At 46.6% G+C, this 576,716-nt stretch overlaps 1 long non-coding RNA gene across 1 annotated transcript; it reads right to left on the reverse strand.

The window, feature by feature from the left end:
- Positions 1 to 51,962: 51,962 nt before the first annotated feature.
- Positions 51,963 to 307,875, reverse strand: LOC138528436 (uncharacterized). Its single transcript, XR_011284141.1, has 3 exons — positions 307,437 to 307,875; positions 287,914 to 288,106; positions 51,963 to 53,381 (listed from the first exon to the last, which is right to left on the reverse strand). It is a non-coding gene; the product is annotated as an uncharacterized lncRNA (long non-coding RNA).
- Between the last annotated feature and the right edge of the window lie 268,841 nt (positions 307,876 to 576,716).

Raw genomic sequence — 576,716 nt, forward strand, 5'->3', positions numbered from 1 at the left:
GCAGAGCCGGTTTAGGCTTGGGTGATCTGGTCAGTCGGCCGAGGGCGCCACAGGAGCCCCATTACACGCCACTCTGAGGTGTCTTATTAGGGCTCCTTGAGCTGGCGTGATAAAGGCTTCCTATTGAAATGGAAAGTGCCCTGCTCCCGTGCTGGAACAGCGAGCCAAACAATGTCAACTGAGCAACGCTGCATTACCAGCATGGGGCATCATTTGGAAGGCTACCCCATGCTGGTACAGCAGCATCGCTCAGTTGAAATATTTAACTCCGCACTCCAGCAAGAGAGTATGGCACTTTCCGTTTCAATAGGGCGCCGCTGCTACACAGGCATTCAAAGAGAATTAAGGGCCCGATTCACGGAGCGTTTTCCTATGGGATAGCGCCATTATAAAATGCTTCCATGAATCAGGCCCTAAATGATATAAAATTGTGGCAAAAATGTCCCATGTAAAGAAAATCGCAGCAAAATGCTGTGGTTTGACCTGGTAAAGGTGTACCCCATTATACCATTTAAGGGGAGCTGGCGTTGCGGGGGGTGTCCCCTGCTCCCCTTAAATGGTATAATGGGTCCGGGGGTTGCATGGGTGTCCCCTGCATCCTTTACATGATTGTGGCGGCAAAAACACAGCATTTTTTGCCACAATATTTTGTATACACAGGCATTTTTGCCGCAATTTTAAGACGTGGAACCACTTAAATACCATACACACATAGAAATCTAAAATCTTGTGTATTTATTTGGATAATGACATTGTCATGTATTTGGTATAGGTTGCTGGTGTAAATCCCTTCGGGAAAAGCTTAGAACTAAGATTATTAATTGTATTTTCAACAAATGAAATTAATAAATCGTTAGCCCTGACAGTCCTTGTACAGTGAGAATGTAATCTTCCACCACCTTGAAGTTACTGCCCTTATTACTTAATGTACAATACATCTTAAATCATCTGCATGAGAATAAAGGTAGAGGCCATGTTCACACACGGAATTCAACAAAGGCATACTATAAGTGTTGAAACAGATAGTGGTGAGTACTGTGGCAACTTGCAAGGGGGAAACAGGAATTGCCATTGGGATTGCTCACCTTTGTCTCTTTCTGGTTAGTTCCCTTGCAAGGCTTTGAAGCACACAAGTCAATAGTGACAGTGGCTTCTTTGGTGTTAGCATAATTGACCTAAAAACATTTGACCTAAAACATTTGATTATATTTTTTGGACCTTTTTTTCATTCAAATGTAATTAAATATATATGTGCGGGTGTGTAAGGGTATACATCAGGTTGAGGGGAAGTCGGGGGGAAGCTGGGTTTCTTCCCCCACATTTTAGACTGAAAAAAGATCAAATACATTTGATTCAATGTGATTAGGTCAAATGTTTTAGGTCAAATAGAGCTTCTTTTTTGTCTATACTGTCCAGTAGGATGGACTGGTCTATTGTTTGGAAGGCATTCAAATGGTTAAGTAAGAGGACCATAGTGAATTGGATTAATCAGCAAAGGCTTAGTTGTAGGCATTTAATAAAGGAATATTGCAGGTGGCCAAATAGTGTAGCGCTCGACCAAGGAGGTTATTGAGCCAGAAGGTGCAATGGGCGATTAATTGAGAAAGGTTCTTAGAACAGAGAACGCTAGGCTCAGATGTCATTAAATTTGATAGTGTCTGATGTCTGGAGATTCACTGGTATGTCAGAGGCGCAGAGCCTAACTCGGAGAGAAGAATGCATCAATGTTGTTGTTCCTCTTTCCTTGTAGTGGTAGACACCCTATGGTAGGGCATTGTGTTGAGCCTAATGCAGCTAGACCCTTAGGCTTGAAAATATGTTAAGCATCATTCATGGAGGTTGTATGAAATACAATGTATTAGTCTATGCAGGGAGGGATGTCTTTTGGCTTCCATATAATCTTGGCCTTAGTCATGTATCATGTGAACAAAAGAGGCATGGCCACAGAAAGGGAGAATCCCCCTTTAAGAGATGTACTAAGGACTTAGCCAGGGAGGCTCTTGAGCAGGATGATACTCTTGGAGCCCTAGGGAGACCTTCAAGTAGGGAAGTTATAAGGTTTGATGGATAGGTTCCTAGTATTTATCCCTAAAATAATGTCAATTATAGGATTGGCTATTTTACCTTTCTCTGTGATCCAAACACCACATCTACATAAGATCATTTTAGGCAAGTCTCTTTCAAGACGGTTTGATTTTTTTCTGAATGAATATATGTTTCGAAGGCAGTCTCGGATCGTTGTGCTTGAAACCATGTTAAATGGTTACTTGATACCTGTTATTACTAAGAGTTACTTGTATCATCTGACTTTATTTCATTTTTTGAGAATGTACTGTAGAGGAGCAGCTGAATGCCTCTGCAGGAAGTCCCGCTCCCCTACCTGTATGTTGGAATCCTGAAACTGCACCATGTTTGACACCAGTAGTTATGACCATACCGCAACAAGTGTTTGCGAAAAAGTATCCATTAAGAAAGCCGTGCTCGATGTATGCTCGAAGAAATTACAATCTCATGGGAGAGGTCCCTGAAGGCATATGAAAATGAGAGAAAGAGAAGCTGGTGATGTCACAAGAAGTAAGAGTGATGTACTAAGAAGATAAGAAGAAGAAGATGTATGGACCGTATAGAACCTGATGATGAGATAAGGAGTCGAGCAAACTTTCATATGCAAGATGAATATTGCATGTGTGTGTGATGCACTGCAGTAAAAATGCAAGCCGTTCAATAAATGTACAGGTGCTGTAACGCAAGTAGACTAAGAGATCAGAGACGCTAGCTATACATAGTGAATAGATTGCAGGCAAAGCCACCATTGTATCGTGTCTGGACATCAGTGCCATAAACTTTAGTAAGTTCAAACCCATGGAGAAAGGAGGATTGAGAGCTGTGCGTGTCGCAGCAAAGAAGTAGCTGGAGATCGCAGACTTGAAGAGTGAAGCTGTTTGGCCTGGTATCAAAGTTAAAGCAAGCCAAGGGCGGTTATCTATTCTCAAAGGCAGCAGACGTGAGAAGTTGAATCGCTCCTTGTTATGGCGCAAAGAAAGAACACCATGAGTGCCAAGTTTTATTCATTTAAGACAATTAAGAGCTGCAAATCAGGCTAAGGATGAAAATAGGAGTTGGGCATGCAGACCTGAACTGTGTTAAAAGTGTGCCTGTACTCCCTTATATTCCCAGAGATGACAATACATTGCAAGGCCAAGTTCAAAGGCAATCTTCATGGCAGTAGGCATGGACGATGAGAGATGTTGGGCTAATTGGGTGGGAAAGCAAAGTCATGTCCACCTCCCAGCACCTGGGTATGAGCTTACGTGCTGCTAAGGAGCCGATTGTTCTAGACATGGCACGAGTGTGCCAACCAATTGTAGAGGGCCATATAACTAAGGGCCTTATAGTTTGAGAGTCAATGGTGTACCATGTACTTAATAAGTGTTGAGGATGATTTGCACTAGAGGCAGGCTGACAGTAGAGGTCCTATCAGAACCACCCCCGTATAGAAAGTATACTTAGATGTTCCCCTTGAATCAACCATTATCCCCCGTAGGTTTTTCTTATTCGACACGTAGTATGACGTCACGTATGATGAATATCTAGTATATAAATGTGTTTTTTATTGAGACCTCGAGCGAACATCCCTTGATGTCCGTTGTTACTCCCTGTTTCAGACAATTAATATTAAAACAATCAAATTAGACTTTGCCAACTTCCTGAGTCGGTCAGGTTATTTGGTGTAAAAGTTACTCTGCATACCATCCTTTGCATGACGTTTTACTGATTAAGGACCTTATGTTCAGTACTTAACCGATCACATAGCCATCAGCACAGTCTGCATGTCAACCACCCAGAGTTAAATCCACAAATTGAGCACCACTACAAGCCTTTTAATATTCTTTTAGATTTTGGTGAAATGAAAGAGGGCATCCTTGTTGGAGAAGAAACCAGGAAAAACAAGAATAGTAAACTGGTCCAAAGAGGGAAAAAGATCTTAATTAAAAATTACAATTGACATTACTAGAAAAAATTCAAGTGCAGACAACTCAAGTACAGCTGCCACCTGTAATATGTTGGGGCTATTCAGTGGCGCTTTAGCACCACCCATAAGCTAAACCTATTGTATTAGAGTACAGATAGGGAGAAATGGCATATGAGGAGAGACATAGAACTTGTAAATGGTGTTTGCTTATTTGCCCACCCACTGATTGCCCATGGCCATACTAACCCCTTTGGGCATTCCCACCCAGTCCCTTCCCCTCTTTGCCCAAAACATCTCCTCATGGGAACTCCTTGAGCTCCCTTTAATCAAGCCTTACCATCTAACTTTGCACTTGAAGTGCCTGTCAGTTTTATTTTCAAAGCAGTCCTCTGAGAGTTAACTTAATTTGAGCTGGAAACCCACTCTGGTGTAATAAAAATGTCTTAACCAGGCCTGCCTTCAGCCTCTCGATGTATAAGGAGTATGTGTGTCCTTCAATGAAGTCCTGTTTAAAACAAGCATTGGCAAAGCCAACAGTTTTGGTTTGTGTACAAGTATTAGGCATTTGCCAGACACTGCTATTAGAGGCCAAGCTGCTTGTACCATTTTGCACCTGCTAGAATTAATGTCCAGTTAATACCACTATGGCAGTGCCTGGCAATTGCCTTTCCTACGCCTACACAACAGCCCCAACTGTTGGCATTGCCAAGTCTCCCTACCTGCCAACAAACATTATGATTTCACAGAGCCAATGGAGTCAGTGATACAACCTACCAGATACATAAATATAGCCGAAGTGCAAAAATCCAGTGTCAGAGAACAGTTCATCTAAGAGAGTATTTTAAACACTGACGTCATCAAGGGGTCCAAAGAAGAACAGAAAAATATATAAGTAGGGATAAACAATGTAAATAGAAGACAGAAGAGTCATTCATTTTAAACATAAAAGCAAATAGTCTCCACAATGCCCCAGTGTGCAAACACTGGCAGATTTCACACCACCAGAATATGTGGATAATGCCAGTTCCACAATGTCCCAGTATGCATGTAGAGCCCAGTAAGCCAGATATTGTGAATGGCCAGTTTCTCCAGTAGTCACGTATTGGGAGTTTCTTTAGTTTTTGTTTCCATAAAATATATGTATCGCAACAGTTTTCACAGTGCCTGAGCATCTGGTTATTTTCAATTTTCACAGTCCTCAGTTTGTACATATTTCCACTGTAAAATCATCAAAGGTCATACCTGCACAAAAGCAAAGTCTCATAGATGCAAACGTGCATGGCAGCACAGAGATGGACACACAAAAATGGACACACACAATATACATATATTCCTAAATTAGACAATTATCAATAAGTATATTCATCATCCCAATTTGCTTGTTGTAGTTCGATTCCAAAAACACTTAACATGGAGGTATTTCCAATTTCCACAATGTTCAAATATGCATCTATCTCTAGTTTCCCAGTGTACAGTAATTGTCTGTCTTCACACTTCCAAGGTTTGTTGGGATATTTTTATTTTTCTATTTTTTATTAAATGTTTATGGTTTGTTTCTTAAATCTTACATTTAAATCTTCACATGAAATGGACATTTTTAACATTTACATTCATTATTACATTCAGTTCTATCGTCTGTCTGTCTTATCTTATACATCGCCAAGTTCGGTCGGTTGACCATTGTTTCTTAGTGGAAGGGAGACGCTTGCAACAGTCTTAGGGTTATTCATACTTCCGCCAAATATCCATCAGCGGATATAGTTGTCCAGAAGTGTACAATGGTGGTGACCATGCGTCTGTTGTTTCCAATCAATATCTCTGGCCAGCGTTCAGATTTTTCTAATTCTGTCGGGGCACTGAAGTATTTCCGGCTAAATGCAAGCTGTTCATTGTTTAGTGCTTCGAATTCCAACACAATGTTTTTGATGGTTTCTGTTAGCTCTTCTTTTTGCAGAATTTGCATGATTTGGTGGTTTCCTTATTGGGATATCTTTTCTCCATGATCTCCTGAGTATGTAGTAGATTCAGTCTGAACCTTAAGAACGTGTCTCGGATGTGTCGGTCAGGAAATAGGCTGAGATAGTGCGGAAGTTCGTTTAGCGCTCGTGCTTCGCCATCACATTTTAAAGTTAATTTGTAAAGATTCTTCCTGTTTTCTGTTTCAATCCAGTCGTTTCTTGCAAGATTATGTTTGCTATCTGTGGCCTATTTATCAGCATGTCCGTGGTAATCTCTTTTTGGGTGCATATCTTCATGGCGGCCTCTTTACACCTAGTCAAAAGCGTATCGTTGGCCTGTAAATCCGTTGTTCTCAGGATATCAAGTGCAGGGATGGAATCTTCGTTATTTAGCTTTCTGAAGAGATCCAAGGTTTTCCACATCACTATTGAGTGCAGGGACTGCAGGCCTAGTTCATATCGTATCCTGGGCATAGGGGTTGCTTGGGGTAGGGCAATACTTTCCTCCAGTAGATTGCCTCTGTTTGCTCCCATATGGCTTGGTCTATATTGATTACGGTTTCCCCGCCATAGGTCAGTATTGCCGTTACCTTTTGTCTATAGAAGGAAACAGCAGGTTTTACAGAACATTTTGCGTATTTTTGGTGCATGATCGCACCTTGCCTTGCCTAAGATTTGGCTTTAGATTTTAGCTGTGTCGACCAATTTTGTTCAGTTTCCGACTGATTAATCCAGATACCCAGGTATTTATACATGCGGACTTGCTCAAGTTTTTCATTCTTAAAATAGAAAGCATATTGTTTCCTCTTTCTTTGTAGTTGTGATGTGAGGGTCATGATGTTGGTTTTGGTGACATTAACAGCCAATTCATTTCTGTCCATATATTCTTGTGTTCTGTTCAATGCGATTTGTAGGCCCAGTGGTGTCTTTGACATTATAATGATGTCATCGGAATACATTAATGTTGAAATAGTGATGGCATTGAGTTTTGGAGGGTTTGTTAGCGGGGTGTAGATGCTTGCTTCGTAATCTGAGGTTTAGTGATCATACAGGGCAGCGGCTAGTGGGCATCCTTGTTTAGGTCTGTTCCAGGTTAGTATGGGTTGGGTAACCAATCCACCAGCTGTCATTTTGACTTGCACCTTGGTATTCGAGTATAGTAATTTTATTGGTTCCGTGGGGGCAGCCCCATTGCTCTAACTTCTCCCATAATCTGCTCCGGTTTATTTTGTCAAATGCAAGGTGCAAGTCTATGAAAGCAGCATATATTTGTGTTTTTGACTTTGCCCCTTCATGTTTAAGTTTATTCTTTATTATTAGATTTACATTGGTCCCAACATGTTTTGTAAACCCAGTTTCCCTCACTGCTTGTTGTTTTGCTTGCTTGGACCAATCATTGAGTTTTTTTAGCAGCACGTTTCCAAATATTTTCCCTAAGGGGTCGAGTATGGCCAGATGGTGGTAGTTTGAGGGTTCTTTGGTTGATCCTTGTTTGAATATTGGTACCAATGTTGCCAATTGCAGTGATGTAGGGATGATGTTGGTCCAATTTATTATTATGAAGATCTCAGTGCAAAACTCAGCCCAAGCTTCAGGGTTGTTTTTTAAGGTAGCATTTGACAAGCCGTCCGGTCCAGGAGCTCTCGATACATTTAGTTTCCGAATTATGTCTAAGATCTCTGTTGGTTCCCATGTTATGATCCATCTCTTTCGGTTTGATTGCATGACCATTTCTTTGTCATGTTTCTTTCCTTATATAATTCTTCAAAGTACATAACCCAGGCATGTTCTTGTATGTCGACTATCATTTGGTCTTTTCGTTCGGGGTCTGATTTTAATCATTCTCACAGATTCCTAGTGTTATGTGATTTTAATGCATTCTGCTGGTCTTAAATCATTTTCGCTGTTGTTAGCCAGTTTTTATATCTTTGCTTAGCAGCTCTTATTTAGGTCTTCTTTGTTTCGGGGGAATGGAATTTGGCTTGCTTCATAATTTTTTTTATCTCTCGCTTTTTTTCAGCTATGGCTTTGTTGTAGACTCGGAGGGGTCGATTTTCTGCCATGCAATTAGGGGCATTAGATAGCTTGAATTTGTCTAGTATCCATTCATAATTCATTTTGCAGTTGTCTTCCATTTTAGTGTTTTTGAATATAGCGGTTATGTTGTTTTGCAATATTCCAAGTCGATTCATGCTGGCAGTCAAACTCAAAGGTGGTATTTTTATTCTCTCAGGGTTGACTCCCTTTAGTTGGCATGATCACGTCAGAATGAAGTGGTCGCTGTGCTGTGAGTAGATGTTAATGGAATCATTGTTGTTTCCGTTTATACCTTTCGAGCAGTATATGTAATCGATAATGGATTTGCTTTTCCCCCTCGACCAGGTGGGAAGAGGGATATTTGTATCATAGGCAGAAGCATCCATTTGTTCGTATTTCCTATCAAGCATTTCTGCTGACCATCTTCGGGCACGATGTTCCATCATATATTCTTCAATTGAATTCCCTGCTTGGGTGAAAAGGTGGAAATTAAAATCGCCACATATGATAAATTCCACATTTGCATATTTCATTGCATTATTGTCAATAACCGTAAGTAAAGAGTATATGACTTTTTCATCCTCGGTCTTTCTTGGGTTCCAACAAATATTCAGAATGCTTATGTAATGCTTATTGGCTTGATGGGAGTGTTTATTTTGGAATTTCCTTGTTGTCTGATGCTGTACAAGGATAGTATTCAGTGCCCAATGTTCTATAATGTTTGACTCAATTGCTTCAAATGGGGAGTCATGTTTAATCGGCGTCAGCAAACCTGCTGATGGTCGGCCTTTTCCATTTGCGATTGCAGGGTTCATGTGAATCGCGTATCCTTCACAGATTGGGGAAACTAATATCCAAGTCTCTTGGAAGCATAAGATCTGCGCCTTATTCAGGTCTATTCTTTCTTGCTGGAATAGGTGTTTATGCCCCTCGGTGTTCCAGGAGCATATCCACATCGTTTGGGTGATGTCATTATTTCGTAGTTATTGGTTTCCGGGAGCCCTACCTTCGCTTGTGTTGGAGTTTTTTCTAGTGTCTCGCCAGAATGGAGATCTCATGGCTTCAGAATGGTAGTCAGTTTGCCGGTAGTATCTTCTATAATTATTCGCATTCAGACGTTTCTGGGCTTTTTGGGATTTGCAGGAACGGACGCTTACGCAGCTGCTGATCTCCAAATATGAGATGTAATTACTTTGCATTGACTGGTTATGGCTTTCTATCTGGCTTTGATCTTCAATGTCTTCAATGGTTAATTCAAAGCCCAATAGACGTAACTCTTGGGAACAAGATTCGATCAGTGTGTCGCATGCATAACAGTCAATCCAGACTTTATCCAAACACTCGTTGTCTATAAATTTAATTAGTTCCAAATCTTAGCCGCAATGTGTTAGTTCTATTTAAAATCAATTTTTGCCGATCTTTATTAATTGTTCTTTCAAGTTTCAATCTGTTTTTCTTGTTCTTTTGGTGCAGATCAAGGATTGTTGGTAACTTCAGAGATGTGTCTTGATTTTGAGTTTTACCTGTTGTGGCACTGCTCTTGTCTTGATTCGCCTCAGGGTCGAATTCATCTTGTCTGTCCGGCGGCAAGTCATTATTGTAATAACTTATCTCCATGTCAGAGATCTCGTCATATTGTTGGTCGTCTAGTTCTTCATATCGATCCAATATTATCATTGAGGAGACATTTATTGGCTCCTCTTCTTGTTCTTGTATTTGTGATTTTTCTTTTCCCATGACTTCCTGTCCTTCTATCGAGTACGTTGATAGGTTCATAAGAGATTCAGTGTTGCCTTGGTCGTCCTCCTGTAGTCTCTTTGGTGCCTGTAGAGCTCGAGTTCTGATGTTCTCTGTTTCATCTTGTACCACTTTGTGTTGGTCTACTTTTTCCTGTTGTACAGCCACTTTTTGTTGTTTCCTCGGTAGTGTTTGTTTCTCTTTTTTGGTTGTATTTAGGGCTTGCGTCAGGTTTCTGAGGAAGGCTCTAGATAAGAGGTCTTCAAACTGTGGGGGGCGCGCCCCCAGGGGGTTGTGGCCGCATCCCAGGGGGGGTGCCAGAGCCCAGCATGAAATGCACAAAAAAAAAATCTTTTATTTTTTTAGATTGGAGGAAATGGGAAGGGGCAGCTCACATGGTCAGTCTGGACCATAAAACGGTCTTAGGCACCAATGAAAAAATGGCCAGCAGTTGCAAATGGATAGTCAGTCCTTTAGTCACAGACTGTTTGAATAGTACCCAAGGAGTTGTTTTTTGTTCAAATGTAAACAAATTGTGATATTTAAAGTATATTTATTCAGCAACATGGTCAAAACTACTAGCTGCATAGTGAAGTAACTCCTCAAACTGGCCCACATTGGCCAAAAAAAGTGGCCCATTCTGACTGGCCTACACTAGCATTTTGCATTTTTGGTTTGGTCATCGCCCTATTGCCCTATAGGCCAGTCCAAGCCTGCCGGCTCATCCATAATGGGTGAGGGGGCGTCCACCCACTGGCCACCTCACTCATTATAGAGGAGCCGAAGGAGCCAGCCCAGTAAAACACTCCCTCAGCTTCCTTTTCCAGCTGAGTGAGTGCTCCTGGGCTGGCTGAACTGTCAAAGGGAAACACTGTTTGCCTTTGACAGTTAATTTCCCCAGCCGCACATGATCACTGAGCAATGCAACGCTGGGGGTGTTTTGCTTCGCCAGCCTTGCATAGCTCATTGGAAATGCTGGCTGGGGCACTGCATGTATGTATGTGCGAGGGGGTGCTCCTGCGCCTCCTTGCACATACGGGCAGAGCAACCTGGAGCGGGGCATTTTAGAAACCACGCGCAGGCCCCTGCACAAGGTAGGTTTATGGCGATTTTTTTTTAATTTAAATGTGTATGGATGTGTGTATGCTTGTGTTATGGGACTGTGGTGGGAGCAGGATGGGCGTCAGCACTCGGATAGTGGTGAGAGTAGGGTGGGGAGAGCCCTGGGTCTGTGTTGGGTGTAGGGTGCGGTGATGGCACACAAAAGTTCATAGCGATTTCTACATACTGTCCATCTGGCACTTTTGGGGGGGCCCGGCCAGCCCAAAACTTGCTCAGGGGGGGCCCAGGCCAAACAAGTTTGAAGACCACTGCTCTAGATCCTTTTTGTTGTTTTTTTTGTTGATTTTTAGTACTCTCATTTTGTGCTTTTGCAATTGGAATTTGTTGGTTCTGTTCAAAAATTCTGTACGGTTGTCTTTGTTTTTCTCCCTCTCTTTTATCATGATTGTCTGGAGTGGAGTTGTACTCTGGAACATATTTATTGGGGATAGATTTTTTTCCCGGAGTGTTGGTTGTGAGGTCTATCAGTAATCCCTCATGCATATCGATTTCACTATTCAGTCGCAGACTTACTCCACTCGTGATGTTATTATTCGTGAGTATGTTGGCTAATTGTGCCTCCTTGTCATTGTCAGTTTGTGAGGTTATACACTGTTTTTCTTGTTTCATTGATGTTTTTTGTTGGTACATCTTCATCATGTTCATTAAAGCTTCAGTTAATTGAGTTTTGTCCTACATTGCCATATCCGCAAGTCGCTGTTGCCAGTTGTAGCTGGTTTCTGCCTCTCTGTCAAGGTGTGTGTGTATCTTATCCATTATCAAGTCGTGTGTTTTTTGCTCAGCATATATAGATGCAAGCAATGTGGCGTTGTCTCTTGCCGTTTCTGTATTTGTCTCTTGAAGTTTCATGTAGGAGATCATTGTTTGTGTAGTGATTGTTATCAACATGTTCGGCAGGTCTACCATTGTCGTTGGAATGGTTTCTTGATGTACATGCTCACTTGATTGAATGGAGCAGCAGCTCGGATTCTGGTTTGGTGGTCCTAGCAGTTTGTAGTTTGTTTCAGTCGCAATCTCCTTATTCAGCCTCTTTGCATTTGATTATCGTAATTCCGGTATTGGTTTGGCAGGTTCCTGTACTGATTTAACAGGATTCTTCCTACCAGCAATTTCTTTTGCCTGCTTTTTATTCATTCTAGAGGTTTCTTGCAGCTCCATTAGAGCCTCAAGCTCAGTGAGGTCCAGGGATAGCCGTGCAAGGCGTCTATTAGTTGGTAGTTTGGCTTTCGTCTCATGACGTTTTGATCTTACGTGTCTTTCGTAGAGTTGTTTCCATTGTTCTTTTGCTTGGTGTGCTTTTTCTTTTTGGGTCATTGACACTTGAGCGAAGGTAGTTAGATCTCTTTGTCCTTTTTTATGTTGGTAACTCGTTATTTGTTCCATGTATGGTTCAGAAAATATCATGCTGTTTCCTTCACTGAACTTTGGGTTTCTGTTTTTTGGTCAGACATCAGGTGTTTCTAGTATTAGAGATTTCAAGGAGTTTTCCATCTTGGTTGGTTTATTATCCGGAGAACATGGTGAGTGAGAGTTGGCGATCTTATTCTGATCGTCATTTGTCGCTTTCTGTGGTGCCATGTTCAATTTCTTTATTTTCATATTATCTCTGAACGGAGATTCTGTTTGATCATCTTTGTTTCTGTCTGACAAGTTAATTTCTTTTTGGGTGAAGACCGTGTCTTGATGTTTGGATTCTTTATTTTTTCTCGCAATTTCATCCTGGTTTCTATCCTCACTGGAAAGCAATTGATTCATTTTTCTGCTCACATACTGTGGGAGAGAGGTGCTTGCCACGTTTATCTCTGAGGATATTATTGTCTGTGTGTTTTGTAAGGTTATTGCTTCCTGTTCTGTTGTGGGGAATTATCTCATTGTTTTGGTTCTTTGTCGTGTGTGAGGGTGGGGCAGTAGAGCTTGAGTTGGGATACTGTCAGCACTACTTTGCATGTTTTCCTGCCGGCTTCAAAGTTTTCTTTCTTCAGTTGGATATCGTTCGTGGGAGAACTGCATCAGGAATATTTCCCGGCGTTTGCTTGCTTGCTTAATGAGGAACGCTCTAGTCTCTTGGGGGCTTGTGTCCCTCCTCCTGACAGCCGCTTCCCGTTATGAGCATGCTCATGCGCGTGGCTCGGGCAGGCAAACCGAAAGCTCAGTGTTCTGGGGATCAGCGCGGCAAAGGCGCGTTGGGGGTCTCGTCAGGTAAGTTTGTGGAATTCTTTAGAATCTTTCATGTATTGTGCAGGATCGGGACAGACCGTGATCGGGCCAATCCGTCTACTGGCAGCTTCTCGTGTCGTAGTGGGCCGATGCCCCTTTAAAAAGATTACAATGAATCAGCAGTGAATCAACTCGCGCGGATCAAAGGACGAGTCCTACAGTCCCCGCACGGTTGATATCGGTATCATAGAGCTACCACTGATCTCAGTGAGTTGGTTCTGTGTACATGTGCTCAGTTAAAAAAAACGAAGCAACGCAATTGTCAAAATGTTATTGTTGTGGGTGTGGAGCATGCTTTTTACCTTTATGGTGTATTTCAGAGGCAAGCAAGCGGGAGTAAATTCTGTAAGGCGCTTCCCGCGCAGACTCTCACAGACTCTCCACTCTGCTTCCACACTCCAGTTCAGTGCTGTTCTTTTGTTAGCATTCTGGGGGACTAGTCCTTGGCCGCACGAGCCATTTTCACTGATGGTATTTCCGAACTCTGCCGCTTGCAGTGACTGAACTTGGTACACTCCTCAAACATCACCAGTCAGATCTCCTGTTATTAGTTTGAATTTACAAGAACCCAGCAGGTTTAGTACTGCCCCTCCTCTTTAGCTGGCCTCCACAAGGCAGAGGATCCCGTTTTCCGACTCGGTACTATGAACTCTACAGTCAGCAGCCTCAAACACTGATACCAGTGCCTTCCTGAATCCTGAAAAAGCCAACCGGTAACACACCACATCCCTCCGTCTCTCAGAAACAGCAAACCACGCCCTCCACCCAAGATAGGTAGGGATTTTCATTTCCCAGAGCACTCACAAAATGTATGTATGCAAGGTTTACAGTACTCCATGGTAAGGGCCCGATTCATGGAATAATGCGTAGAGATTCTGAAAATCTCACATGCCTAGAATGACTTTGCACACGCTTACTTGCAGAGGTTTTTCTGCGCGCTCTGCATGTTCATCCAATTGTGCACACAAAATGACTGTATGCTCAAGTCACGGACAGAATGCCACCGACATGCCCCCACACACAGCAAAAACAGCAGGAAACAGCTACCTTTGCGTGTTCCCTGAAAGCAAATAAATGCATCCTGAAAACAGTGCATGGGGTCCTCCCTGCAAGCAGCCCACATCTCGGGGTCCCTGCGCAGGGTCTTCCGTAACTGTTACCTGCATCCCGACAACATGCATACGATTTATCGTAACTCTATTAAAACTCTGAAAATCTGCGTGCTAAGCCCCGTAAACCATTCCTGCACCCCGCCACGCTGTGTATGCACACCCCTAAGTCAAATCGGAACCCCTGGCTGTGTGCATGCACTCCTAAATTCGACACCAGATCTCACCTCTGCGTGGTGAATCCTATGCGCAAGTGTCTGTACACTTCGGGTGGCGGTTTGTATGAGGGTTTTGCGTGACCATTTCTCTCCCGGGAGATTGCGAGTTCGGATCCATGAATAAGTATCGATCCGCGTAATCGTGGGCGTGCGATGGGCTGCCTGCAGGCCATCCCTCGTAATGCCCACATTTTCCTTTGTTCTATCTTATTTTTGCATTCCGCCCCCTACCCTGCCCTGTGCAAGCTATGTCCACACTTTGCATGGTGCCTCGCACAAGGCACTCGGCCTCTTTCAGTGACCTGCAGAGCCTGCATGAAGTCCACACAAAGTACGAAAAATGAAACGACAAACAGGTTTTATTCTGCGCGGTTTGGCATGCAAAGTGCTAATTTTCCATGCAGATAATTCCATGAATCAGGCCCTTATTGCATGTTTGCATACTGATATGACAATTTTTTAGAATACCTTTGTAATCCATAGTAACATTTGTACAATAACCCAGCATACATGCATGACAAGGTCACAGGGGCCAGTATGCAGGTATTGGCCTACTTAGACTCTCTATTTTCTCTGACAGCGTACATACACACACACACAAGCTTATGCATATGTATGCACACTGATGGAGGCTCATTAAATTTCAAAGGCTGCATTGTATTCAATTAAACTGTGCAAACTTCACAGTGTTTTTGTTGTCTAAGTGCGCAGTGTGAAAGCAACAAATCCTTTTTGTGTATAGAACTTTAAAGTAATTGATATACACACCCATTCAGCGAATACACATGTTAAAACATTTACAGACACAAACAGAGGCACGTGAAGTCAAATGTGTGGAAGCGCACATATTCAAACACATAAAAGTGCACACACACACATGCACAGGGGCACACATGCACATACACAGACTCACAGGCATAGATGGCTAAATACAGAGGCATATGCCATCTATCTCAAGTGTACGCATGCACAGGGGCACACATGCACATACTCACAGACATGCAGACATAGATGTCTAAATACAGAGGCATATGCCATCTATCTCAAGTGCACAAACACTCATATTCACAGGGCCATACATGAACATACTAACAGAGACGCAGGCATACATGTCTAAATACAGAGGCATAAGCCATCTACTGCAAGTGCACACACACATGCGCAGGGGCACACATGCACATACTCACAGACACACAGGCACAGGTGTCTAAATACAGAGGCATATGCCATATATCTCAAGTGCACACACAAAAACATGCACAAAGGCACTCATGGACATACTCTCAGACACACAGGCACAGATGTCTAAATATCCAGAGGCATATGTCATATATCTCAAGTGCGCACAAACACATGCACAGGGGCACACATGCAAATACTCACAGATGCGCAGGCATAGATGTCTAAATACAGAGGCAAATGCCATCTCTCTCAAGTGCACACACACACAAGCACTAGGGCACACATGCACACACTCACCGACATGCAGGCACAGATGTCTAAATACAGAGGCATATGTCATCCATCTTAAGTGCACACACACACATGCACAGGGGCACACATGCACATACTCACAGACACACAGGCACAGATGTCTAAATGCACAGGCATATGCTATCTAGCTCTAGTGCTCACACACACACACATGCACAGAGGCACACATGCACATACTCACAGACACATAGGTACAGATGTCTAAATACAGATGCATATGCCATCTATCTCAAGTACACACACACATGCACAGGGGCATCCAAGCACATACTCACATGCATAGATGTCTAAATACAGAGGCGTATGCCATCTATATGAAGTGCAGATAAACATGCACAGGGGCACACATACACATACTCACAAACACACAGGCACAGATGTCTAAATACAGATGCATGTGCCATACATCTCAAGTGCACACACACACAGACACATACACACATATGCACAGAGGCACACATGCACATACTCACATACAGGCAGGCATATGTGTCTAAATACAGAGGCATATGCCATCCATCTCAAGTGCACACACACACACACACACACACACACACACATGCCCAGGGGCACATATGCACATACTCATAGACACACAGGCACAGATGTCTAAATACAGAGGCATATGCCATCTATCTCAAGTGCGCGCACACATACACAGAGACATCCATGTACATACTCACAGGCATAGATGTCTAAATACAGAGGCATATGCCATCTATCTGAAGTGCACACACACAAACACACACACACATATATTCCCAGGGGCACACATGCACATACTCACAGACACACAGACACACATGTCTAAATACAGAGGCATGTGCCATCTATCTCAAGTACACACACACACACACACACACACACACACAGATGCACAGGGGCACACATGCACATACTCACAGGCATAGATGTCTAAAAACAGAGGCATGTGCCATCCATCACAAGTGCACACACCCACAGATGCACAGGGGCACACATGCGCATATTCACAGGCATAGATGTCTAACTACAGAGGCATGTGCCATCTATCTCAAGTGCAGACACACACACAGATGCACAGGGGCACACATACACATACTCACAGGCATAGATGTCTAAATACAGAGGAATGTGCCATCTATCTCAAGTGCGTGCGCACACACACACACACACACACAGATGCACAGGGGCACACATGCACATACTCACAGGCATAGATGTCTAAATACAGAGGCATATGCCATCCATCTCATCTGAAGCTTTTCTTTTGTTGTGACAGTATCTTGCCATTGATTTGCAGGCTCACTGGCATGCCTTGCTAAAAGTGCTGGCCCAGCTCAGAGGCAAGCCTCAGAGGACATGCTGCAGGAATTGGAGGGGTGGAAACCCAGGCAACAAGGCAGATTATGTTCACATTACCACCCCTTAAACAGATTGAAAAAACGAATGAAAGGACAAGTCAATCATGGATGATTTTGTTTTTTTGAATAACACGAAACGTCATTTTGCTCATAAATGTCATGCATAGGTGACACATATAATGAAGGCAGTCCCTAGCTATATACAAAAGGTAGGTGAATGTGTGAATGTGTAAGTGAATGAGGACGAGTAGGTGAGTATGTGAATGAGGGCGAGTAGGTGAGTAGGTGAATGAGGGCGAGTAGGTGAGTATGTGAATGAGGGCGAGTAGGTTACTATGGGAATAAGGGTGAGTAGGTGACTATGTGAATGAGGGTGACTAGATGGCTATGTAAATGAGGGCGAGTAGGTGAATATGTGAATGTGTATGTGACTGAGGGCGAGTAGGTGACTGTGTGAATGAGGTAGAGTAGGTGACTATGTGAATGAGGGCGAGTAGGAGAGTGTGTGAATGTGTATTTGAATGAGGGCAAGTAGGTGAGTATGTGAATGTGTATGTGAATGAGGGTGATTTGAATGAGGGCGAGTAGGTGAGTATGTAAATGTGTATGTAAATGAGGGTGATGTGAATGAGGGCGAGTAGGTGAGTATGTGAATGTGTATGTGAATGAGGGTGAGTCGGTGAGTGTGTGAATGTGTATGGGAATGCGGGTGATGTGAATGAGGGTGAGTATGTGAATGCGTATGTGAATGAGGGTGATGTGAATGAAGGTGAGTATGTGAATGTGTATGTGAATGAGGGCGAGTAGGTGAGTATGTGAATGTGTATGTGAATGAGGGCAAGTAGGTGTCAATGTGCATGAGATTGAGTAGGTGAGTGTGTGAATGTGAATGAGGGCGAGTAGGTGAGTATGTGAATGTGTATGTGAATGAGGGTGATGTGAATGAGAGCAAGTAGGTGAGTATGTGAATGTGTATGTGAATGAGGGCGAGTAGGTGACTATGTGAATGAGGGCGAGTAGGTGACTATGTGAATGAGGGCAAGTAGGTGAGTGTGTGTATGTGAATGAGGGCGATGTTTGGGAGATTTCTCAGAAATGTGCCAATTCCTCCCACCATAGAGACCTCCAGCTCTTTTGCTGAACTTTGGGACTTTGTACTTTTAATTCAATGTGTTTTCTGTGTTCGTTTCGTTCTGGTTATGGAGTCTAACCAACTCCATAGGCATCATCTTTTACAATTGTGTCACAAAGCACCTTCAGTGCAGTGCCACAGGGAAGTCTTCCAGGTTTCCCAAGGTTTAAATACCTTCTCTGGAATCAACTACTGTTTCCCAGAGCAGTAAAGTGAAATTGGCTTTACTTAGCATTGTACTTGCTAGACCCAGCACACCCTATCTTAAAATAGAGTGCTGGAGGGGTTACTTAGTATCCCCTGCGTCTAAATGCTCATGTAACATTTTTTATGTTACCCTTTCCTCAATTGACTGGCTGGTGGCAGTGGTTTCGTTTAGAACTACCTAGGTTTGCATTTACTGCAACCGTTCGTTATGTTAAACGCATCCAGCCATCTTTGCTAAAATGGTGCTCGGTCTTCTTTTTTTCCCCAGGTCTTTGTGGAAAGGTCCTTCTAGAGAGTTTCTCTGTGCGCCAAAACAGGTTTACTCTCTTTTTTCATTTCGCTTTTGGCGGGGTTTCTCCGAGAAACCCGCCTCTGGCGCCCGAGTGTCTGGGGTAGGCAGGAAGTGAGAGAGGTGCCCGGAACTAACTGTGCTTAGTCTCCTCTGAGACCCAAATGCACTCTGTGGTGATTGGAGGCTGACTGTCCGGCAAGGACAGCCACCCTGCTGGGTGAGTGACAGCTAGGCTTTAATGAATGGGAGAGAACTGAATGAAAGGCCAGTCTTTTGGCTTGAAGGCAGAGTCGACCACGGGACAAAGGAACCGAAGAAGAGATTGAAGAGGATGCCTGCTGCTACTCCTGGAGCGTCGGTTTGCCCAGTGAAGCCTTGCTGCAGTGACTACTTGCCAAGCTTGCATTGACAGAGAAGCCCTGCAAGGACGACTTCTCCCTTTGAGTTGGTTGGACCAATCAACTCTCAAGTAAGCCATCTGGACATCCATCTTGGAGCTGGTTACATTTTGTGAGAGTTGCTGTAGGAAACTGTAGAGCCAGGGAGCAGGACTGACCAAGCCTGACCCCAATCAGTCCAGTGTAGGACTTCAGATGTGAGGAAAGTCCACCTTGACAGCCAGGAACCCCACTTATTGCTATTTGCTGTAGCGCAAGGAGCTGAAACGCGAAACAGCCACTGAAAGTAAAGTTTGCCGGTTGCCAGTTTTGACAGTACTGGTGTAGTGCAGGAGTTCTCTGACGTCCTCCCTATTGTCCCCACGACCGAGGCACAGGAACAGTGAGATCTGCAGAACTGCACAGGAACAGAAGTCATCATCTGCATCTTTTCTTCTTCACCAAGGTACTGTAAAACAAGTCTAAGAGAACTTACCTCTTACTGTAGAAGTGCTTGTAACTTCCACAACTCATAAGTGTAATCAGCTTAGGGCCCTAATTGAGTCTTCTTTTCTTCAAAGACTCCTAAAAACTTGTGCAAAGACTTTTCCATGACTTACCAGAAGTGCTTTGTCCTATCCAAGAGTTTTGCTCATTGACTTTGTCTTACCCTATTAAATTGAATGAACCTTCTAGTGAACTCAAAAAGTATCTGCACTACTTAAGAGTATTTGTGGTCTCTTGTGTTCTAATAACCTTTGGCTTTTACCAACTTTTTAAGAGTGTTCTGAATGCCAACAGTAAGATGTTAATGTCCCCAGCACCCTTGTTACTGAAGTCACCTGTGGGTGTAGGTTGTGTCTGTGGACCATCCCAAAAGAGCCTTGTCTGGTTCAGAAACTCAAAGTGTAGAATATTGAAGTATATTTGTGTGTTACTATTCTATTGCTCCCTTCTAAAGAAGGCTTTATAACTGACTGATAAATACATTATTAATTGTTTATGCAAGAAACCTTGAGTGTAAAAGTTTATTTGAATACCTGTAACTGTGAATCTTTGTGTAACTCCACTACTGCTCACATTTCCCCTCTTGAGATAAGCCTGGCTGCTAAACACGCTACCAAAACTGTGTAGTACAAGTTTATACCAAAGGTTGGGTTGCCCATACCATTAGCCATAGTTGTTTGTAGTGTTCCCAGAGTGTACTGTATTCAAACTTTGCCTAACAGGCAAGTAGGTTAGTATGTGTATGTGAATGAGGGTGATGTTAATGGGGGCGAGTAGGTGACTATGTGAATGAGGGCGAGTAGGTGAGTATGTGAATGTGTATATGAATGACGGCGAGTAGGTGAGTATGTGAATGTGTATGTGAATGATGGCGAGTAGGTGAGTATGTGAATGTGTATGTGAATGACGGCGAGTAGGTGACTATGTGAATGAGGGTGAGTAGGTGAGTAGGTGAGTATGTGAATGTGTATGTGAATGACGGCGAGTAGGTCACTATGTGAATGAGGGTGAGTAGGTGAGTAGGTGAGTATGTGAATGTGTACGTGAATGAGGGCGAGTAGGTGAGCATGTGAATGTGTATGTGAATGACGGCGAGTAGGTGACTATGTGAATGAGGGTGAGTAGGTGAGTATGTGAATGTGTATGTGAATGACGGCGAGTAGGTGACTATGTGAATGAGGGTGAGTAGGTGAGTAGGTGAGTATGTGAATTTGTATGTGAATGACGGCAAGTAGGTGACTATGTGAATGAGGGTGAGTAGGTGAGTATGTGAATGTGTATGTGAATGATGGCGAGTAGGTGACTATGTGAATGAGGATGAGTAGGTGAGTAGGTGAGTATGTGAATGTGTATGTGAATGACGGCGAGTAGGTGACTATGTGAAAGAGGGTGAGTAGGTGAGTATGTGAATGTGTATGTGAATGATGGCGAGTAGGTGACTATGTGAATGAGGATGAGTAGGTGAGTAGGTGAGTATGTGAATGTGTATGTGAATGACGGCGAGTAGGTGACTATGTGAATGAGGGTGAGTAGGTGAGTAGATGAGAATGTGAATGTGTATGTGAATGAGGGTGAGTAGGTCACTATGTGAATGCGGGCGAGTAGGTGACTATGTGAATGTGTATGTGAATGACGATTAGGGTGCGTATGTAAATGAGGGCAAGGAAGGAAGTGAAGGAAGTATTAGAGTTTCATGTGAGGGAGAAGGAGTGGGCAGAGGGGAAATAAGCCACCTAGTAGTTAGGTTCTGTGACCCTGGAGCCCTGGGAGGGGATGCTCTGGTATTATCTGCATGAGCATCTGCATGGCTCCATTCAGGATCACCAAGCACTCCTCAAGGCTCTCCCAACTCATCCCCTGAAGTAGCCCAACTCTGAAGCACCTCCATCAGTAGGCTCAGCTGACAGGGAAGGTGCTTTTCGGTGCTAAAGTATTTGCCCTGCAATCATTGTAGCTGCTGATTTAGGACATGTAATGCTATGGCCTAGTGGGAGCCGGGGCACTGCGCTTAGTTACGCTTTTACCTTTTTCTAATTGATTGTATTCTTCTCCTTCTTGTTTCTGTTTCTGGCTATGAGTCTGCTATCCAGGCAGGGCCTGGGCAAGGATGATCCTTAGGTGCAGTCAAATGATGACCCCCGCAAAATCACAGTGTTAAAACGCAAGACCTCACTGTCCCCCTTATTCAGCAAAGCCCTTTCATGACCTTCATGACACTCCCCTTGCCAGAACCTAACTTCCACCTGGGTCTGTGGCAGGTTTTGCGGCAGATAATAGTGCTATACCCTGTGGAAAGCTCCGGAGAGAGAGGAATCTCTGCACTAGCACAAGAGAACCCTCTGCTCCAGCCCACACGACAGATTTAATAATGTACCGCAAAGCTGCTGTGGGCTTCCCGCCAGATAATCTCGGACCAATAGTATTGCCCTTGTGTATATTACATTGTACTTGTATTGTGCTTGTCATTTGTATAGTGCCATTATATGTCACAAATAACTTCCCTACACAGCTGTACAACTAAAACAAGCAGTTGCACTTGCAATATAGTGCCCCTTTGTACTCATGAATATAGACTCGTAAAGAAGGCTCTTGCACTTGTATTTAGCATTTATCTCTATCAAGTCTCTTGTAGCAGTAATATGAGCACTATAATAGCAGCCAATCAATAAGCAGTCCCCAGTACTAGCAATAATTTAGCTGTATATAGTCCTTGCCGACTACTCTTCTTTTCATTTTTAGGAATAAAGCCTACAACCAATCAACGATGTGTACAGATATCTATAATAGAGCAAGTGCAACTAAAGATATACTCACAGAAGTGCTGCCAGTAGTCATGTGATGTAATGACATCAGGAAATCAATGTGAAAGGGGCTAATATACTCTATCAACTACCAATGGCTCCTAAGGGCAATTACCTAAACACATCTAAAGCCATCAATGCATGTATAAGTAAAAGAGCAGCAATCTGCCAGCTGTGATTTTATCCTCCAGCCACTAATGAATGTGTTGGTCTACTTGTCCTGGCCAGAATAAATAGAACGCGGAACAGAGGTTTTGAAATGTGCTTTGCCCAGACTTGTACCACGTTACAGGTCAGTGCTTCTACAAACCTTAGATGGCAGTGTAACAAAGTACCCTGACTGCTCTTGAGGACCTTTAATGGGGTGGCCATGGAGGTCGGGTACCTCTCCATTCTAGAGGAGAATGGGCAGGGGTGGAATAGGGAGGACACCGTGGTCACCCTCACTCTGTCCTCATCTGAAGGTAGGTGACAGTCAAATGGTGCAGAACTAGGGACAGGGTCTCATTAAGGGGCACAGTTTGTACACATTTGAGGCATAGACCATAGGCATAAAGGAAAGCAGGATCTACCCAACCCAAAGGTACAGTGCTTTAGCTTCCATGGAAGATGGGTTAGATGTGATTTCATCAAATGAAAAAACAACTAATGAAATAATAACGAATAAAAACAACTAAAACCAAAATAACGTATTTCTTTTTCATAGTTTTTGGGGGTTCCCCCCTCAAAGCCCCCCTTTTGTTTTCAGTAATACTTTTTCCCCGCCCCAAAAACACTATTCCCACTCCCAAACCCATTTTTAGTTTTTTCCAAAATAAGTTATTTTGGTTGTAGTTGTTTTTTAATTTGTTATTATTTCATTAGATGTTTTATATTCGATATAATCACTGCATACCGGAAGATGCAGACTCTGTAGCTATTGCCCCTTTAATGGGATTGTAGAACAGTGGACTTGTAGAACTGGCAGTGCCTGAATGCAGAGATCCCCTTGCACTTGGGCATGAACCCCTTCTTGATCTAAAGCATAAAAGGTAGGGACCTGAATTGGGATATGGAAACTTGACCGTCAGCCAGCCACACACCACACAAGGCCCCTGTTCTCTTACAGAAAAGCACAGATGGGCGAAGAAAGTCAACTCCATTGTCAGGGTTATGGCATGAAAACCCGAGAGGCCTCCTAAACAGGGGGGGGGGTAGTAAGTCCCATATCCCACATCAAAACTGGAAGCTGTCCCCAGCGTTTGGGGCCATAATCCAATCCCTACACCAAGTGCCTTAAGACACGACCTGAGTTCCCTTACCTCTGAGAGAAGATTTTGCAGAACCATGATCAAGCTGGGTTAGAGTGAACCCCAGGTGGAATGGGGCTGGTCAGAGTTCCTTGAAACCAGAACTCATGGGAGGCCCAACACCTCCCCCTTTTGCCAAAAAAGGAACAGATCCAAACAAACAGCAACTTCAACTGTGGTTTATTTTGGGCAAAAAAAGTCACAAGGATGTGCGCAGCGAAATAAATCCAAGCACGCTCTCAGAGGGACTGGCTTGCAAGCCAGTTTTGTATCACACAGTACAATGCTGAACTCACAACTTGGGCCAGTTCCCAGAAACCTATCTCACTCTGTGATTGGGTGCTGAGTTATAGGCCCCATATAGCTCCCTTATAGAGATTATTTTCATTGGTCCCACTGTGTTAGTGGGTGGGCTTGGCTGTTCCCCAATTACCTTTATCATCGGTTTAGAGCTGATGCCCAAGGTTTGAGACAGAATTTGCCCTCAGCTTGAATGTATCTTCCCAAAGTAAACGTGTCTCTCCTGCCTCATAATTATATGTGAACCAGCACTGCGTTTGAGTGCGCTTGCTTCTAATGCAACATGCAGGTCTTCTTGGTCCACTGTGTTTCAAATCATGTCTGGGTTTTGCGAAATTGCCTTTCGTTCCCAGGGACCAGTTTTGGCTTGCTGTCAGTTCTACTGAACCACGTGTTCTGTCTTCATGCTCTGGGGTTTTCCATCTCTGAATTAGCTGTATTTTATAAGAATTAACAATGCTGTCTATGCCAAATTTTGCTGTCGGTCAGAGAAAGGAATTTTATCTGTCGCACACAACCTTGGCTGAGAGCTTGGATTTGCGAGGTGTATCCCTTGTTCGCACGGATCCAAGCACAACTGGTCTTCACTGAGACAAGTGTATTTGGCTGTAATTTTCCTGAAGCCAGGCATGGCTTCAACTGTGCCATTTTATAATACATGAATTCATTAGTTGTAGCACTGTTAGGTGATCCAAATACTTTTGCTTTTCCTGCTAATGAACAAACATAATAAACAGTGACAAAGTGTAAATGTATCTGTCCTCTAACTACAGAAATGCACATCAGTGTTCTTCATGTAATCACGTGTGTGAGTGTTTCAGTGTGCGGATGGCACATGGTTTTCATATCTAATGTGGCTATGTCATGAGGGCCCTAATGGCACTGAGCACGTCTTCTTGGCGCTTTAGTCAAGACTGTTAATTGAAGTGTTTCTGCTAGCACCCAGAGCTCTTCATCGACCATGGGCAAGGTTTGTGTTGCTTTTAGGTTGAGGGTTGGTGAAGTGGGTACCTTTCAGCATATTTGTCACCCATGGGCGCACTGGGGACTGGTGCAAAATGGGGTGTGCACTCATTATTCTTTCTGCTCGTCTTCCTGTTCATGTGTCTGGGGAAAGGGGAGGCAGTGGTAGATTTCGGCCTCCCCTCGGCATCCCATTACATACCTCCCCCCTGTGTTCACAGTATCTATGTCTTGCTTTCCCATCCTCTTATGTGCCCCTCGCTCGTTCTCACTCCTCCGCAGACCAAGTTCTGGAAACACCTGGCAAGGGCACTGTACACCACTCCACGTACAAGGCTAGGTGCTCTGCGCCTACTACATCAGTAATGTGGTGCAGTGTAAAAACAGGGTAACATAACATGTGGTGCATAACTGCCTTACAGAGTAAAATTACAGATGTGTGTTTGAGATTGAGTCATGCATGGCATATGTTACAACTCACAGCAGCACTAACAACTCAAAGGACATCATTTTCAAAATGTCCACTGAAGCAAATCAGGACATGCCTGTGGGCATCTCTAATTTGCACTTCCTGCACTGGCATAAAAGGGGCCTCTTTACCCCCCATGGTGTGGCGGGCCCCACCAGGCCATGTCCTGGGGGAGGGTCTAGAAGCTTCTGTAATAAATCATTTCTTTCAGAAGTCACAGGGCAACTTTGGAAAGAAATGATTTCTTTCAGAAAGAAAGAAATGTTCTGGTTGTGCCGTGGACTGTAGGATACATTCCCACTGCACAACCATACCATTTCTATGTGAATGAGGTGCTCTGGCTCTGGCTCCTATGTGTATGTCGGGAACAAGAAAGCAGGGAGAGCCTCTGCTTCCTGGTTCCTGTTGGTGTGGAGGAGCTCAGGGAGGCAGATGCCTGTTTGGAGAGGAGACCCTCACCGCCGGTAGCAGGTAAGAAGAAATATATACCTAAACCAGGTGAAAATATTTAAGCCCCCAAAGATAGACTCCTATCCAGGGTCGACCTATCTCTATGGCCCGGGGTTGGGCAACATGTACATATAAGGAAAGAGATAGATACTCTATGTTTCCAGCAGAACTATCTCATAGAAAGTGATGCATCCCTCTCAACACTCATTGTCCTGATAAAATGGACATAGTGCTCCTTGAATGTATACATTTCCAAATTGATTCAATTTTTTTATTTCAAATATAGTAAGAAAAATTCATTAAAAGACACCCATAGAATCACAAAGTGGATGATAGCTCCATACAGAAATCACATTCACAGGATTAAAAAAAAAACAACATACAGCAATTATGTGACACAAATGACGAGAATGTAAACTAGGCACTCATAAAGTGTCTCTACACTAAAACTCCCAACATGTTTCTGTTCCTATCACCAAAATGGTAAAACATTCATCAGGGGATTCTCTTTAAGATATAGATTTCTTCAACACTTTGTGTTATGGGTGGTGAGCATCACACATGCAATGTCGGTAAAACCTATACATGGCACTTCTTCCATGGCATGCGACACATCGATATCTTTGCCTAGTTCCCAAACAATAGGGACTGATCACTCTGAAAGATGCTCTTGCATAGCATGTAAACTCTTTAGGTTCGTCTCATCACTATATCTGGAGAACTTGCAAATGGTATACTTCAATCCGATGGTACGGGTAGCAAGATGGATCTTTCTGTCTTATGGGCTCCAACCAGTCCTCATCGAGTTAATACGGTCTCCAAATCAGATAAATATATTTGTCATTTTTCTTCAATGTAAGTATTCTCTCAGCATGAGCCTCTGCGGTCTTCCTGCTAGATAGACCACACGAAGGCCAAATCTTGAAAACACAACCTTTCGTCGCCCGCGTCAGATGAAGTTCAAGCACTAAACATCATCAGTTTTCCTTTGTGTGTGGTGTGTGCAGTGCTGAAAATTGATCAGAATTACTGGAAGAAGTATACAGTTACCGCTTTTGCATGGCAGGTGTCATGTGAGTGAGACGGATTGTGAGTGGTGTGGGTGGGTGTGAGGAATTCAACCAACCGCACGGTTGGTGTGCACCCGAATGCTCTTTTTTTAAAAATGTTTAATTAAATGGAATGATTTTAGACCACCCTCTGGAAAATGTATGCGACTAATGCACACACATGTTCCTATCCTCACAGCATGACAAACACATAGACCTGTATATTCTGAGTGGACATACCTACAGGCACAGTCCCCCTTGTCATATTTAGTTGGGATGTGACAGCCAGGGGTACACAATGCATCTCCAGATGAGGGAGGACCAAATTGTCCTCCTGCCATGGCCAGCCTGATTAACTAATAAAGGCTCCTTGGATCCACCCTGCTCTTTGGTTGGGCCCTGCTGCTGGTGGCAGCGATTTGAATACCAATTAAAGGGTAATTCAAACAGGCCCACATCAGGCCTCTCTGCAGAGGCTAACAAAGGAGGCAGGAAACCATAACAACCTTTCACATGTAACTGTGTCAACCTGAAGCCAGCTCCCGCCCTTAGTATCTATGACAGTAAGCTGTCCTGTCTAGGACTGCGTGTTTACAGTAGTGTTTACAGTAGTCCACCCTGCAGGGGGACCTCATTCATAAGGTATGAGATTGTGGTTTGCAGGAGCCAGAGAGTCTGGTCTCGCTGCAGCTTCAACGGAGACCTGCTATTTTAATCAGGAACCACAGAGAGATCCATTAAAAAGAGAGACGCTTAGATCCACAATAGACAGGAAGATGGGTGGGTCTTAGTATCGCATGTTTCCAAGCCTTTACCTTTCCTGTTGCAAAGCACTCTGGTTATGACCTCGCACATATACAAGATTGTTGGTGGGTACCCCAGGATTGGTTCATTAAGGTTGGCTTAGCAAACACCAATGACTGTGGCCCATTTGGCTTTGAAAGAGGGCCGAGCCCCTCTTTTGGGAGATCATCTGACGATTCCCAAGGCGTAGCAAGAAGAACTCATCATTGGACCCTGGCTGAAGATACAGTCTGCCTTATATCTTCTGCCACTGAAGGAAGGCCAGGATTTCCAAAGAGGGAAGCTAGATCCCTCCCCTAAACATCTCCCAGGTAACAGAGGGAGATCCAGAGCTTAGTGGACCCTTCAGCCGCTCCAGAACAGGTACCCAGCCAGCCCACAGCATGCCTTGCTAGGCTCTGCAGCAAGCTTCATAAGTAGGAAGTGCCAGTAGGTCTCTGAATCTACAACCAAGGATAAGGCAGCTGACTGCAACACACTCTTCAGCTTTGGGCCATTTGCCTTAAAGGATGACATGAGCCCATTGAAGAAGCTGGGGGAAGTGCCTCGATGAACATCTACCAACATCCACTTTAAAGGACATTGTCAAGCCATTTGAGTTCCTCGAGCTGCAACCGACTGCAATGCTGACCATTATCAAGCCGCAGTCACTTATAGACATCTGAGATGTCTCAGCCAGTGCTTCAAAACCACCGAAAAACACCGAGACAACGATTCCTGACCCAGAGCTGCCGTGTAGGCCATCCTGCAGCTATTTGTCCAGCCTCACTTGCCGAACCGTCTTGCCACCTGATACCCTCAGCTGACTCCTGTCTTCAACTCTGTCACAGAAGCCTGCAAAGTACCATGAAGCCGACTCGACCCTGTCGAGCACCAAGTACACCTACAGCACATGGTACATTGTTGTTTTGTCCCCCTGGTCCTTCCCAGAAGACCACTAGAGACATATTCAGACCCATTGTTCCCTTTGTGCTGAAGCCAAGTAACATTACACTGTTGTGGTTATGAACCATACCGACTACCCTCCTGTCAGTATCCATTGTGCATTGCTTTTTCTTCTTTGAAACTGTCTGTCCTCTGCATTCCTATACAGGGTGGGTTGTATTTCGTAGTGTTGGTAGAACTGTTTGTTGTTATATAAATAAAGTAGATATTTTTGATACAACCTTGACTGGACAGTCCCTTTTACGATTGGGTAATAATAATTTTGTCCCTGTGTTGCAACTAACCAATGATCCACGACCTTCCGGAGATACGCCTGCCATTCCGCCCATGTTATCAAAATTGGACAAGGAGGTTTACAATTTGCTTGTTATTCCAATCTGTTCAGATCCCTTCTGGTGTATTAGAGGTGTGGGGCTGATTGATGGTTTAGAAACCGATATTCACCCCTGGACCAATGGTACCTCAGAAGTTGATTTATCACGGTGGGACAGAGGGCGGAGCTGGGTGTCAAATAATGTGGTGACCTTAATATTGGATGCTATCTGCTTTGCATAAAAACAAAGTGTATTCTGGGAACATAAGAATGACCACCAATTTATAGAACATGTCTGTGAATGTAATTAAAATGTGCATTCCTTCTGAGCATGCAATGCACACTTGGTATGATGCTAATTTCATATGTCAGAATAGTCACCATAACTGTAAAATGTGTACAAAGCAAGAGCCATATATATTGGTTTGGACTGTTTCAAAGGGTTTATAGTCATAATGTCGAAAAAAAAATGTCGACAGACAAAAATGTCGAAAAAAAAATGTCGAAAATAATAATGTCGACATCCTATACTTATAATGTAAAAAGTCATTTTTTCGAAAATAAAATGTCGACTTTTTTTTTGACATTATGACTATAAACCCTTAAAACTATCAACACCTCACCCAACACCCCCCTGCCACCCCCCCCACACCCCCCAACCACCCTTTCACCCCTCATACTCAACACATACCAATTATTTATTTATTTATTTATTTATTTATTCAATAATTAAATAAATAAAAATTGTATTTACTATGGGGGGGTCCCCCCCCAACCCCCCTCACCCAACACCCCCCTGCCGCCCCCCCACACCCCCCCAACCACCCTTTCACCCCTCATACTCAACACATACCAATTATTTATTTATTTATTTATTTATTCAATAATTAAATAAATAAAAATTGTATTTACTATGGGGGGGTCCCCCCCCAACCCCCCCTCACCCAACACCCCCCTGCCACCCCCCCACACCCCCCCAACCACCCCTCATACTCAACACATCATATATATATTTATTTATTTATTTATGCATACACTAAATTAATGTCGAAAAAATATCGAATAATGTCGACATTTTTGTTTGTCGACATTATTGTTTTTCGACATTAATTTGTCGACATTTTGACTGTCGACATTATTGATGTCGACATTATGACTGCACACCGTTTCAAAGATGCCTTTGGGCTGTCCTGGTGAGCAAAGGACAGCTTTCAGATGCAGTCTGTAAAAGCGATATCATGTGGCAGTTAGGGGCAGAGAGCTTTCTCAACATGGGGGTTTTGGCCTTGGCCTCAGGTTTACAAAGAACAGTACTCCAGCAAGGATATTATTGCTGCCTTGTTCTGGCCCAATTCATTCCCTCAGTGTTTGTGTTTTTGCTGGGACAGCCATTGAGGAGCTGATTGTGTGGGGTGGGGGTGAGAGGTGGAATTTGGTGGCAGGAAGGCGATGGAGGGTTGTTTTGGGTTTGTGCATTCTCGGGCATCCATCCATGATAAAGCAATCTGCAAGCATGATAAGTTATTACTTGGCTGGAATGGCATTTGGGTGCAGCCAGTCTAATCATTTCTTACTGTGGCATGACCTTTTTCACTGGTCATGTATGATAAAGCAAGCATGATAAGTTTTATTACTAGGCTAGACTGGTATGTGGGTGCAGTGAGTGTAGCCATTTCTTACTGTAGCTATCACGCCCCAGCAGGGGGGTGTACATGGCTGGTAATGACACACCAGACAGAATTTAGGGAGGCCTGAGGACCGTTACCAGCCTGTATGCCCGCCTGCTCGGGCGCGATTGCTATACCCGCCCCCCGCAGAGTTTGCCCGGGGTGAAAATAGTTTATTTTTTTTCTCAAGAGATTGACAGTGTTTATTGTGTGACGCCATTCTACCAAGACAAAACGATTTCCCTTTTCCATTTCTATGGTTGCCGGAAGCAGGAGCAGCGTGGGGACCGCAGTGTAAAGCTTCGCTCCAGCAGGTAAGTTGGAGAGGGGTGAGGCAGTTGCGGAAGGGGTTTGGTTGGTTTTGAGGGTGGGGATGCAACAGAGAGAGGCTCCCTGTTGCCTCCCCACATAAAAAAAATTGCACCACCCGGGAAGGGCCTCGGGTGCTGGCTGACACAGCAGGCAACAAATGTATATTCTAGCCCACTGTTCCAGCCATCTTATTGGCTAATGGCGCTTCCCCAGGTGCGAAATGGTGCTACTTGCAGAGCCACACGTTTTCTTATGTTATCATTACTGTGCATAATATCACTAGCCACAGACAGCTGGTTAATACATTTGTGTGTTATGACTCAGGGGCCAGGCACAACTCTCTGCTTTCTACTAGGTCAAGGATTTAAGGTTTGATTAAAACACATATTTCCATCTTTGGCCTAGTGCAGTGCGCAGCGTTTCCCTGCAGCAGCATGAACATCTTGTACATGCATGGGGGTGCAGGCATGCACAGAATGTGGCGCGCCGCAGCCCGGGCTTTATTCCCGAACGTGAGGGTTGAGGGGGCTCAGCATGGCTGGGAGGCTCAGCATGGCTCGCATGTGGCCCCAACATTTTATTTTAAGACATGGTGAGATAGCCTGGGCCCTTTTGCTCACATGCTCCTCAGTTTGGCTCCAATTTGAGGCTTTGTGAATCAGGTGTAAGGTAGCAGGTACACCTTGTTGTGTACGTGGTACACATAATGCGCATGCGCGGCCCACGAGCCGGCGCATGCGCACCGGTTTAATAAAGGCGGCGCCCGTCGGCAGTTGGAGCCGGAGCGCCGGAGCAAGCGGACGTCTCCGTTGTCTGTTCTTGCGCAGCGCCGCTACGCGCAGGGCCCAGATATAGGAGGGGCCCGCACTCCACCACCGTGGGCCCCCCGATCACCACACTGGCGACGAGGTGGAGCCACGGCCCACTTCCGTGCCCGGCAGCAACGGAGTGACTGAGTCCGCCGTGTCACGGACCGACGGAGCACCGGCGGCCATTTTCTTTACCCGCTCCCCGTCACACGTGGCGACCGTGGTTGCGGCCCAACAGGGTGCTCGTGCGCCACTCGCCAACGGTGTCGGAAGACCTGAAAAAAAAAGAAAGCAATTTTTGGAACGCCCACAGTCTTGTTGGCGCAGGACTGTGGCAACAAAGAAGAAAGAAGGGGATTTCGCTCCCAACACTACCGCAGGGTCGAGACAGCCACCCGTGAGTACCCAGCACTAAAATGGGTGACGGTGCTGACGATGAGGGTGCTGCAGCCCCGATCCCCCGCATAGCCCGCAGCTCCCTTGCCCCCATGCCGGAATTCGATGCCACTGGGCCCCCTTCCAAGCTAGGCCCGAAGTGGCTATTGTGGGTCAAAAGACTAGACATGTTCTTCAGGGCGGCTGGGGTTAACGATGATGACGAGAAGATTGCAACCATGATCTATTCGGCAGGCGCAGAAGTCCACAAGATCTACGACTCCCTTGTCATCCCCGTGGTCACATACGACGCGGTCAAGCAGGCACTCAAAGACCACTTCTTACCCATGGCCAATGTGGATTTTGACAGGTTTGTCATGGGCGCTGAGAAACAATTGGACGATGAACCCCTAGACAAATTCTGCGCCCGCCTGAGACACCTGGCGACCTCTTGCAGATGGGCCGACGAAGAGGAAATGGTCCGCAACCAACTACTGCAGGGGTGCAGCTCCGGAAAACTTCGGAGGCAAGTGTTGAGGGAGCCTGGCCTGACCCTCCAGCAGATTCTAGACCTAAGCAGAGCACATGAGCTAGCAGAGGCCAGAGGCGCGAAAATGGACGCTGCCTTGCGACCAGGACACAACGAAGACGCGTTTGCAGTAGGACGGTCAGCTGCGAGTAGGTCGAGATGGGCGCCGAGAAGGCCTGACACCGCGCCCACTCCAAGCAACGCCCCATCGTGCTCGAACTGTGGGTATGACCTCCCACACAGCGGTGACTGCCCGGCGAAGTCAAGGACATGCGCTCGGTGCGGTACACCAGGTCATTTTGCCAGAATGTGCCGTGCAGCTGTCCCTGTTACAACAGCGAGAGGACCAGAGAGAGTGGGGTGAGGCGGTACTCGCAGAGTGAGAGGCATCTCCTCGATTGATCAAGGCCTGCTAGACCTAGACCTCGCGGAAGAAGAAGAAGAGGAGGAGGAAGAAGTCTTCTTCATCTCCAGCATCGCAAAAAGTTCCAGCACGAAGCGCCAACCCAAGTGCACCGTCAACATCAAAGGCACCCCCACCCCCATCCTTATTGACACCGGAGCCTCAGTCTGCGTGCTAGCCACCAAGCACTACGTAGCCCTGCCAGGCCCACCAGAACTGTCAACATCAACGGCTAGGATATACGCATTCGGTGGAGACTCCCCCTTACCCATCCAGGGTGCGTTTGTCGCCCCAGTATCTCATGGACAGAACTCCATCAAGGCAAGATTCTTTGTCACCGACGTCAGCCCCCATTCTCTGCTGAGCTGTGCTGCGTCAGAAGCGCTTGACATTGTCCATTTCACATTTGGGGTGTACCACGCAGATCTGAAATGCATGCTACACAAGTTCGAGAGTCTCTTCAAGGGTATCGGCAAACTGAACGCAGACCCTATTCGCTTGCACATCGACAAGTCCGTAAGGCCGACAGCCCTCAAACACCGCCGAATTCCATTTCACCTGAGGGCACAAGTGGAGGACGAGTTGCAACAGCTAATGGACCGAGACATCATCGAACGGGTAGAAGGGCCCACTCCTTGGGTTTCTCCCATCGTAGTAGCCCCGAAGCCGAAACAACCAGGGGCTGTGCGCATCTGCGTGGACATGAGACTCCCTAATGCCGCCATCAAAAGAGAGCGCCACCTCACGCCCACCCTGGATGATATTGTCGGTGAACTCCAAGGCGCCAAGGTCTTCTCCAAACTGGACCTCAGATCCGGCTACCATCAACTGGATCTGCACCCCGAGTCGAGGTACATTACTACGTTCACGACGCACGAAGGATTGTACCAATACAAGAGACTTAACTTCGGGATCTCATCCGCGGCTGAAGTCTTCCAGAACGCCATAAGAGGAGCGTTATCCGGCCTGAGGGGTGTCATTAACATGTCCGACGACATTTTGGTCTTCGCCAAGTCAGAGAGCGAACACCTTAAAAGGCTGGAACGCACGTTTGAGAGGCTCCAGGCGGTAGGTCTAACACTGCACCAAGAAAAGTGCGAATTCCTCAAAGATCGGCTGGAATTCTTCGGGTTCACCTTTCACACGAACGGCATTTCACCTGATCCTGGCAAAGTGAAAGATATAAGAGATGCACCTCCACCCACATCTCCAGCAGAAGTTCGGAGCTTCTTGGGGATGGTCAATTACTGCGGCCGATTCATCAAAGACCTGGCCTCCCTATCAGAACCACTGAGAGCACTTACCAGGAATGACATACCATGGCAATGGACGGCGACGGAACAAAGATCGTTCAATGCCATCAAAGAGGCCCTGTCAGAGCAGGAGACAATGGCCTACTTCCACCCCAGCCGGGAATCAGAGATCGTTGTTGACGCCAGCCCTGTAGGACTAGGGGCAGTCCTCATGCAGGCCGATGAACTGGGTGCCATGAGACCCATAGCATACGCTAGCAAGGCCCTCACCGACACAGAAAGGCGCTACTCACAAATCGAGAGAGAGGCCCTTGCCATCCTATGGGGATGCAAACACTTCAGGATATATATCCTCGGCAAGCCTGTCGTCGTGGTCACAGACCATAAACCCCTGATTCCCATCCTGTCCGGCACTTCTTCCAAGCCGCCTCCCCGTATCGAAAGATGGATGCTATCGCTCATCGAATACAGCGTCAGGTTGGTGTACCGCCCAGGCACCCACAACCCCGCAGACTACCTGTCCCGCCACCCAGGCACGAGGGACGCCCAGAACCCGGTGGAGCTGTCTGACGCTGGGGACGCTGTGCATCTCGTCGTTGAATCAGCCCTACCAGTGGCCCTGTCGAGGAAGGACATTGCAGATGACTCGAACTCTGACGAGGCATTCTTGCGAGTGAAAAGAGCGGTAGCCACGGGGGAATGGCGAGACGTCCTCCTGAACAACGCCAGAAGAAACCCGGAGGTGCAGAGAGACCTACAATCATTGTGGAAGGCTCGACACGAGCTCTCGGTGTCCACGGACGGCCTGCTACTGCGGGGAGAACAGATCGTGATCCCCAGGTCCCTGGTCACGAGGGTTCTCCAGCTAGCCCACACAGGACATCAAGGCATGGCTAAGATGAAGGCGCGCCTAAGGCTCAAAGTCTGGTTCCCCGACCTGGAACACCGAGTGACCGAATTCGTAAAGGCCTGCATCCCCTGCCAAGCCGCGAGTCCGGCAGATAAGAGCCCGCCCATTCAAGCCATGACACGGAGCGACGTGCCGTGGGGTACCATCCACGCAGACTTCGGCTCGACCGGCAGAGGCCTATACTTCTTAGTAGTGACAGACCAGTGGTCGAGGTACCCAGAGGTGGAACTCGTGGAATCCACCGCCAGCGATCACACCATCCTGGCCATGGACAAAATTTTCGCCACCCACGGCTTCCCGCTCGAGATCTGCTCAGACAATGGCGCCCCGTTCCAAGGGCAGCGTTTTGCCAGGTACTGCGCAGAACGAGGAATCAAGCACCGCAAAGTGACTCCACTATGGCCGAGGGCCAATGGAGAAGTCGAGCGTTTCATGCGGACACTTAACAAAATTTTTCGCATCTCTGTCAATGGAGGGGAAGACCTGCGCCATAACCTGATCGAATTCCTCCGTGAGTACCGATCCACCCCACATCAGTCCACCGGAATCGCGCCCGCCGAGGCACTGTTCAAGCGAATACCCAGAGGATTGATACCGGAAACTGGAGAACGACGCCCAGGGGTGATTGATGACGCACAGGTGGCAGCGGACAGGGCCGCGAGAAACGAGAAGGAGACAATGAGGCGGAGGCTACCGGAAAAGGAGATAGCAGTAGGAGACACCGTCCTGGTCCGAAACAGGAAGCCGGAGGGGAAACTCTCAATGACATATGAAACACACCCGATGGGAGTTACCCACGTCAAGGGATCCATGATCACGGCGGCGAACGCGCGTGGGACAGTGACCAGAAATGTGTCTTTCTTCAAACGCATAGGACCAGCAACATCTGAAGGAGAACCGGATCCTGGCCAAAGGCAGGCGGCAGAAGCGCCACCGGAGAACGTTGTACCACCCGGAGACCCTGAGGAGCCAGAGAACCTCGAAAGGGGCCCGCCAAGGTATCCCCGCAGGGAAGGGCGCCGCCCCCCACAAAGATTCCAAGACTTCATTATGGACTCAGCGACCTGAGCAACAAAGTCTGTTAAGTATAAAATGTTTTGAGCCACGTTGGCCCCCATGTTTAATGTTTTGTTGTTTGAGGGGAAAAAGGAGGGATGTTGTGTACGTGGTACACATAATGCGCATGCGCGGCCCACGAGCCGGCGCATGCGCACCGGTTTAATAAAGGCGGCGCCCGGCGGCAGTTGGAGCCAGAGCGCCGGAGCAAGCGGACGTCTCCGTTGTCTGTTCTTGCGCAGCGCCGCTACGCGCAGGGCCCAGATATAGGAGGGGCCCGCATCACCACACACCTGAGATGCTCACTTGCATCTTCTGATTTACTCCAGTGCATATCTTTGTGCATGTTGCTAAACCGGTCCAACTGCAGTCACGTTTCAAATCAGAAATATACACATGTTGAGTGAGAAGCGATGGATGGCGCTACGGTAATCTCCAGCCCTATCACAAGTGAGGAGTCTCTGCGAGGACCTGGTTGATTTCAGGTTCAAATCATCTGCACTTGACACATTTCCGCAACAAGAAGTTCAATTATCCTGATGCCTCCAAGAGGAACCTGCTTCACCTCCCAGGACACGTCTGCCGTTGACGTTCTCTGAGTGCGCCTCACTGAGCAGCCCGTTCCCCTCCAGTGCCCGCGAGCGAGGACGCAAGACGCGACCCCGGCCCACATCGTGCAAACAGGCGCCCTGCTCCATGGGCTCTGAGGCTAAAAGGAGCGGAAGTGAACCCGCCCTCTCCTTGCGTGCCAGAAATCCCGTTAGTAAAGCGGGAGGCTCTTTGCATACATTATTAACCTGCTCTTGGAAGACGGAGCAGCCTCGGGTCCCCTTGGGGAATGCTGAGCAAGCAGGGCTGTTAGCGTGATGAATGGGGCCACGTGGAGCACGCACGCATAACTAGACACGCATTCCATCTCAGTGCCCAAGGAGGGGGAACCGATGATGGACAGTATGCGCTCCATGCACTGAGGCTCTTATACAAAAATATATTGCCCATTCTATAATTTCATCGTCACCAAAAATATCTGCCTCTTCCTTAACTAATGAACCTGAGTGGTATTATGCTATGTGATTTTAAGTTACAATGTGGCATTCTATGATAATAGGGCCTGATTCACACCAGCGTTTTATTATAATGGTAAAATCCCATAGGAAAAAGCTCTGTGAATCAGGCCATGTTTTCTCGTAACATGTTATTCTATCCCCACGTCCCTCTTCTTCGCCCCAGTACTTACTCTTAAGGTATCACCCCCCATGGCAGGAACCCATTTTAAACAAATATATTTAAGCAACCCCCCGCCGCCCCCCCCCCATCCAATTGGTGTGGTTTGCGGACTGTAATGGCTTAGATAGAGCCTTCCCATTCCAACATGGTGGACCAAAAGCATATTCTAACGGCCCCTAAATCTTCCTTGGCAAAACATCCAATTTATCACAACGTTTTAAGATATTGCTGCCTTCTCCCTTTTGCAGAACTATGGTCCACCTTGCATGACTGACACCCACCTACCCCGACTATCACAAAACATTCGCCCCGAGTGCATCCCTCCCTTCTTGTGCTTTAAGCATCTATTGCCTGCTTTCCTATCCCCTTAACTTTCCCTTGCTCATTTTCTTCCCTCCAGTGGACTAAGAGCTAGGTACCCCTGGAGAGGGACACGCTCCACGGACAAGCGCCGGTGCTCTGATATTACTACAGCAGGGATTTGGTGCAGTGTAAAAGCATATTAACGTAGCATAGCATGAAAGAAGCTTACCTGCAGTGCTCTGATGCTGTGTTCAGCCGGGATCACCAGGCACTGCTGTGGATTTCTGTCAATGCCAAAGGCTTTGTTACTACTTTAATGAGATGTCCTGAAAAGTGAGCTCCTCATGAATACCAGAACTAATCCATTGGACCACAAATAGATACAATAAAGGGTGGTCAGAGCTGCCTAACCATTCCCATTTCGGAACCACCCTTTCTTACCACATCTTGTGGTGACCAGGAGGTACCCAGTAAGGCAATCCTATCTTCTATTGTACAACCCTCACCCAGCAGGAACAGAGGGCTTGATATAATCCTTATTTATTTATTTGTTTTTTTATAACGCACCTAATACCGTACTTGAGTTTGGTTTCCAAGCGGAGATGGGGGGATTTAAACCTCTGTTGCTCTGTGTGGTCTTGCTTCCAAGACCAGCACGTTGCCCCTGTGCTATCCTCCGTTCACAAAAAGTCTGCTCCCCTAAAGCCTAGCAATGGGAAGTTTTCACGTTTTTAGGAGCAGGCAGCCCAGCTCTGTGCTTGGGGTCTTGTCCAGACGACAGCACAAACATAGCTGAGGGATTATTTGATAGTAGCAGTTTCATATCTCCTCGGGGCAGAGGGCGGGACATAAATACATTAAATAAATGGATTTCTGTTAAGGAGGTTGGCACTTCAAAAGTACGCAATGTCATGCAGGAAAGTGTGACAGGGAATAACAATGGTATCTAGTCAATCCATCGTACACCAAAGCATCTAATACCAAACCATCAAATTATATGCAACGAAATTCCATTCCATCGAATAGCCATTTCGTTGTATATAATTCGATGGATCCATCAAAATTAGTGGGGTTAGGGTTGGGGCTAGGGTTAAATTAGGGGTTAGATTAGTTTAGGGGTTAGGGTTGGGTTAGGGTTGGGGCTAGGGTGGGTTAGATTAAGGGTTACATTAGGGTTAGGGTTGGGGTTGGGGCTAGGGTTAGGGTTGGGGCTAGGGTCAGAATAAGGGTTACATTAGGGTTAGGGTGGGGACTAGGGTTAGGGTTGGGGCTAGGGTTAGGGCGAGGGTTAGATTAAGGGTTACATTAGGGTTAGGGTTGGGGTTAGGGCTAGGGTTGGGGCTAGGGTTAGATTAAGGGTTACATTGGGGTTAGGGTTGGGGCTACGGTTAGATTAAGGGTTACGTTAGGGTAGGGGGGTGGGCGTGCGGGTTGTGGGGCTGGGGACAAAAAAAATGAAAACGTTACAAGGAGCTGGCCAGTGCCCAAATTTCAGCACTGGACAGCTCCATGTAACGTTTTAAAGTTACAAATAAAAGCATTGAAATGCTAACTTTTACATGTAAAAGTGCATTTCCATTGAAACCAGTCCATTTATATTTTCGATGGACTGATTTAGATGGAAACGCACTTTTACATGTAAAAGATAGCCTATCGATGCTTTGGCATTGAATTCTTTTTATTAGATGCGTTGGTTTGTCGTTGCTTTTTTTTCGATGGAATCACTATAAACCAATAATGATGATTACTGGGAAGTAATCTGAGTGGGATAAGGAGTTTTTGCCGCAGCAGAATCCATTGAAATAGATTTTGGTGAATTATTTTCATTGGATTTTGCCACAGATATATGTGGGGGTGCGTTTAGGAGAATCATTAATGTAGGGGGATTGCGGGAGACTGTGGGGGTATTCCCCACATATATTTGCATCAAAATTATCCTGTAAAACAAAATCAAAGAAATTGAAGGCAAGTCCCTGTTTACGCTCACACCAAAATGAATACAACCCTCTAGGGAAAGACGGCCAGTGATAGTTTACAGGGATAACAAGGTTAAATTGCACAGAATACAAAGGACTGCACGAGAACATTCTGTTCTCACTCAGTACAATCAGTGGTTTAAAAAGGAGAAACACGTCATTTGGATATAGTAAAAACCGGCATAAATGATTGGCCAGTCCATATACATGGGCCTGCTCTATAGGGGATGCCAGGCTACAATTGGTTTGCTTCTATGCCACCTGTCAGTCCCCACATGGGCCAGCTGGGCTCATCTCTCCGCTGAGTGAAGGTCAGGCCTCTCATAAGTTACATAATCATAACTGCTATGATACATTAAGCCTACTACACATCACTGTGGCATGCACCTGGGAGGCTCAGGAACAGGTGCCCGGGGAAAAGGAGGAAAAAATACAGTCATACTGACCCACACATTCTATGCTTTCTTGATACTGCACTTCTCGCACCCAAGGCCTCCCCTCTAGTTTTGATCTATAATTTATCCCTCCCTGTACCTCGTGTTACAAAGGATGTATTTATGTGAGGAGGTGAAGCAGTCACACAGGCTTAGATCTTTTATGGGCAGTTGGTTTATGGTTTGGGCTGGGGACATTCACTATCATGGAATGTAGGGGTCTGGACAGAGGTCTGGGCCATGGCTCTTGGTATGCTGCGGGGGGGTTAGAGATCTCCTGGCAGTTTGGCTGTGATGAATGGGTAATGCGAGGAGCCTGGTGTTGTCTCACAGCCTTGCAGGGCGGATTCCTCCCAGTGATACTGAGTAATTGTAACAATCGAGAGACAAGCGGGAAACTTCCATGAGAAATTGCTGTGCGGGCTCCTCTCGTTACAATGATCTGGGCCTAGTTGAGTTCTTCCATGGAGCTAAAGTTATGACGCGCGGCCATGCAAGACTGTGCATCTACCATAACTACAGAATGGCTTTCCTTTCTTTGTGGACACTGGGCCTATGTGTCTATCATTCCCGCTATACTATATCCGTGTCGAGTTTGATGGCACAGTCCCTTTCCCCCTTGCACATTATACAATTTTATATAGAATTTGCCTCATGTTAAAGCACCTAGATGGGAGGGATAGACTCATTTCCATCTCAACATTCCCCCTTTCGTTACTTGTACAGTAACAAATTCTTCCCCATATTTGTGCTCATTTTCTCGTCCCACTGCGGCCTCATAGGGGGGTGTTCCCTTTATTAGCATCCAAGCTCCACACACATGTCGTAGGCTCTCTCCTGCTCGGGAATACTCCTTGGGTGTACATGTCATATAAATGCAGCCCCCATCCCCTACCAGGTCAACCCACACTTCCTTGTAATTTTCAGGGTCAGGGGGAGTGACAATGGTTGTGTGCTACAGTTTGTCAACTACATCTCTGCCGGGAATAGGGACCATGTGAGGAATGGGATGATTAGTCTCTAATTCTACATCTTTTTGTATCTTGTATCACAAGGTACTTTTGGAGCACCAATAGAGACCATCATCATTGCGCTACTATGCACTGCTTTGGCACAACACCAGAGACCCAATTGGCACGTGCAGAAGATCACCAGAACAAACACAATGATGCACACTATCATTTTCACCAATTTTCTGAGCCAGAATTGGCCCCAACTGATCGCAAGTGAGAACCAATCTTCTTCCTGGATGCTAGCTTTCTTTTTCATCTTCACCCCTAAATCATGTACTGCAGCAATAACGTATGACAATGTCCCATTTTCAGCATCTTCGGAAGGTACGAATGTGCAACATGAGCTCCCGATCTTTTTGCAAACACCACCTTCCATTGCCGTCAGCAGATCTACCACATAACAGTTCTGCATGGTCATCAGCCTGAGGGTTTGCAGCTCCACTCTTATGACGTTATAGCCTTGCTCAGTGTCATTAGCCAATTGGATCAGCTTCCAACGAACGATCTGGAGACATTTGGCATTAGCTTAAATCTGTATACTGGATATCAAGGAGCCAAAACATTTCTCTGCGGATGTGTATAGCTTGTATTAGTCAAGAATTTGAGCAAGCAGTTTGGATGAGTCTGATAATAAGTAATTTGATGCTCTTTTTCTTCTTCTCAGTTGTTTATACAGTATTTTCTCAGGAAGACTGCAGAAGTCTGGAGGTGGCAATGTGTGCTGTGCTTCGATTGTTGGGGGCACTGTGGGTGCTTTGTCAGGCAGTGGCCCCTTTCAGGTGCTCTTCTGGGACTACTAATAGGGCTAAGTGTAGGGTAGTTACTGAACAATAGCCCATCCAGGAGGGTGGGAAGTTTAAATAGGCCTGTTGGCCACACACCCAGTAGTAGTCCACCAGTGCTGTGGTTCCCTTCTTGAGGTCTGGAATCAGCAGAGTTTGGTTACATCATTCGTCTGAGCCAACCAAAATAGTTCCTTCGCTGAAAAAGCACAGTCGATAAGTCTTTTCCTGCTGCACTTTTACTGGTTTCTCCATAGCTGCAATCCCAGTCAGTTTTGAGACATGCTCTGTCCATGTTTGTGTGCAAGTCTGCTCCACAAGTGCCACAGTTTTTCCTGGAAACCCTAAAAGTCCTTCATCTTTACACGTGAGTGTTGTTTCTTGCCATTTGCTGTTAATGTATTTCACTCCTTCGATCACCAGGTAGGGTTGTTTTAAACAGTTGGTGTTGTTTTCATTCGTTTTACATTTCTGGGCATTCAAATGGACCATTTCCAAATGGATATAACATGCCTGTAAATTGCCTCTGATCCTACATAGCGCAAGATGAATTAGGCATTGTTCCTCTATAATTGGTAATTCTTGTGGTACTAAGTCTTGGGTGCCCCAGATGCATGCGGTATTAAGAAGCACACGTAGCAACTGCTATTAGTTGTTCACCTTCCCACTGCACTCATGTTAGAATACCAACTGTTGGAGTGCTGGGGATGATGGATGTCTTCAACCACATCCAGGCCTAGACCATGGTATGTGTCGTATTTGGGTTTACATACTCTTTTCACTCTGCTATGGCGAGATATGTCTTTTTGCTATCTTGCGTCTTGCGTCTACCGTTCGTCGAATTTACTACATTGTTTACATTACATAAGAGGTTTTTGACAGTTGGGAGTAATATTTCAAACATTTTGCTTGTGCACACAGTTGTGGGAATTTTACTGTTATTTGTTGGGGGCCTATCATACATAGCTCTGGTCATGTTTTCTTGTTGAGTTAAATTAAACAGTGTGATTTCATGCATTCTTTCATTCAAATTGATGCTTGGGGACAATTCAGTTTCATTAAAGGATGTATTTTCATTTGACTTCCAGTTCTCCATGATCCTCTCCCCATCTTTTAGATGGCCTGTCCAGATAAAAGATGCCCCAAATATATACCCAATAGGAAAATTAGAATGGTAAACAAAATGGCAGTAAAATGCAGGCCACACTCATAGGAATACATTCTGGTGCTACTAACTACAGTTCTATTTCTAGACAATGAACAATTTGATGTTGATATTTTCATCTTTGCAACACATGTAGTGGAAAAAATGGGTAAGATGAAGGGATGGGCAGGTATGGGAATTTAGGGTAAGAGTGGGTAAAAACTGGGAGGGGGTAAGGAGGAAGAAGAGAGAGAGAGAGAGATTGAATTATTTGGTAGCTGATGCATTTAGCAGCAATGCATGTTTGCTTATCTCTTGTACATGCACTTATAGTCAGCATTGAGCTAAACTGAATGAGATAGGTGTGTTGCTTTCGTTTTGGGCTGCTGATGCAGAATTCTGTGGGGCCCTGTGAATGTCTGAGAGGTGTATCCAGTAACGGAGCCCTTTCACATTCACTGCAAGAGGGGTGGGAAACACGACCTCGTAGGGCCCATGGAACCTGGGATTGTTCCATTTTCTTACAAAACATCTGACATATACCAGCTCCCCCAGCAACAATGGTTGAGTGGGTGCTGGGTCAGTCGGTATATCTGCACGTTTTATGCATCCTCTGTGTGCGGTGGTGCCCTTTGTTGTGATACGCACTTGACCACACATGTTAGGTGTGTTAAGTATTGCTTGAATTTTTCTCCCAGATTTGCTGCTGCCATATGGGAGATGGGGAGATGGGCATTTGCTTGGCCCTGCCAGTCACTATTTCGTGGGGGGAGAGGTGGTAGTCTTTGCTGGGCTGAGTGTGCAAATGAAACAGGGCCAGGGGTAGGCAGTATATTCAATTATTTTTCAGGGTGTTGGAGAGCCTGCTGTTGAGGAGGAGGCCGTTGATACGTTCCACAACTCCATTTGCTTTTGGGTGGTAAATTGAACTCATGCAGTGCTTTATGCCTAATAGTGCTGTGATCCCTTTGAAGAGTACATTGAAAAAATGGATGACATTGTCGGACCTCAAAACGTCACACACCTCTCATCGGGGGAAAAACTCATGTATGAGGAATTTTGCAGCAAACTTGGCACCTGGCTGGGTGCATGGACCAGCTTCAACCCACCTCGAGAATGGACACACCACCACAATCAGGTATCGAGCTCCATTGCATATTTCCCCCATGTCTGCATAGTCAATATGCAGCTAACAAAATGGTCACAATGTTCTAAGTGTCATCCGTGTACTAAACACTTGGCAGGTGGTGCATTGGACTACCATTGTTGAGAGGCGTTCTTGGACGTTAGGTATAAACCAGTCCTCTTGGATGTCTGCTGTGATATGTTGCTTGGAGCTGTGAGAAGGGTAGTGCAACTGCTAAAATGCTGTGCAGGCATCACTACTTTCCCAGTGCACTTCTGCCTCCATAAGAGGTCAGTTGGAAACGTTGTGCATCCAAGTTTAAGCCATATTTCTTGCTCTTCCTGTGGTGCCTTACGTTGAAGCACTATCACTTGGGTTATTGGCATGGCTGTTTATGGATCTGTCTCCTGTCTTGCAGCCACTGCCGCAATTACATATTCAGCAAGCATGGGCAGTGGGAGGTGTAATGCAGCTTTGGCTGCCGCATTGACGGCTGCATTCCCCACCAGGTTTTTGTCAGTGTTGTTGGTGTGTGCTGTGCATTTAACGACCACCTCTACAGAGGGTTCTGCAAGGGCGAAAAGCAGTGTTTTGAGCAGGGCAGCATGCTGCACTGGTGAGCCTTCCGCCAGCCTGAAGCCCCTCCTTCTCCAGCGTGAAAGACCTGTGTGCACCGTGGTGGTGATGTATGCAGAGTCTGAGTAGATGGTGGCATAACACCCCTTGGATGCCCGAAGGTTCTCAATAAGTGCTACAAATTCCACTGCCTGGGCTGAGTAGTGCATGCGCAGCCTTTTCGTGTTTCATAGTGATCACCCTCTAATCGGACCAGTGCTGCCCCAACATATCTCTGCCCTGTGTCCTGGTCAATTGTTGCTGACATGTCAACAAAAAGGACTTCCCCTTTGCCACTGAGGCCCAGAGAATTGTGGGTTGCCTCCCCACTGTCCTTGTCCCCCTTCAGCCCACACTGCCTCTTTTCTTGCATTTGCTGCATTAGGGGTGTACCCTCCCTCTTCCACCGCTGGGGCCGCCGCTGGCCCTGTTACCACTGTTACTTTCACTACTTATTTTGGATCAGTTTTGCTTTCTCAACCTGTCGCCTCTGAATCATTTCCTTCTCACGCTCTTTTATTCTTCTACAATGGTGCACCACAATACTTTGAATTTCGGCCCTTCCTTTGGCTTCTTCCCCTGCTATTTTGTCAAGCTCTTTCTGTACTTCTTTAGGTAGGCCCTTTTTTACTATAAAATAGAAAAGTGAGGTTGATTGGTCCCAGGCGCTGCCCGTTTCTGTTCTCTACATCTCTTGGACCCAGAGAATGTACTGAGCTGCCTCTTCATCATCCCTCATTGTGCACTGCATGATCGATTGTAAGTCTGGAGTATCGGGGAATGTTTGCGACAACGCATCCGATACCCTTACTTCAATCTTGTTAAATTACGCGCCATCATGGGCATCATTGCTCAACTTTACTCCTGGGTACCCTGCTTTGACCACACATTTTAGGCTTGGTCCACAACCGCGGCTACCAAAAGGCTTTCAATATCCCTGATTGCTAAGGGTACCCCCACTGTGTTCTTTTCAAATGCATAAATCCATTTCCCAGCCCCTGACATGAGTTGTGGGTGGGCCTTGAGGAGGTTATTTGTGTCCATTTGCACCCAGGGTACATAGTAAGGCCTCTGCGCACCCTTGTGTTTCAGTGGCATTTGCATTTTCATCTTACCTTTGCCGCTTTTAGTCAAAAATCCCTTTTTCCTTGCTAATGCTAGCCTGCCAAATCTCTCCCTCAGTCTTCCGTCTCACATACTTTCTAACCTTGGGGAGGGCTGGGGTGCTTGCTCTGCGTTCCCTTCTCCATCGTTCTTGGTCTAATCAAAATCACTCCAAAAACCCTCATCTCCTCTTCGGGGCCTTACATTCTCATAGCCTAAGCGGTCTGTTTCTCTGTCACGCTCTACGTGAACCATTCTTATAGATGCACTGTCTATTCTACATAAGAAATCGCCCGATTTCCACTCGTCTCCTGCTGGTTGTACCGGTGTACCTATAGCCGGCACAGGTGTATCTATCTTGGTCGCATTGCATGCGGCCCTCAGCCGGGCTAGTTCTGTATGTGTTGATGCTAGTGCTACTTCTAGGTCTCTAACGCCACCCCAGTATGGGTAGTAACTTCTGGGGATGAGATATATGGCGGGGTTGGGGCTGTGCCTGGTGTTGCTACCATTGTGCCCACGGATACATATGTTGGGTTGGTATACCCTTCTGCTGGGAAAGTTTCTAGGGGATATATTCCTTTTTTCCCTTCTACGTTCTTCCCGTTTTCCCCTTTGTGTGTCTCTTACTACTGTTGTATGTCACCTTTTCCCCCATAGGGTCCTCTGCGTCCTCAAACATTTTCCAGAGGTTCAATACCTCCCTTCTATTCTGCAACTGTCTCCCCTTGTATTTTGCTGTTAGGTATGTGGACATATGTTCCAACATGCTTCTCTCAAAAGAGCCCTGATCTGGCCAGGAGTGGGGCATCCCCGCCCCCTCTAGACTCAGTCACCCATTGGTTGTGATATTTCTCAATCTTTTCACAATACAGGGGCAGGGCCTTGCATATGTGGTCTAGAGGCATTTCTACCCCCCATAGTCGTGCCTCTCAGGTGTCTTGTCTTTGGTGCTGCACCTATGCACCTGCGCCACAGTTAAACAGTAATTCGTTCAGTTCAATAGATGTACAGTTCAGTTTTGTCTCTAATACATCTTAATACCGTCAAGTTCACAGAGCAAAAATTAGCAATTCACTTTCCCCATCCCACTATCCCGCAATAGAGCTTCTTACACATGCACCACATGCTTTCCTGATACGTCCACACACACACTACATACACGCCTCTCCTGGGCCTCCCCCTTTCACTTTAAAATACACCAACAAAACAAACTAAAATAACAAGCTAAAACAACAACCACTACTATTTCCAAGGTCTATAATTATGCAGATCTCCTATATGTATCCTTATATTTTTCTCGTACTGGTTGAGACAGTGCACGTGGTGCCACCTTCCACCCTCACTCAGGTGGGGGGGCTCCCTCTATTCCGTGTTCCTCTTCCTTAATGTCCTTAAAAAAAACAGAAGACCAAAAAATCAACACACTCCACAAATATGCCACACTCTCAATTTCAGTCACTGCGTGTTCACACTATTCACAATGCTATATACATTCACCCGTACTTTGTTATCCTTTGCAGGCCATACTCACATTTGTGCGGTCTCCTGAAGACCTCCGTTCATGGGGTTCCACAACAGGCATGCAAATCTCCTTGGGGACGCTCCAAAGAGCAGGCAGGATTCTGCAAAGACGACACCCACAAGGCCACTCGGAGTACGTGTTTTGGGACTGGTCACTGTAGGTGGGCGCAGCCTTTCTGGAGAGGCTGCCTGAATACCTCCACAAGTACAGGGTTGTTGGAATCACGTTGTAAGCTTATGCAAGTAGAAAATATAAACACACTCGAACTAGTGGACAAATCAGGATGACGGAATGCCTAGATAATTTTTATATTTAACTTGGTTTCAATTTCCAAGTCTTTATTAGTTTATTTATACACAGTCTTAAAGTAAAATTAAACAGTTCCTATGACGTTGTGACCCATTCACTTTTCATTAATTCACATACATACTCATCTCATCAATCTCTTATTCAGCAATTCATTTTTTCGAAAAATGGTCTACATATAAAAAACAACAGTTCAACATCTGTTATATCTCCATCTCATTATAGTTCATTAGGAAAAAGGAAAAAACTCCCCACACTCTTGGGGTATAACAAAGATCTGTGTTCTGTTGTTCCCACAGATTCACGTTGACACGTGTTTCAGTTCAGTAGTATTATAATTACAGGCATTATCCCCGCCATTCTACAGTCAGGATTATAATGTCTTTGATTCATGGAGACAGAAATGGGACTATTTAGCTAGATGTTCCCGGATATTTTCAATCAACTATTGCATGGCGTCCTCTCACCACGGACACATGCCATCCCCCAGTGGATAATCCTGACTGTAGAATGGCGGGGATAATGCCTGTAATTATAATAATATCTGTGACACCGTAGTGATATGGTGTTTAAACTAAACAATAGAAGAAAGAAAACAGAAAAAACGAGGAACAATAAACCGCGATGAGGAACACTTCCCTCGCGTGCACGAAGGATTGCTCTAGTCCTCTTTCTATGTGTATGAACTGAAGGAGGTGTATCAAAGGGACTCGCGATCTTGTCGGCTGTACCGCGAACACTGCAACGAATGCGAAAAGTAGAAAATAATACAGACGCCCTGAATGATGTAAGCGAGCCACTTGTGGTTTTGCAGTTTGTGTTCGTTCTTCCGTTCGTTTTTGTGAACAGTGTAGAATATGTAAACCATGCGCCTTGGAGACGAGAATGTGCCGGTCCAACTAAAAATAAGAGACAGCATCTATCCGAGCATTGATCATGGTCCCTATTGTTTACAATTTAAGAACTAAGCGGCTTGAGATACAACGCGGACGGTCTCCATTCATACATCTAAGATTAATTCACCCTAAACATAATAAGGATGTGATGTATAGTTTTAACAAAACACGAGAGGCGTGTTTTTCCAACGCGAGACTTCGGACCAGTGATGTCACTCGAATTAATAGAAGAAGTAATGCATAAATACTAAGCAAATTCGATACACTAATCAGACTGAGCCTTTAGAACTGATTAAGCTCTCTGTACATATTTTTTATATTCCTAGAGACGCATGTACGTGAGGGAATCGAACCAGTAGATGAACCTTACACACAGTGTGGAAAGAAGGAAAGCCGTGGACTTAGAAGTTATTTCTCCCGGCCAATCAATCGTTCAAAAATGAACAAACATCACAGTACGTGGCTGTTCCCACTTTTGAGTAAGTGATATGATATGAAATCTATGATTCGTGACATGTGACAGCACACTAAGGGTGGTGGTTGTGTATGATGAATTGGGTAGGACGAGACAGTAATAGATACACGTCTTAAACCCACAGATCAGAGGACAATTCTCCTTAAGACTGCAATTGAGACGCTCTGAAAGCCAATATCACATTCTGCCCCTCCTGATTCTACTGGATAGGAGGTGTGTCAGAAGATGCTTTACATAAACCTTTGGTTAAAGCATAGCATATTAATATGCAATCAAATAATAGAAAAAGATGGATGGGAATGCCTAAGACTTACCTAGTTTTGTATATATATTTTTATAGATGCTGTGGCTCATGCCAATAGAAGTGTTTAAAAAATGGGATGTTCTGTCCTGAAGAAGGTTGCCGTACAGAGAGAGCACCAATGGGGATGCTCGCAGAGAGCAACTGAAACACGTGTCGCCGTGAATCTGTGGGAACAAGAGAACACAGATCTTTGTTATACCCCAAGAGTGTGGGGAGTTTTTTCCTAATGAACTATAATGAGATGGAGATATAACAGATGTTGAACTGTTGTTTTTTATATGTAGACCATTTTTCGAAAAAATGAATTGCTGAATAAGAGATTGATGAGATGAGTATGTATGTGAATGAATGAAAAGTGAATGGGTCACAACGTCATAGGAACTGTTTAATTTTACTTTTAGATTGTGTATAAATAAACTAATAAAGACTTGGAAATTGAAACCAAGTTAAATATAAAAATTATCTAGGCATTCCGTCATCCTGATTTGTCCACTAGTTCGAGTGTGTTTATATTTTCTGATTGATCTACCTGAAGAACTAGGGACGTTAAAACAGGTACCCCTTATATATTTTAGCTTATGCAAGTAGACAAATGTTGGAATTGCAAGATAGAAAATTGGTAACTACTTGCACATGTTTTGGTCTTGTGTAAAAGTTGTGAGTCTTGCGGTGAATAGCGCTGGTGTTAGATCTATGGCTCCCTCGCTCCCCTTGTCTGTGTGCGTTAGGGTTGTTTCCAGCTGGTATTCAGTTATCTGTTCACCATCTTTTCTGGTTTTATAGAGCATTTCTGATAGCAAAAAAAAAAAGATTCTGAAGTGTTGGAAGAGTGAGGCCAGGCCAGCAATTGATGGCTGGCTATAAGACCTGGCTATTCTTTCCAGTAGAGAGAAGGTGAGCTATCAGAGATCGAAACAAATGGACAAATATCTTGCAATTTGGAATGTCTTCAATGAATTATATGCATGAAATCCCTCAGATCCCCCTTTTTTTCTCTTCATTGCACATTCTTTCTTTTCTCTCTTTCTCTTCTCCTGTCACTTTCCTTCTTTTCTTTGCCTCTCTTTCGCCCCCAGTCTCTGTCCGCGCTTTCCTTTTCTCCACTTTCCAAGCTAAGCGCCCTTTGTAAATATTGTACATAAATTGTATTGATTTAATTACATGATTCTTGTTTTACTTATTGACTGTTATACCGTATCGTTTTTTGGCTTGTAAAATTCTAATAAAGAATGTTTAAAAAAAAAAGATTGGACTAGATCACATCGAACCGCCTGAGCAAATATAGCATGGCTGTCTAAGTGAAGCTAAAAGCAAAAATTCTGCCAAATTTACTGAGTGTCAATCACCATGTTCTGACCTCATTTTAAGACTATATGCAGAACACTGATCAATAGACATGGGAAAACATTCTCGAAAGTGATCTGCAGATCCCTGAAAATCACCAAGTGAGATTCAAATAGGTTCGCTCCAATCTCCTTTAAGGGCCATATATCATCATGGAAGTTCGGCAGAAGTGTGTTTGGCTCTATTTTTGAAAATAAAACTGACACACATTAACTAGAAAGGCTGAAGGAAGGGAGAGAAAGGTTAGGGGAAGGAAGGAAAAGGTTAGGGGAAGGGAGTGCTGGGGGTGAGGCTGGATGGGAGTTACCAAGAGGCAATGGAGTGCATTTTGGGAATGTTATCCAGATAGGACAGGACATTAGGCTCTGCAGTAGATATCTCAGCAGGCCAATGACCCTGTGCAATCTGCAAGTCCCAGGGTTGAATCTGGGTAAATACAACTCAGCCTTTCAAGAAGATAAAAGTAGCAAAGTTGAAGTAGGCAATTGGAGGTTTTCATGTCATTAGAGTCACAGTTCATGACTGGGTCTATGTTTTATTGTTATTTAGTTGAAACATTGATACGCTGATTATTACTAAGTTTTACAATATTCCAATATTGGGAGCTAATGACTGACTTGGAACTCTGAAAAGCTGATAGGGCCGGGACGGAGCCAGCCATGCATTAGGTGTGAATGAAGTTTCCTTCAGCTGAGTTTGCTTCCAAGAGAACCACTAAGATGGATTTGTTTCTAAGAGGGAGAGTCCATGGTGCAAGCTGATATCCTCAGGAGAGCAAGTACGGCTGAGGTAGTGTCAGGCATGTGCCAAGCATGTGCTGGTTGCAGGCTTTCATTCCTCTTACATTGCTTACATGGGAACCATGTAGTTGGTTATGAAAGTGGTCACTCACCACAATTACAGTTAAACCACAGAATAAATGGACACCAATGGACACACCCCATAGGGAATGAGACAGGACAGATTGCGAGTGAGTAAAAGGTATTCTTTATATAAAGATAAAATGGGGCACGCAGAGGACTCTGCTACTCCAAGAGCGCTCTGCCAACAATACAAAAATAAGTCCAAAATGCATCATCCATGAACTTGTATAGTCGAGCTGGTGCTGGGTTGGCTGAGGTTGAACTTGTGCTTCTTGAGGCATGTGGGGCAGCTGGGCTCATCAAGGAGGGGTGAAGGGTCAGGTCATGTCCACACAGCTATAATTCTAATGAAGCTAAGCTTCACAGTAATCATGGGCATGCAAGATTTAATATGACACACAAGATTCATCATAACACATTGGCATCTGTAAATTGTAACACGAGGTGTGCATTCTTGACCTGGACCAGAGTGTGGCAGATGTGTGGTGGTCCAGGTGCCTTATCTTGACGTGTAATTCTAGGACACATTTATCAGGTGCCTTGAGGATCAAACAGGGTGTCGGTCTTGTTAGTACATGGAAAATATATGTTTGCTCAGGATTAGTTATATGGGGGCAATTGAGGGTGGCCCATGGGGAGGGGTCCCACCACTGCTACATCAAAGAGGTGAGAGGTTTGAGGTTTGTACGGACAGTAACTCTTAACGGTGGGGGCTGGTTGAACATGGGCAGTGATCTCAGAGGAAGAGGAGAGATACAGTGTCAGCTTGCAACAATTCACTCCCAAGCTTCTGTTCGAACAAGAGAGGGGGTGCAGGCAGAGGGGAGGGGGTGGCGGTTGTCGGGCTGGCTGTCCACGGCGCTGAACAGGGGAGAAATGCAGGCTTGCTTCTACGAGTTTCATATGCCTCCTAGTCAAAGATGGAGCTGTGGTTAATACAAAATGGAGTCCCTGGGGTCATGCGAGAAGCACTGGATATGTGTCATTCAGTGGCTACCTTGCACCAGTCATCGGGGCTCGGCCAAGGGTATGTTGCCAACCATTGCATGAGCATAGCATACACTTCACCCAGAATGTAGGGGGGCCCAAAGGGCACCTTCCTCCTTTACAGTTACTATTATAATTTTAAGATCTCTGTCCCTGGAGAAAACACCTGTTTTTCATAAAGAGTACGTTTTTTCAGCTGAAAGCAAAGAGTTAATTGTGGTTACTATGTTAAAGAAACAGCCAGGTGCAAGCCATTTTGCTTTCATTGGACATCCCAGGCAGGAATGGTTCTGACATTTTCCACTGAGTTTATACTGTGTTTCCTTTGAACATGTGCTGACCTCTTCAACCCATCATGTGAAGCTGGTGAAGTATAGGAGAGATGTGCATATTCCCAGGTGTGAAAGAGGCAGTTCTAGCCGCCGTGTTCTGAAGAGCCTGCAGATGGCAAATCAAATAAGCTGGTTGAGTGAGAACCAATGAGCTGCAATCGTCCCCCGTGGACAACACTAAGGCGGACACCACTCATGCCTGGAGCTGTGGAGAGATAAAAGGGAGAATTTTACGCAATGCTTCCAGTTTGAAAAAGGCGTTTTGCCACTATGGAATGGTTTTAAGTACATACATGCGCATGACATGCTATGGTAAAAAATAGTATTTGTTTTGTGGTATATTATGCTAGGTAATGGTCAGGGTTGATATTAAATGGCTTGAAGTATTTGGCAATATTTGGTTATATTGAAAGCTCTGATAAATGAGATGGATAATTAAATGCACGGATCTAGGTGTATTTTCTTCCCATCACACTTGTTTGAGATTTTTTATTCCCTTTTTTGTTCAAATTGCCCCTCCCCTCCCCCTTCTACCAAGCTCTCCTCATTCTCTTTCTACAGCTTCTCCTACAGTGTACCTGCTTTTTTCTCACCTGTGTTTTTACACACCAAAATCCAATTTTCAGTTCAGCTCTTTTACTGACAATTTTATTTGGTTAAACTAGGTTAATCCACATTCCCAATTGTATGCTATGTACTTATATATTGAGTCTAGATGTGCTGGAATACATCAGCCAACATTTTCTATTTTTTTTCTCATTTCTTTTAGACTTGCGTGATGTACTTCTAAGGATAGGTTTCTCAGTGCTCGACCCAGCATCGCAAAGAAATCTTAAAGCCAGACCATCAATCCCTAGGACAATACTGTTTTCCGTTTTTCACGAAATAGGGTAAGGCTGTCAATTTTGCAGAGATCTGTTGGAAGGCGATTCCATAACTTGGCCGTCAACACATCATTAGCCTGAAGTATGAACTTACATGAGTGATGGGCTTCAACATGCTAATTTCCTTACTATTGCCACATAAAGCAGTAATATCAGCATTGGCATTATACATAATTTTCAAAGAAATTATTCACCAATAGCTAGATTCTAAGAATCAGCACAAAACATTGTAAAAAAAGTATAGATCTGACGGAATTTAAGTGCAAAGTTTGGAGCGGTTTCATCAAGGGGTGGGCAATGTTGTAAGGGAGTCCCAAACATTTCAATATCTGGATAGACTTGAAGGGAAAAAATGTTTGCTTGCGGCTACAGCACAAACCCCTGGATGGATTTGTACCAAACTTGCACAAGCAGAAACGACCTGGTCCAGAAAGCATGCTTTTGCAAATCTGATCTTAATCCATCCAGCAGATCTTTAAAAAATGCCCAAAAAGTAGGTACCATTTTTGTTTGTTGATATCTCAGCTCTGTCCATGGACTTCCTGATTTGGTTTCTGGGGACGCCTCTGGACCAATCAGTGCGCCATGTAATGTTCACGGTCATTGTAAGAGCAAGCTGATTGGTGAAATGAGAAACGTGAGATGCTTCAGAACGATTGAAATGAACCCCTTGTTCATTTCAAAGCCCGCAAACAATACAGAGAGAAAATATTAAATAACACAACATTACTGTTGTCTTACAAATTAAACAACCTCTGTGGACATGCAGGGTGGTGAGGATTGGGTAGAATATATCCAGAAAAGGGCAAAACTCGTTTTCGTTTTATTTTTTTTCTGATGCCCGAGAATATCTTAGATGTTCAGGGACATTGCTTTGAATTTGACAATGTTCGAGGACATTCATGCATATGTATACAGATATACATTAGAGGATCAGTGAAGAGATGTGTTTGGGAGACATAACTTTGTTGCCGTCAGACAAATCCTCAAAAACGTTATATAGGTTTGACGCTAAATTGTTTTCTAAAGTTCAGTGTGGTTTTGTTAAGGACGGGCAACATTGTAGGGTGGTCTCAATAAATCTGGGTAGACTTAAATGGGACAACATTTTTGCATGCAGCTGAAGCCCGAACAACTGGACGGATTCGCACCAAACTTGAGCCAGGAGCTTCAGCTATGTCCCAAAAACATGCTTTTGCAAATGCAATGCCCAATGTCTACTCTGAGATGACTTTCAAGGCCTGCAACACCCGAAAGCATGCTTTTGCAAATTTGATGTTAATCCTTCATGTTTTTTTTTTTTTTTTAAGTGGCGAAGTGTATGTACAAAAAAATTGTCATATAAGTTTGTGGCCTGGGGCATGGCAAGTGGCCATGGCCAGTGGTCACCTGATCCCGGTCACTGTGGGCACTGGCCATGGCCATGGCCACAGAGGAATGGTTATGGGGTTACAGCACTGGACCTGGCCTCCGCCAATCCCCAATGTCTACTCTGAGATGACTAGCGGGGCCTGCAATGTGGCTGAAGTTCATGCCCCAGGGATTGTTGCCACTGGCAATGGCCGCAAGCCAGGAACGGTGCCCCACGGTCTCAATATTGAGGAATAGTGGCCACTTGGCCAAGCTACAGGCCAAGGCCAATGTTTACTATCGGTTTATTCCTAGGGCAGGCAACATGGTAGAATCTCACAGCACAGGGAGTATGTCCAGTGGGCATGGCCATAAGTCATAGACAGAGGGCCCAGTCCCACAATTGGGCTATAGTGGCCACTGGGCTAGGCAGCAGGACAGGTCCAATCTCTACTGTGGGTTTCTTTGCAGGCCGGCATTATCTCTGAAGCCCATGCCCCAGGGTTTGTGGCCTTGGGCCATGGCCAAAAGCGGTGGACAGTGCCCCACAGTCCCACTATGGTATAGTGGGATCTGCATCAGGCTGCAGGCTATGTCCGTTGGCTATTGTGGGTGGCTTGGTGGGCCTGGGGTCATGGTTGAGCCTCATGTCGTAGGCAAATCACCCATGACTTGTATCCCTGACATGTGCTGCTGAACTTAACACATGTCAGTATGCGCTGCAAAAAATATGTTTGTTAAAGGAGATCTATTGTTCTTTATATATGTAAAAAGTGGTATTATTAATAACTTACATACAATTCAGGAACATCATGAAACGTCTTTAGTGAAAACACTTCGTAAAGCAATTTTATGTTTAAATTACTCTAATTAAATCTTCAGAGAACAAACTTTGATAACGGGACATTATGGTTGCAGCGCAAAATTTAAAAACCAAAGAAATTCGCCAGTTATGGCTTCCACCTTCCACCTCTCAGCATTGCCCTTCAACCTCTCAGTATGAACGGAAGTCGATTCCTCATGATACGAAAGGTTGTTATTCTTTTGTTTGATTGGTAGGAGGTCTTGCCTCCAATGTCTCAGCCTGCTCATGGGTCTACTGGCTTTAAGTCCAACCTTCCATTCCATCATGTGCTTGCTTCTTTACATGGGAAGAGATCATCATGGCCATCCTGGAGATCTGCTCAGGCCCCCTCACTTCAGGTCTGCCTCCCTCCTTCTCACAGGAGATTCACCTGCATCCTGCAGGGCTTGCAGAGCCAGCATCTTGCCTGAGTCTAGATGTCTTCTGTTTCCATAGTGCAGATATGGGGGCAGAACACTAACGGGATGCATTGGGGTTTCTGGTTTTTGGAGTTTGTCAATGCAGGGAGGAACGAGTCATCAGTCACAAGTTCAACATACCCTGCTTATTTTCTTTTTAAATTTAATTTTAATTTTAGTACCAACAATAATCGAAAGTAAAGCAAAAGTAATATTAGGTAAGAGTAAGGGTATAACTGTGGTGTTGGTGTGCTCAAGCCTTTAAATCTGTTACTTAGGCTGGCTGCACCCATCACAGGGTGGTAAAACGCCAGCCACCCCAAATCACAGAGTTTTTTAACTCTAAAACAAATGTAATACAATAAAAACATAACCAGCATAAACAGTGTAAAAAACAATAGAGCAATCAGGTCACATTAAGTAGCATATTCATGACGCAAGATGAGAGAAAAGAGAAATAAAAGAAACACGCCATATATCATGAAAACACTCATAATCTATACAACAGGACACTATTATAATACCAGCAGTGCGACCAAAATCACATTGATAGAAACAGTTCAAAGAACACATCCCGTAAGCACATTGGCCATATAGATCAAGGAACAGTTCCCATATCTCATTGAATTTATCAGTTTCCCCTCTGTGCTTGAAAATGTCCCTCTCGTATGTGGACAAGGTCAACAATTCTTCCACCCTGTCATCAATACAGAAGGAATCGGAGGATTTCCATGAACATAAGATCCTCCTTTTCGGAAGCATGCCGATACGTAGTAGCCAAACCTTCTTTGAAAATGACAGATCCGCTAATAGGTTGACATCCCCAAGAATCAAAAGGGAAGGCCTTCCAGGAATGGTACACTCTAACACCTGGCCCATCCTCTCACAGACCCCTTCCCAAAAGTCTCTGGTCTTGCTGGAAAACAAAAGTAAGTGGCCCAACGTACCCCTTGCCTACTTCCATTTCCAGCACTGGTCACTCTCTGAAGGGTGTCTCTTAAGCCTTTGTTCCAGGGTCCAATACCCATATTTCTGAAGGAGTAGTGAAGCTGTTCAGTAGCACCTGGAGCGTAACAAGTGCTGAACGGGATTACCAAAATAACTTATTTCAGTTGAAAAAAATGGACAGACTGAAAGAATATGGCAAAATACAGCTTTATTATCAATTCAATAAAGTAGGGAAATCTGGCAAGCATAAGAGATCGTAGCTCACACGCTCTTGAATACATTTCAGTTACACAAAGGCTTTTGCCCTCAATATACATCAGCTGTGACATCCTCCTACGTGGCAAATAGAAAAAACGTATCAGGCAGATGGATTGGTTAAGGGAACATATATACCAATAGCTTATTTAGGTATAAGTAACATGATTGGCTGCACCTTATCTGGTAGGCATGCCCAGAACTACCTCTAACTACGTATAATACAGATAATAGTATAATAACAGCAACGGATTGGCTCCTGCAACAGTGTATTGCCTACCATCACATAGGCCATCTTGGTTCCCGTTTTGTTAAGGGGTGAAAGGTTGTGTGTAAAAGGTGCATATTCCAACAAATTTACAAAGCTATAGGCTAAAAATTATTTTTATATGTGATTATAAAGAGAGCTCGTCAACCAATCCCAGACTTCACGTTGTGCCGCAGAACCAAGCAGAAGTACCCCTATGCAGAGAAAATGTGAATGCACATACAAAACATTTAATGCTCAGTTTAAGAAACAGGTTTAGCATGTGCTTTACCAAAAACTAATATCGCTCATCATGACTGATGTGGCTGGCAAAATATTCAGACATGATACTTTATTTGCCACATGGAATAGGGCAACTAAATGGAATGTGGCAGGACACATGCCAGTAAGAGTTCATGTGCCAATCTAAAGAAGAAATTCAGGGGCCAGGAGAACATGCATCTCTTAATTTGGGTCAAGATAATTGTATTAGAATAACAGAACCACAGAGTGTGATTAGAATTCCTGTGGCTCTGTTCATCAACACACGTTGTTCTGTGAACAGAGCAATGACAACACTTACTTAACAACAGCCTTACAGCAAGGAGGCACACATACTAGCCATTTGTACTCCCTAAAACAGAAATATATGCCCACCAGAAAATAGGGAGTAAAAAAAGGCGAACAAAAAGGAGAAATAATGAACACACAGGAGGCTACCCAGCCCACGAGGTTCCACTGATATTTTCGAATCTAAAAGTGGTAAAAGAAATTAGCTCTAATATTACTACGTGATTGCAAGAGAAATTAAAGAAGAACACACATTGGCCCTCATTACAAGTCAGGCGGTGGACCATGGTGCTATTAGCACCATGGTCCATGCCGGATTCCGCCATGGTGGATGGCGGAATTACCGCCCCATTCCAAGGTGAGCGGGGCGGTAATTCCCCATTCACCATTTGCCCTTCCCCATTCCCATTTTTGCCCCATAGGGCATAATGGGGATGAGGAAGGCGCTAATTACGGCACCGTAAATTACGGTGCCGTAATTAGCACCAAGGTCGCTTAGCGCCTTGGACTTTAACGCCTGCAAAAAGCAGGCGTTAAAGTGTGAATCAGGCGTTAAGGGTTTAACGGCGCTGACGCTCTTTACGGCGCCGTTAACCCCTTAATGCCTGACTTGTAATGAGGGCCATTGTATTTATTTATTTACATACAGGGAGGAACAATGTGCTTTTGATCACAAAAGAATGTACAATAGATAAGAAATCAGATTTGATTGGAAGCAATGAGCTTTTTACAATGGGGCGAGTTCAAGTAACATTCTGACCAGGTTGTGGAGGGAGTAAATGGAACCGTCACTGAGGACAATACATGGGTGGACATACACAGATTAAGAACAACCAACATTAGACATTTTCAAGTGCAGGTAGGCAGTACTGCTTACTGTATTAGGGATGTGACCATGATGGATGAAGTGCTAGAGTGGAGCCAAAGAAATGGAGGGACGGAGGCAGGTTAGAGGCAAAGGAAACATTGTAGCTAGAAGGCAGATGAGAGGTAGGTTAAGAGGGTAAATCGGAAGCAAGAAGGTAGGCTTTTAGTTTGGTTTTGAACAAATCAGTGTGGGCTGTTTCTCGGATGTCCATGGGAAGAGAATTCCATGCAAGTGGAGCAATAAGAGAGAAAGCGGAGAAGCGAGAGGAAGCACAGGGAGGGCGAGGTGCCACAAGTGCAGTCGAGGAGGATGAGCAGAGATTATGAGAAGGCTTTTGAGTTGGATAGAGGAGGATAGGTATGGTGGTGCCTTACCGTGGATAGATTTGTGAACCGGGATTTTTTTTTAAATCTGGCCCTGTTTCGAATTGTCAGCCATCCAGACTTTTGACAGAATGAGGAGGTAGGTGTGAAGTGAGGGAGTTCAAAAGAGTCCTGGTAGTGAAGTTAATGTCATGATCTCTGCTTCCAAAAGGTCAGGGTTTTCCCAACTCCCTTGGAAGCAGATCCATAACCCAGGTTCCGAGTGCCAACCAGTCCCAATTGGGACCTTTTGGACCCAGTCCTGGCGCCAGTGGCACCAGGCTCATAAATATGCCCAGTCCCAGCGCTGGAAGCGCCGGGCTCATAATGCTTGGGTGGACTTACCTGCAGCAGACCATGCTGCTTACTTGCCTGCCAGTTGAGTCTCTGATCCTCTTCTGTTTGGAACTACTTTTCCTGTTGGGTGGGGCAGGAGCCACTCCCTAGATTCAGAACACTGGAACTCTTCTGGAAAGCAGGAACTCTTTTCTTAGGCGTGGCTGTGGAAGGAGACACCTAAGCACTACAGGAGGCTATTTAAACCACACCCGATGGATGAATCTTGCTTTGCGTTATTCTGCATCCTCAGCAGCAGAACGCTCATTGTGTCTTCTGCATCTGATCCTGGGCCTAAGGAAAAAGGCTTACCATTCTGAATCCAGTCTTCAGCAACACCTATAAAGACAAGAAAGAACAGGTTAGCATTACGGTCTTCAGTGACAGCTCTTCACTTACCTGGTCCATCGGCTGTCACCAACGCCTCGCGCTGCATTCCGGCATCTGAAAGACAAAGGCTTACCTACTCTTCGTGCGCTCCGGAGGTCTTCACACTGCATTCCAGCATCTGAAAGACAAAAGCTTACCAACTCTTCGCATGCTCCGGAGGCCTTCGGCGCTGCATCCCGCATCTGAAAGACAAAACAAGGTGCGTTTAAAGACATTGGGGAACTTTAATACTCTCGTGCCATTACTCCTTTCCACATCTAACCCAGTGGGTATTCCGGCACCCTGCAGCCGCCCCGAACTTGTACCTGCAAAATAAAAAGACAGTTAGAGCGCATCGTGAAGCAGGCAACAAGCGCTTACTTACGTGCTTCCAGGCGCTTCTATTCATCACACGGGCTCCATCTTCAACTCACTTCAGCCCGCCATCCGCCATCGCCGGAACCCTGCAAAACAAGAGACATCATTACTAAAGACTTTAAAGACATTAGAATTACTCGAAACTTACCGTTCGTGCAGTAAACGACGGACAGCAGTCCTCTGAAGTCAAGAGGCCTGCTCCCCTTATCCAGTGAAGAAACTGGTTACAGCACCCTGCTCCGAGGCAGATGGAGAGCACGGCGTTCACTTACCTAAGGTGAGAGCGTTAACCTTTGGGGTTCTACAGGAGAAGAGAAAGGGAAGAAGAGAGAGACATTCAATAACCCAGTTCATTAATCCCATATTTTCTATCTGCAGACATCTTACCCTTCAAGCCAGACATACAGTGCACAGAGGTCCAGCCCAAAGAGCCAGCCGTGTGTTACACATCACCTTTGAAGATACGGTATACGCCCAGTCAAGACCGGCGCCTCTACGGGAATCAGGTGAGCGTTACAGTTAATGACCTTGTCAAGAAGAAAAAACTCATAGATGCGGAGACCAAAGTGGATGCTGGCACAGTAGTCCAGTTTAGAGAAGACAAGAGTGGTTGAGAGATGCTATGTGATGTTGAAAGGAAGGAGGTACCTGATTTTCCTAATATTTTGGCATTTGAGATGAGCCTCTGCTGCAGTGTTGGAGATAAAAGTAGAGAAGTAATGAGAAGAGTCGTAAATGATTCAGAGGTTTCTAGTTGAAGAAGAGTTGGGGAGAGTGTCATGTGGGAACTGGATAGAAAGGGGAAGAGATGAGAGAGAGTATTTGGAAGGAAAGAGGTGTAACTCTGTTTTGGTAGAGTTTAACATCAGAGAGTCTGAAGCCATCCAAAATGTAATTGTAGAGAGACAGTTTGAAATTTTGATAGAGAGATCAGAGAAGAGTTCAGGAAAAGAGAAGAAGATTTGGGTGTTGTGCTCAAAGAGTTGGTACGAGAACCCAAAGCATGAGATTAGTGCCTCAAAAGCAGAGGTGTAGAGCGTAAAGAGGAGAGGACCCAAGACAGAGCCTTGTGGAACACCAACAATTAGAGGAAGGAGTTAAGAGATGTTGTTCCTCCTGGAGACGGAGAGTTGGCGGGTTCGAGGTAGGATTCAATCCAGGCAACGGCTTGATTGTGACTCCCAAGAAGAAAGAATGTATTAAGGAGATCAGGGTGATCAACATTGTCAAAGGCAGCGGACAGGTAAAGAAGAATTGGGATAGATTATAGGTTGGAGTGCTCAGCAGAGGCGATTAAATTGGAGACATTCATGAGAGCAGTTCGCGCGAAGTAACAAGAGCAATAAACTGCTTGTAGGGCGTCTAAAATGTTGTGGATGTCTAAGAAATGTGTAAGACGGTTGAACACAACCCTTTCAAGCACTTTAGAGTAGTTCGGAAGGAACGGCCAAGGGTGAAAGTTAACAAGTAGGTTTGGGTCAGCCATTTGCTTTTTAGAAGAGGGATGACCATGGCCATTTTGAAAATAGGGGGAAAGCAAGCTGATTGGAAGGACAGATTGAAGAGTTCAGTGAGGTCAGAGGCCACTAAGGGGGCAATAGCCTTGACTAGCTGATGAGCACAAGAGAGGTTAGCCTTCATCAGTGGAGAATGGTCTTCTTCAGTATTAGTGTGATTAAACTGGGAGATAGAGGCACATGATGATGGCAGAGTAGGCAGAATGTACAATGTAGGAGGAGGGAGTGTGAGGAAGGTCAGGAGAGAGTCTCTAATTTTGGAATATTTTGCAGCAAAGTATTCAGCTAAGTCATTAGCTGTGAGAATGGAGCTGATAGTCACATGTTTAGGAGGAGTGAGGATTGAGTTTAGGGTGCTCTGTAGTCAGCGAGCATGGTTGGAGTTAGAGTCAATAAGGGCGAGGTAGAAATCCATTTTTGCTCTGTCAAGCGTGGACTTTAGAGAGTTCAGGGAGGAGAGGTAGAGTTTGAGGTCCTCGTCCGAGTGGGTACGCCTTCATTGGCGCAGCAGTTGATGCATGTCAGTGCAGAGAGAGCTTATGAATGGGTTGAAGATGCTGAGACTTAGCAGTGAACGTTAACAGTGTGAAATGAGAGGAGAATGAGTCATATAGTACGGATTGGAAGATGAACAAGGCAGTGTTAGTGGAAGAGGCATCAGGTGTGATGGAAGAGAGTGGGAACTGTAGGTCTGAGAGAAAGGGAGAAATAGCAGAAGGTTTAAATTTCCTTTTAGTAATAGGTGAAGCAAGTGGTGAGGAAAGGGGATGATGATGGTGGAAACAATGGAGTGAACAGATAGGGATGGTGTGACAGTAGTATTGATGGCAGAGAAAGAGGTAGAGATGAATAAGAGATCCCAAGAGTTACTCCTAGTTTGGGAAGGTAGGTTATGGATAGAGTGGAGCGAATGGTCACTAAGAAAAGACAGAAGTTCAGATGTCTGAGAAGTAGTTCCAGATGGAAAGTGAAAGTGACCTAAGAGAATAAGGTGATGCTTAGTGGAAAGAGAATTATGGAGTTGCTAAAGTTCATCACCGAATGGTCCTGTGAGACCAGGAGGGAGATAAATGGAGATTATGTGAACGAAGTGAGTCAGAGCTATAAAAGATATGGTGAATTCAAAAGAGTTAGAAGAGGTCTTGGCATTGGAGATTTGTGGGGTGCTGTGGGGAGAAGAGAGTGGGTGCCTGATACCTCCCCCTCTGCCAGCCAGACGAGGAGAGTGAATGCAAGATAGTTTGGAGTCATGTAGGGCCACCAGAGTGTCAGTGTCAGATGGAGAAGTCCAGGTTTCAGTGATAGCCCGGAGGTCTGGCGGAGGGGAGCGGGCGTGCAAGTAGTCAGTGATAAAGGATGTTTTGTTGCATACAGACTGAGCATTCCAGAGTGCAATGTTCAGTAGATGCGGTAAGGAAGACTGGTGAAGTTGAGTATCAGAGGAAGAGAGGCAAGGTGGATATGTGTTAGGGGAGGTATGGTTATCTCATCAGCTTTGATTGTTGGAAGTAGGTGAGTGAGAAATGGAGTAGTGGGAGTTTTAAGATGTACGTTTTATGATAGGGATAGGAAAAGAGGACGTTGTTGCATGATTTCAGAAAGCTTAGGGAAAGGTGAGTAGGGAGAGAAGCAGGAGGAGCAGGAGTGAATGCATTGTAGCTGAGTAGTACAGTGTGGAGAGACAGCACAGTAATTAACAAGCTTGGGGTAGCAAGGTGCAGCAGGGGGGAAGGCAAAAGCAAAGGCTCATAGTCGAAGAATCAAAGAGGCTAATCAATGGCTGGCCTTCTCCTTTCACTGTTCCTTCCTTAACCTGGATGCCACTGGATGCACGCCCCTAAGCAGTAAGCAGTTCAGTGACACACACTCTCATCACCTGAACACATAGATTATCATTGGTTAGTCACTCTGATTGCGTCCCTGGTGTTACTGGGATGAGGTGATTACTTCCTGATTGGTGTTCCCAGAGGAGTCCTGCATGTACTCCAGACATAGGATGTGAAATGACAGGACTCAGAATATATCTTACAGTTTTGGGCACCGTTTCTTGCCACAGCATAGACAAAATTCAGAGAGAGCCTCAGGGAGGTTTCTTATGGAGCCCTTCTAAGAAAATCAAATAGATTTGCTTTTTGAGTTAAAAGCAGCAGTGCTCAGAGGTTCAATCCATGGAGTGCCTTCTCCTTTAAGTAGGGGCCCTGCATAGCAAAGTATGAGCCACTTCTTGAATGTGAAGGTGTGTCTTTTATCAAGCAAGCAGGTAGACAGCTGCAGTACAACCTCTGTCCTTGAGCTCAGCTTCCAACTGAACTCTGCTCACTGTTCCAGTCCCTCACCCTGCATTCCCAGTCTTCATGCCACAACATTCTGACATTCTTCACTGGAATTGCCTGAGTGTGGCATTCTCTTACAGATAACAACTATGCACAATGTCATCAAGACAACTATAATACACCCCTCTGCAATTGCCTTTTATCAGTTAAACAACGAGTATGGGGATGCTAAAGGCACTAAACACAAAAAACATGGTTATATTGAAAAGTCCTCAGCAGTTGAGCATACAAGAAACAAAGGGTGCAGTTTCCTAGACTTTTACTAGAGTGTCCTAGTGTAACGCTCACCTGATTCCCGTAGAGGCGCCGGTCTTGACTGGGCGTATACCGTATCTACCTTAGGTAAGTGAACACCGTGCTCTCCATCTGCCTCGGGGCAGGGTGCTGTAACCAGTTTCTTCACTGGATAAGGGGAGCAGGCCTCTTGACTTCAGAGGACTGCTGTCCGTCGTTTACTGCACGAACGGTAAGTTTCGAGTAATTCTAATGTCTTTAAAGTCTTTAGTAATGATGTTTCTTGTTTTGCAGTATTCCGGCGATGGCGGATGACGGGCTGAAGTGAGTTGAAGATGGAGCCCGTGTGATGAATAGAAGCGCCTGGAAGCACGTAAGTAAGCGCTTGTTGCCTGCTTCACGATGCGCTCTAACTGTCTTTTTATTTTGCAGGTACAAGTTCGGAGCGGCTGCAGGGTGCCGAAATACCCACTGGGTTAGATGTGGAAAGGAGTAATGGCACGTGAGTATTAAAGTTCCCCAATGTCTTTAAACGCACCTTGTTTTGCCTTTCAGATGCGGGATGCAGCGCCGAAGGCCTCCGGAGCGTGCGAAGAGTTGGTAAGCTTTTGTCTTTCAGATGCCGGAATGCAGTGTGAAGACCTCCGGAGCGCACGAAGAGTAGGTAAGCCTTTGTCTTTCAGATGCCGGAATGCAGCGCGAGGCGTTGGTGACAGCCGATGGACCAGGTAAGTGAAGAGCTGTCACTGAAGACCGTAATGCTAACCTGTTCTTTCTTGTCTTTATAGGTGTTGCTGAAGACTGGATTCAGGATGGTAAGCCTTTTTCCTTAGGCCCAGGATCAGATGCAGAAGACACGATGAACGTTCTGCTGCAGAGGATGCAGAATAACGCAAAGCAAGATTCATCCATCGGGTGTGGTTTAAATAGCCTCCTGTAGTGCTTAGGTGTCTCCTTCCACAGCCACGCCTAGGTAAGAAAAGAGTTCCTGCTTTCCAGAAGAGTTCCAGTGTTCTGAATCTAGGGAGTGGCTCCTGCCCCACCCAACAGGAAAAGTAGTTCCAAACAGAAGAGGATCAGAGGCTCAACTGGCAGGCAAGTAAGCAGCATGGTCTGCTGCAGGTAAGTCCACCCAAGCATTATGAGCCCGGCGCTTCCAGCGCTGGGACTGGGCATATTTATGAGCCTGGTGCCACTGGCGCCAGGACTGGGTCCAAAAGGTCCCAATTGGGACTGGTTGGCACTCGGAACCTGGGTTATGGATCTGCTTCCAAGGGAGTTGGGAAAACCCTGACCTTTTGGAAGCAAAGATCATGACAGTACCCCCCTCAAGGCCCCTCCCAAACCGGGCTTCTCTGGGGGTTTTGGCTTGTCAGGAAATGTTCGGTGAAATCTTTTGATTAGGCGAGGAGCGTGGACATATTCAGCAGGTTCCCAGGATCTCTCTTGGGGGCCGTAGCCTTTCCAGTCAATTAGGTAAAATAGTTTAGATTTGGAGATCTTGGAGTCCAGAATGCTTTTGACTTCAAACTCGAGTTCTCCATCAACTAGGATAGGTTTTGGAGATTTAGTTAGTCAGGTTTGAGGTTGCACGGGTTTTAATAGAGAGACGTGGAAGACCGGATGTATCTTCATGTGCGGGGGCAAGTCCAACTTGACCGCTACTGGGTTTACTATGGTAGTGATGGAATAGGGACCAAGGTATCTTGGGTTGAATGTGCGTGGCCCTTTTAGAGGTAGATATTTGGTGGATAACCAGACTTGATCCCCTACTTGATATTGAGGGGCTTCCTTCCGATGTTGATCTGCTCCTTTCTTGTATTGTTCTTTAGCCCTTTGAAGGTGAGAAACAGCTTCCTTAAAGGCTTGGGTGATTGTAGAATGCAGGTAGTCTACTGCTGGTGTTTCAAGATCTTGGAGGGGATCCAACTCCGAGGTTCGAGGGTGACTGCCGTACAAAAGAAAAAACAGGGTTTTCCCAGTTCCCGAATGGACAGAGTTATTGTAGGCATATTCAGCTATCCAAAGGATGTCTTTCCAAGTTTTTTCAGTTTGTTGCAGCATGCAGCGTAAATACTGTTCCAGAGTTTGATTGGTCCTCTCGGTTTGTCCGTCGGTCTGAGGGTGGTGACTGGTCGATAGTCTCACATCAATTTGAGCCGACCGACAGCAACTTCGCCAAAAATGAGAAATAAATTGACTACCTCGATCCGAAATTAGAACCGAAGGAAAACCGTGCAGTCGGACGATGTTTTCGAGAAATTCTCGGGCCAGAGTTGCTGCTGTTGGCAAGCCTTTGAGCGGAATGAAATGCGCCATCTTGGAGAATAAGTCCACGATTACTAGAATCGTATTGTATCCGGAGCATGGAGGTAGATTGGTGATGAAGTCCATAGAAAGCGTATGCCAAGGGCGAGGTGGGATGTCAATAGGGCGTAAGAGGCCTGCTGGTCTTTCCTTTTGACTCTTGTTTTGGGCGCATACTCCACAGGACATTATAAAGTCTCTGATATCTTTTTTCCAAGACGGCCACCAGAAGTAGCGCTTGATCTTTTCTGAGGTCTTGGCCATACCGGGATGTCCTTCCATTAAAGAATCGTGATAACAAGAGATTACTTTTTTCTGTAAATCTGTGCTGGGTAGGTATAATCGTTCTTGGAAATACAATAAGTTGTCCTTTACTGCAAAGTCCTTTCCCTGCAGATGCCAATTGTGTATGTCTGCTGGAGTTACAAGTTGCCTGGCCTTATCCTTAACTTCCTCTATGGATTCTGTGGCGATTACACCCAGAATTCTTTGTTCGGGAATGATTGGTACAGGTTTAGGGTTGATCAAGTGTTCTTCCACTCCCATCCGAGAAAGGGCATCAGCTTTACCGTTCTTTGTACCAGGTCGATAGGTAATTATGAAGTCAAACTCGGCAAAGAATAATGCCCAACGGAGTTGTCTAGAGGATTGGGCTTTTGCGGTTTTCAAATATTGCAGGTTTCGGTGATCCGTAATCACAGTAACGGTGTGTCGGGCCCCCAGCAGATAATGCCGCCAAGCCTTAAAGGCAGACTTGATAGCCAGAAGTTCCTTGTCAGTAATCGTGTAATTGATTTCAGGAGGCGAGAATTTGCGGGACCAAAATGCCACGGGATGCAACTGATTGGTTACCGGGTCCTTTTGTGATAGAACTGCCCCCATGGCAAGGCTTGAAGCATCAGTTTCCACGATGTAGGGGAGTTCGGGGCGAGGGTGTTTTAAGATTGGTGCAGAGATAAATTTAGTCTTCAAATCCTGGAAAGCTTGTTCCGCCTCGGTAGACCATTCAAAACGTTTGTTTTTCTTTAACAAGGCAGTGATGGGCTGGACTATTCGAGAGAATTCGGGGATAAACCTGGGGTAAAAGTTAGCGAAGCCTAACATGCTTTGCACACCTTTTACGGAGGATGGTGATGGCTATTTGAGAACTGCATCGACCTTCTTTGAATCCATACGCACTCCGCCAGGTGATAATATGAATCCCAAGAATTCAACTTCAGTTACGTTGAAAACACATTTTTCCAATTTAGCGAAAAGTTTGTGTTGACGCAATCTTTCGAGGACCATTTTCACGTGTTTCCGATGTTCATATTCCGATGAAGAATAAACGAGGATGTCGTCAATGTAAACAACAACACACACATCTATGAGCTCTCTGAGGACATCGTTCATAAAATATTGAAAGGCGGCCGGGGCATTGCAAAGTCCGAAGGGCATGACCTGATATTCAAATAGTCCATACTTGGTGCGGAAGGCCGTCTTCCATTCATCGCCCTCTTTTACTCGTACCAAGTGGTAAGCTCCTCTAAGATCCAGCTTTGTATATATGCATGCTTTTCTGACTTGGTCCAGGAGTTCAGGGATCAAAGGTAACGGATATCTATTCTTAACGGTGATCTGGTTCAGGGAGCGATAATCTATACAAGTTCTAAGGTCTCCTTCCTTTTTTGGAACGAAGAACAAAGCTGAAGAAGCAGGGGACTTGGAAGGACGAATAAACCCATTTGCCAGGTATTGATCCAGGTATTGTCGAAGGTGAAGGTTCTCAGGCTCGGTGAGGGCATAACTTCTACTACAAGGAGGAGTAGATCCAGGTATCAGGTCTATCTGGCAGTCATAAGACCTATGAGGAGGTAGAGAGTTAGCCTGATCCTTCCGGAAAACATCTTGGTATTCTAGGTATTCGGGAGGTAACTGGGGAGTCTCTGAAGAAATTGCTGCCAGTGCAACACCAGGTGGAGGGTGACAAATAGAGACACATTCTGGAAACTGGACCGTTCTTGCTCGCCAATCGATCAGAGGATTTTGTTTCTCTAACCAAGGTATTCCTAGAATAATCTGAAACTGAGGGGCCTTGATCACATCGAACACGATCTTCTCATGGTGTCCATCTTGACTTACTAGCGTCACCTCTTGAGTGGTATGCGTTACTGGCCCGGAGGCTATCTCCGTACCATCCACCGTAGTAATGACGTCCTTTACAGCCTTGGGACAAAGAGTTAGATTCATCCTCAAAACCATTTCATGATCCACATAATTGCCGATGGCACCGCTGTCGACGTAAGCTTCAATTGCATGTAATCGATCCGGATTATCAGGGCTAATGAGGACCATAGGTATCACGAAATGCGAGGTCACGGAACTGGTTTTCACGCTCGGCAAGAGGACCTCTATTCTTGTCGGGCGAGGTCGTTTCCCTGCTCAGAGTTTGTAACTTTGGTAACTGCAGCTCCTACTGCCTTCTTGGCAGGTTTCACCGGACAGTCTCGAAGAAAGTGCCCTGAGTTTCCGCAATAGAGGCATAATTGCAACTGTTTTCTCCCTTCCCGCTCCTTTTGTGTTAGAGGACCTTTCAGACCTCCTATTTGCATGGGTTCCCCGGGGTCTACTCCTTTGGAAGGAGTTGGCGGTTTGGAAAATACTCGAGCATCAAACTTGGAACGATCGGCTTTCCTGTTCTGCAGTCTGTGATCTATTTGAACGACTAAGTCTATATAGTCCGAACAATCTTGTGGGGGATTCACTACTTGGGCTAACACATCTTTGAGCTCTCCACGTAGACCTCTATAAAACAGCGTAATCCTTTTGTCCTCAGGCCATTGAGTTTCCACTATCAGTCTGTTGAAAGACGCAATATAAGCCAAAAGGTCTTGATTACCTTGTCGCAACGAAAGAAGCTCATTGTCCAAGGCCTGCCCCTGTGAATGTCTTGCGAACAGTTTTTCCATACTGAGCTGAAAAGCTTGAAAATCATGGAGGACCGGATCATCTTGATTTACTAGAGGGATCGACCAGTCTGCCGCATTGCCACTAAGGTACGAAAGCACGAAAGCTACTTTAGCTTGATCAGTTGGAAAGGCTGCTGGCCGGCATAAGAAATGCAACCGGCACTGATTGATAAATACTGCAAACCTCTTTGGGTCACCAGAAAATCGTTCTGGCGGAGCCAGAGGTACATTCCCAGGTAGGTTGATCTGCACTGGATTCATAGAGGATGTAGAAGGAAGATTTCCCCCAGATGCGGGTAACGGGGTCTGTCCGGCTTGTGACTGTAGCAATTGTCTAGCGAGATCATCTGTTCGCTCCTTGGAAATAATCAGTTCCCTTCTTAGAGCGTTCGTTTCCTGACGGGCTGCATGCACTTCTGCCCTTAGTTCCCCAAGTAACTGGGCTAGCTGGTCGGTATCCGAGGTTTCCATAGCGCCTGGACGTGAGTTTTGTGGTAGGCTTTGCGTTCTGTAACGCTCACCTGATTCCCGTAGAGGCGCCGGTCTTGACTGGGCGTATACCGTATCTGCAAAGGTGATGTGTAACACACGGCTGGCTCTTTGGGCTGGACCTCTGTGCACTGTATGTCTGACTTGAAGGGTAAGATGTCTGCAGATAGAAAATATGGGATTAAGGAACTGCGTTATTGAATGTCTCTCTCTTCTTCCCTTTCTCTTCTCCTGTAGAACCCCAAAGGTTAACGCTCTCACCTTAGGTAAGTGAACGCCGTGCTCTCCATCTGCCTCGGGGCAGGGTGCTGTAACCAGTTTCTTCACTGGATAAGGGGAGCAGGCCTCTTGACTTCAGAGGACTGCTGTCCGTCGTTTACTGCACGAACGGTAAGTTTCGAGTAATTCTAATGTCTTTAAAGTCTTTAGTAATGATGTTTCTTGTTTTGCAGGGTTCCGGCGATGGCGGATGACGGGCTGAAGTGAGTTGAAGATGGAGCCAGTGTGATGAATAGAAGCGCCTGGAAGCACGTAAGTAAGCGCTTGTTGCCTGCTTCACGATGCGCTCTAACTGTCTTTTTATTTTGCAGGTACAAGTTCGGAGCGGCTGCAGGGTGCCGGAATACCCACTGGGTTAGATGTGGAAAGGAGTAATGGCACGTGAGTATTAAAGTTCCCCAATGTCTTTAAACGCACCTTGTTTTGTCTTTCAGGTGCGGGATGCAGCGCCGAAGGCCTCCGGAGCGTGCGAAGAGTTGGTAAGCTTTTGTCTTTCAGATGCCGGAATGCAGTGTGAAGACCTCCGGAGCGCACGAAGAGTAGGTAAGCCTTTGTCTTTCAGATGCCGGAATGCAGCGCGAGGCGTTTGTGACAGCCGATGGACCAGGTAAGTGAAGAGCTGTCACTGAAGACCGTAATGCTAACCTGTTCTTTCTTGTCTTTATAGGTGTTGCTGAAGACTGGATTCAGGATGGTAAGCCTTTTTCCTTAGGCCCAGGATCAGATGCAGAAGACACGATGAGCGTTCTGCTGCAGAGGATGCAGAATAACGCAAAGCAAGATTCATCCATCGGGTGTGGTTTAAATAGCCTCCTGTAGTGCTTAGGTGTCTCCTTCCACAGCCACGCCTAGGTAAGAAAAGAGTCCCTGCTTTCCAGAAGAGTTCCAGTGTTCTGAATCTAGGGAGTGGCTCCTGCCCCACCCAACAGGAAAAGTAGTTCCAAACAGAAGAGGATCAGAGGCTCAACTGGCAGGCAAGTAAGCAGCATGGTCTGCTGCAGGTAAGTCCACCCAAGCATTATGAGCCCGGCGCTTCCAGCGCTGGGACTGGGCATATTTATGAGCCTGGTGCCACTGGCGCCAGGACTGGGTCCAAAAGGTCCCAATTGGGACTGGTTGGCACTCGGAACCTGGGTTATGGATCTGCTTCCAAGGGAGTTGGGAAAACCCTGACCTTTTGGAAGCAGAGATCATGACACCTAGCCTTTAATGCAATCAAATAAATGTACTTCATTGTACAGTAATGCAGAAATATTTGACTTGGTTTTTGTAAGTTTCTGATTTGCTTTTCAGCCTCAAGGAGTGTCCTCCTTTGCCCATACCTCCTCCCCACCATCTCCCGGGCTCCTCTGCTAGCCTCCAATACTAGCTGACACAGCGTTGGAAAGAGTATGGGATTGTAGCAGTAAAATACTCACTGGGATATTTGCAAACCAGCAATACTTTACAAGCAAAACATATTGAAAGCATCACCATGATATGTGCAGTTTAAGAAAATGTCATGCATCTGCATACACTCAATTATTTAGCAGTACATACAAGATGGTTTGCAACATCCCCCATCCTATTTTCGTTTGGTAGGATTATGCACATTGTGAGAAACCTGAGAGGGGTCCACATACCCCTACCTTTATAGGCTGTTGTCAATCACTTCCCCTAATTTCCTCACATGCATACCACTATAGTACTGGGACAAGGCAGAGGCGTTGTACATACTAACATGTCATTTCACCACTCTGGTACGGAGACGAGGAAGAGTCCTGCTTACTGTTCTGAGGGTCAGGCATGTCCAGAGAGCTCTACTAATTAAGGTACTGCAATTGGGCATGAGGATGCACACCTGCAACCTGTTAAATGGTTGCAGGTGTATAAAAAGGGGAGAATCCAGAAGGAGAGCGAACAGCAGGAGGGGAGCCAGCCAAACATGGTGGACCGGAAGGGAAAGAAACCCTGTGGAGATAGATGCTGCTGAGGAGGGTCCTGTCAGGAAACCAGGACGCTGGCAAGTTCCCTGGAGAGACTGTTGCTCTGAGGCCCAGGCGGGCCCTGAGAAGGGCACAGTAGTTGAAGCCTCCCTGGTCGGGTGCTCATAGCAGGAACTGCGAGGCATGGAATACATTCAATTGCTGTAAATTACCGGCAGCATCTGTGGGGTGCGAGGGGAGATGCCGGCAACCCATAGAAAGAAGACCAGAATGTGAGCAGGGCTCGCTACATGACAGAAAGGTGTATGTGAAGCAGAAGATGAGGAACCAGCCGCCTGGAGGAGCCGACAGGGACTGGTGAGTGAATGCAAGGAAACACTCGAACCGGGGCGCTCCTGTGGGCTGTTAGCGGACAAAAGTAACTGCTGAATGAACAAATTGATATGTGCAAGATACTGTGAACCCAAAGTGAAGGGTTATTACTGTTGGGGTACCCTAAAATTTGAGAAGTTAAATGCCAGAGCATCAGTCCCATCAGTGGTCACAAACAGCTCTATTGGACTGGATATTTGCAGCAGTAAGGAGGTGAAAGAAGATTGATACCCACTGATTTGATTCTAATTCCATCCCCTGATACTTATATATGACTAGCACCCAAGTCTGGGTTAGTATGGAGGTTTGGAACTGTTGTATTAGCTGGAGTTATAGACCCAGACTTTAGAGGTGATGTTCAGGTGTTGTTACAAAATCACAGGAAGGATCCCTTCCAGATCCATCAGGGGGATGCAATTGCTCAAGGGGTGCTTGGCAAAGCAGTACTCCATAGGGTTAAAGAGCAGTCTGGGAAGGAGGGAACAGATGGAATTACTAGAGGATTCAGAGAGGCAGACGAAACACCTGATGCCCATCCCAACCCTGAAACCAGAAATGTCAAAGAGGGAGAACCCAAGACACTTCCAGATCTAGCCTTTGCCCAAAGGAACAACCCTTTGTTAGCTGAAGCATTTTTACAAAACCTAGCTGAGACAGAGGATTGTGAGAAAGGGGGACCGTTTTTCTTTTTGAAACATGGACTTTTATATTGAGGAGACACCACTTCAGAGGACTTGGTAAAAACGCAGTTGGTTGTCCGTAAATGTCATAAGCAGGTGGTCCTAGAGATAGTCCATTCACATTGACGGGATTCCATGTAGGGCAGTACAAGACTCAGGTCCAAATAACTCATACTTTTTACTGGTCTGGAATACATGCTGATATTAAAAAACTATATTCAGGCTTGTGAAATCTGCCAGAAGACTAGCACTCATATAACACTGCAAGTTCCCCTAAATCCATTACCTATAATTGAAATGTAATTCTCAAGGACTGGTATGGACTTTGGTGGACACCTAGAAACTTCCAAACTGGGGAATCAATACATCTTAGTAATTGTGGACTATGCAGCACGATACGGAGAGTCTTTTCCCCTGACTGCAAATATAACCCAGAAAATGTTGAAGCACCTACTCCCTTTCTTTTCCCGAGTAGGGTTTCAGAGGGAAATATTAACCGACCAGGCCTCCAATTTCATGAGCAAACTCATGAGGGAGGTTAAACAACTGTTACATGTCACCACCCAACAAACATCGGTATATCATGCCCAAACAGAAGGTCTTGTGGAAATATTTAATAAAACTCTCAAAACCATACTGTGGAAGTTGGTGGAACAGGATGGTAGAAACAGAGATCAAATGATTCCATGGGCTTTGTTTGCAGTTAGAAAGAGCCCTCAGGCTTCCACAGGATTTTCCCCATTTTAATTACTGTATGGACGGACTCCGGGATGTCCTGGATATGTTGAGAGAAACTTGGGAATAGAGAGAAGAAGCCACAATCCCACTCTCCCAAACTGCAACTAGGCTTAACGAGCATATGACAGCTGTTAGATCTTTGGTTCAGACTCACATGGTCAAAGCACAGGAACAACAGAAAACCTCTTAAAAATGTCTCATTAAGGTCCTTTTACAAAGGCCAAAAAGTATTGGTGCTTTTGCCCACTTCTGAAAATAAACTTATATCAAAGTGACATGGACCATATGAGGTGCAGGAACAAATGAGTCTGTGTAATTATAAAATTTCACAACCGGACTGCCATCTAAAAACCCAAGCCTGCCTTGTAAATCTGTTAAAGGAATGGAAAGAAAATCCTTTGGAATCACAGACCACCATATTATTCTGTCTGTTACCAGAGGATACGAATAATAGTGCATTAATTTGCCCTAATCTTGGTAATAACCAAAAGCAAAAACTGTATGATCTTATAAGACAGTTTACTGACATGTATAGAGAGGAGCATGGAAGAGTGAACAATGTTTATCATCACATCCGCACTCCAGAAGGGGTACATCTAAAACCTTACTGATTACCAGAGTTTCAAAAAGATACCATCATCCAGGAGAATAAGACAATGCTTGAGGCTAACATCATCAAACCTTCTAATAGCCCAGGGTCCTCCCCTATTGTGTTGGTGGCAAAACCTGATGGAAGTTGGAGATTTTGTATAGACTCGAGAAAGGTGAATGCCATCTCTGCCTTTGATGCTTACCCAATGCCACATATTGACCATCTTATTATTATTTATTTTTAATACTTATTGTGTTTGGTTTATAACAAACCTTTCATAAAATCAATTCCACAATTCATTCTTAAAACATATGTTACATCAAATCCATGAATCAGTTATTTCGTTATTCCAAAAAGGAACTTTTAGAAAGAAAAAGAGTCTGCATTGTATTATCATCAATCAGTACATTTGTGTCACTCTTCACTATTTCACAATCATTTCGCTTTTAGTTAATTACGCACCATTACAAATTAAACATATCAATTAAATATGTTGTTACTGCTAGAATCATGTTACATTTTTCACCCACTGATAGTAAATACCACCATTCATCCACACTTAATGAGCCACAGTCAGCAACCATCTTTTTTTTTTTTTTAATGTATTTTATTTTATAACGACCACACAGTGCAACAGAACATAAATAGAACACATCAAGCCACAACAAAGGCCAAACAACAGATATGAAAAAGAAAAGAAAGAAAAAACAGAACAGAATTAACTTAACAATCCCCTTCCCTCCCCCCTATGAGCCTGTAGGGTCTCCACCATCATTGTCCATTCCGTGTGGTGGGGTTCCGTCGCTCTCAGATCCAGCCGAGGTCGACCCCGTACTAAACAGTTCAGCCAATAGCACCTTCCATGCCGTGAGGGAGCTCACCTCTTCCTCCCCTCCCGCCCTGCTGGCCTCCCACCATGCTGTCGTCTCGGCGGCAGCCCATTTCTGGAGGTCACGCCACCATACCTCCACCCGTGGCCTCTGACAATTCTTCCATCCCATGGCTATTCTGCGTTTGGCAAGTGTATAAGCCAAATCTTTAAGCTTCTCCACGTGCCGAAGCTTGCGCGCCCTGGGGTACCCTCCAAGCAAACAGGCCCAGGCCGAATCTATCTTAAGTACAATGCCCCTCCCTGCCAGCTTCTGCGCCACTTCACTCCAGTAGGTTGCAATCACAGGGCAGGCCCAGAACATGTGAATCATATCAGCGTTCTCTGTGTTACACTTGGGACACGCCTGGCGCCCAGCGTCTCGAAATCTGGAAATTCTCAGGGGGGTCATGTATGCCCTATGCGTGATATATAGTTGTATCTGTTTAAACCTGGCATTCCTCGATACTTTTTTGTGGTACCCCAGGGCGCGCTCCCACTGCCCATCCGCCATCGGGGCCCCCATCTCTGTTTCCCATTCCAACCTCAGGTACCCCAAATCCTTCCCAACCTTTGCCATCAGCATCTCGTACAGCCTGGAGACCTCATGCCCGCCCTCGGATGCGTCATACATAATCTCCAGCGTCGCATCCGGCTCGTCAGCCAATACGGTCTCGGGCCAAGTGCTCCGGACCTCCCTGACCACTCTGTGGAACGTCATGTATTGCCCCGCATGCAGCCCCGCCCCCGCCTCCAGATCTGCGAACTCCGCCAAGGCCCCATCCTGCCAAATGTCCCCCAAAGTGACCAGCCCCACTGACTCCCAGTATGTTCGCAGGATGGCCCTAAGCTGTCCGTCTTCCCCTGCCAAGGCCACCAGCGGCAGCTGCGGCATGCACGGCAGGGGATCCCCCATCATCCGGCAGGCTCTTCGCCACATGTTCCTGCCCAACGCTAGCATCTTAGGACGCCCCCTCATCCATGTGCTGGATACCCAAATAATCTCTCGCAGGTAGAAGGGGGAGCAGTCCTTTCCCAACAGTCTATGTTCCGGGGTTTCGTCGTCCGAAAGCCACTTGGCCACGTACTGCAGCTGCGCTGCCACGTAGTAGGCCTCAATGTTCGGCAGCCTCACGCCGCCTTTCTCATAAGCCTTCTGCAATTTCCACAATGCGACCCTGTTACGCGTGCCCTGCCATAAGAAATCTCTACATACCCCATGTAGTCTAGCAAAAAAACCCTTGGGTATCATGTATGGAATGTTATTGAAATAATGCAGCAGCCTAGGTAGCACGACCATCTTAAGCATAGCACCCCGGCCCATCATCGCTAAGGGTAGTTTCTCCCAAAACCTCATGCACTTCTCGATCCTCCCCACTGCCAATTCAGTATTGTGCCTGTGTTCCTCCCCGGTCGTGTGATATACGTCTATGCCAAGGTACCGAAAGGTGCTTGTCGCCCATGGGATTCGCAATACTGGCAACCTCTCAGCCGGTATCCCCACATAGCCGCCCAGCGGGAACAGGGTGGATTTCCGAGGGTTGACCGCTATACCAGAAAGCCAAGCAAACCTCTCCATCACCTCCAAGACATATTGCAAGTTCTCTTCAGGGTATTGGAGGTACAACAGCATATCGTCGGCATACAGGGATATCAGATGGCTCTCCCCCCCACCTCTATGCCCACCGGGTCATACTGTTGCCGGAGGTAAATTGCCAAGGGCTCAAGGGCCAGGATGTACAACATTGGGGACCAAGGACATCCCTGCCTGGTGCCTCTACCTAACTGCCACCTATCCGACACTACTGCCCCCGTACGAACTCTGGCTAGAGGCGCGCTATATAATAATTCGGCCCACCTCCTGTACCCTGGCCCCATTCCGAAGTGATCCAGTGCCGCCAACAGCCACGGCCAACGAACAGAGTCGAACGCCTTGACCGCATCCAGCGCCACTATCGCCATTTCGCCGTCTTTGCTACATCCCCATTCGACCACTCTGTGTAGGCGTCTATGGTTGTGGGTAATGTTCCTGTCCGGGACATAGCCCGTCTGGTCAGGGTGAATCAGCTTGCCTATCACTCTCCTCATTCTAGCCGCCAAGACAGCTGTTAGGATCTTGCTGTCCTGGTTCAGCATTGACAAGGGTCGATAGGAGCCGCAACCGTGTCCCGGTGTATTGTGCTTGGGGAGTGGCACTATGACCGCTTCCCTGAGTGATTCTGGTAGCTGTCCCAGCTCAAACGCCTCATTAAACATGTCCAGCATGGGTGGGAGTACCTCCTCCCCATACGCCTTATAAAACTCGCTGGGGAACCCGTCCGCCCCCGGGGCCTTGCAAGTGGGCAGCTGTCGCACTATTTCTCTGAGCTCTTCCAGAGTGATCGGAGCATCCATCTCCTCTCGCTCTTCATCGCTGATTCTGGGCAGGCCTATATCCCCGAGTACTTCATCTATCTCCTCTCGGCTCCCCCCTTCCCGATCTTCATACAATGTTTGGTAGTATTCTGCGAATGCCCCATTTACCCCTTCTTGCGTATCGATCTCCGCACCCCCTTCAGTGATGACCGATCGGATCGGAGCCCTAGGGGTTTCGCTCTTATATAGCCAAGCGAGGAGCCTGCCTGTCTTGTCCCCACCCGCATGCAACCTCTCAATGTACTTCGTATAATTCAGGTTACAAAGTCTGTCCCAATGCCCAGAGCACCGCTGCTGCAGCTCAGTAACTACTTCCACATCGGTCCCACCCTTCTCCAATTCTTTTTCCAGCTCGATCTCGGCCTCTCGCAGGTCGGTCAGGATTCCGCCCATTAATCCCTTGGACTTCGCGATAGCAACTCCCCTCATCACCACTTTAAAAGCCTCCCACAAAGTACCAGCCGATTTGACACTCCCTGTGTTCGACTCAAAGTACGCGACTATCTCCTCCCTCATGTCCTCCTTGAATACCGGATCCCGTAGCGCTTCCGCCCGAAGGCGCCATGTTGGAATCCGTGCACGTGGGGGGCGCAGCCGCCAATGCATGATTAGGGGCGAGTGGTCCGAGAGGACCCTCGCCCTGTAGTCAATCTGTTCACACTCCGTAAGAATGTCTGGAGTGGCAAAAAAGTAGTCGAGCCTCGTGTGCAGTTGGTGCGGAGCCGAATAGTGCGAATACTGCCTCCCACCCGGGTGTCTCGCTCTCCACACGTCTACCAGGCCTAGATCCGCTAGCAGCGACTGCAACACCTTGGCCGCTGGGCTGGGCCTAACCATTTTGTCATCCGACCTGTCCTCCCTGGGGTTAAGCACACAATTAAAGTCTCCACCCCAGATTACTGTGCTCCCCATCCCTTCACCGAGTCTCGCGCACAGTGTCTTGAAGTAAGTCGCTGTGTGCTGGTTGGGCGCATAAGTGTTTATGATACAGACAACTCTACCTTCCACAATCCCCCGAACCATGGCCAGCCGCCCGTCCGACTCCACAACCTCCCCCAAGAGCTTGAACGGGACATGTGGTGCAACCCAAACCAGCACACCCCTGGCATACGCAGAGAATGTGGATCCAACCACTGTCCCCCTCCATTTTCTCCGCACCATTTCAAGTTTATCCCGTGTCAAATGCGTCTCCTGTAACAAGGCCACGTCTATCCTCTGCCTCTTCAAATACAACATGACCTTATTACGCTTCAGGTAGCTATTCAACCCTCTAACATTCCATGTCAATACCTTAAGGTCTCCCATGATTTATCCGTAGCTCCCACTTCCCCCTCTGGTCTGATCGCCTCCCCCCAGTCCCGACTACATCCCTTCTCAGTTTCTTCCCCAGGCTCACATAACAACTAACACCCCCCACCCCCCTAACCCAACCAACCGCCCAGCTCCATCCCTGGATCTCAGGCATCCCCGTGTTCGGTTCTCTACGGAAGCCCCCGTAGAGAACCCGACAGGGTGTCACACCCCACACAGTGACTAACCTAACCACACACTGGGGTACGAATAAAACGGCCCTCGGATGCCCCCTACACATTTATATCCGCGCTCGCGGACTATGTTCGAAACAGTTAAAAAGTGCATCCCCATCACAAAGTGGCAAAGACTATATTCCAGTCCAAATGTTCAAAGTCCGCCAGGCCCACTGTTTCACTTAACTCTCCCTGCTCCGTCCGCCATCTGCTCATCAGGCTCCTGAGGGCAGTTCTGCGCATCGAGCCATTCCATGGCCTCCTCAGGGGTGTCGAAAAACAGCGTCTTAGCCTTGAAGAAGACCTTAAGTTTGGCTGGGTAGAGTAACATATACTTGAAACCGGCCGTCCGCAGGCGCCTTTTGACCGCCCCAAAGTTCATCCGACTGCGCTGCACTTGTAGAGTGTAGTCGGGGTAAGCAGTGATGGTTGCCTCCCCTCGCCGTATGGTGCCCCCTTTACGAAAATGTTCCAGAATCTTCTCCCGGTCTTTGTAGTTGAGGATCTTGGCGATCACGGGCCTGGGCGGATTACCCGGCGGTGGCCTTCTGATCAGGGCCCTGTGTGCCCTCTCCACTGCAAATCCCTGCGTTAGGGCACCTCCGGTGATCTCCTGCAGCAGCAAAGTCTCAATAAAATCTGTGGGATTCTGGCCCTCAGCTCCCTCCGGTAGGCCCACAATCCGGATGTTGTTTCTGCGGGCCCGAACTTCTGCCTCTTCTGCCCTGCTTTCCAGGTTGCCTACCCTCTGCACCAGGGCATGGATCTCTCGTTTGTGCGCGGTGCATTCCGCCACAGTCGGGCCCATCTCCTTCTCCAGGGTCTCTGTGCGCTCGGCCAGGGTTCGCACATCTTGCCTCAGGAGGTTCACGTCCTCCTGTACCGCCCCGACCTGAAGTTCCATCGCAGTTTTCAGTTCGGCCACCGCAAGTTGGAGTTTGGTCTCCCATGTCGCCTTCAGATCTGCGATCGCTGCCAGGACCTCCTGGTTCGTTCCTCCTGCGGCCATCTCCTTGGGCTGGTCCTTCTCTTTGCTCCTGGTCCCCTCGGTGCCAGGCGATGTCTTGGCAAATTCGTCGAGCGTGGGCTGTTTATTCTTCGCCCTCAGGAGCTTGCTCGTCATATCTTCGATCAGGAGCGTCCCTTCGATCTCGCTTAGGCCCCAGGCCTGGGGGCACTATGTCCCCCCGTCGCCACACAGTTTCGGCTACCTCCAGTCAAGCTTGCTTTCGCTGGATCGCGCTGAACGTGAACTGAGGGAATCGCCTCCAGAATCCGGTCCCCGATCCTTTGTCCCAACATCAAGCGACGGCAGCCATTTTGTCTGCCGGCGAAGCTCCGGCCCAAAAACTTCACGCGGCTCCTGAGTACACAAGCGCTGCACAATCCCGTATGAGAATGCATCCACATGTGCAGCCGAGCTTCGCATTTACAGTCATCACCGTCTATGCCACATCGTAGCGGCCGTTGCGCGGATTCAGCCGGATAATGTTCGGATCAGCGGGAGCTCCCGTTCAGGCACGTCCTTTCACATGGCGTCCAAGCCACGCCCCCGTCAGCAACCATCTTACTCAAATATCTCTGCCTTACTGATGCTAGACTCTCACACTCAGTTACCAGATGTTTTATGGTTTCCACTTTCTCATTGTTTTCGCAAAATCTACATGTAGACCTTTGAACAAGGGTTAACTTTCTCATTCCTAGAACCTCTCTTGTGGGCAGTATGTTTAATCTTAGATGCATGAACGTCTCTCGATGTCTACAACTAGGAAACCTTTCCAAATATCTTGGCAGTTGATTTAATGCTCTAGCTTCATGACCCAAATCCAAGGATGCTTTGTAGGTGGCTCTCTTGGCCTGTGTATCTATCCAGTCTTGTTTATTTACACATTGTTTAATTTTGTCTGGATTTGTTATTAAGGTTTCTTTAGATTGGCCAAGTGAGTCACTACAATCTTGGCACTCTCTTTTCCAATCATCCAGCCCCCACTCTTTTTTGGAATCATCTCTCTTCTTCAGTATCTCAAAAGGAAGCAATAACTCCTTTTTCAATACATTTCCGGTATATATCTATTTTTCACCATTTGATCATGGACTTTAAAGATTGTAAACCCGATTCAAACCGTATTAGTGTTAATGGGAAAACTCTCAGGTAGACAGAGGACCTTTTTCCAAAATTGTCCTTCAATGATATCCCAACATTCAGATGGGATCGTCATCGCTGTTGTTGGCCATATATTAAGATTGGAGGGACATTTTGTTTGTAAAATACCACTACCGGAATTAATGTAAATTTCCCAATTTTGTACAATATTGCAGCTTCATTGGCTAGATGAAAACATTTACATACGCCTGGCTCTTGCCTCAAGGATGAAAACTGGTGCACAGGTATACAAAACGCTCTAGCTAATAAAATTACCTCCCTGTAATCTAAGATTAGTATAAAAAAAGACTTCCTTCTTTCCACCTCCAAACCTAACAACATTAGCTCTATCCTGACACCTCCTCCAGCTCAGACCCCCCGCTTTAACTTCCATAAAGTCTGCACTAAAGAGGTTGAAAAGGTCATTCTCACTCTCAAACCTTCCAATTGCCATGGGGACCTATGCCCAGCACAACTGATAAAAGATGCAGCTCACGATCTGGCACCTTTTATCACCAAACTAATAAACTCATCCTTTACATCAGGTACCATACCAAATAACCTGAAAAAATCTTGGGTTCTCCCTCTCCTCAAAAAACCCAATCAATATCCCTCCACCCCCACTAACTACCGCCCAATCATCACAGTGCCGTTCCTACTCAAAATCCTTGACAAAATAGCGTACCAACAAATACAACACTACCTTGAACATGACCACCTTCTGGGAGTTCCGACAGTCAGGTTTCAGACACCAGCACGGAACCGAGACTGCACTCATAGATCTTAAGGCACAGATAGATGAGCTGAGAGATGAGGGTAAGACTGCATTACTGTTACTTCTTGATCTCTCAGCTGCATTCGATCTGGTCGACCATGAAATCCTCTGCAATCACCTACAATCGGCAGCCCACTTTTCCCAAGAGGCAACTACCTGGATCCAATCCTTTCTTAACAATCGTACTATGCGAGTCTTTTCCCCACTGGCAGCTGCTGATCCAATGCCCATCACCTGCGGTGTGCCTCAGGTCTCCTGTGTCTCCCCCACACTATACAACATCTTTACAAAGCCCATTTTCGATTATCTAGATGGTCTGGGTATCACCTACACAAACTATGCTGATGATACCCAGATCCTCATCCCGTTGACGGGGGATTATGACAAGGATTTGGCCTTTGTAAACAGAGTGTACCTCATCATCCAGGCATGGATGGCCTCACATGGTCTATGCCTGAATGATGACAAAACTGAACTCCTCATCCTAGGCACCACACCCAACATTAATAAACTAGGCCAAATCTCCTCCTCCTTTGTAATAGACAATAACAACATCACAGTTGCCAAGGAGGTCAAAACCCATGGCTTCTATCTAGATTCCACACTTACTCTGAGAAAACAAGTTAATGCCATGGCATCTGCCACCTCCTATACATGCAAACATATCAGAGCAGCCAAACCATTTCTCTAATCCATTAGCTGCATCCCCTTAGCCAGAGCTCTGATCTTGTCCAAGTTGGACTATTGCAACGCCTTCTATGTAGGCAGCAATAAATACATTCTGAACAAAATTCAATGCTTACAGAATAATGCTTTAAGAGCTGCTCTATGCCTCCCGAAGAAAGCCCACATCTCAGAGACTAGAAGATCTGCCAGTTGGCTTTCAACGAAAGACAAAATCTTCCTTAAATCTGTCTCTCTGACCCACAAATGCCCCCACCAAGCTGCCCCTCAATATCTGATAACGAGATTCTCCAGACCGGTATCTTACCGGCCTTCCAGAAGGGCCAACTCTAACCTCCTTCTAGTGCCAAGATTCAAACACACCATGTCTGGAGGGAACAGCTTTCCTGTCAAAGCAGCACAATTTTGGAACTCCCTACCACCATCCCTCAGGGAAGACCTTCCATACTCACAATTCAGATCTAACACTATCTCTTGGCTCAAGGAACATGACATTTAACGTTCCTCATATTGTGCTTTACTATAAATACTGTATATATCTACTGATTCCCCATGTCAAGACACACTATATATCCTGTAAATATTGTATATCTTTTGTAACTATAACCCGTTGTATTATTGTTTTTGGATGTGTCAAGCAATGTAACCCAAGCTGGATTCCATCTATCTTGTCCCTGTAACCTAAGCTTTACAATCCTCTTATTGCCTCTGCGCCCAGCTACCCTTGGGTTAGGTGCGCACTACAAATAATAAACAAAACAAAACAAACATCTAATAACTTCAGTCCAAATTTTCTCTTTAGAGGTACAATTCAATTGAACACACAAATAAATTATTGAATCACCTTTCTCTAAGATTTCTTTATCGATAGTCCACGTAAATTCGCATTTCGTTCTACCGCGTTTCTTTTCCAAGATCATTATTTTTTCTTTTCTTTATGTTTATTCTCATATTGTTTTCCTTAATGTAAAAATTCAACTGATGTAATCGTCTTTGCAATCCAATGGGGGTTAGATCCATTATGACCAGGTCATCTGTGTATAGTACCCACAGGATATCCTGGTCATATATTTGGGGAGGGCAGGCTCTTAACTATCTTATTGACCGGCTGGGTAATGCTGTTTACCTTTCAACACTAGGGACCTCATTTTAACTATTGAGGAATGGCTTTAACGGTGCCGCTAATGGTGCCGGTGCCGTTAAACCCATTCCGCAATATTACGAGGTTCCCTCGCGGGACCCGCTCTGGACGTCTGGTTTTACCAGATGTCCTTTGCGGATCCTGCGAGGGAACCAGGGAGCTAATAACGGGCCCGCTTGTAAATGGCCCGTTGTTAGCTCCCTCCCCATTCCCATTGAGCCCTATAGGGGCTCGAATGGGAATGGGGAAGGACGGGGCCCGGGTTCCCTGAAGCGGGAAATACCGGGCCCTCCATACTCGGAATGGCCCGGTATTTCCCCATTCAGGGAACCCCATTATTAAGGGCATGGCTACCTCCAAAGTCGTAATGAGGCCTAGATCTCATGAAAAGGTATTGGCAGGTTCCGCTGTATGGACCTGACCAAGAGAAAACTGCATTTGCTACTCCCATAGGACTGTTTCAATTTAAGGTTCTACAATTTGGTCTACATGCCGCTCCCACAACATTTCAGAGATTGATGGAAAACATCCTACAACCATATTTTGCAGAGCCTATTTAGACCACATTGCAATACATAGCAAGGCATGGGAAGGTCATTTTTATCACCTTTACACAGTCATGAGAGTCTGAAGAAAGGCTGGGCTGAACGCTAACCCCAGATAATGCAAATTAGCCTAACCTGCATTGGTGAACAGAGGATAGCACAGGAGCAATGCACTGGTCTTGGAAGCAAGAACAAGCAGAGCAACAGAGGTTTGAATCCCAGATCCTCACTTAGAAATCGAAGTCAGGTATGGTATAAGGTGCGTTATAAAAAAATATTAAATATTTTAAAAAAGTATTTATTTTTTTGTGGATAATGGTACTGTCCGAACACAACAGAAGAAATTTAGAGCAGTTCTCGATACCCCCGCACCAAAGACCAAGAAAGATCTGAGAGACATTTTGGGGTTGATCGGTTATTACCACCGGTTCATTCCAAACTTCTACAGTAAAACCTCACGATTAACTGAGAAACTGAAAAATGCTGAGCTCCCAAAGATCAGATGGGATGAGGAAGACAAGATCTGTTACACAACCTTAAAACAAACCTTATGCCTGAGTGCATATGCCTTTTGCAAGTAGCAGACTTCTTTAAGGAGTTTATTCTCCAGACTGATGCACCCTTAATGGGGGTAGGAGCCGTTTTATCCCAAAATCACAACGGATTGGACCACACAATATTATACATCAGTCGGAAGTTGTTTCCCAGGGAGAAAAACTACTCATTCACTGAGTTAGAAGCACTGGCAATCAAATGGGCAGTGATACAACTTAAATACTAGCTCTTGGGTCAGAGGTTTCAACTGATTGCTTTCCGCTCCCCTTTGGTGTGGATTAGTCCAATCCTAGGGTCATGCAGTAGTTATTGGACCTTCAACCTTACTGCTTCACAGTGGAAAACCAGAAGTGCCGAGAGCAAGGTAAAGTGGACTCTCTCTCGCGGTTTCCATGCAATGCACCCCGGTCCAACCCACATAGGGGAAGGGTATTTGAAAAACCTGAGGGGATCTTCTTCTCAGCTGGCCAGGGAAAGGCCATCACTTTTGGATCCTGACCCTGTGGGTGGAGATGCGAGGCAGGATCACCTGGGTGGAGGGTCCTTGTGGATTGGTGAGAGGATGTCCACAGCGTTGTCAATCACTTCCCCTCATTTCCCTGCATTCATACCACTATAGTACTGGGACGAGGAAGAGGTGACTAGGAGTGGTACACACTAACATATCATTTCACAACTCTGGTACTGAGACGAGGAAGAGACCTGCAGACTATTGTGAGGGTCAGGCATGTCCAGAGAGCTCTACTAATTACGGTCAGGCAATTGGGCTTGAGGATGCACACCTGAAAATTGTTAAATGGTTGCATGTGTATACAAAGGGGAGAGTCTAGAAGGAGAGAGATCAGCAGGAGAAGAACTGGGCTGAACAATGTGGGCTGGAAGGGAAAGAAACCCTTTGGAGAAAGAGGCTGCAGAGGAGGGTCCTGTGGGGAAACCAGGACGCCGGCAAGTTCCCTGGAGAGAATGTGGTGCTGAGGCCCAGGCGGGCCATGAGAGGGGCAGAGTGGTGGCAGGAGCTGCGAGTCACGTAAAAAATCTGATTGCTGTAAGCTACCGACAGCGTCTGCGGGAAGCGAGCGAAGCAGCCGGCAACCCACAGAAAGAGGACCGTAGTGCGAGCGGGGCTCGTGACATGATGGAAAGCTGTATGTGGAGCAGAAGATGAGGATCGCAGCCACCCGCAGGAGCCGCCAGGGACCGATAAGTGAATGCAAGGAAACACTCCAACTGGGGCACTCCTGGGGACTGTTAGCGGGCAAAAGTAATTGCAGATTGAAAAAATCGAGAGGTGCAAGAAACTGTGAACTCAAAGTGAAGGATTATGGTGAACAATACAAATAAGATGAACTGTGAGCAAAAGAATAGGAATTAAGAATAATTGAATACCGAAATAAAGGAAAGCTTTTGACAAGCCTATGAAAGCTTTTGAAAACATGTGAACTGAATACAAGTTTGTTTGAAGTACACAGACATTATATTAAAAACAAAGAACAAATCTTATGAAATGCAGTGAAAAGAAAGTATTAAATATTGCTGAAGAGTGTGAAAGAAATGTGGTGAAGGCAAGAGAGTACCACAGAGAGAACTGTATGAAAACGCTTTTCTGGCAAAGTTAAGAGACTGGCAAAGAGGCAAAGCCAAAAGGCTGGCAAGGAAAAATCCAAGTGAATGTGAACCAGACCACAGGTGTAGTTACAAACAAACCTGTTTGGGCAAGAAAGCCGAGGGTTGCCGGTTGCATGACGTGTAATAGATGGACCATGTGGTCTGACAACTATGGGCCTCATCACGACCTCGGCGGTAACGCCGGCGGTATTAGCGCAGGGGCTATTAGCGCGACCGCCATAGCCCCCGGCGCTAATAGCACGGGATCACGAGTTGGGTGGACTTGGAAGTCCCCATTCCCCATTGAGCCCTTTCGGGAATGCCCCATTCCCCATTGGGCTCAATGGGGAAATTTCGCGCTCATACCGCCGGAGGATTTCCCGCCGGCGGTATGAGCGCGAATTCTCGGCGGATTTCACACCAGCTCAGAGCTGGGTTGAAATCCGCCGAGGCCCTGATTCGGCGGACCCTTAAATCCGGTGCTAATAGCGCTACTGCCGGATTTAAGGGTTACCGCCGAGGTCGTGATGAGGCCCTATGTCTAGACAAGGGATGCCCTATCACTGAACACCAAGAAAACATACAGAGAGCAAAGCTAAGTGTTTGAAAGAGATTGCTGAAGTGAAACAGAAGAAAGCAATTGGTATAAGCTGTCAAGAAGCCAGAAGGAGTGTAAAGTTGACATGGAACTGGTTTTTGAATAGTAAGAGACTGAAACTAACTATAAATTGAAAAGCTGGAAACCTGACGTCTTGGGGAAGGGAAACCTAAGACCTTAAGAATGTTGTTGCTATCTTGAGGAAGGGAACCTCGAGGCATCTTTTTGGAACTTTGTTGAATTCTTGGGGAAGGGAACCCTGAGACCTTATGCGACTGTTTTGAACTCGGGGAAGGGGATCTGGAAAGTAAACCCAGAGCTGGAAGAAGCTCAGAACTTTATTTTGAACACTATTTCTTTTGATGCTGACATCCGTGCATATTGTTAGGGCAATCATAGGTTTTGGACAAAGACAGATTTTTAAGTTGAGCTCACTGACTCAGACTTTCCTTAGTTTCTTTAGGTAAGGAAATCCCACTTGAAGAGATGGGCCCTGGACTGGGGAGCAAAGACTGGACACCAAGCAGGGAGGCAGACAGCAGACACTCAGGCTGGATTTCAAAGACATCTTTTATTGCTTCACCGATACCAGGAATCAAACAGCAGACAGCATAACACCAGACAGCATAACACCAGCAGCACTGAGCACTCTTCTTAACATCAGCTCATTTGATACAGTTTCAAGGCTGGTGTAATTTAATAATTTAATACACAATGGGGGTCATTACGACCCTGGCGTTAAGGGTTTAACGGTGCTGTAAAAGGTGTCTGCGCCGTTAAACGCTTAACACCTGATTACAAGGTCCCTTTGCGGCTCCCGACCTTAACGGCTGGTCTGGACCAGCCGTTAAAGTAGGGACCCGAAAAGGGACTTCCGAGGTAATTACGGTATTGCAATTTGCGGTACTGTAATTACCTCCTTCCCCAGTCCCATTGAGCCCTATGGGGCAAAAATGGGAATGGGGAAGGGCCAATGGTAAATGGGGAATCACCGCCCCGCCAACCTTGGAATGGGGCGGTATTTCCCCATTTACCATTGGCGGACTCGTTACAATACTGGCAGCAACCATGGTCTAATAGCGCCATTGGTTACCGTCGGTGTTGTAATGAGGGCCAATACATTCTAATTGGGTCTGATAACTAAAGACAACCCCCCTCTCTAGTCCAGGGTTGGTTGGCAAGACAGCCACTCACCAAGTCCCTATGTCATAACTACGCTTTCAAACTAATTGCATTTGTGTGAGATGCTCTTGACCTTTAATATGAATCATTTGATGCCTTGAGAAAGAACATCCTTGACATCATCCTTGAGGTAATTTTGGCAGGCAATAGCATGCTTTCTTGCCAAAAAGTCTACAGCAGCAGTGGACTCCCCGTGAACCCAACAATTGTTGCTAGCTTTAACAGCTGTCTGCTGTAATTGCTACCTTCCTTGATTACTACCTGGCTGCCCCAGGCTCATCAATGACAAAATTGCTGCCAGGGAATTTGAACCAAATGTTCCAGATATGTCCTCCTACAATGAACCTTTAATGAACTTCTATGAGAGAATTATTAAATGATATCAGCATGACTTTGTAAAATTCAATCATTTTGTATTTCTAGAAATAATATTAGAATCTGCCTGACCTTGTCTCAACCAGAATGGCTGACCAATCTGGTTTTAATCTGAACTCATTTTAATCACTCATTTTAATTAGACACTATAGATCACCCTCTACTCCTTGACTCTCTCTCGTCCTTTGGCCTCAAAGACTCTGTCCATAACTGGTTCACCTTCAATTTTTCCAATTCACCTTTGCAGTCTCCTGGGGTGATAGCATCTTCCCCACCTACTCATTAAACTACGGTGTCCCCCAAGGATCTGTGCTCGGCCCCTTTCTCTTTTCACTCTACACCTCTCTCCTAGCTCCAATCATCTCTTACTTTGGTGTCTCTCACCACTTCTATGCTGTTGACACCCAGCTTTTCCTCTCCTTCTTCCTTTACCCCTGACATCCATCTCAAGCTCTCTTCCTGCCTCTCTTCTATTAAATCATGGATGTCCTCCCACTTTCTGACCCTAAATACTGACAAAGCTGAAGTCCTATTCTTTCCCGCTAACATCCTCCCACCCCACTCCTGACCTCTCTCCATCCTCTTTCCTCATTCCAAGCTCCCCATCTCCCCCCATGCCCGCAATCTTGACCTACACATCCACTCTAACCTCTCCTTTACTCACCACATCTCTCTTACCTCCCGTTCCTCTTGCTTCCGTCTCTATAACATTTGCAAAATATGACCCTTCCTTACCTTTCACGCCACTAAACTCCTAATGTCCTCCCTAATCTCCTCTAGACTTTTCTACTGTTCTGCTCTCCTTTTCGGTCTCCCCTCTTCACATCTAACCCTCCTTAAAGTGATCTACCACTCTGCCATCCGTTCTCTCTGCCTTCTCTCTCTTCATGATTCCATCTCTTCTTCTCTCACTTCTCCTTTCATTCCCAACTCAAATTCAACTTCCTCTGTCTTGTCTTTAAATCGCTCTATGGTCATGCTCCACCCTACTTTTCCGCTCCACCTTACTTTTCCTCGCTCCTCGATTTCTACTCTCCTTCTCGCCCACTTCGCTCTGCCGATCATTTCCTACTCACTCTTCCTCCTGCACCCTACGCTCCATCCTGTTTCCGTTCCTTCCAACTTCTTGCTCCTTATTACTGGAACCGTCTCCCTCTCCCTATCCGCTCCACCACCTCTTACTGCTCCTTCCGCACTTCTTTAAAATCATACCTTCTTCGATCACTATCCTAACACCTCTCTACTGTTTTCTCTCGCAACTGTCCTGTACTGAACATGTTAACTCATATTTGTTATGCAAACTGTTCTGTATATTGTTCTCAGTTACTTGATTCATGGCTCGTTATGTAATGCTTGTAATGTATTCACTGTTGTTTCATGTAAAGCGCTTTGGCTTAAAGCGCTATTATAAATTTAAGAAATACAAATACAAATTTTCTGTTCAGTTTTAAGTCTAGATTTTCGATATCTATGATAAATGTGTGCTATCCGAGATGCCCTTCGCTATGTAAGGCATTCTGACCCTAAAAAAGCATGTCACACTTAAATGTGCTTTTTGGCCTATAAGGCACTACATTTCTGATTTTAGCAACACTAAACCTCTTGATCAGCCTGGCAAGCTAGCTGCATTCAGTTTGAGGGGGGGTTGTCACGACCCTCACCCAATACCCCCTCTGGCAAACCCATTGGCCAGGTGGAGTCAGGACTCAGGCCTCTAGAGTCTGGCATCCTCTTCAAAAGCCCTCATGGGGCCAGTCCTGGCGCTTTTGGCGCCAGGCTCATACGCCATGAACAACAATGTGCTTGGGAACTACTTTATTGTATTGTCAGCCCACATGGAGGCATCCACATAGCTTGGTTCCTAAGAACCAAGCTATGCGTTCTAGTGTTTTGGGTGTGGCAGGCCTAGAACTACTTTCCCTGGTACTACTTTACCTGGGCTATATAAACCACAACCTGACTGCAGAACATGCTTCGTGTTACTTTGCAGCTTGCAACGTGACGCTCACCGTGTCCAGCTATTCCCTCGAACCTCAGAGAAGCAGAACCTGCAAGGAGACAAAAGGAACATCATTAGCAGCAGCATCTTACCTGCAGTCTTCATCTTTAAACACTCGCAGCTACTGAGAACAGCTCCCTTGAATCTGCACGCCTCCCCGGACAGAACGACTTGAAAGAGGAAGATAGAGGCAACATTAAAAAAAGCTGTAGAGACATTTACAAATTACGAACTGCTCAAAAGGCTTAGCTGGCTGGTCCCCTCTCGGCTGGCACCACTCCGGACATTCCACTCACGCTGAAGAACACCGCAACCTACAAGGAAGGAAAACACAGGTTAGCAAAGGCAAGACTTTGCAGCGCTGCGCCTAGCGATTACTTACCGCATCATAGCGCTCTTAATGCGGCATAATTTACCAGCGGGGCTCAACCAAGCCAGTTCGCTGTGCTGAAGCTCTGCATACCTAGGGGAGAAAAAAAGAGACATTTTAAACAAAAAAAGGCATGCAGGATAGCAACAAAACTAAAGAACAGCAATAAGACCAACCTGAACAATATCAAACGGGCCGACGTCAGTGAAGTAACTGGACCGCACTCGCCCATGAAAGACAACTCGCCCCTGCAAAGACGGCAGGATGGAGAGCACGCCTAATTCTACCACAAGGTGAGGAGAGGACGCCAGAGGGACTAAAAGCATATGGGGGTGGAGGGAGGATACTTACCCCAGTCGGTCAGTCTTGAACACAGTCCTCCTGTATTTGCAGGCAGAACCTTCTCCGCAGACCACATCAGGGCAAAGCTGAGAAGCATACCAGCGAGTAACCCAGCTGGGTGGCGTCCCTGTGGATACCAGGTGAGCGTAACAGAACACAAAGCCTACCATAACAAATCCACCTGGGCGCCATGGAGACATCAGAAATGGACCAATTGGCCCAATTACTAGGAGAACTTTGTGCTGAGGTTCATTCTGCCCGACAAGAGACTAATCCCGTCCAGAGAGACCTAATAGTGACCAAAGAACGAACTGAAGAGATTAGCAGGCAATACTTGAAATCACAGGCAGGACAGACGCCTCTACCTGGAAGCAATCCAACGATGCAAAACCCCGCCATACCACCCACTCCGGTACAGATCACCTTACCTGGAACAGTGCCCCTGGCACCACCAGAAAGGTTCTCAGGCAACCCACGGAAGTATGCGGCATTCATCAATCAGTGCCGCCTTCATTTTCTTTGTAGGCCTGGAGCATTTCCAAACGACCAAGCTCCGGTAGCTTTTGTCTTATCATGCCTGAGTGGTAGTGCAGCAGATTGGTCGGTGCCATTGGTAACCCATGACGATCCTCGATTACATGACTTTGGGGGGTTCCAGAGAGAAATGGAAAAACCTTTTGCTCACCATACCCAGGAACAAGCAGTAGACAATGAACTCTTGTCCCTCCGACAGGGGAATCAGGACTTGTTAACGTACATTGCTACCTTCAACAGACTGGTTGCCGAAGCTAGGTGGCCAGAAAACAAAAGAACCACGTTATTCCATCGAGGCTTACGAGGCGAATTAAAGGACGTCTTAGCCCAGGTGGTTGATCCACCCAGAGATTGTGCAGAATTCATAAATCTGGTTGTGCAGCTAGACCACCGGTTGCAGGACCGAAAGGCAGACTGGTCTAAGATGGACCATCGGACCGTTTATGTTCGACCAAGGGAAAACACACCCCGTGTACCTGAAAATCCTGTAGAACAGATGCAGATTGGAGGGATACGGCCTCCATTAACCAAACAAGAGTTGGAGAAAAGAAGACAACAACAGCTTTGTTTCTATTGTGGAAACCAGGACATTTCCTGAAGGACTGTCCAGTAAAACCCCCAAGAAGAACAGTCGGGACCACAGAGAAGGATGATGCTAAGGAATCAGGAAACTACCAAGCTCGACAAACGTAGAGGTCAGTTTGTCGAGTGAGAAGAAAGAGTTGCTGACCTCGCACTTCGCAATACCAGTGATCTTAATTAACCACCAACAGTCGTCAAGAATGCATGCCGTTGAAGCATACATCGATAGCGGAGCAGTTGGAAATTATATTGATCAAGAACTGGCAGCATGGATGCGGCTTCCTTTGTGTTCTAAGCCAGCTATGGACAAGGTAACCACCGTGGATGGGACAGAAATTTCTTCCGGACCAGTAACCCAGTGCACAGCCAGGGTAACCTTGCTGTGTGAAGACAGACATTGGGAGTCTATTTCATTCGATCTCATCAAGGCACCTCAGTTCAGGCTAATACTATGGATGCCATGGTTGGCTGCTCACAGCCCTTTGATAGACTGGCGGGCACGAAAATTAACCTTCCTCGGTGACTGCTCCCCTGCCTGCTATTACCATGAGGAGAAACCCAACGTCTGTATCCCCATGACTCCTGGAGCGACAGTATGAACCCTGGGAGCAACTAATACCTTGCCAAGTGAATACCATGATTTCCAGGATGTTTTCCGAAAGGATCAAGCCAATACATTGCCGCCGCACAGGCCCTATGACTGTCAGATCGACCTTGTTCGTGGTGCACAAATCCGTTGCGGCAGGATCTACGCTCTCACAGAACCAGAAAACCTTCATTTGAAATCCTATTTAGACCAGTACTTTGCAAATGGATTTATCCGTCCTTCGAAGTCTCCCGCAGCCAGTCCTTTGTTCTTCGTACCGAAAAAGGAAGGAGACTTGAGAACAAGTATTGACTACCGCGCATTGAACCAGATCACTGTGAAGAACTGCTACCCCTTGCCACTTATCCCTGAGATGCTAGACCAAGTTAAAGATGCCCAGATTTATACCAAATTGGACCTTCGAGGAGCGTACCACCTGGTCCAAGTCAGAAAAGGAGATTAATGGAAAACCGCCTTCCGTACTAAGTACGGCTTGTTTGAATATCAAGTCATGCCCTTCGGGTTATGCAACGCTCCTGCGGCATACCAGTATTTCATGAACGACGTCTTAAGGGAGTTAATTGATGTGTGCGCCTTAGTGTACATAGACGACATCTTAGTATACTCATCCTCGGAACAAGATCATGTCAGGCACGTTCGTTCAGCCCTCACCAAGCTCCGTCAACATCGCTTGTTTGCAAAGCTTGAAAAATGCTTTTTTCACGTCACCGAAGTAGAATTTCTTGGTTTTATCCTTACTTCAGGAGGCATCAGAATGGACGTGCTCAAGGTAGATGCCATTCTGAAATGGCCTTCAACGACGTCTCTGAAAGGGGTACAAAGCATACTGGGCTTTGTAAACTTCTACTGCTGGTTCATCCCAGACTTCTCTCAGGTTGTGCACCCAATCACAGTACTATTACGAAAAAACAATAAAAAGTTTGCCTGGACCTAAAAAGCAGAAGAAGCCTTTCAGGAACTTAAACAAAGGTTTACCTCTGCTCCAATCCTATGACATCCTCGTCCAGACCTCCCTTATGTCGTTGAAACTGATGCGTCGAGTCTCGCAATGGAGGCTGTCCTTTCACAGAGAGACCCGTAAACCGGCCAGCAACATCCTGTGGCCTTCTGGTCGAAAAAGTTCTCACCTCCAGAGATTAATTATGCCATCACGGACAAGGAACTCGTGGCTATCAAATCCGCCTTTGAAGCCTGGTGGCACTACCTTCTGGGGGCCAGACACACCATTACGGTCATCACAGACCACCGAAACCTGCAATATCTCAAAACAGCCAAGGCCCAGTCCTCACGCCAATTACGGTGGCCTTTTTCTTCGCTGAATATGATTATGTAATCACATTTCGACCAGGAGTCAGAAACGGAAAGGCAGATGCCTTATCTTGCATGGGCATAGATGAAATAGTATATACAACTCCAGACCCGGTACCTATTATACCTGAAGACAAACTCTTGGGTAACACGACAGCCTTAACACAAGCAGAACTACGAAAAGAAATCCAACGGACAATGAATCCTGATGCCTACCTCGCATGGCAAACTCAAGGAGAACAATATACCATCAAGGACCACCTACCCTTTTTGGGGATTGCCTATATGTACCCAAGAAGGAATTACAACAGCATATTATTTCAAACTATCACGATTCACTGATCGAAGGGCATCCTGGGATCGCCAAAACCCTAGCTAAGGTGAAAGAGAACTTTTGGTGGCCTACCTGGCGTAAGGACATCATTCAGTATAAACAGTCCTGCGGTGTCTGCGCACAAAATAAATCACAGAAACAAAAACCATCTGGTCTCCTACAACCATTGGACATTCCTCCAGTTCCATGGCACACTCTTTCCCTTGACTTCATCACTGATCTAACTCCAAGCCAAGGGTTCAACACCTTCCTCGTAGTTGTGGACTTATTCTCAAAGATGGCCCATTTTATTCCTCTAAAAGGCCTCACAGACTCAGCCACTTTAGCAAAAGTGTTCCTGGAGGGTGTGGTTAAGCTACATGGCTTCCGTTCAGTTCTGGTCTCTGATCGAGGCAGCCAGTTTGTTTCAACCTTCTGGAAAAAATGCTGTGCAATGACGCAGATCGACGTTCGGCTATCTACCAGTCACCATCCCCAAACGGACGGCCAAACCGAGAGAACCAAATAGACACTCGAGCAATATTTACGGTGCATGCTGCACCACGAACAAAGGAATTGGAAAGACCTACTATGGATTGCTGAATATGCATATAACAATTCTTTTCATTCAAGCACGGAACAAACGCCCTTCTATACCCTTCATGGCAGACATCCAGGTACCTCTGAACTAGACCTTCCAGCCAGCTTGGAAATACCAGCGGTAAAGACTCTACACACAACCATTACTCAGGCTTTCAAAAGGGCAAAGGAACACCTTATTCATGCCAAAGAAAAACAAAAGAGATTCGCCGACCAACTCAGGAAAAAGGCCCCTGATTATCAGGTAGGAGACAAAGTTTGGTTAGCCGCTAAATTCGTATCCATCAAGGGAACCCGGACCTTTCATCCCAGATTCTTAGGACCCTATACCATTAAGGCAATTATCAACCCAGCAGCCGTGAAACTGGAGTTACCACCTAATCTACTGTAACGCTCACCTTACTCCCACGGAGGAGCTGGCCTGGCTCGCGCTGCTGTGACCTCTTCTAAGGTGATGCGCAGGGTTCGGAAGACGGACTGGACCGGGCCCCCAAATCTGGCTCGCAGAAGTATCCTTCTGTAGGCGAAAATAGGGGATTAACTGTCTGCGGGGTAATGCAATCAGCCTCCCGCTTTCCCCTCTCACCCTCCTCGAAACCCTTCTGTGGTTCCTCGTAGTGTCTCACCTTAGGGTCTGGAAGGACGAGCTCTCCATCCTGCTTCTGATGCAGGGGCGCGTTGGTATCCAGTTACTTCACTGGATTTTCGGATTGGTGAGAACCAAACTTGCTTGGCTTCCAGGTAAGTTTTTTTGATAAGAGGTTCCCCTTGAGTCCATGCATTAATGTACTAATGCTAGTGTCTTTTTCCCCATAGGGGCCGGGGTACGGAATGCCGGGGAACAGGCACCGACCCGAGATGAGAGGTGAAATCCTTGTAGAAATCAGGCAAGTCTTTAATGAGCGTTTTTTTGGTAATGTCTTTTCATTCGCTCATTAATGCTGATGTCTCTTTTTCCCCTTAGGGGCCGGGGTCCGGAAATGCCAGGATGCGGCGCGGACCCGAAATGAAGAGGGAATGAATCAACAGGTAAGTCTTAACATGGAGATTTAGCTTTCCTTATTCCCTTCTCTCTCTCACCTTTTGTTCTGGTCTTTTTCTCCCTAAGCGCTGGGGCGTGACTGCGAATCCGGATGATCGCTGCTGAACATGGAGGCGCCCTGTTAAGGTGAGTGGAATGCGGCGCTGCAGCGATCGACGCGATGAGCTTTTGAATAAAAGTCTTCCTTTTCAGGATTGTCGGCGAGATGTCTCCGGGATGCGGATTTAGCATGGAAAGAACTTTTCCTTCTTCTGTTCTCTTCTTCTCTTCCTTTGCAGGTGATCCAGGATGCTGGCAGGCGTGGCAGAAGTCAGGATGCAGGAGCAGACACAGTGAGCGTCCAGCTGCTAGATGCAGAACAACGCGAAGCACGTGTGGCTGTTCGGGTGGGGTTTAAATAGCCTTGGAAGAAGTTCCAGGTATGTATCCTTCCTCCAATCAGGTATGTATCCTTCCCCGACCACGCCCGGATGGTAAATTAGTCCCACAGGTAAAGTAGTTCCTTTCAGGCCTCAAGGAGGCCGGGATCCTGCAGCATGGTCTGCATCAGGTAAGTGCACCCAAGCACTTCCATAATGAGCCTGGCGGCAATTGGCGCCTGGACTGATGTCTTTTATGAGCCTGGCGCCATAGGCGCCAGGACACTGTCCAAAGGGCCCCTATATGGGGTTGCTGGGTCCTTCCTTGGGGACTGGATGTCCGCTTTCGGGGACGCAGGGCTTGAACCGGCTCCCCGGGAGCGGGCATGATGACAGCACTCCCCCCCAAGGCCCCTCCCAAGGTTGTTCCCTCCGGGGGTTTTGGTTTGTCTGGGAAGAGTTGGTGGAATTTCCTGACTAATCGAGGTGCATGCACATGGTCGCTGGGTTCCCACGACCTCTCCTGAGGTCCATACCCCTTCCAATCAATTAGGTAGAACAGTTTTGACCTAAACATTTTTGAGTCTAAAATGTTCTTCACTTCGAAATCGGGCTCCCCATCTATTAGAATAGGTTCTGGAGGTTTGAGTAGTCGGGTTCCGGGTACCACTGGTTTCAGAAGTGACACATGAAAAACAGGGTGAATTCGCATACTAGCTGGTAAATCAAGTTTAACAGCCACTGGGTTAATTATTGCCGTAATAGAATAAGGTCCCAGATATTTTGGGTTAAAAGTTCGAGGCCCTTTGAGTCGTAAATGTCTGGTAGCTAACCACACTTGATCCCCAATCTGATACGGAGGTGCTTCACTCCGATGTAGATCAGCATTCTCCTTGTATTTTCTCTTGGCTTGTTGTAAATGCGTAGTTGCTTCTTTGAAGGCTTGGGTAATTGCAGAATGCAGATGTTCTACTGCAGGCATTCCAAGGTTCTGAGGTGAGTCAAGGTTTGAGGTTCGAGGGTTATGCCCAAACAAAGTATAAAAAGGACTGTGGCCAGTTCCAGAGTGTACCGAATTATTATATGCGTATTCGGCTATCCAAAGAATGTCTTTCCAGTTGCTTTCAGATTGCTGTAACATACACCGTAAGTATTGCTCAAGGGTCTGATTTGTCCTCTCGGTCTGACCATCGGTCTGAGGGTGGTGACTGGTCGATAATCTTACGTCGATCTGCGCCATTTGACAACATTTGCGCCAGAAGTGGGAAATGAATTGGTTTCCCCGGTCAGAGATTAGTATAGATGGGAATCCATGTAGCCGAACAATATTTTCGAGGAATTCTTTGGCTAGGACAGAAACTGAAGGTAAACCTTTCAAAGGAATAAAGTGGGCCATTTTGGAAAACAAATCCACAATTACCAGAATAGTATTGTACCCCGAACAAGGAGGCAGGTCTGTAATAAAATCCATTGATAGGGTGTGCCAGGGTGCTGGCGGTATGTCTAGAGTTTGAAGGAGACCGGCTGGTCTTTTCTTTTGACTTTTATTTTGGGCGCAAACACCACAGGACATCACAAAAGATTTAACATCTTTTCGCCAAGAGGGCCACCAAAATTGTTGTTTCACCTTTTCCTCTGTCTTGGCAATACCGGGGTGTCCCTCTATTAATGCATCATGATAACCGGAAATAACTAGTTTGTGTAATTCCTTATGTGGCAGGAATAAGCGTCCTTGGAAATAAGGTAAACCATTATCTATGGTAAAGTCTGATCCCTTTTGTATCCAATCCTGTAAGGTTGTAGGGTGCAGGAGTTGTTTCACTCTGGCTTGAATGTCTTGAAGCGTCTGTAACGAAGTCATGCCTAGAATCCTCTGTTCGGGAATTATTGGTACTGGTTCTGAGTTTGTATCAGATTCTCCCATTCCAATTCGGGATAAGGCGTCTGCTTTGCCATTCTTGCAGCCAGGTCGATAGGTAATCACAAAATCAAATTCAGCGAAAAACAAAGCCCATCGGAGCTGCCGTGATGACTGAGCCTTGGCGGTTTTCAAATACTGTAAATTCCGGTGATCAGTGATCACTGTGATGGTATGTCGAGCGCCAAGCAGATAATGCCGCCAGGCTTTAAAAGCGGACTTAATGGCTAACAGTTCTTTGTCCGTGATTGCATAATTAACCTCGGGTGCCGAGAATTTTCTGGACCAAAATGCTAAGGGATGCAGTTGGTTGGTTTCGGGATCTCTTTGGGACAGGACAGCTCCCATGGCTAGACTGGATGCATCAGTCTCGACGACATAAGGGAGATCTGGACGCGGGTATTTCAATATAGGTGCAGAGGTGAACTTAGCTTTTAAATCCTGAAAGGCCTGCTCGGCTTCTTCAGACCATTCAAAATGTTTATTTTTCCTCAAGAGTGCAGTAATGGGTTGTACCACGCGTGAAAATTCCGGGATAAACCTGCAATAGAAATTGGCAAAGCCGAGTATGCTTTGAACCCCTTTTACAGAGCTAGGTGATGGCCATTTGAGGATGGCATCCACTTTTTTTGAGTCCATTCGGACTCCTTTGGGTGTCAGGATGAAACCTAGAAACTCGACTTCTGTGGTATGGAAAACACATTTCTCCAATTTAGCAAATAGTTTCTGTTGGTGCAGTTTTTCAAGTACTGCCCTGACGTGTTTTCTGTGATCAGATTCCGAAGAGGAGTACACCAGAATGTCATCGATATATACGACAACACAAACATCGATGAGTTCCCGAAGGACATCATTCATGAAGTATTGGAAGGCAGCCGGCGCCTTACACAATCCGAAAGGCATCACCTGGTACTTGAATAATCCGTATTTAGTACGGAAGGCAGTTTTCCATTTGTCGCCTTCTTTAACTTGTACCAGATGATAAGCCCCCCGGAGATCTAACTTGGTGTATATGCAAGCGTCCTTCACCTGGTCAAGGAGTTCAGGGATCAGAGGCAGAGGATAACGGTTTTTAACCGTTATCTGGTTCAATGCGCAGTAATCGATACAAGTTCTAAGGTCGCCTTCTTTTTTGGCCACGAAGAACAAAGCCGAGGATGCCGGGGACTTTGACGGGCAAATAAAACCATTAGCTAGGTATTGATCCAAATATTGTCTCAAATGCAGATTCTCAGGTTCGGTAAGGGCATAAATCCGGCTACAAGGGGGTTGTGCACCGGGCACCAGATCGATTTGGCAATCGTACGATCTGTGAGGAGGTAACGTGTTGGCCTGTTCCTTTTGGAAGACGTCCTGAAAGTCTTGGTATTCCCGAGGTAGTTGCATGGAGTCAGAGGTTACAGATGCTAGATTAATCTTCAGGTTTTCTGGGTAGCAGGTTTGTGTACAATCCGGGAAGGTTATTCTCTTAGCTCGCCAATCAATTCGAGGATTATGTGTCTCTAACCAAGGGATTCCAAGAATAACCTAAAACTGTGGAGCCTTGATTACATCAAACACAACACCCTCCCGATGGCCGTCGGGACCAATAAGAGTCACCTCAGTAGTGGAAAGTGTTACCGGTCCAGAGGCAATTTCAGTTCCATCGACTGTGGTGATGACATCTTTGCTGGTTTTAGGACGGAGAGGGAGGTTAATCCTAGAGACCAATTCACGATCAACATAGTTTCCAATAGCCCCACTATCGATGTATGCCTTTATTGCATGCAACCGCTTAGGCTGTTCTGGATCTACGAGAACCATTGGCACAATGAAATGCGAGGTCTGAGAGTTAGTTTTCAAGCTCGGCAAGCGGACCCCTACACTTGTCGGGCGGAGTCGTTTCCCGAAACAGAGTCTTCATGGTTTTTATCAGCGGCTCCTACCGCCTTTCGGGGCGGTTTTGCCGGGCAATCTCGTAGAAAGTGTCCAGAATTCCCACAATAAAGACATAATTTTAACTGCTGCCTCCTTTCACGTTCCTTTTGAGTTAAGGGTCCTTTAACCCCTCCAATTTGCATAGGTTCAGAGACATCAACTCCCTTGGGATTAGCATGGGTCTTGACCAACACCCGGGTCTCAAACCTGGACCGATCTGCTTTTCTGTTTTGAAGTCTGTGATCCAATTGGACCACTACGTCTATATACTCTGTGCAATCTTGGGGCGGATTTACAACTTGGGCCAAGACATCTTTAAGTTCTCCGCGTAGGCCTCGATAAAACAACGTGACTCTTTTATCCTCTGGCCATCCCGTTTCCACAATTAGTCTATTAAAGGTTGCAATATAGGATAGGAGGTCCTGATTGCCCTGTCGCAGGGATAGAAGTTCGTCATCCAGAGCCTGCCCCTGAGAGTGTCGAGCAAATAACCTTTCCATGCTTGCTTGAAACCTTTGAAAATCACGGAGAATCGGGTCATCTTGAGTAACCAGTGGAACTGACCAATCGGCAGCGCAGCCGCTGAGATATGACAATACAAAGGCTACCTTGGCCTGATCATTAGGGAAGGCCCCAGGTCTGCATGGGAAGTGCAAACGACACTGATTCATGAATACGGGGAATCGTTTGGGGTCCCCAGCAAAGCGTTCGGGTGGGGCCAGCGGCATGTTTCCAGGTAGATTAATCTGCACAGGGTTACTGGAAACCACAGGAGCGGGGTTCCCTAGGGAACCGGGTAGAGGAGTTTGCCCAGCTTGACCTTGCAAAAGCTGTCTGGCCAGGTCATCAGTTCTTTCCTTTGATATTATTAATTCCCTCCTCAGGGCATTAGTCTCTTGACGAGCGGCATGTACTTCGGCCCGTAATTCCCCCAGTAATTGGGCCAACTGATCAGTCTCAGAACTTTCCAAAGCGCCTGGGTGGGAATTTGTAGGAAGGCTTTGCGTTCTGTAACGCTCACCTGACTCCCACGGAGGCGCTGGCCTGGCTCGCGCTGCTGTGACCTCTTCTACAGTGATGCGCAGGGTTCGGAAGATGGACTGGACCGGGCCCCCAAATCTGGCTTGTCTGGCTCGCAGAAGTATCCTTCTGTAGGCGAAAATAGGGGATTAACTGTCTGCGGGGTAATGCAATCAGCCTCCCGCTTTCCCCTCTCACCCTCCTCGAAACCCTTTTGTAGTTCCTCGTAGCGTCTCACCTTAGGGTCTGGAAGGACGAGCTCTCCATCCTGCTTCTGATGCAGGGGCGCGTTGGTATCCAGTTACTTCACTGGATTTTCGGATTGGTGAGAACCAAACTTGCTTGGCTTCCAGGTAAGTTTTTTTGATAAGAGGTTCCCCTTGTGTCCATGCATTAATGTACTAATGCTAGTGTCTTTTTCCCCATAGGGGCCGGGGTACGGAATGCCGGGGAACAGGCACCGAGATGAGAGGTGAAATCCTTGTAGAAATCAGGTAAGTCTTTAATGAGCGTTTTTTTGGTAATGTCTTTTCATTCGCTCATTAATGCTGATGTCTCTTTTTCCCCTTAGGGGCCGGGGTCCGGAAATGCCAGGATGCGGCGTGGACCCGAAATGAAGAGGGAATGAATCAACAGGTAAGTCTTAACATGGAGATTTAGCTTTCCTTATTCCCTTCTCTCTCTCACCTTTTGTTCGTGTCTTTTTCTCCCTAGGCGCTGGGGCGTGACTGCGAATCCGGATGATCGCTGCTGAACATGGAGGCGCCCTGTTAAGGTGAGTGGAATGCGGCGCTGCAGCGATCGACGCGATGAGCTTTTGAATAAAAGTCTTCCTTTTCAGGATTGTCGGCGAGATGTCTCCGGGATGCGGATTTAGCAGGTAAGGACTTTTCTTTCTTCTGTTCTCTTCTTCTCTTCCTTTGCAGGTGATCCAGGATGCTGGCAGGTGTGGCAGAAGTCAGGATGCAGGAGCAGACACGGTGAGCGTCCAGCTGCTAGATGCAGAACAACGCGAAGCACGTGTGGCTGTTCGGGTGGGGTTTAAATAGCCTTGGAAGAAGTTCCAGGTATGTATCCTTCCTCCAATCAGGTATGTATCCTTCCCCGACAACGCCCGGATGGTAAATTAGTCCCACAGGTAAAGTAATTCCTTTCAGGCCTCAAGGAGGCCGGGATCCTGCAGCATGGTCTGCATCAGGTAAGTGCACCCAAGCACTTCCATAATGAGCCTGGCGGCAATTGGCACCTGGACTGATGTCTTTTATGAGCCTGGCGCCATAGGCGCCAGGACACTGTCCAAAGGGCCCCTATATGGGGTTGCTGGGTCCTTCCTTGGGGACTGGATGTCCGCTTTCGGGGACGCAGGGCTTGAACCGGCTCCCCGGGAGCGGGCATCATGACATCTACACACCCACCCGGTATTCAATGTGTCCCTCCTGAAACCAATGCAACCCGGCACACGGATTGGTACACCACCTAAGCCCATACTTGTTGACGGAGAACCAGAATTCGAAGTCACAGATATCTTGGACTCTAAATACTCTAGGACCTAGCTATATTATCTCATCAATTGGTAAGTATTCGGACCACAAGATAGATCCTAGGAGCCCTGTTAGAATTTCCACGCACCACGTCAAATCAGGAAATTCCATCGGAACTTCCCAACCAAACCTGGGCCAGACAGAAGGAACATCATGGGAGGGGCCTTAGGGGGGAGTGCTGTCACGACCCTCGGCCAAAACCCCCTCTGGCAAACCCATTGGCCAGGTGGAGTCAGGACGCGGGACTCTAGAGCCTGGCATCCTCTTCAAAAGCCCTCATGGGGCCAGTCCTGGCGCCTAAGGCGCCAGGCTCATACACCATGAACAACAATGTGCTTGGGAACTACTGTATTGTATTGTCAGCCCACATGGAGGCATCCACATAGCTTGGTTCCTAAGAACCAAGCTATGAGTTCTAGTGTTTTGGGTGTGGCAGGCCTAGAACTACTTTCCCTGGTACTACTTTACCTGGGCTATATAAACCACACCCTGAATGCAGAACATGCTTCGTGTTACTTTGCAGCTTGCAACGTGACGCTCACCGTGTCCAGCTATTCCCTCGAACCTCAGAGAAGCAGAACCTGCAAGGAGACAAAAGGAACATCATTAGCAGCAGCATCTTACCTGCAGTCTTCATCTTTAAATACTCGCAGCTACTGAGAACAGCTTCCTCGAATCTGCACGCCTCCCCGGACAGAACGACTTGAAAGAGGAAGATAGAGGCAACATTAAAAAAGCTGTAGAGACATTTACAAATTACAAACTGCTCAAAAGGCTTAGCTGGCTGGTCCCCTCTCGGCTGGCACCACTCTGGACATTCCACTCACGCTGAAGAACACCACGACCTACAAGGAAGGAAAACACAGGTTAGCAAAGGCAAGACTGCAGCGCTGCGCATAGCGCTTACTTACCGCATCATAGCGCTCTTAATGCGGCATAATTTACCAGCGGGGCTCAACCAAGCCAGTTCGCTGTGCTGAAGCTCCGCATACCTAGGGGAGAAAAAAGAGACATTTTAAACAAAGAAAGGCATGCAGGATAGCAACAAAACTAAAGAACAGCAATAAGACCTACCTGAACAATATCAAACGGGCCGACGTCAGTGAAGTAACTGGACCGCACTCGCCCATGAAAGACAATTCGCCCCTGCAAAGAAGGCAGGATGGAGAGCACGCCTAATTCTACCACAAGGTGAGGAGAGGACGCCAGAGGGACTAAAAGCATATGGGGTGGAGGGAGGATACTTACCCCAGTCGGTCAGTCTTGAACACAGTCCTCCTGTATTTGCAGGCAGAACCTTCTCCGCAGACCACATCAGGGCAAAGCTGCGAAGCATACCAGCGAGTAACCCAGCTGGGTGGCGTCCTGTGGATACCAGGTGAGCGTAACAGAACACAAAGCCTACCATAACAAATCCACCTGGGCGCCATGGAGACATCAGAAATGGACCAATTGGCCCAATTACTAGGAGAACTTCGTGCTGAGGTTCATTCTGCCTGACAAGAGACTAATCCTGTCATGAGAGACCTAATAGTGACCAAAGAACGAACTGAAGAGATTAGCAGGCAATACTTGAAATCACAGGCAGGACAGACACCTCTACCTTGAAGCAATCCAACGATGCAAAACCCCGCCATACCACCCACTCTGGTACAGATCACGTTACCTGGAACAGTGCCCCTGGCACCACCAGAAGGGTTCTCAGGCAACCCACGGAAGTATGCAGCATTCATCAATCAGTGCCGCCTTCATTTTCTTTATAGGCCTGGAGCATTTCCAAACGACCAAGCTCCAGTAGCTTTTGTCTTATCATGCCTGAGTGGTAGTGCAGCAGATTGGTCGGTGCCATTGGTAACCCATGACGATCCTCTACTACATGACTTTGGGGGGTTCCAGAGAGAAATGGAAAAACCTTTTGCTCACCATACCCAGGAACAAGCAGTAGACAACGAACTCTTGTCCCTCCAACAGGGGAATCAGGAGTTGTTAACGAACATTGCTACCTTCAACAGACTGGTTGCCGAAGCTAGGTGGCCAGAAAACAAAAGAACCACGTTATTCCATCGAGGCTTACGAGGCGAATTAAAGGACGTCTTAGCCCAGGTGGTTGATCCACCCAGAGATTGCGCAGAATTCATAAATCTGGTTGTGCAGCTAGACCACCGGTTGCAGGACCGAAAGGCAGACCGGTCTAAGATGGACCCTCGGACCGTTTATGTTCGACCAAGGGAAAACACACCCCGTGTACCTGAAAATCCTGTAGAACCGATGCAGATTGGAGGGATACGGCCTCCATTAACCAAACAAGAGTGGGAGAAAAGAAGACAACAACAGCTTTGTTTCTATTGTGGAAACCAGGACATTTCCTGAAGGATTGTCCAGTAAAACCCCCAAGAAGAACAGTCGGGACCACAGAGAAGGATGATGCTAAGGAATCAGGAAACTACCAAGCTCGACAAACGTAGAGGTCAGTTTGTCGAGTGAGAAGAAAGAGTTGCTGACCTCGCACTTCGCAATACCAGTGATCTTAATTAACCACCAACAGTCGTCAAGAATGCATGCCGTTGAAGCATACATCGATAGCGGAGCAGTTGGAAATTATATTGATCAAGAACTGGCAGCATGGATGGGGCTTCCTTTGTGTTCTAAGCCAGCTATGGACAAGGTAACCACCGTGGATGGGACAGAAATTTCTTCCGGACCAGTAACCCAGTGCACAGCCAGGGTAACCTTGCTGTGTCAGGACAGACATTGGGAGTCTATTTCATTCGATCTCATCAAGGCACCTCAGTTCAGGCTAATACTATGGATGCCATGGTTGGTTGCTCACAGCCCTTTGATAGACTGGCGGGCACGAAAATTAACCTTCCCCGGTGACTGCTCCCCTGCCTGCTATTACCATGAGGAGAAACCCACGTCTGTATCCCCATGACTCCTGGAGCGACAGTATGAACCCTGGGAGCAACTAATACCTTGCCAAGTGAATACCATGATTTCCAGGATGTTTTCTGAAAGGATCAAGCCAATACATTGCCGCCGCACAGGCCCTATGACTGTCTGATCGACCTTGTTCGTGGTGCACAAATCCGCTGCGGCAGGATCTACGCTCTCACAGAACCAGAAAACCTTCATTTGAAATCCTATTTAGACCAGTACCTTGCAAATGGATTTATCCGTCCTTCGAAGTCCCCCGCAGCCAGTCCTTTGTTCTTCGTACCGAAAAAGGAAGGAGACTTGAGAACCTGTATTGACTACCGCGCATTGAACCAGATCACTGTGAAGAACCGCTACCCCTTGCCACTTATCCCTGAGATGCTAGAACAAGTTAAAGATGCCCAGATTTATACCAAATTGGTCCTTCGAGGAGCGTACCACCTGGTCCAAGTCAGAAAAGGAGATTAATGGAAAACCGCCTTCCGTACTAAGTACGGCTTGTTTGAATATCAAGTCATGCCCTTCGGGTTATGCAACGCTCCTGCGGTATTCCAGTATTTCATGAATGACGTCTTAAGGGAGTTAATTGATGTGTGCGCCTTAGTGTACATAGACGACATCTTAGTATACTCAGCCTCGGAACAAGATCATGTCAGGCACGTTCGTTCAGTCCTCACCAAGCTCCGTCAACATCGCTTGTTTGCAAAGCTTGAAAAATGCTTTTTTCATGTCACCGAAGTAGAATTTCTTGGTTTTATCCTTACTTCAGGAGGCATCAGAATGGACGTTCTCAAGGTAGATGCCATTCTGAAATGGCCTTCACTGACGTCTCCGAAAGGGGTACAAAGCATGGTGGGCTTTGCAAACGTCTACTGCCGGTTCATCCCAGACTTCTCTCAGGTTGTGCACCCAATCACAGTACTATTACGAAAAACAAAATAAAAAGTTTGCTTGGACCTAAAAAGCAGAAGAAGCCTTTCAACAACTTAAACAAAGGTTTACCTCTGCTCCAATCCTATGACATCCTCGTCCATACCTCCCTTATGGTGTTGAAACTGATGTGTCCAGTCTCGCAATGGGGGCTGTCCTTTCACAGAGAGACCCGTAAACCGGCCAGGAACATCCTGTGGCCTTCTGGTCGAAATAGTTCTCACCTCCAGAGATTAATTATGCCATCACGGACAAGGCACTCGTGGCTATCAAATCCGCCTTTGAAGCCTGAAGGCACTACCTTCTGGGGGCCAGACACACCATTACGGTCATCACAGACCACCGAAACCTGCAATATCTCAAAACAGCCAAGGCCCAGTCCTCGCGCCAATTACGGTGGCCTTTTTCTTCGCCGAATATGATTATGTAATCACATTTTGACCAGGAGTCAGAAACGGAAAGGCAGATGACTTATCTCGCATGGGCATAGATGAAATAGTATATACAACTCCAGACCCAGTACCTATTATACCTGAAGACAAACTCTTGGGTAACACGACAGCCTTAACACAAGCAGAACTACGAAAAGAAATCCAATGGACAATGAATCCTGATGCCTACCTCGCATGGCAAACTCAAGGAGAACAATATACCATCAAGGACCACCTACCCTTTTTGGGGATTGCCTATATGTACCCAAGAAGGAATTACAACAGCATATTATTTCAAACTATCACGATTCACTGATCGAAGGGCATCCTGGGATCGCCAAAACCCTAGCTAAGGTGAAAGAGAACTTTTGGTGGCCTACCTGGCGTAAGGACATCATTCAGTATAATCAGTCCTGCGGTGTCTGCGCACAAAATAAATCACAGAAACAAAAACCATCTGGTCTCCTACAACCATTGGACATTCCTCCAGTTCCATGGCACACTCTTTCCCTTGACTTCATCACTGATCTAACTCCAAGCCAAGGGTTCAACACCTTCCTCGTAGTTGTGGACTTATTCTCAAAGATGGCCCATTTTATTCCTCTAAAAGGCCTCCCAGACGCAGCCACTTTAGCAAAAGTGTTCCTGGAGGGTGTGGTTAAGCTACATGGCTTCCCTTCAGTTCTGGTCTCTGATCGAGGCAGCCAGTTTGTTTCAAACTTCTGGAACAAATGCTGTGCAATGACGCAGATCAACGTTCGGCTGTCTACCAGTCACCATCCCCAAACGGACGGCCAAACCGAGAGAACCAATCAGACACGCGAGCAATATTTACGGTGCATGCTGCACCACGAACAAAGGAATTGGAAAGACCCACTATGGATTGCTGAATATGCATATAACAATTCTTTTCATTCAAGCACGGGACAAGCGCCCTTCTATACCCTTCATGGCAGACATCCACGTACCTCTGAACTAGACCTTCCAGCCAGCTTGGAAATACCAGCGGTAAAGACTCTACACACAACCATTACTCAGGCTTTCAAAAGGGCAAAGGAACACCTTATTCATGCCAAAGAAAAACAAAAGAGATTCGCCGACCAACTCAGGAAAAAGGCCCCTGATTATCAGGCAGGAGACAAAGTTTGGTTAGCCGCTAAATTCGTATCCATCAAGGGAACCCGGACCTTTCATCCCAGATTCTTAGAACCCTGTGCCATTAAGGCAATTATCAACCCAGCAGCCGTGAAACTGGAGTTACCACCTAATCTACACACCCCCCCGGTATTCCATATGTCCCTCCTGAAACTAATGCAACCCGGCACACGGATTGGTACACCCCCTAAGCCCATACTTGTTGACGGAGAACCAGAATTCGAAGTCACAGATATCTTGGACTCTAAATACTCTAGGACCTAGCTATATTATCTCATCAATTGGAAAGTATTCGGACCACAAGATAGATCCTGGGAGCCCAGTTAGAATTTCCACGCACCACGTCAAATCAGGAAATTCCATCGGAACTTCCCAACCAAACCTGGGCCAGACAGAAGGAACATCATGGGAGGGGCCTTAGGGGGGAGTGCTGTCATGACCCTTGGCCAAAACCCCCTCTGGCAAACCCATTGGCCAGGTGGAGTCAGGACTCGGGACTCTAGAGCCTGGCATCCTCTTCAAAAGCCCTCATGGGGCCAGTCCTAGCCTAAGGCGCCAGGCTCATACACCATGAACAACAATGTGCTTGGGAACTACTGTATTGTATTGTCAGCCCACATGGAGGCATCCACATAGCTTGGTTCCTAAGAACCAAGCTATGCGTTCTAGTGTTTTGGGTTTGGAAGGCCTAGAACTACTTTCCCAGGTACTACTTTACCTGGGCTATATAAACCACACCCTGACTGCAGAACATGCTTCGTGTTACTTTGCAGCTTGCAACGTGACGCTCACCGTGCCCAGCTATTCCCTCGAACCTCAGAGAAGCAGAACCTGCAAGGAGACAAAAGGAACATCATTAGCAGCAGCATCTTACCTGCAGTCTTCATCTTTAAACACTTGCAGCTACTGAGAACAGCTTCCTCGAATCTGCACGCCTCCCCGGACAGAACGACTTGAAAGAGGAAGATAGAGGCAACATTAAAAAAGCTGTAGAGACATTTACAAATTACAAACTGCTCAAAAGGCTTAGCTGGCTGGTCCCCTCTCGGCTGGCACCACTCCGGACATTCCACTCAGCCTGAAGAACACCACGACCTACAAGGAAGGAAAACACAGGTTAGCAAAGGCAAGACTTTGCAGCGCTGCGCATAGCGCTTACTTACTCATAGCGCTCTTAATGCGGCATAATTTACCAGCGGGGCTCAACCAAGCCAGTTTGCTGTGCTGAAGCTCCGCATACCTAGGGGAGAAAAAAGAGACATTTTAAACAAAGAAAGGCATGCAGGATAGCAACAACACTAAAGACCAGCAATAAGACCTACCTGAACAATATCAAACGGGCCGACGTCCGTGAAGTAACGGGACCGCACTCGCCCATGAAAGACAACTCGCCCCTGCAAAGAAGGCAGGATGGAGAGCACACTTAATTCTACCACAAGGTGAGGAGAGGACGCCAGAGGGACTAAAAGCATATGGGGGTGGAGGGAGGATACTTACCCCAGTCGGTCAGTCTTGAACACAGTCCTCCTGTATTTGCAGGCAGAACCTTCCCCGCAGACCACATCAGGGCAAAGCTGAGAAACATACCAGCGAGTAACCCAGCTGGGTGGCGTCCCTGTGGATACCAGGTGAGCGTAACAGAACACAAAGCCTACCATAACAAATCCACCTGGGCGCCATGGAGACATCAGAAATGGACCAATTGGCCCAATTACTAGGAGAGCTTCGTGCTGAGGTTCATTCTGCCCGACAAGAGACTAATCCCATCCAGAGAGACCTAATAGTGACCAAAGAACGAACTGAAGAGATTAGCAGGCAATACTTGAAATCGCAGGCAGGACAGACGCCTCTACCTGGAAGCAATCCAACGATGCAAAACCCCGCCATACCACCCACTCCGGTACAGATCACGTTACCTGGAACAGTGCCCCTGGCACCACCAGAAAGGTTCTCAGGCAACCCACGGAAGTATGCGGCATTCATCAATCAGTGCCGCCTTCATTTTATTTGTAGGCCTGGAGCATTTCCAAACGACCAAGCTCCGGTAGCTTTTGTCTTATCATACCTGAGTGGTAGAGCAGCAGATTGGTCGGTGCCATTGGTAACCCATGACGATCCTCTATTACATGACTTTGGGGGGTTCCAGAGAGAAATGGAAAAACCTTTTGCTCACCATACCCAGGAACAAGCAGTAGACAACGAACTCTTGTCCCTCCAACAGGGGAATCAGGAGTTGTTAACGAACATTGCTACCTTCAACAGACTGGTTGCCGAAGCTAGGTGGCCAGAAAACAAAAGAACCACGTTATTCCATCGAGGCTTACGAGGCGAATTAAAGGACGTCTTAGCCCAGGTGGTTGATCCACCCAGAGATTGCGCAGAATTCATAAATCTGGTTGTGCAGCTAGACCACCGGTTGCAGGACCGAAAGGCAGACCGGTCTAAGATGGACCCTCGGACCGTTTATGTTCGACCAAGGGAAAACACACCCCGTGTACCTGAAAATCCTGTAGAACCGATGCAGATTAGAGGGATACGGCCTCCATTAACCAAACAAGAGTGGGAGAAAAGAAGACAACAACAGCTTTGTTTCTATTCTGGAAACCAGGACATTTCCTGAAGGACTGTCCAGTAAAACCCCCAAGAAGAACAGTCGGGACCACAGAGAAGGATGATGCTAAGGAATCAGGAAACTACCAAGCTCGACAAACGTAGAGGTCAGTTTGTCGAGTGAGAAGAAAGAGTTGCTGACCTCGCACTTCGCAATACCAGTGATCTTAATTAACCACCAACAGTCATCAAGAATGCATGCCATTGAAGCATACATCGATAGCGGAGCAGTTGGAAATTATATTGATCAAGAACTGGCAGCATGGATGGGGCTTCCTTTGTGTTCTAAGCCAGCTATGGACAAGGTAACCACCGTGGATGGGACAGAAATTTCTTCCGGACCAGTAACCCAGTGCACAGCCAGGGTAACCTTGCTGTGTCAGGACAGACATTGGGAGTCTATTTCATTCGATCTCATCAAGGCACCTCAGTTCAGGCTAATACTATGGATGCCATGGTTGGTTGCTCACAGCCCTTTGATAGACTGGCGGGCACGAAAATTAACCTTCCCCGGTGACTGCTCCCCTGCCTGCTATTACCATGAGGAGAAACCCAACGTCTGTATCCCCATGACTCCTGGAGCGACAGTATGAACCCTGGCCTCAACTAATACCTTGCCAAGTGAATACCATGATTTCCAGGATGTTTTCCGAAAGGATCAAGCCAATACATTGCTGCCGCACAGGCCCTATGACTGTCTGATCGACTTTGTTCGTGGTGCACAAATCCGCTGCGGCAGGATCTACGCTCTCACAGAACCAGAAAACCTTCATTTGAAATTCCATTTAGACCAGTACCTTGCAAATGGATTTATCCGTCCTTCGAAGTCCCCCGCAGCCAGTCCTTTGTTCTTCGTACCGAAAAAGGAAGGAGACTTGAGAACCTGTATTGACTACTGCGCATTGAACCAGATCACTGTGAAGAACCGCTACCCCTGGCCACTTATCCCTGAGATGCTAGACCAAGTTAAAGATGCCCAGATTTATACCAAATTGGACCTTCGAGGAGCGTACCACCTGGTCCAAGTCAGAAAAGGAGATTAATGGAAAACCGCCTTCCGTACTAAGTACGGCTTGTTTGAATATCAAGTCATGCCCTTCGGGTTATGCAACGCTCCTGCGGCATTCCAGTATTTCATGAATGACATCTTAAGGGAGTTAATTGATGTGTGCGCCTTAGTGTACATAGACGACATCTTAGTATACTCAGCCTCGGAACAAGATCATGTCAGGCACGTTCGTTCAGTCCTCACCAAGCTCCGTCAACATCGCTTGTTTGCAAAGCTTGAAAAATGCTTTTTTCATGTCACCGAAGTAGAATTTCTTGGTTTTATCCTTACTTCAGGAGGCATCAGAATGGACGTGCTCAAGGTAGATGCCATTCTGAAATGGCCTTCACTGACGTCTCTGAAAGGGGTACAAAGCATGGTGGGCTTTGCAAACTTCTACTGCCGGTTCATCCCAGACTTCTCTCAGGTTGTGCACCCAATCACAGTACTATTACGAAAAAACAATAAAAGGTTTGCTTGGACCTAAAAAGCAGGAACTTAAACAAAGGTTTACCTCTGCTCCAATCCTATGACATCCTCGTCCAGACCTCCCTTATGTCGTTGAAACTGATGCGTCCAGTCTCGCAATGGGGGCTGTCCTTTCACAGAGAGACCCGTAAACCGGCCAGCAACATCCTGTGGCCTTCTGGTCGAAAAAGTTCTCACCTCCAGAGATTAATTATGCCATCACGGACAAGGAACTCGTGGCTATCAAATCCGCCTTTGAAGCCTGAAGGCACTACCTTCTGGGGGCCAGACACACCATTACGGTCATCACAGACCACCGAAACCTGCAATATCTCAAAACAGCCAAGGCCCAGTCCTCGCGCCAATTACAGTGGCCTTTTTCTTCGCCGAATATGATTATGTAATCACATTTTGACCAGGAGTCAGAAACGGAAAGGCAGATGCCTTATCTCGCATTTGCATAGATGAAATAGTATATACAGCTCCAGACCGAGTACCTATTATATCTGAAGACAAACTCTTGGGTAACACGACAGCCTTAACACAAGCAGAACTACGTAAAGAAATCCAACGGACAATGAATCCTGATGCCTACCTCGCATGGCAAACTCAAGGAGAACAATATACCATCAAGGACCACCTACCCTTTTTAGGGATTACCTATATGTACCCAAGAAGGAATTACAACAGCATATTATTTCAAACTATCACGATTCACTGATCGAAGGGCATCCTGGGATCGCCAAAACCCTAGCTAAGGTGAAAGAGAACTTTTGGTGGCCTACCTGGAGTAAGGACATCATTCAGTATAATCAGTCCTGCGGTGTCTGCGCACAAAATAAATCACAGAAACAAAAACCATCTGGTCTCCTACAACCATTGGACATTCCTCCAGTTCCATGGCACACTCTTTCCCTTGACTTCATCACTGATCTAACTCCAAGCCAAGGGTTCAACACCTTCCTCGTAGTTGTGGACTTATTCTCAAAGATGGCCCATTTTATTCCTCTAAAAGGCCTCCCAGACGCAGCCACTTTAGCAAAAGTGTTCCTGGAGGGTGTGGTTAAGCTACATGGCTTCCCTTCAGTTCTGGTCTCTGATCGAGGCAGCCAGTTTGTTTCAAACTTCTGGAAAAAATGCTGTGCAATGACGCAGATCGACGTTCGGATATCTACCAGTCACCATCCCCAAACGGACGGCCAAACCGAGAGAACCAATCAGACACTTGAGCAATATTTACGGTGCATGCTGCACCACGAACAAAGGAATTGGAAAGACCTACTATGGATTGCTGAATATGCATATAACAATTCTTTTCATTCAAGCACGGGACAAACGCCCTTCTATACCCTTCATGGCAGACATCCACGTACCTCTGAACTAGACCTTCCAGCCAGCTTGGAAATACCAGCGGTAAAGACTCTACACACAACCATTACTCAGGCTTTCAAAAGGGCAAAGGAACACCTTATTCATGCCAAAGAAAAACAAAAGAGATTCACCGACCAACTCAGGAAAAAGGCCCCTGATTATCAGGTAGGAGACAAAGTTTGGTTAGCCGCTAACTTCGTATCCATCAAGGGAACCCGGACCTTTCATCCCAGATTCTTAGGACCCTATACCATTAAGGCAATTATCAACCCAGCAGCCGTGAAACTGGAGTTACTACCTAATCTACACACCCACCCGGTATTCCATGTGTCCCTCCTGGAACCAATGCAACCCGGCACACGGATTGGGACACCACCTAAGCCCATACTTGTTGACGGAGAACCAGAATTCGAAGTCACAGATATCTTGGACTCTAAATACTCTAGGACCTAGCTATATTATCTCATCAATTGGAAAGTATTCGGACCACAAGATAGATCCTGGGAGCCCAGTTAGAATTTCCACGCACCTCGTCAAATCAGGAAATTCCATCGGAACTTCCCAACCAAACCTGGGCCAGACAGAAGGAACACCATGGGAGGGGCCTTAGGGGGGAGTGCTGTCACGACCCTCGGCCAAAACCCCCTCTGGCAAACCCATTGGCCAGGTGGAGTCAGGACTCGGGACTCTAGAGCCTGGCATCCTCCTCAAAAGCCCTCATGGGGCCAGTCCTGGAGCCTAAGGCGCCAGTCTCATACACCATGAACAACAATGTGCTTGGGAACTACTGTATTGTATTGTCAGTCAACATGGAGGCATCCACATAACTTGGTTCCTAAGAACCAAGCCATGCGTTCTAGTGTTTTGGGTGTGGCAGGCCTGGAACTACTTTCCCAGGTACTACTTTACCTGGGCTATATAAACCACACCCTGACTGCAGAACATGCTTCGTGTTACTTTGCAGCTTGCAACGTGACGCTCACCGTGTCCAGCTATTCCCTCGAACCTCGGAGAATCTGAACCTGCAAGGAGACAAAAGGAACATCATTAGCAGCAGCACCTTACCTGCAGTCTTAATCTTTAAACACTCGCATCTACTGAGAACAGCTTCCTCGAATCTGCACACCTCCCGGACAGAACGACCTGAAAGAGGAAGAAAGAAGCAACATTAAAGAACGCTGTAGAGACATTTACAAATTACGAACTGCTCAAATGGCTTAGCTGGCTGGTCGCCTCTCGGCTGGCACCACTCCGGACATCCCACTCACGCTGAAGAACACCGCGACCTACAAGGAAGTAAAACACAGGTTAGCAAAGGCAAGACTTTGCAGCGCTGCGCATAGTGCTTACTTACCGCATCATAGCGCTCTTAATGCATCATCATTTACCAAGCCAGTTTGCCGCGCTGAAGCTCCGCATTCCTAAGGGAGAAAAAAAAAGACATTTTAAACAAAGAAAGGCATGCAGGATAGCAACAAAACTAAATAACAGCAATAAGACCTACCTGAACAATATCAAACGGGCCGGCGTCAGTGAAGTAACTGGACCGCATTCGCTCATGAAAGACAACGCACCCCTGCAAAGAATGCAGGACGGAGAGCATGCCTAATTCTACCACAAGGTGAGGAGAGGGCGCCAGAGGGACTGAAAGCATACAGGGTAGAGGGAGGATACTTACCCCAGTCGGTCAGTCTTGAACACAGTCCTCCTGTATTTTCAGGCAGAACCTTCCCCGCAGACCACATCAGGGCAAAGCTGACAAGCATACCAGCGAGTAACCCAGCTGGGTGGCGTCCCTGTGGATACCAGGTGAGTGTAACAGGGTGTGGTCTAGCACTTTTAGCACCTTCTCCACACACCTTAGCATAGGGCAAGTTAGGCCTTCAACCATCCTGACATTTAAGTTAATAAAACGACTTTTGTTTGAACTTTGAATCTGTTGTATGTGCCTTGCTTCATGATGCCTCCACAATGTGCTCAGTGAAACAATGTTAGAGCTACCATATCATTTGCCAAGGTCTGTGCACAATGGAACTCTGAAAAGTTTAAAAAGCTGCAGATTGTGTGAAAACAATTGCACCTGTCTGAATATTGGTTGCCCTAATGCTATGTATGAGGAGTGCCAGGCATATCCCATACCCATAATCCCTTGCACACCACATAAATGCTAGTCCAATGTTGTGCTCTGCTTATTGAGTACTGCTAGCAATACTAAAGTAGGAGAGAGAGGGTAAGCATGGGATTTGCCTACTCATGATTCTTGAATGGCAAATCAATATTTGAGTTTTACAATGCCTTAACCTGAAAGAGGACTGCTCCAAAGCACCTGTATGGCATATGTACAAAGAATAGTAAGGCTGGATTGAAGTTACACTTCCAAGCAGCTTGCTTACTTACTGTCATTATCCGATATTCGAGGGGTCTGTTGGGTAGGTAGGAAGATTCAAGGTTGCCTGGTAACAGCAAGATGTGTGAATCTGAAGAGGTCCACCCCCATGCAGGTGCTCCAAATTGAAGTATTTAAGAAAAAAATGTGTGTTTTGTCCAGTTTATTGGTATCATAAATTAAACAACTAAGTTGCAGTTCATACAAACACTCATATTTGTTCTGGGAGAAAGTGTTAGTAGGTGAGTTAGGTGACTTGTTACATTTTTAAGAAATATTCATTATGTCTAATGACATGTGTAGCAATTGATTCCTATTACTTGGAAGGAAAAAAAAAGAAGTGCCAACTGCGTCGCCAACAGCTTTGCCCGTCCAGGCTTTTTCAAGGCGGATATATTGTTTGTTTATGTAAACATTTTGCGGAGTCATGAGTCAAAAGTAAGAGCTTAAATGATCATACTTGGATGGTGGTTGTTGTTATGTTCTCATTTAACAAGGGAGTTTAGAGAGGAGAGAGAAGAAGCCAGAGTAAGAGAGGGAGGGAGAAAAAGAGATAAATAATACCAAAATTAGCATGTCATAGTTAGGTGAACTTCATTGATCCAACTGTGTAGAACAAAAGAAAAGCATGAGCAAAAATAAGCACACAAATACAAAAAGGGGAATGCAATTGAGTCTTGTTATTATCCAAATGGAGTGCCCGTGCATGTGTTGTTTATTGGGCTTAGAAAGCTGGTGTTGTGGAGACGTCCTTTTGGCTTTCTAACACATTTGTCTAATCAGGTGTTGGGTTGAGAGCGTGGGGCTTATGTGTCAATGAGGGGCTGGTCACCAAGTGAGGGTGCATCGGTTCAATCTGGTATCTTGATTCAAGGTTACTAGGTGATTGTGCATGGTGTTGATCAATTCTCTTGTAGATGGTGTGACTGTATTTAGCAAGTTTCCGTCCATATGGTTACATACATTAGATTAGGCACTCAAGTAGTCATTGATAGATCCGAGGTCATAGTGGTTGTCTCACTGAATGTATAGGGTACAGGGATCTGTATTGGTGATGTCTATACCAGGGGAAGAAAGGGTCAGTCATGGTGTGACAAGGCCCATTGGGTGTGTTTTAAAAATACATTTTTTACTCACTTTGCGAGCCGTAAATATCGATGCACAAGTTGGTTGCTTAAGAGTTCTGACCGTTCTATGAGTTTGTCACATTTAAGGGCTGGTTCCTATGTTAACTTTGGTCGTTTATATCATGGTTTGCTCATAATCTGACATTTGGAAAAGAAAAAGGAATGGATACCTAGTTGCGATTACTTGTAGCATCTATTCTAAGAGTTAGCGTTCCATGGCGTGGCACACGGGCCCCCTATGTGAGTCATAAATAAGGCTTCTGGAAGTTAATTTGGTAGTTGTGGCTATATTTTTGTGGTCCGGGCATCATGCTCATGCAAGGGTTATTTACCTTAAGGAGGTATTGAAAAGAATTGATATCATGATGTTGCTAGTTAGGGAGTACACTCAAGTGTTGTTGTAGCCAAGCATGGGAGTGATAAAGAAAAATAATGATTCCTCAGTTGTGTTTGCTTGTAGCATCTATTTTAACAGTTAGTGTTCCATTGCAAGGAGGAAGGTCTTATTGTGTGCCGAGGAAGAGATCCCTGCTGGAACGTCTCTTCGGAAAGAGAGGATGCATAACGTCTATTGCGAAGAGCAGAGGTTGGTTATATCCTAAGAAGGACTCCCTCCAATGTTCGGTAGTGGACTAAGGAAGTGCAAAATGAAAAGGCTTCATTGTCAAGTTAGCCTGGTCATGATTCCCGGATGCTTCTTCCCAGTGGTAACGAGAGGCACCATCTTGTTCACGTTGTTTATACATATGGCACTTGTGATGTCATCACATGCGCCATGTGACACCTTTGTTAGCGTGGCGGCGTGCCATCATCATTGTGGGTGTTGCCACGGTAACATGGTGAGCGTCCTGCTACCCTTTCGGTAAGAACTCTGGGTTGTAATTATATTGGAGGCAATTGTTGGTATCTTGTTTCAAATTCAAATAGGGTTCTTTTTGGCCATTTATCCAATGTACATATGGGAATAGTGTTATTCACACTGCTGGGTGCCGAAGACGGTCTGGTTGCAGCTGCCAATTCAGTCGCTGTCACAAACTCTGTTTTATGTTATGACATGTGGTTGCTTTAGCTGAGTTTAAGGCTCATTGGTGTATTGTGGTGATATTGGCGGTATTGATGGGGGTCAGGGATGAGTGAGCAATCATAGCTAGGGCGAGTGTAGGCATGGGCTCATAATTGTTTGGTGGGCCTGGTATCGTTGGCAGTTGTTGGTGTTATGGTAAGGTTGTAATTGGACTATTGTTTGGCTTCTTTATTGCATGTGGGTACGTGGTCCTAAGAGAAAATATATATTTTTTTAAACAATTAAAAAAAGATCGATTTAGAAAGGCCGCTCTCTAACAGCACGGAGCAGTCTTTCTAAATCAATCTGTCATGCCCCTGCCACACTCAAGTGCGCACAGGGGCTGACATGCATGTCGGGACTGGAAGAGCCATCACAGGAGAACTGGTAAGTGTTGAGGTGTGTGTGTGTGTGTGTTGTGTCTTTATGTGTGTGTTTTTGGGATAGGCGATTTCCTGTTAGTGTGGGTGTGTATCTGTTAGTCCTTTATATAAATGGACAGGTTCAAGAAAGCGATTTCAGCATTGCTCATGTGTCCCGTTAATTTCAACCCAGAGGAAATACTTCTTTTGTTCCATCCCATATTAGAAAAATGTCTTCCATATATCGATGCCAATGAAGTACATGTTTGGATAACGTATAATGTTGTGAGGCATGTGTCTGCTCATATTGGGCCATAAAGAGGTTTGCTGCTGATGGTGCATAGGCTGCCCCCATTTCTGCACCTCTTGTCTCTTGATAGTATTCCCTGTCAAAGACAGATAAGTTGTTTTTCATGGAAAACAGCAGTAGTTCTTTGATGGCTGTCAAATGTAGGTAGTAGGTGTCAGATAGTGTTGCAAAGTGATAGTCAAGTGATCTTAATGCCAGGTCATGGTGTATTGATGTGAAAGAGAATTAACATCAAATGTGGCCAAGTAAAAGCTTTCCTGACATTTTATCGGTTTCAGTAGCTCGTTGATGTGTGTGGAGTCACCAGTGTAGGATTCTATTTGGAGCACCATGGGTTGAGGATATTGGTCTATATATTTTGCCGATCCTTCCAGTAGGTGATCAAAGGCCTTATGGATCTTGGGTAAGAAGTAGATGGTGGGTAGGGTGGGTGCTTCTTGGTACAGGAATGCCCAGTCATTATCTAAGAAGATGCCCTTACTTGATTACTGTCTGGTTAAATTCCTTCAAAATGGAATTTGTAGGGTTTTGTTTTAGTTTGGTGTAGCATATGGTGTTTTGAGATGTTTATGTCCCATACTAATGTAGTCCTGTCTGTCCAGAATGACAATGTTTCCACCCATGTCCACATCTTTAATGATGATTGAGTCGTCCCTTGCAAGATTGTCGAGGACTCTGTATTCCTGCCGACTGAGGTTTAGATACGTCAGTTAATGGCCCTTGGTTGCCATTCTGTCTGTGTATTTATGTAGGTCTGAGAGTATTGCCTTGTGAAATGTCTCAATGTTGCTTTCTAGCACTAAATATGGTGTGAATGTGCATGTAACTCTAAATGTTGAGTCCCCTAGGTTGTCTGAGTTCATTCCTAGGCCTTCACAAATTTGTGGGCCTAATGCTGTGGTGTCTTCATCAAGCAATAATAGCAGCATGGTATCTTCTAAGTCTTGTACTGTGAAAGTACTGGCTATGATTCTTTCAATTTGCGCTTCCCTTGTATTATGATTATAGTGTGAAAACCTTTTGCGCTTCTATTTTTGTACACATTTAAAAATGTCAATTTCGGTATCCACATATCCATGGTCTTAGAGGGTGCAAATGACAGACACTTGTTCAAAACCTTTGTCTCTAGCGGCTACAAAGTCCTGTGTGATAAGTAAATAACAAGGTTTGCTGCAGGTGTGGCTATATCGGGCGTGTTTGTTGCTTTCTGTAGTCTGAACACGTTCTTGACTGTGTTTGTCATCTCCCTTCTCCATCCTCCTCATCTGCCTCTCCCTCTCCTTTCCCTGTATTTGTGTCAGGTGTTCTGATATCTGTGGGTAGTGGTTCCATGAATCGTACGTGTTTTGTCATATCCTGGTGATTGCCTCATTGAAAACGTTTTATTTGATCTAAAAAAGCATTTTTGTCTTGTAATATTCCTTCACTGAGACCAGTTCAAGACCTGTTTGGCCTTCATTAGTTATCTCGATCTCACTGTCTGTGTCGGAGCTTGAGGTGTGTTGGGTGTACTGTCCTGTGAGCGTGTTTTTCTGGAGACTCTGTCATAGTTATAGTTTCTTTCGTCCTTAAAGACTTTTTTTTTTATTTCCTTAATTTCACCTCATCCTGATGTTTTCGAACAATCTCGTTAAGAGTTTTGTTATTCTTGGCTTTGGTGGAGTCTGGTGCGGGCATCGCAATTTCACTTTTTACTGTGTGTATTTGTGATTTTATCCTCTTGTGTTCACGATCAGCGTGTTCTATCAATAGCTCTACCATATTTTTGGAGATGTTGGCACATTTTCTTCTCATTTTTCATCTAAGTCTAGGTCTTCACTATTGCTAAAATCTAGAAGGATACAAATTCGGAGTCCTCTAGGGATCTGATTTTTTGAGGTATTTTTTCATTGTGCCCTGTTGCCAGTATTTGTTTATTTCTCTTTTGGAGAGTCTCTCAAATCTAACAAATGTGTCACTTAGGTTTGCTTGACTTGTTATAGGGTTCCGTAAGGTATGCTCTGTGCTAACTCTTGGTAAAAAAAACAGCTTCAAAATCTTCATCTCTATTTTCTCTATAGTCAGTCACGATTAGTGTTAGTTGGTGGCAGGCTGCAGTGCTGGTCTGTAAATTGGTTTAAGGAGAGAGGTTTGGTTGTCAGACTATATGGCCACGCTTGTCTAGGGATATAGGTTGGTAATGGTGCAGCTGGCTGCGGGGATGAGTAACACTCAACCAGGTGTTACTAAAGTCTTACAGGGTAATTCATGGAATAAATGTGCACCGAAAAGGGGAGCGCAAGCGTGAAAATTGCAGCGCACGCGTGCTAAAGCCGCGCACGCAGCCGTTCATCGATTGATGGAATGCGCTGCACTTGTAAAACCTGGGATGTCCGCCAAATCCGTGGGTGGCGCACGCAGGCGCACACATCACTAAACAGCGTTGGTGATGCACACAGGGAAAGCGCACATCGTGTAGCGCACACAAGAAAAGTGGGTGGAACACTGGCCGCAACACACGGAATGAGGAACAACACGTGAAAATGTGGCCGTTACGGGGAAGTACCGGAGGTAAATGCTCGCAACGCCCACACGCACGCTAACAACACATATTCATGGAATCGAACAGGGGAAAGCCGTGCGCCAAAAAAGACACGCTAATCCGGAAACCCGTATGCCAGCAGGAAGCAGGCGTAAGCGGCCCCATGCAGCATAAAAGTGTGCACAAACAACAAACAAGCTCATACGCTACGATGAATATACCGTTCCTTGCAGCAGTGGTCGTGAAACACCGCAGGAGGAGGAGGATAGCCAGGCCCTGCATTTTGTTTTACCCAGGACCAGCCTTTTTGTGATGCCTGATGACCAGGTGTATGGGAGGTACAGGTTTCCACCACTAATAATCCTAGAACTGGTCAGGGAGTGGGAGGAGGACCTCACATCACCCACCCTGTGCTTCCAAGCACTGAGCCCCTTGGAAAAGGTGCTCAATGTACTGCTCTTCTTGGCTACTCGGTCATTTCAGCGGACAAGTGCCATAGTTGGGGGTGTCTCACAGGCCATGCAGTCACGCTGCCTAAACCAGGTGTTGGCCATCATGACTGCACGCCCCTCAGTCCTCAGGCACATATACATGCCCAGAACACCTGCAGAAAGACAGGCTGCCGTCCAGGACTTTTACGAGGTGGCACACTTCCCCAAAGTGCTAGGTGCCATTGATTGCACCCATGTGGCTCTATGTCCTCCCAGGGACACTGAGCACATCTATCGAAACCGCAAGCACTGACATTCCATTAACGTGCAGGTTGTATGTGATGCCAAGGGAATCATCACCTCAGTATATGCCAACTATCCAGGGTCCAGCCATGATAGTTCCATATTCAGAATGTCACCCCTAAACCGGGACCTGGAAGCTGGGCGGCATGGCGACACATGGCTAACTGGTGAGTATAAATGCCTCTGCACATGCATGCATGTCAGACACTGAGAAATGTGAAAAACCCACTAATGGCAACCATCATCACCTCCCCAGGGCACAGTGCCTACCCTCTGAGCACCTACATGATGACGCCCGGAACACCACCACACCACCCGAGGTAAGATACAACACAGCCCATATTGCAACCCGGGGCATAGTGGAGTGCACATTCAGTGTGCTCAAGTCACACTTTTGCTCCCTTGACCGCTCTGGTGGGCAGCTGCCATATGCACCCCCAGTAGTGTCCATAATCATAGTGGCAGCATGTGTCCTGCATAACGTTGCAACCCAGCGGGGCATGCCGGTGAACATGGTGGTGCCCCCACATCCCCAACCACATGCACGGCCGCTGCACATGGGAGGTGAAAGGGCACATGGTGAGGCAGCTCGTACCCAGCTTGTGGCAAATTACTTCACCTAAATTCCCACCCCTGCGGAGTGCACACAGGCCTGGCACATACCAGCTGACAATCAATGATGATGACAAATGAGACAGTCAACTATCACAACCATACCAGCCTGAGATCGTTCACCTGGAAGTGCTACATTGTGTGCATCCCTAGCTACTTAAAGACACCCAATGCTGTGTTAGTAAAAGGCACACATTCATGCAGCATGAAGGACTACCCCCTTGCAAAATACCACACCAAAATAGTGGCATGTCACCCAACCCCTCCCCATCTCAGCTACCCAACACACCATGGCATGGCATGCAATGTGAAAGCAACCAAATGAATGCACAACACATGACACAAGTGTCACAAAGTGTACTGTCCCAAATGGAAACAGGCCACAGACAATTTCCTCTCAGTAATGAATAAAAAACAACACACATGAACAAATGCTTACCAGCAAGACAAAACATCAGTACAGGATCAAACAGTGGCAACATATGACAGTAAAAAATTAAAGTAGTGCAAGTGTCACAAGCTGACTAAGGCAGCACATCGACCCCTTCCAACTGCAGAGTGTTGCTGGTAGGCAAATGTGTCAGTGTACTGCATACACCATCAACTGCATCTGCAAAGGAGACGGGCTTGTTAAGACATGAAGAAGGTACATGTATATAAGGAAAAAGTCATGGATGTAGAACCATATATAAATCCACCATGCAGTGGAGATTTGAACAACAATCCCCAGTAGGGATGTATACACAGTTTGGACTATAGACTGCCCACACAATTTATGGGAGCCCAATGTCACTGTGTATGTTACTGTCACTTGGTCACACCCTTTGCGAGCCCATGGAAAGGGGAAGCAGGAGGGGTGTGTGTGTCAGGAACCCAAGTTTCTAACCTAAAGACAGGACAAGCCTGCATGTGCCCAGCTGGAATACACAGTGGATGCCTACGGGAGCCACACAAAGCAACACACTGTAACATTAAAAAAAAATGGCCATGTGTGGATCAGGGGCGTGGGGGGCAGCCACCCAGGAGGGACGAGGTACAGGGTGCACCCCAACTCCCACATGGGCTCATGGCCTGCACTGCTACGCTACAGTGGGAGAACTGCCGTCGCTGTCATCACCCTCTGGTGCTACATCAGAAGGTGGGCGTGATATGGGAGGCAGAGCACGCAAAGCCCTGGCATGCTCCTCCATGGCAGCAAGCATGCGGGTGTGAAAGGTTTGGTTTTGTAGGATGATGGTACGGAGATCCCAATGCAGCACCTCACGGGTAGCACGCATTTCTGCCTGAATGGCCTCGCGTGATGCCCGGATTTCCTGACGGGTTGCCTGGAGCTCAACTGAGAGTGTGTGTGTCAGCTGCTCCAGCTACTGTTCTGACCTTGTACTCCGGGACACCTCACAGAGTATCTCTGAGGGACCTGTGTTCTAACCTCAGGGCTTCCCTGTGGGCCTGTGACTCTGCAGATATGGCTGTGCGCAGAGTCTCCAGTCCAGCCCGTCGGTCCCTGTCGGATGCCAACATGTCCTCCCTGTGTGAGTGGCAAATGGACTCTGTTGCCTGCTACTGGAGCTCCACCTGCCTTTCAGGGGGGAGAATGGAAGTGGCCACCCTATCGATGGCCTGAGCCATCATCTCACACAATGCCCCCTGTTGTGCTGCTATAGTGTAGATGGAGTTCTCCCACACAGTATTGCCTGGTGGCGCACGGCCACTGCGTTGGCGGGCACCACACCTGTTTGGGGCAAGGTGATGTGCTCCTTGCTGTGCTGGCACTGCCTGAGGCTGCAGGACTGCATTCCTCCTTTGATCTGCTGGCCCAGGAACAGGAGCAAATATTGTGGAGTGTGACCCTGCATCCGTAACCGCCACAGGCGGACTTTCCAACTCTGAATGCCCCATAGAGGGGTCTACCCCCAGTGCAGGTGGGTTGGACAGAACAGCATCCCTGCCAGAAACACTAACCTGCGACAGGACATATGTCTCAATGTCCGATTCAGCCTCTGATTCATAGAGTTCTCTGGAGGTGTACCGAGAGACACCCGTGGACAGTATGGTCTGTAGGAGTAATGGGTTTTCACCCACCACCACCCCACGTCCTCCACTGGTGCCCGGTTGTGGCTGTGAGTACTCCTGGCTCTACGCCATCTCCTTCTCCTCAACAGCATCAAGTGCCTCATCACCTGCAAAAACATAAAAGAAAAGTAATGAAAACAAGCATGAGTACCATAGCCCACACCCATAGGCATGATGAGGCAGACATCCAGTACATAAATGACACATGTCACACATTAAAATAACTCTGGCATGCATGCACTGTCAATGAGTTGGAAGGAGAGGCAAAAAGCAGACACTGAGGACTCCAAGATGGAAAACCAACACATGTGCTGCATGCTGGATAGCACTGGCATCCCACATTAGCCTGTGAGTGGCATGGACAATTCACATATATAACACATGCCAGCACACAGATGCCACGTAGCATAGCCATGGCAGATTTGACAAGGACACCCAGATTGTAACAAATCAGTACTGTAACCCATCCATGTTAGATGGACAGTCTGAAATAAAACATGCAAAATAGTGTGACAAAACACGCACGTGCCACACGCTGCAACAAAGCCAGTGTTCACTGTTGCAGTGATGGCAGGCACATGGATACATCAATGGTTGGTCACTTCGACATGACAGAAGACAATTGTCATGTTCAACATTCAAACAGGGCCCCAAAATGATTGTGTGCAGGCCATGTGTAGGTGCACATTACTCAATCAGCCTGATTGGTGAAATCATTCCCATAATAAGGTAAGAAATGTAGGCCATTGTGGGGTGTAATCTATGACTGAAGTATCTTACATTTGGGGCAGTACGCACAAAAATGTGTTGTAAAAATGCTAAGGATTTCATCAATCAGGCAGAATGCACAGGAAAACAGTATGAACAATGTTGTGGCAAGATGACAGTTGAAGGGCAAGTGCAGTAATCAGGTGCAAATTGTCAACTGCGCTCAGAAGGGCTACTGTGAAACCCAAACCCAAGGCCAGGGAATGGTTTGGAGGGACCACATGGGTGACCCATAGCAGTCATGACTACACAGCCAAACCTGGCACTCAATCAGAAAACATCACCCAAACAACATACACATGGATTGCACACACATGCATGGGCACTCACCGGACATTGCTTCAAGATCTGGTAGGTCTCCGACGCCTTGGATCTGATCCTCTGTGATGAAGGCTCCATCGATAGACTCATGTTCAGTGAGTTGTTCCTCCTCTGGTGGAGTCCCACCGCCAGTCACCACAGTAGAGGCATGATTGGAAGCCAGCTTGTTCTTTGCTCTGCGTTTCAGGTCATTCCACCGCTTAGAGCAATCATCAGTTGTGCGCCTCACAAATCCAAGGGAAGTAATGTGGCCCGCGATGGTCTGCCAGTGGGCCCTACGATGAGCAGTCGTAGTCTTGCACCCTGCAGTCACCAGCATTTCGCGGCCATGGGCCGACACGTAGCCCACAAGTGCTTCTAGTTCCACATCATGGAAACAACACTTCCTAGACGTGACGGAGGGGGGAGCCATGTCTGGGGTCCCAGCCTGTATCGCAAGAGCACCCTTCTTCCTCTTGAGAGGTTGTGCGGACCCTGAGTGGCTCACGCCGCTCTGGTTGGTAGGGGCAGAAGCGCAGGTGGACTGGGCACTGGAAGTAACCAAAGGCACAATGACCAAAGGTCTCACTGCAGGCATTGGCTGCTGGGTGATGTTGGCAGGACCAACCTCTGTGTGATGGACTTGGACCAACACTGTCCTGGCTAGGTGACTCAGAGCTAGGGTGGATTGAGGTGCAGCTGCCCCTGCAGCCTCCTCACCCTGGCTACTTGGGCCAGCAGATGACATTGCTGCCCCAGATCCACGGGGCCTGGTGACAGCAATTTTCACCCCCACATGTGGCTTTGACTTGGTGACACGGAAGTCAGCCTGGGAGTCATCCTGTGCCGGTTCAGTTGACAATATTGGTGGGGTTAACAAGGCCTGAAATGGGTTGGTGTCAGCTGCATCTCCCCGACCCATTGAGAGGGAGCACAGGTGTCCCTGATTGGTCCTCCACACACTGGCCTCTTGGGCCACCCTGCACATCCTGGCCACGTCCCCTACTGCGCCCACCTCTTGGAGGTCGGCCACCTTTGCCTCCCTTACTGCTTTGTCGCCTCCCAACCATGGCACTGATGTTCTTGTGCAAATGGGAGGTGCAGTAAACAATTGTCCTGGGAAATTGGGGTGAAAGGGGTAGGGTACTAGATGGAATACGTACCCTACTGCCAGGGGTGGACTGGAAACCAAAAGAGGCCCTGGAAATAATTTTCAAAGTGGCCCCATATTACACATTTTCGGCGGCCAGTCCACCCCTGGTGATGTGCGTGCCATTCTGCCCGCAAATCCCCATTCATCAAACAGGGATTGGTGGGCAGAGTGGCTCGCAAATCCCCGTTTTACACGCAAATAATTCCATGAATCAGGGTGATACTCTGTAGGTGTTGTTTGGTTATGTGCCCACCCATTGCCTGCCCATGGCCATGCTAATCCCTATGGACATTCGCACCCATTCCTGCCTCTGCTCACCCAAAACACCTCCTTGTGGTAACTCTTTGAGCTTGCTTTCATCAAGCCCTTCCATCAGGCTTTACATTCAATTTCATCAGGCTTTACATTCAAAGTGCCTGCCAGTGTTTGTTCAAAGCAGTCTTCTGAGAGTTAATGACTTAATTGGAGCTGTAAACACGCCACTGGTGTAGTCAAAATGACTTACCAGGCCTGCCTTCGGGACTCGATTTATAAGCACTCTGCATGTCCTTCACTGAAGTCCTGTTAAAAACAAGCATTGGAAAAGCCACTGAAGTCCTGTTCAAAACAAGCATTGGAAAAACCAACATCTTTGGTTAGTGCATACGTTTTACGCTTTTATCAGGCACTGCCATTAGATGCCCAGGTACTTGCACCTTTTGCATCTGCTACCAACTATGGGTAGATAATATACCACTACGGCTGTGTCTGTTGAGTGTCTTCCCATACCTACACAAAAGCCAAAACTGTTGGCATTGGCAATGCTGTTTAAATGACTTTGGTGTGCACCAGTTCCAGGAAACAGATAGCTGTATGTTAGAATTCTAGAAAATTAAAATGGACACATTCATTTTTCACATGAAAATGTCCATGAACCATCATGGCATGAGTGTTCGTTTTCTTATTTTCCTATGTAAAGTGTCATGCAACCATAACACGGTAATATTACAGAGATGGTGAAAGAACGTGTGCAGTTATGATTAACCAGATTGAGACACATAACTTTAGTGCCTGCGGAGAAAAGTACATGCACTCTCCACACAAAATCATGCACACTGATAATCACGTTTGTGTTTTGCGTGTGGGCTCATGTGTATGTGTGTTTTGCCTTTGTGTTTAGAGATTCGTGCACACATGAATAGGGATTCCAGTCTTCAAAATCCGTAAATTAAGGGCATGAACACATTACCTTCGAAGTATGTCAGTGTTTGTTAAAAAATAACTATAAAGCATTATGCCACTTCATTGTTAGCCCTTTGCTGCTGCACTGGGACCATTTCTGCTCACATCGCTTCCACTTCTGACTGCAGGATTACCCAGTGATTCCCACTTCTACAGATAGACTCCCTTAAAAGGGCGTGACTCTGCTCTTCACCAGATCATCCCACCACAAGCCTTTCCCTGGCTGAAACCCTTCACAGTTCGCAATCTCTATATTATTTCTGTTCTGCATGTAAAATAATGTCTTCCTGGTTGGGTATCTCCCGCCACCCCGCCCCCTGCCTGCCCAAAATCTGTGTGCCTGCTTAAGGTGCTGTCTCGGGCACTGGCTTTCCGGGCAGACTGCAGTGCTGCAGTGTGCAGTGCAACACGCTGTGGACCTCACGCATATTTTTAAAATGAACAGTACCACCGAAAATAAAAATGCACGCCGAGAGGCATTTCGCCTTCATGGAAAATGGCAATCAGATGTTTTGTGTGTATTTCGTGGCACACTGCACTGCTTTCATTAAAAGCGTGCGTCTGCTTACCTTCGAGTCTCCAGCCGAAGGCCTCACTCCCGTAGGGACGGCTGTGTCTGCTACCTGACCTGCGCAATATGTGTGCAGGTCACATGCGGTTCCCCAGTGCCCAGGCCCTCCAGCGCACGCGCGAGCCTTGAGCCCTGCAATAAAGACAAAAACAAAAAGTGCAGCGCCTGCAGCAGCCAATTCAAAAGAAACCACCCAGGCGGATTCACGCCGCCACGTGTATCCTTCTCTTCCGCACCAAAGAGGCCCTGTGAGGCCAGAGGCCTACCGGGGGATGTCCCGGTGTCCCGGTGGGGCAGTCCAGCCCTGCCTACTGCTCTAGCAAGGCTGTCTGTGACCCCTGGCGGAAGATGACGGGTCATGCAACGCTCAGGCAACCCAAAAACAAAATTTAACGTGCATGCGACCCCTGGTAGCCCACGTGCATGGAATATAGAACCCGCACTACGCTGTGGCACCCAGAAACACAAAAAGGAGTGTACGTGTGGTACACGCTGGCTACAATGACCTCTGAATGGGTACGCGACACACGGGAGCAACCACAGTTGACAAATACAAGCACGACTCACCGTCTGCCTGGAAAAAGAACGTGAAAAAGACGCGCGAATGCGCGTTGGCAACACCCCCGCCAAAAGAAGAATATAACTCTGTCTGAGTATACAAGGAGTACGAACTGGAACCGTTGTGAAGTAATCGCTTGTGAACCAACAAGAAGTACAAGAATCACCCGCTCGCTCTCCACAAACAGCACAAACAAGAAAATGGCATCCTACGCGTACCTTTTAAACCAGCCCATACGTGCAACGTCACTTACGTGTGTACGCGCTAAGGGCCTTTCCTCCAATTACACGCATTAACACACGCACGTACTGTTTCTTCACGTGCTGATTCACTATGCACCCGTCATGAGGGAAACGCCCGCGCGTGCAAAGTCACAGATGCGCTTATGTGCTAAGGGCCTTTCCTCGAATAACACTCTTTTCACGTGCCAAGTCACTCCGTATGAAGCTGGCCACGCGACAACACACGGAAGACCACGCTCCTGCCCTGAAGGCCATTTCCCTGCCCCCCAGAGGCACGAGCATGCTCCCACCTCACATCTGCTGCTGCCTGCCTGCCTGCTGGACACGTGCCCTGCTATTTGGTGCCTGCACGTCAGCCATCTGCAGGGGTCCAGTTGCTGTGACCACCCCTGCTGGAACAGAAGACTCCTGACTGGTATTCCATCGCTCCACAGCCCAGCCCCAGGACCCAGTTGCCCACCCACACCTGCCTCTGGGGTTGCTATGTCCGACACAACACCATCTGGCACCAGTGGCAACCCCCCAGCAGAGAGGCAGACGGCTGCCAGCTTCAGTGCCAAAGAAGTTGGCATCCTGGTGGAGCAAGTCCTGGGGCATTATGATGCCCTCTATGGAAGTTCACGCGCCGACAATGAAGGACGGAAGGGGATCTGGAAGGACATCGTGGCTGCCATCCACGTGGAGGGGGTGGCAGCCCGCTACATGCAACACGTCCGGAAGCGCAGGGAGGACTTCAGGTCCAGGACCCTCAGCAAGGCCCGGCGCCTCTTGAAGACAACGGATGCAGAGGGGTGCCAGGTCCACCTTACCAACATCCAGATGAGGGTCCTGGAATGCACAATCCCAGTGCTCCATCTCCAGGTCCTTCGGATGCAGACCCGTCCGGGGTCGAGCGGTACGTGTCCATGCGTACTGAATGGACGAAGTGCATGTTGAGGTGTGCCAGGAGTGTGCAGCTGGGACATATGTGTGGAAAGCCCCATGTATGGATGTGTATGTGCAGGGACATGAGTCTGCCGCATGGGAGTCCAGTCATGTGTGAGTCACATCAGTGGTGTATGTGTTCAAATGCATGATGCCCAAATGCATATGGGGGTGCACACATGTTTACATTTCTGTGTATGTACTATGGCATGGTTGGGGTGTGACACATGGATGCTGGTTCCATCTTCATGTAAGTCCACAGTGTACATGCGCGTGTGTGTGTATTTGGCATGTGACACCAACATGTAGGAGGCTGATTGGCAGATGTGACATAGTTGGCGATGATTTCACTGTGACAGGTGTTGGAGATTTACAGATGCATGTATGTCTGGTGGCGTGTGTGTATGTTCTGTTGTTGGAGCCTGACCGCTCTTCCATTTCTGGAGGATGCATTTCTTCGCTACTGCGCAGGCGACATTGAATAGTCTCCTCATTTTTTCCAGGGCCTTGCCAATGTCTCCAAACAGGTATTTAGGTGGATTGAGGTGTGCAGGGATTTGTGTTATTTCTTCAAGGATGTTGGCCACTGCGAGCCAGAAACCTGCTATCTGGGGGCAGGCCCAGTACATATGAAACGAATCCGCACCAGGGGCGTGGCATTTCGGGCAATTGTCGGGAGTGGTCTTGTAGAACTTTGCCATTTTGGCTGGCCTGTAATGTAGTTTGTTCAGAACCTTGAACTGTATCAATCTCAGGCCGGCATTGAGTGAGATTTTCTTAGATAGGAGGCAATATCTGGCCCACTTCCCCTCCTCGATTATAATATCCATGTCTTTTTCCCACAATGCTTTGATGGTGTTCGATGAGCCTGCACAATATTGTATAATTTGGACACCCCAGTACCTGCCTGAGAATACAATGACTGGTAGCATGCATGCTCGGGGGTTTCGTCTGGGAATGATGGCCACCTTTCTTTGAACGCGGCTTTCATACGGTGGAACTGTAGGGTGGCTAGTTGACTGCTCCCCACTGAGTTTGTGAAGTCTTCAGGAGTTACAAATTTACCATTGGGGAACATGGTTTTCATTGTGAATTCATATTCAGGTAGCCAGGTTTTCTGGATGGCAATGTCATACGTCGGCTTAATGCCCGGGAAGTTCCAGAGCGGGGCTTGGGAATCATAAGGGCAGTCTATGTGCAGACGCTTGCTTATTGCAGCCCATGCCGCAACTGTGCAAGAGGCGGGGTCAAACTTGCAATCGTCTTTATGTGACTTTGTAAATATGATGGATCTCAAATCGGTTGGGCGGACCGAATGACGCTCGATGGGTATATGTGGTGTGTTATCCGAGGGGTCCTGCCAGAACTTTGCATAGTGTGCCTGTGCCACATAGTAGTACAATTCGAAATCAGGGGCGGCGAAGCCTCCCATATCATAGGGGTCAACCAATTTGTTCCATTTCATTCTATTCGCACCACCGTTCCATACGAAGATGGTGGCCATGGAACGCAGGTTGTCGAAGAAGAGTTTTCCCGGCCATATAGGTACATTACAGAAGATGTATAGGAGTTTAGGAAGTACCGTCATCTTGAGGACCGCTATCCGGCCAGCAAGAGATATGGGGAGTCTGGACCAAATTTGAAGCTTAGAGTGTATGGTTTTTAGCGTGGATTCATAGTTATCTATATAAAGAGAGTTCTTGTCGTGGGAAACCAGGATCCCCAGGTATCGAATGTGATCGGGAGCCCACGACAGGCCATGAGTGTTTGTGGGCAAGTAGTGGCACGTGTCAACGGAAAGATCTCGGATTTGGATGTATTGATCTTGTAGCCTGAGTGTGTAGTGAATTCGGTAATCACCGCTAAAATGGGGGACAGGTTCTTTTCTGGTTCCCGAACATATAGTAGTGTATCGTCTGCATACAATGAGATTGCTTGGTATACCCCGCCCATTTTTATACCCCTAAGGTCTTGTTCAGCTCTGACTGCAGCCGCCACTGGTTCAATGGTGAGGGCAAAAAGGATGGGTGAGAAGGGGCATCCCTGTCTCGTCCCCCAGCATAGAGTAAATTGATTGGATAGGGTACAGTTGGTTAGAACTCTGGCCTTGGGAGAGGAGTAGAGAAGTTTGACACAACCTATCAGGTAAAGAACCTCAAACATGTAAAGCCACGATACCGAATCAAACACTTTTTCGGCGTCAAGTGAAATGGCTGCTGCTTGTGCTTCTGGTTTGATCTGTACTAGAACACTGAACAGTCTGCGCAGGTTCAGGGTCGTGGATGTCGTAGGGAGAAATCTGCATTGGTCGGGGTGGATCAAGGTGGTCATTTTGGGGAGCAGTCTAGTGGCCAGTACCTTTGCGTAAATCTTGGTGTCCGTGTTAATCAGGGACAAGGGACGGTAGGAGGAGCGTTCATATGCCGGGCGTCTAGGTTTCAAGAGCACCGTAATGACTGCGTCTGACATGGACTCAAGGAGTGAACCAGCGTTCATAGCCTCTTCCAAAACAAGGGACAATATTGGGGCGAGTATCGGAGAGCATGCCTTATACAGGTCGGCGTTTAGGCCGTACGGCCCTGGAGTTTTACCCGCTGCTAGTGCCTTGATCGCTTCAGCTATTTCCTCGGCAGTCATGGGTTGTTCAAGGGACCAGTTATCTTCTCAAATTAAGCTAGGGAGGGAAATCTTACTTAAGTACGACTTCACGTCATCCTGTGTGGATCTATCGTGGTTGGCGTAAAGATTAATGTAATAGTCCGTGAACTCAGAGTTTATTTCATCCTCCCTATGCACAGCCATCCCCCCATCTGCTAGAATACTTGCAATAGGGGTGTGGGTGTGGTCATTGCGAAGTATACGGGCCAGACGGTGGCCCGCCCTGTTGCCCTCCCCGTATTTGCGTCCCCTGGATGGGATGGCCATGCATTGTTGTTCTTTGGTAGCCAGTTCGTTAAAGGTTTGGAGGTTTAGACTAATGTCCGCCAAAATACGTTTGTCATGGGTCCTACTATAGGCAGATTTGAGCGATTGCAGGATTGATTCTATGGTGCCCAAGTTGGTTCTAACGGTTCTGAGGAGACCAGACGTCTTGGACATAAGGTTGCCTCGTACCCACACCTTAGATGTTTCCCAGATGGAAGCCCAGCTGCCCACAGAGCCCTTATTCAGTTGGAAGAACTCCTCCGTCTCAGTGTATAGAGCCTCCACCACATTCGGGTCCTTCAGTATATTGGGGGGCATCCTCCATCGCTGTGCAGAGTGACGGATGTCAGGGAGCAGTATATTTAGAATGACGGGGGAATGGTGCGAGAGTGTGCGCGGAAGAATATCGCAGCATTCGATGGAGTTGATGAGGGGGGAGGAGATGAGCCAGTAATCTATTCTGGATTCAGAATCATGGGCTGAGGAATAGAAGGTGTATTTTCTATCTGTGGGGTGGGTCCCTCTCCACGCATCGGACAAAGCTAGTTCCTCCTGGGCTTGGTGTATAATGTTGGCTGTTTTAGTAAGAGCTCTAGGCTTATTTGAGGACCTATCTAACATAGTGTCAAGGATAGTGTTAAGATCTCCTCCCCACAATACCCAGGCTTCCGTTGTAGGGCCAATCTTTGCAAGGAGGTGTGTGTAGAATTCTGGCTCATCCAAGTTTGGTCCATATATATTGACCAATATAAATTTTCTGCCAGCCACGGTGCCCCAGACCACAACATATCTGCCCTGTGGATCAATTATACTTTTCTCGGTGGAAAACCCTAGTGAGGGGTGTATTAGCGTGTAATACCTATTGTTTCCCCATTGTCGCAGGATACTTTCGTTGGTGGATTTTAATGCATGAGTCTCTTGGAGCATAGCGATATGTGGGTGGTGTCTGTTAATGTAGGCGTCTACTTTGCTGGCTTTCGCCCTGTTGTTTAACCCCCGGATATTCCAGGTGAGCAGTTTTAGTTTAAGCCCCCCGAGTGCATTAGTTTTCTGCGCCATTTCCGTGTGTCATATAAGAGCGTGGATTTTCTCGTAGTGGAGGACAGCAAGTGAAACCGTGAGTGCAATTTTACCAATGGTTAAGCCAACCGAACATTGTGCCTGGTGCCCAACAGGGGCTGCCTGCAGCATTAACGTAGTGTTCGAACAGTGAAAGAGTCCCCTGTTGCCCGTACCCACCCCCTCCCACACCATCATGCCCAACTTGATGATGAACCCTTTAACTAACTTGTGGATGTTCCCAAAGAAGGGGACGAGTGCAGCAACTCCGCTTCGAGGTCGAGCGCATCTCATCCGGCATTGCTAAAGGATGGAGGGCAGGGGAGTTCTCCCTGCTGCATCCTGTTTCCAGCATTCACAGTGGCCAGCATAGACCAGTCCTGACTGCGGCTGGGATCAATGAGTAGGAAAGCAGGTTATACAGGTTGTTGCAAGCCGTTCTTGTCAAGTTCCTGTCTCCCAGGCGGGAGGGGTATAGAGGCTTCCATGTAGGCCAAAGCTGAGGCAGGAGATTTGAAAAAGTGTGCTCTTCCAGCATGTTGTATACAAAGTTTAGCTGGAAAGAGAAGGGCGTAGGGGACCTGTCTCAAACGTATCTGGCTCTTGACAGTTTCGTAGGATCGTCTTTGAGTCTGGACCCCTGCGGAGAAGTCCAGATATACATGGATATTGTCGTTACCAAACCTAAGGGGTCCTTTCTCTCTTGCCAGTCTGAGGATGGCGTCCCTGTCCCTGTAGTTCAACAGTTTGGCAATCACTGTGCGGGGAGGAGCCCCTGGTCTGGGTGGTGGAGCGAGGGTACGATGTGCCCGATCGACGAGGAACTGGGGTGAGAGTGCCTCCTCCCCGAGGAGAGATTTCAAAAGGTCTTCGATTCGGGACTCCATTGGGCCTTTGCAGAAAGTCTCTGCGAGGCCGACTATGCGGATGTTGTTCCGTCTGGATCGGGATTCCAAATCGTCGCATTTATCGCAGAGCTTATTCATTTCCCCTCTAAGGAGTGCGATGTCCTGGGTGTTTTGCCGATTAGAGTCCTCATTCGTGCCAATTCTGTTTTCAGCCTCTGTGATTCTGGCACTTTCCTTGTCTAGGCGTGTTTTTAGGGAGCCTATCGTGGAAACAATGTCGTCAAGTTTGACGTTAATGGCCAGGAATCCATTTTGAACTGTTGTCAGCAGGTGATCAAATTTCGTGTCTTCTGCATTTAGGGGTGAGACCAGAGATTGAGGGTCCGGACGTTCAGGAGATGATTGTGAGCTAGTGAAGGAGTCCATCAGTCCCATCTTCCTGGATTTGCCTGCGTTTTTTCCAGGCATTGTGGAGGTGGAGAAACTGCCTGGGCCTGGTTGGATGAGAGGGCCGCGTGTTAAAGTGTGGTGGAGGAGGGCTCAGGAGGGCGCAATGCCCGCAGGGATCCCGGTACGCCCGAAACGGCGATTGTTCCAAGATGGCGTGTTCCGTGGCGTAAGCGGGGCAATGACCGCAAGCGCTGACTGGCGTGAATTTTCACGGTGCAATTTGATGGTAGAAGCACAAAGCCAGATGTAGGGGGGGCACAGAATATGTTTGATTCGGGTTAGAGAGCCCCATACATGCCCCGCGCCCAGCCGCCGCGCCAGCCCAGTCCCACGCAGCTCTCACCCCGGGAACAAGGAACGGGGTCGGGAACGTCCAATCCAGGCCCCGTGGTTGCCGCAAAGATCCGCCGAAGGGCCCTGGGGCCGGCACGGGGCGCAGCAACGATGGTCCGGGAGGCTCCGCCACGAGCACCTTCCACCGAGGGAGGGACGTTGCAGGGCGCCCTATGCTGGGCAGGGCACAGTATGCCCAGAGAATGTGTGGCACGAAGTGTCATGGCCGCAGTCTGCTGGTCCCGCTACGCCCACTGCGAGGCCCAGCGTAAGAGGGAGCCGCGGCGCCCGCGTAGATTCTCGTGGAGCTGCGAAGCGGCATGGGCCTGTGTCCTCAAGGTCCACCAGGGTTCCCAGGCTAGGGAAGTCCGATTTCATTCGGGATTTCGCCTGCAGGGTCAGATGTTCTCCGGGAACAGCACGGGTAGCTTACGAGGTTCGATGCGATCTGGAAACAGGGGATAATTCAATCAGGATTCATGCCGTAGAGGAGCTCCTCACTCAAGCGGCCATCTTGTTGCGCAGCAGCGCCCCCTTCACTCTCTCATTTGTTTTTTGCATGTCATGATGTGGGTTTTGTCATTCACTTGCCCCCATTGTGTGTGTCTGACGGACATGTATTGATGTGCACACTTCTTATTTGAGATCTATCATGACATGGTGATTTCAATGTGGAGTGGATGGAATACTTGTTTGGGTGTTTGGACTGGGGTGGCGTGGGGTGGGATTTGGGTCGCCATGAGGGACATGAGTGTGGATCGTGATGACGTGTTGGGGGTGACATGAGTCGGGGCCTGCAGGCAGGTGCCCATCACTGCTGGGTGGCTGGGGGTGCAGGGGGACATGAGTCGGGGCCTGCAGGCAGGTGCCCCTCACTGCTGGGTGGCTGGGGGTATAGGGGGACATGAGTCGGGGCCTGCAGGCAGGTGCCCCTCACTGCTGGGTGGCTGGGGGTGCAGGAGGACATGAGTCGGGGTCTGCAGGCAGGTGCCGTCACTGGTGGGTGGCAGGGGGGCCAGGGGACATGAGTCGGGGCCTGCAGGCAGGTGCCCCTCACTGCTGGGTGGCTGGGGGTGCAGGGGGACATGAGTCGGGGCCTGCAGGCAGGTGCCCGTCACTGCAGGGTGGCTGGGGGTGCATGGGGACATGAGTTGGGGCCTGCAGGCAGGTGCCCGTCACTGCGGGGTGGCTGGGAGTGCAGGGGAACATGAATCGGGGCCTGCAGGCCGGTGCCCGTCACTGCTGGGTGGCTGGGGGTGCAGGGGGACATGAGTCGGGGCCTGCAGGCAGGTGCCCCTCACTGCTGGGTGGCTGGGGGTGCAGAGGGACATGAGTCAGGGCTCACAAGTGCGCTCAGGAGTGCATGGTGCCATGTGGGCTGCCTGCAGGGCATGGGGGGGTAGTAGGCTAGTCCCCTGTGGTGTGGGCTGCCTGCAGGGCATGGGGTAGTCCCCTGTGGTGGGGTCTGCATGCAGGGCATGGGGAGGGGGGAAAGGCAACACCTGGGAGGGCCCACAATGCAAAATTACGTGTGAAACTCCCCACATACCCCAGTAATACACGTACCACGCTGGCACAAGGTCTGTCGCGTGTGAAACTCCCCACGCACCCCCGAATTACACGTACCCTGCTCGGGCAAGGCCCATCGCGTGTGAAACTCCCCGCACACCCCTAAAATACACGTACCACGCTTGCACAAGGCCTATCGCGTGTGAGACTCCCCGCGCACCCCCAAAATACACGTACCCTGCTCGGGCAAGGCCTATCATGTGTGAAACTCCCCGCACACCCCCAAAATACACGTACCACGCTCGCACAAGGCCTGTCGTGTGTGAAACTCCCTGCGTACCCCAGTAATACACGTGCCATGCTCGCACAAGGCCTGTCGCGTGTGAAACTCCCCGCGCACCCCCAAAATACACGTACATTGCTCACCCAAGGCCTATCGCGTGTGTAACTCCCTGCGCACCCACAAAATACATGCAGCCACCACATCCACCCTGGGTATGCCCCACAGGCAGCCCACTCACCCTCCCCATGCCCCGCAGGCAGCCCTTCCACCCTGGCCATGCCCCACAGGCAGCCCACACCACAGGGACTACTTTTTCTATGCAATTTACTTGGCGCGAGCGGGGTACGTGTATTCCGAGGGGTGTGCGAGTACATTTTCACACATTTTGGCTGCCCCGATCGGGGTACGCGTAGTATTTTCACGCAATTACAGTGTAGCAGCCCTGTAAACTGGTCCAGGGTTAGCACAGCCCTTTGCGCTGCATTGGCCATTTCAATGGCTTTTCCTTGCGCAAGAGGCGTTCTTGGGGGCGTAACTAGCGCTGCGGGATGTTCACGGCGCCAGCGCTCAAAATGGCTTAGTAATTCCATGAATACGTGGTGCGCCAGAATGCTGTTTAGCGCACACGGCTGGCGCACGCTCCCTCTCTGCGCTGTTCGCGTTCGCTGCCTCTGCGCTGAAATCTATGAATGAGCCCCCTTATGTGACCTAGGGCAGAAGTCAGTCGTAAAGTATAAATGTGATGGAGTCATGGGGGGGGGGGAGGTTGTTTGGTTAATTTATGCAGGCATATTTTCGCTAGATATTATGTTGATGGAGCCAGATTTTCAAATTCGTGTTTAGTCTCTTAAGGGTGTATAGTATTTTAGGGTTTTTTAATTTTTAAGGTGATGTTTGCATGTTATACTAATATATTAATTTATATATTTGTTTTATATACAATAAGGAACAAAGCTCTTTTGATCACAAAGAACCTACAATAGATACGTGTGTAAGTATGACAGTATGCTAGACAAGAATATCAGGACGAATTAGAATAATTTAGCTGTATTAAGAGAGAGACAAATTGGCAGGCAACAGCTGTGGCTTGTGCATTAATAATGCTTGAGAAGTTGGGAAGTATCTGTGTACACTGCTGCAACTCTTCTGAGCGGCACCCAGAGGACAGCTGGGTAAGCTCACATGATTACATCTTATAGGGAACATTGCCTGCTATCATTACACTGTCCATAGGCAGACGTGTCCTGAGTCCCCTGTTGTGGCACTAGTGACTTGTGTGCCACGTGAGAGGGATAGACAGTACATTCAAGGATGCCGCATAGACAAGTTACTAGCCATGACATCATTCTGAACCCTCCAAACAAATGATAGCTGGCTGGCCCCAGCGTCACTGCTCAGGGTTGAATGTGGATGGCATATTTGCTGGTACATACATCTGGCATCGCCCCAGCTTCTGCTTCTGCTTTAATTCTGGATTGAAATCCCTTGCAAACGGTTAAAGGCCTGCTATGTAGTTGCATATAGTGCAAATTGACATGATGAATGTGCCGTATGCACTGTAAATGTATGCACTGGTGCACCAAGTTGTAATATTGACCGCACAAGAACTGCAGGGACATTAAGGCGGCTCTTCCAGCCTATGACACCAGGATTAGTTTGAAATTTATGGTGATTACTTTTATGAGCCATCATGTCCTAGATCATTTCCCTTTTCCGGCTGAGCATGATTCAATGAAGACATGCTAAACCCAGCCTCGTGCTCTGCTTGCTACATCAATTACAGCTGAGCCGTGCAGTCCAGGCTCCCTCTTCAAGGAGGCATCTGCTTTGAAATGCTGTACTGTCATATCTCTGAATGTAGGGAAAGGCAGCTTTAAATTACATGGATAGTGAGTGCCTTTCAGTGTAATGAAGTTCGTTAACCTATGGTCTCTTAGGCCAGCATGCCACGTATATGGAGATGGAATGCTTTCAGTTTTTATTTTGACTTCGGACATTTTTGGATCATTTACATATGTTAAAAGTTGTAACGTTTTTTTTTTAAATGGATTACAGCTAAAGATACAAATATAGAAAACAGGTCACAGGCTGCATATACACTTAAGGAATACATATGTTAAACAGTCCTTACACAGGACTGCCAAATGGTGGCCAAGCATATAAACAGAAGCCACTAACCAACCCTACTAAAAAACTCACCCTTCTGCATACAACTCTCCAACTCTGAATTAAACACAAACCTACCTCTACAGCACAACAAATGGCATACACTTCACCACAACGAAACAAACCACATAGCCTCGCCCAACAACACATGGCAGCTATAAACCGAAAAAGTGAACGTGTTAACCGAACTAAAGCTGCCAACAGCACATCACAGCTCGCTTGCTCTTTCTCCCGCTCAGTCCTGCTAACTTACCCACGTACCCTTTTGCCTTACAGATCCGCCACTCAGTCCTACTAACTTACCCACGTACCCTTTTGCCTTACAGATCCGCCAGAGCGCCAAGAAACCACACAGGTGGCAACAGTGTGCAGCATAAGAACCATTAACATAACATAACAAGTCCCTGGAGGATCTCTGCCTGTAGCTCCCATCAACATGGCGCCTTAGTAGGCAGAAGATGGCTTACTGTAGCCTCAAGGGTGCAATAAGTTGCAAACTACTCTTTATATTGGTAGACAAGGGAAACCCCCACACCTAATAGGAAGTATGGAACCAAACATTCACTTTCATGCTGTACTTGCCATGGACATTTGTAATGTTGGTCGAATCACGCTGTTGGCATGTGAATCCTTTTGTCCTTTGAGGGATTTATTTCATTTTTCCCCATCCCCAATGAGTCTGCAAACAAACGGCACCTCTTCATGATGCGGTGCTAGACACAAGCTGCACCGTCCATGCTCACGGTTTTCATGGCGTGCCTGGTGCGTTGCCCAAATCGCAACTCCTCCAATGCATTTGTAGAATTGTTGTATTTTACATTTTATTTTGTTTGATTTGTTTTCCCCTCCTTAAAACCAGAAAATGGTGATAGTCAATATAGGGTAGAAGCTTATATAAATATCTAGGTTTGGGAGGGCAGGATGGTGCTGAAAGAAAGGTGTATTGTGTTATCAACAAAAATGAGGAGCGACTTGGGGAGGAATCGTAGCGACGGCCTTGGTCCTAAAGAAATCACAAGAGCAGCTGAGCTCCACAACAGAGTACCAGGTGATGAGTTTGGCATCCTGGAACACTAGGGCCTTTAAACATCTTTTTGCAAAAGGAGATTTATCCTTTGGGTCATATCCCTTCCTGTGTCTCCAGGAGACCTGGCTATGTGCGCTCCTGTCTTGGATGGATACTCAGTCTTCCTGAACTCTGCTATAAAACGTTTAAAGGGCAGACTGAGAGTAAGTCTGCTGATGGCATTGAAGGCTGTGGCAGGAATGGAGGCAGTGCTTTAAGTGGGCTGGGGCTAGCCGGGGCTGAGCCCTGGTAGTCTCCTGAAAAGGCTTCCGAGCGGGGGCCCTGCCAGGGCCCACCCCCGACTAGTACCAGCCATGCTGACACCTGAGGCAGCCTGTGTAGTGGCTGCATGGTTACACGAGCTGCCTGCAGGTGTCAGCACTTCTGAATAGAAGAAAAGAAAAGGCGAACCGAAGTGCTGTCACCTGCAAGCAGCAGGTGCAACCGTGCAGTGCGGGTTGTCTGATGGCCCTGTACTCTGAAACATGAGGACGGCTGGGCTGCTCAGCCCTACTTTTGTTTCTAAGTAAATAGCCATCACCCAGCATGAAGCCCCTGGGCCACTCAAGCTGGCTGATGGCTATTTACTCGGAAACAAAAGGAGAGCTGGGCAGTCCAGCGCTCCTGCTGTTTGAATACAGAGCCATCAGCAGCAGGCAGCACTTTCATGCAAGGAGCCCGTGGTAAAGCATTGCACCACGTTGCTCCTTGAATGAAAAGGCAGCCTGCTGGGTGTGAGCTGGGGCACACTGGTGTCAAACCTTTGGTGCGCCTAGCACTTTCTTTTGTTTAAAAGGAGGGTCTGGATGCATCAAAGGAAATAATGCCAGTGCGCACCAGCTCTGCTTCTTTTAGCAGCTGCCATCTCTTAGGCGAGGTTTGGTGGGCCTCGATAGGGGCGTGGCCTAAGCACACCCGTACTTAGTCCACACCCCTTAATGAGACCCCCCCCCCTCAATTTCTAATCCCACTTAAAGCACTGCATGGAGGTAATTAAGTTTCACAATCCAAACACGTTCATTCAGATCCTGGTAATAAGGGGAAAGGAGGAGACTTCGATGGAGGCCATCCGGTATGTTGTTTGTAATATCAATTGGAACCCTCTTCCACCCAAGAATTCATTGATGTATTTACTGACACTCTGGATGATTGCTGTGAGGTCCTTGTAGATCCAAGGATTCTAATTTTTGGTGACTTTAACATGCAATGCCTGATAAGTGGGTATGAATTAAGGAAGAACAGCGATTGCATAACAAAGTCAGTTGGTGAGAGGAAATCATTATGGATGCAAGAGGTGGGCAGTCGAAATCTCCCTATGCTAAATGGTCTAACTGAGGGGGGCATACCAGGCAAGTCGACATGGAAGCGTGGGGGTCAAACAGCTATAATAGACCATGTGTTTGTGAATCATAAGTTTTTGCCATGAGTCACTACATTTAAAGTAAGGCATTCTGATAGTAGTGCAACATCTTAGAAGTGACCTGGGGTATTATGAAACAAAACCCCAGCCAGGTATCTGACATGAAAGTGGAGTGCACTCAAGAGCGTAATCGATCAAGGATGGATGCACCCAGGATAAGAAATTTGCACAGAGCATTAAGACTACTAAATAGGAAAATGCTCCGAGTACTGCTGAGTACACCCATTTTTTGGTAGACTTCGAATTATCTGGGGGTTCGGGCTATGGGAAAAACAAAGCACTTGCCCATAAACATGTTTTTGACACTGACCTGGCAGAGGCCAAGAGAAAACTCAGGGCCGATTTAATCTCTATGAAGATAATCTCAGGCCCAGAAAGAGAGACCCAGATGAAAATGAGACATCAGGTCTACAAATATTGGGTGAGGCCCCGGAAGAGTTTGATGATGCAGGTGGATGCAGAAAAAATGCTCTGAAATGTTGCTAATGAAAACTCTCTGGAAATTTGGCAACTTATCAACTCTCTGGGTACCCCACAACAGGCTCTCCAATTAAATGCGGTCTTTGAAGAAGTGTGGGTGAAATATTTCTCAGATTTGTTCAGAGTACCAACGCACAATATATATGTCACGATTGAAGAGGGGGGTTGAGCCCTGGACCCTTGACTTTGATAAGGATCAGTTGATGACATTGATAAAAAGGACAAGTAACTCAAGGGCCCCAAGCCCAGACGGAATTACCAATATTATCTCAAAGGCCAACCCTGATCAATGGGCAGAATGTTTACTTGCTCTGTTTGAGCGGTATTACCCAAATTGTTCGTTTACAATTGTTCGAATGAACAATTGACCGAATTTAAAGGGTCACAATTGACCTTTTCACAATTGACCGAATATATATATTTCGTATACAACCGGTTTGCGCAGAACGGCAATTTAAAATATGTCCCATAATAATCCCGATTTTTAAGAAAGGAGCCAGAGAGGACTGGACAAACTATCGCCCCATCGCATTAACTAATGTGATGGGGAAAGTGTTTGCTTCTGTTCTACTGGAGAAACTGTTGGATTGGGCAACAAGCACGGGGGTCTTTGATATATTTCAGTCTGGTTTTGTATACAAGGTGGATACGAGCCTGAATGTGATACTATTGAACATCTTGAAGACACGCTCTCTTATGAACCAACGTTCATTGACCTCGAGCAAGCCTTTGAATCGGTTGACAGAGACCTTTTGTGGATCAAACTGAAGAGGTGGCGATGCCCGTTAGCCCTGGTGCAGGCCATAAGGGCCCTCTATACAGATACATCGATTAGGGTTAGATTGGATGGTGCTGGGTGTCTGTCATTATCAAACGTGAAGGGGAGAGGGCTGAAACAAAGGCTGCCCTAGCCCTTTTCAATCTATTAACTGATGACTTGGTAGACACCTTGTGTGGTTGTAGAACATTCCCTCCAAGACTGAATGGCAGAGCTGTTGGGCATCTTTTATGCACTGATGATCTGGTCTTGTTGGACCAGATCCCCTAGGCTTACAGTGTAAATTGAGGGCCCTGGAAACTTATGTTGGGAACAACAAACTAAAGATTAACGTTGCACAATCTAGGATTTTGGTGGCCCACTCATCGGTGAAGCGATAGTCTAAATCACTAGTCTGGTTCCTTAACCATGAGACATTAATCAAAGTAGAGTCTTTCATTTATTTGGGAATGCTCCTCAATAATAGCCAGAATGATGCCCCAAGGGTTGCCGAATTGTGATCAAAAGTGAACATCCTGGAGACCACCAGGGGGCGCAGGATGCCTGAATGCTCGCCTCCCTGATGACCCACGAGTAATGGCAGAGAACTAGCAGCTAGCCCAGCCCGCAAGCAGCTTTGAAACAGTGTTTTGCTGTGGGAAGGAGTTGGCAGTCCGTGGGCTTTGTTCCAAGGAAAATCGGTGTTGGAGAAACGAAGAACGAACAAGAGCTGATGGGCCCCATGGGCCCAGCCAGTGAGCGTGCATCGAGGGAAAGCCACGTGGGCACGGCGCTGGTGCAATGGAGGGGGGCAGCAGAGCCGCGGACCAAGCAACGTGCAACTTGGGCTGAGCGAGGAGAGTCGCAGTCCGCCAGGGAAAGGTGGAACGAGAAGCACGGAGAGGCACACAGGGCCAGAGCTCCACTCCTAGTGAGCAGGAGGAGGAGGAGCGGCTCCCGACTCTGTGGAAGCGGACTCGCGAGGCTGCTCACCCTGAGAATCCAACACGCAGCTCTAAAAGCGCCCGCACAGACAGCATCCACCGGAGGCAGCCCACATTCGCAGAGCCCGTTAAGGAGAGGGGGAGGAGGAAGGGAAAGGGCACTGTGGAGAGCCAGCCAAAACACTTAAACAAGAAGCCCCCCCCCCATGCCTAGGCGGGGTGAAAGGACATAATAGGGACATTGGGTGGGCAGCTGGTAGCCTTAAGTGGCCCCGCAATGAGCTAGCAGAATAGCAGAGGCAACGGCCCAGGAGGGAGAGAAAGTAAATTAAGCTGTGCTACGCACCCGCTCTTGTGAGCAGTGGGAGCCTTAGCAAACAGGTGCAGGACCTCTGCAGCGCCATAACTCTCAGGGAGAAGTGAATCAAAACATATATTACACCTGCCCTTGTTGAGCATAAACATTTTAACATCTCTGAACACAAGGTGAATCACTGAGGCCGGCAGGCCTCCCTTAAATGCACTTCTCAAAACAGCGCTTATCACTTCAGCAGGGGGGAAGAGGGGAGTGCACCAGGCGGTTCTGAAGACTGCAGTAACCACAGACACCACTAGAAAGAGGAGAGACACGTGCAAAGAGGCACAAGACGTTTGAAAGGTGGGCCAAGCCACAGACAGACACCCCTCTAAATGGCACAGTGGTGGACACTCCCCCCATCCTCCCAACATACTGCCCCGGTACCCAAGTACTCACTCAAGCAGAACGTTGGCAGTGCACAGATGAGATAGGTGACGCGCCCCACAGAGGAATCGCTTGGCTCAAAGCAACCCTCCCTTGGGGAGAAAGGGCCAGTAAAGCGCTTAAACAGAGCTGGATAGACCCAACCACAGTCCAGAAGTTGCAAGAGTACCACCTGGAGGACACAACTATGGTGGCTCACCCACCGCAGCAGGCCACACTCATTCCAGGGGGAGACCAGGAGACCTCAAAGAAGGCATAGGTGTGTCTGTTATTGGACGAAATTCGCTCCCTCAGGAACAGCATGACAATGACAGTCAACGCCCTACAGGAAAGGGTTAACAAAAAAATTGAGGACGGTATGGAGGCCCTGGAAAGCTCTCAGAAATCTACAGATCTCATAAAAATTAGGGCAGAGAGTCCTTTTCAAGACCTGCAACAAAAAAACTCGACCTGGCGGCAAAAGTTGATGACTTGGAGAACAGAAATAGGAGAGCAAATATACGGATTCAAGGCCTCAAGGAAACCCCCAACGAGACGCCAGCGAGGTTGGAAAGAAAGGTGAAAGCACTGGTCGTATAGCTCTTCCCGGCGCCCCTGTCTCGTAAGTTAGAATTTGAGAGAGTCCATCGAGCGGGCGGCTCCTCAGGCAGCCCAAGATCAGTTTTAGCCAAATGCCACCATTATAGGCACAATGTCGAAATAGTGCAGCAAGCCAGAATGCAAGTGTACATAGACTTCGAGGACTTGAGACTCAAAATACATTAAGACCTGTCTGCCACTACACTTGCTCAGAGAAGAGATTGTCATCCCTTAACTTCCTGGTTGCCTAAGCATAGCATAAGATATAGATGGGGCTTTCCCTTTGTGCTCCTGTTTGAGCACGCCAATGAAGAATACAGGGTGGCCTCGGGGGAGGAGGTGACCAGCGTGCTGCGAGCCTTGTAAAAAAACGGCCGACACTGAGGAACTGCTGTCATCTTCAGAGCCAGCCAGGAAACTGACCGGACCCTGCCCAAAGAGAGGCCGATCAAAAGGCACAAGAAAGTACAAGAGGCTCAAAAATCCCTTCAACACGGAGGGCTCATTACAAAAACAATTCAACCACTGTGTGCCATGGAAAAGAAAAGGGCGTACCCCACCGAAGCTGGGAGGACAATGATCCGACCAGTTTACCAAAGAAAGCGACTCACTACAAGAACGACATGGCTCACCACACACTGTTCGCCGGGCTGGGCGAATCACCGAGTAGTCATAATGCTAACATGCTAGTTATCTGTTGATAAGTTAATGCTTTATGTTCATTGGGTCCTCAGAGAGAGACCCGTTGTGTGGCCCTATTTATTTTCCTAGGGTGTCTCCAACGTTAAGAGGAGTTCATTTTCTTCCTACTCTTTACTTTTTTTCTTTTTTCTTTCAAGGGGGTATGAGAGAAACGGGGGTTTTGGGAGCGTGTTGACGCGAACGATAGAGAGAGTGAGTGGTCCAAAAACAGGAAGGGCCGTAAGAACAGACTATATAACAGTTGGGCCGTCAAATTGCATACCTGGCCATCAAATCTTCACAGTCCAGTGATATGGCCACATCAAAGATTTAGGAGCATACTGGAGCTGGAGAGGGGGCAATGCATTCAGCCTAACACAATGCACCATCTTCATATAATCCATGGCAGCTGATTCAGTACAGATGGGGTCATTGAATGTCAAGGGTCTTAATTCGCCACTGAAAAGGTCAATGCCGGTGAAAGTTTTCCAACAAGCTAAACTGGACATTTTATTTGTGCAGGAAACCAAATAGAAAAAAGCAATGAGGAATTCACCCCGAAGGGCAGGCAACTGTGGCGAGCCATGGGCATCATATGGGCATCTGGGCCAGAAAAGAAGGGAGTGGTGGGGATCCTGTACCGCGCTTCCCAGGCGCTGCAGATATCACAAACGCACAGAGATCCAAATGGAAGATATATTATTGTACATGCGACCATCAGATCGAGGGAAGTCTCCTTGTGCTCGGCATATGCTCCCAACACACAGCAATTAGCATACTGTAAGGATCTCTTTACACTACTGGACAGTGGGAGGACGGGAGCCCTGATTTGTGGGGGTGATTTCAATTAGGTAATGAACCCAGCATTGGACTGGAAATCTTATATGGATGGTACTGCCGAGGGAACCTTCCAGAGTCTGATAAGGGAATATTTTCTGGTTGATTCCTGGAGCGCCCAGCACCCCAAAACAAAAAGCATAACCGACCCCTCCACACAACACATTTTCCCGGATAGATTACATATTCCTAGAAGGGGAACTTGAAAACCACATAAAAAGCTCATCCATCAAGGTAGTAGGGTGGTCGGATCATGACATGGTGGTTAGTTAGATCTGGGCCCAAGCAGGGTAGTAGACAGACGATGGTTACGCAACGGCACACTTTTTAAAGACAGTTTTTTTAGGGAATTATTAGATACAGAGATTCAGGAGTTTTTCAAAAATGACACAGGCGATCTCCAATGCACGACAGTATGGGAAGCGGTGAAAGCCACAATAAGGGGACATTTAATCGTGCAAGGGGCATTGGTGAAAAGAACTAAACTGCTCAAAGAGACCCAGTTGAAGAGGGAAATAAGTGGGAAGGAATCTGCCATAGAGAAAGGTGAGGGGGAGACAGCCAGATCCCTAGCTGAGATCAAAGATCTTAGGCAAGAACTGAAGGAAGTCTGGCAGGGAAGGGCCCTTGCCCGTCTTAGATATGTAAACCAAAGATACTATGAAAAAGGAGACAAGGCCCACACCCTTGCAGCCAAATTGCAAAAAGCAAAGAGCAGTCAACAAGATTAACGGGGTAATTCATGGAATAAATGTGCGCCGAAAAGGGGAGCGCAAGTGTGAAAATCGCAGCGCACGTGTGCCAAAGCCGCGCACGCAGCCGTTGATCGATTCATGGAATGCGCTGTGCTAGTAAAAGCTGGGATGTGCGCCAAATCCGTGGGTGGCGCACGTGGGCACACACATCACTAAATGGCGTGCGCTATGCGCACAGGGAAGGCGCACATAGTATAGCGCACACAAGAAAAGTGGGCATAACACTGGGCGTAACATGCGGAATGGGGAACAACGCGTGAAAATGTGGGCATTACGGGGGAAGTACAGGAGGTAAATGCTCGCAACGCCCACACGCGCGCTAACAACACGTATTAATGGAATCGAACCGGGGAAAGGCATGCGCCAAAAAAGACGTGCTAATCTGGAAACACGTACGCCAGCAGGAAGCAGGCGTAAGCGGCCCCACGCAGCATAAAAGTGCACGCAAACAACAAACAAGCTCAGACGCTACGATGAATATACCGCTCCTCGCAGCAGTGGTCGTGGGACACCGCAGGAGGAGGAGGATAGCCAGGCCACGCATTTATTTACCCAGGACCAGCCTTTTTGGGATGCCTGATGACCAGGTGTATGGGAGTTACAGGTTTCCACCACATAATCCTAGAACTGGTCAGGGAGTGGGAGGATGACCTCACATCACCCACCCTGTGCTCGCAAGCACTGAGCCCCTTGGAAAAGGTGGTCAATGTACTGCACTTCTTGGCTACTGGTTCATTTCAGCGGACAAGTGCCATAGTGGGGTGTGTGTCATGGCCACGCAGTCACGCTGCCTACACCAGGTGTTGACCATCATGACTGCACGCCCTTCAGTCCGCAGGCACATATACATGCCCAGAACACCTGCAGAAAGGCAGGCTGTTGTGCAGCAATTTTACGGGGTGGCACACTTCCCCAAAGTCTTAGGTGCCATTGATTGCACCCATGTGGCTCTACGTCCACCCAGGGCCACTGAGCATATCCATCGTAACCGCAAGCACTGGCATTCCATCAACGTGCAGGTTGTATGTGATGCCAAGGGAATCATCACCTCAGTATATGCCAACTATCCAGGGTCCAGCCATGATAGTTTCATATTCAGAATGTCACCCCTAAACCGGGACCTGGAAGCTGGCCAGCATGGTGACACAGAGATAATTGGTGAGTATAAATGCCTCTGCACATGCATGCATGTCAGAAACTGAGAAATGGGAAAACTCCACTATTGACAACCATTATCATCTCCCCAGGTGACAGTGCCTACCCTCTGAGCAACCACACGATGACGACAATTCGGAACCCCACAACACCACCCGAGGTAAGATACAACACAGACCATATTGCAACCAGGGGCATAGTGGAGCGCACATTCAGAGTGCTCAAGTCACGCTTTCGCTCCCTTGACCGCTCTGGTGGGCAGCTGCTATATGCGCCCCCAGTAGTGTGCAGGATCATAGTGGCAGCAGGTGTCCTGCATAATGTTGAAACCCGGCGGGGCGTGCCAGTGGACATGGTGGTGCCCCCACATCCCCTACCACATGCACGTCAGCTGCGCATGGGAGGTGAAAGGGCACGTGCTGAGGCAGCCCGTACCCAGCTTGTGGCAAATTACTTCACCTAAAATCCCACCCCTGCGGAGTGCACACAGGCCTGGCACATACCAGCTCGCAATCAATGATGATGACAAAAGGGACAGTCAACTGTCACAAACATACCAGCCTGAGATTGTTCACTTGGAAGTGCTACATTGTGTGCATCCCTAGCTACTCAAAGACACCCAATGCTGTGTCACAAAAAGGCACACATTCATGCAGCATGAAGAAATACCCCCTTGCAAAATACCACATCAAAATAGTGGCATGTCACCCAACACCTCCCCAACACACCATGGCATGGCATGCAATGTGAAAGCAACCAAATGAATGCACAACGCATGACACAAGTGTCACAAAGTGCACTGACCTAAATGGAAACAGGCCACAGACAATTTGCTCTCAATAATGAATAAAAAAACAACACACATGAACAAATACTTACCAGCAAGCGAAAACATCAGTACATGTTCAAAGAGTAGCAATATATGAGAATTAAAAATCAAAGTAGTGCAAGTGTCACAACCTCACTAAGGCAGCACATCGACCCCTTCCAAATGCAGAGTGTTGGTGGTAGGCAAATGTTTCAGTGTACTGCATACAACATGAACTGCATCTGCAAAGTAGACGGGCTTGTTAAGACACGAAGAAGGTACATGGATATAAGGAAAAAGTTATGGATGTAGAACCATACATAAATCCACCACGCAGTGGAGATTTCTACAACAATACCCACTAGGGATGTAGTTTGACTTTCCACACAACTTATGGGAGCCCAATGTCACTGTGTAAGTTACTGTCACTTGGTCACACCCTTTGCAAGCTCATGGAAAGGGGAAGCAGGAGGGGTGTGTGTGTGTCAGGAACCCAAGCATCTAACCCAAAGAAAGGACAAGCCTGCATGTGCCCAGCTGGAATACACAGTGGATGCCTATGGGAGCCACACAAAGCACCACACTGTTTACAAAAAAAGAAAAATCAAAAATGGCCATGTGTGGACCGGGGGGGGGAGGCCACCCAGGAGGGACGAGGTACAGGGTGCACCCCAACACGCTCTCATCACCCTCTGGTGGTACATTAGAAGGTGGCAGTGATATGGGAGGCAGACCACGCAAAGCCCTGGCATGCTCCTCCTTGGCAGCAAGCATGCAGGTCTGAAAGGTCTGGTTCTGCAGGATGATGGTACGGAGATCCCCATGCAGCACCTCATGGGAAGCACGCATTTCTGCCTGCATGGCCTTGCGTGATGCCCGGATCTCCTGACGGGTTGCCTGGAGCTCAGCTGAGAGTGTGCATGTCAGCTGCTCCAACTGCTGTTCTGACCTTGTACTCTGGGACACCTCAAGTTCAACCAGAGTATTTCTGAGGGAGCTGTGTTCTAACCTCAGGGCTTCCCTGTGGGCCTGTGACTCTACAGATATGGCTGTGCGCAGAGTCTCCAGTCCAGCCCGTCGCTCCCTGTCGGACGCCAACATGTCCTCCCTGTGTGAGTGGCAAATGGACTCTGTTGCCTGCTGCTGGAGCTCCATCTGCCTTTCAGGGGGGAGAATGGAAGTGGCCATCCTATCCATTGCCTGAGCCATAATTTCACAAAATGCCCCCTGTTGTGCTGCTATAGTGTACATGGAGTTCTCACACACAGTATTGCCTGGTGGCGCACGGCCACTGCGTTGGTGGGCACCACACCTGTTTGGGGCAAGGTGATGTGCACCTTGCTGTGCTGGCACTGCCTGAAGCTGCAGGACTGCATTCCTCCTTTGATCTGCTGCCCCAGGAACAGGAGCAAATATTGTGGAGTGTGACCCTACATCCGTAACCACCACAGACGGACTTTCCAACACTGAATGCCCCATAGAGGGGTCTACCCCCGGTGCAGGTGGGTTGGACAGAACAGCATCCCTGCCAGAAACACTCACCTGCGACGGCACATATGTCTCAATGTCCGAATCAGCACCTGATTCATAGAGGTCTCCGGAGGTGTACCCAGAGACACCCATAGACAGTATGGTCTGTAGGAGTAATGGGTTTTCACTCACCACCACCCCACGTCCTCCACTGGTGCCCAGTTGTGGCTGTGAGTCCTCCTGGGTCTACCCCATCTCCTCCTCCTCAACAGCATCAAGTGCCTCATCATCTGAAAAAACATGAAAGATAACAAATGGAAACAGGCATGAGCACCATAGCGCACACACACATAGGCATGACGAGGCAGAGATCCAGTACATAAATGACACATGTCCCACATGACAATAACTCTGGCATGCATGCACTGTCAATGTGTTGGAAGGGGAGGCAAAAAGACAAAAAGCACACACTGATGACTGCAAGATGGAAAACCAACACGTGCTGCATGCTGGATAGCACTGGCATCAAACATTAGCCTGTGAGTGGCATGGACAATCCACATACATGACACATGCCAGCACACAGACAGCATGTACCATAGCCATGGCAGATTTGACAAGGACACCAAGATTGTAGCAAATCAGTACTGTCACCCATCCATGTAAGATGGACATCATGAAATTAATCATGTAAACAAGAGTGATAAAACACGCATGTGCCACACGCTGAAACAAAGCTAGTGTTCACTGATGCAGTGATGGCAGGCACATGGATACATCAATGGTTGGTCACTTCGACATGAGAGGATACAATTGTCATCTTCAACATTCAAACAGGGCCCCGAAATTATAGTGTGCAGACCATGTGTAGGTGCACATTACTCAATCAGCCTGATTGTAGAAATCTTTCCCCTAATAAGTCAAGAAATGTGGGCCATTGTGTGGTGTAATCTATGACAGAAGTATGTCACAATTGGGACAGTAGGCCACAAAAATGTCTGGTATATATGCTAATCATTTCATCAATCAGGCTGAATGAAGAGGAAAACAGTATGAACAATGTTGTGGCAAGAGGACAGCTGAAGGCCAAGTGGATTAATCATGTGCAAAAAGTGAACTGTGGTCAGAAGGGATACTGTGAAACGGAAACACAAGGCCGGGGAATGGTTTTGAGGGACCACATGGGTGACCCATAGCAGTCATGACTAGACAGCCTCACCTGGCACTCAATCAGAACACATCACCCAAGCAACATACACATGGATTGCACACACATGCATGGTCACTCACCGGACATTGCTTCAAGATCTGGTAGGTCTCCCACGCCTTGGATCTGATCCTCTGTGATGAATGCTCTCGCGACAGACTCATGTTCAGTGAGTTGTTCCTCCTCTGGTGGAGACCCACCGCCAGTCACCAGAGTAGAGGCCTGATTTGAAGCCAGCTTGTTCTTTACTCTGCGTTTCAGGTCATTCCAGTGCTTAGAGCAATCATCAGCTGTGCGCTTCACAAATCCAAGGGAACTAATGTGGTCCGCGATGGTCTGCCAGTGGGCCCTACGTTGAGCAGTCGTAGTCTTGCACCCTGCAGTCACCACCATTTTGCGGCCATGGGCCGACACATAGCCCACAAGTGCATCTAGTTCAGCATCATTGAAACTAGGCTTCCTTGACATGCCGGAGTGTGTAGCCGTGTCTGGGGTCCCAGCCTGTACTGCAAGAGCACTCTTCTTCCTCTTGGAAGGTGGTGTGGACTGTGAGTGGCTTACGCCGCTCTGGTTGGTAGGGGCAGAAGAGCGTGTGGACTGGGCACTGGAAGTTGCCAAAGGCACGATGACCAAAGGTCTCACTGCAGGCATTGGCTGCTGGGTGATGTTGGCAGGACCAACCTCGGTGTGATGGACTTGGACCGACACTGTCCCTGCTGGGACACTCGGAGCTGGGGTGGATTGAGCTGCAGGTGCCCCTGCAGCCTCATCACCCTGGCTACTTGGGGCAGAAGATGACATTGCTGCCCCAGATCCACGTGGCCTGGTGACAGCAACTTTCACCGCCACACATGGCTTAGACTTGGTGACACGGAAGTCAGCCAACGTGGATGAGGTGTCAGTCCGCGACATTCAACACGTCCGGAAGCGCTGGGAGCTCTCCACCTCCAGGTCCTTGAGAGGCAGACCTGTCTGGAGTCGAGCGGTAAGTGTACATGCGTACTGATTGGACGCTTTGCATGTTGAGGTGTGGCAGGAGGGTGCAGGTTGTACATATGTCTGTGTAGGGCCATGTATGCATGTGTATGTACAGGGAAACGAGCCTGCCGCATGTGAGTCCTCTCATGTGTGAGACACATCGATGGTGTATGTGTTGGTAAGCATGCTGGCCAAATGCAGGTGTGGGTGCACACATTTTTACATTTCTGTGTATGTACAGTGGCATGGTTGTGGTGTCACACATGGATGGTGGTTCCACCTGCATGTACCTGCACTATGTACATGTGCATGTTTGTTTATTTGACACATGTGCAACTGTGATACACCAAGGATGCATGTGACACTGACATGTAGGAGGCTGATTGCAGATGTGACATGGATGGCGAGCTTATTACTGCGACAGGTGGTGGAGATGTACAGATGCATGTATGTCTGGTGGCATGTGTGCATGTGTTCTGCACTCCCTGTGTTGCATGTGAGGTGAGACTCACCTTCAGCTGCTCATACTGTTGCTTGTGTATGGATGGTGCTGCCTGGTGCAACATTCCTGTTGATGTGCTCATGTGTGTGAGTTCAAATGACATGTGTGTTGGGGAGTGTGATGCCATGTCTGAAGTTTGACACTGCCACTCATGTACAACTTTCATGTGTTTATCACATCATTATACAGTGCCCTGATGCCTGTGTTCTATCTCTCCCTGTCTCCAGCGTCAACTGATGAAGAGGGCGGAGACGGTGCTGTGGAGCAAAGCGGCAGGGATCGCACCTCCAGTCGCAGATGCAAGGCCCAGCCCCCCCTCCCATGTTGTCATCTCGCCGGCTAGTGAGGAGTCTGGTGCCGCGTCCGTGGCCGCACCTGCCGAGGGTAGGTCCAAGAGGCAGAGGTTGGAGGTGGACTCCTCGGCAGCAGAAGGGGCAGCTGAGACCCCACAGGGTCTGTTGGAGGAAGATGGCACGGAGGCATCCAGGTTGGTGGGGGGTTTGGTTGAGGAAGAGGCCATGGAAGGGACACACACGGGGTCTGGAGGGGGGGATTCTGGTGGTGCAGTCCAGGGGCAGGGACAGGAGTAAGCACAGGCCGCCGCGGAGGTGCCTGTGTGTAATCCTGTCCCCGATCCTTTGACTGCATCATCCCGCACCAGCAGGGATGCCTACGTCCAGACCCGTTCTCAGGGAGGGGATGAGCGCACAACAACTGGCCTTCCTCTCCTTGCGGACGTGGCAATCCAGGACCGGGTTGAGCCTGTCCTGGCTGGGGTGGCGTTGCGTCAACGGGGAATACGGGATGACCTGCAGTGTTTTCGTGAAGACACTGCACGTTATCTCGGATGCCTCTTTGACCACGTCGACCTACTAGGACGGGTCACCAGTGCTGGATTCCTCTGTGTGCTGGACCTTGTACCGACCCCCTCCTCACCTGACCCCCCTATGTGCCAGTCGTCCTCCGTGCCATCTTCTGGCCCATGTATCACCTGGGCACCCTGTGGAGCTGCCTCTGACCCAGCGGATAGCCTGGTGGAGGACACATTCCTGCCACAGTCGGGAGTCGGAGGTCCAGCAGGGGTGGCCACACCAACAACTGCACCCCAGCAGGAGGAAGACATGCAGGCATCAAGAGGCAGGGCACAGGCACAGCAGCAACAGGCTCAAGGTGGGAGCGATGATGGCTTGGGCCATCAAATTCAGAAGGGCAGGCATCGGCCAGAGGGCAGGAGGACCCTGGATTGGGAGTGTCTTCCGTGTGGCAGCGGTTGGGGCAGCACATAGATGCGGAGCGGCGGCGGGCGGAAGAGGCATGGCTCACTATGGTCAGGGCGGAGAACTCCATGCGCAGGGCGCTAAGGCGGGCCGAGTGCCTCGAGGCAATTCGCAGGGAGTTGGAGTTGGACATGGCATTATACCTGCGAAACCTCGGGGCCATGGAACAGGCCCGCCTCCAGGACATAGAACAGGAGTTCGATGATGCCCTGGCTCGGGAAATCGGCAAGTGAGCCATAGGACTTGCCCGCCGCCATTGTAAATAGTTAGTTAGTGTTAAGTTTCATTTATGTTTTTCTTTCATTTGGGGCGCTTGGACTATGCCCCACCTTTTTGTAGATAGTTCTTTATTGGGTAGTTTTTTTGTAGATTTGATTTCAATGGTTGGGCGCATGGACCCTGGATTTGTTATTTGTATATAGCTGAACAGTGGATTTATAATCATTTTATTTTTTTCACCATGGAGCAATGGATTTTACTTATTTCTTTCCCCTTGGATTTGCTTTGTTGGACGGAGACTTTGGACACATTTTCATTTGGATTTATTTGGATTCTGATTTCATTTTTTTTTTCATTATGGGACATGCTGCATTTTATTTCTTATTTCCATTATTGTGTGTTTTCATTTGATTCCCTTCATTTTGTGTTGAATACATTTTTGTTTCATACTTCAATGTGTGGTATTCTCTCATTGGTTTCATGCATGTCACGATGTGGGTTTTCACATTCACTGGCACCCATTGTGTGTGTGTGATGGACATGTGTTGATGTGCATACACGCCATTTGGGTTGTATCATGTAATGGGCATTTCAATGTGGGGTGGATGAAATACTTGGTTTGTTAAGTGACTTCAAGTCAGCAATCTAAGTCAGTGCCTCGTCTGGGACGTCCAAGGGAAGCCCTTATTTATATATTTTTATGACAACTTATACTCTGGATGATAAACCCTTATATAACGCCCCTCTCTTTGAATCCCCCTGACCTCACTGAGCCAAGAAGTAGGTTTGTTTTGCAATTTAAAAGATTTATTGAATAATTAAACAATATATATATCACACTTTTATAATAAATTAATATTTGATATCACACTTATTAGTATAATGTCGATCAACAATGGATAATGTTATACTAGCACACTTATTTTACTACTTAGGAGTTGGTATGGAAAGAACAAGGTAGCTGAGAATACTTTTATGATTTCAAGGAATGCAGTGATGGAAAAATGCAGCACAGGAATAAACTGATATGGGTTCAACAAGAGCTAATATGTTCACTTTTCCCCTTGTGGCAATTCACTCCCCCCCTTTATGCAATATAAGGAGATGGAAGTAAAGCACACAGTTTTCAGAGAAACAATCAACATGCAATTCAGTTCCCATTCCCCCCAGGAAGCTTAGAGAAACAGGGATGATTTTAAACACAGGCAAAGTACTTTAGATGTGGTATGCAAAGAAGGGAAAAATATGCTAAAAATGATTTAAATTCCCTATAAGAGATTCAGGGTGGGTGATAGCTACTTTAAATTACTTCAGGATCACTTTAGCAATGCTCTATGAATGATTGTCAGGTTGCAAATGAATTTCAGCAAAGGAAAGCAAGAAGCTGCTATTTTGACAAGTGAAGAAATTTGAGCCAAATCGCAAATCGCGGCACTTTTTCCGAGTGCGTCGAGCGCGATTACGGAAAAAGTATAATGAATAGAAAGTCGGTTCTGGGTTCGTTGGAAAGCTTAGAATCTTAGCTTTAAAATGAAAACTCGCTCCTAGCACAAACGGTTCAAGAGATACAGACGATTTTGTGAAGGTAGTTTTTCTGAAATGAAATAATGATTCAAAATGGCAAAATGACACTTTACAGGTTTAAAATCGGAGAAGGGACACACGATTCTATGATGCAGTTTTGGACAGGTTAAATGTTTTGAATCAGATTATTTTAAGCTAAAAGATGGGCTCTGCACAGTTCTAGCTGGGTACTCACACTATAAATTTGAAAGGAATGGCTTTGTCACGGATCTGGTCAACAAGTTTAGCTGCGGTTCTCTCGGCTCGGCGGGTAAATCAGGCACCGGTTCTGTTCACAGCAGTCTGGTCTGATCTGCGGTTCTGGATACACAGGACTCTTAGCAAGCAGCAAACCGCACAGCCCGGCGGTTGAATAGTTTGCAAAAGATTTTGAGGCCTGCTGAAGAGTTCAGCTCTTTGGAGTTTTTGTTCTGGAGTTAGCCTGGATCTCTGGAGTTCTGGCTTCTGGAGTTCTCCGTCAGCGTGCTGCGCAGGAATTCAGTTGAAGGTTGGAAAATGAATGTCCCTGTCCGGCTTCCAGTGGCTCTTTTTATGTCTTTTGAAAATGGGTGTGAAGGCTATCTTTCTATGCCCAACCCACTCACGATTTGATAGGTCAAGGATTTCTCTTTGACCTGATTTGAGAAGGGAGCAGTGAGTCATCAGGTGTCATCTTTATGGCATACAGAAAGAACACTCCCCTTTGCTTTTACCTTAGAAAAAAATCATTTTCATAACTAAACACATTTCCCAGATACACAAGTGGTTGACATTATATATACACATCATATATCACATAAGGTAGTTTCTGTTCCAACTCTGATGTTTCTAAGAGCTTGAATTAAGAAATGACAACATTTTGCGCTTTTTGGTTGGTTTACCAATATTGGATTTTTACCAAAAATGACACAGATGTACACCGCCTTTCTACACATATTCCAGTAAATTTTCATTTTTCTAGCGTGAACCCCGTGTCTGCAATCTCCATAATTCATGGGGTTTTGCCTCAGAACATGGTACAGAGTCATAACACCTCCTAAAATGTGAACAGAAAAATCACAAGAATAATGATATTAATTATATAATTTTGACAAGTCCGTACTATGAATTATCCATCTTTTTAAAATTATGCTCTGGCCCAGAGGGGTGGGGGTTCCCAAAGAGGTAGCCATTTACGACCCCCCCTAATATAACATTTGCCTGAGCCAAGGAAAGTGCATTGTTCTGTTTCCTTCCAGTCACAGGTGCCACTCCCCTAATTCAATCAGAGAGGTGTCATCTCCTTTTGGCAGGGGCAGCAGAATGCAGCCAGGCCTTGGAATGCAGCTGCTGATCAAGTTTCAACTCCTATCGGGGGTAGTTGTCAGGCAGAATTCAATCTCTTTAAGCCAGGCTTCAGCTAAATGTCACTTTGGTTCCCAGTTTTTCTTCATCCAAATCAAACTTACAATTTTTACACATGCAGCTAGAACGCTGATTCTAAGTTCAAAACTATGACATTTAACAGTTGCAAACTATGTGACACTCACCAGTAGGTCACTCATTTATTTTAAACATTTAGATTTTAGTGTCTTTCAGTCCAATTTAACTTAGGCTGCTGACATCCACAGCTCAGCCAGTTTCATTATGAACATTATTTTAGGCTCTTTCTCTTTCCAGATTTTGTATGCACACAAGACTACATTCTGCCAAATGTCTGCTGGTGTTCATTGAGATTTTTGAATATCTTGCAATGTTTAAAATAGGCATTTTGAGCTTGCATTCAAAGAAACCAAGGTGATTTCAAAGCGCTTTTTGAGCTAACAGGCCCTGCTGTTTTTCCTTTGGCACTACCTTTCACCCCTGGCGCTTCCGGTCCATCACGCTCGCACTGGTGGGTGGCAGGTTAGGCGACCATTTTGGTGTGCGCAAAACTGCATGGTTTTCCTGGATTCTGGCGCAACGTGGGCTTTTCGCCCATCTTGGATTTTCTAAGCCCACAGCACCAACTGTTGCAACTTAATGACTCAAACGTGGGTCAATACCCCTGACAGGTTGGTTCTTTGGGCAGGGGTGGCGTGCGGTGGGATTTGGGTGGCCATGAGGGCCATGATTGTGGATCATGATGACGTGTTGGGGGGACATGAGTCAGGGCCTGCTGGAGGGTGCCCCTCACTTCCGGGTGGATGGGGGTGGAGAGGGACATGAGTCGGGGCCTGATGGAAGGTGCTCCTCACTGCCGGGTGGGTGAGGGTGCAGGGGGACATGAGTGGGTGCTCATTGGTGCATGGTAACATGTGGGCTGGCTGGGAGGCATGCCCAGGGTGGATGGGAAACCTGCGGGGCATGGTGTAGGTGGATGGGCTGCCTGCGGGGCCTGGGGAGGGGGAGAGGGAACACCTGGGAGGACCCACACTGCCAATTTGCATGTGAAACTCCCTGAAAACCCCCAAAAATACACGTACCCCACTCGCTTAGCGAAATCGCCTGTGCAACTCCACGCGCACCCCTTAGAAATACACATACCCCACTCGAACAAGGCCTATCGTGCGTGAAACTTCCCGCGCACCCCTCAGTATACATGTACCCCCTCGCACAAGGCCTATTGCGTGTGAAACTTTCCGCGTACCCCTCAGAATACACGTACCCCGCTTGCACAAGACGTATTGTGTGTTAAACTTCCCGCGCACCCCCGTTATACACGTACCCCACTCGCACAAGGCCTATCGCGTTTATTACTTCTCACGCTCCCCCAAAATACACGTACCCCGCTCGTCCAAGCCCTATCGCATGTGAAACTTCCAGCGCACCTCTGAGAATACGGGTACCCCGCTCACACATGACCTATCGCGTGTTAAACTTCCCGCGCACCCTTGTTATACACACACCCTGCTCGTCCAAGGCCTATCGCATGTATTACTTCCCACGCACCCCCCAAATGCACTGTACCGGCCCTGTGAACTGGTGCAGGGTTAGCGCGGCCCTTTGCGCTGCATTGGGGATTTCAATGCCTTATACTTGCACAAGGGACATTTTTTGGGGCATAACTGGCACTGCGGGATGTTCTCTGTGCCAGCGCTCAAAATGGCTTTTATATTCCATGAATACGCCTTGCGCCAGAATGCTGTTTAGTGCACACAGCTGGCGCATGCTGGTGCACGCTACCTCTCTGCGCTGCTCGCGTGCTCTGCCTCTGTGCTGAAGTCTATGAATTACCCTGTAAGTCTCAGTCGGGAGCCACCGTAGACGACCCAAATGAAATAACATCGGACTTTGCACAGTTTTATGAGCAGCTATATACTTCAGACTGTGTGTCCTCCTATGAGAGTATAGCGGAATTCATGTCCAATGTCACATTACCCCCAATGCAGACCTCAGATTGCGACAGGTCAAATGCCCCTAAAACAGCAGAGGAGGTGGATTTTGCCATCTCCAACTTAAGGTGGGATCAGCAGTGGATCAGATGGCTTCACCCCGGTCTACTATAAAAGGCTAATAGGCGCCCTAACACCCTCTTGTCTCTCTTGTTCAGCCTCATGATGACCACCGGACAGGCCCCACCCTCTTTCGCAGAGACTGCAATAATAGTGATACCTAAGGAGGGGAGGGACAGACTTGAATGTGGCTCATATAGGCCAATCTCATTATTGAACATGGATGCAAAGATATACGCTAGTATCCTAGCCAACAGATTAAGCAGGGTCCTCCCGCTTTTTGTGCATAGTGATCAGGTGGGATATGTGAAGGAGAGGCAAGGTACTGACACCGTCTGCAAAACCCTATATCTAATGGCATCGATCGATGCCGGATACGCAGATTCCACCCTGATCTCGGTTGATGCGGAAAAAGCTTTCGACCGAATGGAGTGGCAGTTTATGTTCTAGGTCCTGAAAAAAGCCAACCTAGGGCCTGGTTGGATACAGGGGGTGCAAGCACTCTACAACAACACAAAGGCAAGAGTTGTGGTCAACGGAGTGGCATCTCACCCCTTCGCCCTTACGAGAGGGGCCAGGCAGGTTGAACTATTCTTTCCCCTGCTTTATTTTGATAGAGTGTCTTTGTGTTATTTTATTAACACTTTGATATACCCCCTATAATGAGGGCCAATCACTCCAGCCAATATGTCTAAGCCATAGCGCCAGGCCAGGCCTATATATATATATATATATATGACATATTACATGGCCACAGTAGTGGCCATGTAGTTATGGTTAAGTTGGTGTTTCCATAGGAAGAGCACTTTTTGGGAGGCTTATAACTTCGCTCCCCCTGGACGAATCCTCACCAAACTTTTCAAAAAAAGTATATGGCCCACTCTGCAAAGTTTGGTGAGGATTCGTCCAGGGGGGGCAAAGTTATAGGGGGGGACCCAAAACTTTTTTTTTCCCCATAGACTGAATGGGAAACATTTTTTGCTCGCGCCTACAGGCCAAACCGCTCGACGGATTTTCACCAAATTTGGACCAAGAGCAGCGGCTTGGTCCCGAAAGCGTGCTTTTGCAAATTTGGCGAAAATTCATCCAGTAGTGTTTTTTTAAATTACCAAAAAGTAGGTCAGAAAAAATTAGTGATATCTGTGTTCGCTTCGCGGACACGCTTCCCTGTTTGCTCCGCGGGCAGGGCGGTGTTTGGGCAAGCAGCTTGCGTGATGTCCGTGGACATCTGACGTGCTTTTCTATTGGCTGCCGTAAAGCGTGCAGTGCGTCTATTCTCAGAGACGCCCGCCATCTTTGTTTATCGGAGTAGATCTGCTGCCTGCACAGTGTAGATGTGGGCTGCGTTGGCCACGAAAAGGCGATGAGGCACAGGCCCTCGTGTCTCTCTCTTGTTCCCCTCCACCCCGGCTCCTGGCTCGTGTGTCCCATGTCCCCCCCTCGCTGATTCTCCGTGTCTACCTCCTTCCCCCCACCCCCCGCTCATGCCCCGAGTGTCTCTCCCCTTCCCCCTCACCTCCTGCTCATGCCCCGTGTCTCTCCCTCCTTTCCCCCACCCCCTGCTCATGCCCCGTGTGTCTCCTTCCTTTCCCCCCACCCCCGGCTCATGCCCCGTGTCTCTCCCCTTCCCCCACTCCCCGCTCATGCCCTGTGTCTCCCTTGTGTTACCCCCCCACCCATGCCCTGTCTCCCTGTTACCCCCACCCCCGCTCATGCCCCGTGTCTCCCTTGTGTTACCCCCACCCCCCGCTCATGCCCTGTGTCTCTCCCCTTCCCCCCACCCCGCTCATGCCCCGTGTCTCCCTCCTTTCCCCCGCTTATGCCCCGTGTGTCTCTCCCCTCCCCCCAACCCCCTGCTCATGCCCCGTGTGTCTCTCCCCTTCCCCCCACCCCCCGCTCATGCCCCCTGTGTCTCTCTCCTTCCCCCACCCCTGCTCATGCCCCGTGTCTCTCTCCCCTTCCCTCCTACCCCCCGCTCTAGCCCCGTGTCTCTCTCCCCTTCCCCCCAACCCCCGCTCATGCCCCGTGTCTCTTCGCCCTTCCCCCCCACCCCCCGCTCATGCCCCGTGTATCTCTCCCCTTCCCCCCACCCCCTGCTCATGCCCTGTGTGTCTCTCCCCTTCCCCCCACCCTCCGCTCATGCCCTGTGTGTGTCTCCCCCTCCCCCCACCCCCGCTCATGCCCCGTGTCTCCCTACTGTTCCCCCCACCCCCCACTCATGCCCCGTGTCTCTCTCCCCTCCCCCCACCCCCCGCTCATGCCCCATGTGTCTCTCCCCTTCCTCCCACCCCCGCTCATGCCCCGGGTCCCTCTCCCCTCCTCCCCACCCCCTGCCGCGTGTCTCCCTCCTTTCCTCCCACCCCCCGCTCATGCGCCGTGTGTCTCTCCCCTCCCCCCAAAACCCTGCTAATGCCCCGTGTGTCTCTCCCCTCCCCCCACCCCTACTAATGCCCCGTGAGTCTCTCCCCTTCCCCCCCACCCCCCGCTCATGCCCGGTGTGTCTCCCCCCTTCCCCTCCACCCCCCGCTCATGCCCAGTGTGTCTCTCCCCTTCCCCCCACCCCCGGCTCATGCCCCATGTGTCTCACCCCTTCCCCCCGACCCCCCGCTCATGCCTCGTGTGTCTCTCCCCTTCCCCCCACCCCCCGCTCATGCCCCGTGTCTCCCTACTGTTCCCCCCACCCCCCGTTCATGCCCCGTGTGTCTCTCCCCTTCCCCCACCCCCCGCTCATGCCCTGTGTGTCTCACCCCTTCCCCCCACGCCCCGTTCATGCCTCGTGTGTCTCTCCCCTTCTCCCCCACCCCCGCTCGTGCCCCATGTCTCCCTACTGTTCCCCCCACCCCCGCTCATGCCCCATGTGTCTCTCCCCTTCCCCCCACCCCCCGCTCATGCCCCGTGTGTCTCTCCCCTTCCCCGCACCCCCCGCTCATGCCCCGTGTGTCTCTCCCCTTCCCCCCACCCCCCGCTCATGCCTTGTGTGTCTCTCGCCATCCCCCCACGCCCCGCTCATGCCCCGTGTCTCTCTCCCCTTCCCCCCACCCCACACTCATGCCCCGTGTCTCTCTCCCCTTCCCCCCCACCCCTGCTCATGCCCTGTGTCTCTCCCCTCCCCCCAACCCCCTGCTCATGCCCCGTGTGTCTCTCCCCTTCCCCCCACCCCCCCGCTCATGCGCCCTGTGTCTCTCTCCTTCCCCCACCCCTGCTCATGCCCCGTGTCTCTCTCCCCTTCCCTACTACCCCCTGCTCATGCCCCGTGTCTCTCTCCCCTTCCCCCCAACCCCCGCTCATGCCCCGTGTCTCTCCCCCCTTCCCCCTCACCCCCCGCTCATGCCCCGTGTGTCTCTCCCCTTCCCCCCACCCCCTGCTCATGCCCCGTGTGTCTCTCCCCTTCCCCCCACCCTCCGCTCATGCCCTGTGTGTGTCTCCCCCCACCCCCGCTCATGCCCCGTGTCTCCCTACTGTTCCCCCCACCCCCCACTCATGCCCCGTGTCTCTCTCCCCTCCCCTCACCCCCCGCTCATGCCCCATGTGTCTCTCCCCTTCCTCCCACCCCCGCTCATGCCCCGGGTCTCTCTCCCCTCCTCCCCACCCCCTGCCCCGTGTCTCCCTCCTTTCCCCCCACCCCCCCGCTCATGCGCCGTGTGTCTCTCCCCTCCCCCCAAAACCCTGCTAATGCCCCGTGTGTCTCTCCCCTCCCCCCACCCCCGCTAATCCCCCGTGAGTCTCTCCCCTTACCCCCACCCCCCCGCTCATGCCCGGTGTGTCTCTCCCCTTCCCCTCCACCCCCCGCTCATGCCCAGTGTGTCTCTCCCCTTCCCCCCACCCCCGGCTCATGCCCCGTCTGTCTCACCCCTTCCCCCCGACGCCCCGCTCATGCCTCGTGTGTCTCTCCCCTTCCCCCCACCCCCAGCTCATGCCCCGTGTCTCCCTACTGTTCCCCCCACCCCCCGTTCATGCCCCGTGTGTCTCTCCCCTTCCCCCATCCCCCGCTCATGCCCTGTGTGTCTCACCCCTTCCCCCCACGCCCCGCTCATGCCTCGTGTGTCTCTCCCCTTCCTCCCCACCCCCGCTCGTGCCCTATGTCTCCCTACTGTTCCCCCCACCCCCCGCTCATGCCCCGTGTGTCTCTCCCCTTCCCCCCACCCCCCGCTCATGCCCCGTGTGTCTCTCCCCTTCCCGCACCCCCCGCTCATGCCTTGTGTGTCTCTCGCCATCCCCCCCACGCCCCGCTCATGCCCCGTGTCTCTCTCCCCTTCCCCCCACCCCACACTCATGCCCCGTGTCTCTCTCACCTTCCCCCCCACCGCCCGCTCATGCCATGTGTCTCCCTCCTTTCCCCCCACCCCCTGCTCATGCCCCATGTCTCCCTCCTTTCCCCCCACCCCCCGCTCATGCCCCGTGTGTCCCTCCCCTCCCCCCACCCGCTCATGCCCCGTGTGTCTCTCCACTTCCCCCCACCCCCCGTTCATGCCCTGTGTCTCCCTACTGTTCCCCCAACCCCCTGCTCATGCAGCGTGTCTCTCTCCACTTCCCCCCCACCCCCGCTCATGCCCCGTGTCTCCCTCCTGTTCCCCCCACCCCCGCTCATGCCCCGTGTCTCCCTCCTGTACCCCCCACCCCCCACTCATGCCCGTGTCCCCTGTTCCCCCCACCCCCTGCTCATGCCCCATGTGTGCCCTGTTCCCCCCACCCCCCGCTCATGCCCACGTGTCTCCCCTGTTCTCCCCCACCCCCCGCTCATGCCCACGTGTCTCCCCTGTTCCCCCCAACCCCCGCTCATGGCCCGTGTCTCCCTACTGTTCCCCCACCCCCGATCATGGCCTGTGTGTCCCTACTGTTCCCCCCACCCCCTGCTCATGGCCCGTGTCTCCCTACTGTTCCCCCCACCCCCCGCTCATGGCCCATGTCTCCCCTGTTCCTCCCACCCCCCGCTCATGCCCCGTGTCTCACCTGTTCCCCCCACCCCCGCTCATGCCCCATGTCTCCCCCACCCCCCGCTCATGCCCCGTGTCTCCTGTTGCCCCCCACCCCCATTCATGCCCCGTGTCTTCCTCGTGTTTCTCCTACCCCCCGCTCATGCCCCGTGTTTCCCTTGTGTTACCCCCCACCCCCCGCTCATGCCCTGTGTTTCCCTTGTGTTACCCCCCACCCCCGCTCAAGCCCTGTGTCTCCACTGTTCCCCCCACCCCCCCGCTCATGCCCTGTGTCCCTGTGTCACCACTGTTCCCCCCACCCCCCGCTCATGCCCGTGTCTCCCTACTGTTCCCTCCACCCCCCGCTCATGCCATGTATCTCCCTCGTGTTACCCCCCACCCCCCTCTCATGCCCCATGTCTCCATTGTGTTACCCCCCCACCCATGCCCTGTCTCCCCTGTTACCCCCCACCACCCGCTCATGCCCCGTGTCTCCCTTGTGTTACCCCCCACCCCCCACTCATGGCCCGTGTCTCTCCCCTTCCCCCCACCCCCGCTCATGTCCCGTGTCTCCCCTGTTCCCCCCAACCCCCGCTCATGCCCCGTGTGTGCCCTGTTCCCCCCAACCCCCGCTCATGCCCCGTGTCTCCCCTGTCCCCCCCACCCCCGCTCATGCCCAGTGTTTCCCTCGTGTTACCCCCCACGCCCCGCTCATGCCCCGTGTGTTTCCTGTTGCCCCCCCACCCCCATTCATGCCCCGTGTCTCCCTAATGTTTCCCCTACCCCCGCTCATGCCCCGTGTTTCCCTTGTGTTACCCCCCACCCCCTGCTCAAGCCCCATTTCTCCACTGTTCCCCCCGCTCATGCCCCGTGTCACCACTGTTCCCCCCACCCCCCGCTCATGCCCCGTGTCTCCCTCGTGTTCCCCCACCCCGCGCTCATGTCCCGTGTCACCTGCTGCCCTCCACCCCCCCGCTCATGCCCCATGTCTTCCTCGTGTACCCCCCACCCCCTGCTCATGCCCCGTGTGTCTCCTGTTGCCCCCCACCCCCATTCATGCCCTGTGTCTCCCTCATGTTTCCCCTACCCCCCACACCCCGCTCTTGCCCTGTGTTTCCCTTGTGTTACCCCCCACCCCCTGCTCAAGCCCCATGTCTCCACTGTTCCCCCCACCCCCGCTCATTCCCTGTGTCTCCCTACTGTTCCCCCCACCTCCCGCTCATGCCCCATGTCTCCCTTGTGTTACCCCCACCCCCCGCTCATGCCCCGTGTCTCCCTCGTGTTACCCCCCACCCCCCGCTCATGCCCCGTGTCTCCCTCATGTCACCCCCCCACCCCCCGCTCATGCCCCGTGTCTCCCTTCTGTTACCCCCCACCCATGCCCTGTCTCCCCTGTTACCCCCACCACCCACTCATGCCCTGTGTCTCCCTTGTGTTACCCCCTCACCCCCCGCTCATGCCCTGTGTGTCTCTCCCCTTCCCCCCACCCCCCGCTCATGCCCCGTGTGTCTCTCCCCTTCCCCCCACCCCCGCTCATGCCCCCTGTGTCTCTCCCCTTCCCCCCACATCCGCTCATGCCCCATGTCTCTCTCCCCTACCCCACCACACCCCGCTCATGCCCCGTGTCTCCCTTGTGTTACCCCCCACCCATGCCCTGTCTCCCCTGTTACCCCCACCACCTGCTCATGCCCCGTGTCTCCCTTGTGTTATCCCCCCACCCCCCACTCATGCCCTGTGTGTCTCTCCCCTTCCCCCCCACCCCTGCTCATGCCCTGTGTGTCTCTCCCCTTCCCCCACCCCCTGCTCTTGCCCCGTGTGTCTCTCCCCTTCCCCCCACCCCCCGCTCATGCCCCGTGTGTCTCTCCCCTTCCCCCCACCCCCCGCTCATGCCCCGTGTGTCTCTCCCTTTTCGCCCCATCCCCCGCTCATGCCCCGTGTGTTTTCCCCCTTCCCCCCACTCCCCGCTCACGCCCCGTGTGTCTCCCTCCTTTCCCCCCAGCCCCCGCTCATGCCCCGTGTGTCTCTTCCCTCCCCCATCATACCCCGTGTGTCTCTCCCCTTCCCCCCAACCCCCGCTCATGCCCCGTGTGTCTCTCCCTTTTTGCCCCATCCCCCGCTCATGCCCCGTGTGTTTTCCCCCTTCCCCCCACTCCCCGCTCATGCCCCGTGTCTCTCTCCCCTTCCCCCCACCCCCCGCTCATGCCCCGTGTGTCTCTCCCCTTCCCCCCACCCCTGCTCATGCCCTGTGTGTCTCTCCCCTTCCCCCCCCACCCCCTGCTCTTGCCCCGTGTGTCTCTCCCCTTCCCCCATCCCCCGCTCATGCCCCGTGTGTTTTCCCCCTTCCCCCCACTCCCCGCTCACGCCCCGTGTGTCTCCCTCCTTTCCCCCCAGCCCCCGCTCATGCCCCGTGTGTTTCCCCCTTGCCCCCCACCCCCCGCTCATGCCCCGTGTGTCTCTCCCCTCCCCCCGCTCATGCCCCGTGTCTCTCTCCCCTTCCCCCCACCCCCCGCTCATGCCCTGTGTGTCTCTCCCCTTCCCCCCCCACCCCCTGCTCTTGCCCCGTGTGTCTCTCCCCTTCCCCCCACCCCCCGCTCATGCCCCGTGTGTCTCTCCCCTTCCCCCCACCCCCCGCTCATGCCCCGTGTGTCTCTCCCTTTTCGCCCCATCCCCCGCTCATGCCCCGTGTGTTTTCCCCGTTCCCCCCACTCCCCGCTCACGCCCCGTGTGTCTCCCTCCTTTCCCCCCAGCCCCCGCTCATGCCCCGTGTGTCTCTTCCCTCCCCCATCATACCCCGTGTGTTTCTCCCCTTGCCCCCCACCCCCCGCTCATGCCCCGTGTGTCTCTCCCCTCCCCCCGCTCATGCCCCGTGTCTCTCTCCCCTTCCCCCCACCCCCCGCTCATGCCCCGTGTGTCTGTCCCCTTCCCCTCACCCCCCGCTCATGCCCCGTGTGTCTCTCCCTTTTCGCCCCATCCCCCGCTCATGCCCCGTGTGTTTTCCCCCTTCCCCCCACTCCCCGCTCACGCCCCGTGTGTCTCCCTCCTTTCCCCCCAGCCCCCGCTCATGCCCCGTGTTTCTCTTCCCTCCCCCATCATACCCCGTGTGTTTCTCCCCTTGCCCCCCACCCCCCGCTCATACCCCGTGTGTCTCTCCCCTCCCCCCGCTCATGCCCCGTGTCTCTCTCCCCTTCCCCCCACCCCCCGCTCATGCCCCGTGTGTCTCTCCCCTTCCCCCACCCCACGCTCATGCCCGTGTGTCTCTCCCTTCCCCCCACCCCCCGCTCATGTCCCGTGTCTCCCTCCTTTCCCCCCACCCCCGCTCATGCCCCGTGTATCTCTCCCCTTCCCCCCCACCCCCGCTCATGTCCCGTGTCTCCCCTGTTCCCCCCAACCCCCGCTCATGCCCCGTGTGTGCCCTGTTCCCCCCAACCCCCGCTCATGCCCCGTGTCTCCCCTGTCCCCCCACCCCCGCTCATGCCCAGTGTTTCCCTCGTGTTACCCCCCACGCCCCGCTCATGCCCCGTGTGTTTCCTGTTGCCCCCCCACCCCCATTCATGCCCCGTGTCTCCCTAATGTTTCCCCTACCCCCGCTCATGCCCCGTGTTTCCCTTGTGTTACCCCCCACCCCCTGCTCAAGCCCCATTTCTCCACTGTTCCCCCCGCTCATGCCCTGTGTCACCACTGTTCCCCCCACCCCCCGCTCATGCCCCGTGTCTCCCTCGTGTTCCCCCACCCCGCGCTCATGTCCCGTGTCACCTGCTGCCCTCCACCCCCCCGCTCATGCCCCATGTCTTCCTCGTGTACCCCCCACCCCCTGCTCATGCCCCGTGTGTCTCCTGTTGCCCCCCACCCCCATTCATGCCCTGTGTCTCCCTCATGTTTCCCCTACCCCCCACACCCCGCTCTTGCCCTGTGTTTCCCTTGTGTTACCCCCCACCCCCTGCTCAAGCCCCATGTCTCCACTGTTCCCCCCACCCCCGCTCATTCCCTGTGTCTCCCTACTGTTCCCCCCACCTCCCGCTCATGCCCCATGTCTCCCTTGTGTTACCCCCACCCCCCGATCATGCCCCGTGTCTCCCTCGTGTTACCCCCCACCCCCCGCTCATGCCCCGTGTCTCCCTCATGTTACCCCCCCACCCCCCGCTCATGCCCCGTGTCTCCCTTCTGTTACCCCCCACCCATGCCCTGTCTCCCCTGTTACCCCCACCACCCACTCATGCCCTGTGTCTCCCTTGTGTTACCCCCTCACCCCCCGCTCATGCCCTGTGTGTCTCTCCCCTTCCCCCGACCCCCCGCTCATGCCCCGTGTGTCTCTCCCCTTCCCCCCACCCCCGCTCATGCCCCCTGTGTCTCTCCCCTTCCCCCTACATCCGCTCATGCCCCATGTCTCTCTCCCCTACCCCACCACACCCCGCTCATGCCCGTGTCTCCCTTGTGTTACCCCCCACCCATGCCCTGTCTCCCTACTGTTCCCCCCACCTCCCGCTCATGCCCCATGTCTCCCTTGTGTTACCCCCACCCCCCGCTCATGCCCCGTGTCTCCCTCGTGTTACCCCCCACCCCCCGCTCATGCCCCGTGTCTCCCTCATGTTACCCCCCCACCCCCCGCTCATGCCCCGTGTCTCCCTTGTGTTACCCCCCACCCATGCCCTGTCTCCCCTGTTACCCCCACCACCTGCTCATGCCCCGTGTCTCACTTGTGTTATCCCCCCACCCCCCACTCATGCCCTGTGTGTCTCTCCCCTTCCCCCCCACCCCTGCTCATGCCCTGTGTGTCTCTCCCCTTCCCCCCCCACCCCCTGCTCTTGCCCCGTGTGTCTATCCCCTTCCCCCCACCCCCCGCTCATGCCCCGTGTGTCTCTCCCCTTCCCCCCACCCCCCGCTCATGCCCCGTGTGTCTCTCCCTTTTCGCCCCATCCCCCGCTCATGCCCCATGTGTTTTCCCCCTTCCCCCCACTCCCCGCTCACGCCCCGTGTGTCTCCCTCCTTTCCCCCCAGCCCCCGCTCATGCCCCGTGTGTCTCTTCCCTCCCCCATCATACCCCGTGTGTTTCTCCCCTTGCCCCCCACCCCCTGCTCATGCCCCGTGTGTCTCTCCCCTCCCCCCGCTCATGCCCCGTGTCTCTCTCCCCTTCCCCCCACCCCCCGCTCATGCCCCGTGTGTCTCTCCCCTTCCCCCACCCCACGCTCATGCCCCGTGTGTCTCTCCCTTCCCCCCACCCCCCGCTCATGTCCCGTGTCTCCCTCCTTTCCCCCCACCCCCGCTCATGCCCCGTGTATCTCTCCCCTTCCCCCCACCCTCTGCTCATGCCCCGTGTGTCTCTCCTGTTCCCCCCCACCCCCCGCTCATGCCCCGTGTCTCCCTCGTGTCCCCCCCAACCCCCGCTCATGCCCCGTGTCTCCCTCGTGTTCCCCCCACCCCCCGCTCATGCCCCTTGTCTCTCTCCTTTCCCCCCCACCCCCGCTCATGCCCCGTGTTTGCCCTATTCCCCCACCCCCCGCTCATGTCCCGTGTGTGCCCTGTTCCCCCCATCCACTGCTCATGCCCCATGTGTGCCCTGTTCCCCCCACCCCCGCTCATGCCCCGTGTGTGCCCTGTTTCCCCCACCCCCCGCTCATGTCCCGTGTGTGCCCTGTTTCCCCCACCCCCCGCTCATGCCCCGTGTCTCCCTCGTGTTCCTCCCCACCCCCGCTCATACCCCGTGTCTCCCTCATGTTCCTCCCCATCCCCCTCTCATGCCCCGTGTCTCCCCTGTTCCCCCACCCGCTGCTCATGCCCCATGTCTCTCTCGTGTTCCACCCTCCCCCCGCTCACGCCCTGTGTGTCTCTTCCCTCCCCCCGCTCATGCCCCGTGTGTCTCTCCCCTTCCCCCCCACCCCCCGCTCATGCTCCGTGTGTCTCTCCCCCCCACCCCCCGCTCATGCCCCGTGTCTCTCTCCCCTTCCCCCCCGCCCCCGCTCATGCCCCGTGTCTCTCTCCCCTTCCCCCACCACCCGCTCATGGCCCGTGTCTCTCTCCCCTTCCCCCCCACCCCACGCTCATGCCCTGTGTGTCTCTCCCCTTCCCCCCACCCCCTGCTCATGCCCCGTGTCTCCCTCCTTTCCCCCCACCCCCGCTCATGCCCCGTGTGTCTCTCCCCTTCCCCCCACCCTCCGCTCATGCCCCGTGTGTCTCCCCTGTTCCCCCCACCCCCCGCTACTGCCCCGTGTCTCCCTCGTGTTCCCCCCACCCCCGCTCATGCCACGTGTTTGCCCTATTCCCCCCACCCCTGCTCATGCCCCGTGTGTGCCCTGTTCCCCCCACCTCCGCTCATGCCCCGTGTGTGACCTGTTCCCTCCACCCCGCTCATGCCCCGTGTGTGCCCTGTTTCCCCAACCCCCCGCTCATGTCCCGTGTGTGCCCTGTTTCCCCCACCCCCCGCTCATGCCCCGTGTCTCCCTCATGTTCCTCCCCACCCCCCCGCTCATACCCCGTGTCTCCCTCATGTTCCTCCCCACCCCCGACTCATGCCCCGTGTCTCCCCTGTTCCCCCCACCCGCTGCTCATGCCCCGTGTCTCCCTCGTGTCCCCCCCAACCCCCGCTCATGCCCCATGTCTCCCTCGTGTTCCCCCCACCCCCCGCTCATGCCCCTTGTCTCTCTCCTTCCCCCCCACCCCCGCTCATGCCCCGGGTTTGCCCTATTCCCCCACCCCCCGCTCATGTCCCGTGTGTGCCCTGTTCCCCCATCCACTGCTCATGCCCCATGTGTGCCCTGTTCCCCCCACCCCCGCTCATGCCCCGTGTGTGCCCTGTTTCCCCCACCCCCCGCTCATGTCCAGTGTGTGCCCTCTTTCCCCCACCCCCGCTCATGCCCCGTGTCTCCCTCGTGTTCCTCCCCACCCCCCGCTCATACCCCGTGTCTCCCTCATGTTCCTCCCCATCCCCCGCTCATGCCCCGTGTCTCCCCTGTTCCCCCCACCCGCTGCTCATGCCCCATGTCTCTCTCGTGTTCCACCCTCCCCCCGCTCACGCCCCGTGTGTCTCTTCCCTCCCCCCGCTCATGCCCCGTGTGTCTCTCCCCTTCCCCCCCACCCCCCGCTCATGCTCCGTGTGTCTCTCCCCTCCCCCCACCCCCTGCTCATGCCCCGTGTCTCTCTCCCCTTCCCCCCCACCCCACGCTCATGCCCTGTGTGTATCTCCCCTTCCCCCCACCCCCTGCTCATGCCCCGTGTCTCCCTCCTTTCCCCCCACCCCCGCTCATGCCCCGTGTGTCTCTCCCCTTCCCTCCACCCTCTGCTCATGCCCCGTGTGTCTCCCCTGTTCCCCCCACCCCCCGCTACTGCCCCGTGTCTCCCTCGTGTTCCCCCCACCCCCCGCTCATGCCCCTTGTTTCTCTCCTTTCCCCCCCTCCCCCGCTCATGCCCCGTGTTTGCCCTATTCCCCCCACCCCTGCTCATGCCCCATGTGTGCCCTGTTCCCCCCACCCCCGCTCATGCCCCGTGTGTGACCTGTTCCCTCCACCCCCGCTCATGCCACGTGTGTGCCCTGTTTTCCCAACCCCCCGCTCATGTCCCGTGTGTGCCCTGTTTCCCCCACCCGCCGCTCATGCCCCGTGTCTCCCTCATGTTCCTCCCCACCCCCGGCTCATGCCCCGTGTCTCCCCTGTTCCCCCCACCCGCTGCTCATGCCCCGTGTCTCTCTCGTGTTCCACCCACCCCCGCTCATGCCCCGTGTTTCCTTCCTTTCCCCCACCGCCCTACTCATGCCCCGTTTGTACCCTGTTCCCTCTCACCCCCGCTCATGCCCATGTGTCTCCCCTGTTCCCCCCCACCCCCCCGCTCATGCCCTGTTGTGTTCTCTTCACCCTGCCTTCCCTTTCCATGGTGGCCATCTTGGTAAAAGATTTTCCTTCCTGTAGGAAGGAAAATCTTTTTTTTTTTTACCACCCGGGGTTCCCACTTTGAAGACCTAAGATGCTAGTGGTCTTCATCTATTGAAAAGGATGTTATGGTGACGTTGCACTAATAAAAACCTATAAAATTCAGTAAAAAAAAAATATGTTACAGGGACGTTATGGTTGAGTTGCACTAATAAAACCTATGAAATTCAATGAAAAAACTTTCTTAAGGGGACGTTATGGTTAAGTTGCGCTACTAAAAACCTATGAAATTCAGTGAAAAAACGTTGTTAAAGGGACGTTATGGTTAAGTTGTGCTACTAAAAACCTATGAAATTCAGTGAAAAAACGTTGTCAAAGGGACGTTATGGTTCCAAGTAAAACCGAAAAACCCTTGAAATTTGCCAGTTATGGTAAGCTAAGCAACCATAACTCGCGCCACCACCGTGCACTGCTAAGACTAACCCCCAGGACATCAAAGATGACATCACAAATGTCATTGATGACATCACTGATGACATCACATGTCTGGCTCATTCTTCTTTCTTTTGCTGACATATCTAGGCCACATGGTTTTCTTCAGTAACAGTCAGTACCTAAAAAATGTATTTTATTTATAGACGTATCTTTCAGGTAGGTTCTTACAATAATTCCCTTAGAGTCCAGTCACATCATATGAAACATATACATACGGGAAGACACAAGCTTGAAAGACAGCAATCCTTTTTGTGCATAAAGATAATCAATAGACTTATGAGCACTTTCTGATAGTTCTGTTTTTTTATGGCTGTACTTTCCCTGTATATGGTCATATTTGTATACATTGTACTCACACTACTTTCCTTAGGGTCCAATCACATCAAGTGATACATATACATAGGGTAAATAGCAGCTTTGAAACAGAGCAATCATTTATTTGCATGAAAATAATCAGTTGAGTTATGCATTGTATCTGCTACTACTTGTGCTTTTTTGCTAATTTCAATTTCCCTGTATATATCCATATTGGTATGTGTTCTTGAGTCTTTGTGTTTTGTCTATAGTAATGCAATTATGTAATACGTGTGTTTTATTAGTTACTTATCACAGCACACAAAAATCTATTAATAAAACAATTATCATTTCATTATTCAACATATTAACATTGCAAATATTATACCTTCATCTTGTACGCTGCACATGTTATGTTTTTGTATGAGTAGCTTAGTATACTAGATAGAACCCCATAATAGAATGCTATTTATATCAATGCATCGTTCAAAGCACTAATTAGGGTATGATATTTATTGCAATGATCCTTGACACTTGTTTCGCAACATTATAATAAGAATCCCTTGTACACATATTTCATGAAAGTACATACACATGTGATGTCATCAGTGATGTCATCAATGACATTTGTGATGTCATCTTTGATGTCCCGGGTGTTAGTCTTATCAGTGCACGGTGGTGGCGCGAGTTATGGTTGCTTAGCTTACCATAACTGGCGAATTTCAAGGGTTTTTCGGTTTTACTTGGAACCATAATGTCCCTTTGACAACGTTTTTTCACTGAATATATATTTATAATCTCAAATCAATAGATTGTTCAGTAGCAATGGTGGGATCGGAGGCTCTTTTACTAAGGTTCTCAAATGTAAGGGTTCCTCAATTTGTATCAATGGAGTGCTATCCCACTCTGACACTATATGTGAGGGTTCAGAAATGTGAGACGGACACACAGGTATAGTTTTCTCAATGTTTGCCATTTATTAAATGAAAAAGGGTGAGATAAAAGCCTACCTTTCCCTATCCTAAACAAGGATGTCACTACCTAGCAAACTAAAACTAAAGAAGGATGACCTAGTGTCCAAAAGCTCTCTGACCCTCACACTAATACAAAGAACAAACGTATACAAGGAATATTTGGCTGTCTTCGGTTCAACAAAACTGTGTAAAATGTAAAACTAATAAAGTGCTCCTTGTGACAAGGGCTGGATTCCCTTCCCCTGGCTCAATGCAGGAATTCCCTTGGAAAAGTTCAGATTCAATGAAGTTCTGCTCAGTTTAACAAAATAATGTCTTTTCCCTCCTCTGCCTCCTTCCACTTGGTAAGGCTATTAGCGCCATGACTACCTCCCATACTGGTACCAACTCCGCCCTGGTTCAATGGGGATTTACCAGTCTAGTCTGACCTTTGCAGGACCGGTAAATCCCAATTGAAAATTCCATTCCCCATTTGAGCCCCCATAGGGCTCAATGGGAATGGGGAAGTAGCTAATAACTGTGCCGCAAATTGCGGTACCGTTATTAGCTCTGAAGTCCCTTAACGGGTCCCGTCCACAACGCCTGGTAAAACCAGGCATTAAAGGAGGGACCCGCTAAGGGACCTCGGAATAGGGCGCAAAGGGATTACCGGCACCGGTGTCCTTACCGGTGCGGGTAATCCCTTTGCGACCATCTCGTAATGAGGCCCAATGTCTCTTTCACAAACACTTAAAAATCAATTATTATCTTCCACAATATGCTCCTTGGTGAGGCACATTTCTTTCTCACAAAAGAAAAGTTCATAAATCAAGGCAATTGTTTTCCTCTGCATGGAAAGCAACTACCAGCATATCACACTTCTTCGTCCATATAAAATATTTTTGTCAGGATAGCAGAACAACTACAGTTGGTGAGGCAACAGTCTGTCAGAATGATAATAGAGTTAACACGTTCTTTCCACCACACTTCTTTGCCACAATCACACTGTTTCAAAACACCTTCTTCTTTCCTGGTCCACTCGCCTGCCAGGACTAACTACTAGGATCCCTTTCCTGCAGTAAACGCCTGCCTGGAAGAAAACCTGACAGGGAGACAACCTACAAAAAAGAAGTCGAGCAGCCTATGTGCCTCTGTTAGTACTAAACCGCACTGCACCATGCTTAGAGGGCTTGAGGAATAGCCAGTATTCATGCGGCAAGAGCAATAAAATAAACACCCCTTGCTTTCCACTGCATACTATGTACTATAAAACGAATCTGACTCTCTTTGAAGTTGAGTGGCAGTGATGGGTAGGGTGGTCAAACAGTGCTTTAAGTGGGTTGCAAAATAGATGGGTACTCCAACAAGGAGGCATGGCCTGAATGTTGTTGCACATGGCCCAAATAGTGATGGGTGTGGCCTACAATTGTAGTCATATGACCAAAACAATATACCCTGAGACCCTGCAAAAGTGTACTCTAGGTAACTCTGCATGGTCTCAAATGTTGTTAATCTTTCACCCAGACTTCATATTGTACATTAATTTCTTGGGAGTTTGTAAATTAATCAATCTCTCGCATAACATGGAAACAATTCAATCTGTGAGCAAAGCACTCACCTCCCGTTCTGTAAATTAATCATCTATGAGAAGGGGGAAGGAGACAAATATCACCAATGTGGTTTCATGGTGATTTGTATAAAATCAAAAAGAATTTTGGGAACAGAAGAAGGACCACAGAATGTTATATTTGAAGAACGTTTGTGATATTGATTCAAGCATGAAACCCATCTGAGCATCTAATGTACACTGGACTCTCTGCTCATTTCATTTGTCACAACCCAACCCGCACAGTGCCAGCTGTTGGATGTGAGGCTTGAGTTTGTCCACTTAAAACAGCAGATGACATCTCATGCCCCTATACGTTTCACAGAGATAGCACATCAATTAGGTAGTCTCTCTTGCTGGCGTGTGCTCCTTATGGGTGACAGATGTACCCTTGGCCCATGAAATAGCATTGGTTATTGGCCAGGGAGGGACATAGCTACAGAGAGGGAGAGCTTGGGGTACACAGTCAGGCACCTATGGAGTACAATGATTGATATGGCGAATTCTGTGCAATGGCAATATGGGGATGGAATTATCACTGATAGTCAGAGGGTGCATCCAGAATGAGCAGTTACCCAGCACACCCTGAATCAGTGGGTGACCTGCTCCTGTTTGTAGGTAAATCAGCATGAGAGTAGGAGGTAGACAGAGCACTTTGTCATTGATACCAGTTGCAGAAAACAAATCCATGCACGGCTGCTTATTAGGCCATTTCATGCCAGAAGCGTTGCCAGTTGCAACACCAACCAGAGTCTCCTTTCTAACACCCATTTGCCCCTCTCTTTTAACTGTAGCAATGTTTTGACAATATAAGTGGCATAGCGCCATAAAATGTGCCACAAACCACAAAAGGGGTTGCAGTCACATTACATGATTAATGGAGATTACATGATTTATGGAGATTAAGGACTAAGATACAGACTGTGGGCCTCATTACGAGGTTGGATGCAGCCATGGAGCTATTAGCTCCATGGCTGCCTCCAAACTCGTTCTGACTCCGCCCTGGTGAATGGAGCAATTACCGGTCCATTCCAAGGTTGGCGGGACCAGTAATTCCCCATTTAACAGGGCCATTCCCCATTCACATTGAGCCCCTATAGGGCTCAATGGGAATGGGGAAGGCTCTAATAACGGTACCGCAGACTGCGGTACCGTTATTAGCTCTAGAGTCCCTTTGCGGGTCCCGTCCTTAACGCCTGAAAAAAACAGGTGTTAAGGAAGGACCCGCAAAGGGAACTCGTAGTAGGGCGGTAAGGGATTACTGGCACCGGTGCCCTTACCGGTGCCGATAATCCCTTACCGCCCACCTCGTAATGAAGCCCTGTGTGTTTTAGTATAATCAATGGGAGTGACATTGGCGGTCATTACGACCCAGGCGGTAACCATGGCGCTAGTTGCGCCATGGTTGCCGCCGGTATTTTACCGATTCCGCCAATGGTAAATGGGGAATTACCGCCCCATTCCAAGTTTGGTGGGGCGGTAATTCCCCATTTACCATTGGCCCTTCCCCATTCCCATTTTTGCCCTATAGAGCTCAATGGGAATGGGGAAGGCGGTAATTACGGTACCGCAAATTGCGGTACCGTAATTATCTTCATGGTCCCTTTGCGGGTCCCTACCTTAACGGCTGGTACAGACCAGCCGTTAAGGTCGGGACCGCAAAGGGATCTCGTAGTAAGACGTTAAGGAGTTAACGGCGCCGCAACCTTTTGCGGCGCCGTTAACCCGTTAACGCCTGGGTCGTAATGAGGCCCATTGAAGGGATCCTGTCCCCCTGACGATGGAGAAAAGAGAGCAGCTAGTTAAACAATAGGGAATAAAAAGCTGTCAGTTGCAAATCTTGTCAGGTACCGTCCTCTGCAGGCGCCCACTTGCATGCCATAGCTGTCCCTATTAAGGACTTGTTTTCAGACACAACGCTTGTAGTTCTTCGCAGTGTTCTGTTACCAATCCATTTGGTAGCCCTGTAACACATAAATACATTAAGAAGGTTCAACTAGGAGACTTTTTGGTCCGATACTTACTCACTGTAGATTTTGTGAAAATCTGATATGATTTTACTATTTCATTGCCTGACTTGACGTGGCCTACTGACTAATGCTCGCATGACATTTCTTAGATGGAATGTTCATGTATTCATGTGCCCTAGCCTCATAATAAGATCCAACAGGCCCAGATTTTCTAATCAATTCCCTACGTGATGTTGCAGCTGGACTTGGTCTCTGGCTTTACTCTGATTTGCCATCTGTTTTATCTGTTCTACTGGACTCATACCAATAAACTTCTGCGTCTTGCGCCCAATCACTTTTAAGCGTTCTACATTTTATATTTGCCATTTTTAGGTTCTTGTCTTTTGCTCCTTGTCAGCAAGCCCCACATTCTGAGCAAGTAAAATTACCAGAAGCATCTTCTGTCTGCTGATATTCATCAACATGCAGACCAGTAACTTTGTCCACCCTGGTCCAGCTGCAAACCACTCAAGGAAATCATGCCCTTTGACCATTACATCTCAGGTGATGATATAATTAACTTTGAACCCGATGAAATTAAGTGAAGAAAGGACTCATATAGTAATATTCAAATAAGTAAATACCTGCAAATGCTCACAAAAGCTGATACAAGCCACTCCTGGTGGACTCCTGATCACCAGTCCCTTACTCGTTTCTGTGGGCCTGGGTGGTGTTCAAAAAGCAGGAGTTTCTTATTTGGTGGATTTTAGAGATTTAATGTTAGGGACTGAAACTATGAAATCTGGGTGTCTCGGGAGCAATGGACTATAATGGGAACCCAGAGTGAGCTACATTTGAGACCCCAAATGATCCCTTCTGCTCCCAGAGAAAAATAACCATGGACTTTCTAATGTTGAGCCATTAACCTTCTCCAGTGAGTCCTTTTACATCCGGCCATTCTGCTTCTAAAAAGCCCTGAAAGCTGTCTTGGGGTATTTTATGGCATAATAGCAAGTCCTCCCGTTGACCTTACCCTTCCTTTCTCCTCAGTTCCTTTTACCCTGTCATATTGTTGTTAAGCCTGCCAATAAAACGAATTTCAGTGGTTGCAAAAGCTATTTCCTTTTTTCATTGCACCTTCCTGCATGCATACCTGTCATTAAGCAGCAGCTGCGATGTAGACTATGCACCTGCCTATACGATGCCTGTCTTTAAGAAGCAGCTGGCATGTAGAGTGAGTGTGCACCTGCCTGCATGATGCTTGTCATTAAGGCACAGCTGGCATGTAGAGTGTGAATCTGCCTGTTTGTTGCCTGTCATTAAGGAGCAGCTGGCATGTAGGGTGTGAATCTGCTTGTTTGATGCCTGTCATTAAGGAACAGCTGGCATGTAGAGTGTGAATATGCTTGTTTGATGCCTGTCATTAAGGAACAGCTGGCATGTAGAGTGTGAATATGCTTGTTTGATGCCAGTCATTAAGGAGAAGCTGGCATGTAGAGTGTGAATCTGCTTGTTTGATGCCTGTCATTAAGGAACAGCTGGCATGTAGAGTGTGAATCTGCTTGTTTGATGCCTGTCATTAAGGAGCAGCTGGCATGTAGAGTGTACACCTGCCTGAATGCATATCTCGCATGAAAGAGAAGCAGGAATGTAGAGTGTGCATCTGCCTATACGATGCATGTCATTAAGGAGCAGCTGTCATGTTATGTTATGTTAAAGGATATTTATACCATGCACTATAACTACAGGAGTGGTCCGCTGCCGCTCTGGCGGATTTGAAAAACAAGAGGGTAGGGTAACTTAGTAGGAATGAGTGGGCAAATTGCAAGAGAGCTGTGATGTGCTGTTGACAGCTTCAGTTCGGTTTACACTGTTCTCTGAATGTAGGTGTGATTTATTCCGTTCTGTAGTTGTCATATACTGTTGTGCGAGACTATGTGTGTTTTTTTCATTGTAGTGGTGTAGTGAAGTGTGTGCTGTTTGTTGTGCAATATAGGTATGATTGTGTGTTGTTTATAATTTGAGAGGGATGAGATTTTTAGTGGGTTGGTTGGTGGTGCCGCTCCATCACACCTCCTCCGCTTTGGCCACTTGTGATACATGTCCCTGCTAGTGTTGCGTATTCCGGTGTGCTAGGGGCTGGGGGGTGTCTCTCCTATCTTCTGTGTAGGAGTATGGGTTATCTGCAGGGCTATCTAATGGCGATGCCTCCACAACCCACCCCTCATTCCCATGTCCTGGATAATGGATTTCTACACTGCTTGATCCCCTGGCTTATCCTGGTGTGTAGGTGCCATTTCCTGACTGGACCCCTTGAGGGGTTAGGGGTGGGCTGTTGAGACCTCTTCCCTGTGCCCTAGAGCTACCTGGTCCCTGTGGCTTTTCTTTTCGGTCACCACTCTTTCCCCTTCAACTCTTATCCCCTCTGTCTGTGCTTCAACCTAGAGTTCTCTCATTTCTCTCGTTAGCCTCCGTTAAGGCCCTCCATGGGGACCCCAGTGTCCCTCCCACTCGGAAGTCTCTCCACCTCCCTGCAATTGTGGTATGCTTTAGTCCTTTGTCTTGCGACATGTGTGTTAATTTCAAGGGTGTGAGTGTTGCTCATTCAGTTGAACAGCCATGTTTTTAGGAGTTTTCTGAATTGATGTGGTCCTTTATGTTTCTTATTTCTCTCTGGAGTGAATTCAACATTTCTGCGGCTAGGCAAGAAAATGCTGATCCACCAGGTTTTTTCCTTATGTATGGTTTAGGTTCCAGGTGGAAGTCGTTTCTGGATCTGAGTGTTCTGGTTTGCTGATAAAGGGTGATTTCTTTTGTACGAATACTGCTCCTTGGCCATGGATTGTTCTGTGAGTTATGCAAATTGTTTTGAAAGTGATTCGTTTTATTAATTGGTAGCCAGTGTAGCATCTTTATCGCAGGAGTGATGTGGTCTCTTCGTGAGAGTTTGAGGAGGAGTATGGCCACTGAATTCTGTATGCATTGTAGTTTCTTCAGTAGATAATCCGGCATAGGCTGTTGGCTTAGCCTATCCTGGACATGATGAGGGAAATTATGGCTAGTGTTGTGTGCATAAAGGAGAGGAATGGTAGTTTCTTTTCGATCGTGTGTAGGTGGAAGAAGCATTTCTTCCATATTGCGTTTACTTGTGGCTCTAGTGTTAGTTTGTTGTCCATTAGGACTCCAAGGTTTTTGACTATTTTTGATGGCGTGGCCGCTGTTCCTATTTCTGTTGGCCATGGGAAATATTGGTTGCTCACCTGGTTTTCGGATATGATCATGATTTCCGTCTTGCACTAGTTGAGTTTGAGGCTGTGTTCATCTAAACGTAGAGTTATTTCCGGCAGTCTACTAGCGTTGTGTTCTCCTCTTGTACATCTTCGATTTTGTAGAGGATTTCAGTGTCATCTGCGTAGTTGTAGCAGGTGAGGCCTTGCCTTTTGATGAGGTTGATTAGTGGGGTTAAGTAGATGTTGAAGAGGAGTGGAGATAGTGAGGATCCTTGCGGTACTCCACAGGTGGTGTCCAGCGGTGCTGATTTGAATGATTTCCTTTTTTCCTGGTTGTAGTTTTCCCTCCATTCTAGTTCGTTTCTGGTTTGTTTTCTTCATTGTACTGTGGTGGGGTGTGAACTATCTTGCCACTGCTTTCTTTTGTGAAGGAATTCATGTTTTTTTCCGGGGAGATGCTGTCTATTGTTTCAGTTATCCATTTCTGGATTAGGTCAGCTCCTTCGTCTAGGTCAGTTCCGTCCAGCCTTGTTATTGATGGTTTTGAGGATACCAGTTGTTCTTTTAAGTTGCTACATTTTGGACGGGTGTCAAACAGGGCTGGAATCTTGCAGCCATCCTCTTCAATCTTTACTTGGCCGACAAAAGAAGAGATAGGAACACCGATAAATCTTTTGCAGTTCGCATAGGGTGCTTCTCCCTGTCCTGGTTAGCTTATGCAGATGATATCCTGATGTTCGATTGTACGCAATCAGGACTTCAAACGAAGTTAGAATGTTTTTTACAATACTGTAACATTAATAACTGTAAATCCTCAAAAATCTAACATCATCATATTTTGTAACAAGAAAAATGTACGACATTTTACATGGACAATCGGTGCTTCTACTATAGCAATCTCTATTATCTTACCTTATTTAGGACTTATCCTGACGAACAATACTTCATATAAAAGAATGAAAGAACTTCTCATAGTAAAACTGCTTCCTCTAAAGTGTCAAATGAAAATTTTGCTTTATAAAATCTGTAAATTTTCGCTAATCCCACTACTAGAATTTTATCTGAAAAAAGTTGAGGCAATCATGTTGTATGGAGCGGAATTATTCCTAGATGATTTGGGGCCCCTATTAGATCAACTGCAAGGTCTCATTTGGAAATATACCTTGGGACTACCAGCATCCATGCCAAATGCTATTCTTAGGCATGAATTAGGCCTTAATTCTCTATCGGCTAGATATAATTGGCGCTTACTCTCGAATTTTGCCAAAATGATGAACCCGCCCAAAAATTCTTTGTACGTTGGGTTAAATCACATGTTAGACAGTAATAACCCTCCATCCATGGTTCAATATAAAGGGCGTATGTTGTTGCTGTTGAAAAAAATTAACATGTCTGTTGAAGATCTAGATTTGTTTCAAGCAAAGGTAAAAAAAAAAATGTTTGAATGGGATTGGGCAGAAAGTTGCTTGCAAATTCAAAGTTATTCTTCATTTTCGGAATACTCCAAATTTTGTCATAAGCAATCACCACGTCTGACCTATCTAACACTAATAATAATAATAATAATAATAACGTAAAACATTTATGTTGTTTCGATTAGATTTGTTTCACACAAGGGTTAGAATGAAATATTGGCATAAAGACAAAACAGATAGAAGCAATGAAAGATGTAGTTTCTGTAATTTAACTCAGGAATCCTTAAAACATCTCTTTATCTTTTGTATATATTCAGAAAATGACCGCTGTAAAATAATGAATTAATTTTTTCAAGCAAAGACGGTCCTAGCCAGAAATTAGATCTGGTTAAAATTTATGTGGGGAACTACTCATGCCTCTATACTTAACACAACAAGGTTGGCAAATGTTATTTTGAAGGAACTGGATAGAGTCAACCAGCTATCAAAATGATGGTTTTCAGTAGTTGAGCGTTTTTGTCATTCTCACTGTAATGTATGGAAAAGCCACAATTTTGATATAGGCTATTTGTTGATGTCTTCAGTGGTTGTTTCTTTTAGCTGTGCTTCTTTTTCTCGTTTTTATTTTTATTTTTTATGAACTATTTGTAAAGGTCTGTTGTATTAAAAAGAAATAAAGTTTTTATTTTAAAAAAGTTGCTACATTTGATGGTTTCTTTTCCAGATCGCTGGGAGCTTTTGATGCTTCAGCTGGTAGTTGGATAACGAATCGTATGATGAGGTGATCGATCCATAGTATTTGTATTGGTGACGCAGTAGAGATCAGATTTCTGTTGGCAAAGATTGCGTCGAGAGTGTGTCCGGCTGTGTGTGTCGCTCGTATTATAATATGGTATATTTTCATTGTCTCGAGTTGCTTGATTAGTGATTTTTGAGAGTTTGCGTTCTCTACTTCAAACCATATGTTGAAGTTCCTGAGGATTATCAGGTGGTTGTGTTTGATGGCTACGATTTTGATGGCTTCTATGAAGGTGTCTACAAAGATTGCATCATAGGTTGGTGGTCTATAGATGAGTATGAATCTGAGGTTTGTTTTGAGCTAGCAGTCAAGTAAAGGATGAGGGATTCATAATTTCTGATGTTCAGTGGGTCATCTGTTTTTATTTTAAGGGGTTCTTTGTAGGCTATATTGCAAGTCCTCCTCCTCTTTTTTCATTTTCTGTTTACCTGTGCATTTGAAGTTGTTGGGTAGGCAGCTGTTTAGCGTGACCTTGTAGTTGTTGTCTAACCAGGTTTCTGTGATGAATAAGATGTCTATTCCACCATCATAGAGTAGATCGTAGATCTCTGTAGCATGTTTGGACATTGATCTTGCGTTGATTAGATTGCAGTGTATTTTTATAACAGTGTTTTGTTTTGTTCCAGGTTTCTTTATATGGTGGTCTTGTTGGCGGGTTTCCTGGTTGCTCTCAGGACATAGGGTGTGCTCAGTAGGGTCTGTTTTGTCATTGAACAGATCTGCTAGGTTTTGTATTGAGTTCCTGACTTCTTCCGGTTCCTCTTCTGTATCTCGTTACAATTGCTGTAGATGCCCTAGAGTTCTGGTGATATATGGTGTGAGGGCGTTGTTTTCCCTTTTGTTCCTTCTGGGTGTTTCGGTCTTTTGCAATGTGGTCTGTGAGAAGCCTAAAGGTGTCTGCCTGGCTAAACCCTGGCGATCTGTCATCCAGGAAGCAAGGACATGGCCATGGCTATTGGATCCAGTTGCTGGCGGTGGACTAGTGAGGGAGGATCACCTGGATGGGGGGTGTTTGGGGAGTGGGAGTGGGACACCGACGAGTGAGACATGGTATCCTCCTTCCTTCAGTACCTTTTCCCTAGCCTCTTCCATAGGACATTCAAAAACACTACCCCCACCCCCTTTTCCAACACAAGCACTTTCATACAACGCGAAAGACAACAGTCTAATACCAGAGCCGTTTACCTGACATGTTCCAATACAAGGGTCAGGCAAAGTCAGGCAGTTGATCAGAATCACACACACCAGAAGACCCTTTCCCTTTCCCACAGGGATAAAAGGTGGAGAAAGAGAGCACAGTGCGAGCGAGGCAGACAGAACGATGAGACCACTATCCAGACCTGGCCGTTCAAAAGGAGGAGAAAGGCGTCAAATATCGAGAGGCTGACAAGGAGGGGCGTGACCTTGTCCTTTTCGACTCAGACCTGCGAAATCTCCTCAGAGGGAATCATAAGGCCGTGGACAATAGCCCAAGTATCTTGCAGCAGATGTCAACGGTACACGGATTGTGCCTACGCTGATAAACTGGAGTGAGGGAAACTTCTGCTACTGTGGTACTGGCCTTGACTCCAGATCCAAGTCAAGTGGTTCATCCCAGCCAGTGAGTCGAAGGGAGAACCGTTAAGAACCGTGTTGAATGAAAGTCACAAATTGGCATATGGAGAAAAGTCCAAGAACTGTAAAAGTGTTAAGTGAAGACGAGCTACAGAGGGAACCGGCACCAAGTGGGAGCTAACTCGAGAAATTCTGGTTGCTCCCATGTTGAAAAACTACTAATATCAGAGGGCCATACGAGAGCCGCCAAGATAGGTCAAAGTGGTCATAGAGGAGGTCTAGCAAAATCCCTCTACAATCAAAAGTCTGTGACTGGCAAACTGTTAAGCAAGCAAGGGAAGTGAATCCCGCAATTATTGAAAGCCAAGGGAAGTGAAAAGTAGCAAGAATGAACCCAGAGGAGGGATGCCGATAAAAAAGGGCAAAACCTAAAGTCCCAAGAAACAGTGTGTTAACAAAGGTGAACCCGGCAGAGAGATGTCCATGACAACTGTTTTAAATAGACGTTAAGATTTTGTGAACAAGAAAACAAGCCATAGGGAACAAGAGGGGAAGGACCATCACCTCAAGTGCAGTCTGAAAGGAACCTTTTCTTCTGTAAAGCTACCAGGCCCTCGGAAGCAGGAGATGGAAATGGCAAACGTCCTGATATCATGAGAAACTGTTAGTGGATCTGCACCCGGAAGAGGGGGATCCAGGGGTGATCCCATCACCCAAAGTGTTCGTAGAACAAAACCTTTTGTGTGTTTTTGTTGAAAACATCAGGCCGCGAAGGCGAGAGACTTTTTATTGAAACCGACTTTACCGTTGAAGAACATGATAGCCGGAATTGAATTGTCATCTCGTGCTGGGGAAGCTCGAGAGTGTAGTGTGCTCCAAGATCCCACCTTACCCCGTGCTCAAAACGTGGGGAAGGATGACCCGGGTTACTGCATCCTGACATATTATTTTGTGAACACTTCTTCCTTTCTTCTGAATATTATCCCACACTCTTTTGTATTAGTGGTAAGGATTAGAAATAGGTTTGTCTTAGTAAAGGCCCTTTTTATTTGACACAACACCACTAGGACTGCCTTATTTTTCATTTGATGGTTGATGCTTGCTCCCATCTTAGATTTCGGTTTAGACTAGGTGTTTTTTCAACCTGCACAGTTTAATAAACACCCTTGAAATGTGATCACTTGTGTATGTCTTTTCTGTTGCCACCATGACTTCCTTGCAGGTCTTGGTCAGTTGCTGGAGTGTCTAGCATTGTTGGTGGTTGTGAATTGTTCTGGTTGGAGCTCTGACTCGAGGTACAGTTTTAGGTATAAAGATTTTTCCCTTCTCTTGGAGTTTGTTCTATTTTATGTCATGCATATGGGTGTGTGTTCTGTTGTCGTGTGTGTGTTTATTGGCAGGGTGCCATGGTGTAGTTCCATTTGATGTATTCTTCTAGTTTTCTCTTGCATCGTCCCATTCGGTGTCGTGGCAAATTCCGGTCCTTCAGACTCTATTAGTTTAGTGAGTTTGTGTAATGTTGGTTGTTGAACCAAGGGTTGTCGGTCCTTGCGATTTGGTTGTTTACTGATATTTCCTTTCTGTTTCCGTTTTGGTTTTTGGTGTTTATCTTGGGGTACTTTTGCTTGTGGCTGTTGAACCTGGGGTAGTAACCCCTTGCGGTTCTGGTCACTTGCAGGTATTTCCTTTTTGTCTCTGATGTAGTTTTTTTCCTTTGTGCTTTTCTTCGGGTCCTTTGTTTGATGTTGTAGGAGGGGGTTGTGCGGCTAGCTAGCTGTTGAGTTTATAAAGAACTGGTGATTCACGTGTAACGGGGAGGGCGTTTTTGGATGGGGCACTTCCAACGGTGCAGTGACAACCTAGATTATGAGGCGTTGTGCTAGATAGGAGGGCTGGGTTATACGTAGCCCATGGTTGGTGCAGGTGTCTGGGTTGTAGACATAGTGATTAGTCAAGAGGTGCCTGTACCTTAGCTACCAGGGTTTTTTTGGTTTCCCAAGCTGGGGCATGGCAGCAGTACTTATCTTGGGGATGCCTGGTAAGTGGATGGGGCCTGGGATTGTGGTCAAGGAATCGTAAAGATGTTGACGCTTAGCTTTGGGATAATTACCAGGTAGGATGGAGTCCCTGACTTAGGATGCAGCAGAGAATGTGGTAGCACCTAGATTATGGGTGCCTGGCAAGTGGGAGAGAAGCTTAGATTGAGGACACAGCAGCAATGCCAGGTAGCACCTGATTTGAGAAGCCTGGCAAGGGGGATAGAAGCTCACATTGAGGAAACAGCAGCAATGCCAGGTATAGCTTAGCTTACAAATACAGTTGGCCTGGATGCCAGATATGGCTGATGGTAGTGTGGTTATTTTGAATCTAGTAAGACCAGGATTTGGAAACCCCGATAGAAGTGGGAAAGGGCCTAAAGTAGGTATGCAACGGAAATGCAGTGACCCTCAGATCTGGGATATCTGGACCTAAAATGGGGAAGAGCAGCAGATGTGGTAACACCCATATTTTGGGTACCTGTATAGTGGGAGAAAGGCCTAAAAAGGGGCACAACAGTAAATGTAAAAGAGAAACTGCAGTAACACCTAGACCTGGGACAACGGCAGATACAGTGATCCCCATACCTGGGACACCTGGATAGAGGGAGAAAGGCCTAAAATGGGGGCACAAGAGTAAACGCAAAACAGTAAATGCAGCAACACCTAGACCTGGGACAAAGCCAGATTAAGTGATGCCCACACCCAGAACGCCTGTCAATAAGGAGCAAATGGCCTGTAGAGTGTGCACCTGCCCGTATGCATTTCTCTCATTAAGAAGCAGCTGGCATGTAGAGTGTGCACCTGCCTGTAGGAAGTCTGTTATTAAGGAACATCTTGCATGTAGAGTGTGCCTCTATGCATACCTGCCATTAAGAGGCAGCTGGCATGTAAACTGTGAACCTGCCTGTACACATACCTGTCATTAAGGAGCAGTTGGCATGTAGATTGTGCACCTGCCAGTACGATGCCTGTCATTAAGAAGCAGCTGGCATTTAGAGTGTGCACCTGTCTGTGTGATGCCTGTCATTAAGATGAAGCTGGTATGGAGTGTGTGCACATGCCTGCATGCATATCTCCCATTAAGAAGCAACTGGCATGTACAGTGTGCACCTGCCTGTAAGACACTTGTCATTAAGGAGCACCTGGCATGTACAGTGTGCACCTGCCTGTATGCATATCTCTCATTAAGAAGCAGCTGGCATGTACAGTGTGCACCTGCCTGTATGATATCTGCCATTTTGGAGCCGCTGGAATGTAGAGTATGCACCTGCCTGTATGCATACCTGTCATTAAGAAGCAGCTGGCATGTAGAGTGTGCACGTGCCTGTATGATGCCTGTCATTACGGAGCAGCTGGCCTGTAGAGTGTGCACCTGCCTGTATGCATACCTGTCATTAAGGAGCAGCTGGCAGAAAGAGTGTGCATCTGCCTGTATGATGCCTGTTATTAAGGAACAGCTGACATGTAGAGTACGCACATGCCTGTATGCATACCTGTCATTAAGAAGGAGCTGGCAGGTAGAGTCTGCACCTGCCTGTATGATGCATGTCATTAAGGAGCACTTTGCATGTAGAGTGTGCGCCTGTATGCATACCTGTCATTAAGGGGCAGTTGGCATGTAGAGTGTGCACCTGCCTGTATGATGCTTGTCATCAAGGAGCAGCTGGCATGTAGAGTGTGCACCTGCCTGTATGATGTCTGTCATTAAGGAGCACTTTGCATGTAGAGTATGCGCCTGTATGGATATCTCACATTAAGAAGCAGCTTGCATGTACAGTGTGCAACTGCCTGTATGATGCCTGCAATTTTGGAGCAGCTGGCATGTAGCGTGTGCACCACCCTGTGTGCATACCTGTCATTAAGGAGCAGCGGGCATGTACAGTATGCACCTGCCTGTGTGCGTACCTGTCATTAAGAAACAGCTGGCCTGTGGAGTGTGCCCCTGCCCGTATGCATTTCTCTCATTAAGAAGCAGCTGGTATGTAGAGTGGGCACCTGTCTGTATGCATACCTGCCATTAAGAAGCAGCTGGCATGTAGACTGTGAACCTGCCTGTACACATACCTGTCATTAAGGAGGAGCAGGCATGTAGATTATGCAACTCGCCAGTATGATGCCTGTCATTAAGAAGCAGCTGGTATGTAGAATGTGCACCTGCCTGTATGATGGCTGTCATTAAGAAGCAGCTGGCATGCAGCGTGTTCGCCTGCCAGTATGATGTCTGTCATTAAGAAGCAGTTGGCATGTACAGTGTGCACCTGCCTGTATGATGTCGGCCATTTTGGAGCAGCTGGCATGTAGAGTATGCACCTGCCTGTATGAAACCTGTCATTAATGAGCAGCAGGCATGTAGAGTAAGCACCTGCATGTATGCATACCCGTCATTAAGAAGCAGCTGGCATGCAGAGTGTGCACTTGCTCGTAGGCATATCTCTAATTAAGGAGTAGCCTGCATGTAGAGTGCGCACCTGCCTGTACACATACCTGTCATTAAGGAGCAGCTGGCATGTAGAGTGCGCACCTGCCTGTACACATACCTGTCATTAAGGAGCAGCTGGCATGTAGAATGTGAACTGCCTGTACACATACCTGTCATTAAGGAGCAGCTGGCATGTAGAGTGTGTACCTGCCAGTATGATACCTGGCTTTAAGAAGCAGCTGCCATGTAGAGTGTGAACCTGCCTGTATGATGCCTGTTATTAAGAAGCAGCTGACATGCAGAGTGTGCACATGCCTGTATACATAGCTCCCATTAGGAAGCAGCTGGCATGCAGAGTGTGCACCTGCCAGTATGATGCCTGTCATTAAGAAGCAACTGGCATTTAGAGTGTGCGCCTGCCTGTATGATGCCTGTCATTAAGGAGCACCTGGTATGTAGAGTGTGAGCCTGCCTCTATGCATATCTCTCGTTAAGAAGCAGTTGGCATGCACAGTGTGCACCTGCCTGTATGATGTCACCCATTTTGGAGCAGCTGGCATGCAGAGTGTGCACCTGCCTGTATGCATACCTTTCATTAAGGAGCATCTGGCATGTAGAGTGTGAACCTGCCTGTATGATGCCTGTCATTAAGAATCAGCTGACATGCAGCGTGTGCACATGCCTGTATACATAGCTCCCATTAAGAAGCAGCTGGCATTTAGAGTGTGCGCCTGCCTGTATGATGCCTGTCATTAAGGAGCACCTGGTATGTAGAGTGTGAGCCTGCCTCTATGCATATCTCTCGTTAAGAAGCAGTTGGCATGCACAGTGTGCACCTGCCTGTATGATGTCACCCATTTTGGAGCAGCTGGCATGCAGAGTGTGCACCTGCCTGTATGCATACCTGTCATTAAGGAGCATCTGGCATGTAGAGTGTGCACCTGCCTGTATGATGCCTATCATTAAGGAGCAGCGGGCATGTAGAGTACGCACCTTCATGTGTGCATACCTGTCATTAAGAAGCAGCTGGCATGGAGAGTGTGCACTTGCCCGTAGGCATATCTCTAATTGAGGAGCAGCGGGCATGTAGAGTGTGCACCTGCCTGTATGCATACCTGTCATTAAGAAGCAGCTGGCATGTAGAGTGTGAACCTGCCTGCACACATACCTGGCATTAAGAAGCAGCTGGCATGTAGAGTGTGAACTGCCTGTACACATACCTGTCATTAAGGAGCAGCTGGCATGGAGAGTGTGTACCTGCCAGTATGATAGCTGGCTTTAAGAAGCAGCTGACATGTAGAGTGTGAACCTGCCTGTATGATGCCTGTCATTGAGAAGCAGCTGACATGCACCGTGTGCACATGCCTGTATACATAGCTTCCATTAAGAAGCAGCTGGCATGCAGAGTGTGCACCTATATGTAGGCATATCTATCATTAATAAGTAGTTGGAATGTAGAGTGTTAACCTGCCAGTATGATGCCTGTCATTAAGAAGCAACTGGCATGTAGAGTGTGCAATTGCCTGTATGCATATCTCTCATTAAGAAGCAACTTTCATGTAGAGTGTGCACCTACCTATATGCATATCTCTCATTAAGAAGCAGCTGGCATGTACAGTGTGCACCTGCCTGTATGATGCTTGCCATTTTGGAGCAACTGGCATGTAGAGTGTGCATCTGCCTGTATGCATACATGTCATTAAGGAGTATCTGGCATGTAGAGTGTGCACCTGCCTGTATGCATACCTGTCATTAAGAAGCAGCTACCATTTAGAGTGTGCACCTGCCTCTATGCATACCTGCCATTAAGAAGCAGCTGGCATGTAAACTGTGAACCTGCCTGTACACATACCTGTCATTAAGGAGCAGGTGGCATGTAGATTGTGCACCTGCCAGTACGATGCCTGTCATTAAGAAGCAGCTGGCATTCAGAGTGTGCACCTGTCTGTGTGATGCCTGTCATTAAGATGAAGCTGGTATGGAGTGTGTGCACATGCCTGCATGCATATCTCCCATTAAGAAGCAACTGGCATGTACAGTGTGCACCTGCCTGTATGACACATGTCATTAAGGAGCACCTGGCATGTACAGTGTGCACCTGCCTGTATGCATATCTCTCATTAAGAAGCAGCTGGCATGTACAGCGTGCACCTGCCTGTATGATATCTGCCATTTTGGAGCCGCTGGCATGTAGAGTATGCACCTGCCTGTATGCATACCTGTCATTAAGAAGCAGCTGGCATGTAGAGTGTGCACGTGCCTGTATGATGCCTGTCATTACGGAGCAGCTGGCCTGTAGAGTGTGCACCTGCCTGTATGCATACCTGTCATTAAGGAGCAGCTGGCAGAAAGAGTGTGCATCTGCCTGTATGATGCCTGTTATTAAGGAACAGCTGACATGTAGAGTACGCACATGCCTGTATGCATACCTGTCATTAAGAAGGAGCTGGCAGGTAGAGTGTGCACCTGCCTGTATGATGCATGTCATTAAGGTGCACTTTGCATGTAGAGTGTGCGCCTGTATGCATACCTGTCATTAAGGGGCAGCTGGCATGTAGAGTGTGTACCTGCCTGTATGATGCTTGTCATCAAGGAGCAGCTGGCATGTAGAGTGTGCACCTGCCTGTATGATGTCTGTCATTAAGGAGCACTTTGCATGTAGAGTATGCGCCTGTATGGATATCTCTCATTAAGAAGCAGCTTGCATGAACAGTGTACAACTGCCTGTATGACGCCTGCAATTTTGGAGCAGCTGGCATGTAGCGTGTGCACCACCCTGTGTGCATACCTGTCATTAAGGAGCAGCGGGCATGTACAGTATGCACCTGCCTGTGTGCATACCTGTCATTAAGAAACAGCTGGCCTGTGGAGTGTGCACCTGCCCGTATGCATTTCTCTCATTAAGAAGCAGCTGGTATGTAGAGTGGGCACCTGCCTGTATGAAACCTGTCATTAATGAGCAGCAGGCATGTAGAGTAAGCACCTGCATGTATGCATACCTGTCATTAAGAAGCAGCTGGCATGCAGAGTGTGCACTTGCCCGTAGGCATATCTCTAATTAAGGAGTAGCCTGCATGTAGAGTGCACACCTGCATGTACGCATACCTGTCATTAAGGAGCAGCTGGCATGTAGAATGTGAACTGCCTGTACACATACCTGTCATTAAGGAGCAGCAGGCATGTAGATTATGCAACTCGCCAGTATGATGCCTGTCATTAAGAAGCAGCTGGTATGTAGAATGTGAACCTGCCTGTATGATGGCTGTCATTAAGAAGCAGCTGGCATGCAGCGTGTTCGCCTGACAGTATGATGCCTGTCATTAAGAAGCAGTTGGCATGTACAGTGTGAACCTGCCTGTATGATGTCGGCCATTTTGGAGCAGATGGCATGTAGAGTATGCACCTGCCTGTATGAAACCTGTCATTAATAAGCAGCAGGCATGTAGAGTAAGCACCTGCATGTATGCATACCTGTCATTAAGAAGCAGCTGGCATGCAGAGTGTGCACTTGCCCGTAGGCATATCTCTAATTAAGGAGTAGCCTGCATGTAGAGTGCGCACCTGCCTGTACGCATACCTGTCATTAAGGAGCAGCTGGCATGTAGAATGTGAACTGCCTGTACACATACCTGTCATTAAGGAGCAGCTGGCATGGAGAGTGTGTACCTGCCAGTATGATAGCTGGCTTTAAGAAGCAGCTGACATGTAGAGTGTGAACCTGCCTGTATGATGCCTGTCATTAAGGAGCATCTGGCATGTAGAGTGTGCACCTGCCTGTATGATGCCTATCATTAAGGAGCAGCGGGCATGTAGAGTACGCACCTTCATGTGTGCATACCTGTCATTAAGAAGCAGCTGGCATGGAGAGTGTGCACTTGCCCGTAGGCATGTCTCTAATTAAGGAGTAGCCTGCATGTAGAGTGCGCACCTGCCTGTACGCATACCTGTCATTAAGGAGCAGCTGGCATGTAGAATGTGAACTGCCTGTACACATACCTGTCATTAAGGAGCAGCTGGCATGGAGAGTGTGTACCTGCCAGTATGATAGCTGGCTTTAAGAAGCAGCTGACATGTAGAGTGTGAACCTGCCTGTATGATGCCTGTCATTAAGAAGCAGCTGACATGCAGCGTGTGCACATGCCTGTATACATAGCTCCCATTAAGAAGCAGCTGGCATGCAGAGTGTGCACCTGCCAGTATGATGCCTGTCATTAAGAAGCAACTGGCATTTAGAGTGTGCGCCTGCCTGTATGATGCCTGTCATTAAGGAGCACCTGGTATGTAGAGTGTGAGCCTGCCTCTATGCATATCTCTCGTTAAGAAGCAGTTGGCAGGCACAGTGTGCACCTGCCTGTATGATGTCACCCATTTTGGAGCAGCTGGCATGCAGAGTGTGCACCTGCCTGTATGCATACCTGTCATTAAGGAGCATCTGGCATGTAGAGTGTGCACCTGCCTGTATGATGCCTATCATTAAGGAGCAGCGGGCATGTAGAGTACGCACCTTCATGTGTGCATACCTGTCATTAAGAAGCAGCTGGCATGGAGAGTGTGCACTTGCCCGTAGGCATATCTCTAATTGAGGAGCAGCGGGCATGTAGAGTGTGCACCTGCCTGTATGCATACCTGTCATTAAGAAGCAGCTGGCATGTAGAGTGTGAACCTGCCTGCACACATACCTGGCATTAAGAAGCAGCTGGCATGTAGAGTGTGCATCTGCCTGTATGATGCCTGTCATTAAGAAGCAGCTGACATGCACCGTGTGCACATGCCTGTATACATAGCTCCCATTAAGAAGCAGCTGGCATGCAGAGTGTGCACATATATGTAGGCATATCTCTCATTAATAAGTAGTTGGAATGTAGAGTGTTAACCTGCCAGTATGATGCCTGTCATTAAGAAGCAACTGGCATGTAGGGTGTGCACCTGCCTGTATGCATATCTCTCATTAAGAAGCAACTTTCATGTAGAGTGTGCACCTACCTATATGCATATCTCTCATTAAGAAGCAGCTGGCATGTACAGTGTGCACCTGCCTGTATGATGCTTGCCATTTTGGAGCAACTGGCATGTAGAGTGTGCATCTGCCTGTATGCATACCTGTCATTAAGGAGTATCTGGCATGTAGAGTGTGCACCTGCCTGTATGCATACCTGTCATTAAGAAGCAGCTACCATTTAGAGTGTGCACCTGCCTGTATGGTGCCTGTCACTAAGGAGCAGCTGGCCTGTAGAGTGTGCACCTGCCTGTATGTATATCTCTCATTAAGGAGCAGTTGGCATGTATAGTGTGAACCTGCCTGTATGATGCCTGTTATTAAGGAACAGCTGGCATGTAGAGTGTGCACCTGCCTGTATGCATACCTGTCATTAAGGAGCAGCGGGCATGTAGATTGTGCAACTCACCAGTATGATGCCTGTCATTAAGAAGCAGCTGGCATGTAGACTGTGAACCTGCCTGTACACATACCTTTCATTAAGGAGCAGCGGGCATGTAGATTGTGCAACTCGCCAGTATGATGCCTGTCATTAAGAAGCAGGTGATATGGAGTGTGCATCTGCATGTATGCATATCTCCCATTAGGAAGCAGCTGGCATGCAGCCTGTTCGCCTGCCAGTATGATGCCTGTCATTAAGAAGCAGTTGGCATGTACAGTGTGCACCTACCTGTATGATGTCGGCCATTTTGGAGCAGCTGGCATGTAGAGTATGCACCTGCCTGTATGATGCCTGTCATTAATGAGCAGTGGGCATGTAGAGTACGCACTTGCATGTATGCATACCTGTCATTAAGAAGCAGCTGGCATGTAGAGTGTGCACTTGCCCGTAGGCATATCTCTAATTAACGAGTAGCCTGCATGTAGAGTGTGCACCTGCCTGTACACATACCTGTCATTAAGGAGCAGCTGGCAGGTAGAATGTGTACCTGCCAGTATGATACCTGGCTTTAAGAAGCAGCTGGCATATAGAGTGTGAACCTGCCTGTATGATGCCTGTCATTAAGAAGCAGCTGACATGCAGCGTGTGCACATGCCTGTATACATAGCTCCCATTAAGAAGCAGCTGGCATGCAGAGTGTGCGCCTGCCAGTATGATGCCTGTCATTAAGAAGCAATTGGCATTTAGAGTGTGTGCCTGCCTGTATGATGCCTGTCATTAAGGAGCACCTGGCATGTAGAGTGTGCGCCTGCCTCTATGCATATCTCTCATTAAGAAGCAGCTGGCATATAGACTGTGAACCTGCCTGTACACATACCTTTCATTAAGGAGCAGCGGGCATGTAGATTGTGCACCTGCCTGTATGATGCCTGTCATTAAGAAGCAGCTGATATGGAGTGTGTGCATCTGCCTGTATGATGGCTGTCATTAAGAAGCAGCTGATATGGAGTGTGTGCATCTGGCTGTATGCATATCTCCCATAAAGAAGCAGCTGGCATGCGGCGTGTTCGCCTGCCAATATGATGCCTGTCATTAAGAAGCAGTTGGCATGTACAGTGTGCACCTGCCTGTATGATGTCAGCCATTTTGGAGCAGCTGCCATGTAGAGTGTGCACCTGCCTGTATGCATACCTGTTATTAAGGAGCATCTGGCATCCAGAGTGTGCACCTGCCTGTATGATTCCTGTAATTAAGGAGCAGCGGGCATATAGAGTACGCACCTTCATGTGTGCATACCTGTCATTAAGAAGCAGCTGGCATGTAGAGTGTGCACCTGCCTGTACACATACCTGTCATTAAGGAGCAGCTGGCATGTAGAGTGTGCACCTGCCTGTATGGTGCCTGTCACTAAGGAGCAGCTGGCCTGTAGAGTGTGCACCTGCCTGTATGTATATCTCTCATTAAGGAGCAGTTGGCATGTATAGTGTGCACCTGCCTGTATGATGCCTGTTATTAAGGAACAGCTGGCATGTAGAGTGTGCACGTGCCTGTATGCATACCTGTCATTAAGGAGCAGCGGGCATGTAGATTGTGCAACTCGCCAGTATGATGCCTGTCATTAAGAAGCAGCTGGCATGTAGACTGTGAACCTGCCTGTACACATACCTTTCATTAAGGAGCAGCGGGCATGTAGATTGTGCAACTCGCCAGTATGATGCCTGTCATTAAGAAGCAGGTGATATGGAGTGTGTGCATCTGCATGTATGCATATCTCCCATTAAGAAGCAGCTGGCATGCAGCGTGTTCGCCTGCCAGCATGATGCCTGTCATTAAGAAGCAGTTGGCATGTACAGTGTGCACCTACCTGTATGATGTCAGCCATTTTGGAGCAGCTGGCATGTAGAGTATGCACCTGCCTGTATGATGCCTGTCATTAATGAGCAGCGGGCATGTAAGAGTACGCACCTGCATGTATGCATACCTGTCATTAAGAAGCAGCTGGCATGTAGAGTGTGCACTTGCCCGTAGGCATATCTCTAATTAACGAGTAGCCTGCATGTAGAGTGTGCACCTGCCTGTACACATACCTGTCATTAAGGAGCAGCTGGCATGTAGAGTGTGTACCTGCCAGTATGATACCTGGCTTTAAGAAGCAGCTGCCATGTAGAGTGTGAACCTGCCTGTATGATGCCTGTCATTAAGAAGCAGCTGACATGCAGCGTGTGCACATGCCTGTATACATAGCTCCCATTAAGAAGCAGCTGGCATGCAGAGTGTGCGCCTGCCAGTATGATGCCTGTCATTAAGAAGCAACTGGCATTTAGAGTGTGTGCCTGCCTGTATGATGCCTGTCATTAAGGAGCACCTGGCATGTAGAGTGTGCGCCTGCCTCTATGCATATCTCTCATTAAGAAGCAGCTGGCATGTAGAGTGTGAACCTGCCTGTACACATACCTTTCATTAAGGAGCAGCGGGCATGTAGATTGTGCACCTGCCTGTATGATGCCTGTCATTAAGAAGCAGCTGATATGGAGTGTGTGCATCTGCCTGTATGATGGCTGTCATTAAGAAGCAGCTGATATGGAGTGTGTGCATCTGGCTGTATGCATATCTCCCATAAAGAAGCAGCTGGCATGCAGCGTGTTCGCATGCCACTATGATGCCTGCCATTAAGAAGCAGTTGGCATGTACAGTGTGCACCTGCCTGTATGATGTCACCCATTTTGGAGCAGCTGCCATGTAGAGTGTGCACCTGCCTGTATGATGCCTGTCATTAAGGAGCAGCGGGCATATAGAGTACGCACCTTCATGTGTGCATACCTGTCATTAAGAAGCAGCTGGCATGTAGAGTGTGCATCTGCCTGTACACATACCTGTCATTAAGGAGCAGCTGGCATGTAGAGTGTGTACCTGCCAGTATGATACCTGGCATTAGGAAGCAGCTGGCATGCAGAGTGTGCACCTGCCTGTATGATGCCTGTCATTAAGAAGCAGCTGACATGCACCGTGTGCACATGCCTGTATACATAGCTCCCATTAAGAAGTAGCTGGCATGCAGAGTGTGCACCTATATGTAGGCATATCTCTCATTAATAAGCAGTTGGAATGCTGAGTGTTCACCTGCCAGTATGATGCCTGTCATTAAGAAGCAACTGGCATGTAGAGTGTGCACCTACCTGTATGCATACCTGTCATAAAGAAGCAGCTGGCATGTAGAGTGTGCACCTGCCTGTATGCATACCTGTCATTAAGAAGCAGCTGCTATTTAGAGTGTGCACCTGCCTGTATGGTGCCTGTTATTAAGGAACAGCTGGCATGTAGAGTGTGCACCTGCCTGTGTGCATACCTGTCATTAAGAAGCAGCTGGCATGTAGAGTGTGAACCTGCCTGTACACAAACCTGTAATTTAGGAGCAGCTGGCATGTAGAGTGTGCACCTGCCTGTATGATGCCTGTCATTAATGAGCAGCTGGCATGTAGAGTGTGCACCTGCCAGTATGATGCCTATCATTAAGGAGCAGCTGGTATGTATAATGCAGTTTTTATACTTCCAGGATAGTCCGAATTGTGGGTCTTATAGATCAAGTATGTTCCTACTAAAACCTAAGAATGATAAATACCATTATAAGTAAACCAGTGTAACATTTGCCACAAAATAGTTATTACAACAATTATGCAGAAAGTGACAGAGTCACAGGTCTTTTATCTGCCATAGAATTGAGTGTTGCCAATATGCACCTGCACACATGTCTCTAAGAAACCCACTATCATAGAAAAAAAAGCATCCACTCATAAGGATTCATGCCAGTAATGGCAAGATCCCCAATCATTTACAAGCCCTATAAAATACATGTTACGGTAAGGCTCAGCAAGGAACCTCAGGACGTGCCTCTTTAAGAGGCAGCCCTAACTGCTGGCAGCGTTTTTTGTTGTGAGTCGCTCATTTCCCAATGCAACCCTCACAGCTGCTTCATTCCTTATGACAGGAATTAGTTACCTCAGGCTCCTTTTGCATAAATTCCGAGTAAATCATCCCAGTACCTCATTTCGTATTCCGTGTGAATGTCAGCAGTAACAGCGGCTCTTAAGTGAACACCACAATTGGTATATGTGGATGACAAATACGAAACAAGGTGGTATAATGCCTTTTATATTCTATTTTCACTGCATTTCTAAAGTGAAGCTTTCACCTTAAATGATTCTCTGTGCTAAGAGAAGCAGAAACCGGACAACTTGATTCAAATGTAATGTCCGGGTATTGCCAAATCTTGCAGAAGAAACATATTCACTCTCATGGAGCCAGGCAAGTAGGTTTCGTTGCTGTATTCACATTAGGTACAGGAAATACAGTCACAGCTAGGCGGTGGCATTGTTGAGTCACCTAAGGAGATTCCAAGAAAGTGCCGAGCATTCACAGAATCCCTCCCAAAGGCACGGCCACCCACCTGCACACATCTGCAATCAGCCACTGCTCCATATCATATCGCACATCACCTTTGCCACTAGAATGCAGCTAAGATCCACAATAAAACATCTGTCTAGCTGGAGACATAATCAGTCTCCTTGGCTCACATACTCTCCCTACAGCCTTGACAGTACCCAACCACAATCCAATTCTACTTGGGTCTCTAGCAGGGACTTAGTCACCCATACCTACCCTTTTACTGGCTAAAAGCACACACGCATTCTGAATTCCGCTGACTAATCTCTCGTACCTCGGCCCTCCAAGGGTGTTCACCTGTAGCGTTTTGAGGCCAAACGAGCGGCAATAGGCGCTATACAAATGCCTTATTACAGTACTCTTCAGTTTAGTTGTATCATAGCTCTAAATGACACTCATTGAATCATACATGCCTCACATTCACCCTTTTTCTGAGCTGTCACTCGTTCACATTTACCAACTTTCTATTACCATCCGTAGGCGGCAATCATAGTAAACATTGGTGTGTGGGGTAAAATATGCAGACAGAGCCCCTTTCAGATCTTGTATGGAGTCAATAGTTGTTGCAGGCATCTCATTGATGATGTCGCGTGTGGCTGGCCCTACTGCCAGCTTGATAAGAAATGTCTTTCTATCCCCCTCAATGGGCCCCATTGTCCCCTATGTACAGTTCAAAATTCCTTATCCACTGAGCCCACCGCTGCCCCAGGTTGCTTGTGTCTGTGACGTCAAAAGTGCCTGGGATTCGGGCTGCCAGGAAGTCTGGCAGTCTGTATGGAGCTTGCACTTGAGAAACCGGCGGCCCCTGGGCCTGTGCGCCCTTACCTGCGTCCTGAGCGGACATTCTCCCCCACTACTGCACTGCCTTGCCCACCTGACATCAGTCTTTGTACTGTCTGCAGCCCACGGCCGCCTATCAGGCACGAGCGCCATGTAAAATCTTGTGAATGTCTCTGTGGGCTTAGAAGGAGGAGTGATGTGTTGATGGCTGCATGTCAGGGACGATCACCATCCTCTGCACCTCCTCCTCTTTTCTCCACCTCAGTGTATTGCGTGTCAAATCACTGCCGCGGCCTGGGAGTCTCAGCTTCTTTTCTCCAAGTGTTCCAAGTGGGCGGGGCACAGCATTCACCGCGTGCGGCCCGGGTAGACACGGCCTCCCCGTGCAAATCTACCCTGTCGTCTCAGCTGGTCAGCGGTGTTCGCGCCTCTTGGCGCCCGCTCCACCTAGTACCCCGAAGTGGGTTCTCCATAGCTCCCAACTCACACGCTTTTGGCGGGTGTCACCCGCCTTGTAAAGGGCTGACTCACCCCCAAGCCTCCTGCACGCCCATGCATTCCAATGGGCTCCTCACCCGCCAAAAACAAAATCGGGTGGTTTCACCCGCCTTTGCAACACAAATAGTTGAGAGCTATGGGTTCTCACACCGTTGGTGCGCCGACTTCGTCGCCAATGTGATGGCCAGGGATGCGGACCTGCACGCCAGCACCTTGCTGCGCAGTACAAAAGACAAACAAAGAGATTATCTCAACATATCTTCCTTTATTGAAAATCCGGCTCCAACAGCCGGTACCCCGCTCTCCCACGTCACTTCCCATCCTGTCTCCCGCTTCCCTCTGCCCCGGAACAAGTGTGTCAACGTGACACCATGGAGGACCATTCATGCAACACTACACATTACGACACAATCCAACCCCTCAGTCCAGACACCACAGGTATCCATACATCAGGATTAGCAAGGTCTTAACTTCTTTCCTAAAAAGATAATCATTTAACAGAGCACGCATTGTTGGTAGGTGGCTGTTACTTTCTTTCATCTTCCAATGACCAACACTACGGAAGTAAGAGGGGGACTAAAATAAGTGAAGAGAAACCTAAAGATTTCAGTAGAAAAGAATAGCTACAGATGATCAGGCCTGTGCACGCAGAGTCAGAACAATTCTATACTATAACAGTCCAAAATGACTGGAACTTTTTTCCTCAAGTGCCCACCTCCCAGGGCTTTAAGTGGGTCAGGTCTAGCCAGGGTAGAACCGAACAGTTTCCAAAAATTGTGTTCGAGATCGAGCCCTCCCGGTGTCCCCTAAAGCCCCGTGGAATCACCAGCCCTCTAGAAGCTAAGGCATTTTTTCTAAAGCCTGAAGCTCCGGTGTATATAAGCAAGAGATGTAGGCTTTGGAAAAAATACCTAGCCTTTTCTTCCTTTGTGTCACAGACCCTTCGCCAGATAACCCTTTAACTAGAGATGCAGGGATCACCCATGCATCACGGGTGCCAGGGTGATGATCAATGCAAGGGGGTGCCTGGCAGAGGGGCGGCGCTGCAATTAAGTGGCAAAACTTACCTGATCTGAATGCCGCCTCTTAGGCCACCACCCTTTTTAAAAAAAACAAGCTGTGGCTTTTAGGGGGCTCTGGCCTAACAAGCAGCATTCAGCTCAGGGAAGTGTTGCCTCTTAATTACGGTATTGATCCCCTGCCAGGACATGCCCTTTTTCGGCCACATCCTTCCACACCCTTGTAAGAGCCCCATTTCAATTTTGCATACCACTTAAAGCACTGCCATCTCCCCTGGCAGTAGCTCTTTTTTGGTGTCGATCCACGATTTCTGTTCTTCTGAGAAAATGTGGCCCCGTTTAGATCGGGTAAAACAAATGCATTTATAAGGTTTAACTTAAGGCCTTCTAGATAAAAGCAACGTATTATTATTAAATAATTAATAATTATCTGCACATTGTTGTAAAAGTCTGATTTCCTTTATGCTGGCATTTATTTTTTCATTGAAGCCAATACACAAAAAACTCCTCAAACTGATTACATTTGTGTTATGAACACATTTAACAACCATTAAGAATTTCCCACACACATCTGATCTGCATAACCCCATTAAGGTTGTGCTGCAACAATCCATATATAAATAGAGTTACAGGTAAGATCAAAGGAATAAGTGCTGTGAAGGACACAAGGAACTGTCACACACTGTGCTGCTGCACCTCAGGGCACAAGATCCACAAGGAACTGTCACCCACTAGCTTAGAGGAACTACTGCACCCCAAGGCACAACACCTACAAGGAACCACCATGCACTAGTTAGAGGAACTACTGCACCTCGGGGCACAAGACCCACAAGGAACTATGACACACTATACGGCACCTCAGGGCACAAGACCCACAGGGAACTGTGACACACTATTCTGCAGCACCTCAGGGCACAAGATCCACAAGGAACTGTCACCCACTAGTTTAGAGGAACATATGCACCTTAGGGCACAAGACCAACAAGGAACCACTATGCACTAGTTTAGAGAAGCTACTGCACCTCAGGGCAAAAGACCCACGAGGAACTGTCACACACTATTCTGCAGCACCTCAGGGAACAAGATCCACAAGGAACTGTCACCCACTTGTTTAGAGGAACTTATGCACCTTAGGGCACAAGACCAACAAGGAACCACTATGCACTAGTTTAGAGGAACAACTGAACCTCAGGGCACAAGACCAAGAAGGAACCGTCACAGATTATACTGCATCATAGGACACAAGACCCACAAGGAACTGTCACCCACTAGCTTAGAGGAACTACTGCACCCCAAGGCACAACACCTACAATGAACCACCATGCACTAGTTAGAGAAACTACTGCACCTCGAGACACAAGACCCACAAGGAACCATGACACACCATGCGGCACCTCAGGGCACAAGACCCACAGGGAACTGTCACACACTATTCTGCAGCACCTCAGGGCACAAGATCCACAAGGAACTGTCACCCACTAGTTTAGAGGAACTTATGCACCTTAGGGCACAAGACCAACAAGGAACCACTATGCACTAGTTTAGAGGAACAACTGAACCTCAGGGCACAAGACCAAGAAGGAACCGTCACAGATTATACTGCATCACAGGACACAAGACCCACAAGGAACTGTCACATGCTAGTTCAGAGGAACTACTGCACCTCAGGGCACACGACCCACAAGGAACCGTCACACACTAGTTTAGAGGAACTAGTCAAAGCATGAGAGGAGTGGGGTGCAGGGGTGGGTTGGGCCCCTTCTTGGGCTGAAATAAATGCTCGAAACAAGAGTCAGAACTAAGCTTCTCCAAAAGACAGCCTGTGCAAATAATAAAAGGAGAAGTGGCATCAAAGTGGGACCCCGAAACCGCATGTAATTTCAAATGCCCCCAAAAGGGAAAGGGTTCCTTGTGCTGGGGTACCTTGTGGAAGCGTCATAGTTTGAGGTTGTGTAGAATTTGGGTATGGGATCCCTATATGGCACAGATGGAGACACTGTGAAACAGATGCTGGTGTGTTTTCCCTATGTGAGCGATCCAGTGAGGTTATCTAATAAGCCTAAGCCACTATCGGAGCGGTCTCTTGTTGCAGGTGATTCAACTACTGGAAAGGCATGTCAGGTAAGTGATGAGATTTGAGATTCTTATGGAAACATGCATTTGAGGTTCTTTTTCTCTAACAGCCAAGCAGGGCATTGCAGAGATAGGCACCTCACATGCAGAATAAGCTCCCACCTATGTTTTTAAATCTGTAGGCAAGAGTGGTAAGAGGTTTACCAAGGAGGATATAAGAGTAGCATGTGGGACTTTAGGTTTCACAGTCACTGAAATATAGATTTAGAGCCAGGTGAAGGGTCTCTGTGTAGGAGGAACATTGAACTTGACTCTGTTACACATTGGCAGCCAATGAGTAGACTCTCTGGAGGCAGAAACATGGTCTCTCTTTTTAAAGGTCCAGATAAGAAAAATGGCTGCATTCTAAAAATGTTGGACAAACCAGTGTACACAGCATTTGTCTATTCCAGTTAGGTATTGGTTAATGCTCTGATCAATAGAGGCACTAAAGATTACCTGGGAGATCTTTTGAAAGTCATCATACCAGGAGGAGTTGACAAAAGGCATATTTGGAAATTGCTTTGATCTGTGGTATCATGTTGATTGGGGAGTCAATGGTGACATGGAGGTTCCTAATTGAATTCGTAATTGTTTCGTCTAGGGGATCATAAGGTAGGTTTAGGGGTGAAAGAGAAAGGTTTTGGTGGTCTGCTCATCAACAGAATCTCAATTTTTGTGTGAAGGGGTGTAGCTGTTACGCTCACCTGGCTCCCACAGGGGCGTCGATCTGAACTGGACAGCTGCGGTCTCCACCAATGTGACGCGTAGTGCCGAGATGACGGACTGGACTGGCCCACCTAGCTTTGTTTGCTTGGCCCGTAGGAATATTCTTCTGCAAATGGAGAAAGGGAATTAACCACCCGTGGAGTTGAGCGTTAACCCTTCCCCACTCCCGCTGTTCTCCCCACTGATCACCTTTGATGTCCCCTCTTATAGTCTTACCTGATGGTTTGGAAAGATGAGCTCGCCATCCTGCATTGAGCGCAGGGGCGCGTTGATGACCAGTTGCTTCACTGACTCGAAGGAATTGGTGAGTTCCAGAACAATATTGACTCTGAGATTCCCGGCAAGACGCCGTAAGTATGTAGTTGGTAAGAGTTCAAATGTCTGACTTTCACTCTTGTCCGATTCCTTGCAGGTTGCAGCTTGACCCTAGCGAAGAGTTCCTCGTGGCAACCGGTAATATTCAGGTAAGGATTTGTATTATCCAACACAGTTCGATAAAATAATGTCAATATATAACCTGTTGCTTTTTCCCTTATTCAGGCGCTGAGAGAAAATATGAAGTCTCGGGGAATAATGCCTCCGGCGGTAAAATCAGGTAAGTCTATTGTGGTGAAGAGGTTTCCCCTTGTTTGTCCCTTTGTTTCACCTTGCTGTCCTTTTGTTTCCCCTTAGGGACTGGGGTTCGGCGAGGATGCAGTGGAAGCTGCGCCGACCCGTGAAGAGGAATAGTACCCCCGGTGGTAAAATCAGGTAAGTCTATGGGGGGTAACTAATATTGCCTCTGTGTATTCCCTTGGCTCACCTTGCTGTTCTTGTCTCCCCCTTAGGTGCCGGAGTGCGTCGGGAGCATGCAGAAGGATGCGGTGGAATGTGAAGATGCTGCGAAGGCCGGTGAGTTCAGCGCAGCGCTGCTGCAGGCGAGGCGACGCGCATATAATTACTTCTTTCCAGCTCGAAGGCACGATGAATCGGGAATTCAGGTAAGGATCAAAGGTATTGCTCTTGTTCTAACCTTTTCTCCTTCTCTCCCCTTTTTCTAGGAGCTCCGGACTCGAGGCGGGCGTGGCAGAAGACTGGATGCAGACTTGCAGGCACAGTGAGCGTTACGCTGCTGGATGCAGAATAACGCAAAGCGTGTGCTGCTCTTCGGGCGTGGTTTAAATAGCCTCCAAAGTAGTCCCAGGTAAGTATTCCTCCCCAGCCCCACCTGAGTAAAAAATAGTCCCTTAGGTAAAGTAGTCCCTTCCAAGCCTCCTTTGGCTTGGAGCTCTTGCAGCATGGTCTGCATCAGGTGAGTTTGCAGCATGGTCTGCATCAGGTAAGCTTAAATCTATGAGCCTGGCGCCTACGGTGCCAGGACTGACTCTCCATATGAGCCTGGCACCATAGGCGCCAGGACTGCACCCAAATAGCCCCTAGCAGGGGTTGTTGGGTTTGCTTAGTATAACTTGATGCCTGCTTCCGGGGTTGCTGGACTTGGTCTGGGTCCCCGGGGGTAGGCATCACGATAGCACTCCCTCCAAAGGCCCCTCCTAAAGTCGTTCTTCCCTGTGGTTTCGGTTTGTCTGGGAAATTTCGGTGGAATTTTTTCACCAATCGGGGTGCATGAATGTGGTCACTAGGTTCCCATGATCTTTCCTGTGGTCCGTAACCTTTCCAGTCGATTAAATAAAAAAGTTTTGACTTTATCAGCTTGGAGTCCAGGATGTTCTTAACTTCAAATTCGTGTTCCCCGTCTACAACGATGGGGTCTGGTGGCTTGGTTAGTCTTGTCCCTGGTTGCACTGGCTTCAAAAGTGACACATGAAAGACGGGGTGAATTCACATATTAGCAGGTAAGTCCAATGTGACAGCCAATGGGTTGATAATGGCCTTAATAGAGTAAGGTCAAAAATATCTGGGGTTAAAGGTCCGTGTTCCCTTTAGAGGTATATGTTTTGTGTCTAACCATACTTGGTCCGCTATCTGGTATTGTGGAGTATCACTTCTATGCCGATCAGCATCTTTCTTGTATTTTTCTTTCGCCTTTTTTAAATGTTCAGTTGCTTCCTTAAAGGCTTGTGTAATCGTAGCGTGAAGATGGTCCACTGCGGGCATTTCTAAGTGTTGGGGTGAGTCAAGGTCTGAGGTTCGAGGATGGTGCCCATATAAGGTATAAAAGGGGCTTTGTCCAGTTCCAGAGTGTACTGAATTATTGTATGCATATTCGGCGATCCAAAGAATGTCTTTCCAATTACTCTCAGTCTGATGTAACATACAATGCAGGTATTGTTAGAGAGTCTGGTTGGTCCTCTCCGTTTGACCATCGGTTTGGGGGTGGTGACTGGTCGATAACCTCACATTGATTTGCGCCAATTGACAAACATTTTTCCAAAAATGTGAAATGAATTGACTGCCCCGGTCAGAGACCAATACGGACGGAAATCCGTGTACGCGAACAATGTTTTCGAGGAACTCTTTGGCCAGGATTGAAGCTGAAGGTAATCCCTTTAAAGGAATAAAGTGGGCCATCTTGGAAAAAAGATCCACAATGACTAGAATGGTGTTAAATCCATTGCATGGGGGTTGATCAGTAATAAAGTCTAACGATAAGGTGTGCCATGGTGTAGGCGGAATGTCTAAAGGTTGTAAGAGTCCAGCAGGTTTTTTCTTTTGACTTTTGTTTTGGACGCAAATGCCGCAAGACATCATAAATGATTTAATATCCTTTCGCTAGGTGGGCCACCAGAATTGTCTCTTAATCTTAGCTTCAGTTTTTGCAATACCTGGGTGCCCCTCCATAAGGTATCATGATAACCGGAAATGACTAGCTCTTGTAATTCCTTATGTGGCAGAAATAGCCGCCCTTGGTAATAAGGCAGGTCATTGGTGACAGAGTATTCCGGGCCTTTCTTTACACAGTCCTGCAGGGCTGTAGGATCAAAGAGTTGTTGGATCTTTACCTGAATGTCCTCTAGTGTCTGTAGAGTTGTCATGGCAAGAATCCTTTGTTCCGAAATTATAGGTACTGGTTCTGGGTTCACTTCTTCCTCTCCCATCCCTATTCGGGATAAGGTGTCTGCTTTACCATTCTTTCAACCTGGTCGATACGTTATCACAAAGTCAAACTTGGCAAAGAACAATGCCCATCGGAGTTGGCGTGACGATTGGGCCTTGGCTGTCTTTAAATACTGTAAGTTCCGGTGATCGGTGATCACAGTTATGGTATGCGTGGCACTGAGAAGATAGTGCCGCCAAGCCTTGAAGGTGGATTTAATGGCTAATAACTCCTTGTCGGTAACTGCATAGTTTAACTCGGGTGCCGAGAACTTTCTGGACCAAAATGCTACTGGGTCAAGCTGGCCAGTTTCAGGGTCCTTTTGAGACATGGTGTATCTGTTGAGCTACGGGGGACCACTTATTTTGATAGGGACTTGTGGGATGTGGTCAGAACATGATAAGAAGAACAATTTCCCAAAAACAAGCTACCTGTTGGTGTCACACACTTGGACTCAAGAAGGTCTAGACGAGGATTTGGCACATTTCGAACACGGTCTTGTGTTGGAACAAATATCACAAGATATACACAGAAGCTAGTATTTAGGCCAATAATATATATGGTTTTATTTAACTACATAAAACATTGAGCCCAATGGATCCAATTATTAAAAGAACACAAGGAACGGCAGAGATAAATCACAATCCTGTTGGACAGAAAGAAAAATTCATGTGAAGATGATTGTGTGAGTCAACTTACTTCATTCTAATCATATATCGAACCTCTTTTATTTTTAAAGGTGATGTTAGTAATTGTATAAGTGACTTTACAACAAAGACATTTACATAATGAAACTATTGCAAAGGCCCCAGTTGGTACAGTGTGTGGGCATGAGCCCATATATAAACAGTGTCGACAGGATGGCTCTGTTTCCAGCCTTATAAGCAAAAAAACAGTCTTTTCAACTTTCACAAATGACTGTTGTCCATTCGATGAATGTAGGACCAAATAAGACTTTCATCAGGACACGTTAGGGCGGTGTTTGTAACCCAAACATCAAAATCTTCACAATGGGTTTAGGATGTCAGCTGATGTATCTCTAAAGACAGACAAACAAATGGATTAAAAACTAGCTGTGTTCAAAATGGCATTTGTGAACATGCCTCATCAACATTTCTATGACCTGCCCTGTCTTGTATTGATCAGTGTGCACCAAAAAAGATCTGCGTGGGTTCTCACGTATGTCTATGTCAGAAATAATTAAATGACATATTTTTTGTTGTCTTATTACTGATTTCAGAGCAACTAAATGTACAAGTACATTTCCTATTTTTGCATTATTCAGCTTGTGTTAGTCATTTCATTTATGCAAAACGGTATTATTTTTTTCTTGGTACCTTATGATGAGGCTGAGGTTAGACATTTTTCAATGAATATTTCGAGGTATTAGAGTGCCTCGTACGTTTCTACAGAAGCGGGATATGTCAGTAAATGACCTTCAATGGCTGAAATGAGGAAAATAGAAAGAAGTGCATATAATGCACATCAAATGTGTTGTCAATACCTCATAGGAAGTCACATGCAGTATGGGGGAGGTGTATGTAAATACTCCTACCTTCCGTGAGTAGTGGAACTGCTGCCGTCAGCAAAATATTAGTCTGAAGACAACGGGCATGCTGCGGTGGTGTTGTAATCCGTTTCAGCGCCGTTGAAAAAATGTCGACGTTCTGCAAAACAACGAGGCACAAGGAAAGCTGTAGAGTGAGGGATTTCTGGTGCGCTTTTCGGGTGTGTCGAAACGCTACATTGAAGAAACCTACTTTTGCATGTTGGGCGAGACTGCCTGTTCTCTGCCCGGACGATCGCGTTCTGTGTAGGATGCGTCTAGATGGTCATGTGATCGCCTTGACGCCTTTTCAAAAATTCACGCACTCGCGACGGCGTGATGACATACTATTATGGTAGTAGCCAAGTAGAGTTGGAATACACATCGGCCATCTTGGAGTGGCTACCTGGGAGTTATCTAGATGATATACATTGGGTGGCATATGTGTAGAATGTACGCAGCTATTTGGAAGGCAGCAGGGACTAAATGACAAGTTACTGTGTATGTCTAAAGCAATTAGTTTATATCTCTATAGAATGAGCTATTATAGAAGATGTTATCAAGGACCATGTATTCGCACTGATTCTGATGGTGTAAAATACACTGTTCGCTGAGGTGTATCTTATATGCAAACTCAAAGCATTAAGTAATTGAGGCTGTTGACTGTTGCATATGGTCAAAAAAGATGGAAAAACCATTGCTCTAAGGTTTAGCATGGATCCTGAAAAAAGGATGGAGAAGTGAATGGAAAATTCTTTTTATTAACACTGTGTTATTTGTGTATAAACAGGTTCCATTCAATATACAGATTTAGTCCACTTTTGACCGAATCTTGTTTGTGGATCCATTTTTGTTCTAGTTTGCGTAGATTAAGGTCCCTATCTCCCCCTCGGAGGTGTGGATCGAGAGTTTGCAAGACAAACCAAGTCAAATCGTTGAAAGAGTGTTTCATTTTGCTGTAATGATCTACTAATGGTTTGTCTTTGATGTTGTTTTTAATACATGAGCGATGTTCCCCCATTCTCGTTCTGATAGTGCGTTTGGATTTTCCAATATACATAAGGTTGCATGGACAAATAATGCAGTAAATTACCCATTTGGTTGCACAGTTGGAAAAAGATTTTAAAGTCCACGTACCAGTTTTTACCTCAATGCTTTTGACATTCTTAGTGAAATTGCACATTAGGCATTTTCCACATTTAAAATGGCCTACAACTGGAGGAAGGCTCCATAGTGTTGGTTGTGTAGATGATGTGGTAGGCTGTCTAGGGTACGTGTGAACCAATCTGTCCCCGATATTTTGTAACCGTTTGAAAGCAAAACGGGGGGGAGGAATAGAAAAGGCCTCTGTGTTTATCATTTTCCAATGTTTGAGAATAGTTCTCCTCAGAGCATTACTGATAGGAGTAAAAGTTGTGACACAGGTAATTTTTTCCAGCTGCGTGCAATCTTGTTTCACAAGACAGTCAGCTCTGGGAGTATTTTTAGCCTTTTTGTACGATCTTCTAATAGTATGGGATGGATAACCCCTTCCTTTTAGGTTATTTTTTAGTTTTTCGCTATGGACTAGGAAATCTTGTTTCTCGGAACAATTCTGCCTAATCCTCAGAAACTGTCCGAATGGAAGGTTTTCTTTCAATGAATGAGGGTGGAAACTCTCGAAATGCAGGAGTGTGTTTTTTTGGGTTGGTTTCTTATAAAGACTTGTTCCAATTTTATTGTCAGATGTGCGATATATGAGAAGGTCCAGGAAAGGTATTTCTTTATTGTTGGCTTCCCACATGAACTGGAGCGATAGTTCGCATTGGTTCAGCCAGATGTTGAAACTGGTAAGTTCTTCCATAGTACCGCGCCAGATCATAAAAATGTCATTGATATAACAATGCCATGCGTGGATGTTTTTTCCAAAGGGGTTCGTATCATTGTATATATGGATGTTCTCAAAGTGGTCCATGTATAAATTAGCCAAATCAGGGGCAAAGGTAGCCCCCATACTTGTGCCATTCAGTTGTTGGTAGAAAGAGTTCTTATGAATGAAGAAATTTTTTGTGAGGGCAATATATATGCACTCTGCAATAAACGCTGAAGGAGGTTGTTTATCAGACCGTGTTTCCAAGAGTTTGAGCATCACGTCAATACATTTCATCTGGGGTATATTGGTATAGAGTGACGTGATGTCAAGGGTGACAGAGTGCAAGATATTTATCATTGAGTGGAGTCTTGGATGTAAGATTTCATTTTGTTAACAAAGGGTCTAAGGAACACATTTGCATAAACTGACAGAGGTTCTAAAAGTGAACCGATAGCGGAAACTATGGGTCGTCCAGGAGGGCATGTCAAATGCTTATGTATTTTCGGTAAGCAGTAGAAAGCCGGGGTGACAGGATGTTTGTTCACCAAAAAAAGTTTTTCATCGTCATTTATCCACCCTTGGTTAGCCGCATGTGTCATAAGATTGACAATTTCTTCCATAATTTTGGTGGTAGGGTCTGATGGAATAGATTTATAAACCATTGGGTCGGATAGTTGTCTGTTAACCTCTGAGTCATAAAGATCAGATCCCCATAATACAATACCTCCGCCTTTGTCAGCCGGTTTTATTATGAATGAAGGATTAGATTCCAAATTCCTCAATGCCAGTTGTTCTGCTTTTGAGAGATTGTGTATGTGTCTATTTTTGTTAGTACACAAGAATTTCATGTCTCTTAATATTCTGTTTTCAAAGGCCAAAATTTCAGGTGATACCATGGATTGTAAGGGGGTAAAATTAGAAGGTGGTTTTTTTCCGGATTTGTTGTCACTATCTGGAACTGGATCGTTTTTGTCATGAAAGAAAAAGCGCAGTATGACAGCACGAAAGAAATTTCTCATTTCAATTTCTGTTTGAAAGAGGTCTGCTCGTGATGCCGGGACAAAAGATAGGCCTTTAGACAAAAGTTTTATTTCATCGTTCATTTATTTCATATGTTTACTTAAATTGAAAATCGGGGTTACCAAGTTGGTGGGGGGATCCATTGGCGGGTCCGCATCCCATGGTTGCCCCATTGTCTGTTTCTTCCCCGATTTCCCCGCCGTTGAAAAAACTGCTGTTGTCCTCTTTGAGGTTGAGTGATGCCACTTGGATTCGGGGCATTTGTGGAACTGTCTGAGTCACTACTGTTCGAGGAGTTAGAGAAGGTTACCCACTTTCTATTTCTTTGGGATCTTGTTTGTGGCTCTCCGTTCCAATTGGTCTGATTTGGGTTGTATTGTTGGAAAAAACCGGGAACTAGGTATGGATATGTAATTTCCTCTTTGTAATTAGCAATATCCTTTTTCAGTTTCCAGATTTTTTTATCTAGTGTCAATGTTTGGAATTTAGACATTTCTATATTCATTTTTTCTAGAGCAGATTTTGCCTCAGGGATGCTTAGATCAGCTATGATCTTTTTTTCTAAGGTATCAATCTCGACTTGTTGTTTTTTGCTCTCTTCTTCTGCTGTTTCTATAATCAGAATTACCCAGTCACGGGAACATTTGTTCTTTCATGACAAAAACGATCCAGTTCCAGATAGTGACAACAAATCCGGAAAAAAACCACCTTCTAATTTTACCCCCTTACAATCCATGGTATCACCTGAAATTTTGGCCTTTGGAAACAGAATATTAAGAGACATGACATTTTTGTGTACTAACAAAAATAGACACATACACAATCTCTCAAAAGCAGAACAACTGGAATCGAGGAATTTGGAATCTAATCCTTCATTCATAATAAAACCGGCTGACAAAGGCGGAGGTATTGTATTATGGGGATCTGATCTTTATGACTCAGAGGTTAACAGACAACTATCCGACCCAATGGTTTATAAATCTATTCCATCAGACCCTACCACCAAAATTATGGAAGAAATTGTCAATCTTATGACACATGCGGCTAACCAAGGGTGGATAAATGACAATGAAAAACTTTTTTTGGAGAACAAACATCCTGTCACCCCGGCTTTCTACTGCTTACCGAAAATACATAAGCATTTGACATGCCCTCCTGGACGACCCATAGTTTCCGCTATCGGTTCACTTTTAGAACCTCTGTCAGTTTATGCAGATGTGTTCCTTAGACCCTTTGTTAACAAAATGAAATCTTACATCCAAGACTCCACTGCAATGATAAATATCATGCACTCTATCATTATACAACCAGATGATGTCTTTGTCACCCTTGACATCACGTCACTCTATACCAATATACCCCAGATGAAATGTATTGACGTGATGCTCAAACTCTTGGAAACACGGTCTGATAAACAACCTCCTTCAGCGTTTATTGCAGAGTGCATATATATTGCCTCACAAAAAATGTCTTCATTCATAAGAACTCTTTCTACCAACAACTGAATGGCACAAGTATGGGGGCTACCTTTGCCCCTGATTTGGCTTATTTATACATGGACCACTTTGAGAACATCCATATATACAATGATACGAACCCCTTTGGAAAAAACATCCACGCATGGCATCGTTATATCGATGACATTTTTATGATCTGGCGCGGTACTATGGAAGAACTTACCAGTTTCAACATCTGGCTGAACCAATGCGAACTATCGCTCCAGTTCACGTGGGAAGCCAACAATAAAGAAATACCTTTCCTGGACCTTCTCATATATCGCACATCTGACAATAAAATTGGAACTAATCTTTATAAGAAACCAACCCAAAAAAACACACTCCTGAATTTCGAGAGTTTCCACCCTCATTCATTGAAAGAAAACCTTCCATTCGGACAGTTTCAGAGGATTAGGCGGAATTGTTCCGAGAAACAAGATTTCCTAGTCCATAGCGAAAAACTAAAAAATAACCTAAAAGGAAGTGGTTATCCATACCATACTATTAGAAGATCGTACAAAAGGGCTAAAAATACTCCCAGATCTGACTGTCTTGTGAAACAAGATCGCACGCAGCTGGAAAAAATTACCTGTGTCACAACTTTTACTCCTATCAGTAATGCTCTGAGGAGAACTATTCTCAAACATTGGAAAATGATTATCACTGAGACCTTTTCTATTCCTCCCCCCCGTTTTGCTTTCAAACGGCTACAAAATATCGGGGACAGATTGGTTCACACGTACCCTAGACAGCCTACCACGCCATCTACACAACCAACACTATGGAGCCTTCCTCCAGTTGTAGGCCATTTTAAATGTGGAAAATGCCTAATGTGCAATTTCACTAAGCATGTCAAAAGCATTGAGGTAAAAACTGGTACGTGGACTTTAAAATCTTTTTCCAACTGTGCAACCAAATGGGTAATTTACTGCATTATTTGTCCATGCAACCTTATGTATATTGGAAAATCCAAACGCACTATCAGAACGAGATTAGGGGAACATCGCTCATGTATTAAAAACAACATCAAAGACAAACCATTAGTAGATCCTTATAGCAAAATGAAACACTCTTTCAACGATTTGACTTGGTTTGTCTTGCAAACTCTTGATCCACACCCCCGAGGGGGAGATAGGGACCTTAATCTACGCAAACTAGAACAAAAATGGATCCACAAACAAGATTCGGTCAAAAGTGGACTAAATCTGTATATTGAATGGAACCTGTTTATACACAAATAACACTGTGTTAATAAAAAGAATTTTCCATTCACTTCTCCATCCTTTTTTCAGGATCCATGCTAAACCTTAGAGCAATGGTTTTTCCATCTTTTTTGACCATATGCAACAGTCAACAGCCTCAATTACTTAATGCTTTGAGTTTGCATATAAGATACACCTCAGCGATATGGCCACAACAGTGTATTTTACACCATCAGAATCAGTGCGAATACATGGTCCTTGATAACATCTTCTATAATAGCTCATTCTATAGAGATATAAATTAATTGCTTTAGACATACACAGTAACTTGTCATTTAGTCCGTGCTGCCTTCCAAATAGCTGCGTACATTCTACACATATGCCACCCAATGTATATCATCTAGATAACTCCCAGGTAGCCACTCCAAGATGGCCGATGTGTATTCCAACTCTACTTGGCCACTACCATAATAGTATGTCATCACGCCGTCGCGAGTGCGTGAATTTTTGAAAAGGCGTCAAGGCGATCACATGACCATCTAGACGCATCCTACACAGAACGTGATCGTCCGGGCAGAGAACAGGCAGTCTCGCCCAACATGCAAAAGTAGGTTTCTTCGATGTAGCGTTTCGACACACCCGAAAAGCGCACCAGAAATCCCTCACTCTACAGCTTTCCTTGTGCCTTATTGTTTTGCAGAACGTCAACATTTTTTCAACGGTGCTGAAACGGATTACAACACCACCGCAGCATGCCCGTTGTCTTCAGACTAATATTTTGCTGACGGCAGCAGTTCCACTACTCACGGAAGGTAGGAGTATTTACATACACCTCCCCCATACTGCATGTGACTTCCTGTGAGGTATTGACAACACATTTGATGTGCATTATATGCACTTCCTTCTATTTTCCTCATTTCAGCCATTGAAGGTCATTTACTGACATATTCCGCTTCTGTCGAAACGTACGAGGCACTTTAATACCTCGAAATATTCATTGAAAAACGTCTAACCTCAGCCTCATCATAAGGTACCAAGAAAAAAATAATACCGTTTTGCTTAAATGAAATGACTAACACGAGCTGAATAATGCAAAAATAGGAAATGTACTTGTACATTTAGTTGCTCTGAAATCAGTAATAAGACAACAAAAAATATGTAATTTAATTATTTCTGACATAGACATACGTGAGAACCCACGCAGATCTTTTTTGGTGCACACTGATCAATACAAGACAGGGCAGGTCATAGAAATGTTGATGAGGCATGTTCACGAATGCCATTTTGAACACAGCTAGTTTTAATCTATTTGTTTGTCTGTCTTTAGAGATACATCAGCTGACATCCTAAACCCATTGTGAAGATTTTGATGTTTGGGTTACAAACACCGCCCTAACGTGTCCTGATGAAAGTCTTATTTGGTCCTACATTCATCGAATGGACAACAGTCATTTGTGAAAGTTGAAAAGACTGTTTTTTTGCTTATAAGGCTGGAAACAGAGCCATCCTGTCGACACTGTTATAGATGGGCTCATGCCCACACACTGTACCAACTAGGGCCTTTGCAATAGTTTCATTATGTAAATGTCTTTGTTGTAAAGTCACTTATACAATTAATAACATCACCTTTAAAAATAAAAGAGGTTCGATATATGATTAGAATGAAGTAAGTTGACTCACACAATCATCTTTACATGAATTTTTCTTTCTGTCCAACAGGATTGTGATTTATCTCTGCCGTTCCTTGTGTTCTTTTAATAATTGGACCCATTGGGCTCAATGTTTTATATAGTTAAATAAAACCATATATATTATTGGCCTAAATACTAGCTTCTGTGTACATCTTGTGATATTTGTTCCAACACAAGACCGTGTTCGAAATGTGCCAAATCCTCGTCTAGACCTTGAGTCCAAGTGTGTGACACCAACAGGTATCTTGTTTTTGGGAAATTGTTCTTCTTATCCTTTTGAGACAGGACAGCTCCCATGGCTAGACTGGATGCATCAGTTTCCACTATGTATGGAAGTTCAGGGCGCGGGTGTTTTAATACAGGTGCAGACTTGAATTTCGCATTCAGCGCTTGGAAGGCATTTTCAGCTTCTTCAGTCCCCATAAAGCGTTTATTTTTTCGCAAGAGTGCTGTGATGGGATGTACAACATGTGAAAAATCTGGGATAAATCTGCGGTAGAAATTGGCAAAGCCAAGCATGCTTTGTACTCCTTTAACTGAACTTGGTGATGGCCACTTAAGAATTGCGTCCACCTTTCGTGAGTCCATTCAGACTCCTCTTGGGGTCAGGATAAACCCCAGGAATTCAACTTCTGTGGCATGAAAACGCATTTTTCCAGTTTTGCATATAGTTTGTGCTGGCGCAATTTCTCAAGGACTGCTCGGACATGCTTCACATGGTCAGATTCTGAAGAGGAGTATACTAGAATATCATCAATATATACGACAACACAAATGTCAATGAGTTCACCAAGGACATCGTTCATGAAGTATTGGAAGGCTGCTGGTGCATTGCACAACCCGAAAGGCATCACCTGGTATTCGAATAACCGATACTTAGTGCGAAAAGCAGTCTTCCATTCATCGCCCTCTTTTACACGTACCAGGTGGTATGCCCCCCGGAGATCTAGCTTAGTGTATATACTAGCGTCCTTCACTTGGTCTAGTAGTTCAGGGATCAGAGGCAATGGGTATCAGTTCTTAACAGTTATCTGGTTCAATGCGCTGTAGTCTATGCACGTCCTGAGGTCACCTTCCTTTTTGGGCACGAAGAACAAAGCTGAAGATGCAGGGGACTTCGATGGGCGAATGAAGCCATTAGCAAGGTACTGGTCTAAGTATTGTCGTAGGTGAAGGTTCTCAGGTTCCGTAAGGGCGTAGATCCTGCTACAAGAGGGTTGTGCACCGGGTATGAGATCGATTTGACAATCGTATGATCTGTGGGGTGGTAAGGTGTTTGCCTGTTCTTTTTGGAAGACATCCTGGAATTCTTGGTATTCTGGGGGTAGTTGCACGACTGCTGAGGTTACTGGAGCCAGGTCTGCGTTCAGATTTTTCTTTGAGTAACAGCGTTGTCCACAATCCGGGAAGGTTATTCTCTTCTCTCGCCAATCAATACAAGGATTATGGGTTTCCAACCAAGGTATCCCCAGTATTATTTGGAACTGTGAGGCTTTGATTAGATCAAACACAATAGTCTCTTGATGACCATCCTGACCCAATAGTGTCATCTCTGCGGTGGAATGAGTTACAGGCCCAGAGGCAATTTCAGTTCCATCGACTGTGGTGATGACATCTGAGGTGGTTTTTCGGCAGAGAGGTAGATTCATCCTGGAAGCCAATTCGTAGTCCACATAGTTTCCTATGGGCCCGCTATCAATGTATGCCCTTACTGCGTGCATACACGATGGCTGCCTTGGATCTACGAGGACCATTGGTATGATGAAATGCGAGGTCTGAGTATCCTTCTTCAAGTTCGGCAAGCGGACCTCTACGCTTGTCAGGGGTGGTCGTTTCCCAAGTCTGACTCCATATGGCTTTTATCAGCAGCTCCTACCACCTTCTTGGGTGGTTTTACAGGGCAATCCCGTAGAAAATGCCCAGAAGTTCCACAATATAGACACAATTGCATTTGCCATCTCCTTTCTCTTTCCTTCTGGGTTAAGGGTCCTTTAACCCCTCTGATTTGCATGGGTTCTGAAGAATCTGCTCCTTTGGGGTTAGCGTGGGTCTTGACCAACACCCGATTCTCAAACTTGGCTCGATCAGCCTTTCTGTTCTGAAGTCTGTGATCTAACTGGACCACTAAGTCTATATATTCAGCGCAGTCTTGAGGTGGGTTCACGACTTGAGCCAAGACATCCTTGAGTTCTCCTCGAAGCCCTCAATGAAATAACATGATTCATTTTACCTCAGGTCAACCAGTATCCACTATCAATCTATTAAATGTCGCGATGTAAGATAGAAGGTCCTGGTTACCTTGTCGTAGGGACAAAAGTTCGTTATCCAGGGCCTGTCCTTGGGAGTGCCGGGCAAATAGTCTTTCCATGTTCATTTGAAAGCCCTGAAAATCCCGAAGAATTGGGTCATCCTGAGTAACTAGTGGAATTGACCAATCAGCTGCACTGCCGCTGAGATATGACAGTATGAAGGCTACCTTGGCTTGATCGTTTGGGAAGGCTCCAGGTCTGCATAAAAAGTGCAAGCGGCATTGGTTCATAAACACGGCAAACCTTTTTTGGATCTCCGGCAAAGCGTTCGGGCGGAGCTAATGGAATACTTCCCGATAGGTTTATTTGCACAGGGTTACTCGATGACACAGGAGCTGGATTCCCCCCGGGACCTGGTAGGGGTGCTTGTCCAGCCTGGCTTTGCAGTAGTTGCCTAGCAAGGTCACCAGTTCGCTCCTTTGACAAAATCAGTTCTCTCCTAAGAGCATTGGTTTCTTGACGGGCCGAATGCACTTCAGCCCTCAATTCCCCTAGTAATTGGGCCAATTGGTCAGTTTCTGAGTTATCCATAATGCCCGGGTGGGAATTGTGGGTAGGCTTCGCATTCTGTTACGCTCACCTGGCTCCCACAGGGGCGTCGATCTAAACTGGACAGCTGCGGCCTCCACCAATGTGACGCGAAGTGCCGAGATGACGGACTGGACTGGCCCACCTAGCTTTGTTTGTTTGGCCCGTAGGAAAATTCTTCTGCAAATAGAGAAAGGGAATTAACCACCCGTGGAGTTGAGCGTTAACCCTCCCCCACTCCCGCTGTTCTCCCCACTGATCACCTTTGATGTCCTCTCTTATAGTCTCACCTGATGGTTTGGAAAGATGAGCTCTCCATCCTGCATTGAGCGCAGGGGCGCGTTGATGACCAGTTGCTTCACTGGCTTGAAGGAATTGGTGAGTTCCAGAACAATATTGACTCTGAGATTCCCGGCAAGACGCCGTAAGTATGTAGTTCGTAAGAGTTCAAATGTCTGGCTTTCACTCTTGTCCGATTCCTTGCAGATTGCAGCTTGACCCTAGCGAAGAGTTCCTCGTGGCAACCGGTAATATTCAGGTAAGGATTTGTATTATCCAACACAGTTCGATAAAATAATGTCAATATGTAACCTGTTGCTTTCTCCCTTATTCAGGCGCTGAGAGAAAATATGAAGTCTCGGGGAATAATGCCCCCGGCGGTAAAATCAGGTAAGTCTATTGTGGTGAGGATGTTTCCCCTTGTTTGTCCCTTTGTTTCACCGTGCTGTGCTTTTGTTTCCCCTTAGGGGCCAGGGTTCGGCGAGGATGCAGTGGAAGCTGCGCCGACCCGTGAAGAGGAATAGCACCCACGGTGGTAAAATCAGGTAAGTCTATGGGGGGTAACTAATATTGCCTCGGTGTATTCCCTTGGCTCACCTTGCTGTTCTTGTCTCCCCCTTAGGTGCCGGAGTGCGGCGGGAGCATGCAGAAGGATGCAGTGGAATGTGAAGATGCTGCGAAGGCCGGTGAGTTCAGCGCGGCACTGCTGCAGGCGAGGCGACGCGCATAAAATAACTTCTTTCCAGCTCGAAGGCACAATGGATCAGGAATTCAGGTAAGGATAAAGGTATTGCTCTTGTTCTAACCTTTTCTCCTTCTCTCCCCTTTTTCTAGGAGCTCCGGACTCGAGGCGGGCGTGGCAGAAGACTGGATGCAGACTTGCAGGCACGGTGAGCGTTACGCTGCTGGATGCAGAATAACGCGAAGCGTGTGCTGCTCTTCGGGCGTGGTTTAAATAGCCTCCAAAGTAGTCCCAGGTAAGTATTCCTCCCCAGCCCCACCCGAGTAAAAAAAATAGTCCCTTAGGTAAAGTAGTTCCTTCCAAGCCTCCTTTGGCTTGGAGCTCTTGCAGCATGGTCTGCATCAGGTGAGTTTGCAGCATGGTCTGCATCAGGTAAGTTTAAATCTATGAGCCTGGCACCTATGGCGCCAGGACTGACTCTCCATATGAGCCTGGCGCCATAGGCGCCAGGACTGCACCCAAATAGCCCCTAGCAGGGGTTGTTGGGTTTGCTTAGTATAAATTGATGCCTGCTTCCGGGGTTGCTGGACTTGGTCTGGGTCCCCGGGGGTAGGCATCATGACAGCAGCTGCCATCCAGACTTTGTCATCCTTGAGGCACGAGATAAGGTTGTAAAAGTCCTCAGCACACCCACACATATGGACACATGTCTGGTGACTAGTGGTGTAATAATGGTAATGTGCTCAGTGTTTGTGGATGTCAAGAAGACAGAGGTAAACAATGACAAGCAAGGAGAGAGGGAATAGCCCTGAGGGACACCACAGGTGACATGAATTCTCACACCAAAAGATAACAAAATGTATGTGATGAGATTTGCCACCAAGGACGTTTACAAACCATCTGTTTCTTCCTTTGTCTCCTCCTAAATATGTGGCCACGAGCTCAAGAAGGCATAGAAGAGAGGGCAGCCCTACCTGTAAAAATGGGCAAGAAACTAATGAGTGCAGTTTCTATCCTTGTGTACGAGCGCGATATAAATAAAATATCATTTCATTTTATTTCATCCCATGATCACATTGAAATACAGCTTGAGTTTTCAAGCAGCATCCAACTTGCTATGTTTCTCAAAATCCTCTCATAACGAGCAAGTGAAAGATTTGCCATTGAGTTTGGCTATAAGAGGCACATTGGCTGTGGCCTAGGAAAGACCAAAGTATTAGTTACTACTGTGATAAGAGCAGCAATTAAGGTGGTACTCCCTTTCGTTGCCAATGAAGAAATATGGTTTGCCAGGGGTGAGCATATTTTACACCTGGCTTATAGAGTGAGTACCCAGGACAACTGTGCACAAGTAACTGGAAACAGGGATGATGATGGAAGAATTATTGTTGCAACACCCTCTTATTTAGGAGTCACAGTGAGCTTAAAAAAAAAAAAAGTTCCTTGAAGTAAAGGTAGATAATGTCGCATAGGGTTTCGTGGGCACATTTTCACAAACAAAATATCCAGGTTTCATAAGGGTTTGTGCACATTTAACTAGAGATTTAGTGGAATTTCAATTCCAGGAGTTTGCTCTTGTGTAGAGATTACATCGACTGGATGAATGTTCTTTTACAGGACCGTGCCCTGGGGGCTTCGAAAGCAGGCATCGCTCTTGATAATCCTCCATTTGGATCCAAAGGCTGTTGTCCTGATTTTCAAGTTCTTGACTTTGGTGAAACACCAAGCGGAGTCTCCCTTTTTGCATTTTCCAAATGTTCGCTATGATATTACATGATCGTTTTTTTATGTAGCGACTATACACAATGTGGCTCATTACGAGTTTGGAGGCAGCCATGCCATTTTTAGCAGCATGGCTACCTCCAAACTCGGGTACGGGTCCCGCAAAAGGGGACTTACTGGGCCAGTCCGACCTTGGAGGGCCCGGTAATTCCCTTTCGCGGGACCCGGACCCAATACGTCCCCATTCCCATTTGAGCCCCTATATTGAAGATGAGGTGAGGATCAACATGAGTATGGAGGCAGGTCCATGGTGTCTGGGTGGTGGGCGACCCATCTGGCATGTAAGGGGAGCTACTGGTGTATCAATTGATTTAATTGCAGCTTAAACATAGACAGCTACTGGGGTGGTAGTGAGTAAAAAAATCAGCTGATGCATTTGAGAGGACTTAAGTGGCCAATGATTATAGTTAGGGGGGTCTAGTAGGAAGCATAGCGAGTCAGTCATATTCTAAAGTGGGGGAGGTTTTAAACAGCTTCCACTGGATCACTTACCTGGCCTGTTGGCCTGGTAGTGGTGTCCTCAGGGTTCGACTGGCTTTTTGGCTAGGTTAGTAGCTACTGGGACTGGCTCTATCTGAGCCTGTTTGTTGGCTTAGAGTTTGTATGAGAGCAGACACTAACCCATCGCGCATGCGCATCATGCTAAGATTGCAAGTCATGGTGACTGTTTAGAATGACAGATGCTGATCGGTTTGGGTGAAGCCGTTGAGCCCCCAGATCAAAAAAGGCACCAGAACCGAATCGAATCTCCCGGGCTTGTGTAATGCTAGGCACATTTCTGCCATATTGCTCTAACTGTGGTAAAGTCACCCCTGAGAAAGTTGTCTCTGGCACAGTATTGGTGCTAACACAAATAGTGACTCAGAGCCTAAAGTCTTGAACTTGCCAAAAAATGAACACAAGAATGTTCTATAGGCTCTTCTGTAGACGCTATGTGGCACTCGTATAGTCTCTAAATAACCCCCCATTCAGTAAATATTAAGAGGATAATAGTTAACGTTAAGAACAAATGTTAATAGCAAACGCATTTCTATTCATTCAATCATAATTCTCAAAATGATTATTACAAACTGTTGTTCAGATGAAATTATAATGGCTTACTACACTTAGATTACAGTAGTGCAATCGAATGAGGACAATTTCACAATCAATAAAATACTTTTTTATGCAAAGCTGTATGTAAATAATGTACATTCGTAGACAATATTTCACAATTATGCAAATGTACAATCTCAGATTCATAGTGGAAGACAAATTAAATTAAAAAGAATGACATTCACGTTTAAAAGGCCCTTCACGAGGAAGCTAGACTCCGCCCCCCCCCTCACTTCTTTCTTGGTCTATAATAATTAATATGATAACAGTTTACTAAACTGATGTCTGGTCACCTCGGTGTGTAGAAAGAAAAATATTTAAATAAATGTAAATCTGTTTCTGGAGATGCCTTGCCAGTCTATCGAGATTGCTGTGTAGTTTAATTTGAAGTAAAGTTATTCGATCGGAAAGGGTCGTCCAATTGCACTGATAGGCCGAGACGTGGAGAGATGATTCTCTAAACTATCAAAAAACGATTAGTATCCCCACAAGTTAAACGCATCATAATGAGTCATCTAGGTTTACAATATAGAACAATTAATCCAACCTCTCTTTCAAGGGGAAACTGTGTGTATATCCATTCAAAGATTGGGCTAGATAATAAAACGCCTACAAAATAATTATTACCTTTTAATCAGTTACTTCTCAACAACCAAAGATATTGCAAAACTTGAACTAACCCGTCCTTGAAACATGATGGTATTTACCTTCATAGGTGTTAAGGATTTCAATCAGGCGATACACCCTGGTCTCAGCCTAGTATGCAGCGCACAACTGAAATGCTTATTTTGTTATATATAGGTTGTTATATATAGGTTCAATATTTGAGAGATACACCACTCATATCACACCCCCTTTTCAAATACCTCGGCTCACAATGGACCAGGAACCAGGCTGGTAGGTAAAGGTAATATTTATTTATTTATTTATTTAGATATTCAAGGAAATCACTCACTTTTAATATATGGGACAGCAATCACCAATGTGGTGACAATAACAAATAGGAATGTGAACAATGCATTTAAATTAACCCTTTAGCAAGACAGATAGATAACACCAGAGAATAGGGATACTTTTGAATTTTTGGAAAGATAGCACTGGAGTTAGAATCTCCCCCTGCAACGTTCCCTCATCCCACAAATAATCAATTATAAGTGGATAAATAGAATCAGCAGGTAATCAGGAATGACAAATAAGAAACAGAATAGAAATCCGGCTTTCCCTCCCCAAACAAGAGTGAAAAACGGATTGAAACCCTGGCAATGTTAAAATGACATTCGGAAATGGATGGATAAACAATGAATGTGTCTAGAATTCTTGAAACTAAAACAATTCTTTACTGGAGCAACACTGGAAAGATACTAGCAATCACAACCAATGGATTGAGCAAAAGCATACAATTCGAAATTGAATGGAAGATTGAAAACCGTTTATAACCAAAATGACACGTTGTAAAATTATACACTTTTGCAAATCCCGCCTGAATTTACCAAAACGTTTTTTTAATAAAAACGGGTGAAATAATGTAAATCGGTTTTTGGTTTGGGAGTAGCTATGGATCCTAGGTACAATATGAAAGTAGAATGAGGTCTCTAGCTGTTAAATTGAGTGAGTTATGCAAGATCTAGTGAGGTGCGTTTTTGGAAAATAAAGGCGCGAAAAAGCAACAGAAATCAATTTTGACATGGACAGTTTTACTCTACACTAGGGCATTCAGGCTAGGCTACCAGCTGGAGATACAGTAAGCTCTGAGGGTTGATCCGTGGAATCAACCCTAGCACCTCCGCGCCCGCCCTGGCGGACACAGTCCGATCACTCGAGGGAGGATTAAGGGTTTAGGATGTCACAAGACAAAATTATTTAAGATATTGGCGCTAGCACAAGGAATCAAAGCAGGGTAGCAGGAATGATTATGACAATATTACAATTATCAGAATAAAGATAGGATGATTTAGAGATTGGGATGGAACAAAGCAAGGCAAGGTTTACTATGTTTCTATGGTTCCTATTGATACTCACAGTCCACTTTTAGTTTGGGTTTTGGACAGTCAGCAGTTCTGGTTGCTACACGGGTCTGGTCTAACACAGGGAGCCAGACAAACTCAGCGGGACAGAGTCAGTTGGGCAGGGACTGGATACCAAAGGATAGGTCTTCTGGACTGGCAGTTCTCGTTACTGGATCCTACAAGGCATTAGGATAGCAGGATAGGAGTGAGTGGCAGAAAGCCATGTAAATTCAGGATGCTTCCCCCAAACAGCACAGCGCTTTCCTTGGTTATGGGGATTATTTTATAATTGAGGCCTATCTGAAGCAGGATCAGCAATTGCTTGGCCTTGTGGTTGGGATGTGGAGTTTAGATGTGTGTCCTGAGTGCTAGTCAGGGGCCCTTATTTAGAACGCCAGATGACATCATCACAGTATATGACAGGGGCAGGATTCACTACCCGCGCCCCTAACAATAGGATTGGGCAAGGGCATAGTCTCCGCCTTGCTCACAATTGGTTGGATAGCAGAAAAGTGATGTCAGGTTTATGAGGTGATTTTTACTGTATTTAGAAACTCCCACATTTCCTTTACTGAAAATCTGATTTTGCCAAAAACCGATATTTTTGCAGTTGCCACTTCTTAGTAAATCAGATACACAGGTTACATATTTTGTGCAACACAGATTAGTCCAAGCCTCCAGTCTGTGCGACCTTGTTTTGCCTTTCTGACACATTTTGGTAATTTGACACATTTAAGATTTGGCCCACAATTCTCCACTTTTATACACAGATGTGAATTGTCCCCAGAGATTATTGTAAAAAATGTGACATTTGCAACATGGATGCTTTTCTAGTAATACAACATATATCACCGTTTCTGTCCAGGGTGTGCAACGACATTCTACCAAGTTTTCAAACACAGCCCACAATTCCACTTTTACGCTGTGGAACTTCCACATTTTTACTAACTGTGACAGCTGAGATATAAGTCTTTTTAAAGTTATTCATAAAATAGTCTTAAGACATATGTGAGTCATTGGCCCTCATTACGACCCTGGCGGAAATCGTGGTGCAAAATGCACCATGGAGCACGGCGGAAAGCTGCCGATAGCGCCATGGGGGTTGGCGGATTTTCCGCCCCATTCCGACCTTGGCGGGGCGGTAAAGCCCCATCCCCCATTTTACCCTTCCCCATTCCCATTTTTGCCCCATAGGGTATAATGGGAGTGGGGAAGGCGTTAATTACGCCACCGTAAAATACGGTGGCGTAATTAACTACAAAGTCCCGTAGCGCCATGGATTTCTCCGCCCGGAAAAACCAGGCGGAAAACGCTCCATGGCGCTACGGGAACTCGTAGTAGGGCGGACGGGTCCGCCGCGAATACCGCTGGCGTAAACCCACTCCGCCAGGGTCGTAATGAGGCCCATTGTCTGTAATTTTGTTCTTCCCAGCTAACACCAACTGGCAGTTTCTTCCAAGCAGGATGGGGGCCTCTCTCTTAATTGAAGGTTTTATTGGCCTTCACATTTGACAGGTGATCGTTTTAGGACTGCTATTGGCCCAGCCTTGAGCAAAGACAAATGCTTGATGAGCATGTGAACTGTCATTGTCCTATCCCATTCAAAGTTTTCCAAACGGGTACTTCGCACCTACGTGTCCTGGATTTAGGGTGTATCTCCATTCCTAGGAGGAGTTTCATAGCTGGCAACTGGAATTACAGGTTTCTGACAGCTTGCAACTCCAGCCTATGTTTTTAAACTGTTTAATTTCTTACTTTAATTCGGTTTGCAGCTCCTCAGATTGCCACTGTCTTGGCAGCTGTAGTCATTTTCCTTGCAGCAGGACTCTTATCTAAAGTATAGATACAGTTCTCCTTGACCTGGCTCAGAGGGTAAAAAGTCTCTTTGAACTGCTGCGCCTGGATACATTTTGTCAAGAAATAAATGCGTGTTTCCCGAGCAAGCGAAAATGAAGTTGCTTTTGATTTCTCTGAGAGTTGGTTTTAACTGGGCCTTTTTACTCACAGTGGTTTTAGAATGACCTATGAAATTGGCATCAAAGCAGCATTTTGAAAGGGTGAAAACAGTTTCATTTTTAAGGGGATTTTGGCTTTTGCAGCAATGGCAGGCTTTCCTTTTCACTGGATTCCATATATGTTTCAGAACACACTGCCCTATTTTTCAATAAGTCCCCTTGTTCCATTTTGCCCGAAGTGTGTGAGGCAAAATGGTGCAGCCGTTTTTCTGTTGTTGCTGCCAAAAGCAGTTTTGAGGTCCTGGTGCGCACAGGAGCCAGCGCAGCCAGGTTACTGTTTCTTGCGCACAGGCAGCTCAGTTATGTAAGGCAATGCCGTTGAGTGGGTCAATATATCCCACACATCCCCCCGACTTCTCCTGCTCCTCTTGTTGTTTCTGGTCGGAACGTGGAACAACACCTCCTCGCTTTCCCTGTGATCTTCCTTTTATAGTGTGGAGCGACACTTCCGCATCTCCTTTGGTTTCTCCCTTCCAAGTTGCCGGGGTGGTCCTCCTTGGTTGTTAGGTAGGCGCTGTCATGATGCCTACCCCCTGAGCACCAGGCCAGGCCCAGCACCCCCGGGAGCAGGCATCATGCCCCCGGGTAAAAGCCCAGTGGCCCCTTATAGGGGCTCTTTGGACTCTGTCCTGGCGCCTTTGGTGCACTTACCTGATGCAGACCATGCTGCATACTCACCTGATGCAGACCATGCTGCATGAAGACCCAAGCCAAATGAGGCTTAGGAGGGACTATTTTACTGAAGGGACTATTTTGTTACTTGGGTGGGGCTGTGGAAGAATACTTACCTAGGACTTCTTCCAAGGCTATTTAAGCCACGCCCGGACAGCGCCACGTGCTTCGCGTTGTTCTGCATCCCAGCAGCTGAACGCTCACCGTGTCTGCTCCTGTACCTGGACTCCAGCCACGCCCGCCTCGAACCTGGAACACCTGTAAGGAAAGAAGAGAAGAGAAAGGTGAAAACCAAGAACTTATTCAAACTTCTTACCTACATCCGGAATCTTCACGCCAGCATTCTTGAAGAAAGACTTCCATTTAAAAGCATTGTGTTGCTCGCTGCAGTGCCGCGCTTCACTCACCTGTCCTCGAGACATCTCCCGGCTCCATCGCGGCTGTCAGCACCGGTCGCCACATCTCTGCACCTAGGGGAGAGAAGAAGAGACAAAAGGTGAGCAGAGGGAACACAGGAGGAAAGCCGAATTTTCAGCCATAATACTTACGGGCCTTTCTTGGTGAACCATTCCACATTTCGGGTCGGCGCCGCTTCGTTGGCAGGCACCGCACCCTGGCCCCTATGGGGAAAGGACAAAAGACATTACTGGGGAATCATAAAGACATTTAGAGGGGTCACCCTCATCACTAACTCACCTGATTTTACCATCGGCAATATAACCCCTCAACGCATCGCCTTCGTTATGCACCTGAAATAAAGGACAGATCACAGGTTAGGAAGACAACATAAAAAGAGGCTCACACTTGAACTTTTGAATCTTCATACTTACGGCGTATCGCTCAGAAAAGTCAAGTGGATTTTGCCAGTGCCATTCTGAAAACCAGTGAAGTAACTGGACGAACGCGCGCCCCTGCACCAGAAGCAGGATGGAGAGTTCATCCTTCCAAACCATAAGGTGAGCTTAAACCGGGGGTTTTGGAGGAAGTCAGAGAAGAACGAAGGGGGGAAAGGGGGAGCAAGCACACTATTCTGCAGACAGTTAATCCCCTTTCTCATCTGTAGAAGGATATTCCTACGGGCCAGACAAACAAGATTTGGGGGTCCTGTTCAATCGGTGGTCCGAGTTCTGCGCATCACGCTTGAAGAGGCCACAGAAACCCAGACTAGACCAGCGCCTCCGTGGGAGCCAGGTGAGTGTTACAGAACGCGAAGCCTTCCTACAAATTCCCACCCAGGCGCTATGGAAACTTCTGAGACTGACCAGTTGGCCCAACTACTGGGGGAATTACGGGCCGAAGTACACACCGCTCGCCAAGAGACTAATGCTCTCAGGAGGGAAGTGATGGTAACAAAGGAAAGAGCTGATGACCTGGCTAGACAGCTTTTACAAGGTCAAGCTGGACAAACTCCTTTACCCGCTTCCGGGGGGAACCCCGCTCCTGTGCTTTCCAGTAACCCGGTGCAGATGAATCTACCTGGAAACATGCCGCTGGCCCCACCTGAACGCTTTGCTGGGGACCCCAAACGATTCGCCGTATTCATGAATCAGTGTCATTTGCATTTCCTATGCAGACCTGGGGCCTTCCCTAATGACCAGACCAAGGTAGCCTTTGTATTGTCATATCTCAGCGGCAGTGCTGCCGATTGGTCAGTTCCACTGGTAACTCAAGATGACCCGATTCTTCGTGATTTTCAAGGATTTCAAGCAAGCATGGAAAGGTTATTTGCTCGTCACTCCCAGGGGCAGGCTCTGGATGACGAACTTCTATCTCTGCGACAGGGCAATCAAGACCTCCTATCCTACATTGCAACCTTTAATAGACTAATTGTGGAAACTGGGTGGCCAGAGGATAAAAGAATCACATTATTTTATCGAGGTCTACGCAGAGAACTTAAAGATGTCCTGGCCCAAGTTGTAAATCCGCCCCAAGAATGCTCAGAATATATAGACTTAGTGGTCCAATTGGATCACAGACTGCAAAACAGAAAAGCAGATCGGTCCAAGTTTGAGACCCGGGTGTTGGTCAAGACCCACGCTAACCTCAAGGGGGCTGAAGCCTCTGAGCCAATGCAAATCGGAGGGGTTAAAGGACCTCTAACTCAAAAGGAACGTGACAGAAGATGGCAGATGCAATTATGTCTTTATTGTGGGTCCTCTGAACACTTTCTACGAGATTGCCCGGCAAAGCCGTCCAAGAAGGTGGTAGGAGCCGCTGATAAAATCCATGAAAACTCTGTATCGGGAAATGACCATGCCCGACAAGCGTAGGGGTCCGCTTGCCGAGCTTGAAAACTAACTCTCAGACCTCGCATTTCATTGTGCCAATGGTCCTCGTAGATCCGGAACAGCCTAAGCGGTTGCATGCAATAAAGGCATACATCGATAGTGGGGCTATAGGAAACTATGTGGATCGTGAATTGGTCTCCAGGATTAACCTCCCTCTGCGTCCTAAAACCAGCAAAGATGTCATCACCACAGTTGATGGAACCGAAATTGCCTCTGGACCGGTAACACATTACACAGCTGAGATGACACTCGTAGGTCCGGACGGCCATCGGGAGGCAGTTGTGTTTGATGTAATCAAGGCTCCACAGTTTCAGGTTATTCTCGGAATCCCTTGGTTAGAGACACATAATCCTCAAATTGATTGGCGAGCGAAGATAATAACCTTCCCGGATTGTGCACAAACCTGCTACCCAGAAAATCTGAAGATCAGTCTAGCATCAGCAACCTCTGTCTCCATGCAACTACCTCCGGAATACCAAGACTTTCAGGACGTCTTCCAAAAGGAACAGGCCAACACGTTACCTCCTCACAGATCGTACGATTGCCAAATCGATCTGGTGCCCGGTGCACAACCCCCTTGTAGCAGGATTTATGCCCTTACTGAACCGGAGAATCTGCATTTGAGACAATATTTAGATCAATACCTAGCCAATGGTTTCATTCGCCCGTCAAAGTCTCCGGCATCCTCGGCTTTGTTCTTTGTGCCAAAAAAAGAAGGCGACCTTAGAACTTGTATCGATTACCGCGCATTGAACCAGATAACTGTTAAAAATCGTTACCCTCTGCCTTTGATCCCTGAACTCCTTGACCAGGTGAAGGACGCTTGCGTATACACCAAGTTAGATCTCCGGGGGGCTTATCATCTGGTACGAGTAAAAGAAGGCGACGAATGGAAAACGGCCTTCTGTACAAATATGGACTATTCGAATACCAGGTGATGCCTTTCGGGTTGTGCAACGCGCCTGCTGCCTTCTAATTCTTCATGAACAATGTCCTTCGGGAACTCATCGATGTCTGTGTTGTCGTGTATATCGATGACATTCTGGTGTACTCCTCTTCGGAATCAGATCACAGAAAACATGTCAGGGCCGTTCTAGAGAAATTGCGCCAGCACAAACTGTTTGCAAAGCTGGAAAAATGTGTTTTCCATACCACCGAGGTTGAGTTTCTTGGATTCATCCTGACACCTAAAGGGGTCCGAATGGACTCACGGAAAGTGGATGCCATCCTCAAATGGCCATCACCTAGTTTGGTGAAAGGTGTCCAAAGCATGCTTGGTTTTGCCAATTTTTATCGCAGGTTTATCCTGGAATTTTCACGTGTGGTGCAACCCATCACTGCACTCTTGCGGAAAAATAAACGTTTTGAATGGACCGAGGAAGCTGAACAGGCCTTTCAGGAATTGAAAGCTAAATTTACGTCCGCACCTATTTTGAAACACCCGCGTCCCGATCTCCCATATATAGTCGAAACCGACGCGTCCAGCTTAGCCATGGGAGCTGTCCTGTCTCAGAGAGACCCCGAAACCAACCAACTGCACCCCGTAGCATTTTGGTCCAGAAAGTTCTCGCCGCCGGAGATAAATTATGCAATCACCGATAAGGAATTATTAGCCATTAAGTCCGCCTTTAAGGCTTGGCGGCATTATCTTCTTGGCGCCAGGCATACCATCACCGTGATCACTGATCACCGAAATTTACAACATTTAAAAACTGCCAATGCTCAGTCTTCACGACAGCTCCGATGGGCTTTGTTCTTTGCTGAGTTTGATTTTGTAATCACTTACCGTCCCGGCTGTAAGAATGGCAAAGCGGACGCGCTATCTCGAATTGGAATGGGAGAAATGGACACAAACTCAGAACCTGTGCCGATAATTCCCGAACAAAGAATTTTGGGGATAACCACTTTACAAACCCTTGAAGACATTCAAGCACGGGTAAAACAATTCCTGGACTCTTCAGCCTTGCAGGATTGGATCAAAAGGGGGTCTTACTTTTCAGTCAACGATGGCTTACCTTACTTCCAAGGACGCTTATTTTTGCCAGAAAAGGAATTGCAAGAACTGGTTATTTCCCGTCATCATGATACTCTGATGGAAGGACATCCTGGTATTGCCAAAACAGAGGAAAAAATTAAACGACAATTCTGGTGGCCTTCCTGGTGAAAGGATATTAAATCTTTCGTGATGTCCTGTGGAGTTTTCGCCCAAAACAAAGGTCAAAAAACAAAACCCGCTGGTCTTCTTCAACCCTTAGACATTCCACCAGCACCTTGGCACACCTTGTCACTAGATTTTATCACAGACCTGCCCTCTTGTAATGGATACAATACTATTCTGGTTGTGGTGGATTTATTTTCCAAGATGGCCCATTTTATTCCGTTGAAAGGATTACCTTCAGCTTTTGTTCTTGCCAAGGAATTCCTCGAAAATATCATCTGTTTGCATGGATTCCCGTCCATACTAGTCTCCGATCGGGGAAGCCAGTTTATTTCTCATTTTTGGAAAAAGTGTTGTCAACTGGCACAAATCGACGTAAGACTCTCAACCAGCCACCACCCACAGACCGATGGTCAGATGGAGAGAACGAACCAGACCCTTGAACAATATCTACGATGTATGTTGCACCAATCGGAGGGTAATCGGAAGGATATTTTATGGGTGGCTGAATATGCATACAATAACTCGATACACTCTGGAACTGGTCAGAGCCCTTTTATACCCTATATGGACATCACCCTCGTACTTCAGACTTGGACTCACCTTTGAGCCTTGAAATGCCCGCAGTGGACCATTTGCATTCTACGATTACTCAAGCCTTCAAGGATGCAACTGCACACTTACAACATGCGAAAGGGAAATACAAAAAGAATGCGGATATGCATCGAAGAGAGGCGCCTCCATACCAAATAGGGGATCAAGTATGGTTGGCTACCAAACACTTATCGCTCAAGGGACCTCTGACTTTTAATCCAAGGTATTTAGGCCCTTACTCGATCAAAGCTATAATTAACCCAGTGGCAGTCAAGCTAGATCTACCAGCTAACATGCGGATTCACCCCGTTTTTCATGTGTCACTTTTGAAACCATTGCAACCAGGAACCAGATTAATAAAGCCACCAGAACCAATCCAGATAGATGGGGAGCCTGAATTCGAGGTGAAGAACATTTTGGATTCTAAGATCTCAAAATCAAAACTTTTCTATCTAATTGGTTGGAAGGGGTACAGGCCTCAGCAAAGGTCTTGGGAACCCAGCGACCACGTACATGCACCTCGGCTAGTAAAAAGGTTCCATTGGAATTTCCCAAACAAACCGAAACCTCCAGAGGGAACGACCTTGGCAGGGGCCTTGGGGGGGAGTGCTGTATAAAAGCCTACCCCCGTAGCACCAGGCCAGGCCCAGCACCCCCGGGAGCAGGCATCATGCCCCCGGGTAAAAGCCCAGCGGCCCCTTATAGGGGCTCTTTGGACTCTGTCCTGGCGCCTTTGGGCCAGGCTCATGTTGGACATCAGTCCTGGCGCCATAGGCGCCAGGCTCATAAAGGAAAGTGTTTGGTGCACTTACCTGATGCAGACCATGCTCCATACTCACCTGATGCAGACCATGCTGCACGAAGACCCAAGCCAAATGAGGCTTAGGAGGGATTATTTTACTGAAGGGACTATTTTGTTACTTGGGTGGGGCTGTGGAAGAATACTTTCCTAGGACTTCTTCCAAGGCTATTTAAGCCACGCCCGGACAGCGCCACGTGCTTCGCGTTGTTCTGCATCCCAGCAGCTGAACGCTCACCTTGTCTGCTCCTGCACCTGGACTCCAGCCACGCCCGCCTCGAACCTGGAACACCTGTAAGGAAAGAAGAGAAGAGAAAGGTGAAAACCAAGAACTTATTCAAACTTCTTACCTGCATCCGGAATCTTCACGCCAGCATTCTTGAAGAAAGACTTCCATTTAAAAGCATCGTGTTGCTCGCTGCAGCGCCGCGCTTCACTCACCTGTCCTCGAGACATCTCCCGGCTCCATCGAGGCTGTCAGCACCGGTCGCCACATCTCTGCACCTAGGGGAGAGAAGAAGAGACAAAAGGTGAGCAGAGGGAACACAGGAGGAAAGCCGAATTTTCAGCCATAATACTTACCGGCTTTTCTTGGTGAACCATTCCACATTTCGGGACGGCGCCGCTTCGTTGGCAGGTACCGCACCCCGGCCCCTATGGGGAAAGGACAAAAGACATTACTGGGGAATCATAAAGACATTTAGAGGGGTCGCCCTCATCACTAACTCACCTGATTTTACCATCGGCAATTTAACCCCTCAATGCATCGCCTTCGTTCTGCACCTGAAATAAAGGACAGATCACAGGTTAGGAAGACAACATAAAGAGAGGCTCACACTTGAACTTTTGAATCTTCATACTTACGGCGTATCGCTCAGAAAAGTCAAGTGGATTTTGCCAACGCCATTCTGAAAACCAGTGAAGTAACTGGACGAACGCGCGCCCCTGCACCAGAAGCAGGTTGGAGAGTTCATCCTTCCAAACCATAAGGTGAGCTTAAACCGGGGGTTTTGGAGGAAGTCAGAGAAGAACGAAGGGGGGAAGGGGGGAGCAAGCACACTATTCTGGACAGTTAATCCCCTTTCTCATCTGCAGAAGGATATTCCTACGGGCCAGACAAGCAAGATTTGGGGGTCCTGTTCAATCGGTGGTCCGAGTTCTGCGCATCACGCTTGAAGAGGCCACAGCAACCCAGACTAGACCAGCGCCTCCATGGGAGCCAGGTGAGCGTTACAGGCGCAACCAGTACGAATCTATAAAAGAGAAAACAACTGACAATTTCCTACTAACTGTCCTCCAATCTGGATGAAAGCAGTGGGATACGCATGCATTCAGTGACAATTGAAATATTCCTATGCTTCAGATGTATCCCCCACTGGGTTTACTATGGACTCCTCTATCTGTTGCAAAGTGTGCCTGGGGTGGCAACTCTTTAGCTGACTGATGTGGACTCATTTCTCTTCTGTCAAGTCACCTTTTGGGATGCAGATTCTGTAGGCTAAGCCTGGGATGGTGACCTCTCCTTCATTTCTGAACTTCAATTTCCTACCGTAGCACTGGGGCTGACCCTAAGGCTTTCTTTAGGATTGCCATGGGCCTGAGATTTACTCTCCAGTTGGGAAAGTGCTTGGCAATAACTGGGATCCAAATTAATCTCGAGCCGGTTGAGGACATGACTGCCCATATAAAAGGCGGAAGGAACACCTCGCATGACCCAACAATTGTGTTCTATGCTTTTGCCAGCTCTAGAAATTTTGATCATACAACTGCTAAGCAGAAGATGTTTGGAACAGGGAATTTCCAGGCCCCATACCCATTGATAAACTGACTCTACAGCAGTTAGGGTCTGGTATTTTGGGAATTTCTTGAATAATACTTTGCTGATTCAGCTTTCTTCACTATTCAAGTCAACTCGGGCGAGGACAGACTCCTTCCTGTCATTTAACTGAATCGGAAAGAAGAGCTGTTCGCCCTTCTTCTGAATGCCAGCTACACTTTGTGCTGGTTGGTTATCAATTTTGGCTGTAGAATTGGGATTTTCAGATGGTGGATTGGTATAAAAGTTCAAAGTATTTCCTTGCAGTGTGGAATGCCACTTGAGACTGGGAGGAAGGTGGATTTTCAGAAATGGGGAGGAGTTCCCATCACCAGTTTGTTGTCCCACAGCAATTATTGTGACTTTGGGTATTTCATTATTCTGAAGATGAAAATTAATTTGATCTGGTTTTTGTTCATCCATGTGGCATGTGCCATTTATACTAACATGGTTGACACTCAATTTGATTGGCCTGTGAGTCTGGGTCCAGAGTACCTTATTCACACAGTCTATTAGGGGAGACAACCTACGGAGGATGTAATTCCCTAACAGACAGGGGGTTCCCTCTGGAGACACGACTATGACTCGGTGCTTCATCTTGTGTCAACCTATTTTAATTTCCAGCCCTGCAGACCCCTCGACAGGAATTTCCTTCCCGTCGAAGTTCTGGGGTTGTCCAGGAAGAGGGGTGAGAGGGATCTAGTATCTCTCCACCATTCCTTAATTTAGGTGCTCAAAGGCCCTCTTTGACAGAAGAGTGGCTTGGGATCCAGTGTCCACCAGTGCTGGAATTGCACATTGCCCTTGCACTTGGACGGAAGCGTAGAATCTACCTTCTTTCTCCTCCAATGGGCAAAGGTCATGGGCATTCTGGGCAAGTTGTGTAGTCAATTTCCTTATATTTGACTCCGATGCAAGGATAGTGTAATCATGATTCAGTGAAAATCTTGACACACTGCTATTTGGGGAGTTTCGGGATCCCTTTTTCTGATTCTGGTCTGTCCCCCCTTTTTGGAGGCAGTCAACAGAGGTGGCTGGTGAGGTTTGGGGTTTCCCTTGTGCTGTTTCTGGGCTGCCCCTCCACCCCTTCTAGAGGCGGTCCCCAGAATGGACTGGGGTAGTTTGGGAATTCTCTTGTGCTGGTTCTGGGCTGCCCCCCTCTTCTTGGCGGCGGTCCCCAGAATGAAGTTGGATAGTTTGGTCTCAGGCTCCTCCTTTTCTGATTTTGGGCTTCCCCCTTTTTGGAGGCAGTCCCCAGACTTGGTTTGGACAATTTGGTTTCCTTGATTATCATTCTGCGGTAAATGATGAGCGGTTCTAACTCAGTCCCCACTTTCACCCAGTCTTCATTCGGATCTCTTGGGACCCATTTTCCTTTGGCAGGAGTTCCCCCATCCCTAAAGGAGAAGATCCTTTTCCCAGAATCCTCTAAGGATTGTTCCCCTTCAAATTGGCGGACACTGATTTCCTCCACAAAATGGGCCTTTTTGGATTCTTTATTTCTCCTACCCACCCTCTGATCCCTGGGTTACAGACTTGCGTGGGCAGGAGATTTTTGTTCCGGTTCCTGGGCGTCCAGGGGTCGTTCATGAGTGGGGAAGGAAGCTTCCTCTAAGGCTTTACACCTCCCTCCCCCTGTGCCTCCTCCTCTGGAACCGGTGATTTGTCTTACCGTCATTGTTCTGGAGTACCAGACCCTTGGTTTGTTTGGTTCTGAGCCGCCATGTTTATCTGAGGGTTCTGTTGAGCCCTCAACATGCGACCCAGATCCTGGGATAGGTTCTGGACTTGGCGCTCTAGTTGTGACACACGTTCCGGCTGGTACGGGGGTCTCTTGTCAACTCTGGTTGAGTCACGGGAAGGGTAACTGGGGGATTACTGCCCTCCTGGGGAAAGTTAGGAGGGAAGTTTCCTGGGGCGGTACCTAGCTGGTGGGATTCCCCCCTTGGGCTGGGGGAGTGCATACATACCCCAGGATGGCTCTGTTTCTCCTGTATCGGAGTCTAATGTAATCAGGGGAGTTAGGGGTCCCATTTGTGGGATTACCTCCCTGACTACCACCTGTCTGGGATTGGCCAGTGGGCCTTCGGGGTCTTTGATTGGATGGATTTGGATGGATTTGGTACAGGTATATTTTTAGGCCCCCCATCTCCAGCTCTAGAATGGGGGTAACCTTCACCTCCGCCACTTTAGCAGCAGCAGGGGTGTTGGCTGGTTTGGGGTTTTTGTTTGTATTATCTGCCGGTTTTTGTACCTCATAAATGCGGGTCGCCTGTTCTACGACCCAGTCCAGTGATCTTTTCTCATGAAAGTCCCTCACCAGCTGGGTCATTATGTATTTTGGGAGTGCATGAAAGAAGTTGGTGATGAACTCCCGGCTATCTCTCTGGATCCTCCTTGCGGTCTGTGCAAAGTAGCGTTTGAGCTCCTGCACAAATTCTTGTGGGGCCTGATCTTCCCTGCACTGCAGATTGTAGGCCGCCTTGCGGGCCTCTTGGGGGTTTCTGTGTGCAGAGAAATGTTTCAAGATGACTGCACTGTAGGTGGACCATCTTGAGTGGTTTTGGTCATCCAGCCCTGCAAAGAAACTGGAATTTTCAGGGGAGAATGTCCATTTCACATACTCTATGTGATTCTGGCTGTCTTTCATATGAAAAGTATCCATTATTTGCTCATATAATTCTAGGTGTTCCCAGACAGAATACTTTGCATTTTTATGATATGGAGTTATCACACTATTAATGGCCTTGATCTGCCTAATGGGATCTTTGTTCATGGCTCTCTTAAGTTTGTTTGCCTTCTTTGTTTTATTCACCCGAGTCCACTCGTCCTCAGACTCAGAGGTGCTGCTACTGGAGGTGGCTTCTTGATCCTCTAGGCACTCCCTGATTCTGAAGTTTGAGAAGTGCTTGCAGAATGTTTTGGCCTAGTTTATCTTTTCCTGTGGTGCTCAGAAGACTCTTGTGACTCTTCCCTGCTCCCAGGATTAGCTGAGTATCTCCTCACTGCCCTAACTGGGTAGAGGTCTTCAGGATACTCTTTTTGGGCTTTATTTCCTTGAGTTCCCCACCAAATTTCACAAACTGGTCCCTTGGAAGTCGGTATTTTAGGAGATCTAATTCCCTGACCCTCCCCTTATAGGAGACTTCCTTGCCAGAGATATCAGCCCTAACATTTGGGTATCTGTATAGGGACGCCCGTCCATCAATTTCTCGGGGGCGCTGATCTGTCAGTCCCATTTTACCAACACTATTGAATTCTGCCATCCCCATGGCCCCCGGTTCATATGAGCCAGTAGACATGAAGCTGGCAGTGTTCATGGTATTGACGGGGTTTGAGTCCCTGAGTACAGAGGTCCTTATGTTATAATCAGGGGTTGCCCTGTCCCTCTCTACCTGTTCAGGGTCCCTCCAGTTAGAATTTAGTCTAGCACCCTATTTCTCCAATCTTGCTGCCTTTTCTTTGTCAGCCCCTATTTCCTCGTGATAAACAAAAATCTTAGCATTTTGTTCATCTATCAAGGCCTTACTGGTCTCAATGATTCGCTCTTGCACTGCTACTTGTTGGTGGAGTCCATCAATCTTTTCACAGAGGGCCTCATTGTTCCTCTGCGCTTCCTGCATGTTTTGGGAGTTATGGGACATTCTCTGTTGCAAGTGATTTATCTCCTGGTTTTGTGTGTCTTTGGCTTGGGTGTTCTCTTTCAGAGCACCTTCTACCCGTCTGGTGTTCTCTAGTAGCTTCCCATAGGATGTTCTTAGTTCCTTTAGCTTCTGGAGGGCCAACTTACTTTCCTGTAACTCGGTTTATAACTCGCTTATTTTCTGGCCTAGAGCGTTTGTCTCTTGATTTGGGGTGCCCCTCTGCTCCGCCAGGTCCTCTCTGTGTTTTTTGTTAGTGTTGGATTTCTGGCGCTCCTGATCAAATACCTCTTGATAGTGGAGGTCTTTTACAATTAATTTATTATTTTCCTCTTTAAAGGTTTCTATCTGATTTTGTAGGGTAACTATCTGTTCTGTGCCGCCTCTATTATAATTTAATTGTTTTGCCAGCTTCTGTTGACTCTGTTGCAGAGAGTCTACCCTTTCCTTACACTCATCTTTCAGTGCCTGTACTTGGGTGTCATGCTCTGCATTATCCTGCTGTTGGCGAGCCAAATCCTCTTTTAATTTGGTGACATAATCTCTAGATTCTGCCTCCCATTCTTGGCTCTTCTGTAGCCTTTGTTCTGCTGAGTCTAGATCAGTCTGGATTTTATCTAATAATTCACTTTGATTATGTTCCAGAACTGTGCTTTCAATATTCTTTTCCTGTATCACTCCCATGTGGAGATATAGGTAGATCGTAATTCTGACAATTTTGCTTTGCTCCTCATTAACCTTTGGGCCATGTATAATTCACTAAGAGCTTGGTGTAATAGCCCATTGTCCTGCCATGTATCCATGTTCATGGCAGTGACCTGTTGTGTGATTTCCTGTTGCCAGACATGATCATTCTGTTCTGGCCGCTCACGTCTGACAAAAAAAGCTTGTGCAGGAGGTGCTCCCTAGCCATACTGATTTCTACTGGAACAGCCATTTTGGAGATGTTCTTTCTTTATTAATTATTTTGTGGTTGATTTAATTTAACTTTTACAGACAGGCCTGGTTGTGGGGTATTTGTTTTAGGAGGTGCTTGTACAGTGTAGCACAGTATTCCAACCACACAAAGTATTACTACCTTGCAGGTTAGTCTGTCACGGGTGGTAACCAAACTCAGATCCCGGAGGAGCCCCCAAATTTGTTAAGGATTTCAATCAGGCGATACACTCTGGTCTCAGCCTAGTATGCAGCGCACAACTTAAATGCTTATTTTGTTACATATAGCTTCAATATTTGATAGATACACCACTCATATCACACCCCCTTTTCAAATACCTCGGGTCACAATGAACCAGGAACCAGGCTGGTAGGTAAAGGTAATATTTATTTATTTATTTATTTAGAAATTCAAGAAAATCACTAACTTTTAATATATGCGGCAGCAATCACCAATGTGGTGACAATAACAAATAGGAATGTGAACAATGCATTTAAATTAACCAATTAGCAACACAGATAGAAAACACCAGAGAACAGAGATACTTTTGAATTTTTGGAAAGATAGCACTGGAGTTAAAATGTCCCCCTGCAAACTTCCCTCAACCCACAAATAATCAATTGTAAGTGGATAAACAGCATCAGCAGGTAATCAGGAATGACAAAAAAGAAACAGAAAAGAAATCCGGCTTTCCCTCCCCAAACAAGAGTGAAAAACAGATTTAAACCCTGGCAATGTTAAAATGACACTCGTAAATGGATGGATAAACAATGAATGTGTGTAAAACCCTTGAAACAAAAACAATTCTTTGCTGGAGCAACACTGGAAATATACTAGCAATCACAACCAATGGATTGAGCAAAAGCATACAATTTGAAATTGAATGGAAAATTGAAAACCGTTTATACCCAAAATGACACGTTGTAAAATTACACACTTTTGCAAATGCCGCCTGAATTTACCAAAATGGTTTTTAATAAAAACTGGTGAAATATTGTAAATTGGTTATTGGGTTGGGAGTAGCTATGGATCCTAGGTACAATATGAAAGTCGAATGAGGTATTTAGCTGTTAAATTGAGTGAGTTATGCAAGATCTAGTGAGGTGCGTTTTTGGAAAATAAAGGCGCGAAAAAGGAATAGAAATCAATTTTGACATGGACAGTTTTACTCTACACTAGGGCATTCAGACTACGCTACCAGCTGGAGATACAGTAAGCTCTGGGGTTGATCTGTGGAATCAACCCTAGCACCTCCGCGCCCGCCCTGGCGGACACAGTCCGATCACTCGAGGGAGGATTAAGGGTTTAGGATGTCACAAGACAAAATTATTAAAGATATTGGCGCTATGATTATGACAATATTACAATTATCAGAATAAAGATAGGATGACTTAGAGATTGGGATGCTACAAAGCAAGGCAAGGTTTACTATGTTTCGATGGTTCCTATTGATACTCACAGTCCCCTTTTAATTTGGGTCTTGGACAGTCAGCGGTTCTGGTCGCCACACGGGTCTGGTCTAACACAGGGCAGCCGGACAAACTCAGCAGGACAGAGTCAGTTGGGCAGGGACTCGATACCAAAGGATAGGTCTTCTGGATTGGCAGTTCTCGTTACTGGATCCTACAAGGCATTAGGATAGCAGGATAGGAGTGAGTGGCAGAAAGCCATGTAAATTCAGGATGCTTCCCCCAAACACCACAGCGCTTCCCTTGGTTATGAGGATTATTTTAGAATTGAGGCCTAGCTGAAGCAGGGTCAGCAATACCTTGGCCTTGTGGTTGGGATCTGGAGTTTAGATGGATAGATGCAAGATGAAGACAGGAACAGACTTCAACAGGACGCTGGAAATCAGGAATCAGTCAGGAATCAGAGTGCCTCCTGAGTGCTAATCAGGGGCTCTTATTTTTAATACCAGATGACATCATTACAGTATAGGACAGGGCTAGGATTCACTACCCATGCCCCTAACAATAGGATTGGGCAAGGGCATAGTCTTCGCCTTGCTCACAATTGGTTGGATATTAGAAAAGTGATGTCATGTTTATGAGGTGATTTTTATTGTATCTAGAAACTCACACATTTCCTTTACTGAAAATCCGATTTTGCCAATTTATGCAGTTTCCATGTCTTAGTAAATTAGATACAGAGATTACATATTTTGTGTAGCACAGATTAGTCCAAACCTCCAGTCTGTGCGCCCTTGTTTCTCATTTCTGACACATTTTGGTAATTTTACACATTAAAGATTTGGCCCACAGTTCCCCAATTTTATACACAGATGTGAATTGTCCCCAGGGATGTATGTACAAAATTTGACATTTGCAACATGGATGCTTTTCTGGTAATACAACATATATCACTGTTTCCGTCCAGAGTGTGCCATGACATACAACCAAGTTTTCAAACACATCCCACAATTCCACTTTTACGCTGTGAAAATTCCACATTTTACCCATTTTGACAGCTGAGATATAAGTCTTTTTAAAGTTCTTTATAAAATAGTCTTAAGACATATGGGAGTCATTGTCTGTAATTTTGTTCTTCCCAGTAACACCAACTGGCAGTTTCTTCCAAGCATTATGGTGGGCCTCTCTGTTAATTGAAGGTTTTATTGGCCTTCACACTTGACAGGTGAGTGTTTTAGGACTGCTATTGGCCCAGCCCTGAGCAAAGACAAATGTTTGATGAGCTTGTGAACTGTCATTGTCCTATCCCATTCAAAGTTTTCCAAACGGGTACTTCGAACCTAAGTGTCCTGGATTTAGGGTCTATCTCCCTTCCTAGTAGGAGTTTCATAGCTGGCAACTGGAATTACAGGTTTCTGAGAGCTTGCAACTCCAGCCTATGTGTTTTAAACTGTTTAATCACTTACTTTAATTTGGTTTGCAGTTACGGAAAATGCAAGGTTATATTATGCAAAAGTGCAAGACCTCACATAAAGGTTACAACATGCAGGGGACCTTGATGCATAATCTGGCAGAGCATGCCTCATTTTGCAGGGGGCTACATCAGGCATAGAGATATGCAAGAGACACAATTAGGGTCAGTGCACAGTCTTAAAAAGCCTCAGTTTATGTTGCGGGGGGCTACATCAGGTATGAAGATATGCAAGAGACAAAATTAGAGTAGGTAGACAGTCTGCAAAAGTCACTCCTCACATAACGCGGGTAACTTCAGGTGTTCAGATACACATAGAGGACAAAATAAGGGTAGTTGCGTAGTGTGATAAGGCCAAGTCTCATGGCATGGGGGCTATATCAGTTATGCTGATACGCAAAGGACTTCATAAGAGTAGGTGCGCGGTCTGATAAAGCCCCACCACATGTTACAGAGGGCTACTACCGGTGTGCAAGTACACAAAGAGTTAGACATGCCCTATCTACAGGTCAGGGAATGGTGGGATAGTAAAGGGCCCAGTAGGCAAAGGGAAAAAGTAATATTAAGACAAGTATAGTTACAGGTCCATCGTAGGGCAGTCATGCCAAGATATGTGGATTGCAGACGGGTTAGCTTGCAAGTACAGAACAGGACAGAAAAGTTAGATCCAGTAGAAACAGCTCGTTTCAAATGCAGACACATTACACGGCTGACGTAGTAGGTGTGTGTACACAGACTGGCAAGGCCTCATCCCTTGGATCAGGGGGCGGGGGAGCCTACTTCAGGCATATAGAGAGGCACAAATTGGCAATAAAGTTAGGTGGATGCACATCCAGATGGAGCCTCTCCTCATGGTGCATGGGCTTCTTTTGGTGAGCAACCAGGCTTAAGGATAGGGGGCAGGTGAAAACAAGAGCAAGTAAGGCAACTACTCGAGGTGCGGGTGGCCGCAGAAGCAGTGCAATATGAATGGTAGGAACAGTAAGGGAAGAAAAAACTGTGGCGCAACAAAACAGCAAAGACAAGACAAAACCCTGCTTAATACAGTTGCGTGAGTCAATGTACAGGGATGGCACTGGCAGGCAGTAAGGGAGCAAAATAAGCAAAGGTTAGGACTGTGGCACAAGGAGTAGAAGAAAAAAGAAACCTGTAGAGAACTCATGCTAGTACACATTGGTGTACATCTCCTGGAATAGCTAGGCTACTGCATTGGATCACAGGCTTTGCTGGATGGATTGCCCAGTAGTGGAATTTGGGCACTTGGTGACAGACTTCCTTGGCAGCTTGCCTGCATCTCCTTAACATCTTTTCCCTTGGGCCGGGCATATCTTGATACCAAGTAGGCAGTGTGTAATGCACTAAACAGTGAACGTCAGCCCCTGATCCGGTGCATGACATTGCTCTACTACAGTAGTGCTTTGTACACATTAGGATTGGCTGGATTCATGCCCCAATTGCCATGAAGATGCTCCTACAATCTAGCACCTTTTGCATTCTCATCTATTGAAGCTGGGAAGCCTGGGCACTGGTAGGCACACAATAGACAATAGCAGAAATCTGTGCACACTTCAAGTAGATAGGTAAATGTGTTTATTAAAGGTTATATCAACTTGGGTGCAGGGGATCTAATGCAACCTTGACACAAGGTTGTAAAAAAGAAAATTAAAGAATGGTATCCAGAGTTTCGATACCCCTGTCCCCTACAAACCTTAATGTTGTAGAAAACAGCCAAAATAAATCTTAACTTATTTTAGGGCTCACAGATCAATTCAAACAATTGAATTTTTCAGTTTCGTCAATGACATCCACCCACACATAAAATTCACCCTTGAAATGGGTGATCCTACATTACATTTTCTCTATGTCCAATTACGTATCACTGGAGGTAATCTTCAAACAACAGTATACCGTAAACCAACTGATTTGAATAGCATACTACATTCTGACAGCTTCCAGCCAAGATCTATGATAAATGTTTACCCCATAGTCAACTGTTACGGTTAATAAGGATTATAACAGACTAAAATCAACGCTATTCCTCTTTTTTATTCAAAGTATTCGAGGCAAAGTGCTCACGTTTCAAGAATCATTCGAAAAAAATTGGAAATACCTACACTTTGATCCGCAACTACTGAAATTATTCCCTAAACTATCCATGATGGCATATAGGCGGGAGAGGAATCTGAGGGATAAGCTATTGCGAGCTGTGAGACCAGCTTTAGAGACACAGAGAACATTAGAGTCTTGGAAGAACTGTACATTTCCATGTCTATCATGCAGTAACTGCAATAATGTAATTAAAGGTATTTCTATGCTACATACTCATACTGGCCAAAAAATGCACACTGCAGGATTTTGCTACATGTTCCACATCAGGAGTCATTTACGCCATCAAATGTCCGTGTGGCCTTTTATACATAGGACAAACATCAAGGTCTGCTCAAGAAAGTTGGTTAGAGCATCAATCTAATATCCAGACACATAACTCCAAATCACTAGTAGCGAGACATTTTTAAGACAAGTGACACAATATCTCCCAGATAAGATTAATAATTCTTGAAGGTGTACATATAACCAAAAAAGAGGTGATAAATCCAAACGATTACTGCAAAGAGATGTATTGGATTAATGGTCTAGACACTGAAAATACAAAAGGAATGAATGAGGAGTTCAGTTTACACTGCTTTGTGTAAGATTATTCTCCAGAAATATGAGTATCTGCAAGTTGTATAAACCTAACATCTCTTGGTTGGACTGTACATATTGTTTTATCAGATCAGGTTTTATGATTTACACATCTAGGATAATGGGTCTAACTTTCTAGATCTATGATTTGATTTGTATATTTAAACTACTTATTATTCTAATATCATAAGGTTTGTTCATACTGTGTATTGAGTTATACCATATGCATACTGTTTGTTCAGATGGATTCCTCTAGATTGCCTATGCTACCCGCCACCTGTGGTGTCCCGCAGGGTACCATCCTCTCCACATTGATCTTCAATCTATACATGGAGCTGCTGGAAGCCCTCCTAGCCACACACAACATCCATATACACCAATATGCCAATGGAACACAGCCATACATCAAGATCAGCTCCAGCAAGGACATCCAGAGGCACACAACCTGCCTTTTGATGATCCAGTTTTGGATTTCCAGCACACACCTGAAGCTCAACTCCTCCAGGACCGAATGACTACTCATCACCAACTATACCAAACACCCAGACATACAGAAATATAGACCTACCTATCAACTATTAACTGAGGGCTTCACACCCAAGCTTACCTCCTTTACCAAGTTCCCTCAAGTTCCACATCAACACACACCCCGACTTCAAAACACATATAGCTAAGAAAACTCAGACAGCTTGGTATCAGCTCTCCCTCCTGTGGAAAGTCAAACCCTTCCTCCATCGGACAGCTTTAGATCCACCATTCAAGCACTGGTCCTATGTCACCTGGATGGGGGCAATGCCCTCCTGGAAGACCTACCGCTGTCCGCCCTTGTGCCCCCGAGATGTATCCTACATGCGGCTGCATGCATCATCAAGGGTCTGCGCGGATATGACCATATCACCCCGGCCCTCATCGACCTTCACTGCCTCCCACTGATGCACAAATTACCTTCAAGTCTTGCTGCACCATCTATAAGGCAGACGCCCTCAAGTCACTGAGCTACCTCACGGAGAAACTCAGCATCTTCGCTGGAAGCCGACCACCAGAAGCCAGGACACGTGTAGACTTGAAATCCACTGCTGCAAAAACGAAAGGACCAGAAAACAAGCCTTCTCTGCCTATGCTACAAGACTATGGAACCTCCTCCCCGTCAGCATCAGACTGACCCCCACCCGGTTCCTATTCAGAAAAGAACTCGACACCCACCTCTTCAAGGAGTCTCTCCTACTCAACACCTACGTCATCACGTTGCTACCCACGCCACATGACTCACTAGACGCCTTCTGCCCCTCTCCACCCTGCCACCATGTACAACTGTACCCCTCCTCCGTGTTCCTCTGTATCCTACCCTCCGCCGTATATCTGTATTGTTGTAGACCTAAAGCACTCCGTTGTGTATCTATATTGCTGTATACCTCTGTAAAGCGTTCCATGGCTTCTTGAAGCTACGTCCGCACTCAATAAATACCATCCAAATAATAATAACATAAACAATAATAGTAATGTTTCACCTTCGTGTTATCTACTTTTAATTTCGTCTAATATAAAGCATTGGGTGTTTTGTTTAACTCCTTTGGACTGCTACTACTTTGATATTCTATCAGTTCCTTTACACATTACTGTAATTTTGTCTAGTCAGGATTAGACTTGTTTCCGGCTACCTGGATCAGGCGTGCGTCGGAGCATTATTCTCTAAGCTGATGCAGGAGGAACCCTGCAATAATAATGCCGGCAGCGACAGTGAGCGCTGCCCTCTAAGTAGCGTTCTGCGTGAGCATGCCAGCGAGCCATACCGATGTGTATAGGTGCAGATTGACCAATTGGAAGACAGCAAGCCGCATTCCAGGGTCTCAATAGAACATATAAGCAGTTCTAGTCTTTGGTGGGACCCCACCAACATCATTTTTACTAAAGGAGGGCTCACCATAAACAAGTTTGAGTACCACTGAGTTCGGGGTGATTAGTGGTTCCCGTATTAACCATGCAGAAGTGGCTATAGATAGCAAGGTATGGTAATAGGAGAGATTTTGGTGTCTCCACCATGTAGTACCTTAAAGTAACAGGAGGCACTTCAAGGTGTTGGTCTCCCTTTGCTTCCCCGTTCCATCGGACACATTCTCTAAATAATGCCCGTCAGTCAGAACAGCTTTATGATCAGCTTTAGCCATTGAAGCAGAACACATAAAAACAATCCCAAGAAGTCAAACAATATGTACAAATAAATATTTGATGTATTTGAATTCAAATCAAAATGTGCTTGATCCAACCATCTGTTGGCATGGCGCACATGGATAGTATAAAAACTATTTTGTCAGTGTTTGAACACACCCCTATAAATTGTACAGGCTCAAATTAATAAAGAAATTCTGAAATCTGTCGTACCATAGACCTAAATCTCAGTTAAAACTACACGTATACATGGATAGAACTCATATACATCTTAGGTCTTATGAGACAGGATTTAAAACTGTAGGAAATCCCTTTTACCGTCATTGCACGGTTGTTATCGCTACAGCACAATGTGATAGCCTCTTCACCCTTATTAACATCAAAACTACGGAATAGTGGGATGAGAAGCGATCTCCTCTATAAACTATACCTTAGGCAGTGTAATAGGAAGTGGATTAAGTCCTCGTTAACTTCAGGGCAAAACCTACAGTAGGGATTTCGGTTGACTATTGGTTGCCAATTTGCCCGAGGCAGAATCCCCAATCTAATCTTTATTAACAGATTGATAGCTGTGATTTTGTTTACCTCCTGCAGTATTTCTCTATACCGAAGCTGATTTTCGTTAATAGACAACCCTGTAGGGATGGACTTGTAACTGATTCCTTTATGATGTTAGTGATGAAATAATCGTTATACTGGTGCTTTATCACGCCCAAAGTTGTTTTGCTGATAGTGCAGAGGTCATCCCACAGGTATGCCATATCAGCACTGGGCTTGTCCAGCGGATATTCGCAAACGATGGGAGCGACACTGACCAAGGGGAGTTGCGTACATCGACCATGCGCTCCCTGTAGGAGGCTAGACTCTGCTAGCGCCATTATTTGGATCAATATAGGAGGGGCTTGAGTCTTGTCTGAAACCCTATGCCTCTAATGCCCAGTTCCAGTCTTAGTGCCTCATTTGGTGCGCTCGCAGGGGGGGCTAACAGATACTTTAAAATTTTATTTTCTGCTCTTTCAAATGGGTGCAAACGAGTCTTTCCCCATATCTCTGCCCCATATAGAGCTGCTGACATGGCTTGGCAGTGATAAATTGCTGATCCGTAATGGGGGTCATGCTAAGTCTGGTGGTATCCCGCTGGGAAATCTTGTGGGATACCACCAGATGGTAATATCGTTACCAGCCCTGGTCTGCTGGAATAACTGGTAAATTACAAGTGCCGGCAAGGATAGGTAAATCCACATTTTATGGAGTTCCATTGGACTTCATGGGGGATTGCAGGTATTACCAGCACTGGAATTACCTGTTTTGGCTGGTGGGATGCCTTACTTACCTCCAGCTCTTGGGCGGAGGTTAATCAAGCCACCCCACTGGCAAATTGTAGTTTTTCGGTGAGGGAAAGGTGGCGGTAATGAAAATATCGCCACTTTGTTCCCGCACTATCAAACGTGTAATGAGGCACACTACTTTTTGGAAAATCTCAAATAACCCCCCCCCCCACCCCCCTGTTTGGCCAGAATTGCAGCACTCTTTTCCACTGGGGCAGTCCAGCTTCCCTTTTCAGATATCCGGATACCCAGATAGTCGAAGAAAGATACTTTTTCTAATTTTGCAGAGGAGAGAAAAATGAGAAATTGCACTGTTTGTTCCTCCTACTACAACACATATATTTGTTTTTTTAACCTTAATACATAACCCCTTCTCTCTGCATCGCAGTTTAAAAATATCTAGCTTTGTTTGGAGCCCAGATGGTGTTCTAGAGATTAAAATTGCATCTGCAGAAACAAGTGCCTTGCTTGAGTTGTTGCAAAGATTCAGAGGAACCCACATGGACAAAATGATTTCACAGGGAACACCTGGAACTAAATGCAAAGGGGAAAGATTACAACATGTACTACCTTGTCCCAGTTCACAACTATTGGATTTCCTGCTTGGCCTACCTCTCTGCTGCAACAAATATGGTTTAGGGAGCGAGATCCCCATTACCACTAAAGACCACTCATGTGCTGCATTTGCATCAACAAATTGGATACAGGCTATTTGCTATCAAATCATCTCTGATCCAATCCATCTGAATTTGCAGCTGGGGCTCTGCTACTTCCTTTATGATCAATGGCCTCCACAGTGGCACTTCACCCTTCGCACTTTAAATCCTGCCTCCCGAGGCATTTTGCTTTGCTGTGATCTACACTTTGGTGCAATTGATGGATAGTGCAGTAAAGAGTCAGACTATTTAAAAGGACGTGTAAAAGGATTACAAAATGAAGCTGAGGAAGTAAGTGATTTTCAGTTTCAGAAGCAGGAATTACCAGTACTTTGTGGTGATGGATGGTCACTTAGACCTCTCTTCAATCCTGTCCAGGGAAAGATTTAGGAAACTGTGGGAAGGAGAGGAGCAATTATTCAAAGGGGTGTCAGGGACCCCGTTGGAACTTGTCATATACGTCTTCAGAAGTTGGCATGTTTAATTAAATCTTACTCGGACATTGCTCAATGCACGGGATGCTTTAATGAACTGAGTTTCCAAAAAAAGATAACAGAAATGTGAAATGCCTGAGGGAATCTGTCTAGGCAATTTCCATTTTTAGTTACATTATTCTCCTGGTTATGATATTAAGAATGCACATCCTACAATTGCATTGATTTAAAAACACATCTGTTGTTTGCCGCCTATTGATTACAGCACTCTGTCGATTAATTGATCCTCTAAATGTACGTATTTTGCTTCATTTTCTGTAAGCCTACAGCCTTTTTTTGGACAGGTTCATCACCTTGAACCATCCATGGGCAGGATGTCAAACAAGTGGTGTAACATTTTGTTTCTTAGAAACAAACCCAGATGCCTCAGGGTTAGGTGCGCTCTACGAATGCAAAAATAAATAAATAAATAAATAAACAAACAAACAAACATCAGGAAATGAACAGGTTCAACTTTTGTGTTGGCTTTGGGCAAGCACTGACATCATATACCCTTGGCACTCATCTCACTAGCCAGCTGTTGCCAACGTATAGTGAGGCAGTACAGTCATTTGCCATTTATTGCCATTATATGCCCAGGTAATCTCATCCCATGGTACAGCATGTGGCGGGTATTGCAAGCATACAAGGCGTTGCCATCATATGCCAGGGTGCTAAGATCCCTGGCAGTTATTGCCATTGAAAGTCTGCTACCCAGACTGTTTTTATCAGCAAGGCCGACAGATTGGGCGTGTGCATCACATCTGGGTTTGGAGTAGTAGAATGTATTGCCAAATTATAAGGGGATGTTGCTTAATTCCTCTTTACCAGGTTCCCTCCATATAGTTCCACCAAAGTCCAAATCTGCACAAGGGTGAAAACTAAGTGCTCACAGTATGAGTGGGAGGCAGGGCTTTCTCTCTAGTGCCTGCAAAGATATCTGGAACTTCCTACCATTGACGGCCATCTCATCTTTTGCACACACCTTAAAACAGTATTCAACTCCTTCAACAGCATAAGGATAAATCTACATAGCGCCACAGTGGCTTATTAGATTCAGTAGAAACGGACATAATACCTGGGGCCTGATTCATGGAACGTTTTCTTATGGGATTGCACCATTACAAAACACTTCCATGAAGGTGTGTTACCTTAGAGGACAGCGCCAAGAGGCCAGCTTCGAGTAAAAACATCAATACAAGCATCAGCTAAGAAGCACCTTTCAACTGTGAATTTATTTTTACAACTACCTTCATGATGTGGGGGTGAGAGCACTTTGATTCGATCAGCGCATGTGTTCGGATTGTAATTATTATGGAAGCTTCCATGCCCAGTGCTTCAGATAGAAACACTAGTATAGGGTCTGTAATGGCACTAGTATGACCACAACCACATCTCTCGCTGCATAATACAGCCCTCAGGCAGTGGGCACCAGTGGACTGGGCAGAAAGAGAAAGGTGTGCGTGTGCTGCACATCATAGCTTTGGATTCTGCTTGGTATGACACGGCCCTTCATCCTTCTGAGTAGTATTTTATTACAGTGCTTCGAAGTGGTGGAGGAAATACAAGCACTAAAAGTGTTGCTCATTTTTTTAAACTATTTTTGTAAAATAACTTTTGCATACCTTTTTATGAATTCCCACGCATGAATAAAAGAGTAAATTGCAAGGCAGTAGAAGCAAAACATTCCATAAAACCTAAAAACCCACCCACAGGCCCATGGGTGGCAGTATTGCAGGGGATCGCCAGATGCAAAATATATATTTGGGCGACACTGTCCCATGCCAGTGGTGCCAGCTTTGAGCAAACCTGGTTGTTTTTTTTAATAAATAATAGCTATCGCGCCTCCCCTCTCCCCTGCATCCATAGTATCAAGCTACTCAATTGAATAACTATCAGGAACCAAGGAGGGAAAAATAGTTTAACTATCAACAATAAACCAAATCTCAGCAATCAACACATTTTTTTTTAGTTCAATTCTTTTTATAAAATAATTAAGTAAAAGCGTAAAATCTGCTAACAATGTTACAGAGGAATACCGACACCCTCTCTCGCCCCACCAGTCAAATGACATAATCAAAAAACTGGATCAAATCAAGTCCAAGAATCTCCCCCAGGATCTCATCAAAAAGCGTGTTCTTTCTTTGTTGACAATAAATCAGTGACATTTTCCGTAGGTCACATGACCATGAATCCATCGTCGGGTGGATGAAAGTTTTCCAAGCTCTCAGAATAGTTATTTTGTCAACCTGCGCAGATTTAAATAGCCAACATTTCTAAGGGTAGGACAGATCTTCCAGAAGTGTATCTTTCCCTAAAAGCAATGTCCCAAAATCAAAATCCAGGTGTGGTCTCAACACTTGGTTCATAACTTCTGCTATTCCCGCCCCGAAATGTCTAGTATTATTGCACTCCCAAAGCATGTGTTACAAAGAACCCATTCTGTGCCTAAACCCCCCAGCATTCTTCTGAGTCTGTCATGCCCAGTTTGAATGATCTCTCGGGGGTCCAAAAAACACTATTTAAGATTTTAATTTGTCTGACCCCCTCAGTCAAGTTTAGTGAAGATATGGGAATGTTCTTGCAAATGTCCACTCACCTACTTTCAATCATTCCAGTGTCTAATTTGCTCGCCCAGGTAGCAATCCAGTCAACATTGCGCTCTTTGCGATCCATTTTTTAAACCACATGATATTTTGCAGTGAAATCTATTATACTTGAGCCGAGAATGTTTTGATTAATAGGTTTTTGGGGGCTCAACAGTGTTTTTAACAAATTGAATTCCGCCAGAGTGGCACCAAAAATGTCTCTGCCAGATTGTATTTGCATAAAAGATATCCACTAGCCTTCAAACAGGTCTCCAAGCCATCTCACTCCTCCCATAAACCAGTCCGGCCAAAAGATTATATACCCACTGTGTTTCTCTGTGGGATTAAATTATTTGGAGGCATCCTCTGAGAGGAGAAGTTCATGACCAAGCATTTGTGACATTTTAGTCCAGCAATCCTTTAAGAATTCTGTCAGAGGTTATCTTCCATTCACTTTCAGAGATGTTGTCATCAACAAGGCTCTAGGATCAAGCAGAGTGTTTATGCTTGCTTGCACCTGGGTCCATTCATCTGGTGAGTCCACAAGGAAAGGTACCAGGTGCCTTGCTATAAAAAGGTGGTACATGAAAAAATTGGGAACATTAATTCCACCACTGGCCCCAGGGAGTTGTAAATTCCATGGGCCTCATTACGAGTCCGGTGGTAACCGCAGAGGTAAAACCGCCTGGTTACCGCCGGACTCGTATTACCATTCCACCTCCGTGATTCCCGGAATTACCGGGGCATTACAACCCCAGTTTCCCGGGAATCATGGAGGCGGAATGGTGATAATCCGCATTCCCATTGAGTCCTATTGGACTCAATGGGAATGGGGATCATGGAAACACTGGCAGCATCTCGTAATGCTGCCGGTGTTTCCTCGTCCGCCTGCAGGCGGGCGGTGTTAAACCCGCCAGGTCAGACCTGACGGGAACATCACCTCCCGCCTGCAGGAGTTGTGATCGTCCGGCATGGAAACAACGGTGGCAGCGGGTTTACCGCCACCGTTGTTTCCATGCCGGGCGATTTGTAATGAGGCCCCATAACTTCAAGCGTGGTGGTTTATGACCCCCAAGAAAGTTTGCAGCAGTCTGTCAATATCATCCCATGCGCTTCTTCTTACTGGCAGGGGGATCATGGGTATAAGATAATGAATCTGTGGAGTTATATGCATCTTGATGACCTTCACCTTACCCCAAAGTGAAAGTTTCATCAGGCGCCATCTATCTACATCCAACTTTCAGGGAGATAACATCTCATTAACGTTAACTTTCATCAAAATTTGCAGATTATTTGTCAGCCAAATCCCAAGATATCTCATGCTTTTAGGACACCAACGAAAGTCAAGTTCTAATAGATGACTCGGTTTCTTTTTTTGTGAGGCAGCCAAGGCTTCAGACTTTGACACACTTTTCTTTTATCCAGAAATCCTCTCAAAGTTCTCTATTTATTCCATCAGTGCTGGCAAAGGCGACATCAGACCTTTAAGAACCATAAATCGGTCAACCGCATACAGCCACAGCTTCTGTTCCAGACCACCACATTTTATACCGCAAATTCTTTCATCAATTCTTAGTGAAACCACCAGCGGTTCTATAATAGCTAACATGAACAATAAAGGCGAGAGAAAACAAGCCTTTTCTAGTATATCTTCTTAATTCAAAGAGCCCATTCACGTATATAGTAGTTTGATCCACTTCATATAATTAGAACCAAATACCATTCTTCTCATTGTGTCAAAAAGGTATCTCCACTCAATGCGATCAAACACCTTTTCCACAACAGGTTACAATGTAACTACTTCAGTCTTCAGTTTGCGACTCTCTAATAGAGTTAGAATCAGTTTTGTCATGTTTACTGTTGCATGCCTTCCTTTCATAAATCCAGTTTGATTCATGTGCATCAGCGTTGGGAGAACTATTTCCTATCTTTGAGCTAAGCATTTAGCTAGAATGTTGTTGTCAGTATTAACCAGTATTAACACTCACTGCTCACCAACCCTACACCTCAATCCACCCCCTCGCACTCACGCCACACAGCCTACCCCCTAATCCCACACAACACGCTGCCCCGGATAGCTCACAAACTCACTCACATCCACTAACACACCCTCCGCACCCTGCACCACTAGAATATATAGACTGGACAGACTCCGAGCTTGCACGCAGACCACCATATTCAGCACACAACCCCCACCCACGGAACTCAGAAACTACAGACTGAGCTCCTGCACCCTCTCCAAACACATCCCTCACATTGAACACCCACTCACCCACAGACAACCACCCACTAACCAAACCACCCCCCGCAATATCACATAACTCATCAGTCACATCCACCACCCTCACCGCCACTAACATACCCCACACTCCCCATATCAAATGTACCCTCCTCAATGTACACTGCCTCCCAGCTCACGCATCTGATATTCATGACCTCATAACCAACAATGGGCCTCATTACGACCCAGGCGGTAAGTTACCGCCTGGGTCGTACCCTTACCAACATGGTGTAAACTATGTTTACACCATGGTGGATGGCGGATTTACAGCCCCATTCCAAGGTGAGTGGGGCGGTAAATCCCCATTTCCCATTTTACCCTTCCCCATTCCCATTTTTTCCCCATAGGGCATAATGGGAGTGGGGAAGGCGCTAATTACGCCACCGTATATTACGGTGGCGTAATTAGCACCATGGTCCCTTAGCGCCATGGATTTTAACGCCTGCAAAAAGCAGGCGTTAATATTACCATGGCGCTAAGGGACCTTGTAATCAGGCGTTAAGGGTCGGCACCGTTTACGGTGCCGTTAACCCCTTAATGCCTGATTCGTAATGAGGCCCAATAACATTGACCTACTAGCCATCACAGAAACATGGCTACATGAAGCATCAGGCCCAGCCGTCACTCTTGCACTACCGCCTGGCTTCACCATAGTCAGACAAGACAGACCAGAATGAATAGGAGGCGGAGTAGCCATCATCTACAAAGAGAATCTTCAGCTCAGACCTGTTAGCCACTCCTCGACCAACAACTTAGACCTCGTATCAACCAAGCTCACATTGTCACCCAACAGTACCATCAACATTCACCTACTATATCGCCCCCCAGGCCTCACCCCTGACTCTCAGGAAAGCATCATCCACATCCTCAGCAATAATATCAAAAGCTCCACCAAAACCCTTCTTCTAGGAAACCTCAACCTGGGATTTAATGATACGAAAGATAAATCTGCAGTCGCCCTCACCAAAGAACTTAGTGACTTAGGCTTCACCCAAAAAGTAGAAAATCCCACTCACGTCAAAGGCCGTATTCTACACTGGGTCGCAGACCATAATTGTCTCTCCACTATCACCTCGATCTCATCACTACCATGGACCGACCACAACTGCATCGAATTCTCGATTCCTATCACCAAAAACCACAAAACTCTGACCCCTGCTATCGCTGCACAAGTCAGAAGTTCTAAAAAACTCAAAGAGGACAACCTGCGCCCCCACCTCAACACCCCCAAACTAGCACCCCTTTTCGCTAATGACCCCAATATTCTGGCAGACATCTACAAAGATGTTGTCCCTAAAGCTATCAATGACATAGCACCACTCGAATGGAAAAAAGAAAAGAAATCTCTACACACCAATTCCTGCTTCACTGAAGAACTGCACTCAATGCGATCCCACAAAAGAGCAGCTCTAAAAAACTGGCAATCCAACCCATGCGACAGCAAAAAAAATGAGTTCAACTTAATCTCCAAGCAATACAAAACAGCCATCACTGCTGCTAAAGCCAAAGCATTCAACACACAAATCTCCAATGCCAAATCGCACATTAAAGAGATCTTTGCCATCTTCAACAAACTCATCCCCCCCAATACACCAGATGAAATAATCAAGGATGAAGCGTGGTGTGCCACCAATTCAAACGGCCATGCTACACAAAATTGACCTTCTCCAAAAAAAAAATCAGAGACCATTGCAAAGCATTACCTCTACAGTCAGGTACCAAGCCCACTATCGCCTCACCCTCCTCGTCCAAGCCCACTATACCCAACTTCTCCTTCAGGGACATCACTGAAACAGAAGTTATTAATCTACTAAAAAATCTCAAACCCTCCCCCTGCAAAGGCGACATCTGCCCACCAAAACTCGTCAAAGACTGTGCAGATTGCTTTGCACCGCTCTTTACGGCTTTCATCAATGCGTCTTTTAAAACAGGCATTATCCCTGCCAGCCTCAAAGAGGCTTGGGTCCGCCCCCTCCTAAAAAAAAAAAACACTCTCGACCCCCTACAACCCAACAACTACAGACCAATAACCACAGTGCCATTCCTCCTGAAATTACTGGACAAAGCCGCACACTGCCAAATCCAGCACTTTCTGGAAACCCACTCTATCCTTGGAACGAGGCAATCAGGCTTCCGGAAAGGACACGGCACAGAAACAGCCATGGTGGACCTAAAGAACCAGGTCACCCAAATCATGGACAAGGGCAAGCCAGCTCTCCTACTCCTTCTAGATCTCTCAGCCGCCTTCGACCTAGTTGACCACAAGACCCTCACCCCATATCTCACAGACTCTGCCAACTTTTCTAAAGAATCAGCTCTATGGGTCAACTCCTTCCTAGAGGGAAGAGCCATGAAAGTCTTCTCGGACATCGCTAACGCCACTCCCACGACAATCCACTGCGGGGTCCCTCAAGGCTCGTGCACTGCACCCACACTTTACAACCTGTTCACTAAACCTCTTTTTGACAAACTTGACTCCTACGGCATCACTTACACGAACTACGCGGACGACACTCAAGTACTTCTACCCGCCACAGGTACATACCACGGCGATGCTAAGGCACTCCACTCCATCTACGCCATCATCCAGGCCTGGATGGCAGTAAATGGCCTATGCCAAAATGGAGACAAGACGGAAATCATGATATTAGGTCAACAGAGCATCCTAGACAAACTGGACATACTGTACGCCAACTTCTCCATTGACAGTCTCCACAACGGTAAAAACACTGGGAGTGTACATATCTATGAATAGACAAGTCAGCGCAATTACCTCCTCATCTGCGCATACCACTAAACTCATAAACGCCATCAAGCCATACCTCTCCAAACCCAACTGCCTCTCCATAGCCAGAGCAACCATTGGAGCCAAACTGGACTATTGCAATGCCCTCCTAGAGGGCACATCAGCAAAAAACCTAAACAAATTCCAAGTCACACAGAACAATGCTCTCCGGGCCGCTCTCAGCATCCCAAAAAGAGAGCATATCTCCCATGCCAGGCATGCAGCCCAATGGCTCCCGGTTAAAGAACGAATCACTCTCAAAATCCTCACCCTCACCCACAAATGCCTCTCTCTCTCCGCCCCGTCCTATCTATCAGAGACCATCTCCAAACCCTGCTCCGCCCGTCCCACCAGGACGCAATACCCCAACCTACTCTGCATCCCACGCATTAAAAAAGCCAAAGCCGGTGGCCTAAGCTTCCCCTACATTGCCGCCAAGACCTGGAATGCTCTTCCTGCAGACATTAGAGAGGAAAACTCGCTCCCGATTTTTCGTAGGAAACTGAAGACCTCTTTCCTTACACAATAATGTGACCCCTGCGAATCCATGTAAATATACTGAATTGCTTCTTGTACTAATACCACATTTCCACTGTAAATAATGTATTCTTTGTTAATTTTGTCTTTACCTGTATTGTATTATGTTGTAACCAAGATATGACTGTAACAAGCGCCACAATGCCCCCGGGCTGACGTGCGCTCTACAAATCTGAATGAATAAATAAATAAATAAATAAATACCCAGACTAATGGGCCTGCAACTACTGGTCATGGTTGGTGGTTTATCCTTTTTCAACAGGACCGAGATAGTTGCATGTTGATCAGAATCCTGCAAGAGTCCTTCTTCATGAGAGGACTGAAACATATCCTTCACAAGGTCGAACACACAATCTGGCATTTCCCTTTAACATTCTGCAGGTAGGCCTTCTGGTCCTGTGCACTTCACTGTATTAAGACGCAAAGCCGCTCTCCTTAAATTCTCCTTTGATACATCCGACTCCATAGATTCCCTTTGAGGAACTGACAGTACAAACATAAAAAAGACTGCTCATTTGCGCATTCCGATTTGCGCAATTGACTATAAAAACCCTTAAATTCTTGGTTGAGCATATGTTATATTTCCGGAAGCATCTCTTATTGCACAAATGATCCTGTCTGTTTTTGTGCTTGCAAACAAGGCGCGAGCAGGAAGGTCACACTTCTCCCCTGGTTGCCAGACATTTCGTTGAAAGAAATTAGTCGACAGGACATTTGGTCGAAACCATTTGGTCGAAAACCAAATGGTCGAATTTTTTTTTTTTTTTATTTTCACTTTTTTTTTTTTTTTTTTGGTTTGGTCCACCCCCAACCCCCTTTTTTTCTAAAACCCCCTTTTTTTCCCCCAAAACTACAACCTAAAAAATATATATATAAATAAAAAAAAAAATCGACCATTTGGTTTTCGACCAAATTACGTCGACCAAATGTCTTTCGACAAAATGTCTTTCGACGAAATGTCCGGACACCTTCTCCCCCCCTCATAATAGGTTCATCTTGTTCAGAACAGAGCCTTCTCAGCCTTCTCAGATTGGAGCTTATCAAATTCATATTTTTGTTTTAACAATAACGTCTTCTTACTTTGCTGATCTGATCATCAATTATTTATCCAAATCCATGGTGGTGTCCTCCAACCTTTTAATCTCGTTTTCTTTAGTAATTATTTTCCTGCATGCGAGATCAATTAGTACACCTTGCATGTAGAACTTGAAAGATTGCCACACGGTCCTTTCACTTGTCTCCACATTCCTGTTGGGTTTTATTAACAAGTACTTCCTTATCTTCTAACAAGGAGGTGTTCATTCTACAAATGCTAGATTTCTTAACAGCATAGTCCATTGAGATATCGAGCATGGCCGCAGCATGGTCAGAGATGTGAATACCACTGTTCCCCCTGATGCAAGAGACTGGTTAGTTGCCCTGCCATAAGTATCACATCTTCCCGGAAGTATGTATCGTGGGCCCCAGACTAAAAGCTCGATTCCCTATCCGTCGGATGCTCATATCTCCTGGGATCCATTAGCCAATACTCATCTATCAAGGCTTTAAGGGCCAAACGAGTCCCATCCCTATGACTAGTACACATGTTGTTGTTCCTCTCTAAGAGCGTGTCCACAACTTCATTAAAGTCTACTCCTAGAATAATAATAGTCTGTTTTATGGACTGTAATTCCTGTGCCACCTCTCTAACGAAGACACCATTGCCATTAGTGGGAGCATATTTGTTGCGGATGGCAAGTTCAGAGTGCTGCACCCTAACCTCAATACAAATCGTCCAACCTTGTGTTTTTTATTTTATTTTTTATCAATAATGTGGGAGATAATTGAAATCGGTGACTTTTTATGAAACAGTACACAGACACCCCTGGAACTTGCAGGGTGTGATGAGCCAAGGGCCTGTCCCATCCATCCTTTCTTCAATTTCTCGGTCTCCGTTTCAGGTAAATGGGTCTCCTGCAGTAACACGATATCAGATTTTAAACTTTCTGGGTGAGAAAGAACCTTCTTTTTCTATTAATATTAACTATTTGTTCACAAACAGGGCTACAGCACTTGTGTTGGGTTGATCCAAATGTTTTAGGTCCGGCCATCAACGCTTTGCATGCAACGCGGTGACGATACGTTTCCGTTTCATGCTTGCTCAGGCATTGCCTTATGGTCAGTGATGTTGAGTGATGCAGATTGGTAGTATAGCATGCTTTAAGGAACTATTGATGCAGAATATTAGAAGTTAGTGTACACTGGAGTTGGGGTGGACTAACCTTTAAGGTTTATTTGTTTGGGCCTTTGTGTACGCGGCCCACATTTAAGTTGACTGAAGGAGACTATGCATCAGTAGGATGGCCCCTTTTTTCTAATTCACCGGGATATGGTATGGAAATAGAACTGTCACATTGGCAGACTAAGAGGGAGTCGGTGTTATCTTTGTTTATTAAGGTTCCTTAGGAACTATAATAGCTTTTGGAATAGTTGATTAGAGACATTTCTGGAAATTGTGAGGAGGTTTCTGTGTTTCACCCTGTGGACCGTGGCAAACGGGATATATTTTAATATTTAGTATACGTTTACGGCCCATAATTGTAGAGGCTGTAGATTGGGGAGAGGGGCATTGGCAGTGAGGTATTATACCTATTGGGGCTCAAGAGTGCCTGGTCAGGACAGCAAGACGTTTACTGGGGCGTTTTCTTTAGTTTTTTGCTTTCTACTGGTAGTCTTGTGGTTTTTAGGATTAGTACATTTTCAGATTTCTCTCCCCTCTTCCCATAAACTCACACAATGGGCCTCATTACACGGTGTGCGGTAAAAATCGGAATTTAACGGCATGGCGCTATTAGCATGTCCGCCCTCGCTAAAGACCGCTAATAGCGGCCCATTACGAGTTCGCGGACACGAGCATAGCGCCATGCCGTAAATGCCATTACCGCCATGCCGCAAAAGTCCACAAAATGCCCATTACCGGGCTCGACCACAGTGCTGATAGCACCTCCTCCCTCACGCAACATGCTAATAGCGGTCACCGCTATTAGCGGACACCGTCAAAAAGCGGAACCGGAAATCGCACAGGAACGGGAAAGAGAACGGCGGCCATCTATAAAAACACAATCCAATGCCATCCTCTGCATCCAGGACATCTTACCGGAGAACTCTGACCAAAAACCAGGACTGCCTGAAGATGTCAAAGGCCCCGAAAAAATCCTCTGACCAACAGCGGAAAGAGAAATTCACACCAGAGGAGCTCATTATGCTGACTAGCACACTTGCAGCCAATGCGGAGGTCGTATTCGCCAATGATATGCGCCGTGCGGCGATCATCAAGAAAAAGGACATCTGGGACAAAGTAGCCCGCAAAGTAAGTGCAGTGGGCACTACCACCCGCAGCGTGAAGGACTGCCGCAAGAGGTGGGACGACCTCCGGCTACGTGTGCGGAATATCCTTTCAGTTAACCGCAACCTTGCAATGGCCACAGGAGGAGGCGCAGAATCACCTCTGAAGATGAAGGAGTGGGAGGAGACATGTGCCTCCACCATCGGAGTCGAAGCCATAGAGGGGGTCGGAGACATGGAGCATGTTGTGGCCATCTCATCTGATGGAGGTGAGTGAATACGTCAAACAATGCACAGTGAAGGGTGAGGGGCTACCCCAAACACGTGTCGATGACTAGGCCATTGGTCCTGCCACACACATACATGCATGCATCACCATATACACGTGCAATACTGACCCATCTATGCATGACCAACCCGACATCCCCATGACAAGAATCACTGATGAATAGGCCCCAATGCATAGAGCAGCATGACGTGAACATTCTGCATGAGGCACCTAGGTCCATTAACGATGATGTACCCTATTCATGTCCTCCACAGGATCACCGACGGACACTGGAGAGACAAGCACCGCAGCACGTACTCCCCCAGCAGCCAAAAAAGCCAGATTGCATGAGAGGGGTGACACCGCCACCAGTTCCAGTGGAAGTGGGAGGACAGTACATCTGCAGAGGGCCAAGGGCAGCAGGAGCACCATTGCATCACAGCCTGAGGGCACGGCTCCTGTTGTAGCCGAACCCACGCAAGTGTGCCCCATCACTGCTGAGATGAGCACGGAGGGCACGCACTCCGCAGCCACCAGCTCCACTGGGGAGGCAGCAGCCACCGCAACGGCCAGTGACGAGGAGGACGCAATCGACGTCCTACAACTCATCCATGACCCCAGCCCAACATGGTCCATTGAGGGGAGTCCGAGGGCAACATCCGGATCTGCTACCCAGGGAGAACATGACACCCTCACTGTAGAAGGTGCATGGAGCCCTCAGCTGTCCTCACCGGATGCCGGGTGCATGGACCTGGGCGCGCCGTCCAGCCCAGCGGCATCTACCACCCTGGAAGACCTTGCAACCATCAGCCGGAGGCAGGAAGACATGGCTGCGCTGGTCGCCCAGCATGTGGCGGAGACAGTCCGTCTAAGGGATGACCTCCAAAAATATGCTGGACAAACAAAGGAGGCCATGGAGGCCTGCACTGACAGGATATGCCAGGAGATGGGCCAACTCCGCCAGGCCATTCTACGTATTGGGGACATCATGGAGCAGCATCACCGACCCCCAACACAGGATCGACCGGGAACCTCCTCCTCAGCAAGTTCCCAACAGACCAGCCCCCTGCGCCGCTCACTGCGCAACCTGAGGCGCCCCGCATCACAGCAACCCGATGTCGGTGGGGGCCCTGATGCTTAGCTCCACCAAGGACCAGGTGGCACATGTGGTGCAGGAAACATTATAGACACCATGAGACTCACCTGGGTGTTTTGGGGGGAGGGGGGTAAGGGTGCATTTGGGTGTTTTGGGGGGGGGTAAGGGTGCATTTGGGTGTTGGGGGGGAGGTAAGGGTGCATTTGGGTGTTTTGGGGTGTTGCATTTATTATCACATTCTGTCCAATACACAGTTGTTCTGAAGTTGAAACCCAAGCGTGGTCTCCATCATTGCGTATGTGTCATTTATCTCGGACAGGGTCCTTTATGGTACTCCAAACATGCGCCAGGGCAACAATATACATCTCCGTCCATGCTTTTTCACCTTTGTGCCTGATGGGATTTCAGAATCAGATGCTGACGCACATCGTTGTGCCCTCTTGGCATTGCCTCTTGCATGTCCTGCCGGGGCATTCCACCCGTACTCTACCACATCCCCATCATGCTCTTCTGGTGGTTGCATGTCAATTTCAGGTGGCATTGGCACATTCCGTCATTTGCACATTTTTGGTGCTCTACACATGGCTTGGTTGTCTTTGCCACTTTGACACGGCTGTACAGGAGTGCCTCCCACAGGCTGCTTAGGCAGCGGAGCACTGTCATTGGAAGTCTGACTGCCAGCTCTATCACGACGCAGGTACGGGGATGTGCAATATTGTTGTCCTCTTCCTGCTGGTTCTGTGGGTTCCGTACAGGGGTTGGGAGCCACCTCCTCAGTGGATCGCTAGCATTGCCTGTATGGTGTGAGGAATGGGTACCTGTTACGGGTCACCTCTGGTGTGGCCTGTTGTTGTTGGTGCTGCACTGCTATCATGTAGTCAAGGCTGTCATGTCATGCTGCTGCTATTGGGGCCATCTTGGTGTGGGAAGGGGTGTGGGTAGGGGTGTGGTGTGCTCTTTTGTGCTGCCTGTCTCCATTGCATGCACCTGTGCTGTTTGTGTCCACCTGTAGTTGATGGGTACACTGCTCAGGTCTCTTAACGGGTGCTTTTCGATGCCGTTTTTAGCGCCATGCCGGTAAGGGGTTTTTGGGTGTTTTACATGCCGCTAATACCATGTCCGCATGGCTTGTGATGGCCTGGTATTAGCGCCATGGTGCTAATTCCGGCCTGGGGGTCGCGCGCCCGCGCCCTTGCCGCTATTAGTGGCACCGTAATTAACGGGTGCGCAGATAGCGGTGGGTCCGGGTCGTGATTGGCTTAGGGAATTAACGGTACCGGTAAACCTTTACCGGTACCGGTATTCCATTACCGCACACTGTGTAATGAGGCCCAATGTGTTCCTATCATGTTGGATTGTGCCTTTATTATGTATAAGGCGGAACAAGGGAAACGAGATCTGAGAGTGGTTTCTTTGAATGTCAATGGCATGAATGACCCCATAAACAGCACATTTAATTGATTCTCTAGTATAACATCAACAATAAGAGGTGCATTGGCAGATCTTTTATTGACTTAAGTACAGTGCAAGCTATTACCCAAAGAGATGGATCTATGTGATTATTGTGACAGCCATTATTCCGACAGCCGAAAAGGCAGACTTTTTTGTTGTTGTTTTTTTAAACCCCCTTTATGTCACATACATATGCAGGGGGAGGCCCCCGCAGAACCCCCCATATTACCATTATATCAAATACCCCCCGAGATATGTATGGTGTAAGGGGGGTCTTAAAAAATAAAATTCTGCATTTTCGGCCGTCGTAATTGTGAGGGCGACATTTTGGCCCATTACCCAAAGAGATCGATGGCCTACATCTAGTCATATGACTTGGTCTTGTTGCTCCTGAAATATATTACAATCTGCAACCACTACTACAGTTTCAGATGGGATATTCCAGTTGCGACTATTGGGACGTAAGAGTGTGTTGTGGGCAACATGCATTAGCAAAGGCAATGGCTTTGACATTTTCTTTTGTTTATTGCATTTCACATTTACAGGTAAAAATTGAGTAAATGCTTGGACTCTACTAAGTCATGAGTAGATGGGAGCGAGGAAGGATGAGCGTAGATGTGTACGAGGAAAGGTGTGGGGGTTGCAAAGTTGTCAGAAGAGTGGGTGGGGGAGGTACAGAGGGGTATGGAAGGGTGGACAGGTGGAGTTGGAGAATGGTCTGGATGGGTCTTTGGAGGTAGAGAGGGGTGTCGCAGGTGTACTTGTTGGAGTAGAGGTGGGTATGGAACAGTGGGTGGGGGTATAGAGAAGTGGTTTGGAAGGGTGGTTTGGGTATAGAGAGGTGGTGTGTTGAAGGGAGGGTGGATGAAGAGAGGTGTGCAAGGGTGGGTAGTGGGGATAAAGAGGGTTTAGAAGGGTGAGTAAGTTTAGAGAGAGGTGGGGAAGGGTTGGTAGATGGAAGTAGAGGGATGAGGAAAGGAAAGTGGGTGGAGTAAATGATAAAAAATGGTGGGTGGGTGGTGTAGAGAGGGGGTATAGAAGGTTGGCAGGGGTGAGAAAGGCTGGGTGGGAGTAGAGATGGTTGAGCGAGCGTCGGTGGGGAAGAGGGGTGAGGAAGGGTTGGTTGGTGAATGCAGGTAGAGGGCTGAGAATGGTTGGGTAAATAGGGGTACAGTAGTGATTAAGTGTGGAGGTAGAGTAGTGAGGAGTGAGGAAGGATGAGAGGGTGGGAGGAAGAGTAGGGACGAAAGAGTGGAAGAATAGGGGGTTGAAGTGGGGATAGAGTAGTGAGGAAGGGTGGGAGGTAGCCATCTGATACATGGATGTGGGCGGGGGCCTAAGGATGAGGAAAAGGGACCACTGGGGATATGAGGTTAAGGAATGGTGGGTGGTTGGGTTAAAAGGTGGAAGAGGGTGGGTGAGGGGAGCATGGGGTGGGGCAGGGGTGGACTGTGACATGGGTAGAGGGGGAATGGGCTAGAATGGGAGGTAGGGAGTAGAGCAGGGTGGGGGTTAGGGGTGGGGCAGGGAAGGAGACAGAATAGAGTGGGTGGTTAGAGTGGGGGTCTGGAGTAGAGTAGGGGCAGGTTTAGAGTAGTGGCATATGATTAGACTGGGAATTTGAGAGGGGTGTGGTGGAGAGAAGTGGTAAAGAAGCTTGGAGTAGTGTGGTGGATTGATGGAATGGGGCAGAGTGATGTGGAGTGGTGTTGTGGGGGAGTGGTCGTGTGTTGGTGTGGTGTTGTAGCGTGGTGTTATGGTGTTGTGTGGTAGCAGTTGAGAGTGGGGTGTGGATGTGTGATGTGTTAGTACATCAACACAACTCTCCACACTCCTTATAAACACTCAGACAGACCGAAGTCAGACAATGTTCTCGACATCCTGCATATGGCCTTGAAATGGTTTTCTCCTCTACTTGCTGAGCATGGTTGTCCTATTGGCAGGAAGGAACCTTTGTGTGGAAATTTGTTTCCACACCGGAAACAGAATTGTTCAGCTGGGCGGCGTGATGGGGCTGCCGTGGCCATTTTGTTCACCATTGCTGGCGTTGTCAGCGAAATTCTTGTTTTGCTCATAGCTTCCGCCTGTTGCTCCACTGCCAGTTCTGCTATTGCTAGAATCCGTATTTCTTCCAGCGAGCGCGGCTTCTGCAGTAATGTCTTTTGAAAATTACGGGACTCGCATCCTGCAATTACCTTGGACCTCAGCACTTGTTTGAGTAATTGTTGAATGCGCAGTGTTTGATCCATATCCGAAGGCGCATCATGAATGCGTCCATAGATTCTCCTTTGTGCTGAGTCATGGTGTGGAAGACATGTCTTTCATAATCGACATTTGTGTGCAGTGTGAAATATTTGGTCAGTGCCATTCTCAGCCCCCGAATCATGTCAACTGTTTCCTCCGGCAGCTCGTCTATGATGTCTCTTTTGGCCAGTTCCACTGCTAGTGTTAGGAGACATTTTATTCTGTGGTCATCCATACGGTGCAGTGCACCCACTTATGTTTCAAAATCCCTCAACCATCTTGCCCACTAAGGTCCCATGTTGCTAGTGTCTGCCAGATCAAAAACTCCAGACAATTGCAAGGATAGTGATTCTTGCAGCCTAGCTGGGATTGGGCTGGGTGGGGTCGCAGCCCCCATGGCTGGAAAGTCGTCATCTGACAAGGTATGATGTTGGTGTCTCCTACACTTTATCCCCTGAGCTGGTCTCTATTGTATTGTGTACCTGTTTAACCTTGGAGCACACATTGGTTTCTTACCCCACTGTGATTTGCTCTGGGCATTCGCATGGGCCTAATTATCCAGGGCCCGCTGTTGCCAGCCCTCTCGTTAGTGTCCTTCTGATTTTGTGGTCACCGCCGCACCCCAGCATCAGTGTGGACTCCTCACATACCACACTTCTCTGCTGCTCCCCGGTGCCTCCAGGCTGTCCTCTGCGATTCATCGTTATGCTTGCAGCATGCACAATGTTCGTTCCTTGCTGGAACTCCTCTGCATCTTGGGTGGTCACAGGCACAGGCGTGGGACGTCCGCCTCATCGCCAGTGTTGGATCCTACCTTAGTGGGACCACTGCAGGGTAACCAGTCACCCTCTCACATGGCACCTCCTATTGGAAAAAGAATGTGGAACCAGGAGGATAGCTCGGGGGCAACGTGCTCGCCTTGGAAGCAAGACGACACAGAGCAACACAGGTTTGAACCCCGGGTCTGTTCTCAGAAACCTCTGGGTGTTAAGCGTGTTCGAAATAACCTATCATATCATATGAGGAGCTGGGCGCAAACCCTTCTTTATTCATCGGCTTCCTGCCGAGACCATTCCTGTGCCTCCCCGTCACTTCCCTTCCCTCTCCTCCCTTGGGTCCAGCCCCTTCCCCACAACTAGAATGCTCATCACGACACCGCACGCTCAAAAGCTTTAATCTTTAATGATCACTCACCACCAAAACATGCTTTAACTTGCCCTGAGTACTCACAGGTGGATGGACATAATTGTAGTAATGGTGTGTGAAGCTGTGTGTTTGGTGGAGGCATTGCTGGCAGGAGACCCTGATTAGTTTGTGGTGTGATTCTTCACTCTCTACTACCTAGAAGGAGGAGCTTACACGTAGTAAAAGCTTGAGAACAGAACAGAGCACAGTGTAATGTGAGAAGCTGTGTGTTTGGTGTGTTCAGTGCTTTTTGGAATTTGGAGCTCATTTTTTGGCCTCTTGCAAAAGCACCATTGGACTTTTTGCTCCCTTTTTACGGTGAGTGCCATATTAACTGTTAACCTGTACGGCTCTCCCATTGTTCCTCGAACACTCCACTAGCAGTTATTGCTGCTGTGGATTCTATTGTGGGGTATTAAGTCCATCAGTTGCTGGGTATACAAGCTCTACAGTACCTTTTTTACGATTACCACTCACCACTCAAATAGAACACAGAGATACTATGACACCATTCGGTATAACTGTTCTCATATCAACATTCGCTGCTCACTCCACATCATTCTAAGTAATCACTGCTGGTTACACACCCCCAGCCAGGCGTTCTCCTCAGGCCTAATGCAGCCACTTCTGATCTGGATAAATCCTGCCAGAACGAACACATACCCCTGACCTCTCAACCATCACACCTACTGCTAGAAAGCAGCTATTACATGGATACCACACGAGCTGTACACATACCGGTGCTCACACGCACCTTTTTGACTGTACTCTCTCTACTGATATGAATTTCGGTTCCCAAGGGCGTTCAACCTACCAGCGCCTTCAGACCATACCAATAGTATGTAAGGCGCTATATAAATGCAAAATAACAATACCAATAACAATTATAATTGAAAGTGTTATTACTGACACTCGACCAGTGGTGCTATACCATAGGACCATATTAATTATACTGAAAGAGATTCCTGCCTTAGTACATATTGTTTCTAAGGACTTGGAAAGGATTAACTTCTTAGACCATTGTAGAGCTGACTGTGCTGTAATGTATGTGAAGTCTAAGATTGTGTATGACATCATCCTTAAAGAATGTGATAACCCTAGAATGTTAGGTTTTGATTTGCTGCCCTATAGTGTTAATAAATCTTTGGGGGATTGCATTACAAATGATAGGAGGCAACTAATGGCAGCGCATTCAGCTAAAACACGGGGGGTGGTGCTGTACTGGATGAACAGGTTATCTCTTTGAAAAGAAAGATGTTGGCCTCTGAAGAAAGTAGAGATTGGTCCTGGCTTTTGGGGGGTATCAAATTGAGATTGACCCCAAGTCTCCCCTTTCTGCCTCTTTCTGTGGACCTAGTTTCCTCTCACTCGTCTGTTTGAATATGCTAGGTCATAGTCACCTATTCAATAATTCGGGTCTATGTGAAGAGCTTAAGAAACATACAATTGTAACTTTTCAAGAAACCTGGCTTAGGTCCTCCCCTTCTTTGGATGGGTATGCTGTCTATTTTCAAGAAGCCCGGCAAAGGGTCTTGGGTCACCCCTACGGAGGCTTATGGACCTTGGTGAAATCATGTACTGAGGCCAGGGCCTTGATGTGTTATGATGTGAGCTTTGGTACAATGGCAATACATCTTTAGATCTGGATGAAGGGACGCTTAGACATATTGGTAATCAACGTGTATTAGCATCCCAGGGTTAGATCTCTGGATGAAGAACTTGATTTCATAATGTCATTAGTTAATGACTGATCTAATAGATATCCTGGTGGACACGTCTTACTGGTGGGCAATCTGAATTCCGATTGTATGCAATGTAACATTCTGTCAGACATGAGGGATGTGATTAGTCAGCAGCATTAAAAATTTGCGAATGGGAGAAGAGGGCTTGAGAGGCTTAGAGGTTTGGATTTGTTCCCTTTAAATAAGACTGTATCAGGCGATATTCCTCCCAGACCTACCTGGTCCAATGGTGCTGTCCATTCCATCATTGATTATGTCTTTGCTGATAGTTGGTTATTTTAGAAATGTCCTGGACTTGCAACAAAAAACACAGACCCTAGTGACTATTCTCTGCTATCAGTAAATTATGATAGATTTGTATTAGGAAGGCCTGGGATTGATATAGAGGATGGCCGACAGAAATCTCTGTTAACTCTGGGGATAACAGGATCTCATGGTCTTTTGTTTTGGCCTCCAGAGTTAATGCTAATCTTAATCAGTGCCTTGCTTTGACATCACATAAGTGGAAACCTCAAACCTTAACAGTCGATAATTTTGACTGTTTTGTGCAGGACATAATTGAGGACACTTTACCGCTGAAAAAGAATCAAGGTTCGAGAATTAAAAAGCACTCTCATGCTTATAATATTGACCTGGTTGCCAGGAGGAATGAGATGAGGCGGCTTGTTAGGTAGACTCTGAAAAACATACTATATTCTATTTTAGAGAAGAATTTACAGACTAAGAACATTGGGCAATACTATAAAAATTGGTTACGTGCAAAGCACCGTGTGAGATGTCAGGATGATGCAGAGGCTATTTTGACAGCACTTAATAATACAAATTCCAAGGCCTTTTGGAAACGTATCGATGATATAGATCCTTGGCAGATTATGAATGCAGTTTCTTAGGAAGACTGGGTAAGTCATTTTCAGTCTCTGTATGCCCTTCCTGCCTAGCCAATTCCCAATTTGCTCGTCATCTCTGATATTGGTGATACGACATATAATATTGTCATCAATTATGAGTTTGTCCTCAAGATGATTAATGGGATTAGTTCTTCCCGAGCTCTGGGACACAATAAACTTTCCAATTTCCTATTTAAATCTTTCCTCGCAAGATCGGAACCCACCAAGTATAGGCCAATAGCCATTCTGGATGCTGATAGCCAAGTGTTTGCTGGGATCTTGCTTCAGCATCAAGAATGTTGGTCTTCTGGCTCGGGAAGAAGAGAGATCTGGCAATTGGCTTTAGAAAAAATATGGGCACCTCATTAAATGGTCTTGTGATTTAGGGGCCGATTCATGGAACAAACGTGCGCCGAAAATCGTTGCGCAAGCAGGCGCAAGCGGAAAAAAACAGGCGCACGCGCACGCGTGCGATTCATGGAAGTCCCTGCGCGTGTTCACCTCGGGATGTGCACCAAACCCGTGCATGACGCACAAGTCACTGCAACATCCCGAAAGGCGTGCGCGACGCGCACAGTGAAAGCGCACAACCTCGGCGCATACACCAGAAAGTGGGCGGGACACGGGGCGTAACGCGCGGAATGGGGAACAACGCGCAAAAATAAGGGCGTAACTGGGGATGTACTGCAGGGAAGCAGACGGAACGCCCACACGCACTCGAACCACACGTATTCATGGAATCGAATAGGGCAAAGCCACACACAGCCAAAGACACGCACAAGCTGAAACACGTCCGCCACACGAAGGCAGGCGGTAGAGTCCCAGCGCATCACAAAAGTGGCAACATACAGCAATTGGGCCTGTGCGAGCGGGGCACGTGTATTGCGGGGGTGCGCGGGAAGCAACACACGCGATCGAGCGGGGTACGTGTATTTCGGGGGCGCGCGTGAAGTGACACATGCGATTGAGCGGGGTATGTGTATTTCGGGGGTGCGCGGGAAGTTACACACGCGATTGAGCGGGGTACGTGCATATCGGGGGTGCGCGGGTAGTTACACACACGATTGAGCGGGGTACGTGTATTTTGGGGGAGCGCGGGAAGTTACACACGCGATTGAGTGGGGTATGTGTATTTCGGGGGTGTGCGGGAAGTTACACACGCGATTGAGCGGGGTACGTGCATATCGGCGGTGCGCGGGTAGTTACACACGCGATTGAGCGGGGTACGTGTATTTCGGGGGAGCGCGGGAAGTTACACACGCGATTGAGCGGGGTACGTGTATATCGGGGGTGCGCGTGAACTTTTTCACACGATCGGGCCTGGAGGAGCGGGCTACGTGTATTTCAGGGGTTTGCGTGAAGTTCTTCACGCGATCGGGCCTGGGGGAGCGGGCTACGTGTATATCAGGGGTTCGCGTGAAGTTTCTCATGCGATCGGGCCTGGGGGAGCGGGCTACGTGTATATCAGGGGTTCGCGTGAAGTTTCTCATGCGATCGGGCCTGGGGGAGCGGGTTACGTGTATTTCAGGGGTTCGCATGAAGTTTTTCACGCGATCGGGCCTGGGGGAGTGGGGTACCACTCACCGTCTGCCTTGCGTGTAGAAGAACGCGTAGCCAACACCCGCTGTGAAGTAATAGCGTGTGAACCCCAACGGATGGAAAACACACGTACCGCACGAAAAGCACGTACAGAACAGTGTAAAGGCACGCGGGATCTCCAAGCCCTGCCAGGGCAACGCCCGTGCGCAAAACGTCACAGGTGCCTGCACATCAGCCATCTGCAGGGGTCCAGTTGCTGTGTCCACCCCTGCTGGAACAGAAGACTCCCGACTCAGATAACATTGCTTCACAGCCCAGCCCCAGGACCCAGTTGCCCACCCACTCCTGCCCCTGGGGTTGCCATGTCGGGCCCATCCACATCTGGCACCAGTGGCAACCCCCGGCCAGAGGGGCAGAGGGGCACCAGCTTCACTGCCACCGAAGTTGGTGTCCTGGTGGAGCAAGTCCTGGGGCAGTATGATGCCCTCTTCGGATCGTCCCGCGCCAACAAGGAAGGATGGGAGAGGATCTGGGCTGACTGTGTGGTTGCCATCAACGCGGAGGGGGTGGCAACCCGCACCATCCAGAAGGTCAAGAAGCGCTGGGAAGACATGAGGTCCAGGACCCTCATGAAGGCCCGGCGCCTCGTGGAGGGGAGCTGGGGCCGCATGAGTTCCATCCAGATGGGGGTCCTGGAACGCGTACACCCAGCGCTCCACGCCCAGGTCCTTGAGAGGGAGACCCGTCTGGAGTTGAGCGGTAAGTGGCCAAGCATTGCTGTGTGAGACAGGGCATGTTGCAGTGTGCTGGTTGTCTGATACTTGCCTGTATGTGTGACATAGGCCATGTATGCATGTATGTGTGAAGGGACATCATGGTAATGCATGTGCGACCAGTAATGTGTGAACCGCACGGTTGTTGCATGTGTTTAAATGCGACATGGGGAGCCCTATGCAGATTGTACACATGAGAGCATGGCAGTCTCTGTTCCTGGACATGGGTGGGGGTGAGGGATGGGTGCTGATGCCAGGTACATATATGGTGTCCATGTCTGTGTGCCTGACCTGCGTGTCTGTGACTTGTGGATGCCATGGATGCATGACACATGTCTGTGACAATGTACAGATTCACTGATGCAGCCTAGTCATCCTTGTATCCACTGTGATTGGGGTGTACGGGGCCAGATGGATGTGACTGAGGTGAAGTGTGTGCATGTGATAGGCATGACCCATGATGCATGTGAGTTCCATTACATTGTATGTTTCGAGAGTCCATTGGACATGTATGGAAATGTCCATGGCATGCACCATGACTGTCACTGTGTGTGTTTTGCCTGGACTGACACATGTGTTGTGGAGGGACATGATGGAAGTGTACTTTGACAGTGGCACTCATCTGCTATTGCTTCCTGTCTAGGGGACCATTGTACAGTACCCTGATGCTTGTGTTCTATGTCTTCCTCTATGCAGCGGCTAGTGAAGAAGAGGGCGGAGACGGCGCTGTGGAGCAAGGCGGTGGGGATGCCCCCCCGGCTGCAGCGGAAGGGGTGGGTGAGCCCCCACAGGGGCCTGCTACGGCGGAAGACGGTGAGGAGCCATCCACGTTGGTGGTTTCCACAGAGGAGGAGGAGGCCGCCACTGAGGCGCACATGGGGCCTGGTGGGGGCATCCCTGCTGGTGCAAGTGGTGCAGTCCAGGGGCAGGGGCAGGAGGCAGCACAGGTCACCGTGGAGGGGCCTGTGCATGTCGCTGTCCCTGACCCGGTGGGTGCACCACCATGCACCAGCAGGGATGCCCCGTCCCAGGCCCGTCCGCAGGTAGAGGGGATGTCCATGTCATCTGACTACCCTCCACCTGCGGATGAGGGGACCCCTGGCCGTATGGAGAAGGTCCTGATTGGGGTCCCGATGCGCACGGCTGTGATTCGTGATGCCGTGCGTGCTTCCCAGGAGGAGCACGCACGTCATCACGAAGAGCACCGTGCCGACGTGGCCCAATTGGGATCGTCCATGTTCGGGGGTTTCCTGCATGTGTCGGCCAATCTGGCGGCCCTCTACTCCTCTGTGGAGACTATACGCCAGTCGTTCTCCTTGCCGTCTTTCGGCCCAGATGCCACCAGGGCCCCCTGTGGACCTGCCCTGACCAATGCAGCCAGCTCGGTGGGGATCCCATCCCTGCCACAGTCGGTAGTCAGAGGTCCAGCAGGGGTGGACACCACAGCAACTGTACCCCAGCAGATGGAGGATGTGCCGGCATCATCAGGCAGGGTGCTTGCAGGACGGCGTCGGTGGATTCCATCAGCCTGGATGCCGTCGTGCTGGCAGAGGCAGTGGCGTCGGAGGCAGCAGCGGAGTCAACGTGAGAGGCATCATGGCTCGGGGCCATCAACATCGGAGGGGCAGGCATCGGCCGGAGGGCAGGAGGACCCAGGACGGGAAGTGTCTTCCGTGTGGCAGCGGTTGGGCCAGCATATAGGTGCGGAGCGGCGGCGGGCGGAAGAGGCGCGGCTCACAATGGTCAGGGCGGAGAACTCCATGCGCAGGGCCCTGAGGCGGGCCGAGTGCCTCGAGGCAATCCGCAGGGGGTTGGAGGAGCAGATGGCGTCGTCCCTGCGGACCCTCGGGGCCATGGAACAGGACCGCCTCCGGGACATAGACGAGGAGTTTGATGATGCCCTGGCCCGGAACACCACGGAGTGAGCCGCTGGACTTGCCCGCCGCCTTTGTATATAGTTCTTTAGTTTTAGGTTTCATTTGTTTCTTTTTATGATTTGGAGTCAACGGACACAGCTCCACTTTTTGTATATAGTTGCATTTTAGTTAGGGTTTTTTGTAGGTTTCCTTTGTTCAGTTGTGCTCATGGACCCTTGGATGTTTTGTACATAGTTCTTCATTGGATTGTTTTATTTTTTTATTTTTGATTTATTCTCCATGGAGCAATGGTCTTTGCATTTGTTTTTATCTCTCGGATTGATTTTATTTTTAATGTGACTTTGAACAACTTTTTTTTGGATTTGGATTTGTAGTTTTGATTTTTTTGGGTGGACATGCAGCTTATCTTTTTTTCATTGCCATTGTAGTTTGTTTCATTTCATTTGCATTCAATTTTTTTTAATACAATTTTGTTTTCATACTTCACTGTGTGGTATCATCTCATTGGTTTCATGCATGTCATGTTGGGTGTTTTCCCATTCATTTGCAACCATTGTGTGTGACGGACATGGGTTCATTTGCTTTATGAACATTGGGGGTGTAACATGTAATTTCCATTTCCATGTGGGTGAATGGGTTACTTGGTAGGGCCTTTTGGCTGTGGAGGCTGACCATAACGCACATGATTGGGGATTGTGAGGACCTGGGTGCAGGGGGACATGAGTGGGGGCCTGGTGGTGGGTGCCCCTGCACTGCTGGGGGGTGGGGGTGGTGGGAGACATGAGTGGGGGCCTGGTGGAGGCTGCCCCTGGATGCTGGGGGTGGGGGTGCAGGGGGACATGAGTGGGGGCCTGGTGGAGGCTACCCCTGGATGCTGGGGGGTGGGGGTGGTGGGAGACATGGGTGGGGGCCTGGTGGAGGGTGCCCCTCAGTGCTGGGGGGGTGGGGGTGGTGGGAGACATGGGTGGGGGCCTGGTGGTGGGTGCCCCTGCACTGCTGGGGGGTGGGGGTGGTGGGGAACATGCGTTGGACATGGGTGGGGCCTGCTGACAGGTGCCCCACAGTGCTGGGGGTGTGGGGGTGGTGGGAGACATGGGTGGGGGCCTGCTGGCAGGTGCCCCACAGTGCTGGGGGGTGGGGGTGGTGGGAGACATGGGTGGGGGCCTGGTGGAGGCTGCCCCTGCACTGCTGTGGGGTGGGGGTGGTGGGAGACATGGGTGGGGCCTGCTGGCAGGTGCCCCACAGTGCTGGGGGGTGGGGGTGGTGGGGAACATGAGTTGGACATGGGTGGGGGCCTGGTGGAGGGTGCCCCTGTACTGCTGGGGGGTGGGGGTGGTGGGATACATGGGTGGGGGCCTGGTGGAGGGTGCCCCTGGTGGCTGGGGGTGCAGGGGGACATGCGTTGGTGGGCAGTAGTGCAAGTTGACATGTGGGTTGGCTGGGGGGCATGGCCATGGTGGATGGGGTGCCTGCAGGACATGTGCAGGGTAGGCCCCTGTGGTGTGAGCCACCTGCAGGGGCCATGGAGGGTGTAGAGGGAACACCTGGGAGGACCCACACGTGCAATTCACGTGTGCTGCTCCCCGCGCACCCCTGAAATACACGTACCCTGCTGAAATCGCGTGTGGAACTTCACGTGCACCCCTGAAATACACGTACCCTGCGGAAATCGCGTGTGTAACTTCCCCTGCACCCTGAAATACACGTACCCTGCTGGAATCGCGTGTGGAACTTCACGCGCACCCCTGGAATACACGTACCCTGCTGATTTCGCGTGTGAGACTTCCCCCGCACCCCGAAATACACGTACCCTGATGGAATCGCGTGTGGAACTTCCCGCGCACGCCTGAGATACGCGTACCCTGCTCGCACGGGCCCAATCGCGTGTGTAACTTCCCCTGCACCCTGAAATACACGTACCCTGCTGAAATCGCGTGTGGAACTTCACGCGCACCCCTGGAATACACGTACCCTGCTGATTTCGCGTGTGAGACTTCCCCCGCACCCCGAAATACATGTACCCTGATGGAATCGCGTGTGGAACTTCCCGCGCACCCCTGAGATACGCGTACCCTGCAGGCACGGGCCCAATCGCGTGTGGAAATTCCCGCGCACCCCTGAAATACACGTACCCTGATGGAATCGCGTGTGGAAATTCCCGCGCACCCCTGAAATACACGTACCCTGCGGAAATCGCGTGTGTAACTTCCCCTGCACCCTGAAATACATGTACCCTGCTGAAATCGCGTGTGGAACTTCACGCGCACCCCTGTAATACACGTACCCTGCGGAAATCGCGTGTGTAACTTCCCCTGCACCGTGAAATACACGTACCCTGCTGGAATCGCGTGTGGAACTTCACGCGCACCCCTGAAATACACGTACCCTGCGGAAATCGCGTGTGTAACTTCCCCTGCACCCTGAAATACACGTACCCTGCTGAAATCGCGTGTGGAACTTCACGCGTACCCCTGAAATACACGTACCCTGCGGAAATCGCGTGTGTAACTTCCCCTGCACCCTGAAATACACGTACCCTGCTGGAATCGCGTGTGGAACTTCACGCGCACCCCTGGAATACACGTACCCTGCTGATTTCGCGTGTGAGACTTCCCCCGCACCGCGAAATACACGTACCCTGATGGAATCTTGTGTGGAACTTCCCACGCACCCCTGAGATACGCGTACCCTGCTCGCACGGGCCCAATCACGTGTGGAAATTCCCGCGCACCCCTGAAATACACGTACCCTGATGGAATCGCATGTGGAACTTCCCGCGCAACCCTGGAATACACGTACCCTGCTGATTTCGCGTGTGAAACTTCCCCCGCACCCCAAAATACACGTACCCTGATGGAATCGCGTGTGGAACTTCCCGCGCACCCCTGAGATACGCGTACCCTGCTCGCACGGGCCCAATCGCGTGTGGAAATTCCCGCGCACCCCTGAAATACACGTACCCTGATGGAATCGCGTGTGGAACTTCCCGCGCACCCCTGGAATACACGTACCCTGCTGATTTCGCATGTGAAACTCCCCCCGCACCCTGAAATACACGTACCCTGATGGAATCGCGTGTGGAACTTCCCGCGCACCCCTGGAATACACGTACCCTGAGGAAATCGCGTGTATAACTTCCCCTGCACCCTGAAATACACGTACCCTGCTGATATCGCGTGTGGAACTTCACGCGCACCCCGAAATACACGTACCCTGATGGAATCGCGTGAGGTACTTCCCGCGCACCCCAGTGATACACGTAGCCCGCTTGCTGTGCTGGTACAGGGTTAGCGCAGCCCTTTGCGCTGGATTGGGTATATTGATGGCTTTTCCCTGCGCGAGAGGCGTTCTTGGGGGCGTAACTGGCGCTGCTGCAGGGTCGCTGCACCACTGTGCGCCACGGCTGGTTTTGGTGGCTGGAATCCATGAATACGCTGTGCGCGGAAATGGATTTTAGCGCACGCGGCTGGCGCAGGGATTCGCACGCGCACACTGTGCGCCAGCCGCGTGCGCCACTTGTGCGCTGGATTCTATGAATTACCCCCTAAGTGCTTACAACATCTGGCTTGAGGGAAGGGAAGTAATTGCATTTACTTTGCCTCCTTTGACCTGACATCTGACTTTGACTCGGTAGATTATAACTTGCTTTGCTCTAAATTGTATAAATGGGGTATTCCCCATGGTTTGTTGAGGTTGATTATTGGCCTGTACGATCATTCTTCTATACAAGTTCGACTAAACCATCAAGGACTGTTATCTTGCCCAATTTCTAACTTAAGAGGGTCAGGCAGGGCTGTGTTTTGGCTCCATGTTTATTTAACTTGTATATGGCTGACATTGGGGCGCATCTGCAATCGATAGCACTAGTAACACCGAAACTTTACAAACTTAGAACCATGTGGCTGGCCTCTATGGATGATTTTTTTATCTTTGATTCAACCCCTATAGGTCTGCAACATCTGCTTGAGGGTATATCTAATGTTGTTAAGGTTCATTCCTGGTCTATTAACTCCTCAAAGACTAAGGGAATGAACTTGACAAGTTCTACAAAAAAAGAATCTTTTGGTGGTGGATACAATCGGAGCCTATGGCCACTGTTGACTCCCTCATTTATTTGGGCATCCTTATCAATGCTAAACATAATACAACTTTGATTCAGTCCTGGTTAGGCTCACGTGCATTGGCACTATCTAATCAGCTGCGTAGAGTGGATTCCTGTTATGGCAGATGTGTCTTGGAAGCCCTTATTTGGAGGAAGAACTTTGGGGTTCCTGGTTCTGGTTCAATACCGCTCCTTGCAATTCGATATGAGCTTGGGTTAACCTCACTAAAAGCCAGGGCTCAGTGGAGATACTTACACTGTATAGGCAAATCTTGGAGTCCAGTAAAGGCCCCCTATTTTCTGACCTTAGATACATTTGTAAGGAAAAGGGCTCTGTGGTATTGCAGGAGCTGGAGTTTTTTTTAGTTCTGCCTTACTAGCTGAATGTGGAAGTACTGTTTACTAAGTAAAATACACTTTATATGATTTTTATTGGGCCTGCACGGTGGATGGCTTTCATCAGTATACTTTGCTTGGTCTCCTGCAAGGGGCATTTTAGCTCATTTTTGTCAATCTACCCAGATAGGTGCACGCGCAACCAGTTTCGTAGGTTTCGTAGGAACCTTGTACATACTAAAGAGATTCTGGTATGCCATGGAGTGGAAAAAGAGAATGCGTTTTGGAGGTTCTGCCAAGACAAATATCATCAGGAAACACTTGCTGCTTTTTTGTACAGCTATACAAGGACTTAGAGGCAATGCTTTTGAGAAGTGTCATCATCTATTTCTTAATAATGTAGTATGTAATGAATCCACATGGAACTATTGTTTGTCTGGCTCTACTACTGCTATCATGGTGGCTGCAATTACTTTCATTAGAGCCTTGCATTTTGAAATGGACTCCTATACATACCATGTTAATACACAGTTTTATCTGTATCCTTTTTACTGTTACTTCTTTTCAATTCTGTTTCTTTTCTTATTTTCTTTTGTTTATATATTATGAAATGTTTTATTGTGGATTTATTGTTTTGGTCTTGATTTTATTGATGTTAAAGGTAAAAATGTTTAACCAATAAAACAAACAAAAAATAAAAAAACAATTGTAGTAACTCGAAAGGAAAGGCCGGAGAGCAGGGCAACCAAGGAGAAAAGGTAGACCCATGCATACGGGTTGATGAGAAAGCACTGTCAGGTGACTCCCACCTTAATTTACCCTCATTTCCAGGGTGTCTCGAGCTTCGGGTCACTTTCATCTACTCAATAAACATCATGCCATTACGACTTCATAGGGATTCCTTATACCAATACGAGCTCCTCCACCTCTGCTTGAAGACATACCAGATAGAGCAGTGCGTTTCAAAATGGTGTTGCAGCAACATGTGACGATTATTGTACCTGAATGAAAAGATCAGGGACAAGGATTCTGTTTATCCAGGATCCTGAAGGGGGGAAAGCTACAAGGACTTGACTAAACCAACGAAGAATAAAGGGTGGGGGTAAATGTTATGGTAGTGGGGAACTGAAGCTGAGGTCTAGGTTCACAAGACATATGAAGTAACCAAGGTGGGGTCCTTCCACCACACAGCACGCAAGAATCTGCTAAGTTACATAAGGTTTATTGAGCCCCGTTGTACAAGTAAGTTCATCAAGTACATGGGAAGAAATCACTGGCCCATCCACCTCCAGCTGAGGTCTCTCTCTAACTGTCCACCTCATGCATCACCATTAAAAGACACCAACCTTCCAAAAGGCACATCACATTCCACTGACACCATAACACTCCACTGACATCCACTGATATCCTTGGTTAATTCAACATACAGAAGAACTGTTATTTCACAGTCACGTACATATTGGGAACCCAAACAGAGGATCATTTGCTACACCTCCACCTCGATTTAAAAAAAGCTTATCTAAGATGCAGCAACACCGACAGCCTTTCCAACGGTTTCCCATATTTGCAGTTGTTGGATTCCCTTAAACAAGACATGCTCACCTCAGGCTGAGAATCACGCCCTTCAGTAATCATACAACCAGGCCTCAACAAACTGATGTGCATACTATCAGCCAATTGAATGCATCTATGACATAACGTTTGCTTTATTATCAGTGCCAGGGAAAAGAAGAGAAGCAGCCCTTGCCCGTTCTGGGCATCGTTCAGTGTTCGGAATAAGGTTATAAACTTTGGCCTGTGTACCTTCAAGCACAGTGTTGTTTTTTATACATGTGGTTAAATGTAATGTGATAGTACTTATTTCCCTCAAATTTATCCGGGCTTACTCTTATATAAATAAATCATTTATTTTCACATTACATAGTGTTTCTGTGGTTTTTAGACCGCTTGAATTGCAATTTCATTTGTACTGATTCTACAGCCCTCTCTCCCCCTAAGAGAAGCCTAGCTGCTCTGTCTACGCTAACCAGAACTCAGGTGGTACAGTATTATGCTAAGATTGGAGTATTGGACTACCTCAGTTGAATGTTTTTACTAAGCCCTTATTTGGACTTCAGAAAACCTGTCCTAAAAGCCTTGCCGTAGCAGACACAATTAGCCTCATTACGAGTTTGGAGGTAGCCATGCCCTTAGCCATGCCTCCAAACTCGGGTTCCAACTTTGGAAAGCCCGGTATTTCCCCTTTCAGGGAACCCGGACCCGCACCTTCCCCATTCCCATTCGTGCCCCCACAGGGCTCAATGGGAATGGGGAGGGAGCTAACAACGGGCCCGTTAATAACGGGCCCGTTGTTAGCTCCCTGGTCCCCTCCCGGGACCCGCTATGGACATCTGGTAAAACCAGACGTCCAGAGCGGGTCCCGCAAAGGAACCTCATAATAGGGTGGAATGGGATTAACGGCGCCGCTACCATTACCAGCGCCGTTAAACCCATTCCCCCAGCCTTGTAATGAGGCCCAATAAGTCTTTACAATAAGGCATATGTTTTACATATGTACGAGGTGGAGGTGCGTCCCGTTGACAATAAGTGTGATGAAAGGGTAATTGAAAGGGGTAAAAAGCATGGCCACATAGACATAAAAACAATCCCATGGCTCCAGTTGGCTACATGGATCAAGCCCTTGCCTCACTTGATGGTTTGTGACTAGCACAAGCGATCCCATAAAGGTATTCGATGTTGGCTGGGTTAGCCCGCCCTCCCCAGCTATTCTAAAGTTTTGGATAATGATCTCCAACCTAGGGCACATCCTACTTGAATAGTGGGAACCAATTCTTCATCGCCTTAGGCCCCTTCTTGACTTGCTACAGCCTTTACAAGAAGAGCCGCCTCGTGCTTCACCGGTGCGATCGTTCACTTTCATGCACTACTGCAATGTTGAGCACAAGGCTACCCACTTCTCAAGGATGGACTAGAAAGTTAGGGAATGACTCTGAAAAGTGGGCTAATGCTCCTCCTTGCTTACCCTATGCACCAAAACGTGCCATTGGCACAAGGCCTAGTCGGAGCATGAATGTAACTTTTTTGGTATGGACACGCGATGTCACCTGTCTCGCCTGAAGGCAGAGAGGGCCGCATCAGGTGCGCAAGGGAGTATGAACGGACATGCATGAATTATAGTAGGCAGTGTGCAATTGAAGGCTGTCCCCTGTTACGCTCACAACGGAATGAAAACAACCCTATAGGGAAAGAAGCCAAGAGATAGCTTGCGGGGATAACAAGGTTGAATTGTATAGAATGCAAAAAATATCAACAAAGGTCTCTGTTGTTTGAGAACGTTCGGACTCCAGAATTAATGTTGTTGCCTTTTGAGATGCCACAGCATCAGTAATGACATCACATATAAGGTCTGAACATGCACTGGTGATAGGTAAGACAGTATACATGATCCTGCTCCATTGATGGATGCCAGCCTACAATTGGTTTATTTCTCACCCGTCTGTCGATTCCCACATGGGTCAGCTGGGCTCATCTCTCCATGGAGTGAAGGTCAGGTCGTAGGCTGATGCTTGTGGGAATGGAAAAAATACATCCAGCCACACTGACGCTTCTTGTCCGGTTTGTTTTATTTTCGTGGCATTCTTTCACAAAATCGAAACATACCCGTCTCTGGCTTCAATCACTGAAAACAAGCTGCTATTGTTAGTTGGCCTTGAGCGAAAGTCAGTAAACGCTCAAAGGACACAGGGTGTTAAATATCCTCAAAAAATGGCTTCAATCACTGAAAACAAGCTGCTATTGTTAGTTGGCCTTGAGCGAAAGTCAGTAAACGCTCAAAGGACACAGGGTGTTAAATATCCTCAAAAAATTATAACATTTACTATATTGAAAGTGGGCATTTGAAAATATAGCGGTTACTCAGCGTGACACAGAGAGAATGGAACTTCCTGACATATGTAAGTTTAACTATACATAATATTTTTGCGATCAAAAATGGCATGTGTTCTGTATGCATATTGAATAGTTCAGCAACGTGCAAATGTACGATTTGACAAAAATAATGGACACAGTATGTTATGTTATGTTGAATTATATTTATACTGCTCACTATAAAAAGGCGACTGCGTATCTCGTGGTTTGTTGATTTGTCTAGTAATGATTGTTATTTGTGTATAGTTTAAAGAGGAGTGAATAGAGGTTTGATTTTTTGGGCAGTATTGCTTACTGGCCCTGTTATGGGTTGTTACCTGGAGCATATTGTGATGATTATTCATCGACTACCCACAACCACAACCTGTATGCAGGCTTGTGATATCTAAACTGCTTTGATCCGTGGAATATCCGGGGGTGCTGTCACTGTTGCATCCTTGTGCACCATCAAGTAGGGGTTGGGTGGAAGGGCCGAGGGCTGAAAATTTTCCGAGGGAACTTGGTTTGCTTTTCGATCAATAATCTTCCCAGTTCTGTTATAATGCCATCTGTCTGTGGTGCTCCATATCCACCTGGTTCCCAATCCCACTTCACAGAGCTAACGTTTCATGCACGTCGTGCTCTCAAATACTGCCCCATGTTCTCATGTGTGTGTTCATTATGTGTGGTTTGCATTTATGATTAGGTTTCATCCGGTGCTGAATTATACGGTTATATGCGATTACAGAACAGCCACTAAAATATATTTTTATTCTATTATCTACACAGATATATTGTACCGTCTGTGTATGCCAACATTGGCAGATAAGCATAAACGGTGCTTATTACATAACATTTATGTGGGACGACCAACAGGGATCAATCTGCCCTTTGGCGGTACCATCAATAAGGTGCAACCTGTCAGAGTTCGCCATTTAACAACGTGCTGGATCAAAAGCATTGCTCGTGAAAGTGCAAAGAATCCATATCTTCTCAAGAAAGATGTGCGTTATTAGAAAGTCTTGCTGGTGTAACATAAGGACACACAAGAATTGGAGTACTGGGATTAATCGGTCATTGATCGCAATCGCTGGATCATGAGGAAGTTATAAAGAACATTGGAAGCATGCGATGTTCGCTAGCTATAACTTGTATGGCAAAAACATATTGTTCATTTTGTAAACTTAATATATTATTGGGAGCATTCTTTGATAAATAAAAACAATTGTTACTTTGCAGACTAATGATGTTTTCTCAAAAAATGTTGTTTTCCTATCCGATTTGGGACAAGAAAGAGAAGTTACGCGCTGTGAGAGGCTGTGTGTGTTTAACTTCCTGGTTCTGCGTTAAGTGACGTTATGGCGGGGGTGATGACTGGGCACGTTTGGTTACGCTGGCCACTAACATCATGAAATAGGTGGAGCATATCGTTTGGACTAGTGATGTCAGCTTCAGGGATGGGAGATATGTATTCTTGCCGCAAGCGCACTTGAAGTTATGGCAATGCCTCAACGGATAAGATTAGCACAAGATGGCCACGCACAACCCGTTGTTTTCGCATGTGTAAAAGTGAGGAAAACTAAGGTAAAATGCATAGGAAAAAATGTTAAGATCGATTACAGTATGCTTAAAAATACATGCCCGAACAATCGGGAAAATACATTTTTGAGCAAACTTCCCTTTTAATAAACCAATTCCCATAAATTCAATCACCCTCCCAATTTAGTTTTTATACCCCAAAGTGCTTTCACTCACACAATTTCAAATCTCACACTTCAAACCACCATCACAACAGCGAGCCTCCCATTGTCCACAACAAAACCCCACAATATATGCTCATTTCAACAGAAAACACCTGCTATATACACTATTAATCATCAATAAAAACACATTTATTTATAATAATGACTTAGGTACTTCCTCATTCTACTCACTCGAGATGCGGTAGTCTCCTCCTCATGCCCCGTACCTGGAGTGATACAGGTCCTAATAGATGACCTTCCCTAATCTACACAACTCAAAATCTATGCAGTGCTGTCCTTCCCCCAATAATGGGAGTATCCACTTCTTCAATCACCTTAAATTTTCACTATAAAAACTCCTAAATCTACACCACGTGGTCTTGCCCATTTACTGGGAGTATCCTCTTTTCTCTTAATCTCTTTTACTCTTAATCTCTTTTTTTTCTCTGAATCTCTTTTTCTGTTTAAACCTTCACAACAATAATAAAAACCAAAATATGTACACCCACTCATCCATACATCCTCCTTTTGTTTTTCCTGCAAGAGCGCACTCACGTTTTTCTTAGTTGTCTTCCGAGTTCCTCAGGAGCTGCATCCCCAACACTCCTCTCCAGGGACCAGGCAGGCTTTCTGATAAACACGGCGCCCACCGGCCTTCTCTGAGTGTGCACGTGGACCGGTCACTTCAGATGGCAGCAGGGGAATTACAGCTTTCCGAGGAATCAGGGCACCATCCGCTGCTACCAGACTGGTGAGCAAGCGGAAAACTCTGATCAGTGAAACATTCAAAAAATAAAGAGTGCATGTCTATGCAAGGAAGATGGTCATGGAGAGGTCAGACAGTCTTTCTAAGGCTGAAAAGCTGGCGCTCTACCCCCCCCCCCCTCACCACATCAATCAATAGTATTTATGGACACAATTCACACACTTATAATACATGAATATGCAATCATAATATTATTTGCGACAGCTCTCTGAAACATTCTGATTGGCCTTTGCCCATAGAAAATATCAGTCAATACACAATACTCAATACACACTACTCTACGCTTCTTTGTTAATAGCTAGCCCTATTATGTAAGGTTGATACATTTCCCTGCCTACCTGCTTCCCATTTGGTAAGACCACACAAGCTCTACACGATGCACGTTCTCCCACCCATGATCTAGTTTATGTGCAGTAAACAAATAGAGCAGAATTTCCCATTCTTATCTGTCCAAGGCTGTCCTGCCTCATGAACCCATTTACTTGGCCCTCCTCAGGCTACTCCCAGCACCTGCCTGGTGCAGCGATCAGTCTTTTTGTCTAGCCATGTCACGGTCAAAGTCATACATTCACTGTGTGCGTGACTCCCTTTGGAGTTTCTCAGGAGAATAATGGCCGTGTAAAATGTGTGCTGCAGTCAGTGTTCTCCAAGAGGCAGAAACTAAACTTAATTCATCATGGCTGAAACACTAAAGCAAGATGGAAGACAGAAAGAAACAAGATGGACAACATTACAAGGCCTGTTTCTTGGCTACAGTTGCATTGTTACACGTTCATGACACAGAGGCTTATTTAAAATAATGCAAAGACCAGGCCTAATGTAATGCATGGAGAACACGTGTGTCAATCGAGATTTCTCAAGTAATTCTTCCTTTTACGTTTTGGAAGTTGCACCTCCACCACACCCCATGTATATCTCTGTTGGAGGGATAGAAATTAGAAACAGCATCACCGGGACCTGAATGGCCTGAATATGTCTTGTGCACTCCCCTGCTACCGATCGAAACATGATTTATGTGCATTACAATGCACATCCCGTTTCTGAATGTGGGTTGCACTTCGAAATGGGATGTGTCAATTTCAAAGCTGGGGCCCATAGTGATCTTTCTTTTGTGAGGAGCTGGATAATTGGGGCTATATTTAGGCTACTTCCCTGGCTAGTTGGGCTACAGGTAGTATTCCTTTTCTGGGTACTGTTACAATGCAAGCATTCTTTTTTGTGGAAGTGTAGTACCAATGTCAACACACAGAGGTCCTCATAAGACATCTGAGAGGATCTCTGTATGTTGTCGGTGGTACTGCACCTCTCCACATTTTCTTTGTAATGCTCAGATCTCAGGGTTTTTATTTTTGCCTTTAGTTTTAATTGTTGGAAAAACATTTGTGCTCTGAGTGTCTTGTATATATTGTTCAAGCATTTCTATCTCTGTTGGAGTGATAGAAATTAGAAATAGCATCAACGGGTCATGAATGGCCTGGAAATGCATTATGCATGCCTCTGCTCCCGATCGAAAAATGATTTTTGCACATTTTAAAGCACATTTCAAAGCACGCCCTGTTTCTGTATTTGGAATGCACTTTGAAATGGGTAGAAATGCCTTTTGTCATACTGCTACTGCTATGTGCAATTGCATAAAACGTGGGGGAAAGGGTATCAGAATGTTCATCTATGACTATGAAGAAATGTTAGATTTCTTTTGAGGACATCTGCACCGGGCCAAAAATGAGCCTCATTGAGAGCAAAGCAGCAATATAGGACTACAACCAGGCTGCAATTATATATACAACCAGCAGATGTATACCCCACTTGCGCTGTTGCTCCTTTCCCATTGTGCTGTGTCTCCTCCCCCTTGTGCTTCCCTCCACCCCTTTGCTCTGTCCCTCCTCCCCCTTTGTGCTGCCTCTCCTCCCCTTTGCTCTGCCTCTCCTTCCCCTTTGCACCACCCCTCCTCCCTCACTTGAGCTGTTGTTCCTTCCCTGTGTGCTGTCGCTCCTTCCCCATTGTGCAGTTGCTCCTTCCACCATTGCGCTGTCACTCCTCCCCCTTGTGCTCTCACTCCTACCCTCTTGCGCTGTTGCTCTTTCCCCCCTGCACAGTTGCTCCTTCCCTTATTGTGCTGTTGCTCATTTCCCCTTTGCTCTGTCGCTCCTTTCCAGTTGCGCTGTTGCTTCTTCCCACCCTTGCTGTCGCTCCGTCCCCCTTGCTCTGTCGCTCCTTCGCCCCTTTGGCTGTCACTCCTACCCCCCTTTGTGGTGTCGCTCCTACCCCCCTTTGTGCTGTTGCTCCTTGACCCCCTTGTGCTGTCGCTCATTCACCCCTTGCCAGGGCTTTGAGTGGGGTAAGAAATCGAGGGGGGGGCCCTCGTTTGGGGGCGTGGCTTGTGGGAGGGGCGTGGCCTAAAAAGTACGCAAATCGTAGGGTATACACATAAATATATATAAAAGTTATATATTTGTGTGCGTACCTTACTATGGTTTGCGTACTATGCAAGCCATCTTTCCTAAACATAGAAATATGTAACATATTTCTACGTTTATAAAAGATGGCTTGCAAAGTACACAAACCATAGTAAGGTGCGCACACAAATATATAACTTTTATATATATTTGTGTGCATACCCTACGGTTTGCCTAGTTTTCAGGCCATCTTTTCTAACATTTCAGGTTTATAAAAGATGGCTTTGAAAGTACACAATTCAAGCCATCTTTTATAAAGCTTTGACTACGGACAAAATTGTCCGTCGGCAAAGCTTTATAAAAGATGGCTTGAAATGTGTACTTTCAAAGCCATCTTTTATAAACCTTGAAATATGTTGAGGAATCCCCAGGTTCGCCGAGGGTTAAAGACGCCTCGGCGACCTGGGGAAACAAAGGGACAGTAACTGCCTCTGGTGACCTCTCGCGCGAGGGGTCACCAGACGCAGTTACTGTGACTGACGGAAGTGGCAGCCAGTCACAGCATCGCTGTGGTTGGCTGCCACTTCTGTCAGCTTGCCTGATTTCATTGCAGGCGCATCATCCCGTCGCAGCTGCGGCCGCGACGGGATAATGCATCCCGCCAATGTTGCGGTACGACGGGGCCCCGGCAGGGCCCCGGCTCAGTCCCACTTTTTGGAGACTGCCGGGGCCCGGCCCCGGCAGGCCCCGGCCCACTTTAAGCACTGCCCCTTGCACTGAAGGGGGGCAAGGATAGCTCAGGAGCAACGCATTTGTCTTGGAAGGAGGACAATGCAGAGCAACACAGGTTTAAATCCTGGTTACGTGTTAGAGACTGGTCTCTAGTATTAAGCGTATTATATAAGAATCATTTCCTCTTCTTTTGCTGTCACCCCTTCCCCCTTGCGTGGTCTCTCCTTCCCCCCTTGTGCTGTCACTCTTTCCCTCCCATTTGTGCTCTCACTCATGCCCCCCATTTGTGCTGACACTCATTCCTTCAAATGTTGTACAATGCTCCTGTGTACTGTTGCTGGCCTAGCTGTCATCTATCGTATTTTATTATTCTCCCTCGTGTTGCCCTTTATTTAGTATTCCTCCCCCCACTGTGCTTCCCTTGGCTCTGCCCGTCACCCTCACCCATGCTGTCATTTCTTTTTCCTTGTGCTGTCATTCCTCAAACCTTCCCTCCATGCTAAATGTAAAATACAATAAACAACTATGAATGCCAAAACTACTGATATTGCCAACGGTTGGTCATTGATGCATGTGAATACTTGGTTGTTGTGGAGACAGCCTAAACCAGTGAAAATTCACTCATATTCATATGAAATGTCATTTCCTTTTATACTCAACGTCAGGGACTCTTCAGTGCAGAACATAACAGGAGACTCGTTTCAAAAGACATGAAAGTGATTTTAGTGCTTAGCTTTTCCAAAAATGCCTCTTTTCAAATCGCCCACTCCGCACTCTAAAGGCAGCTTCATTTCGCAGCTAAAAAAAACATCAAAACCTCTCAATCACACAACGTCCTTTAAGGGGTTGAAATATCGTCTGTGTACAGCCTCCTGGTTTTAGGAAAATGTTTATTAAACAAACAGATGCATCTGACACTTGACTAAGGAGGTAGAAAAAACGAGCAGCGTTTATCAGTCAAAAAACAGTTGGCAATCTAATATGCAAGAGTGATTATAAAAACACCTGGGTACATATTTCTGGCGCACACACCACAGTCCAGACTAATCTCCACGCTCTAATAAACTTTGAGGAGGAGAATGCTAACCTTCACATGTGCTTGACGTAGATGTGCGTGCTGCACAGGGCTGGGGTGCAGCGCACAGGCCTGTCCAATGGGAATTTTGATAGCTTGTCCAAAGCTCTTGCTGAGTCTATATGAAATATTTCCTAATCTAGCACCATCAGCTCTACCAGGGAAACCAAACTGCGATAATGCTTTTCAAATATTTTATTTCAGAATCACATAGCTTGTCTGGCTTCTGGCAGCTAATCGAGAAGGGCTTGTGTTTAAAAGGGTTTAGGTCTGCTAGGTGGAAAATATTGGACCTTTTCCAATTTGACCAATTTTGTATGGGTCTTCTTTTGACTTATCCCTCACCATATATTTATTTAATTTAATTTGACCGAAAAAACGCTCCAGAAAATTCGGCCAAATCGAAAAGGTCAAATGTTTTTCGATCAAGTATGCTAATACCATTTAAAAGCATACTGCGTGCCCAGGAAACATGATAACCGGAGGATCTCTCCGTAGTCTTTTTCTGTGATTCTTGAGTTAATGGTAGTGGGATTGGAACTGCCAACAAGGTGCTGCACAACGAATTGAGATGCTGTGTCTATTGGTGTGGCTTCCAGAAAAGGTGTCTCCATTTCAGCATTATAGAGGCCAATATTGCACATTTCATTTCACTGTAAAGAGGCTAGGATATAGGACGCCAGGACAAAATATCAGCAAAAACAGATATTTGAAGGCATTTATGAAACTCACAGTGGGATTCAAAAGTCTAACCAACCCAACCTTCATAGGATTATGAGGGTCAAAGGGCTGCTTCACCATGCTCGAGGACCAAATATTGCCTGCTTCTCAAATCAGCACCCTGGGCACAGTGGCAACAGTAAACAGCTGCAAAGAATCAGTACAAGAATATTCCGAGGGAACGCTGCTCATCTTGACTGAAAAGGAAGGTATGATTAGCTCTCTGGAAAGAACCGCACATTTTCTGCCTTCCACGTAGGTCTCTGGTAAACCAAGATGCTCCAATTCATTCAGATTTAGATTTCTGGAATGTGTTGTTTCATTGCTAATCCCTGTAAAACCTTTATCTAGAGCACAAAAAATATTCCAGGAAGTAAATATCTTATCAATTATGGTGATTCCTTTGTACAAAACTTATTCTCAACGGCATTTTGGGATTGCCTTTTGTACAATCTCCCAGCAACCATCTGTATTCGGAATGAAGCTGGGTTTACTCGTGCACCTGGAGTTACTCCGTTTATTGAGTTTTTTTCCTTTATTGATATATTTGGGCCTATCTTAACATTAGCATTGCTTAGCCTAAAATCCTACAATATAGCAAAATAAGGCATAGATGCTGGAGAAAGAATGCTGTGCCAGGGTATAAACCCAACATGACACACTGTCAGGCTCCCAAAGTGAAAAGGTTGACCCAGAACACGTGATAACAATAACCATCTCAAATTCATTCCACCTCCGACCCTAACAGACAACACATCTCAACACAAGTCCAGCACTGTAACAAACCAGGTTACACAATGGACACCACCAGAAGACATGTGCCTAAATTGTATTTCCATAAACACCACACTAACTCACCACAGATAGACCAATGCATCTCTCCAAACTCTTTAAACACCACTCTGACAGACACCACAGATAACCACAAAAACAATTTACATTATCAACCAGTGCTGTACATTAACCCGCTGCACCAGGCAACTCAGAAACCATTTAAATCGTATGCACCAACGAAAGCCCTATATTTTCAGATCTGCACATATCAACATTGCTACAAATCAACGTTAGCCTGCTCCCCCTACTCCTGCGCCACCGCTTGCAAATCATAAAACACAAAGAACCTATGAAAACAGCAAAAAGGGTGCAATTCTACATGATGGTCTCAAGGACCACAAACAACAGCATGGGGGACACCGTGTTTTCCCTAAAATAATTAAATCTTCCCTGTTGTGAGGATTTCTTTTTCCAAATAGTGGGAACTTAACTTATGAGGAATCCAATTTTGTAGTAGAGGCACAGTGAGATTAACAAGTTGTCCAGGATCACACACTGTGGTTAAGCATTGAAGCGAGGACTTTAGCCCACGCTGCAACGCAGACCCTTTCCCACATACTTTGAGCTTTGCTTGGTACAAATATATCAGTTTTGGCTTTCAAGGACTACAAATATAGTGTCTTGTAGTGATTATTTACATGTACATATATTTGGAAACATGTTGTTACGGCAAAATAATATAATTGTTGCTTTATTTCCAAACCCTGAATGGAAAACTACAAGTCCCAGATAACACAAATTCAAACATTTCCTGTTGCACACCACTGTAATTTGAGTACGTTAAGGCACGCACTGAAATAATGTAGTAAGGTTCACCTGCGTATAGAAATTGTCACACACTTCCAGCTTGCTGCTATATGATGTTAAGAACATTTCACTAACCACATAAAAGCAAAACCTTACTTGCATGTTAAGTTGGATGATGGATATAAATGGACCTTTAAACAGAACTTTATTTCGCTACTCATTTGAATTGTATAGGTAGTGAGCCAATTTGGGCGGTGTGGGGGTCTTTTACTTGGAAATGTACCATCACTGTGCCAATTGACTAAAAGCCTAAGAAAGGTACTGCTAGCAAAATAAACATTTTACTGCAGTGATTGCGTTGCCACTGTTAAGTTTCCTTTTTCTCATCTGCATTTTGTCCTGCTGGTGCCTGCTGCAGAAGGTGAGCCAGGCCCTTGAACAATTGCCCGAATGGTTAGGGGTTGACAGCTTAACAGCTGCCCATTAGCAGGGCATTAATTGAAACAAAGACACGTGTCAAAACTACCTACCAGTGTTATGTCCGGGTCCCCTCCACCAGGGCTTGTCCAGTGACACGTGATGTCATCTGTACAATAAAAGGGCTGCACATGTTCACGTGCGGCATTTAACAACCGAACTGCTGGAATCCTGTGTCTATGTAACATAAGACACGGAGGGGGGCCCGGCCCTATCTGGTGCCCCATAACAATTTCTGTGTGGGACCTGATCCGATGACCATCCGCATGGCTGATGAAGCCCTGTGGTGCACAGGGGCCCGCCACTGCAGCCCCCAGTGAGGGCTCCAAGCACTGACCACAGTATGTCAGGGGAAGACCTGACTACCGCCAGTTCGCCAGCGTGATACCGCTGCCCAGCTGCGAAGGTGTGTGCAGCCGTGGAGAGGAGGAGAGGCTTTCGCCGCTGTCATTGAGGGAGAAGAGTCGGTGGGCAGTGCAGCCGCGATGTGGATGGGAGTGGCGGGCCGCTGTATGAGATAAGTACCTGCCACCTGGATTAGAAATGGGAGAAGTGAAGCAGTCGCAGCCTCAATGAAGGGCATGTCTCCCGCCTGAGAGAGAGCGCGATGTTGGCAGCGCTGCCGCAATGGTTCGTGGCAACAGAGACGTTTTTATGAGAGGGCAAAAGGGGCACTTGCCCAGGGCCCCCACCCTGGAGGGGAGGGGGGGGGGCACAAGACTGCCTGATCTAAAGAAATAAGATTCCATTATTCCCCAGACATAAATAGCACATGTCAGGATATTTGATAAACCTATTGCATGTCTGTTTTGGCAAGTACATTCTGCTCTGATCAGAACATCATGTAATGCTTTCTGTGTTGACTTTGGTACACATAGTGTGTGTTCCTTACGACACAACTCTGTAGCATTCTTTTCTTCCTGTGGGAATTATGTTGATCATGTGCAATAGCCAAAGTTGAAATGGATATTGATAAATTGAGTGCCACAATGGTTCAGAAGTTAGCTCAGTGGGTAACGCACCCATTGCAGAGATATGTGTTCACATGCAAGATTAGAACAGCACATTTCTGCAAGGCTGGGTGAGCCTTCCCTATGTCTGAAGTTTATAAAGCTGCCTGCATATCTACTTGGTTTTGCAGCACAACAGGTGCTATTATCCGCTATGTACCTGCACCAGATGGGGGTTGCTATAAAAACGAACATTTCATCCGTACAGTGAAGCTCTAGAAATTGGTTCAGATGGGGTGTTGTAAAATCTAGGCAATCACCTACAACAATGAGCATACACTGTTGGTCCAAGAGGTGAATAATTATCCAAATTCAAGAAAACCAAAGCGTTCATGCCTGTACGCTGGATTTGCCAGCAGACAATTCAGTGATCCTGGTCAAATCATCTAATATCTCGTGCATTATTGTGCTGTCTTCTGTGAGGTTTGCCTTCTCGCTTCTTGGTGTTATCGTTTAGCCCACCACTTGATCTTTCATCTTATGTAGGCCGTTTGAGTGGAAGGGTTGGTAGACAGAATAGAGCGGACAAGATGTTGCAGGCCTCGGACAAGCATATTTTAAGGTCTGTTCTTTGACACAAAAAAAGGTTTTTCTCCACATTTATAAATTACAATATCACAAGCCAGTGTGTTGGTAGTATTTAAAGCTTTAAAGTACAAAAGACAAACCCAGATTAAATCTGTTAAATCACATCGATTGGTATGCTAGTACTTATAAACTTCCTTTGATGATGGAGAAAATGAAGCTAGAATCAATTCCATTTTGCCTAACACCATTCTATAATATTTTGTTTTGAAAAATTGTCATGTTTGGTAATGTGATTTGCGTACTTTCCAAATCAGTTCTATAAAATTAGATAATTTGACTTCATGCTTAGAACTGGAAAAGAAAGTGTTCAAATGCAGAAATTGCAGAGTTGGCCCAAATCCCAGCTTCACCCCTTAATCAATGTGTGATCCTGGGCATTTAATTTAATATTGTATTGCCTAAACCCTCAAAATTGCAAGTCCCAAAACCTTTCAATATTGTCAGCCCTTCAGAGTGATTTTCTTCTCAGGGTATGATCTTCAAAACAGCCTCACTCATGGTTTCACTGCCTATGGTGTTGCTTCCACTATAATAGTGAGCATTGATATATTGCACACCACAGGCACTTACTTGTTGCTTGATCTCTAATGGCAACACTATTTGAAAACCATGAACCTCTTCTAATCCCAGTCAGTCTGGATACTGACACCTTCCTGGTAGTTTCTAATCTGCATCCACTATCCATGCTAGGACATGTGTAGCTTTCTCCTTCCTTCCAGCTGGTCTCCTCTATCCATGATTGAGCACTTTTGCATTCTATAAGGCAGCTAATGTGAGTTCTCTGTCTATTCTGGGTTACATGTACTTTTTACATACGGTCCGGCATTAAAACTCCAGGCTGCATGCCTTCCTGGGTGCTATTGTTAAAAAGTATCCTGTATCTATACTAGAACAGATGTAACCTCTTCGTACACTGATAATGTTGGCATTCAAATGCTACTTGTTTATCATTCTGATTAAAGCAAGAATGAAGAGGGTAAGGGGACTTAAAGAGAGTAAACATCCTTATTTTATATGCTGCGAGGCAGCATATGAACATGTGGGTTGTGATCGCGACGAGGGCGTGGGCCGTGCCTAGATCACGTAATTCCTTTGGTTTGGTGGAGGATGGACCCCAAAGATGTTCGTGCCCAGGGCCCCAAAAGTGCTTAAGATGGCCCTGCATGGCAAGTCTCCCGTAGGAGGGAAGAAGAGTGTCTCCCATCACAGCAGCCGTTTGGTCCTTGTGGGGAAAGTTGCGGTTCACATTGCAGCCGTTACAGAGGCCCAGGCTGCTGCGGCAGGGTTGCTTCTGCCACAATGCAAGGATTTCCCCCCTGCCACAGTAAAGCCGAGCGCCCTGTAGCGACCAGGGAACGTCAAGTAGCAGCCCATGGGCGCAACCCACTGCCGTCCTGCCACCATCCCCCAGCAATCCATCGAATTTCTCTCCAGCTGTGAACAAGAGAAAGTGCTAGCACCCATGTTGTGTTGAGCCCAGTGACTGTGATGTACGTTTGTGAAGCTGTGTTCCTGCGTATGGGTGGCACACTTAAAGTGCACGAAACAGTGAAGTATCGCCCGGATGCTGTGAACTACCTGTAGGCTTAATTCGGACTCAGTGAAAGGGCATGTGAGTGACATAACATCTGCCTGGAATAATGAAGTAGTTCTTGTGGGAATGCCATGCCCATATCCCACTGTTATTGAACATTTCCCCAATTGTCCAAGTGTATTATTAGTTGTATGTCATCAAAGTAATTATGGACAATGTATAATTTTTAGGGGGTATATACATAATGTTATGTCAGTTTATAGTTGGTATGGGATGTTATGTCTGGACCCTCGAATCCCCCCCCACAAGACCTTCCCCCACACCCCCCCACCCGGACTCGTGCAGATGTCATCTGTATAATAAAAGGGACGCACGGATTAATGTGCGGCAGCTGACAAACGAACTGCTGCACTCCTGTGTCTCTGCCTTATCCAGTTCCTCATAACAACGAGGAGCCACTGAGACTTTTTCACCCAGCCGCAGGGCCCTTTTCACAAGTCAACATCTGGGAAAAATGTCCCAGTACACACTTTGGAGTCTGGGCAACGCTGCCGGGCAGCCCCAAGCGAGGCCGGGTAACTGCTGCCCCATGGCAGCAGACTTAGGAGAGGGGCATCTGCCCTCCCGCAAGGCCCAACTCCCCTCTCTCCCCCAACAGCGAGGAGACACATAGTCTCTGCGCTGCAAAGTGCAGGAAGGGTGAGGTGTGAAGGAACACCTCACCCTTCCACAATAACAAATGGGTGCTAAGCACCCAGGGAAAGCAAGGTCAGCCAGGCAGGGGAACAACAAACATGAGCCCCCCCAGGGGCTCAGACTGTCGACTGCAGGCCGGCCTGGGGGCTGGCCCCACAGCCCCCACAGACACACTACAAAGACCAAGGGGCTACCCCTGGGTCCTATATAATGAGCTGCTTTCAGCTCAGAAAGACACAAGCTGTTTATGGACCCTGCACAGGACCCAAACATCCAGAGAGTTTGCTGTGTACTCAGCGTCTCTCTTTTTGAAAAAGGTTTGATGTGCACTCAGCGTCTTTTTTCCTTCCCACCTACAGCTGAACATTGCCCTGTTCAAAGAGCGACTGGCTGCGAGCAGCCAAGACAGAAGATTCCGACAACAATAGTAGAGGAAGTATCACTGCAGCGGCCCCACCTGAGGACTACGGAGCGTTCAGTCACAGGGTCAGGGCTGAATAGTCGTTCCAGAAACTGATCGAGGAAGGAGGAACAGCAACAAAGGGAACCGACGCAGGCAGCGGTTTCACAATTTTGTATACAAGTAAGTCTGCCCTTGCGCCGTAGTTGCCCAGCAACAAGGCCCGTCAAGAGCTCCGGGAAGAAAGAAAAGCTGGCAGTTCCTTTTAGAAGCAAGCCAGCACAGAGCAGCATCATTTAGCAATATTGCGGTTCAAAAGGGAATATTATAAAGATAGCAATGGTCCGATTTAAGATAACGAGCAGTAATAAAGCGGCAGGCACCAAGAATAGCGATACCTCATAAAGGAACGCGGCCCGAAATAACTAATTAACTACAAAACGGGGGCATTTTGTTCTACGTATCTGGTAAACAGTAAACGTTCCAAACTTACCGAAGACCAAATAAAGCCATCCGACAGGCCTGCATGACAGCGCAGAGGCAGAGGCTGTTCTGCAAAGGTCACGGCGGCACGTTTGTTTCTAAAAGCAAGTCATTTAAACGCCGCAAAACAACAGTACAGAGTTTTTAATGCACAAAATTAGGATCAAGCAGTGTCTCTCTGATTAATTGAGCTCTCTGTGACTCCTGAACAAAGTGCAGGTCTCCCTTGAAGTTTGGGGTGAGAAGACACTTTCTATCTCCATCAAATCACATACGTATTCCCTCTGAAAGTGGGTTCCCTGTGGGGGTTGCCTACTGTAAACTGTTGTTCCAGACATGTCATTCACTGCTCTTCATACAGAGGGGTGGGTGCTAGCTTGAGGTTGACACATTGCATATGAAAGAGGTGTTAGTATCCTGTCCCTTGTGTTAGTTCTGTGACCAGGTCTCTTCACAAGCCTGCTTTCGTTTAACTCTCATCAGTATGCGCTGCCACCACGCAGAACTTTGACAATAGAACTTGGTGGATCCATGGAGCCTTTTATATTTAATTGGCTGGCCGTGGCAGTAGGAAGGTGTTGCCTTCCCCCTTCCAAAAATGCTTTGATGTACCTGTGGCTGTCACATTTCAGCTAAATGTGACAGGGAGGACTGTGCCTGTGGGCTGTGTCCCCCCGGAGTACACTTGGCTATGTGTTTGTTGTACGGCGAGCATAGGGAAATGTGTGCGGATTAGCCCCACACATTTTCTGAGGTTGATCTCCCATCATTCTATTTGTTACAAAAAAAATGTTAAAAGCCCAGGCGAACGCACACTTCCTGTGCGGATTCGTCGAATTCCTCACAAAGTCAGATAGTGGACAAGAAGAGGGAGGAAAGGGGAGTTACACCGCGAGGGCGATGAGGGGAGACAGGGTGTGCAAGTGTGTGATAGAGAGAGTACAAGATAGTATTTAGATACTCAGTGAACAAACAGAGTGACACATGAAAAGGAAGGAGGAATTGTAGAAAGGTAAAAAGAGCAAAGGAGGAGAGAGGCATAGAAAGTTGGCTGAAAAAACAGGAAGAAGGACAAAGTTGAGGCACACGCAGAGGGGAAAATAGGTATCTAGGAACAGAGAGGAGAGGAAAAGAACGGAAAGAAAAGCGCCAAGCACAGGAGAAGGTACGAGAGAGACACAAGTGAAGTGACTAGAGACACAGACGAGAGATGAGACATGAGACAGACAGACATATAAACAGAAAAGTAAATACCAGGCAACGCGTGACTGCATGTACGTTTTCTGAGGAGAGAAAACAGAGTAATGAAAGTAGAAGAAGGTGTCACAATAGAGAGAGCTACACAGCAACAACGAAACAATGTCCAGGGAGATAGATACACACACAGGTGTGCGGGAGATTGTCATTTTCGAAGTGGAGAGAAGGGGAATGGTTTCTAGGTAACGGCTAACCTAACAAGCCGTATATTCATGAGGGGACAACCCAGTAAAGGCTGCTGGTCTCATTGCACTGCCGTTCCATACTCTATGGTACACCAGCACTCCTAGCAGAGACGTTTTATGGGAGGGTGTTACCTGTCTTAAGGTGGGGATAAGAGTAACCGACTGAAACCGCAGTAATTCTTAACAATATAACTTTATTAACTCTTATCTCATCTAATGTTCCTTTAGTTTTTTCTTATTTTTCAGGTTCACACAAATGAAAAGGATACAGGTTGCAGGATCTGCGACAGCCTCTGTAGTAGAGCAACCTTCTTGATGAAGGTAAGTATGTTGGTAAGTCTCTAGTATCTTGCTTCCTTTTCTTTCTTTAACTTTCTTTCTTTCTAGATTGTAACCTCTTCACTTGCTAAAACTTCCTCTTTAAACCGTCTTTCACTCTTGACAATTGTTAATATTTGTATTAACTCTCATGCATCTCAAACCTTTGTCATTGCTGTGTCTTTACTTCTTTATTGTCCCTTTTAACTGCTTAGTCTTAACTTGTATGTAACAGTTAATGCAAACGTTTTCATATGAACTTTAAGGTTTGGAATAGGCAGTCTCTTTTGCTTCAAACTTGTGGTTTCCTCTATTTCAACTTTTATTATAACCATGGCTCTTCAGTCCGCCGTGCGGAACTCTCCTGTCACCTCGTATAAGTTAGGTTGCCTTTGAAACTGAGAGAAAACGTTTTACCTTAATGCCTTCTTTGCATTTCTGGGGCGTAGCTTATCGGTGGCAACAATGCTGCAATTGGCTTCTGTAGGGAAGACCTCCGTTCTGTTGTCGGAACCGTTGCTTTGTCCTCTCCTCAGCTTGTAGGCCTCCGATTGGCTTACGGAGGCTCAGCAGACTCTCAGCTGTATGCCAGGCGCAGCCCCTCCTCTCAGCTCCGTCACAGCGTAATTCGCCCCTCGGTGAAGACACAGCTCTTCGAAGCCGCATCTTACATAAACGTTTCTCCGGCACCACGGCAGTCGGACCTGCCCTTTTCAGGAATTCCCAGAAAAGTTATATCAACTCCTTAGCGCAACGGCGCAACAATTATTTCCAAAACACGAACAACAGTCTTCTTTTCACTCGGCAATTAATATGCCCACTCGTAACGGACATTTTCCATCTCGGGCTCCTGTGTCTCCTAGCAACAGCAGAAAACAAGCCACTCATTAGAGAAAAGGTCCCTGCAGATGTTTCTCTGTATTTCATTGGCAGATTACCTAGTCAATCAAGTAAACACACATTGCCTTCCGAAGTCAGCCTTTCACACAGCTATTTTGCCTGGTATTGGCAGAGCTTGTTTCTGTGGCAGACTTGTCAAATACCCCCCCCTTCTAGGCCCTTACGCTCGGGAAGGGTATGTTGACGTGATAAATAGTCAGCTTGAGCCATCAATTTACCTGGACAACGTACTGTTTTAAAAGAAAAAGTTTGTAGAGAAAGAAACCATTGCAACACTCTGGGATTGGTGTCTTTATTCCTTGCAAGCCATACAAGTGTTTCATGGTCTGTTACCAAAGTGAATTCTCTCCCCACAGGTAATATGTTAGGGTTTCTATGGCCCATTTCACTGCGAGACATTCCTTTTCAATTGTCGCGTAGGGCATTTCATGTGGAAAGAGTTTTCTACTGATGAACAGAATTGGCCTTTCATTGTCTCCCTGATTCTGATATAACACGGCCCCAAGGCCAGTCCCAGAGACATCAGTGTGCAAGAAGAACGGTGCTGAATAATCCGGACAACGTAGGACTGCATTTTCCGTGAGAGCATTTTTAAGGGTACGAAAAGCTTTCTCAGACTCTTCTGTTCGCCATTCTTTCTTTGGAGAAGCTGCCTTCTTTAACAAATTAGTTAAAGGGTCGTAATACTTGAGAAATGAGGATTGAACCTTCGATAATATCTGACGAATCCAAGGAAAGCTCTGACCTGTCTGGCGTTCATGGGGAAATTTTAGATATTGGATCGCAGCCAACTTCTCTTCCTGAGGCCTAATAAACCCTTGTCCTACAAAATACCCTAGATACTTTGTGTGGTAGTTGGCGACGTAAGTTTTCTTCAGATTTATGTGTAGTCCTGCTGCTTTTAACTGCTGTAGTACTGCAATTAAAATGTACTAATTGATCTTCCCAAGATTGACTAAAGACAATAATATCGTCCAGGTATGCACCAACATATTTCTTGTGCCCATTAATTGATGAATTAATCAACCTTTGAAAGGTTGCAGACGCTCCATGTAGCCCAAACGGAAGTACCGTAAATTGGTATAAACCAGTCGACGTAGCAAAAGCAGTTTTTTCTCAGTCCAGTGGATGTAAAGGTATCTGCCAATAACCTTTAGTGAGGTCAATTGTGGTTAGATACTTAGCTTTACCTAGTTTGTCTTGCAAATCTTCTATTCTTGACATGGGGTAGGCATCGAATTTAGAGATCTCATTCAATTTTCAGAAGTCCCTACAAAACCGTGAGGTCCCATCTGGTTTGGCAACTAGTACCACTGGAGAGGACCAATGATTGTATGAAGGTTCAATTACACCAAGTTCTAACATCTCTTGAACCTCTTTGTTAATCACTTGTAACTTTGCTTCGGGAATTCTATGAGGTCTTAACCTGACAATTTTTCCTGGTGAAGTGTTGATATAATGATGAGTGAGAGTTGTTCTTCCAGGTAGAGACGAGAATGTTTCGGAATATCTATCTAAGACTTTTGATAGTTCAATTTTTTGTGTGATAGATAAATCCTTATTTATGTTCAGAGCTTCTTTTCCCTCTTTCTTCAAGAGTTGTGGAAAATGTTCTGTATGAACCTCATTAGTACTGATCATAGCCAGGGTTGTAGTGGGTTCGATCCATTTCTTAAGAAGGTTTACATAAGTTTGTAGGGTTATTCTTTCATCGGGTTGTCTCACTCTATAAGTTAGTGGTCCTAGTACTTCTTCTATCACTTATGGCCCTCTCCATGCAGCCAACATTTTATTCTCTGAAGTAGGAATGAGAACCAAGACTCGGTCCCCCTTTTGAAATTTTCGTAACTGAGAATGTCAGTTATAATATTGTTCTTGCTTCTCCTGTCCTTTCATTAAATTTTCTCGTGCTATCGATTGCAACTTCTCTACACGTTCTCTGAGTTGACAGGCATATTCCGTAATAGTTATTTCCTCAGTTGGTTGTTCTTCCCAACTTTCTTTCAGAATGTCCAGCAGGGTCCTTAATGGTCTTCCAAACAGAAGTTCAAATGGAGAGAAACCTGTTGAAGATTGGGGGGTATTTCGTAGTGACAATAATATCCACGGTAACAATCTGTCCGAATTCCTTTCTTCTGGTTCCGCAGTTTTCTGTAACATCTGTTTGATGGTCTGGTTGTATCTCTCTACGAGTCCATCTGTTTGGGGTGACAGACCACAGTTTTCAGATGATCAATTTGTAATATTTCACAAACTTGTTTTTGAACATTGGACATAAAATTGGTTCCTCGGTCGGTTACGATCTCTTTGGGTATCCCGGCCCTACTGATGAATGGAATTAGTACATCACAAATCTGCTGTGCTGTCAGAGACTTAAGGGGAAAATCCTTGGGGTACCTTTTAGCGTAATCCACAATCAACAGGATATATTTATGTCCTCTAGAAGAGGATCTAATGGTCCAACAATATCCAAACCTATCCGACTAAAAGGCTCCCGGATGATTGGCATGGGTTGTAATGGAGCTTTTTTTTACGTTTGCCCTATTTTTTTTCCTGGCACTCTTCACAGGCCTGACAGAATCTAGCGACTTGGATGTATAAACCAGGCCAAAAGAACCTGGCCAAAATCTTCTGTGTCATTTTATCCGTTCCCAAATGTCCCACTCCAACTTGTACATGTGCCACCTCTAATACCGCTTTATAAAACTTACTTGGGGCTAATAGCTGACGAATAGTCTTCCCCGCTGCATCTTTTGTGACCCTGTAGTATAATCCATTGTCTAGCATAAAATAGGGTTCATTTCCATGATTGTTTTCCTGTGCCGCTGTTCTAGCATGTTTCAAAAGTGGGTCTAATTCTTGGGCCATTCGAAAACTGTCTCCACCTTCGTCAATCCACCAATCGACAGCAATTGGAAAAACATTTTTCTCTCCCCATTCCTTTTTTAATCTTCTTACATTAGCTCTATTTTTCTTGACCTTACCGACAGTTTTGGGTATTTCCTGATTATAAAAGGGTGCACTTTCTAACCAATTTTCTTCCAATTTTTTTATTAATTGGGTAATGTTAGGGACATTTGAACTAATCAGAAGGGGTTCTGGCAATACCAGCATTACAGCTGCTTTAACCTCCATCTGCTCTCCAGACACTTTCACATTTATTTCTTTGGTAGGATAAACTTTTACATCTCCATGTACACACCTAATGGGATTTCTTTTAGTCGAGTTTGTTAGTTTCCCCACAAGTTCAGTACTTACTACAGTCTGGAGGCTTCCTGAATCAATAATTGCCCTGGTAGGCTTCCCATCAACTTCAGCCTCACATGTATACACGTAAGGTGATCTCGTGGATGAGGTACATCCTGGGTCATCTTCTTCTCTTGGTACTTCAATTGAACCCACATCCATTGGTTCTGTTTTGACTCTCTTTGGACATAAGCGGGCTAGGTGCCCCCAATCGCCACATTGAAAGCATTGTAGACCTGTGGAGTTGTAAGTCAGAGGGTGACTTCCAGCAGGGACAACACTAGTCGAACGTGGTCGACTATTATCCCATTCCGCTCTTCTAGTCATCGAGTTTGGCCACCTCTGATTACTTGGGGTTCTGTTGACAACCCCAGATGGATTCATGGCAGGTCTGGAGTTTCCTGTATAAGTTATTAGTCGACCTTGACCCGCCTTTTGGTAAGCTGAGGCAATATTGACGGCCTCAACTAGACTGGGTCGATGATGTTGACGTACCCATCACTGTATAGGTAAAGGCAGCGCCTCTATAAACTGCTCCAATACAATGTTTTCTGCCATTTCCTGATTATTGGTTGTGGGTGTTTGTAACCACTTATCTCCTAATTCTTGTACTCTATAGAAAAGTTGATGGGGAGTTTCCACAGGTTGTAACTTAACCTCTCTGTATGCCTCTTCATCGTGCCCCAAACACTCTAAGACTACTCTTTTCATGTCTATGTAATTTGTATCTCCAGTTGGATTTGGCGCTTGATAAGCACTCTGCATTTCCCCTGTCATGAGTGCTGCGATATAGTGGCACCATCGTTCAGTAGGTCACTGTGCATTTCTGGCCCCACGCTCAAAATTCACAAAAAAATGTGCAGCGTCTTCCCCCTGGGCAAACTTTTGTAAGACAGAGGCTGGTACTTGGGAATGCCTTCGCACATTTGTAGCCTCAATTAATTGGGCTTGTTGCACTTGTAGCGCTTGTTCAAAGGCTTGCCGGTCTGCTTGTGCCTGTTGGCTTTGAATTTGTAATGCCTGTTGTAGGAGATGTTGTCCTTCACTTAATGTCTTAATTAAGGCCTCGATGGTGTCCCCTCTTATCCCACCGTTGCCACCAAGTGTCACCTGTCTTAAGGTGGGGATAAGAATAACAGACTGAAACTGTAGTAATTCTTAACAATATAACTTTATTAACTCTTATCTCAACCAATGTTCCTTTGCTTTTTTCTTATTTTTCAGGTTCACACAAATGAAAAGGATACAGGTTGCAGGATCTGCGACAGCCTCTGTAGTAGAGCAACCCTCTTGATGAAGGTAAGTATGTTGGTAAGTCTCTAGTATCTTGCTTCCTTTTCTTTCTTTAACTTTCTTTCTTTCTAGATTGTAACCTCTTCACTTGCTCAAACTTCCTCTTTAAACCTTCTTTTACTCTTGACAATTGTTAATATTTGTATTAACTCTCATGCATCTCAAACCTTTATCATTGCTATGTCTTTACTTCTTTATTGTCCCTTTTAACTGCTTAGTCTTAACTTGTATGTAACAGTAAATGCGAACGTTTACATACGAACTTTAAGGTTTCGATTAGGCAGTCTCTTTTGCTTCAAACTTGTGGTTTCCTCTATTTCAACTTTTAATATAACTATTGCTCTTCAGTCCGCCGTGCGGAGTTCTCCTGTCACCTCGTATAAGTTAGGTTGCCTTTGAAGCTGAGAGAAAACATTTGTACCTTAATGCCTTCTTTTCGTTTTCTGGGGCGTAGCTTATGGGCGGCAACAATGCTGCAATTGGCTTCTGTAGGGAAGACCTCCATTCTGCTGCCGGAACCGTTGCTTCCTCCTCTCCTCAGCTTCTAGGCATCCGATTGGCTTACGGAGGCTCAGCAGACTCTCAGCTGTATGCCAGGTGCGGCCCCTCCTCTCAGCTCCATCACGGCGTAATTCGCCCCTCGGTGAAGACACAGCTCTTCGAAGCCGCATCTTACATAAACGTTTCTCCGGCACCACGGCAGTCGGACCTGCCCTTTTCAGGAATTCCCAGAAAAGTTATATCAACTCCTTAGCGCAACGGCGCAACAATTATTTCCATAACACGAACAACAGTCTTCTTTTCACTCGGCAATTAATATGCCCACTCGTAACAGACATTTTCTGTCTCGGGCTCCTGTGTCTCCTAGCAACAACAGAAAACAAGCCACTCATTAGAGAAAAGGTCCCTGCAGATGTTTCTCTGTATTTCAATGGCAGATTACCCAGTCAATCAAGTAAACACACACTGCCTTCCGAAGTCAGCCTTTCACACAGCTGTTTTGCCTGGTATTGACAGAGCTTGTTTCTATGACAAGTGTGTGATAGAGAGAGTACAAGATAGGATTTAGATAGTGAAAAAACAGAGTGACACACGAAAAAGAAGGAGGAATTGTAGAAAGGTAAAAAGAGCAAAGAAGGAGAGAGGCATACAAAGTTGGCTGTAAAAACAGGAAGAAAGAAAAATTTGAGTCACAGGCAGTGGGGAAAATAGGTATCTAGGAACAGAGAGGAGAAGAAAAGAATGGAAAGAAAAACGCCAAGCACAGGAGATGGTACGAGAGAGACACAAGTGAAGAGACTAGAGACACAGACACAGAGTGAGAGATGAGACAGACAGACATATAAAACAGAAAAGTAAATACCAGGCAGCGCGTGACTGCATGTAAGTTTTCAGAGGAGAGAAAACAGAGTAATGAAAGTAGAAGAAGGTGTCACAATAGAGAGAGCTACACAGCAACAACGAAACAATGTCCAGGGAGATAGATACACACACAGGTGTGCGGGAGATTGTCATTTTCGAAGTGTAGAGAAGGGGAATGGTCTCTAGGTAATGACTAACCTTAACAAGCGTATATTCATGAGGGGACAACCCAGTAAAGGCTGCTGGTCTCAATGCACTGCCGTTCCATACTCTATGGTACACCAGCACTCCTAGCAGAGACGTTTTTATGGGAGGGCAAAAGGGGCACTTGCCCATGGCCCCCACCATCGAGGGGGGCCCCACAAAGCTGCCTGATCTGACGAAGTAAGATTCCATTATTCACCAGTCCTAAATAGCACATGTCAGGATATTTTATGGGGTGTTGTTGAGGGTCTAAACCCATTGCCTTTTCTGTTTTCACAAGTACATTCTGCCTTGATCAATTCATCATGTATTGCTTTCTGTGTTCACTGTGGTATTCATAGATTGTGTGTTCCTTAAGGCATTCTTTCCTTCCTGTGGGGATTATGTTGCTCATGTGCAATAGGCAACGGTGAAATGCATATTGATAAATTGAGTGCCACAATGGTTCAGAAGTTAGCTTAGTGTGTGAAGCACCCATTTCAGATATATGTGTTCATATGCAAAATTAGAATATCACATTCCAACAAGGCTGGCTGATCCTCCTATGTCTGAAGTTTATAAAGCTGCCTGCATATCTACTTGGTTTTGCAGAAAAACATCTGCTATTATCAGCAATGCACCTGCACCAGATAGGGGTTGCTATAAAAACTAACATATCATCCGTATGGTGAAGGTCTAGAAATTGGTTTGTTCAGATAGGGTGTTGTAAAACCTAGGCAATTGCCTCCAACAATGGCATAAACTGTTAGTCCAAGAGGTGAATACTATCCAAATTCAAGACTATTGAATGAAAGAGTTCATGCTTTTATCCTGGATTTGCCAGCAGTCGATACAGTGATCCTGGTCAAATCATCTAACATATCTTGAATTACTTTGCTGTCTTCTGTGAGGTTTGCCTTCTTGCATGCTGCTGGTATCGTTTAGTCCATTACTTGATCTTTCTTCTTATGTAGGCCATTTGAGTGGAAGGGTTGGTAGACAGAAGAGAGCAGACCAGAAGTTGCAGGCCTCAGGCAAGCATAATTTAAGGTGTGCTTGTTTGACACAAAACACAGTTTGCTTTTTGGTAAAAGTCGAAGGTTTTATGCACGTTTATAAATGAAAATGTCACAAGCAGGGATGTCATTTAGGGGTCGTCGGGGGTCGCAACTGTGACCCCTGAAGTCTCCCTTGCTACTCCTGTGGTCTCCCTTGCTACACCTAAAAAAAAGGTGTCTTTTTTTGTTGTTGTTGTAATGGAAGCTCCTGGGCTGTGGCCAGCGCCATGTGGCTCTTTGCTTCTGGAGTGGCTGGCTTTCTTGTTCAGGCCTCTTAAAAAAACGGAGAAAAAAAGGTCAAGGGTTCCACAAGTCTAACACTTTCAGCACTGACTGTAAATAAGAAAGAATAGGAATACCAAATAATGTGTCTTTCAGGAATTCTATACAATAATTGCTAGACTCATTAAAGGTTTATTTCAGGCACACTTCAGGGGGTGAGTCACTGATTTAGTCTGTTCGTAAACACCTAGGCTCAGCCTTTCATCCTTCTGAGGTCGATAAACAAGTACCAACACAGGTTGGGTGTTATTGGGTGTATATTTTTTCTATATAGCGCGCCTAAGCGTAAGTGCTATATAATAACGCATCATTAACATTTGGCCATGGACGTCTGCTTGCATTCACAGTAATTTGGTAACATGGGCATATACACTGATCTTAACGATACATATGGAGATCCATTTTTGGATGAAATGTACATCACATTATAGTGATGTTGTAACCATATTTTTCCTAATGTACTTAGGAACAATGCTATGTGATGCCACTTATTGTTTTGTCAAGGGATGAAAGGTTGTGTTCCATCGCTTCCCGCGATATCACTTCGGGGTGGGGTCAAAAGGCATCACTTCCTGTTATGTCATCAGAGGTCAAGGGTCATGTGATGTCACTTTCGCTACCCCTGGCATTTTGGTGAAATGACGTCCCTGGTCAGAAGCCATTGTTTTGGAAATATTTAAAGGTTTAAAATACAAAAGACAGACCTTCATTAAATTTGTTAAATCACATCGATTGGTATGCTGGTACTTATATACTTCCCTTGATGATGGAGAGAATGAAACATTAACCACTGCCATTTTGCATAACACCCTTCTATGATATCTTGTTTAAAAATTGTCATGTTTGGTAATGTGATTTGTGTACTTTCCAAGTCCGTTTTTATAAAATGAAATTGTTTTAGTTCATGGTAAGAACTGGAAAAGAAAATGTTCAAATGCAGAAATTGCCATGCTGGCACAAATCCCACCTTAACCGCTTCACCCCTTAACCAATGTGTGATCCTGGGCATCTCATTTAATCTTGTATTGCCTAACCTCTCAATATTGCCACTCTCTAAACCTTTCAAAATTGTCAGCCCTTCAGAGGTATTTCCTTCTCATGGTATGATCTTCATAAAATACTTATTCAATACTTATTCATGGTTTCACTGGCTATAGGGTTGCTTCCACTTTAATAGTGAGCATATTTATATCACACATCGCAGGCATTTGTTCCTTTGATATCTAATGGCAGCACTATTTGAAAACCATATCCCACTTCTAATCTCAGTCTGTCTGGATAAAGACACCTTCCTGGTAGCTTCTAATCTGCATCCACAATCCATGCTACGCTATGTGTAGCTTTCTTTTCCTTCCAATTGATCTCCTCTATCCATGCATGAGCACTTTTGTATTCTGTGAGGCAGCTAATGGGAGTTCTCTGTCTATTATGGGTTACATGTACCTTTTACATACGGTCCTGCATTAATACTACAAGTTGCATACCTTCCTGGATGCTATTGATAATAATTATCCTGTATGTTAATGTTAATGTTAAAGGACATTTGTACCGCGCACTATCACCACCGTAGTGGTCCCTTGGCGCTCTGGCAGCTCTGAAAGAGGAGGGGAGGATGAGTTAGTGGGAGGAAGCAGGAAAAGTGCAAGAGAGCAGTGATGTGCTGTTGGCGGCCTCAGCCCGGTGAGTCCATTGGCTGGGCCTGGGGTGTTTGCGGCCGGTAGTCGTCGTGTACTGTTGTGCAAGGCTATGTGTGTTTTGTTTTGTTGTTGCCATGTAGTGAAGTTTGTGCGGTTTGTTGTCCGGTAGGTTTTGGTTGTGTTTGGTTTGGAGTTTGAGAGGTGTATGCAGAAAGGGAAATTGTTAGTGGGGTTGGTTAGTTTGCATCTATATCCTGAATTGAAGCGCTCGGCTTGCGTAGTCTTCCTTGTTGCGGCTCTGTCCTGATCTGGGTCTGACTGGCATGCAGGTTCCATACTCCTCTAGTCCCCGCCTCTAATATGCTCTCTGATAGCTCCCCTTATCATCCATTTAAACTCTATTGGGCCTGCCAATGACACCTCTCGGGTAGTGGGGGAGGTTGCCAGTGTCTCGATAATTCCACACCAAAGTGGTGCCTGGCGGTAATTTAAATTAAGGAGCGGGTGAAAGTGTTGGTGGGATTGTCGGGGTTAGTCGACTCAGTCTCCGTGCGTGCGGCCTGTGTTCCTGTCTATCCGATGTCGCCCGTCCAGCTGCCGTGGGCTTTACTCTCCCCGGTCAGGGATGTCCGTGTCTTTCCAGTTTAGTTATCCTTTTTACCAGTTTCGTTTTCCAGGTTTAGTCTGTTGTTTTATAGAACCAGGTTTGTAGTGATTTCCTGAATTTTAGGTGGTCTTCAGTGTTTCTTATTTCCTTTGGGATGTTGTTCCAGGTTTTTGCGGCTAAGTGGTAGAAGGAGGTGCCTCCAAGTTTTTTCTTGAGGTATGGTATGAGTTCCAGGCGGATTTCGTTGCTCGATCGGAGGGGTCTCGTTGGTTTGTAGACTTATTTTCTTTTGTATGAATTATGCTCCTTGTGCACTGATTGCCCTGTGCGTTATACACATTGTTTTGAAGGTGATTCGATGTTTAACTGGGAGCCAGTGTAGGGTTTTTAGGGCTGGAGTGATGCGATCTCTTCTGGATAGTTTGAGGAGTAGTCTTGCTGCGGCATTTTGGATCCGTTGCAGTTTCTTCGAGAGGTATTCAAATGTTCCGAGGTAGAGGCTGTTTGCATAGTCTACTTTAGACATGATTAGGGCGGCGATAGTGAGTGTTTTGTGCGCGAAGGAGAGGAAAGGTAGAATTCTTCTTGCCGTTCGTAGGAGGAAAAAGCATTTCTTCACTGTTGCATTTATATGTGGCTCCAGGGTTAGGTTGTTGTCCATTAGGACTCCCAGATTTTTTACTACCTTCGATGGTGTTGGTGCGTTTCCCATTTCCGTAGGCCACGGGATGGTGGTTTCGTTCTCATGGTCTTTGGATACGATCATGATTTCTGTCTTTCCCGGGTTGATTTTCAGGTTGTTGGCATCCATCCAGTCGAAGACTTCTTTTAGACAGTCGGTAAGGGTTGAGTGGTCGGCATCAGTGTTTTTGATTTTGTAGATGATCTGAGTGTCATCTGCGTAATTGTAACATGTAATGTTGTATTTTTTGAAGATTCTGATGACCGGAATCTGGTAGGTGTTGAAATATAGTGGAGATAGTGAGGATCCTTGTGGTACTCCACAATCGTTAACTCATGGAGTGGATTTGAAAGGTTTTATCCATATGGTTTCTGTTCTGTCTGTTAGAAATGATTTGGTCCAGCATAGTGCTGTGTCTGTTATGCCTATGTTTTCTAGTCTTTTGGTCAGGGTGTCATGGTTAACTGTGTCAAAGGCTGCGGAGAGGTCGAGCAGAATAAGGGCTGAGGCAGTGTTTGAGTCTGCGTTAGTTTTGAGGTCGTCCCAGATGGATAGTAGTCTGTTTCCGTTCCTCTCGCTAGTCTGAAACCGATTTGAGCTTGGTCCAGCAGGTGGTGTTTTTCTACGTGTTCTTGGGTTAGTTTATATACGTAGGTTTCTAGAAGTTTCGCTGGGTAGGGGATGTTAGAGATCGGCCTGTAGTTGGAAAGGTCATCTACATCACCACTTGTGTTTTTTAAGAGTGGCTTGATGTATGCTGATTTGAAGATCTTTGGTACAGTCCCTGTTGATAGTGATAGATGTAGAAGGTTTCTGTAGTGTTCTGCTGGCGATCCTTGCGCGAGGATTGATTTGTAGATTTCTGGAGGACATGGGTCCATAGGTGATCCCACTTTCTTGCTTCGTTTAACCAGCATTGCGAATGCCTCTGCTGATATTTCAGGAAAGCTTCGGAGTTTGTGTTGTGGTTCTGAGTTGGGTTCATTGGGTTGTATGTTGTGGTTGGTCGGTGGCATTTGTATGGTTTGCCGGATGTCGTTAATTTTTTTTTTAAGTGATCTGCCAGGTTGTTGCAAAGTTTTCCTGAGGGGGTTGGGGTGTTATCACAGCCTGGTGGGTTTCTCATTTCTCCAATGATGCTAAACATTTCTTTTTGTGTGTTGGTGGTATTGTTGATTCTGTCATCGTAATGTCTTTTCTTTTCCTTTTGAATTTCATTCTTGTATGCACAGATTTGTTTTTGGTACAGTGTTTTTTTTCCTGGGTTGTATTCTTTCCTCCAATCCAATTCCATCTTTCTGTTTTCCTTTTTCATGTCGTTTAACAGTGTGGTGAACCATTTTGCCATTGCTCTTTTTTTTGATGGGATGAACGGTTTTTCCGGGGCGATCTTGTCTATCGTATCTGTGATCCATTTGTGCAGTATTTCTGCTTTGCCGTCTAGGTCAGCTAGCTCCAGTTCTGTAGTTGAGGGTTTCGTTAATTCCAGTTGTTCGAATAGGTTGCTTTTTTTGACGTGTTTCCAGTTTCTTTTGGTGGTGGTTGTGAGTTTCGGGTGTTGGATGTAGGTTTGGGTAGGCAGAGTGATCACGAATGGGATGATGAGGTGGTCGCTCCATAGTATTTGTATCGGAGGTGCCGTGGTGATGAGTTTTTCTTTGGTGAAAATTGCATCTAGGGTGTGACCTGCTGAGTGCGTTGCTCCTTTGACTGGTTGTCGTAGTTTCATGGTGCTGAGTTGTTCAATTAGTGAGTTTCGGGAGTTGGCGTGGCTGTCTTCAAACCAGATGTTGAAGTCCCCCAGGATGATTAGGTGTTCGTGGTTGATGGCTAAATTGGTGATGGCTTCTATGAAGTTATCGACGAATGTTGCATCATATGTTGGTGGTCTGTATACCAGGATGAATGTGATGTTGGTTTTTGGGCTCGCTGTTAGGTGTATTACCATGGTTTCGCAGTTGAGGATGTTGAGTGGTTCGTCAGTTTTTATTTTCAGGTGTTCTTTGAATTCTATAGCGATGCCTACTCCTTTTTTGTTTTTGCTGTTTATTTGTAGGCATTTGAAGTCTGTCTGAAGGCAGCTTTGGAGTGTGATTTTGTAGTTGTCGTACAGCAATGTTTCTGTGATGAACAGGATGTCAATGCGTTGTCGTCGAGTAGGTCGAAGATCTCTGTTGAGTGTTTTGACATGGATCTTGCGTTTATTAGATTGCAGTGAAGTTTGGAGGTGTTTGGATTGGGTTTTGTCGGGGTCGTCTTTCGCCCGGTGTTGAGGTTTCCTTCTTGGTCAGCCACTTGTTGGGCTGCGAACAGTAAGAACAGTAACCTCTTCGTAGATTGCTAATTTTGGTCTTCAAATGTTACTTGTTTATCATTCTGATTCGAGCAAGAATGAAGAGGGCAAGGGGACTTAAAGGGAGTAAACATGCTTATTCTGCTGCGAGACAGCATATCAACCTATAGGTTGTGAGCGCGACGGGTGGCGGACCGGGGGCGCAACCAGTATTCTTGATCCCTTAATTCCTTTGGTTTGGTGGAGGAGGGCCCCAAAGATGTCCGTGCCCAGGGCCCCAAAAGTGCTGAAGATGGCCCTGACTCATCCACAGGTCAGTGGGAAATTGGGAGAGTGAAGGGCCATTACCACTGGCCCTTTCCCTGCACTGGGTATCCTGGAGCAGCAGCTCCTGCCTGTGTCACTTTTTACAAAGTTCCTACTACCGCTGGGATAAGTACATACACTGCTTCCTGCTCTCCTGCCTATTGAATTGGTTTACTTTTGCCCCATGAGATGGTCATAGGGCTGCCTCTGCTGTTACTAGGACTGGCACGAGGATCGCTGTGCACTGCTGGTGTAATCAGCGTCCACCAGTGTCATTACAGCTGCTCCTGATTGTGCCGCTAACACAGGTAGTAACTGAACACTGCCTTCGATAATAACGGAACTATTAGCACCCTTGATGGGTGCCGCAGTCAATGAGGTTGTGCAGAAACCCAGCCTTAATCTACTGATACTAGCCCAGGTTCGGAGATACCCGCAAACTCAACGTACCTGCCCTTCACCCGGTGCAGCTATTCTCCTTTCTCTTCTGCTTCCCGCCCCCAAATCCAGCCCCTGAACACATGCACCCTCCCTCTCCTTACCCAAAAAGGACTCCTCTGCCTGGGCCTGTAAGAGGATTCAATCCAGCACTACAGCTAAGTCAATGCCTAGTCTGGGATACTGAATGGAAATTCTTATTGATATATCTTTATGTCCAGTTCATGAGTTCTGGATGACTACCCCTATATAACACCCCTCTCTTGGAACCCCCCTGACCCCACTGAGCCAAGAAGTAGTTCTGTTTTGCAAGTTTAAACGGTTTATTTGAGAATGTAAACAATATATATATATATATCACACTTTATATAATAAATTAATAATTAATATCACACTTCAGAACATGAGCAGTTAACAACAATGGGTAATGTTCTACTAATAAACTGATTTGATTACCCAGGAGTAGTATAAAGGATGAGGTAGCACACTTGGGAATAGGAACAGAAGAATAAGGTGGTAGAGAATGCTTTATCTAGTTTCAGATGGATGCAATGCTGAATGAAAATGCAATACAGAAAATACTCAATATGATTTCAACAAAACAATGTAATCACTTTTCTCTGGCAATCCACTCCCCCCCTTATGCAATGTAAGGAAATGAAGAAGAGAGCACACAGTTCTTAGAAATGCAATCAAATGTAATTCAGTTCACTCCAGCAAGCTTAGACTACAGAAGTTTGAAACACAGGCCCAAAATGCTTTTATATGTGCTGGCAATGAAGTGAGGAATATGCTGAAAATGGTTTTAATTCCCTTTAGGGGGTTCAGGGTGAGTGAAATATACTTGGGATGAGTTCAGGCTCACTTTAGCAAGGATCTAGGAGTAACTAGCAGGTTAAACAAATTTTTGGCAAAGGAAAGCACGGAAGCTGTTGTTTTCACACGTAGCTGGATTTTTAACCAAATCGCGAATCACGGCAAAATTCGCAAATGCGTGAATCACGATTAGAACAAAAGTATAAGCAAGTCGGTTCTAGGTTCGTTGAAAAGCTAAGATTCTAAGCTTTCAGAGGAAAGTTACAGCAAGTTTCTAGCCCAAACGGTTCCAAAGATGCGGACGAGTAAATAAAGGTAGTTTTTCGGATTTTAAATTTTAAAAGTTCAAAGCGACAGGTTACAGCTTGCAGCTAGAAAATGACAAGTGACAGTTAGGAGGCAGTTCTTGTTAGATTAAAATAGTTTGGATTAGATTATTTTAACTAAGAGATTGGTTCTGCACAGTTCTGCTAGGTACTCACAATATATTTTTGAATTAGGCCTCGCCACGGATCTGGTCAGGTTTTGGACTGGACTCCGGTTCTGGTCTCGGCACTTCACAGTGATCTGGATCAGCTCTCTGGTTCTGCTAACAGTGGTCTGGGTCACTCTGGATCTCTGGCCTCTGGTTCTGGATACTGCTCTGCTTTCTCTGGGTACAGCACTGCTTCTGGATCTTTCTGGCACAGGGTTTCAGGCCAGAATCAACACCTGGGTCCTGCTGTGAATAGTCTGCAAATGATTTTTGGGCCTGCTGACAAATACCTTTGCTTGCAGTGGGCCTTCTTGGTTCAAAGTTCTGTAGTCTCTGTTTAGCTTGGAAGTCTAAGTGTAGGATCTCTGGATGTGAAGTCGTCGGTCAGCATGCTCCGCAGCCAATGGAATTGAATGTCCTCTCTAGCTTCCAGTGGCTCTTTTTATGTCTTTTGAAAGTGGGTGCGTGTGCAGCATCACTAGCCAGCCCCTCTTTCAACTGCCCATTGGTCAAGCTTTCCGCACTGCTTTGATTGGGGGAAGGAAATGTGTGTCATGGTGATGCTGTAGGTTTTATGGGTCAGAGGATCCTCCCCTGGTCAGTTTGCCCACAAATCTATATTTGACCTAAAGACATATTTCATAGATACACAGTGGTTTGAAATTACATGCACCCATCACGTATCACATGAGGTATACTCTGTTCAAACTCTGATGTTTCTAAGAGCTTGCATTCAGAAACGGCAACATTTTGCGTTTTTTAACTGGTTTTGCAATATTGGTTTTTCATTAAAAATTATACACATATACACGGCCTGTCCATACATACTCCAGTAAATTCCCATGTCTCTAGCTTAAACGCAGAGTCTGTAGTATAGATAAATAGCAGGGTTTTGCCCCAGAACATCACACAAATTCCCAACGCGTCTTAAAACGTGCACAGAAAAATCACAAGAATTATGGTATCATTTAAATAATTTTGACAAGTCCGCACCATGAGTTATACATCTTTCTTAAAATCATATTCTGGCCAACAGGGGTGTGTCTTCCCAGGTCACATGGTGGAGAAACCAGTTTATCCAGTTTCTGCCAAGCTCAGAGACCCTGCCCTTCCCATCTTCTGCCAAGAGGAAGCTATTTTACGATTCCCCCAATAAACCATCTGCCTGGGCCCTGGAAGGCCCATTGTTCAAGAGGAAGCCATTTAAGACCTCCCCCCAATAAACCCTCTGCCTGGGTCCTTTGTTTAGTCTCTAGCAGTCCCTTGGTAATTCAATCAGAGAGGGGTAACCTCCCCTCAGAATGCAGCCAGGCCTGAGAACTGCTGTGGATCCAGTTTCACTCCAATTGGGGGGAAGCTGTCAGGCAGAATCCAGTTCCTTAAGCCAGGCCCCAGCTAATGTCACTTTTAGTTATCCAGTTTTCTGCATTCAAATAAAACTAACAATTTTTACACATGCAGCTAGAATGCTGATTCTAAGTTCAAAACTATGACATTTTAACAGTTACAAACTATGTGACACTCAAAAGTAGGTCACTCAGTTAATTTAAACGTTTCGATTTTGGTGGTTTTAATCCAGTTTCAGTTGGGCTGCTGACATGCATAGCTCAGCCAGTTTTGTTATGAACATTGTTTTGGGCTCTTCATCTTCCCAGATTTAGTATGCACACATACTTCATTCTGCCATATGTCCGCTGGTGTTCAGTGAGATTTTTGGATGTGTTGCAATGTTTGAAAATAGGCATTTAGAGCTGGCATTCAGGGAAACAAAAGGTGATTTTAAAGTGCGGTTTTTCCTTTGGCACACATTTCACTCATGGCACCCCGGCCCATGCTGCTCGCACTGGTGGGTGGCAAGTTAGGCAACCATTTTAGTGTGCACAAACTGCGTGGTTCTCCTGGATTTTGGCGCACATGTGGGCTTTTTGGCCATCTTGGACTTTCTAAGCCCACAGCACCAAATGTTGCAGCATGATAGCTCAAACGTGGGTCAGGACACCCAACAAAGCCCCCCCACGCGATTGCACTTTGAATTTGAGTCGATGGGGAGTCGGGTGCACAGAAGGTGATGACCTTTCTGCAAATGGCACAGTTCAGCATCCTTTCCTCCATCTGGTACTGATCGATCGGTTCTCCTCACCGGTCCTGATGGGAATATTGGGCGGTACCCCGGGCCCCTCGGATCTCGGCTCCCGGTCCCCGGATCGTCCTCCTTGGCCAGTCTCCAGGTTTTCTTTCTCCTAGGACGAAAAAGGAAAAGCGCAATACCTATTCATGGACATTTCTCCCCCACCATTGATATAGTGGGGTGGCATATATATTTTAGAACTCAACAGATATGAACATGCACATTTTTTTAAATTAAGCGACAGGAACACATAAACTTGAGAAACACAGAATTTGACAGGTTATATGTAGGATATTGTAGGGTTGGAATTGAATTACTCTGGAGCGGTACCTTCTGGGATTGCAGAGGACTCCTCCAGTTGCTGCAAAGTGTGCCTGGGATGGCAACACTTCAACTGGTTTATGTGGACCCACTTGTCTTCCGCCTCTGCCAAACCGCCTTTGGGGATGCGGATCTTGTAGGCCACAGGGGAGATCTTGTCTATAATCTCATAGGGTCCCTTCCATGTAGGCAAAAATTTTAGCTGTTTCGCCTGGTTTGTTTGGAAGTTGTATAAATAGACCCGGTCCCCCACCTGATATTCCTTCCTGGAAGTTTTCAGGTCATAGTGGGTCTTCATGCTATCAGCTGATCTTTCTAGATTCCGCTGAGCATAAGCAAAAGCATGTTGAAGGTGTTTCCTTAAATTCTCCACATACTCGTGAGTTGTGGAGGCATTTATTAGTGTCTGCTCTTGGGTCCTGTAGAGCAAATGCTGAGGAAGCACCATCTTGCGCCCAGTCATCAACTCAAATGGTGACATTTTGGTTGCAGATGAAGGGGTAGATCTGATGGCCATTAGGACCAGAGGTAATCGGATATCCCAACTTGGCCCAGAATCTGCCACAAACTTTTTTAAGATGCTCACAATTGTCCGGTTGTAGCGTTCCACTGCTCCAGAAGAAGCTGGCCTGTAAGTAATGTGTAGCTTTCTCTTGACCCCCAGTATCTCCCGCATCTTTGTCATTACTTCACTGGTGAAGTGGCTACCTCTGTCTGACTCAATCCTTTGAGGTAGACCAAAACGGGAAAAGCTGTGGTTAATCCTCAAGGCAGCTGCCGTTTCTGCCTTGCAGTTTGGGGCTGGGAGACATTCCACCCACTTGGTAAACAAGCATGTCACAGTCAACATGTACTTATTCCCCCTAGCGGAGCGAATCACGGGGCCTACAAAGTCGATTTGTAAATTTGACCATGGGAGTGTCATTCCCCTCTTTTGGAGAGGCGCCCGGTGTGTGAGGGATGTTGGCTGAAATTGTGCACACACAAGACAACCCTTCAAATATTTGTTGAGGTCCTGCCCCATGTGTGGCCAGTATGCAACCTCTCTTAAGATTTCCAATGTTGTGTGAAACCCCCTATGACCGGCGGTGGCTGCATCATGGGTGTGACTTAGCATCAGGCTTCGGAATGAGGTAGGAACCACCCACTGATCGTGACCAGCTTTGGATTTCCTTACCAACAAACCGTCTTGGAACCCGAACATTTTTGGACATTTCATCAACACTCTTAGGTCCTCTTTCCCAATGTACTCGGTATCCGTCAGGGGAAAGTTCTCAGGGTCCTCAAGGTGTTGGTAAAACTTACCAATAATTGGATCCCCCTTCTGAGCTGTAATCAAATCAGCATCAGGGGTCTCCTTGCTCCATTGGGCAGTTGAAAGATCATTGTGAGCATTTGTCTGGGACCTAGTGATAGAAGTGACCTGGATTTCCCCCAACAGGGACTCTGTTTCGATTAGATCCCCTGGGATGGCCCCGGTTTTGGCCAGCTGATCAGCTAAGTCATTTCCAGTTTTGTCTGGTCCCTCTACTTTGGAATGACCCTTGATCTTTTTCCAGTAGATGTTCATCTCATTTGATGTGACCAGATCATCAATGTTTTGGATCAACTTCCCATGTTTCAAGGGTTTGTTGTTAGCACATAACATGCCTCTGGTTTTCCAATTAACCAGGTGCTCCACGAACCTGTTCCGTACATAATCAGAATCTGTGATTATGACCAGTTCGTGGAGTTGATGCTGGACAGCAGTGAGGATGGCCTGATGCACAGCCATCAATTCTGCCACCTGACTACTTCGGTGACCAATTTTGTATCCAGCGGAGGGTTCTGGGAACTCCTTCACCCATGCATTCCCTACGCCAGCCACCAGTTCTTTCTCCCCGTCGTTGTCAACATGGTAAGAGCATCCATCCACATAGACAGTGGGCATTCCCTCACACTTGTCCTCTTCAAAGACTTTGTGTGGGGAATTAAGGTATGCCTCCGTGTTGTCCTTGATTTTTAGACTTTCGTCCTCGAGACAGTTTTCTCTGGCACAATCATGCAAGTCAGCCAGACCTTGCGCGAGGGGACTCTTCTTGTTTTGGCCATATCTGACCTCCACAGGAAAGCCTTAGATTGACAGAATCCAGGAAGTAATTTGGGAATTACTCACATTCCTGGGCCGGATTCTGTCACTTTGGAGATATTGCAGAGGCTGGTGTGGAGTCTCCACTATGATGTGTTCCCCCTGGATAAACGGGCCGTAATTCTTCAATGCCCACACCGTTGCCAGGAGTGCCTTCTCACACTCGTTGAATTTTTCCTCCACAGAGGATAAAGTTTTGCTCGCATAGGAGATTACTTTATTGACCTGTCATGCTTTTGGTATAATACTGCCGTCAAGCACGTATTAGAGAACCATGTCTCCAGGAAGAACTCCTTGTTTCTGACAGGGTAAGCTAGGCAAGGCGCTTGTGAGAGGCTTCTTTTGAGTTGACTTACTGCCTCGGCTTGTTCTGGACCCCATTCCCACTTGACCCCCCCCTTCAGGAGATGATTCAGGGGTCTGGTGATCTCTGCGTAGCCCTCAATGAACTTTCTGCTGTAATTAGTCAGTCCAAGGAGGCTCCTTAGTTCCCGCAGAGTTGTGGGGTCTTTCAGTTTCTGAAGTGCTTCCACTTTCTTTTCCTGGGGACAGAGACCCTGAGGAGTAATCTCATGCCCCAAGAAATTAACACAGGTTCTACACCACTGTGCTTTCTGAAAGGAAAGTTTTGCTCCGGCGGCCCTCAACTGGGTCAGAAAATAACGGATCTCTGCTATGTGTTCCTCCACAGATGAACTTTTGATGAGGACATCATCTACATAAGCCAGGTTACCCCTCGCACCCAGGTCGGGCATGGCCTTATGTAGGAAAATGTTGAATTCATTGCCGGAGTTCAGGTATCCGAAGGGAGTCCGGGTCCATAGGTACTGCTGGCCCCCAAAGGTAAAAGCCAGCTTGTATTGGTCCTCCCTACTGACAGGCACGGTCTAGTATCCATTGGTCAGGTCTATTGCAGTGAACACCTGTGACCCCTGGATCTGGGCCAGCCCTTGGTCAATGTAGGGCAGAGGCCATCGGGAAGTATGGACCCGTTTGTTGAGCTCCCTAAGGTCGGCGCAGAGTCTCCACTGGCCGTTCGGCTTCAATATTCCCAGCACCGGATTATTGAAGGTGCTGTGTATTGGACGAATTATCCCCCGGGACTCAAGGTTCTTAATTATTTCAGTAAGGGACTCCATGGATGCGAGAGGCAAACAATATTGCTTCACAAACACTGGAGTCATTCCAGGGTCCGTGGGAATTGTTGTTGTGTGGATGTCGGTGCGACCACAGTCATATGAGTCTACCGCAAAGAGATCTTGGAAATCCAAGAAAACTTGTTTCAACTTTTGCTTTTGTTCCAGAGTCACACAGGCATCAGCTAGGTTGACTCTCTCTTCCACCATTTGCCTGAAGCCTGGAAAGACTTCTGGTTTGGCTATCTCAGCAGCCTCCTCCAGCTGGGTGGAGAAGTCCCTGGTCAGAGTGCTGATTTGGACTGGAGGCCTCAGGTGGGAAAGGCAACCCTCATGGACCTGGAAAATCACCTCATCCCTCCTGAAGTCACAAGTCACATCTTCCTTACCATAGGGGCAGGAAGTGTACACCAGGAAGTTCCCCCCATACCGGGTAAAAATCCTGTCTGGTGTTGTATTGTCCTCACTGTCACTGTCAAAACAGTCCTTGGGGATTGGTCCTAACAGTTCATTTCCCAGATCAATGGAAAAATGTCGGTCGTCAACCGCCATTCCAATAATGGTGCCTGCGGCTAGAGTAATACTCTTTAAGTCACTGTTATCCACCTCTATTGGAATGGTGTCATGTTCTATGTTGACTAATGGAGTTGGGTTTACCCCCAACCCTTGCTGTTGGAGAGAAGCATTTAGATGTATATAAGCATCAGGGTTTTGCAAATATTGTCCTCTTTTAACTTTCACTTCCAGGGAGAATTGTCGGGTCCTTTCTGGGATGGTGACTTCCTCTTTGATCTGAATTTCAACTGCATAAGGTAGCAATTGAGCTGACCTAAATGCTTTTTCTAGATCATCAAAGCCCATGGGATTATCCGCTAATCGGGACCAAGCTTTGAAGTTTATTAGGTCCAAACTAATGGCAAAGCGATTGAGAATGTCACTGCCTAAGTAAAAAGCGGCAGTGACGTCTCACATGACCCAACAATTGTGGACTATGCTCTTGTTGCCAATGGAGATTTTGAGCATACACCTGCTTGGCAGGAGATGTTTGGAATTGGGTGCTTCCAGGTCCATTTCCCATTTGTCTATCAGTTTGAATGTGGGAATGGCTGGATCTTTTGGGAGTTGGCGGAACATGGCTTCACTGATGAAGCTCTTACCGTTGTTCACACACACTCGAGCGAGAACAGAGTCCTTCCCATCATTTAACTGAACAGGGATGAACAACTGCTCTCCAATTTGCTGAATATCAGCCAGGCTCTGAGCTGATTTCACATCTTTCTGGACTATAGGAGTGGGAGTTTCTGATTGTGGATTAGTAAAGAATTTCAGGGTGTTTCCTTCCAGTGTGGAATACCACCTTAAACTGGAAGGAAGGTTGATTTTCAGAAATAGAGAGGACCCCCCATCACCAGTCTGTTGTCCTACTGCTATTACTGTCACTTCTGGAATTTGGTTGTTCTGGAAGTGAAATTCTACTTGGTCAGATTTTTGTTCAACCATGTGGCAGGTGCCGTTTAAACTAACATGGTTGACACTCTGTTTTAATTTTATTGGTCGGCTAGTCTGGGTCCAGAGGACCTTGTTTACACAATCTATTAGGGGTGACAACCTTCTCAGGAGGTCATTCCCATGTAAACAAGGGGTGCCCTCTGGGGTCACTACTATGACCGGGTGTTTCACCTTGTGTCGCCCAATTTTAATGTCCAAGTCTGCAGTCCCCTCAACAGGAATTTCCTTCCCGTCAAAGTTCTGCAGTTGTCCAGGAAGAGAGGTGAGAGGAATTCGGTAATTCTCCCCCCTTCCTGCATTTAGTTCATCAAAGGCCCTTTTGGACAGAAGGGTAGCTTGGGATCCAGTGTCCACCAGTGCCAAATTTGTACCCTGCCCCTGTACTTGTACCGGGGCATGGTATCCTCCCTCCTTCTCCTCAAGGGGGCACAGATAATGCACATTTTTGGACAACTGGTGGGCTAACTTTCTGGTTTTGGACATTGCTAGAGAAGAGATTTAGGCAGAATTCTGTGGAGAGTCTTGGGAATCTGAAAGAAACAGTTGGCAACTGGAGATCAGAGCCATTGTGGGTTCCCCTGGTTCCGGTTCTGGGCCGCCCCCCCCTTTTTGGAGGCAGTCACCAGGATGGGTTTAAACCAGGGGATTTCGGTATTGTGGGTTCTGGGATGAGATGATGGGCGGCGTTAGCTCAGTCTCCATATCTCCCCAGTCTGGATTGGAATCCCTTGGGACCCATTTTTCTTTGGGAGGAGTTCCCCCATCTCTGAAGGAGAAGATCCTTTTCCCAGGATCTTCTCAGGATCCCTCTCCCTCAAATTGGAAGATCTGTACCTCCTCCACCAAGTGGGTCTGTTTGGGTCCTTTGTTTCTCCTACCCCCCCTCTGCTCCTTGGGAGGCAGGCTTTCAGGGGTAGGAGATTTTGTTTCTGGTTCCTGGTTTTCCAGGGGCTGTTTACAAGTTAGGAAGGAAGCTTCCTCCAAGGCTTTACACCCCCCTTCCCCTTGTGCCTCCTCCCTGGGAACCGGTGTGTTATCGGGGTGCTGCCCCCGTCATTTTTCTGGAGCACCAGGTCCAGAGTTTGGGCATTCTGCGGTGGCATGCTCATCTGAGGGTTCTGTTGAGCCCTCAGTATGTGACCCAGATCTCGTGCCATATTTTGGACCTGGCGCTCTAACTGGGAAACCCGCTCAGGCTGATACGGGGCTCTATTTACTCCCCTGGGCTGATCCCGGGAAGGGTAGCTATCCCTTCTCTGGTAGTACCCCTGGTTGGTAAGATTTTGGTACCCCTCCACCCTTGGCCTCCCCTCTCCCGGATTAGGTTGTCTGAGCTCAGGGAATTGGGGAAAGAAGGATGGATGATTTTGGGGCTGGAAATTGGGTGGATACCTGGGGAAAAAGTTCTGCCCAGGATTTGGAGAATTTCTGCCCTCCTGGGGGAAGTTAGGAGGGAAGTTCCCCGGGTCAGGTGCTTGGCTGGATCCCCCCCCTTGGGCTGGAGGAGTCCACACATAACCCAGGATTGGTCGGTTTCCCTTGTAGCTGGGACTTACATAGTCAGGGGAGCGGGTGACCCCATTTGTGGGACTACCTCCTCGACTCCCTGTCTGTGACTGGCCCGAGGGATTTCTGGGCTTAGGATTATTAGGTGCAGGTAGGTTTTTAGGCCCCTCCATCTCGAGGTCTAAAACTGGGGCAACCTTTACCTCTGCCACCTTGGCAGCAGCAGGGGTGCTGTTGGTTTTGGGGTTTTTGGGCGCATTATTTTTATTTTCTATGGGCTTCTGCACCTCATAGATCCGGGTAGCCTGTTCAATGACCCAGTCTAAAGATCTTTTCTCGTGAAAATCTCTCACGAGCTGGGTCATGATGTATTTGGGCAAGGCATGGAAAAATGTATTGACAAATTCTCCGCTGTCTGTGCGCACCCTTCTGGTGGTCTGCGCAAAGGCACGTTTCAGTTCTTGCACAAATTCTTGTGGGGCCTGATCCTCCCCACATTGCAAATTGTAGGCTGCCTTGCGAGCCTCTTGGGGATTTCTGTGAACAGAAAAATGTTTTAATATGGCCGCCCTATAGGTGGACCACCTTGAATGATTTTGGTCCTCCAGCCCCGCAAAGAAACTGGAGTACTCTGGGGAGAATGTCGACTTTACATATTGGATACAGCTTTGGCTGTCCTTCAAATGAAAAGTCTCCATCATTTTCTCATAGAGCTCCAAGTGTTCCCAAACAGAGTACTTGGCGTTCTTATGATAAGGCGTGATGACACTCCTGATTGCCTTAATCTGTTTCAATGGGTCCTTAAGCAAGGCCCTTTTTGCCTTATTGGCCTTTTTGGTTCGGGTAACCCTGGTCCATTCATCCTCTGACTCAGAGGCACTGCTCCCAGAGGTTCCTGTCTGATCTTCCAGGTTTTCCCGGATTCTGCGAGCCTGGGAGTGGCTGGCAGAATGTGGGGACCTGGTCTCCTGTGTCCTGTACCGCTCAGAGGAGTCTTCAGATCCCTCCTCGCTGCCAGGATTTGATGGGTACCCCCCCACTGACCTAACTGGGCAGAGGTTTTCAGGATGCCCTTAATGGGCCTACTCTCCTGGGGTTCCCCATTAAATTGCATTGTGCTTGGGTGCCCATACCCAGATGCCCGCCCCTCCATACCTGGATGGTACTGGCCTATGAGCCCCATGCTTTTGGCTGATAGTAATCTGCCATCCCTGTGGCCCGGTGCTCATGTGCGCCAGGGGACATGGGGGTGGCAGAGTCCAGGGACTGAGAGAGATAAAGGCCTCTGGTACTAGGGCTCCTGAGGTTATGCTCAGGAGTTTCCCTTTCCCAGCGAACCTGGTCTCTATCCGCCCCTGCTCCCTGTTGCAATGCAAGAGCCTGCGCTTTCAGTTCCTCAGTTAAGGCCTTACTCGACTCTATCAGTCTCTCCTGCATCGCTACCTGTTGCTGGAGCAAATCATTGTGCTGACAGAGAGCCTCATTTTCTCTCTGTGCCTCCTGATTGGTCCTGGAGTACTGGGCCAGTCTTTGCTGCAGGAGGGTTACCTCCTGAGTCCCTTCCCTACTGGCCTGCTCCTTTCTTGCCAGAGCCTCCTCCACCCTCCTGGTGTGCTCTAACAAGTTCTGGTGTTCTTTTTGGAGGTCACCCAGTCCCTGGTGGGCCAGGTCATTTTCTTCCATTTTTCTTTTTAAGTGGCAGACTTCCTGGCCTAAGGTGTCTCTTTCCTGACTAAGAGTCTGCATCTGTACCGCCAGGTCGTCCCTTTGCCTTTGGAAGGCACCAGCTTTCTGGCGCTCCTGATCAAACTCTGCCTGGGTATCCAGGTCTTTCAGGATCAGTTTATTGCTCTCCTCTTTCTCTCTGTCTAGTTGGATTTGCAGGGTAGCTACCTGCTCTGTGCATGCCCTGTTGAAATTGATCTGTTGCTCCAGCTTTTTCTGGCTCTGCAGTAGGGAGTCCAAACTGTCTTGGCGTTCCTTCTGCAAGGCCAGAATTCTGGTATCCTGGTCAGCCTTTTCCTGTTGCAGTATATCCATGTCCTCTTTTATTTTAATTATATACTGCCTACTATCATTTTCTGCCTCCTGGCTCCTCTGCAGCCTCTGCTCAGAAGAGTCCAGATCAGATTGGGCCTTCTGTAATGCCAGCAGTTGCCTACTCGCCAGATCTTGGCCTTCAGCACATTTGTCCTGCATGGCTCCCATATGTAAATATAAATATGCCGCTACCCTGGCAATCTTGTTGTGCTCATCCTTGGCCTTAGGGGACATATATAGTTCACTCAGGGCCACATGTAAGGGACCCTGGTCTCTCCATGTATCTGACCCTGTTTCAGTGATCTGGGGTGCGATTGCCTGCAACCAGACCGTCTGGTCCTGATGAGTCCACTCACCTCTCACAAATAGCTTATGTAAGAAGTGCTCTCTGGCTATTTTCATATCTACCAAGGTCGTCATTCTGGAATTTGAGTTCCTTCCTGACTTACAGAAGTTTGTATTTTATTTTTGCAAAACAGACCTTTTCCTTAGAGCGTTTCTTTGAGGAGTGCTTTACAGCGTAACACAGCGTGGTGATCCGACCGGATATGTGTATCTGGTCAGCTGGCACACTGTATTAATCTGCACAAGTGATAGATCTAACCCAAACGTCCGGCTCGAGCCCCCACTTTGTAAGAGGATTCAATCCAGCACTACAGCTAAGTCAATGCCTAGTCTGGGATACTGAATGGAAACCCTTATTGATATATCTTTATGTCCAGTTCATGAGTTCTGGATGACTACCCCTATATAACACCCCTCTCTTGGAACCCCCCCTGACCCCACTGAGCCAAGAAGTAGTTCTGTTTTGCAAGTTTAAACGCTTTATTTGAGAATGTAAACAATATATATATCACACTTTATAATAAATTAATAATTAATATCACACTTCAGAACATGAGCAGTTAACAACAATGGGTAATGTTCTACTAATACACTGATTTGATTACCCAGGAGTAGTATAAAGGATGAGGTAGCACGCTTGGGAATAGGAACAGAAGAATAAGGTGGTAGAGAATGCTTTATCTAGTTTCAGATGGATGCAATGTTGAATGAAAATGCAATACAGAAAATACTCAATATGATTTCAACAAAACAATGTAATCACTTTTCTCTGGCAATCCACTCCCCCCCCTTATGCAATGTAAGGAAATGAAGAGGAGAGCACACAGTTCTTAGAAATGCAATCAAATGTAATTCAGTTCACCCCAGCAAGCTTAGACTACAGAAGTTTGAAACACAGGCCCAAAATGCTTTTATATGTGCTGGCAATGAAGTGAGGCATATGCTGAAAATGGTTTTAATTCCCTTTAGGAGGTTCAGGGTGAGTGAAATATACTTGGGATGAGTTCAGGCTCACTTTAGCAAGGATCTAGGAGTAACTACCAGGTTAAACAAATTTTTGGCAAAGGAAAGCAAGGAAGCTGCTGTTTTCACACATGGCTGGATTTTTAACCAAATCGCGAATCGTGGCAAAATTCGCGAATGCCTGAATCACGATTACGGCAAAACTATTCTGCGATTCTAAGCTTTCAGAGGAAAGTTAAACCAAGTTCCTAGCACAAACGGTTCCAGAGATACGGACGATTAAATAAAGGTAGTTTTTCAGATTTCAAATTTTAAAAGTTCAAAGCGACAGGTTACAGCTTGCAGCTAGAAAATGACAGGTGACAGTTAGGAGGCAGTTCTGGTTAGATTAAAATAGTTTGGATTAGATTATTTTAACTAAGAGATTGGTTCTGCACAGTTCTGCTAGGTACTCACAATATATTTTTTAATTAGGCCTCGCCACGGATCTGGTCAGGTTTTGGACTGGACTCCGGTTCTGGTCTCGGCACTTCACAGTGATCTGGATCAGCTCTCTGGTTCTGCTAACAGCGGTCTGGGTCACTCTGGATCTCTGGCCTCTGGTTCTGGATACTGCTCTGCTTTCTCTGGGTACAGCACTGCTTCTGGATCTTTCTGGCACAGGGTTTCAGGCCAGAATCAACACCTGGGTCCGGCTGTGAATAGTCTGCAAATGATTTTTGGGCCTGCTGACAAATACTTTTGCTTGCAGTGGGCCTTCTTGGCTCAAAGTTCTGTAGTCTCTGTTTAGCTTGGAAGTCTAAGTGTAGGATCTCTGGATGTGAAGTCGTCGGTCAGCATGCTCTGCAGCAAATGGAATTGAATGTCCTCTCTAGCTTCCAGTGGCTCTTTTTATGTCTTTTGAAAGTGGGTGTATGTGCAGCATCACTAGCCAGCCCCTCTTTCAACTGCCCATTGGTCAAGCTTTCCGCACTGCTTTGATTGGGGGGAAGGAAATGTGTGTCATGGTGATGCTGTAGGTTTTATGGGTCAGAGGATCCTCCCCTGGTCAGTTTGCCCACAAATCTATATTTGACCTAAAGACATATTTCATAGATACACAGTGGTTTGAAATTACATGCACCCATCACGTATCACATGAGGTATACTCTGTTCAAACTCTGATGTTTCTAAGAGCTTGCATTCAGAAACGGCAACATTTTGCGTTTTTTAACTGGTTTTGCAATATTGGTTTTTCATTAAAAATTATACACATATACACGGCCTGTCCATACATACTCCAGTAAATTCCCATGTCTCTAGCTTAAACACAGAGTCTGTAGTATACATAAATAGCAGGGTTTTGCCCCAGAACATCACACAAATTCCCAACGCGTCTTAAAATGTGCACAGAAAAATCACAAGAATGATGGTATCATTTAAATAATGTTGACAAGTCCGCACCATGAGTTATACATCTTTCTTAAAATCATATTCTGGCCAACAGGGGTGTGTCTTCCCAGGTCACATGGTGGAGAAACCAGTTTATCCAGTTTCTGCCAAGCTCAGAGACCCTGCCCCTCCCAGCTTCTGCCAAGAGGAAGCTATTTTACGATTCCCCCAATAAACTATCTGCCTGGGCCCTGGAAGGCCCATTGTTCAAGAGGAAGCCATTTATGACCTCCCCCCAATAAACCCTCTGCCTGGGTCCTTTGTTTAGTCTCTAGCAGTCCCTTGGTAATTCAATCAGAGAGGGGTAACCTCCCCTCAGAATGCAGCAGGCCTGAGAACTGCTGTGGATCCAGTTTCACTCCAATTGGGGGGAAGTTGTCAGGCAGAATCCAGTTCCTTAAGCCAGGCCCCAGCTAATGTCACTTTTAGTTACCCAGTTTTCTGCATTCAAATAAAACTAACAATTTTTACACATGCAGCTAGAATGCTGATTCTAAGTTCAAAACTATGAAATTTTAACAGTTACAAACTATGTGACACTCAAAAGTAGGTCACTCAGTTAATTTAAACGTTTCGATTTTGGTGGTTTTAATCCAGTTTCAGTTAGGCTGCTGACATGCATAGCTCAGCCAGTTTTGTTATGAACATTGTTTTGGGCTCTTCATCTTCCCAGATTTAGTATGCACACATACTTCATTCTGCCAGATGTCCGCTGGTGTTCAGTGAGATTTTTGGATGTGTTGCAATGTTTGAAAATAGGCATTTAGAGCTGGCATTCAGGGAAACAAAAGGTGATTTTAAAGTGCGGTTTTTCCTTTGGCACACATTTCACTCATGGCACCCCGGCCCATCCTGCTCGCACTGGTGGGTGGCAAGTTAGGCAACCATTTTAGTGTGCACAAACTGCGTGGTTCTCCTGGATTTTTGCGCACATGTGGGTTTTTTGGCCATCTTGGATTTTCTAAACCCACAGCACCAAATGTTGCAGCATGATAGCTCAAACGTGGGTCAGGACACCCAACAGGCCACACTACCAGCTTGGCTTCCTGTTCAAGCCATGGAAATGGAAGAGAAAGAGGGGTTCCGGGCAAGCCCCACCTTCCATTTCCATGGCAATCCTGACTCTTTCCGGCTGCTGCTGCCAACGAAGCAGCGCAGGCATTTTATTTCTTCTTTACAATTGCTATTAGCACCTCAAGGGTTTGCCTCGGGGTGCTAATAGCAAATATAACGTGTTTTACGGGCTTCACCGGCCCCGTAACGGCACCGGGGCCCACCGTTTTGGCCAGAGCAAACACGTTATTATTGTTTAATTATGTATGATGTGTTGCTTCATCAACAATTGGATGCAGTCATAATTCTACTAGGGGAGACACTGAAAAGTAAAATAGCTGCTGAGCTGGCTAAGCATACACCTAAATGTTGAACGACAACTCTAGCTGGTCCTCCCTTTTATGGTTAGAAAACGTAAAGTCATTTTTAGTTACCTAACCCTAAAACGAAGGTTCTGGAAGCGTGGTAGTTCTGTTTCTGTTTTCACAATGTCCATGAGTTTGTGTTTTACATTGTATATGTTAATCTGTCCAAAGATTAGATTAACAGTCTAATGCAGGGTGGCCGGGCTAGGAAAACCTAGGAGATTCAGCAGCCATGGTGCAAGGCCAGGCATAGGGTGTTGAGTAATGGGGGTAATATTAGGGGAGTATACAGCTGGAAATAATCATGGAAACAAGACACACACTTACATGGAACATTCAGAAAATTGCTCCCCAACCTAGACAGTTTCTCTTTCTCCTTCAAAATGTCATCTGCTGTAACATAGCTTTCAGCTGGATGCACTGGTTATGCACGATGGAGCAGATGAATGACACCAGGGCACCTCTGTTGTATGTATCTTCAGTAGCTCCGGCAGCAAGAAAATCTCAATCTAGTGAGACCTAAAAATACATTTTCTATTAGTACACATTGAATACATTCTATTTATAGTGTAGGTGGGCCTATCCCATGTATAGTATTTATTTCATTTCTACATGAGGTTTGCATGCATTGGACATAGAAAACATAAATGTCTAGTGTGAGCATGCGCCAAACCAGAAATTAAAAAAAATGACAATGCCAGTATTTTCCCTCCCCTCCTGCTGGAATTAAAACCAGAACTCTTCCTAGCACATGCAGTTTTGGATGAAGGGCACCCAGAAAAATATGATTCTATTTCCAGAGCATAAACCCAAAAGAATGAAGAATGTTAACTTAAAAAAAAAAAAAAAAAAAAATATATATATATATATATATATATATATATATATATATATATATATATATATATATATATATATATATATATATATTTCCATTACCGGATTTTCTTGCATTCATCTTCCCCATAGCATAAATGTTTTTATACGAAAACATGCACCAATTCGTTGTGGGTGATTTTGAGATGGCAGCTTGCCCTTCCCCAAAGTGCCTCCTGCACGAAAGATACCAGGCCACATTGATGCAAAAAAAATGTAACATTGTCAAACCCCAAATCACCTGATATTCGTTTGATCCAGTGTGAGAAGTAGAAGAGATTGCACTCATTTGTAGTGCTACGGGGTAAACACATTTTTCTTTTTTTAAATGTATATTTTTTGATTTGGTTGTTCGCACCTAACCTTACTCATAAATTAACAGAGAATATTAAAACAATACATTTCCATAATACAATTAATATATATAAAACACAGATGAATATACGATAAACAAGAAATAACAACATAGTTAAAAATAAAACCCACAATACTCTCTAAATCCCATGCATCTGTTTCATTTGTTTGCTACGGGTTCATGATTGGTGTGTTTTTCTCAGATTAGCAACCCCCAACCAGGTTCTAACGCAAACATGGCTCCTTTGCTCGAATACGATATACTCTGTGCTGTACTGTGAGGCCGTGAGTTTCTTGTTTGTGTTCTTTTTTTGCTAGTCGTACAGTATGGCCTGGTTGACTGTGAACGGGGCGCAGGTGCAGCACGACATTTCCTTTAATCCCATGTGCCTTTAATGCACTCCTCGATGGTGATTGCACCTGTGCCCAGAGACAGCAGGCTTGAAAATCCACAGATAACCGAGATGGCAGGCTTTTGACATTGGCATCGTAGCCATTGTCTGAGAGCATTCTATGTACCACAGGCTTTCTGACACCCACCCTGATGACATCAACGCACTGTGAATTAAATTCAGTGCACGTCTCAGCAATACATTCTAAACAGTCATTTCCTAATGGATCTCAGTGAAATTGCCAAATCCTGTTAGAGGGAATAATAGAAGCATATTTAGCAAGATAGATGGAGCTTTCTTGTATTAAAGTAGCATTTTCCATGAGATTCTCTGCCTTGTTAAAGCACAGCCATGTAAATCAGTTTTCAAATCCAAACTCCTTGGTTTATGTCCAGTGCCCGAACAGTGCAATCTGAGATACTGCTCCCAGAATTAGGCTTGCCAGGTGGCGTTTGAATATGTTTTATTCACGTTTTATATTTCTGTGAATCCGAGGGGAAGAGCATGTCCAGTAAAGCCATGATATTGCGGCCAGGTTTACACAAACGTAAGACAAAGCTCTTTCGACACAGCCTGGGAGATAACTCATCATTCTGTCTATTGATTCTAGAGGGCAGCCATTTTGTAAATGGGAATTCTGAGTGGCCATCACCAGGTATTTAAGAAAGGGATGAAGAGGCTGTCCAGCAGAAGTGCTGGCTTCATGCCACAGGTACACTAAAGGCAAGCCCATCTGTGTGAGTTCATGCCACATTGCCACCTATAAATAAAAGCAACATGTAGGTCACTGAAACAAATCCATTCAAAATTCTCTCCCAGATCATTTACTGATGACAGAGGTTACATACACTATAACATGGTAGAGTTTGTTTCCCCATGACTGCAAACATAAATAGCCACCTCCCAAAGAATTAAAGGACTAAGGAGGAGATTAGCTGTTGAGCAGTATTGAAAGGGAGAAGATGGCATATTTCATCTGATATTGAGGAGGTTACGCCTGGCTGCAGTGGCACATTTGGAGATGAAGAGCAAGAAGATGTGAGATGGTTCGAAGATGACACAAAGGTTATGAGCGGAAGCAGAGTAAGTAAGGCAGTCAGACGAGAAGAAGACAGGGAGAGGAAGAGATAGTCTGTTTGGCTGGCAAGTAGAGAACTTCAGTCTTAGTGGAGTTGAGCATGAGTGAATGAGACACCATCCAATATTTCATGGTGGATAGACAGTGTGACATTTTTGACAACAGCTCATTGGACAAGGAGAAGAACATCTGAGTGTTGCCAGCGAAGAGTTGATAGGAGAAGCCATAAGAGGAGATCAGGGTGTCAAGAGCTGAAGTATGCAGAGTGAAGAGAAGTGGACAAAGGACAGACCCTTGGGGAACTCCAACAGTAAGTGGAGTGAGTGGGCAGGTAGGGCTGTTCCTCCAGGACACCAGAAAGTGTCTAGTGGCAAGGTGTGAAGCAAACCAAGCAAGGGCCTTATCTCAGATGCCAAGGAGTGATAATGTAGAGTGAAGGTCAGAATTGTCGACAGTATCAAAGGCAGTAGAAATGTCAAGAAGAATTAGAATTGATGAACGGTTCACATGATGTGAAAAAGAGATGAAGTTGCTGACATTGAAGGGAGCTATCTCACTAGAATGCAGAGGTCGGAGACCAGATTGAAGAGGATCTCAGAGGATCTCAGAGGTTGTGAGTATCGTGGAACTAAGTGAGTTGATTGAATACTACTTTCCCTAGGAATATGGAATAGTGTGACAGAAGAGAAACAGGACAAACGTTGGCTAGACAATGAGTATTGAGACAAGGTTTCTTAAGGAGAGGGATGGGGGTGACTTGTAGGATGACGGAAAGGTAGTATTATAACAGGGAGTTGAAGAGTGAATTAAAATGTGGAACAACACTGGGAGCTGTGTGCTTTACAATGTACATGGGCATTGGGTGCACAGAAAGTGTTAGCCATGGCAAGAATCCCATCAGTGTTGGTGGGGGCAAAGGAATACATAGTAGCGGGATAGGAGGGCAGGAGTGGTGGAGAAAAGAGAGAAGGATGAGGGGTTAGATTGTACGTTGCAAGGGTACTACGAATGGTAGAAATTCTAGAAGCAAAGTAGAGAGCAAAATCATTTGCAGAAAGAGGGGAGGAGAAGAAGAGGGTTTAGGAGGTGAGAGAATTGAGCTGATGGGTTTTTGGAGGCACCTGGATTGGGAGGATTGAGACAAAATGAGAGATAGAAATCACATTTGGCAGAGTCAAGAGACGAGGAGTAGCTTTGAAGATGTGTGAGGTAGAGTTGGAGATCTGAGGAGTGTCCTGATCTTTGACAAGTGCAAAGCTTTTCCCAAATTGATTTTTTCAAGGCCATGGCGGAGAGGATTTAGGAGTAAATGTGGAAAGAGAGTTGTGAGAGGAGATGGGAGAATAGAGAGCAGTGTTAAGGTTAGTGGAGGCTTCTTCAGTGATGAAAAAGTGAGTTTAGCATAGGAGGAGAGAGAATGCTGTTGGTGAGAGAGGTATTAAGGGACTTGAAGAAGAGAATGTGTGCTTAGTAACAGTAGTATTAGAAGGAGAGAGTGAGGATGAAGCAGAAGTGGACATTGAGGCAAAGACAATAGAGTGATCAGAGGGAGAAGGAGCAGTGGCGATATTAGAGGTGGAAAGTTGAGAGTCGATGAGAATAAGGTCAATTGAGCTTCCATTTGAATGCATTAGCAGAGAGTGGACAGAAGAGAGTGAGTGGTTAAGGACAAGAGGGTTCAAATTCGTCAAAACAGCAGCAGAGAGAAAGGGGAGGTAAAAATTACCAATGACAGTGAGGTGCTGATCGGAAAATTTATAACATCATAGTGCTAAGAAAAAGACTATTGCATGTATTCGCTACATATATATATATATATATATATATATATATATATATATATATATATATATATATATATATATATATATATATATTGGGTTTAGGATATAGACATTACCATTGAACAAGTGAAATGACTAGGATAATTTTACATTTGATGTATATTTCAATGTAGGAAAATCCTTTTTAAAACCATTCCCTTCCCTAAATTCAAGAGGAAATTAGAACAAGGTTGAAAAGAGTAAACATTGTTAAGTAAGTTGGACGTAGATAAATCATACTTAGGTACAGAGAAATATTGCATTGCGCAAGGCAAATGAGGATGCATTCATTAACACAGGCCGCAATAGAAAGCAACGACCTGCAGCCACACATTAAAGCAAAATGATGTCCAGTAAACTAATGTATTCTGTAAAAAACGCAGACACTTGCGCTTAAGATTAAATTAAATAGATTAAGTAGCCACCTAAATGTATTTAAATTGGCCTAAATTCTGGTTTAGGACTGATTCAGAAGGAGCGTCATTCTGTGGCGTGTTGGCAGTCAAGTCATGTGAAGATGGCAGCAGGACGCTGAACCAGATAATTTGAGCAGAGAGTTCAATCCTCGCCAGGCAGATGAGGGATGCCAGTCAAAGTGATATGGGTATAAAAGCTATTATCTAGAGCCATTATTTAGAGCTCCAATGTGCTAATTGATATTTTTACATGTTTTCCAAGCGAAAAGGAAGCATTCTCTATTCAATTAATCATGCTATCAACTGATTAAGTGCTAAGACAAAAAAAGCATTTAGCATTTTATTTGAATGTCGCATAAACTAAATTAGTGCAGATGCACACGAAGAGGCCTGCATTAATTTCATAATCCTGTAAAATAAATCAGTGCTGAAGCACAAAAAGTGAGCTGCATTTTTAAAATGTTCCTGTTCACTAAATTAGTGCAGAGAATGACGTTGATTTTTTTTAGCAGCATGGATTGAGGTTTTACCTGTCAGTTCATTAAATGAGGAACTGAATTTTGAAAAAGAAAGTATTTGTTCAATTGAACACAGCATTTAGCAACTGCACCCTTAATCAAATCATGTGTAACAAGCATACATGTTTTCATATTAATTGACGTACATAGCAGTATAATTACAAATTCTCATTCCTGATATTTCTTTTTAGTAAAGAATAGATGTTTAATGGTTAATATATTTCTTGAAGAGTTGCACCATGGATGTGTAGTTTTGTTGCAATGGTTGAAAAACATGGGAAACTGTTTTTTTGATAAATATTTAAAATAAACAAACTTTATATCCTTGCAATCTTTAAGAAAGGCCAGTGTCTGACTATAACGGACATTCTTTGGAGAGTTGAAGGTCGAAGGCAGTGAGTCATCAGAGAAAAGTGGTAGTAGTTTTTATTTAGAAAAGTTGGGAAGATACAGGCAGAGTTGTTGGACGGGGTTGCAGGTTTAAAGGAGAAAGGTTGAAGGTTGTTGGAAGAGGAAGGATGGTATAAGAATGAGCTACAGGAGTTGTTGACTGAGGTGAGAAACATCAAGAAGGTGTTTGATAAGTTTCTGAAAGAGAACGAAGGAGAAGATGTGAAAGCACGTTGAGTTTAGGAGTTCAGGAAACAAAAAAAAGGCAGAATGAGGGGACATTAGGAGCCCAACGGCAAAATAAGTATCAGAAGAGGACATGAGAATCATGGAAGTGGCAGAATATCGGGAGTAGAAGAAAGAGACTATAAGAGTGGAAGTAACTTGAAGGAAGGAATGGAACAGCAGGAAAAGGAAAGTGAGAAGTTTAGGAAGGAGGCAGAGCTGAGCAGAAAGGGGATAAAAAGTGCAAGGAGGTGGTTGGACAGAGGCGGGGAGGTTCAGTGTATGTTGTCAGAGGATGTTTCTGGCCAATATGAACAGTCAGTAAAGAATCAGAATGCGTTGGAGATATTTGGAGAAGAGTCTCAGAATCATCAGTTTGAAGAGGAGGGGATTGAAATATTGTTGGAGGCAGTGAGAAAAGAAGCAGGGAGTCGAGCCAGCAAGAGTGTGGAACACGTGAGTTGTAACAACAGCAAGGTTTGAGGAGACTATGAAAAGGAGAGTAGAACGGACCAGAGAGGAGAAGGAGGAGTTTGAAAGTGTACAGTTAAGGAGGAGGACAGAGGAGGGACAAGAAGTTCCAGAGAGAAGGAGGGACCTTGTGCAGTCTGGTGTGGTTAAGGGAGAGGCACCAATCTGAAAACGATGACAAACATGTTGTTAGGGAGGTATCTGGTGACCACTCCTTAATCCCTGCTGGACAAGTTACCTTGCTCCTTAAGAAGTGCAGCAGTGCTGGTGAGGGGTCAGAAGGCAATGACCCTCCCCCACTGAAAGAGAGCTGGGCTTGGCATCTGGACTGTACTCTGGAACTGGGTTTTGACTCCACCAACATGTGCACAGTAGGTAAGAGCTGCATCATGGTATTCAGGACCTTCCCAATAAAACCTGCACCTGTGTGGGCTTTTAGTTTGTCAGCGGCTTTGTGGAGAGGTTGAAGCTCAAGGTGCGTCACCCCAGAGAGAACCAGCTGGGGCTCTACTGCATTACTGTTTCTGTTGTTTTGCCCCTGGTTAGATGGGGTCTTTTCTGCTCTGTTCTAAACAAAACTTCTGAAATAAAGTTTTGTGACTCGCCTTTCTGTTATCTCCAGTGGCCATCCTGACACACCTCAATGAAATATACCCCTCTCCCACAGGTAAATCTACAACTCAAGTCAAAGGCAACACATTCGCACAATCATCTCATCATAACTGAACATAGGAGTTGCTGTACCATATCCATTATTACAGTCTTGAAATGTGTCTAAGCAAAGAAGACAAACAACTAAAGACCGTCCAACGTTGGAAACATATGACACCAGAGACAGTGGCCAGTATCCAGCCCATTTAAACCCAACTCACCACATCAGCTACTTTCAAAGCATTCAACCAGTTCTCTGAAACTTTGAATGCATTGATTGACATAATTGCCCCTCTAAAACAATATAGAATAAAGAGGTGCACAAAACCAAAAACTGGTTAAAATTTTCAATTTATCCAAGAAAGCATTACAGTGTGCCTGTAAGAAAAAAAAGGGTGGTGCAAAGTATCACTCTCAAGAACAAATAAACTGAAAAACAATATTGAAATCTTATAAACAAAACATTGTATTAGCGATGGAGCTTTATCTTTCCAAAAGCTCTCTCTCATCTCTTCCTTTGCCTATCCAGATCCTACTTGACACTCTCCCCTGCTCTTCTTCAGCTAGAAACCTCAGCGTCATCTATGACCTTTCCCACATCTTCTCTACTTTAATCTCCAAATCTGCAATAGTAGCTCATGTTATAATGTAATCAATATTATGTAAATTGGGCACCACATTCCATTCAACACCACCAAGCATCTCTTAAACATTCTTGTCTTCTCTAAACTGGACTACTGTGCCAGCATTCTATTTGGTCTCCCCAATTATGCTTTCTGTCCTCTCAACAAGACCATTAACTTTGCTACCTGGACTCTCTTTGAACTCCCTCACTTCACACCTACTTTCTTATACCGTCACCAGGCTGAATGGCTGATGATGCAAAACCAGGCCAGATTTATATTTCTTCTCCTGTTTCCAGACTGAGTAGGTATATCCCCTTTTTTACTTTTCCAGACTAGGTGCTATCTTTAATAGCTTTGGAGCTGGATCAATGAAACTTAGTTTTCCTAGGCCTTCCCAACACATAAACCAGCAGATAGCAGAGACTTCAGGATGCAATTCCACTCCACCTTTAAAGACTCCATAGATAGGAGTTTATGGGCCTCATTACACGTTGTGCGCTAAAAATCTCAAATTACCGGCATGGCGCTCTTAACGTGTCCGCCCTCGCAAGAGGGTGCTAATAGCGTACCATTACGAGTACGCGGACACGAGCATAGCGCCATGCCGGTAATGACCCTACTGCCATGCCGCTAAAGTCCCCAAAAAGTCTCTTACCGCCTTCGACGAAAGTGCAGATAGCACCTCTGCCCTCACGCTGCATGCTATTAGCGGTGACCGTTAAATTGCGGAACCGGAAACAGCGTCATCGCACAGGAACGGGAAAGAGCACGGCGGCCATCTTTAAAAACACAATCCATTGCCATCCTCTGCCCCCTGGACTTGTTTGGAGTAGCTTGCAGTTGGAAATCATCAGGGACACCCTCAACGTGCCCAAGGCATTGAAAAAAAACACCGACCAGCGGCGGAAAGAAAAATTTACCTTAGAGGAGCTAATAATGCTGACCCAGACCCTATCTGACAATGCCACCGTGGTCTTTGCCAGCGACATGCGGCGGGAGACACTCATGAAAAAAAGGCAATCTGGGCTGAGGTTGCATTGAAAGTCAGTGCTGTGGGCACCACCACCCGCAATGTGCATGAGTGCCGAAAGAGGTGGGATGACCTGAGACTCCGGGTGAGAAGCATCCTTGCCGAAAACCACAAAATTGCCACAGCAGGTGGATCTGGGTCGCCCATAAAACTTAAAGAATGGGAGGAGACATGCGCCAACCTCATTGGAGTGGAATGCATAGAGGGAGTCGGCACGATGGAGCATGGCGTGGCAACCACTTCAGATGGAGGTGAGTGTACACATGAAAGTATGCAATGTGAATCTACTGGTCCCCCCAAATGTGAGCCCAGAATCACCTCATGGATGGCCAAACATCCACACATGCATCACACCCTGGCCATGTCAGTGTCAGACCCAAACACACACACATGCACACATCACCAGAGATAAGTGCCACACACAACCATGCATGGATGAGCCACTGAACTGACACATCACCTGCATCCTTTACAATGTAGTCAAAATGGCCACAACTGCATTATTGATGTATACTGCATTAAGTACGTCGAACCGTAACCAATGACATCCCCCTTCTTGTCCCCGACAGGCTCACAAACAGACAGTGAGGATGCTGGCAATGCATCACAGGCACCCCCTGCGCATAAGAAACAAAGGGCTTTGGACACAGGGGACACCCCCACAACATCAAGGGGCAAAGGCAGAAGGGTCCAGATGCAGAGTGCGAAACATCGGTGGAGCGCCACTTCCAAGACACAAGTTGCCACACCACCAACAACTGCCCCACCTCCGGAGGTTAACCCACCACCACCGATCCCGGCCACAGAGGGGCCACCCTCAGCTCCAGCTAGTTCTGCAGGAGAGGCGGCGGCCACTGCCCCACTATCAGATGTGGAGGACCCAACCGACTTCCACATGGAGATGCACACCCCAACCCCCCCTGGAGCCCCCGAGCCATCACCACAGCACACACCTTGGTCCAATGTCACTGACGATGAGAACATGGGAGCTTTTAGTAGCCCCTGGTGGCTTCATCCATTGACCTGGTACCATCACAGGCCACAGCAGCCTCACCACCAGAACCCAACACTGCCCTCGACCTGGCCAGCATCAACCAGCGGCAACAAGAAATAACTGTGCTGGTTGGGCAGCATGTGGCGGAGGCTGCCCGTCTCAGGGCAGAGATTACGGAGACAGCAAGGCACTCCAGGGAGGGGATGGAGGCATGTACAGACAGGCTGTGTGGGGAGATCATCCGAGTCAGGGAGGTCCTCACACGGATAGCGGACGCATTGGACCGCCAATTCCCACCATCACCACCACCAGGACAGTCTGCCACATCCTCCTCCACCAGTTCGAGGCAGACAAGCCCCCTCCGCCGCTCCTCACGCACCACCAGGCGCACGTCTACGCAGCCTCCCAATGCTGGTGTTGGCAATGGCCAATAGGGAGTGCATGGTGAAGCCTCCGCGTGCATGGCTGGAGGGAAACATTGTGCAAGACACATGTGGAACTGTTATGGGGGAAGGGTGTTATGGGACTGTTGTGGTGGGTGGGGGGCAAGGGTGTTATGAGACTGTTTTGGGGGTGGGGGGAAGGGTGTTATGGGACTGTTGTGGGGGTGGGGGGAAGGGTGGTGGGATGTTTGGGGACATGCACATTTTCTTCTTTACGTTCCTTAATACACTGGTGTTTGAACAAAACACAGGCTTGGACTTCTTCATTGTGTATGTGTACTTTATTGACACCATGGTACATTGTGCGCTTCCAAACAGACACCAGTGCATTACTACCCATATCCATGTGACAGTACGAAACCATGTTACTCAGAATATTTGGTTGATCATATGCTGTCTCACAGCACGTCCCTCCTGGCCATCCCCTCTTGCATGACCTGCATCCCCTTCACCTCTGTCCTCATCACCATCATCATCCTCATCAGGTGCTTCTATTTCAACATCAGGGGGCAGTGGCACATTCCGTCTGATACACATATTGTGCAGCATGACACATGCCATGGTGATCTTGGCCACCTTCTCATAGCCATACAACAGAGCGCCACCAGACCAGCTAATGCACCTAAACCGTGTCTTCAAAAGGCCAAAAGTCTGCTCGATCACAATGCGAGTACGGGTATGTGCACAATTGTATTCCTCTTCGTGCCTGTTCTGTGGGTTCCGTACAGGGGTGAGGAGCCACCTCTTCAGGGGATAGCCGGCATCACCTGTATGGGGGGATGAATGGGGTCCTGTTACTGTTCACCTCAAGAGCGGCCTGTTCATATCACACAAATTGACTTTGCATTGTGATTGAAGTACACAATTAACAGCATACATGCAGATGGTCTGTGTGACTGCAATGTGCAAAGGTGAGCTCGACCCTGCAAGTAAACATGCCCCATTAATGCCTCCAACAGTAATTGACATGTCCTGGGTGAGGCCAGGTCTTAGGTGTCCCTGGGCCCAGGCAGATTTGGTACCACACTGCTGGTGTTATGCCATTCCAACATTGATGTTCCCATGTTGAGAGGCATCACTTCAGTGGTGCTATAGGTGCGTGGTGCAATGCTATGGCTAGGGGTGATCCCTTTGCATGCTTTCAAGGGCACATTGCATTATTGTTGTTGTGCTGGACTAATTCTGTATGACTATCTTGACGGCATGTATGACATTTGTGTATTTTGTGGCGTGGAATGTTGTGCAATGTGGATGTGGATGGATGTTTAAGGTTTCTAGACCTGGATTGTCATCTATGTTTTGTAGCTTATACTTGCATGTCCGTTCATCTCAAGTACGTTGCGGACTTCCCAGATGGACATTGGCGTACATCTGTATGTGCATTCGTCCGACGGACGACAAGCTACACCCATTTCGAGTATGTATCTCTCCCCCCCAATCACACCCAGTTGGAGTATGTATCTCCCCCCCCCCATCACACTGCCATGTGCTTGCCCTGCAACTCACCAAGTAGCCACGAACGTTGTCCAGCTTGTCGCTCCATGTAACGTGGGATAGTTGAGTTCCGCAGCACTATGGAATCATGGGTTGATCCGGGGAAATGGGCACAACAATGTGTGATTACCTTGTTGGCGTCACATACCATTTGGACATTGATGGAGTGGAATTGCTTCCTGTTTCGGTAGTCTACTTCATTGTGATGTGGTACAAACAATTCCACATGGGTACAGTCTATGGCCGCTTTGCAACTTGGGATGCCTGCCAGTGAATAGAAGCTAACTTTGGTGTTTGCAATCTCCTGGGCAGTCCGTGGCATGAATATGTGTTCAGGTGCATGCTTCAGGAGGGCATCGAGTACCTGGTTCAGCGTGCGTGAGAATACTGGTTCTGAGATGCCATGCATCTGGCTCACTGTATGCTGATAGGTGCCTGTGGCCAGGAAGTGGTGCACAGTCACCACCTTGAGTAGAGGGGGGATGGCAGTTCGGATGTCTATGAGGCTCACAATGTCGTTGTGTATCATATCCACGATGCTGGTGATGGTATCCCGGTACAGGGTGTGTATCTGCTCTGGGGTTAGGTTAAATGGACTGGCTCTGATCCTGGGGATTGGTGGGTGCCTCTGTGGTATGATTAGGTGCCGTGGTGGGGCTTGCTGTGCCTGTCTTGCCCTCCTCCTCCTCCTCCTCCTGCGTCTCCTCTGTGCTGCCTGTTGTTGTTGCTGCTGCGCTGCAATCATGTCCTCCAGCCCATGTAATGCTGCAAGTATTGGAACCATCTTGGTGTGGGAAGGGGTGTGGGAAGGGGTGTGGTGTGCTCCTTTTGAGCTGCCACAGTCTCCATTGCCTCCACCTGTGCTGATTGTGTCCACCTGTGGCAGGTGGGAACACTGCTCAGTTCTCTTAACGGGTGGTTCGTGATGGCGGTATTAGCGCCATGGCGGTAAGGGGTTTTGGGGGCTTTACCATGCCGCTATTGGCATGTCCGCTCAACTTGTGATGCTGTGCTATTAGCGGCATGGCATTATTCACGGGATGGAGGGTCACTCGCATGCGGACTGCCCGCTATTAGTGGCACCGTACTTAGCGGTGCCGCTAATAGCGGTGAGCCGGGTCGTAATTAGCATTGGGATTTAACGTTACCGGTATTCCATTACCAGTAATGTTAAATCCCTACCGCCTACTGTGTAATGAGGCCCTATGTCTCCATGGTGATACACTTTCTGCGCTGGCTTCATGTACCCTAGTGGATAGCATGTAAGGCCTTATGCTAAGTCCACAAGACTATTCATTAACACATAGTGCCCAGCTTTTCTGAGGAATGAACATAATGTTTATGTTTGATGCCACACACTTTGCGCCTTTCCCTTTACCACTTTGTAAGCCGAGCATTTCTGGTGCAAGCCTTTAACGGTGGAACAATCTGCCCCTGGAAATCCGCTGGGTCCCATAGCCCCTGCTATACAGAAAGAGAATAAATACCTAGCTTTTCACACATAGCGTCTCACCTTCTGCACATCTGGTTCAGAGACTCTTAGCACCAAGATAACTTTCAGATGAAAGAGCACTTTACAAATGCAACCAAATGTATTTATTTATTTTTCCATTTGTTGCAGCCCGCTTATCCCTTGAGTATCTAGGTGCTAGTCACATTGTGAGACTAAAAATAAAAATACAGAGTACAGCGAATGCAAGAAACAAACTAGAAAACACGATGGGGATTGAGGGGTGTAATGGTGTCTGAAAACTCTTGGTTCGAGTAGCAGGGGTCGAGGACGGGAAGACAGGTATCAGAGTGTCTTGGTTAGCTCAGGGGATCTTCAGGACGAAGAGACACGTTTTTAGTTTTTTTCTGAAGGTCCAGTAGGAGGGTTCCTTTCTCAGAGTGATGGGGAGACTGTTCCAGAGCTTGTCGGCCATGACATGAAAGCTCTGTCCTCCTGCAGTCTTTTTGGTGAAGGTGGGCACTCTGAGAAGATGGCTGTTCATGGATCTTAGAGGGGTTAGGTTGGGGCAGCGTTCGTGGTGCACCTGTGTATGAAAGAGAGGGTTTTTAATGTAATACTTTCACGAATCGGGAGCCAGTGGGCTTCTTTCCAGGGCTTTGTGATGTGGTCATTTTTTGATAAACCTAAGGCTGCTTGGCGGGCATTGCTTTGGATAGTTTGCAGCTTGCATAAGGTGCGTTCGGAGTTTCCTATAAAGAGAGCGTTACAGTAATCCAATATGGCTCCGGTGATGGCTCTGTCTATGGTGAGCGGGTTAGTTGTGGTGAGGAATAGCTTGCTGGCGTTCAATAGTTTTGTGGTGTAGGCAGCAGTGGAACCAATGGTTTTGACCTGGTGAGAGAGGTCAAGGGTGTCCTCTATGTAGATGCCTAGGGTTTTGGCTGTAGAAGATGTTTGGGTCCGATTGCCGTCAATGTCAAAAGCTTTGTAAACTTTGTCAATGTTGCAGAGGGTGGAGTGCAAGCCTACAATGAGGATCTCCATTTTGTCATCATGGAGGCATAACTGATGGGTTGCCATCCAATTTTGGACAATGTCATAAACTGAGTTGATGGTTGTGGCGTCAAGGTCATAGGAACCAAAAGGGGGAGGAGGATTTGGGTGTTGTTGGTATAATTTGTGTAGGACTAAAGGACTGCACAATTAAAGAAATAGAGTAAAATTTAAATTGATATAATATTTCTATCGCGCTCGTACACAAGTGTTTCAGAGCGCGACAAGGCAAGGGAGGGGAACAGGGGAGAACAAAACAGCGATCTTACTAGGCCCAGTGACATTGAAAACGTGCAAGTGCATGGGAGGGAGGGAGGGGAAAAGTGCATGGAAGGGGGGAGAAGAGGAAAGTGCGGAACAAAGGAGAAACAGATAAATAATCATAAATAAATAATAAAGGCAACAAACATGGTAGTGCAGCCGGCAATTGGCAAGTGCTGGGTTTAAGGTAGCAGACCGGGTAGGTCTGATAAGTGCAGGAAGAAAAAGGGGGGGGGACTGTATGTGTACAGATACAGACCCCAGTGCAAGGGGTGGCCCAGAGGCCGCGCAGGAGGGTGGCAGGGTGAGCAGGTACCTGGGCCTGAAGGAAAGAGGATGGCCAGGTGCTCGGTGCCAAGAGAGAACAGGTCAGCAGGGGAGAGGGGGGACGAAGGCAGAAGCAAAGAGGAAGGTCTTGAGAAGTTTCCGGATCCGGAGATGGTTCTCCTCAGGTTTTAGAGCGGCAGGGAGGCTGTTCCAGAGGGAGGCCCCAGCCGAAGACACTAAAAGACCACTAAAATTACAAAAACATTAGATTTGTTGACGTATTTTCTATAAATGTTCAACACAATGATATCAGGTCACGGACAGGGGGAAAGTTCCCTCCAGCACTCTCGTATGTGGTATTATATGGTTCAAACACTCTCGGCTATGTCTCTCAGAGTTACTGATTTCTTTTAAATATTCTTCTCAGGATACAAAACTGTGTTTAACTCTGCGGCAAGTACAGAACTAGCCACTGGGGAACATATTTATTCTATGGACTGTGCCAGAAGGTACTTATCCATAGTGGTGCACTTCTTCCTCTGCAAAACTAAGGGGCGAGATCGCTGGAAGGTTTAGAATTAATCTTAACCTCTGGCATTGCTCTGGGCAAACCTCCAGAACCATTGTTCTTTGCCTGCCAAGCCATTTCAAAAGGGGAAAGAGCATATGCAAATAAGGCTTAGTCCCACCCCAAAAGGGGCAGTTCAGCCCTAACTGCTAGGTCACATCCCTTCTGCACGAGTCCACAAGCATCCCCGAGGAGCAGCTTGGGTCTCTAGGCCGAGCAGGCACAGGGCCCACGTCTGGGCATACCCGACCCACTTGGGGTGACTACGGCAAAACAAAAGAGGCTACCAGCAGTTTTCTGTGACATTGCTCATCAGCTTCTGCTGGAAGTAGTTAAATAACCTCAGCTTTTAACAAGGAATGGATGTTTGCCTACATTTGATCTGTTAGCTCTGCCCTGAGATGTCCAACGAGGCATGCTTCCTCCTTCATTGGTCCCTCCACCAGCACCTGCTGATCTAAATCAGAGAATTTGAGCTTTCTCTAGTGGCCCAATGGAGTGTCAGGTGTGAAGGCTATGGGAGCTGGTAGCAACCAAAAGTAGGAAAGAACAGGATTCAGCAGGAGGAGCAAAACAGTCAAGAAGGAGAAAGCACAGGCTGGAGGGTCATGCCACAGGAAGGAGGAACAGGGCTTAGATAGAGAAGCAGGCCTTGTCAGGATAGCAGGCGGCAGCATTTCAGATGATCAAAGGCAGGGATACATGCCCCCAAGTGTATCAGACCACAGACTAGGCAGATAGTCTCTCAGGGAAGCAGGACACTTCGATATTATACCACCGAGCAAAGGGAGGATCTGACCATAGCAGCACCCCCACTAAAGAAAAGACTCAAGACATACAGCTGCATCGCCAGCCTCTTTCAGGGTTTCTACCACAGTGGTCTATAAACGCATCAACATATTTCCTGGTTTCAAGGTCGGGCAACTCGTGTTAGCCTGCAAACTATTGTATGGGCAATTAGCACATAATTCCCAGCGGTGCTGTGCGAAACAGAATTGGTGCTAGTGGCCCTGAAAGAAGTGATACATGGCCTGATGTTTGAAGGAACCCTTCACCTAATGGGTCCATGGTGGCATTGAACTCTGCAGTTCATTCTGTAACTACAACCAATGGAATCGGAAGTCTCTGCATTCTGAGTCTCACTCTGCTTCTGCAACTTCAGAGGCAGTTCAGGGGCCCAATTCTTGGAACATGCGTGTTCAATTTCACAAGCATGCCATCCTAAATGTTTCAAGCCTCTTCTCCAAATTCCTTTATTAAATGGACACTGGATTTATTTTAAGCTCTAGGTAATATTTTGTGTTTATTTATTTAGCTAAACCAGTTGTTATTTTTAATGTATTGGTGTTGGCAGCCTTTATTTGATGTCTTAACGTATCCTATTGGTATTTTCATTAACTCCGTTACCCCATTACTTCTTATCCTCGGCAGATTGGACATCACTTCTAGCATACTCACGGGACTTGGATGTTATCCCATCTCTCGCGTCTAAAACGTATTGAACTTTGCCAAACATACTCTTTTCAACCACCTATGATCTTCTTCCACCTCTGCGGGGTGTTTTACCATGAACCACATGGACCCCTCTACTAATTCCTTCTCCTACTCAATAGAGCAATCAATGGGTTTACTCCCTATCGCCACCACGTAGCTAACTCTTCTCCTTCCATTGCATTCTGAAGCCAGGCTCAACCTCTCTAATCCAGACCCATATTGAACTGCCGCCTGCTTCTCCTTCTTTCTTCTCTGTGGAACCTCCTGCCCCTGAAATTAACTAACAATTCTTCCACTATACCAGGTTTCAGGATTTTGATTGTGATAGGTATAACATGCTTAATACCCAGAGGTTTCTAAGCGTAGACCCGGGGATCGAACCTGTGTTGCTCTGTGTCGTCTTGCTTCCAAGGCGAGCATGTTGCCCCTGAGCTATCCTCTCAGACATGCTTAAGAAGCACCCGCTGTCGATAAAAGTGGCGCTCATGAAATACAGTGACAGAAACCTTCCTCTCGTGATCCCGTACCTTGCTCCCACCTATGCTAATTGTAAATTGCTATAAATCGTCATTTATATATCGTTATATATATTGACCCCTTTGAATGATCACAATGTTCCCCCTCGATCACCTGGCTTATGTGTTTCCCCCAAGCCAATGCCTTAGGATTGCAAAGTCACTAGAAATGGAACTACTCCACCTGTGTTTATTGCTCTTGTACAGTGTTTTGTCCAAAGTAGTAGCTGATTTCAAATGATTACATACAAGTAACAAATACAAAATGGAAGCACTGCGCTGGCCAGCTGGTGACAAGCAGGCAAGCGTTACAGTACGCATACAATGGTCCCTAATCTCCAGTGTCTCATCTTCCATGGGCTTGTCAGTTTCACTTAGATTGGACAATTACTCGTCTTAGCCTCTGCCCAATGGTGATGTACTGCCCTTCCCAAGAGTATCCGAGTCAATGCAGATGGAGCTGAAGCCAGCTGGAAGGTTCCACTTCTCAGTTTGACTCCAGTATCTATGCCATTACTGCACATCAGTTTAAATGAGGTTTTGAGTTTAGAGTCTACCCTTTTTCTTTGCATCTGACCCCTTCGCATTTCTAGGGTTTTCACTGCCATAGCCTATCTAAACTCCTCCACCCCACACCTCTCTAACTAACCCTTCCCTGAACTTCCCATGTATTATTTTTTTGGCACTTTCGAAATTAAATAAGAGTATTTTTTTGAAGTAACATACTTCCAGAGTTTATTCACAACCCGAAGGCTCTCAAGCATCATTACTTCCCCATGCGCACCGATACCATCTGGAGCACCTCTGCATTGATGGACAAGGAATTTCAACCACATCTGTTTAGGCTCGGGCTGTGACAGAGGTCTAGATCGAGGGTCTTCATGTCTAGTCCTCCACAGCTAGATTCACTCCTTTTTAGTTTTGGCTCTTAGGTTGTGCTGTACACTACCTATTAGCCAATGTTGTTGGCATATGAATGCAGATAGGAGGGTGATGGGATGGGAAACGTGGCACATAGACTGTTAGTGTTGTTTCTCTTTTTAGCCCATCTGTTGCCAACAAATGGCAATGCTAATACTTATGAGTATTGCCAACCAGTACCCGCTTCTTCCCACCCAAAAGTTCCCTGACCCTGTCATCAAACTATGGGCTTTTATGGGGTGACAATTATTAATAAGTGGTCTGATGAAAGGCAAGGGCTTAGATGCAGCTGCAAATCAGCTTGGGTATAAATAGTGTCTTTCCCACGTGTGTCTTCAACTACTTGATGTGCAAGTAATTGCTTCCTACAACTAATTTAGACTTCCAAATCCACCCGTGTTCAATTAGTTGGGCACACTGCTTGCTACTGTTGAAGGATACAGTTCTGATCATGTGTGGGCACCGGTAAAAACCATGTTGATGTCATCTACCAACACATAAAGGTTTTATTTCCCAAAGGCTGTTATTAGTTCAGTGCATCTCAATGCACTAATTTCAGTTTTGCATATTTAGGAAAAGTCTAACGTGCTTATAGGATTTATCCCTTCCTCATTGGCTAAGAAGTGTTTGTTTAACCTTATAAACATCCACCCATCATTCAGTCAAAGGCCAAAGCAGTATCTTCAGAGCAGGAGTGTTGACTGATCATGAAAATCACATTATTCACAATCCTTACAAGTGCTTGTAACTCTTGATTACATTGGTGTGATTGCTGTATACAAACTAGTTCATTGATTCGTGATACAAGTAAACATTTCTCTGTTTCTATTCCTCAATTTGAATGAGTTCTGAATGTGTAGGTACATCATTTCTTGCGAAAACCACCAACCATCTTATTTTTTAATGCTTTTCCACCAAAACACTTTGCATTCTGGGACTTGGCGTTTAGTTGCCATCATAATATGCATCCACCTACCCCCATAGAGAGCATTGTTGACAAAAAATCCATCGACAATATGAAAAGCTGTTGTTTTTGTGTTGAAAATACAGTGCTACTCATAGGTTTATTTTATTCAAATACAGCACTTTGACTGGTTCCATGAGGTTGTTCTGTTCTTTATGGATTTTGGGAACAACGCTGTGTGTTTGTACCCTTGTAACTAGATCTTTTAGTATCACATGGGTGATTCACTGAATAACTTCTCTGGGGAAATACGAGTCTGCTTTTTTTTCCAAAGCTAAGCACGAAACATGCCTAGAATTCTCTGTTTCTTTTTCTAATTTTACAGAGGTCTAAATATGTAGGTATGTTTATTTTGTCAAATGCACAATGTAAAAACATCGAATTTTGTAGAGGAAATACTAGCCAAGTGACCACCAAATGTGCCAACTGATCAAATATGAACTAGTTCTGATTGCTCAGGCAACAGCTCTTTGCATTGTGGAACTTGTAGTTCAGTTGTCTTAATTAGAAAGGGTTGACTCGTGAGTTAGTCCATGTACTGCAGAGATCTATGTGCACCCAAACGTCATTCCTTTCACTGTGTCTTGTGCAGTCAAGAGGTGGTTACTGTAAATTCCATTGGCTTTGATGATTCACACATTCAAAATTGGGTAACTGAAATCCCAATTAGTGAAGAACAATGTGTTCAGGTATCCCCAATTTAAGCATAATTGGGCTAGGTATTGCATGCTAATGTATATATATATATATATTTCTGTGGGTTGTGGATCTGCTTAGAATCACAAGATTTGCATAGGCCAACATCTAGTGGTTGGTCTGGAGTATTACATAATCTCTTGTTTTTTAAGTCAAAAAGGGCATTAAGGGGCGTTACTGTAACACTACATCTACTCATTCGTGTACAGTACCCATGCTTGATCTCACGTCAATGTCCTCAGATTGGTTTTTTTTATAGTTTCCACCATCAGATTGGTTGCATTACACAGAGTTTGTTAAAATACTTATTATATGGTCAACTGCAAGCACTTTCTTATTGTCGAAAGCTGTCGACCCCGAATCGAAACCGTTAACACATAATCCTTCACGCCTGCCAGAATGATCTGAACGAACAGCGCAAGTACACAGGAAATCGACAGTCGAAACATTTGCATCTGCAGGCTGTAAGGCACACAGTAGGGAGGGTGGTGGAAAGACACTTACATGCCTTAGGCCATTTTAGAATGCCTTCTTAAATATCATTCTCCATTAATACAGTCTCCCTGTTCTTTAACATCAGCAATAGAACATACTCTATTTACATTTTCCCCCTCATGCAATAAGAAATTTCCCTGGGAGGACACACAACAAGTGTGCAATTAGTGTCTTCCACAGGACCAGCCTGAAAATAGGTGTCGCGCTTGTAAACATTTTAAAACCAAGACAGTTGAAGAATGCTGTACCAAATATTGGGCAGCCTATGCAATGCAGGCTGAGGCATCCGTCATGACATCCGCTGCACAGACAACCGCGAAGCCCACGTAGAAAGTGAAACCAAGGAGTAAACCAATAGGGAATCTTCCGTTTCCCATCAGCCTGTCCCCAGGTCCGGAGAGCAGGTGTCAGTCCTAGCTGTGGAGACCACACATGGCATTAAGAGGGCTGCGCACATAAAAGAAACACACCATTCACAGGAGGGCCACTCAAAGTCGGCAGTCGAAACCTTGAGGCCGATCAAATCTAAAATTGATGACAGATGCAAAACAACACCGGCCTCTTTGGTGTCAGAACATAAGGCGGAGCCAACTGCTCAGCCTTGAGCGGGGAACACTCCACATGTGCTCACAAGCATTCTGACTCCTCTAAACATACTTCTTCAATGCCAAAGAAGGATGGCTTCTACAAAAAACATAAACACAAAAGTACACGGTACACTGAAGGGGAGGCATCCCTTTCAGGCACTCTAAAAAATAAGGGAGCAGTGCGACATTCAGATTCAGAGGAGGAGGAGTTTCAGATTCCAAAAGCCTCTCCTTCCACTTTATGGACAGATGAGAGGTTACAGAAGACCAGAAACAAAATGTCCTCCTTCATGAAGTTTTTAAGAAAATCATACACTCAAAGAAAACACACTGCAAGTGAAGACAGTATTCCCAATAAAAAAGTCAAACACTCAGAACATACCTTTAGACGAGGGACTCAACAACATAGAGGAAAACTCAGAGGAAGAGGAGGGCACCCTCAAAGAAGATCAGGAAACAGAGCCAGAGGACTATCCAATGCCATCTCCTGACATAATAGATCCTCCAATCACGTCATGCCCCTACGATGATCAGTGGTTATACATTGACCACTTAAAGAGTGCTGCAAATATGTTTAAAATTGATACTTACAAGTCTGAGGAACATATAAACTTCATAGAAGATATTCTTCAGGAGAAAAACAAAGGAACTGAGGATATTCCCCTTTTTAATAAACGAGGATCACACCAGCCATTGTAAGTCCATCACTGACTAAGCCAGTCAACCCTCGGGTGGAAAAGAAATACAAACCTGCGCCAAGTGGGTCAACTCACCCCTGGACTCACTACTTGTAACAACCACCCGTAAATGGGCAGGGACACTGTTAGCATCTGCAGAGTTTCCACCAGATAAGGAGAGTAAAATATGCATGCTCTGGCTAGAAAAGTGGCAACTTATGCAATTCAACAATGTTCATAGCACGAAACAACAGAGCCCAATGGGATCAGATGGACGACCTCGTCAATGAACTCCAAGAACCAATAAAAGACTATGATCTTAAAATATTTACAAGAAGGTAAACAGTCCACTAAAGCGATCATTAAAAATACACTGGATTTAGCAGAGACTGCAGGAAGACTCATTGCACTGACCAGAAACACAAGCCACACTACTCGACATGTCAGTGGAGGAAAATCTGTCTGGAAAATCAGTGGATGAGGCTTTACCGAAAGCAAAGGAAGCATGTGAAACCATCAAGTCATTAGGGCAGATCACAGGCAGCGCCTGATATGATATGGCATTTATAACGCGCAACGAGGCAAGGGAGGGGAAACAGAGGGAAGACAGAGACAGCGATCCGACTAGGCCAGGTGACATTGAGATCGCACAGGGGAGGGGGAATGAGAAAAGTGCTGGGGAAAGGGGAGGGGGCAGTGCAGTACATAGGATAACAGTAAATAAATAAGGACAATAAATAAAAGTGTGGCCAACTGGTGACAAGTGCAAGGGTAGGTGCAGGCATCAGGTGTCAAGTGCTAGTAGGGGCTGTGGGGATACAGAAACAGTCCCCGAGTGCAAGGATTGCCAGGGGGCCAGTGCAGGCATGCAACTGGCAGGGAGGGGACCTGGGCCCGAGGTCAGAGGGTGGCCAGGTAACCAGTGGAGTGTCAGATTCAGCTAGGTATTCAGCAGGGGAGAGGAAAAGAGAAAGCAGAAGCAAAGAGGAAGATCTTGAGGTGCATCCGGAACCGGAGGTGGTTCTCCTCAAGTTTCAGAGAGGCAGGGAGGCTGTTCCAGAGGGAGGCCCCAGCAGAAGAAAGAGATCTACCACCAACTCGCTGCTTGGAGAAGCGAGTAACCCTGAGGGAGTTGGAGGCGGATGAGTGAAGAGTTCGAGGAGGAAGATATTTAGGAAGAAAGAGTTGAAGATATTAACAGTCCCAGGCCCCAGAAGACCTTGTGAACAATGCAGAGGGTTTTGAGCTTAATCCTCGCTGCCACTGGGAGCCAGTGCAGAGATTTCAGTCCTGGAGAGATACGATCCCTGGGCTTGAGGCCAAGAACAAGTCTCGCAGACCTGTTTTGGATGAGTTGCAGAGGGCGGAGAGTAGAGGCAGGCTGATTTAGAAAGAGGCTGTTGTAGTAGTCGAGCCTAGAGAGGACCAGAGCTCTGGAGACAGTGAGCTTCTGGGGGAAGGAAAGGAAAGGAAGAATACATCTGAGGAGGTGCAGCTGGTAGTGTGACTTCTACCGAGAATGTACCCTTCTACGCTCTGCTACTGTTGCAACCCCTCTACACCATAATATTAACATTTAACCACTAGTGTGTGCGCAACTACCCATTTTGGGACCAATTTCTCGGTGCCTTTACTCTGACTTCTTAGAGACATCACCGATGTGAGGAGAGAAGGAAAGTGTAGAGATGAAGATGACCCCAAGGTTTTTAGCCACACAGGTGGGAGCAGGAAGATGGCCAAGAGAGGCTGGCCAGAGAGTGACAGGAAAGGAGGGAGCAGGTGTGCTGATGAGGAGAATCTTGGTCTTACTGGCATTAAGGCAGAGATCATTGGCGGCACACCACTTCTGGATGGCAGACGGGCGTCAAAGATGAGAGAAGGAGAAGGGGTGGCTGAAGGGAGCCTGAAAATGAGCTGAGTGTCATTGGCATTGCACTGAAAGTTGGGCCAGAGAGCTGCAATGCAGTGGGCAAGCAGTGCCAGGCATTGGTTGAACAGCCAGGGAGCGAGGTTAGACCCCTGGGGAACACTACATGTAGAAATAGAAATAGAGGAGAGGAAGGACCCAAGTTGGACCTGGGAGGGTCGATCGGAGAGGAAGGATATTAGCCAAGCCAGGGCCTGATCAGTGATACCCAGGTTATCACAGAGACGTTTTAGCAGGATGGCATTGTTGACCATGTCAAAGGCAGAGAGAGATCAAGTAAGATGAGGACACAGGGGGTGTTGGAATCGAGGTTGGAGAGCAGGTCTTCACGGATATTCAGGAGAGAAGTTTCCGTGCTTGTGGCAGCTCTGAAGCCAGACTGATGTTCATGGAGACAACCAATAGATTCAGAGTGAACATTAAGTTGGGAGATGGCCAGCTTTTCCAGGAGTTTGCCCAGGAAAGGAGTGAGGGAGATTGGACGATAGTTAGCCAGGCAGGAAGGGTCGGCAGAGGGTTTCTTAAGAAGAGGGTGCACAAGGGAGTGATTCAGGGGGGAGGGGAAGACTCCAGTGGCGAAGGAGTTGTTGCAGAAATCAGCCAGAGCAGAAGCCAGGGTGTCAATGTGATACTTGATGGTTTGGGAGGAACAGGGGTGACTCTGTTTTGACGAGACTTTCATAGATCGGACTGGTCTAGAAACCTCGTCTGGGGAGAACAGGGGAAAGGCAGAGAAGGAGGGAGGAGAGGTGGCTGAAGAAGGGCCAGAGGAAGAGCAGGGAGTAGAGGGAAGAGGGGGAGAGGACCGGGAGAGAGGACAGGATGTCCTGAGTTTTAGAGATGAAGTGAGAGTAAGATGAGGACACAGCGGGTGTTGGAATCGAGTATCAGTGACCCCTATCAGCAAAGGGGTTATTCTACAAATAGATGTACATTTGCACCCAAATATATCCCAGAGCATGAACATAAGGCAAATACACAATAGACACAATCACTTGATATTCCGACCAGGTTGCACAAAATCAACCAGCCCCAGAGCTCCAATGGCAGGATAGATGGTGTACAGCAAGGGGTACAGGCCAAACGCCAAGAGAGGCTGTCACTATTACAAAACAATGCTGCCCCCTACCACGTTCCCCACCATGTCACATCAGAAGGGGGCCGAATAAGAACATATGCCTGCGCATTGGAAGCCATTATGTCGGACAAGCAAGTTCTTTCTACAGTTAGTCAAGGGTACTGCTTCCAGTTTTTAATAACACCATGCAATCCACCCCCAAGAACCAGAAGACTACCGCACGGAATATCAACTTCTTGCAGAGGCAGAAATACTTGCAAAGGGAGCTTTAGAAGAAGTTCTGCAATCACAGATAAAGAGGGGCATTTATTCACTCTACTTCCTTTTTGCAAAGAGAGACTAAACCCAAAGGCTGGTGTTAGACTTAAGACTGGCAAACAAATATGTAAAGCCACAAAAACTCCAAATGACCACTTTACAAGTAGGCATTCCTAGTCTTAAAAGAAGCAATTATCTGGTGACTCTGGATATGAAAGATGTTCCCCGTTCCTCGAAAGTATATGCGTTTCAAGCTGAACCAGGAACATTACCAATTCAAAGTACTCTTTGGAAGTGCCTTCACACCTTCGGTGTTCACAAAAATACTAGTGGCGGTAACATGCACCTTTGCAGGAAAGGCATTGCAGTCTAGACGATTGATTAATACCAAGGGAAAGCCTGAAACAATGGTGCCTGTGTGCACAGACCACAGTCAATCTACTGCCCAGTCTAGTGTTGTCAAATCAAAGAAAAAATCTAGTCCAGTCCCAAGCCAGAGCAAACAGGTTCTAGTGGCAATAATAAATAGACAGTAGGCCTTTGTATAACCTGTCAATGAAAGAGTGCAAACCCTACTGGACCAAATCCCTTGTTACATAGCCGGTCATCAGATAACAGCCAGAAAGATAACTGAGGAATTCGACCATCCGCACAGTGGGTGTGCCCTCACCTGGGCTTTTTTTTTACATTTTATATGAAAAAGAATGATGGTAGAACAACCTCTGGAAAATGTGTAGGGATAATCTGAACACATTTCCCTATGTTCACTGCATGCCATACACATAGACCTGTGTACGCTGGGTGTACACAGTCCACAGGTGCAGTCCTCCCTGTCATATTTAGTTGAGATCTGACTGGTGGAGTACATGATGCATCTCAGAAGGGGGAAGGCCAAAACCTCCCTCCTGCCAAGGGCAGCCTAATTATCCATCAAAGGTTCCATTGATCCGCCCTGTCTGTTTGTTTACCCTCTGCAGATGGTGGCAGCAATTAACATAATTAACATACTAATTGAGTACACTTCAAACAGACCCATAAGGGGCCTGGCTGCAGAGGTTTACAAAGGAGACAGGAAACCACAACAATCTTTGATATGCATCTGTATCAACCTGAAGCCAACTGCCGCCTCTCAGTATCAAGGGCAGTGAACTGTCATGTCTGGGACAGCTGCTTACAGTAGTCATCCCTGCAGTGGGGGCCCTATTCAGAAGGTACGAGAATGTAGTTTGCAAAAGTGAGAAAGGTTGGACTTGCCACAGCTTCAAGTGAAACCTGCCACTTGAATCAGGAACCACAGAGAGCTTAATTACCTAGAGAGACCCTTTGTTCCACAACAGACAGGAAGATGGGTAGGACTTAGTATTACATACTTTGACCCCTTTACCTTTTTTGTTGCAAAGCACTCTGGTTATGACCTCAGGCATACAGGAGATTGTTGGTGGGGACCCACGATTGGTTCATTAAGGTAGTCACAATCACTGTGGCCCATTTGGCTTTAAAAGAGGGCTGAGCCCCTCTTTTGGGCAGGTCATCTAAAGACTTTGCAAGGAGTAGCAAAAGAACTCAGCATTGGGCCATGGCTGAAGGGTCAGTCTGCCTTACATCTTCTGCCAATGAAGGAAGGCCAGGACTTCCAAGAGGGAAGCCGGATCTCTCCCCTAAACATCTCCCAGGGAACAGAGATAGATACTGAATCCAGAGGACCCTCCAGCAGCTCCAGAGCCGGCACCCAGCCAGCACACAGCGTGTTCTGCTTGCCTCTTCAGCAAGCTTCCTAGGTGGGAAGTGCCAGAGAGGTTCTGAACCAAACTAAGTACAAGGCAGCTGCCTGCAACACTCTCCTCAGCTTTGGACCATCTGTCTTAAAGGACACAAGCCCAGTGAAGAAGCTAGCAGGAGTGCATCGACAACCATCTACCAACGTCTGTCTTAAAGGGCATTTTCAAGCCAGTCAAGCCCCTTGAGCTGCAACCAACTGCACCACTGACTGCTGTACGCTGCAGACGCTGACGTGGTCCGAGATGCCTTGACCAGTGCTTCAGACCCACCGACCAGCACTGAGACAATGATTCCTGGCGCCGAGTCGCTCTGTAGGCAAACCTGCAGCCGTCAATCCATCCTCGCTTGCCGAACTGCCTGCCACCTGCCCGCAGCTGTCTCCTGTGTTGAACTCTGTTACAGAAACTGCAAAGTACCCTGAAACCGAACCTACACTTTCGAGCACCAAGAACATCTACAAGCACAAGGTACATTGTGGTTCTGCCTCCCAGGTCCTTCACCGAAGGCCACTAGTGCCATTTGACGACCCATTGCTCCCTTTGTGTTGAAACCAAGTATCCCTCAACTATTGCGATTAATTACTATACCGATTACACTCCTATCAGTATTCAGAGTGCATTCCTTTTACTTCTTTGAAACTGTCTGTCCTCTGCATTCCTTTACAGGATGGGTTGTATTTTGTAGAACTGTCTGTTGTGATAATAATAAAGTAGTTATTTGTATACAACCTTGACTTAACAGACCCTTTTATCAATGGGTAATCATTGTATTTTTGCTGTGTTTCGGAGATAAGCCTGCTGTTCTGTCCACGTTACCAACATTGGACAAGGAGGTTTATGATTGACTTGTGTTTCTAATCTGTTTAGATCCCTTCTGGTGTACTATAGGTGTGGGTCCTGATTGATGGTTTAGAGACCGATATTCATACCTGGACCACTGGTGCCCCCGGAAGATGACTCATCACATTGGTGGCAGGTGGTCATATATAGTTGGATCTGTGAGCACAGCTTAGTCACCCAATGATATATGACCACCACCCCTGTGAGGAGAAGTCTCTCTACTAGCATTGCATGAAAACACTGCTCTTTACATAAAGCAAAGACCAATACTAACCAATGTGAGACTCATCACCGCATGTTCAGAAATGTCATAATGTACGTTTTTTAGGATTGCACTCATCTGTCTGACATTTTACTATGACTCACATGCATACGGTTCTTCTATAACTAAGCTAGCCACAGGTAACAGCTCCACGATGCCCTTGGACTGTATGTGCGCTATATAAATGTTAAAAAAAAAATAAAAAAATAAAAATAAAAAATGATTAAAATACTGTTGCAGGCAATGTTTGGACACTGCTAGGTACTTGTAATAATCATGGATCTCGACATAGAGACTCTGGAAGGCATGAGCAAGGATGTCCTATGTCAAGAGACGGGACATCCCCATAGCACTTAGGTTAATAAAACTGAGTTGCTGACCAGCCTCCAAGCTTGGGTAGGAGGGCAGATGGGGAGAAGACCCCAGGGGAGAGGCTAGGCCCCGTGTATCTGAATAGAAAAGACCTTCTGGGAGGGGAAGTGAAAGATGACGAGGAAGACAGCATGAGCAGAGTTTCACGACAACCATCCCGCCGGGGGACAAGCATGGTTTCTCAACACTCTAGAGCAGTGGTATTCAAACTTTGGGGCACGCACCTCTGGTGGGCCGCAGCCTCATGCCCAGGGGTGTGCGCGTCCACAGCCTGAAAAGCTGCTGGACGACAGATTAAGCACCCTGCTGTGCCAGTGAGTGCTGCTCTGCAATGTGCGGCTGCTGATCTCTGTTGACCTGTATGACACGCGATGCATTCGGTAATATGCAAACAAAGGAATGCGTATTCCAAACGCAGCGTGTGAGATGCTCTGGAGTCACACACCCAGTGCCCCTCATTCTTTGTGTTGACAGCCTTTCAAGTGGGGCAATGTTTTTACACAGTATGTGCTTAACATTTCAGTGTTAACTGAACATAGGGCATTTTTATTCACATGGCCCGCACAAGAATCAGTTAGCTGACCAAACCTAGGCATTCTTCAAAGAGAATTAAAATGCCACAAATAAAAAGTTTTAAACTATTTTCTTGATTTTCATGTCTCTTTATTTGACACAGCAAAACCAAACATTTTATTTTTTTAATAGGACATGGACTAAGTGCATCTGCTCAGCATCAAAGGTCTTTTAAGATTCTAAACAAGCCAGCCGTTGCCTAGCAAGCACCATATGGCAACTCAATGGCACTTAGCACTTTGATGAGGAAATTGGAGTTCATTGTGTGTCACCATGCAGACAGTAGTCCATGGCAAATCAATGCAGTGACATGTGCTGCAATGATTTGTGCACTGCACAAGTCGCCACCCTGTTGCTTAATGGTGTCTATGTGGTGCTCCCTCATGTAGCAGCACATACACCTGTTTTCGTCTGATGTGCCCAATGTCCATACAAGAGCACACTGGACTGTTTTGTGTATGTCACTCTGACGGGCATGCCATACTTAAACAAATAAAGCAATCAAAGAAGTTTCCTCAAATTGTAAATCCACGAGACCAAACATCCTTTCTACACTGCCACACCATAAGAGATGCTAATGCCAGCTCGGTTTGGATAAAGCATGGGCCTGCTCTTTTTTGCAGAAATTACTCCTGAGGCCCGTGCAATGGTGAGGAGGTAGTGGCTGAGGAACTGTGTGCCTTTACCACGCACCAGAAGCCGGTTTTGTTTAAAACACTTCATCAGCTTATTACTGTTCAGGCTAAAGTATGAAAGAGGTACAATCCTTTGTGTAGCCTTTCTGTGCATTGTTTATTGGGTCTCTCTTGTGCGGTATCCTGCCCTGTCTGTAGATATAATTCCCTAAAGATGTTTCTGTATTGGGGTTGGGCATGTCCACACTGAGACCCAGCCCTTCCTCCTCTAAAAGTCTTCAGAAACAAGAAACAAAAGGGCCCTTGTACCCCATTTGAGTGGCTGATGTTGCAGCCGTTTTATACTCACATCCAAAAATGTAAGCTGTCCAAATGAGAAAATGAGCATGTATGGTTCATGGTTACAGACATTTTAATGTTAGGGGGAGTATTGTGAACCGTGATGTGAGCACCAAGCCATGCATCAGTTATGCATTTAGAGATTCACACATACAATCCTTTTATCACAGACTTGTTTACCAAATGTAGAGATCTCTGATCACTGTTATAGTCCTGAAATGCTCTGTGATTTAATGCAAAGTATACAGGAATCCTCATTGGTGCTATTTGTCCCCTTTCCCACTCTCAGAGAGGTATTTTGAAAGAGTACAATAAGTGTGTACCAGACTGTCCATCTTGGAATGATAACCTTCTATCAGAAATTAATTCATATGGTTAGTCTAGTATTGCCCCTTGCGAAATACAAGTGAGGTGGTACGAACAGTAAACCTGCAAAACAGGGCAAGGTCAGTGGGCCCTCAGGCCCTGATAGGCTGTTCACACTACAGTGTGCCAGTACGGACAGTTTGAAACTGCATTCAGGCATGGCCTTCCCTAAGAGCAGGTGACAGAAAAGACATTTACTTGGGCAGCAACAGCTGTGTTTTCACATTAGAATTCTTCTGTGAAGTACTTGATTTACAATGTAATGAAACCAGCTTCATTTATATAGCAATTATTTATTAATATTGATGAGGCGTTTAGTCGCACAACAGTGGTATAGTTTTGGAGTGACATGTGCCAGTCAGTGGGCGTGAGAGGGAGCGCATTCTGATGTTTCTGATGTTTCACCCTGGGCACCAAGATGGCTAGAAACTGCCCTGATTACAGCACACACATTCTTTTGCGGGGATGACCAGTCCCTCCCACCTGAATGCAGAGCATGAAATCACTAATGATGGCTCATTAGTGCCATACTGCCCTACTTTCAGATGGAGGGGTGCTAGGAGGGGCAACTGCCCCCATGTTGCCAGTCAGAATTAATTTTGCTCTGATATATATTCAGTTCTCTGTTTTTTTGTCCTGGTGCTTAAAATGTACGCTTTGCATTACAAGCTGTGTGCCGCAAACTGGTTCCACTCTAAGCTGGGGCGAAATGAGGACTGTGGGGACCCTGTACAAGTGAATAGAACAAAGACCACATGGCCCTCATTTCTCCTGCAGCAGCAGTGGCCAGGGAAGGCGCCAGGGAATTTCATCCTTTTCAAAGTAGAGGTGCCAAGGCATTTCAACCTTTTCATATGAGGGGTCTTCACTGTGCCTGATAATCCCAAAATTCTATTTAATTTTATACAAGGCTCCATTTTATTTTTACAAGGTTATTTTACTCACCTAACAACATTAAGGTCCAGCTTTGATTAATACTTCCCTGAAGAAAATGCTGGCATTAATGACTAGGTGATGCAGCCTTTTCTGGCAGAGGAAGGTGGTGCATCTTCCATTTGATGTCCAGGAGGAGCTGATTGAGGTTCAGTTGGACACTACTCTGGAATCTGAATTTAGGAACATTGCAGTGGATGACTTTTGGCTGAAGGTAATACTGGCGTATCGTACATTGGCAAGGTCTGCTATACAGTCTCTCTTACCCTTTGGGTCTTCCTACTTGTGTGAAATAGGCTTTTCAGCATTGGCTGTACTGAAAACTAAATACAGCACAATGCTGGAAGTGGAGGACAACCTCAGAGTGGTGGTCTCAAAAATAAAGCCACAAATTGGCTCACTTTCTTCAGAGAGACAGACCCATCCTTCCCATTAGTACTTGCTCTGTAGAATCAAATTGCCTTCTGCTGAATATACTAATAGGAATGTATTTTGAGAAAATAAAGGCCCTATTGGAGAATGTTGTGTTTACTTGAATGGTTTCTATGTTTGGATTGGAAGTGATTATCTTACTGTCGTGGAATGTCTGCCCAACAACATATCCCTTCAAAATTATGGCACCACACATTCTGCAGCCATCTCTATAAACATAAAATAACACCAACACACAGGGGCGGGTGGGGGGTCCCGAACAATTTATTTTTTGCTCAGGGGTACCTTAGCATAAAAGGTTTGAAAATCACTGCTCTAGAGTGTCAATGAGGTCAGGGGCTAGCGCGGCATCTAACAGGTCCCAGGCATCAGCACAGTCTCTACGTGGCCCAGTAATAGATCTGGCTGTTAATGAGGTAGCGGCTTGAAAGCTCCTGCTCGAGCAGAGGAGACTACCACTAGAGGAACAGAAACAGAGGAACAATGTCACCATAGAGCTGCGCAAGCTGGTGCTCGAAGAGAAGACGGAGGCCAACAGGTCCACCTCTAGCGAAAGCAGCAGTAGTGGCTCAAACCAGAGTGCCTGCGATAAGCCCCGGCGGCACATCCCCAAAGACTTAGTGCAGGCTTACGAAGTGGGGAAGGATATTTTTGACTGGTTTGAAGGCTTTCATAAGTGTTAGGCTCTAAATAGAGTCGACATGTTTTGTCTCAATGTAGTTTAGTTTAGTTTATTTATTTATATAGTGCACCTCACCCAAGGGTATCTGGGCACTTATGCTTCGGTACATGGTGGGTTACAGATCACCTTACAGACAAAAACAACAGGTTTTTACAATGAAACATATTCTGCGGACATTCATATGTACAGATCACCTTATAAACAAAAACACCTGGTTATTATAGAGATGCCGAAGACGAGAGAAAAAAAGAAAAAGTCATATTTACTGTTGAATATACATTTGTTACATATCTATAGGTACAGGCGCAACGCAAAGTGTACAGTTTGCTTGTGCAGATAAGTACCATAAGTGGCGTAACAAGGGTGTTAGCTGTGCTAGATAGGCGTTTGTGCTAGGAGCCAGGATTTAGTTTTGGCTCTGAAAGACCAGAAAGATGGTTCTGTTCTAATGTCTGGAGGGAAGGATTTCCAGCACTTGGCCGCTAGCACTGGAAAACTGGAACCTCCTGCCGTTTTTAAGTTGTATTTTGGGATGGAAAGTTGGTTGAGATAGTTGGATCTGGTGGGTCTATTTGACTGGTGTCTAGAGAATTTATCTGTCAGGTATTTTGGGGCTGTATTAGAGAGACACTTGTGGGTAATGACTAGCGACCGCAGTGTGATTCTGCCGCGTATGGGTAGCCAGAGTGCTTCTCTTCAGAAGGATAAGATATGACTGGAGCGAGGGATATTTAGGGCCGATTTTAAGGCATTGTTCTGAAGAACTTGAAGTTTGTTTAGGTTCTCTGCAGATGACCCAAGGAATAGGATATTACAATAATCCAGCTTCGAGAGTATCAAAGCTCTAGCTAGTGTAATGCAGCTGTTGGTGGATAAGAACGGTTTGGATACATTTAGGAGTTTGTTAGTGTAGGCTGTGGATGAGGCTGTGGTGTTAACTTGTTTTTATAGTGAGAGAGTAGAGTCTAGGTAGACCCCCAGCGTTTTGACTTGGCTCAAGACTTTTATTGTGTCCCCATCAGTTTAGTTTAGTTTAGTTTATTATTTGTATAGTGCCGCCTGGCCCTGGGGCATCCAGCCGCTTAGCAAGGTCACAGAGTTGCAAAAATAGTACAATACAGGCATTACAGGTAATAAGGACATTATACAATCAATTTCTCGTGGTATAGACATCAAGAATATATACAGGCAGTTCCACAAAGTTGAATATATACATTTGTGAGGTTAAGACGTTAGTAATAAGTTGGCGTTTTAGGCTTCTTTGGCAAGTAGCCATGTTTTAACTCTGTATCTGAAGTGGTGAAAGGAAGGTTCGGCTCTGAGATCGGTTGAAGGGAGTTCCAGAGTTTTGAGGCGAGCACAGTGAAGATGCATGAAGATTGATGATAAATGCAGAGTAGCATTTGTCTAATTTGTTTAAGCGAGCTTGGGAACCAATGATCAGAAGTTCAGTCTTGTCGTCGTTTCAACAAAGACTGAGTGGCCAACCAGGCTTGGATCTCTAGATAGATGTCGTTGATCATTTTAGTGTTTTTAATGTAGCAGCCATCATACGAGGACCTTTTACCGCTATGCACGGTAGTTGGTTCAGCCTTGCTAATAAAAAGAACCTCCTAAGGCAGATGGACTTTTTAATAAGTAAGGTTGGGGCTTAGTGAAAATGTAGGTTTGTACAATCCTTTCTTGGAGAGAAACGTATTTCATTGCCTTTTCACAATTGTTCAAAAAGTCTCATCTAAGGCACCTCTTCCACATTTTTAAATTTTATTTTTTATTTTGGTTGGCTGACAGAATCAACCTTTCAAAAATTCATATCATACAAAACATGTTATCATTCAATTGCATCTCAATTTAAGACAATCACATATATTCTTAAAACTAAGTTAGTTTGTTAAAACAACAAATAATTTGAATTAGTAGAGAAGCAGATAAAAGGTAACTGGAATGAAAACGGATGGACTAACCCACTGGTCACCATCTATATGGAAGACTTATCACTGATTGCATTCTTATGGCAAATATTTGAAATAGAAGTTTGCGATAAAACCACATCAAGAAACTGTACTAAGGCAATTTTGACCAACATTCTAGTAGTGGTAAAGAGAGCTTGCCATATGACATCACAACTTTCAGTACATGTTAGTGTCAAGAGATTCTTAAAAAACATATCTCGTTCTGACTTCTGTGTGACTTTAGTGCAGGGCACTCTACTACCAAGTGTTGTAAAGTTTCTTTATGCACAGTTTCTTTGCAAAAACGGCAATAGTTCATTCCCTTTGGTATTATACCTCTTCTGGCACGTATTTCATATGTGGGCCACAAGTTCATTCTCATTCTCAAGTACTGATTTCTTATATGCGAAGAGGGACAGCACACTAGATAGTCTGCCATATGGCCTAATTTCTTGTGACCAAACATTTAACACGTTAAAATCCCTATAAGTAATGCATTTCTCTCGCATACATACCGAGTCATATCTGTACAGTTTCTGCTTAAATTCATCTGGATTAGTTAACAGTTCATCAATTGATAAATCAGCAGAAATGATTATGTCCAACACGTTGTTTCTCCACATAGTTGGAAATGTGTCCATTGATGTCGACAAGTAGCAAGCTACAGTACTGAGTACAGTTCGTGATTCAACACCCAACATGCATTTCCTAAAGAAGGCACATATTCTCCAAGCCACCTGCATTGCTAAGGATACAGAGCCTAATTCATACCTAATTAAGGCCATTGGTATCCAATGTGGGTTTATAATGCTGAACTCCACCACTTGGGTGTGGGTCAAAACTCAATTCATAATTAGGTTGTATTGACCACATGCGGTAGTGCTATTAATACCACAAGTGGCATGTACCGCCTGGCCCATACTCAGGCTGTCTTTCAAATACAGGCTCTTTTTTTCCGCTAAAGCTGCAGTTTACGTAATCCGGTGCCGGGGGTCTTATGTCTCACTGCGGTTTGCCAATGCAGGTCCACCCCGGAGGCAGTGGTTTTAATGCAGGTTAGGGTAAGTAGTTACTTGACTGCCACGGAGGTGTAAATATTAATGCCTTGTGCTGCTGTGTATTACTTAGATGCTTGATAGGTGCATATTTCTCAGCCTATTTTCGTACTAAGCCCCTTGGAGCGATGACAAGCCTTCCTGTGTCTCTGATGGATAGGCCTACTTCTGAGAGGCGGATTTTACATTAAGTGAAGTTCCCCGACCCTGAAAGATAAGACAAACTCAAACCCTAAACAGCTTACAGTCTAAAAAGAAAATCAGGAAAAGAGCCTCTTGGAGTTAAAAATAAATGAGACGTCCTACTTCATCATGTCTACTGTGAAATGCAGAATAGTGGAGCATGTTGACGGTCCCCTGCGGGTGACGTATGCTGTTTATAAGATGGCGATGCCAACCAGAGCCAGCTGATTGGGTCTCATTAGAACAGGTACAGTATGCTTGTTATTGCTCTGCAATGTATTCTGTACTACAGGTGGTGGTGGGAGACAACAAAGCCCGCAGAGAAGGAGGAACCCGTGGAGGGGAGCAGATGGTCTTTTCGAATCATTAGGCAGCAGCTACTGAATGGCAAAGCAACGGGAGCGAGAGTGATAGCCTGTGAAGCATGAAGGGGTTCCTGGGTGTGGCAGGTAAAGACTCATGCCTTTATGGAACAGGGCAGCTGATGTAGGCAGGCCAGTGCTGACATTGTATTAGGTAACCAGTTAGTAGAAGAAGGCCATTTAACCCATTATTGAATGCACAGGATGGACCCATTGCAGGGGAGGCAGTCATTAGTGATTTTAGTGTATTACCCAAATTGACCTTTTACACTTGACCTTTTGTCCTAATTGACCTAAATATAGTGGTCCTAATTGACCTTCTGCACAATGGACCTTTATATTATTTTAGTTATTTTATATATGTATTGTGTTGGTTTTGGATTATAAATAATATAAGGGGATTGGGTAGGGGGTTGCGGGGGGGGTTTTGGATTAGGTGGGGATTCTGGGGGTCCCCCCCACATATATGTCCTAATTGACCTTTTAAATTAGGTCAATTCAACCGAGGTCAATTGTGAAAAGGTCAATTAGTATACATCCACTTTAGTAACTCATACAGTATGGAAGTGCAGGCAGAGTAGGAAAGGCACAGAGAGAGAATATGTGCAAAAATGTGAAAAGGCTGGTAGTTAAATCAATCTTGAACCTATGCACTCATTGCACAATGTAGGTTTTCACACATAAATATCTGTGACACAGACATGGACTCTCTACACTGCTAACTATTGCATGCTCTTTGATAAAAATGAAAGTATTATTTCAGTTAACAGGAGATTTGACAACAATCTCATTATTTCACAAAAGGATGGTATTTGTGTATGCTTCTATGTGCTTCACACAATGATTGGGCATCTTGAGAGCGGCCTTTGACAATGTACAGTGCTTGTCATCAACACCTGCAATCTCTGTAGGCAGGCATAGTGGTCTTTGTTGTGATATGGCAACCTGACCCTCAGAACCCAGCTTTGCACACTGATTTCTTTTAAGAATGTCACCCTAGTTGCAAGTCACATTACTGTTGTGCAAAGATGTCACCATGTCAGAAATGGTCCCTTATCAGCAGTCTTTCGCTGCAGGTACTGAATTGCAGCCTCAAGATGGTGACAGGTGCACAGCGACCAACGTAGCTGTTTTTAAGCTCAAATGCACATGTACGTGCATTGCGACCAGAGCATTGGTAGTGTAGAGGTTCAGACACTTTTAATTATGAAAAAGAGCCATGTGATCTCGCTTCAAACCTCTCCACTAGTGCTCTGTTTCATTGTACCTCTAATGCAGTGGTATTCAAACTGTGGGTCGCGACCCCCTAGGGGTCCGCGGGTGCATCCCAGAGGGGCCCTGAGAGCTCAGCATGAAAAAAGATTTTTTTTTATTTATTTATTTTTTTAATTTTTTTTTTTTTTTAGATTGGAAGAAATGGGCAGGGGTGGCTCACATGGGCGGGCTGAAGCATGAAACTGTCTCAGGCAACAATGAAAAAGTGGCCCACAGTTGTAAATGGATATTCATTCCTTTAGTCACAGACTGGGCCTCATTACTACTATGGCGGACCAGTAACAACGGTGCTGGTAAGCTACCGGCACCGTTGCTACCGTTCCGCCATAGTAAGAGTTGTGCTCGTGGGTGCTTGACAGCCCCCGCCAGGTCTGACCTCAGCTCGTCGGATGCACCAGCACCGTTATTAAGGGTGCCGGTGCATCCGAGCTCCCCATTCCCATTTGAGCCATATGGGGCTCAAATGGGAATGGGGATCTACCGGCACCTTCGAAAGGGCAATTATCATGTCCGCCTAACTCGGCATGACCTAGTAATTGCCCATTCGCGGGTGCCAGACCCGGATGCAACTCCAGTGGCAGCCGTGCCGGTTTTACCGGCACAGCTACCGCCAGAGTAGTTATGAAGCCCACTGTTTCAATAGTACCCAAAGGGGTGCTTTGTGTTAAAATGTAAGTAAATTGTGATATATTCAGCAACAATGGTCAACATTACTAACTGCATAGTTAAGTAACTCATCAAAATGGTCCACATTGGCCAAAATGGTGGCCCATTTTGATTGGCCCAAACTAGCATTTTACATTTTTGGTACAGGCATTGCCCTATAGGCCTGTCCGAGCCTGGCGGCTCATCCATAATGGCAAGAGGCGCCCACCCAGTGGCCCCTCACCCATTATGGAGGAGCTAAGGAGCCAGCCCAGTGAAACAGTGAGCACTCCCTCAGCTGCTTTATCCAGCTAATGGAGTGCTCCTGGGCTCGCTGAACTGTCAAAGGGAAACACTGTTTCCCTTTGACAGTTCAGTTTAGTTCCCCAGCCGCACATGCTCACTGAGCCATGCAAGTGCTGGGGCGTTTTGCTTCGCCAGCATTGCATAGCTCATTGGAAATGCTGGCTGGGGCACTGCATGTCTGTATGTCCGAGGGGGAGCTCCTGCGCCTCCTCGCACATACGGACAGAGCAGCTGGAGCAGGCCGTTTCAGCACCCACACACAGGCCAATGCAGAAGGTACGTTTATGTTCATTGTTTTTATTTAAACATGTGTATGGATGCGTTATGAGTGAGTGTATGGTGATGGATGCTCATGTGAATGATAGAGTGATTGCTGTATGAGTGTGCAGCGCCTTGCATATACACATAATCATGTTCATTGTGTTAGGACCAGTGGGGCCCAGGGGACAGGGATGGTATCTTTTTACCGGACATCTATCATTCAAAACCCTCTGCCTTGTCCACAAGGCTTTCTGGGGCCTGGGTCCAAAATACCTTCAGCTATTCCTCCGCAAATACCTCCCCTCTCGAGCTCTTCACTCCTCTACCTCCAACTCCCTCAGGGTCAGTCGTTTATCAAAGAAACGAGCTGGGGGTAGATCTCCGTCTTCGGCTGGGGCCTCCCTCTGGAACAGCGCCCTGCCACTCTAAAACTTGAGGAGAACCATCTTTCTTCCTGCACTTATCAGACCTACCCTGTCTGCTGCCTTAAACGTAGCACTTGCAAATTGCTGGCTGCACTACCACTGTTTGTTGCCTTTATTATTTATTTATTGTTATTTATCTGTTTCTCCTCTGCTTCGCACTTTCCACTTCTCCCCCCTTCCATGCACTTTTCCCCTCACACTTGCGCGTTCTCAATGTCACTGGGCCTAGTAAGATCGCTGTTTTATTCTCCTCTGTTCCCCTCCCTTGCCTTGTCACGCTCTGAAACACTTGTGTACGAGCGCGATAGAAATAAAATATCAATGCCTGCCCCCTGGACTCCCAGCAACAATTGCAAACTGTTTGGCTATTTACCCATTTTTTGTTAAAAGTATGCTCTACAATGCAACATTTTAACCTATTATTTAAAAAAAAATTCACAGGGGGAAACCCCCCCGAACCTCCCCTTAATGCCCCTCCACTTAAAAAAGATTCACCAGCCGCCACTGGCCCTCAGACTGTGTTGGGAACGGGATGGGGGAACCGAGGGACTATGGTGGGAGCACAATGGGCGGGAACCATGGGATAGTGATGGGAGCAGAGTGGGGAGAGCCCTGGGTGTGTGATGGGGTGGGGAGAGACCAGCGACTGGGTAGGAGTGGGATGAGGGAGCCCAGCGACTTTGATGGGAGCAGGTGACGGCGCGCAATATATACTGTCCATTTGGCATTTCTGGGGGGTCCCGACCTGCCCAAATTTTGCTCAGGGGGGCCCTGGCCAAAAAAGTTTGAAGACCACTGCTCTAATGTATCATTTAAGATGTGATCTTTCCTGTCATGTCATACTTGTCATCCATGACACCTGTCACCCGCATGCCACTCCCCAGCACACAAACACTTCCAGGCTTATGCCGGCCCTGATTGCCTGGTATCTGACCCAGGATTAGAAGGCACAGAGAGACGATGTGTGGAACATATTATGTCTCAGAGGATGTTTACTCTTATACTTGTCGGCAACCCTCAGTTTCTTGAGACCATCTTAATATTGTCATCGGTGTACATTATGGTGTATCTTTCCTGTCCTAATACGGTTTAAAGCTGCATTCCTCACCTGCCAGTCATATGTTTTCAATTGGTTATTTATTCATCCGCTGACAGTAAAGAGGTAATTGCACCTGTTCCCGCGGACGCTTGGAAAACTCTTCAGGGTTGGAAACGCTCCAGCGAGTGCAGCCTTGCAATGGGGTGCAGTGCGGTTGCTGCTGAGGGGCCAAAGACCGAAGGGGAGCACGGGTGCTGAGCAGTGAGGGACTGCGTGCCCAGCTGGGGCGGAACCTACCTATAGGGAACTCTGGAGCTTTACTGGGAGGCCTCTGCACCCTGTGCCTCTTTTATGTGGTAACCAATTTTACTTCCACATTTTCTCATAGGAAAAGGGTTGGGTTTCTGAAAATGTGTAATATGGCGCTCCTTTAAATTATTTCCACAGCCTTTTCTGATTCCCAGTCCACCCCTGATTACAAACTACCCATGGAAAAAATATATATAAACATACTTTTCAAAAGGCATCTGCAAGACTCCACCCTTTTTGCCCCTAGACTTTAGTAATTTGGGACCTCTAAACGAGCTCCATTTTAATAAAACTTTTTTTTCAAACCTTTGACATTTCACCATTGGCCAATTGTTCATATTGGTTCATGTACAAAATAGTTGAAAATGTGCATTGAGTCCTTGAGAGGGTATGATGCAAAGGGGGTTCTGTTAAAAACAAATTGAACAATTGCTGGAACTGTTGCCCGCGGTTCAGTTTCTGGGTGCTGAGGTCCAGAATCTGAAGAATAAAAGTTCAAATGTTAAGCAGATCTTACTCGCCCATCACAATGCAATATCTAGAGAGAAAAGAAAGGACAATCCAAGTAAAGCAGCAGTGATCATGGACTCCAACATGCTCTTAGCAAACTCACCCGCATCACCAATGCCCCAGGCGGCTGAAGGCTCGCAAGGGGACACATTGTTTCATTGTGCATGAAAGTGTATGAGAAGGCTTTCTACAAGGCTAAACCCTGAGCAACCGATGGGATCTCATGAGAGGTAGGCCTGAGAGCAAGCAGACCTTTAAAGAGGTAGAGAGAAATGGATTGAGCGAGGTTGTGTTCCCAGGGCTGGCGCAACACTGGATTGCCGAGAGAAACCGATCTAGCCACCAAGGCACCAGCGGAGCAGCCCGGAGCCCTACAGCTTACGCAGATTGGCAGAAGGAGGCGCTTGAGGTCTTAAGCAAGAGTGGTAGGCAGACCGAGTTGTGGAGGCTGAGATTGCTCAGCGTAGAAGGCATGAAGCTCCTAGACGGGAACGCAGACTGCTGTAAGGGTGGGACAGGTACTATATCTGATGCAGAGTGAGAGGGGCGCTATAGCCATCACTGAGAGGTAGGAGCAGTATACCCTTACAATGTGAGAGGGGCCATATATCCTTTACACAAGTCAAGGGAACACTATGGGCCTCATTACGACCCAGGCGGTAATCTTCCGTCATTACCGCCATGGCGTAATGAGCGTTTACGCCGTGGGCCGATGGCGTAAAGAGCGCCACATTACGACCCATCGCGCACGAGCATTACGCCATGGCGGTAATGCAATTAACGCCATGGCGGAAAAGGCCCCTACCGGCATCGTAAAGCGAGCAAGGCGCACTTCCGCCACCGTAATTAGCGGCCACCGTAATTAGCGGCCACCGTAATTAGCGGTCACCGTAATTTGCGATGGCCGTAAAAAGCTGAACCGGAAATAGCGTCATCGCGCCGGAACGGGAAACAGCACGTCGGCCATCTTTAAAAACACAATCCATTGCCATCCTACCGAACAACACCAGACCCAACCCTGACACCTGTCCCAACCGATCAGCCACCCATCCAAGTACCCGAAAATGCCAAAAGTTGTAAAGAAGGCATGTGACCGCCAGCGCCAGGAGAGATTCAGCCGGGAGGAACTCTGCATGCTTGCGGAGACCCTGCAAGACAACGCAGGTGTCGTTTTCTCCCCGGAAATGACCAGGACAGCGATAGCGAAGAAGAAGGCCATCTGGGCCCTGGTGGCCGAGCGTGTCAGCGCGGTGGGGACCGTACCCCGCACCCCACAGCAGTGCAGGAAGCGCTGGGATGACCTGCGCATACGGGTCAGAGCCGTCATCTCTGCAAACCGCAACCTTGCCCTGGGTACCGGTGGAGGGTCGGAATCCCCACTAAAACTCCAACCGTGGGAGCAGATCTGTGCAACCACGATTGGCATGGAATCCATTGAAGGCGTTGGAGGGATGGAAAGGGGAGCTCCGACATCAGGCGATGAAGGTAGGTGCCTCAAACAAGACATGCCATAGTCACTGCAGTCCATTCATGTGTAGCACAAGGTTGCCCTACAGTGTAAATGCAACACATTTCAACACTGCCCATAGCCACATGCGAGCACCACCCTGTATACACTGCTGGCACCCGCATACCTGCATCCACATTCCACACTAAAAGCAGACAACCTGCATGGCCCTGCCTGAAATCTGCCTCATCTACTGACCAGAATAATGTCAATCATTGTCATTCCAAAGTCCGCAGACCCATCAATAACGCCCTCCCTCCTTTGCTCCACCACAGGCACAGATTCACACCCCGAGGACCAGGACACCCCTGCGACGAAGAGAGCCAAGAAGGCCATCAATATCGTCCCCGCACCCTCAACCTCAGCTGCAGTGAGGCAGACCCCACAACAAGCAGGACCCACTGCGAGCATACCGGACGTCCCACCGGCAAGCACCCCTGTAGGCAGCAGGCCAGCAGCAGCTTCTCCACCTCTACCGACATTGCCTGCCACAGAAGGCACCGGGTCAGCGGCCAGCAGCAACATCGGTGAGACAGCTGCAATAGCTGCATGTTCAGACTCAGACATGGAGCACGAGGTCAGAAGCCCCACTGACCTACTACATTCCCCCTGTTTCTCAGACGCCAGCCCCCATGAGGATCACACACAGGGGCACACAGAGGTAGAGGAGTGGCCTTCCACCCCATACCCAGTCCTCACTCCACAGGAGGGGAGCAGCCCCTCCATCACACCACCAGCACTGGCCATGGTCCAGCAGGGCCAGCAGTCCCTCGAGGACATCACAGAACGGCAGCAACAACTGTCCACGATGCTGACTGAGCATGCCGCGGAATGTGTGGGGGCTAGGGCAACCATTGAACAGGCCACGGAGACCCTAAGGGCCGAAGTAGCGCAGAGCACTGCCACCCTGAGGGATGCCATGCAGGCCATGTCCAGGGACATCTGTGCTGAACTTGCCGGCTTGCGTCGTGTGCTCACTGAGCACACCCACACCCTACAGGACGTGCATGCACAGGGGCAGGCAGGGACATCCTCCACTGCCAGTTCTGCACAGAGCAGCCCCGTGCGACGTTCCGGACGTAACCTGCGCTCCACAGCCAGGGGTGCCCCGGGGGCCGGGAGAGGGGGCTTGTAACAGCCTGTGGCCACTGTCACAGGCATCTGTTGACACCTACATGGGGTGTGTTGGGGTGTGCAGGGGGGAGGTGGGGGGTTGTGTTGGGGTGTGCAGGGGGGAGGTGGGGGGTGTGTTGGGGTTTGCAGGGGGAGGTGGGGGGGGTGTGTTGGGGTGTGCAGGGGGAGGTGGGGGGGTGTGTTGGGGTGTGCAGGGGGGAGGTGGGGGGGGTGTGTTGGGGTGTGCAGGGGGGAGGTGGGGGGGTGTGTTGGGGTGTGCAGGGGGGAGGTGGGGGGGTGTGTTGGGGTGTGCAGGGGGGAGGTGGGGGGGTGTGTTGGGGTGTGCAGGGGGAGGTGGGAGGGGGTGTGTCACGACGTTTCATAGTTTGAATACACTTTTTTCTTTCCGAAAAAGAATTGTGTGGACATTTTCATTGCGTATGTGTGCTTTATTGGTGTACAGTCCACAGTGTGCATGTCCCAGAGCCACACAGTGCCCCAAGTGCAGTCACCATGTGATACACACCAGCCGTGTGTGCTAGAAGCAGTGGTCGATGATACTTTGGCGCATTGCACGCCCCTCCTGTGCATCGCCTCCTCCATGGGGTGCCGCCCCATCTGCACCCTCCTCATCCTCATCGTCAGGTGGTTGCAGTTCTGCGTCAGGGGGCAGGGGCACATTCCGTCTGACGCACATATTGTGTAGCATGACACATGCCATGACGATCTTTGCCACCTTCTCATGGCCATACAGGAGTGCCCCACCAGACCTGCTGAGGCTTCGGAACCGTGCCTTCAATAGGCCGAATGTCTGCTCTATGACCACACGAGTACGTGTATGTGCACGGTTGAAGTCCTCCTCGTGCTGGTTCTGCGGGTTCCGGACTGGTGTAAGGAGCCACCTCTTCAGGGGATAGCCTGTATCACCTGTATGTAGGCGAGAATGTATCTGTCAGTCATGTTGTCTGATCAAGAACATGATGTTCCACCATGGCTTGCATGCAACTGTTACTTTGGCTAACTTCTACATGCACTAATTGATTCACACAATGCTACCAGTATATGCTCATGGCTCCCATGGCCTGTTTTGCATGCCATCACCCAATGTATGCAGAGGGGTTCTGTGCATTGTGAGTGCCCGTCCTCTGTCTCCGTTCTCTGTATTACTCACAGCCAGGTGGAGTATGCATCCCCCCCCTTTCAGCCAGGTGGAGTATGCATCCCCCCCCCTTTCAGCCAGGTGGAGTATGCACCCCCCCCTTTCAGCCAGGTGAAGTATGCATCCCCCCCTTTCCACCAGGTGGAGTATGCATCCCCCCCCCTTTCAGCCAGGTGGAGTATGCATCCCCCCCTTTCAGCCAGGTGGAGTATGCATCCCCCCCCCCTTTCAGCCAGGTGGAGTATGCATCGGTACGTCAGTCACCTGCCCACTTCCATGACATTGGACTCACCGAGTAGCCAGGATCTTGGCCCTGCATGTCGCTCCATGTAGCGTGGTATTGTGGAGTTCCTCAGGATCATAGAATCATGGGTTGATCCGGGGAATCGGGCACAACAATGTGTGATGATCTTGTTGGAGTCACAGACCATTTGCACGTTGATTGAGTGGAACTGTTTCCGGTTGCGGTACGGTACCTCCATGGCACGTGGAACCACCAATTCCACATGGGTGCAGCCGATGGCACCAATGCAACCGGGTATGCCGGCTAGTGCATGGAAACCCACTTTGGTGTTTGCAATCTCCTGGCCAGTCCGTGGTAATGAGATGTGGTCGTCTGTGTGCTTGAGGAGGGCATCGAGCACTTGGATGAGTGTTCGTGAGAATAATGGTTGTGAAATGCCATGCAGGTGCCCCACTGTGTGCTGGTAGGTGCCTGTGGCCAGGAAGTGGAGTACAGACACTACCTTCAGTAGGGGGGGGATGGCGGTTGGAGTTTCTATCATGCTGACAATGTCGTTGTGTGTCATGTCTACGATGGCGGTGATGGTGTCCCGGTCCAAACGGTACAGTGTGTGGATCTGCTCAGCAGTGAGGTTGAATGGATTGGCTCTGATGCGTGGGATTGGGGGCTGCCTGCGTGGTGGCACTGGCTGTGCTGGTGGGGCTTGCTGGGCCTGCCTTGCCCTCCTTCTCCTCCTGCGTCTCCTCTGTGCTGCCTGTTGTTGTTGTTGTTGTTGTTGTTGTTGTTGTTGTAGTTGCTGTTGTAGCACATGCATTGCTATCAGGTCCTCCAGCCCCAACATTGCTAGTCGTATTGGTATCATTGTGGAGTGTGACTGGGTGTGGGAAGGGGTGGGGTGTGCTCTTTTTGTACTTCCTGAGTCTGTATTGCCTTCACCTGTGCTGTTTCTGTGCACCTGTGGCAGCTGCATTCACTTAACATGGCCCTTTACGGTTGGTTCGCGATGGCGTTATTAGCACCATGACGGTAAGGTACTTAACGGGCTGGGTGATGGCGTTAGGTGCATGTCCGCTTGGGTCGGCATTTGCGTACCTTTCCGCCATGGCGCTAAGTACGGTGTGGGCGGTCGCGTGCGTGCACCCTTAGCGCAGTTAGCGGCAGCGTTAACTACGATGCCCTAATGGCATCGTAGTTAACGGTCACGGGTCATGATCGGACCTGGCGGAAAACGATGGCGGTAACCATTTACCGCCATCGTTTTTCACTTAGCGCCAGGGTCGTAATGAGGCCCTATATGTCTTATAGAGTGATAGGGGCACTTCATAGAGTGAGAGTGACACTACATCCATTATTTAGGACTGGACACTACGTTGTTGGGGCAGGGTGAAATGGGCTGGTTCTTATCTTCCTGGATTTGATATTGCAAATAGTAAGCTGGGCACTATAGCGGTCACATGGCCAACTGTACAAAGAACCAAACTTGGCAATAATTCCCCAGTACTGTGAGTTCAAAAAAGGCTCTATATCCTTCCAGAAGCTATACAGCTGGGGCGACTACAAAAATGACCAAGATCCACTAGGCGCTATATCCCTGACAGTTTGTTAAATAGGAATCCTAAGGGAGACCTGTACTGCAACTGGAAAGGAAACCTGGACACTGTATAGTTTGAGCAAACTCTACACCCTTTGTATAGCTTGTTCTAAGATGAGAACTTTACTTTGTGGTGTAAGTATTCCCCTAGTCGGTATAGGTGTTTATCCCTAGCCGCGCCTATTTTGCATAGAATGGCAGAAGAATCCTGTTTTGCGCTGGTCACAAGGAAAGAGAAGATCTATCCTTGTTTCCCTGGAGAGATCTGATATCTGTACTACATGGGAAGGCATGCCATTGTATGATTTATCACATCCTGACACCTTTCGTTTGGCTCATTCCTAGGTAAGGGACACCCATTAACTGTAGATGAATCCCTGTTCCTATAAGGGTTTATCCCAATCCCTAAATTCAATAGAACCCTTTAAAACCATTGTGTGTTTTCGTGCTTACGAATGTATTGGATTTACAACTGAGCCTTGCAATTAGGTGTTCCTGGGATCCCAAAAACCCTGGTGGTCAAATTCCAAGAAGTAAATAATGTTATTATATGTGTCAGTTAAAAGGCTGTTAGGAATGCAGTTGATCTACAAAGAGGGGGCTTCTGATATTAGATTCTGTACCAGCAGAGACAAATCATACATTAACAAGAATTCATGTTCTGCCATCATATGGTCTTGAAGTTTCTAATGGGGTTTCTTTGGAGCTGCCAGTAATTGGAAATGCCTTGATAAGCTTGCTTTGGAATGATTTGTGGAAGCCTTTCAACAAAATGTTAGTCCGTCAATTCCTCCACATGGGGAATATGGTGGTGGGATTGATGTTGAATCAGGTTCAGTGGTTTATTTCCGGCATATGAACATTTTGTCTGAGAATAAGAGACATTGGGCCTCATTACGACCCTGGCGCTCCCGTAATGAAGCGTGCCGGTATGGGACCTGGTAAGGATGCCTGGTAAAACCGTAAAACCGTTATCAACTGGCCCGTTATTAGCTCCCTCCCCATTCCCATTGAGCCCTATGGGGGCTCAAATGGGAATGTGGATGGATTTTTCCAATGAGGACTTACCGGGTCCTCCAAGGTTGGAATGGCCCGGTAAGTCCTCATTGGAGGAACCCGGTCCTGGAACCCGGTGTGGAGGCAGCCATGCCCTTATTAAGGGCATGGCTACCTCCATACTCGTAATGAGGCCCATTGAAGATTCATCTTCTGCAACTTGTAGAAGATAGGCCTATAGTTCCCTCAACCCCATCAGCAATAGTGTCCGTGTTTTATTTCCTGAAAAGGTGTTAGAATTCTTCAACTATGTGGCTTGTAGGGATCTGAACAGAATAGGAGTTATATTGATTGGGCATGCATTGGACTTAGTCCAGGATGCATGTATTTCACTTGAGCATGTGTGGGGTCCCAATCATAATTTGTGTGTAAATTACAGAAGACTGCATTAATTTTCTTTAGAACCTTTTATGGATATTATCAACACTGTGTAATGAGATTCTGGTAAGTCAATGTAGAGCCGATTATTTGTTTTAATGTATTAAAAGTTTGTAATCAATTTATAACTGTCTACTTACACCGAATGCTGATGTACTTCCCTACGGTCTTAAAAGTTAGACTCCTGCAGAAAGAGATTTGGGAAGATTACAGGAAAATGAGCGCTCTGTGATCTTGGAAGAGTGAGAGCTCGAGAAGGAGAGTAGAATACAACCTTGGAAAGCCTGGGATCTCTTGGAGTGGCCATCTCTTTTGCCTATTAAAGAAGCCCAATGTTTTTCTTGGGTCTTCAATTTTTCATAGGGAATTCATAATTATTACTAGTAAGGTTCTAAGATAACTTCTCAGTGGAAGTAAGATCGTTTTGGAATTTGTTTTAGCTGGATGGCAGTGCTGAGAAGGTCAATGGTCACTTAAGGAGGCCTTCAATGTTAGTCAAGTGTTGCATCATTCCAATATTTCACTAGTTAATTGTTAAAACTGATGCTTCCGTTGGGGCTTTTGAATGATTGTTTTGCAGGTTTCTGATGGTGTTTTAGATGTACTTCACATTTTCAGTATATCTCGCATAATTACAGGTTGTGAAAGGAGGGTCTCTGTTATTGAGCATAGCCTGTTAGCAGTAAAGGGTGCTGCTTAGAGTGCAGACAGGTATTGTTGGGTTAACATTTCATTTTGATGTTCTGACAAACTCATCTTCATTCTTACATCAGGTTTGATCTCATGAACACCATCAAGTAAGATGGACTTATTTTTTCGTTCAGTTAAAATGTTTCGAAATGTACAGTCTTGGAGGTAACGTGAAATGGCCCATGACACTGCTCATCTAAGGTATTGCGTGGGTGGCATTAGATTAGTGCACCCTTTCTTCTCAAACTTAGGGAAGATGGAGTTTCATCTCTATTGTACGATTGAGTAAGAAGCATGAGTTGATTTACTGGGACATGACGTTTTTGTCTGGAAGATGATTGTACATTTAATCTCTGGGTTTAGGTCCTGATACCACATTTGATGAGCTTTGTGGATGCTCGTATGGCAATTCCTGTCTACGGTACGTGCTCAGACTAAGGGCCTGATCACGACTTTGGCGGTAACCCTTAAATCTGGCAGTAGCGCTATTACCACCAGATTTAAGGGTCCGCCAAATCAGGACTTAGGCGGATTTCGCCCCAGCTCTGAGCGGTAAGAGCGCACATTTTCCCCATTAAGCCCAATGGGGAATGGGGCATTCCCGAATGGGCTCAATGGGGAATTACATTACCGCCGAACTCGTGATCCGGCGCTATTAGCACCGGGGAGTTCGGTGCAGGGCTAATACCGCCAGCGGTAATACCACCGGCGTTACCGCCAAAGTTGTGATCAGGCCCTAAATCTTTACCTCAAGGATCCTATGTCCATTGAAGATAGATCCTTGTCTGTACAATAACTCTTTACATCAAGGATCCTATATCCAATAAAGATGGATCCTTGGCTGTACAATATTATTTCTATTGATTTTAGCCTGACGTTACCTATCTCTGAGTTGTCATCGGTCATTATAGCCACTATGGGAACACTTGCCAAAATGGCCCATTTCACAATCTTGGCTTGAGTGCCCAAGGCCGTTTAATTAGACCCTTTCTTACTGAGACCTTAGTAGTCTTCTGCGGAAGATAATCTCTGGGGGGGGTGCCATCTGTAAAACTGTGTTATGCCGTCAGCCAAACATCGAGGCTAAACAAATTGGAGCAATGTGTATGTTTCTTTACTAATGACTATGGGATTATTATATACATCCTCTACTTTTTTTCAAATGTAATTTCACATCCAACTCAATCCGAGGTGACTAAAAACCTAGAAAATCAATAAGGTTAAGGTATGAAAAAGAGTGAAGGATGGTTCCGTAGGCCCACCACCAAACTATTCAGTGGGAGACCAGGTTTGGTTGACTTTGCAATTTCTCCCTGTTCGTCTGGCTTCCTGTTCCAGTTAAATTGTTTTTTATTGTCCTTTTACGATTGGGCATATTAATGTTAAACACATTAATGTTAAACACATTGATTTTCCACTTAAAAAACAATTGTCCATTCCATGGAGCATTTCTGGTGTAGCTTTTTTTTTTACTTTTTTGTAATTTAGCCATGTGCTACATTGCAAGTAAGAGGCATCAAAGTGCAGGCACTGTGGTAGGGAATTTTTAGAGGGACAAGCGGGAGTAATAAAACCGAGCAGGGTTCACTTGCAGATGGAATTCAGGGCTATTATGCCAAACAATAGAAAAAAAGAGGAATGTTGATGATGAAAGTTTATTTAAGTTGGTATAGGGCATATTGTGATTTTTAAATATAATACTTTATGAGAAGGTACCATGCATCATTCTAGAATGCAGATTTTTCCTAGGATTTATGCCTTGAATGTTCATTGGAAGTTCTTTCAGTTTTGCCTTTGTCTGTTGGACATAGAGAGGTGTTCTACAGCCCTGGGGATATGGAAGTCAATCTCTTGCCTCCTCTGCTCGAATGTTAAACTTTGTGGTCCTAAGTAGATGTTTGTTTTTGGATCTTAATGCAATTGCTAGGACCTACATTTTGAATAGGCTGTTGAGATCCTTGTGAGTCAGTTATGGAAATTTGCAAGATATTCACTGCTGTATTGTCAACCGGTTCAGAGACAACAGGCAAAGGGAAATATGAACAAGTTTATTTTTCTTGCCTACCAATCTGCCATCATTGCTCTAAACAAGTAACCTGTTCATCATGCATTTTCACACAGCTTTGTTCCTATTATTGACCACGGGAAGTTTCGAGCTTTGAATATTTGCAATTCTCGTCTTTGTCAGGGCCGTTTGCTATATTTGCTTCACTGTAAGGGTTATCCTATCTGTAATAGATCCTGGGAATCTGTATCTTTTATACTCTGTCTGTTTGGTTAATCAACCCCATATGCATATGGGCATTGCTCTCGCTAAGCCAATGTGATGAATCTGATGATGTCATCACTGCTTTCACGGAGGTAGCCTCTCCTCATGTGGCCAGGGGATGGCAGCCGTTACCTGATCTGGATCCTGACCCTGGGGGTGGCTATGCGAGGGAGGATCACATGAGGGGAGGCAACCCTCAAGGCAGAGAACAGGCATCATCAGATGAGACATGGCATACACCTTTGCCTTTTAGGGATACCTCCTCCATTCCTCATTCAATGATGGGATATTGTAGTAATCCCTTTCAATACATTGCCAAGTTTGCTGACAATGGCTTTCAATATCCATCCTTGTGTGTAATGAGATGTGGAGGAGGAATGGAGTAGTGAGGAGAGGGAGAGGCGGCAAGCCAACGCAGCGGTCTAGTGTTTGGAAGCTATTGAATAGTGCCAGGAACTTTAAAATAAACACAGCTGAGAGAGAAAGAGAGAGACACTCTGCAGCGTTCACTGATGTTGAGTGGAACATGGAAAGCAGAGACCTGAAGAAAGACAGCAGCGAGGCTGTCGCAAGGGAGAGAACATTGCAACTGTACTCTGACATTGGTCAGAATCCCAGAGGCAGGAAAACCGGGAAATGCAGCACAGAGGTTCTCACCGGGACCGAGCATGGTGAGAGCTGACGAGAGTGCATGTTGAATGCTCGACGGCAGAGAGAGGCTGTGCAGAAGCCAACCGCCTCACTACACACCCGTCGATCTGGCAAACAGAGAAGTAGAAGGAATGAGAGACGCAAGGAGCAGTTAGCCCATAGGGAACGAGTGGGGAACTGCAGCACATATGGGTGTATGTCCATGGAGAAGACAATCATTCCTCTGAAGACAAAACCCAAAGGGGGGGGGCGTGCATTATGGAATTGTAACAACGTCCTGGCAATAGAGCATACCAGGCAAAGCCAATTAAAATCAAGTGTGTAGAGTGAACTGCAAAAGAGAATCCCAAGGGAGATTCATATCCTTAGGATTTTGAGTTACTTTAAAGGTGAAAGAGAACCGGCAGGAGAGCATACCGGGTACTCTAAGATTCTGAAACCTGCATTCAAAATATGGTAAGTTGAAAGGAGAATCCCAAGGAAGAACCATGCACTTAGGATTGTAAATTGCATAAAGTGTGGAAAGGATTTGGGGGAAGGAAGTCTTTTTCCACAGGAGTGGAAAAAGAACTTGGTTATTCTTTTGAACTTTTTTTTTTTTGAAGAAGAAGCTGGGGAAGGGAGCCATTCCCTAGAACTGTGAACATTATCCTGTTGGTGTTACTCACCGAACCGGAAGGTGTACATGACCCCAACCTGGATCGAGATGTAGGATGAGCCGTAGAAGCCTCCAGAAACCCAGATTCAAAGAATCAGGATTCCTCTTAGAGAGGGGCTCTTTTTCACGATGTACCACTCTGCTATTTATGTAAGAACAGACAGAGCAGTCTATAATGCAAAAGAGCGGGATTGAGCGCACCGCCAGATCAATGTTGCAAGAGATACAGAAAGGTTTGAGTATTATGCTTAACTTGCGTTTTTAATTATTTCTATTTAACACAATAGAACTGCCGGCACCTGAGGTAGTGTATGTGAGTAGATCTGAGAGGGAATCCAGTTTCATTAAGGAACACAAAAAATGGTGGATGCAACGACAGGATAAAATAAAAAAGTGGGAAGGTTAGTATAGGGAGGACAACCCGAACGGCACGAGGGACGCACTAGGGCCGGGTTGGTGCATGTCCTGAAAGTGTTCGTCAATGCACTTCAGTAGAAAAAACAAACAGTCTCCCAGGATGCGAACACAGTTAATCAGGTAGTTGGAGCAAAGGCAAATCCTTAATATGCAGAACTGGTAGGATGAGACTTATACTTCTGAATAAATGTTTCAGATAGAACAGGAAGAAAAGGACCAACAAGGATACCACTTACTCTATTAGAGAAATTCCCAAGCGTCACGCTGAAGCAGATCTCAGCACGTCTTTATTGTAGAGCCAGAGCTCAGATGGAAAGCAGAGGCGCTCATGCAAGTGTAAGTTGTTTGAGAGCTGGAGTCCAGCTTTGAGCGGGAGCGAAGCGCCGCATAGCCAGTAGAACTGAAGGCTGTGCGGGGAGGCTTCTGTGGGTTTACGGCAGTAAAGGGAAATTGTATGTAAATAGAAAAAGCCGTGGCAACAAATCCATAGGGTAATCCACGTAAGCAGAACAGAGTACAAAGCTGGTAACGAGAGTCTGGTAACGAGAGTTCAAAGTCAATAAGGTTCACAGAGGGTAATCCGAAGAAGGTAAACAGTGCTGTAGGCGGGCTACGAAAAGGGCCGTAGTAACGTACAATTAGCAGCAACAAAGTTCCCGCGGCTGAGAGCTTTAAGGAACAAGGGGGCGTGGCTTCCGTGTAAGCGAAGCACGTCCGATCAGCTGACTAGCGCATTTATGCAACCTGAACAGTTTCCAAGGCAACTTGTAACAATGCCAAAGGGGATTCCATGGTCGGGAAGTTCTTCGTAAGAAAGCCCTTTGTTGCTGCAGTGTAACAGTTGGAGACGTTTTGTTGGCTTTATACTTTTTCTGTTGAACATGAACATATGTGCACTTTGAGAACCAAAGACTATATCCTTAGCACCTTAGAGTTTATTTTTAGAATGAGAGGGCTAAAATAGGATTTCAGACACAGGACATTTTTGTTTTGGACATCTTGACACAGGACAGACCCTTCGTTTTGGTAGGGAAATACCTCCTAGATTAGATATAGTGAGAACTTTTTTCCAATCCCTTTTATTCTTTAAATAAAAGACCATTCCAATCACCATGAGTCTTCTGTGTCTGTGTCTCATTCATGGCACCTTACATCAAGTACGTGTCCACCCAACTTGATCACCTAGAGGTCCTTGCATTTATGTACCTCTAATCAATGTACTCATCTTGCATTCTGCACTATTAGCACCGAACCCACAAATGTAACTCCCGTCAACAACTGCAGCCAAGTTTACCTTTTCTTGCAGTCTGTCTACTGTTTCATATAAAGACATTGACATGTTTTAGTGCAACAAAATAGCCTGTAAAAGTAGTTTCTCATCGAGTTTTCAATTGAAATACCCATTCTGCCAACGTGTTTTTTGTCTAAATTGTGTAACTGTGTAGAAGAGCCTAATGAATTCGAAGTTGCCTACTCAAAATCACTTAATCTGAGCTATTTGCATGTGTGTCTTACTGATGCCCTCATCATCATTTCCTTCTGATAAGCAATATTTCGGTAGCTTCCACAGTAGACTCCCCAGGGCAAATCCATCAATCAGGTTGCTAGGAATGCAGGCAATAATTTCTGGTATTTGTTTTTTCTTTCAATGGTGCTATTAAGGTACTAGCGCCCAGCATCCACAAAAGGTATAATGCCTGTGCCTCATTCTCAGTTGCTCCTAGTGCTGTACAGTGCAGTGTTGCATCTCCAGTTCCGGTGCCTCACACCTGGCACAGGTGATCAAGTCTCCTTATCCGCCCACCGTATTACATCAAGTCTTGGTTTTTACGGCCTCCCAATCAGCTCCCCTACACCGCACCCAAAATAATTGAACATTGAAAAGAGACTTTGCTCGCGTGCACCGGCCATCTTTTCAAAGCATGGCCATCTTTGCAGGGTTTCTGTCAGCATTTAGGACAGCTGCTCCCATGATTATCACACAAAACATGTAGTGCTTGTTTAACCGATATCCACTGGAGCAAAGCACAAGGGGGCATGAGCATCTCATGCTCCCTCATATCTTATTTACTAAGCCTACAATTTGAGAATAGGGCCTGATTCACGAATATGTGCACTGGGGCAAATCGGAGAAGGTCAGACCATCCCAGAGTATACCCTACTACTTCAAAGCTTATTCACAAGTCCTTCAAATGATGCAAATCCAGAGATGCCTGGGGCATTTCTGAGATGCCACGAAAAAATATTTTAATCAAATCTCAAAGATGCCCCAGGCTGCTCTAGATTTGTTTCTGTTTCAACTTTTGTGAAAAGGTTTTGGTTAGCAGGAGCAAATCGGTTATACTCACACCACCCCCTGATTTGCTCCAGTGAAAAGCTGTGTGAATATGGCCCATTGTGCTTGGAGCGTAATTGTGAAACCTGGAGGCTTTTTTTACTGGAATAAACTAGTACATTTAAGATAGAAAGCTAATATGAGGATGCCTGTAGAGGTCAGGGACCTTCAAGGAGCATCCAGGGTCGATGTGCGGACTGCTCAGGTGACCACTGACCCCAAACCCGCCACCTAACTCCTTACTTTGTGGCAATCCAGCCACATGCAATCCAGCAAGGGGCAAACAGCTATGGCCAACCTCAAGCCCTTCATCCAGCCTCTTTTCCTCTTCGCCTATGAACTATTGCTTTTCTGTGTCCTGCTACTTGCTGTAAGTACCAACTACAACATTGCTCAGTTACAAAGGAATGTGGGATCGCCTATACTGAGAATGAACATGGGTCAAATACCCTGTTCTATGGAATTTCATCCACTCAGGAGGGTCTACAACCACGTTTTAGCTCACTGCACCCTTCGCAGAGTAGAAATATCTATTTGCATATCAGTCTTTGTCCCACCAACAAGGGCAGTCCAGCACCAGAAATGCTAGGCAAATCTCCTCTGAACAAGAGTACCATCAGCAACCCCAGACATGTGCTTTGGCCTAGTCGGGCCTCATCAGTGAGATGAAGCTGAGCCTCTGTAAAACACAGTGAGAAATGTGTCCACATCTGGATTACTCTGGGTTACTTAGGGTGAAACCCCATGTTTTAAAAAGTTACAAAGGAGTGTCGGAGCCCCTCTCTGAGAATGAACATGAACGAAATAACCTGTTCTATGGAATCTCTTCCACTGAGGAGGGTCTACAACCACCCAGATTCTAACTGTCTTGCCAACATTTATCCTGGCTCTCTTCTAGCTCTTCTACCTTACTTTTCCACAATCCTAGAGTGTGTAGTTTTCAACTGACTCAGGGTATTCCTTGACACACACACAACCTCCGGGATCACCTCAATCTGGCTTCCAACCACTACACTCTGCTGAGTCAGCTCTCCTCAATGTCAGCAATTACATCTCTTCTGCTTGTCATGCTAACTGCTGATCTATTATTTTTCTTCTCAACCTTTCTGCTGCCTTCGATACAATCAACCATTAGGACCTTCTATCGAAACGATCTCTCCTAGGTATCAGGAACAAGGCCTTGGCTGAGTTTGCTTCATGTCTCGCCCCCAGATACTTCCAGGTGTCCTGGAACAGCCTTACCTCCTCACTCACCCTCCTTACTGTTTGTGTTCCCCAAGGGTCAGCCCTTGGTCCATTTCTCTTCACTCTCAATACCTCTGCTCTTGGCACATTGATTTCCTCCTATGGCCTCTCCTATCAACTTCTCGCCAATGACACTCAGATCTTCTCCTTTCCTTCCTTATCTGATGAGCTACGGCCAAAAATGTCTAACTGTTTCATCATCAAATAGTGGATGGCATCACACTTGCTCATGCTCAACTCCACTTAAGTTCTCTACTTCCCACCCAAACAGGTTGTTTCTTCCTCTTCCCCTCTTCTGTTCTGCTCTCCTGAACACCTTCCCTGCTCTGCTTCTGCTCACAACCTTGTTGTTTACTTTAACCCATCTCACAACTTCTCACTCTTCATCTCCAAATCTGCTCCTTCGGCCAAGCTTAAGCCCCTTAACATCAGACAAATAAGACACCTTATACACTTCAACACTGCTAAGTGCCTAATCTACTCATTAGTACTGTCTTGGTCTGGCTACTGTGCCAGTCGCATCTATGACCTTACCAACTATGTTTTTTCAACTATCGTCAAAGTCTGCAACTTTGCTTTCTGTACACTTTTCAACCTTCCCCGCTTCAACACACCCTCCACCCCCCAGCCTGTCATCAGTTAGGATGGGTATTTATGAGACAGGGGGGGGAAGTATAAACTCATTTTCATCATCTTCAAAACAATACACCCTACCTATCGGCTCATCTTACTCCCTACTCTCTCCCTCGCTCCCTACGATCATCTGCAGCTCTCCGCCTTGCCACCTCTTGTGCACCTTGCACTTCCTCTTGTCTCCTCTCTCTCCCTCTCATCGCTCCCTTACCATGGGATGATCTTTCTCTCCCTCTCTACACTACTCCATCACTATTTAAATCCAATCTCCTAGCTCTCATCCTTTATGAAGGACCACTTTCATAGCATTCTGTACCACCACATCTCCCTGCTCTCCTCTCCCCTACCTCTCTACAACAGCCACACAGCACTTACGCCTCGCCCCATCATCATACGCTTAGACTTCCTCCACTATTGCGGTCCTATATCATGCTCTACTGTCCTTGTCCCTGGTTCATTTTTCTACCTACCCAGCATCATATGGTCTTATATCCACATCCTCTCACCCATTGCAAAGGACACTGGCCCTCCTCTCTGTAAATGACTGTGCCAAAAATGCATCTCTTTCCCTTTAATTCCTATTAAGAAATGAATAAAATATTCTATAAAGCAATTTAAGCATCATCTGTAATTCTGTGTCCTATTACATATTTCATGTCACTCAGTGACCCATTTAATTTCACTTGGTCTTTCTCCTATTGCTACTGTGGTGGACTGCACATATATGATTCCACAGATAATTGAATCGCCCCCAGACTGAGAGCCGGCCAATGAGCATTTACTCTCGATGAGGCCATTATGCCTAAGTAGTCGGCGCAATTAGTGCTTCATTGGTTGTCATAGAACTTGTAGAAAAACGAGTGCATTACTTACAGCCAATCTTTCATTCCATGTTCTAAATATCACAACGTGCCTGATCTGACTGGGTCTCAATCAGGAAATCCATTTCTCTTATGTTGGAACTTTCATGTTGGTGCCTGGAAACATTTTTTGCATTGTAGGCAACACTCAAATGTGCAATAAATAAAACAGTAATACTGTTTTTAAACTCCTGCTTTCTAACGTTTTCTCTACTTTGCTTTTCTTCAGGTTGCTCAAATGTCCTTATTATTTGTGATTGATTGTTTATAAATAATATGGGGCAATTCACAAAGAAATTACACAGAGTACCTCTGACTTACACCTGGCATCTGATTTACACCTGACTTAAGCAGAGTTACTGAGTGTAATTTATTTTGTGAATAGCATCGTCCTGTCCAGGAGTAAGTGAAGGGTATGTCAGAGTTATTCAGTACTTAGTAATAGTAAGCCAGTGTTACTCAATGCAACTTCTTTTATAATCGGCACATCACTCTCCCGTGTAGTTCAAGGGTATGCCAGAGTTACACAGTATTTACTAGTAGTAAGTCAGGGTTACTCAATGTAACTTATTTTGCAATCAGCACATCACTCTCCAGTGTAGGTCAAGGGTATGTCAGATTTACACAGTATTTACTAGTAGTAAGTCAGAGCTACTCAATGTAACTTCTATTGTGAACAGCTCAGCCCTCCCCAGGGGTAAGCCACTGGAAATTCAGGGTTACACAGTGTAACATCTTTTGTGGATAGCATTGTCCTTTCCAGGGGTAAGTCAAGGGCATGTCAGGGTTAATCAGTGCTTACTAGTAGTAAGTCATATGTGTAAGGCAGAGCTACTCAATGTAACTTATTTTGTGAATAGAATCTTCCTGTCCGGGAGTAGGTCAAGGGTACGCCAGAGTAACCCAGTACTTATTAGTGGTAAGTCAGGCGTGGGTCAGAGTTACTCAATGCAACCTCTTTTGTGAACAGCACAGCCCTACCCAGGCATAAATCAAAGTGAAATTAGGGTTATTCTGTGTAACTTCTTTGTGAATTGGTCCCATTACTTTTGGTTCTTGATGATATAATGTGAATAGTATCAATGTGCAAAGACATCAGCTATCACTGAACGTGGATCTTCTTCCTAATTCCAAAGGTATGTTTTAAACAAGCATTGTATTAGCACAGCAAACACTAATTGCCTCCTCCATTGTTAAGTCCATAAAGACTCGCTCAAATGCAATGTTGCCGTTCCCGACAGAGAGAATAGAATGGATGACATCTGAATTCAGAACAAAGGTTTATTTTTCAAAGTCACCCTAAAGGAGGGTTAGGCTCATAAGATGTTTTGAACTACAACACCCAGCTGCTCTAATGATGAGGGATCATGGGAGTCATAGGGCCTCATCACGACTTCGGCGGTAACCCTTAAATGCGGCAGTAGCGCTATTCCCGCCGGATTTAAGGGTCCGCCGAATCAGGGCTTTGGCGGATTTCGCCCCAGCTCTGAGCTGGTGGGAAATCCGCAGAAAATGTGCGCTATTACCGCCGGCGGGTAATCCGCCGGCGGTATTAGCGTGAAGATTCCCCATTGAGCCCAATGGGGAATGGGGCATTCCAGAATGGGCTCAGTGAGGAATGGGGATTAACATTACCGCCGAACTCGTGATCCGGCGCTGTTAGCGCTGGGGAGTTCGCGGTAGGGCTAATACCGCCCGCGCTAATAGCGTTACCGCCCAAATCATGATGAGGCCCATAGTCTGAAAACACCTGGAAAACAACACAGGTTGAAAACCCCTGCCCTAAGGGGCACATAAAGCGTGGTTCCCAGCTTGCTACGCCTAGAGCCTCAAGCAGGGCAGTTTCTAGCAAACTTGGTAGCCAGGGCGAAACACTAGAATGTGCCACCCTGACTGGCACATGTCACTCCCAAACTACACCTTTGTGTAATGCGACAAATACCGCCTCAATATCAATACATCATTTCTAAACAGATTAAGCTGGTTTCATTACTTAGTAATTCAAGTGCTACAGAATAAATCTAATGTGAAAACACAGCTGTTGCTGTCCAAGTGAATGTTTCTTCTGTCACCTGCTCCTAGGAAAGGCCTTGACTGAATGCAGTTCCAAACTGCCCGTACTGACACACTGTGGTGTGACCAGCCTGCCAGGGTCTGAGGTCCCATGGACCGCTGGCCCTGTGTTACAGGCGTTCTGTTCGAACCACCACAATTGCATTTTGCAAGGGGTAACACTAGACTTACCATATGAATTATTTTCTGATAGACGGTTATCATTCCAAGGTGGACAGTATGGTACCCCTATTGGAGAGGGAAAAGGGATAAATAGCACCAATGAGTGTTCCTGCCTGCTTTGCATGAAATCACAGAGCAGGTAGAGAATATAGCAATGATCAGTGATCTCTATATTTGACAAACAAGCCTGTGATAAAAAGGTTGTATGTGTGAATTACTAATTACATAACAGATGCATGGATTGGTGCTCACATCACCGTTTACAACACTCACCCTAAAATTAAAAAGGTTGAAAGTGTGAACCATACATACTCATTTGGACATCTTACGTTTTTGGATTCAAGGATAAAATGGCTGCAACATCAGCCACTTAATAAGGGCTCTTTTGCTTCATTTCGTCTGGAGAATTTTAGATGAGGGGCTGGGTCTCAGTCAGAGCATGCCCAGTTGCCAATACAGAAACATCTTTAGGCAGGAATGGAAACCCTACAAGAGACACCCAATAAAGAGGGAAATATTTACAGAAAGGATTGTACTTCTTACAAACGTTAGCCTGACCAGTAATAAGCTGATGAAGCGTTTTAAACCAAACCGGCTTCTGATACGTGGTATAGGGTCCACAGTTCCTCAGCCCCTACCTCCTCACCATTGCGCAGGACTCAGGGTTTATTTCTGCAAAAAAGAGTGGCCCAGTGCTTTATCAACTAGAGCTGACATTAGCATCCTTTGTTAGTGCTGGCCTGCAGCTAGTGAAAATCATGGTATGGTGGTGTAGAAAAGTTGTTTGGCCAAGTAGAATTTGAGTGAATTTCTTTGATTGCTTTATGTGTTTAAGTGTGGGGACCGTATGGCACACTCGTTTGAGTTGCATAGACAAACAATGTCAGTGCGCTATTCTATGGACATGGGACACATCAAGTCATATGTGCTGTTATATAGAGGGGTTCTATGTCCTTTCATCACCAGGCATTTCAAAGCCTGCAATTTAAATCCCCACCCCCTGACCCGCCACCACCACCTATGTTTAACTAAACCGACCCCCCAACCACTTATCTGCCCTTTCCCACCCCCCCAAAAAATCGATGAACTTTAACGTTATTTTGTACACGTTTAAATTGCAGGCTTTGAAATGCCTGGCGATGAAAGGACGTCGTAGCTATTGAGGAGCAGCACTTAGATGCCTTAACAAACAGGGTGGTGACTTCCGCAGCACACAAATAATTTCTGCACACATATCACTGCCTTCATTTGCAAAGGACTAACTGTCTGCACTGTGACACAATGAACCCTGCTTTCATAAACAAGGTGCCAAATCACATCGAGGAGCCATTTGGCAGTGGTTGGCTTGTTAAGAAAATGAAAGGTTCCTTGATGCCGAGGGGATGCATTTAGTCAATGTCCCAAAGCAGCCCATAGACCGCTTAGGCAAGAAAATGACAGTTAACCTACTGATGCATGCACCCTCTGCAACTGAAACGTATTATAAAAAAAAATGTTTGGTGTGTGAAATAAATTCTCTTGGAAGACTGCATAGTTTTAGTAAGCAAGCTAACTGCTGCTTTGTGCTGGCCTTTAGAATATAAATGCCCCTCGTTCAGTTCTTACCCTGTGGTCTAAAAGCAATGGCTTGTTAAATGAGTCATCACTTATAAATTTCCCTCACTATGAAAGGCTCTATCAACACAAAGAGAATTAAGGTGGACACTGGGAGGCATTGGGAGGGGAGGGTTTGTTTCTCCAGAGCATGTCGGAGGCTGCGTTCGCAATGTGCATTCCTTTATTTGAAACAAAGGAATGCTTAGCTGTTTACCGGCGGCAAGCTCAGAGGCAGCTGTCTGGGTCAGACCCTTCCTGCGCCACCCCTGGATTAAGCGCCTTATGCTCTGCTCCCCAGGCAGTCACCACCCCCCCTCCCCTCCTGCAGGGCTGCAGGTCTAGCGAAGAGCCACTACCACAGCAGTGTGGGTTGATAACATGACAGTCGTCAGCCAGGGACAAGAAAAGGGCACTGCCAAAGAGGAGTTCCTGTCATAAGTGCCTACCTATACAAGAAGATCTTACTGCAGTGTTTTGTTAGGCAAGTTCATCACTTCCATAATGATTGTTCCTGCATTTGCCAATCAGTTTCCCATAGGAGAAAAGCATGTTGGCTCTTCTCTCTGTGGATAGACGGTAAACATGTTCTACTTGCCACCTACAGTATCAGAACAACATGTTTAAAAGAATGATGTTATTTCAAGATACAACTAGTATGCTATTTCATATATTTTGTTGATTGTTATCTGTAAAATCACATCTGCAATGTATAGTGCATCCATCACCCCAAATGAGCCGGTGGGAATTGAAGATTGAACCCCAAATATGATCACACTGTGAGAAGCAGCTCTGGATGGTGGCAACAGCTGGGCGTAGAGCTGTCTGTCTCATGTGTCTGAGGTGCACTCGAAATTATTTGGGCCCTGGCACTTATTTCTTTACAAATTAAGCACTGACTAGTCCCCACCTTGGATTCACCTTTTTCAAATGTACTTGGTGTGGTCTTCTGGAAACATGAAAATAATCTGACTCTTTGGGCACTGACTTGGGGTCCTCTACCCCGCTCTTGTATTATAAACACTGACCGGAGGAGAGCTCCTATGTTCCTCTTAAGAACGGTCTGTCACAATGCTCTTTCGTTTTCGTTCCGCTCCAGGGCCAAAAGTTACATTCGGCGTTTTGAAGCCACTCTGTATGCATGCAGCGCATTAAAGACTCAGGGCCTCATCACACGGTAGGCGGTAAGGGTTTACCGGTACCGGTATTTTACCGGTACCCGTATTTTACCGGTACCGGTAAACCCTTACCGCCTTACTACGAGGTCCCTTTGTGGGTTGGGGAATTTAACGCTTGCTTTTTGCAGGCGTTAAAAACCAACCCGCAAAGAGACCAGGGAGCTAATTACGGTACCGCAATTTGCGATGCCGTAATTAGCACCTTCCCCATTCCCATTATGCCCTATGGGGCAAAAATGGGAATGGGGAAGGGCAATGGGGGAAGGGGGATTTACCGCCCCACCAACCTTGGAATAGGGCGGTAATTCCCCTTTCCACCAAGGCGGTGCCGGTATTTTACCGGCGGTCCACCGCCGTCCGTGTAATGAGGCCCTCAAAATAAATGCAAACAATTTTGGAGTCTTTTTTTAAACTTTTCCTAGGGGGATATACAACAGTTGCTTCCAGGCAGCACACCGTGGCCACGGGTAGCGAAAGCCATTGGTAAGAGCAGAGCGCCATTTCCACGACCAATAAGGGAGCACACAGCAAGCTGAAAGCCTCCGGCCCATCCAGCGTGCTGTGTGAAATGCACTCAGCAGTCCTGTTCTCACTGAATGTCCGTGATCACACAATTAAAACGCTGGCAGGAATCAGCACCTAGTGGTACCTTGAAGCGCAGTCTAGCTGCAATGTACCTCCCACCCCGGCGCATCTGGGCTTACAGTGGGGCAAGCGGGCAAGGCAACGGCAGAGAGGCAGGCTAGGGCCAGTGCTTTAAGTGGGGTAAGAAATTGAGAAGGGCCCTCATTTGGGGGTGTGGCTTTCACGGTGGGCGTGGCCTAAAAAGTGCACAAACCATAGTAAGGTGCTCAAATATATAAATGTATGTAAGGATTTATATATTTGTATGCGTACCTTACTATGGTTTGTGTACTTTTTTCAAGCCATCTTTTATGAATATAGACATTTCTGGCATTTCTATGTTTATAAAAGATTGCTTGAAGCGTACACAAGTCAAGCCATCTTTTATAAAGCGTTGAGGACGGACAAAACCTGAGGTGTCTTTGTCCGTCGACAAAGCTTTATAAAAGATGGCTTGAATTGTGTTCTTTTCAAGCCATCTTTTATAAACATAGAAAGATGTTACATATTCCTATGTTTATAAAAGATGGCTTGAAAAGTACGCAATTCAAGTCATTTTTTATAAAGTTCTGCCAACGGACAAAGACGCCTGGGACTCAGTGATCTGCAGAGCAGATAGATCACAGAGCCAGAGGTGTCTTTAACCATCAGTGAACCTGCGGACTCCGTGATCTAATAGATCACGGAGCCCGCAGGTTCGCTCTGGTTCAGTGACCTGGGAAGGACAAACAAAGGCACCATAACTTCCTCTTGTGACTCCTCACACGAAGGGTCATAAGACGAAGTTACAGTGACTGACAGAAGTGCCAGCCAGCCGCAGCAGATGGCTAGCACTACTGTCATCTGCCTGACATTAAAATGGCGGGCACATCTCCCGTCACGACTACGGCCGTGACGAGATAATGTGTCCTGCCATGGTGTTGTGCGACCGGGGGCCCCAACAGGTCCCCGGCTCTGCCCCACTTTTTGGAGACTGCTGGGACCCCGCCCACTTAAGGCACTGGCTAGGACATCTATGCTTCTACATCCTCTGGTCAAGACACAATATAATGCTATCAAATGGAGACACAGAGTTTGAAACCAAATCGCTCCTCCCTCCATGAAAGCACTAAAGTCAAATACGTTTCAGCACTTGGGAAGGCTCCTTATTCCGGATACTTACTGTACAGCATCTGCATGGCACGCAACACTCGCATCCCAGACACTGTGCAACGATTAGTCTGATGGATGTCTCACGGCTGGCGGAATCCAAAAGCAGCCACCAACAGGGAGAAGCACCCTTTTAGCGGCACAGCGTGGAGCGAACCTTGAGACAGTAGTGGTCCAGGCAAGTAGTATCACATAACGTAAGTATGTACACGGCAACACCTGCTGCCGCTACTCGCTGGGTTGTCCCACAGCACTCCCGCCCGCCCAAAGGCAATCGTGCCCCCCAGGGCAATACAATGCCTGCTGCAGGGCAATTGTGTCCTGGGCAGCTACCCGTTTTTGCCGGGCCAAGAAACGGAAATGGTCTCCTCACTGAGACAGTGGTAGTATAACTCAGTGGCAGCGCGCTCGTTTTGGAAGCAAGACGACGCAGAGCACTACAGGTTGGAATCTCGGTCTACGCTTAGAAAGCTCTTCAGTATTAAGTGTGTTATAAATAAGCAATTATACAATTATTATACAATCATACAATGATGCCCATCAATGCCAACACATAACTGGATCTTGTGGTCTTGTGCAGAAGGAATGTGAGATGTACTGTTCCCTCTAGGGTGTGGCCCGCTCTGATTTGCTCATGTTTTCTCTTGGAGTAATCTATGTTTCTAAAGTCATAACCTAAAAAAAGGCAGAGACTTATGAAGTCTCTAGCCTCCACAGCACGCATAATCAAGCGAGCTGAAAAATGGTGCGAGCACCTGGTAATGTGATAGCAAATACCTGGCAAACGGGGTAAGTTCCTGGGCATATGTCCACGGAACAGACAGAAGAAAGAGGAGAAAACTGGACGGAAGAAATCAGTGGCAAAAGTGAAGTGTTGATTTCATTGACATAACAGAGTAGATTTCCTAAAATTATGAAAATATAACGTTTTAATTGGTAAAAGGCTCTTCTCGAAGTAGGAATATTCTAAGGTTTAATTGCAGAGTGAGTCGCTCTGCAGAGAGTTTTGAATTTAGAACGGCATAGCCTTGCCACCACATTTGTCATTTTTTTGGGCAGATGCATGTAAACAGACGCCAAAGTTGTGTTGTAAAAAACTCATCCTCACACACCTTAGCCGGATTTGAGCTGTCTCTGTTTCGTAGTTGTGTGCAAGTTTTTTGGCAAGTGATCTTTGATGGTCCCACCTCCTGCGCTTCTAGGTTTACACAAACTCTCCTTTATTTTACAATTCGACCCCTGTACACACCTACTTCATCCCTAGAATAATCGTGTGAAGCAATTCTCCAAACATCCCCTTGCCCAAACCCTACTCCCACCGCCACTGCTTTAGCGCTGATCATGCATCCCACGTGCATAGCGCAAAACCTGACAGTGATTTACTGAATGTTAACTAGAATTGTTACACTGGAACATGTATGAGTAGCTTGACAACAATGGGGCTCACTTTCACTTTCAAAGTCCCAGAGTGTAAATAAAGGTGTATGAGACAGGCGTAAGGGTGCTACGCCAGTATCATACACCTCCATTCACGCTGCACAACATTTTCATTATTTATTGAAGGCGGAGGGGGTGGTGGACCATGAGTTATGTTTCCTCTGCCCTTTTCCCCTCCAACTTCAAAAACCAGTTGGTTTTACGTCAGTATGACATTTTCATGCTGAAATCAACACGATGGATTCCTACAGAATCCATTTTAAACACTGTCAGCCATGCGTAAATGGTATGCAGGGTTTACTAGTTTGCATTGCGGAGTGCAAATGGGAGACGTTATGGTACTGCCGCCATTTCACACCTTACTTTTCCACTCTACAGTGCAAGTGACGAAAATCGCTGCAAAGAGACCGGTTTGCATATAAGTTCAAACGTAAGGCGTCCCTTTGGACAATTTTGAGCTTATTTTTTTAAACTACATGAGCTCCTAATAGTTGAACCTTACCTAAAATGCTCTTGGATTAGAACGGCCCACCATGGAAGCCAAGTCTTACACTCATGCTCGTCAAAATGTTTATTTCAAACTTCTTGTCCATGAAAAACGTGCAAAGATTTTACAGAACATAGCTATAACATTGATGAAGCAAATTCAAAGCAAAAAAAGACACATTCAAATAGATAAAATCATTGTCCTCATTAAATAATTCAGTATCTCATATTTCCTTTAAATACAATCACCATAAAGATTTAAAGATTATTAATCTCTCTATTCAATACATTTCATATGATAGCAGCCGGCATTAACGGAGCCAGAGTGACTTTAAATATCATTCATAGTAACCTGCTATTCACTACTCAAAGTAACATACAAGGAAGAGTGCCTACCAGTAATGTAACTAAGTAAAGAAGCTGAAAAACAATAGGATCAGCTCTGCCAATGAAGCTATACTGTACTCTTACTTGGGATCGGTTGACGAAAGATTCAGATTGTAAATCAGACACAAAGTGAAAGGGGTGATCGCCAGTGGTGCCCACACTCTATGGATGAACAGTATTCTGGAATATTGGCAGAGCACAGGGCATTATAATTAAAGCGTGCATTGCAACTCATGAGTAGTTCAAAAATTGACTGGATCATGATAGGTGATTAGACTTGCTATGTGCAGAAGCCATCTTACATACAAAATATTTGAAATTCGATATACATGGTGTTTCATATGTAAAGTGTTCATTTCTTTGAAGAAGACTGTAATAGCTGGTTGGGTTCATTTTGATATGGCAGCCATTTTAAGATCAAAAATGGTGCCCACTAGTTCCCATGTGGTGCCTCAGCACAGTTAAACTAGAGAAAAAATAGATCTTATAGCATACTGCGTAGGACATCCATGCAATGGGATCGCCTTCTGAGGGTGGGGAGGTCCGGATTAAGGATATTTTGGCTTTTTAAAGGCCACACAAATGGCTGAAATAAATTGGCATTTTTGTGATCAGCCTTTAAAATGTGGAAATATCACATAGAACCAAGAGAACTGGATCCTTTCTTCTTATTTGTATTTTATTGTATTTTACAGAAAATCTGCATGGATTTTGAGTAATATGATTTGGGGGACTTGAAAAATAATGTTTTGGTCTGAACACATTTTGGTATTAATTTAAAGAAATACATGAATTTCTTATACTGATAAATACCTGAGAATTTAATAAGGAATTAGCTCTGCTCTGCATATTCTATTCTGATGTAGTGCTCTCTCCCCCCTTATCTCTCTCCCGTTCTCTGTCTCACTATATTTCGCTGTCTCTCTGTGAGTGAGACTTGTGTCGTCAGCGCAACCATCGTCCTCGTGGACAGCACAACAGGAAAAACACAGGTGTCTTGTGGGATGCTGTGTTTAAAAGTAAAATGGAATTAGACCAGCAGTGACAGTGGCATCCCTTGAACTCGGGACTGGCCTGGTATGTGTGAACATATAGGTTGTCATTTTGTGTCTTATGCATGCATGTTGCCATCTGACAGAGGGTGCTTTGTCCACACATGGTGATGTGAGAGATATGTAAATAGGGTCTACTGTGCGTGCTGGGGTTATGACAGACGCTGTAAGTGACCAGAGGACCAGGATGCAGGATTTACAAATGCAATTTTCATTTTTTTGCTAATTATTGCAACAGCAGCACAACCAACAAATTAGTGGCCAGCAAGAATATTAAACATTGTAAAAAAAATAAAAAAACTTATTTTTTTTAATTTTTACAATGATCATTTCTGATAATCACTTTCAGTATATATTGCAGTCATAACAAGAATTTTATAATGATCATACTGATAAAAGCACATTATCAAAATCTAGAAAAGCAATATAAATTAATTTCTGATAGAAAGTTATCATTGCAAGATATGAAGTCTGGTACACTTCTATTATACTCTTTTGAAATATCACTATGAAGAAGTGGGAGCGGACAAAGTGCAACAATGAGGGTTCCTGGTCGCTTTGCATAAAATCAAAGAGTGTTTTGGGAAGAGAAGAATGACCACAATGATGTTTATATTTGACAAATATGTGTGTAATAAAAGGGTTTGTGATTGAATCACTAAGTACAAACTACACCCTAAGTTCAGTGCTGATTTCATATTTCACAACACTCATCCTGGCATTAAAATGTTTGTTACCGTACGGCATATACTGGTTCGACAGACTCAAAATTTGGAAGTGAGGACACAATGCTACAAAATCTTTCATTCCATGGCAGTCTGAGGGCAGTCCTGCCTCTTATTTTCAGAGGTAATGTTTCCTCTTCCAGATGAGCCGAGCCTCACAGAATTGTAGAAGAGGAGAGGCAGGGTAAAGATGCACAGTCCCTCGTGCACAGATATCCTTAGGGAATCGTTATATTGTTGGAAATAATCTTTGTGAATGTGTCAATGCCATTTAATACTTTTTCTATACTTCAAGTCGTCCAACCGGTGGCAGCCTGGTTGAATCCTAGGGTACGGCATCATATGCTATTGCCATGCACATAGCACAGGTTCAAAACTATTCTGATGGGCACAATTATGGGAGTGTGTGAATGAATTGAACCCATTGTGATTAATCTCTTGCAGCATCGGGCTTCTCAAAACAGCAAAAAAATGTTGACTTAAAGTTACGCAAATGTTATGGTAAGATACATTTTTCAATCTAAGCCATTTCCCAGCATTGATTAGATAAGGATCTGATCTGATGGCAATGCTGGCAAAGATGCAACATCATTTAGCATGTCTTTCCTAAGAAATCAACTTAATCGTAGAACTCTGTGGTCTCTGTTCAACAATCAGATCATTTGGGCACATAACGTTGCTTCCGGAAGAGATGCAATGATTAGAACTCGCGTTTGCCAACAATGATGGATCCCGGAGAATCCCTGCCTTGACTGGATTCACGCGGGGAACAGCTGCACCGCCCCGTTAAGGTCACATGGCCAGGAAACCCTGGAAGCAAAAGTGATCCAGTATTAGGCCATGCTGTGCAGAGGTTGATCCAGGAGGAGCGATGCGATGGAATTCCAACCATACCTATAAACCTTGACAGATCCTATGGGTCTGTTTGCGAATAATGCAGGAACAGTAAACCATTTTACTGCTGAACCTATTATAGGTTTCCTTTCCAGCATGCTACAATTCTACTTGAATATGTGTGTAGCTAATTACCACCACACACAAGCATTAATGCATGCAATGTTACAGCATGCAGTGCGGTGCTCCCACCTGCAGCAATATGGCATTTCCTCATGGAGCCCTATGGAGATCCCAAACGAGGAATAATTGAGTCGGAATCACGCGGACACTTCAATTCACTGCATTCCGCAACAGTAATTTCACTTGGTTGCATTTCCACGGGAAATTCCAGCATATGCATAATCGGGCCTTTGTGTGAAATAAACGCCCAAAGAACCCAACCGGCTTTCAAAGTCTGTGTTTTACAACCTATATTTTAATAATTCTCTCCAATTCCATGTTTCCAATGTAAGAGTCCTTGCACATACGATTGTGAACTCAATAAGTGCAGCGGTGTTGTGTGGGCAAGATGTCCCTTCTTTATATGTCATTCTCAACACAGTTAGATTTGTGAGGCCTATAATGTGTCTTTCCTGGCCTCAGATGTACTGCTTAAAATATAGGGTGGCCCTCTCAGGGCTACACTCGGTGCATTCCCTTCCAGCGCCCAATCGAAACTAATCTTTGTATTCTCACTTACTTGGTGGTGCCTGAAACGCTTCCTCCACCGCAGTTGGTTATATCATGTCTAACCTTTCCACTTGTGATCTTTATGGCAACTTTACCACTGCAAGCTTATCGGATCATTTTTCTGCCAATTCTGAGTTTCATACTTTGTTACTGGAAGTAGATATTGATCCAAATGTCCCAATCCCCATTGCCTTCAAGACCAATTCCTGTGTACCCAGCAATCGGGGCTGTTACTTTACTTGTCTTCACTGAGTTACCTGTAATCCAGAGCATTTAGAATCACGCATTAACTGTCCCAGTTCATTCAAACATTTCTTGCCCGATCCTCTCACAGCTTTAAGAACCATCGCTTTCAATCCTTTCCTATAGTTGAAGAAGTGCATGGGGGCAAAAGGGCAAAAGGTGGCATAGAAGTGTGTACACCTCCTTTTGCCCTTTACGTTTGCACTCCGCAGTGCAAAGTGAGTAAACGCTGCTTGGCATACTAGCCTGCCAGGCAGCGTTTACTTTTCATTGTGAGCACTGCTTGCCACGCTTTCATGGCAAGCAGCACTAACAATTGAATAGAAACCCTCCCCATCATGCTCGCATTTCAATTGGGAACACTGCTTATCTTGAGCGAATGGTAAGCTGTGTTCCCTGTTGAAATGACACCCTGCCCGATATGAACGCATGTTGGGGAGGGTGTCAGTTCAGTTGAAAATTCACTATGGCAGGGAGCATATACAATGGGTCCCTATGGGGTCCGCTTGCTTTTTTCTGGGCGCACAAAGCAGTTGGACCCCATCAGGATCTTCAGCATTTGTGCCAGAATGAAAATGCATGCTGGTGAAAATGCTAGAACATTTGGATGGTTGACAGGAAGAAAGGCGGCGGAAACACAAATTGCTTTACGCCCCTTCTATCAGCCATACAAATGAATGAAAATGAGCCGTGGCTTTTACTCCTTGCCATCACATTATGGCTCAATGGAAAATTAGCACTTCTGTGTTTCCAATTTTTGGAAACGAATTGAAGATCATCTGAGATCTTTACTTTTGGGGTGGCACATCTGGACTGTTTCCAAATGAGTAGCCAACATTCCCAAATGTTGAACATCCCCCTCGCCAAGTTTTATAAATAATCGTATCTTAGTAACAATGGACGCCTTATCCATCTATAAAGGCATATGAATGGGGTCTGACATCTCTCAAAGAGCATCAGTCTGGGCCTGGCTTTGGAAATCCCACGCCTGGCAATGCCAGCTGTCAACAATCCCCACGTAAACCACAGGTTGCTCAGGTAAATTCATCAAGCACTGCATCCCCCTGGCTAGTCACTCATTGCACATGCAGGAAATCACCTGAGCAGGACTATACTGGGAGATCATTATTTCCTGACATGGCATGACATTGCAGGGTTCTGATGTGTCACGTTTTTCCAAGGGGAGGCAGGTACATACAACGACAAGAGAAAACATCTCGCCTAGCCTTATTTGTAAATTAAGTCACCATGGTTATTCGGGACAATTTGTATGCTGATTGCTCTTCCAGAGACCACCGGAATCCCAGGTGCGATAATTCTTCATGGGGCTGTGGCAAGTGCTGCTGACTGGCTTTCTGTTGATGTCAGAGTTGTTAAGCCATCAACGCATTGCACATGGACCACTTGTCAGTGCTCTTGAAAGTTCCACTAACCTTGCAAACCACCGTTACCCTTTCTGGAGGGCTGGGTTTTGTACATGTCTGGGCTCCCGCATGGTCACACAATCTCCACATGCAAAGTTCTTCCTTACAGCATACCTCTGATCTTAATATTCCTTACATTTCAACTGGTTACCCTTCTCCCCCTGCAGATCTATCTCCGAATGTACCTTTATGCTGTCATGTTTGCATAACTAGGGGAATTTCATGTGTTAGCGGATTTACCTTCCCCATCTCATTACATATGGTCCTACTCGCGGGCTGGATCGCAGTGTGCACCTATGTGGCCCTCTGCAGCCATGGCTGTTATGTAAAGGGAGAGCAGACCACACGTGGTTCCCTTCTCTCCAATGTCGATGGTGGCCATTTTGTTTTTTTTAAAGTTGAGAAGTCAAGGCACTTGCTGTAGCTAGTTGAAAACAGCACTTGACAACCCCATTCATTCTCTTCACTAACCCACTGTCCCAGAGGTGCTCCTGAATTGGAGAGGCAAAACATTTGATTCTAGTATTGGTAACAATGGCATCGGACATCGGGTATCCCTTCTCTCTTAAGAATCTCGTTAAACAATGATTTTACTCCTTCATATGTGACTCTTTCATGCCATTTTTCCCCACTCCATTCTGTCAGAGATTAACAGGGTAATTCATGGAAATTCGCACAAAAGTGGCGCAGGCGGCTGGCGCACAGTGTTCCCGTGCGATAGACAGCATATTCATGGATTTTAGCCTCCAAAACCAGCCGTGGCGCAGAGTGGCGCAGTGACCCTGCAGCAGCGTCAGTTACTCCCCCAAGAACGCCCTTGCGCAAGGAAAAGGCATCAAAATCCCCAATCCAGCGCAAAGTTCTGCGCCAACCCAAAACCAGTTTACCCGACTGCCAAACAGCAAACGCCAAGCAGAGAATGTGTATTACGGGTTTCGCAGTAACTTCCACATGCGAAAGGGCCTGTGCGAGCGGGGTACGTGTATAAATGGGGTTCGCGGGAAGTTGCACACGCGATTGGCCTGGGTACGTGTATTCCAGGGGTGCGCGGGAAGTTACACACGTGAATGGGCTGGGTACGTGTATTTCAGGGGTGCGCGGGAAGTTTCACAGGCAATAGGCCTTGTGCGAGTGGTGTACGTGTATTCCTGGTGTTCACTGTAAGTTTCACACGCGAATGGGCTGGGTACGTGTATTTCAGGGGTGCGTGGGAAGTCTCACATGCGAATGGCCTGGGCACATGTATTTCAGGGGTGCGCGGGAAGTTTCACACGTGAATGGGCTGGGTACGTGTATTCCAGGGGTGCGCGGGAAGTTTCACACGCGATTCGCCTGGGTACATGTATTTCAGGGGTGCACGGGAAGTTTCACATGCGAATGGGCTGGGTACGTGTATTTCAGGGGTGCGTGGGAAGTTTCACACCCGATTGGCCTGGGTACGTGTATTTCAGGGGTGCACAGGAAGTTTCACATGCGAATGGGCTGGGTACGTGTATTTCAGGGGTGCGCGGGAAGTTTCACATGCAAATGGGCTGGGTACGTGTATTTCAGGGGTGCGTGGGAAGTTTCACACGCGATTGGCCTTGGTACGTGTATTTCAAGGATGCGCGGGAAGTTTCACACGGGAATGGGCTGGGTACGTGTATTCCAGGGGTGCGCGGGAAGTTCCACATGCGATTGGCCTGGTTACATGTATTTCAGGGGTGCGCAGGTGTTTCCCTGTACACGGGTGCATGTTACACGTCCAAGAACTGCACGTCCGAGTGTCAGCTCGTGTAATTGGAGGATAGGGCCTTAGCGCGTATACGCAGAAGTGACGTGGGACGTGTGGGCCGGTTCAAAAGGCACATGTAGGACGTCATTTCCTTGTACATGCTTTTCATGGAGAGCGAGTGGGTGAATTCTGTACTTCTTGTCAGTTCACATGCGATTTACTTCACAGCGTTTCTAGTTTGTACTCCCTGTTACCTCTGACAGCTTTTTTCTGATTTACTGTTGGGCCTGTTTCCTCAAACAGTGTTCACTTCTTCTTTTGTCCTGTCTCCTCAGACAGTGTACAATTCTTCTTTTGGTGGAGGTGTTGCCAATGCGCACACGCGCGTATTTTCTACGCTCATTTTCCAGGCAGACGGTGAGTCGCGCACGTATTTACCAACTTTGCTTGCCCCGTGTGTCGCGTACCCCTTCACAGGTCATTGTGGGCTGCGTGTAACATGCGTACATTCATTTTTGTGTTTCTGGGTGCCACAGCGTAGTGCGGGTTCATTTTTCCACGCACGTGGTCTATGAGGGGTTGCGTGCACGTTATATTCTGTTTTTGGGGTGCCTGTACGTTGTGTGGCCCGTCATCTTTCCCCAGGGGTCACATACGGCCTTGCTAGAGCACTAGGGTACGAATTCCATCTAGTACCCTACCCCTTTGACACCCAATTGCCCAGGACAATAGTTTACTGCAACTCCCATACGCACAACAACATCAGTGCCATGGTTGGGAGGCGACCAAGCGGTAAGGGTGGCAAAGGTGGCCGAGCCTCAAGAGGTGGCCGTGGTGGGCACGGTAGGGGACGTGGCCGGGATTTGCAGGGTACCCCTAGGCCCCCATGTGTGGAGGACCAGTCAGGGACACCCATGCCCCCCCATAGTTGAGGGAAACGTGGCTGACACCATCTCTGATCAGCCCTTGTTGGACCAGCCCATTGTGGCACCTGACCTGGCAGAGGGTGACTCCCAGGCTGACTTCCAGGTCGCCAAGTCTAGGACACGTGTGGCGGTGCAAATTGGTGTCACCAGGCCACGTGGATCAGGGGCAGCTATGTCATCTGCTCCCCCGAGTAGGCGGGGTGGGGAGGCTGCAGGGGCAGCTGCAGCTCCATCCACCCCAGCTCTGACTCTCCCAGCCAGGGCAGTGTTGGTCCCAGTCCATCTTGCTAACATTCCCCCTGACTACGTAACACTTCAGCCAATGCCTGCACAAAGTCCCATGCTCAGTGTACATTCCCACACTCCAACTCCCCAGTCCACCGGTGCTCCTGCCCCTAGTGGCCAGAGCGGCGTAGGCCACTCAGGATCCCCACCACCTTCCAAAAAAAAGAGGAAGAGTGCTCGTCCACTACAGGCTGATACCCCAGACACGGCTACGCAGTCCGGCACGCAAAGGAAGCCTAGCTTCAATGATGCCGAACGTGATGCACTTGTGCAGTATGTGTCCGCACACGACAGCGAAATGTTGAGCACTTCAGGGTGCAAGACCACACCTGCCTGACGTCAGGCACACTGGCAGACCGTCGCGGACATCATAAGTGCCCTTGGATCAGTGAGGCGCACAGCTGGTGAGTGCTACAAGCGCTGGAATGACCTTAAGCGCAGGGCAAAGAAAAAGCTGGCCTCAAGTCATGCCGCTACTCTGGTGACTGGAGGTGGGTCGCCACAAGAGGACATTGAACTCACTGTACATGAGTCTGTTGCTGGGACCTACGTCACAGAGGAACAGATCCAAGGTGTGGGAGATCTGCCAGATTACGAGGCATTGTCCGGTGAGTGCACATGCATGTGTGTGTGATCCATGTGTATTTTGTGTGTGTGAGGGGTTCTGATTGAGTGCCAGGTGAGGGTGTGTGTGCTTGAGTGGTTTGGGTCACCGATGTGCTTCATCCAAAACATTCTGCACCCCTGGAGTTGGGTATTACAGTATCCCTTCTGCCCACAGTAGACTTTTTGTGCAACATCACGCCAGTTGCCCTGGAAGTGGCATCTTGCTACAACATTGTTCCGTATTTCTCATTGTTCATTCAGGCTGATTGTTTCAATCCCCCCACTTTCACTACGCATATTTGAGCCCTATTGTCAAACGATATGTGGCATGCCTATGGTACATGCCATCTGTGTGATGGCATGGTCATGTATGTGGATTGGACATGCCACTCACAGGCCAATGTGTGATGGCTCTGCTAGCCAGCATGCAGCTAATGTGTTGCTCTTCCATCTTGGTGTCATCAGTGTGTGACATTTTCCTCCCCTTCAAACTCAGTGACAGTGCATGCATGTGAGGGTTATAGTCATGTGGGACATGTGCCAATCAAGTACTGGTTTTGTACCTCGTGAGGCCTAATTGTGTGCCATGGTGCTAATGCCTGTTTCCATTTTTTGTCTTTCATGTTTCTGCAGGGGATGACGCACTTGATGCTGTTGAGGGTGAGGAGATGGTGCAGACCCAGGAGGGATCTCGGGCACGACCGGGCACCAGTGGGGGATGGAGTGTGGTGGTGGGTGAGAACCCACTCTTGCTGCAGACCGTTCTCTCCAGGGGTGTCTCTGGGTGCACCTCACCAGACCTCTTTTCGGGTGTTGATTCGAATGATGAGACCTATGTGGCTTCGCAGGTAGGTGTTTCTGGGAGGGATTCCGTTCTGTCCGACCCACCTGCACCAGGGGTACAGCCCACTATGGGGATGTCAGTGTTGGTAGGTCCGCCTTTGGTGGTTACGGATGCAGGGCCACACTCCGCAACATCTGATCCTGTTCCTGGGCCAGCAGATCAGAGGGGGAATGCAGTCCTGCAGCCTCAGGCAGTGCCGACACAGCAAGGCACAGTTCGCCTTGCCCCAGACAGGTCTGGTTCCCGCCAACGCGGTGGCCGTACACCACCAGGCAATACCACATGGGAGAGATCTATATACGGTATGGCAAGCCAACAGACAGCAGCATCTGAGATGATGGCTCAAGCTATGGAGAGGGTGGCCACTTCCATTGTCCCCCCAGAGAGGCAGATGGAGCAACTACAGCAGGCAACAGACTCCATTTGCCAATCACTCAGGGACGGCATGTTGGCATCCAGCAGGGACAGAAGGGCGGCCCTGGACACTCTGTGGGAAGCCATTTCTTTAGAGTCCCAGGGCCAGAGGGAAGCCCTGAGGGTAGAGGTCTGTCACCTCAGGCAGACTCTTGTGGAGCCTGAGGCTTCCACTGTCACAAGGACAGAACAGCTGCTGGAGCGTGTCACACGTACGCTCTCAGCAGAGATGCAGGCAACTCGGGAGGAGGTCCGGCATCACGTCAGGTGGTGCATGGGGATCGCCGCACCATAATCCACCAGAACAAGACCTTCCACACCCGCATGCTTGCTGCCATGGAGGACCAGACTAGGGCTTTGTGTGGGCTGCCTCCCATAGCACCACCACCTCCTGTGGCGGCAGCAGCACAGGGTGATGAGAGCGAGCACAGCAATTCAGAATCTCTCACATTAGCGTAGCCGTGCAGGCCATGAGCCCATGGAGGTGTTTTTTTTCGCAACATCCACACAGGTGGATGTTGGTGTGCACCTTGTACTCGGACCTCCTGGGTGGCCTCACCCACCCCCCTGGGCCCCACATGGCCATTTTTGATTTTTGATTTTTGGATTTTGGTTTTTGATTTTTGATTTTTGCTTTTTTGTTACAGTGTGTTGCCTTGTGTGGCTCCCGTGGGCATCCACTGTATTGCGGATGGGCACATGCAGGCTTGTCCTGAGTTTGGGTTAGATGTTTGGGTTTGTGAGACACACACCCCTCCTGCTTCCCGTTACCATGGGCTTGCAAAGGTTGTGCCCAAGTGACAGTAACTTTCACAGTGACGTTGGACTCCCATGACATGTGTGGGCAGTCTGTAGTCAATACTGTGTATACATTCCTAGTGCATATTGTTGTAGTATTGTACACTGCATGGTGTATTGATGTGTGCTTGTGCATCCATGTCTCCCTCCTAATTTGCAGGTTCATTCCACATGTCTTCACAAGGCCGTCTACTTTGGAGATGGAGTTCATGTTGTAAGCAGTGCGCTTCCAGATTTGCGTGGCACCAACTCTGTACAGTTGGGGGTGGTCGATGTGCTAGCATCACCACCAGGTTGTAAGTCTACGTATCCTTTTACTTAGTACTGCCATGTGAATGCTATGTTTGGGGTGGCTAGCTGCATTGTATTGTGGTAAGTCTTTGGTCATGTGTGTTGTCAGTTCTACATTAATGGGAGCACATTGTGTGTGGCCATTTTCCCATCGGGACACTGTACTTTCTGACACTTGTGTCATGTTTTGGGGATTCTTTTGTTTGCTCTCACATAGCATGACATGCCATGGTGTGTTGGGGGGCGGTGCTGGGGAGGTGTTGGGTGACATGGCACTGTTGTCATGTTGTATCTTGCAAGGGGGTAATGATTTTAGCAGCATAAAAGTGTGTCTTTTGATGACACAGCATTGGTGGTGTTTGTGTAGGTAGGGATGCACACAATGGAACACTACCAGGTGAACAATCTCAGGCTGGTATGGTTGTGACAGTTGACTGTCAGTTGGATCATCATCATTGATAGTCAGCTGGTATGTGCCAGGGCTGTGTGCACTCCACAGGGGTGTGATTTTAGGTGAAGTAATTAGCCACCAGCTGCGTACGGGCTGCCTCACCCCGTGCCCTTTCCCCTCCCATGCACAGCGGGCGTTCATGTGGTTGGGGATATTGGGGCACCACCATGTCCACCGGCAGGCCCCTGCGTGTTGCAACGTTGTGCAGGACACATGCTGCCACTATGATCCTGCACACTACTGGGGGAGCGTATAGCAGCTGCCCACCAGAGCGGTCAAGGGAGCGAAAGCGTGACTTGAGCACTCCGAATGTGCGCTCCACTATGCCCCGGGTTGCAATATGGGCTGTGTTGTATCTTACCTGGGGTGGCGTGGTGGGGTTCCAAATTGGCGTCATCATGTGGGTGCTCAGAGGGTAGGCACTGTCCCCTGGGGAGGTGGTGATGGGTATCATTAGTGGGGTTGTGACATTACTCAGTATATGACATGCATGCATGTGCAGTGGCATTTATACTCACCAACCAGCCATGTATCGCCATGCCGACCAGCTTCTAGGTCCCAGTTTAGGGTTGACATTCTGTAAATGAAACTGTCGTGGGTGGACCCTGGATAGTTGGCATATACTGAGGTGATGATTCCCTTGGCATCACATACTACCTGGATGTTGATGGAATGCCAGTGCTTGCGGTTTCTATAGATGTGCTCAGTTGCCATGGGGGGACGTAGTGCCACATGGGTGCAGTCAATGGCACCTAGCACTTTGGGGAAGTGTGCCACCCCGTAGAAATCCTGGACGACAGCCTGCCTTTCTGCAGGTGTTCTGGGCGGGTATATGTGCCTGCGTACTGATGGGCGTGCAGTCATGATGGCCAAGACCTGGTGTAGGCAGCGTGACTGCGTGGCCTGTGAGACGCCCCCAACTATGGCACTTGTCCGCTGAAATGATCCAGTGGCCAAGAAGTGCAGTACATTAAGGACCTTCACCAGGGGGCTCAGTGCTTGGGAGCAGAGGGTGGGTAATGTGAGGTCATCCTCCCACTCGCTGACCAGGTCGAGTATTATGTGAGGTGGAAACCTATACCTCCCATACACGTGGTCATCAGGCATCCCAAAAAGGCTGGTTCTGGGTGTAAAAATTCTGGCCCTGGCTATCCTCCTCCTCCTCCTGCGGTATCCCACGGCCACTGCTGCTAGGAACGGTATATTAATCCTGGCGTCTGAGCTTGTTTGTTGTTTGCGCGCACTTTTATGCTGCGCGGGTCAACATATGCCTGCTTCCTGCTTGCGTACGTGTTTCCGGATTAGCGCGACTTGTTTTGCATGTGTGTGTGGGCGTTCCGTGCAATTGCCTCCTGTACTTCCACGCCCACCACAGTGATACACGTACCCCGCTCGACCAGGCCCAATCGCGTGTGAAACTTTACGCGAGCCCCTGAAGTACACATACCCCGCTCGGCCAGCCCCAATCACGTGTGAAACTTCACACGAACCCCAGGAATACACGCACCCCATTCGCACAGGGCCTATCGCGTTTGAAACTTCTCGCGCACCCCTGAAATACACGTACCCAGGACAATCACGTGTGAAACTTCTCGCGCACCCCTGAAATACACGTACCCAGGCCAATCACGTGTAAAACTTCTCGCGCACCCCTGAAATACACATACCCAGGCCAATCACATGTGAAACTTCTCGCGCACCCCTGAAATAAACGTACCCCGCTCGCCCAGGTCCAATCGCGTATGAAACTTCCCGCGAGCCCCTGAAGTACACGTACCCCGCTCGCCCAGGCCCAATCGCGTGTGAAACTTCCCGCGAGCCCCTAAAGTACACGTACCACGCTCGGCCAGCCCCAATCGCGTGTGAAACTTCACGCGAACCCCAGGAATACATGCACCCCACTCGCACAGGGCCTATCCCGTTTGAAACTTCTTGCGCACCCCTGAAATACACGTACCCAGGCCAATCGCGTGTGAAACTTCTCGCGCACCCCTGAAATACACATACCCAGGACAATCGCATGTGAAACTTCTCGCGCACCCCTGAAATACACGTACCCAGGCCAGTCGCATGTGAAACTTCTCGCGCACCCCTGAAATACACGTACCCATGCCAATCGCGTGTAAAACTTCTTGCGCACCCCTGAAATGCACGTACCCAGGACAATCGCGTGTGAAACTTCTTGCGCACCCCTGTAATACACATACCCAGGCCAATCGCGTGTGAAACTTCTCGCGCACCCCTGAAATACACGTACCCAGGCCAATCGCGTGTAAAACTTCTCGCGCACCCCTGAAATACAAGTACCCAGGCCAATCGTGTGTAAAACTTCTCACGCACCCCTTAAATACACGTACCCAGGCCAATCGCATGTGAAACTTCTCGCGCACCCCTGAAATACACGTACCCAGGCCAATCGCGTGTAAAATTTCTTGCGCACCCTTGAAATACACCTACCCAGGACAATCGCATGTGAAACTTCGCGCGCACCCCTGAAATACACGTACCCAGGCCAATCGCATGTAAAACTTCTTGCACACCCCTGAAATACACGTACCCAGGCCAATCGCGTGTGAAACTTCTCGTGCACCCCTGAAATACACGTACCCCGATCCCCCAGGCCCGATCGCATGTTAAACTTCCCGCGACCCCCTGAAATACACATACCCCACTCCCCCAGGCCCGATCGCGTGTAAAACTTCCCGCGCACCCACGAAATACACGCACACGCTATTATTCACACAGCGGGTGTCCGTGTTTGTCGCGTACCCCTTAGCACGTCATTTGTCCTAGAGGGCCACAGTATGGGACATTCATCAGAGCTGTGTATACGTGCTTTTTGTTAGCGCACATTTTGGCGCACATTTTTTTCATGCACAGGGACGCTACCGCCTGCTTTCGTGTGGCGGACGTGTATGGGCCTGTGCGCATCTTTGCCCGTGCGCTGGTTTGCCCTATTCGATTCCATGAATGCGTATTGTAGGCGAGCGTGTGGGCGTTCCGCGCACTTGCCTCCTGTACTTCCCCCGTGACGCCCACATTTTCACGAGTTGTTCCCCATTCCGCATGTCACGCCCCGTGTTCCGCCTACTTTTGTTATGTGCGCCGCGCTATGTGCGCTTTCGCTGTGGCCTTAGCGCACGCCGTTAGATGACCTGTGCGCCGGCGTGCGCCGCGCACTTTTTCAGCGCACATCCCACATTTTACTCGCGCATGGACTTCCATGAATAGATGTGCGCTGGTTTCCCTGCGATATTCGCACTTGCACTGCGATTTTTCCAGTAGCACTGCGAATCGCACGTTTTCGCACGCGTGCGCCGATTTTTTCAGCGCACATTCATTCCATGAATCGGCCTGTCAGTCTTTCTACAGCAGGTGGTTGAAATGCCAAGAGAAGGCACCACGTGAGTGGTTTGAGACAGGCGGGCAAGTGAACACCAAGGTGACACCATACAGAATGACCTCTCACTAGCAAAACCAAACCATGCATTACATTTCCAATCCTACAGCTTCCAGGGCTTCCCATTTACTAAACGGAAAGACTGATTTTGGGTCCTTAAAAACCTTTCTGCTTTCCCTTTAACATGGGACCAGTTTTTTTGTGTGTGAGTTATGCAAAAAAAGTGACACATTTTTCTAACTCCTTACCCTGGAATTGTGGACCATTGTTGGACTGCATTGGTTTGGGCATGCCATGGGGCGCGAAGAGATCCTGAAGAACTGCCAACACATCCTCCTCTGCTGTGGAAGAGATGCATTTCACCTCAGGGTACCTGGAACAGTCCTCCAGAATGAAAAGGAAATGGCTTCACTCTAGTATGGTTCCAAGGTCGATGCTCATTGCCTGCCATGGGATGTGGCTGATGAATGGGGATTTCATGGCGGCGTCAGTTGTGGAGTGGCACCACCTGCAGACTGCCAGGAAGGCGTCCACTCCCCTCTCTTGGTCTGACAATCAGACCGTTTGCCCTTAATCTGGCCTAAGTTTTGTTTGCTCCTTGATGACCTGTATGAGCCAGTTCTATGGCCCTTGATATCACCTGGGGGAATGGCCAGGCAGGAGTCACATAGGAGCACGTCTGATTCTGCAGACAGCTGTCCCCTCACTCTCCTTTGGTCTTGAGTGAAAGCCTCAGACGCCACTATTCTATGGCTCTGTTCTGATTGGAATGTACGCCACTGACAGAGCTGTTCCATTATCAACTGCATGCCTTGGTATCTAGCCATAGACTTTTGCTCTCTCCTGTAGGGACATGGGGCCTCATTGCGAGGTGGACACTAAGGGATTACCGGCACCGGTAAGGGCACCGGTGCCGGTAATCCTTTACCGCCCTACTATGAGTTCCCTTTGCGGGTCATTCCTTAACGCCTGGTTTTACCAGGCGTTAAGGAGGGACCCACAAAGGGATGCCGGGGTAAAAAACGGTACCGCAATTTGCGGTACCATTATTGCCACCTTGCCCCTTCCCATTGAGTCCTATGGGGGCTCAAATGGGAAATGGGAATGGCCCTGGTGAATGGGGAATTACCGGTCCCGCCAACCTCGGAATGGACCGGTAATTGCTCCATCCACCAGACCGGAGTCGGAATGATTTTGGAGGCAGCCATGGCGCTGATAGCGCCATGGCTACCTCCAAACTCGTAGTGAGGCACACGGTCTTTGGAACGGATGTGCTTGTTAACATCAGTATGTGCTCCTCCACTTGTTCATCAAAAGGGAGCTCTGCCATTTGCCATTGGGTGGGCTGTCTTGATAGACAAACTGCATGGCTACCTAGTCCTGCTCTAAATTACAATGAGACCCAAAGTCTTGGATTTGGAGCAGCCAGTGCTTAAACCTAATGTGGGGTCATGGCGATGAGCATAGCAAATCTGGTATGAGTGGTTTATGGTCTCAAACCACCATGACTGGTTGCCTGAAATGTATAAAGGAAAGTGTTGGCAGGACCAGAGTACTGCTACTATCTCCCTCTTAATTTGGGAGTGCTGTTGCTCTATGTAAATTAAAGCCTTGCTAGCCTACGCTATCTGTCTGCTCTTGCATCTTGATCACACTTGACCAGAACTGCACCTAGACCTACCGGGCTTCTGTTGACCATGATTGCTGATTCCTTATAGGGGTTTATCAATGACATGTTATTTCGGTAACTATGGATTTTTGTGTATTTACAAATGCAGTCTGTTTTTTAGGTTCTCAGGTCCATGGGTGATCCTTCTTCATCAGAACAGGGAGGGGTTAGTCAGCGTGGCCAGATTAGGAATGAAGTGACTGCAGAATTTGACCATCCCAAGGAAGTGTATCTCCGATAGATTTTCAAGTGGATTTGCTGCTTTGATATAATCCACTTTTCACGAAGCTGAGAAAATCGACTTTAATCAACCTATCCTTTTTGAAGAATATATGTATTTTTGGCTGGGTGAGATTAGTGTAGACAAATCAAGAGGTGTTTCTGTTGGATGCAATTTAAGTATGACATTCAGCATAAAAGCATGCAACAAAGACGTAGGGCCTCGTTACACGGAAGGCAGTAATCCAGGGTGCTATTAGCACCCTGGACCATGCCGGTAAATTACCGGCACCGCCTTGGTGGAAAGTGGAATTACCGCCCTATTCCAAGGTTGGCCTGCTTTTTGCAGGCATTAAAAACCAACCCGCAAAGGGACCTTGGTGCTAAGTACGGTGCCGCAATTTGCGGCACCTTACTTAGCGCCTTCCCCATTCCCATTGAGCCCTATGGGGCGAAAATGGGAATGGGAAAGGGCCATGGCAGCATGGGGAATTAACGCCACGCCAACCTCGGAATGGGGCGGTAATTCCCCATTCCGCCATGGCGGAGTCGGTAAGTTACTGGCATGGACCATGGTGCTATTAGCCAGGGTCGTAATGAGGGCCATAGTACTGAAAATGGTGCAAGAAATGGACCGTATGATGGGAAAAAGTTTTTTGTTTTTATTATTCAGGAAGTCAGAAATGGTTATTTAACACAATTCTTAACAAACAAAACTAGATAATATGCATGACCTAACATCTCATTTGCAGGAAGACAGACAAACTACATAATAATACAAGTATAAATACTCATGATCACAGTGAAACAAAATACTGACTAACGAGTTCTATAAAGTGAAAAAACAAGGAAGGGTTGTCAGTAAACAAGTTTGAATGCTTGAAATCACAGGTTGACTAGGTAGATTGGTCGAGGCACTGCATCCTCCTATTCAGTCTTTCTCTGCACAAGCACGGGAGTAGCTGACCAGGAATTCGGGGTCAAACATTTTGTCCTGGCATGGAATGACATCTGTCATGAAGCCAAGTAGGATCAACGCAAGGCAGACATAAGAATTTGTAGGGTTATTAAGATGACGTACAGGGTTAGGCCAAATCAGGGAAAATGCAATGCAGCCCTTTACCAATAGCAACAAAATGATTTCTCCTTCTTTGTAATAGTTCAAGTATTTTATGTTGCAAATCCGTGCCGAGTGCAACCGATCAGTTCACAGTCACTCACATGCCTGGGATTTTGAATTGTTCCTGCACTTCTTTCTTGTCTCCTTCATTTAGCATCTCTTAGCTTCTGCTCCTCGTCTTCGATTTTAAGGTTGCTGCTTCTGGGTCGCTGTGCCCCATGTGCACCCGCACATTGGGCCTGGTCAAGGGCAGAAGGTGGGGCATGCTATTGGTTGACATAACCCCATAACATCCACAAAGAGACTGGTCGTCTGAGTGAGCTGGACCTATTCACCAATGCCTCCTCACGGGTCGCTACTTTCTTGTGCGTATGTGAATCCCTCCCATATTCCTGAGTCTCTCTTCTCTTACCCATGCCTCCTTCAGCAGCTTCTTGATACACCTCCACTAGCTTGTACCTTCACCCTGCCCAGGCTCTCCACTTTTTAGGGGTTGTCTGGGCCTGATTCCTTTTCTCCACAACATCGTCTTCGGCGTTATCCACCTCCGGACACCACCTTCGAACCTCATTCTTCTCTGTGATGTTTTCTCTTCCTGGTGTTGTCTTCCAACCTCATCCTGCCTCCAACTTTGTGATGGTAATGTCTCCCATTTGCACTGCAGCCGAGCCAGAAGGAAGCTTAGGCTTTCCACAGTTAATTGAATCAGTAACGATGACCTTACTGACCTCTGGCAAGGCCAGCATTGAAGTGAATTGCCTTCAGTGCCCAGTGAGCATGCGTTGAGAAAACAGGTAACAGGTCTGCTTTGGGCCCACTGAATGTATACAGAACGCCAGTCCAGGGAAGCTGTCTGTCCCACAGCATGTAATATTTGTCCACTCTTGTAAAGGTTGGCAGAGTTTGAGGAGAATTACTATCTAGTAAACCTCTTTGCAATGATAGTGTCCCACACTAGGTTGATGGTCTCTGGCTTTGGCTCACTCTTTTGTAAGCATTTTTAACATCTGAGCTTTTAAACATCTCTTTAGTGCCTACTTACAGATGGATATGATAAGTCATTTATAACGCCTGTGCACAAATGTTGCTAGGCACGACAAGCTAAGAAATGGGAGACAAAGGGGGACAAAACGATCTTACTAGGCCTTGTGTCATTCAGATCATGCAAGTTCAAGGGGAAGGGAGAGGAGAAGTGCCAGGGCGGGGGGGAGGGGAGCGTGCATAAGCAAAGCTCAAATAAGGGCCACTGGGGCAGCCGGCTCTAAGTAAGTGCAATCAGGCAGCGGACTGTAGGGTTGCAGATACAGTCCATAATGCGCAGTATTTCGGGAGGCAGTGCATGGGGCTACTGGTCGTGAAGGAGCATGGTCCCCATAAGGTTCGGAGGGTGGCCAGGTATACAGTTAGCGCAGCAGACAAGAACATCAGCAGGGGAGCGAGAGAGAGAAGGCAGGTGTGAAAAGGAAGGTCTTCAGTTGCTTCTGGAACTTGAGGTGGTCTTGCTCAAGTTTGAGAGAGGCAATTAGGCTGTTCCAGAGGTCTCTGCCTGGAGAAGCGTCTGACCCTTAGAGAGTTGGAGGTGGATGAGCAGAGGGCTCGAGAAGGAAAGTGCTTAGGAAGAGAGAGTTGGATGTAGTGTGGTCCACGGCCTCAGAAAGCCTTGTGGACAATGCAGAGGGTCTTGAACTTGATCCTTGCAGCCACAAGGTGGCCGGTGGAGAGATTTCAGTGCTGGAGAGATACGAACCCTGGGGTTGAGGCCAAGGACAAGTCGTACAGTACTGTTCTGGATTAGTTGCAGAGGGAGAAGTGTAGAGGCAGGAAGATTTAGAAAGAGGCTGTTGAAGTAGTGCAGCATAGAGAGAACCAGGGCTCTGGAGACAGTGAGAAAAGGAAGAATACCTCTGAGGAGGTGCAGCTGGTAGTGGGACTTTTTAGATAGGCCCATTATGTGAGGAGAGAAGGAGAGGGTGGAGCCAAAGATGACAGCAAGGTTTTTTGCCAATGAAGGAAGGTGCAGGTAGAGGGCCCATGGAGGGCAGCCAGAGTGAAAGAGGGAAAACGGGAGCAGGGGTCCCAATGAGAAAAATCTCTGTCTTACTGGCATGAAGGCAGAGATCGTTGGAGGCGCACCATTTCAAAATCACAGATAGACAGTCAGGAATGAGCGAGAGAGGAGGGGAGCCTGAAGGAGAGCCGAGTGTGATCAGCATAACAATGAAAGTTAGGAGATAATGTAGAGATGAGGTGGGCCAGAGGTGCCAAGTAAAGAATGAAGAGCCATGGTGCGAGGGTAGAGCCCTGTGGAACACCACATGTGGAGAGAGAGGTGGTGGAGAGAAAGGAGCCCAGTTGGACCTGGGAGGGTCGATTGGAGAGGAAGGAGATCAACCAGGCTAGGACCTGGTCCATGATGCCCAGGTAGTCACGGAGATGATTGATCAGGATGGTGTGGTTGACAGTGTCGAAAGCAGAGGAAAGATCAAGGAGGATGAGGACAGAAGGAATGCTAGAGTCGAGATTTCAGAGCACGTCTTCACAGGTGTTCAGGAGAGCTGTTTCCATTCTTCTGGCTGCTCTAAAGCCCGACTGTTGGTCATGGAGACAACCAACAGATTCAGTATGGAGAGTAATTGGGAGATGGCCAGCTTTTCCAGGAGTTTGGCCAAGAATGGAGTGATAGAGATAGGGCGGCAGTTTGCTGGAGTGGAAGGATCAGCGGAAGACTTCTTTAGGAGGGGGTGCACAAGGGAATGCTTTAGGGCATGTGGGAAAGTTCCTGAGGCAAAAGAGTGATTGCAAAAATCAGCCAATGCTGTAGCGAGGGTGTTAATGTGGTCCTTGGTAGTTCTGGAGGAGCAGGGGAGGACCTTTGTGGATGATACTTTCATAGTACACTGTCAAGAGGATATGGATAGCATGTCCTCTTGTGAATGACCACTGTGCAGAGTCAGCAATGAGAATCGGACACAAGGTATACATATTCTCAAGTAAAGAAACTTATTGAAACAAAAATGGTTTGGGAAACTGCCCAACTGGCCCATCCTAAGAGGAATTTCCCTACCTCAAAAATATAAACTAAAAGGAACATTCAGCATCAGGAAGTCAGAAACTGATAAGTCGCCCTTGTGTCAAAACACCCTATCCTTACCCTCATGCTAATAAACAAACAACAAAAAGGTGCAATAAAAGTATTTCTCTTGATGCTAGCAAACATTGTTTAAACCAAAATCTAATAATGACTTCAACAAAAATGTTCTCTAAGGTACAGACCCTTGAATCCAGAGGATGGTTCCCTTCCACTGGTTTCTTAATTAGGATGGCAAATCATCCACTTGAATTAACAATTCCTTTGTTTTCTCACTGGACTCACAAAGTTCTTCTTCCAATCAAAAGCTTTGCAACAGTCTTTCTGTAAGATTTCCTTTAACTCTACAGATTGCCTGGTGTACTCTCCTGCCAGGAATCTTCACTCAATCTCATCCACCTGCTATACTCGCCTGCTAAGATTTCTTTTATAGTTCCTTGCAGATTCTCATGTATATTTCTCTTCTCTCTAACCGCCTGAAAACCCTTGAAGTTCAACCTTATTGAAAACCTGCAAATTGTAGGGGTTTGAATTTTTCACAAACAGTGCAATCTGTGTTTTTTATTAATAGGCAGTTAGCAGGGGGGTCCTGGGGCCTTCCAGACAGTCAGGAATCTTGGAAGCATGCTCTACCTCATTGGTATTTCTCGTGTTCCAAACACCGCTCAGAAGCAGAAGTCTGTCATCTTCCCTGCCGGGCAGGTAACAGTTAAGTCATTGGTACAGTTCACCCCCTTCCCACACAACCCCACACCACTTACATCCCCTTCAACTACTCCCCTGTTCTACCCAACCCGGGCCACCATTACCTGAGGCTGGCTCATCCTTTGCTGGGTCCCAGAACACTTGCTGTTCTGGCTCTTTTACTCCGCAGCAATGCCACCATGGAAAGAGGGAGGGGACATCAAGTCGTTCTCTTCTCCCTATATCCATGGTGGCTATTTTGTTCTGTAGTTTTTTAAGTTGAGAACTGGCAACTGCGCTGTTTCTCCACTTAAAAGAAAACACTGTTAGCTTCCTGGAAAGTGTGCTGGGTTGTTACTAATAATAAACCACTCTCTAGGTGGAAATTACCGGGCCTCCCCCATGATGCCCACCCACATCAGTATTTATTGCTTATATGCAACTGTTACAAATAAAGCATACCTATAGAAAAGTTTTTCGATTAATGCATAAAATTGTGGTTTGTTATATTTCCCTGAACTATATTTTATAAATCAATTTATTCACAACTAGAAATCTGTTTCTGCATTAATTAAGGAGATTGGCATGCTGAGTATAACATATTTTGGTATGGCTTATCAATGAGCCAAATACAATTTAGAAATAAAAATCAACTAATTAGATGTTGAAGTGAAGGCTATCAATACTTACAGACATGTGCCAGACAGCCAATGTGAATACAAGTGGGTTGTTAGCCTCACCACTTTGTCTCCTACAGTTCTAAATATGGACCACACATTTTTTTTAAATATTATTTTGTATGCTTAATTTAAATTTTCATTCGTGTTTCTTTTTAATGGTCTGTCATTGCATTTTCCTGTTGTTGCCCTAACACCATTCATTGTTCTTTTAATACCAATTCTCTGGATTGCATTCTGCACTGCATTGGGCTCTCAAATTATTGAATACTTGCCTTCTACATATTTCATTAAGGTTACAGCTTTACTTTTTTAGCCATTTTATATTTTATATTTTGCCATTTTTCACTTGGGAAACCATACAGCACGGTTTGTGACATGAGACCTGAAGAAGGACGTTGTGCCTGATATCCATGGCTTCTAAATGCATCCAAAAGATTAACTTTTTGAAACTATTAAAACACATATGCAGTTTTTCCCTGCACTGATTTTCATATGCCACCATACCATCCTGCTCAACCATCTCCCTGAAAACCTGGGTATCACTGATTAGACTCTGGCCAGGCTGACCTCTTTCGTCTCTGATCGAACCTCCCAGGTCCAACTTGGGTCCTTCCTATTATCTATCTTCCTCTCTACCTGTGGTGTTACCCAGGGGTCTAACCTCTCACCCTCGCTTTTCAACCAATACCTGGCAACTCTCGGCCACTGCATTGCCATTTTCTGCTCAAATTTGCAGTGCTACGCTGATGACACTCAACTCACTTTCAGGCTGCCCTCGGCCACCTTCTTTCCCTCTCTCATCTCTGATTGCCTAACTGCCATTCAAGATTGGTGTGCCGCCAATGATCTTTGTCTGAATTGCAGCAAGACGGAGATCCTTCTCATTGGCACACCTTCACCATCCTTTCCCCTCACTATCTGGCCGGCTTCCCTCGGCCCTTCTCCTACCCCCACCTGCGAGGCTAAGAACCTCAGGGTCATCTTTGACTCCACCCTTTCCTTCTCTGCCCACATCTCTGAGGTCTCTAAAAAGTCAAACTTCCTACTGCACCTCCTCAGAGGTACTCTGCCTTTCCTCTTGTTCCCCCAGAATCCCATGGTATCCCAGGCTCTGGTTCTCTCTAGGTTGGACTATTGTAACAGCCTCTTTCTAAATCTACCTGCCTCTACTCTCTGCCTTCTGCAACTCATCCAGAACAGGACTGCAAGACTTGTCCTCGGCCTCAAGCCCTGGGATCGTATCTCTCCAGCTCTGGAATCTCTCCATTGGCTCCCAGCGAATGCAAGGATTACATTCAAAACCCTCTGCATTGTCCACAAGGCTTTCTGGGGCCTGGGTCCAAAATACCTTCAGCTATCCCTCCGCAAATACCCCCCCTCTCGAGCTCTTCGCACCTCTACCTCTAACTCCCTCAGGGTCAGTCGTATTTTCAAAGAAAGGAGCTGGGGATAGATCTCTGTCTTCGGCTGGGGCCTCCCTTTGGAACAGCCTCCCTGCCACTCTAAAACTTGAGGAGAACCATCTCTGGTTCCGGAAGCACCTCAAGACTTTCCTCTTTTCTTCTGTCTTCGCTCCCCCTATCCCCTGCTGATCTGTTCTCTCTTGGCACTGTGCACCCGGCCACTCTCTGTCCCCCGGGTCCAGGTACCTGCTTACCCTGCCACCCTCCCGCACTGCCTCCGGGCCACCCCTTGCAGTGGGGTCTGTATCTGTACCTATACAGTCCCCCCCATTTTTTTCTTCCTGGACTAATCAGACCTACCCTGTCTGCTAACTTAAACCTAGCACTTGCAAATTGCTGGCTGCACTACCACTGTTCGTTGCCTTTATTATTTATGTATTTATTATTATTTATCTGTTTCTCCTCTACTTCGCACTTTCCACTTCTCCCCCCTTCCACGCACTTTTCCCCTTCCCCTCTCCCATGCACTTGCGCGTTCTTAATGTCACTGGGCCTAGTAAGATCGCTGTTTTGTTCTCACCTGTTCCCTTCCCTTGCCTTGAAACACTTGTGTACGAGCACGATATAAATAAAATATCAATATCAATATATTCACACCTGTCTGGGGCTGATGGGGTGTCTGTCTCCCAGCCAATCAGGAGGCTTGGAACAGGGTCTTTACCTCATAAATGGAGCCCCTGCTCTGAGCCTCCTAGGAAGTGAGAGGACGCTGTCTTCCCTGCAGGGAATTTAGTTAAGTGTGACCCCAACCCTGTGCTCCCATTCCACTTCTTCCCCCACCTCTTACCCCCAATTTCCCATCCTTCACCCAACCTCAAACCCGTGCACAGCTTTGTCCCTCACCAGCACGGGGAACACTCAATGTTCCTGGTGCAACTTTATCAGGGCAATGGCCACCATGGAAAGGGAGAAGGACCTACGTGTAGTTTCATTATTCCAAACCCATTATTATTATTATTATTATTCATATTATTATTATTAATAATAATATTATGACTATTATGGTATTTATTGAGCACCGTCTTTGCTTTGAGAAGCATCAGAGCATAACAGCCGTACAGATGCATAACAGAGCGTTTTTCAGATGTAACAACAGAACCGATATACAGCCGGGGTAGGATACATAGGGACATAGAGGAGGGGTGCAGCTGTATAGGGTGGCGGGGAGGACAGCATCTAGCAAGTCAGGTGGCTCTGGGTTCACGCGATGGCCTGGGTGTTGAGAAGGAAAGACTCCTTGAAGAGGTGGGTCTTCAGATCTTTTCTGAATTGTGGCGGCATGGGGGCAAGTCTTGTGATAATGGTCAGGAGGCTCCACACTCTTGGGGCGTAGGCAGAGAAGGCTTGTTTTCTGGTCCTTTCCTTTCTGCCGTGGTGGAGTCTGCACATGTTCTAGCTTCTGGTGGTGCCCTGGCGCTGGAGATGCTGAGTTTCTATGCAAGATAGCTGGGTGACTTGAGGGTGAATGCCTTATAGATGATACAGCAAAACTTGAAGGTCGATGAGGGCCGGGGTGGTGTGGTAATATCTGCATAGACCTTTGATGTGGTGTGCAGCAGCATGTAGGACACTTCTCAAGAGCGAAAGGGAGGACGACGGGTGGCCTTCGAGGAGGGCATTGCCCCCATCCAGCTTGGATGGGATCAGTATTTGAATGGTGGATCTAAAGCTGTCAGGAGGGAGGAAGCGCTTGACTTTTTTGCAGGCGGGAGACCTGCTATCAAGCTGTCTAAGGTTTCTTAGTTATGTGTACCTTGAAGGTGAGGTATTTGTCAATGTGGAACCCAATATGCCTGGCACAGGAAGTCAGCTCGGGTATGTAGCCTTCAAGGTTCATGGTTGATAGTCAGGTCTGTATATCTGGGTGTTTAATGTTGTTGGTGAGGAGTAGGAATTCGGAGGGGCTGCACTGGACATCCACGACTGGATCAGCGAGAGGCAGGTTTTGGGCCTGTGGATGTCCTTGATGGAGTCGATCTTAAGGTATAGCTGTGTGTGTCATCAGTGTATTGATGGATGTGGATGTTGTGTGTGGCTACGAGGGCTCCCAACGGCTCCATTTATAGATTGAAGACCACAGGGTAGAAGATGGAACCCCACAGATAACAGGTAGCATTGGCGATCTGAACAAACTGCTGGTGGTTGGCAAGATAAGACATGAACAAGCATAGGACAAGGTCACTGATCCCCATGTGCCGATGTAGGGTGTCTTTGAGCACCTGTTGGTCTACTGTGTCAAAAGCGGCAGAGAGGTTGAGTAGAACCAGGTGGTAGAGGTGGCCCTCGTCAAAGATATTGAGGGTGTCGTCAACCACCTGTATGGTTGCCGTCTCCATGCTGCATCTGGGTCTGAACCCAGATTGGTAAGTTTGGAGGTTGTGTTTGCTGTTGATGTGTTGCTGCAGTTGTGTGGCTACCACTTTCTCGATGATTTTACCTAGGAAGGGAAGATGGGTGATGGGGCGATAGTTACCTAGGTTGTCGAGATCCAGAGTGGCTTTCCTTAAAAGAGGTAGGATTTGTCCTGTCTTTAGGCTCGATGGGAAGGGGCCATGACCTAGGGACCTGTCGATGATCTCCAGGTAGGGAAGGAGAGCTTCTGTGGGGAGGGTCTTGAGGATGGATGCTGGGAGGATGTCGTCTGTATACGATGTGGCTTTGAGGGCAGCCAGTGTTTCTACCAGGTCCTCTGTAGAGAGTGTCTTGAATGTTGTTCAGGGTGTGGAGATTTCACAAGGAGAGACATGAGGTGGGTCTCTGGATGCCGAGCTGGTGTCTATGTACTGACGAATCTTGCTGATTTTGTTGATGAAGAAGGTTGTTGATGGCTGTGGATGTTTTGATGGAGTGTGTTAAGGCAGAGCCAGGTAGTGGGTTGATGCAGTGCTTGATCACTTTGAAGAGAGCTCTGCTTTTGTTGTCGGCTTCTGTCATGATGTTTTAATAGTAGAAGGTCTTGGCTGTGTTAATTAGTTTTCGGCGGGTTGCTCGGCAGGTTGGATGTGGTCCTGGAGCGGTGCCAGATTTTCTCTTGTTTGCTGATGACTCTTTTGCAGAGGTTGAGTTCTTCCATGTACCAGGGTGCTGACAGTTTCGGTTTGCAGGTTCATTGTTTCAGAGGCACGTGTCGGTTGATGGAGGCTGAGAATTTGGTGTTGAGTGCTTCCAGTAGAGAGTAGCAGTTTGGCTGGGGGTGTTCAGCCCATGTGAGGTAGAAGTTGGCAAGGTCTTCCATGAGGGCTTCCACATGGAAGTTCTTGAAGCACCAGAAGGTTTGTCAGATGTGTTTCTGCTAGGAGTGCTTGACTGGGGCGGTGTGCCAGATGTTGAAAGGCACGACCATGTGGTCAGACCAGTAAAGTGAGAGAGGAGAGCTGTAGTGGAGGGAAGGCAGTGCAGTGATGATTAGGTCAAGGGTGTTACCTTTCTTGTGTGTTGGGTCTTTTGTGTGTTGTGTGAGGCTGAGGGTTTTGGGAAGGTAAAGGAGAGATGTTTTTGGAGTACGTGAGGGACATGATGGTGGCCAGGTTGGTGAAGTGTATGATGAAGGTGGTGTTGGGTTTCGGTAGTCTATAGATGAGATGAAAGGTGACTGTGTCTGTCAGGAGGAGCGGGAAGTGTCAGGAGAGGACATCGAAGGAATCAATGTTGTTGATGTCAAGTCTGGTGCAGGGCCACAAGGTCTTGTGGATGACTGTGAGACCTCCCCCAGTCCTTTTCATCCGGTCTCTGTATTGGATGCTGTCGCCGTCAGGTGCAAGGATGTTTATGCCTTAGAGGTAATGGTGTTGGCGTTGCCTGGTGATGGTGGCGATGGCCTATGGGGATGTAGGGAGAGAACACATGTTGATGCATGCTTACCTGTTGTCTGAGCAGGTGTTCGGTCTCTGGCTCCACCCGTTCCAAACAGGTCCAAACAGGAATTTCCCTTTTCTTCATCTGCCCTTCCCTTTGGATGCCTGGGAGAGAGATGCCCTTGACCAAAGATTTAAGAGCAGAAAGGAAGAGGCAGGGCTACGAATGTGGGTGGGGCTTATGCCATGTGACCAAGATACACTTGTACCTGCTCACCAACTGCAAAGGAAAAGAGGCTGGAGGGCCATGGTGGCCATTTTGGTTGGTAGTTTTGCCATTTCTCAACTTTAGAAAACAACTTTTAGCATCCCGGTAAACATTCCAGGATGGAAAGAGCAATTAACCCCTCCAGGTGGGGTCTTTACCAGGGCAGGTAATGCCCTGGATGATGTTAAAGCCCTTGCTTTGCTCAGGGTTCTAACTGGTCCTGGAAATGCCCTTGGCCGTTGGGGGTTTATTATTGATTGCTTAATTGGGACCAGAATGTAAGGCTGTATGAAACTGCTGCTTATAGAAGTGCTGGACCAGTGGAAGAATGCCTTGGTTTCGCTTGTGCATAATTAAATGCATCATCCTTGACGAACCAAGCACATTCTATTTGAAATTTGTTTACATCACAACCATATTAGGGCCTCATTGGAATACGGCGGCGTGGGAAAAAATAGCAGTAACATGGTGGTGATAACGTTACTGCTGCACTACTTCACCTCCGTGCTATAGGTTTGGTGTCAAGGTGGCAGATAAACATCCAGCAGAAATCTGGAGGTAAATTTTGTACCTTACTGCCAAAAATCAGCAAAATCGGCAGAATTAGCGCTGGTGGTTTGCTATCAAAATACTGCTAAACTTGTAATTTGGCCCTAAATAAGATGGAAGTGATCATGTTATTGGAAGGTATGTTAGTCCCAGCTATCATATGTACATCATTCAAAATTAGGATATCTCCCAGTGTTGCTTCAGTTCGTGTTGTTTCAGTTCCATATCCAGGTCTGCTGCAGACCTAGGCGGCAAAAAAAAATCATTTAGAAGGCAAATACCAATGGTGGAGCTCCGATAGTGAAGTGGTACAGGAACTGAAACAAATCCTATTTTAAGGGCTAACCTTTACATTCAATCAAAAGTGGGGAATCCGCAGAAGTAAACATATTGAAAAGGTAGAGGCTATGTCAAGGGTGTTCCTAAGATTATAGTTATAGCCTTCTGTATAGTGGATTTTCCTTACTGTATCATGGCAAAATCTAGACATAACTATTCCCCCTTTTGTTTGATGCAAGCGCAACATGGGGAGTTATGTTACCATATGTTAGTGAGAGTTGCACCCGACGCGGCCGCCATTTGCATTGTCGCCAGGCTTGCTGTTGTGTTGATGGGTGAAGAACGGAATTACCCTGAGCTCTGCCTGCACGTTTGTTTCTCGTGTCATGTGATAAACGCACTGATGCATTTGTGTCCAGAGGAGAGCCCTTTGTGACACTGGTGCTGGGATGCTTAAAAAAAAACTACAAACCAAGATTGCCATCATGGACTAGGGAGAAGGGATGTACACGTAGTCCCTTCTCCGTTTCCATGATGACCATTGCATTGACAGGGATGCGCATGGAACACAGAGTTCCTGGTCCGGAGAGGGACAAGGGACCACCAGGTAAGTGAGATGGGGGTGGGTGAAGGGTGTGAAAATAGGCCTTGGGATGGGGGCGTGTGGAGGTGCACCCCGTTGGGGAAGATGGTGCCCTCCCACTTCCCAAGAGGCTCAGAGTAGGATTTTACCATGAGATAAAGACCCTGTTCCGAGTGTTCTGATTGGGTGGCAAGCAAGTAACCCCTGCTGCATGCTAACAAAATGCAGTACTGTTTACTGAAAACTAAAATTCATACCTCATTGATCATGTGGTTTATAGTCAAACAGTTACTTGAGCAACAATGATACTTTGTAATTTGTATTTGTTCTAACTGGACAAAAAAATTATAGAAAAAAAGAAGAAAATGATCTTGCCAGTCCTCAGCAATGAATTTTCAAATGTGGCAGATGTGCTCATCCACGCAGAACAGCTGTGCCATGCTATGGGAATACGATAGAAACTTCTGGCAACCCGGGTGAGCGTCTCACAGCCTGCCAGCAGGACTTACCTAAGGAAAGGTGGAGTACATGTAGAAACCCTGCCCGGTAGTTAAAGTCCAGGGGAGAACATTCAGTGTTGCGTCTATGACGAGCTCCAAGGATTACAAGTTGCCAAGAGAAATTCGACAAACTCAGTCAACCACTCAGTTTTACATCATTGAAGCCGAGTGAGGCCCGCTCAGATTCCGTTACCGTAGAAGTGACCGGACCCAATGTTTTCAACGAAGAAGTGACCAAATCGTTTTTTTTAATTTTATTACCGAAAAAAAAGTTTTAAATAAAATATATGTGGGGGTGGAGTAAGGGATATTACTGAAGGTAGAGGGGAGGACGGCGGTTTGCAGGGGTCTCCCCCCGAAGTAAAAAAAAAAAGAAAATTGGGTCACGTTACTCTTTCGAAAACATGGATTCGGTTAAATCACCTACATCCCTCAGATTCCACCCTTTGATAGCCAAAGTGAATAAAGATATCCGCAGCAGGCTCCTCACTCTCTGAATTATTTGAGTGATTCAAAGGGTGTATTTGGAGAGAGAGCTAAAAAGCTATCTAACGGAATACCGGTCAATACCATATCAAAATAATTCTGCTCCCCACAGTGGGGGCAGATGCTGAAGTTCAGGTTTTGAAAGCGAGGGATTCTGGACGTATAATAAGGTGCGCAGTTCAATCTATCACGAACAGTGAGGGTGCTACTGTTATCGTATCCATTCGCTCTTCCAGTGGCTACGAGGGTCTTTCCTCTGATCGATCTTGCTCCCGGCAACTTGTTTTGGACAGTGTCTAATATTTTACTCTATCAGTATTGAGCATTGTGTGTCCATACAAGTCACTGGAATGCAACCCTCTGGCTTGGTTTATAATGTAACTATTACACTGCCGTCTTCCTTCCCTCATCCCACCCTCCTCATCCTCTTCCTCCATTGCCAGGCTCCTCCCCCCTCACCTCCCAGACACCTCATTCCCAGTGCTCTGGAGCATTCTCCCGCTGCCTCTGGTGCAGTTTAAGAAACCTAATAAATAAATAAAGATGGTTTACTGGACTATGTAGACTCCTCCCCAGGTGTTGTACACTTTTCCTAAATGCAGGCATGTGCGTTCCTTTATAGCGCTTAGCACGGCACCCAGACAACTTCAAAACCCTTTAGGTGAAGACGAGGAAGGGAAGTGAGTGAGTGAGTGGGTGAGTATATTCATATGGCACAATACTGCCGAATAACCTGTTCCGATGTTTGGGGCATCGTGTGGATCTGGGAGCTGCACACAGGGGTGTTGCTAGGTCTGCAAAAGATCCTGGCCTACGTTAATGCCGGGACCGTCGGGGTTAACTGGTCTTTTGGTTGTAGCCCCTGAGCTTCTATCAGGGGCAACAACCAAACGACTCACGGCTATTGCCCCCCCCCAAAAAAAACCTAGAGACGCCTCTGGCTGCAGCGCAAGCTTTTTCTGAGGGGTCGGTTAATAGGGCACCAGAGGCTGGGGTGCGCTCTGGGTACCAGGGGGCATCCAGGGGGGTGCGTACACCCCTGAGACCTCTCCGTGGCTCCGCCACTGACCCCCGCAGCCGCAAGAAGCGAGCATCAATGGGACCAGTACCTGGTGTGGATCACAAGACAAAAAGAGTATCATGGCATGGGGTGCCAGCCTAAGGGCATTGTGCGGAGAGCAAGGCATTGGGAAAGTGGAGGGTTGTCTGACCTCTTCGATTCCCTTCTCTCATTGCTGCCATTGGCTTACTTGGATGCCAGCCCGTGATGTGAGCGATCATACATCACATGGGCCATTGGCCTTAGGAAAACAGGAAGTGGTTAAATTCTGTTCTGAAAGGTGTTGAGTTCCAGGATAGAGCAGTGGGTTAGAGGAAACATGTTACAAGTGGGGTCTTGGACCTCAGGCTGGTTCTTCAACCTGAGAGAACAATGAGGAGTTCCAAGCCCTGATATGGGAGGTCTAGGGAAGGGTCACATCTATGGAGGCAGCTCACCAAACACTGCAAGTACTGGCTTTCTATCCCTTTGATGGCTTTTGTGGACTGGGTAGAAGATTTTGAACTCTATCCTGGCTGTGACCGGCAGCCAATGTAGAGTAATCCTGAGACGTGAAATGTTGCCTCTTCTTGGCGAGCAGCAGATATGGGTCTTATGCCAGCATCTTGCACTACCTGGCAGGGGGCGCAGGGAACGTGGGTGCTCCAGCCAGGTACCCTCTGGGAAAATCAATCTCTATCAATGTTAATACCCTTTCAATGGCAGTGCCCTTAAATCTGGGCAGTGGCATTAATGGGCATTTCATCCCCTGCACTGCTATCTGAGGATGAGAGAAAAGAAAACCTGCTGTGGGTGCCTTCCGTACAACCAGTGACAGGCATAATGGAGGGGTTTGGTCAGAGGCGAGAAGGGAGGGTAATACACTGCAGTGAGAGCCGAGGAACACGGAAGGCCTGTCTGCTGTCACTAAGGGCTAGTGAGTAGAGACATGTGCGCATCGTTCCTCTTAAACCCTCTTTTCTCTGTGCTGCCTATCCTTCCACACCCTCACTGTCAGGCCTTGTTTTTATTTCTCTCCCATCCTCCGACCTGCAACAAAAAGGCTCTGTTGAGTAATGTGTGCAGATTGAACACCATTTGCATAATAAAGTCAAACAGGACCTCCGTAAAGGTGCAAACTGTGCATCACAAAAACAGTATTTATAGGACCAGTGTTAAAATCAATGTATCGAGAATGATGAGTGCATTGTTTCACGTTGTAAAACAATCACACTGATTGATTGATTGATTGCTTGGCACAAGCTGTGCAATGGTAATATTTGCTTCTAAGGGCGCTTCCCTGCACGCCCCATAAATCACCATGTGAGCTGTAATTAGGCGCCTGGGTAGGAAATTATGCACTTGGTCTGACAGAGCTCACAGCGGTTTATCGAGATGAAGGAATACTGCTCCCCTGGATTAAAAAGAGAGGAGCAGATGGCCACACCGGCCTCAGGGGGGAAATGACTCGGATCTGGCCCAGAGGATTGACAGGGCATGCAAATAGAGCGCCCCCACTCACCCTGGGACAGGAAAGGGCCTTCCATTGTGCACCGGTGGGGAATTTCCAAGTACATGAAACATAATTATTATGAAATGAGCATAGTAAATGTATGCAGCCAGCAGCACACCACTCACCTGGAGGAAATACCCCAACAGGCCACGAGTCCAGATATACCTCTGAACGGTGGTCATGGCTCGCAATTAGGATGTGTTGACCAGGAGCAAAAAGCAGTTGCTGGTTATCGGGCATCACACGTTAGGCAGGTGCCACCTCTAGGGAACTAGGAGCAAGTACGTAGTGCAGAGCAAATCTAACTTGGGCGCAAGATGCAAACTCAACATTTTCCCTTTATATGTTATTCAATATTCTTTAAATGTCCATTGGGTGTGCTATTTAATCTCTTTTGTATACATACCCAAATGTACACAGTTAATATTGCTTAGCTAAGTTTGTATGTCACCACTTGCCTAGGGAGTCAAAAGTAGCTCCTGGTAGCAGTTGGTTTCCAACCTATGTGTGTGCACAGCATTTGTGATAGGTAGGTGGCCGTTCTTGTGAATAAATACTTAGGGGCTATTTTTCCGATCCCAGGGAGTGCTAAAAGGGCTGTGAACTCCATGCATAAAAGTGCTATGCATGGTTTCATACATATTTTAGTATGAAATTTGTTAGGAAAGAGTTCCATTTATGTGTAATTATCCCTCCATTTGTGAACCCTGCAACTTATTGCTTTTGACTGACCATTCTAGCCTGACTTTTACCAGTGGAGCCCAGCTTTCTGCTGTACTGCGCTGGGCTTTTGCTCACTTTGTTATGGGGTAACTGACATGCCCTTCAGACTGTCAGTACTGGGAGACTTTGTTTCCCTCAGTCTTTCACTTTGTTGCCATTTCTCGGTGACTTTTTATCAGTGCAAAATGTACCTTCCAGTACAGTGCGCTGGGGACTCTTTTTCATTATTGAGGCCCTAGACACCCCCAAAGGATTGTTGGTGAATGTACAAGTGTGCCCAGGACGGAGCTGGTGGCAGCAGTTACTTTTAAAGCATTTTGACTCTCTTCAGTGGTCCAACCCACGTTACCGCGTTTGGCCCAGGACTGTGGCCAGTGCTTAAAATGGCCATGCCACAAAGTCCTTTGTTCTTACCTTTGGCCATTTTGTCCCTTAGCCTTCCCCAGGTCGAGCCGACCCGGGAAATTCCTTGTTTGATTATGCAGGCTCCCGCGCAAGCCGAGGCTTTCGCGGGCTTCTGCATGCCTTGTGTATGTGCGCCCAGGATGTGGGCTGGACCTGTCTAGTTCCAATGCACATGCCTTGTGTATGTGTGCCAGGATGCATTGTGTGCTGGGATGACTGGGACCACCGTGGTCCATGATTGGTCCACGTCTGGGATGGTTGAATGTGAGCAGATCTCCCATTGGTTTTGCTTCATTTTGCTTCATTTTGGCATAAAGCAAACTTTGGATAAGAGAAGGCACTGTACACCCATTCTAGGTCGATCTTCAGAGTTCTCACCGAACTTAGTAAAGGGACCAAGTATCCTGAACCGAAGAAACAGAGCTGTGGAACCGCTGGACACCCGCTGGAAGGTTTGGCTCCCTGACCCCACTGTTGTCACATCAGAGTCCCTGTTTCTCATCGATCACAGAAGGCCTGCAAGGGTGCTTGAACCCTTTGCAGTAGTGGGACCAACTACTCTCGGCACCTCCTGCTTAAGCTGCAAACAAGCCCCTTCAGAAGTGGTCCTGGACCGCCCAGTAAACTAACCAGCTCATACGGGACCTTTGCTCTGGAATCGCTTCCGTTGTGAGTCTTGACTTTAAACTTTGGGAACCGTAAGCTCTTGGTAGAAGGCACTCTTCTGCCGACTTTCCTATACCTAGCATTTCTAGGTCTGGAACTAGGAGAGTCTGCCCGAACCCAAGACTATGCGGTATCCGTGTCGCCAGCTGTGGTGACGAGCTTTGTGGGTCCCTTGCTGCTGTGCCCTCCTGTGCCCTAAAATGAGATGTAGTGGAACTGACCCGATCCCTTCCCCAGAAGCGGAGAAAAAGCCACTGTCCCAGCACAGACTGAAGTCCCAGAACGCAGCCCCTGAAAGCTGGGGAGACGCACAACAGCTGGACTAGACTGCTGAAGTTTGGTCTGCACAGCGTCGAGGGTTGGTGAGTACGTGCAACACTTCCCGGTGGGCCCTAGGCACATCCATAGACTTTTACGCATGAGTGTCCCTCAAGGGCCACTCACTTAGTTACGGTAGCCTGAGCTATCATCCTATTCCCAATTCCTGGAAATCGCTCTGCCCTCTTGTGGAGACCCTCCTCGAATAGTGGAACTCAATTCTTCAACGCCTCACCCCCCTTCCTGAGACACTACAAGGCCTTTGGAAAAGACCCTTTTTGTACTTTAACGCACAATTGAGCGCTGCTGCGCTAAAACATAGTTGTGAGCACAAGGCTCCACACTGTAGGGATTGGACTGCCTACTAGTTAGGGTTGTGATTCCTGAAGAATTGGCTAAAATATATTTGCACTGTCTGACCCTCTTCTGTTACAGGTTGTGGATCCATACTTGCTTAATATTGCTTTAGGACAACAGTTAATTGTATACATGTTCCCTAGTATAAGGGTTGTGTTAGAATTGTCAATATTACTGTGGTTTCATCTTGTGTTTGATTTAAAATGCCTTTAAAAAATGTATATGCATTTTTGATATATACACCTGACTGAGTGTAATTTTCCGTGTCATCTACTGTGTGCGCACATTGTGGGCCTTCGATCACTCTCACCCCTTCTGAGACCTAATCTTGACCACCGCCAATGCTACCTTGATTGGTCTGGCTTGTCCAGAAGTTTACCCTGTCGCGCCTTGAAACACTTGTGTATAGGTGTGTTATAATGCCATATATCATATCATATCAAGAAACTAGGCTGGCCATCTAAACATCTGCCCCTCAGGTCAGAGTTTAGAAATCCATCTTAACAAAATGGAATTTATGTTTCCACCTCTTGGTGAACAATAATGGGTAGAAACCGAATAAGACGTAGCAAATGGGCTTGGACCCCAATGCATCATTGACTCGCAGGAGCGCTCACCTAGTGTGTAACCTGACTTATCTGAGTTCTGTTGAGGTGGGGGCTAATGACCTTAACTGGGGGACCAGAGCACACCAGACCTGTGGCGCATGGTGGTCAACCAAATGCAGATAGGAAGACAGGGAGAGGTAAACATTGGGGGCTGTGTTGAGAATAACTCGCACAGGTAGCACATTGGGTAAGAAAGTATGCTCCGCCAGAGGATGTCTTTGGGTCAGGAACTGGAAAGTGTTACGAATGACATACTCATAATTTCTAGTGTCTTCTTTTTGCAGGAAGCACAGCACAGCAACTTTTTAAAAACGTTGCCCCATTGCATACCTCACCAACATTTGCTCGCTTTCTTCCACTTTCACAAACCAGAAGGCCAAACAACCTGAGGCCCCCTATGCATTCTCCCCACCAGAGAGCCACTGCACCTTCCAATCCCCTCCCACACCTCAAGTGAAACACACTTATCCCAAGCTATTCTTCAGAAAGCCTTGCACTCAGCATGGACTGCAAATCATGTTTGATATGATATGATGTTGCATTTATAACGCGCCAGTACACAAGTGTTTCAACGTGCAACGCGGGAAGGGGGGGAAAAGAGGAAAGACAGGGACAACGATCCTACTAGGCCTGGTTTCATTTAGATCGTTCAAGTGCAGGGGATGGAAAGGGGAAAAGTGTGGGGCAGGAGGGGGTAGGGGCCAGTGCAGTACATGGGATAAATAGAATAAATAAACAATAAGAGAAGTACGGCCAGCTGGAGGCAAGTGCAAGGGTAAGTGCAGACATCAGGTGTCAAGTGCTGGTGGGGGACTGTAGGGATACAGAAAACAGTCCCCAAGTGTAGGTGTTGCCCAGGAGTCCGTGCAGGTGTTCAACTGGCGAGGTAGGGGACCTGGGCCCAAGATAAGAGGGTGACCAGGTAACCAGTGCAGTTTCAGCCAGGAGTTCAGCTGGGGAGAGGAGGAGAGAAAGCAGAAGCAAAGAGGAAGGTTTTGAGGTGCTTCCGGAACCAGAGATGGTTCTCAAGTTTCAGGGAGGCAGGGAGGCTGTTCCAGAGGGAAGCCCCAGCCGAAGAAAGAGATCTGCCACCAACTCGTTGCTTGGAGAAGCAACTGACCCTGAGGGAGTTGGAGGCGGATGAGCGAAGAGCTTGAGAAGGAAGATATTTACGAAGAGAGAGTTGAAGGTATTGAGGTCCCAGGCCCCAGAAGGCCTTGTGGATAATGTAGAGGGTTTTGAACTTCATCCACGCAGCCACTGGGACCCAGTGCAGAGATTTCAGTCCTGGAGGGATATGATCCCTGGGCTTCAGGCCAAGGACAAGTCTCGCAGTCCTGTTCTGGATGAGTTGCAAAGGGCGGAGAGTAGAAGCAGGCATATTTAGGAAGCAATAGTCCAGCTTAGAGAGAACCAGAGTTCTGGAGACAGTGAGATTCTTTGGGAAGGAGAGGAAAGTAAGAATACCTCTGAGGAGGTGCAGCTGGTAGTGTGACTTTTTTGAGACGTCAGAGATGTGAGGAGAGAAGGAGAGAGTGGAGTCAAAGATGACACTGAGGTTTTTAGCCTCGCTGGTGGGAGCATGAAGAGGGCCAAGAGAGGCCGGCCAAAGAGTGAAAGGAAAGGAGGGAGTAGGTGTGCTGATGAGGAGAATCTTAGTCTTACTGGCATTAAGGCAGAGTAAGTTGGCAGCGCACCACTCCTGGATAGCAGACAGACAGTCAGAGATGAGAGAAGGAGAAGAGGTGGCTGAAGGTAGCCTGCAAAATGAGCTGAGTGTTATCCGCATAGCACTGAAAGTTGGGGCAGAGAGCGGCAATGCGGTGGGCAAGAAGTGCCAGGTATTGGTTGAACAACCAGGGAGAGATGTAAGACCCCCGGGGGACACCACAGGTAGAGATAGAGGAGTGGAAGGACCCAAGTTGGACCTGGGAGGGTCGATCGGAGAGGAAAGAAGTCATCCATGCCAGGGCCTGACCGGTGTTACCCAGGTTGTCACTGAGACGGTTGAGCAGGATGGCATGGTTGACCGTGTCAAAGGCAGATGCGAGATCAAGTAAGATGAGGACACAGGGGATGTTGGAATCAAGGTTGGAGAGCAGGTCTTTACGGATGTTTAGGAGAGCAGGTTCTGTGCTTCTGGCAGCTCTGAAGCCAGATTGATGGTCATGAAAACAACCAACAGATTCAGTGTGAAGATTCAGCTGGGAGATGGACAGTTTTTCACGAAGTTTGCACAGGAAAGGAGTGATGGAGATGCGATAGTTAGCCGGACAGGACGGGTCGGCAGAGGGTTTCTCAAGAAGAGGGTGCACAAGGGAGGAAGGAAGGGAAGACTCTGGTGGCGAAGGAGTGGTTGCAGAAGTCAGCCAGAGCAGGAGCCAGGGAGTCGATGTGGTCCTTGAAGGTTTTGGAGGAACAGGGATGAACCGGTTTTGATGAGACTTTCATAGATCAGACTTTTCTAGAAACCTCATCTGGGGAGAACAGGGGAAAGGCAGAGAAGGAGGGAGGAGAGGTGGCTGAAGAAGGGCCAGAGGAAGAGCAGGGAGTAGAGGGGGTGGGGAGAGTGGGAGAGAGAGAGGACTGGATGTCCTGGTTTTAGGGATGAAATGAGAAGCCAGAGCTGTGCAGAGGGCCTGGGAAGGGGCAGGAGAGGTAAAGACTGCAGCAGGATTGGTCAGTTCCTTGCAGATTTTAAAGAGTTTGGCCAAGTTGTTAGATGCTGCAGAGACGCAGGCTTGGATGTGAGCTCTCTTCTTGGTGTGGACAGAGAGCTGGTATTGCCTTTGGAGCAGGCGGCAGGACAGTTTGTCTGAGGATGTACCAGAAGCACGCTATTTCCACTCTCATTTCTGCACTTGCATTTGAGGGTCACGAGGTCTGAGTCGTACAAGGAATTGCATTTGGCTTTGGGCTTCAAGCGGATCCTCATGACAGGGGCAAGAACATCGAGAGTATCAGATATTGCAGAGTGGAGCATGGAAAGGGCTGGTGGAGGGGGAGGTGAGATAGTGGCGGCGAAAGCCTCAACTGACACACACTTCATGGGTCAGATAACCAAGAAGGTAGGTGGCAGTGCTGGAGTTTACTTGGCCTGGGGGTAAAGAGGGTGAGCTGGGAGGAAAGGAGAAAGTGAGCACTCCAGGAGAGAGGAGTGGTGAGAGGGATAGAAAGGGGAAGGTCTGAGGCGATCAGAACATCCAGAGTGGTGTGCCCTACAGAGTGAGTCGGGCCAGAGGGGAGAATAGATAGTGAGAGTCACAGAGGTCGCAAAAGAGTCCAGAGGCGGGACACGAAGCATCAAGGTGGATGTTAAAGTCTCCAAGAAGGAGGAGTTGAGTGGTCGAGACCAGGAGGGAGGAGGAAAGGTCCGCCCATTAGGAGAGGAAGGAGGAGATCTGACCAGGTGGCCAGTAGATAGTAGCCACAGTAAGGCAATGGCTTGGAGAGAGAGAGAGCCTGCAGATGAGGCATTCGAAAGAGGAGTAGGCCTGCATAGGAATGACAGAGGCAGCAATCCACTCAGGGAAGCTCAGGGCTACACCCCCTCCAGGCCCTTGGGCCTGGGCGCAGAGAGGATCTTGTAGCAGTCAGGGAGGAGAGTGTCAAAGCTTATAACAGAGCTGGCTGTGAACCATGTCTCGGTGAGACCAAGGACATCACGGTCGACTTCCTTCCGGGGGGAGGCAAGGAAGCCGTGGAGGGAAGAAAGGGGACAGCAGGAGCAGGAAGGAAATTGATGAGGCACGGGAAGCGTCTATCAAAGAGGAGAAGATTGGCCTGAGGGCCTTGGATCAAGATGGTACCATTCAGGTAAACATTAATGATGACCTTAGATGAGTGGAAGGAGGCCAGGAGGGCCTCCCATCGGGTGCCACCATTAATGGGAGAAGAAGAGAAAGGGGAAAGCACAGACACCATATGAAGAGTACATAGGTCTGGCGAGGGAACAACAAAGAGGATGTCGGTGAAAGTATGCCTAGAGGCAGCACTGGTATAGGTGTCAGCAATAGGGAGGCCTGGTTTGGAGACCAGGATATCCTTTTTAAACTTCTTCCTACCAGATTTAGTGAGGAGAGATGGATAGTCAATAGAGAAGCAGTTTGAAAAGATAGGAGGAACAGAGAGCACCATAGAATAGGTGGGGATAGGAGAGAAGAGTAAGGGGAGCAGGAGGGGGGCGGGGAGAACACTAGGGAAGGACGCAGGGAGGGGCGCAAGAAGACGAGACAGGGAGAGATAAGACAATAGTAGGCAATTGGAGAGGCCTAGGGGAAAAAAGGCCTAGGTTTCACAACACAATTTTAAATACTTTCACAATTAAATTTTGTTTGAACACACCCAGGAAAACACACCTAGGTTTGAGAGTCCTGTAAGGGGGAAAAAGGCCTAGGTTTCACAACACAATTTTAAATACTTTCACAATGCAATTTTGTTTTAACACACCTAGGAAAACACACCTAAGTCTAAGAGTCCTCTGAAGGGGAAAAAGGCCTAGGTTTCACAACACACTTTGAAATACTTTCACAATGCAATTTTGTTTGAACACACCTAGGAAAACACACCTACGTCTGAGAGTCCCGTAAGGGGGAAAAAGGCCTAGGTTTCACAGTGCAATTTTAAATACTTTCACAATGCAATTTTGTTTGAACACACAGAGGAAAACACACCTAAGTCCTGCAAGGGGGAAAAGGCCTAGGTTTCACAACACAATTTTAAAATACTTTCACAATGCAAGTATGAGGCGGGGTTGTCAAGGCAGAGTGCAGGCTCTAACAACTAACCGGGGCCACACCTCGTTTAGCCGCTGCTGGTTGACGGCTGGCCGATGGCGTCTCCTGTGGACACCTGCAGGCACAAGCTGGAGCCGCCAATGTGGAGCCGCCCTTTGCCTTAGGGCCCTTAGCCGCAGGGGCTGCCGGGCAGAGGGCTGCCCTGGGAAGGTCAATAATGAGCAGCAAGGCCGCCCATCAGGGGAGGTGGGCGGGCAGGGAGGCGGGAGGGAAGGCAACAGGGAACAGGAAGTTGGGAGGGAGGGACAGGAGAGGGACACCAACAGCACTTGAAGAGCGAAAGTCAGGCAACAACCAAATTTACAAAAATGAAGCCTAGGAGGGACACAAACAACGCTGACCTCACCTGCAGGCAGCACAGGCGCACAAAGAGAGTCTGGGCCACGAAGGCCAACACACCAAACTCCTGGCAGCAAGGCCGCCAATCAGGGGAGGTGGGCAGGCAGTGAGGCAGGAGGGATGGCAACGGGGAACAGGAAGCAGGGGAGGGAGGGGAGAGGGACACCAACGACGCTTGAAGTGTGAAAGTCAGGCAACAACCCAATTTACAAAAATGAAGGGCACACCCAACGCTGGCCTCACCTGCAGGCAGCACGAGCGCACACAAGTGTTTCCTTCCTTTTAGGAAGCAGAGATAAACAGACAGAACACTGCATGGTTTAATAAACACTATGGGACTCAAACAGCAGTGCGGGTAATAATGGCAATCAAACGGCAGTAATTCTGCTACCATGGCATCATTGCCACATTACTGGTGTGCCGTACTACGAAATTGGTGATGAGTAGGTAGATTTTATTTACTTCCAGCAAAAAGCTGGAGGTAAATCTTTCGCCTTCCCTCCGAAAATCAGCCCTATGTCTGAGACCCCAAAGCGGCTCCCTCCCCTCTGAGATTTGCCACTGGACTGGCCTCATTCATGATAAACATTTGAAATACTGCAAACTAAAATCCACTCTAGTTCTGACAAAACTGCAAGTAAGATTAGTGATTCATGCTGGGGAACGTAGTCTATTCTAAGTCCAAGGTTTACTTAAAGAATGCAATGTGATGCATTCTAAGAAAAGCAGTTCATTCTAAATGCACGGTGCAATGTGATTCGTACTCGAGAGTGGAGTCCATTCTACGTCTAATCTAACGACTGAAGAAGGAAGTGAAGTGCAAGACACAAGTCTATGAGAGGCTGACTGAAAAACACATGGAGCTCATTTTCAGCTCTGTGTAACGTAACCAAAATGTGTAAAAACCTTGCGTAAGGCTTTTACGCAGTTCATTTACATTACATTGCATTGTCTCGGGAGCATAGCTCAGGGGCATCGTGCTCGCATTGGAAGCAAGACGACACAGGGCACCACGGGTTCAATCCCCGGGTCCGCGCTTAGAAACCTCTGGGTATTAAGTGCGTTATAGATAACCTATCATATCATATCATGTATTTCTATGGTGGAGAGAAGATGCATAACGTAACTTGTGTTTCCGCTGCTCCCTTCCTCTCGTCCATGGATTTTCATGCCGGCTCAAATGCTGGAGCTTTCCATGGTCTCCACCTGCTTTTTGCACATGGACTCCATAGAAATCCATTATAAACAATGCCTGCTATGCGTACATGGCTGGCAGCATTTGCTGAATTTCCGTTTACTCAGACCTTGCCAACTCCCCATAATCCTGTGGATATGAGAGCTGGTCTGCCCAGATGAACCTGTACCTGACGAGAATTCCTGAGGCAACCATGGCAACCTTCTTCAGAGCTCCACTGGAGCTGCGATGGCACTGTCACAGGAGTCATGAAAAAGTGCAGCATCCTCGCTCTGGATGTCTGCAGTGTGGCCTGCGGGGGAAGGGAGAGACTCCTTGGACCAGCTTTCCCATGCAGCTTAGTGTGATGTGCCCCTCACGGAGAGAGGAACTGGCACTGAGGTTGCAAGCTTATCAGGCAGTGGCACCGGCAGGGCTGTGGGTTGGCTGTAAAGGCCGGCAGATAAAAGGTCTTACCTCTGTGTCTACAACTCAGAATTAGACTTTATGAACGGCATTCATCATTCAAAGGATTCTTGACATTTTCAATGCCTGCCTTAACCTCTCACACAGCATTTCTTGTGGTATCTCCTCTTGATCAAAATTGAGCAATTGACCAATCCTGTCAATCATTTTTATTGCAACATTTATTGGAACAAACTCTATACAGCGAAGCCTAGTTGACAGAGATCTTCCGAAAGTCACTTCTTTTAGCCACCATGTCTGCAGAAAAAGCCTTGCAGTACACAGAAGGGAAGATGCCAACCATAAGCTCAGTTTATGGAGTCTCCGCCTCCTCTAACACTGAGGGCTCCTTTCAGCTAGTCTTAAGTACTGGCAGCTATTCATAAAACCATATCCTCAATAGATAGAAGCATACAAGAAGTCCAGGATTAAGTCTATCACATGAACCACTTTAAAGGGTGCCTTGAACATGGCAAAAAAAGAATATCAACGCTAAAAGACAGGGTGGAGTGTTTGGACCATCTCCTTAGCAGACTCTATGAGCTGGAAGCCAGTGTAACTGAGCTAAAGGACAGGAACAGAGAAAATAAAATGAAGATGCTGGGATTTACTGAGGAATGGCTTTAAAAATGTCTATCTACTTTCTGCAAGCCCCCTTCTCCCTGCCACTAAAGATTCAACGGGCACACTGGATTGACCCACCTGAGAGAGAAAAGCCAGCTGAAAATGCCTACGTCTATATTTGCCTGCCTTCTGTGATTCCTTCAGGTTACCTAGGTCCTGGATACTGCAAAGCAGATGGGTGGAAGGATGACGTTCGAAGGTCACCCCATTCTCAAAACACAAGATTTCTCCAGAAACACACTGCTGAAGAGGAAATAGTTACTTAATTGCTGCCTGGAGCTGAATCACAGAGGGATTCGACATAGTCTTCGTGTGACTGCAAGAATTGTATTAGCAAGTCAGGCGGGAATCTAAAAATACTTTGTTGACCCAACTGATCTCTCTCAGTTCCTAGACAATTCGGTTGAGGACTCAGTGGACACAGGCATGTATGCTCATTCAATCAGAACTCTGTTCCTATATCTACTCACATGTTCTACAAACCCAAGTCTCCCAGTCTAGAGACAGAAGGCAGGTTGTCTCGCTTCAGGTTCCAGAGTGTCCTGGCTACCAAAACAAGATCTAGCTCCCTTGAAACGCTTGAGGAACTATGAGAGATAAGTGCAGAAAAAGACAAATCAAGATCCCAGCTGAACACCAAGCAGTCTTCCGTTGTGGCATCAATCAGCTGACTTTAGTAGGCTAGGAGGTTACTCCTGTTGGTTATCTGTGCTGTGGGTTATTAGTTTGGAGAATCTACAATCCGCATAATTCTTTGCAAAGCTGGGATATGTGGGGTTGAGATGTAGTGGTCGCTGTGGTGTTTCCTTTACCCCTTTTTCCCCCTCCAATCTGCTCCTTATTTGGTTTGGAAGAGTTGGTATAGAATTGCATGTTCACAATTTCATAGGCTGGTGTGGCCAAGTTGTCAAGGCGTTTACTGTTACACTGAAAGCTCTTCCAGGGGTGCACAGTGCTCTCTTCCTATTAGGCTTCCAATCACCTTCTGACGAGTACAAATCTAATAATTCATACAATTTGCCTTTGAGATTAAATGCTTAATTTTATCACCTGGAATGTGAGGGGGTTGAGATCGCCTTTTAAAAGGCAAAGAGTCCTCTACCACCTGCAGAGGTTAGAGGCATATGTAGCTCTCATCCAGGAAACGCATCATCCAAGAAAAAGAAATCTCCAGACTTGGGGCAATGGTTGGGGCAAGTTGCACACTCAGAAGCTAAAGGCCGAATGTTTGGGATATCCATGCTCTTTCTCAAGAAACTACGTTCTCTGATCCTAAACACTTAGGAGGATGCAAAAGGTAGGTGGGTCCTGGTGGAGTGTGAAACTGATAACAGACCACTCACGATCGTGAATACGTATGGGCCTAATCAATCAGACTCACATTTTTGGAATTCCCTGAAACAGGAAGTAAAAACCTTAAATTACCCACCTATCTTAGTTGGGGCGGGAGGACTGTGAACTACCTCTTGACTGGGTCCTGGCAGGAAATATCAATGCAGGTTCCTTCTACCTAAAATGCATAAAGCATTTGAGGGATTTATTCGTGTCATGAACTTTTCTGATGGCTAGTTTGATTTTGAATTTGATTTTGATTTTGAAGTATTTATTTAGCGCACACAACAAACCTAATCAAATCCTGGTGCAGATAGAACAATGGCTGAGTAGAGTAAAAATGTCAGCCAGATGATTCTAAATGCCATTACAATGCACTGATAGGACAGATGAGACGGTACCTATTTGAATAAATAGGTCTTTAGTCCTGCTCTAAAGGTCGGTAAAGAATTTCCCCTTCTTAGATTCAAGGGAAGGCTGTTCCACAATCTAGGTCCAGCAACTGAGAAACTGTGTTCTCCTCTTGTAACACAATTTGCCCTCAGAATAATGAGCAGACATTGATCTTCAGACCTGAGAGCCGAGTAGGGCAATACTGCTTCAATGTATTTGTTAGGTAAGTTGGTGCCAAATCATTAAGGCATTTGAACAACAGACACCCAATTTAAAATTTGATGCGATCTTTAACTACTAACCAATGTAGAGAATGACAGAGTCCTGAGGTTGGAATATTTTAGAGACGCCAAACACCAGTTTTTGTTCCAGCATTGTGCACTTTTTGTAGACGAAGGATCTGTTTGGCCGGGACTCTGTTCAATAATCCATTACAGTAATCTAATTTGAAATTGACCAGAGCTCCCACAACCGAAGCCCGATCAGTGTCAGGTACATACGGTAGTGCTTGGCGGAGGAGGCGGATGTTATAAAAAATGGTGATTATGTAATCCAGATGAACTCAAATGTACCTTTCTCTCGCCATTCAATCCTTCTTGAGGATTGACTATGCATTCTTGAGTAGCAACCAGATGAAGCTGGAGCTCGACACAAATATTTCTGCAATATTTATTTATTTTTTATTTTTTTTTATTTAGAAAGCGCACTAGCAGCCAAGAGGAATTGAGGCGCTGGTCAAAGGAAAAGTCTTACATACATTGTACACAGATTGCTGCTGTTTACAATAAGCGTAGCAGTTACGAGCAGACAGAACAATACTGTATTTTAGTTACATGAGTTATTTATGGATACATTGAGCGACAAAGAGCACCCGGTCATAGGGTGTGATGGCAGGTTCATACGAAAAGCATGGTCTTGATCGCTTTGGGGAAGGCTAGGTGCGAGGTTATTCCTCTGAGCTGGTAGAGAGTTCCAGTGGGAGGCAGCAATGAAGGCGAAGCTGGAACCTCCAGCGCGTGTTCTCAAGACATTAGGTACTGTGATTCGGTTAGTGTAATGGTTTCTGGTAGGTAAGGCTGTGTGTGGTCTTGAGATTCTTTGAGAGAGATACAGGGGGGCTGTGTTTTGTAGGCATTTGTGTGTGAGGGGCAGGGTTTTGAAGATGACCCTTTCTTTGATAGGGAGCTAGTTGGCTTGTTTCCTAGCAGCTGTTTTGTGGTCTCTTTTGGGGATGCCAATGGGCGCCCTGAGCGCGTTGTTTTGGACAACCTGGAGTTTTTCAATGTTTTTAGTGGAAGTGCAGGCCAGGGGGGGCGTTACAATAATCAATACAGGATGGATCCATTTATGGCTCTGGCTATGGTTAGGCAATTTTGCTCAGAGAGGAAGGGTCTAGCTGCGGTTAGATGTTTGTGGTGGTAGGCCGCTGCAGGTGCGATGCAATGGCGTTGACCTGTCTTGGCATGGATAGGTTGGAGTACAAGTAGACTCCTAGTGTTTTGACGGCTTGGGTGACAGAGATTTGAACATTGTCGATGGCGAAGGTGTTATTGAGGGTCATTGAGTTTCCTTAAGGACTCAGGAGAGCCAATTAGAAGACATTCATTTTTGTCCCCATTTAGAGAAAGCCAGTTTTTTGCCATCCATGTTTGGATGGTGGCATAGATTGAGTTGCAGCTTTTGGTGTCAGATTTGTGGTCGCCTGAGAGTGGGATGAGGACCTTCGTGTCATCAGCTTAATTTGTGTAGTTGGTGCATAGTGTGTCAAGGATGAGGAATAATGGCCTGGTGAATATATTGTACAGGGTGGGGGAAATGCCGGAACCCTGCGGGACACCACACTTGATGTCTTGGTCGGAAAATACCTTCATGTCTTTATATTTGAGGAATGAGGTGTTCCACATTGTGGCATTAGGGGAGAAGTTGGCAGCAGAGGATAAGTGATGGCAGAGGGTGTCGTGGTCAACGAGGTTGAATGCTGCTGACAAATCTAGGAGGAGGAGGAGGGCTGATTTGCCCGTTCCTCGAATGTCATCCATTTGATTCTTGAGGTCTAACAAGGTTGTTTCGGTCCTGTGGCCTGGGCGGAAGCCAGATTGGCGGAGCCCAAGAAGGTTATTCGTTTCTAGGAACTTTTGTACTTGGAGATATGCTGCTTTTCTGCTTTGTCCAAGATCTTTAGTAGAAATGGAACTCTGGTGATGGGTCTGTAATTCCCTGAGTTAGTTGAGTCAAGCAAGGGTTTCTTTAGGAGTGGGCGTACTCAGGCTTCCTTAAGACTGGTTGGAACATGCCCCATGGCGAAAGAGGCATTGATGAATGCGGTGAGAAAGGGGGCAAGAGTAGATGTGCATTCTTTGATGAGATGGGCTGTGCAGATGTCCCCTTTGCAGTTGAATGGTTTGATGGAATTAGGAAGATCAATGACTTCCTTTTCGGTGACATTCTGAAAGGAGAAGAGGGGAGATTCACTCCCCTTGAGGTTTGTGGGGTTTTGTAGTTCAGAGGTTTGGTGGTTTAGAGATTGTTGGTGAGCTCAGATTTTGTTCTGAAGGGTGTCTAGTTTGCCCAGCATAGCCAATTGGATGCTGTTGCACCAATCGTAATCTCGGACCATGTACCGGTTACTGCCTGGGTGGACTGGGATAGCTTTTCTCCAAGGAATAATAAATGACGTTTCAACTCTGACCGTCCCGGGTACCAAGAGCGCAACAATAACTCACGCAGCAATTCTTCACCCTTAAATTAAGGAGGAGACACATCTCTGGCAATAGTATGGGGTGCATATAAAGTAGCCCTCCAGGGACTCATAATTAGTTTCGAGCATTGAGGAAAAAGTTAGACAAACAGAATATCATAACAACTCTTCAGAGCATTAGGAGTTCGGAGATTCAGAGCATCCTGACCACACCCCCGAATCATATACCCCACCAAGCTGCATGGACGAACACTCAAGAAGAACATCCCATCCCATCTACACTCATAAACTAGGGTTGAGTTCGAAAGAGCTAAGAAGAGGAACAGTATTCAACCTCTGCTGGATGGTCAACCTTACTAGCCCATTTCTAGTGGCAAAGCTATGCCAGTGTTTGTGAACCCCAGATGTCATTGTTGATCCTAGAGAAGCCAAGCCATAGTGTACACTCCCCCTGACCCACCGAGCTACAAGAAACGTTCTACCAAAATGGACGACTGATGACTTATCGCAAGGCCAGAGGTCTAATTTCTTTTGGCTGCTAACCTACTTACTTTTCTCTCTTGCTCTTAATTCACCAGAGGAGCAGGAAAGGATTAAGCACACTGATGTCAGATTGATTCCATTTCACTGCCACCCAGGACCTCAAGCACTTCCGATTCTGGCTGCAAAATACTTATACAGCCGCCATTATTTTTCCCATCTGCTAAAGTAATCGCCTCTACTGTTTTCGTTGGCCAATCACAGCCAGTCGTGGCAGCTCCCTTACAAAGAATTGCCAGTAAAATGTAGCCATGCACCATTTCTAAAACAAAATGTGCCTGAAAAGCCCCTGTCTTAGCTCAAGCAAAACGTTGCGTAATGTTTCATATGGAGAAATGTTTCATATTAAAGTTTGTGATACGTTTGCATTGTGACACGGATCTAACAGAAACTATGCGTAACATAACGCAGCGTTGTGAAACTCTTTTCTGCATCTGTTCCTGGTTCAGCAGGCTGTCCCTATTTATAGCGTTCCTGGAAAATGTTGCGCAGTGCAGCTATTTCAAGGCACCCTGTACTGTTAAATTTGTGTCATTTCAAGGATTAAAAAAGCAGCATAAGCCTTGCAGAAAGTGCCTGTATTTCTTTTGGGGGGGGGGGATAGACACGGACCATGTCACTTACAGCAGTTACACACTGCACACATTTAGTGTGATCACCAAACAAGCCTTAACCCTTTACGTGCTAGGCTAATATGCAACTCTATGCAAAAAGGACAAGCCTACTCGTCCTTGGGACTTAACATTGAAGCATTACGATGTAAACAAAAAAAAGAACAATCATAAAAGCAGAACATGCAAGGATGTGCAATTGTATATGTTTAGTCTAGTACTGTCCCAACGGCATGTGCCCCGTCAATCCCATTACATCTCCACATCAGGCCCCACACTGCCACTACACACGACACACCAGACTCCACCTACACCACCACAAAAAAATCACATACACCTCACATCAAATGTGCTCTCATCAATGTACGCTCCCTCCCAGCCCATGCAACTGAGATTCACGACCTTTAACCGACAACAACATTGATCTATTAGCCATCACAGAAACCTGGCTACATGAAGCCTCTGGCCCCGCTGTCGCACTTGCACTGCCATCAGGCTTCACCATCCTCAGACAAGATAGACTAGCACGAGTGGGAGGCGGAGTAGCCCTCATCTACAAAGAGAGCCTCCCCCTTCGACTTGTCAGTCACCCCTGGACCAGCAACTCTGACCTTCTATCTGCTAAACTCACACTGTCCCCCCAACAGCACCATCAACATTCATGTACTGTACAGCCCCCCAGGCCTCCCCCTAGACTCTCATGAACACCTCACCCACATACTCAGTAATAACATCAAAAGCTCCACCAAGACCCTCCTATTAGGAGACCTCAACTTAGAATTTAATGACTTCACTAAGGAACTTAATGATTTGGGATTCACGCAAAAAGTATTAAGTCCCACTCACTCCAAAGGGCGCATCCTAGATTGGATCGAGGACCATAAGTGCCTCTCTATTACCTCTAACACCACCCTGGTATGGAACGATCACAACTGTATCAAATTCACTATACCCATCGCCAAAAGCCACAAAACCCTCACCCCTGCGACCGCAGCACAAGTGAGAAGCTCCAAGAAGCTCAACAAGGACAACCTGCGCCCATACCTCAACATCCCTCAACTAGCACCCCCCTTCGCCAACGACCTTAACACCCTAGCTGACATTTACAAGGATATTATCACTAAAGCCATTAACGAGATAGCACCTCTAGAATCAAAAAAAAAGGAAATCATTACATACCAATTCCTGGTTCACTGAAGAACTTCAGTCATTGCGCTCGTGCAAAAGAGTAGCACTGAAAAACTGGCAAACCAATCCAAGTGTCAGTGCCAAAAACGACTTCAACTTAATCTCCCACCAATACAAAGCAGCCACGACCAGAGCCAAAGCTAACACTTTCAATGCACACATCTCCAATGCTAAATCGCACTTAAGAGACATTTTCTCCATTTTCAATGAGCTCATCTCCCCACCCAATACACCCGATGAAATAGTCAAAGACGAAGCATGGTGTGCTAGTATCCAATCTGCCATGTTACACAAAATTGACCTCCTCCAAATAAAAATTAAGGACCACGGCAAAACCTACCACCGCAGCTGGGTACTAAACCAACCAACTCAACTCCCGCCTCAACCAACTCTACCAAACCTGAGTTCTCTTTCAGGGACATCACTGAACAAGAAGTTATAAACCTCCTCAAAAACCTCAAACCCTCTCCCTGTAAAGGGGACATATGCCCACCCAAGCTCATCAAGGACTGCGCAGACCGTTTCGCAACACTCTTCACGGCCTTCATCCATGTGTCTTTCAAATCAGGCATTAGACCGGCCAGCCTCAAAGAGGTGTGGCTCCACCCACTCCTAAAAAAAACGACTCTCGACCCTCTACAACCTAACAACTACAGACCGATAACCACGGTGCCATTCCTCTTGAAATTACTGGATAAAGCCGCTCATAGCCAAATTCGACGCTTTCTGGAAACCTACTTCATCCTAGGGACCAGGCAATCTGGTTTCCGGAAAGGACACAGCACGGAAACAGCTCTGGTGGATCTAAACAATCAGATCACCCAAATCATGGACAAAGGGAAGCCAGCCTTGCTGCTTCTCTTAGATCTCTCAGCCACTTTCGATCTGGTTGGCTACAAGACTCTCACAACACACCTCACACATTCAGCTAACTTCTCCATAGAAGCAGCTCTCTGGGTCACCTCCTTCCTCGGTGGAAGAGCCATGAAAGTCTTCTCGGATATAGCAAATGCTAAACCCACCACAATCCACTGCGGAGTCCCTGCGGGATCTTGCACAGCACCCACATTAAACAACTTGTTCACGAAGCACCTCTTCCACAAGCTTGACTCACTTGGTATTGCGTATACGAATTACGCTGACGATACACAAGTACTTCTACCTCTCTCAGGATCATACTACAAAGTCGCCAAGGCACTTCATACGATCTACTCAACCATCCAGGCTTGGATGGCGGTAAATGGCCTCTGCCTCAATGGGGACAAGACAGAAATCATGATACTAGGCCAAAAGATCACCCTAGCCAAACTTGACAAGCTGTACGCCAACTTTACCATTGACAACTCCATTATCCCTGTATCTACAGCCATCAAGACGCTGGGAGTATACCTAGATTCCTCACTAACCATGACCATACAGGTTAGCGCTATCATGTCCTCCTCTGCGCATACCACTAAACTAACAAACGTTATAAAACCATACCTATCCAAACCTAACTGCCTATCAATAGGTAGAGCAACCATTGGAGCAAAACTAGACTATTGCAATGCCCTTCTGGCAGGCACATCCGCAGAAAACCTAAACAGGCTTCAAGTCTCGCAGAACAATGCTTTCTGTGCCACCCTAAGCATCCCAAGAAGGGAGCATATCTCCCAGGCCAGACAATCAGCTCATTGGCGCCCGGTCAAAGAGCGCATCACATTCAAAATCCTCACCCTCACACATAAATGCCTCACTCTCTCTGCACCTTCATACCTATCTGAGACTATCTCCAAATCCTCCTCTACACGTCCCACCAGGACACAATACACTAACCAACTCCACATCCCACGTATCAATAGAGCCAAAGCCGGTGGTTTAGGCTTCCCATATATTGCTGCCAAATCCTGGAATGCACTACCTACAGACATCAGAGCAGAAAACTCACTCCTCGCATTTCGTAGGAAACTCAAGACTTCACTCCTTGCGCAGTAAAATGTAACTATCTTCGAACCATCTCTGTAAATATGTACATTATCACATTGCCTGTAACCTTATGTATGATCATGTATATGTAACTAAGCTATGTATGTAACAAGCTCCACAATGCCCTAGGGCTGCTGCGCACTTTACAAACCTGAATAAATAAAATCTCAGTTTCTGTACTGCAGCCTTCCTAGGAACCCACCCACCATAGTGTTCTATGCACAGCATCTAATGTTGAAGATGAAGCTGCTACAATATAATGTTCTCTGCAAAGCGATACATTCTTCTCGTTGCTATGCAAGTGCTATATGAAATACCTTAAAAAAGTAGAGTAGGCAACAACGTGAATACAATACTTGTACCATGCTGTTTTACTTTTTCCAGTCATTTTGTTACTTCTTCATTTATGGCAAGAAAAATAGATCTGCACATTCAGATGACTTGTTTACCCCCCTTGTGAACAATTGTGAACACTAGTGATAAACAGGAGTCGATTCTACAAAAATAAAAGGAGCATCCCAAATCACAAGCAGGATATGTGCTATAATGCATGAAACAGGAAAGCATCCTCCTGTGTCTTCGGTGCATTTAGTCTCACCTAGCCAGAAGTGGTATGGACCGCTGTTGTATTGGCTACATTTCTATCCCTCAGATGGGGATAGAAATGCTGTTCTCTTTTTTTTAACATTTGACAAAAGGGCCCATAGCCGGCCTTCCTGGTGAAATGGGTTCCCAACACCCATGTGGATGCTGGGAGCCTATGTCCTCATCCCTAGGAAAGGAGCATAGCTTTAGGGTTTGACACCAGCGAGGGAAGGAATTCAGGGAAGGGGCGGGGGGAGGTGTTCTGACTGTTGAGGCTAGTAAACGAAAGCACATTGTTTAATACAATGTCAGATTACAATTAGGATAAAAGTAGAGTTTGTTTAGGAAAGAGTTTGTTATGACTTGACTCAAAGGCATAAGAGTTTTTTCCTGAGGGAGAAGTAGATCAGTGACTGGGCTCAGGGAGACATCTGCACTTTTCCCTAAAGGAGCAGAACATCACGTACTGAGTTCAGAAAAACAAATATGTGCCTTATTTAGAGTATGGGAGTATTTCCCCTGAAAGTACCACCAAACTCATTTACCATAGCTACATGCGGTATGCACGTGGTAATGGGAAGGGTCTGCATAATTTAGACTCATGTGGACCCTTCAGTTATTCCCCATTTTGGAGTTCTATTGTGCACCCTCTGGGATTGCCATAATACCACGCGTGGAATTTACTGCATGCAGTAATATTGCATGCAGTGGTAAAATTGTGCCTAGCCAATTTCTTCCACATTAAACCACCCAGTTTTGATCGGTTTGATATTTGTAACTCTGAATTAGGTGGTGCTGTAAAAGTGGGAGTAATTTCATCACTGCCATAGTTTCACCAGAGTGCCACGCTCTAAAGGAGAACACTGATGACTGGAGGAACATACCTTCTTAGACAGTGTGTGGGGGGGCCAGTGGCGCTGTGGACCTATGCAGACATGTCTCATTACGACCCAGGCGGAAAACCATGGTGCTAATAGCACCATGGTCCATGCCGGTAACTTACCGACTCCGCCATGGAGAAAGGGGGAATTACCACCCCATTACAAGGTTGGCGGGGCGGTAATTCCCCCTTCCTCCATGGCCCTTCCCCATTCCCATTTTTGCCCCATAGGGCTCAATGGGAATGGGGAAGGCGCTTAGTACGGTACCGCAAATTGCGGTACCGTACGTAGCACCAAGGTCCCTTTGCAGGTCCCTACTTTAACGGCTGGTGTAGACCAGACATTAAAGTCGGGTCCCGCAAAGGGACCTCGTAATCAGGCGCTAATGGCTTAACGGCGCCGCAGCCTTTTACGGCGCCGTTAACCCATTAGCGCCAGGGTCGTAATGAGGCCCACGGTTGCTCTCTCGTACAGCCTATGCTCTTCAACTGTTCCAGGACAATATACTGATGTAATGACACTAAGGACTCTGCCCTTTATTTCTGCTAAATCGAACATCCTAATAGTCAGTGCAAGGAGACACCTTAAGCATGCTTTTTGATTAAATGAGCTAGAGCAAGGGAGTGAATTCACATGTTTAGGCATGTCTTTAAACCCAAAAAGTCAATTCTCCTCTCACAGGAAAAGATACATGCAACTGTTATGTCCCAAGTAAACGGAGCAATTCCTCACCTTGCTCACTCTCTTGGTAAAGACCCTGCAGAGGCAGCGATCTGGTTTAACCAGGAAAAATCACATTGTATGCAATTAGTTGTGAGGGCAAGCATAGGTTTTGGACACAGACAGAAGTTTTACTTTGAACTTCCTGACATTGAAAATCCTTAGTTTTCTTTGGTAGGGAAATTCCACATTAGCATAGGGCAAGTTAGATATTACTCCACCCTGCCTTTTTGAGTTAATACAACTTGTTTGAAAGAACTTGAACCTGCTGTCTTTGTCTGACACATGATGCCTTCACAAAGGGGAAGTGGGCTACTAACTTTGTCGGTTTGGTGGAGCCTCTGCTGTGTCTCTTTGGTTGTGGCTTGATGGTATCTACCCACGTTCATTGTTGCGGTTATCGGCCCATCTTGCCTCCTCTCCAGTTCTGGGCTGATTTATGCAGTTATGGTTGAAGGTTGGTAGTTGAAACCTAATGTGTACCTTGTCGTTCATTCCGGTTAGTTGTGGTCATAGGGTGCAGAACTGATGTCTGGTCGGTTTCTAAAGAGGTGCGCAGCATGAGTTCTAAGCATAGTGGGGAGGGTGCTCTATTGGGCGGCCCATGGTTATAGGGTATGGTTGCTATGGTTGTGGGCGGGCTGATTGTGGGGTACTATGATTTTGTGGTTTACCTTTCTGAATTTCCTTGGTGTATAATTGATCTTGGTGCTATCCCTTACATCTTTCCTTTGGTTGGCCTGCAGTCTTTTGTAGCTATGTCTATTTGTTAGGATATGGAAGGGGTACAGGCAGGAGGTGGGGTGGTGCCGTGTTCTGGTTCTCTTAGCCATTGGTACTTTTATCTGTGAAACCATGACCCTTAATGTATTTCTTTTTGGTCTCTGATGTTTTTGCTGCTGGTGTCCCATTGTGGTTGTCATTGTCTGTCATTGGGCCTCATTATGAGCATACCGGTCCGGTAACAACGGTGCCGATAAGCTACCTGCACCATTGTTACCGGACCGGCACACTTCTAGTTCTGTGTGCAGGTGCCTATCCGCCCGCCAGATCTGACCTGACAGACGGAAAGGCACCCGCTCGCAGACCTTGACGGATGAACCGACACCGTTATTAATGGTGCCAGTGCATCTGTCCTCCCCATTCCCAATGAGAATGGGGAGTAATATTCCCCGGCGCCTGGCTATGGGAATTACCGGGATCGCCAGGGCTCTAATGCCCCAGTAATTCCCCATTGCCAGGCGCCAGCAAAAAACAACCCTGGCGGCAGCCGTGCCATTTTTACAGGCACGGCTACTGCCAGGGTCGTAATGAGGTCCATTGTCTGTCAGTGTCTGTAACCAGGTTTTGAGTCTTTTCCTGAAGGTGATGTGGTCTTCTGTGGGTCTAATTTCTTTGGGCGTGTTGTTCCAGAGGTTAGCCGTTTAAATGTCAAAACGCTGTTCCGCTGAATTTCCTTTTTTCGTAATGTTTTGCCTCTATTTGTAGGTCGTCGCTGGATGTTAGGACCCTTCTTGGGCAGCACATGCTAATCTTGTCTGGGAGGAAATCAGCTTCTTGTCTGTGCAAGACTTTGTGGGCGATGCAGAGTGCTTTCAATGTAATGCATTTTTTTTACTGGTAACCAGTGTAGGCTGGCGTGATCTGGTATCTTCTATTTAGTCTTAGTAGAATCCTGGCTGCTGTGTTTTGCACCCTTTGGAGCTTCTTGGTGAGTCTTTCTGGCATTCCTAGGTAGAGGCTGTTTGCGTTGTCAATTCTTGTGAGTATCCAGGATATGATTGTGAGGGTTCTGTGAGGGAAGGAGAGGTGAGGGAGTAATCATCTGAGTAATCTTAGGAGGAAGAAGCATTTTCTGGTGATTGCGTTGACTTGCGGTTCCAGGGATAGTCCATTGTCCATGAGTATTCCTAGGTTATTTACTGGGTCGGTAGTCTCCGGTTGCGTTACCATTCTGGCCGGCCAGTCCAGTTGTGGGTTGCCTGCGTTGATTTCTGCGGGTTAGAGCATTATTTCAGTTTTTGCCAGGTTCAGTTTAAGGCTGTTCGTTGTCTTCATTTGTAGATGTCTGTGTGGCAGTTGTTGAGGCAGTTCTTTTGTTCCTGGGTTGTGTTCATTTTCACAATCAGTTGTGTGTCATTTGCCTTGTTATAGGTGGTTAGTCTGTGGGTTTGAATGATTTTCATCAGTGAGCACATGTAGATGTTGAAAATCAGAGGAGAGAGGATGGATGCATGTGGGATTCCGCAGGATATAATTTTGGTGTTTGAAGTGAATGGTTGTAGGTAGCTTCTTTCGGTTTGGTTTGTTAGGAATGAGGTAAGCCACTTTAGTGCAGATTCCTGTATGCCACATTCCAACAGTCTTTTTATTAGTGTTGTGTGGTGATCCAATAGTATGAGGGCAGATTGGGCGTTGTCATCTGCTTTTGCTTTCAGGTCATCACATATTGATAGGAGCGCTGATTCTGTTCCTCTCAATGGTCTGAATCCAACTTGTGACGGGTCGAGTATCCATTTGTTTCTACGTATTTAAATGGGATCTTGTATACGTGGTTCTCCAAGATCTTTGCTTGGTAGGGCAAGTTGGATATCGGTCTGTAGTTGCTCAGCTGCGCTTTTGGATTCTTTTGTTATCAGTGGTTTGATGTATGCTGATTTGAAGGCAGACATTACGATTCCTCTTTTGAGTGATAGGTCCATTATGTTCCGGAAGTGTGTCGCCGAGGTTCTGTTGTTGAGGATTCCTCTGAAGATGTCAGGGGGGCAGGGGTCCATTGCGGATCTTGCAAGGTTGGTGTCCTTGATCAGTGTGGAGAAGGTTTCTTCTGTGATTGGTTCTGTGCAGGTGAGTTTTGCTGTAGTCTGTGTTTCGCCCGGTGTCTGTGCTTCGGCGGTTGTGGCTGTATTATCCTTGGTTGTTTTGATGGTCTGCTGGAATGTTTCTAAATTTCATCTCAGGTGGTTGTTGAAGTTGTCACAAAGTGCTTGTGTCGGGTGATTGGATTTTTTGCAGCATCTATTCTTGTGGCGTAATAGTATTGTTTTGCTTTGGGGACTGTTGATTTATATAGTCCGAGCTGTCTTTGATATTTCATTTTATTTTGTTTTGTTGGTTGTATTGTTCTCTAAATAAATCTCCATTTTGCGGTATGTTTTTTTTGTTCTTTCAGTTCTTCTGTGAACTATTTAGCTGCCAGTGTTTTTGGTGTGGATTTGAAAGTTTTTTCTGGTGCCAGGTGATCTGGGGCTTTGATGAGGCAGGTGTTGAGTGTGCTTTCTGCTGCATCTAGGATTGTTTTGGTGGGTTCTGTTCTGCTTGGAAGGGTTGAGTCTAGTAAGTTTGATAAGGCCTCTAGGTCTAGGTTCTTCCAGTCTCTTTTCTTGCTGGCATGGAGAATGTGTTTTCTGGCTGGTAGGTGGATTTGGAGTTTGATGCAGAATGTTATCAAGTAATTTTCACTCAATATCGTCTGTGTAGGTGGTACAGATTTGCATTGTCCTTTTCTGCAGAAAATTGCATCCAAGGTGTTTCTGGCGGTGTGGGTGGATTCATGTACTATTTGCTTGAAGTGCATTGTTTCCAGGAGTGCGCAGCGTGAATTCGTGGTGGTTTCATTTTCTTTTTCGAACCAGATGTTGAAGTCTCCCAGTATCACTAGGTTGTCATGGTAGGTTGCTAAAATGGTGTCAGCGTCAGCTAATGTTGTTGCGAAGTTGGGGTTGTAATATCCTGGTCTGTAGATCAGGAGGAATACTATGTTGGTTTGGTGTTTGAGTTCGGTTTTGATGAGGAGGGATTCACAGTCTTCTACATTGGTTGGGATGATTTGAAATGCTCGGAAGTGTTCTTTGTGTATGATTGTGATTCTGCCTCTTTGTTTTTCTCTGTTTGTGTGTATTTATTTAAAATTGTCCGGTATGGCTTCATTCGAGATGGCTTTGTAGTTGTCCGATAACCAGGTTTCTGTAAGAAAGAGCACATCTGGGCCTCCTACGCCTAGAAGGTCATAGATTTCAATTGAGTGTTTTGCAATGGATATAAAGTTGAGTAAGCTGCAGTGTAGTGTGTTTGATTTTCCTTTTGGGTTGTTTTTTGTATTGCTGGTTTGATTTGGTGTGTTATCAGTTGGGTTTTCTTTTCTGGTGGTTCTCTCCTGGCTGTGCCTGTTGGGAGGGGGTTGTTTGGTGGTCAGTCTCTTCGTTGAGTAGACTGATTAGGTTAATAGCAGAGTTGATTGATTTTGCTTTGTTCTGGCTGGTGAGTTGTGTTGCTTCCTGTCCTTTGTTCCAGTCTTTGGTAATGTAGGCATGTAGAGGGTAATGGATTCAAGTTTGTCCCTTATTCTAGTTGGAGCATTGTCCATTGTGTAGTCTGCGTCGAGGTGGTTTATCAATTTTTGTGTTTGGTGTCCCGGTGGGGTCTGTATTGTTCCACTTCCTGCCTGTGGGTTTGTTGTTGGTGGTCCGTCTTTACTTACAAAGCATTGTCGAGAGGTAGCAAGTGATGTCGTCTGTCTTTGCTCTGTTCTTTGCATGTGTCCTCGGGCCGTCTGGCCTCTTCTTCGCCCAGTTTTTCAGAGTTGTGATATCTTGCTGGTTGGCACCTTCCTGCGCAGCTGAGGTTTCCTTATTATTTCTGTTGTCCATTCTAGCTTATTTGTCTTTCTTGTGGCAAGGCACAGTGTTTGGGTTGTGAGTTGGATTCCGTTGAGTGGACGTCCTCTTTGGATTGGTATGTTTCCTGGTCCTTAATGTTTAGTCTTCGCTGATTATGGTAAGTTGTTGCCTGAACTTACTGAGGTTGTAGTTGTTAAACCAGTGATTGTATAACCTTATGCTCTGGTCATTTACTGGTATTTCTTTTGTGGCTCGGATGTGGTTTTTGATGTTTATGTTGGAGTCCTTTGGTTGCTGCTGTAGGGTCACCCCTGTCTTGTTCTGAGGGTTTGAAGTTGGCGATTTGCCCGGTGTGCTTTCTGCTAATGTAGGTGTTTGGGTTTTTGTGTAGGTTCAGGTGAGACGCTGTTCAACACCTCTAAATGGGATAGCTACCACTGTGGGGATTAGTATTGGCTATGGGGTGTGTTTCTGTTAGGGGGTTATTAAAAGATAGGTTGTGGATGTGGCGACTAGCTAACCATTGAAGTGGTAGAGATCTTGTGGTTTGCTGCAGCGGAAGAGTGATAACCCTCATGGGTTGGACAGCCGAGCAAATGGGCAGTCCCTGGGATGGGGGCATGGCATTGGGGGGAAACACCTAGGGTTTGAGCACTGTGCTAAGTGGGGAAAGCTGGGGTATGAGGAGCCCACGGTGGGTGGATGTGTTTAGGTTGGAGACACGACAATCACTCAAAGGGCACCTGTCCCTTAGATACCAAGGGATTGGTGAGAAGCCCAAGCTGGGAGCACCGCACCAGCACTTACCTTGAGAATACCTGGTAAGTGGAAGAAAAGCCTAAATTGGGGCACAACAGTATAAGGAGAAAGGCCTTGATTGAGGACACAACTGTAAAACTATAACACCTAGATATGGGATATATCCAATGTTTAATTCATGTGTGTCTGATGAAAAGCCCCTTGGGGTGGAGAGAAGAAGAATAAGGAGAACAAGAAGTAGTGGAGGAGGAGATGGTGGAAGAGGAGGATGAACCAAGAATTTCATCCTAAAGGTGTGGTTTGTAAAGGCATCAAGCACCGTATTTTGACATAATAGTGCTGAATGCTGCTAACCTGGTTGACTTATTGGAGAACCTTTTTTCAGTGCCTCCAAATAAATCTGGCCATTGCTTTAACAGGAGCCGTTTCTGTCTCTATGGCAGTTGTCTCGTGGACCACCCATTTAGTATTTTCAGATACATGGATCCCGAGATATGGGAAGACTGCAACTTACTCCAGCTGTCTACCTTCAAGAAAGAAAGTATGGGATACTTTGTTCTGGTTGAAATATTCATCAACTGTTCCTAGTGGTGCATGTAGAGCATTTTGTATTATGACTACCAGGGTAGAGTCAATGTATATAGAAGAAGGGGCCCGCACTGAAGGATTTTTTTTAGTTAAAGTATACAGTTGTCAAGACTGAACTCGTTGCTGATGTTCAATCGCTCAGGATGGTGGGCATTAGCAGCTAATGAAATTTTGGTCTCACCGCCTGTCCCTCGGATGCTCCTAGGCTGTCTCACCGGCCCAAGGGAATGAGCATTAACAGATTCTGCAGGGGACGAGCATGCCTCTCAGCTCCCAAACATGAACTCTTCTTGGCTCCCCGGAGACACGTCTCCCTCACCACGCTTCTGCCTACTCGAACTGCAGTTTCTCAGCATCTCAGCACCCTGGTCTCTGGCCTCTGGGCAGCTTTGGCGTCTTGGCTCTCCTCTCAAATTGCTCTTCTAATAGCTCACCTATTCGCTCATCCATCTGTGTGAGACCACACCTTTTATAGTGGAAAGACCAGTCAAGTGGAGTCAGGTGTGAATGGTTACTATCAAATGCTTGACGCTGCCTGACTCTTTTAGTGGGACAACTTGAGTTCTTTTTAGGGTAGGTTGCCCTTATTTTCCCGATGTTATTCCTTTGGGAAATCTTTACTGATCTTAGTTGCCTCTTCCTCGTCTCAGTATTTGTTGGAAATGGGGAGGGGGAGATGGGCTGAGAAGGGACTTGATATTGACAGGCTGTGTCATTACAAGGTGATTGATAAAAATAAAGGATAGAAAAAGACCCTCTGGCCCTAATTTGGTAAACAAATGTGAACCTCTTAGTATTAAATTACTCCCTATGTCATCCACCCGAATATGTGAGCACAGGCCTGTATTACCCTTCCCATTATCTGAACTAGGTAAAGACAAATAAGCATTGGAATTGGGATTATGTCTTTGTCTCACCTTGCTTCCCCCTTTCCCTGGGGTTGCTCTGGGATGATCGATGTGTCTCTTTATTGGGTTAGGGATAATGGGGCCACAAAGGCTTCTGGAGTTTCTCCACCTATTGTCCCATTGAAATACTGTGCCTCTCCTAGGGTAATCTACTGAGGGCAGTAACAATCTCCCCTATCCATGTGATCCTCCCTTACTTGTCCATCCCCAAAGTTATGATCCATAAGCGATGGCCCTCCCCTGGCCACCTGAATAGAGGATCTTCGGAGTCTACATGGGAGAATACCCCTAGGTTTCCCACACAACCCAAAGCCCATCGTATCTATCATCTAAGCCTGGCATAAGTGGCAATGTATCCCAGACAACTGTGTGCAAACAGCTCAGGATACACATCCAAGTTTTTCAGGGGTATGTTGAGTTGTCAGCAGAAGAGGGGTAAACTGAATTTGTTTCAGAAGTGGATGTGCCTCATGCAGAGGGTTTGGATTTGCAGCTCTCGGCAGCCTGTCAGATTTGGCAGCCCATAGTCTATAACCAATGTTAGAGGTGCAGAATGTTGCTGAACCTGTCACACCCACTGCATCATGTACTGATTATACCAGGCCTTGTCATAAGAGAAGGAAGTGGAGATCGCTGTGAACACGAATACCAAGTCCATCCCCTCTCCAGCAGTAAGCCATAAGAACCAATGGAGGAGCAAGCCAACTCTGAAAAGACCTCGACACCACAACCACTAAATGTGCTCAGAATGTGGATATTCCAAAAGGCATGCATCCTGTATACATTCTCGTTACATCAATAGCATGAGACCCTCAAGTGTCAGATGGGTAGATTATCACCAGGCAATTGCAGCCAGGTCCTCACAGCTACCAATGACATGTATGTCACTTATTGTTATTGCAGAGAATCCTGTTTCCTCTCCTCCTGCCTCTGCCTTATAGCCGATGACACCTACTGTCACTGCTGTGGGCCCACCTGTCTTCTGTCTGAAATTTGGTATGTTTAAGGTCAAGAACTGCATCTTGCCATCTGCGCATTGTCCCAAAAATCGTGTCTTGTTGCAAGCCAGGTATCAGTCAAGGTACCACATGAACGCTTGTATAAATGAAGTGCTGTCATGTACATGAACGTGACAAACATACTGTCGTGGCAGAAATGACCACTCACGATTCCAGCAAATTGACGAACACTTTATTAGTAAAGCAATAGCAGAAACATAACCAACGGCAACATGCGACTTCGGTGAAAGTGAACCCCTCTCCCCCCTTCAGGCCGTTCTCTTATACCCACATGAATGCATGAGTTTTAATGGCATGGGGGTGGTCCTCCCTGAGTAAGGTCACACCTTGCAACATTATTGCTGACAGAGAACAAACCCTCATTATATAGGCCTTTTATGCCAGCTGCACTCTGCCGTGCTCGTTAGTGTTATCAGCAAGAGTAGCGTAGCATAATGCATTTTACCAAGGTGAAAATACTCCCTAAAACTTTGCACCCACTCTGTGGCAGGTGAGAGTCCTTGTACTATGATGACTTACACCAGCTAAAGCCGCCTTTCAGCTAAAGAGTGAGAGCGTAAAACATGATTTCCTGTGCCAAACAGGATATGTCAGAAGCAAGAGCATTCTTTTGGGATAGACAAAGCACTTGTCTAACTGTGACATGCGCAGGACAGTCTCCCATCTCACCTAATGCAAGCTAGTGGACAATGGTTTAAACATGGTGAGTGGCAAACATAATATAACACTGCACAGTGACCTTATGACAGGGGATACTTAAATTAGTATGTTTCATTACTTTTTCCCCCCACAATACACAGAAGGACCCCCCCCGCCCCCCAAGGAAATCAGCAACCAAACAGCAGCATGCTGGCACTGTCACACACTATCACCACAGAAGGGGTAGGTATTGAATTGAATTGATTGTTTATTTATATAGAACCTATGCACAATGTGATTCAAAGTGCTTCAAGGCAGGGAGGGAACAAGGGAGAAAACAGTGACATCCTTACAGGTCCTTGATACATTTAAGAATGAGAAATCAATTATCATAATCAGCCTAGCGACATTTTTGATAGTCCAAGTGCATTTGACAATAAGGAGGGGAGGGAGGTGGGAAGGAGAATGAGACAGACAAGTGGCTGGCTACCTTACTATGTCTGTGCCAGAATTTAACAAGAGGTAGGGGGGAGGAGCAGGGAGAAGAACAGAACAAGCAACTATCGTACTAGGCCTGTTGACATTTCAGATGGGTTCTGGAGGGGGATAGGGAGGAAGAACAAATGAGCGGGGGATGGGGAAGGAGACAAACAAGCTGCTATCATGCAGGTCAGGCGCCATTTCTAATAGAGTAAGAGCTATTGACAATGATAAGGGGGAGAGGGAGTGGGAAGGAGAATGAGACAGACAAGCAGCTACCTTACTATGGGCCTCATTATGAGTTTTGAGGTAACCATGCCCTTAATAAGGGCATGGCTGCCTCCAAACTCGGGTCCGGGTTCCCTCAATGGGGAAAAACCGGGCCATTCCGACCTTGGAGGGCCTGGTATTTCCCCATCCAGGGAACCCGGACCCGGTACATCCCCATTCCTATTTCAGCCCCCATAGTGCTCATTGGGAATGGGGAGTATGCTAACAATGGGCCCGTTAATGACGGGCCTATTGTTAGCATGCTGGGCCGCTCGCGGGACCTGCTAAGGCGTCTGGTGAAACCAGGTATCCAGAGCGGTTCCCGCGAGCAGCCCTCATAATGAGGTGGTATGGGGTTAACAGCACCGGTACCTATACTGGCGCCATTAACCCCATACCACCAGGGTCCTAATGAGGCCCTATGTCTGATGACAATTGAGGTAGTGCTGGAATTTAACAAGAGGTACGTGAGGGGGTGGGGCAGGGAGAAGGAGAAGAACAAAACAAGCAACTATAGTACTAGGCCTGATGACATTTCAGATAGTGCTGGAGGGGGAGAAGGAGGAAGGTATATTAACCCATGCCAAGGCACTCCCAGCTGCCATATGCCTTTGTTCAATCGCTGAAAACAAAGGTTTTTGGGAGCTGTCAGTAAGTTGTGATGCCTGCTGGAAAGTATCAGCTAGAATTACTCCATAGAAAACACTGTACCTCAGTTGTATGATGCAGTACCCCTTGAGGTGAGAAAGACATTGCACAGGTCAAAGGGTAGGGAAGTCCACTTCATAATTGATATGTGGTCAAGCCAGCAAAGCAGTAAATAGAAGGCTGCAATGATGATCTGGATCACCTTCCCCTCTGGTAATTACACAGATGAACAAGAGGGGTCATCAAAGCAGAATCATGCCATCTACTAACAAGCCAATTTGCGCATTCAAGGCTCTAGATGCAGGAGCCACACAGGTGCAGCCATCTGGGATAAAGTGAAGCAGGTAGTAGCAGAGTGGCTGCATCCCTGCCAGCTATTCTTGGAAATTCTAGCAGCATACAATGGCTCCAGTGTCATCTATACCTGGGGAACATAGCACATGTTGCATGCTTCATTCATGGTCTCCAACTTGTGATGACACAATTTGTCAACAATTGCTCCCCTCTCCCTGATATGATTGATATAGCACACAAGATCGGCTCTCATTCAGGCCAGTCATACGTGCCAGAAATGCTTTGTGAGTGTTGCAGGTGCAGCCCACACTCCCTCCCTACCAGTCGAAAAGTCTGTTCCAAATGGCTGTAATTCAACCTTGTATATGCTCAACCACCGGAGTGGAAAAGGCAATGGTATAAGTGACTACAGCTACAGTCCCAGTTGAGCACTGGGTGGGGCCTTGTTCAAATTGACTCAGTGGCAGCTTAGATGCGATGTCTGGTGTGTGCAACAGCTCTTTGAGAAAACAACACATAGGGCCTCATCACGAGTTTGGCTGTAGCCCTTAAATCCGGCGGTCGCGCTATTAGCACCGGATTTAAGGGTCAGCCAAATCAGGGCTTCGCCGGATTTCTCCCCAACTCTGAGCTGGGGGGAAATCCGCCGAAAATTCACACTATTACCGCCGGCGGGAAATCCACCGGCGGTAAGAGCGCGAAAATTCCCCATTGAGCCCAATGGGGAATGGGGCATTCCCGAATGGGCACAGTGGGGAATGGGGAATTCCATTACCGCCAAACCCGTGATCCGGCACTAATAGCGCCGGGGGGTTTGGCGGTAGGGCTAAAACTGCCAGCAGTATTACCGCCGGCGTTACCGCCCAACTCGTGATGAGGCCCATAGTCTGAGCCCCAGGGTCGGACTGGGACAAGAAATAGGCCCGGACACCCAAAAAAAAGTGGCCCACCCCTCGCCTCAAAGAGTGGCCCACCCCTCACCTCAAAAAGTGGCACCTCCTCGCCTAATAAGAAGTGGCCTTCAAACCATCATCTGTGAATTGCGTCAATTCACGACTTTACAGAAAATGCTACTTATGGAGGGTTCATGTGTCTGTTGCATGTTATGTTTTGTGTAAACGCTTGAGAAAGTGATAACATTCCTTTTGTTCTTTTTTTTAAAAAAACAACATCATCACATAGCTTAATACTTATTTTGCAGAACCAAACTCAATGCATGTCTACTCATTGCCACCAGTAATGAAAAGAGAGTTGCATTTAATAAGCATTACTATGTACTGGAACAACTGCTATCTTGTTTGTAATAAAACATCAACCTTTCTCAACATACACAGTGTGAAGGGTTCATTCTTGTTGCTCAAGCATAATGTGACAAGAACAGACTAAGAAACGCGAATGAAGCTAGCTGCAATTACTCATGCTGGTACTGTGCCATCAAATGGGAACTGGACCTGTTAGGAATTCTTCTTGGCTGCACGCACTTCTGATTTACCTGCACTGAGCCACCCGCTGGCTGCACTTTTGAGTTACCTGCACTTCTCCCGCCCCACCTGCCGCAGACCTTCTCCCCTTCCACCTCCCCGCACGTGCGCGATCTGAATGACACAGGGCCTAGTAAGGTCATTGTTTTGTCCTCCCTCTCTTTCCCCCTCCTTCTCTTGTCGCACCTAGAAACACGTGTGTGCAAGCACGTTCTAAATGCCATATCATATGTTATCATCATATCATATCATATCATATCATGTTGAGACTCCATCAGTAATCAGTCCCTGTCAGTATCAGCAACCCTACCTTTGGCTCTCCAGAGGTTTTGGACTGCAACTCCCATCACCCCAAGCCCATTTAGACAATGGTGAGGGATTATGGGAGCCATAGTCAAAAACATTTGGGGAGCCACAGGTTACAGCCCCCTGCCTCTGGGTGCCACGGATGTAGGACTGGGCTGCACTTCCTCTGGGAATAGTATGTATATGCACCTCACTGTGCATTATTCTAAATAGTACATATGATCTGTTACTGTTCAATTCCCATCCCCCACACTCACTGGGTCTGGGATAGAACTTTTTTTTGGTTAGCTAATAGTCTGTATGCCCATGGCCGTACATGCACCTTCCAGTTCCTAGCCTGCCTCCTTCACCTGCCTGTGCTGTTGAGAGGGCTTCTAACGGCTCCTTGCCTCACACGTGGATCAACAGGCCTAGCGTGCGAGATGGAAACCCCCGGGAGGGGCCTACACTAATGCCTGCCCTCCCTTGGGAAAGGCGATTGATGGCAGTCTGCATTTCTGCCCCCTAAACTCTGGAATAACATTTGTTAGAATACATTGGCAATAGAAACTACAGGCAGCACTGAACAAATATGTCAGAAACAGTCACTCAACCGACTGGGCTACATTGAAAGCTTTACACATTTCACTTGTGACTCAACAGTCAAAGAATTCAATTTAGGCAGGGCTGTATTATCACCCTACCTGGTGGCACTACTCAAAATAACTAAACAGTGCAGTTAAAATACGTGACTTAAAAGCCAATAGAGTTCCATCTCCAAACTCGAGCAGCACTGTACACAGCACAGATAATTTAGGATGCAGCACGGCCAGAAACTGAACTGTAACCATTTATAGGGGATCATAGTGAGGTGCACGTCCTCGTCGTTGATAAAGAACTAAGGGGGCAGTTGTGCTTATTTTGCCCCCCCTCAGCACCTCTGCTTTGGGAGCCACGCAGAATAATAGTGACGGAATGAGCGCACACGCAGGGAGCGGCAAAGGAGGGAGGCAGGCAGTGCCGCAGCAACACCAGCGGGCTTGGGCATTATGGCAGGGACTAGTGTCCCCTGTACCCTCTAAATCTGCAATGCTACTAGTCCCTTTAGGCACTGCAGACACAAGACATCCATAATAGGATTTTACCCACACTAGTCGCAGGCTGCAACACATACCTCGTGATGCTCCGGGATTAAACACACTACTTTACTTAAAGATGACAGGAGTAAAACACATGCACCCACTTCATATTCCTTCATTCCTCACAAACAAACTGAGACTGTCGTTTTGGACGGTGGCAGCTGTTGATGCCATGCACACACAAGCCCATCCACTGCACCCACTGGGCCACTGAGGCTTCCAAAGTTCCAAACAAGATAGGTAATAAGGCAACCAATGTCATGATGTGCTGACCATGCCAAGGCAAAACGCACCCTGTGGTGGGCCATTGGCAACTGTCTCATCAGGGCAGCAGCTTGCAACAGGCCAGCAGCCCAACCTCGCAGCGAGCATGTAGCTACTAGCAGCCGGACACACTCAAATGTGTTTAATCAGGGTGGCGGTGCATCTCAGTTTTACCTGCAAGTCTGTGACAGACTGTGGACAGCAGCAGCCTGGCCCGGGTCTCCGACTCCTCTCCAGACAGCGGCCTCAGCTCCTCTGTTCTGTGATCTCGGTCTGGTGGTGGTCCGCTTCTGGTGGTGACGTCGTCTCCTGCCTCCTGGAACTGGTTCTCCTCCTCCTTTCTGTCTTCTGTGCGTGGCTGAGTCTGCAGAAGCCCAGTCCTCTCCACGCACGCACCCACCTTGACTGTAACTTGTCAGTCAGTTAGTGTCGGGGCAGGCTTCAGCTCAGCAGAGCCGGGTCAGAGGCTCAGAGCAAAATATAGGGGCGGGCACGCCGGGCAGTGCCGTGAGTGACAGCGTTGTTGGCGGCATGGAGTCTCGCGGCGCCGCATTTTCATTGGCCAAAATGAGTACTTTGCAAAGTGACGTGCAGCAAATGTGTTGCTTGCTTCCTGCAATGCAAAGTTGAAAGCAACTTTAATGTGCGCTGCTTGCCCAGCCCTGCAGACAGCCTGGCTGCCTCCAGGCTCCTCCAGCAGCCAGCCCTACCCAGACCAGGTGTGAGATCCGTCTTTGCAATTGCAAAGAAACGCTCATCGTCTCTGTGTGAGCGGAGCGGGAGCCGGGCCCGAGCACCATCCGGACCGACGCCCCACGGCCCCTCTTCTTTGTTGCACATGCATGCTGCCTGCCAATGCCTGATGCATGCATGCATAATAATTTACAATGACACAATGCACACATCATGCATGCATGCTGCTTGCTGCAAATCAAAGCAAGGTAAATGCTACCTTGCTTTGATGATTTATGCTGCGCTAGGCCAGCAACCAGCCCAACGCGGCCTACCCCTGCAGAGCAGACACACTTGTGCCAGGTGGGGGGCCTGAGCTCCGAGTGTGAGAGGGAATTCAAACAAACAACAAATGTAATAAAATGGACTCGGCCGCAGCAGCTGGAACCCAATAACAGTGTGTCAGTGACACGCTGTCTCAGCAATGTGGCCTGCAAGCAGCGGGCGGGATGGCGCCGCGCGGCCACACTCTTAGTGAAAGATGAATCTGATAAATTAAATTTTCATTTATAAATTATAATATAAAACAGGCCCAGCCCAAAAAACCAGCCCCCAAGTCCTCAAGGTCATCGGCCAGTGGGCGATTGACCGATAGGGCCAATCTGACCCTGCTGAGCCCTAGCTCTGAGTCACATATTGAGGTACTTCCAATGATATACTTGTTTGCAATTAACCTGTCCAAAAAGGCAAAGGAAAATGAAAACATGGGTGAGTCAGACAAAGCTGGTGAGACAACTATTGTGAATATATCATGGTGATCTGAGCATAAAACACATGATAGAAAATATCTATTTATTTATTTATTTACGTACAGGAGGAACAATGATCTTTTGATCACAAAGGAATGTGCAATAGATTAGAAATCAGATTTGACCGGAAGCAATGAGCTTCTTATAATGAGGTGAGCTTGAGGACCATTCTGACCACGTTGTGGAGAGGAGTAAATGGAACAGTCACCAGGGTCAATAGATAAGTAGACATACATAGATTAAGGACAACCGACATTGGACATTTCTAAGTGCAGGTAGGCGGTACGGCCTGCTGTGCTTGGGATGTGACCATGATGGGTGAAGTGCTAGAGTGAAGGCAGAGGAACTGAGGGACAGTGGCAGGTTAGAGGCGAGAGAAAAATGTTAGCTAGCAGGCAGATGAGAGGTAGATTAAGAAGGTAACTCTGAGGAGAGGAGGGAGGCATTTAGTTTGGTTTTGAACAAATCAGTGTGGACTACTTCTCAGATGTCTGGGGGAAGAGAATTCCATGCAAGTGGAGCAAGAAGAGAGAAAGAGCAGAAGCGAGAGAAACCACAGGAAGGGCGAGGATCCACAATGGTAGTCGAGGAGGCGGAGCAGAGACTACGGCAAGGCTTGTAGAGTTGGATAGAGGAGAATAGATACTGTTGTGCTTAACCGTGGATAGATTTGTGAAATAGGAGAAGAAAATTAAATCTGGCCCTGTTTTGCATCGTCAGCCATCCAACCTGGTGATGATACGAGGAAGTAGGTGTGAATCGATGGAGTTTAAAGAGAGTCCTGTTAGTGTAGTTAATGATCTTGTCGAGAGAACAGAAAGCATAGCTGGATACACCAAAGAGGCTGCTTGCAAAGTAGTCCAGTTGAGAGAAGACAAGAGTGGTTAAGAAATGCTTGGCTGTGTTGAAAGGAAGGAGGTGCCTTATTTTCCTAACATTTAGGAGGTTCTGGTGAGCTGCTGCTGCAGTTTTGGAGATAAAAGTAGAGAAGGTGTGAGAAGGGTCATAGATGATGCAGAGGTTTCTAGCTGAAGAAGATTAGGGGAGAGTGTCAGGTGGGAACTGGATAGGCAGAGAAAGATATGGGAGTGTTTGGCAGGGAAGAAGAGCACCTCTGTTTGGTAGGGTTTAACATCAGAGAGTGCAAAGCCATCCAATATTTAATGGCAGAGAGAATGTTGGACATTTTGATAGAGATGTTAGGGGAGAGTTCAGGAAAAGAGAAGAAGAAGAGTTAGTAGGGGAACTCAAAGGAGATTTGTGCCCCAAGAGCAGGGGGAAGAGTGTAAAGAGGAGTGGAACCAAGGCAGAGCTTTGTGGAACACCAACAGTTAGAGGAGTGATTTGAGAGGTGGTGTTGTTCCAAAGACAGAGAATTGGCAAGGTGCAAGGTAGGATTCAATTCAGGCAAGGGCTCGATCGTGAATCCCAAAACAAAAGAGAGCATTACGCAGATCAGAATGATTGACAATGTCAAAGGAAACAGACAGGTCAAGGAGAATTAGGATACCCCGATAGTTTGGAGTACTTATAAGAGGCAATGTAGTTGGACACATTTATGAGAGCAGTTTCTGTGTATTGACAAGAGCAGAAACCTGCTTGTAGTGTACTTTGCTAACTTTCGCCAAGTGTCTCTCTTTCCGCAGTACTCTAAAGTCTGCGGAAAGAGAGACACATGGAGAAAGTTAGCCAGTAGTTCGGGTGTCCATGGCTGTTTTAAAAACATGGGGAAAACAAGGTGAATCCAAGGATATTGATTATCGTATGTCATCTCTCCTTAATCCTCGGTTTAAGGTGAAAGTAGCTGCATTCTAGACTGTGGAGCGGAGGGTGACACATCAATAATACACAGTTCAAATGTTCAATATTGCATTTGAGGGAGGTTTTCAAGAACATTTGCTAACAAAGCAGAGGTATGAAGGGCAGACACCTGCTGAGTATGCACACTAGCCAGTCTGAGTTCTGTCATGCGGTACCCCCTCCTCCCAAGTTCATCTGCGTCAGGTACAGGGAAAGTTCATTTACTTGCTGCAACATACATACACCTCTGTGGGACTCATTTCATAATGATATATGTTTCAATATGTCTGTGCCTGAGTGTATAACAGCTAGTGGTAGCATGTCCACTGCTGCACAGATGGTGGATGGAAAATGAGTGGCATGGGCCATCTCATAAAGGAGGATGACCCACTGCATTAGTATTTCTCCAAATGGCCTGTAGAGCTATTGTCCACGTTGCCAACAATATCCTAAGCACCCCTTTTTCCCCCAAGCTACCGTGCAGTCAGAACAACTGGTGCAATTTCCTCAGATAAACCACTCTATAGCGCTTGTCAAACAACATCAAAATGGATGAGCACCATTTGCCAGAAGTCTATGGCAAGACCCTGGAGCTTTTCCAGGCACAACAATAGCATCCTCGAAGCCAGCAGACAATCATGTTGAAGCCAGTATATACAGTGATTGTGTCAAATTACAGAGGTAATGATTTACTGAGAGAAGAGTGGAGCAGGAGGACTGGTTTGGATATCTCTGAGGATTTGTGGCAACAAATGTTTATGAATGTTAAATTATGCTTACAGAAAGGTCAAGGCAGATCAAGATCCTTAATCAGATTTATTGATCACCAGAAAAAATGGAGAAGAGGGATGTTGGGAAGTTCGGATTTTTGGAGATGTGTACATGAATCCGGTACGTTCGAACATATGCTGTGGGACTGTTGGTTGGTGAGGTTGTTTTGGAGTGAGGTTGGTCAAGTGTGTGATGGAGTGGTTGAGGGGTTGCCAGCCTTGGATTTCAATATAGTGATCTTTGGAAGTGATGAATTATTGGACGATCTTACACAATGTCAGAAAAAAATGGTTGTTCAGGGGAACCATGATGGGTAAGAAGATCATTTTGCGCAACTGGAAAACTACTTTGACCTTGAACGTTGGATCATGGGTGAATGAAATGCACAATTTGGCAGAAATGGAAAGGGTGCTGTACAGGAGAGAGGGGAAGATTGGTTTGTTTGATAAAATCTGGGGAAGGTTTCTTTCGCTATACTAGTTTGATGACGTTTTTTTTTAGGTGGGTGGGGGTGGTGGGATGTGTGCATAGTTATGTTGTTGAATGCTTCTTAACTATTGTGTTTTCTCTTTGTTCTTGTGATAATGTGTACTGTAAATACAATTGGTTAACTTGAAAATAAAAGTTCAAAAAAAAAAAGAAAAGAAAAAAATCATGTTCAAGCCAGAGGACAACCTCCTTCCCAATGGAAGCTCGGTCATCCAGGGCAGTGGGGTGGGGGTGATAGCTAATATCATCATGGATACTACTGGCTCAGGGTCCGGAGACTAAGATGGTGGAGTTGGAGAGCACCTCAAAAAGCTCTTGTGTTGTGCAGGAGTGTGAGGCAGGTGTGCAATCCTTTGTGGCTGCTTCGACTATGACTAATAATTCATTAAATCTTGAAGTATCTAACAAGGCTAATGAAGCTGGGGACACTTGCAAACAGGGATCCGCTGCAAATACAATTTTGGATCCTTCTTTAATGGAGGCAGGCATTAGTCTGGGGAAGGAAATCTGTATGAACCTAAGCGCATCCCGTGCGCTCTTTGGTCCCTTGAGTACTGGGGGTTCACCACTACACGATAAAGGAACAGCTCCTTCAATTCACGATGTTCCGCTGTCAGAACCTCATGGCCCTTCCGTGCTGGGCCCCAACCCAGTTCTTGCTTTAACCTTGGTTCTTTAATTGCTGGTAGATTTGTACTATAAGTAGCAATATCTCTAAACAGTCTGAAACACTTGCTGGAGTGTTAACCTCTGTTCAGGAGATACACGCGATGTTCATAGAGGTAACCACCTTTCCTGGTCTTGAGTCTGGTGTAGGGGTGCTGACAGCGGCTGAAGATGCCCCTACTCGTAAAAGGTAACATGCCATAAATTCAGAATGATTAAGGGTGCTGATTCTCCTCGAAACCAAGAAGGTCACGCCCAAAAGTCAAACTTACCTAAGTCTACGTCTATGGATAAGGAAAGGGTGTTCAGTAATAGCACGGGAAAATGTAAGAATGAAGTCAACACTTGCCAGGTTTGAAACAATGGTTCCAGGAAGCTTATGCGAAAAATCCTGTGGGTGGCCCAGACTAAAACCCCAATTAACTCAAGACAGGCAAAATATGTTCATGATTGCTTAGGAAATGGTAGACATAAACCTGGGAAGTCCTCTCCATGTCACGATTAGAGTGACATTTCTCAAGCTAAGAACAAGAGCGTAACAGCGGGCGTGCAACAGTCAAATTGGCCACCCTCGAAGACTTCGGTTGGGGGGGATATTCGTCAGTATCTGGTCCAACCCAATAAGGACAAAGAATGCCCAACAGAGGGACTCGGGAATACAGTTTTTGTCAAAGCGGGTCTCTGTTCAATGCAGCACGGATTGCTCAGATGAGGATCAGTGGCGTGCAATAAAGGATCGCTTATAACCTTCCCGCGGGGACTCGTTTTGTGTAGAGAGGCTGGCAATCAAAGAGCCCATGAAAGAAATGAAGAACGCTGATCTATTGACGTTTTCTCAGTCCTGCCACACCTGGCAGTTCTATATGACCGAAATGGGTCGCTTTACTTGTTGTTATCAGACAAATAACGTGAGTCATATTGCTCGTTGGAAGGGCCTCTCTAGACCCAGTGAACAGAGTCAAGGTGCTGAAGGTGATGGAAATCTATTAACAAATCCTCTGACTTCCGATAATGAGGGTCCCTTGTGCCTAAACCTGGAATCCATTTTCGATATAGACAGAAATAGTCCCTTGAATCGTTCAAGCATTTTGGCAATTTTTAAAAGAGTGGATTTTTCAGCAAATATCGTGTCTTCAGATGTTAAGCTATTAGAATGCATTGATAATATTAATTTTAACAAAGCACAGATTAATTTATTTTGGTTGAAAAAAGCAAGTCCTAAAAAGTGTAAAAAAAGTGGGTATGAGTTGAAGGACCTGGAGGTTGGACAGTTAGGAGGTCTTGTATGGAGGAGTCTTGTGGAAGTGCACATTACAAATTAGAACTTAAGTTGTCCGTTGTTGGGAAATGTGCAGAGGCGCGTGAAAGTTAACACAACAAATTTTGTCACTGAAGACGGGTCGTGGCTCTCTCCAGTGCTCCCAGCCCCATCACTTCCCACCCAAAGATTTAAATAATCAAAGGCTCCGACTCCTTAGTTGGAATTCAAGGGGTTACATACCTTTTATGAAAATGTTTTTTATGATATTATCAAAAATTCGGATATTTTGTTTTTGCAATAAACATGGTTACTTGATTTTATAGTAAATTTAGTCTAATTCCTAAAGCCGCAAATAAAGGACTAGTCACTAGTAACTCTGTCGTGTCTGCTTTGACAGAACTAAAGTCAATTTCTCCCATGGTACTGATAGGTATTTTAACAGTTTCCACAGAGAAGGCAATGGAACACTTGTTGGTAATAAACTTGTACAGTAACCCAGTGATGGAAAGTGATGAGGATACTAGGAAATAACTCTAAAGGAGAGAACCAATCCTTTTTTGCACTGGGGACATGAACTGTTTTTGCCCAGAACCGATATAGTGAACACAATGGCCACAGTCCCTTTCTTTTCTAGGGAAACTAAGAAAAATAATAATTCAAAATCTAGAGGTCATTCCTGGTCGAACATTTTGAATAAGTGGGCCTTGAGGTGTTTTATTGGGAATAGCAAAGGAAATTGTCCATGCATAAATCCAAGAAGATCCCAGCCTCTGCACAACAAGAGTACGGCTGCAGACACCATTATAACTATCCCCATACAGTGACTAGAAAGCCCGAAGAACCTAAAGGAGGCCAGGTCCAGGAGTTTGCTCCCAGAGTAACAACAATTCAAAACAAGCTCTCATTTAAAAGTGACCACAGCTTGCGAAGAGGAGAGGAGGTGCGAAGAGGAGTATGCAGGAGGGTAAGTAGCAGTGCTTTTCAACCCTTGTTGTTGTGCATTATTTCAACATGCTCAGGATCACAATGACACTCTGGCACTGTCGAGGACTTAAAAGCCTGACTATGGAGGTGCAATATAAGGGCACAGGCCTTTTACACAAATGGAAAATACTAGGGCCTCTAAGACTACTGTGGCGATGATTTGGTAAAACATGAACACTTTGCAACATAAAGGGTCTGGTTGGCTCTAGGATTGGAACCTGCCCATGCTAAGCACCATTTATAGGTTGGAAGGTTTGTTCTGGTGTCGCAAGATCACAGGAGTGGTTAGGGGTTTAGCCAGGACCCCAATTTGGTGCGTATGAGAGGTGGGTTTACTCCTGGTTATCTTGTCTGATTCGGTATCAATAATCCTTCTAACACGGTAGTTAGTGCGATACAGGTTCGCTTTTATTGATGGTTTATGAAAGATTCCACTTGATACAATGATTAGTGTGTAGAACACTGTTATGGCATTTTATGCCTTGGTGCGGTCAGCCGACACGTGTTTCAACCCAAACGGGTCTTTCTCAAGGCTGAACAATATTCAAAAAGGTGCAAAGTGATATGTGGTAAAAGACATTTTGTGACCAGCATGTTTAATTAACAACCATTAAACGTGGTGGGTGATGTGTGGTGGTGGTGGGAAATTTAAAAACATTGCATAATTATACATTGCATTTACAAGTTGGATTATTGACACAGTAGACAGAAGAAAACATGGGGAGAGAGAAAAGAGAGAGGTTAGCAAGAGCGGTGGGGAGGAGGATGGGCGGAAGGAGGATTGGAGAGATAAATGGTCTTCTTACCAAGTATGTCATGCTGCGGTCCCTGGGTGGGGTTCTTGTTTTATTGTGGGTGGCTGTCCTTATGGCAGTCTAGCTCCTATTGGGCTCTGAAAATAATTCATGAAATAGTCCGTGGTTACAACTGGTATATGATTATGATTTGTATAGTTCGAAGGGGGTGGGTTGTGCCCTTTCTTAGGTATGGCGAGTTTCAGCGAGGGTTGGATCGAGGTGGCATTGCTTACCTTCGTCTGAGTAGTGTCTGTGATGCGTTGCTCCCTGCGGCTTCAGTGGTGAATGAATGCCGCCATGTTTAATATACTTGCGCATGCGCCTACCAGCCATGGTTGGACTGGCGGCGCATGCGTGAGCGTGTGGTGTCCCAGCGGGTGCTACTGCGCGTGCGCGAAGAGATAGTGTTCTTAGGAGGCAATTGCGCATGCACGGGTGCGAGTTAGCGATACTGAAGTGTGCACATGTTGATGTTTTTCTGAATGGGCCATGGCCCGGTGGAATGGGGCGGTATTGTTGGAACCTAGGAGGGCAATTCGAGGGGGATCAGAATGGAAGGGTGTAAGTGGTGGTTTGCTAATTTCTGTTATGAGTGGATAGCTCATTTAAAGTGTGATTGGATAAGTCATTACGGATGGTCAGTCGTGGCTTGCCAAGAATTTGTCGATGTCTGAAACTGTTATTCGTGTTCGTCGGTCGGGCCAGGGTGTGATGCCCATTGAAGTATATCATGGTGGAGGCAGATTTGGTGGTTGAGAGGGTTTACAGAAAGACATTGAGGTCGTGATCTCTGTTAAGACCATTTTTAACACATCTAAAGTGACAGATAAGTCGCGCTTCTTCTTGTCTGAGTTTCTGGATTCTGTCTCCTCCTCTCGGGCCCAGCCTGACGATTTTCAGTCCGATGAACCTTATTTCACTTTTGTCGTTCATTTGGTGATACTTCTGCCAGTGGTTGGCCAGCGGTAGTTTAGGATCTTGCGAATGTATGCTGTTCATATGTTCCCTTATCCTGATGCGAGCTTCTCGGATGGTGCTGCCAATATATATCTTGTCACATACGCAAATCAAAGCATAGATCACATACTTACTTCTACAATTGATGTGCTCCGTGATTTTAAATATTGGGCAACCTGCGAATTTGGCACAGTTAGTTTGTGTCGCATATTTGCACATTGAGCAAGTTCCGCATTTAGTGAAGCCTATTGGTGTTTGCTTGCTGAGCCAGTCTTGTGCCATGATGTGTTTCTCCGCGAGAAAGGAAGGACTAAGTAGGTTCCTGAGAGTTGGTGCTCTTTTGAACGACATGCTTGGATATGTCTCAAGCTGAGGTTCGATATGTTCATCCATACGGAGTAGCTCCCAGTGTTTGGTCAAGATTTTTTGGAGGGCATGACTGTCTTGGTTGTATCTTGTGACAAATCTAATCTTGGGGTTGCATTCCTGTCTTCTGGGTTTAGGTGTTAACAGTGTAGATCTTGGAATGTGTATAGCTTGTTCTCTTGCCGGTGTCAGGCTTTGGGCGGAATAGCCTCGGCATCTAAATCTGCGATCCAATAGGTCGCATTCTTCTGTGAAGGATTTGTCTGTGTTGCAGTTCCTTCTCGCTCGGATGTATTCACCTTTTGGGATATTTCGTATAACACTGTTCCTGTGGCAACTTTGTGCATGAAGGGTTGAGTTCACTTCCGTTGGTTTACGAAATGTTCTGGTTGTAATTTTGTTGTCTTCAATCATAATCTTGAGATCCAAAAAGTCTATTTGTTCCGAGCTGATATGGCTAGTTAGTTCAATGCCATAGTTGTTAGTATTGAGGTAATCCATGTATTGGTTTAGTTCATCTTCTGTCCCTTTCCATATCAGGATGATATCATCTATGAAACGAGCCCAGTTGACAATTAGGCTGGTGTATTTGGTTTCCTTCATTGCATGCTCTTGTTCGTAGGTATGCATGAAGCAGTTGGCTAATGCTGGAGCATAGCTGGCTCCCATAGCGATCCCCTTGATTTGCTTGTAGTATTCACCGTTGAAAATAAATACGTTGTTGTTGAGTGAAAATTTCAGGAAGGATTTGGTCATTTCTACTTGATCGAGGTGTGACGCTGACTCGTATTTGAGGAGGTACCCCATACTCGATATTGCAAGTTCATGGTCTATTGATGTGTACAGGGCCTTGACATCTAAGGTGGCCATTAAGAAATTCGGTTCCCATTTGATTCTGGAAAGTATCTCCAAAGTATGCATGGTATCCCTGAGATAGGTAGGGATCTTGACGATGAGTGGCTGTATTACATTGTTGATGTATCTTGCTAGTGTTTCAGTAATACCGCCAATGCCACTCATAATTGGTCTTCCTTCTGGAATGGTGTCAAAGGTTTTGTGGATCTTCGGTAGGAAGTACAGCGTTGGCATAATTGGATGATCCGTTCTGAGATAGTCATATTCATCCTCTGTAATGAGTCCTATCGCTTGGTATTTGTTTAGGAGTTCTCGGTGTTCCCTGAGAATCCTGGCTTGGGGATTGTTGTCCAGTTTCTCGTAGTTGCCCGGTATTTGGAGGTGGTTCAGGGCCATTTTGATGTAGTCTGTTCTTTCCATAATAACTATATTGCCTCCTTTGTCTGCTTCCTTGATCACGATGCTGGTTTCTTTTTGTAGATTCCTGAGTACCGTTTGTTCCTCTTTTGTTAGGTTGTCTTTACTATTACTACCTCTGGTACATCGATCTTCCAATTTGTGGAGGTCATTGGTCACAGCTTGATGAAAGGTGTCTATGTAGTTCTCCGCACATAGTTGTGGATTGAATTTGGATTTGCTTTTAAGCTCTGGGATTTTCATGGATACACTCTGAATCCCTAATTCTTGCATGCATTCTTGCTTGCTCTTGTTGTTCTCTGCAAGCGTGCTTAGGAGGTGGATGTCTTCAAGGTCTCTGATGGTGAGCAGGCTGGGTTTTGGTACCGTTTCTGGTGGTTTGTAAACCGTTGTTTTGGTTGCGAAGAATTTTGTAAGTTTGAGGCGTCTAGTAAATTTGAATAGATCTATTTGTATGTCTACAAAGTTGTTCTTGCTTGATGGTGAGAAGGACAATCCCTTATTGAGTACCCTTATTTCCAGATTCGTGAGTTCTTTGTGTGACAGGTTCATGATCAGATTTTGTTGTGTTTCTGTCCCACAGTTTTCTGTGATTGTGACCTTGTTTGTCTTTGTTCGATTTCCTCTTCCAGGTCTCCTGCGTTCTCTGTCTGTTCTTCCCCCCCTTCTTCTTCTTGAGGGGTTCCCAACTTTGTAGACATACAAATAGATCTATTCAAATTTACTAGACGCCTCAAACTTACAAAATTCTTCGCAACCAAAACAACGGTTTACAAACCACCAGAAACGGTACCAAAACCCAGCCTGCTCACCATCAGAGACCTTGAAGACATCCACCTCCTAAGCACGCTTGCAGAGAACAACAAGAGCAAGCAAGAATGCATGCAAGAATTAGGGATTCAGAGTGTATCCATGAAAATCCCAGAGCTTAAAAGCAAATCCAAATTCAATCCACAACTATGTGCGGAGAACTACATAGACACCTTTCATCAAGCTGTGACCAATGACCTCCACAAATTGGAAGATCGATGTACCAGAGGTAGTAATAGTAAAGACAACCTAACAAAAGAGGAACAAACGGTACTCAGGAATCTACAAAAAGAAACCAGCATCGTGATCAAGGAAGCAGACAAAGGAGGCAATATAGTTATTATGGAAAGAACAGACTACATCAAAATGGCCCTGAACCACCTCCAAATACCGGGCAACTACGAGAAACTGGACAACAATCCCCAAGCCAGGATTCTCAGGGAACACCGAGAACTCCTAAACAAATACCAAGCGATAGGACTCATTACAGAGGATGAATATGACTATCTCAGAACGGATCATCCAATTATGCCAACGCTGTACTTCCTACCGAAGATCCACAAAACCTTTGACACCATTCCAGAAGGAAGACCAATTATGAGTGGCATTGGCGGTATTACTGAAACACTAGCAAGATACATCAACAATGTAATACAGCCACTCATCGTCAAGATCCCTACCTATCTCAGGGATACCATGCATACTTTGGAGATACTTTCCAGAATCAAATGGGAACCGAATTTCTTAATGGCCACCTTAGATGTCAAGGCCCTGTACACATCAATAGACCATGAACTTGCAATATCGAGTATGGGGTACCTCCTCAAATACGAGTCAGCGTCACACCTCGATCAAGTAGAAATGACCAAATCCTTCCTGAAATTTTCACTCAACAACAACGTATTTATTTTCAACGGTGAATACTACAAGCAAATCAAGGGGATCGCTATGGGAGCCAGCTATGCTCCAGCATTAGCCAACTGCTTCATGCATACCTACGAACAAGAGCATGCAATGAAGGAAACCAAATACACCAGCCTAATTGTCAACTGGGCTCGTTTCATAGATGATATCATCCTGATATGGAAAGGGACAGAAGATGAACTAAACCAATACATGGATTACCTCAATACTAACAACTATGGCATTGAACTAACTAGCCATATCAGCTCGGAACAAATAGACTTTTTGGATCTCAAGATTATGATTGAAGACAACAAAATTACAACCAGAACATTTCGTAAACCAACGGAAGTGAACTCAACCCTTCATGCACAAAGTTGCCACAGGAACAGTGTTATACGAAATATCCCAAAAGGTGAATACATCCGAGCGAGAAGGAACTGCAACACAGACAAATCCTTCACAGAAGAATGCGACCTATTGGATCGCAGATTTAGATGCCGAGGCTATTCCGCCCAAAGCCTGACACCGGCAAGAGAACAAGCTATACACATTCCAAGATCTACACTGTTAACACCTAAACCCAGAAGACAGGAATGCAACCCCAAGATTAGATTTGTCACAAGATACAACCAAGACAGTCATGCCCTCCAAAAAATCTTGACCAAACACTGGGAGCTACTCCGTATGGATGAACATATCGAACCTCAGCTTGAGACATATCCAAGCATGTCGTTCAAAAGAGCACCAACTCTCAGGAACCTACTTAGTCCTTCCTTTCTCGCGGAGAAACACATCATGGCACAAGACTGGCTCAGCAAGCAAACACCAATAGGCTTCACTAAATGCGGAACTTGCTCAATGTGCAAATATGCGACACAAACTAACTGTGCCAAATTCGCAGGTTGCCCAATATTTAAAATCACGGAGCACATCAATTGTAGAAGTAAGTATGTGATCTATGCTTTGATTTGCGTATGTGACAAGATATATATTGGCAGCACCATCCGAGAAGCTCGCATCAGGATAAGGGAACATATGAACAGCATACATTCGCAAGATCCTAAACTACCGCTGGCCAACCACTGGCAGAAGTATCACCAAATGAACGACAAAAGTGAAATAAGGTTCATCGGACTGAAAATCGTCAGGCTGGGCCCGAGAGGAGGAGACAGAATCCAGAAACTCAGACAAGAAGAAGCGCGACTTATCTGTCACTTTAGATGTGTTAAAAATGGTCTTAACAGAGATCACGACCTCAATGTCTTTCTGTAAACCCTCTCAACCACCAAATCTGCCTCCACCATGATATACTTCAATGGGCATCACACCCTGGCCCGACCGACGAACACGAATAACAGTTTCAGACATCGACAAATTCTTGGCAAGCCACGACTGACCATCCGTAATGACTTATCCAATCACACTTTAAATGAGCTATCCACTCATAACAGAAATTAGCAAACCACCACTTACACCCTTCCATTCTGATCCCCCTCGAATTGCCCTCCTAGGTTCCAACAATACCGCCCCATTCCACCGGGCCATGGCCCATTCAGAAAAACATCAAAATGTGCACACTTCAGTATCGCTAACTCGCACCCGTGCATGCGCAATTGCCTCCTAAGAACACTATCTCTTCGCGCACGCGCAGTAGCACCCGCTGGGACACCACACGCTCACGCATGCGCCGCCAGTCCAACCATGGCTGGTAGGCGCATGCGCAAGTATATTAAACATGGCGGCATTCATTCACCACTGAAGCCGCAGGGAGCAACGCATCACAGACACTACTCAGACGAAGGTAAGCAATGCCACCTCGATCCAACCCTCGCTGAAACTCGCCATACCTAAGAAAGGGCACAACCCACCCCCTTCGAACTATACAAATCATAATCATATACCAGTTGTAACCACGGACTATTTCATGAATTATTTTCAGAGCCCAATAGGAGCTAGACTGCCATAAGGACAGCCACCCACAATAAAACAAGAACCCCACCCAGGGACCGCAGCATGACATACTTGGTAAGAAGACCATTTATCTCTCCAATCCTCCTTCCGCCCATCCTCCTCCCCACCGCTCTTGCTAACCTCTCTCTTTTCTCTCTCCCCATTTTTTCTTCTGTCTACTGTGTCAATAATCCAACTTGTAAATGCAATGTATAATTATGCAATGTTTTTAAATTTCCCACCACCACCACACATCACCCACCACGTTTAATGGTTGTTAATTAAACATGCTGGTCACAAAATGTCTTTTACCACATATCACTTTGCACCTTTTTGAATATTGTTCAGCCTTGAGAAAGACCCGTTTGGGTTGAAACACGTGTCGGCTGACCGCACCAAGGCATAAAATGCCATAACAGTGTTCTACACACTAATCATTGTATCAAGTGGAATCTTTCATAAACCATCAATAAAAGCGAACCTGTATCGCACTAACTACCGTGTTAGAAGGATTATTGATACCGAATCAGACAAGATAACCAGGAGTAAACCCACCTCTCACTTTGCAACATAGCATACACAATCATACACTTTTGCCAAAATGAAAATGTAACATTCTGCTAATTTTTCAGGGATTCGGGAAAATTGAAAATGTGTATTTATGACAATCACTCTCAACTGATTTTATAACAAAAGGGTTAAAAGTCTTAACATATCAAACGAACTTAGCATAACATATTTATAGAAAAGTCGCCAGGATTACATTTTGTTTGATGTATACCTATAACGTCCACATGAGGGCAGACGAGTGACATTTTTAAATCTTTGCTAGACCGCCAGTACCAATGAATGGACATTATTGGTCAGATGAAGGAAACATATACATGGCATGTATATGATCGTTGCAATAAGCACTGCAAATTGATTTTACAGAACTGGGAAATGTAGTATTCTTCCCCAGTGATTATTCTGAATTGTTAATGGGCTTCAATTGAAGTGCCACATAGAACAGTTAGTGCATCATTACGCTGGTGTGTGTTAAAACGTTAGTCGTTGGGGGTGACCGTTAAGCCACTCCTTGGTGTTGATATGAATAAAATGTAATGTATTCATATTTTTTCTATTCCAGAGTTCATCCTGATGATGTATGTGCCAGATCTCATTTAAACAATGGATTGTGCAGTACGTATAGCTGCTAGAAGTGTGTACCCCTACTCAATAAGCACCCTACAATGGAGATTAGACTGTGTTTACACTCTATGGCCCACGTCTCCTTCCCACCCTACTCCCCTCTCTCTCTGCACGATTCATCTCTCAATCTCATCCCACATGCATTCCCCATCAGACGACCCACAAGGTAGAGTGCTCGCTTTGACATCTGTGCAGAGCCTGCTGATGCAGGTTTGAATCCAAGCAGGGCCAAACTCAGCCTTTCATCCTTCCGAGGTCGATAAATGAGCACCACACACCGTGGGTAATAAAAAGCAGTGCTCAGATACCAGATGGTTCGTAGCGCTATATAAATGCAAATTATTATTACTATTAAGTTCTAACCCACCACACACAGACTCCTCTCCTACTCTATCCAGTCGCTATCAGCACCCCCACTCCACTGCACCCATTAATACTCTCTTGGCCTTGGGACTGCCCTTATGGCTAGCCCATCCCCCACCCCCCCAGTGGACTGGTATTCAAACTATTTTATGTAAAGCCCCCTCACCCCCCTTTGAGTACACATATTGCTGCTCGGCCCCCAGGTGACATTTCTGCTCATATTTTCTATTAAAAGCAGTCACTTTACTCCCTTTTCTCACAGACTCACACCGCCCCTGGACACCCTTCGGGCCCCCCTAGGGGGCCAGCCCCACAGTGTGAAGACCACTGCCCTAGTGTTTCCTGCCCCCTGAACAAAGTCCACAGGTAACAGGTGCTTCGGACCTGCACTGATCAACCCCACAGGGTCCCACACCTACCTTCCCCGCCCCACTAACACCCCCCAGCCTCTGCTTCCTTTTACAGCCACATGCAGCAAAGCTAGAATGAATGTCAGTGGCGCTGTTTAAGACCACGCCCCTTACCTTTCCCAAAGGCAGTCACTAAGCGAGGTTCCAAAGGAGATGCAATGACCAATAGGAGGCACAAAGGCCATCACGTCACCAATAGGAAGTCCAGGGGCCATAAAATAACTCGCATTGGACACAAACCACACACACTGACCCAGAGAAGGCCAATGAAGTCAGTAGGAGCGCTTCTGAGTGGTAGACAGTTTTCAATAAAATGTGCAGCGGCCATAATCTCACTAAAGTTCAATAAAATCGCTGAAAGGCCCTTAAAAATCACTTATGGAAGTCTTAAGGTTATGGAGTCGCTAAAAGAATTGAGGGGCAAATAAAGTGACCAAGAGGGGTTTCTTTCCACTGCCTGCATGGAAAGTGTCCCCCTTCTTAGTCTGCATCTTTACCCTAGCTTTCCATTCCTTGAAGGAGAAGTATTGTTTTCCCAAGCAACAGACCGACGACTAACACAATTCCCCAAATCTCCTCGAATCTTTTTTGGCACTGGCAGTCACCTTTGAAAAGTTGCCAGCTCTAATGCCACACTGCCCACTTAACAAATTCAGCCATCCCTATTGGGATTACATGGCATGAAGACTTTTGGCAGAGCAAAAGTAATCCACATTTTTTGTAAAATGTAGCAATTTCATGGAACAGTCCTACTGAACAAGAACCAATCCTCAGTGATTTCCAAAGCACGCCTTTTAAACTCCCAAAGCCCTCCTCTCCGTCCTTCGTTTCTATGCATTACATGTAAGATTTCTCAGCAAGTAAAGCGCTCGCTTCAGAGATCGGTGTGCAGTCTGCAGGTCAGGATCGGCCTGATTTATCAGCGGCTGATTTTCCGGCAACGGAAAAGTTTGCATGGGAAATTTACGCATTACAAAATGTTCGTACATTTCTCAAGCAAACATTTCTATTACAAATCACACAGATTTCCTCACTCACCCCCTACTTACCTTTCCTTAAGACACGCTGGGTCCCTGCTGCGCCGGTTTCCTTTCACTTCCGTGATCGGGAACCGGCGCCGCAGGGTCCTTTTTTTCTTTCTTTTGTAAAAATGTTTCCTCGGGTGCTGTATAGTATAGTGAGTGGGATGTTGCGGGGGACACCCCCGCAGCCCCCTGCTTTTTTTATTTTTGACTCGGGTGAGCAGTGGGTGTGTCCCCCGCAAACCCCACCCACTATACTATACAGTATAGTCAGCGGGGTGTTGCAGGGGGACACCCCCGCAGCCCCCAGCTTTTTTGTTTTGTTCTGGCAGGGAGCTATGGGGTGTCCCCTGCCACCCCTGCTCACTGTAGTGAGCGGAGTGGTGCGGGGGACTACCCCCCATCCCCATACAAAGCAAACCAAAACACCTAAACACATATCAGAAAAAGATCCAACTTTTGGTAGTTAAAACGTTTCATGGTGTGTGTTTTAGGCCTTTTGGTGGGGTCGGTAATTTTAACTCGAACATTTCGTCCTATTCCACAGGTCACATGTTCAAATGCAAGCAATATTCAATTAGGACTTCACCATGTGAGGTTATTCAATAAAGAACTATTAAGTTGTATAATAATTCATCTTTACAGGGTGAAGGAGCGTCATTAACGTGGGATAATGCTCGTTCTAAGTTATTGCTTGTGCAAACACCGAGGACAACAAATCGTGAAGATCATCACCCCAAGTGATTGGAACCTCTTCCACTGTCCATACACTGAATTATTATGGAAACTGGGAAGACTATGGAATGAAACAGGATACAAAAGGTGACTTAGAATAATATATAACTGTGAACGTTTTCTTCTCAACTATAGAATCTGCATATACTTGGCAAAACCTATAGAGCAGAAGGTTTAGAAGGGGAGAGGCTTAACCCTGTACCACCTGCACGTAGTTCACCTGAGGACTTGCACTTAGCCAAAAGGACTGGCCTCTGATGCAAGTTAACCATGGACAGTGCATCCATGCATATGTGTAAGTCACGGTCCTGGCACTTGCACCTAGACAGAGGGGCTGGCTGCAGGCATAAGGGACCCACAGACAGCCCGTTTATGCATATGTGTTATTCACTGTCCTGGCACTTGCACCTAGACAGAGGGGCTGGCTGCAGGCATAAGAGACCCACAGACAGCCCGTTTATGCATATGTGTAAGTCACGGTCCTGGCACTTGCACCTAGACAGAGGGGCTGGCTGCAGGTATAAGGGACCCACAGACAGCCCGTTTATGCATATGTGTAAGTCATGGTCCTGGCACTTGCACCTAGACAGAGGGGCTGGCTGCAGGCATAAGGGACCCACAGACAGCCCGTTTATGCATATGTGTAAGTCACGGTCCTGGCACTTGCACCTAGACAGAGGGACTGGCTGCAGGCATAAGGGACCCACAGACAGCCCGTTTATGCATATGTGTAAGTCACGGTCCTGGCACTTGCACCTAGACAGAGGAACTGGCTGCAGGCATAAGGGACCCACAGACAGTCCATCCATGCATATGTGTCCGGCACAGTCCTTACACTTGCGCCTAGACAGAAGGACTGGCTGCTGGACTGACAGACAGCCCATCCATGCAGATCTAGATGTCAGGCGCGGTCCTGGCACTTGCACCTAGACAAAGGAACTGGGTGCAGGCATTGGATGCAGGCATAAGAGACTGACAGACAGTTCATTCATGCATATGTAGGTGTCAGGCCCAGTCTTTACACTTGTGCCTAGACAGAGGGACTGGCTGCAGGCATAAGGGGCTGACAGACAGCTCATCCATGCATATTTAGGTGTCAGGCCCATTCCTTACACTTGGGCCTAGACACAGGGACTGGCTGCAGGCATAAGGGACTGACAGACAGCTCATCCATGCATATTTAGGTGTCAGGCCCATTCCTTACACTTGGGCCTAGACACAGGGACTGGCTGCAGGCATAAGGGACTGACAGACAGCTCATCCATGCATATTTAGGTGTCAGGTCCAGTCTTTACACTTGGGCCTAGACAGAGGGACTGGCTGCAGGCATAAGGGACCCACAGACAGCCCATCCATGCATATCTAAGTGTCAGCTATGGTCCTGACACTTGCACCTAGACAGGAGGGCTTGATGCATGCGCAGGGATCCACAGTGAACTCTTCATGCATATGTAGGTGTCAAGCATCGTATTGGCACATGCACCTAGAGATATGGAATGGCTGCAGGCACAGCCCATTCAAGCATAAGCAGTCCTGACACTTGCACCTAGACAAAGGAACTGGATGCAGGCATTGGATGCAGGCATAAGAGACTGACAGACAGTACATTCATGCATATGTAGGTGTCAGGCCCAGTCTTTACACTTGTGCCTAGACAGAGGGACTGGCTACAGGCATAAGGTACTGACAGACAGTTGCATATGTAGGTGTCAGGCCCAATCCTTACACTTGTGCCTAGATAGAGGGACTGGCTGCAGGCATAAGGGACTGACAGACAGCTCATCCATGCATATTTAGGTGTCAGGCCCAGTCCTTACACTTGGGCCTAGACACAGGGACTGGCTGCAGGCATAAGGGACTGGCAGACAGCTCATCCATGCATATGTAGGTGTCAGGTCCAGTCTTTACACTTGGGCCTAGACAGAGGGACTGGCTGCAGGCATAAGGGACCCACAGACAGCCCATCCATGCATATCTAAGTGTCAACCATGGTCCTGACACTTGCACCTAGACAGGAGGGCTTGATGCATGCACAGGGATCCACAGTGAACTCTTCATGCATATGTAGGTGTCAAACATCGTATTGGCACATGCACCTAGAGATATGGAATGGCTGCAGGCACAGCCCATTCAAGCATAAGCAGTCCTGACACTTGCACCTAGACAAAGGAACTGGATGCAGGCATTGGATGCAGGCATAAGAGACTGACAGACAGTACATTCATGCAAATGTAGGTGTCAGGCCCAATCTTTACACTTGTGCCTAGACAGAGGGACTGGCTACAGGCATAAGGTACTGACAGACAGTTGCATATGTAGGTGTCAGGCCCAATCCTTACACTTGTGCCTAGACAGAGGGACTGGCTGCAGGCATAAGGGACTGACAGACAGCTCATCCATGCATATTTAGGTGTCAGGCCCAGTCCTTACACTTGGGCCTAGACACAGGGACTGGCTGCAGGCATAAGGGACTGACAGACAGCTTATCCATGCATATGTAGGTGTCAGGTCCAGTCTTTACACTTGGGCCTAGACAGAGGGACTGGCTGCAGGCATAAGGGACCCACAGACAGCCCATCCATGCATATCTAAGTGTCAGCCATGGTCCTGACACTTGCACCTAGACAGGAGGGCTTGATGCATGCGCAGGGATCCACAGTGAACTCTTCATGCATATGTAGGTGTCAAGCATCGTATTGGCACATGCACCTAGAGATATGGAATGGCTGCAGGCACAGCCCATTCAAGCATAAGCAGTCCTGACACTTGCACCTAGACAGAGGTACTGCCTGCAGCATAAGGGACCCACAGACAGCCCATACATGCATATATAAGGCCAGATGCTGTCTGATTAAAGGAAGTCAGTTCCCATTGTTCACCAAATCTAAATAGCATGCCAGGATATTTTATGTCATGCTGCTGAGTCGTTAAACCGACTGCCTTTCTGTTGTTGACAAGTACATTCTGCTCTGATCAATTCATCCTGTAATGCTTTCTGCATTCACTTTGGCATACATAGCGTGTGTGTTCACTACGGCGCAGAACCTGTAGCATTCACACCTTTCTGTGGGGGGTTATATTGATCATGTTGAAATACATATTCCTAAGTTTGGGTGACACTATGCTACAGAAGATAGCTCAGTGTGTTAAGCACTAATTGCAGAGATCTGTGTTCAAATGCATGATTACAATACCAAATTTCAACAAGGCCAACTCAGCCATCCCTATGTATTTTGTTTTGTAACACAACACATGCTAGTGTTACCAATGTACCTACAGCAGATAGCGGTTGCTATAGAAACTATCATATCAGTATGGCGAAGGCCTAGAAATTGGTTTGTTCAAATGGGGAGTTGTAAAACCTAGGCAGCCACCTACAATGATGAGCATAAAGTAGTCAGGAGAGGTGATTAGGTATCCAAATTCAAGGCTCTGGGACCAAAGCATTCATGCTTGCATCCTGGCTTCGCCGTCAGATGATCCAGTGATCCTGGACAATTCATCTTGTAGCACTGACAGCACTGTACTATTGTCAGTGTAAAAATGTGCCTTCTCAGATGCTGGTGGCATTGTTTAGCCCATTACCAGATCTTTCTTTTAATGAAAGTCATTTTAGTGGAAGGGGTTCTAGACAGAAGAGACCAGACCAGATATTGCGGGCCTTTGACAAGCATATTTTAAGGTCTGCTTGACACACATAAAATACTTGATTTTTGTACAATTGAAAGTTCTTTCTTCACTTCTTTAAAATAACAATTACTCAAGCCTGTGTTTTGTGTATATTTTTTAAAGCTTAAAATGCAAAAGAGAAACACAGATGAAATCTTTTAAGATCACATCAATTAGTATACTGGTACTTACCTACTTTCCTCGCCAATGGAGATAATGAGGCTAGCATCATTCCCAATTTGCATGATATCCTTCTATAATGTTTTCTTTTTTTAAATGGTCATATTGGGTTATGTGATTTGTGTTCTTTCCAAGTCAGTTCTGTAAAATGGGATTATTTTAGTTCATGGTAAGAACTGGAAAGGAAAGTGTTAAAGTGCACACATTGCAGAGTGTGTGCTAATCCCAGCTTCACCTCTTCGCCAATGTGTGATCCTGGGCATTTCATTTAATCTTGCATTGCCTAACCTGTCACAATTGCCTGTGCTTAACCCTTTAAAAATTGTGAGCCCTTCAGAGTAATTTCGTTTTCAGGGTATGATCTTCAAAAAAGCCCAACTGATGATTGCACTGGCTATAATGTTGCTTACTTTATAATAATATTGAGCATTGATATATGCTCACCAAAGCCATTTGTTTCTTTGATCTCTAATGGCAACACTACTTGAAAGTCCCCTTTCTAATAGTCTGCCTGGATATGGACACCTTTCTGGTAGCTTCTAATCTTCATCCACTATGTATGCTATAGTACGTGTATCTGTATCCTTGCTTCCAATTGGTCTCCTGTATCCATGCTTGAGCGTTTTTGCATTCTGTGAGGCGGTTAATCTCTGATATGTCTTGATTATGTGCCCCTTTTTCCATATGATCTGTGCCCAGCATTTATACCATGGCCGGTACACCTTCCTTGTGGCTGCTATTAATGCCACCCACGTGGGTTCAGGGAGCGCATTTGCTGGAACTGAACTTTAAGGCATGCGTTTACATGTGCACACACGTCTGCAGTGAACATGTAAATGAATGATGCAAACTATCATGCTTTGCTGCTGTGAATGCATATTCCCATCAGCAGCCTCAAACGCCTGCCGTGGTGGCTGAGGAGGAGCATTCTCAGCATTGGGCTTCACCTGCACCTGCGCCTGCGCCGGGCAAGTCCTGGCAAAGCGAGAAGAATGTACATTAGAGCTGTCACCTCCGCATGGTACTCCCATTACATTTGATGAGATTACTGCCAGGTTCTGCATGCCTGTTTCTTCCCTGAAGCAATATCTTTCCATTATCGCCTCAATAGTAGAACATGTTGATGTATTGATGTATAGCTCCAATATTCCTGATGCACAGAGATTACTCTATATGTTGAACTCAGACACTAAAGCTTCTATCGATTATAGCATCTTACTGTTGAACTTGTCTTCCCAAAAATGGACTGTCTTCACAATGATTGGAAAGATGACTGCCCACTGTTGAATAATCAATGTTGCTGGCCCCCTCAATGGCAACACATTTCTAAGATTACAGCATCCGCTAGCCTAATCCAAACTCTATTCTATTTTCATCACTGAGCCTTCATTACCCCAGTCTCCCCTTTCAAATGTGGTTTATCAGCTAATGATAATGGTTGGAGCTGCTTACATTGCCAAGGTTCTTTCAAGCACATGTTCATAGAATGTCAATGTGCCATGCCATTTTGGAACTCTGTGTGGAATACCATCAAATGTGTTTTTGATCTTCATCAAGATTTTTGTTTTGAATTTCTTATCCTAGGTAGTTCCATGTTGCATAATAATTCCAGTAACAAACATGCACTATTTGTTTGATTCATGCTTAATGGTTGCAATTCAAATTATCACTACTAACTGGAAAAACCTAAGTCATATTCGTTACACATTCTGGTGGAACTCTATTTGCAATATCCATGTGTTAGAAAGTTGTAATGCATCTTCCCCTGATCTACTTAGTAAATATCAGTTAAAATGGCAATCTTACATTGACTTCCTATCTGTTGCTAACCCACATTAGCATCCTGTAAGTTACTATCCAGCATATGTTACCTATTACATTTGTACCTGCAATTTCCTCCTCCCTCCTCTCTCTCTCCTTCTGTACATGTCTAGTCCTGTTTTGTTTTCGTGTTTGTTTTGTCTCCCCTTATATTTTTAAAAGCTCTTAATTCTTCATTGTATAATATGACATAAGGATACGTGGCTTACGGGTGCATTAATTATCCATCACTTCTTTAATGCCTTCTATATTTGCCATAATCTTTTGTCACAGGATGGTTATTTCAATTGCCTTGTATACCTAATTTCTATCAATAAAATCTTTTAAAACAGAAAAAAAGAGCTGTCACATCCCTGAGTGCATTCATTTGAGAATTTAGGGGTGCAGCCAGGGCTTTAAGTGGGGTAAGAAATTGAGGGGTTGGGGGCTGATTTAGGGGTGTGGCTTGGATGATGGGCATGGCCTGAAAAGTACACAAACCATATTAAGGTACGCAAACAAATATATAAATGTATGTAAGCATTTATATATGTATATGCGTACCTTTTTATGGTTTGTGTACTATGCAAGCCACCTTTTATAAATATACAAATATGTTACATATTTCAATGTTTAGAAAAGATGGCTTGAAAAGTACACAAACCATAGTAAGGTATGCACATAGTATATAAATGCTTACATTTCTATATTGGTTTGCATGCCTTCCTATGGTTTGTGTACTTCAAGATGGCTTGGAAAGTAAACAATCCATAGTAAGGTGTGCACATAAATATATAAATGCTTACATTTCTATATTTGTTTGCGTACTTTACTATGGTTTGTGAACTTTTCAAACCTTCTTTTTAAACACGCCTTCTATGTCAAAAGATGGCATGAAAAGTCCACTATTCAATCCATATTTTATAAAGCTTTGAGGCCGTACAAAGTCTGAGGGAGCTTTGTCTGTCGGCAAAACTTTATAAAGAAGATGGCTTGAATTGTGGACTTTTCAAGCCATCTTTTATAAACCTAGAAATATGTTGGAATCCCCAGGTTCACTGAGGGTTAAAAATGCCTCAGTGACCTGTGGAGGGAGTGGATAAACAAAAGGACAGTAACTTCTTCTGGTGACCCCTCGTGTGAGGGGTCACCAAAGGAAGTTACGATCACTGACAGAAGTGCCAGCCAGCCACTGCGTCTATCAAACTAAGCAACGTTGTGGCTGGGTGCCTGGCACTTCTGTCAGCTTGCCTGACTTAATGGCGGGCACTTTGCCCGTCGCAGCTGCAACCGTGGGGGGATAAAATGTCCCGCTGTGATGTGGTGGGACCAGGGGGCCCTGGCAGGTCCCCAGCTCATCCCCACTTTTTGGAGACTGCCGGGACCAGGCCCAGGCTGGCCCAAGCCCACTTAAAGCACTGGGTGCAGCCCGGGATTGTGGGCTGTCTAACGAACAACCGCAGGACCACTAATTCTGTGGGTGGCAGACAGAAATCGACCTGGACAAAAGAAACTGTTCCCCCAATTCTGTTTGAAGCATCAGGACACCTCTGCATTCAGGTTTCTTTGCTGATTTACAAGTGCAGACAGAACTCCGAATTCAGGCAAATATTTTGTGATGGTCCTCACTATAAGTCATTTACAAATCTAACAACATTCAATTTACTTTAATTTCAGCCATGGTAGTGTGCATCAAAGGACAGCAGGTGGCACCATTTACCTTACAATTTCAAGCATTGCGCAGTGTTGGCCACAGGGCATGCATACACAAATTAACATTACCTTGTAAGCCATCTTTTATAAGTATAGAAATATGTTACATATTTCTATGTTTATCAAAGATGGCTTGAAAAGTACAAAATTCAATCCATCTTTTATAAAGCTTTGATGACGGACACAGTCTGAGTCGTCTTTGTCCGCCGGCAAAGCTTTATAAAAGATGGCTTGAATTGTGTACTTTTCAAGCCATCTTTTATAAACCCAGAAATATGTCACAGAGTCCCCACGTTCGCCAGGGGTTAAACATGCCTCTGTGACCTGGGGAGAGGGTGGGGAAACAAAACAATAGTAAGTTCCTCTGGTGACCACTCGTGTGAGGGGTCACCAGAGGAAACTACAGTGACTGACAGAAGTGCCAGCCAGCCACAGCATCTCTCAAACTGAGTGATGATGTGGCTGGCTGCCTGGCACTTCTGTCCGTTTGCCTGACTTAATGGTGGGCGCATCTCCCGTCACGGCTGCAGTTGTGGTGGGATAATGTGTCCTGCAATGGTGTGGTGGGACCGGGGGGCCCCGTTAGGCCCAGGCTTACCCCACTTTTTGGAGACTGCTGGGGCCCGGCCCTGGATGGCCCTAGCCCACTTAAAGCACTGGTTGCAGCCCGGGATCACGGGTAATCTAACGAACAATCGCAGGACCACTCGTTCTGTGGGTGGCAGACAGAAATCGACCTGGACAAAAGAAACTGTCCCGACCGATTTTGTTTGAAGCATCAGCACACCTCTGCATTCAGGTTTTTTTGCTGATTTGCAAGTGCAAACAGAACTCCGAATTCAGGAAAATATTTTGTGAGGGTCCCCACTCTAGGTCATTTACAAGTCTGACTACATTCAATTTGCTTTTTTTTCAGCCATGGTAGTGTGCATCACAGGACAGCAGATGGCAGCATTTACTTAAAATTGCAAGCATTGTGTATTGTTGGCCGCAAAGCAAGCATGCCCCAATTAACATTACTTTGTAAGCCATATTTTATAAATATAGGAATATGTTACATATTTCTATGTTTATAAAAAATGGCTTGAAAAATACACAAACCATTGCAAGGTACGCACATAAATATATAAGTGCTTACATTTATATATTTGTTTGCGTGCCTTACTATGGTTTTTGCACTTTTCAAGCCTTCTTTTTTAAACACAGAAATATATAACATATTTCTATTTTTATAAATATGGCTTGAAAAGTACCCAATTCAATCCATCTTTTATAAAGCTTTGACGACGGACAAACTGCTTTATAAAAGATGGATTGAACTGTGTACTTTTCAAGCCATCTTTTATAAACCCAGAAATATGTCACAGTCTCCAGGTTCGCTGGGGGTTAAAGATGCCTTGGTGACCTGGGGAGAGGGTGGGGAAACAAAAGAATAGTAACTTCCTCTGGTGACCTCTCGGGTGGGGGGTCACCAGAGGAAGTTACAGTAGCTGACAAAAGTGCCAGCCAGCCACAGAGTCGCTCAAACTGAGTGATGATGTTGCTGGCTGCCTGGCCCTTCTGTCAGCTTACCTGACTTAATGGTGGCTGCATCTCCTGTCACGGCTGAGGTATCCCGCCATGGTGTGGTGGGACCGGGGGGCCCCGGCAGGGCCAGGGCTTGTCCCCACTTTTTGGAGATCACCAGGGCCCGGCCCTGGCTGTCCCCAGTCCACCAGAAGGACTGGGTGTAACCCGGGATTGCAGGCAATCTAACGAACAACTGCAGGTCCACTAATTCTTTGGGTAGCAGACAGAAATCGACATGGACAAAAGAAACTGTTCTGGACGATTCTGTTTGAAGCATCAGAACAAATAGAACTCTGAATTCAGGAAAATATTTTGCGAGGGTCCCCACTCTACTAATTTACAAGTCTAACTGCATTCAATTTACTTTCATTTCAGCCACTGTAATGTGCAGCACAGGACAGCAGGTGGCTTCATTTACCTTAGAATTGCAAGCATTGTGCAGTTTTGGCCACAAAGCATGCATACACAAATTAACATTATAAATATTTGAAATGACGTACTTATACGGCAGTTTGAAAAAACCCTATTTTTCTTGCAAAGAGTAATTTTGTGCTCTGTGAATTTACTTTACAATATAGTAAAAACTTTGCAAACATGCACCAGGAGCCCGACTTTAATGATATTGAAACATGTATCTGATTTTCTTCTGTTTAGTCCAGTAGTGTTAAGTTAGCTGTAACAAGGAAGGTCGTTTGGATGGGTAATCCTTCAAACGTCCAGCCTTGGAGGGAACTTCGGTACACCCATACCCAAACAGCACATTTTGATCATTATGTTAAGTTTTGTTGATTTATACTGCGCACCGCTTACCTGTTAGGTGCATCCAGGTGTGAAACCAGTACATATCGATATATAGGGCAATTAACACACAAATGGGCACCCAGGTTCGAAAACCCATTAAAATACATTTTTGAACAACTCAATGTGCCATCACGGGCACCCAGGTTGCAGATACCCATGGGACTTGGTGTCGCGCAGTACTGCACCGTGCAACGCGCTCACAGGGTGTACCCAGATGCACCATATGACCAGTGAGCGCAGTGCAGGAACAATGCAATGCACTTCTGTGAGGATACCTTTCTGGGAAGCAGCAACAACAGCCCGCCATAAAAGTGCATTTGACGTGATATCCAGATCACAGGCAAGAATAAAGAGACATTCTTCTGTAGGCCTAAGTTTTAGGTAATGCAATTGGGGTTTGTACTGTGGACTCTGGAGAACAAACTGGTGATTGTGTGGATGAGCAACATAATGACAACGGAAACACAAAATAACAATATTTTCTTGTAATAACTCACATACATATATTTATATATTTACTGAAAAAACCTTAGTTAAGGTGCAGTTAAGTTGAACAGATTTAACACAACAAAACCTTTGAAATTCAGAGGATACAGTAAGTCATTACGAGATTAACTTGGTGCACTCCTCGTGATGTCTCCCATAATGCCATATGCCCCATAATGCATTTTGTATTTCGTGAATCCCTTGTTTTAATTATATGTGTGTGCTCATGGCCTTTGCAACAGGAATACACTTCCCACATCAGTTGAATTTCATGGGTTTTGTTGCATAAAATCTGCACAACTTAACTGCATCATAACTAAGGTTTTCTCAGTGAACTAGCTGTTCACAGTGTAACATACGCTGTTCTAGCATATCTTAAGGGTCAATATCAGGCAGTAATTCATGGGGTCACTTCTAACTCCCTTCTTAAATATCGGAATTACCACTGATTGCTTCCAGGAAGGAGCTGTAGGTCCCAGTAACTTTTTAATGGTCATTGAAAAGGTTAACTGTATAGGAAACTGTCTTCTTTTGAATTTACATATGCATCTATGATGTGTCTTTGCAGATGCATAATTGTCAACCTTGTTCCATTGAAGAGTTCTTGTGATGGCATAAAATTGCATAGTAGAACAATTATAGCACCTACTTTCAGTTTTAGGTCATGAAGAGGCATTCGTCCTACAGTGTTTCACTCTTTAGAGACTGAAACGTTGAGCCAGTAATTAACGGTTCATTGATACTGGAACAGCCGTGCCCTGTGTGAAGAGAAGTGGGGTTGAAATAAATAACTTGAAATTATTCCGAATGTTTGCAATAATGGAAGGTGAAAGTGATTGAGTAGAACTGTGCTCATTCCGTTTGTTGAAATGATATCTGTTGTTGAAGTGGAATGGCACACAGAGGTGCACTTTGCCAGTTGGACAGTAGAGGGCAACCTAACATGGATAAATGACATCAGCTGAGGACAGAAACATACCTAAGTGTTTTATATATATATATTTCAAGGGGTTTGTTATACCATAATTATCCCAATATGTTTTTGGGACCCACTAGGTGGCCACAGCCCCATATATTTCTTTTGTAACTATTAGCCAGGGCCATCTACCTTACCCACTATGCATGTTGCCCCAATATGTTTCTTTTGGATCCACTATATCTCTTTGGCCCACTAGCTAGGGCGGTTAGCCCTAGCAGGTGAGCACAGCCTTTGGCCGTGGCTATTATACATATCTTTCAGGCCCATTGAATCTCACCATGACCTTCGACCAAAGCCAGTGGACACGGCCAATAGTGCACCATTTGGTTCCTTAAAGTAACCCAGTAGCCATATTTTTCGACTGCACACATTACCGCCATCTCACTGTATCTGTACAATTCCACTTTTTTTTATATTGATCAAAATTTTCTAACTCTCTCTTTTAAAAAAAGCTTATCCCAAAACCACAGTTGTGTTAGCAATGTACTACAAATAACTGCGTTATCCGTAGGTGCCCGCAAATAACTGTGGTTATCTGGAAAAAGCGCACACTACCCAAAACTCTTCCCTGCCCTCCCAGGCACTCACCAAATACCCCCCTCCTTTAGCCATGCTCCCACCACTACTCTCAAGACCGTTTTCCCTCCCTAGCCCTCTCCCATTCGCCCCAACACTCATAGTTTCCTGTGACACACTTTTATTCCCGATCACTTTTTGTATTATAACTGTGGCTATCCCTCAAAATAACCACATTATGTGAAAATGTTTGAACTCTGAACTTGGTCCACAGCCCTGCACATCTCCCCGGTTTCACATGGTGTCCTCTTTCCCCTCCCTATCTCTAGCCTGATGGCATTGCATCCTGTTTACTCCTCCAAATGGCATTTTTTTCCACTTTTCATTTCTGGCTAACCGCGGTTATTCCCTGTATAACCGTAGTTATCTCTCACATTGAAATAAAAATGAATGGTGCATTTTAATTTCTAAAAACTTCTCTCCACCAAAGCACCATGGGAGATATAGTTATAATTTTGGGAGAAAGGGCACACCCTTGTCCATCAAATATTTTAACAACCACTGGACGGAATAATCCCAGAACCTTTCCCGAAATAAAGTCAATGCTTCGTGCCCAAGTTGTTTCATACCTGGTCCAATTCTGTCCAGCTATTTTTGCTGTGTACTGCACAGAAATCTGGACTTTTTCTCTATGGGGAAATTAATGGGAATAGGCCAGGAAACAAGAGTTTTTTAAAACGTTCTGAATACAATTGTCATTTTTTAACAAATCATTCCTAAAATGTCTAGGCTGGAGGGGACCATGCCAATTTTTTTGTTTGCAAAATAGAAGCCAAGTCTGTCATGCGAGTCAAAAGCTATTAGCAATTCAAATGTTGGGCTTCATATGTATCTTGATACTCAACTATAGTGCGGCAACCACTGCACTATAATATATATATATATGTATATATATACATATATATATATTAAATAAAAACACTTTAGTTAATGATCAGTTAAGGTAAGAAACGTATCGCAACAAAAACCCTCAAATTCTGCACATTAGGGAACTCAGGACCGGCTTACCCTAACTGATCATTAACTAAAGATTTTTAATTGAAATTCAAGGATTTTGTTATTCCATAGATTTTTGCTGCACCACTGGCCATTATAGATATCATCCTTTGTGATGTGACATGTATGATGCCATCTTTGACGTCCTAGGTGTTAGTCTTAGCAGTGCATGGCTGTGGCACGAGTTATGGTTGCATAGTTTACCATAACTGGGGAATTTCTTGGGTTTTCCAATTTTTCTTGTAGCCATAACGTCCCTTTAACAATTTTTTTTCACTGAATTTCATAGGTTTTTACCAGTGGACCCTAATTTCCTAGAAGTGATTAAGATCTATATTCAATTGTTACATCTAAAGTTTGCCCTCCCCTCCAATGCAGCAGCTCTACCACCCGTGGACAGCATAGAAGTCTGCGGACCAGGCAGCATCAACATAACCCAAAAGCGCAGGGGACAACACAATATTCTGAACAATTCTAATGAAAAAAAATATACACAAACCAACATTACCAATATTTAGTACACCCCAAATATAGATGTACATACAATTAAACCTTTACAAATGTAAGAATTAATGTATGATTCAGTACACAATGTGAAGGAGTATGCCAAGCACAAAGCATATCTAACACCTCATAGCATCAGTTCACTGCAACTCTTCACCCACACTGAGTGAGACACAGCAACCACACACTGCAAAACAATCTCTCACAAAATAGTAAGTCCACTTTATCTATTTTTGTATTGTAACCATTCATTATATAAACATTATTCATAAGCAAATACGACCATTCTATATTTTGACAGAAATGGCAAGCATGCTTGAGTGGCTGGAGGAGTAGATCCCCAAAAAATTAAATGAGTGATGACAAACTCACTAATCATGAACAAAATATGTTATAGAGCAAGCAAATAATGTAATTATATATAACTTACTTAAATGTTAAATTCTCATTTTTTATACTACATAATGTAGAAGAAGAAACCAGACACAAAACTTATCATGAAGAAGCCGAACTACTATAAAGTGAACCACAGTTACCAAATCTACAAAATCAAGTAACCAACTTGTCTTTACACATAGGAGAACTTAGTAATCAATTTAAAGAATATGTTACATATGTCAAAAATCATGTATATAGAAATGCTGATTTTCACTGCCCTACGTGTACCTGTCCCGCTTTCCCCACCAATCACCTCAACCAACTGTTGAAAATATCAGTTATAGACGTTTTGATGAAACGTCTTCCCCTGCTTCACCTGACCATGACTATCTACAACCCCCATATACCCCTATTTATGTTTCCCACTCTGATTCCCCGTCCCTTTCTTAAATTAACTTATTGCTCATATTATGTATATTATGTATATAAACGTAAACATTTTTTTTAAATGTCAATGAATAATCTGCAGACTTCGCACATGTTCTTGTCTGCATACACCCGTCTCTGTGCATGTAGGCTTTGTATGTGGTGGTCCGTGGAAGTCACACCGTCACAGCGGATGGTCGCAAACATCATGTGACTGCGCCTGTGTGGCATAATAATGTGTCTGCGACTGGTGTCCGTGCTCCATGGATGTTTTGAAACTTCATTTTCAGATAATCTAGGATGTTTGAAATGGAAACTTTACCATTCCCCACCTGCTAGTAACATTTTTAATACTTATATAAAGTATTTACAAACATTTAGGCTGTTTTTTCATCTCCGATATTCGCTGACATGTGCTGATACCACGGGCGCTTGGGAATGTCACTAGGTGACCACACCCGTGCGGCATGATGACATGTCTGCGACCGGTGGCCGTGGCCACGGACGTTTTCAAAATGAATTTTAGGCCAATCTAGGAAATTTGCAGATGGAAGTTTACCCTTCCACACCTCCTAGTGCCATTCTCAGTTGATCTCTTAACTTTTCACAACTTTCCATGCCCTATTTTAGACTATGAGTCCGCGGACAGGAGAAAGGTCCGCAGACGGTTCCTCCGAAGGGACCCACCCATTACTTTTAGTAATTCTCAATCTGGCAAGGGTACAGAGAGGACCTTCTTTTTGTGAGTTACAGGAGAGAGATATTTCTCAAACCGGCATCTATCATGGCCATCCCTCCTACCCAGGGACCAACACCACCTGGTGGACCTGGACAGGGGAACCCGGGGCACTGAAACAGAGGAGGAGGAACAGAAAGAGGAACATGAGGACTGACTACCATTGGCACTCGACAGGAATCTGTGGCTAGGGCTAGGGGTTGGGCTATCCATGTTAAATGCACGCTCAAGCCACACTCAGTCGTGGACAACACAAGCAGTACTCCTTTGGTACTACCTCCATGTGCCGCCACACACCCATATTCCACCTGGGTGCCCTGAGAAAGCCCATTCTCCTCAACTGCTTCTACCACCACATTATCCACTACTGCGTGGCAGAGGATTCATCCTGCTGCCTCACAGGCCATGCAAGAGGCTGTTGATCCTTTCCTTTAATGGACAACAGTTCACTGTATGTACTATTATGCAGTCCTCTGCCAGGGAGGGCAGCTTTGCAGTGCTTTCGAGACTGCTGTGAAGGAGCATGAGAAGTGCGGCCCTCTGTCTAAGATTTAAGATCATGCCCAGCATATTCCTCTGTCCACCTGTCCCCTCCTTTCCCCCACCTTCCCACATTGCCTCTCCCCACCACGAGAAACTAAATAAATTAAAAAATGAAGAGCTAAAAAGAAAGGTACCATTGAAACTGTCTTTCATAATTAACAAATAGAACTAAAAAGAAACAATCTTATAGACTCCATCTACTTTACATGTTTGTGTAAAGTAGTTAAACTTTATAAGAACCTCCAACATTTTCTTTAGCATTATGCTCTATGTTAATGGAAATAATGGAGCTTTGTATAGTGGAGATAAAGAAAAAGTGACCGAAATTATTTTCGGTCCCAAATGTTGTTCTCTATCATACAAAACACTAACATAAAGTGTTACATGCATGGTAAGTGTTTCAGCCATACTCAAGGCTTGTACGCTTCCCATACACTCTACCCCACCCAACACCAAAACTTCCCCTCCTTTTCTGTCCGTATTTATTCTGCGGACAGTAAAATAGTGCACTGAGTACACTGTGTAAAAAAGGAAGTATTTCTACTTCACTTTATAACTTTTCTCCTTACTATAGGGGTGATTCTTAAAAAAGCATTTTTTTCTTTTACAGCCTTTTATGTTTTTTTTCTACATAGTCTTCTTTCTTTTTCATTTCTTCCCCAAAAACGGTTTCATAGCATTTGTTATATTAGATAGAAAACTCTTATTTCCAACATTAGTCATATGCACTCAATCTCTTCGAAAAATGTTCACTCCATCATATCATATATTCTCATTGTGTAAAAATGCATATACAGCTTTATAAACATTCCTCCTGGCTTTTTAAATTTGTGGACAAAAACAAAACAAGTTTGATCTTTTCCACATTTGCCTTTGAGTAATATGTGAAAAAAAGAACTTGTATAGCTGGAAACAGTTCCATTAGCTTTCTAAACTTATCTTTCATAGCCAACTGCAAGGATATTCCAGTAACATATCATAAACTGTTGCCTCCACAATGCAATATCATTATTTCTGGATGTTTGAAACAAACCATATTTTCGCACAAGGGTAATAATGCATTCCAGTTAATTCCACACCTCCACTCCTTCAAATTCAAGATCATGAGACATGCCAAGGTGCTTTGCATATACCTTCACCCAATGAATCCACAAATATCCTAACATCCAAACAGTCTTCTTGTTCAGAGCGATGCTTCCAGCAATTCAAACAATAAATTAAACACTTCCTACTGTAAGCTCCTGGACACTTGAACTCCTCCTCCACAACCAGAAAACCTGATTGGCTATTCCCTCCACCATCTGCAGACAGTCACAAAACATCAGCATTCTCTGCAATCCATTTTCATTGCAGGGCATCATTAAATGAGCCAGATTGGCACGTGCGCGTTCGCGGACTATCGCGGATGTCCACGGACCTCTTCGCACATGACAGCCCTTCTACCCTTTTGACCTTTATTTGTGTAACACTCTCTTATTGGCTACTTTCAAACAGCCACACATCCATCCACCAATCACATCCAAAAACTCTACATGTAACCCTGACCTTTGAACTGAGACTGTTTGTCCTGTCATTCAGATCCTTCTCTATAAGAAACTACTGTGCAAACTGTTCCAGATTTCTATTTGCAGTTTCAACAATATCTACATCTAAGAAGACATAGTACAGATATGCTTGTATTTTCAAAAGTCATTTTTTCACCACATGTTTATATATTTATCAGTGCCTTCAGAAGGTATGCTGCTTTTTAACCACTGCTATCAGATCCCATATATTGGCAACATGTTCCACCTGCTCACATGAAATGCCAGTTAATTCTGCCAGAAAAGTGATCAGAAAGTAAATTCTTCATAACTTTACAGAGTTAGAAAAATTGTAGTGCTACTTATACACCTATGCGTTGTCAATGTTTTACTAAAATGGTATTAAAAATGGCCATCTCAAAAATCCAGCAGGTTTTCCTACATATAATGCCACACTATTTTACATGCACTGCTACCAGATTACATATAGTACCAACATATTGCATCTGCTCACACCACATGCCACTTAGCAATATTTTACAAATATGTTGCAAGTGCATTTTTATTTGTACAACATTCAAACTCTTACAATTCTGTACCACTAATACACATTACCACACATACACACTCTTCCTCACCCCTTTACAATAACAACCTCTGAAACCCTATACTTGTACAGTAAATCACACCATTATAGCAACCACTATCTTTCTCATCACACCACAATATTCCTCCTTACTCAATAACACCACCATTCCCCTATTCACTAACACCACTACTGTGCAACACGTAGTAGTACAAACACTTTATCACCCATTCCCAATCTCATACACACACTTATTCCACACAACACTTCCCAATTTAAATTTAATGTTTACCCAAACCTATACAACCACTGACTCTTACAACCTTCCCATCCACACCCATCATCCCACTACACAATCAAACAGCAGTTTTTCTCAACCCTCCAAAATTGCACTCACATATCCATCATATCATACAATAACACATGCATAAACATTCCACAACTTTAAAACACACACTTTCTTTTTTCCAACAGATAAAACATAAAAAGCAACTCTGTAGAAAACAAAGAAAATTTAGGGCAGATAAAAAGGAATAAAAGCCATATAGTCACACACCACTAAAACTATGTACACAGAAGATTCAAACAGAAGAGCTAGTAAACTCGCTGAAGCAAACTAAACCAAACAGCACTACAATGCTAAGCTCCCTCCATCAAAAAATAAATGTAATAAAATATCTAGTAAGGAAACCAGACCTCAAGATGAACCGCACACTATATCTAGCAACAATAATGTAGCCACAGCAAGACAATCTAAAACGTTAAGTTTACAAAAACAATTCCAGCGTAGGGTTATTAGCAATCTAATGAAAACATTTGCCATGTCACATTCTCCACTTAAAAACGACCATAGAAAACTGACCCTTCAAGCTCTGATTGACAGTGAATTTGGACGTTTTTAATATTGATTTTAAACAGAATGAAGCTGCTAACAAATTAATCAAGAAAGTACAAAGACTACTTGTAAACATGCACAATGTCAATATAGATACCTTTTCAAACTTCTGTGCAGGTGAATGGTTTCACATCAGCAGCACAGAACCATACATCAATGAAGATGCTTATAAACAAGAACAACAAAGCCCAATTCTAGAAACAATAATGGCATCTAACATCTCGGCTGAACTCTTTAAAATCTGCAAGGAGCTGGCCAACCCTGCTGCAGTAGCCAGCCCTCCTCTCGACTCTCACGCTCTTTGTAATGCCCTGGCTGCACACTTTGTCTCGAAAACCCAGGACATCTTGTCCACTCTCACCTCCTCTCCCACTCCTCTCCCTTCTTCTCTGCTTGCTGACCCACCCTCAGCAAACCACCATCCCTCTTTCTCCTCCTTTCCTCTTCTCTCCCCCGATGAGGTCGCAAGACAAATACGATCCATGAAAGCCTCATCAAAACAGGTACATGCCTGTTCCTCTAAAACTATTAAGGACCACATCGATACCCTTGCTCTGGCCCTTGCCAATTTCTGCAACCTCTCCTTTGCCTCTGGGTCTTTCCCCTCCCCTCTGAAGCACTCCCTTGTGCATCCTCTCCTCAAGAAACCCACAGCTGATCCTTCTTGTCCGGCTAACTATCGCCCAATTTCCATAACTCCCTTTTTGGGTAAGCTCCTGGAAAAGCTGGCCATCTCTCAGCTTAACCTTCATTCTGACTCTGTTGGCTCTCTCCACGACCACCAATCTGGCTTCAGATCAGCCAGAAGCATGGAACTGCTCTCCTGAACATCCGTGAAGACCTGCTCTCCAACCCTGACTCTAACATTCCCTTTGTCCTCATCCTACTTGATCTCTCCTCTGCTTTCGACACAGTCAACCATACCACCCTGCTCAATCGTCTCCGTGACAACCTGGGTATCACTGATCAGGCTCTGGCCTGGTTGACCTCTTTTCTCTCTGATCGACCCTCCCAGGTACAACTTGGGTCCTTCCTATCTTCTATCTCCCTCTCTACCTGTGGTGTTCCCCAGGGGTCTAACCTCTCGCCCTGGCTTTTCAACCAATACCTGGCAACTCTCGCATACTGCATTTCCATTTTTTGCTCAAATTTCCAGTGCTATGCTGATGACACCCAACTCATTTTCAGGCTCCCTTCAGCCACCTCCTCTCCTTCCCTCATCTCTGACTGTCTCATCACCATTCAAAATTGGTGTGCCGCCAACGATCTCTGTTTAAATGCCAACAAGACTGAAATCCTCCTCATTGGTACACCCTCTCCATCATTTCCCCTCACTCTCTGGCCAGCCTACCTTGGCCCTCCTCCTGTCCCTACCTGCAAAGCTAAGAACCTCTGGGTCATCTTTGACTCCACACTTTCCTTCTCCCCACACATCTCTGATGTCTCAAAAAAATCAAACTTCTTATTGCACCTCCTTAGAGGTACTCTTCCTTTCCTCACTTTCCCTCAGAAGCTCGCTGTCTCCCAAGCTCTGATTCTCTCTAAGTTGGACTACTGTAACAGCCTCTTTCTAAATCTACCTGCCTCTACTATCCGCCCTTTACAACTAATCCAGAACAGGACTGCGAGACTTGTCCTTGGCCTCAAGCCCTGGGATCATATCTCTCAAGCTCTGAAATCCCTTCATTGGCTCTCAGTGGATGCAAGGATTACATTTAAAACCCTTTGCATTGTCCACAAGGCTTTCTGGGGCCTGGGTCCAAAATACCTTCAACTATCCCTTCGTAAATACCGCCCCTCTCGAGCCCTTCGCTCCTCTACCTCTAACTCCCTCAGGGTCAGTCGTTTTTCAAAGAAACATTCTGGAGGTAGATCTCTGTCTTCGGATGGGGCCTCCCTTTGGAACTGCCTCCCTGTCACCTTGAAACTTGAGGAGAACCATCTATGGTTCCGGAAGCTCCTCAAGACCTTCCTCTTCGCTTCTGCCTTCGACCGCTTCTCCCCTGATGATCTGCCTTTTTCCTTCGGCACTCTGCACCTGGCCTCCTTCTGCCCTTCGGGCCCAGGTACCTGCTCACCCTGCCATCCTCCTGCACTGCCTCCGGGCCACCCCTTGCACTGGGGCTGTGTCTGTACCCATACAGTTCCCCACCCACTCTTCTTCTGCACTTATCAGATACTCCCTATCTGACTAACCTAGCACCTTTGCCTCTTAAAGGCTGCACTACCACTGCTAACACTCTATTTAATTATATATGTACTTACTATTTATTTTGTTTCTCCCCTATGCTCTGCACTTTCCCCCTTTTTCCCTTCCCCATGCACTTTCCTCCTTTTTCCCTTCCCCATGCACTTGCGCATTCTCAATGTCACTGGGCCTAGTAAGATCGTTGTTTTTGTTTCTCCCCTGTTCCCCTCCCTTTGCCTGGTCGCGCTCTGAAACACCTGTGTAATAGCGCGATATAAATAAAATATCATATCATATCAATTCCCATAGACATTAATGGGTAAAGGTATGAAGTGGTAGCAGACATTACTATGGCAAAAGAAACCAAATATTCCTTATGTCCAGGCCAGTCTTCCAGTGTACAAATGGTCATGCAGCTCCATATGTAATGTACTCCAACATTTGTTTAAATGTTTGACAATTCTCCAATCACTATGAGAAACTAAAAGACAGAAGTAGAATTAAAACTTTACAAACCATGGACTCCTGCCCAGAATGCATCCACACTGGACTGTGGGGACATTCATCAGCCTGCATTTCAGGAACTGCTAATAAAAGCACCTTCCATCACATCAAAATGTGAGAAAAATACCTTTCTGCTATGCAAAACCTTTTCCATAGATGGTACTGTGCACAATCCTGCTCTAGAACTCTAAAAATTAAATAGCACTGTTCTAAACAGAACAGCCGAACATTTCCTTCCATAAATAGTACACATCCAAACAATATATTTTGGAACTGAAGTTGACTCAGAAAATTCAGTTACTTTAGAAAACATTAACAAACACCTCACCAACAGCAACTGCCTTATAAACACATACAAAAAAGAAGTAGCAAAGTTTTAAAGCACATCTGCTGAAATACCAGACAAAGTATGTGTCCGTTGTCACGGAACCTTTTATAAAAAGAGTACAAAAATAGTAGATATGGTCTGCAAAATACAAGACAATGAGGCATCTTAATGGTTCCAATTAGCTTTATACCTAACACAAGAAAATAAATACAGAACGTAATGCAATGGGAGCAGCCATGACACCCAATTGAGTATATTTGTACGTAGTGATATACTCCAATACTAATCGATATAAATCAAAAATAAAAATGTGGTTGAGGTATATATATATATATGATAGTATCATCATATGGTATGGAACCCAAGACAATCTAGCTGAGTTTGCAAATTATCCCAACATACAAAACCAGTATCTAAAATATGCCTCTAAAATAAGTAATAATCATGTAATTTTTTGGGACAGTTCCATTCACCATCACAATGGAGTTCTGCTGGTTAATTATTGTCACACGGCAATAGATAAGAACACACTACTCCATTGTGGCAGTCCTCATACTAGACATGTTAAGAATAATCTCCCATTTGGGCAATTTGTAAGACTAAAGAGAAACAGAAGCACATGAGAAGATTATGAAGAAGAGGTCAACACGTAACTACAAAATCTAGAAGCCAGAGACTACTGAAGGTGAGAGGCCCCAAAAAATGCAGTTAAATCTCCCAATAAGTCAATCAGGACACTTCCCCAGAGGGAATGAGACCAAGACCAAGTGCTGATTATATCAAAAGGCTTGATCTAAAATAGGGGAAGCAGGATCAACTCTGCTCACGCCGAGAGCGCTCTGCAGAAAACATGTTACAAATTACTTTTATACAGTTTTATCGTCATCGAACAGAGAAAAGGCCTAAGGGGCACATGAACAGTTGGAATTGGTCACTAGGGGCGAAAACCTATAGGTGCCATTGGGTCGGAGGGCTGTGCTTGGCTCAGGAGCACGTGGTGTTGCAGTGATACTTCTCGGGTTTCTCAAACACAGGTTAATTTATCATTGGGCATAGGTCAAAATATAGCTATTCAATGCAGTGGGTGATCCATTGATAGGCAGGCTTAACTATGTGTTGGCTTGACGATGTGCCGATACAATACAAGATATATTGGCTAAAGAGGTGTGACTTTCGAGGTCATTGTGTGGTCTGGAATGTCTATCTGATTAACAACAAAGGAGATTCTAAATCTAAGATTTAAACGTACACATAAAAGACTAGGCCACAAAGGGGCACATACCACAACGGTCCTAAGTCGTACTGTGGGGGTTAGAGGCCAGTTGTTTAAACATCATTAAATCTTTGCTGATCTGCTTTGACACTATGGAGGGCGGAGAGAAATTGAAACACCTTTGCGGTGTAGGTCTGCATAGCCTGGAAAACTAGGGCCTTTAGGAGTAGGTTTTACAAAAAGGCCTTTTACACTTGGCTCATTGCATTCTAATTATATTCATTTAAAGCATACTATCTATTCTACCTGCCTGGGTGTTCTCGTGGTTACATACTTCACGATAATAAGTCACATATAATTAGGTCATTATCTATACTCAATTGAACAGTTCATTATTACTTTCTAAACATGTAGGTTTTAGCATATATTGGGCCTCATTACACGGAAGGCGGTAACCATGACACTATTAACGCCATGGTTGCCGCCGGTATTTTACCGAGTCCGCCATGGTGAATGGCGGAATTACTGCCCCATTCCAAGGTGTGCGGGGCAGTAATTCCCAATTCACCATGGCACTTCCCCATTCCCATTTTTGCCCCCATAGGGCTCAATGGAAATGGGGAAGGCGGTAATTACGGTACCGCAAATTGCGGTACCGTAATTACCTTCAGAGTCCCTTTGCAGGTCCCGTACTTAACAGCTGATAAAACCTGCCGTTAAGGTAGGGACCCACAAAGGGACCTCGTAGTAAGGCGGTAAGGGATTACCGGTACCGGTACCCTTACCGGTACCTGTAATCCCTTACCACCATTTGTGTAATAAGGCCCATTGTCATGTTAGAATCACATTAGTTATGGCAGCTGGTTGTTATATTATTTTCATACTATATTATGAATATATTTATACTGAGCTTCAAAACGAGGTAGCTTTGTGCTGGCATGCACAGTGTTATGTTCTGCTATGCATTTTGTTATTGCAATTCATTTCTATTAAACAACGTCATATTACACGTTAACACACATCACTCTTTGATAACTGGATTCTAACGTTAATGGTTTTGATCACACATATATCATACATTACTAATATGCTGATTGTTCTACCACAAGTCTTACATTATTCTACAAAAATTGAGCAGCTTGTTCTAATTGCATGCGGGAAGACACTTGGTTTTCTTCTATAGGGGGCGATCAATTAAACATACTTGAGGGTTGCTTCTAGCTGTTTGATCATGTTTTAGGGAATATGGGGATGATATTCTTTATGGCCTGGTCTGTTGGGCGGTGGGCAGGTTTATAGAGATGAACGGCTTCTGTTGTTCGTCCCTGTGCTGGCCTGTGGCAGGGTCAAATGAAGTAAGGCGGAAGACAGGGGATACAATGTAAAGTTTGTTGCAATTTCGCGGCTAGTCTCCCATGAGAACCGAAAAACTGCAGAGATGGCAGAGGGGAGGGAGCGGGAGGAGTAGCTTGTCTGCTGTGTGTGCCTGGCTGGGAGAGCTGCAGGTTTGTGTTCTAAGTTTACAGCTGGCCTGGCCTGCCAATACGAAATAACAAAATGGAGTCGGTGACCCTCAAAATGGAGTCTGGTTCAATTCTGATCATATGCAGTCTTAAGGGGGGGGTCACAGTTCCTAGGGGTGTTCCTGCGCGGGTGCTCCGGGGTCGCACTGGGCCCACCCAGGAAGTGTTAGAATGGGGGGTTCCAAGACCCCCTCCTCCCACACATTCCCCCCTTTTGTTACTTAAGTAATGAATATTGTAGCTTCCCCAAACTATTATGCTCTTCTTCCTCAGCCACTCCTTCATCCCATGCAGGTGTTTCTTTTATTGGCATCCATGCTCTACATACCGCCCTGAGGCTTTCCCCTCTCCAAGCATATTCATCAGTGATGCAGGTCATATAGATACACCCTCCCTCACCCTCCAGGTCCACCCATACCTCCTTATACCATTGTAGCTCTTTGGGTTCCTTTATGATTGTGTGATATAAATTATCTACTCTATGCACTGTGTTTTCTATGGCAGCCATTCTATATATCGGCTCTGAATTATCTCCTGTTTGCACTTCAACCTCGTGCTTTAGTTGTGCCACTCCATTTGCATGGCCCATTGTTACCATCATCAGCGCACCATTAGGTACTGCATTGGGGCAGAATCTGAGTCCTAATTGGCACACACAAAAAATAAGGAGCAAAAAGATGATGGGTGGCATGAGGAGTTTCACTGTCATTCTAAGCCACGATGGTATCCAAGAAAAAAGATTGTCGAACCAGGTGCTGGACTGCGCTCCTCCTTCGTTTTTCATATGTTCTCCGATGTCGTGTACCAGTGTGATGATATGGGAAAGGGAGCCGTTGTCCGCATCAGGGTAAGAAAGTGCAACATGCACTCCCGATTCTTCGGCAAACACCTCCATCCATTGCTGTTAACAGGTCTAGCATACACCAATTCTGCATAGTCATTAATCGCAAGGCTCTGAGTTCCACTTTGATAACGTTGAATCCTTCTTCAGTGTCGTTGTCCAGCTGGATGAGCTCCCACCTTGTTATCTGAAGCCATTTTGCATTCGCCCTTGTCTGGATGCTTGGAACGAGGGACGCGAAGAAGGTCTCAACGGTGCTGAACAGCCGGAATTGATCGGGGATCTGCGCCAGGAGTTCTGATGATCTATTTGAAATATAGTTTGATGATTGTTTCTTCCTTCGCATTGTGCTTTGCAAACTTTCTTCAGCTAAGGCATACACAGGAACCTTTTCAGGCAGCGCTGGAGACAGTTCATTTGGCGCCGTGACCTGTGTGTTTTCTCCTTGGATGTGGCTTTCTGGGATCACCATAAGTGCGGACTGCAGCGTTGCCAAGGAGCACGTGCCCCTCCATGATTGCGGGAGGTGCAGGTGCACCAGGTTGCCGCAGACGCAGTACGTGTCCATCATCGCAGCCGTTCCTTTCTTCATGTCAGGTATTATGAGAGTTTGCTGGAGTTCTTGTTTTCTCCCATGTTCTTTTTGCCTTCCCCACGGAAGCAGAGTTTGTAAGAAATGTCTTTTTGCAGTTTGAAGGGTTTTTCGATGGCAGTAATTCAATTAAGTTTCATTATCTTTTCATTCCATACAGGAGCGCATGTTCTCTGTACCCAGGAAAGTTTTTCTTCAGACAGCCCTCGCAGTGCTTCTGCCTTACACATTATTTCCTCGTTCTGGCACTTATTGTCCCAGTGCAGCATTCCCTTTATCACCAAAAAAGGCTCCTTTACACAAATGACTCCTTGCGGCCGGGAGTAACTTGTCTGTTCATTTTGTAACAGCTCAAATGAAACTGTGTGTGCTTGAAACGTATTTTCAATGCTATACAGCATAAGATGTAAGAGACATTGTGCCTCTGCAAATGGAATTTCTTGTGGCAGCAATACCTTAGGGGTGCCCGAGGCATGGGGTATGAGTAAGCAGACGTAACAACTTTCGTCTGTTGTCTGCTTTGCCGTGTTGCTCATGTCAGCATACCATTTGTTTGTTTGGTGTGGGTGCTGAGGATCATCAACCGTATCTAGGCCGAATTTATAATGTTCTTCCCATTTCTCCTGTTGCGTTTCCCTCTTTTTCCTTCTGTGTCCATCCCCTTATACCTCAGGGCCTCCTGGTCATTCCCTTTTCCCTCCCACCCAGTGTAAAGGCTGGAATAGCTGTTAAACATATGTCTATCATCGCCGTTTCTTTCTCTGGTGGTTATGCTACCTATTGATGTGGATTCTGCGACTGACATTTTGGTCGGATAGGGGTGATTTTGTACACATGTGAGTTCTGAAGGCGTTCTGTCATTCATTGTGTAAACGCTAAAATCAGATTCATTGAAGTATTGGGGCTTCTGTGTGGCCTGCATCATTGTGCGATTTGTTTTGTTATTGTGTTAATTCCCGTGACTCCCATGGGCCCAGATTAACTTGACACCGTCCCATATTAAATGGGTTCCTTGTTTAATTGATTTCATGCCCACACCCCCCTGGCTTGTGTCAATTGAAATAAATGTATTGCCCAGTACGGAACCAGGCCAAATAATGTTGAAACGAACACCACTGCACATACAAACAAGACAAACTCATATGAATAGCTAGGATAAACACTTCCTCTTCTTCTATTCCTATCTACACTATTATTTGTTGCCGCTGGGGCCTCTTCCATGCCCATTGTAGCTCCTAATAAATGAGATGTAAGCAATTGTTAAGCATATGTGTTAACGTGTCATCATTTACACTTTTTATTCATAAGACACTTCCAGCTTTCCAAGTTTATTTATTTATTTATTTATTTTAACTTGCTTTTTCTTTCTTATTGGTAATCATTTCTACACCCTTCCTTCCTCCCTCCCCATACTTCACGTTTGGGGAAGACGAATTGAAGGAGACAATTTACTATCAACTTAGAACCAACAATAGAGAGAAATGCATTTGAAAAGAGAGAGAGAATGTGGAGGACATTCATCATTGTTTTATATAAATATTTTACACCTTGGCAGAAATTCTGTGTTTTACATATCATACTTAATTCCTTTACTCATTGTTGTCATGCATCTGTTAAATATCTTCTTACCATTGCTTACTCCTGTTCTATGTTTACAATCTATATCTATGTTTCTTCTTTTTCACTTTCTACATTTGTGCACTTTGTTCACCTCTACCAACTTCATAGTCTGTACAGTCTGTACTCCCATGGGCCCTGCGGACATCTGTCAAGTGCACCCAATACCTTGGGCCCTGTACCTTCACTGCCGTAGGTGTGCAGTATATTACCTTGTAGGGGCCAATGAACCTTGGTCCATTCCACCTTTGCACAAAACTCCTCACGTATAAAATGTCACCTGTCATGAACTGGCAGTCTGGGCTGTCTGTGGCTGGAGTGGTTGTATCAGTGGCAATTTTCTGCATAAATGGTGGTGCGATTTGCTTTGCTATGGCTCGTGCTGCTCTTGTAAGATTTCTAAGATAGTCATGGAACTCCTCTCCTAGTACTGTGGCACTCTGATGTGCATCTGACTGTCTACGCAGGGGTGAGTGGGCTGTGTGCATCTTCCTACCTTTCACAATCTTATGGGGTGACAAGTGGGGGTCCTTGCTGGGCTGATTCCTCATCTCAAAAAGTGCTAAGGATAAACAATATACCCAGTTCTTTATGAGTGTATGGCACAATTTTGACAATCTGCTCTTGAGCAATCTGTTCATTTTTTGAAAAATTATGTTCGATTGTGGATGATAAATAGTACAGAGCTTGTGAGTTATACCCAGCATTGCAGTTATGTGCTTGAACATGTCATTAACAAAGTGTGTTCCATTGTCGTATGACATCCCAAATGCCCCAGTGGGGAAATACCTCCCTGACCAGGAACTTGGTGGCACACCGTGCATCTGGATGAGCACAGGGGCCTTGTCCACCCACCGGGAAAAGGGACACACTACAACAATCAGATATCGGGACCCGTTACACCGCTCTCCCATGTCTGCATAGTCTATATGCAGCTTTCTGAATGGCCCTTCAGGTTTTGGCAATGTTCCTCTGAGCGTCCGTAGCATCATGCCAGAGTTGTATGTTTTGCATGTGATGCATTCTACTCTTAGCTTTGCGACTTGCTCCTGTAGCCCCGGAGCGAACCAATCTTCTTGTATGTCTGTGATAATGTGTTGCTTTGCATTGTGGGCAGGGAAGTGCAATTGCTGGAATGCTACCTTCAGTAATTTTGCAAGCATCACTACCTTACCAGTGTTAATCTGTCTCCATAAAAGGTTGGTGGATGACTGGCTGAACCCTATTTTCACCCATGTTTCCTTCTCCTCACTTGATGCATCTTGCTGAAGTTCAATAATTTGGGATACTGGCAACGAGTTGAACCCTTCTGGCTGCTCTTCCTCTATTGCCTTCTGTAGTATGTACGCACCGGTTGAGCTTTTTGGTAAATAGGAGGCTTCCTTGGCAGCAGAATCCGCTGCCGTGTTCCCCAATGAGATGACATCATCACCTCAAATGTGGGCCTGACATTTCACGACTGCTACAAGTGTAGGTTCTTTCAGCGCATCACTTAATTCCCCTAGTAATGTTGTATGCTGGACTGGGGACCCGTCTGCCCTTTGGAATCCTCTCCTTCCCCACCTTGCTAACCCTCCATGTACTGTTGTTGCCATGTAGGCAGAGTCTGTGTAGATGGTGACTGCGCACCCTTTTTCTGTGTGCAAAGCTTCTATGAGCGCCACCAGTTCTGCTGCTTGTGCTGAGAAGTGTGCTGGTAACCTTTTTGTACAGTCACTTCAAATTCCCCATCTTCCACCGAAACTACTGTTGCTCCTACGTGCTTTTCTCCTGTTTCACAATCTATGGAGGCAGACCCATCGATGAAATAAATTCCTCCTTCTGCTAGTGCATTTTCGTGTGCTGTAGGTGCGTTGTCATCGTCACCTCTGTATGTGGCACAGTCATGTTGCTGCATGTCTTCTGCTGTGCATGCTTTGGTGAGAAATGTGGCAGGGTTTACACTTTTGCACCGCACAATGTGAATGTTCACGCTGGATATGATAAACTCATACGCTGTTGCCCTTTGGGTAGTTAGTGTGCTTTTTGATCTTTCCAGAATGGCAAAAAGAGAGTGTTCTAGATACAACGTGACGGAGCATCCCATTACGATTGTAGAGCTTTTTTCGATTGCGAATGTGGCGGCTGCGAGAGCATTTTCACAAGTGAAATGTCCTTGCATTATTGCATCCAGCATTCCACTGTAGAATGCCAGGGGGTTGTGGCCTACGGATGTTTTCTGTGTCAGTACAGCTGTCATGAGTGTGCCATTGCAATGTGAGAACAAATAAAAATCGCGCTCATAGTTGGGGGTTGCTAGAACTGGTGCCGTGGATATCAATTCTTTGAGTGTGTCAAAAGCTGTATGCATTTCTTGTGTCCACTGTACTTGAGTGTTCTCTTGTTGCGCTTCCTTGAGTGCCTGCAATAGGGGTTTCGTGTATGCTGCGTAATGTAGTATCCATGCTAGGCAGTAATTACACATGCCAAGGAACTTCTGCATCTCTTTCACCATTTTTGGCTCCTTTACGGCTTTTATCACTGCTGCTCCATCGGGTATTATTCTTTTACCATCTTTGGATATCAATTGACCTAAGTATAGCACTTCTGTCAAGCAATGCTGTCGTTTTTGTCTGAACACCTTGTACCCTTTTTGTGCTAAATGTGTTAACAGGGTGATGGAATCTTCTCTACACTCCATTTCATCTTTTCTGCAGACCAACAAATTGTCTACATACTGAATTATTGGACACGTTGTGTGTATGTTTCCAGGATCCTCATGCAGTATCCTGTTAAAGATACTGGGACTCTCGCAATACCCTTGGGGCAATCTGCAGTGTTCATACCTTTTCCCCCCTAGCGTGAATGCTGTTAGGTACCAAGAACCTGGGTCGAGTGGGATTGAAAAGAAGACATTTTTCAGATCTACCACTGTGTAATGGGTGGCTTGTGTTGGGATACTACATAATATTGAGGCAGGATTTGGGACAAGATGAAACTCCTTCTGAAACTCCTTCTGTACTATGTCATTGAGGGGACGTAGGTCCTGGATCATCCTCCATGCCCCCCCTTTCACTTTCTTGATTGGGTAAATGCAAGTGTTACAGGGTGAATTGGATGGCACTATTATTCCCTGTATCATCAATGCATTTATTGTTTCTTGTATTCCCTCTTCTGCTTCCCTCGACAAGGGGTATTGTTTTACCCGGGGTAGAATGGCTCCAGGCTTGAGTTTTATTTTTACAGGTGTTACTTCATGTAGCAGCCCTACATCGTGTTGGCCTATGGTCCACAACTGCTGCGGTACTTGGGACATATCTTCCTCAAAGTATGCTGGGTGCTTTACAGTTGCTATGAGGGGTAATTGCACCTCTCTATTTTGAATCATCACATCACAGGAGATTGCAATCTCCATCACTATTTCCCCATCATGTTCTGCGTCACTAAACAGTTCCTCATCTGTTAAATTCTCTGGTGCCGTATTGGCGTCGATGCACAGCACTGTCCTCCACTGGCATCCCTGCATGTCCATTGCAATTACCGCTATTCTTTGCGCTGACACCTGCACTGCATGTATGTCTAGGGATACTACTGATCCTGGCACTATCTCTGGGTCTGTGAAAATTAAACTCTAAGGGCACTCTCCATTTCCTACTTTTCAACTCTGGCACCACTCTCTCCAGTATCCTCAGCCCTTGTGCGGTCATGTCCGGGTCTACAGGTATGCCGCGTGTTTGCAGGAAGTTTGCTTGAGTGTGTATCACTAACATGATGTGATTTGCACATATGCCAGGTGTAGAGCACACTATTCCTCTGTCAGTGAAGGATATAGTCATGTTGAGTTTGCTGAGAAGGTCCCTTCCCAACAAATTAATGGGCAACTCTTCATAGTACAGCAGGGGCACCCGTACAGTTTTCCCCCCACTGTTATGTCTAGCTCTTCAGTGTATGGAAACTCCACCACCGCCCCAGAGAATCCTTTCATTTCCAAAGTCTGATTAGAAAGCGGGAACCTGCTCTCATTGAGGCATGATTTTTCCACTCCCGAATCCACCATAAAAACAAATTGTTTTTTTCCTATCACTGCCCCAACCAGTGGTTCCTCTGCTGTGTTAAGGCTCGTCGACAGTACTGGACATGCAAGTGTTCCCTGTGGGCTGTCCTATGTTGAATGCCATGGGAGTTCATCAGTGTCAAAAGCATTTCCTGTTACTATTGCCGTCCCTCTAATTGGTATAGGTGCTCCATGCTTTGAATTTCAGGCCATCCTTTTTGCTTCTATCCCAACTATTTTATCAATGGACTTCTGAACCTCCTTTGGGAGCCCCCTTTTTCATTATGAAATAAAATAAGGATGTTGATTGGTTCCAGGCCGTACCAGTTTCCACTCTCCACATATCCTGCACTAGGAGAATGAAAGACATTGGGCCTCATTACGACCTTGGTGCTAAGTGCACCAACTTTACCACCATGGTGTAAACTCTGTTTATGCCATGGTGGATGGCAGATTTACCGCTCCATTCCAAGGTGAGTGGGGCGGTAAATCCCCATTTCCCATTTTCCCTTCCCCATTCCCATTTTTGCCCCATAGGGCATAATGGGAGTGGGGAAGGCGCTAATTACGCCGCCGTAAATTACGGCAGCGTAATTAGCACCATGGCAGGTTAGCGCCATGGATTTTAACGCCTGCTAAAAGCAGGCGTTAAAATTAGAATCAGGCGTTAAGGGTTAACGGTGGCGTTAACCCTTAACACCTGAGTTGTAATGAGGCCCATTGCATCGTCCTCATCTCCCATTGTACACTGCATTACTGACTGTAAATCTGGTGTATCTGCAAATGTGTCCCTTAAGGCATCCCACACTCTTCCCCGTACTGTGTTGAATGAGGATCTATCATGACGGTCACAATCCAATGAAATTCCGGGGAACCCTGCCTTCGCATATACTCGGTTTGCCTGATCTCCCACTGCAGATACTAGCAGCCTTTTAACATCCCCCACCGCCAAGGGCACTCCTGCCGTATGTTTCTCAAATGCGTATATCCACTTACTGGCACCTCCGGACAGTGGGGGTAATTGTTTGAGCAAATTGGCCTTGTCCATTTGGGCCCACAGTATGTGATTTGGCCTCCTAGCTGCCCTCTGTATTAGTGGCAGCTATATGTTTTCCTCCCCCTTGCTGATACTCACCATTGTTCCCTTCTTTCCTACTACTGTTATGCATCCCGTTCTATTCCTTAACCTCCCTTTCCATTCTTCTGTGGGGGACAATCCCTCCCCAAATGAAGCCCCACCTGAGGCTCTTCTTCTTCCTGTTCCTCTATGTCACACTAATATTCTTCCTCCCTGTCCAATGTCATCCCTTGCTCTTCTATCTCATGTTCCCTGCCTGTGTTTATTTCTATGATTCGTGTGGGGGTGTCATTTGTTTGAAATAATATCTCTCACTTCTTCCATCCTTCTTCCGCCGCCCCTTCACTCGGATGAGACATTGTGTCTCGTTCTGCTCTGGGGGTGAGTGACCCTCCCTGTTCCCCCATGGCCCTCAGACGGGACAGCTCCGTTTGAGCCATTGTTAATCATGAGTCTAAATCCTGTCTTGTTATTCCTTGGCTCTCATACGGGGGAGGTGCTGTGGCAGATGGCTTAGGTAGGGGGGATATGTAGGTTGTGCTACGTATAAAGGGTCACTGTATCCTTCTGTGGGCACTGGTTTTGTCAATAAGGGATATGCGTGTGTAACCTCTATCTTAGTCTCATTCTTTTCAATTTGCCCTCCACTGCCAGTTGTTGTCAGGGGAGATGCGTTGTACTCACCACTTTTACCCGAGGGGACTACCTCGAACAGCAGCCACAAGTCCAATATCCCTTTCCTGTTCTGCAACTACTTCCCTTTATATTTAATGAATAAACAGGTTGCAACCATATCTAGCACTGCCTTATCAATGGACCCTCCCTGGGGCCACACTTGAGGCAATCCTTCTCCCTTCAACTCTGTGACCCACTGGTACTTGTTCATTTTCTCTGCATATCCTGGCACAGTTTAACAGATGTGGGCTACGGGCGTTTCTGTACCCATTTTACCCAACTGAACGTGTTACTTAACTAACAGTCCTTCTCTATAGTCTCACCCTTCTTGTATGTCCAACTCAATGGGCCTCATTAGGACCCAGGCGGTAAGGGGTTTACGCCGGCGTAAACCATGCCGCCCCTTACCGCCTGAGTACGAGTTCCCTTAGCGCCATTGTGATTTTAACGCCTGCTTTTAGCAGGCGTTAAAATCCATGGCGCTAAGGGACCTTGTTGTTAATTACGACACCGTAATTTACGGTGGCGTAATTAACGCCTTCCCCACTCCCATTATGCCCTATGGGGCCAAAAATGGGAATGGGGAAGGGTAAATGGGGATTGGGGACTTACCGCCCCGCCAAGGTCGGAATGGGGCGGTAAGTCCGCCAACCACCATGGCGGAGTTGGCAGCTTAGCGCCATGGACCATGGTGCTAATAGCGCCATGGTCCTCCGCCAAGGTCCTAATGAGGGCCAATGTGTTATGCAACCCTTTGTAAAAGAAACAGACTGTTTACTCACTTTTCATCAGTTATAAACCACGTCAATTTGAACTAAATTTTCTTCAACACAATTTTAAATCACTTAATTGATGCTCATCGACAAAAAACATACTTTGACAAAAGACCGACACTTTAACACATACTACATACAACGAATAACATAGATAACATAAATCCTGCCTTACCTTGCCTGATACCCTCTACCTACCCTTTTCTCAAAATCTCTTCCCCAATTTTACAATCCCTTATAAACAATTCCCTCTCTGTACTCTACCTACATCTAAAGGAGAGGGAGGAAGATGGGTAAGAAAAAGTAATAAAACAGCATTTCTAAATACTACTCCGGGTCTTCCTTTGAGACCCTTACGTTTTTCTTCACCTTCATTTTCCCAAGTCCATATATCCTGTACTAGTCGAGATAGCACTAAGCGGCACCGCCTTCCACCCCCCAATGGTGATAGGATCCCTTTAACCTATTTTCACCTTATTTTCCGTCACCGTCCTAATGACCATATGCGATAGACAAAGAGTAGATTAGAATATAGAACAGACCCAGATCCCCAAGTTTCCCTCCTTGTGTTATAAGTCTCTACACCTGTTCAGCCCTACCTGTGCTGTATTTCCCAAAACCTCCTAATCTGACTCCCACCCTCCTTTTAATATAATTTGCACTTGATACTCACGTGTCCGTCTTGATCCAAGACCCTCTGGACACGATCGGTCAGTGTACCGCCCCTCGCTCAACGACCACGCGAATGGTACGGTGGGTTTTGTAAAGGGGGATCCAATACCCTTTCTCCCTACTGCATGCGCACGTCTAGGTGTACCGGTTGCCGTTGGCGGGTAGCTCTTGAGGGAGCGCTCCGGGTCATAACAGGGGTACGTCTCATGCCAGAAGGATGAAAAAGAACACTATCGCGTCGGGGTCACCAATGAAAGTGAGAGGCCCCCAAAAAATGCAGTTAAATCTCCCAATAAGTCAATCAGGACACTTCCCCAGAGGGAATGAGTCTAAGACCAAGTGCTGATTATGTCAAAAGGCTTCATCTAAAATAGGGGAATCAGGATCTACTTTGCTCACGCCGAGAGCGCTCTGCAGAAAAAATGTTACAAATTACTTTTATACAGCTTTATCGTCATCAAACAGAGGGAAGGCCTAAGGGGGACATGAACAGTTGGGATTGGTCACTAGGGGCGAACACCTATAGGTGCCATAGGGTCGGAGGGCTGTGCTTGGCTCAGGAACACGTGGTGTTGCAGTGATACTTCTTGGGTCACATGGTCAGCTGAGCTCATTGAATTGGTATGCAGAATCGGCAACTGTCGACATGTTTCTTTATTAAATAACCATTTGACATTTGCCATTGTGGACATACATTCCCATTCATCCAATACCATGATCTGCTCTGTCCAGCGTGTTCTGAGACCCATGAGCTTAGACACTAAAGGAATAGACGTTTCTCAAACACAGGTTAATTTATCATTGGGCATAGGTCAAAATACAGCTGCTAAATGCAGTGTTTGATCCATTGATAGGCAGGTTTATCTATGTGTCGGCTTGACAATGTGCCGATACACTACAAGATATATTGGCTAAAGAGGTGAGACTTTGGAGGTCATTGTGTGGTCTGGAATGTCTATCTGATAAACAACAAAGGAGATTCTAAATATAAGATCTAAACTTACACATAAAAGACTAGGCCACAAAGGGGCACATGCCACAACGGTCCTAAGTCGTACTGTGGGGGTTAGAGGCCAGTTGTTTAAACATCATTAAATCTTTCCTGATCTGCTTTGACACCATGGAGCATGGAGGGGAATCGAAACACCTTTGCGGTGTCGGTCTGCATAGCCTGGAAAACTAGGGCCTTTAGGAGTAGGTTTTACAAAAAGGCCCTTTTTTTTTACCAAAGTTATTTAAGTTTTTGTCACAATGGTCTGCTATGTCCTCTTCCTCAAAGGAGGACTCCGTCTCATCTCCCTCCCCTTCCACCTCACCTTTGTCTTTTCTCCTGGGCTTCCTTTTCTCTTTGCTCCCGGGTCTCTCCTTTTTTTTGTTGCAGATAGGGACGTCCACGGAAGGACGCCACAGTGCCACCGTATAGGTGGGGCGGTGCACGATCCTCCGTGAGTGTCAAAGAGGGGAAAAAGCCAATGGCATAAAAAAACCCTATGAGTATTCCACAGGCTGGAGCAGAGAGGTCTTAGGTCCACGGAAAGGCAGGAAGATGCAAGACGTGATAGAAGTCAATCCAGAGGCTAGCAAGGTTTCGGTACACAGGTGAGCAAAATTATGCAGTTCGAATGACAGAGGCAGTCCAGAGGCAAACCAGGGTCCGGTACACAGGTAAGCAAAAAGATGCAGTTCGAATGCAGAGGCAGTCCAAAGGCAAACAGGGGTTCGATACACAGGTGAGCAGAAGATGCAATACGAATAGCAGAGGCAGTCCAAATGCAAGCAGGGGTCCGATACACAGGCGGGCCGAAAGAGAAAGTAAGAGGAGGGAAAGGAAAGAGCAAGGAGGAGGAAACTCGAAGAGCAAGGGCAGCAAGGAAACGGATGAGAAGTCTGAAATGGAACGAAAGGAAAAAAAAGAGCGAGGAGGGGCATGGAAGGAAAGAAAGGAGCGGACGGCAGCAGGAATAAGCGGAACCCAAAGGTGAGATATACAGAGGAAAAGGACCAGGAGGAAGCGGAGAACCACACAGAAGAAAGCACACAAGCGCTGGCAACACAGGCGAAACCAACGAAACGTTGCAACGCGTCCGTGAACCGGAAGCAGCAGAATAAGTCCTACCGGTTACATGCGCGAAGCAAAAGAACTAGACCCACACAGGTCGTACGGGGAGACGTGAAGGAACATTCAATGGCGGACCGCCCCGCCAGCGATTCCAAACCCGCCATCTCACCCAAGGCATGACAGTTTTGGAGCAATATAGACACATATACATCAGTGAACAATTAAAACAAATATGCATTGCTTCATACATGTCAGTTACTCTTTGCACATTTATAGGATTCCAATGCTGTTCAGTGCCAATGCTCATATATAATAACCTTGTAAAAGTAAAGAAAACAACCAAAAGAAAGGATAAAACAAGAATCAAACTCCCCAACACCCCCACCCCTTGTAAACTTAAAGTGTTCTGTCCTGTCTTGAAACTTCAGCCAGGAAAGTCATTTCCATCCTGATCCTCAAATTCGTCAGATGATAGGTATTGCACGGAGTAGTCTGGGCTTAAAGTACATCTTCTCTTTATCATCCGTAAATTTGTGTAGTGGTAGCCAGATGTTCAGGTATTTCGAATAAGAGCCATGGGCTATTGCTGTCACCTTTTCCATGGCCATTACCCCCCACAGACGTACCCACCACATAGCCACTATTGGCCTATCTTTGTTTTTCCACGCTTGCGCAATGGTAATTCTAGCATCGCTCAGCATATGTGTGATTAGAGTGGCTGTCGGTCCTGAGTTTGCATAGCATCCTTCTACTGCTTCCCCCAAGAGCACCACCAGCGGATCGAAGAGGAGCTCCATGCCTGTTATTTCTTTAATGTGACTTAAAATCTCTTTCCGGTAGGTTTTGGCTAGTGGGCAGGACCACCACATGTGGACGAGGTTCCCCGGTTGTCCGTAGTTCCTCCAGCATGTGGCTGGGTATTCCCGGTTGATGGCGTGCATGCGTGTAGGCATCATGTACTACCGAAGGCAAAGTTTGTATGCAGCTTCCTTAATCAAGGCACATTTAGAACTTTTAGCGGCCCTGTGCCAGATGCGGCCCCATGTGTCCCCATTGATTGGTCTCCCCAAATCGGCCTCCCACTTCTGCTTATAAGTAAGATTCTCCTCAGGGTCCCATACCCCCACCAGGCGATATAGTCTAGTTATTCCCTTGTCTAATTGGCCTTCTTGTATCGTTAGTTCCACCCCTGTGGGGTTTCTGTTTGCCCCCTCCCTCACCCTCGTGTTTGAGACAAAATGTCTGAGCTGAGCATAATGATAGCGTTCACGCTCCGGTATATTAAACTTAGTTTTATAATCCTCAAACGACAGAGGGGTCCCATCCACATAAAGATCTCTTAGGGCCATGTTGTTTTCTCTGCCCCCGCCCCCGGTTTGTCCAAACGTTAGCGTGTGTTCCAGGGGAAAATTCTGGGTTATAAGCTATTGGCGTGAGAGGTCCCTCCCCCCCTTTGATCTTCTTGTTTCTCAAAATCTTGTCTCAATACCACAAGGTAGTTCTAGTGGATTCCAATAGCTGGCCCCCTTTCTCCCTATGTCATGCAGCCAGGAAGCAGAGATTCCCCAGTGGTATTTTGGTCGCCAAACTTTCAAGAGTGACCCATTGATTTGGAGTGTCCCCAGCCGTCCATTGCAGCATAGGGGCTACCTGTGCTGCCCATAAGTATCTACGAAAATCCGGGACTCCCAAACCCCCCAGAACTTGTGGTCTGAAAAGTACTTTTTTGGGGACTCTCGGTTTTTTTCCACTTCCAGGTAAAATTCATCACTTCTTTCTGCAATGTTTGGGTAGCTGGGTTTAGGGTTCTTATCGGAAGGGCGCCGACTACATATAGAAATTTAGAGAGCAGTGTCATTTTGACCGCTGTAATGCGAGCCAACCAAGACAACTCTTGCAGTTGCCAACGTTTTAGTTCCTGTGCTAGTGATTTCAGGAGGACTGGGATATTAGCTTCGTATAACCTATCATATTTAAGGGTTAATTGTATCCTGAGGTATTTTACTGCCTTTTGTTCCCATTTCAGAGGATATTGATTCTCCCAAATCGGGATCTGCTCCGGTTCTTCTGTAATGTTGAGAGCTTTGGATTTGGGATAATTAATGTGGAATCCCGAGACCCTGGCGAAGTCTCCCAATAGTTGTATCGCTGCTGGTAAAGAGTTTGCAGTATTTTTAAGGAATAGGAGAATGCCATCTGCATAAAGCGCTACTTTCTGCGGACCTGCAGTGCCCCCTTCACCCCCTTGGTTTCCTGGGTGATCATGAACCCTGCATGCGAACGGCTCCATGGCCATGGCAAATATCAGGGGTGACAGATGACACCCCTGTCTCGTGCCTCTCTGAATGGGGATACTCCTTGTGAGCTTACCATTGACCATTAATCTGATGGATGGACTTGTGAAGTTGGCCATAACCATGCGTGTGAATATTGGGCCGCATCCAAATCTTTCAAGGGTTAAGTGTAAGAAACCCCAGTGCAAGCTATCAAACGCTCTGAAGGCATCCAGGGCCGCTACCGAGAATTTCTGGCCCACCCTTCGTCCCCAGTTTATCGTATCTATGGCTCTACGAATATTATCGTATGTATGCCGCCCCTTCACAAAACCCGCTTGATCGGAGTGAATTGTTTTGGGAAGAATCAATGCTAGTCTCCGGGCCAGTACCAAAGAGTAAAGCTTTGCATCCCCGTTTAGTAAAGAAATCTGATGATTGCTTGCACAATCTAGTGGGTCCCTATCAGGCTTCAACAATAGTATCGTGGTTGCCGGGCCCATATCCCCAGATGTACGTCCTTTATCTCTAATGAAGTTAAATAGACAGGTTAGGGGGCCTGTTAGGATGCTTCTAAAGGTTTTATAGTATGCATTACTTAGCCCATCCGGGCCCGGAGTTGTGTGTTCTTTTAATGCTCCTATAGCCTCCCCCACTTCTGCTTCTGTTATGGGGCTCTCTAGTCGTTGCCTATCTAGCTCATTAATTTGTGGTAACTGTATCTGATTTAGAAACGCAATCTGCTCCTCCCTATCTAGGTCTTCCCATTTTAGATTGTTGGTATAGTATGAGATCAGCACCTCTTCTAATTCTCTCCCTCCCCTCTTCACCCCCCCCTTTGTCATTACGAAGTTGGGTTACTCGATTCCGGAGTTTCTGGTGTCGTAATTTAGCAGCGAGGAATCGATTATCTTTGCCCCTGTGTATATAGTAAAATTGTTTTGTTTGTACTAGGAGCCATGCTGCATCATCTGCTAGGTGAGTTTCTAGGTTTGCTCTGGTCTTTTTAAGTTCCCGCCAAGCTTTCGGTGAACCTTTGTCTTTATATATTTCTTCCACTTTTTGTATATAATTTGATGCTTGCGCAATAAATTCCCCCCGTACCACCGCTTTACTTGCGTCCCAAATAGTTGACCAATCTATCTCCGGCGTCCTATTTTCCTGGAAGTAGTTCTGTAGGGTTTGTTCAATGTTCATCCGGACCACTTGGTCCTTCAGCATTACCTCATTCAGTCGCCAGGGCCTGCGGGATTGTTGTTGTGGGCATGTTAATTCTATTTTTAGAGATATGGGAGCATGGTCTGAGAGACAGCGTACCCCAATGTCCAAACCTATGACTTGTGGGACAACTGTTTCAGAGATGAGTATCATATCAATACGGGAATACCCTCTGTGTACTGCTGAATAATGAGTATATGTTTTTTTTTGTGGGTAAAAGAAGCACCAGAACTCTAGAAGATGCAGTTCCCTTAAAAATGTTGCCAGAGCTTGTCTAAATGTGTGGTCGTTGTAGGTGGCCGGGAGTGTTTTATCCATCGTTGCATCCATCACTCCATTAAAATCGCCTCCAAGGAGGATTTTCCCTATTCCCCATTGCGCAATTTTGGGTAGCAAACTCAGTAGAAAGTGGTCCGGTTTCGAATTAGGGGCGTAAAGTGAAATCAAGTTCACCATTTGGCACATCAGTTCCCCTCCCAGGATCAGATAACGACCTTCCGGATCCTTTTTAACAAATCACTTCTCGAAGTTGATGTTTTTCCCTATTAGAATGCCCACTCCCCGTTTTTTGGTCCCGCTAGATGGCTCATTGCATTATAATTATATTCATTTAAAGCATACTATCTATTCTACCTGCCTGGGTGTTCTTGTGGTTACATACTTTACTATAATAAGTCGCGTATACTTAGGTCATTATCTATACTCAGCTGAACAGTTCATTATTAAATTCTACACATGTAGGTTTTAGCATTGTCATGTTAGAATCACATTAGTTATGGCAGCTGGTTGTTATATTATTTTCATACTATAGCATGCATATATTTACATTGAGCTTCAAAATGAGGTAGCTTTGTGCTGGAATGCAGTGTTATGTTCTGCTATGCATTTTGTTATTGCAATTCATTTCTATTAAACAACGTCATATTACACGTTAACACACATCACTCTTTGATAACTGGATTCTGACGTTAATGGTTTTGATCACACATATATTATACATTACTATACAGGCACACATATGATCCAGTAGTGCAACAGAAGAAAGCTGTCCTTCGTAGAACAGTAAGGTCAATTTAAAACCTCCCGTTGAGAGAGCGACTTGATGTAACAAAACGACTGAAATTAAGATAGAAGAACTGGCTTAAAACCAGCCAGGCCCTCACGTATCAATGAGATGAAGAAGACATGCTTCGAACTATCTCATGAAAACATTCAGGGGCCATCTGGCAATTACTCAGTTATGTCAGCCAAAATTCACAAGTCCCTTTACAGATAAATGTTGTCTCCGAACAGGCATGGATTGAATATTTTACAAATCTCTATGCTTCTGAAGCTCGTGACGCACTTCAATCCATTTTTCTGTCACAAACCAAATTGGAGCTGAACTTTAATTATGAGGACCTCATTTTTTACATTTCTAAGCTGAGCATGTCAAGAGCACCAGGACCTGATGGTCTGACCAACTATTTCATCAAGAGCAACCCTGAATTATGGGCAAATATTCTCCTTCAAATGTTTCATGATGTCATAGCTTCTCAAACCATTCCTTCGTCATGGTGTAAATCAGTGATTGTACCAGTAATTAAAAAGGGCAATCGACAGACACTCAACAACTATCGTCCGATTGCACTCTTGGATGTGCCAGGTAAACTATTCTCCAGGCTAATTCTAAGAGATCTTACCCAATGGATCAACAGTAACAACGCATATAATCCTCACCAGATAGGGTTTGTACCTGGTCTTGGGACAGCTATTCATTTGACTGTATTGACCACAATTAAAACACAAATGAAATGTACAAAGCAGCCAAGCTATATGGCATACATAGATTTCAAATCTGCTTTTGATTCTATATCAAGACACATGCTAATGACCAAACTTAGAAACGTAAATTGTACATCGTTTCTTCTGTCTCTTATCTCTCAACTGCACATTGAAACATCCATTCAAGTTAAACTGACATTAGAAGGAAAAGTGTCTACTCCGATAGCCACGTTCCGAGCGCTGAAGCAAAGGTGTGTATTGGCTTCCATACTTTTCAACTTTGTCATTGCCGATATGTATAACATCTTCACTTCCATAATTGCTGCTCCACCACGCCTAGGTACAGCATCTGTAGCCTGGTTCCTTAGAAGGATTAAGATGCAAAGAATGAGCAAGCTTATATATATATACGGATGGCAGACAGTCAAGACAAAAGAAGGGAATGAAGTGAAATTAGAAAAAGAAAAGGAGACTTGAGAGTCACCCGCATAGATTTGACTAGAAAGATTGTAAGAAGAGCTGATGTTAGATAGGAATGATATGTAAAGAGGAAAAAAGGTAGAGGACCAAGCACTGAGCCATAAGGGACCCCATAACAAAGAGGACAGGAAAATGAAAGTTTACTTGACCAAGATACCAAATAAGTATGGTCAGAGAGATATGAAGAAAACCAGTGAAGGACAGTGCCAGAGAGCCCCAGCGATGAACGTGTAAACATAACCTTGCAATGATCTACCATGCCAAAAGTGCCAGAGAGATCTAATTGTACTTACACATGTGTGCTTGGAATGCTAAGCAGAGGGAAGCAAATTACATGAAGAAGAGCAGGGATGGATACACACCGCTGCGGGCCCCATTTCGGCACTAACCCCTTTATACAATGACTCCAACGCATGTGTGTCCTGTAGCATAACTATCTTGGGAGGATGGTGCCCAAGATACGCCAGCTTTAGCGGGGTTATTGAGGCCCCCAACGTTCCATGTGATTAGGATAATGGAGTCACCCATATACGTAAATATGACTAATGTACTGCTCAAGGGAACACATTTTCCTCTAGCAGAATCCTAACCAGAAACAATTTCCAGTGAACAGCATGTTTGTCAAACATTTTGAAGTATCCCCCAACTTCCAACCCCACCCTTTCCTCCCCCACAGTCCACCCAACATATCAATATTATGAACCTGACCCATTCCCACCAGTCTCATCATCGCTCCGAGGATTTTATATGAATTGTGAATGGTTTAGTTGTGTTTTTGAAAACACATTTCTGATAAAATATATTAATGCATGAATTTTAGTTGCATATTTGCATGCCACAACCCTTTGTCAATCCTTGAGCCCTTGTGCACTTCCTGTAAGCTGTATTCGTAATTTGGCAGGGAACAAGAGGGCGTATATGGGATCTGTCGAGCCCAGAGAAGGCACTTCACAGGTTCATAGGATATGTCAATGTTACTGGCCTCAAAGCGCAGTGCTCCCTGCACCCTAGACATTATCAAGATGTGTTCCCTGTCTCTACAGTTTAGTAGTCTGGCAATGATAGTAGGTGGGGGGGCCCCTTCTTCGGGAACAGAGCAAGATCACGATGGGCACGCTCCACTAGGAAATGCGCAGAAAACGGAGCCTGCCCATACAGTTTCATTATAATACCTCCACAAATGCTTCGATGTGAACCTTGACAGATTTTTGGGCACCCCCACCATCCGCACATGGGAACGTAACTAGAGGTTGTCGCACTCGAACCAGTCTGCCTCCAACTCTGTATTCAGCCTGATATTGCATGGTCATGTTGCTCGACCCTGTCTTCCACTTCACCAAGTCTCTTTTCGGCCTCCGTGATGCAGCCGCTTTCTTTGTCCAGTTTGGATCGCAGTGAACTAATGTTGGCTACTATATCATCCAGTTTGACATTCACGGAAGCAAAGTCATTTTGCATAGCCACCATCAAAGTATCTTCTCTTGCGACATCGTCTGGCATGCCCACATCGCAAGTAGTACCAGGATCTTCCGGCCTAGGGACCCGCACAGGAGTGACTGTTAAGGAATCCATGGGTCCACGTTTTTTCCCCACCCCTTTCATCATGCCGCCTGTCCACTGGTCGGCACCACAATCCAAAACCAGGTTGTTTTCCGAAGGAAGGTTACAAGTCACTGCAGGAGCCGGCAGTAATCCACTCTCCCTGACACCAATGTCACTTCTGCTAGATGTACGTATTAGGTGTGGGCTAACTTTGTGAAGTGTGCTTCAGTGCAGACCCCTTTATGACTTCTGACTGAGATCCCAAAAAGAATATTGTCCAAGAGCTCATTCACAGCTAGACCCACCTCCCCCTCTGTTCTCACAGGAGGATGGCTCGGGTTGGCATTTGCAGCAGAGATTAACACTGCCACAGTTCCTTCTTCAATACTGCTTTATGATGACCCCAGGGTCACTGTAGCAGGGATGTGAAGATGCCTGTCAAATAGCCGCTCCACCACAGCTGAGCAAATTGTTATGAAGGGGCTCGCAAAAAGCGCCACGCCTGGGGGCCTTCATCGTGCTTCTACCCCTTCCTGGGGCCTCATTGTGGGTCTTACTGCGCCTCAAGGACTCTGCCCCGGCAGGACAGCCCAGCACCCTGGCCAGGACATGCTTCCAACGCTGTGCAGTTCTTGTGCCTCCTAGGCCCAATACTTCCCTCAGGGCCAGCGTTATACCATGGGCTATTCACAGGTCTATCGTTTCAGTTGTAAGGCTGCAAAAAGTTGCCAAGTCAATGAAGCAAGGAGCAGGATTTAGTGATTGTACCCGGGGGGCCCGCTGTGTTACATTGTGCCCGGGGTCTGCCGCCACACTCCCCCATTTCCCCCAAGTCCTCAACTGATCTGGGCCAGGCACATCCTCACAGTTCAATCCTGCCGCAGCAGTGTCTCTTGTCCTCTGCTCTACGGCGCTCTGGATAATCAGCTTGCCACTCTGGGAGGGCCTCATCTGACATGGAGCAGGTGTTCCATCCTGAGCAGCCCGTCAGTTCCAGCGTGGGATGCAGGATCTTGCAGCACCTCCCCCACACAGGCAGGCACCGCTGCCCGGCCCGCAATAGCATTTTCCCCCGGGCATATGGATGCTATCCCCGGGCTCAGTCTACCTACTGCACCGCACTTCACTACATAGGCTCATACCTCGCACTCTGCCGTCAGATGTGATTGATGTGTGCTCTGCACCATCCGCGTTTTTCACACACCTTTTACATCTGTATATCTGGCACCAGAAAGGATATGTAATCAGCATTTTGCTGGGTCTAGAGCTCATGCTCAGGCTGCCATCTTTCATGCTGCTCTGCAGCTCCCCCACAGCCCTCACATTCTAACAAAACAATTCTAAAATGAAAATGGAAAATGTATTTGGCCTCTAGTGATGTATAAATGTTCTAAAATGAAATGAGTAACTTTAACACAAAAGTTCCTTGTACCAGAGGGTGGTCCCCTCCCTCTGGATTTCTTTTCCCTCTGTGGTATATTCAAATATATCAGTTCCTTGAGTTTCTCTTGCTCCACAACCCAACTGGTATGCAAAACAACGTTGCTGTTTATCTTTATCTTGTTAGGATCCCTGGTGTACTCTACTGCCAGGTTTTCGCTGCTCTTCTCTTTGCTTTCATACAACCTTTGGCTGATTTATCCATCTCAAGACCCCTTTAGGTGATGTATTTCTTATACACTGTTCAGTTTCCCTGCCTGGTGTGTTCCTTGCCAGGGCTTTCTTATGTGAACACACGTACAACTGCCTGGTATAATCTCCTTTCAGGGCTATCTCAAAAACACTTGCAACTGCCTGGTATACTCTCCTGCCAGGACTTTCTTAAATGTACACACTTGTAGCTTTACTTTGCCTGGTGTACTCTCCTTCCAGGGATTTTCTCATGTGGGCTCTGTGCCCATGTCCAAATGTGATAGCTACTTGTGTTTGCTTTATCTAATACTGTATCTGATACACTATCCTGCCAGGGCTTTTCTTAAAATGTTCATTGCATACACTCAAAAATGAGAATGTCTCTTACTTTTGTCTGTTTTCCCTTTTAAAGAAATGTTCACAGGTTCCTTCTCTTCCCAGTATTTCATTTGCTTCCTTAACAATTATTTGCCTTTAGTCTGTTTGCCAATATGCCCTAGTGTCCAAGTTCCCTTCCATGCATTCACCGGTTGTTGCTGGTGTACTTCGTTCCTCTTGGGGCAATATAGTGGCGGTCTTTCAGCGTTTCTTCTCATCTCAGCTCTTCGTTCCTTGACTTCTCTGCCACTCGTGGTCCCTACAGGGCCCTCCTGCTTTGTATCAGGCTTTGGTAAAACAAACGCTTTTGCTCAACCCTTGCAAACATCTAGGAGCCCTGCGTTGGATCTAGCGTTCCCACAGCATGTTCTCTGTCACGGTCAGCTTTCCTCTTCTTCCTCTTTAAACCACATGGCTCCATGTAACTTCTGATAGCCCCACGGTCTCTCGGTCCATATTGAGAGAAGCAGCTTTCTCCCTGTGGCAGCACACCTCAGTCAGGTGCTTCAGACACAGGTATCTTTTCCCAACAGCTAGAGTGCCGCTTGTGTTCTTGGTCTTTTCCGCTCTGCATTACTCGGCTCATCCTCCTTGTACTAGTATTCTTGCAGCTATGGGAATGGAAGTCAATTCTTGATATTTTACATGTAAAGTCTAGGTAAGTGTTCTCAGTGGTATTTAAGGACACGTTATCTCTGAATAACTTGTAGGGAGAGTGTGAGAAGATGTTTTTTTTATTAGTCTTAGAGATTAAGCCAGATTTTGATGGCTCATATACAAATCTTGTGAGAAGGTCTTCAGTACCATTCCTATGTGGATGAGGGTAGGTGTAATAATATGCCATTACGGCATTGGATATGGATGGGTACCTCAAGAGAGGAAGGGGAATTCCATGCCTTGTATGATGATGTTCTGCTACTCCCCCAGAGGTTGTCTCCCCCATGTGATCCTCCCTCATATAGCCGCCCCCAGGGGCAGGCTCAGGTAGTGACTGCCATCCCCTGGTCACATGGGAAGAGTCCACCGTTGAGAAAGGAGTGATGACATGATTGGATTCATCACAATTCTCTCACAGCCTTTTAACTCTGTCAATGTGTCAATTCTCAGCAGCAAACTAAATGGGCTTACCTATCTGCTTAACCTATTCTTCATTTCCTTTTTCAGTAATAATCTGTCTCTTTTGGGTTATAGTACTTGGTTAAAATTCCCTCATAGGGCCTCATCACGAGTTGAGTGGTAGCCCTTAAATGCGGTGGTATAGGGGTTACCGTGACATTTAAGCGTCTGTCCTATCATGAGTATGGCGTGTTTACCCCCAGCTCTGAGCTGGAGGTAAACATGCCGGAAAAATGCAGATTTTAGCACCCGGTAATACCCAATGGGGAATAACATTTACGGGCCAATCTGTGATGCGGCAGTAACGCAAATAAAGTTGGGCGGTATCCCAGTTGGAATGCCGCTCAACTTATGATGAGGCCCATAGTATTTTATGTGCCTTCGTGCAGTCATTGCATTTTTATATTACCTGCATCAAACATTCTTGCTGCCCCTGGTTAGGCGCATAGCACATAACAATTGTCTACATCTCCACATTGTAACTACCTTTTTCAGGAACAGCCTATTACTCAGTGCCTTCAACATTTTGGATTTCGAGAGACTGAAGTCTCTTGCTAATATAATACATGTTCATCCTTTCTTAATTGTTGGGATTCCCAAAACGCCCTAACCGCTATCAGGTGTTGTAGCTTCCTTTCACAGCCCTCCTTGTAGTGTGTTTCTTGCACCATTGAGATGTGTTTTTAGTGTGTTTTTTGGAGCATTAAGATTTGTAGGGAACACCTTGAAACTCTCTCAGTCACAAAGATCTTTTCTGGGGGGGAGTTCAACTCTTCCACATTTAGAGAAGGCCCGTTCACGCCCTTCAATTTAATGTCAGAAACCATCCTGCCCTGAGTTCTCAAAGTACCTCCTTACACCATTCATAACCTGAATGGTGTTTCTATGTTTCCTCCAAGTCAATTATTTAGTGTTCACGTTCAGTTGACTTCCTACCTCCTTTGAAACTGCCATCCCTCCTATTTCGGCCTTTCCTTCTCCCTTTCTGTAGCACTCCTTTTCTCTCCCTGCTTGCACTGCCCCCTCCGGTAAGTATTCTTACAATTATCTTTGAGCAAAGTCGCATATCTCTGTACCCGCCTCAAGCTCAATTTAACTAGAATTGTGGGTACCAATAATATCAGAGCATCCATCATATTGTTATGATTCAGGGTACACCAGGATTTTGCTCTTGGTTCCGCCCCTCCTCTTTTGATGGAACTCCATTGAATACCTCTACCATGTTAAACTTATACTCCCCTCGAGTTTAAGTCTCCCATGATCATGTCCACAGGGGCTCTCTGCTATTTCAGAGATCCTTGTGTGTCCTGTAGGCCTTCTGTACACTCTGCCTTTGTTGGCCTCTTAACAACACTACATGCCCCATACCACTCATCTATTCTTCTAGGTTTAATGCTATTTAGCGGCATGCTCTACCTCTCCCCTCATTCTTCAGGGCTGGATAGGCCATCTTTCTAGTTGTTCTACATCTTTGCATCTTCCCTCTGTGTGCTTGCCCGCCTCTTCTATTCTTTGGTCTGAGAGTTGTCCATTCTCTACATTCATTCCTAGATCAAGGTAGCCGCTAACTTCTTAGTAGTTTGCTCGATTTCTTCTGAGTCTCTCAGCTCATACTTATAGTCTCAGATCTGAAAGTATGAGGCGAAAGGGTACAGCTATCAGTATTTTATTTGTTTCTGCTGGAGCCACACGATAAGTTGTTACATCCCTTCCTTTTAGCCAAGGTGAAGGTCTGGTAGTATGTGCTCTGTATTGCCTTCGTTCTCCAGGGAGGTTGTTTCTCTGGCCTTTAATATAATTCTCTCTTTGGCTTTATATTCCCAGCACCTCATTGCTATCATACAGGGACCATATCTAGGTTTTCCTCTTCTATAAGCTCTATTCATTGACATGAGGATGTTCTCATTTTCCCCAAAAAGGATGTCTATCAGCTGTTGAATTTCTTCCTCTAGTTGTTCTGGCATTTAATTTGCCTTTTTTAGTATTACAGAAATTCTCACATTACATCGCCTCATGGTTGTCTATGCCATTGAGCTTGTTTGCCCATTCTATATATTGCTTTTCTGAGCTGTTAAGTCTTCTCATATTTTAATTTCAATACATATATGGAGAATTAGTTATTCTAGTGGGCTTTTACCATCTCTTCCACTTTTTCAATTTTGCCCTTCAGTTCGGTCAAGGTCGTTTTGCATTTTCTCTCTTATATGGTGTAGTTATCCCATGATGTCTCCTATATCTTGGTTCATGGCTAAGCTCAAATCAACCACTTTCTGCCTGTCGCTGTCACTTGTTGCCATTTTGTCTTTAGTTGCCCTCAAGGTGTATTGGCTGCCAAATGAATGTCCGTAGTGTTCCCTTCCAATCACTGTAATGCTCTTCTCCACACATCCAAAGAGAGAGGTTTTTAACTCATCTCTCTGGATGGTTATGGTCAGTAGGTTGTCTCATTCAGATGGCCTCTTTGCTGTTCGTTACATGTACCGCCAGTTGCATGTGGACCCCCATCTCCCTGTTAAGAGCATTGGTTGTCCTTGTGTGTTTTCTTCCCTTTCTGATGGATTCACTTGCTGGATGGATCTCCAGGCAACATTACTCTCTTAAAATTCATGTTATTTGTCTATAAATACATCCATTCTTTTGCCCTCCACTACATCAAAGAAAACATCTAACTGTCCTCTCCTGCTCAACGACTCTACTCCTTAACTCTTCACAAGCTATATTTCCCCTTCCCCCTTGTGTCTCTTCCCACTTTCTCTCCTTTTCCCTACTTGTCCCACTCCACTTGAACGCCCTCCCTTCAGCCCAGGGATGTCATTTTACCAAAATGCCAGGGGTAGCGGAAGTGACATCACACATACCTTGACCTCTGATGACATCAAACGAAGTGATTTCATTTGAACCCCACCTGAAGTGATATCACGGGAAGAGATGGAACACAACCTTTCACCCCTTGACAAAACAGGAAGTGGCATCACATAGTATTGTTCCAAAATACACTTCGAGAAATATGGTTACAATATCACTGTCATGTGATATACATTTCATACAAGAATGGATCACCATGTGTATCGTTAATATCAGTGTTTATAGGCCCATATTACCAAATTACAGTGAATGCAAGCATATACCCAAGGCCAAATGATAATGATGTGTCAATATATACCAAGTGCTCTATATAGAACAAATATACATACAATATCACCCAACCTGTTTTAGTACTCATTTATCGACCTCAGAAGGATGAAAGGCTACAAATCACAGACACCTTGCAGCAGCGCGCGGTCAACCCACTGAGCTATCTTATTGGTTATAGCTATCTTCCCGGCTATAGTAAAATGAGCAATTACATGTCTGAATGTTCTCAAAGTCAGAAAGCAAATTACACTCTGTAGTGGAGACCATTAAACTGGTAATTGAGATTTAACAGCAGGTCAGTTCATCTGCAGGTCTGGTGCAAAGTTGGCAACATGTCAAGCCTGCGTGGATCTACTGTTCAGACAACAGAGGCTTGCAACATACATACCATTAAGAGGGTTTATAAGTGTGTATTAAAGAATTTAGAGTAGCACAGGGAAAGCAGAGGACTCACACATCATCCTGTACTCTGGGCACTCATTACCTCACACATGCAAATAAACATCCTGAACAGCATGCCAGGGAGATAGGAAAGATAGACATGTTACAACAAAGCATTCACTGTGGCACAATGAAATTAAGGGTCACTAATAGCACTTCTGTGCTATGGTCAAAGAATTTCTACACTGTACACAATCTTTTAGGGACAAGGATTTTGTGGAGTGACCAAGGACACTGAAATGGAATATCTTGTGATGATCGTAACAGAGACAATGGCAGAAAAAAACATGCTATAACTCCAACTTGCGAAAAGTAAAATACATTGTGCGGAATGGATGCTCATTCACTTCCAACAATGTTGTTTTCTGCTTTTAGCCTAATATCAAATTTAGCTGAGTGCACTTCCAACATTGTTGTTTTCTGCTTTAGCCCAAAATCGAAATTAGCTGTGTGAACATATTTATGCTGTCTGGTACTCACTTGCCCCTGTTCTAGTTGTCTCCCCCCCCCCCACTATCTGCATCCCCCTCGTCCTCCTCCCATCCCTCTGTGTTCCTGCGTGCCTGCTCCATCCCTGTCACGTCCCCCCAGGTTCCTGCCAGGCTAAGTGTACCTATCCTTCACCTTTCACTAAATCTGGCAGGAAAAAATCAAAAAGAACACCCTGACTTCCAACCTAGGTCTAGCTATCATTGACACCTATGTCAGCGCTTCTTCCAGAGAAACACTTACTGACATCTTTATCGTCATTTCACCCGCCTTTGGACCCTTCATATGGTCGCTCCGCTTTCTCCCTACTCCTCCTCACACATCAATGGTGGCACCAGCTGGAAGGCCATCCTTGCTTCCTTCTCCTCCTCCAGGGTCATCATTAATGTCTATCTAAATGGCACTGTCCTGATACAGGGTTCTCAAGCCATCCTCCTCCTTTCTGATAGGATACTCCCACGCCTTACCACTTTATACCCTCCTCTTCAGGGGCACCCCTGACTCCTTATGCTACCACCTCCACATGCGCCACAGCCCAAATACCATCCTTATCTCCTGGATCTCTACCTGCTCGCATTGCCACCTCGCAGGCCTTCTCGCCACTTGCTGTCCCATGTACCCCCCATAAGTCTCTCAAAAGTGGCAATCTTCTCCTTGTTGCTACTCTCGCTCTGCTGGCAAGCACTCCTCTGAAATCTGCCTCCTCCTTGAACTCTTGGACCTTGATGTTCTTGCCCTCACTGAGACTTGGTTTAAGGACAGCTCTGTCCCAGGTGTTGACACACTTCTCCCTGAAGGCTACAAATGTCTCTGTGTGCCCAGGACTAACAGACAACGTGTCAGAGTAGCCTTGATTTATCCAGAGTGGATCCATGTCTCCATCATTCCCACTCAACCCTGCTCCTCTTTTGAATGCCTGGTCTGCAGGCTGTCTCTCTCTCTCCAACCTTCTCTCTTACTTTGGCCACCTTATATAGGCCGCCGGGCCAGACCACCCTCTTCCTCTCTGAATGGGCTGACCTGGCTGCCTCACTCCTCTTCACCTTCTCACAGCTCCTCCTGATTGGGGAACTGAACATCCATATGGACTCAGTGGACTTTTCAGGACCATTCTGCAAACTCTGCAACTTTCTCTCTCTTTACAATCTACCTTTGGGGCAACTCACAGAGTAGGTCACTCTTTGGATATGCTCCTCTCCTCAGACATCTCTCTTTCTACCCCTCTTACTACAGCACTCTCCTGGCCCGATGACTCCCTTCTCTCCTCCCACCTTAAGCTATCGTCTCCTCTGGCATTGGCACAACCCACACAGTCTCCCAACTTCAAGGCCATCCGACCCATGAAAAGAGTGACAGCGGCTGCCTTTGCCTCTTCTTACTCTCCGCCTCCTATTCTTGCAGCTTACTCTCACCCTGATACAGCCCTCTCTAACTTCCATCTCTCCATTTCCAACACTCTTGACATCCTTGCCCCTTCATTAGGGTGCGTATGAAGCCTCCCAAAATGTGCAACTCCTGGTACAACTCTAATCTGGGTGCCCTCAAACGCAAGTGTAGAGCATTAGAATGGAAATGGGTGGCCTCAGGTGCACCCTCTGACAAACTGGCATGTCTCCTTCTTCAAAGGCAATATAGACGTTGCATCCAATCCAAGAAAAGACTCCATATTCAAGCCTACATCTCTGCGGCAACTAACAAGACAGCCAAACTTTTCAAAGTCTGCAATGAATTGGACAACCCTTCAACAGCCACATCTGCCACTACATCTACCCAAGCCCTTTGCTCATAATTGGCAGCACATTTCACCAACAACACCTTGGACATTCTGTCCTCTCTCACTCCTTCACTCGCCCACGCACCAACATTCCCCGAGCCCCCTTTGGCCACCCACACCTCTTCCTTCCCTGCTTTTTCCCCTGTCACACCTGAGGAGGTCACTAGGCAAGTCTAGTCTATGAAAGCCTCTTTCAAATAGGTGGATCCATGCCCTTCGAAAACTATCAAGGACAACGTTGACACTCTAGCTCCAGACTTGGCGGACCACTGCAACCTCTTCTTCTCCTCTGGACATTTCCCTTCCTCTCTCAAACACTCTCTGTTGCGCCTACTAATCAAAAAACCTTCTGCTGACGCTTCTTTCCTGGCAAACTATCGCCCAATTTATATCACTCCTTTCCTCGGCAAACTCCTGGAGAAGTTGGGTATCTCTCAGCTGACTCCCCACACTGAATCTGTTGGTTGACATAAAAAATCATCAGTCTGGCTTCAGAGCATCCAGAGGCATGGAAACTGCGCTCCTGAACACCTGTGAAGGTCTGCTCTCAAATCATGACACTAACTTTCCTTCTGTCCTCATTCTCCCTGACTTTTCCTCTGCATTCGCCACAGTAAATCATGACATCCTGATTGATCGTCTCTGTGATACCCTGGGCATCACCGATCAGGCTCTGGAGTGGCTCACCTCCTTTATCTCTGACCGACCATTAAAGGTGGAACTCTGGCCCTTTCTCTCTGCTATCACTTTCTCTACCTGTGAGGTCCCTCATGGCTCTAACCTATCCCACTGGTTTTTCAATATCCACATGGCCCCCTTGGCCCACAGGATCTCCTGGTAAGAGCATAGCATCACTGCCTCTCCAACTTTCAGTGTTATGGGGACGACACTCGGCTCTCCTTCAAGCTACCCTCAACCTCTTCTTCTTCCTCGATCATTCATGACTGTCTGTCCACAATTCAGTCCTGGTGTGCAGCTAACAACCTTTGCCTTAATGCCAGCAATGCAGAGATTGTTGTCATTGGGACCCGTGCTTTGTTTTCCCTCTCGCACTGTGGCCGGCCTCTCTTGGCACTGTGCCCACACCCACCAGTGAGGCAAAAATGTATGTATGTATTTATTTATTTATTTATTTACTTGTTTATTTATTTATTTATTTATTTATTTATTTATATAGCACACCTAGCCCTCAGATATCTGGGCGCATTTCGTGGGGTTACACAGTGAGTAACATAACAATTAAGGTCAAAGCCTGAGGCAAAAAAAAGGCTTCCAATGAAGCAACTGTGGGTCTGGCTGCCGAAGACGCTGGTGGCTCAGAATAAAAAATAGCAATTTGCTACCAACGGTATCGAGGCACAACCATTGGGAATGCTAGCAGACTCTCCACTGCCGACGACAACTTTACACCTGGGCTCCTGGAACACACGCGGATACAAGCACTTGATGCAAACAGGAGACGTCAACCTGATTGACTTTGACATCTTGGCCTTTCAAGAAACCTGGCTCTGTGAGAGGGTGCTAGAGAGCCAACCAAGATGGCGGCTCCCTAGCGAGCTTCCACGTCGCACCTTAATGAATCCTGAAAATATATCGATCCCAGGCTAAATCCATATGAGATTCGCCCCCACGTGCCTCCCCAGAAAATCCAGCCAACAAGACTCGAGGCCTACCCAAGGGGTCCAGCCGCTTCACACGGGAGGGCCGCTGCTCCTTCGCACCCGAGGCCGGACTGCCAGCGGTGAGGCCTGGCCCAGGCGCGGATCGGAGAGTGTGTGAGGAGCGGCGCTTTGCACCTACGCTGCCGCGGTCGGGCGAGACCGCTCAGCGAGGTACGCCCTGGTGCCTTCTGGGACACGGCTCCATCTGGGGTTAGTGGCAGACCACGGAGGCAGCCCCCACGGCCATTACGCATGCCCCTTAGCGGGAGCTCATTGTATCCGGAGGCGCGGCGAGAAGAGAAGAGGGGTGGAGGCGGAGCGAAGGCGGCCGCGAAGGTGAGTGGAGCTGCGTCGGCCCCGAGCCCCGGGCAAGCGGGGAGAGGACGTGAGCAGGGAGGCCAGAGGGAGAAGCCGGGCACCTATTTGGTGCCATAAACCCGGAACAAACAACGCACCATAAGGTGAGAGAAACCCAGGCCCCCGCTCCCCCTCGAAGCGCCTGGGGGCCCATTCAAGTCTAAGGCGGGGGGTTAATAACAGCAGTCACCACAGGCTGGCGACCCACCGCTGTGAGGGCAAGGCAGCGACAAGAGGTAATCCTCATAACTCACTGGGGGACCCCCACTGTCCTGAGGCTAACAACAGTGTCATCAAGCGGCAGGTCCCAACCCTCCCACCCGGGCTCCAGATAAACTCTTTTGAACTGTACACAGCATGGGAACCAGCAGGAGTGACCTTCCAGTCTGCCCCAGCCTACGTTGAGGGGCACCCCATAAAAAACTGGGAAAAGTGCACCTGAACTGACACGCAAGTACTCAATCACACAGTACCACCCACTCCCACCGAAATCAAGCCGCGTGAGTGTCCCCCACTGCGGATCCCACAGCCTTATGCAGAGCCCAGACCCGCCAATTGAGACACTCTGCACCAGAAGCCACTCCCCCCCCCCCCGGCCACCAAGAAGAGACTTTCGCATCGAGAACTGAGCCAGCAATCCTCCCCACCCTGTGGCCACCATCACGCGCAGGCAACCCCTGCGGCTGCTGTGCTTAGTCAGGCCTCCTCTAGTCCTGAATCTCCCACACAGTGAAAAAGACCAACAGCAAAGACGAACAAGCCCAGAAAAATGGGGAAAGCCGATAAATCACAAAGGAAACTCACATTTGAATCAGGCTCGGTAGTCAAAACACCCCTATCAAGCGAGCAACCTGCTGATCCTGGAGAAACACTACATCATGACAACGACGGTGACCAATCTATAGACATCAAAGGAATCCTTCTGGAGATAAAATCCGGCATCAGCAACATCGACAGTAAGCTAGATAATTTATCTGCCAGGGTCGACCAGATACAGCACCGATTAGACAAACACGGCGACAGGCTGGACACAGCCGAGCAACGGATCTCGGACCTGGACGACCACACGCGCTCCCTGGCATCAAGATTATCAACAATGGAAACGCAAATGAATGCTGTGGCTGCTAAAAATGAAGATCTTGAAGGCCGCTCACACTGAAACAATATTAGGATCTTAGGGTTGAGAGAACACCAAATTGCAATAAAAATGGAGGACTTTGTGGAGCAGGTCTGTAAAACGCTGTTTGGAAGCTCGGAACTCTCCAACTTGTTCGTGGTGGAACGTGCCCACAGGGTCCCAGCTAGGCGCCCCATCCCTGGAGCACCGCCTCGTCCGATCATAACTAAGCTTCTCAACGATAAGGACCGTGACACGATAGTACTCCTGGCCAGGGAGAAGGGTGATCTAAATTACGAAGGAGATAGCCTTCAATTATTCCTGGACTTTTCGCCAGCAGTCCAAGCACAACGAAGAACATTCACTGGGGTGAAAAGATGGCTGCAAGATAACCAAATGCTTTACTCTATGATATACCCAGCCAAACTGCGCATTCAACGCGATGGGAAGTCCCACTTCTTCAATACCTGCGAGGAAACAAACTCCTTTCTCGACACCTTGGGATGTAAACCCGGGGTGAACAACCAAAGACTCTCAAGGAGAGACGGACCCGGAAGAGTCCCTCCATGACATCGCTCACAGCATGAAGGGGACCAGTCCAACTCCACACGATCAGCCACCTGGAATCTTTAACTGTGAACTAAGGCAGGGTGCGATGGCTCTTGGAAGTCACTAGCACCCCAAGCGCAGCAGCGCTATGTTTTGGATTTTTGAATGGGGGAATCATTCAGGCGAGTTGGGGGTTGCATGCGAGTGGGAGGGATATTGTTTGTTGTTTGAGAGACACGCCCGCCGAGGGCCCCTGTCCCTCCGCCCACCTTCAAGTATTCCAGTCAGAAACTCCAGAAACGCCCATGGACCCAGAATAATTGTATCCACACTCCACTCTACAAATAAGCAGAATCACGCAATCATTGACTTCAGGGCTCCAAAGCCAGTCAATCGAGTGACTTCTCCGTAAATTTCAAGATAATCACGTGGAACATTAAAGAGGGCAACCACCCGGCGAAAACAATGAAAATAACCCAATACCTCCGGAGACACCAAATTGACATTGCACTGATCCAGGAAACCCATCTCCTCCCAGGCAAGGAAAATCGCTGGGCACATGAGTGGGGCTGCCACAGATATTTCTCCTCCTATTCCTCATACTCCAGAGGGGTGGCCACCTTGATAAACAAAAACCTAAAATTGAAGCTCCTATCGTCCAGCAGGGACGCAACAGTCAGGACACTCTTCGTGCGGGGATCCTAGCAGGGACAGAGCTCATCATAGTGAATTCCTACGACCCCCAACGTCGACGGTGCAAACAACTTTGATTGGTTCATGACACAGCAGGAGGAAGCCGGGTCAGCTACAATAATTTGGGGCAGCAACATGAACACCACACTTAAACCCCAAAAATATAAATCGCACCCAACATCTACCACGCTCCACAAAGCAGCACTCCAAATCCATGAAATATGCAAAGGATTTGACCTGGAGGACGCATGGAGATGCCAACATGGTTCCACACGAGACTACACGTTCCACTCCTGGGTCCAAAAAACAAGCTCATGACTAGATTATTTCCTGGTATCCACTCAGAGTGAGCTACAATGGAAACAATGCCACATTCTTCCAAAGACAATATTAGACCACTCAGCAATCACGCTGAAATGCACTCCCCCTGATCAGTCAAAAGGGGAGCATCACTGAAGGTTCAAACCTGGAGCGCTACAAGACCAAGTGTTCGAAGAGGAACTCTGCAAAGAGATCATCTCCTTCAAAGAAATTAACCAGGATTCGGTGGCATCTGCTGTAACACTATGGGAATCCTTAAAATGCTACGTAAGGGGTGTATGCACATCTAAAGAACAGGGAATTCTAACACTCATTAGGAGAGAGCTCAACGCTAGTGAAACCCGTTTGAAAGAACTTGAACATCAACACCCGGCGCCCACGGACCAGTCAATAATTGCGGCATTAAAGAAAGAATTGGATATATTCAATGAGGCAGCCAACCGTGAAATAAAATTCCTGACCCAAGGTCACCGTATCCGTCAATATGGTGAGGGACAAAAACCAGGGGCCCTCCTAGCAAGATTGATAGCAGCAGACAGGAAACCTTCACAAGTACGTGACCATAGAGGCCACTTGATCCACACGGACAAAGAAATAGCAGAAGTCTTCTGCGACTTCTACCAAAATCTCTTTGGATCCAAATTCTACGCCAACCAAGATGAGCTCCTGAAATACCTAAATGATATCGGGCTATATTGGGTGGACTCCGCATTAAGAGAGCCATTGAAATCAACCCATCACACTAGAAGAAATCCATCTTGCAATAAAATCCCTTCTGAGAACCTGAGCCCCCGGCCCAGACGGTCTGGTCGGGGAATTTTATAAAAAATGTGCCCCCCTACTGGCACCTTTGCTATTGCAAGTATACAAGGAAGCTCTCAGAAAAGGAGTCCTCCCACCAACCCTTCGAGAAGTGAATGTGATCCTACTACACAAAGCGGGGAAACCCCCAGAGGAGTGCGTCTCCTACAGACCTATCTGGTTGATCAATCTCGATAATAAGATTCTAGCCAAGATACTAACTACCAAGCTGCTTCCCCTGATGCCAGCTCTAGTACTCACAGATCAGGCAGGCTTCATCCCCGGCCGCAACACTACATTTGGTATTAGGCGAATGTTCGGAGTCATGGAGGCACTGAACCCTTCATGCCAAGCGGTGGTGACCCTTATGGACGCAGAAAAGGCATTCGACTCTGTCGAATGGCCCTTCCTTTTTGAGGTCCTAAAAAGAATGGGTCTTGGGAATCACTACATCAAGCTCATCACACTTCTGTATATCCAACCCCGCTCACACATAATTCTGTGGAAAACTCGCTCATCACCCATAAACCTGATGAGGGGAACTAGACAGGGCTGCCCCTGTCCGCAGTCCTATTTGCGCTGATAATGGAACCACTCACATCAAACCTACGAGCATGCAACATGCACAGGGGCCTATCCTTCGGCCCACACAAATTAATTATATCCCTTTATGCAGACGATATTGCTCTTTATATCCAAGACCCTTCCGAGAACCTAAATCCAGTCATGCGAGACATCATCAAATTCGGCACTTTCTCTGGCCTGAAAATAAACAACAGTAAATCAATAATTTTCCCGCTGACACCAGAAACCCGGGAATTCCAAGATGATTTTGGGTTCAAATGGGAACACACCAAGGTCAGATACTTAGGCATACAACTGGCCAGATCCCACCAGGAGCTCTTTGATAACAACTTTGGCACGGCTTTAGAAAATCTCCAAGAGAAGGTAACCGGATGGAAAGCATTACCACTCACCCTTTTAGTCCGGGTATCGTTAGTTAAAATGGGGATTCTCCCTAAATATTTATACCTATTCACGAACCTCCCCATATTAATGCCCCAAAAATACCTTCAAAAACTACACAGCCTGATTCTAGAACTACTGTGGGCGGGCAAACCGGCTAGAATAGCATACAAAACTCTGATCCAGCCAGTAAAAAAAGAAGGTATGGCGCTCCCAGATCTGGAACGATATTACTGGGCAGCACAAGCCCAATTCCTTGGCCATTGGTACGCCATTCATTTTATACAACCTCACGTCCAACTCGAAAGTGCACTAGCGTCTCCCAATATGCTAAGGGCGGTCATTATAGGACAAACTCACATACCACACACAACATTAAATACAGTACTCTCCATGATCGCAATCTGGAAAAAAAATAGCGCTAAAATGCGACATTCAGGAAAGGTTCTCTCCTCTACTCCCAACAAGATTCATCCCTGGAATCCCTCTAACCTCAGAAAAAGTCTACCTTAACTAGACTGATAAGCTTCAACTACATACCATGGGGGACCTGTTCCAAGACCAAAAATTCCTTACACCTGAACAGCCAGGGCACGCGGCGCCACCACGGCCCTTGACACATTCACTTTCTTCTGCCATATGGTCGCCCTCCAGGCCGTATTCCCGTCGTTCCCGCAACTACCGCCAACTTGGCAACTACTACAAGGAGTGGTCCAGTCTCAGGGGGAGGGTAGGCTAGTGTCCCTCATCTACAAAACCCTATTAACCGACACGGCCCCACCACCAACAACACCAAAAGTCAGATGGGAAAAAGCCCTGCAGTCAAACATCTCAGATGTGGACTGGGACTATATACTAGCCCAAACCCAAAAAATATCACTGAACACATGGTACAAACTGATACACTAAAATACGTGCATCAGGCATACCACACCCCCGCCAGATTGCATGCACATCATCCCACATCACCATCATTGTGTATTCGGTGCAATGCCCCAGTAGCAGACTACCTTCAACTTGCATGGTCATGCCCAGCCATACACCAATTCTGGAAGTGGACCCTGGAGAAAACGGCAGCAATCATCGACTTCCTCTTGGAACCAGACCCCAAGATCACTCTGCTTGGACTCACCAAATTTCTACCTTCCCCAATCCGTAAACTAGCAGGTGTGCTGCTATTCCTTGCTCAGAGAAGGATTGCAATGTCGTGGGGTAAAGGACCGATACCAACAATCCAACAATGGCAGATGGACATAACGTACTGTCAAGATACTGAAGTGAACTTTATTAGACAACTGCCCCTTCTTGCCTGCCCCCCCCCGACATCTGTGGTCCATATATCACCTATCTAATGTCCATTTCGGACCAAACCTCTTCTCGAGACTCCTCCCCAGGTCACAAGGGCGGTGGGTCACCTGCTATCCCCCTACGAAACTGAGCATGGCACGACTAACTATATTAATAGGCTACAAACCCGAAACATGGCAGGAGGGAAGTGCGGGTTGCGGGGGGGGGTGTGCGGGGAGCCTGGGCGATGGGTGAGGCATTGTCTCTCTTTTGGTTGTTTTTGATTTAATCATTTGTGTTGTTTGTTACTATATTCCTGACGTGAAAATACCAACAATAAAGGTTTTTTAAAAAAAAGAAACCTGGCTCTGTGAAACGCCATACCTGGGTGGCTTTAACATAGTAAACTCTCCAGCAAAAAAAAATGCTCTGGGCCGGCCATCAGCAGGAATCCTACTGCCAGTCCAATCAGGCAGAGGAATCACCATTCAACAAACACTCTCGGTCTCTTTGCCCCATCTGACAGTACTGACAAGCTGGACCGTGCCGGATCCCAAACACAACAAAGAAACAAAGTTACTGGTTGCAATCATCGTCGTCTATTGGAATCCCCAAACCACAACTGATGACTGCTTCTTAAAAACCATCGAACAGTCAATCGATTCGATCTATGCAGAAAACAACGTGACTCACATCATAATCTGTGGGGACCTGAATGCCAGATGCCCCCTAGCACTAGAAGCCCTGAAATCGGAAATCACGCCAGCTGAAAAAAGAGGAGCACGTTGGCTGGAGTTGATGGGGTCACTTGGTTGTTACAATCTTGCACAAGCATTTCCCAACTTGAACCGCTGGCCGACACGGGAAAGAGACCACTCAAGTGCAACTATCGATTACATATTCGCGTCCGAAAATCTGCTAAACGGCAACCTCTTTCGAAGTCTTAAAAACCACTGCAAGTGATCACAACCTCCTCAAAGCAACCTGGACGATGGCAGGCCGGGAAGCACCGAGGAGTGAATGACAAATTGAGTGTAACATACAAGGGTCACGTCTAAAATTAACTGAGTCTAGAATAAAAGAACTGACGCTCAAATACCGTAAGCATTTGGAGGGTAATAATTCGCCATCTGAGACAGAAACAGACTACCAACCACTATTGACCCCATATAAGTCCAAGATAAGGAAAAATCCTGAATTAAGGGACACTCTCTTGCATCATTACGACAAGCTGCTGGTAGAGAAAAGGGCTGCACTGAGATGCTTAAGAAGGAAGATTAAATCATCTAACTCACCAGCAGCACACACGGAACTGATCAAAGAAACCAAGTCCTACAAAGTCTGGCTTAGACACTGGCGGCTCACCCTTTACCAAAGAGATTCTGAAGAAATGATAAAAAAAATGGGGGGCAAGAATACCAGAGCATTCTGGACTCTGATTAAATCTACAGGTGCACATACCCAGTTGAACAGTGTGAGCAAAGCCAGCTTGAAAGCTCATTTCACCGCACTCTTCAGAGGTCCAGCGGAGATAGAACAAGCCAACAACACTGAGTCCAACGTCAGATGGATAGATCTAGTAAACAAAGAAGACATCCAAGACATCATCCACATACTAAAAGCCTTGCGGGCCTCCGGTCCGGACTGAGTGACAAATATCGATCTTAAAAACTTCCCAGAAGAATGGTTGTCACTCATCACCATGGTCTTCAAAAAATGTGCTGCCGACCGAGTGTTACGGAGATCATGGATGGCGGCGCTGGTGGTGCCTATCTTTAAAAAAGGAGACAGGGCAAACCCACAAAAGTATAGACCTATCACACTTCTGGATACGAATGGGAAAGTGTCTGCCTCGCTTCTATTGAGGGACTTTCGAATTTGGCTCAAAACTGCTCTTTTGAACGATCCATTCCAAGCTGGATTCCGCATAAACTCCGGCACAATCGTCAATATCATGATTCTGAGCACCCTCAAAAGTAAAATCCAAGAGGGGACCGCAAAGTTATAACTTGCATTTATGGATCTCACCCAGGCATTTGACATGGTAGATAGACCATTACTATGGACTAAACTTCTGGCCGCCAACTGTCCAAAAAAGATCCTGGAGCCAATAAAAGCCCTCTACTCCGGAAGATCGATGCGGGTGAAGCTGAACAAAAATGGCGCCCTGTCTGTCGAAAACCCCACAAGGAGAGGAGTGAAGCAGAGATGCCCCCTCGCACCGGCGCTGTTCATAGCCTTTCTAGGCGATTATAAAGAATTGACAACATCTGTGAAAGGGATGCCAGTCCAGAGAATGCTATACGCTGACGATATCACCTTGGTGGATCAAACACCAATTGGCCTCCAGCGTCATTTAACCAATTTAGCAGAATACATAGAAGTCAACAAGCTGAAAATCAATGACAAGAAAACCAGGATAATGATTCTGGAGAGGAAAAAAAAATAAAAAAAAACAACCAGGCCAAATACACCTCATGGCAAATAGAAAACAGCAAAATTGAAGTGGTCTCCGAATTTAAATATTTAGGGGTCATGCTGGATAGCTCATGCACAAAAGTGAGCATGCAAAGACTCGTCCAAAACAAGAACATTAACGACCCAAGCACATATGCTAGACAACAAATTTGGCCGCTTTTCTCTGATCCCCCTTATCAAATACTACAAAGCAAAAGTGGTCCAATGCTGCTATATGGCTCGGAAGCAATGCCAAAGATACCGGAGGAAATCTGGGACAAGATTGAAGGTTTTTTCTAGAGGTCCGTGATGTCCCTCCAGAAATCAACCTCATTGCCAGCCATTAGAAGAGAGCTGGGTCTCATCTCCCTAAAAACCAGAGCAGAAAACAGCAGTATGTCACTCTACAGGAACATCTTACTACCAGAGGCAGCGCCCTTATACAACCTGCTAAACAAAGAAATCAAGGGAGGCAGATCCAAAATGTTATTATCCTGGGTGACAAAAAAAGGGTACAACTGGAATCAATCTCCTGCACACAAGACGATCTACTTCAAAACCTGCTCAGAATCAAGAAAAACCTAGAAGAACTAGACTGGATCAACACCTCAGAGAGGGCGGAAAAGAACAAACTGTTAAGACACTTACCACTGCTCCCTAGAAAAGTAAACAATCTGGCAGAGATCTACAGAAAATTCCCTAACAAACCTTCCCGACAATTCTTTTTAAGAGCAAGACTGAATCTGCTACCAACTAATGAAATTCTGTACATCAGAGGTTTGTTTAACACAAGTTCCTGCAGGCTATGCAAAAAGGTGGAGGAAGTAGAATCAGTTTGCCACCTCCTGACGTCATGTCCGGCAATGCAAACTATCAGAAATAACGACTTCTCCTCGATTCTGGAGACCTACTCGGACTGCGAGGAAATGACCTGGTGGCCACGTCTGATAAGTGGACAAAAAACTTCCTGGGCAATTGCCACAACAAAAATTTCAAACTGCTTTTCTGAAAATAGAAAAAGAAAAAGAGCAGGAAGTTTAGTCGGAAACAGAAAACGAAACAACAAATGACCTAAATGCACAACAATACAGAAGACCTCGCCTTTGTAAAACCAAAAGTACTGGTAAATACAAAAAAAAAAAAAACATTTAGGTACATACAGTAGAGATACAGTATATAACTGAAAGAGATACAGTACGGTGCATACGTTAGATACAGATATATTGTATAGAAGGAGGAAGTATAGCAGTGAAGTCATACAGTAATGGAACAGAAATATAAACGGGGAAGCAGTGTGACGCATACATGTATGCGGTCTCCTGGGCACAGAGCCAGTTTCTTTTTCCATTTGTCCTGAAGCAAGGGAACGAGGGTTCTGCTCTTAAGGCTGTCGGTAGGGAGTTCCATAGTTTTGTTGCTAAAACAGGGACTCTGCTGCCCACTGATTTCTGTAGCTTGAATCTGGGAACCCTGAGGCAGTGTTGCTGTGCAGATCTACAGGGTCGGTCTCATTGGTTTCTAGTGAATTTTACGGTCAGCTAAAAAAAGGGGCAGAGTTAGAGAGGCATTTATGTGTGATTGTTGGGGTTTTGAATGCTATTATGTCTTGACACACAACCATTGGGCATTGCATCTTAGCGATGACATTTCTAGTCTCTATCTATCTAGGATTCTCTATCTAGTCTAATGATAGTGTAGTTATCTGGCATGGCTAGTGAGAGTACAGGTACTGCAGCGGCATGGAGCCAAGTCTCGGTTATGGCTAAGAAGTCAAGGTCATTTGAGATAATGAGGTCGGCGATGTCTAGGGCATGTTTTGTCAAGGATCTTGAGTGTGCCCTTGATAGGTGTGATAATGTGGTGAAGGCTTCCTGGTGGCAATGGAGCGTTGGTTAGGACGGAATAGTCGTTGTTTACAGTGTTGTTGTTGAGAATAGTGTTTTTCTCCGGACGGTTGAGGATAAGTGGGCCTGTCTGAATCTAAATCCTAGTCTAAGGTTCTTGATTATGGTAGGACATGGTTGGACGGGTATAGGCCGGGTGGCGTACTGCTGGATCCATTGGATAGGTGTGACTGTGTGGGTATCATTTGCTGCTGTCCTAGAAAAGTGGTTTTGCATAGTAGACTGTGGCATCCAGGGAGGCATACATTTCGTAGTCGGCATCGTGTCATAGTGAGGTCATTCTGAGGACACGGTGAGGCAGATGCTACGTTTTCTTGGCCTGGAGTGGTGGGCAGCATTAGTAGGCTACGGGCTGTCATGCTTCTCATCTGCGGCATCTAGCCTAGTGGATAAGGCATGTGGTAGCATGATGCTCAGTAAGGTTACCCTAAGTGCAAGCTGAATGCCCATGGGTGAGCATCTTATTTTTAGCATGACTTATGGTTGGCTGGTTTAAGCTATACAGTGTCTAGTTATGGTGTCGGGATTGAGGAATTCTGATATGGCAATAGTCAGTGTTGGGAGCAGTAGTATCATTGGGAGGATGTATTGAGCAGGTCTAGTTATGCCTATTCTGGCAGGATAAGATTAGTCATTACAACATTGTGATAGGCTGCTCATTTAGCACGTTTCTCAACAAGTGATTGTGCACTAGGGTATTTAAATAGTTGAGCGATTCAGCAATTTAGAACGTGCAATTTTAGCAATACATACAGCTACTATCATGTAGTTTCTCAACGCGAGATTGTTCATTAGGGTATTTAAATAGTTGAGCTAATCAGCAGTTTTGGCATTACAGTTAAATAGGCAATGCAGTTTCATGCAGTCGTGTATTTGAAGTCCTATGATGAAGGCAGACAATGGGCATGTCAGGATCATAACAGACATACGTGAACAGTACATAATATTGTGGCAGCAGCCAAGGTGGTCATTCTTAGAGTGCATGGCAAGTGAGCGTAGTGTGCATTGCGGCAGATCAATAGATGTGCTGTTAAGGTTGCAGGTTAAGGTTGCAGGTGGCAAGGCGCGCAGTGACTGCGGGCGAGTCCCGAATGGTGTAGCACAGATATGAATCGAGATTTGGGCTTTTGGAAATGGTATGTGGAGCGGTGCTGTGCTGAGAGGATGGGTGCTGGCGTGCTTCGCGCTGTGAGATAAGGGGATGTGACAATAGGAAGCACAGTCGGATGCACTGTATGGTTCGGGGGAGCGATAACATGCAGGTGCTTGCAGCGGAGAGGGCCTAGGGAGGGTGTTATGGAGTCTCCCGCCACATGTAGACACAGTGTACTGAGGGCTAGAGTTGAAGGAGGCAGTGATGCTATGCTCTTACCGGAGTCCAGTGAAAGTCTTGCTTACAGGTAGTGGCGAATGCTTTGCGGACTTGATGTGGAGGGTGGATTGATCCTTTGGTCCTCCCGGCTCTGATACGCTCGGGAGAGGCCCATTTACAGGCTTTTGACGAAGAGGCGGCTTCTGCCTGCTGGCAGATGCCTATAGGCTGAAATAGGCAGCTTCACGATTGGTTGCTTAGCAACCTTGTAATGCAACGAAGCGGATGGTGAGGTGCACATGAATGCGACGGTCATCTTATCCATGGTGAAATGCTTACACATTTTGGTAAAATAAGCTGGTGGACCAGGGAGCCGGTGCTCCACGTGGCATTCAAGGAGCAGAGATGCCTGAGGAATTAAAGTGTGATTAGGAGGCTGCTTCAAAGCACGGGTTGCAGTAATGGTCCCACGAGGATCGCTGCACGGAGAAGACTTCACCTTTAGTGCAGAGATTCAAACTTCAGCATGGACCGCTCCAGCGGCTGGCTGCGCGGGTGTTGGGGCTCCAGCCCTTTCTGTAGTAGTGATCAATCTGGCTCGGGACAGGGCCTTTTACTGCAGGCCTTCGATGAAGGGCCGGCGTCCGCCTGCCGGTGAACCCCTATTGGCTGAAATAGGCAGCGGCATGATTGGTTGCTTGGCAACCTTGTAGTGCGATGAAGCAGATAGTGGGGTGCTCACCGTATGCGACGGCCATCTTATCCATGGCGAAATGCTTACACATTTTGGTAAAACAAGCTGGTGGACTAGGGAGCCGGGACTCCACGTGGCATTTCAGGCACAGGGATGCCTGAGGAGTTAATGTTTGATTAGGAGGCTACTTCAAGGCAGGGGTTGCAGTGATGGTCCCATGAGGATCACTGCACGCAGAAGACTTCACCTTTAGTGCAGAGATTCAAAATTCAGCATGGACAGCTCCGACGGCTGCGCGGGTGTTGGGGCTCCAGCCCTTTCTGTAGTAGTGATCAATCTGGCTCGGGACAGGGACTTTTACTGCAGGCCTTCGACGAAGGGCCGGCTTCTGCCTGCCGGTGGATCCCTATTGGCTGAAATAGGCAGCTTCACAATTGGTTGCTTAGCAACCTTGTAGTACAATGAAGTGAATGGTGGAGTGCACACCAAATGCGGCAGCCATCTCATCCACCGAAAAATGCTTAAACATTTTGGTAAAATAAGCTGGTGGACCACAGAGCCGGCGCACCATGTGGCATTCAAGGCACAGGGATGTCTGAGGAATTAAAGTGTGATTAGGAGGCTGGATCAAGGCAGGGGTTGCAGTGATGGTCCCACGAGGATCGCTGCACACAGAAGACTTTGCTTTTAGCGCAGAGATTCAAACTTCAGCATGGACCGCTCTGGGCGTTGGGAAGCCAGCCCTTTTTATAGTAGTGGTAGGGGTAATTTTCGATTCCACTCTGTCCTTCCCCTCATACATTTCAGACACAGCCCAAAAATCTCACTATCAGCTACACCTCCTCAGAGGTATCCTTCCTTTTCTCACTTTACCCCCAGAGACTCATTGTCTCCGGAGCTCTGGTTCTCTCTAGACTCAACAAATGTAACAGTCTCTTTCTCAATCTCTGTACATCTACAATAAGACCTTTACAACTCAAACAGAACAAAACCGCAAGACTTATCCTTGGCATCAAGCCCATGGACCACATCTCTCCAGCATTGAAATCCCTCCACTGGCTCCTTCTGGCTGCAAGGATCAAGTACAAGAACCTCTGCATTGTTCACAAGGCTTTCTGTGGCCGGGGCCCTTACTACTTGCAACACACTCTTCCCAAATACAATCCCTCTGGAGCACTCTGCTCGTCTTCCTCCAACTCCCTGAGAGTGAGCCGTTTCTCCAAACAGAGACTTGTGGGCAGATCCTTATCCTGTACAGGTGTCACCCTTTGGAACAGTCTATCTGCCTCTCTCCATCTCGAGACAGATTTTCTTAAATTACGTGACACCCTCAAGACTTTCCTCTGCTCCTCTGCCTTCTCTCTACATCTACCCTGCTAACTTCTGCTCCCTACCTGCTACCTCCTCCTCCTGCTCAGCAAGCTGACTGGTTGCCTGGATCAACTCAGAACCCTGCAGGTACCAGGCACTCACACCAGTCCCTGCACAACTTGCTGCACTACGCACTTCCCCAATGCATTTCCCTCTGCACTTAACCCGGCCCTCCTGGACTCGGTGCACTTATCCCTTACCAAGTGACACGCACTTCCTGTCTGCGCACTTACACAAACCTCACCCAACCCAGTAAGTTTGTTGTCTGTCTACCCCTTTACCTCCCCTTGTCGCCCCCTACATTGTGCACCTGTATCACTTGTGTTAGTGGCACACCTTAAATTGCTCTAACAACTTAACCATTCCCCTCCCCTGATCCATTCTCCTTATGTTAATGTTGTCTTGTGTTCATTCCAGCAAGAAATGTTCTCTAGAATGCCTGCTGAGTTGTTGCGTGCCTCCACCTCTCTCTCCCTCCCCTCCTACCCTCAATACTTGTCACGCACTAGCATCCGGTCAGTTTGTTATTCATGTACCCCAACTCTCCTCCCTCCTCCCTGCACTCCCCCACTATCTGTTACTGCACTTGAATTAGTAGAAATGTCGTCAGGCCTAGTATGCTTATTATTATTGTATAACATTTGGAATTATCCAAGGCCTTATGAATGCTTGTATCCCATGTTCCTCCCATCTTGCAGCTCTTCGACTTACACTTGTGGACCCCACTGCTTTTTTTAAGAGGCCTGAACAAGAAAGTCAGCCACTCAAGAAACAAAGAACCATATGGCACTGTCCATAGCCAAAGAGCTTCAGTTTTTTTAGGGGTAGCAAGGGAGACCACAGGAGTAGCAAGAGAGACCTCTGGGGTCACAGCTGCAACCCCTGGTGGCGACCCTCAAATTATGTCCCTGCTTAATCCCTAAAAGGCTATCTCTTGAGCAGAAATCTTTAAACTGAGGCTCAAATTCCACCTGCTAGCAATTGAAGCCCCGCAACCCTGTGTTTGCACTTGCTGATTTGTCCCGGGCATAAGATGGAAGAATACTGAGATGGGCGAAATGCACCTGGACCTGGACGGAGGTAAAAAGTAGTCCACAGCACAGAAAGGGTAATGACGAGAAATGTTCAGAGACCTTACATGAAAAGACATTAATGTAGGAGCTCTGCAAAGTTCCAGTGAGAGTGAATTCCATTGGTGAGGGCCAACACAGAGAACCGACCACCACATCTGGTCTTGAAGTGCAAAGCTCTAGTGGGAGTGAGTTACACAGGAGGGGGCATCACACAGAGACCCCTACTGCTATTGCATGGTCTACTTGAAGAACACAGGAAGTACTCTTCGAATTATTCAATGCCGAAAGAAATTTGACCTCACTGTTTCATTAACTTAGAAAGTTAGACTCAAATTTGACCCTCAGTTCATGCCCTAATTCTTACCTTATTAGCAAAACTAGTAGGAAAACTGAAAACCAAATTAGGATGTGGAGACTGGGCAAGCTCTTTCAATAAATATTTGGGACACATACAAATTAGCTCAGTTTTGTAGAAACCAATAAGGATCACCAATGTTGTACTTCTTGTACTTCTTGAAAACACATCTCGAGTGGAGAAATGTTATCTCTGAGAGCATATATATGATAATGTAGCCCAAACCTCCAAAAAAGAGGCAGCAAAGGTTGTAAATAAATTCAAAATAATAACAACAATGCCATAAAGGGGACCTGGCGGCACCGAAATCCTTCTCCAATTTCATTTCAATAGAGAGAGCCCACCGAGTACCATCAGGGCGTCCAATACCTGGGTCCCCTCCGAGGACCGTCATCGCAAAGCTATTGAACTACCGAGACAGAGACGCGATACTGCAGATGGCCCGATCCAGAGGCCCGACTACATACAACGGCTCCAAAATCGCGTTCTTCCCGGACTACACCCGGGAAGTGCAAAGAGCCAGGCAATCCTTTGAACATCTAAAGAGGAAACTGCACTCTATGAACGCCAAATATGGGCTGCTTTTCCCGGCACAACTCAAGATCCAGCACAACGGCACCACGGTGCACTTTAAGGACCCAAATGAGGCCTGGAAATGGGCCGAGACACACATCGCCGGGAGGGAATTGGGACTCGAGGATCCCGGACCCTGGGGGCAGGCCCAGACTCCCGGGAGACAGAGGGCGACGAGAGCGGCTCCCCCCTCGACCGGAACCGAATGGTCCGGCTCAAGAAATAGAAAATTGACGCATTAAACCACGTATGACAATTGATGTACACCCAGCGAGACTACACCAGGGCACGCCCCAGACACGCATGCAAGGGTATTGTGAAACCCTGTTAACACTTTGTCGTAAATCCGTCAAAGGAACATGATGTAAGCAGCGGGCCCCTAAGAGCCACCACCTACTATCCTGAGCTCCGTGAGGATTGTGAACAATTTGGGTGCTGTGGCAGAACGAGTAGAGTAAAGAACATTAGGTAATAGTTTTTAGTTAATGAGTTGACTGTCCTTTTGACAGTGTGTTGAATTTGTTATATTGGGCGACAGATGCTTCAAGTTGGGTGGAGTATGGGGTGGGGGTGGGGGGATCAAAGTTGTAATGTTAAGCACCGCACCAGTTCCAACACACGCATGGCAACAGCTTCCTTACTAATAAGCCACGCAAAACACAGAAGTACATGTGTCTCGACAGATAACCACCTTACGCACGACCATGACCAATCCCTGAACAGGCCGCTGTATCACGCAGCATCTCTAGATACCGAACACAGCGTCACAATAATCACACAGCTCAAATGGCAGGGACCTCCAACATGAGCAGAAATAGAACCATCTGGCTGATGCTATGGAATGTAAACGGGCTTGGTAATAGCATCAAAAGGCAACTGGTCCTGCAGGCGTTGAACCGAAACTCCCCAGACACAGCTTTCCTAACGGAGACGCATCTCGCTGGTACAAAGTGCACACTATTTAAACGCTCGAAATATAGATTGCCATTACACGCCGGTTTCACGATGGGATTGCGAGGGGTATTAATCCTAGTACACAAAAGACTTCCATATACACCCATCACTGTTACACAGGACACGGGAGGCAGATTTGTACACAACACAGGAACCCTCTGGGAACGCACTATATCCATGACTGCTGTATATGCACCACCCAATCTGCTAACCTCTCTGATCAATGACATCACGCCCCTACTTGCTACCAACTCTGCAGATCTTACACTAATTGGGGGAGACTTCAATGAAGTAATGAATATAGACATTGATAGAACACATGTAAGGTCCCGAAACCCAGAAACACGCACTAAACTCGCCACATTCACTAATGCTCTGGGGCTGCAAGATGTATGGGGATCATTGCATCCCAACGAAAGAGAATACTCGTATCACTCTGGAGCACATGCCTCACTGTCCCGGTTAGATTATTTTTTCCTACCATTAAGCAATATATATGAAGCATGTGAGGCACACCTACTCCCCAGAGGCATATCGGATCACTCTCCACTCACAATAACGATTATGACCAACAGATCAACTCTGCCACCCAGTTGGAGATTAAATGGTTACTACCTAGGATTCCCAGAACTGGTGGAGCATATTCAAAAGGTCACCGAATCATACTTTGAATTGAATAATGGCTCTGTAGACAGCCCGATAACACTATGGGAGGCTCTAAAGAGGTGAGATCATAGCCTGGACCTCAGCCCACAAAAAGAAACATCTAGAAGCAATACACGAAGCCGAAATAAAGGTACAGAATGCAGAAGTTAAGCATATAACCCACGACCAACCCGCAACGCACAAAAACAGCTGCATCACATAACTTTAGATAACGCTAAAGAAGCACACGCAGCGATGCGAGCAAGGGTATACGAGACAGGGGACAAGGCCGGGAAAATACTAGCATGGCTAGAACGTAGGGAGCTGGGCCTTACCCAAGTCAGGAAACTGATGACGGAAGGACCAGATCCACTGGTAACAGACCAGGACATAGCGGAGGGGTTCGCAAAGTACTACACAGAACTGTACAGAGCACCATCCTCACCGCTATCGACTGACATACTGGACGAAATCACTCTCCCTACTTTAAGTGTGCAACAGCGTGACATATTAGAACAAGAAATCACTGAGGAAGAAGTAACCCAGGCAATGTCAGAACTCCAATCAGGGAAAACCCCAGGTCCAAACGGCTTCCCAGTCGAAATATGGAAGAAAATTGGTGCAAATGTAATCTCCCCCCACCTGCTACGCCTTTTTCAACACTCACATTCACTGGGGTGCCTTCCCCCAGACCTTAGAAAAGCCACGATAATAGTTTTACCAAAAGCGGATAAACCACCTGACAAGTGCAGCTCCTACAGACCCATCTCGCTAATAAACTGCGAGGCCAAGATACTTGCAAAGGTACTGGCCAACCGGCTACAGCAAGTTATACACACATTGGTACACTCAGACCAGTGTGGGTTCATGCCGGAGAGATCCACTAGACAGAATATATACAGATTACATACAGCACTAGAAAAATTACCTGGGCTGCAGAGCCCCCTGGCCTTGCTGGCCATAGACTTTGAAAAGGCTTTTGACTCTGTTTATTGGGAAGCAATATGGGCGATTGTGCAACGAATGGGCATAGGACCATACTTCATGAGCTGGGTCAAGCTGCTATATCTCCTTCCTGAAGCGGTAACCAAGGTAAACGGGCATGTCTCAAATCCTTTCCGGCTGGGTAAGGGCACAAGACAGGGTTGCCCCCTGTCAGCTTTGATATTCGCATTAGCGATCGAACCTTTAGCAATCCTACTAAGATCCACACAAACATGGAGTGGATTCAGATGGGCAGAAGACTGGGAAGACAAGGTGTCCTTGAACGCAGATGACCTACTAATATACCTACAGGACCCACGTGACTCTTGCCCTATCATGACTTAATTGCTAAAATGATACGGCAGGTTCAGCGGCCTTCGTGTCAACTGCTCTAAATCCATACTGTTCCCAGTGAAGCAGATAGACAACGCAGTACCAGACGAATGCCCATGCCGCATTGAAAGGGAGCAATTTAGATACTTAGGCATACAAATTACACATAAACTAACAGACTATGGGGGTCATTACGACCCAGGCGGTAAGTACGCCAACTTTACCACCATGGTGTAAACTATGTTTACACCATGGTGGATGGCGGATTTACCGCCCCATTCCAAGGTGAGTGGGGCGGTAAATCCCCATTTCCCATTTTACCCTTCCCCATTCCCATTTTTGCCCCATAGGGCATAATGGGAGTGGGGAAGGCGCTAATTACGCCACAGTAAATTACGGTGGCGTAATTAGCACCAAGGCGGTTTAGCGCCATGGATTTTAACGGCTGCTAGAAGCAGCCGTTAAAATCGGAATCAGGCGTTAAGGGTTAACGACGGCGTTAACCCTTAACGCCTGAGTTGTAATGAGGCCCTATGTGCCCAAGAACTTACTCCCTATAACGTTAAGATTCAAAGATGACGTCCAACATTGGATGTCCTTACCACTTACACTATTAGGACGCGCTGCACTTTTCAAAATGATGGCTCTCCCCCGCTTTCTTTATATATTGCAAAATGCTCCACTGCCTGTTGCGCCCAGTGAGTTTCATAAAATAGATCAAACACTCAGGAAATTGCTATGAAAAGGGGGACGCCCACGTCTGGCACTCACGACCCTACAAAGATCCATATGGGAAGGCGGAATTGGACTCCCCCAGCTGCAAACATATTACTCGGCCAGTCAAATGGCAATAATAAATGATAAACTATACTGGGACACCACACTACCGCACAATAGAATGCCGCATTCCAACCCACAAGAAAGACCCATCATTAAATACCTCTATTGCCAAAAAGACCGGGCTGCAGCCCCATCCATGCAGACACATATAACTCTATTATGGTCGGATACTCATAAATACTTAGGCTGGGATGGAAAGCTAACCCCAGCACAACCATTGTGGAATAATAAACACCTCCCGGAAGTGAACAAACTCCCTAAATGGCGCTCCTGGTCCCAACTAGGCATTACAAAAATTAGGGACGTAGTGAGAGAAAACGAAATAATACCATTCGAAGTTTTAGCCACCACTTTCACGCTTCCCCCCAATGAACAGTACCACTATGTGCAACTTAAACATGTGCTACAGGTTCACCTCCCCGATATGATAGACATGCCAGACTACTCTCCGCTGGAACGCAACCTGTTCCCAGAAATGGTTAGACACAAAGTCACGTCTACCTTATATAGTGCCATAACTTCCTTTGCCACGAAAGAACTGTCAGGTTTGAGGGCCAAATGGGAAAGGGATGTGGGCGCCATACTTCCTGAGGACTGGATGGCTGCACTAATGTTCCCCAGAGAGGTGGCTATCTCCTCCAGGTTCAGGTTAATACAATTAAAGATACTGCACAGAATTTATTACCCGAGGATAGCACTATTCAACTGGGGGAAAACCACTGACCCGCACTGCCTGAGATGTAAAAGGGAGGAAGGCTCCTACTATCACATTCTGTGGGAATGTGCCGTCATCCAACAATACTGGCAGCAATGCTGCAGCGAACTGTCAAGGGTAATGGGCAAAAGAATTCACATGAGCCCCAAACAACTACTGCTGGGAATAGAAGAGGATATCGAGCTAACACGTTATGAAAAAGCATTTTTATCTACCACCTCTGCAATACTGAAAAGGAATATAGCGCAACTCTGGGGCTCTGCAACAGCACCGACTTATGAGCAATGGTTGACAGATGTGGACATTTGTATTGCAATGGAAAAAAGAGTGTATACAGCCCGGGGATGTCCTGAGAAAGCTCAGACAATATGGCAAAAATGGGAAGATGCACACTGAACAGTAACCTGTATGGACAGACTGTGCTAAAACCCAATGACTCGTAAGGGAACCAGTTTGCGCAATATTAATGTGGTTAAATGTCCGGTTGTACTAAGCTGCTCTGTATGTGGAACAAGGTGTGAAAGTACGAATGGGCGGGAAAAGGAAGTATTGGTTACCCCGTTGTGTGGGGCTGTATGTTTTCTTTGTGTTAACAAAAAACAATAAAATGTTATATTAAAATTAAAAAAAAAACATTGCCATAAAGGGGAGCCCCGCTGGACTCTGCATGCAGTTGAAATCAAGCTGGAAATGCAAAAGACCAGGCATGACTGATGGGCATCTACCTTTAAGGATACACTGGACCCAGTCTAAGGTCACATGTGAGGAGCCAACTATGTGTTCATGGTATTGAATGCTGCGGAAGGAGGCACAGGTGGCCTAAGGTGTCATCCCAGTTACTACCCCAAACCAAGCCACAGTATTTACCATCCAAACTAAGCAGGGAATACTGTAGAGGTCATAGAACGAAGATACCAGAACGAGAGAAGGAAAACAAGAAAAACAGAGGGAAAGTCAATCTTATGTAATAACATTGCATTTATGAAGAACTTGTATCACTTGTATCATGAGCGCTGTCTCATGCCCAGCAATCAATCTTTCCCAAAACATATCTGCCAAAATACCATCCTGTCTATCCACAAATCATTGTAGAAGAGCTACCCTTGTATCCCAAGTACCCTCGCCCTCTATCAGTAAATGTCTTAACGTCTGCCTCCAAGGCTCTTTACAAATAGCACACCATTTGTGAGCATCCTCTCCTTCCCCCATTTAGTGAGAACCTCTCCAGTATACACTAAGTTTAAACGAACCCTTAGGAAATGTTGTCTCACCCTCCAGTCTGGGAATGTCTTAAGATATTTTGGAACAAACCCCAGTTTCTTATCATACACTGAGAGCGAGTTTGCTAAAGATGTGCTTCACATTCCTGCAATGGTGTTTATCAAATCCGTGGTCTTTCGAGTGCTTTCTTAGTGTTCAAGGAGCTAGCAACCAGTGTTTCAAGATCTGTATCTGTTTTCAAAAGACTCTTGCTTACCCTCGACTCCAGATGAGTCAATATAGTTAATTTTGATTGCTTAAGATGGCTTTTGACGTCTGCATACAATGTATCTGCTTGTGATGTTTTAATTAACCGATAAATAGAGACTAACTTCCAGTCTGCGAAAGTACCCAAAGATTTTAAGCCCAATTCATACCTTAAACAGGCGGTTGAGAGACCTTGTTGGAGACCAAAGACCCTCTTCCAGATCATACCTTCCCATTTTTGCCAATTAGTATTCCACAGTGAGGGTTTAGCCTCTAATCCATAAAGGATCGCTGTACCACTTTCGCTTAAGACCCACGATAGGGGGCAACAGCTTCCCAGTAAAAGCCGCTTTGTTGTGGAATTCCTTGCCTCCTAACCTTAGAATTGACATGCCTTACCAGAATTTCCGCTCATTGGTAATCTCATAGTTGAAACTCGAAACCCACTAAGACTTTGAAGTGCCCAGCGCCACCCGCACAAACTGTAACCACGTATGCCTTCCTGCTTACCTGCCTGTGTGCCTCTTGCTTACCTGTACATAACTGCCTGCTGGCCTACTACTGATTTGTATATAACATTGTTGTACTTCATTCTTGTATTATGTATATTCTTGTATTGTAACTAAGTTTCGAAAATTCTTGTAAAGGCTGCGCCCTGATACCCCCGGGTACGCTCGCGCATTATAAATAATAAAAACAAACAAACAAGCTATATAATATTTAATTAGGGGAATTATTGAGAATTTGCAATATCTTACTGAAAGTTTTTTCTTTTGGGCTATCAGACGCATGATTTTCCCATTGAAATCCATTTTTATTTGCGCAATAGTCCGTGATGCATACATAATGTAGCCCAGGTATGTTACTTCCTCCACTCTTGGAATTCGTAACGTCCTCCGGTTCCTGTCCCGGGTTTATGTTCCTACGCGTACCCCTCACCACGTGGTACACGCCATACAATCCAACAATGCTCTTATGTAAGGGCACCTACCCTAGGGCTGCCTCTGCTCCCTGTGATTGCCAACTTTGCAAGTCATTTCTGTTTGAAATGACACCAAGTTCTGAAATAAATACAAATACAAAAACAACCCCTGTTCATTTGTTTCCCGGGACACCTTCCATGAAATCGACAGCAGCGAGCACGTATTGAAACGGAGCCTTGCAGAGAATCGTCACCTTCCTGCAATTCACAAGTCCACAAACTACAACAGTATGCAATCCACACACATCACTAAATCGGAGGTGCATTCAAACAGATTGGGGCTTTAAGTCATATTGATGGTTTTCTCCCACTAAACAACCTTGCCAGCATATTTTAGGACTGGTATCGTATTACATTATAGTCCTAGAATGTGTGGAGAAAGAAATAGGGGAGGGGAGAGGAGATTGTTCTCCAGGCAATGTTTTTTTTACTGCTGATAGTATCATTGGAAACTCTCATTTGCAATCTTCTGCTATCCATACCAGTACCTTTTGTTCCACTGGGTGCCCATACAGTAACACTTACGAGCCAAAACCTAAACATGGCACAGTGTTATTTTATTGCATTGAGAAATACACGTTTTGGATTTATTTTATTTATTTATTTATTTTAAGATCCACGCAATAGGCAGTTTCATGACTGCAGCCATTTGATAGAACTTTTTTAAATTTCTATTTTAATTTTGCCTGCTGAAAACGTCTCGTTATGAACGCAGAATGGATTCCATGCTGTACGTGCGATTGCCTCGGCCTTGTCTGCAGGGCCCAGATGGCTGCTATGTGCAGTAATCTCTGTAAATCGGAGCTGCCCATCCCATCAGCTGGGGCTCATCCCTTTGAGCGCTGGTCTCTGGGCCCCCCTATCAGCACCGTGAGCCCGCACCAGCTGTCGGTCTGAAATTGGGTGACTCCCAAGAGGCTGCTGCTGCTGGTGACTCCCTTCCTTTGTGCGCGTGCGATTAGATGCTTTCAGGCTGGGAGTTAAAATTGGATGCGCGTGGAAATGAGACGGCCCCCTACCCCTGCGAAAATCAAAATGGTATGCCAAACGGAGAAGTGGGTACGTGATGTGCTGTTAGAATAGGCAACAGAGGGCGTGTGACCTGATCCCACTATCACCTACAGGGCATGGTTCATTCGCAGACTTTCGACTGAGATGTTTCCTCTGGCCAAGCCTTTGCACGAGTAGCCGTGTCAAGGACATTGAATGCAAACCATTAGATTCCATTGTAAGGTGACATTGTAATCAGTGCTCGAAGTGGCCCTTTTTAACGGTGGGATCCCACCATCGAGGGGGGTGGGGCCAGGGGAATTGGCGTACACAGGAGATTTGTCTTTGCCCCCATAAATAAACATTTACATTTCAGGAGATTAATTTTAACAGCTGGAGAATAACCGAGGAGAGGAGGAGTATTTCCTCTGTTGTTGCAAGCAAAGAATAAAAGATGCACACCTTTTAAACATACAGATCTTGTTTAAACATTTTCTGCAGAATGCAATCCTAACAAGCATTTCACATGTACCCTGACCAGATGTTCAAGTGGGTTTGCCTCTGGTCCTTCGTCCTGCTGGCCTGTGTTTGAATCCTGGTGCCAGGATCCGGGGCAGACATGTTTTGACGGTTCTCGGATCCGGGAACATCCGTCCCAATGACCAGCGCTGATTGTGATCAAAGGTTTACAATACCTGTCTAATCGCAATGGGGCAGAGGTGCAGGAGTGTATGGCCCTACATATGTATGTATATGCTGTGACTGTATGCACAGTTTTTATATAGCGTAATCCCAGAACCATTTCAAGTGATTTTGGGCACTAGGGCCCAGACCAATTTACAGCCCGCAAAACCAAAGACAGGAAGGGATCTAAGAATTTGTGGTCACCAGCCGCCCCCTCCCCCCTCAATCACAATCCCCGCCCAGAGCTTGATATATTGCTCTGCCAGCGATTAGAATACTCCTGGGTAATCCCTTGAGGACCCTTTAGCCCCTTCCATCCATGTTGGAATCAAATTAGAAGTTACCCGGAAGCTGGACATATACAAACATAGACTGATACTAGGAGAGGGCCATGGGTTTCATGTGGTCTTGACATGAGCGAGCAAAGAAACAAAAGACTTTGTGCTGTGTATTTCAAAGGTCATTATTTTTACATATGAAAAAAATTGCTCTTTTGGCCTGACAGTTTTTCAAATTAGGGGCCAATTTGGACAGGTTAGGCACCATGAGATGAAATGACCTGCCCAGGATCAATCACTTTGGTTAAGTAGTGAAGCGAAGATTTAAGCCAGACGGCAATTTCAGCACTTGACCACATTCTTTCCCTGTTCTTGTCATACTGCAAGATGCATGTTCTGTGTCTAAGTTGCATGTGCAATATTAATAACCTGTTTTGTAGATCTGACTTGGAAAGTGCACAAATCACTTAATCAACCACCATTACACTATTGAAACCACACATTCTCACAGATTAACATTTTTGCAAAAGTAAAGAGTAGAGTGGCGGTGGCTTTATTTTCTCCATCATAAATGCAAGTCTACTCATATGTGCTTTTACTGCTGTATTTTAAATATTTAAATAAATCCAGTAAAAAGAGACAGTTGTAAGGTAATTTAAAGTAACATGTTCATTTAGGGAGCATACTTTCACCCTGCTGGAGGGTCCGAGGCACTGACACAGATGATACAAGTGTTCATATACATTGTGTGACCGAGACTTTCAGATTGTTATTCATTCTGACAAGAACATTTGAAATTGTAGGAAAATAAGCAGACCTGAAACTGGCCAGATCTCTCCTGTTTTAGAGCCATCCCACTCCAATCGCTGACATTAAAAGGACCAAGCAATGGGCTCAACAATGGCACCAGAATGTGAGAAGCCAAACCTTTTCCCTAACCACAGTGAGATAAGAGGATCACAGTATTGTCTGGGAACAAAGCCAGGATATGAGCCTTGACACATTGGTTGCACTGTCTCCAATTTGCACAATCACTTTTTCCCACTTATACTTATGTTCTTCATTGGCGGGGGCCCACTTTTTGAAATCCTAGTTTGAAGGGACCGTGCTCTTGAACTGCAGCATATTAATGCTCTTTTAATTTGTATAACTAGCATTTTCTGGTGCAGATACGTTCTGAACTATACGTGTATCAGTCACAGAGAGGGCAAAGGCCGAGTCCGCCTTTCCGTGAGATTTGGAGCAACAAGCACTTAACAGAGTGAGCTATCTTTTAAGCCACCTTAACACTCAAGCGTAGCAATGTGCAATTCAATTTTGGTTGTTGCATGTAATCGACATAACATCTACTATGAATGGTGAAAATGTTAAAGTGAACACCCCAACTCTATGTAGGTAACATGTCTTTATACAGAGGTATATTATACCGAATCACTTATATATCAAAACATATACTTTGAAAACCTAAATATTGATTTTTTTATTATTTGATTTTTGCCCCGCCGCCCAAACCCCTGTTTCTGACCTCTAAAACCCCACCCTGACAGTTTCCACCCAAAAATAACCCTTTAGCACACCATAAATATATTCGATATAAGGGTTTTCAAGGAATATGTTTAGACATATAATTTTCGATAGAAAGACTGTATACCCTGTATGTACTACAGTGAACCCAGAATGCACTCCAGGGTTCATTGATCAGAAAGGACATTAGTTGCCAACAGCATCCAGACTGCAGGTGTAGGACCTGGGTAGCACACTGCATAATGTCATGACAAACGTTATTTATGTTTTTTCACAAATGTGCACTGAGGTCAAGCAGGCAGGTGGGAACCCCTCCCAGTGTGAGGGTCCAGGGCACATGTGCCTTTTGCTCTCCCATGCAGACGAGTCTGCACAAACCCAGCTGTGAGGAAACGGGGCTCAGGGCAACCAGGTTATACAGCACATGGGTGAAGTGATAAGGATATCATTGGCATGGTGTGGTGGACTATTAAGGGTGCATTTGGGAGGACAGGGAGAACTGGGGCGCAGGCTAGGGCACGAAGGTGATTCATTGTTTGTGGATCCTCAGCTCTGCTACTATGTAAGATATATTCCTGTGCATTTCATACCATCAACACAATTGTACTGTGACAGCACCGTAGTTATTGCAATTTCATAGGAAGTGTGATTGGTGACGAGTTTAGCGCTTTTACTCTCCCAATGTGAAGCGTTTCCTCTGGAGTTCTCCGACATGTTTACTTGCCAAGTTGCTTTTGGGCCCCACCCCTCAGTTATCAAGCCCCTAATAGGTCCTTGATCTTGTAACAGCTGGGATGAAAAATATAACCCTTTGTAGATCATACAAATCGAACTTTCTTCACAGATGTTGTGGGCAATAATAAATGAAAGGAACGAGTAACGTCTCTAGCAGAGCACGTGCTCTTTCATTCACTAAAAACAAAGTTACTAGTGTCGTTGTTGGTTTTTATTTATATAGTGCTACGAATCCTCAGGGATCTGAGCTAGGGTGTGTGGTGCTGACTTACCGACCTCAGAAGGATGAAAGTCTGAGTTTGGCCCTGCCGGGATTCGAACCTTCGTCAGCAAGCTCTGCACGGATGTCAACACACACGGATGTCAAAGCAAGCGCTCTACTCACTGTGCTATCTGACCCGCTTCTATAACCACAGCACCATCATTAGTGACGGAAATGGGTCCAGGAGATAGCAGAAATCAGGGTATTGTAAAACAGGAAGTGTGGTTGCTTGTTGCCCCAAGGATAAAGGAACTAAGTCAGGACTACAGGAAGCAAACCATTTCTGGAATCAAGGAGGAGAAGCCGTTATTTGGATAGAAGAGCTTTTTTGAGGGATAGTTTCTGATATCGGTTGCCAACAACCCTTCTTCAAAAGTACAATTTGCTTGTTTTAAATTAATGCAATTATTCACGGCTTTACAGTGACAAGGCATATCTAGGGTGTCATCTCTGATAATCGAGTAACATCATTTTGCATTGCTAATCCAACAGGTACATTTAGTTCAAATGGTTTTGCCCTTTTCCCGAGTATGATATGTCATCTTCGCAACATTTGTCATACAGATTTCAGGGGAAATTTGGTGGTAGGTTAAATATTAAAGGGGGCTCGTGTACTTCGTCGTCATATGTATTTTCTGGGGCCCAGGCATTAGAGCAGGGATAAGGAGTGTAGCAGTGGGGATCAAACTTGTTTTGGGGGATTAGATTTAGTATAGTGTGCAATCACTGTGCTACCAGAGTCCATACACCTGACACCCACAGAGAATGCCGTCTTCTGCTCTCAAAACACAATGGCCCTCATTACGACCCTGGCGGAAAGTAACTGACCTGACCGCCATAGCGTAAATAGCGTTTCCGCCATTGCACGATGGAGTAAAGTGCGGCTAATTCTGACCCATCGGGCACGAGCATTACGCCATGGCGGAAGTGCAAAGTCCGCGATGGCGGAAATGTCCCCAAAACGCCCCTCACCGCCGTCGTACGGCGCCCTAAGTGCAATTCCGCCACCCATCATAGCGGTCACCGTAATGAGCGGTAATCGCAAAATACGGTGACCGTAAATATACGGAAACGGAAGTAAAAACATGGTGCCGGAATGGGAAACAGCACGCCGTACACCTATAAAATCAGAATCCCAACACAACCATTAAAAATCCGACCCTGAGACACATCCCAACCCGTTAGCCACCCTAGTTAAAACAATCAAAATGGGAAAAGTTGCTAAAAAAGCGTGCGACCGCAAGCGGCAGGTCCACTTCTCCCATGAGGAACTCACCGTGCTCACAGAGACCCTCCAGGAGAATGCTGCCGTCGTCTTCTCGACGGAAATGACCAGGACGGCACTTGCGAACAAGAAGGCCATATGGGCCCTGGTGGCACAGCGGGTAAGTGCGGTGGGGACCGCACCCCGCAACCCACAGCAATGCAGAAAGCGATGGGACGACTTGCGGATACGCGTACGGAGCATACTATCAGCCAACCGTAACATTGCCACAGCTACCGGGGGAGGATCAGAATCACCCATCAAGTTGACCCCCTGGGAAGAAATCTGTGCCTCCACCATTGGAATGGAGAGTATAGAGGGAGTCGGAGGGATGGAGAAAGGAGTGCAGACATCCGAAGAATCAGGTAGGTGGGCCAAATAAAACAATGCTAAATCCACAATGTCCAATCATGTGAAGTACCATGTGTCCACATAGCGCAACAGAAACACATGTCCAGGAGAACGTCCACATACATTGGCCTGATAGCGCACTTTAAAAGTCACATCAAATACATAAATAATCAAAAATCCTAAAAACACCCTCTACACGTGCAGCATGCACACCCTAACTGCAGGCTGCAAAACAACTGCATCCTCAATCCACACAAAAATGAAACCACCTCCAAGGCCCTGACCCAAATCACCCTCAGGTACCACCCCAATGCATGTGATACATTGCCATTCCAATTTCCACAGACCCATAAATAACGCTCGCCCTCCTTTACTCCACCACAGGGTCCGATTCAAACGACGAGCTTCAGGACACCCCTACCAGCACACCTGCAAAGAGGGCCAAGACCAACGGCCAAAGACCCTCCACCTCAGCTGCACGGATCAAGACACGGCAGCAGCACAAATCAAGTGGCAGCACACAGGAGGGGACTTCAACAGGCACCCCAGCAGCCAGCATGCCCACAACAGCAGCACCACAGGTCCCCCCAATGGATGCCACAGAAGGCACTGCTTCTGGTGGCAGCAGCACCATAGGTGACACTGCATTAATGCCAGCATGCTCCGACACAGAAAACGGTGCTGTCGATGTAGGACCCATCCATGACCTGTCTCAATCCCCCTGTTTGTTTCATCCCATACACAATGAGGATACCACGCAGGGGCACCCACAAGACGACGACTGGCCATCCCCCACAAGCCCTGTGGCAAGGCAACATGAGGTGATCAGCCCCTCTGTGACACCACCGCAAATGGGCATGGCCCAGCAGAGGCAACAGTCCCTCGACCAGGTGATCGTGCAACAGCAGCAACTGGCCACGCTCCTCAAGGAGCATGCTGATGAATGTGGGGGTTCTAAGGCAGCCATAGAAACATCTACTGAGACACTTAGGGCACAAATGGAGCGAAGTACAGAGACACTAAGGGTACAAATGGAGAGAAGTACAGAGACACTAAGGGTACAAATGGAGAGAAGCACCGAGAGCCTGAGGGGGGAACTGCATGCGACGTCCAAAGACGTATGTGGTGAACTTGCCGCTGTGCGCCGTGTGCTCACTGAGCTCTCACAAACCCTTAGGGACATGCATGGACGTGAGCAGGCAGAGACATCATCCGTTGCAAGTTCCGTCCAGGGCAGCCCCCAACATAGATCTGGGAGGAACCTGCGCTCCACAGGCAGGGGTGCCCCTGATACCCGGAGAGGGGGCTTGCAATAGCGTCTGCCCACTGACAATGAGCATCTTTGGACACTGGTGTTCGGGGGGGAGGTAGGAGGGTGGAGGGGTGGTGTTGGGCTTTCTTGGGTGGCGGGTCGATGGGGTGTGTAATATAAATTCACATATGCTATAAACATTTCATAATCACCCAATGAGATGTGTGGACATTGATCTTTGTGTACGAGGCCTTTATAGGCGTACAGTCCACATTGTGCATGTTCCAGACACACACAGTGCCACAAGTCCCGTGTCCATGTATCAGCCACCAGGCGTGAGTGCTAGAAGCATGAATCTATGATATTCTGATGAATTTCATGGGCCTCCTGTGCCTCGCGGACTCCTTGAGGTGCTGCCACATCCCCACCCTCATCATGACCATCTTCAGGTGCTTGCAGTTCTGCGTCAGGGGGCATGGGCACATTTCTACGTACGCACATGTTGTGTAGCATGACACATGCCATGACCATCTTTGCAACCTTCTCATGGCGGTACAGGAGTGCCCCGCCAGACCTGCTGAGGCAGCGGAAACGAGCCTTCAGTAGGCCGAATGCCTGTTCTATGACTACACGGGTACGTGAGTGGGCATGGTTGTAGTCCTCCTCATGCTGGTTCTGTGGGTTCCGGAGTGGTGTAAGGAGCCATCTCTTCAGTGGATACCCGGCATCACCTGTATGTGGACAATAAAGGATGTTTGTGGAATGACATTGCTACGTACGCATCCCCCCCCCTTCCTGCCAGGTCATTGCCGCATCACATACCCCACATTATCATGCATGAAATGAGACTCACCGAGTAGCCAGGATCTGTTCCCTGCATGTCGCTCCATGTAGCGTGGTATTGTAGAGTTCCTCAAGACCATAGAATCATGGGTTGATCCAGGAAATCGGGCACAACAATGTGTAAAGATCCTGTTGGAGTCACACACCATTTGTACATTAAGAGAATGATATTGTTTCCGGTTGCGGTACTGGACCTCCATGGCATGTGGGACAACCAATTCCACATGGGTGCAGTCGATGGCACCAATGCAACCCGGTATGCCGGCAAGTGCATGGAATCCCACTTTTGTGTTTGTAATCTCCTGCTCCGAGCGTGGTAAAGAGATGTAGTCGTCTGCGTGCTTCAGGAGGGCATCGAGCACTTGCAATAGTGTCCGTGACAACAGTGGCTGTGAAATGCCATGCAACTGTCCGACTGTGTGCTGGTAGGTGCCTGTGGCCAGGAAGTGGAGTACAGACACCACCTTCAGTAGGGGTGGGATGGCGGTCGGGCTATCTATCATGCTGACAAGGTCAGCATGTGTCATGTTCACAATGGCGGTTATGGTGTCCCGGTCCAAACGGTAGAGGGTGTGGATCTGCTCATCAGTGAGGTTGAACGGATGAGCTCGGAGGCGTGGGATTGCGGGCTGCCTGCGTGGTGGTAGTGGCTGTGCTGGTGGGCCTTGCTGGCCCTGCCTTGCCCTCCTCCTCCTCCTGCGTCTCCTCTGTGCGGCCGGTTGTTGTAGTAGTTGGTGTTCGTCTTCTTCTTGAAGTTGGAGTACTTGCAGTGCTATCAGGTCCCCCAGGGCCAACATCGCTAGTCCTGCCGGTAGCATTTTGGAGTGGGTGTGGTTGTGGGAGGGGGTTGGGTGTGCAATTTATGTGTTTTCAGGCTGTATAGCCTCTACCTGTGGTGATTCATTCCACCTGTGCCAGCTGCAATCCCCTTTGGGCGAGCACGTCCCGCACACAACGCTGCAATTTGACGCATGGCATCTTGCTATTACAATCATGTATTTAATCCCGATGGCAGTGAAATATTGGTTTATATGTTCATTCTGCTATGGTCCCATTGTTTCACATACTATCTTTGCAGTCGCAAACAAACTTGTGAAGGGTCAGTGGAATGTAGTACTCGATTAACGGTGGACCCTCATGCAGCACTGTACCGAGGTTCACCGACGGGCGGGGCGTCCCATTTGTGAGTGAAGCCAGTTGCCATTTTCACACACTGCCGCACTACATGGATGAATTTGTGATTTCAAGCGGTCACAGATGCCTTTTCGACGTGATGTTGCAAATGAGGAATTCGAAGGACAGCGCTTTCGGTTTTCAGCTAGCGGCGAGGAGACGCCCACAGGTCTGACTGCAAATATAACGTTCTATTGTTTAATGTCCTTGGGACAGGGGCCATGGCGAGAATGCAATGATTGATATGAATAGTATGGGATGCGCAATAGCGTAGTGGACGATAAGGCAGGACGTTCCCAAATACATGTTACTTCACAACACTAGAATTCCGGCCTGGAGCACAGTGGATTTTGCAGACTGCATTACGCACAGACTCAATGGAAATTTCAAATGTTATGTGAGTAAATAATCAGGCGTTTTTATACCGGGATGAGGGAATGATGTATGGATGCATGGACAGATGATTTAATTGAGAGTTTGCCATGTACATGGCTTTTTGGAATCTATCCCCTTCCCCTGCGCTATGTGATGCAGAGCTGCCATAGTGGGACCATCGTCTATCTGCCCTTGTTGAACCCTCCCTGTCTCGACGCGCCTTCAAACACTTGTGTCTATGCACGTTACTAATCCCATCTAATGGATTCTGTTTTAACAGACGCATGCACACAAACACTCGTTTGTACTAGTGTTTTCACCTCGATTAATATAGTTATGATTCGCAAGTGATTTTTGGGTGGAAATAATCCTTTTGAGTGGGCTAGCATGCATATGGCTGTAGATTTAGTGTGATCATTGAAGTGAGTAATACAAATGAAGTTCTGATGCCCATACTATTGTTTTTCATTTCATTTGGGTGACAGGTATCTCCTCCCCTTTTGCCGCTGCCATCTGTATGCCACTCCTGCAGATGGCTTTTACTCCCGACACCTGCTGCTTCGAGTTAATCAGTGGAGCACCATTACGATCTTATGGGACGATCGCCAATGGGCCACATGCCCTTACGCAGTACTAGTGGCTAGGAGCAACATATCAACCTTTCAGCTGGACTAGTGCCTACCTAATGGGACGGCCCTGCGGTTCTAGGCGCTTCCATGTTGCCTTTTTGAACGTGAATGTAGCCCCTGTGTACCATGAAGGAACAGGGCGTCACACAAGAAGAAGCTGGTCATTAATTGCGGATGCAGCCCACAGTAGTGAAAAATATTTTGGAGTTCATGACCTAATAGCTGTATGGGCTTGGTGAATTTGATGTGCATTAAAATTTTATTTTGATATTAACCGTGTAGCGTTATTCTTTGCAAGTAATGTAGCATATTCCTATTTGTGGAGCGATGTATTGTGAGAAGATCTGCATTGGGTTCCGGCTTCTGAGTATAGTTGCGTGGTACTGTACTGGCCGCGTTTGCCTACGAAGCCCAGTAAGGTCAGGGATAGGGGCTGCCATTATGACTGTTTTAATGATGTCATGCTCAGGGGCGGGGGATTAGCTTTTGTGTAACAGATGCCGGTCAGCCAGGTGGATTGGTGGAATGATGTGATTATCAGAAAATGGCTGGTCACAGGTGCCTGTGTTTGCGTGCGTTTCTTGGAGGGAGACTGAGGTCATGTCCATTGGAATAGCTTCTGTATTCGTGCCATCTGTGCCCTGCAGCTCCCATTGGCCCCTCTTGAGATGAGCCTGGCTGCTCAGTCACTCTGCCAACTTGTGTGGTACATGCTTATGCTGATGGTTGGTTTGTTTACTGGCAAGAGTACAGGGCTGGTGCAGTCTCCCTCAGGATACTGCTTTGAATGTTGCCTTACACTGGTGTCAAGCGATGGGGGCCTGTTGTTGTTTTGTCTCATATTTCAGTTCATATTGCTGTACTTGAACCTTCACATGCCTGTGCTGCATCAGTATGGCAATGGTGACATGCCAAATATGGATGGCCACTCACAAGGCACTTGGAGCCCCTACATTCATTTGTTCGTTGGCATGCATGGGTGACTTGTACATTTCACTGGTTGCATTGTGTAACTTCATTGCACCTACGAGGAGTTGTGCAATGTGGGCAGGGAGTGGTGTACAGGCCCTCAGTAGGGCCATTTACGGTTGGTTCACGATGCCGTAATTCTCACCATGGCGGAATGGTACTTTCCGCCATGCTTGATGGCGTTAAGTAAATGTCCGCTAGGGTCAGAATTCGCGTACCGTTGCGCCATGGTGGTAATTACGGTTTTGCATGGCGCGCGTGCGCGTACTTGGTGCAGTTAGCGTTGGCGTTCACTACGGTGTCGCTAATGGCATCGTACTTTACGGTGACGGGTCATAATCGCACCGAGCGGTATTCGATGGCGGTATTACATTTCCGCCATCGTTTTTCGATTCCCGCCAGGGCCGTAATGAGGGCCAATGATTTGAGTTTCCCAGGTTTTTCCTTTGTATTTGGCCAGAACTTGCTATGAAGAGAACCTACGTGTGTAGCTTTTTCGTATATCACCCTTGCATATAGCTTTAATCTCAATCATTTTTAATTTGAAAATAATGAATTGCCTCTGAAATCACAAATCTCAGAAAATAATATCTTAAACATTTCCAAAAAACGATGATGATTGCTTGATGGACAGTTACCAGCAGAGGTCTGGTACCTCTTGAATGGTTTGTATATTTGAAACAATTTGAGGCCTCAGAAATGGGAATATTTTCCCTCGAACTGAACCCAAGAGCAATCCTGTAGAATGTGTTGGTATTTATTGAGGGGACCCGTCTAGAAATCATTCTCGTTATCAGTGGGAGGAGTCGCTAACAGAAACAGCCTGTTGCTTGTTAGAAAGAAGTCATTTCAAAAACGCTCCAAAAATGCCAAATAGCGTGTACACCCCAAAAGGCAAATGATTCTTATTGCCTAAAAATGCCAGTTCTGGAGCTATATACTGGTGGTGAATTTCAGAAAGAATTAAAAAATGTCTCCTCATCACTTGATGGTTCTCCATTGGCTGCTCAAACTTTGTGAGAGGATCCACCTCCCCTCCTATCCCTTCTCCTCCCTTCCCCCCCCTCCCCTCCCCTCCCCTCCTCTCCTCTCCTCTCCTCTCCTCTCCTCTCCTCTCCTCTCCGCTCCTCTCCTCTCCTCTCCTCTCCTCTCCGCTCCTCTCCTCTCCTCTCCCCTCCCCTCCTCTCCTCTCCCCCCTCTCCTCTCCTCCCCTCTCCTCTCTACCCTTCCCCTCTCCACTCCCCTACTCTCCTCTCCTCACCCCTCCCTTCCCCTCCTCTCCTCTCCCCTCCTCTCCTCTCCTCTCCTCTCCTCTCCTCTCCTCTCCTCTCCTCTCCTCTCCTCTCCTCTCCTCTCCTCTCCTCTCCTCTCCGCTCCTCTCCTCTCCTCTCCTATCCCCTCCTCTCCTCTCCTTTTATCTCCTCTCCTCTCCTCTCCTTCCCTCCCCTCTCCTCTCCTCTCCTTTCCTATCCTCTCCTCTCCTCTCCCCTTCTCTCCTGTCCTCTCCTTTTCTCTCCTCTCCTCTCCTCTCCTCCCCTCTCCTCTCCTCTCATTCCCTCTCCTCTCCTCTCCTCTCCTTTCCTCTTCTCTCCTCTCCTTTCCTCTCTCCTCTCATCTCCTCTCCTCTTTCTGTTGGTGAGGCTCATTCCAAGTTTGCCGGTCCGGAAATAAGGTCCCGCTAATAATGTATACATGCACCTTTCCGGACCAGCAAACTGCAAGTCTACCGTTAGGGGTTCTAATCTACTGACAGGCCTGACCTTACGGTAGATCAGGCGCCTGCCGGCAGATAAATGCCTGAATCGCTGGCACCGTTACTAACGGTGCCGATGATTTGGGCATCCCCATTCCATGGAGTCCTAAAGGACTTTAGGACTCCATGGAATGGGGAGTTACTGGTGTCTCCACTGCCCATAATATCCCGGTAACTCCGGGATATCGGGTAGTGGAGATGGTACAGTAGTTCCCTGTTATCCCACCGGAATTACCGGCAGGATACCGCTGAACTCATAATGAGCCCCAATGACTGTAACATCAGCAGCAGACAGCATTACTTCGTGTTGGATAATCTCATTATGAGAGGAATAGTGCTTCGGGTATTTAAGAATGGAGCTATCTTTCCCATTCCTCAAGCCCAAATTGCAGATCCATAGAGGAATCACTGCCGACATGGTCAAGAAGCTTCTCAGCCTCAACTATCAATTCATATGTCTCTTTAATTGGTGCTGTGATAAAGAATGGACCTGGGGAAAGTCCTAGCTTGTGTCTTCCACCTAATGACAAACAAGCACAGCCACTCATGGCATTTATTTTAATTAGAAAATGCAAAAAAGCCAAATTAAGTTTAAAAACCTCAATTGATCAAATAATGAAAGAAATAAGAAGGACAAAAGGTTCCAGCATAAGAAATAAGCATAAATAGTCAATCAAAAAAGACTAGGCAGGTCCAGCAGGTCCAGCAGGTCCAGCAGGCCCAGCAGGTCCAGCAGGTCCAGCAGGTCCAGGTCTTGGGTAAAGTTAATTCTTCCCACCCCATCCCTTACACAGAGGCAGGTTACTATCAGACCTTCAAGAGAGGGATTTATCTTCTAGGACGGCTCTGCTAATGTTTGTGGACAACTACCAAGTCGTAACTAGGTAGTTAACTACACGTGTCAAATGCATTCTCCATACTTCTTTGTACAACTAATTTACACCTGAGTGACAGGCACAATAAGCGTTGGAAAGTGCATTCATGGCTATCCAGGGGCAGGTTCTGTGTAGGAACTGAAAACAGTCATGGGAAACAAAATGTGAGCCAAGAGAACAAAAAGAAGGAAAAGTTATTACTTCCAAAACCCTTCATCATGTTTAATTTACAGAAACGTTAACCCACATTTGCTGGACTGCGCCTCTTTTGACGTCCTTCTTCACCTATTTAGACGCCATTCTTGACATGCCATGCCACACATGCTTGAAATAGGGTCCATCCTTCACCTGCCTCGGCCGCCATTGCCCGCTTGCAGAACTTGCAGCCACTCTGGACCCTATGCGTCTCATCATTGCAGCTCGACTTGAACTTGTCTGCAACGTACCTGTCTTGACCCACAACCTTGTGCTGTTTATGTACTTGATCCTGCCCATACCAGACCGGACCTGCAGATTAGAGCAGCATGCATATCTTAACTTGTCTGTTACACACCAGATGGACCTTTAACCTTTCGCTGTGCATGTTCTTGATCTTGCGCATACTGGATTTAACCTACAGCTCAGTGCTGTAAACATAATATAACTTATCTGCACCACACTTAACTTGACTTGCAGCCTTGTACTATACATGTAATTTGAACTTGCCTGCAAGATACCAGTTTCAACCTGCAGCTTAGTGCTGTATACATTTACAACTTGTCTGCAACATACCTGACTGCGTACCAGACAGTTAGGGAGAATTCTCATAAATGTGCTAATTCCTCTCTACCTTAGAGACCCCCAGCTCTTTTGCTAAACTTTGGGGCTTTTTTTTTTGTTTTTAACCTTTTTGGTTTTTACAAAAATGCAAAGTTTCAGGAGTGGTCTTTCAGGATGTGCTGCGTGAATTTAAAGAGAGCTATATTACGACACCACTTAGGAAGAGTGATCAAGTTGCGTGGGCTTGAGCGTGCTCATTGGGGTGACCAATCCTGGGGCTCAAGTTCCCAATGTTTGTAGCAGACGGGGAGCCACTAACATCTTTGTTGGCTTTCGTCAAGGCCAACGACAGGAGTTTGGCTGCCGTTCTGGACCATCTTGCAGAGTCACCGGCTATCAGTCGGGCCCAGCAAGTTTCTTCGTCTAGTGCTAGTGGATCGCTGATAAGTGGTGTCATAAAAGTTTGTCTCTCACGTATTAGTGCTGGACATTTCATGAGGAGGTGGCGAACCTTTTCCACTTGATCTTGCACACCGCACAGGCGACAGTCAGACTTCGGAGCCAGTGCTCTTGCTGCTAGAATTTCCCTAGTGTGCAGTAAGCTTAGTCGAGCACGCAGAAAGATCTTCCTTAGGTTTTTTTCTGGAAATTTCTCGCAGTATTTTAGGGGCACTTTTAGCTTGTTGTGGGTTGGTGGGAGGTG

This window comes from Ambystoma mexicanum, chromosome 7q (assembly GCF_040938575.1).
Source record: "Ambystoma mexicanum isolate Mex_15411 chromosome 7q, UKY_AmexF1_1, whole genome shotgun sequence".
NCBI classification, from domain to species: domain Eukaryota; kingdom Metazoa; phylum Chordata; class Amphibia; order Caudata; family Ambystomatidae; genus Ambystoma; species Ambystoma mexicanum.